The sequence below is a fragment of the Hyaena hyaena genome, unplaced genomic scaffold (assembly GCF_003009895.1).
Source record: "Hyaena hyaena isolate Hyena2069 unplaced genomic scaffold, ASM300989v1 scaffold_557, whole genome shotgun sequence".
Taxonomy (NCBI): domain Eukaryota; kingdom Metazoa; phylum Chordata; class Mammalia; order Carnivora; family Hyaenidae; genus Hyaena; species Hyaena hyaena.
The window spans coordinates 135,107-693,004 of NW_024081190.1; the positions used below are offsets into that span (position 1 = coordinate 135,107).

The window sequence follows — 557,898 nt, forward strand, 5'->3', positions numbered from 1 at the left end:
TTATCAAAACGGTTCCCCTCTACCTCTTACTCATTCTCCAACAGCTAACCTTTCTCTGTCAACTGCCATTTTTCACTTTTTAATCTGCCTGTTCCTTCCTCTCCATGTTTAAAATGCAAAGGCCTGTTGTATCTGGACTACAATACCCTCCTTTCTGTTCCCCCCACTCCTCCCTTCCCCAGCCGTGTGTACAACAGATCTATGCTTCTTTTGTCTGCCTGGTGCATTAATGACTGTCAGCTATTGGCAGTGGACTTGAGGTATCCCAAGAATAGAGGAAAGCCGGCCTCGGCCCCAGTCCGGAGTGCTGGGGACCCGGGTTGTAACCAGAGATAGTCATTGCCTCCAGGGAGACACTCGCTAAGCCAAAGAAGACGCTCCCCTTGGCAGGCACCTCAAGCTCCTGAGATTCAGTATCTATGTCCTTGGCTGCGTTTCTCCCTCCTGGTCCCCCCGTGCCAACTCTGCTGAGCCATCGTGGGGGACCTCACTGGGCCCTTCTGTGTGTTCTTGGAGCCCCCCCTGCCCCCCCACTATTCCCTGCTTGCATTACTTATCACACATGGGTCTGGGAATCATCTGTTGTTTTCCTGGACCCTCTGTCAGGGCTGGGACTCACTGATTCACTACTGCATTCTAGTATCTAGAACAAAACCTTGCACATTCAGGCACTCAGCCTATATTTGCTGAATTCCTTCCTTTATTTGGTCAGTCATTTGTAAATATTTATTTTCTGTTCAATGCCAGACACTGCTCTAGGTGTGGAATAAATAAATAAATGCACAAATGATCAAAAGTGGGTAGAATCCCCACTATCCCCTCAGGCTGCTGCCACTTTGTGTCCCTTTTGAAGTGGATTTTAAAGCTATTTCACTTGGGTAATTGACAAGCTAGTGAACTCTGGGGCAGGGTGTTGCACAGGTGAGCGGCGGGAATTGTCTATATCAGGATGGGATGTCTAGTGGCTTCCGTCCCCACAACTGTGGTCCGTCTCCACTTTGTATCTTGGTCTTCCCCAAACCTGTTCAATCCTTGTTCCTGTTGGAAAAAGAATTAGGGCCATATTCATGATTAGGGGACAGGCGTATACCGGCATGTCTGGTGAACTGGCAGGGTCGGAATGGGAAGGGACAGAAACCAAGGTACATAAAGACAGCATGGAGTCCTGGAGAGAATATATTCTAGAAGGAAACTTGAGGCCGGCCCCAGAAGGGGATCGAAGCATCTGAGAGGATTAGGGAGGTCTCTGTAAGCTCTGTGCCCATTGAGATCCGCAGCTCGGCCGAGGGATCTCTCTAACAGAGTGTTATGGACTGATGGGTTGTGTCTGCCTCCTCCCCAAATCCATATGTTGAATTCTAACCTCCAAAGTGATTGTATGAAGAGGTGTGGCCTTTGGGAGGTGATTAGGTCACGAGGGTGGCGTCCTCAGGAATGGGGTCGGTGCCCTCATGAAAGAGACTTCCTGGTGTTGATTAGCCACTCAGCCTGGGGGCAGTCTGTTACAGCAGCCCTGACCGACTCAGACCCAGAGGTAACTTTTTATTTCTTTTTATCTCAGAAGTAACTTACAGGGCTGTTGAACCACAAGAACGAGAGCATCAGTGTGTGGAACCATGGACCCAAGTGTGAAGCAAGAAGCAGTCTGACTCCTGAGGGGACGTCAGGAAGCTCCTGGAGCCTCTCAGAAACATCTAAGATGGAGAAAGTCATCAGAGAGATAGAGTCCCTGGAGCCACACTGGCAGAGTTAAGTGCGCAGTAAAAGTCATGGTTCGTGTAACCGTGAACTTTTACACACCTGCAGGCAGAGGGACACTCAGGATATTCTTGTTTCTGGCCTTTGAAAGTGTTTTATTTTTATTTTTTTTATTTCTAGAAAGAGACAGCAGGAGTGGGGGAGGGGGGGACCAGAGGATCTGAAGCGAGCTCTGCACAGACAGCATAGAGCCCGATGCGGGGCTTGAACTCACAAAAGCAAGATTATGACCTGAGTCAAAGGCAGACGCTTGACCAACTGAGCCATGTAGGTGCCCTGGCCTTTTAGACTGATTCTGCTACACAAGTACCCACGTCCATGGAGAAGCCCCAAGCGGAACCACAGCCTCTGTTTCCAGCCCTGGCCCCGTTTGTACTCCCACTTACCCATGTCAACCTGTCCTGTCTCACTGTTATTCTCACTGCCTCCTGGACTCTATTCTCTGGCTCTCAGGCTCTCCTGGAGATGGCTGCCTGTTTGTGAAGATTTTTTTTTTTTTAGTTTATTTCTGAGAGAGAGAGAGAGAGAGAAAGAGACAGCATGAGCAAGGGAGGGTCAGAGAGAAAGGGAGATGCAGAATCTGAAGCAGGCTCCAGGCTCTGAGCTAGCTGTCAGCACAGAGCCCGATGCGGGGCTCGAACCCACAAACTGTGAGATCATAACCTGAGCCGAAGTCGGACATTTAACTGACTGAGCCACCCAGGCGCCCCTGCGAAGATTGTTTTTTAATTGTTGAAAGTCTGCCACTGTAGGCAGTCTGTCTCCCGCCTCTGGATCCAGACAGCACAGGGCAGGCGAGAAGCCTTCTGGCCTGCCTTCCTCGGCATGGGGGGTTTCCCATTTACACACTATCCTGGAGTGTATGAAGCGTCAGCTCGTTCTTTTCCTCATTTTGCAAAAGAACAGATGAATTCATTTGAACATCCAAATACTTGTAGCTGATTTGCCTTAATAAATTGTTCCTCTTGGGTGAATCTGCCATTAAAAGGTGAAAAAAGCATGGATACAAATGAATCCCATGAATCTCTACGGTGAGCATGTCAGGCAGGAGCCACAGATTGGTGGGTGAAGGCTTTCTGGTGTGGAGAGAACTCTCCCAGGGCGCTTACAATCAATATTAATGTGTATGTGAATCTCTGGGGATCCTGTTAAAATGGAGATTTTGATTCAGTGCCCTGGATTGGGAACTGAGAGTCTCCTTTTCTGACCAGCTCCCAGATGATGCCCTGAGGCCACACTCTGAGGAACAAGGCCTTCAATCACAGACTGGACCCAGGCCAAGTTCCTGCTTCTATACCTGTGATGTCTTCTCATGGTCCAGGCAATGAAATCCCCATTCAAAAATGTTGACTGAGCGTCTTAGGTTGGCTATTAGAAAGAGGAAGGGAAGTTTCCTATAACCAAAAAGGAAATCATTCCAAACTGGAATTCAGTTACATAAACAAAGTTCTGTGAATGATGTTCTTGTTTTCCCACAACTGGTCTTAATACTGTTTCAAAAACGTTGCAAAGATGTCCAGGGAAGCCGCTGTGTGTGTTGAGGGGTGGGTGGATATCATTAAGGCCAACAATACACTGGGCAGAAATTATCCCTTTAATCAGAGAAGCTTCAAAACAGCCCGGGTCTCTCATGTGGAGCCAGGTTAGGAGAAACTGCAGATGTAAAGAAATAACTCCTTTGCAGAATCAGGGTGGGGATCACCTGCTACCTGCCTCGTCTTCCCACTCTCCGTCCTGCTGAGCACCCGCAGGGGAATTTACCACCTTGCCAGGGAGCCCCCCGGGGCTGCCCCACCTCCAACAGATGGCCTTCTCCAGGGCAGGGGTGGGAAGGGGCAGAAGGACTCGGAGTTTCTTTTCTTCCCTCTGAGTTTGTTGCCTAGGGTGTCCTCTGGGTGATGCTAGAAGATAATTTCTTGTCATTACCGGCGCACTGCAATTATCCCCTGCAGCCCCAGCAGGGAGCCCAGCCACAGGCCCCCCTGCACTGAGCTAGGCCCAAGGGGGGAGGCAGACAGAGAAAAGAGCTGCTTCTTTCCTCTGCAGATCTTATAAGGTAGCCGGGAATGGAAGAGCCACATTTTAAAGATCACTAACCACATCCAGCAGGAAATCGTAAGTTCCAAACGAGTGATATGCACAGTAAGGATGTGGGCTGATGAGGGCATGGGGAAACTTTTAAATGAGGTGATCAGAAAGGCTTCATCGAGAAGGTAGTAATTGACTTAGTCCTGGAAGGGAAGGAAGAATTGAATAGTGCCTGGGAGGTCTGAGACAGTGCAAATTTCCAAAAACATCTTCTTGCCCAAATCCATTTCTGGGAATGGCTTGGGGAGAAGGGGAAAACTGTGCATTGATATAGTTTGATGATAGAAGGTGCCAGTGGCCTTAACTGTGGCCGACCTGAGTGTTGACAGCCAAAGGCAGAGTGCACGGCGTACCTTGCTAGGTCTCTATTTCCTGCCGGATGCTATAGAAAATCAGGGACAGATTAGGATACAGTGAAATTCTACCTTCTTCGTTACTTTCTTAAAAACATGCTCTATGGGGGAGATGCTCTAATCAGCCCAAATTTCTCTCTGTATTTCAGGAAACCCCTTAGCACCTGATTTTCAGCTTAAAAACTTGTCATATATATTTTCCACCCCCAAAGCATTCCATTTTTTAAACATTGACAGACACAGATTAATAATGGCAGGACTAGAAAAACTCTCTAATAATCTTAAAAAAAAAAAGCCCAACAACACTAAAGCTATTTTTTTTACTTTAAACTTTAGGCTTCATATTTCAAAGTTTTATCAAACTACTCCCCCCCCCCAATAATTTAAACCATTGTTTTCCAAGGGAAATTTAATAATAAGAGCTGCCATGTGTTTCTGCTTAATTTTGGAAGCCTGTGTTATGCAGTCAAAGATTCTCATTTGAAAATAATTCCTGTCCGTATTCTAAAACCGCCAGGGGAATAAAATTTAAAAAACATGTTGCAGCTCTCAAGTTTATGTTTTGCCTAAAGCCAAGCAGTGCTGGAAGATCAAAGTTTGGAGTGCGGTTCTAAAGTTAGAACCACAGCCTTGCAAGGCGCTCACAAACTGAGAGCTGGGGCCCAGCAGCTGCCTGTCTAGGTCCTCTGGTAATTAGCTCTGGTGCAGAGAGGCCCCTGCTGCTCGCCTGGGCAGGGCCCCGGCCTCAGGGCCCCGGTCCTCTGCGAAGCGGATCCCCAGAGAGATGGGACAGGCAGGGTATTTTTAGACCACATGTGTGCACTGTGCAGGCCTCCTGCATTCCACAATTTATATTTGTGAGGAGTCGGAGCAAACACTGCCTGTGCTTGCTGTCGGCCGGGTCTGCCCTTAGTGAGGGCTATTTGTCAACGTGACAGAGTCATCTAATAATGTTCAAGGATGGGCAAACTGGGGCATGTTTGCTATTCTCAAGCCGTCTCTTGTTCTCTCTTAAAAAATGAACATAGGTGTGTGTGTGTGTGTGTGTGTGTGTGTGTTCCCCTTAACCCCAAAGATCTACTTCCTCACTCCCTTATCAAATCCCTAACATACACTTTTAAGCCTCTGTAGAATGGAGTGTCTATTATGATTTCTGAAAACACCAGGATGACACTCATGGGCGGAGGGAGAGTTTCCAGAGGCTGTCCACGTCTCCACTCACTTCCTTCGGAAAGTTCTACACCAGTGCTGAGCCAGCGTGAAGCGCTCAATTGCCTCTTTAAATATTATGGTTCAGAAATTGTAGGTGTCCAAGTAGATACGTGAATCACACATAAATGTGGCTTTTTATGGAAAAGGTTCCCAGCCTTGTAGCCCTGAAAATGAACTTGACCCACAAACGCACCTTGGGCTAGCTAGAAGCCAAAGTCAACTTCGGAAGATTGTCCAAAGACTGTGGGCAGCCCAAGCCTTTCCCTCTCGGATGTGAGTGGCCGGGATGCCGCTGATGGCATGCATTCTCCTGTGCATTCCCTGACATGCTCCCAGGGCCATCGAGCCTTCCTGTTGACTGCCATTCCCCTGGCAGCTGTTCGAGGAGAAGCATGTGAAGCAGCTATTTTCAATCCGAGTGAGCTCCCCACTACTTCTCAATTTCAGATAGATGGTTTTTACACAGAGCCTTGGTTTTACAATGGCTTCTAACTTCGCAGTCCTTGGTACGTTCCCGCGCGCAGTTGATAACAGAAAAAACAGGTGAAGTGCTAAGATTCACTCAAGCTGTCCACTTAGCTATTTTTACCCTCAGTGAGCTGAATCAGCTCTCTCTGTGTTCCTTTCCTAGAACAGAGGAAATCAGCGCCTTTTGAACAGGAGGCCATAGGAGATGCATTCTCCTTCACCACAGATGCTTACCCAGTTCATCCTTAAAGTTTTGGGCAGTGGTCTTGGGAGAGGCACTCTTTCCTCTCCAGTGGCGTTGCTCTGAGCTGTGGAGACCCGTGGGAGAGCCTCACACCTCTCCTGACAGAAGGAGCCCAGTTCGCCAAAGCCTCTCTCTGCGATGTATAAACCAGAACTAAACTCTAGTCTTGGGTGAGAATGGCAGATTATTTAAATCCCTCTTCACTTCTTCAAAGTCCAGTCCTAAAAGCTACTTGAGGTAGAGGCTTTAGAGTTGATGGAGAAAAGTTATGACTTTGGGGGGGTGTTGGAATGGAGGGAGTGCATGGTGTATGCAAGAAGACATGGATTAGGTCAAGAGGGTGTTATGGGCTTAATGGTGCCTCCTAAATTCATATGGCCAAATCCCCAGCACCTCAGAATCTGACTATATTTGGTGAAGGAGGGGGGGTCTTTAAAGAGATAATTAAGCTAAAAGAAGGTCTTTAGGATGGGTCCAAATCTGATATGACTGAAATCCTTATAAAAAGGGAAAATTTGGACACAAAGATGTGCAAAGGGAAGATGAGGAGGAGGAGAGGGCAGCCATCTCCAAGCCCAGGGGAGAGACCTAGAAGAAACCATTCCTGCTGACACCTTGATCTTGGACTTTAAGCCTCCAGAACTCTGAGACAATAAATGTCTGTTCTTTAAGCCACCTGGTCTGTGGTACTTTGTTACAACAGCCCGAGCCGACTGAAACGGTTTTCGGTGTGACGCAAGTGTGGGACAAGGTGACACCAGAAACGCTATTGGACAAACCACTCTCTAAAAATGTGGACATTGTACCCTACAATCAGAGGGAATAAACAGAGCCCATTTTGTTGGGTGTATTTTATAAACCTAACTCTTCGGGGGATTCATTTAAGAAGGGGGAAAGGGGCCTGATGTACCCTAAGGACATGACATTGTGCAGTTTTTATTGTGGGGGAAAAAAGCACGACACCACCAAACTGGCAATTTCTCACAATACCAGGTGCGTTACAGATTGGTGTGTGGGCTTTTGTGAATTGGTTGCATATAAATGAGGAACATTTAAATAAAAAGGAGATCTAGAAACTTTCACTAGTTTGGGGCTTTTATTTATAGCTACTTCTGCACAGTGTTATTTCCCTTACCCCGTGAGTTTTGTGCCATGGCAATCTAAGAGGCTTTTGCATGAAGTGCTATTGTTTCCCGTTCAGATAGGGTGCTGCTAGCCACTCCTTTATGTGGAAAACAGAGAGAGTGGCATGAGAAAATAGGGACGCTGAGAAACCCGATTTGCAGAGGGTGTGATTCAGTGGAAAGAGAATGGAGTGAGTATGAAAGCCTGTGCTGAATCCCAGGCCGAGTAGGACTGTCAGAGTGATGTTGGTGCATTCTTTAACTTTCCAGGACCACTGTGTCTCGGCTCCAAAATGAGGGGCTGGACCGGAAGAAGGCTAAGGTCACTTCTCACTCTCATTCGAGGGACTTAGAAGGCCAAGAGCTAGTGGTAGCCATGGCTTTTGGAGTGGGAGGGCAGGGCTCCGAATTGCTCTATCCGGACGTCCCCATTGAAGCAAGCGACATTGTCTTTTCCTTAAACAGTCTCAGCAGCCATTTATCTCAGGGCACTTCTAGCCTCATGCCATCTGCGTACAGTTCCCAAACCCACTGTCCCCTTTTGTGCCATACCATTCCTTTTTTGCCTTCTTCATTACTCTGCTCAAATATTTGCTCCTCGGTGCCATCATTTTAGCTCTGGGAGCTACTCACAGGGGACATTTTAACTCTGCAGTTTTGTGTTAGGATCTTTTTCTCCCCTGTTCTAGGAGGACCTGACCGAGAGTCTGTGCGGCCATCTTGCATTAAGTCACTTCTCTCATCTCTGAATGGACCAGTGATACAAAGATCAAGCTGCTGGTACTGGAAAGGAGATGAAGTCTGCGGGGCCGTGAGCACATAGTAAGCCCTCATATATTATATATTTTTTCTCTTTTGCAAAATTTCTGTACGGATAATCTGTTCTATGTGTTAGCAGGTGCACCCTTATGTTGCCAATGCATGTCTTACCACTAGATAGTGAACTCCAGGTTAGGCTCATGTCAGACTTGTTTATATTCCGACTCTACTCCGAGTTACTATGTTGCATAGCACATAATAGGACCCAATTGATTACTCCTTGGCTTGTGCTCTTCATCTAAGGGCTATTCTTCCACGAATCCCTAGTTACAGGGACTCTTAAGATTCAGACACCCATCCTTCATTCTCAGTGTTGATTCAGACTGGCCTCTGAGCCCTCGGAGCACCTCCCTTTGCCATGGAAAGTTTAGACTCACTTCTAAGATGTTCACACATATTAATGGGTATTTACTTACTTTTAAATAGATGTGACAGTGTTTAACATGCATTTGAAATCAAACGCTGAGTGCTGATTGTAGACAATATCAGCCCATATCAAAACAGCCCATTGTTAATGATGTTAGAACGGAAACCAGGCTCTTTGGATGACAAGATGAGCCCATGGTGATTGTCACAGGGATTCAGGGATTTTCTAGAAGGTCTAGCCCCAGACAAATAGAATCAGAGTAGCACAATTGAATTTTATATTTTTCCAAAGGTACATAAAAAAACAAGCCCATAAAAAGTAGTGCTCTTCAATGGAAATTTACAGAACACATGGATTTGGGGAGACGTTTGGGGATACTAGTATTCAGTGAAATTGCTCTTATTTCTGGCTAATTTGGACCCAGGCCCCTTGATTTAAAGCAGAGGGAACCGCGGATGTTTAGCATGGGGAAGAGAAAATTCTGGGTTACAAGGTAGCAGTCTTAAAATATCTGAGGGCCTGTCTTGTGAAAGAGGAAATGTATTACTCGTTCTGCATCCCTGTTAGAATCACCATGGCCTCACTTTGCCATCCCGGGGAGCTTGGTTTCCTTTCAACAATGGGTTGTTTTGATATGGACGGATTTCGTCTACAGTTAACACTTAGCGCCCACTGGCAGAACTACAACATGTGAGTGAAAGGGACAAGAAGAAAGATTTTTGTTCTAATGTTAGGCAGAACTTTCTAGTAATGAGCTCTGCATTTGCTGAAGCAAAGATGGAGGAGTTGGACAGGATTCATGCAGAGGAGGAGGCTGGAGTCAGAAGACCACCAAATTCCTTCTCTCGTCCTGGGATCATCATTCTTTACATCTGAGTCCATAGTTTTATTTTATTTTATTTTTTAATTTTTAATGTTTATTTTTCAGAGACAGAGAGATATAGAGCATGAGTGGGGGAGGGGCAGAGAGAGAGGGAGACACAGAATCTGAAATAGGCTCCAGGGTCTGAGCTGTCAGCACAGAGCCCGACACGGGGCTCTAACCCACGAACTGTGAGATCATGACCTGAGCCGAAGTCGAACGCTTAACCGAGCCACCCAGGCGCCCAAGTCCATAGTTTTAAAGAATGGACTCAATTATAAGACAGTTCAAAAATCATAAGGACAGGAGTCTGAGATGATTTGAAATAAAACAAAACCGGGACTGTAAGCTGGGTTGGTTGTAAAGTTGGTTTCCCTTTGGTTCTTGGACTAGAAAAATGTCCAAGGATCAATTACATCCCCAAAGGGAAGTTGGGTCTATTTGGGATCTCAGAGCTCTCTATGTGGAAGGCTGTGGACTGAGAGTAGTTGTAATGACTCACCCAGGTGACATAGGGACGTCCCTACGGACACACCTGCAGGGCCGCAGGAGGCAATTATATGAGGAATGAGGCCCCAAAGTGGTAGCTTTGGCTTGAGGGAGCCTGCAATTGTCTCTGTCCTTCATATGGCACTGAATGAAGTAAGCTGATGCTTGGATAGTCTGCAACAAGTCCCTTTGGTTCCATCTATGACGTGGGATCAGTAAAATCTTTCACAAAACCACCGGGAGGGGTGTAGTGAGGGTTTATCACCTGGTAATTGTGTACCTTGTGACATGAAAAGTGGCTACTGAGGTCATGTAAGGGAACAACACTATCTTACTCATTGAGTATACTCGACAGGGTGTACACTCTCTTACTCATTAGACTATGGAATTGTTTGTCCTTGTAATGAAAAGCCAACCAACAAACAAAAAACAAACAACTGGAAAACAGTATGGTAAGGCCGGCGATGTGGATTCCCTCTGTTTGTACACGTACAGCTTGGTATTTTTATAAGATTCCCTTTCTTGGGAAAATGTCAATGATTTGGTTCCTTGGAGATTTAATGCAAGGATAAGATAAATGCAAGGAAGGTGGGTGCAGCCTGTATTTGTTATGCAACAGCTCCCTCAAAGCACCAGCTAGAACTAATGCAGTGGAATCTACTTAGCTACTCAGAGTCCATTCATGAAAAACCACACTTTGTCTCACCGCTCACAGCCTCAGACTTCTCAGTTTATATAAGGCAGTGTCCTAGCCCCAGCTGTCATCACCAAGTGCCCATGGAGAGATGAAACCTTTCTGACTCTTCATTTTCAAGAAGGATCGATCAGGATGCATTTAGCTGTGAGTGACAAGAACCCTGACTGAAAACATCATGAACATTAAGGTAATTTGTCATCTCGCATAATGAGAAGCTAACAGAATGTTAACTCTGTAGCTCCATGATGTCATAGGGACCCTTTGCCTTCTTTGGTTTGGCATCCTCTTGAGGTGGCCCTGTTGCCTAGGCAGGCTGGCCGGGTGCCTGTAGGATGGCTGTAGCAGCTCCAGGCATTGTATCTGGTCATTTTCCTTCTTATGAGCAAGGACACCTTCCCCGCAAGCCACTAGAAGAACGTCTCTTTTATCTGACTGGTCAGACACCATCTTTAAACCAATCACAGGCAAGGTGAGTAGGATGAAGATGATTGGTTTGGAACAGACATTGTCCAACTTTGCTAAAGGGCCAGATAGTACATAGTGTGGGCTTTGCTGGTCATCTGGCAAAACCAAGGACATTATATAAGTAACTGTATAACCATTTAAAATATAGCCATTTTAAAATTTGAAAACCATTCTGTATTAGACAGGGTTTTCCAGAGGAACAGAATCAATAGGAAGGTGTGTGTGTGTGTGTGTATGTGTGTTTGTGTGTGTGTGTGTGTACATGTATTTATCAATGTATCCCTCTGTAGAGAGATTTATTTTAAGGAATTAGCTCATATATATATATATATATATATATATATATATATTCAGCAATCAAAAAGAGTGAAATCTTGCATTTGCAACAAAGTGGATAGAACTAGAGTGTATTATGCTAAGCAAAATAAGCCAGTCAGAGAAAGACAATATCATATGATTTCACTCACGTGGAATTTGAGTAACACAACAGAAGAACATAGGGGAGGGGAAGGAAAAATAAGATAAAAGCAGAGAGGGAGACAAGCCATAAGAGGCTCTTGAATACAGAGAACAAACTGAGGGTTTCTGGAGGGGAGGAAGATGGGGGGATTGGCTAGATGGGTGATGGGCACTGAGGAGGGCACTTGTTGGGATGAGCACTGGGTGTTATAAGTAAGTGATGAATCACTAAATTCTCTTCCTGAAATTACTATTACACTGTATGTAAACTAAAATTTAAATTAAATTAAAAAATAAAAATAAAAACACCCACATAGAAACATCCATAATAATACCTGGCCCCTGTGTCCCAACCAAGGTGGCACATAAAGTTAGCCATCACACATTCTTAGCTCCAGCCCATGCAAAAACAGGTGGCAGGATGGATTTGAGTTTGGCTATATTTTGCCAAACTCTGGCTTCAATTGCTACTTGAGTTGGGGATGGATCATTTTGCTTAAGAGTAGGTATCTGAACAAAACAACAGTCAGTTAACAAAGAACAAAGATGATAGGTAGACAGCCAACCTTGCTATACCAGTCCTACCTGTTCAACATTGGTTTTGTTTTTATAAGTATTTTTTAAATATCTGCTTAGAGAGACAGAGATAATTGGGAAGGGGCAGAGACAGAGGGAGACAGAGAGGGAGACAGAGAATCCCAAGCAGGCTCTGCATTGCCAGCACAGAGCCCGACGTGGGGCTTGAACTCAGGAACTGTGAGGTCATGACCTGAGCTGAAATCAAGAGTGGGACGCTTAACTTACTGAGCCACTCAGGTGCCCTTCAACATAGGTTTAAATACAGAAATGCATCAAGAAACTTGAAAACACTGCATTCAAGTGTAAAGCAAAAATCCTGATCCAGCACTTCCCTGCCCCAGAGTGCCTTTTTTCCCTTTTTTTTTTTTTTAAAAAATGAGTTGACTCAATATTTCGATTTGTCAGCACATGTGTTGCCCTGTTCTTTGCTTCCTGTGCAGGAGGAAGCATAAGAGAAAGGCAGCTTGTGACTGGTTGGTGAGAGAGTGGGATGGGCTGTGAACATTTCTGCTGTAGGTGGTAAGTACCCCAATTGTGTGCAAGCAGATGCCCTCTGCTCAGAGGAGCGTTTAAAGGACAAGGCACTGTGAGTTTGGGAGGAGATGAGTTGTCCAGGTTCTCTCCTAGCGGGCGAGGCTGGGGAGAACTGAAGTTGCCCTTTGTACAAGTGGGCATCCTGATGGGCTAACTCTCCTGCCCAGTCTTGTAGGACTCTTTTGGTTTAGATCAAGTGACAGGTATTCTAGTCCAGGCACTGTGCTGGGCGTTGGGAATGTAGATTGTGTAAGATAAGGCACCTGCCCTCCTGAAGAATGAAGTCTAGAGGTGGAAACAGATACAAACACATTATCATATGATCCTCAGCTGTGATGGGTAGGGGGACACCAGCATCTTAGTGCACATTTGGAAATGTTTTGGTTTCCCCAACAGCGGAGAGATATCTGCGACATTTGGTGCCTGGTTGCTGGGGTGTCAAATGTCCCACAACGCATGGGATGGTCACATACAACAAGGAAGGGTCCCACTTAAAATACCGGTGGTCCCCATGGAAATGAGCTAAGGGATTAGATGGTGAACTTTCAGTTGAGGGAAGCAGAAAGTAGAACGCCAGTCCCTTCCTCCATCCTACCTGAGGGGTGTGATGCCCACAAGCCAAGAAAGCTTGAATCGCTGGGCTTCTTACTTTGCATGAAGCTCATGTTTCAGGAAATGTTTAGGGATAGCTTTGGTGAAACGGGGACTCCACTTCCAGTTTGGAGATCGTGACTTGCACAACTCCAGGGGGAGCCACTCCTGTTTCAATCACTATTGGTTTATGTAGCCATTACCATCTTTTCCTGGCTGCTGGCAATAAAGGACCTTGAGAAAGGGATCCTTACTAATTCTCATGAGCCAGTGGCAGGGCTGGGCGGCAGAGTGTCGGGACAGTAATATGTAGGTGGCAGCCAGGGTAGAGTGGCACGGGTGGTAGGACTCAGGCAGCCTGCCGCAGTAGTGACTACGGCCAGGGGAAGATTCTGGTGTTGCAGGAACAGCGAGGTGGCAGCGCTTAGGCGGATTTCAGCCTGATGGGGGGACATGATCACGATTCCACCCACAGTGAGAGACGGCCAGGTGTCTTTGCCCTTCTTCACTGACTGGTGTGGGAGGGATCGTGGTCTCAGGTGGGAGGAAAACACATTGTTATGACCACGTGCAGAAGCAGATGGACCCCCACTCAAATGCCCCCCCCCCCCACCCAAAGGGGATAGAAAGGTTTCTTACTCCCTGCCATACGCTCCAGCTTATATACTCAATTCTCTCCCCAGGGTTGGATTCACATTTGCTCAGGATTTATCCGCCACAAAAATGGGTTTAACCTTTTGAGTTTCCATTTGGCACCTCGTGGTTTTCCAGGTCTCAGGGGAAGAGCAGGGCAGGCCACTCCAGCAGGTCCCTAATAATTTCCCATGACCTTGGGAAGGTGCAGGCTGTGGCAAGAGTTTACAGGCACGGGAGGCTTGCAGGATTTGAATCTCTCACAGTTCCAAATGAGAGAGTACGCAGAGAATACTCAGTACTCCTTATCAGCTTGCCCAGATGGGGGGCACCGCTGGAAGTGGGGGGTGAAACATATTAGCTATCAGTAGTCAGACAGAGCAAAGAACTCAGAGCCCACATTATGTACATCTGTCTCCTTAGGACACGACCCTGGTTATTCTCAGACATTTGGGATGATGGCCAGGGAGGAGGGGAACAGGGCTTTCAGGGCCCTTCCTTGTGCATGGCTGCACTTCTACCTGTTCAGGAAAAAATGCCTGCAATTTGGGAAACTGAGGCTGGTTTAGATCAGGGAGGCATGGGATCCGGTAGCTATCGCATAGGTGGGTACCATGGGACTCCCTATGGCGTGTTCAATCCAGGATCATTGAAACCAATGAGCACAGGATCTGCTTTACTCCTTGGACCCTAGAACTTTCCCTGTACTCAATCTCTTGGGCACATCCATTAATGAGCGCTGAACATTTTCTGGACACAGGATCAGGGCGGTGCGCCTAACCAGGGTACATATTACGAAGGGAGGTGCTGAGACGTGGTTTCCACACCTCCCAAAATGAAAAGTGGCACCGCTCTTAGCTTTCCTCCAGAGGCTGAAAAATAAAATGATGAATTGAACTCTAAATGTATTGCAAGCTAAATACACTTGGGGATATACGTGAACAAGAAAAGAAAGGAGGCAGAGTTATTGAGGCAACAATTCAGATTTAATTGCATTTGATATAGACCACCCTTTATAAATAGTTTGGTCGGTTAAAGGCTGCAGTAATTTATGGAACTATCTTATTGCTTCCAGGGAAGTTGACAAGTCTGGACTGAATCAGGAGAATCAGCATAAATCTCAGCCGATGCCTAATTTTAGAGATGTCTGGTCCTTGAAGGAGTCTTACCACAGCCAGATGGGGTGGGAGACAACATTTGAGGATGGAAAAGCATGAGGTGCCAAACTGAAGCTCAAAAGGTTAAACCCATTTTGGTGGCTGATAAATCCTGAGCAAAAATAAATCGGATTTGGGGGAGAGTTGTGTATGTAAGCTGGAGTGCCTGGGGGAGGGTGCAGGAGTCTCGAAGGATCACAGGGAATTTTTTAAATCCCTCCAGGCTTGGATGTTGTTCATCTCAAAAAACCGAGCTCATTTTCTCCGAGAGCTGCCCCAAACAAGGTAGTGGGGGTGTCAGGGGCTCTCCAGGACTTTGCTTCCTTATGTGGCCAGCTCAGAAATGCCCTTCTCCTCTGTTGGCAAGACACTGATGTCCTGCTGACGTCATTCATGATTGTTGAGATACTTCCCTTATTACCTCCCAGAGATATGAGACCCCTCCTCTGAAGCATTCTTCTACTTTCTGTTCTCTGGTACACTGTTTTATTTATTTACATGTCCATTTGTTTATGTCTCTACTTCTAAAACTTTTCAGAGGAAAGCCTGTGTCCCATTCCTCTGTTCAGTGCCTTCTGCATCATAGCACTTGGCACTTGGGAAGAGTTCAGTTATGATAGAAATTGAGCTGAACTGAAAGGATTGGGCTGTTGGTCTTAATGCTAAATTACAGGCTCTTGAGCTCTATAATTTTAAATTCAACTCACTGAGGCCCGACTGGAGAAGGGCATGTAAATGTTGGCATGCCCTTTGTACTTTCTCAGAACGTTGGTGCTAGTGCACTTGTTATGATTGTGTTTATTATTCTGAAGGAAGGAAGAGGAGGAGCAAAGAACTTTTTGAAGTGGTTGAGTAATTGCTTATTCATTTAAGGGGACATATTGCCAGGAGCCAAATCATTGAGGATCATATACATTTGAAGTTTAAGATTGTGATGGATTTGGGAAGTGCTTTTCAAGACGTTGTTCCCAGACCATCTGCAACAGAATCTTTTGTTTAATGCATATTCCTGGGCCCTCCTTCTAGACCTATGGAATCAGAATCTCCATGGATGTACCTAGGAATCTGTACTTTAAACAAATTCCCTGGGTGACTCCAAATGCACACTAAAGTTATAAAGTAATTTTGGTGGACTTGGGGATGGAGGAATTTAGCCCATGCCACACATTCAGGTGTGGATTTGTTTTGGTGCTAGGGATAGAGCAAAGTCTTCAGAGTCTAAGATTTCTGCATGGAAATCCTCATGGAATGCTTGTTAGCTACATGGCCACCAGTAGGTGATATAATCTGTCTCAGCTTCTCTTTCTCCATTTGTGAAATGGGGATACTCATGTCTTCCTTGTTGTAAAGATTAAAGCATATATATGTAGGGGTGCTTGGGTGGCTCAATCAGTTAAGCATCCGACTTCGGCTTAGGTCATGATCTCACGGTTTGTGGGTTCAAGCCCCGCGTCGGACTCTGTGCTGACAGCTAGCTCAGAGCCTGGAGCCTTTTTCAGATTCTGTATCTCCCTCTCTCTCTGACCCTCCCCTGCTCTCTCTCTCTCTCTTTCTCTCAGAAATAAATAAAACATTAAAAAAAAAAAAGCAAATATATGTAAAGGCCCTGGATGTGGAAGGTATGCAGTCAATGGTAGTTGATATCACCTTTTTTGTAGCATCTATCAGAATGATGTCATCCCAGTTTTAATGGGCATTTACCTGTTGGAGAAGGAAGAGAACTTTCTACTACGATTCTTTACAGGACTAATATGGGTGGAGATGTGTAGAATAATGAGGGATCTAACTTTTTCGAAGACATTCCTAAGACTCCTCTAGAATGTTTCTCAGGGGATGCTTCCAACACATCTTCATCAGAATGATTGTGAAAGTGTTTCTAACATGTCAAGAAATTAAGGAGCATCCAGTCCTTCTTTTATTTTTATTAATTTTTAAGTTTTTTGAAAACATTTCATCATATAAAACTTTAAATTTTATATTTTCATATAAAATAGATGAGTGTAACAAACTCATACACACCTATCCCTCATGTTCAATGATTATCAACTCCTGGCCAGTCTCAACTGTACCCACCACCTCCCCGGAATGCATCATTTTGGAGCACATCCCTAACATCATATCCTTTTATCCATAAACATTTTAGGGTGTGACTCTGAAATAGAGAGACTCTTTAAAAAAAGAAACAGTGATAATACCATTACTAACCTAGATATTAAAAATGTCTTTAGTATCGTCAAATATCTGTTGGTGTTCAAAGTTCTCTAATTGTCTATAATCTTTTCTTGTTAGTATCAGTGTCCACCTAAATCCATACATATTACAATTAGTTGATGCCTTTTAAATTTTTAAAAAGCTAGTAGAGTTCCTCTTCTGTATCATTTTGTTCCCTTGAAATTTGTTTGTTGATAAGTTTTCCACAGTCTGGATTTTGCTGATCCTATCCCAGTGGGGTAATCCTTTGTATTTGCATTTTCTAGAACTAGTAGTGAGATCTAGAGGCTTGATTGGATTCAGACCTGATTATTTTGCAAGAATACTTCATAAGTTGTAAAATTTCTTCCCACGGTAGGCATAGAATGTGATATGAACAAATGATCGATACATACGATTGTGAACAAATGAATGATTGATGATCATTGCCTAAATCCATCAATTCACTGGAGATACTAATACTATAATTTTATTTTGTTAATTAACTAAAGTATGCCTTCAAGGTGAAACTTCACTTTATCAACTATTTGGTTATTCAGATGTACAATTTCTATAGGAAAATCAGTATAAATGCCTTCTTTTAATGTTAGTTTTCAGAATAATTAATTGGTTCTTTAGCCTTCTCCAAAGTTATTAGCTTTTAAAAAACATGAACTCGTGGATTTAAACATTTTTAATGTGTTTCAATTCATTGGAATTATTATTTATGTTCTGATGCAGTTATGTTTGGCCAGTGGGAATCTCTTCAAACTGACCTTTGAGAGCTTCTAATGTGGCACTAAAAGATTTCACGGCTTCCTTGCTTTCTGTTATAACAGGGTGTCTTAGGCTCATTTTGTACATTTTCCCTTCAGACCTGAAGTCAGTTATTTCTCCCAGAAAATGGTATTTAGTGACCATAATTTGGGGGCTCAGAATGCTCATTGCTGCTATGTGGTTGTTGATTCCAGACCTTTTCAGTGGACAGAATTAGAAAATAAATATTTTTGGGTATGTCATGATTCTATGCTGATTTTTGGTTCATATTCAGGACTAAAGGATTTTTCCTTATCTTCTATATTGTATCTGTATATCTTTCTCTAATGCCTAAATCTTGATTCTCAATGACAACAAATAATTATTTATCTCTATAAAATCTGTACCAAAGAGTTTTGGAATAAAATACCAAGACAACCATCAAAAATATCTGGAAAGAGTTTAAGATGAGTTTTGCAGCTCTTTGTCCTTAGGGTGTTTTCCATTAGGCTGTAGAATCAATGTCTGTTTTTTAAAGTCACTGAGTGCTTTCTGTATGGTTATACTGCCTAGTCAAAACACAGTTTCATGTGTTAAATTTTGCTTATAAATGTCAGGATTTTCTTTTTTACAATTTAATTTTCTTAGTAATTATGTAAATATTTACATAGTTTCGAAGTTAACTCTTCAAAACCAGGTATAATCATAAAAGTCTCACTTCTATTTTTATTCCCTCTACCCTATTTCCTTTATCTACCAAAGGCAATCTATTTTCCGTATTTTCATGGTTTGTCTTTCTATTTTTTAAATTGAAGAAGATTCATGCAAACAAATACACCCATACCTGCACACAGACACACTTATACATCAGTGTTTCTTAACATAGATGTGATTGGTACTTTGGATTAGATAATTTTTTTGTTGTGGGGGTCATTCTATGAATTATGGGATGTTTAGCAGCATCCCTGACCTCTATCCATCCCCTCAGTTGTGACCATTAAAGATGTCTCTAGACATTGCCAAATGTCCCTGTGGGACACATTCCATCTGATTGAGAATTACTGCTTTACATATATTACACTTATAAGTATGCTTATTTATATATTCATTTTCCCTCCAACCTCTTTTTTTTGTTATTGTTGTTTTTTTTGTTTTTGTTTCTGTTTTTATAGTTTATTGTCAAGTTGTTTTCCATATAACACCCAGTGCTTGTCCCAATAAGTGCCCTCCTCCATGCCCATCACCCATTTTCCCCTCTTCCCCACCCCCATCAACCCTCAGTTTGTTCTCAGTATTTAAGACTCTCTAATGGTTTGCCTCATTCCCCCTCCTTAACTCTTTTTTCCCTTCCCCTCCCCCATGGTCCTCTGTTAAGTTTCTCCTGTTCCACATATGAGTAAAAACATATGGTATCGGTCCTTCTCTGCCTGACTTATTTCGCTCAGCATAACACCCTCAAGTTCCATCCACACTGCTACACATGGCCAGATTTCATTCTTCCTCATTGCCATGTAGTATTCCTTTGTATAGATAAACCACATCTTCTTGATCCATTTGTCAGTTGATGGACATTAGGCTCTTTCCATGATTTGGCTATGGTTGAAAGTGTTGCGATGAACATTGGGGTACATGTGCCCCCATGCATCAGCACTCCTGTATCCCTTGGGTAAATTCCTAGCAGTGCCATTGCTGGGTCCTAGGGGAGTTCTATTGTTAATTTTTTGTCCCTCCAACTTCTTAGATGCACAGCAGCAAATTATACCCATTTTATTCACCTTAGTTTTTTTAAATGTTATTTTTAAATTTTCAACAAATTTCATTATCCAGATGCAAAATCAACAAGAATATTTTTTTACTTGAAGCATACTTCAGGATACAAAGTTCTGAAACTGGTTCTGTGCAAGAAATAGAGAATACACATTTTCTTCAAGTACACACAGAAGAATCCCCTGGTTAAATCACATAAAAAGAAACATAACAAACCTGCAAACTTAAGAAGGCTGAAATCATACCAAGCATATTTTCCAACATACAACGAAGCAAAATTAAAAACCAAGAATAAAATAAAACTGGAAAATCTAGTACATAAATATTAAGTATTTAATACATAAATATTAAACAGCACACTACTGCACAAACAATGGGCTAAATAAAAAATCAAACGGCAAATCAAAACAAAAGAAAACACGATATTCCAAAACCTACAGGATGCAGCAGAAGCAGATGTTAGAGTGAAATTTATGCTATAAATGCCTGTGTTAAGAAAAAAGTTCAAATAAACAACGTTATACCATAAGGAACTACAGAAAGATGGGAGTTAGCTGCAATTTAGTAGAGGAAGGAAATAATAGAGAAAAATGAGAAATAAGTAAAATAGAGACCAGAATAAACAGTAACATAACAAGTAATGACCAGTATTTCAGGAAAAAAAATAAAATTGACAATGCTTTAACTACATTAACTAAAAAAAGAAAGCGAGAAAGAGAAGACTCAGAATGGGAAGTGGAAGAGAAAACAATACAACAGAGAACCACAGAAATATGGAGTGTGGTAACAGATCACCACACATCAGATAACTTAGCATAAAACCCCAGATAATTCCTGAAAGCACACAGGTTACCAAGATTAAATTACGAATCTTGAGTTCAAGGAAGAGGAAATCTTCTTAGACCAATAATAAGTGTGAAAACTGAATTAGGAATTCTCTTTATGTTTTTGCTCAACAAAATGTGTCCTGGGGATGACTCCTGAATATTACACAGAAATACAATTTCTTCCTTTTCCTAGTTATATAGTAGTCCACTGTCCTATTCCTTCCTATAGTTTAGCAATTTTTCCAGCTTTTATATGAAAGTACCCAGAATAGGTCCATAACCATTGGGATTAGTGCCCAGAAAGAGTTTCAAGGGTCCAAGTGTGAAGAAAAATTGGACAGCACACTTTAAAAAGCAGAGTATTTAAGGGCCCCTGGGTGGCTCAGTTCGTTAAGTGATGGACTTTGGCTCTGGTCATGATCTCATGGTTTGTGAATTTGAGCTCCTCTTCAGACACAGCTCTGACAGCATGGAGCCTGCTTGGGATTCTCTCTCTCCCTCTCTCTTTGCCCTTCCCTCCCTCTCTGCCCCTCCTCTACACACACTCTCTCTCAAAATAAATAAATAAACTTAAAAAAAATAAACAAAGTAATTATCTTCCTCTTGTGCCATCAGCATTTATTTAGCTTCCAACAGCAAGTTCCACTCTTCCCCATTGACTGTTTAAAAAAAAATTCTATTCGTAATGCTCAACGTTTTTCAAGTTTAAGAGAAGTACAGGGGCAACTGGGTGGCTCAGTCAGCTCAGCGTCTGACTCCTGACCTCGGCTCAGGTCATGATCTCACAATTTGAGAGTTTGAGCCCCATATCAGCCACTGCTCTGACAGCAGGGAGCCTGCTTGGCATTCTCTCTCTCTCCCTCTCTCTTTGCCCCTCCCTCCTTCCCTCTCTCTCAAAATAAATAAACATTGAAAAAATTACATTAAAAAAAAGAGGAGCACATTTCTGGTATTTTCTGAATCACTGTCATTGTTTTATCAATGACATTGTTTTATCCATAGCCTGGATCTAGATATCTTCTTGTTTCCTAAACTGCAATTTGGACATTTAAGCTGCCTGAAGCCTTATCATTTTATTTTCAGAACTTTCTCACTGTACTAAGGAGAGGGCTCTATTCGCTACAGTGGCCCTCAATCCTTGTTGCCAACTGTGAGGATCAAGGAATTATCCCAAGTTACTGAGGTTAAATTTAGGAATTTGGAATTCCCAGTCGCTGCTATCAAATAGCAACTAAAAATGTTGGTTTCCTCGGAAGATAGTGGGCAGAAGAATGCTACAGGATATGAGGTGGGACAAGGTGCTCCCTCGGCGCCTAAGCAATCCTCAGAAGGAGGATTCTGAGGCCAGCCCAACGGAGCCCCCAGCTGGGCCAGAGGAAATTAGACCGCAGCTTCCGCCAAGGGAGACTGAGGAGCCCTGAGCTTTTCAGTGATGCTTCCTTTACCATTTCACAGCGGCCTTGGAGCCCAGCGACCTGCTCTCCTTGACAAATGAGAAGGCCAGGCTCAAATTAATTATTGTGGCACTATTATCATACAGACCAATTCAGTACATTTATTTAAAGCTGAATATTAAAACCTATTTATTTTCTAGTTCATAAGCTGTCCCCCATGCCCCTGCCCGAAATGGGTTACATTATGAAAGCTGAAACTTCAGGAAATTCCTCATTTCCATATGAATATCTCATTCTGCACTTTGAAAAAGTACAAAAGTATAAAATGTACCTCATTTTGATGTGGCCCCCAGGAGAAAGAGTTAAAGGAGATTTGGCTAAGGGGGAGTGTGTGTGTGTGTGTGTGCTGAGTTGGCAGAAAGGAGAGCATGCAATAAAGAATGTGATCTTTCCTATTTTTAAAAGGAAATCTTTTGTAAGAATGAGGCATGCAATCTGCCAACTCTGTTTAGGATGTCATTTTCTCAGTGCCCCTCGAATTGTTTCATCAAAATCTTTTCCTATCTGACCACCTAAACCCACCATCTGACCACTCTGAACCCTTTCTTACAGACGTGCACATTTTTAACGTTTGCTTTTAGAATGATCCCTTGTCTACTAACCGTGGGCCAATGATAACACAAGCTCAAGAGCAAAATCCAACATACAACTTTGTATAATGAAAAGAAGAGAGAGATTTTTTTTTTGCCCGATAAAATATGAGCTCGAACAAATTATTTGCCCTTCAGTATATATATATTTTTATCTTTTACTTCTCTGTTCTTGGGCTCAAGATGAGCAGATCTGCTCACCGCTGTTTTTTGCTTGTCTTTAATCATACAAAGAGCATCTAGCCTCTTCTTCCATCTTCTTACTGCTCCCCCCACCTTCCTTCATTAGAAGGTTCCCTCTGTTCTCATTTCCTCCTCTACTTCATTGTGAGCAGCTGGGCTATGTGCTTACAGCAAATTAGCTGTAAAATAAAGCAGGCTTTTTTTTCCCTTTTATTTTTTTTCCAGGGTGTTGTGGGAGAAAAGGTGGTTAGAGAAATTATCCCACAATAAGCAAGTGTGGACAAGGATCAAATAAGCAGAAGAGATCAGCCCGTTTGAGGATTCAGTCACACTGATGAACCATAGTTTAGAATAGTCCCCTCCCGGGGAGGGCGCTCCCTTCTGTGTCATTGTGGATGCTTACCCTCAAGTTCTTTGCAGGAGCATTTTCCCCTCAGTTCTTGATCGCCACCGACATTCACCAAATGAAGTCCCGGTTGGAATGTGTGTTCTTTAAAATATTGAAATCCAACTGCAGTCTTAATGTTGGCCTCTCTTTCGGTGTATGTTTAAAAATGCAGCGGCAATTGTCACAGCCATTCATCAATTTAAAAAGGCAGACAGGCACTGAGATTGTGTATGGCCTCTAGAGGAAAATTAGTTCTAAAGGCAAGGAAATAGAAATAAGCAGGATGTGAGAGAGATAGACAGGGACATGGTTAAAGACTTAGCGACTACTCACAGGTCTGGGCTCAATGTCCCCAAGGTGGGTTTTGTGGTTCATCAGGCTCTGTAGGTAATCAACGAGTGCCCTGGATGCCGGATGACCGTACACAGACAGTAAGAATCTTTGTAAAGTCAAGGTCCTCTGTCTTGGTTTCAAGTACATTGACTCAGCACAATGCTAAGTATTGTGGCTTGGCCCCTCCCTGGTGACAAGTTCGAATCCAGTGTATTGTCACTTCTCTCTCTATCCTAGTGCAAGCAGCACGGACCCAACTCAAGGTAGGTGAGTGGCAAGAACACACAGGTGGAGGCGTAAGGTCACCTTACAGCTTGCTGGATCCTCATCATTATATGCAGCGACTGTCAAACTTGCTTATCAAGCAGGGAAATATTTTCTTTTCCAAAAGAAACATTACTTGGCATTTCAGTATGCAAAGCAGCAAAAGGAAATTGTGAGTACCTTAAATGTATTTTGTAATTTACAAATTTATGCAGCTATGATTTTAAGCTTTATCTTAAAGGCACTCAAAGAGAATTCTGTCGCCATTTGGTTGAACACACACACACAAAATTGAAATTGGGGATTAGGGATGACGGCCGCTGTTATAACAGCCTCACTTCCCCATTCTACCCTCTTTATGTATGAATTTTTGTTTTGGTTACAGAGTATGGAGACAATTTTGATTCAGACATTTAATTAGAGAGAGATGGTAAGACTTTTATTTTTTATTACATTTCCTTTGTGACCTTGGCACATTCTCCGTTTCCTGGGAGGGGACTGTGGAGGCAGGATTCCAAAGTCGGCAGAAAACAAGTCAACCTGATCGTGCCAGGTTACACTTAGTGATCTCACATTTGTTCATGTCACTTGAGTGTTTTAAATTACTGTTTAAGAGCGGTTAAGCGTATTTACAAATGCAAGCCTAATTGGATGTTTGCAGAATCTCTGAAGCACCGTGGCGAACTCTAGAGTAAAGAATGTGGTTTGGAAACCATTGCCTTGGAGTATTTCTGGAGAGATTGCCGACAGCACCGGTAGCATCTCGTCTCGGGAATGAAGTCACCGAAATTGGTGAGACAGGCGTGTGTATGTGCCTCCTTAAGGGGCATATACACTCTGGAGGGGGCTGTCATCTATTTTGCATTGTTGGGACAACTTCTCAGCCTTGCATTTTGTTAATGGTAGATTTTCTCTAGTTGGTGCCCTGCAAATCGAGGGTGCTGGAGACAAGTGCTGGAAGCTCTGCCTGGTTCTAGAGCTGCATGGTGCAGTGTGGAAGTCATCAGCTTGCATGTGGCTCCTTAAATTTAAATCCTCACCCTCAATTAAAATTACCTAAAATGAAAAACTCATTTCTGCAGCCTCACTGCCACATTTCAAGTATGCAGTAGCCACATGTGGCTATTAGATATCATCTTGGATAGGACACATTTAGACATTTTTATCATCACAGAAAGCTCTATGGGAAAGGGCCGCTCTAGAATGAGAGCCACTCATCAGTCTGATGGCCATTTTGAGGTTGTTCTTGAAAATAGCTTTATAACCCTGCATAGGATCATCTTTCCAGTCAATGCAAACATCCCCTCCGTTTTGCCGGAACCATTTGAACAAAAGATGAGGGGAAAAACATCTGGCAACATCTTCTGATCCTTACTGGAGTCCTCATTCCTAATGGTCCATGATAGAACGAGAGAGAGTAAATTGAGGCTTGTATTTGGGAATTCCCTTGAAAGACCGTAAAGGGCAAGCAGAGTGATTAAGAGAAAGAACTCTGGCATCAGGCTACAGTTTCTGAATCCATACAGCCACTTACAGACTATGTCGTCTTGAGGAAGTTAACTTCTCTGCGACTCCGTTAGTTTCCTCTTTTATTTTAAGATAACACTAGTACCGACCTCATTAGCTTATTGTGAAATTAAATGAGATATTGCCCAGTACATAACTCCTGGGAAGCATTTGATATGTGTTACTTTTATTATTATCCCCACCTTCCCAAACTAGGAATTCCATCATGGAAGAAGTCATTCTTTGAATAACAGTTTCAAAAATATGAAACACCAGAAAATTGATTCCAAAAAATCTCCCCAATAAGGGGCACCTGGGTGGCTCAGTCAGGTAAGTGTCTGATTCCTAGTTTCAGCTCAGGTCATAATCTCATGGTTTGGGAGTTCAAGCCCCGCATTGGGCTCTGCACTGAGCACGGAGCTTGCTTGGGATTCTTTCTCTCCCTCCCTCCCCTGAGCTCGCACTCTTTCTCTCTCAAAATAAATAAATAAATATTAAAAAAATCTCCCAGATAAGAGAGTAGTAGTAAAAATAAGAGCTATGAGGAGGGTGTCTGGGTAGGATTAGGATTGTGACACCTAATGTTGCAAACTCCCCATTCTTGAGTTTCTTTGATTCCTCACTTGAAGGTCTGGAGGTATTCTTCAAGTGATGCTTTAAAGAAGAAAGTTTTCTGAGCTCTTGCCTAGTTGGGAAAGTCTATAACTACCATATGGATGACAACTTGGCTGAGCATTAAATTCAGGGGCCTTAAGTCACTTGTTTTAAACCTGGATAAACTTTGAGCCACGGTGTTCTGATATTCAGTATTTGAAAGCAGTCCTGCCTGATTTTTAGATTTTCATTGAGGGTGTCTTGCTTTGAGTTCCCCCGGCATTAAACTCTGAGGCAAGGATTGAAGTGCAAGGAGTTTACCTGACAGGTGAAGGTAGAGGGTGGAGGTGTAAGACAGGGAAGGAAGGCAGCAGATAAAAGTGTGTCCTAGAGTGGGTTCTCAGGCCAGATACCACTGTATACACCTGGAACTTAATCATGCTCGATTAATTGTGGAAGCCAGTGACAAACACATTTCCCAAAGCTACCCTCTCAGAGAAGTGAGGAAGCTGGGGTATCTGATCACCGAATCCTGTCTCTTACTGCTTGAACACAGCTTCTGGGAGGTAGGGATCCCACAGCACCTGTAGAAAGCTGCAAGGGCGGAGAAAAAGCAGGATCAGAGAAAGACCTGAAGAGAATCCCAGGGGTGGGCAGTCACCGGTCAGGCTGCTTACACTGATGTGCCGAGGAAGAGTAGTTGTTCAGGGACAACAAGGTCCATGGCAAGGGTGGCCTCTCTTCTGCGGGGATGCTCGATGCTTGAACGACTAATTGACTGATTGTAATTCCACATTGTTTTCCTCTGTTCTCCTTCGCTTTCTCTGTAACCTTACTTTCTCTTGGTTTCTTATTCTCCATGTCTCTCATCTCTGTCTCTCTTTCTCTGATGTTCTATCACTTTTTAATTTCTCTTTCTTTCTTTTTGACTGGATTAGCCCCTCCAGCCTGCAAACTGAGTCCTGAAATGTTTTCTTTAATTTTATCTTTGCTTATTTCTTTGACACTCGTTCTTTTTTCCCCCTCATTTTCCTGCAACAACTCTATTCCTAAATTCCAGCTCTCTGTTCTGCCCTGTGTATTATATTATCTCTCATTATTTTATCTCTGTGCTTTTTCTTTGCATTAAAAACAAATTTTCTGCTTTGTCCCCCATATTACTGATTTTACTTTTGACATTGTAGGATCTGCTCTTTACCCTCTCTAAATTAGATTTTATTTTGCCGTTGCAAACTCAGCTTTCTTGCCATTCTTCCTTAGGCTGTCCAGCTCAATTGTCGTGTCATATTACTCCAGATTTCTGCTGCTCTTTCATAGATACTGTGACTTTTTCAATTCTATCAAGAATATAAAAGAGTTTTCTATATATTTTCTTGTCCTTACAATAAATCATTTTCATACTGTAGTCTTTAGGATAAAGTTCATTTCCTTTGATCTTCAGTATTTTCTATCATCTGTATGTATAATTTTTCTTTTTATGGAATTTCAAAGAAGGCCATATCCACCCAGACTGACCATTTGCCCAACAATAAAGCCTGTGGATTTTGCTTTGATTCTATCTGTTGTGCACTGCTGACTGAAGTATAAGTAGGAGGGCAGGCTGATGTTTATACCTCTCAGACCAGGCTCTGCTGTTAAGCTGGTCTTCATCTAGAGAGGCTTTGATGCACCAAAGAGAGAACTTCCCCTTCTCTCAACACCTAGTGCTCTTGTACTCTGAACCCAGAGAGAAGAGGACAATGTAGAGTCTCAAGCATGTGCTGAAACCAAGTCTATCTGTATTCCCTCCATTGTTCATATTTCTTTCCTTGTAGGGGCTACACTTTAACAATGCAATTTACATCAGCTTCATGCACTTTCTTATATCTCTATATGTATTTAAAAATTTTCAGTCTCTGTATGGGTATTGAAATATGAGGAATGATTGGAATAACCAAGTTGTATATAATGATTTCTAACCCAAGTTCTAGAGCTAGACTGCCTGGGTTCAAATTCTGGCTTGCCATTTATTAGCTACAAGACCCAGAGAGAGTCATTTAACTTCTCTATGGCTTTATTTCCTTGACTTTGTAACAAGGGTAAGAACAAAGCACCTACCACTTCATTGGGTTGTTGTAGGTATTAATTCCATTAACATATGTGAAGTGCTTGGCAGAGTGATCACCACAAAGTAACCAATCAATAAATGTTAGCTCAAATTAATTAATTTTATTTATTTTTACTTTTTTTATTAAAGATTTTTTTTTTACTGTTTATTTATTTTTGAGAGAGACAGACAGACAGACAGAGTGCAAGTTGGGGAGGGGAATCCAAAGCAGGCTCTGGGCTCTGAGCTTTCAACACAGAGCCCAACACAGGGCTCAAACTCATGAACCATGAGATCATGACCTGAGCTAAAGTTGGACACTTAACTGACTGACAGCAGGTGCCCCAGTGTTAGCTCAAATTATAATCTCACGAAAATCACCTGTGCGATGAGAGAAATAGCGGCCATGTTTTCTAGTATGGGTGGGTAGATATGAGGGAGAAGTTACTGGGGGAGAAATGAAGAATGTTTTGATCTACTTTTGGCTGGATGAGACTGCCCTATCTAGTTCATGAGACCAAGTATGGTTTTTCTATCTCCAGTTCCATCAGCCTTGTAATTAGTAGAAATCCATAATTAGTAGAATTAGAATTCTGACTACACGTCATCCGTTGAGCTTAGTTTTTGGTTTTGTCGTGAGTTTTCCTTTTATTGTTTGTTTTCATGTGTACTTTAGTGGCGTATTGAGAGAAATTGCATTGGGGGATTGGGGAGATGCCATTTTTAAGTTAGAATGAGGTAGAGAGTTTTTACCTGCTGATCTGGCAAATTACTCCTATCATGCCATGGTTCAAGTAACAAAGGAGAGTCAGTAGGAGGCTTGGAGTGCATGGGAGGAAAGAGAGCCCATCCTGAGACTTCTCAGTTTGGGAGTGTGTGACATTGACCATATGACCCCATGGGTAGATGAGATACAGATGTTAACACAGGCTTAAAATGGGCACTGGTGCTATGCCATGATTCCATTTAGGAAAAGGGGGACTATTTTTTGGCTGATTTATAAAGTGTTTAAGGGGGTGTCTGGCATATAATAAGTGCTAGAAGGGTTTTTTTAATCAATCAACTCAATGAGGTAGGTACCATTGTTATACTCATTGTACAGATGAGAAAATTTAGGTTATGTAATTTTTCCAAGGTCACACATCTAGTAGAAGGTAGAGTCTGTGTCCAACCCCAAGCAGTTTGGTTCTAGATTTCCCATTATTGACTGCTTGCAACTGCTATACTTGACAATCATTTGGGATTCTGCCATGGGCCTCTTGGAGAGCACCTCACTCACCTACAAGTGGAAAACAGATCAGGAAAGTTGCTGTTGTTCCCATTAAACAAAGGATGCCGGAGAATATTCTCAAGTCTTGATGCTACTATTAATAGTGTCATCTTCTGAACCCAAAACACCTACTCCCCATTCCTCCCCAGGAATAGCTGTTGTTTCCTGGAGCAGAATACAAAGTAAATATATTTGCCATGAGCCTCTCTGTCAAGGTCTATGGGTATACAATACAGATATACGTCAGTATATCTGTGGATGCATTCCTTCTTTAAGTACTAATAATATTCTGAGCACCTTGAATCGGTTTTTTGGGTGTTTTTTTTTTAGTTAGTAGAGTTTTTTTTGCGTGGAATTTAACTGAGCCCTTAGCTGCTCTCCCTCCCATTTATTAAGTGTAGCTGCACCACCATTTGGTGCTTATGTAGGTAAAATGTCAGCACCGGTCTGAGAGGTCTATCTATGGAGACATCTGCTACCTGAAGCCCCATGAGTAATAGCCTGGCCATGGAGTGAGTGGGAGAAACATCTGCTCAGCACACAAAAACTGACTGCTGTGCAGGCAGAACCAGGCCACTGGGAGAGAGGGAGCATACCAGTGACAATGGGGCTGCGGGCGGCCAGAGGCAGTATTCTAGCAGGCCGCCTCTCCCTTCCTCACTCCTTCCCTAATAGGAGTGGAATCCATGCTGTGATAGGTGAGATAGCACACAGGCAGATTGTCCACCAGATGGTACAATCTTCTATTTAAGAAATATTTGAAAGGGCAACAAAATACAGCAGAAACCATCCGACAGTCCACATGGCTAATGCAAAATTAGCCAAAATGATGGCGGCAGCCGTAGTGGGGGTGTTGTGGGGTGAGATGTAGGAAAGGCTGAGGGGAGACAAGCACTGTGATGTCTGGTGGGGCAGATGTCGGTTTAGTCTGAGATGCTTCTCCATCCTTGCACTGTGGTGCTTTGATGTGCTTCTGTGAACCCTGATCTGTAGACTGTGTTTGAGAATTGCCAAGGCCTGGCCAGCATCTCATGAGCCAGGGAGGTCTCTTGTGTTCTCACTCTGGGTGGAGTGGAACTTTGGTTGTCATTGCTATTCTGTGGCTCTTTTCTCGTTTCTGTATCTCTGTGGAGTGGCTTTTCCTTACTGATGTTTCATTACAGCACTATTTGAACATAACTCTACATATCGCCATCAGCATCATCATGGATATTGTTAATTGAGCGTTTGTTTTGTTCCAGGTACTGTGCTAAGCCTGCCACCTAGTAATAGTTAATACGTATTGAGCAGTTACTACGTATCAGCCCTGGTTTGAGTGATTTACATATATTGCCTTATTTAATCCCCATAACAAACTAATGAGGCAAGTACTATTATTATCATTTTAATTATACACATGGGGAAAGGGAGGTTTGGAGACCTTAAATACTTGCCCAAGGCTAGAAGATTATGAAGGAAATTACCTTAATGGGGAAAGGAATGCATCTAATCCAGAATCCATGCTTTTAAATTCATCCTGTGCTCTGCTACCTCTGATATGCACATTTTCTATTTTTGTTCTTATCACCACTGTATGAAGACGTCATTCCTAATACACAGTTGAGGAAAGTACAGTTCAGAGAGGTAAAGGAATTCCCTGGGGTCACGTGTCTAAGAGTCAGGTCTTTCTTACTCCACAGCTGGTGACTGGCCACCATGCTAGACCACATCTTCTCCACTAGCTTTTCTGGCTCCCTCTCTTTCCCTGCATCGACTTCTTCAACATTCATGTTTGAAACCCTAGAGATGTACTGACATTATGCAGTTGACCCTTGAACAATGCAGTGATTGAGGTGCCAATCCCTCATGCAGTTGAAAATCTGCCTATAACTTCTGACTGTCCCAAAACTTAACTACGACTAGCCCACTGTTGACCAGAAGCCTTATTGATAACACAAACTGTTGATTAACATGTATTGTGTATGTTTATGTATTACATACTGTATTCCTACAAGAAAGTAAGCTAGAGGAGAGGAAGTGCCATTGAAAAAATATATTTATACTATATATAAAAAACTGTGAAAGATCCACACATAAGTGGACCCATGCAGTTCAAGCCCATGTTGTTTAAGGGTCAGCTTCATTTACTTCCCAAATCTTATTTCTTCCTCTTTCAGAACATCTCCCTTCCTGTTCCTTTCTTCTCCATTCCCATTGCTACTAGCCAGCCCAGAAGAAGTTCACTGGCTCTCAGAGTGTTATTAAAATATCTGCCATTGGTTATCACACGTCTTCCCTCAAAAAGTGTGCCATGACTTCTAGGCATGAGCCTCAGAGACACACACTGCCATCTTACATTCTAAAGGTAGGCAATGATAGAATGGCTTTCTCTATTAAGTAGCACCTAAACTTACAAAAGAAGAGATATCTGTGTATCTATGCATGTACATACATTCACTACAGTGTAAAAATGTAAAATCTGACAATGTTTTCCATTAACGTATATAGATACCTTTATACACAAATATATTTACAAGGATAAAACAAAGAGTAGAGATGAATGCCATTGTTTTGTGGTGGCTCCAAGGAGCTTGCTGCTGCCCTACAGGGACAAGTCAGTTTTCTGAGCAACTTTTCTCTTTGACCATCATAGAAAAGGTGTCCTGAATCTGGATGTTTAATTTTTGGAATGCAGTAAGGCTTCATTATTCATAGAGGATTCTTCTTGGGAATTACAACAGACAATGGAACAGAAATGGGGTTGACTAACCCATTGACCTTGTATCACAAGTGTAGAAGGAAATAAAAACTGAACAGACCCCTGTGTTTTCCATCCCCCTGAGGGCTCTGTCTGTTCTCAGGCCTGGGTCTCTTTCTGTTTTCCCCTCTGGAGGGTTCCAGTATCAAGCGTCTCTGTGTTAATTAACTCAGCATGTGGCACATAAAGGCCTGACAGCAGATAGCTAATGTTTTGGATATGCACACAGTTTAAGGATTAGCTCAATTCCAAAGGACAACTTAACGTTGTCACAGTACAGTTGACACTTGGTGATCCGAGGCAAATTTTGGGTTCTGGGCAATCTTCCTTCTGCCACCATCATGCATATGGGCCTCCACTCCCTACTCTCAGCTCTTAGACACTCAGACAAAGCAAGCCAATTTTAATATTTTAATTCAACCTAAATAAAATCTTGTAATTGCCAATAAAAACCAACAGTTAAAAAAACCATGCACTGGGTTATCTGTGTCAAGGTCTGTCTCTCACACCATGTGAATTTCATAGAATATATTAAAAAATATGTATAATAGAAAAAATAAATTTATAATCTAGGTTCACATATAAGGTAGCCCCAAAGCCAAATAAGGGTGTGATGGGAAACCATTGTGGGAATAGAGCTCCTTTGGCCTGATTTCCAGCATCTTTGAGCATTGAGTAATGCAAAGTTTGCGGAGTGGTAGCCCACAGACCACATCTGGTCTCTTGACATGCTTAATTTGGCTTGTGTAGTGTTCTTTAAAAGTTATAATTGAAAACGGGGGGAGGATTTTTTAATTTGCATTTTTGGGTTTCCTTGCTCTAGGTCTGTGTTATTTGGTGGCCGAAATTGACAGGAGTGGAGCAACTGTCTCTGCGTCGGATGGGACATACGTGACATGGCGTCCACATCAGCCCAAGTGGACGATGTTTGATGTGCCACTTCCTTCCTGGGCCCCGACTTTTACTTTTTTGTTGTTCTGCCAACGCTGCTTGCTAAATCTCCCACTTAGTTCCCAGTCATTTCTTGTCTATTTTGCTCAGGGTAAGCTGTTGAAGTAGGCCAAACTGGCTGGGGTTGGGCAGGGCTCATCTTAGCCTCACTTTCTCTTTAGCTTTTACAAAGTGGAGTTTTCATTAATATTGACCAGTTGCCCAGAAGTCACCTAGTGAGCTCCTTGCTAAATATCAAAACAAGCAAATATAAAATATGTGGAAAGGCTGACAAATTTAGCCATTCAGCATGGCATTTAAAAATGGATATAGAAACATTTTTAATGTACTCTTTCAAATGTCATGACAGCTGTCCAAATTTGTAATTTTAAAATATATTTTATGTTATCACATACATTTGCTATACACTCTATCAAATAGATGACTAATATGTGAAAACAAATATGTTTGCCACCCAGCTGACTTATGCTCCTTGGGATGCGGGAGACTCCTTGAAGGATAAACAAAAAGCCCCTTATTGCTACGAAGAGGGACCCCAAATCAAACATTATTTTCCCAGGGGATTTGTTCAGGGTTTAGCTTTTGCTTCTCCTTGGGATGGAAGGCAAGTAGCATAGAAGTTCTATAGAATCATCAGGGCCCCCCAAAAGAAAGATGTGTCTTGTCTTAAAGACCTGGGAATCGTTCTTCAAATCATTCATTCATTCATGTATGCAACCATTCATTCATCTATTCATTCACTCAAGGAATGTTTACACAAACACAAATTCTGTGGTGTGTGTGTATGTGTGTGTGAGTGTTTAAGGTGCTGTATTTGTTTCCTTGGGTGGCCATAACAAAGTACCACAGGTGAGAATGGCTTAAATAAGAGAAGTTTGTTGTCTCACAGTTCTGGAGGCCGGAAGCCCGATGGGAAGATGTCAGCAGGGCTGGCTCCTTTTGAGGGCTAGGAAGGAAGGCTGTGTTCCAGGCCTTTCTCCATGGCTTGTAGATGGCCATCTCTTCTCTGTGTCTCATATCATCTCCCCTCCTTGTGTACCTGTGTCCAAGTCATAGTAGATTAGGGCCCATCTTAATGACTTCATTTTACCTGACTTACCTTTGTAAAGGTCCTGTCTCCAAGTGTGCTTGCATTCTGAGGTAATAGGGGTTAGGGCTTCAACTTGCATTTTTGGGTGGAGGGAACAGCATTCAGCCCATACCAGAAGCATATAAGGGTGACTGTTTCTGTAAGTTTGAATGTATCTGTTCTTCTCATTGGCTCTGCAGTTTTTACTAGCAAAGGGGTTCTTTCACTGTTGCTAATGGCCTCTGCACTGATTACTAAACTCTGCTGGCCTAGATAATTTTAGAAGCTAGTAAGGGGACAGTAAACGGAGCTTGATTGTGTAGATACAAAATTTCAGCAACTGGACATGGAATGGAGATACTGATGACAGGGGCTGGATTTTGGATGCATTTGTGTGTAATATGCAGGGCTGGCTTATGGCCAGGAGTGGGCATAAAAGGTCTCCATGGTGTTTTGCAGAAGGATCAGATGCCATGAAATATGGGTGAATAGAGAGGGGAGAACTGGTTCTGATAAGCCAGAGAGAAAAGTTCTGGAAAGTTGAAATCTGAATAACATAAAGGCTGTCACATGACCCTTTAAGGGTGAGGACACAGGGGGAAAGAACCAAATAGGAGAGAAAGATCCAGCACTAGCAGGGGAGTTTGTGGGACACATGTCATGAGACATGGCACTATTAAAAGGACCTGGTTGATATCCTTCGACCAGGATATGCTCCAGATCATGCTGGAGCCCAGAAAGAAAGCACTGTGGGGTCCAGCTTTGTGGCACAACTATAAGATAGAAAATCATCTTCATTATGTCCTTTCTTCAAACTTTTCCTTGCTTGGCCTTTTCTCTCCAGCATCTTCCCTGCCTCACTTTTCCAGCATCTAAGCTGACACAGGGTGAAACGAGAGCTGGGAAAAACCTTAATCTCCCAACAGCGTGTGCACTGTATTGTGAAACGCCCATAGGCTGAAATGCTTCCAAATGCAAGTGAATAAGTGACAGGCACTGGAGATCAGATGTTTGTCCACTGGTGCCCTCCCGGCACACTCTAAATCACACCACTGATTAACCCATTCCACCTTCATTTAGGTGCAAGACTGGCCCCGGCCCCTTCTTTCCTGTGGCACTTCTCAAATGTTCATGTGTGAGCTCATCACTTGGGGATCTTGTGAAAATGCAGATTCTGATGTAGAGGGTCTGAGGTGGGCCCAGGATTGGTTCACACCTCACGTATCAAGGGCCTATGGGATGATGGAGCCCATGGAGAGGCAGCAGAAATCTCGTTCTGTCATCCCGGAGCTCCAGCTCTGTGGGGTTCCCAGGTTAAGAAGAGAAGATACCTCTCTTGGCTACTGCCATCACCCTAACTTTCGCTAGCTCCTGTATTCATTAGTAAGGGTTGGAGAGAAAAGAAAAATAACAATAGCGTTCTTAATTGGATCCCTGAAAGAGATACTGCATTTCCACTGATTAAGGCAATTAAAGGTGCGGACGCTGCTGCTCAAAAGCTGACATCTTCAGGTGTCTCATAACAAAAATTAATACCACTGCTGGCTGTGCCACCTAGTCATGCTGTAAAGTAAATTAATTACTGCAACCAAACTAATAATAACAGTGCAGGCAGAGTCATAGCAATCTTGTGGCTTACCATCGGAGACTGAGCAGGGACTTTTGCTTCTCTGCTACCCATGAGCGCAACCCAGCAATTGCTGACTGTAACATTTCTATTGTATGGTTTATGCTAAATATGCATATCTTAATTGCATTAGTCAAAATAATTAGCTAATATATTTTTGCATAATGAAGAGGTAAGCAAATATCACCATAGCTCAGTGGTTCTTGCATGAGTAAATTTGGAAAATTAATAGACTCCCAATTTCCTAATTATCTGTCTTTTATTCCATGCTCAAACAAAGAAATGCTACTGCACACTCCTGGGCATCGTGTCATTTAGCTTGCACCTTGAAAATTTAAAGCACCTGTGTTTGTTTTTTCCCCCTTTTGCAGGAAAGTGATATAAAGAAAACTACAGCTCCTTCCTTTCATCACCCTTAAACTGAAATGTAAAGGAAGCGGTGGATCAATACATTTTAATTTTTAGATGGAAGCGGAGCCTGGAATCACAAGACATTTTTTTAATGCATTGGAAAGTGATTGCCATGTTGAAACAATGGTCAGAATTCTTCCCAGAGTGAAAGTGCAGAGCAGGGGCCTGAGCTCTCGGGTATGTGGTGGTATTGCTTCCTACTGTCCTTTCCTTCACATCTACCAACCCTCCACTTTGCATCTCTGATGACTTCCCCATTTAGCCTAGCTGTTTCCCATGTATTCACACCCACACGGTGACGGTACCTTTCATGCTACAGAACAAAACAGTCTCCACTGAGGACAGTGTAGTGGTTGAAGAGTAAACTCACTGTTTCGATTAAAATGCTCAGTGGGCCACAGCTGGATTCCTCTGGGTTCCATCTAATTTCTTTGGGCTTATGATTATGAACCAGAGTAATACACTGAGCAACCGTACGGAGCATACTGATTTAACAGAACCTGACCATTCCTGCCAAAGGGACCAGCCCTTCCTCACCATATATGAGAAAGCATGGCCTTTGTATGCTAATCTCATGCATAAGGAAAACATAAATCTGCCCAAGAGGACATTTGGGCAATATGCTAATATCCTCTAAAGGGCTTAAAAGTGCTCTTGCCTGTGTCTTCCGGTGGTAGGTTTCAGGCCACCACTTGAAAGGAAGAATGTTCTGGAGCCTGAAGCCCACCACATCTGGACGAAACCCTCACGCCAAGCTCTAAGTCACCAATCTAACGATAGCCAAGACCTGTAGGGGAGAAAGCAGTGGGGTGAGGATCTCCTTTAAGTTTCTGATGAATCTAGATTTCAGGTGGCTTGTGGGAAAGCAATCTGCAGCCTGATAAAGGAGATCTCCACTGATGTCCCTTTGCCTCTAAATAAGCTCTGATTGGATCAATTCCTCCAGCAGGTACAGTGCCTGTCAGGATTCCAGCCTTGAGAACCTGTCAACAAACCCTGTGTCGGAATCCAGAGGCGGTGGCAGCTGTAGGCTGTAACATCCTCAGGTATTGTATTCCCTTCCATGCTCACATGCAAATTGCCAGGAACCATAAAGGGAATGTATGTAAAATTTGTTTTAATTTGTACACGTGAGCGTAACAGGCTGTAATTAAGATGAGGGAAGAGATGAAGGCATGCTAAATGGTATTTGGGAGGCCATGAAAACATAACATTCCGTTTTATAGAATGATAGCTGGTATAAGAGGAATACACTTGAAAGCCACCCTCGCAGTGTACATCTGGACCAGTCAGAAAGGGCAGGGTGTTTGCCATCAATTCACTGTCCACCATGTGCCAAATTATCATAAGGGCAGTTGAACACAGAAGGCAAAAGGAAAGAGAGCTAAGATTGAAGGCTTAGAAGAACAACTGACAAAGAGAAACAAAGGCCACCGATGAATATTCTGAGAAAAAAGAAGAACCCAGATTCTCCTGCTAAAAATGTTGTGAGAGAAAAGTAATTAGAAGTTAGACCAGAGGATGGAAGGACATCACCAAAGCTGAATGTGGCCAGTGCATGGATGAAAACAGAATGGGGAAGAGCTGGAGGGATGATGGAGGTGACTGCCCGGGTCTCAGGCTACACAGTTTAGTTTCTTGTTGCCTCTGATCCCAGGAAAGGCCATGCTTGAATCTAAGTTATGGAGAGCCTTTGATCCAGGCTAGAAGTCAAGGGCAAAAGAAATGGGACATATTTCCCGGCCTTTCCTCCACTCCCCAGAGCCCTTAGGGGAGAAAACTTCTTTCATGCTAGCCCCCTGAACCCCTCTAGGAATAAGAAAACTTCCCATATGTGATGGCTGAGCACAGGGTAGGGGGTGGGGGTACGGTAGATCAGTCTACGGAGAAACAGGGGCCAGGACACTTTTTCAACGTGATCTGAGGAGTTTGAACCAATTCCTAGGGACAGCTGACAGCCAGGAAAAGGCTGAAAAGTAGCTGAAGCATAAGACCAGCAAGTCAATGGGAATAAGCCTTCAATTATTGAGTAGCTAACCTTCATGTGGAAGGTACAAGAATGTGGAAAACCTATTCTTTGCCTTCAAAGATCCAATATTCTTGAGTTATGTGAATAACGGAATGACTTTTTAAAAATCCCAAATAATAGATTAATAGTAAAGAAGACATGTCTCAGGAGAAGTATAATATAATTAACATGTAGATCCCTGCTACTCAAAGTGTGGTCCACGGACAAGCAGCATTGGCATTACCTGGGCACTTCTTACAAAAAAGAAGCTCAGGCCTCACCTCATATGAACTTGATGGAGAATTTGAAAAATAGCAAGATCTCCAGGTGATCTACCCGAAGTACTGGCCGAAAAGATTTGCAAAAATACTAGATGCAAAGCCTTCAGTGGAGAGCAAAGATTTTATGAAGGAACAGTAACATTTTATTCAGTAGGGATTGGTTTCATTGCCTGCAGTGAATCTGGTGCTTTTGGGCATACAGGCAAGCAGATAAAATGTAATAGCTGTCAGATTCTCTAGGCATTCACCCTGGAAGAACTTAGAACTTTGGGAAAAGGAAAGGAGGACCCTGCTGTCCCCAAGGACTTGTACTAAAATTTGGACCGCCTTGTTTCTTGTGTATCTGGGCTGGAGAAATAGTTCCCACCAGCTGCATGACTCAGTTGAACAAAATAAGCTTTGGGAAAGGCACAATGGTAGGAAATGAGGGAAATGGAATTCCTTCGGCACTTCCATGTTACATACTCGAGCGATTTTTACAGAACGACAAGTCATCTAGAATCTTTCTAGATTAAGTAGATCTAGACTCTTAATTAAAATCTTTCTGTGTCTATCAAACCATGAAACAACCCAAACTTCCTAGTAGGGTTTTCCTGGCCTTGTGTGGACGGACTGCTGCCATCCTTTCTACCCTCCTGCATCTCGGTCCTTAGCCTGCTCCATGCATCACGGCAAGACAATATGGGAATGTTATGTTGGGTTCTCCCACTCTGCCCACCTTTTTCTCCTCCACCCAGTGACTTTGCTCACCTCATTTTGCATTTCCTTTGGCAAATCCTACCCAGGCTTTGAACCTTAGCTCACACTTAACATCTCCTTTATGGCAGAATTAGGCACACCGTTCTCAATGGTACCACAGTGCCTCATACATTGTTCCGTCCTAGCCCTTATTACCTGGCTGTAATTAATAATGATTGTGTGCGTGTCCTGCTAGACTCTAAGTTCCTTGGTACAGACAACATAATCTTATTCTTGTATTTCCATTTCTATCATTATGTTGCAGACATAATAGATGCTTGATAAGTACAAATTTGATGAAAAAAAAAGAATAAGTGCACGTATGAATAAATGAATAATGAATGAATGAAATCAGATTCCAGAGGGCCTTGAGTGCCAGGCTGGGTAATTAGAATTCATTCTGCAGCTGTTGGGAAGAAAATGTGGTAGTAGGGGTGGGGGTAGGATGCACTGATTCAACTCACATGTGAAAAAGCAAAATTAGAAAGAAAAAAAAAAAAGAAAAACACGTGCATAGAGAGAAAAAGGGAATTCGGTGAGAAAAGCAGCAACAAAAATCTGCAAACTCATTTTGTAATAAAACTGTCTCACGTCTGCATCTGGAGAATTAGGCAGTCATAGGTGACAGGGGTGTGACATACTCTCTCTTTTGCATACCCCCTTGGCAGGATCTCCAAAAACCTGAGTCAATGGCAAAATAAATCACTAAGGAAGAGTGGCCTTTCATTCAAGATTACCTGCTCTAGTGTGTCCTGGTGATTTCTGGGTGTGACTTCAGATCCCTGTGCATTCCCTCTATTATTTCCAAGATTATTCTTGCTTAGGTTATCAGACGCTTGGAGGGCAGCCAAGGAGGTGCCAAGGTCTGGACTGCTCACAAAGGGTGTGTATGGTCCCCTGTGCCAGCACCTGTGAGAACTTGCTCATGGGACAGGGCTTTTCTTTTGTGGTCGCGTGGACAGACCCTTTAAATTACTTCTGCTTCCTTTGTTCGTTGCTGTTGTGGACATCTCGGGGCAGAAAATGTACGCATGGAGCAGATTTTAAGTTGCCTTGATTCTACTCTGAGCTGGCCTTCGAAGTATTTATTACAATACAATTATTAGAGGAAGGGAGAAAGTCAGGGTCTTTCATTTATCAATTCCAAAGTTTGGGAAGCATGCTGTGAATTTGGCAAAGGAGTTCCGTCTGGGGGAAGCTTGGAGTGTTCTCAAGGCAGCATTCCTTATATAGGGCCTCAGTTCCCGCTGCAGCTTAGAATGTGGGATTTTTAATTCAGGTCCCAATTTTTTCAGATTGTTATACTGGGCTGTTAAACAGCTGCTGTGTTTAACCACAGATGTGGGTGCATTTTATGGATGGGATTCCTGTGTGTATGTGCATGTGTGCCAATAAACAAATATGTATATATTTAAAACCAATATTGACACAGTGTTCAGACTGAAATCTTTGCAATCAAGTCAGGAAATTCCAAAGTTACACTTCCTCTGACAATATCCTTTTAGTCACTTGTACATCCTGCCTGTGGCATAACAGCCATTTAACTCCAAACATGCATGGGGACAGACTCCCCCAGGCCTACACTGGCCAAAGTGCAGTAATTTTAGGAATTATCTGATGTTTGACGTGTTTTAATTTTACATTTTAGCTTCATGTAAACACAATGAACTTCGATTTAGAAAGGTGGAAGTAAAGGAACCAGAAAGATGTTTTCCTTCCTAAGTCTAAAAAGAGACATGTCTAGTTTTATTCTCTGGTTAATAATCTTTGTCCAAATAGAAGCCACAGCAGCAGAGAGAATATTCCTCGTCTTAGGTTCAACACTCATTGTTTCAACCTTCTACACTCAAAAATAGGAAACCATTTTCCATTTTTCTTCAAAATTGGCTTTCATTCCCTTCCTTAATGAGGACTACAATCTTGCCAAATTTGAAGTTCACAGCTTCAGTCATTTCTGAATTGCAGAAGCACGGATAAAACATTTTGATATTTTTTTTGTGATGGAAAATATGCAATTTTCCCTGTCTAGGTGTACGGTAATATTCTCAGATATATCACATCTAAGTTTAGATTCAAATGAGTTCTCTGGTGTCTGAAGTGTCGGGTAACTAACATAAAGTGGCTTTTGTTTTATTACTGTGTGTTGGCTAACCTTCCATTTGGGTCCCTTTTATGGTCCTTATCTGGGTGGGGCGGTTTCTCCACAGGCATTGATGGGCTGGGTGGCATGAACTGGGAGTGAGTTATCTGACTCTTAACTTGGTGCCCTCTGTGTTCTCACTTTTTAATCTTACTGCTTGTTATGTTTCTGCCTTCTCTTTTCCTGCTTCCAAAATCTTCTGAGAGTTGCCAGATAATAAGAGACAAATTGTGCAAATTAAATGTCAGGAAGTGGTGCATTAGTAAGTGAGCTTTTTGCCATCAATGGTACAGCCGATTCCCTCTCTCTAAGCCAAATACTTCTCCAAATTGGATTAGGTTTGATGATTTTTTTAAAGTTAAAGTATGACAGCTGCTTATTTTCATTTTTGTTCATCTGGTGAAACCAGAAGGGGCCCAAAGAAGTCATTAATGTCCACTGTGTGAGGGCTCTAGGAAATGCGTTGAGGGTAGAATGCACGAACAGTATTGTTCACCATATGTAGACTAGAAACATCCTTATGTTCAGGGTCCATGGGTAAGAGAGGGAGTGTGTTATAATTAACTGTATAGTACATATGGTGGACTAGAAAGTTTACTCCTTGGAGACTAGTTTAGTTATAAAATCAAACAAACAATGAAAACAGAGTCAATTAACAATGGCTCTATCAAACATTGTCATGGAGTCCGTATCGATTGTGTAGAAGACTCTGGGGCCAGAAAGCAAGGCATGTTCTGACTTTGGGCCCCCACTTTTCTAGACGAGGTGAAACAGGCTGTATCAGATGAAGTTAACAGAGCCAGTTCCTAAAAGAGAGAGAGAGAGAGAGAGAGAGAGAGAGAGATGAGCTTTATCTGCCACAGGTCTCCTTTATTCTGGCTTCACAAACAAGGACTACTAGAAAGTCTTTAAGTGAGTCCTTCCCTCAGAGTCCATGTTCCATGGTCATCTGTCAATATTGCCCTCCATCCAACTATAGGATCAACACGAATTGGGCTAGAGCTCCATAATCTGCTGCCCTTTGGCTCCATTTCCAGGGACTAAGTAGCTAGAAGTCTTCCTGACTGAATCTTTGATGGAAAAAGATAGGTCTGATTGGTAGCCCATGTTATGCAAGACAATGAATATTTTAAGCTTGATTAACCTGACCTTTCTCAAATCTAAGCAAGCCTCTATGCTTCTAAATCATGCTCTTTGCCAAGGCAGAAGGCAGATGGTTCCTGCAACTGCAACAGAGAATCTGGTTTTGTAGAGTAGCTTAGCAAGATGGCCTTTGATCATGCTCTTTTTGCATTTGATGCCTTCCAGACATTTCTTGAGAAAATGTTAACAACTTTGAGGGCCCCGTCTATGTTAATAGGTGTTTTTGCAAAATGCCGACTTTCCTTTTGCTCTGATTGTGCTCAGAGTCACATATGATTATATCAATATGTGCTCAAAAGTTTTCAGTGACTCTTTTTTGTGGCCCTTAGGATAAAATTAAAACTGTTAACAAGCTAATATGACCCTTCTCTCTCTGACCACCTTGGTTTTCGTCCTTTCTTTATTCTACCCAACTTGAACTCTAGATGTTAACGGTTACTGATGTTTTTAGTTCCCAGGGATTCTTGAAGGACTTCCTTCCCCTCATCCTTCTCCTTCCCACTTCCAAGTTTTAAATTTGGTTAGGCGTCTCTGCTGTGTCATCATGTAGACTTGAGTAGATTTTTTGTACTTCTATTCTAGGATTTACCATATTTCTTGTATTTTGTTGATTGTCTTCCTCCCCAGTTGGACTATAGTCATCTGTGTGTAGAAACCACCCTGCCTATGTTGTTCCCCTTTGGAGCCCTCTACCCAGCACGATGCCTGGCACATCTTGGGCAATCAATGAACATTTGTTCATTATGTTTGTGATAAGTGTTTGCATTGTTTCTATTTTAGATACTAAGATTAAATGAGCCCTTTTGTATATTAGCCTAATGGTTTCTTCTTTTCTAGAAAAACACTTTGACTCTAATAAATTTATCTCCTTGCTGACCTATCTTAACTTTGTTAAGACTCCCTTTTTTTTCCAGAAGTTTCAAATAGCCTTGGTCCAAAGCATTAAAGCTGTCACCTAAAAAGTATGACTTAAAGTTTCTTTGTACCCTGTAGGGCATTGTCTAGGTTCTCTAGCCCTAGGACTGCTTTGCAAGTAAGTTCAGTTTCTAACAAAACATTGGAGCACTTGAATCTTTTCCACTGATACAGGTGTGCCCCGGTGGCTCAGTTGGTTAAGCGCCCGACTTCAGCTCAGGTCATGATCTCACGGTCTGTGAGTTCGAGCCCCGTGTTGGGCGCTGTGTTGACAGCTCAGAACCTGGAATCTGCTTTGGATTCTGTTCCTCCCTCTCTATCTGCCCCTCCCCTACTCACTCTCTGTCTCTCAAAAAATTAATAAACATTAAAAAAAATTTAAATTGGTACCGAGATGTGGCTGCTTCAGATAAATTTCTGTTGTATAGTGAACGTCCTCGTGGTTAAGTTCTGGTACATAAAAATTTGTGTCTCTGACAGACTGGCAGCTAGGAGAACACACTCTGAGATACTGTATCTTGATCAATGTATGGTAAAGTGGAGAAATTTAACAGGAAGGGAGGGCATAGAATCTTGAGGCTTATCCAAAGTTAGCCCTTTCAAAAGGACAGGCAGTTACTGTGGCCTCACAAAGTTTTGCTCTTAGCCACCATGATGCCTAAAATGCTCACCACTAGAGCCCTCTTAGATTTTCAGTATTGTTCTAATAAATGCCTTTTTAGAATAGAAACATCTTAGCCCATTAAATCCATTCTCATGGATCCATTTCAGCCTAGATCAAACGAGCTACCTCTTAGAGGAGAGCAAATAGAACCCTGAAGAAATAAAATTGCAACAATAAATATCAGTCATCAAAAAGAAAAATTGGTAGGAATCCAAGGAAATGTTAACCTTGTAGGGATACTATTTGGATGGAGGTCAGCAACTGGGAGGGTGCGGTGGCAGGAAGGACAGGATCTGGGCAACCACAGGGTGCTGTGTATTCGAGTGTGTGTGTGTGTGTGTGTGTGTGTGTAAGACCTGGGGTCACATGGCCAATGAAGAAGGTGCCTCCAGCAAGCTCCACCTCCAGGATTTTGTCCAAGTCCATCTGAAGTGTCAACTCCATGCTTCCCTAAGACAAGCTGTGGGAGGGGCAAGACGTAACTGTGCTGCAGTTTTTCTGGCTGCCCACCTTGCTAGTGAGTCAATATCAGATTGATAGAAACTATCAGTATAGATTGTGAACATCATCTGGTTAACCTCACATTTTTCGACATCTTTGCCAAAAGCTCTCACATAGATATCAGATATTTCTCTCTGTCTGTGAAGCACATGTTTTCTCGTTACCACTGAATTGGGACCAGTAATGTCCTTCTGATTTCTTTGCTTGTTTTTAAAACAGAAAACAACTGAATTTCTGGGTCACGTTTTTTCCAGCTTAACCTTCCTCCTCTCCTTGTCCGGTAGCTGCAGTCTATTTTCTCTGATGGATGTATGAAGTATGCAGGGTTTCCAGGTGAAGAAAATCCATGGTAAAAATTGGACAGAAGACTGGCTAATGACCAGAGTGGGTTTAACCCATATTTGAAGTCTCACTTTCAGTAACTGGCGAGGGTGAGACTTCTGGAGTGTATGAACCAGCTGGTATTAGCAAAAGTGTGAAGATCTGCTGATGGAGGAGGGGGCAGGGAAGGTTTGTGGGTGTGTTTCGGAGTCTGTTGGATGCAACTGGTTTAATTTCCTTTGTTCATCTGCTTCAGTGTTTGCAGTGATTTGAGAGGGTCGTTTTCTCTACCTCCAACACATTTGGTGAAGTCTGCTGATACTGTGTCACTCATTAGGCTGTCGGCAGTAGTAAATGTTGTACATTCCATTTACATCAGGAAAATTTCTCTTAAAGAACAATACAAGACACAGAGTCTGGTTCCAACCAGGGTTCATGTTAGAGAGACGGAGGAACAGAGACAAAGAGAGTGAAAGAGCAGGGGAAAAAACATGGAAAAAGAAAGACAGAGAGACATAAGAAAGAGTCAGTGAGAGAGAGAGAACGAGAGAGTGCTGGTGAAAAAGAAAGAGCCAAGGGAGAAGCAGAGTTACCCAGAGGAGACAAAGACACACTGAGAGAGACAGAGAGCCAGGGCCAGAGCCAGACATAGAGATGGATGGAAAATAATATTATCTATAGATGTAGTCTGTGTGTGTGTGTGTGTGTGTGTGTGTGTGTGTGAGTGTGTGTGTATGAGAGAGAAGGAGACTGAACAAAATGTACAGAGAATTGGGGAGGGTGGGAATGTAAGAAGGAAAGAATGAGAGAGACAAAGGGGAGCAGGGGGGAAACACAAGGAGGGCAAATTGAGTCAGGGGGACTGGAGGAGAAAGGAAAATGAAAAGGATGAACGAGGGGGAGGAGGAGGAGGGGGAGGAAAAGAATATTCCATACGGATGCAGTCTTATTCACTTAAAGCCTCCATGATGTTTTGATGTTAGGGATTACTTAGGTGGGCACGAGATTTCCCTACCAAACCAAATCCTGGAAGAAGAGAGGAGAAAGAGATGGCAGCTAGCTCACAGCTCCTCAGAGCAATTATATTCATCAAGGCAAGAAAGCGAGGGAGAAAAGTGATAAAAGAAACTCTTCACAAAACTCTGAACAAGTTTGTTCACAAGTCGATCTTATTTCTACAATAATTTCTGTGCTGATCGACTATCAGTGGAGAATTGAAATCCAAATTTTCCACAGTGGTATCAGTGGGGATAATTTCCTCTGGAAGAAGTTCAAGACCACTTTGTAAGAACTCAAGACCACTTTGTAAGAACTCATCTCTGTTGTCTGGCTCATACAGGCACGGTTTGGACACTATGATATCTCCACGTTGTGGGCATGTTCGAGTGGAGGCAGTTTTGGTCACAGGGAAGTTGAAACCCATTCAAGTTGAAGGTGAACCAAGTAGTAAGAATCATCCTAGTACTAATCTGCTGCTAGTATCGGATGGAGCCACCACTTGCTGAGCTCTTTCTATGAGCCAGGAATAATGGTAAGTCCCCCATTTTAAAAAAAATTAAGGTTTTTATTTATTTTTGAGGAAGAGAGAAAGACAGAGATAGCACAAGTGGGAGAGGGGCAGAGTGAGAGAGGGAGACACAGAATATGAAGCAGGCTCCAAGCTCTGAGCTGTCAGCACAGAGCCCAACACAGGGCTCTAACTCACAGATCGCGAGATCATAACCTGGGCCAAAGTCAGACACTTAACTGAGTCACCCAGGCGCCCCATGGCAAGTCTTTTAAATGTATTGTGTCTGACGGAGGAACAAGGGGGAGAAGAAGGGGGAAAATGGTGGGGGAAAGGGAGAGAGGCAAACCATGAGAGACTCTTGAATGCTGACAAAAACTGAGGACTGATGGATGGGGGGAATGGGCATGGAGGAGGGCACTTGTGGGGATGAGCACTGAGTGTTATGTGGAAACTAATTTGACAATAAACTATTTGTAAAAAAAAATAAATAAATAAATGTATTGTGTCTTCATAGCATCACAGTAGTCCCATGAAGTCAATATATTTGACAGATGAGAAACAGAGGTGCAGAACAGTGAAGTGAGTTGCCCAAAGTTCTCTGGGATTTGATCTCACTTAACCAGGTTGTGCTTCAGCTGATACAGATAATAATAGCTGAAAAGATATATATATTCTCATGGAGAACCAACGGATCATTTTCCCCCCAAGGCAGGTGGAGTTCTCAAGAAAAGAGTCAGTATCTGTCAACTTCTTCTTATTACTCCCAGGGCTCTGCGTGGTGTTGTAGATATTAGGAAGACATCACTTTACATCCACCCTGAAGTTACATAGAAAAACCCAAGTACCTTGGAAGACTGTTTGCTCTATCTGATTTATTCACACTGGCTGAAGGTGATGAGTTGCTTCATATCTGAGTTGGCCAATGGGACTGGCAGTGAAGAAGCCCTGGGCAAAAATGGGTGAGACATCGGATTCCAGTGCTCAATGCTGAAACTTGACAGCATTTCCCCAAGTGTGTCCTGGTGAACACTAGCTTTACAAGAGGTTACATAAAGATAAGCTTTCAGGATCAGAGATGTTTGGGAAATACTGGGTTATCATATTTTGGGAGGTTTCTTTACTCAAGAATTTCTGTTAGAGACCATATATTTCTGCGTATATTTGTCTCCTTCCAATAGTATTGTTCTTGCCTTTTCATCCTAACTACCCAAATCCAAACATTATCCTTTTTTTCTTAGATAGCTTCTTTTTAACTCATCACATCCTGCCTCCTGGTTTGTTATTGAATGTTTGATGAATCCATGTTTTACGTGGCTGCCTAGATTATGAGTTCCTTGTGACTGGAAATGTAGACTTGCTTGTCATTTAAATCTAGTACTGTGTTATGTAGATATCAGGTACTCAATAAACATTTATTCATTGACACATGTGTATGCGAAAAAGTGATGTGTCTCAGTTTGGCTTCCCCCAGGCAGCTTCTGAGACAACAATTTGGGTACAAGTTGTTTATTTGGGAGGTGATCCCAGGAAGCAGAGACAGAGAGTGGGGAATTGAGATAGAGTGAGGAAAGGCAATAAAAGGTACATTAATGGATGGGTTACAGCCGTGGCCAACTGAGGCTCAAGCCAGCTGGGGACTCTGACAGACTGTGGTGCACACATCGGTGTCTACCACTGTGGTGAGATGAATTTGGATTATTTTTTTACCAAGTTGCTTGAGGATTGGTCCCGGGTGTTAACCCTTCTGTACCTCCAGCCGTAAGACAGAATGGATGGAAAATCTTTTAGACAGAGAGACACAGGAAGCCATCTGAAGGCACCACTACAGTGACCCTTGGGATTGGTGGGCAAGGAGCTAGTGATGACCTGTCACATTATCCAAGAGCAGCATTATTTCCCTGGCCTCCCCTATTCGCATACACTCATTCAGCCTTGTAGCAATAAATGAGCAGGGAATTTTTTGCCCGGGCTAACAAATTAACTTAGGTTTTTCCTGCTTTTAGAAGCAGCTGCTGCCTTTCTCCCTATCGCCTCAGTGGAAATTTGTCCTGTCAGCAATATCACAGTGTGATTTCTTTATCAAAGGTCATTACCAATTATTTCATAGAGAAATGATATTTCAGTAATTACCTGATTTTTATCTTTTTTTTTTTTTAATGTAGCCCATTTCTATTTCACTATTGTTATGGTCTATCTACGAAAAGGCCTCTATTAAAACCAGCAACTTTGCTTTAGCTTCCTATTATTGCCCCATGTTTTCACTTGTCATTTGATTTACTGTTCTGAAGCTCATAGCTGGTTAAGTGCTCGATAAATGAACACACGGAGATACAAGCACACATATGCATGGGACCCTCCCCAGCTCTTCGGCTGGTCTGAATGCCTCATCTAACAGCAGGAGATGATGATTTCCATCAGCGATATCATAACCACCCTCAGCATGACTAGCTCCAGTGGGAAGCATGCTTGATTATTAATACCTCTCATGCTTCCTGCCAGTGGCCAAGCCCCAGAGCTCCCCCTATCGCTACCTGCCATAGCAGCGGGGGCAGATGCTCCTGTTCCGCTTTGCTTTGATTGGTGTTTCGAGTAGGAATTCACCTGTCCGATCCTAGCTCTGGAAACATTTTTCAGTGGTCCTTTTATCCCCCTTGGCCCTTATGAATTTGTCCTCCAAAGGCTTTTAAAAATTTCTGGAAGCCCCAGACTGTGTCTTTCTCTTCATCTTTTCTCTTCTCAGAGCACTCAGGACCATGCATGCCATGTTTAGATGTTCAGTGAATACCATGAGTTGAACTGAACTAGAATATGGACAAGAGAATCCTCTCTCATCCCTTTTCTTTATCAAACTAGATGGATATCTAGTGGGCTTTCTGGGAGAGTCACAGCACCTCTATACCAGACACAAGTCACTTTCACTGATCCAGGCATCAATGTCTAAAAAATCTTTTTGCAAAAAGAAGTTAAAAAAAAAAAAAAGTAACCAGAGTTGGGGTAGTGTCTTAATGGCTACCCATTAGTATTTGTTTGAGCTATAGGAAATTGACATTGTTAAGGTCACATTTGGTAGTTCCTACCTAATGTCTTAATATGAATCAGTGGATTTATGGGCATGATAAGAAGTACAATATGGTAGTTGTGATGTGGACAGAGGAAAGCCAAGAATACTGTTGAAAGGAGTTTGTAGGAGGAGGCACCAGGAAATGATGTTAAATGGAGGAGGGAGAGTAATAAAGATGAATTGGGTACACTGCAGAGTGAGCCCCCTGAACTCTATAACACTGCTTGAGGCCACTTCTGTCACAGCAGACCAGTGCTTCAAGAGGGTTGTCAGATTATGTGAGGTAATCCCCACTATCTCTCTGTTTCTTAGCATGCATATCTCAAGGGTGTGAAACCAGAAAAGATAGTGGCTCTTCTCAAATAGAGGCTGTAGCCACAAGCCCCAACTCAACACAGATAATTTTTGGCCCCAACTAAATGCTTTTTATCCATGAATATTTGCTAGTTGGCATCATAAGCCCAAACCAAAATCAGATTAACAATATTCACCTCCACATTCTCTATTCACACATGGGAATCATCTTAAGCCATCTTCAAGATAAAAGATTCCAAACTCTGTAGTCAATTTTTAAAAACATGAAGTCTAACCAGAACCACAGACTCCACTGCCCCCAGTGAGTCAAAACCCAACTGGGCAAGGCCTTAACTTTCTATAATATTAATGTGCAGTAATGTTTGGGACCTTGATGCAACCTATGGTCCATGTGACTCTTAGAAGTTCAAGGGCATGTTATAATGAGATCCTGCTGAGCAGAAGAGGAGGCATCAGCATTTATATTAGGCACCAACAAAGGGTGCATCCACTTAATGAGGTGGGGTGCGAAGAGGAAGATGTGGGAATTATACATTTTACACAGGGTAGGGAAGAAATAGCACTTTTTTCTATCTTAGGAACATGTAGCCTCCCAAGATGGAATCTATAAACCAGAATATTTTAATGTTTCCTCTGGAAACTTGCTCTTTTAGAAGACCATCAAGCAATTTTCATGAACTTGTCTATTCTCCCTCACACCTGCATTGACAAGTGGAACTTTTCTTTTCCATCATAACCAAGAGACAGAAAACGAAGGTGTTAGGGGCCATCTGGTAACTCAGTAACACATATATTAATGTATGTGTGTTGCATTTAAAGGCACAGTACAGTAAAGCAGCAAAAAAAGATGGCTTCTAGATTCAGCTCTAACACTAACTAGTAGTGAGAACCTGAATAAATTCCTTAACTGTTGAAGCTTGGATTTTCTCACCTGTAAAATAATTGCATTGGACTTGGTGATCTCTATTGGAAAGGAATATCCAATTGTACTATTCTGTGATTCTGAATTAAATTGCTGATGCTGGACATAGAATTCTTTTCATCTTCAGAAAGTTATCATTGTTTAATATATTTCTTGTCCCCTTGTGAATGAAGGTAAACATTTACAAGGAAAGTATTAACCAAGAAATAATCAAATAATTGTTCTTCTTGGCCTCCTGTATTCCTTACTTTTTCTTTCATTGCTATTCCAAATGTAGTGAATCAGTTAGAATGTAGGAGTCCATCTGCTTTAAGGCCATCTCAAATTTTATTTTATAAAAAGAAGGAAAGGGAAGAGAAGAGGAAAATACATAGGCATGGCATAAAAGAACAAAAAGACCAGGTCGTTCTGCTGGGAGAAGGGAGTCATAGTTCTTGAAGCTTTAATAAAAATTTTGGAAGAAAATGTCCCCAAAGGAAGCTTTTTCCCCTTAGAACACCTAGATTAGTGTTAATTTTTCCTGTCATTGTATTCCTTCCTCCCACTATACGGGAATTGATTCAGGGAAAGGACTGCACTCGGAGTACATAATAAACATCTCCAGGAGAGGTGGGGAGGATGGGCAGAAGCAGGAAGGAGATGAAGGAAAATCAATTGCTCGGTGCTGACAACTTCTTCTTGTAATAACAGTATTCTGTCACGTTGCATTAACAGCACTTTGCAATTGTATGTGTTTTTGCTAACAGGCTGTAAAAGTGTAATCATATGAGCACTGAATACATTGTATTAGTGGGAATGATTCAAGGGGAATGTGTGCTTTATTACACCAGTATGGTGCATAATGTGTTGCTTACTGAAGTGAGACTTATCATTTTAGTGAAAGAATATTTATTATTTATATGTTTGTTTGTTGTGGCATTGGTACCTTCCAGGAAAAGCTGCACATTTCTGTTGGGGGAAGATTTTCTCCCACTCATCTTTCTCTCCCCACTCTGTATATCTGAGCAATGTGACCCTGAAATTGGGATAAAAAAAAAAATGACTCAAAGTACCAAATTCCCAGCCACCTGAGAAAGCAATGGCTCTGCTTGGGTTTCCGAGCAGCATTTGTAAAGCTAATGGGATTGTTGCTGTGAAGCATCTTCTGCAAGGAAAGTTGAAGGAACAAAAGGGTAGAAATATCACATGTGTGAGAGAGTGACTGTGAGTTGGGCAGATACACCCCAAAAGAGGTGCTGAGAAAGGCACGTCTAGAATTAGAGACAGCATGAAAAGTTTCATGCAGGATCCTTAAAGATGGTTTTTTGACTTTAAGGAAGTTTGTAGAAATTTAACTATTTCTACCCAGTGCTGGGATGCATTTGTGACCTTCCTAGATAGAGCCTTTTCTGACTTACCTTGTTCTGAGCTCTAGGAATGCTGATCCTCTTGGACACTGATTACAGTGAAGCGTGTGTATGCACGCAGTCACGCTCATGCATGCCTCCTTGGTGATGGTGTCTGTCCTGGAACACAAGTGGGGATTGTGCCTTAGATAGCCCCTCTCCTGCCAATGCTCAGCACAGTGTCCTGAGGTGTTTGACAAGCAGCTCTTGGTTGGTTGACCTCAACCCAAATTGACATCTGGATCTGGGTCTGTTACTGGTTTGCTGGGGCCGCTGTAGCAAAGTACCACAAACTGGGTGACTTCAATGACAGAACTTTATTGTTTCAGGGTTCTAGAAGCGAGGAGTATGAGATGAAGGTATGTTGGCCATGCTTGTTCCTTCCGAGGACTGTCCCATGTCCCTTTCTTGGCTTCTGTGGTTTGCTGGCAATCTTTGGTGCTCTTAGGTCTTTAGGAGCATTGCCCTGATCTCCACATTCATTTTCATATGACATTCTCCCTTTGTAGGTGCCTGGGTCCAAATTTCCCCCTTTTATAACAACATCAGTCCTGTTGAATCAGGAGTCCACCCTATTCCAGTGATGACTTCATCTTACGTAACCGAATCTACATTTTCAAATAAGATACATTCTAAGGAACTGGAAATTAGGACTCAAACATATGAATTTTTGGGGAAACAATCCAATTCATAATAGTATTCTGCTTCTGAGAATTGTTTATAGTGCACGTTTGGAAATTTGTATGCATTTCCTCTAAATCTGATGCTGTCCATCAGCTGGAAACGGCCTCTGCAGTTAGGAGTAAGAGCCAACACTTCCACTTACCACGTGGTGAGCATGGCTCCAAGTGCTTTAAATGCATTAATTTGTTGAGTACTCACAAGGTCATCATGAGGTGATGCTACTATTATCCTCATTTTACAGATGAGGAAATTGAGGCAAGGAGGGATTAAGCAAATTGTCCTGAATGACACAACAGATTCAGGTTTCAAACCTGCATGGTTTGGGCTCATGAATATCTGCATTTAACCGCTGGTTATATAGCCTCTCTTAATCAGACAGATTTTGGATGGTTTCTTATATAACTGTTTCCTCTTTTTATATAATATTTATATTTAATTTTTCTGACTAGGACTTTTTAATGCAACAAAAGAATGTAATAAAGTACTTTTGGACTTTAGGTCAGATGATATGAGTGAGGTGTATGATTTCTTTGGCTAGGCTCAATATGCACCTCCCAGAGGCTCAGCAGAATGCAGTTTAGACAGTACCATCCTTTAAAATGGCTTTCCCACTGAAGACTCCCAGGAAGCTTTTCTGGGACTTTAAATTGGTCTGGTGGCAGAGGAAGTGAAGTTGGGTGTGGGCAGAGTAGGGTGGTGCTGGCTAAGACTCCACATTACAGTTCCTCAAAGTAATATGGTGACTTTGACCTTGCTCTTAGGCTTGCATCCAACATTGAAATGGGTCCAGTCTAGTGGATGGAAGATGCTAGTAGGTGACCGTAGGCAAGAGTAGCATTTGGAGACAGGGTGACTAGGGGAATCTTGGTTCCTGTGGTTAGTGAATCAGAGCAGAAGTCTTTTCAGTGGTAGAGGCTATGGACATTGGGGTCCGGTTCCCAGTGATAGCTGGCAAGGATGGTCAAGAGGAAATAACATGTACTGAGCCCCTGTTGGACCTTTATAACAAACAGTGAGAATTTATTATTCCATTTCAAAGCTGGGGCTTAGATGTCACAAAGCCTACCTTTATGCTCACAGCTAGAAAGGAAGGAGCTAGAATTTGGACCCAGCACCGTCCAGTCCAAAAGCTTGGACTCTTCCACTGTATTATGTTATCCAGCAGGTTTACACAGGGGGAAGTAAGTGTAGCTGAGGATATATATATAGGCTACAGGTGCTCAGTGTCTACCAATGAGTGGGGCTGGGGGAAGAAAGGAGCTCACATCATTCGATGCAGATGGAACCTTCATGAGCACATCACCCATGCATTGCCCACTTATGTGTGTTGTCCAGGTAACTGAAATGATTCATGTAAGTGGAGTATAAGTGAGAATCCAATCAGGATAGTCCAAAAAGGAGGCTTCTTTTCTGAACTTGAAGTCAATTTAAAAGGGGCCACATTGGTCTCTATTATTATTTAATAGTTTGCAGTATGGTTAATACTAATAAGCTCATCCTGGAAATAAATACCAGATAGAGTCTACAAAAAAATCACTCTGTTCTTCTCCTTATGTGTTTCTAGCACATACTTCATTTCTGCAAAAATCCAGATGTGGAACTCTTATGGTCTGATCATAGAGAAGGGGGATTAGGAGGATGGATCCTGTGTCCTTCAAAAAGACTGTGCCCACGTTCAAAAATGCTCACTAAGGAAATATTTTTGATGATATTGACCATGAGCACTTCATTGGGCTCCTCTGCTGACTTTTCAGCCAAATATGTAGGATAGCTCTTTTAATCCTGAGTTCTTCAGGCCCTGAGGGCATTATCATTTACTTAAAAAAATTAAAAGTGAGTTATACTATGCTTTGATTTATGCTTTTTGTGGGGCTTCATATTAAATTATACTTAACTCCATTCGTGTGGCAGCCCCATTTGATGCATAATGTTACTCTTGATTTTGTGATTTTCCAACACCATTCTTTGTAATCAAGCAGCAGGCAGTTATTGTACACCTAATTATCATGTGATAGGTTCTGTCGGCGAACCAGAGGCACAACGACCACAGTGATAACCTCACGTGTCTTATGTTCTTGCCAGAAGTAGAAGTCATTGATATGTGAAAGTTAAATACCCGTGGGAGAGCTGAGCAGCAGTTCCATGGAGTGGTTCTAGAGAGGTCTACAAAGTAGGAATGAATGGTGCAAACATCTGCCCTAGGAACTCAGAGAAGGGGGTCCCCTTGTGAGCTGGGCTGTTCTGGGAAGACCCCCCACCCAGCCCAACCTGGAGTAGAGGGAAAACCAGACTTGAGTGGAGGGAAGCCTGAATTCCCCACATTCTAGTGTTACCTGGAAGATTTTGACCTGACATTAGTATGGAGAAACACTTTAGGGCCATTATTTTAACATCCCTTCAGCTTTTTATGAATTATTTTCCCCAGCAATAAAATCCTCCAGAGAGTTTTCATGGGTTATTAGTCTATTTTTACATGAGTTCTTTTTAGGCCCAAAGGTATGTCCAGGGAAGAACCTACAGTAGCTGTTCGATCTCTGTTCCATGTTCTCTCCTCCACCAGCCAGTGTGAGAGTGTGGTGGTCTTCCGTTCACCTGGAATGGGGCTTTCAGCAGAGCAGAGATGTAAGAGGAGCTGTGAGAGCCAGTAGGCTTGACAAGGCCTCCACTGAACAACAATCTCACACAGTGTCTAGAAAGAAGCTAATTTTGTGACGAGCCTGTTTTAATGCTATTATTTATGTTTCTCAACAATAGGAACAAAGGTATTTTAATTCCAATTTAGTTATCTGCAGTAAGTAATGTGAGTGCCCTTTAAGAAAAAATCCCCAACATGAAATATCTAACTAAATTTTTTTCAATGTTTATTCATTTCTTGAGAGAGACAGAGTACAAGTGGAGGAGGGGCAGAGAGAGAGGGAGACACAGAATCTAAAGCAGGCTTCAGGCTCTGAGCTGTCAGCACAGAGCCCCAAGCAGCGTTTGAACTCACAAACTGCAAGATCATTACCTGAGCGAAGTCGGAGACTTAACTGACTGAGCCACCCAGATGCCCCTGAAATATCTAACTAAAAAGAGATGACAGGTGGCTGTTACTCTGTGAACCTCACCATCTTTTACTGGAACTTGCTGGGACAAGTTAAACAAACCATCCTACAATGTGAGAAACTCCTGAGGTAGTCCTCAAGGGCAATGCAAGCATTGAGTTACCTAGAGCCAGGCAAATGGTGGCATCTTTGGCATAAAGACAAAGCTGCCAGAGATGGTTGACTGCTGTGTATCATTTGAGGCTCTTGCCTGTTGTTACCTAATTATCAAGGACAGAAAACTCAGGTTGGTACAGAACAATAGTGAAGCCAAGATATGAGTGCTGTTTTGTGGAAGGTTAGTCCTACCTAATCCTCAACCGTCATTTTTCTAAGTGGATAGGATTACCCAGGAAGGTGAGAATGGATAGATCATTTAAATTCCCTGACTGCTACTGGAAAAAGTAGCTCAAAAGAAATACCCACCAACAGTTGACTAACAAAGGTCACAGATATTTAAAGAAACGATGCCATGTTATGTCTTTCAAAAAAATTATCTGGTTTTTCTGGACAAGAGGATGTAGAATAGCTCTTTTAGGAGTGAGACTGATGTCTGCTGTGGCTTTTCTGTGTGTGTAACCATCGATCCCACATTTCCTTGATCTGATTTGGGCAGAATCCCTAGGACTGGCTCTATTCATATCTTCCTTGGAAGTGTGAAACATTGTTTGGGACTGTTAGGAGAAAATAGACATGAGGAAACTCAGGAAAGCCTCCAATATTTGTGTCCCAGGTCTATGGGCTTGCTTGGCATTTTGTAACCCTGGTTGGAAATAGACTTGGTGGGGTATTTGGATGACCTCGGAGCTTAATTATAAAGGGAAAATATCACTCAACACTTAAAAGAAAAATGGAGTGGAAACAGGGTCTAATGGTAACAAATCTGGATGCTAGATCAATATTTTTGTGTGTTTCTGCCATGGGAGAAAGACCACTGGAGTCCTATTTCCTGGCTCAGATGGCCAAGCCATTGAGAGGCAATAATGAAAACCAGTGGGATTGGAGAGTTTGCCTTCTGAGATCCCACTAGGCTGTATACTGAATGAATCCGACACATAAGGTACATTTAGGGAGCAACTTTTCATCTTTCTATTTTTCATGTTTTCATTAACTAAATGCTTCAGTAATATTTTTCTGTTTATTACCCCACACATTTCAACATTGTTTCTGACCCAACCCATGTTCTTAACGCTCTCATTACCGCATCTACTTACCTCTACTTATCTACTCCTAAATGCTTGCCTATCTTTTAAGGCACAGAACAAATAAAATTTTCACTGTTTTCCTAGATCATTTGGTTTGTACTTGTCATAGGGATCCAAAGTTAGGACAAATCCTGTGTCCCTGTTGCTTTTGTACAAGTCCTTTCCTGATAAATCTTTACAACCCACACAACTTCTTGCATATTTTAAAAGTTAAATAAAATGTTTTGAATGAATATGTGATCAGGGGATAAAGACTCATTTGGATCTGTGAGAAGACTGAGGTTCAGAAATTTATTTCAAATTATAGAGATCCTGTGAGTCTACTTTAATGATGGCATTTACCTAAGCCCTTAAAAATATTTATTCTCTGAAGCAGGTTAAACATTCCCTTCAAATCCCTTCCCTCCAAATTTGTCTCACTGACTCAATAAACACTTTCTTTACAGATACTATAAAATATTTTAGACCAGTATTTGTTTGGATAATAACAAAATATCAAAGAGTGTGAAATAAAGAAGGTCTTGCACCTGTCCAATATCTCCCAAAGCCACTTAGATTTTCTTCCAAAGTACATCTTAAACACAATGACTTCCCTCTGTTTGCACTGCCACTATTCTAGTTTCACCCATCCTGAATATCTCCTCCCTGGTCCTCTGCACTGGCATTTTAATTGGTCTCCCAGTGATTTACACTCTTTTCCCTTTTACTCACAAGGCCTCAGCAACACTGTTTTCCAGTTCCTTAAACCCTTAAACAAGACAAAAACAATATGAAACAAAAATGAAATCAAAACAAGCAATTTCCTAAAACCTCAGGGAACCCTGACACACCTTTTTGTCTTTCTTTCTTTTTTTTAAAAATTTTTTAAATGTTTTATTTATTTCTCAGAGAAAGAGACAGTGTGAGCAGGGGAGGGTCAGAGAGAGGGAGATACAGAATCTGAAACAGGCTCCAGGCTCTGAGCTAGCTGTCAGCACAGAGCCCGATGTGGGGCTCGAACCCACGAACCATGAGATCATGACCTGAGCTGAAGTCGGAAGCTTAACCAACTGCGCCACCCAGGTGCCCCTTTCATAGCCCCTTTTATACATTAAATCATGACTCATTGTTTAATGCCAGTATCCCCATTAAATCATAAGTTCCATGAGGGCAGAGCCTGTCCATTTTGCTCAGCACAGTATAACCAATACCAAGATAATGAGTGGCTGAAAGTAGGTTGCTCAATTAATGCTTTATTGATAGAAGAATATAGATTCCACTCATAGGTCTTAGTCTTTCATCTCCTGGGAGAGACTTAATAGTTGAATTCTTCCTTCTCATGACAATCATTCAGAGGTTTGAAGGCTGCCTTCCTTCACCACCATATCTTCTACAGGTTTGTATTCTATAGGTTGTTCATCCCCAGGCCTTTCTGGAACTCAAATACTATTTGAGTCACTATCTCTAAATCTACTCTCATTTGTGTGTTGCTATTTAAAAGTGGTGCTCGCCCTCTTACACTGTTAGTGGGAATGTAAACTGGTGCAGCCACTCTGGAAAACAGTGTGGAGGTTCCTCAAAAAATTAACAACCCGCCTATGACCCAGCAATAGCACTGCTAGGAATTTACCCAAGGGATACAGGAGTGCTGATGCAGAGGGGCACATGTGCCCCAAAGTTCATAGCAGCACTCTCAACAATAGCCAAATCATGTAAACAGCCTAAATGTCCTTCAACTGACAAATGGATCAAGAAGAGGTGGTTTATATATACGGTGGAATACTACATGGCAATGAGAAAGAATGAAATCTGGCCATTTGTAGCAATGTGGATGGAACTCGAGAGTGTTATGCTGAGCAAAATAAGTCAGGCAGGGAAAGACAGATATTATATGTTTTCACTCATATGTGGAAAAGGAGAATCTTAACAGAGGACCACGGGGGAGGAAAAGGGAAAAAATAATTGAGAGGGAGGTAGGCAAACCATAAGAGAATCTTCAATACTGAGAACAAACTGAAGGTTGATGGGGGTGAGGGAGAGAGGGAAATGGGTGATGGGCATGGAGGAGGGCACTTGTTGGGAGGAGCACTGGGTGTTGTATGGAAACCGACTTGACAATAAACTATAATACAAAATAAATAAATAAAAGTAGTGACCAGAGCTGAGTGTGATATTTCACCTGTGGTTTGACTGGTGTACGCTTGAGAAAGACGAGCACCTTCTTCTGATGTTATGCTTTCACTGAAGTAGCCTAAGCCTCATCAGTTCCTGTGCAACATTCATCATCTTGTTGCTGATGAGCCCACAACTGAGGAACACTCATAAATTTCTTTATTCAACATGTTCCTAAGACTCATTGTTGGTGCTTCGGACCCATCTCCAGTACTTTGCATTTATTCTTTAAAATAGAATCATTTTACCATGCTTCCTCCTAATTCTCTTATTCTTCAAAGTCATTATCTTTCTCGAAGTCTTGTTATTTGCAAAACCTATGTCTTCATTCACTTAATTTTTTATTGCATGTGTGTATTGTCTGCTAAACTGTGTGTTACATGTGTAGCTTTATTTATTTTTATTTTAGAGAGGGAGAGTGGGGAGGGGCAGAGAGAGAGGGAGAGGAAATCTTAAGCAGGCTTTGAGCTTAATGCAGAGCCTGATGCTGGGCTTGATCTCATGATCCTAAGATCATGACCTGAGCTGACATCAAGAGTCAGACGCTTAACTGACTGAACCATCGAGGCACCCAAAATGTGTTACTTTATAGGGTGATCATGATACCAACTTTCATGGAACATACATTCTCATCATTGATGAGAATTTTGAATACCTCAGCCATGAAGACACAAGCTTATGGCAGTCATTTCGAATCCTTTCTAGGTATCTATCAAAAACCAGTATTTCCTCAATATGTTTTTTCAACCAATGAATAGCCCATCTGATATATTGTCATTTGGCTCATTATCAGCACATTAGCCAATACATAAGAATATGATTAGAGACTCATTTTAGGCATTATTAGATTACAAGTAATTGAAAACTTGTTGAAAGTGGCTTAAGTAAAAATAGACTCATAAGGACACAAGGAATCTTATAAAACTTAATTGTAGGAGATATTACTGGGCCATTTGGAATTAGAGAATCATTAGTCAGCTTCTTTCTCTATTTTTCTCTCAAGGGCCCACCCACAGTCCAAATCTCCTGCATTCTTCTTACTGTAGGTTGACTGCTTCTGTGAGACTCCTGGTTTCACTTTCCTTTGACTTTGACTTTCCATGGTTCCAACCCACACTACGTCTACATGGACATACTGTCCCAGGACCCAGTACCATCTGTTTGATTTTCCTTTCTTTTTTTAAAATATTGTTTATTCGTTAAAGTCCTAGAAGGAGAGAACCTGGTTGGCCATTGGTTTATAGCTGATTGATTCCCCTTGGTCATGCTTGTTCAATCAACTATGGGTGAGGATGAGGGAGAGTGGAATCATTTTGTCAGAAGGTCTGTGTCTTACAAGGTTGATTAAGCTGATGAAACTAGAAAGGGAAATTGATATGGCAGGCATGTAGTCTAGCATGATACTCTGATGAGAATATTACCATAATTTCTCTAAAATCTAGACATACTCTGTCTATCAAATGTCCTAATGGACTAGTTTAATAGTATTATCAAAGGAAGTGAGATTATTCTGGCAGAATTTGTTCTTGGGGAACTCGTGTCTTATAGTTTATCACATTTTCTATGAGACCAGAAGCCATTGCCTTAACAATTCATTCTAGAATCTTCCCCAAGATCAGCTTCAAGACCATAGATCTGTACTATGCAGAACCAAAATATTTGTTCCTCCCTAGACAGTATGATTCTCAGTGACAGACAGATAATGGCTTAATGATCTCATTTTCTTTTGTTTTCTTTTTTAAAATATTATTTACTTATTTGGAGAGAGTGAGCATGCATGTTTGCATGTAAGCAGGGGAGGGGCAAAGAGAGAGGAAGAGAAAGAGTCCCAAGCAGGCTCTGTGCTGACAGTACAGAGCCTGACACAGAGCTCCATCCCACAAAGTGTGAGATCATGACTTGAACCAAAATCAAGAGTCAGATGCTTAACTGAGTGAGCTAGGCACAGGCCCCATACAATCTCATTTTCAAATACTTTTAGTAAATAGGTATAGTGGACATGGGGATATGCCATCCTGATCCCTCTTTGAAGAAGGACTTGTTGCAACTACTCATAGTATTGTCAACAGACAGTTCTCAGCTCTCAGCTACTGCAGGGATATTTTAATTTTCAGAGAACTGACAAGCCCTCAGCCATGCCTTTCCAGGTGGCCTACATCCAGTGACTGACCAAGGTGAGGGTACAAAGGGCTTTGCCACTTCAAATCCACAAGACCACTGTGGTGGGCCATTTTCACTTTGGGGGACTCTGATTGGTTGGCTAAGGCAGTCAGGCCTATAGTGCAGTTTGACTTCTTATGCCCAATCCTGATTCCTTCCTCTTCAAGGCTACTTCTACCCACATATGAAACCCACAGAGTCATTTCAGTCTGTTTCACAAAGAACCCAACCTATGACAATGGCAGAACTTACTATCATATTCTTGGCTGGCATTTAATCATCTACTGCCATTTTTAAATCTTTTCCACTGTCATCTTGTGGCACGTGTAATTTCCTGTGTGTTCATCTTGTCTTATTAACCTGGGTGTAGATTTCCTTAGGTCAACATTCCATGTACGATACTTTTTTGTGTCCTCACTGCATCCTTATCCAAGTCTCTTCTCATTGAGGCCATTTTGGCCACTGTATATAAAATTGCATTGCATGCCTCTCAACTCTGCCACTCTATATCCTTTGCCTGATTTATATTTTTTCATAGCATTTATCACCTCCTAGCACATAGTTTGTTTCTTTATTTTAAAATTTATTTATGTTCCCCCATTAGAATGTAATCTCCATGAAGACAGGAATTTTTCTGCCTTGTTCACTGCTAAAACCTGCGTACAAAGAATGGGACCTGACACACACTAAGTACTCAGTCAATATTTCCTATATTAAATTAGCAAAACCCTTCCACTATAGTGTTGTAAGAGTCTCATATCAAGCAGGGTCCTTGAAGGAAATAGATGGCACATTCAAACTGGGTATTTGAGGAGAGAGCAATCAGGAAAACATTTATAAGGTTGTGGGAAGGTTTTCGGGAAGCCAATGAGGGATACTGCAGCACCCTGGGGCTAGTAATAGCATGGAGCCATTACTACCCCTAGACATGAAGGGGAAAGCAGCTATGGGGACCCAGAGAGAGGAGCTATAAGGAGAGAGTTTTCTAAGATTTGTAACTTATAGTAGATGGAGGCATCCAACTTGCAGTGCTTGGCAGGAAGGGAACCGGGACAATAAACACACCTCACTCTCTTCCCACCCTTTACTGACTCCTGGGACCTCTTAATTGCCAAACTCCCATTGCCACTAGGCAAGGGAGATCATTGACGCGGTCCTCAGGAGCCAGCCTCTCAAAGCACAGAGCAGCGTAGGAAAGGGTAGAGATCAAAGGCTAACAGGAAATACCTTGTTCAGAGGTTTGAGGGCTGCCTTCCCTCACCACCCTATCTGCTACAGGTTTGTAGTTCTACAGGTTATTCATTCCCAGGCCTTTCTGAAACACTAAAGTACTATTTGAGTTACTCTCTCTAAATATACTCCTGTTTGTGTGTGGCTACTTAAAAGCGGTGCCAGAGCTGAGTGTGATATTCCACTTGTGGTTTGACAGGTGTACACTTGAGAAGAATGAGCATCTTCTCTGATGTTATACTTTCATTAATGCAGCCTAAAGCAAAAGAGCTGTTGCCATTTGGTCACATAGTGTCCCCTAGTATGTGGGGAGATTTGGTTAAATGGATTATGGTTGAGAGAGAAAAAAACCCAGACAGGTTATGTGGACGTCATGCAGTAGTGGGAGTGAGGAGAGGAGAAATCTTCCTTTCCCGAGACAGGAGAGGGTGAGTTTCTGAGAATGGCAGCTAGAGCTGGAGAGAGGGCCTTCTGAATCTGTATGTTCCACAAGTATAAAAAGAAGACGAGATACTATTTCAGCTGTCTGATTCCTATACTGAAGGTGGCTTCTGAGAAGCTCCCTTTGCATTAGTATTCAAGCCACTCTGAGAAAATTCCAAGAGTGTAGAGAATGACAGGAGGGTTCAGCATCCAAGATTCTGGCTGTTGTTGACAGGTTTAAGCTGCAACTGTGGGTGCCGATCTGGTGCCCCCATTCTCTGCCTGCTGGGAGTGCCCTGCAGTGTCATCGCCCTCCCTTGGCCCCGGCCACCTGCCAGTTGGCATTCAGCAGCACACTGGGCCCAGGGTGGTCCACCTTCCTTATGGGTGAACGAAGAGGGCTGCAAAATGTCCTGGGAGCCACCCCTGGTGCCAGACATGCAAACAAAACTGGCCGAGTGGAAACAAGCTGAGAACGAATGCAAATGTGGGTGTGGGAGACAGAGCACACCGGGCCAGGGAAATGCCACTCTTCATTTTTGCTTGGGTGAAGAGGTGCTATTCTTTCTGAACCTGGGGCAGAACAGCAGGAGCAGCTGTTCAAAACTGTCTCTGTCAACTCTAGCATAAAAGTGTGAGCTTGGGTGGGGTAGAGGAGTACTTCTCTAGCGGAGAACTGCATAGCATCCGCTGACAACCTGTAAAGACAATGGAGCTCATATATCATGGAATAAAAAGGAGAAGACAAGAAGGAATAAAACTCAGATTAAGAATAGAGCTTGTTTAAGGCATGGTGGCAATCGCCCAAGCTGTAGCTGAGGAAGACAGAATGCCTGTGAAATTGCAAAGAGCAGTGAAGTTCTCCAGGTGAGAGAAACCTAGAACGCAGATGGGAAGGGTTCTCTAGCTCTAAGATAAAGTCCAAACACTGTAGGCTGGGTGGTCGCAGGTATTCCCACGGCTTTCACTTGACTTTCATTGCAGCTGATGAATTTCAAGTCAGACTGATGAAAACTGGTGATTTCCATCCCAGGTCTCAGACTGAGATTTCAGACTGGAATATTTTTTATTCAACTGTACATTAGTATCTAAATGCCTGGTTAGTCCTTCAAATTCAAGGCATCCAAAATAGATATCAACATTCTTATGCCCACAATGACCATCTTCTTTCATTTCTTTTAATTGCATTCCCTGAAGTTTTTCAAACCAGATCCCTGACCACCATCATTGCTCCTATCCTTTCCCTATCTCTATCCAGTCATTACAGGGTCCAGTTGGCTTGAGTCCTCTCTCTCCTCTTCAACCCCATTATCACATTGTTGTAGTTTAGATCTTTCTTATTTCTTATCTGGGTCATGACATCCTCTTCCAAGAGTTCTGTTCTCCATGAGTCCAATTTCTATAGTATATAATTTCTGTATATAGTCTACAATTTCTGTAGTCAAAGTGATCTTTTTGAAATTTAAAACAGATCATATTGCTTCCCTGATTAAAATTTTCTGGCACTGTTTCAGGATAAACTTAAAATTAGTCAGCAAGGTTTATCAGTGTCAGCTGAAACATTACTTCCTCAGAGGAGCCTCATCTGATCTGTAGAGTTAGCTAGGCTCCCATTACCTATACATTCTCCTACCTCCCTGTGACAGAGCCAGACATTTGACTTACCAATGGTGTTCCCCTCCTCCTAAATACAGTTTCAATTAATACGTGGCTCTCTACTCAAGAACTTCATTTCTTATCCCTTTGCATGTAGATGGAATGATATGGTTCATTTCTACCAATGAAATAAGAACTCAAGTGATGTTTATCACATCCAGGAGTGGCTAAGTATAAGGTGTATGATCTTCCAGGCTGTTTCTTTCCTCTCACTAACTAGCTGGATAAAGAGAGTTTAGAAAAATGCTTTGGGAAATTCCTGGAAGTAGAGGGAGCCAGAAGAAGGAAGGACTTGAATCCTGAGTCATTCTTGGGAAGAAGAGCTGCCCTGCCCAATCTGCAGGTGTGAGTAAGAAATATGCATTTGGGATGGTAAGCCATTGAAATTTGGGGATTGCTGCTTCCATCAGCTAACATAAATTATACTAATACCTTGATCTATGTCCTTATTGGTTATGGTGGCATCTTAGTGAGAGGACGGGGCAGTGCCTTTTGCTTATAACTATATTCACAGTATGACACATGATTATTTCATCTTTAGGTAATAATAACTCATATATATAGCTCTCACTATATACCAGACTGTATTATAAGCAATATGATAATACCAGCTCAATAAGTAGATGCTCTATCAATTTATTTTGCATAAATAAATTAATAAATGCATGCTTTGTCCACACCCCATTTCTCTATCATTATTACTAACCTCTCTTCTATACATTTTCTTTGACCCCACCATCCCTGGCCAATTTGCCTTAACCTGGGCAATATATACTCATCCTTTAAGATTCAGTTCGTGTGTGTTTACCAAGGTCCTCTCGGACACGTGCAGGTTTATTGGATGGCCTGCTCTTCCTGTGCTGCCACAGCCCCTGGAAAGCCTGTCATGGTACTTATTTTAATGCTAAGTGGTTGTTTTCTCATTATAGTCCTCTCTACATGCTGAGATTCCTGTGGACAGTGGTGAGGTCTTTTGTCTTTGCATCCCCAGTGTACAGCACAGTACCAAGCACGTCACAGTACCCCACTAATGGGATTAGATAGTTAAATGGTGAACTAAGTCCTCCACAGTGGGACCACAAACTGACTTTTCAAGATAGGTGTTTTTCTACTCTGTCTTCCCTAACTTCCCTAACTCTCAATATCAGCTTGTTTAATCACCTTTTCACAATAGACCTCTATGCTTTGGTTTATTGCATAGTTAGAGAATAGGCTAAACTCCTGTTAAAAAGAGATCACAAAATACAGCCCAAGACAGTTTGAAGGTTCTTTCCATAACATTATGGTGGGAAGAGTATCCACTCCATGAGGTCTAAGAACCCAGGTCCTTCTAACCTTGTGTTCTGTTACCTTTAGGTTGTTGTTCTCTGTAACATGATTATAAAAGGCCCATGTGGCCTTAGTGGCAAGGAGGTCTGGGAAATATAATCTTCAGCTGGTCAACCAAGACCCAGATAAACCTTTTCAAAGGAAGAAGAGGAGAATTTTCTGGTGGAACATTGGGAGTCTTTAGTCTGTTCACCTGCAGCCCATTAAAGTCCTAGTCCACCACAATTTCCCTCTGGAACCTCTCCTGACCACTGTCATTACTGTCTTCTACACAAGACAGAATCTTGAACTGCACCACTCACTTGGAACTTGGACTGGCCTGCACGTTTGGCTATCTTTTTGTGAGTCCTGTCTCCTCCTCTGAAGCATAATTTCCTCAGGAACAACGGTTTGAGAACACAAAAATGTACAGAATAGTGAAAAGAACACAGGTCTTTCTGTCACGCTGAGCTTGGTTCAGAGAGGCATTGCCACTCACTAGCTTTGACAAGTTGAACTTAGTGAGTTGTTACATCTCTCTTAGCACGATTTGTCAGAGAGGAGCAATAATTCCAATCTCCTGGTTATGGTGATGAGATACTATGTAAGAACCTAGATACTTGGTACTCACTCTAGAATCTTGGTACTCACTGAACTGTATCTGTTAGTAAGGTGATGATCCTGAGGATATTTTATTTCTTCTCTGGGGCTAGATTGTATCAGACATTGTAAAACTTAGTAAACCTTCACTGAAGTTTTCCAATGAAAAATCCCACCAGCGAAATTGCATCCTGAGTGGGTCAAGAATGTGTAGCCTAGGTTAATGATTAGGTCCTCTTTTGGCTCTAGAACATTGTTTTTACTATTGAAGAAATGTAGAATTCAGTTTCCTAGAGCTGGGGACAAGAAATACAAGCTTCTGATCAGGTGAAATGCTACCTCTTACTCAGCCTCCATCATTCCCTTTTTTTTTTTTTTCTTCTAGCATCCAGATACTTCCAGTAACAGTCAGTGAAGGTCATGGTTGTGATGAAAGAAAGTAGGATGACCAAGTGCTATTTAATTGACTCAAGTCAGGTCATTCATTTGATGTGCATTTGAATGTCTTTTAAAGTTATTATGAGAATAAAATAAAGTAATCCATATGATCTACTTAGAAAATTGTATGGAAAATTGTAAATGCTCAATACTACCAATCATTAGTAGCAAAGTAGCAATTAATTACCTATTCTACAAAATTCTACTGTAGGTACAGTGGAGGCCATAGAAGTGTGTATACACAATACTGACACAACATAAGGATCTGAAAATTCTGAAATCTTCTAGCTTTGACCTTTACCTTGCCCATGTTTGTGACTGATTTGGTTTACTTGAAGATATCCATAGACCAGTTGCCAGTCTGGTTCTATGCTTTAGGGAAGCTAGTTTCTGCTTGTCCCTCTCAAATGAAAAATATGAAGATCAGATGAGATGGTGTCTACTAAATGCTTTGGTAACTGTGAGGTGCTGTCCAGTACTTCTGAGTGAATGTGGCCACTGTCTGGCTACATGTTCTGAATGAAGGATGCAGTAGCTCACCAGCCTGCCAGAGGCTCGTCTGCAATCTTTGCACTTTCCAAAGACTGGCTTCCCTTTGAAAATGTTTCAGTCATTGCTATTTCCTGCAAAGTAGAGCCTAGTATATGATTTTACTTGTAGAACAAAGATTATTGTTGTCCACTGAGCCCAATGATCAGTTACATCTTCCAGCCTTAAGTCGTTTGTGTTCCCTCCAGCTCAGGTAGGCTCACATGACCCATATGTACTTTCAATAACTTTCCTAAAGTCTTTTAACTACATCCTGGAAATACATTTTAAAATTATGAAAACCATAGAGTATATACTTCTATCCCCATCCCAAAACTTTCCAAAGAAGAAAGATAAGGGCCAATCTACTACAAATGAAGATGTTTTACTTACATATCAAAGGCTTCTAAAATCTGATTCTAGAAAGTCAGGTTTATCTATGCTTGATAATAGAGTCTTACATGTGGTGTCTTCAGATGGAATGATCACCAATTTATACATAAGAGGAAGTCAGCTTTGGCCTGTATTAGTTGGAAAACTGAAGAAAAAGTTCTGGAGCTTGGGTTATTCAGATAATTACCTATTCCCTGACATCACTTGATGCTTTTTAGACCAGAGATTCAACTCCTTTGTGATTTTTTTCCAGCTCTAAAACTTGAACAAATTCATCCACTTGGATTTTTTCCCCCTATTTGATTCAGATATTTACTCCCAGCCTGAGAAATTGCATGCCAACTTCCTGCCAGGAGCACCTTTCCACAGCTGTGTTATAAATATCTAGGAAAAAATAGGAGAGGATTAAATAGAAGATTGCAATACAATTCCCCCCAGTGCCAAGGCAGTCCTGGGAGGTTCAGATAATAATATCTCACATTTACAATTTAGATCTTGAGCCTACCGAGCTAGGAGTAGATCCAACTTTTATACCTTCCACAAGGCTGATGGCATTTAAAGACTTGGATGTCTATGTGGTGATAACGTCTATTATTAATTAAATTATTCTGTATTCGAAAGTATTCTGATTTTAAGCAACTTTATTCTTGGATCACACAAAGGTGACTGGTAAATGTTCCTTGTGATCAGCATAGCTCTGTCAACATAGTTTTAGAAATCAGAAAGTGATGATGATTCTGCTCAATGGTTCCTGTTTTGCAAACAAGACTGTTCTGATTTTATGAGTAAGCCGGTAGAGTAGGGCAATCTGTATGAGCTTTCTGGATACTTCCCTGGAAATAGGTTTCCATGAAAGGCGAGTGAGGAAGGTCATGAGTGCAAGGATATGGGCCTGTGTCCCCAGGAGGTGGCCAGAGTGTACCCTATGGAGGCTTCAGCATCCCTACCACCCATCAGGGAGAATGGAGCAGCAAAGTAGAAGGGCACACAAGAGAGAGTCTGAATCCTCTGAAGAGGAAAGGCAGCACTGGGATGGGGAGTAAGAGTAGCAGCTTTAGTCTCTTGCCCTTTCCTAGCTTTTGATTATGGCCAGTCTTGCGTAGCAAGGACACCAAAACTGACTTGTTTAGGAAGCTTGTTTGTGGTGAGACCAGTAGGCCAGCTCTACTGACTTCTAGACTTTGAGTGATGTCTACATACACCAGTGCCTGGTACGTCAGCCTTACTGTTTAACAGAGAAAATTATCCAGTCTGATTCCAAAACTTTCTCATGATGCAATTAATCTTTTGCCTAATCATACAAAGTAAACCATCCCTTCTAAAACAGACTCATTCAGGGGTGCCTGAGTGGCTTAGTTGGTTAAGCATCCAACTTGGTATTTCAGCTCAAGTCATAATCTCACAGTTGTTAGACTGAGTCCCGCATTGGGCTCTGTGCTACTCATGGAGCCTGCCTAAGATTCTTTCTCTCCTTCTCAGTTTTTACCATTGAGGATGATATTAGCTGTGGGTCTTCCATGCATAGCCTTTATGATGTTGAGGTATGTTACTTCTACCCCTACCTTCTTGAAGGTTTTTATCAAGAAAGTATGCTATATTTTTTCAAATGCTTTTTCTGCATCTATTGAGAGGACCATGTGGTTCCTATCCTTTCTTTTATTAATGTGATGCATCACATTGATTGATTTGTGGATATTGAACCACTTCTGCAGCCCAGGAATAAATCCCACTTGATCCCAGTGAATAATTCTTTTAATGTATTGTTGGGTTCTATTTGCTACTATCTTATTGAGAATTTTTGCATCTATAGAGAACTTATCAAACTCAATACCCAAAAAAACCCAAATAATCCAGTGAAGAAATGGGCAGAAGACATGAATAGACACTTTCCAAAGGAGACATCCAGATGGCTAATAGACACTTGAAAAGATTCTCAACATCACTCACCATCAGGGAAATACAAATCAAAACCACGATGAGATAACACCTCACACCTGTCAGAATGACTAAAATTAACAACTCAGGAAACAACAGATGTCGGCAAAGATGCAGAGAAAGGGGAACGCTTTTGCATAGTTTGCACTTCTGGTGGGAATGCAAACTGGTATGGCCACTCTGGAAAAAAATTATGGAGGTTTCTCATAAAGTTAAATCTAGGACTACCCTATGACCCAGCAATTATACTAGATATCTATCAAAAGGATACAAAAAAGCCAAAGGGGCACTCGCACCTCAATGTTTCTAGCAGCACTATCAACAATGGCCAAACTACGGAAAGAGCCCAAATGTCCATTGATTGATGAATGGATAAAGAAGATGTGGTATGTGGGTGCCTGGGTGGTTGTCGGTTGAGTGTCCAACTCTTGGTTCTGGCTCAGGTCATGATCTCACAGTTGGTGACTTTGAGCCGCACATTGGGCTCCATGCTGACAGTGTGGAGATGCTTGGGATTCTCTCTCTTCTGCTCTCTCTGCCTCTCCTCCCTTTACATCCTCTCTTTCTCAAAAAACAAGCTTAAAAAAGAAAAGGTGTTACATATACACAGTGAAGTATTACTCAGCAATAAAAAAGAATGTAATCTTGCTATTTGCAGCACCATGAATGGAACTAGAGTGTATTATGCTAAGTGAAATAAGTCAGAGAAAGGCAAATATTCTATGATTCCACTAATGTGGAATTTAGGAAACAAAATGGATGAACATAGGAGAAGGGGAGAAAAAATAAACTAAGATTAAAAACAAAGAAGGGGGCAAACCATAAGAGACTCTTGAATATAAGAAGAAACAGGGTTGCTGGAGGGGAGGGGAGGAGGGGAATGGGCGAGGTGGGTGATAGGCATTAAGCAGGACACTTGTTGGGATGAGCACTGGGTGTTGCATGTTAGCGATGAATCACTGAATTCTACTTCTGAAACCAATACTACACTGTATGTTAACTGGGTTGGATTTAAATAAAAAAAAAATATGAGCTTAAAATTTTGTTGAAGAAAAAAAAGACAAGAAGATAAAGATTCTCTCTCTCTGCCCCTCGTGCTCTTTCTCTCAAAAATGAATAGACAAACAAATAAATAAAACAGACTTATTCATTCATTTATTCACTCACTGTATATTTATTAAGCATCTTCCGTATTCTAGTCGCTGCCCTGGGTACTGGAAATAGCTTTGAACGTAAACAATCCAAGTCCCTGTCCTTGTGAAGACTACATTCTGGTGAAGAAACAATAAAACCAAACATGTAGGCAAATATGTCAATGAAATGATTTCGCAGAAAAGGTTATAAAGAAAGTTTAAAGAATAAAACAGAGTGATGTGATGAAGTGGGTAGGAAGTAAAGGATGCACATGGTGATAGAGAGTGGAGAATAATTTAGGGATTCCATTTAATAATAACCAAATGTTAACCTCTGGAAACTGTCTGTAGATTATGAAGGCCTTGTGAAAAGAAGCCATTCAAAGCAAAACAGTAAACTCAGGAGATGGAAACATTAAAGGAAATGCTAATTACTACTGTTCTATTGGTTTTAAAAATTACCACTTTAATTCAGAAGGAGCACTTTTATTGAAAATAATTAGACCATATAGAAGGCCAAGAAGAAAAAGTAAAATTACTGTGATAAAAACCAGTCCTAAAATTTTGATATTTTTCTTCCAGATTTTGCTATGCATGTGAGGATGTGATTATTACATATGCTGCTTTGAAACTGACTTTTCTGAACTAGCAGCATATCCAGATCATCTTTTGATATGAATTAATACATTTCTGCCTAATTACATATCCTTGTTGGGTGATATTCCATTGAAAAAGTATACCAAACTTTATGAAACCAATCCCCTGTTTTTGAACATTTGTTTCTGATTGTTCACTCTTGTAAACAATGCTTGGTGAGTAATTTTGTATCTACATCATGGCTTGTCTGTGTAATAATTTCTGTCGAGAATATATCCTGAGTGGAATTACTAGGTCAGGAAGTCTGCAGTTTTATAGGCTTTGAATTATATTGCACACATTTTTATAAGAGAGGATTTATCAATCTCTATCAGCAGTTGATAAGTGCTCTTTTCCCCACATATTGGCCAATTCAGAGCAGTAGGAAACACAGTAAAAGGTGAAAAATGGCAAACTGTTATTTTAATTTGTATTTATCTTATTACTAGTGAGATTTATAATTTTCAAACATTTTTACTGACGACTTTTTATATTTCTTCTTTATGACTCATGTCTTTTATTAATTTTTAAAACTGAAGGGTTCATTTTTTCCCCTTAGTGACTTGCAAGGCATCTTTATATATATGAAAGTGCCTACTATTTTCCAGGCACTGTGGCAGGATCTAGGGATAGACTAATGAGCAAGAAAGTATTGGTTTAAACTGGTCTTTCCCAGTTTATTCTTTGGGTTTTTTTTGTTTTGTTTTGTTTTTTTCTTTTTAGTTTTTGTCAGTAGAACTTTTTGGAGGTCAAATATCCTTACTTTCTTTATGGTTCCATCTTGCAAAGTCATGTGTAGAAAGCTCTTCATAATTTCAAGATTATAAAAACTAGTCAACATGTTTTCTGCAGCTATTAATTGAATAATTTATCTTTTCTCTGCAGATTTAAAATGCCGTCTTTATCATACACTAAATTCTTAAATATCCATAGGGCTGCTTTGGGATTTTCTACTTGATCTCACCTGATATGCAAATGTTGGCACCAGTGTCAAATTATTCTGAGTATTGTGGTTTTATAACATATTTGGCTATCTGCTAAGGAAAACCTCAGCAGTCTCTTTTTCAGAACATTTTTGTATGTTTATTCTACCAGAATTTTATCAAACTCTGAAAGGCAATTCCATTGGATTTTCTGAAGGATTGAGTTACATTTATAGATTAATTCACAGAGAATCTGTACAATATTCCTGTAGTAAGAATACAACTTCTCTGTATTCAATAGTTCAAGTATTTTTTTCCTATTTCTTCTTTTACAGTATGGTGGATTTTATATTTGTGTGTGTGTGTGTGTGTGTGTGTGTATGTAATTTCTCTAGTTAACACCTCCAGCACAGTGTCAAATAGAGTGGTAAATGTGGACAATCCTGTCTCGTTCACAGACTTTGGGTATTAGCACCCACCTTTTCCATATTCATTAAGAAGTAAGCTTGTATGTGACCCTGAGTAAAGTTTAATTGTTTTTATTAAAAAGGTCTTTCATATTGTTTTGGTCCAGTTTATTTTAAGTTTATTTATTTATTTTTTTAGAGAGAGAGAGCATGTGAACAGGGGAAGGGTGGAGAGAAATGGAGAGACAGTGATTCTCAAGCAGGCTCAGCACTGCCAGTGCAGAGCTTGTCACAAGGCTTGAGCCCATGAACCTTGAGATCATGACCTGAGCAGAAATAGAGTGGGACATTTAACTGACTGAGCCACCTAGGCCTCCCTGTCCAGTTTATTTCTATATGTTTTATAACTTTGGTTACTGTTCTGAATAGGATCATATTACCATTATATATTTTAACTGATCATAACTGATTAGTAGGAAACCTGATTTACCCATTGATTTATTGGTAGCCTTTTAAATGATATATCTTATTAGAAGCTACAACTCAAAATACTATATTAGTGTTATAGTGCAGCCTGAGAACCAACCAATCAACACAGATACTAGGTGTGAATGGGTGGCATAGACTTTGCATGGCATAGCAACTGAATACCAGCCTGGATGTCAGTTCTAATACTTTTTCAGCCTAATCTTCTTTTTCCAATGTCTTTCATAGGTAAGCAACCATAACATCGACAATTCCTGGCTGTTTTTCTTCCACCTTTACAATATTTTATCTTTATATTTAATTGTATTAACCAGAATTTCTGAAGAATCTTACATAGAAGTGGTGATAGTGGAAATCCTTGTATTATTCCTGATTTTTAATGTTTATTTATTTATTTTTGAGAGAGAGAAAGACAGAGTACAAGTGGGGGAGAGGCAGAGAGAAAGGGAGACACAGACTCCGAAGCAGGTTCTGGGCTCTGAGCTGTCAGCACAGAGCCTGATGCACCCTCAAAGTCATGAACCGCGAGATCATGACCTGAGCCAAAGTTGGACACTTAACCAACTGTGCCACCCAGGTGCCCCTATATTATCCCTGATTTTATTAGAAGAGTTGGTAGATAGATTTTATTAGAAGAGGGATAGAGTGTCCATCAACAGATGAATGGATCAAGAAGATGTGGTTTATCTATACCATGGAATACTACATGGCAATGAGAAACAATGAAATCTGGCCATGTGTAGCAACATGGCTGGACCTTGAGGGTGTTATGCTGCGCGAAATAAGTCAGGCAGAGAAGGACAAATATCATATGTTTGCACGTAGAGGAGGATTAGGAGGAACTTGACGGAGGAACAAGGGGGAGAAGAAGGGCGGAAATGGTGGGGGAAAGGGAGAGAGGCAAACCATGAGAGACTCTTGAATGCTGACAAAAACTGAGGACTGATGGATGTGGGGGGGAGGGGGGATGGGCATGGAGGAGGGCACTTTGGGGATGAGCACTGAGTGTTATGTGGAAACTAATTTGACAATAAACTATTTGTAAAAAAAAAAAAAGAAGAGGAATAGATACTTCTGTGAATAACATTAAGGAAAAATCTATTCTCTTCTATTTTATTAATACTTTAAAATTAGAAATTGATAGTGAATTTTATCACTCTACCTCCAGCCTTTATCAAGATGTTATGGATTATCTCCTTCATCCTATTAAAATGGTAGCTTATAATTAATCCATTTCCAAGGTGAACAATCATTGCATTTCTGGAATTGAGCTTCCTTGATCATGATGCATAACCTTGTGCTATACACCTGAATTTTATTTTTTAATGTTTTATTTAGTACTTTTGTATTTAATAAGTGTGGTAGGTTGCAGGTTTTTTTTCTTTTGTCTTGTGCTTTGACAGGTTTTGGTACAAGAATGTCTTCATTTTGTACATGTACTGATATATTTTCATTTTTTTATGCTTGGAAAAAAGTATTAAAAAGTCTCTAAACAACATCACGGGCTTTTTGTGGAAATCATGTTTTAAAGTTGTTTTCAATTTCTTTGTAGTTTTGGTCTATTCAGGTTTTCTAACTGTTCTTGAGTAAGATTTTGGAATTTCTTAGAAAATAATCCATTTCATTGAGATTTTCAATGTGATAGAATAGAGTAACATATAGTTCTCTTATCATTTTAAAAATAATCATATCTGTTGCTACATATGCTTTCTTGTCATTAACATTTTTCCCTCTTTTATTCTTGAGCTAACCAGAGGTTGATTTATTTTATTGATCTTTTCAAAAAGCTCATACTTGGTCAATAATAGCAGACATATTTTGAGTATTTATCTGATGTTAGAGATATCATAAGAACTCTATGTATATTATCTCATTTAATCCCCCAACAACCTTTTGGTTTTCTTCACAGTGCAGATAAGAACAGGGAGGCTTTGAGAGTTTAAGTAGTACCTGACCTCAGGAACCCTACTATCTATTGGGTAGCTGTTGAACCCAGTCTGTCTGACTCAAAAGAACTTCCTTTTTAGCCTTTCATTTATCAGTTTTATTTAAGAAAACCAATTTCTCAACTTCTATTTTTATCTTTATTACTTTTCCTCCGTATTGTGCTTAAAATCTTGTTATCAGTAAGCTATAAGGAGACTGTAAGTTCAATTTATCTTGCACCTCATGATACATATAGAAAGTAAGTTTTGTATAGCACTTTGGAAAAGTAGGGGAGAGGCTGTTCAAGGTCAATGACTTTGAATTTTGAGGATTCTGCTTGTCCCACACCCAGCCTGACTGCCCTGGGAACTGAGAAGATCCAAGAGATGGGAATGTTGTTTGCTGCTTCATTCTGGCTCTGCAGGCAGTGTTTGATCTTATTTATGTGTTTGTTTCATTTCAAAGTGGTCATAATTGAAAAGGGAAAAGTGCTGATTTTTAAATGTATTTTTTGATACTTGTATTGCACTGCAGCCAGAGAATATGTTCTTTTTGATTTTGCTGCAGGAAATTTGTTTTCATCATTGACAAATATATGATCACTTTTTTGGTAAATAATTCTTGGGCACTGACATAAAGGTATGTTGTCTGTTCTAACCATGGAGTTCTAAGTTGAGTGTATACCTATTAAATCAATCTACTTCTAGATTTACGATTCAAATCCTCTACATCATCAGTACTATTTACTCTCATCTGTCAGGAAGTGAAGGAAACATTGTGTATGTCTGTCAATTCCTACTTTTAATTCAATTAGTTTTGCTTTATGTATTTTCATACTGTTGGATTTGGTACATATAATTCAGTACTATTATATCTTTATTTTATGTTGCAAACTGTGTAAAGATAAAATGATCCTCTTTGTCCCATTTAATATTTTACTCTGAATTCTTCTTCTGTGATACTGATTTTAAAACCTCCAGATTACATTTTCCTCTATTACTGATCTATCTTCATCTAATCTTTGACTTTTCACTTTTGTGAATCGTCTTTCTTTGAGTGGCATAGAGCAGGATTTTCTTTCTAGCACACTTTACTCTGTATTTTAAGAGATTTAGCTCTTATGAAAGACCATCTCTTTTCTGAAAAATATTTTATATTACTTTGCATTCTTAGATTGATGGACGTGAGGGCTGCTAAGACTTTCCCCAATGAATGCACTTTCAGGACAAGCATAAAGAAAGTGGCAAGTTATGTGAATGGTGCCGGTGAATCTGAGATGGGGAGGCTTGGGTAGACAGGTGTAAGGCAGAAGTGGTAGGCAGTGTCTAATAAACTGATACCAATGACCCTACCTCCTGGTCCACATCCTGGAGTGAACCCTTTCCCATAGTGCAGACTGGATCGAGTGATGGTTTGTAGTCCATAGACTATGGCAAAAATGATGGGATGTCACTTCTGAGATTTGATTATAAAGAAGCTGTGGCTTCCATCTTGCACTCCCCTTCTTGTTCTCTTGCTGGCTTGCTGTGAGGAAAGCCAGTACCATATTGTGAGCTGTGAGGGAGAGGGCCCCGTGGCACAGTGTTTGAGGAACTCCATCCTGCCAGCAACTGCTTGGAAGCAGATTCTCCCCAGACAAGCCTGGAGAGGGGACCGCACAGGCAGCCAACACCTTGACTTCAGCCTTGTGAGAGACTGAGCCCGAGACGGCCTGCACAGCCATGCCTGACTCGCTGACACACAGAGACTGAGATCATTAGTGCCTTCTGGTTTAGGCTGCGAAGTTTTGGAGTAATCTGTTACTCAGCGATAGATAACTAATATAAATAGGTGATTAGATTTCTTGAATACTTGCTAGCCCTTTCTGTTTGGTTTGTCTGGACATGCATTAGAGTCCCTGAGTTCTGTTGTTAAAGAGAAATCAATCAACTGACACTGGTTAATTAAATAAAATGTGCAAAACAGAGGTTAGAGCCTCTTGGTGATACACACACACCTCTTGTTTTGTACAATGTCAACCTCTTATAAGTTGTTCCATAAGGGATAGAATTTAATTTTACAGATGTGAAAATATTAGTATAATCCATGGAAATGTAAAGTATTCACGGCAGAGGTGACTATTAGGGACAGAGAGGAGGAGGCAGCCAGAACTTAGAAGAGGGAAGGCCCTTCTGTTTAGTCCCATGAGGTTTCTGTTACCATGCGGATTTTCATTGCATGATCTGCATCATTTCAGTGTATTTGATTCCTTTCCCCTTTTACTGTATTTTATTTGGTACTAAAAATTGACAAAGTCATGGCAAACATAGAGGATTACTTTGAAAGTGTACGAAGATGAGTGTATAATCAAAAATGAAAATATCAAGGAAATATGAAGGCACTTATAGTCTTTATTGTCCATGAATCTTATTTGGCCTATTAGAGAAAAGTTGTTTGAAGGATGATGTAGAAAAAGCCTGAAAAATGATTTTCATCTTTAAAACCCACAGGGCTAAAAAAGCAAGACTCAAGAAGAAAAGTGACTCTAGGAAGTAGAGGATTTACTCATAATAAGGGTGGTGACCCAGAGTTTAAAATACACGTCACTTAGCCTAATGGCCGTTTAAGCAACGTCTTAAAGTTGGACCAAGAAAAGAGAAAGAGCAATGATTTCTTGCATAATGGGGTGGATCATGCAGGAATTTAAATAACAGAAATAAGGGGAGGTGTCATGGCTAGAATAGAATGAAAGTAACAAAAGTATGTGCGGGAATATTAAGAAGAAATATAAATGGATATACACAGCACACAAAGTTTTTTTCTGAACAAAAGGAGATTGACTTAGGAGAAAACACATCACCAAGAGTACACATTTTCCAGAGTTAAAACCAACTCCTAGATTGAAGGTTGCAAAAGATACACTCGGGCTTGGGGCTAATGTAGTGGGAAATTGCAAATAGAAACTGTTGTCTGTTTATCCTTCATAAGGTCCCCTGGTAATTTAAAGGCCTTAGTTAGTTAGGTACATAAATTTTCAGTGTACGCCAAATTCACACTTTGCAAGGTTGTCTTGAAAAGGACATTGATGTAATTTGAGGAGTGTCTAGAAAATTATAAACCTTTTCCTTAAGGAGTTCATATTTGGCCACGAAGGACAGTGCTCAAGGAAGGACTTTAACAATAAGAACCTAGTTCTTGGTGGAGCCCCTGGGTGGCTCAGTTGGTTACTCTGACTTCTGCTCAGGTCATGATCTCACGGCTTGTGAGTTCGAGCCCCGCTTCAGTCTCTGTGCTGACAGCTCAGAGCCTGGAGCCAGCTTTGGATTCTGTGTCTCCCTCTCTCTCTGCCCCTTCCCTGCTCACACTCAGTCTCTCTCTCAAAAATAAATAAACATAGGAGCGCCTGGGTGGCTCAGTCAGTTGAGTGTCCAACTTGGGCTCAGGTCATGATCTCACAGTTCGTAGGTTTGAGCCCTGCGTTGGGCTCTATGCTGACAGCAGCTCAGAGCCTGGAGCCTGCTTCAGATTCTGTGTCCCCCTCTCTCTCTGACCCTCCCATGCTCGTGCTGTCTCTCTCTCTTTCAGAAATAAATAAAACATTAAAAAATTAAAAAAAAAAACATTAAAAAAACCACAACCTAGTTCTTGGCATGAAGGGGACCTCACATGCTTTAGGCTCTAAATACCATCTTCTAGCCAACAGTGTAAGAACTATGGGGAAAAATTCAAGGGTTATACATATTTTTAAAAGTACTTCACCTTTTAGAGATAGGAATTATTATTCCCCTTTTATACCCTAGGAAATCAAACCTTTGCGAAGGAGGTCATTTGCCTACTATCATGTGGCTGGTGACTGATGGCGTTGGAATCGAGAACCCTGATAGTGTGAAATCAAACCCGTGTACCTCCCCTCTCTGTCCTGGTGTCGTCTGTCCCTGTTCATATCCATCTCCCTGTTGTAGAGGTTTAGTGTGTGTTCGTTGCTTGTGACAAAAGAGCGAATATTCAGGATGTGGCTGGAATTTTCAGCTTATTTAATGTGCGTTAACTGTGTTTTACTAACTGGATCACAGGCCTTTTGAAAGTATTGTCTCTTAGTTTTTTTTCCTCCCTCTTCCATACTCCCGATATATTTTAATATGGAATATATGTACTCGCCTCATCAATTGTTTGGTTGCTTAACTACGCATGCATTCAGGTGTTCTTTTTTGTCATTGGCTGTTGAGGATGCCATGCATTTGTTACTTTGAAGACTGCTACTAACCCAGTCAGGTTATATTTACAAGGCTTTAAAAAATCTTTTTAATGTTTTATTTATTTCTGAGAGAGATAGAGACAGCGTGAGTAGGAGAGGGTCTGAGAGAGGGGGAGACACAGAATCTGAAACAGGCTCCAGGCTCTGAGCTGGCTGTCAGCACAGAGCCTGATGCAGGGCTCGAACCCACAAACTGCGAGATCATGACCTGAGCCGAAGCCGGACACTTAACCGACTGAGCCACCCAGGCGCCCCTATTTACAAGGCATTTTAAGAGAATCACAGAAGATTCAAGGGGGGGGGTCTGCCCAAACATAGGGCACTTTCTCGAGAACACCGATACCCTCTCTACTACTCGGAAGGCACATCTTTGGAGCCCTAACCTGCTGTCCTGTATAGAATCTGAAACTGTACACTGAAAATTCGTGGAATGAATAAACGAAAATATAAACTACTGAATGCACGAATGCTTAGAAATTCAAACCATGGAAGTGAACTTGGTTTTTCTTCCTGTCTTAATTCTTGCATGCTGGTGAGAACAGAGGCAGGAAAGAAAGAGAGAGGGAAGGGAAATAAAATATTTTACACACAGTGCTCATTTAGTGATTTTTTTACTGACACGATTGAGGACTAAAAAAGGAGAATTTATTTTATCTGTTCAGCTGACAGTGACAAAGGCCTTACTATGTGTTAAGTTTATATCCCTTACACAGCACATTAGTCCCTTGGTTTTCAAATCTGGCTGCACACTGGAATCTTCTGAGAAAATGTAAAATTATTGACACCTGGTATCCACCCCAGGGATTCTTATTTAACTGGTGTGGAGTGTGAGGTAGACAAAGGGTTTTTTAAGTTCCTCGGGTGATTCTAATGTGTAGCTAACTTTGAGAACCTGTGTGTTACTCCTTTTGTCCAGGGTTGTCAAACTTTTTCTGTAAAGGGCCAGATAGTAGGTATTTCAGTTTTCTCTGGCCTTGTGGTCTCTGTCACAGCTACTCAATTTTGCTGTTGTGACTTGATACAGCCGGAGATGATACGTAAGTGCGTAAGTGTAGCTCTGTTCCAATAAAACTTTATTAACGGACACCGAGATTTGAATGCCATATTTCACATGTCACAAAATAGCATGGTTATTTTGATTTTTTTCCCCTTAACCCTTTGAAAATGGAAGTTGTGGGCCATACAGAGAAACAGAGGGCTGGCTGGATTTGGCCATAGTTTGCAGACTCCTGCAGGCTTTAATCTGTGTAACTCTAAGAAGGCAGATGTAACTATTATTCTCATTTGTAGAGCTGAGGAAAATGAGAAGAGCTCTGATGTCTGCTAGTGGTTGAGTCAGGTTTTGACCCTGATCTAAACCTCTCTTTGAGAAAGTATTAACATTTATCCCAAAATTACACTTTTGGGATAAAAAATTACACTTTTGGCTGTATTTGAGATTAATTATGAGGATAAGTGATGTGGGGGAAATTTCTCTTTCCAAATCCTATCATTTATAAAATAAATTGCCAACACATTAAAATTAAAGCAATACCTCATTTCAATTAAAGGAAAACATTTTTTTTTTTTAAACCATTGCTCAACTCTCTCCTTCCCACGTTGCTGGGCAGACCTGGCCTTTTACATTTTCGTTGAGGGCTTTACTCAATTTAATTGAAGTTACAGTTTTTCCTTGTTCCTCATGTACTGCCAAATCAAGCAAATAGTGTTAAAATATTATGGTCAATTATACATATAAATCTTGCTGAGTTAATGAACATATTCTGTAGATTGCAGAACAGACTGGACACTTATCTTACTCTTTAAGATAAAATACCACATCTATATAATGCATTGCTAAGCTTTCTTCTTACTACCCACTTTGCCTAGAATCCCATTTTCCATTAAATAATAATCACTGTAATTAATAGACTGGTTATTTTATCTCCCTGATCTGGTTACAGTAATTTATCAAAGGCATGTAAATGAATGCTAGAAAAGTACTGCACCCTTCTTTTTAAAAGAAGGTAAAGAATATAAAATGTAATAATTCTCTCTAGAGGAACATATAATATGACTTCTTATAATTCACTGAAGGAAATACATAAAATATTTACCATTGTTTTAAGGGCATTTGATCAACTTAACTTCTACTTCTCACAGTAAGTGATTGAGGATAAGTTGATGGGTGACTTGAATGTGTTCTTCAAACCTTCAGAAGTGTCCTGGAACGGATCGGCAGGATTTGATCCTAGCTCTGTATCCTGCATTCCTCAATACTGGACCGTGCAATGCCCCAGGTGGTGCTGACAATTCAGAGTTTGGATGTTCTTAAGAAGGGCTTAAAAAACCCGTTACTTCACTTAAATCTTCAGGGGGGGGATTTGTTACCACGTCTCCTGCCCTTGACCTCCGGCACCGACAATTTATTCAGGCAAGAAAAAGAACAATGACGGAGACGTGCCAGGTAGGTGACTGGGCTCTTGCACGAGGTCTGTTGCAGTTCTTCCGCTGAACCAATCTGTCTGACCCTTAATGCTAAGGCAGCCTCCTCCTCTGCTCTCACACCTGTCCTACAGTAGGACTTTCCCAAGGTCGGACAAGACATAACAAGCACTATTAAACATCAATGGCCAAGGCTAGATGAGCGCATGGTTTTAGTGCGTTGAGTTTGAAGCATGAACTGGGGAGCCAGTCAGACCTGGATTCAAATCTCAGTGACTTTCTCCCTGAGCTGATGCCCTTGAGGATGTTTCTAATACCTTAGTCCATCCTGGATAAAATGAGGCTAATGAGCTTGTTGTGAGAATTAAATCACAACCAGAATTCAGAATCATAATCAGACTAGAGTGAGCCCCCAAAATATAATGTTTATCTTCATCCTGTTCTCCTCATCTTCCCCTTCTGCTTTTTCAACAGGTTATGATGACTGATGTGGGACGAAGAACTATCCACCTTTCTCTGCAGCCGCCCAGTCCTTTGGAATGAATTTTCATTTGGAAGGAGAGGAAAAGAGAAGACCCGAAGAGAAGCAAAATCTGAACACATCATTATTATCCTTGTCCTTTTCATGGCTTCTCATCATTCTCAGGATAATGAGCAACATTTCTTGTCACTGCCTTCATGGCCCTGTGTGGTCTGGTCCCTGCCACGATGTCAGCCTTTCCTGTCACCAAGCTCTGGAGTTGTTAGTTTCTATGGCTGCACAACAAATTGCCATCAACTCTGCAGCTTAAATCAACACTCATGTGTTATATCATAGTTTGGTAGGTCAGAACAGGCATGGTATGTGTGGCTTCTCTGCTCAGGATATCACAAAGTAGAGTCATCTTTTTGGCTGCAGGCTCCGACGGAAAATCCACTTCTAAGTTCTGTGGGTTGAATTGTGTCTCTCCCTCCTCCAAATTCCGAACCATAGACTATGACCCAATACCTCAAATGAGACCCAAACCCAATATGTTAGAATGTGACATTATTTGGAGATAGGGCCTTTATAGATGTGATAGAGTTAAACTAAGGTCATAAGGTGGACCCTAATACAATATGACTATTGTCCTTGTAAAAGGAAGACATGACATTGCAAAGACAGACATGTTAGACAGAGGATGATGTGAAGACACAGGGAGGAGACGCGGGCCATCTACAAGCCAAGAAAAGTGGAGCAAAGCCCTCCCTCACAGTCCTCAGAGAAAGGAGTCCTGCTCATGCCTCGATCCTGGGCTTTCAGCCTTCTGAAAAGTGAGATGTTAAATGTCTGCGACTTAAGTCCCCTAGTCTGTTATGGCAGCCCTAGGAAATTAACACACAATTCATTGCTGCTATTGGCAGAATTCAGTTTCGTGCATGTGTAGGACTGAGGCCCCACTTCCTGGCTGGTGCCAAGCAGGGTTGTTCTCAGCTACACGTGGTCACCCACATTCCTTGTCACATGGCCCCCTTCATCTTCAAGCCAGAAATGGTACACTGAATCCTGTTCGTGATGTGAATCTCTGACTGCCTCTGTCTCGGACCTCTAGGCTCAGATTTAAAAGGCTTGTGTGACTAGATCAGCTCTATTTGGATAATCTTTCTTTCTAAAAGTTAACTGCATTGTATAATATAACCTAATCATGGGAGCAAAATCCATCATATTCACAGTCTCAGAAATTATGCAGGGGGATGAGGACGTTTGGGGCCTCTTAGGGTTCTGCCTACTTGGGGCCCAATTTCTGGAATTTTCCCTGCTTTCTTCTCCCTTAGCACCTTGTGCCTGCCATTGCCTCTCGAGGAACACTCTTCATTGCTCCCCATCGTCCCTTATCTGACCTTTATTCACACTTGAGATCACAATTTGTTTCTTTGTTTGCGTGGACATGTAGCATTTTCTTCTGAAGAACTACGCACGGTTATGATTTTATCTTTTTATTTTGAAGTTTCTACTTCACTCATTTCTCTCCCATTCACCTTGTAAAGTCTTGAGAGCCAGGGCTGTGTCTGTTTCTGATTGTCAGTGTGCGATGCTAGCACCCCACAGGCAAAACAACAGCCACTGAATGAATGAATGAATAATAAAAATTCCCTCCCCCTTATTCTTCCAACCTCTTGCACAGGCTGAGGTGATAAGAGACCTCAGATATGTAGGGAATTTTATTTTCGGGGCCTTGTAGGGGTTCCCTGAGTGAGACCAAATGGCGCCCTGCTTGAATTATCAACCTAGTATCTGGACATTTTACCTTACTTTTTAGAGTTTAGATGATGAGAGTATAAAGACCAATATTTTAAAATGCCACTATCATTGACCCTGACAACTTAACCTAGAACAACTCCATTTCTAATGGCATAAGAATATGATAAGGGGCAGGTATTTTGCAATGAAAGTATAGACTAAGGAAGAATGCACCCTAGAAGCTTGGCTGGAATGGCCATCACACGGTGGATTTGGGGTAGCCAGAAAGGCATTTGGGTGACATGGGTGTCAGAGAGAAAGAGAAGGTGCTGCCCTCCAGCTCTGTTTAAGTGCCAGATGTACTACAGGTGGTTCATTGAAATCCATTAATGGGTTAAACCATGAGGAGAGAGCAGCTTGTGTTGCTGTGCCCTCTATCCACTGTGGCTCTTTGGTGGAGGCGTTGGGAAGAGGGGGAGATGAAGATGATGGGGGAAATGTTTCTCTTCTCTGAAGCATCAGAACAGTTATCTTAATGGCCACTTATGTCGGGGTTCCAAGGTTTTCATTCAAAATGATAATAAAAAGACACCTTAAACCGACAGGGAAAACCTATTCACATAGAGCAGCTTTGAGCCAAGCCTCTGGAGTCACCAAGCTGAAAAGAACCTGATTAATGACAGCACCTGAGATAAGTGGCACTTTAACCAACCTTAACTGTTGATGTATGATGACATAATGTCCCCTCCAATTAATGACAAGGATATAAAACACCTGTATTTAGCAGAGCAGATGCTGCTTTTATGGTTAGATGCGCAGATGAAATTGACTTCTAAAGGACCATCTATAACTTACTTCCCTATTATTTGTTTCTATATTTGTTTCATTATGTGTGTTATAGGTGGAGGAGGAAATTTAACCTCAGATTCTACACCTGTGCAGCAAAAGGGTCTATGCTATACTGTAATTTACCTCAAAACTTGCATCCCATGATTGAGTAGGTTGGCACTGGTGATCTGCCTCATTTACTGAGGCTTTCATGCTGTATGAACCCCAAGTTTATATATATATGTGTATATATATATGTATGCATATATATAAAGATGAGCAATTCCTTTAATGAATCATCCAATCAATCAATATACAGAAGCCACCTGTTTAAATCTTCTATAAGATAAATAAGGTATATGTGGTTTTTAAAATAAAAATGGTTATTGCATACTAAATTTATGGAAGATGCTGTTTAGGTGGTTTAGGCTTACTGAGGACTTCCGTATGGAGTTGTAATATATCAGAGGAAGCAAGGCATATACATATGTTTGTAAATGCTAAATCTCAGGGAGAGCTACTGTAATATTGTGATTTATAGTAAGAAGTATTTGTTTCGACTTTCTCCCCATTTAGGACACAGAGGTCCTAAAACCCCTGGAATTTACTAAGAGATGAGAGTTACAAAGGTATCTTGTGTTATGTTAAGGAGGCAAATTCTCAAAAGCACTGAGGTATCACAAATGGGTGGGGGCTGGTTGCCAGGGACTCAATCTTATAATTAGAGCCTTGGAACTTTGAGTCTACCCCCCACCGGGGCCCTGCCCCAACCTTGAAGGAGGGGAGAGAGGCTGCAAGTTGAATCAATCTCCAATGGCTCATGACTTAATTAACCATGCCTGTGTCATGAGGCCTCCGTACAATCCCACAAGGATGGGGATCAGAGAGCTTCTGGGTTGATGAACACATAGAGATTTTGGGCACCTTGGAGAGGGCTGGAAAGCTCTGCACCCTTCCCCCATACCTTGCTTTAAACATCTCTTCTATCTGGCTATTCCTGAGTTATGTTCTTTTATAATAAACCAGTGATCTAGTAGCTAAATATTTCTCTCAGATCTGTGAACCATTCTAGCAAATTAGTTGAACTCAAGAAGAGGTCATGGGAACCTTCGATCTGTAGCCAGTCCATCAGAAGCACAGGTGACAACCTGGATTTGGAACTGGCATCTGAAGTGGGGAGTGGGGCAGTCTGTGTGCCTGAGCCCTGCACCTGTGGGATCTGAAATTTCCAGGTAGGATTGTCAGATTTAAGTTAAATTGTAGGATACCCAGCTGGTGTTGGAGACTTGCTTGTTGGATACGTGAGGAAAAACCCACTCACCCACACATTGGCATTGGATCCAGAACCCTGTTTAGCAACAAATAGTGGCCATTCTATGAGTTCAGAGAAAGGAGAGTGCCATGGGCTGAGGTTGACTTGAGAAAGCTGCATAGAAGAGGTGGGATGGGAGAAGAAACTATATAAATAGGTCGGGAAGAGAAATCAGGTGGGAGACTGTGCTTTTGAAGCAAAGGTAAAGGAATACACAGGTTAAGCCAGTGTCTGGAGCCAACTAGAAAACAGCAAGTACAAAATGTACATTGGACAAACTGTAGCTCAAGATCAAAAAGATAGATTGAGTTAAAATCTGAATGGCATTGAAGACCAACTTAATTTCTTTCACACGATGATTTGGGAATCTAAGGGAAAACAATGGGGAATCTTCCATTTTCTATCTCAGCTTGAAGTATTTCATGTTACTGACTGTGTTATTTGGGTGAGTACTGACCTTGGAGTCTGGGTAACAGAATTGGGAGACTCTAAACAGATGTTTAAAAGGCATTGTGGGCTGAAACTGCCCACCTTGTTGGTTGCAGGAGAAAATGGAAGAATAGCGGTGAGAACTGGAGAAATGGCCTGATGAGTGGTATGGTGCCCCCCATGAGACCCTAGGCAAGACACTCTGGGCCTTTGGTGTGGCTCCCAAACACAGGGGTTAATGGGAGAAAATACATAATGAGGATCATTTTTGGTGTTGGGAAGCTAGGGAATTCATGATCTCTCTCTTCTTTTTCTCCAGCTTCTCTCCACTACCCAAAGAGGAGTTTTTATGAACTGGTCCAGTAGGACATTTAAGTGGTCACTGTCTAGAGGTTTCAGTGCCCTTATTGTGCTGAGGTAGGGTCCTAGCATGCATGGGTGTGGACCCTTACTGTTCTGAGGTTCCTGAGGCCAGAGAGGACACCGGATCTAGGGCTACAGCTAAGGCATAAGGCCCAGGAGAAGCTCCTTCTCAGAATCTTCAGGTCATTGCCAGGATGTGGGCAACTTCCTTCTCTTCTCCCTTGTTGGGACAGGTGGCCTTTGCCAGTTCTGCTTTCATTGTGAGGGCAGACGTTCTGCCTCTTTCACTTTCTCTTGTTTGCCATCGAGAATGGCAGGTGTAGCCATTCTCCCATCTCAGGGTGGTCTCTGGGATGGTAGCAGGCCGATTAGACAGCTTGGCTGGCAATCTGAGGTCACACTTTTCTTGATAAATTTGGAGATGGAATGTAAATCCCATGAGAACAGGACTTTATTTTGTTCCTTGCTGTATCCCTATAGCACCTGTGCCCTGCACAGAGGGTGTTTAATACACATTCAAGGAATGTGTCACTTAGCCTTGCTTTCTTATCTGCACACATATTTTCTTTAAGGACCCAGATGGCTGATTGAGGGCAACGTCAGCTGTTTGGGGTCCCATTCTCCAAATTTCCATGTTTCTATATCTGAATACCTGTTTGAACCTATAGAATGGGGCCTCAGTCACCACTAACATTTTCCAACTGGTTTTTCCTTTACTTCTCCTGGAAAAGCTATTTGTGGGGTCTGTGAAGCCTCCCAAAGATGGTTTTCAGTTTTGTATGCCTGTTACCTCAAGATTCCAGTTTGAGAAGTAAATCAGCTGAGACCACATGGAAACCTTTCTCACTTCTTCTTTGTAAAAGGAAAAGGCACCCTTCCTTCTCTTCAAGATTATTTTTCTTCAGCCCATACCCTCCTATCTAAGGAGGACCAGACTCACATTTTATATATTACCCTTCCACACCACCTGGTATTTTCCACTATCACTATCAGCAAGCTACCTCTTAGGAAGCTATAGACATATTTGTCAATCTTTAAACAAATCTTTCTTCACCTCTGTGCCCCAGGTGTTGCCACTGACCCTCTCTCCTTTCCTATATAGTCTAGCTTCTTGGGAAAAACAAATACACTTACAGCCTCCACTTCTTCCCTTCCCTCTGTGGCTCCCTAACACCTTCTTGGGTGGCTGGCTCAGGCCTGAGCCCGTGCTTTCTGGTCTCTCACATATTACTAAGGTCCCGTTGTGCTGTCATTCATCCCTGGCTATCTGTGCTGGTTCATTTTTGGTGCAGTTCCAGCCATTGAATCGAATTCTAGGAATCCTTATACCTATAAACTAATTTTTATATTAGAATGACATTGGAAGGATGGGGACCATGTGCAATTTTCTTGTTTGTTCTAATAGTTGTATGTCTTTTTATGGAAGACTCTTACTTCTGAAAGAAGGGCGATCCATGGTTTCCACACTCGCTCATATAATCTAATAAAAAACTTAAGACCTAGGAGTGTTAAGAGAGGAATGGGTAGGTAATGGAAGATTCTCTGTGTTGCATAAGTTCTCTATGACTAATAGGCTAGAATCACACTCTATAGAACAGAAGGGAACTCAGGGATCACCTGGTTAGGCAAATAGGCCTAGGGGTTGGGATGTGAGCAGAGAGAGGAAGTGTAGTGTGGTGGTCAAGGCCATATCTTCTGGAATCTGAATTCTTGTATTTAAATCCCAACTCTGCCACTTAGGAAGCAGTCACTTTATCCCTCTGTGTCCCAGTTTCCTCACCTGTAGACGGAAGCAATAATAACTGCTACCCTGTAGCAACTTTGTGCAAATTAAGTGAGTTAATATTTGGAAAGGCCTTGAACAGTGCTTGGCAGATAATACACATGTATAAAGTGTTGCTTTTTATTATTAATTAAACAGATATTGAGTACCCACTGCATCCCCAAAACTGTACTGAGTGCTGGCGTTATAACATGATGAGGTGATAGAGACAGATACAATGACCTATCATGACAGATAGGTCATGATACAATATGCATTGGTTACGGGGGAGGAGAGGGGTGCCCAGAGTCAAGTCTCCAATGGAGGCTGGGATCTCCATACTACCAGCATTCAATTCCACATAACCTTGACAAGGACAGCTGTGTGCCCCGTTGCCCCAAGTACTGGAATGAGTAGAACACATCCAGGCGTGTGGGCAAGCACTGTCTGCTCACATTCCTGTTCACACACTTAGGAAAAAAGATGGACTAAGGTAACATTCAGTGGCATACTTTTAGAAGAACTGGAATGTGCATGGGTTGGCCAATGGAAATAGTGACCTTTTTGCTTGAAACCATAAGTTTCTATGCCCTTCCTCTTTGTCATGGATTTGTTTAGTCTTCAAGATGGCATTTAGGAACGAGTTTATTATTTCTAAGAGAAGAGCAGTATTTATTAGACCAAAAAGAGGTGAAGCTTCCATGTGAGCCAAACTTTAGTTTAGTTGGAAGTGAGATACTCTGCTTTTTGCCTGTTGTGTTTATTTGGGTATTTATTTATTCACTTGTTTTTTTTAACGGGAGAAATATATGAAAGTTGTCTCCTAAGCAGAAAATAAACAAATGTCCACTCTCAGACATTTGTGCTCATAACAGAATTTTTGGTCTGTGAATTGGGTCCTGAGAGATTAAAGACAGCTGGTGCATACCACAGCAGCCGAGAAGGAGTACGTTTCTGGGTAAGTGTGTGGAATGAAACCTAAACAATGCTAACTGGTCACAGACACTAATTAAGGAGCATGCCAGTGGCTGTGGGCCGCTCCAAATGAAACACTATCTTTCCTTCACTCTGTTGACACAGAGATACAAATAAGGTTCTGGAAAGATTGAAAAGAAGAGTGTGGGCATTGTAATCTTGTCTTCCTGGTAAATTTGCCAAAATCAGATAACAGTGAGAAGGAACTGGTTCAAAGCCACCAAGAGACATTGTTAAATGAGGGCTACATTGTTTTTTCCTTAGGAAAAAGAGGCTTGAGCTCAGATCCCGTAGATCCTCAATTCTCTGTCATCATAATTTTATACTAATTGGAAAGAAAATAGTTCTGCTGAGAATTGATTGCCATGTTTTATGTACTTTCGAAAATGATTGTTTATTAAAAAGAACACTTTAAAAAAATCTATATTAAGATAAATTCCTGCAAGCGACTTTGTAAGGTAGAGAAAAGAATTTCAGGAAAAAAATGTTTTTAAATATTATTCACTTGCAAAACACTGTAGGCAAAGTCCTCATTTCAGAAAATCTAGGCGAGTTCTTGAAGCCTGAAGAGAGAGCAATTCTCCAGGTCAGTTGGGGAAGGGTGTTTTGGCCTCTTTATAGTTCATCTGACTTCCCAGGAGGCCCCGGGAGAGACTGGTGAGTTAGGGAATCAGAGCAAGCCAAGATGGAGCGGAGACCACGAAAATGAGTAAGCCATCTTTAATTCCGAGGATCTTTCCTTTTAGGAAGACATTGCTTCTAACCTCTGGGACTCTTAAGGAGACAAGACCTACTTGATACAAAGCTATTTTAAGTTAAAAGGATGAGAAATGGGGATGATATATATCTTTGCACCCAAAGATATCTTCCTATCATGAAATAGGACCTTGGTTTTGCAGTGATGATTAGGAAGATAGTACTCCATCACTGCTCCTGTCTACCTGTCTCCTCAAATGGCAGAGTTTTCTCTTTTCAAGGTCTCAATGACTTTCACATTTCCTCTTTTTGAGTGGAATAATAGTCACAATTTCAAATAATAGTGTTTGAGGAGTTACTTTACATCAGACAAGAAGAGTTTTCCATGTATTTGTTCAATCCTTATGACAACTCTATCAGATTATTCTAATTTGTAGGTGAGGAGATGGAGACACTAAAACGTTCAATACATTTCCCAAAACCAGAGGCCAGATATGTGGTGAAGTCAGGATTAAAACCGTATGACCTTGAAAAAGACCCAAGGTTGGAGTCCTCTAGAGAGTTCCAGGAAATCCATAAAGTTGCATGGCAGGAATACAGAGGCCAGTCCGGCCTGAGACCTTGCCCTGTAGATCAGGGACAGAATAGAGCCTTCGTGGGTGTGAGTGAGGTGAAGCTCAAGTCTGAGCCTATCTAGGAATATCCATTGACAATCTATTCATTGACATAGATGTATTGAGCATGTTTAATATTTAACATGTGTGCTGCACGGTATTTTTTTTGTCAGTTAAATGCAATTTATCCTGTATCATATTTAAAAATCACCCAAGGAGGCTAAGGGAAGTGTGCATAAATGGAAAGAGTAGGGGTGGGAGGTAAGTACTCCATTTTGAATATAACTAGCTAGATCACCTAGGGTTTAGAGTCCTATGGTATTTGCAACTGACAGAAAATCCAAGTAACATGGATTTAGCCAAGATAAGCACTTATTTTTCTTTTATCTATATAAAGAAGTGTAGATGCCTAGGGCTGGCAGAACAGCCTCAAGAAGTCATCATGGGCTCAGGCACCTTCTTTTTTTTTTTTTTTTTAATGTTTTATTTATTTCTAGGAGAGAGAGAGAGACAGCGTGAGCAGGGGAGGGTCAGAGAGAGAGGGAGTCACAGACTGAAACAGGCTCCAGGCTCTGAGCTGGCAGTCAGCACAGAGCCCGACGCGGGGCTCGAACCCACGAACCGCGAGATCATGACCTAAGCGAAAGTCGGACGCTTAACCGACTAAGCCACCCAGGCGCCCCTCAGGCACCTTCTCTCTTAATGCTCCACCAGCCTTAGTCTGTGATTTCCAAATTATGGCACAAGATGGCTACTCGAACTCCAGACATCATAGCTATGATCCATTCTGTAGGAAGGAAAAGAAAATGGGACTCATACACAGCAAATCTGCTTATATGCCATTGGCCACAATTTAAAATTTTTGGCTATGTTTCACCACTGTTACGACAAAGTAATCCAAATAATAGTATTAATACTAAAAGATATTAACATATAATAAATGACCCTCTCCAAGGTCATTTGTATTTTTAAGAGATCTCCTGAGTACATAGCACCTTTATTGAAGAATATTACTTTTATGCAGATACCATATAAATAAGTAGATGGATTTGGGGGGAGTTTTCTGTAAAATATAAAGCAAGTAAGAAAGGGAGCCTAGCTTGACATTTTGGACCATATCTCTATTCACTTACTTCTTTAAAAAGGGAAGGGGCTAGATAAAGGAAGCGTGTTGGTTATCAGATAAATTGCAGGATAAATTGCTTTCTTCCAAACTTGGGGTTTATAATAAAAAAAAGCCCCACACATGTAGAGAAAAATATATTCCATGTTAAGTAGCAAAATCTACATCTTAATTAATGGAGGGTAGCCATATTTAGTAACATGTAGAGCTAAGAGCCTTTGAAGCACGAAATATTAAAGCCTAAGTAAATTAAGCTAGTTAGTCAAGAGGCAAGATTTTATCAGTTAAGTTTATTTATTTGTCTTAATTGCAAGTAACCGACATTGACTTGTGTCGACATAGCAAGGAAAATTTAAAATAATTTGTTGGAAGATTATGGAGAGCTTACTCACTCTAAGAAAAAGTGCAAATTGGGTATTGTCATATTTACAGAAAACTCCCCAACAATTCATGGTCTCAGAAACGACATTTACCATGAAATATGTTGGTGAACCAGCTTCGACCATTTTCCATACTTGGCTCACTGCCCTCTAGATTCAAATTCCCAGGAAGTCTGATTGGCTAAGCTGGTGTCTAGTCCCACCTCTTGGCCAGAGAGGCTGTGACACTTTGATTGACAGAGCTATCAAGATTGGATGCATGGGGGTGGGGTGGTTCTCGCAGAAAAATGAGGACACTCTTAGCAAGAGAAGAGGAAAGGAATGCTGGCAGGCAGAAATAACAGATGGCCTGCTACCTACATACACACAGAGAGTAGCTCAACTTGAATCTCAAAGCACGAGAACATAGAAACTTGGGTTCAGTGTGGTTAAAAAGCAACAAGATCATGAGCAAGTCCAACTAAGTCATGTAGAGGTTCCTTGTTTAATTAAAAAGAATCTATGGCTGAGGAGTCAGGAAAATCCCTTTGGTCCTTCCATCCCTTTCAGTGATGGAAAAAGGCAGAGGAAGAGTGGAAAAGGAAGGGGTGAGGAAGAGAATGTTAATGAGTGAAGGTCCACGGATGAAGGTCTACGCTATGGCTTATGGCTTTGCTTAACATCCTGAAACAAGGGGCAGTGCTCTCATGGTTTTATGGAAGGTGCAGTGCCCTTGAGTAACACTATGTCATCAAGAAATGGGGTCACCTGGACACACCACTGCAGGGATTTGGTGACGCATCGATGTGGCAACGGCATCACTAAGAGCCAGGTTTCATCTGAGCAGTTTGGCTGAGCTAGTTTAAAAAAAAACAAGGATTTTAAAGGCAAAGAGGCTTGAAGTCAAATATCTCTTGTTTAAACTTGGGAAAGTTATTTAATCCCTGCGCCCTGTCATTTGGGGATTTATCCCCAACAGCGCACGGGCATGTCTTGTGAGACCCGGCAAGCCCTGGCCAACACCCCACTCTGATCCCATCTTCTTCCTCTTGGCCCCACTTAGCTCCAGCCACCCTGGCCCAGGTGCTCTGCAGAGAGACCAGCTTAATCTGATTGTAGAAGCCCTGACCCAGGTAAGGAAAATGGCCAAGGCTGGTTCATCCTGGGTCATCTGAAAAGATCAGCCTACTTCCTGGAGCCTGTGGTTGATGAGCCTTTGGGAGCTGTCCTGTAAGCTTGTGGTATTTTCCTGTAGCTGCTGTACAAATTGTCACAAATTTAGCGAAGCCTCCCTGGGCTAAAATCAAGGTGCAGGCAAGGCTGCGTTCCCTGCTGGAGGTTCTAGGGGAGAATCTGTTTCCTGACCTAGAATCAGTTTCTAGGGGCTGTCGTGCTCACTGGAGCATGGCCTCCTCCCCCCTCTTCAAATCCAGCAATGTTGGGACAAGCCCTTTGCACGTTTCCATCTTTTGGTTCTCATCTGCCTCCCTCTTGCAATTTTTAAGGACCCTTAATGATTACATTGGGCCCACCCAGAAAATCCAGGGTAATCTTCCCATTTTAAAGTCAGCTGATTAGCAACTTTAATCCTATTTGCAATTTTAATTGTCCTTTCCATGTAATCTATCAAATTCACAGCTTCCTGGGATAAGGACACAGACAAACCCTGGAAAACCCTTATTCTGCCTAGCACAACAGTAACACCCGATTTCCACTTTTTCCCCCTTAAATTCAGTAAACTCTCTATAACTCTTCCAATAAATTATCGTTGTTTTCCCTGCTTGTGTGAATCCAAATCAGTATAGGTTCTGCCTATATATTTCTTCCTCCAACATATGGCACGGCTCACTCTCTCGCTGTCCTCGGTTTGTTACACTGTACCTTCTCAGTGAGATCTTCACACCCCTCCCGGCCTCCTCCAGGGTTCTGCAACCCCCACCCTCTTCTGATCAATTATTTCTATAATTCTTATCACTTCTTTCCTCACTATGTGATTTACTTATTCATTCCGCTTGTTTTGTGTCTGCATTCCTCTGGAACAGCGTCTGGGATATAACAGGCACACAACAAATAAATGTTTGATGAATGAATGAAAAAAAGTCGTCGTTAGGATTAAATAAAATTAACTGAGCTGATTTATGTACGACACTAAGAACACTGCCTAGCACATAGGAAGTACTCATGGGATGATGACTCTGATTTTTAATTCCACAAAACCTCTGACTTCTAGAATTCTTCGCGGACAGTGCTTCAGCCCCAATGCGAGGACACCACAAATTGTTGCTAACTAGTCCTAAGAAACTTAACTTTTATTTTTTTATTTTTTAAATGTTTTTTAATTTAGCTCTGAGAGAGAGACAGCGTGAGCAGGGGAGGGTCAGAGAGAGAGGGAGACACAGAATTGGAAATAGGCTCCAGGCTCTGAGCTGGCTGTCAGCACAGAGCCCGGTGCGGGGCTCGAATCCACGAACCGTGAGATCATGACCTGAGCCGAAGTTGGACGCTTCACCGACTGAGCCACCCAGGCGCCCCAAGAAACTTAACTTTTAGTGTTTCTGTGACTAGAAAATAAAACTTTCATTCTCTGAAAGCCACGAAAATCTTTGAAGTAAGGGAGTGACCATACCATACCATATCATATTTACAGAAAACTCCCCAACAATTCACACAGGCTTTGTCTTTGTGGGACTGTTGGAATGGAGGCACAAATCGTGAATTTATGCACCGACACAGCTCAGTTTGCTTTCCCTTTAGGGTGATGGGTCTCTGCTCCTGAATGTGAGAGACACTGCCCGTCCCAGGCTACCGCACCAGCTGTCACGAGAACAGGGCTGTGGCGTTGAGGAATGTGGTCAGAAAGCCACTAAGTGAAAAAAAAGAGCAAGAAGGAGGGAACAGCCCCCCAGTGCTATGTGAGTAACGAGCTTTTTCAAATCAGCCTCTGAAGTGCCACTTCCCAGAATGGGCCAAGAATGTGAAGCTTTGACCCTGGCAGACAGAGAAGTTCAGGTTTACGCTTTAGGTAAAGACGATTTCCTTCAAGCAGTCCAGCAGCTGCTGAACTCAGAAGAAAAAGAGGAAGACAATACATTTTCTTGCTCGGTCTGTGGTGGCGGGGGCACAGCAAGGGTCACGGTCTCCAGAAGGAACTGGGGTTTGGCTGGAGAGCTGTCAATGAATCATCCAGGAGGATGCCCCTGACAGCGAGGAGAAAACTCCCATTCCTTTCTTCAGGATTGTGCTGCAGCCACTGAACCTGCGTTTCTACAAATGCGAATTCATTTGCTGTTTGGCTCCGGGAGTCATTTGTTAGCTCCTGCAGATTGGAGAGCATGTGCTCCTTTGCAGCTGGGCGGCTCTACACTAAGTCCTCTAAACACATTTTTGTGCCTTGCCATTTCCATTTCTTCTTTTACATGCCCCCTTTGGAATGCACCCCTCTTCTCTTCCTGTGTAAATTGCACTCTCCTTGATGGGCCTGCCAAGTTCCAATATCTCCCCCGGCCGCTTCTATTGACCTTCGTACTTGCTTTAACCTGTCTTGTGAATTGAGTAATCGTGTATTACATTCATAGTAATAGTGATGATGATGATGATGATGATGATGATGATGATGATAGCCTGGTTTAGAAAAGCCCCCACTTTCCCATTTACTATACAACACAGAGCAAGTCACTTTATATCTCTTAGCCTCTGGTTCCCAACCTGTAAAATGGGGGATGCCACCTAGCTGGGAGTTGCTGTGAGGATGGAGGGGGTAGCCTGTGAAACCTGATGAACCACCATCATCCCAGTCTAGAATCGTGTCTTTTTTTTGAGACGCTCATCTTGCGTAGATCTCACAAATCAAATTCCCAAGGCAGTGGCTTTGTGCCTTCTGTCTACTCAGACAGCAGGGCAGCAAAGATCCCCGGTCCTGGGCGGTGAGCAGCGTTGCTGCTTTAAAAAATACGTTCCTTGCAGGGGGAGCTCTTCCCTAGCCTGCAGTTTCATGCCTCTCACCTGGCTCAGCTCTTTCCTTTTGGAAAGCAGATTCGGTCCCCACAGGAGTTCATCTCCTGGACAACCTCGCCTATTTCTAGTCCCAGAGTCCGGTGGACTTTCTGCTTCCTCCCCGCTTATTACTGTGTTTGCTTTTTGTTGTTCCATTTTTTTTCCCTGAATCTTAGAGTGCACGAATGCACAAGCAGGGGAGAAGGGCAGAGGGAGGGAGAGGGAGAGAGAGAGAGAGACAGAGAGAGAGAGAGAGAGAGAGAGAGAGAGAGAGAGAGAGAATCTTAAGCAGGCTCCATGCTCAGCATGAAACCCAACACGGAGCTCAATCCCACAACATGGGATCATGACCTGAACAGAAATCAAGAGTCAGAAGCTCAACCAACTGAACAAGTCAGGCGCCCCTGTGATTTCATTTTTGATACATGGAGTATTCACCTTGGTTTTGAAGATGGCTCTGCCTTTTATTATTATATTCCACAACTTTTGTTTTGAAAAGCTTAAATCTACTGAAAACTAGTAATAAAATTAACACCTGAGATGCACCTCGTTCCACCAATTGTTAAGATGTCAGATTTACTTTTTCCCTCTATTTTTTTTGTAACCATTTAAGAGTTCATTGTGACATTAACTTTACCCATAAATACTTCAGTCATTTATCTTACACATGGGTAGGAAGTTTTGCATGAGCCCATACTACCATGTTCAGCGGAAACTTTGATAAGCTTTTACTGTTGTACTAGGATTGCATTAGTCAGGTTGTATTTTTTTTTAATACACCTATGAAAGTCATTTTGAAAATGTCACACCATTGTCCTCTTGAATCCAGGGACAGCGATGAGAAATCAAATGTTGACTCCTTTTTTGTTCTTGCTCTTTTATCCTGTGTGGGGAAGGTCTTTGTTTCATCCTGGATCAGTTAGCGTGTCTCTTTATGTCTGGTGAGCTGAAACGTGCCCTTCGTTTGTCTTGGTGTGGGTAATAACATTTTATTCTGACCTGCCTTTCTGTTTACAATTTCCATCTCTTTATCCCTTTATGATGTATTTTTGAAAAATCTTTGGCTCTGCCTTCCATGTTACCAATCAAGACATTGAATCTTCGACCTGGTCCATTATCCCTCCACACCCCACACCCCAATGCTGTTCTCACTTTCCTCCTTACTTACTTTGGTCCATTTTTGGTCCCTTGCAGACGCTTTTCCTTGCCCCTCTCTCACTTTGTTATATCTACTTGGCCAACTCACACCCTCATTAAACTCAATTACCAACACACTTTGTCCCTCAACACAAACAGCTGAACATTGTTAGAGAGAAAAAACACACCTGTGGTGACAATTTCGTATTCAAAATTCCTACCACAGACCTCCAGTGGGCACACAGTCAGCATTCCTACAACGCTTCCTTGGTATTTTTGCTACACCGCTCTCCGAAACAACTACTCCCCTTCCCTCCTGCTCTGCCGCTCCATCAACTTGTGACTTCACTGCTTACTTTACTCAGAAAACGGACTCAAGCAGCAGATGAGGTACCTACCAAACAACCAGAATCTGTACCTCTGCTTCCTCCCTAGGCCTTCTTTCCTGCCTCAACGGATAGATCATGTGAGTTCCTGCTCCCAAGCTGCTGTGTGTGTCTCTGGTCTCCTTCTTGGAAGTCTTCTCTATGGTCATTATGACAGTCAACTCCTCCTTCCTTCTCCATTGGCCTTCTTCCTTACTGCTCTCCACAAATTGCTAATAATTTTCACATTGTGGAATCCAGCTGCCATTTCTTTGTCTTCATCTCACTTGGTGTCTCAGCCACAGTGACTCCTTCCTTCTTGAAAGTTGTTTTTGTTTTCTCTTGGAGACAGTGTGTGTGCCGATTTTCCTAGCACCTCTCTGTTTCTCCTCTGCAGGGTTCTAAATGTTGGAGAATCTCAAGATTCAACCTTGGGTTCTCCTTTCTTCTCAACACACCCTCTTCTAAGTTTCTCACTCAGTCCTCAATGCTTTAAACACCAACTTTGTATCCATCAGGTGCACATGCACGCATGCACAGGTCACACACTCGTACGTACACACACATACATATCTACTTCTGACCTCATTCCTTATCTCCACAGTTGAATACCCAATGGAATATTGGACATCCTCACCTGGACACTTCAAATTTAATATACAGTAAAGGCTTGGATTGTGAGTAACTTGTTCTGTGAGTGTTCTGCAAGAGGAGCAAACATTTCTAATAGATTTTAACTTGATAAGCAAGCGGTGTCTTACAAGTAGTACATTATGCTGAAAGTCACATGATCACAACTGAGCCAATGGTTCTTGAAATTTGCTTTGACATACAAGTGCTTTGGATTACAAGCATGTTACTGGAACCAATATGCTCACAAATCAAGGTTTTACTGTATTTGAAACAGAACCTTGCTTTCCATTCTGTCCAAGCTTGTTGTTTTCTTATGGTTTCATGAAATGGAGCCATCAACTCAGTGTCTTAGGTTCAAAGCCTAGAAATACTTCTTGTCTCCTCTCTTTCTCTCCTTCTCTACATCTAATCCACCATCGAGTGCTCTCGAATCTACCCTGTAAACAGCCCAAATCTGTACATTTCTCTCCATTTCCACTGCTATTACACTGTACCAGTGATTCTCAACCCTGGATAGAACTCGCATTCCCTAGACATCTTTTAAGGTGTGTTTAGGTGTTACTCCAGAACAGTTAAATTGCAATCTCTGTAGCAAGTAGTGCACCACTATCATGTCTTACAGAGCACAGCAGTACACTCTTAGCTGGTCTCCAGGTTTCTGTTCCCCATCATTTCTCATCCTTTTCAGTCTAGCAATAGAGTGAGCTTTATAAGGTATACATTATTTCACATCATTCCTCTGTTTAGAACATGCTCAGGTCTTCCCATGATTCTTAGACTAAAATGTAAATTGCTTATAAGAACCATATGGTATACCCCCCGCTGAGCTTACAGACTTCATCTTCAACAACTCTCTACCTTATTCCTCCTGTGCCAAGTCTCCTGACTATTCTGTTCCTTGCCTACCCCGTGCTTATTTCCATCCTTGTGCTTGAAACCAGATTGTCTTTGATTCATGTCACTAGCTAACAATTTATTTTTCACTTTATTATTCTTTCTGCGGTCTCAGGACTGGGACTTGGTAGGGAAACTGGGTTTATTTATATTTGCTCCTAAGCTGCGTGACCTTGAAGTGTCCCTTAACGCTGATGATATTTTACCCCAGACTTATATATAAGCCTCTGACTTTTTATGATACACAGATGATTTCTCCTCACTTTTCTTTTTGTAACTTTCTGGTCTCAAAGAACCTAAAACAATATTATATCCTGCAATGTGCCAGTTGTTTAAAATTTTTCTATAGGTAACATTATTTGATATATAAAATGTGAGTTTTCAGAATGATAGATATCTTACAAATTAATTGCTATTATTGTTTAATAACACTTAGCACTTTGCACTGAAGAATAAGTTAGAAGGATCCATGTTAAAAATGTTTGTCTAGTATAACCTGGCTTCAATTGTGTGTATTTTTCTTATGCTACTAAAGCCGAAAGTTCTAACTTAAATGAAGTTGCAATGCGGATGGTAGGGTAAATGCCCCCAGGTTTACAGTTTTCATTAGATACCAGCTTAACTTTGGCTCCAAGAGCTCATGGGACAAGTGGCCTTCAGTTGCCATGTGTCATTTCAGGTTATATAAGGTCATACCACAGGATCCATTTTTAGCTACATTAATAAAAGGGATTGTTCATCATTATATCAGCTTAGCAGGCACAAATCACACACTGGGTCAAACCTTTAGGGGAAATAAGGTGATTCATTCTATTAATCCTTGGCCTCCCAAGTCCTAATAAATCTTGTCTCTTACACTGAGATGCAAACTTGAGCACCCAGAGATGTACCACCTCTTGCTTTGCTGACTTTGCTGTTGTAATGTCATATTTAGACTTTATTTGGACCACATTAAAAAGCTGCCATGTCCATATGCCTAGAAAAGCAAGGAAACACTCTCTTTGATGTATTGTTGAGCAAAATAGATTATTGCGAGGCACCGTGCTTCAAAATGCAAAAAATTATTAGACTATTTTAATGATACAGGATGATATTCACAATGTAATTTATTTTTTTAATTAAAATATTTTTTAATTTGAGTATAGTTGACACACAATATTACATTAGTTTCAGGTGTACAACATAGTGATTCAATTTCTCTATACCTTATGCTGTGCTCTCCACAAGTGTAGCTACCATCTGTCACCATACAACACTATTATAATATCATTGAATGATATTCCCTATGTGTGGCTTTTATGCCTGGACTTATTCATTTCAGAGCTGGAAGCCTTCACCCGTTTTACGCACCACACCCCTCCCCTCTATCAACCATCAGTTTATTCCCTGTAGTAATAGGTCTGATTCTGTTTTTTGGATTTTATTCCTTTGTTCTTCTTCTCTCGTTTTTTTTTTTTTTTAGTTTATTAAAAAAATTTTAAATGCTTACTTATTTTTGAGAGAGAGAGCACAAGTGGGTGAGGGGCAGAGAGAGACAGAGGCACAGAATCTGAAGCAGACTCCAGGTTCTGAGACATCAGCACACAGCCCAACATGGGGCTTGAACCCATGAACTTGAGCTGAAGTCTGATGCATAATCAACTGAGTCATCCATGTGCCTGTTTTTGTTTTCTAAATTCCACATATGAGTGAAACGATAGGGCATTTGTCTTTCTCAGTTTCCTTATCTTACTTAGCATAATACCCTCCAGGTCCATCCATGTTGTTGCAAATAGCAAAACAACTCACCCTTTTTTATAGCTGTGTAATATTCCATCACACACACACACACACACACACACACACACACCTGGTGTTTCTTTTTTAATTTTTAAAAAATCTCCATAGGGGTTTTCCACAGTGGCTGTACCAATTTTTATTTCCACCAACAGTGCACAAGCACACCTTTTTCTCTACATGCTTGCCAACACTTGTTATTTCTTGTCTTTTTGATTTTAGGCATTCTGACAGCTATAAGGTGGTATCTCATGATGGTTTTGCTTTGCATTTCCCTGATGATTAGTGATGTTGAACATCTTTTCATGTGTCTGTTGGCCATCTGTATGTCTTCTTTGGAAACATGTCTCTTTAAGCCCTCTGCCCACTTTTTAAACGAGCTTGGGTTTTTGTGGTGTTAAGTTGTATAAATGCTCTATATCTTTTCTAAATTAACCCCTCATTGGAAATATCATTTGCAAATCTCTTCTCTCATTCAGTAGGTTGCCATTTTGTTTTTGTCGATGATTTTATTCACCATGCAAAAGCTCAAAATTCAAGGATGTAAATGCCATGGCAACCAGGCTCACATCTGTTCCAACTGCCCCAGTGACCTTTTCAGGTACCTCTGGGTGGTGGAGATCAGAGCTTATAGAAGCTGAAGTGATAGCCTCTGCCCCCGATAAATCTTCTTTCCCTTGCTCCGGCAGGGGGCACTGAGTATCCTGGGTATGGGAGGGCTGCTGTTCCAATCATCCTTTTGTATGCATGGTCAGGGATTTCACCCAACAACCAAACAACCAGATTTGGGATGTATTTACAGACTATTTTAAGGTAGTTTGAGCAAGGGACGAGAGATCAAAACTTAGGTAGATAAGAGTGGGAACTTTGAATGCTTAGCTGAAACTTTTCCAGATTCATCTCTTTTTAGGCTACAAACTCAATTGGATTTCTTCTAGACAAACCAAGCCTCTTCATTCCTAGGGTTACCCAGGCTCAAATGTTGTGGGCTCTTTCCTGTTAGATGAGGCACAGAGAATGTGTGTGTGTGTGTGTGTGTGTGTGTGTGTGTGTATAGTGAATGTGTACCTTGATTGCATTTTTCTTTTCATGCAGTGTATAAAAGCAGTTTTGATGTAATAGGAGAGATAATTGCAGCCAGGAATATTAATAAACCCTATAGTCAACAATGGGATACCTTGATGTGGGTTATTCACTTTATATATTATCTATGGTAGTTCTTGGGCCTTTCTCTACTTCTCAGCTACAGCCCACAGGTTGGTTCTTTGAAGCTGGGCCTAATTAAGAAGAAGATTGAGATGATACATAGCTGAGATATGTGTGTGTCTAAGCTTGTGAGTGTTGAAGAAATGGAGAATCCATAATGTGCTTTTATTGCAAAAGGTAGTGAGTTATAATGGCTATAATACATCCTTGTTATATTAGCTCAGCAAGTTTTTTAACCTTTGTGAGCCTTAGTTTCCACTCTTGAGGAAAGAAAAATATATTATTCCTAAAATAGGAATAATAATATTGACTTTGAAGTGCTGTGATAAATAAATATATAAAATATAAACAATATATAAAAAAGTGTTTTCCACTTTCCTGGCATATAGTAGGTACTCAAGAAATGGTAGCAGTTATATTTACCCTAAATTTGGTCATTAGAGAAAAAGTCATTCTAGTTAATACTCATACCATTTTACACATATTCATTTTAATCTACTGCTAGATTATATTCCTTTGTGCCTTTTCTTTCCCATTTTACTAATATCTACTTTTATTTATTTTTAATATTTGGGTGGGGCAGCAGTGCTTTATTGATAATTTGCTTTTCTTATTTTCTCATAAAATTTCCCAGCAGGACTGGGTTTCAAGTCGTAGAAGAAAGAGAGCCTTGCCCACAACTAATTCTCAAGAAATGTTTACATTTTAATAGGGCCACTTCCCAATTAGTCCCATAATTTCAAGGGAAAGAAAAGAAGCTCTTTAAATAAGCAGTCTTGAAGAGGCAAACTAAGCCAAATGAACTGAGCAATGATTTGAAATATGGACCACTTTTATATAGGGTGTATATCTGCTTAAACTGTACACATGGTTTTTCCCCCATTTTTGTGTCTTGATTGGATATACATGTTAGATTCTTTGGGAGCATCTGCTTGCACTGATCAATTAATTATTTATCTATCCAGGAAATATTTCCAATAGGTATTTACCAAATGTGGGCTGCTAATAAGAAACAGTGATACATTTTGGATGCAGCAAGGGGTATTAAGTTGTTTAAGACATGCATGGTATATATTATAGGAGTCAATATATGTAAATATTTATATGTCAGGGAATGTGCTAAATGCTATGAGAGAATCAGTGAAAGTTCTAGGGAGAGATCATAGTTGCTCAAGATAGAGATTTGGAAGGGCTTCCTAGAAGTGACAGCTGATGGAGGCTTTGAATGATGAAGAGATTTGGGCATCTAGAGATGAGCCCTTGGGCAATGCATGCAGAGAGAGCAGTATGACCAAGGCATTGAGCCAGGTGCATGCAAGGAGATATCAGAACCTTGTCTTGCTTTATTTCTTGTCCCTGTTATGTGATCTCTTTGCTTTCAAGTATAAAGATGTTTTTAAAAGTAGAAGAGCAATATAGAAAATAAAAATTTTAAATGCAAAGTATATTCATATTTATCGAGCAAAGAACAGTACGTCTGAAGCTTTCCAAAATGAATGATTTGACAGCCCAGATTGGAACATCTCACTATTGCACTAAGCCCAAAATGCTCAGCTAAGATGAATAACAGTTCCTGTGTTGAGGGATTGACAAATCCCTCTTGGTATCTGACCTATCCAACAGGTATCTGAATTCCTTAGCAGACTGGGTGTGGGAGGTTTTCTCTACAGAGGTAGCCAACTGCACCAAACCTCAAAATCCCCAAATGAAACACATATACTATAGTAGATATTTGCAAAACAATACCTTGTCTATTCCAAGGCAGTCTATCCAGCTATGCTTTGTGTTGTTTCCTAGTACAGGTATTTCATGTGTGAGTATTTTATGTTCCTTGAGAACACATTCTTCCTCTTAACATCATGGAATGGTTTTGAGCACCATCAGTACTCATCAATGTCCATTTATTGATAACTTCTTAAAAGAACACTATGACAATGCTGCTGCTACTGATTCTTCTTCTTCTTCTTCTTCTTCTTCTTCTTCTTCTTCTTCTTCTTCCTTCTCCTTCTCCTCCTCCTCCTCCTCCTCCTCTTCTTCCTTCTTTTGCAATGTTCTCTGTTTGCTTTTGTTTCATCCTAAAAAGGTAGGTTCCCTGTAGGAATAAGTATCCATGAATGTTTGTGAGTTGACTCCAAGTTAAAATAAGATTTAGCCTAGTTTCAGGCTGCACTAGGTAAAAACAAAACTCTTTTTGGTGAACTCCAGAAATATAAAACTGCCACCAGAAAAGTTTATACAACTTAATCACACCCATGGCCTCTAGTTCAAGTTAGCAAACATAGCAAATAAGCCAATGAGCTAACTTGACATGAGTAGGGCGGGTAAGTCAGTCCTGAGCCCTCTGAAAATATCCATTTAGGTCAACTGAACTAGTATTAGCACTTGGCTCAAGGCTTGGTCTAGGAGAAGTAAGACATTGTGACGTCACACATGAACCAGGCTACCTTTGGGAAGAAGAATTCGTTCCTCGTTAATGGGTGGGACCATTGTCTTCTGTGGCATGTAACTCTCACATATACTAGGCTTTAAAACTCTAAATGAATATTGGACTTGGTTAGGGCCTAGAGGGCTGTGTGCCTGAAGTAACCATTCAGTGATTCTCCAGGGAAATCTTGGCTGACTCCTTGTGCTCTCCAGAGGCCATCTGCTGCTTTTCTCAGAGAACTTGCTGCCAGCAGCCTGTCCTCAGAGACTTGGCAGCCAACATACTCCCCTTCAGTCTAAATTATCTTCCATAAAGGAAAATCCCAGCCACGGATGAAGTCGACTCTTTTTTCCTTTTGAATTTTGGGAACATTTTATCAATCTACTATGAAGGAAGTTTTTTTGTTTTTGTTTTTGTTTTTGTATTTTCCCCCCAAAGGAAAAATTCCACTCAAATAATCTTCCTTAAAGAAGTGGGCATTGGTTGGGTACCATATACTCGGCAGAACTGGCAAGCATAGAGGGTCTTGAGGCTGCATGTGTACTCAGAGCCTGCCAGTTCTGTGACTCATGACCATGGCAGAGGCTGCGTTGGCTGCAAATCCCTGGCCTAACCAAATGTCTCCTGCCTGCATGAACTAATTCTCTACCCACTTCTGAAGGAGTGGTCTCTGGTGGCACATTCAGTCTCTTCCCCATGTAGTTACCTGCATTCATTTGCAGATGTCTATGCCTGCCAATGTATAGGATGCATTTCAAGTGGGACATGTGCAAAGTGTGAGTTAAGTCATCACTGTCCTATCTGATGAGAGAACCTTACTCCAGTGCATGGTCTCAGCACAGTGTCAGACTTCAAGAATTCTTCACTGAGCCTTGTATTCCTCTCTGCTTTGATACCGGGATATGAGCAAACCTAAACTTTGACCAGAGTTCTTCAATACTGCTCTGGAATCCAATTACTTTTTGACACAAATACTCGGATCACAATAGAGTGACCCCTAGGCATTCTTTGCCCATTCTTATTCTCATGCTTTTCCTCCTGGGGTTCCTTGTTTGGAGTCCCCTTTATCTTCTGTGCTAATCTATCCCCCTCCCACCCTTGGAGGCCTCCCTGGGGTACATGATCCCAGCTCTACATGATCCTTTACTCTGTCAAATCATTATCAAGTTTGGTGATCTGGGAAACAAAGTGAGAGATTGCAAATCCCGCCAGGCCACTCATGTTTTGGCTATCTTAATTATGAGAATGAACATGAAATCAGAGCTCAGTTTGTCCAGCCAATCAGAGAACAAGTGTGGGGTTCAGAGTTTATGTACATGACTAAGAATAATGGTTAGTGTCCTGGGCCACTCAGAGAACAAAAGCAGCAAAGTTTAACAGAGGCAAAGCATTCTGGAACAGGAAGGTATTTAGAAATCAGCTTCCATCCTTTACAGAAGAGTGTCAGGACTGAGAAGTTAGATGACATTCCCAAGATCAGCAGATATCAAAAGACAGAGCCAAGACCAGAACACAGATAGTACAAGGATCTAGAAATTTCTACCTATGGTTCATTTAGCTACCCAGGCATGAAAATATATATAGTTTCTGACACAATAGGCTTCAAAAATCAACACTTTGAACACATACTCCAAGTGTGTCTGATGCACCATGAAGTTTGAAAATGGCTGGTCTGGGTTTTCTAGTGAATTCTTGTTGTTGTGTCATAGGGGCTAGATTATTTAATTTGATTCTTATTTTACATTTTTAATGTTTTGTGGCACAGGCATGCACATATATGTAAAGTATCTTTTTGTGTGTCAATGTTTGTTCAAATGGACCTTATCCTTTTCAAAACGGCCACACGTTTTGCAATGATCTGAATGGCTCTTATGGAACATACCTGAAAATATATTTTCAGAGCCTTGGACACTTTTTCATCCATGAATCTTCTCCTTTTTGTCCTTCCCTTTCTTTCCCTTCCCTATTACTTTCCCTTACCCTGTCTTCTTCCTCTTCTTCTGATCCTTTGTGAGTTGATTTATTTCAGATAACTGATGCAAACTGGTCTGAGACTGTTTTGGGAAACAAGTTGGATGATCGTGCTGGACCACATTGGATAAAATTATGGTCTGATGGCAAATAATGAGATAGGTTTTCTACATTTAATTAGTAAACATACACCATCGTAATTCAGGGGTAAGCAAACTCAGATAGCTCAGTCATGAGATAGAGCAAAGTAAAAAAAAAAACAATGCAAGGCTTAGAGTGGGCCTTGCTGTTGAGATGCTTGTAGAGCTTGGGGAAGACTGGAAAGCACCCTTTGAATCCATGGCTGAAAGTAGAGAAGCTACATATTGGCTCTCAGAGGCAATTTTCAAGGAGGAACCTCAGCTGCGTCTTGAATAATGACAAGATTGCTGGCATAATGCATCATCCCTCAAGGTAAAAAGCTCATTCAGAATGTAAAATCTTGTTTTATTAGAAAAATAATTCTCTTTGTTCTATAACTACATTTCGAAGGTCTAGAATTAGATAATGAGCCATTGGACTTGGCCTGAAATTGTTGGCTTGAAGATACCCTCAACGCAACACATCTAAATCATTTGGAATCATTCTAAATGGACATGTTTCTCCTTCAGTGGTCTCTGCTCAACAGCTCAACACAGAATTCTGAGACCAACCCTTCCTTGGTGCCTTTTTCATTCTCTACCCTTATCTGATCAACCAGAGTCCATCAATTTTACTTACTAAGTATTTTTTTTAAATATTTTATTTATTTCTGAGAGAGAGAGAGACAGTGTGAGCAGGGGAGGGTCAGAGAGAGGAAGACACAGAATCCGAAGCAGGCTCCAGGCTTTGAGCTAGCTGTCAGCACAGAGCCTGACGTGGGGCTTGAACCCACGAACCGTGAGATCATGACCTGAGCCGAAGTCGGACGCTTAACCAACTGAGCCACCCAGGCGCCCCCTAAGTATTTTTTACACTTATCTGCTTCTCTCCATCTCCACCACCACTACTCTGATTCAAGCTACCATTGCCTCTTCCCTGGATTTTCATAATCACCTCCAAATTTCCCTCCCAGCTTCCACTCATGGTCCCCTTCAGTCCATTCACTATATTATAGCCTGAAGGGTCTTTTTAAATGCCAATCAGATCGTGTCACTTTCACACTTAAAACTACCCAATACTCTTTGGATAAAGAGCATCCTCCTCCATATGGCCTAATGGTATTGAGTGATTGGGCCGCTCTTTACCCCTCAGCCAAATCAGCACCCTCATATCCTCTGGGGTTTCTGCTGTAACCACACTGGCCTTTCTGTTCCTGAAACTAGCCATCCTTCCTTCAATCTTGGAGACTTTATTTCCCTCCCCATTTTCTTCCTCTAGTTAAACGCCTGTTCTCTCTTCACCTTTCAATATGAGTTTCCTACACTAAACCAGACTCTTCTATTTTTGTTTGATAGGTCCATGAGCTTTGCTTTTATGACACATATACAACACAGTTTGTTACTATTTAGCCGCATCATAATTTGATGAAAATCATTCTTCTCTATTAGACTGTAAGATTTACAACATCTGGCTCAACATTTGCATTTGCTAACCATTATTTGCTGGGGACTAGTAATTATGCCTTGCACCTAGTAGGTGCTCAATTAACACACACAGCTAGAATGAATGAATGGAATCTTATGGAGGTACAAAAAGAAACACATCTCTGGAAGCACCAAATAGTATAAATAAATTCTGATTCAATATGATCCAAATGAGCACAAGTAGTAAATAAGGGCTATGTGTCATACCCTGTTAAATACACACACTTCCACGGAAATATGCTTATGATACACATACATACATATTCTTATAAAAACTATGGACAATGCAGGAAATATAATATGTGAAAATGGAGGCAAGAATTCTTTTTCTCCCCAACTTTATATATATATTTATATAAAATCACTATATATACATATATATATATTTACAAACATAAAGAAAAATTGGAAATATTTTTTAATGAACACATGTATACTTACCACTTAGGTATAGTTGTTAACATTTTATTATATTTGCTTTATACCTTTCTGTGTCTGCATGCTGCAGGATTTGAATAAGTTGTATTCATCATGAAGAGATACTTCAGCAAAGTATAAGACATTTTGCCTACATAACTATAACATCATTAGAACTTAAGAAAACAAGCAATAATTACCTAAAGTAATCTAATAGCCAATCCAAATGTAAATTTCCCCAGCTGTCCCCAAAGCATCTTCTATAGTTGTATCAAAAGAGGATCCAAAGTTCACGCATCTCTTGTTGTTATTGCTTTTTGTTTTGTTTTGGTTTTAGTATCGTTTAATCTAGAATAGTCCCTCAGTTTCTTTTGTTTTTGTTTTTCAAATTTTTTTAACATTTATTTATTATTAAGAAACCAAGAGAGACAGAGCATGAGCGTGGGAGGGGCAGAGAGAGGGGGAGACACAGAATCGGAAGCAGGCTCCAGGCACTGAGCTGTCAGCACAGAGCCCCATGTGAGGCTTGAACCCACAAGTGGTGAGATCATGACCTGAGCCGAATTCAGATGCTCAACTGACTGAGCCACCCAGGTGCCCCAGTCCCTCAGTTTTTAAAAGTTCACTACATTGATTTTTTTGAAATGACTAGACATTGTCCTGGACTACCCTCTGTCCTGGATTAGTTTGATTGTTCCTCTTGGAATGATTTTTGTTCTTCGATTTCCTGAAAACTGCAGGTTAGGTGTAAAAGCTTGATTATAACCAAATTAAAAATTATTAACAAGAAGACCTCATAGATGTTGCTGGTTATAGCATATTGCATCTCAGAACATCATCGAGAGATCCACTAACAGTAATGCTAAAATAAGATGGTCTGATCCCTCTATTGTAAAGGTTTCTTTTTTCCTTTGCAATTAACAAGTAATCAATGGGATGGCATAAGACACCTTGGACCTAGCCTTTCCTCTCCACAACATTTTATCCAACAGTTTTGGCTTCTGTTGTTCCCCCGTGTCCAAATCGATGCTTTCATCGGTGGGGGTTAGATTGCAAAATGGTGAGTTTTAGAATTTCTATCATTCCTTTTGCTTTAATTAGTTGATATTCATTTGCAAAAATTAGCTTTCCCACACCAACTGGGGATAAATTAAAATTCCTTCTTTAGAGCTGTTAAAATGCTTAATTCTCTGTGAGAAGTATTCCAAGTGGGTGAATCAACACACCTTTAACATAGCATTTTTGAGAGGTTGTTTTAAGGAGTTGGCTCACTGGTGATCTGCAGTAGTGCATATGCCCAAACCAATTATGGTGCTTTGGTCAATGATCCATGAATTTCAAATTCTAATTAAGTCTTGACACCTTAGGTTAAAATGATGCAAAAGTTCATTAAAGATTATGGAGTCTATAATACCTGTTTTAAAAATACTCTAATTATATACTTAGTCAATTACCACTGAAGATGACCAAGTAAATTCTGTGCATTTTAAGAAGTCTCTCAACTCAGTATTTACAGAAACATCCCAGGATGCGCAAAATATGAAGTAATTAATATACATTTTTAAATGCCCAAAATATCCATGTTTAGAAAGTTAATTATGTATTTATGTGATACAGATGGGTGGGCAACTGATAGGCATTTTTAAAAGTTAGTTGTTTCATATCTTTGCAGAGGCTTACTATGGTTTGTACCAAGACATGATGGTAGACCCATGTCACATATGCTTTTGCAGATACAGCAATGGATCCCTCTTTTCATCCAGATCAGCACCCTATGAATTTCTCATTTGGGCTTGCTCTCCTTCAAAGAGCTGAGGGAAATAAATCTACAATGGCCAACTGCATGCTAAAGGAAGGGTTGTGCTTTTAACTCCCTGGATTCAACCAGGAAATAATAGAAACCCAAAGTCAAGGCTGGCAGTTTCCCTTCTAGCTGAGGATGTTGGAATTTGTGAGGTGCATTCATAGACATTATAATGAGGCTGTCAGTTCAGATGGGAATGCCCAAGACAGATTTTCTTATGTTTTGGAGTCTCATCATTTATTGAAAATGGACTTCTTAGGAATTTATTATTTTATTTAGTTTTAGATATCTCTATTGTCTTTCGTCTAGAAACATTAACAGTTTTTAGAAGATTTAAAATAAAAGATCTGTGTGTACCACAGGCTACTTTTTAAAAATGGGATCAAGTAGCACCAACTGATGAAATCCCTTCGTGAAATAAGAGAAAAATTATTTCTTAAGCTAATTATGTGCTCTGCGGTGTGCTGATACATGGATGATACAGTAATATGTTTATTGATAAATAATGTTATTCATCAGAAGAAATGTGATCTTTAGAACACAACTGAAAATAATCCTTTACAGAAGAGTCGGTTGAATTTAGGGACATAATAGAAGCAAAAAACCATAGGCCCCTTCAGCAATAGTTCCTGCCACTTACATTATGCATAATGATTCCACTAAAATCAATTTAAGTGGCATTTATTGAACTGTATTGGTCATGACAGGCTAGACAATGCTATAGAAACAGACAACTCCATAACCACAGCAGCCTGACCCAGTACACGTTTCTGTCTTGCCAATAGTGCCGAGTACTGTTTCTCAATGTTTTACCTGTATTAATTTCTTTATTCTTTTTGATGACTTCTGAGACAGACAGGATGATCATCACCTCGATTTTATAGATAAGGAAATGGAGGTGTGGAGAGATTAAATAACTCGCCCAAGATCACACAGCTAGAAAGTGGAGGGGCTGGGCATTTCACTCCCGCATTCTAGCCCTAGAGCCTTCTCTCTTAACCTCTGCACTGGCTTAGGCATGGGAACCAGTGAGCAGTTTGATGAAAAGGAAAGCAACCGGCTCAGCAAGGCCGTATGAGCAGTTTTGCAAGGAAGAATGACACCTATGTGCACATGGCTAGGTTGGAAACTTACCTTGGCCAGTCATTAGCTATGACCTTGACATTACCTGTCTGGTTTTAGTTTCATCATCAGGGAAATGAGAGTGAAAAAAAATCTCTTCTGTCGTGTATGTGTGTGTATGCACACATATGCACATGTAAGCACTCACATGGCTAGGAGAGAAAAACAGAGGGGAAAGAGAGAGACTGTGTGAGCAAGTGCACAAGTTCTGATACTTAGTGAAATTTTATCCCTTTGCAATCGTTTCCTTTCAAATTTCCTACAGAGCATTTTAATTGGCCTTTCAGACTTTCATATTATAGCTCCTGATTCTCACCCTGTCCTCACATTCCCCAAAGCAAGTTCCTTAAATCACTGGGAGAGCCAGGCCAAGTTTGCTCTCTGAGAACATGTTCTGTCACCTTGAATAACCAAAGTCCTCGGGAAAATGATGGCATGAGGACTAATGTATGTGTTGTTGGAGTGGGAACTTAAAAAAATGACTCTATTGGGGCGCCTGGGAAGCTCAGTTGGTTAAGCGTCTGACTGGCTCAGGTCATGATCTTGCCTTGCAGTTCAAGGGTTCGAGCCCCACTTCAGGCTCTGTGCTGTGTTTCTGTTTTCCCTCTCTCTCTGACCCTCCCCTGCTGGTGCTGTCCCGATCTCTCTCTCAGAAATGAATAAAAACATTTAAAAAAAAAGAAAATGACTCTATTTTCCTACTATGGGATAAATATATACTCAGTCTATAGGTGTCCAGATTCTTGGCCATTTCAGGGACAAATGTGATCTCCAAGAAGGAATTTACACCAGAAACTCTCTTTTTCCTTTCTGTGATTTTATGATTTAATAATATTTCTTACATTACAAAACATTCTCCATCACATATGTGTTATTGTTTTATACAGTTTTAAACCTTATATACATGGCATCATATGCTAAACCTTACATTTACTGTCTAAAATGTTTCATAAATTGACAATAAATTGATTATGCTTCTTTAGATTGTTAACTTTGTGCAATGAGAACCAAAAGTATAACTCAAACTATTGGTAAACATACTGTTCTGTGTTCGGACAAATGACTTCTGTGACCTAGAAGAATGCTAAAGAGTGTTCATATGATCATTTAATTTTCTTTGAGAAGAGAGTATTCTGATCCTTGTTTTGATAAAATGCATTCTGGAAACTATATCCTCTTTTTTTCTGTTTTGCTATTGTCTTTTGATTATACCTATTTATTAAAAAAATGTTGATGAGTATAATTGACATGCAATGTAACATTAGTTTCATGAGGAAAGAGCACTGGAAACAGAAGTCATAGAAGAGAGTTTCCGTTTCCCATGCTTGTTACTGAGGTGGCTTTGACTTTCACCAGCCTGGTTATTTGAACCTTAGAGGCAGGCAGAGGGCCTCTCACTTCCCATAGGAACCATATTTGTAAGCCCTATACCCACTTCCCTCTCAGAGATCCTCTTGCCAAAACTTCTGCCTCCAACAGGTGCTTAGTCTGTTTTTTTCCAGAATCAATAGAGATTCTGAGTGTCGGTGAGGTGGACGTGATTGCCTTAGGACCTGACTTTGCTCTCAACTATCCAGGACTAGTTCATCCCCAGCCTTACATCCTTGGGCAGAAACTTTGTTTAGATGCAGTTCACTTATGTTAGGGCAGGTACCTGGTAGAAGGTAGTGGGACAGATCTTTCTCCAGAGTAGTCTCCCCACAGAGAGCAGGCTGCCTGGGTCCTAACACTTGAAGATGGAAGGTTCACCAAAAATTGGTCAGTTGTGACTGTGGGGTACATGTCTCAGATAAGAGAGCAGACAAAACTACGATTATGTTCTCATTTTTTTTTTAAGTCAAGAATAAAGAAAAAACTTACATCTACGTATTTGGTGAGACCATCCAGAGAGCAGACACTTTCTGAGGCTTTCCCTGATTCCTCTGTCTCAACTCATCCACTGGCACTTCATCTCATCCAAGAACCAGTGACTGATACTTCCTTTGGGTTATACACAATTTGATGCTGCCTCGTGAGGAAGTTTTCAATTTGAAGGGTCTTACACATGCTTTCAGTGGGGATGACTTTGAGCGCAGGGTAGATAAGTCAACTGCTATAAGAGAGAAGCTTAAATTTGGGGACTAACCACATACTGGATGTCTTTGAACTGTATACAGTGTGCCCAGTGAATGTAATCCCACACCCAAACCTAGACAGTAATGGACAATAACTATGGGTCTCTCCCCATCATATTGATCCCTTCAAACAGTGATTCTGGTGAAAACTCTCTTCACAAGTAAACTAAGATGCTGAACTAGCCTGGTACTAGAATATGCATGTTTAGAAATAGGTTTACTTTCAGCTTGGCTTGAGCTGGACCTTGATGGAAATGTACTCTGTGGAAAGGGGAGTTGGGGGGGAGGGTGAAGGGATGTGTCCCAGGTGGATGTATGAGCAATGGGAGAAATAGGAACCGTCAGGCCATTGCCTCAGTGGCTAGTGTTTATAGGAAATGGGTGGAGGCAGATTTGGAAAAGTTGATAGGAGTCAGGTTTGATTTATTGGTCTAGAGATATAGGGTATCCCATGGAGTTGCCCATTAGAATCTTCTGGGGAGACTAACAGAGATATCATTAATTGGGCCCCACTTCCATAGATAAAAAGTCTGTGGGTGGGCAGCCTAGGCACCTGTATTTTTTAACACCCCATCATACTAATGGCAGTCTGGGTTAAGAACTTCCCTTAGCAATGGGAAGGCAATGAACATGAGGGATAAGCACTTATATGTGGAGTAGCTTAGGGTGAACCTGTAGATGTAGCATCTCCAAGTCTGTGACCTGTGAGGGACTGGATTGGGCTGGTAGATACTAGTGCAGAAAGATTTTCAAACGTGATACTCACGTTCTTTTACTACTTGTAAGAAGGTGATTAGAGATGGCTCCAGGTTTGAGCCTATGAATTGATTTTAAGGACCTTAAATACTATGTATGTCTGCATGCAAATGGTTTCTACTATGAGTGTGTTTGTTTACTGATGGGACAGAGTCTTGCAGGCATGGGAAGAAGAGAGCTAAATTTGGCTCTAACCTGTTAAGCTGGCTTCCTTCTTCTCCTCTGATGTGTTTTTAGTCTTACACCTACACATCCATTCTCATTTTCCTTTAGGAATTTGGCATTATGCCACGTGTCCAGGAAAGGTTCAGTAAATGTTAATTAACTTTGATTTCCAAAGAGGGAAATTCTATGGAGAATGGTGATCAGTTCTTTCTCTTTTCTGCTGGAGGTAGAACAAGAAAAATTGTGGCAGAAAATATCTATTGAGTCTGACGTGTGTGTGTGTGTGTGTGTGTGTGTGTGTGTGTGTGTGTTAGGGAGTGGGGGTAACCTGCTTCCTTTAATTAGAAAAGAGGGTTAGGCCATAATTGTGGAGCTTAATGAAGAATCTCCTGGATCTTTCATGTGCCTCTTCAACTGTCAGGTGCTGGAACCAGCGACTAGATTGAAGAACACGGGAGTAAGTTTCCCTGTATGTAATATGCAGTGTGTAGTAGTAGGTAGCATGTAGTATGTACTAGGTTACACCTCTCACCTTCATTTCATGTCCTCGCTTTTGTAGTTTAAACCTCTATTTCCTTAAATTACATTCTTCCTTCTTTCCAGTGCAATCTGGCTTTGTCTCCAGAATTCCAAATTATTTTCTTCCTTAAAAGGTCGTTTCTTATTTTAGAACATGACATTGCAATCTATTGACACCCAAGCTAAAGCTTAAAAGTCATCCTAATCTACTCCTTTCTCTCCTTTACCTCCTTTAATGTCTCCCACCCTCAACCTGCTACATCTAAAAGGTGTTCCTCCGTTCCCACTGCCATTGCCTGTCTGAGCTCCTCCCTCTTGCAATGCCCTGCATCTGCCTCTTCTACCTCTGATCCACACCCTGCTCCCTCTGTGTACAATTTCTTTTCTCAACCACATGTAGAAGGAACTTTCTTGAAATATCTATATGCTTTCTAATACCATCAACACCTGTCTACCCTTCCCTTGGTGGCGCTTCCCTTGCAGCGGTCATGACCCCATACCAGAGATGCAGCCCAACCATGTTCCCACGTGGAGAAATCCCTTGTTAACGGTCAGAGCATCTGCAAACCCCATGAAGCAAGACTTGAGGCCTGGGATATCTGGAGGAGATTCAGGTGCTGTCGACATAAAATCCCTGCTGACTGTACTGGAGTGGGGGGTAAACAGAGACAGTTTGAGATTTCCTCTTGACTGGGTATGTGACGAAACTCATTCACATTATGAGACTGTTTGAATTCCTCTCCTTATTACATCTTTGCTGCCCCCACAAAGAGCGTTTATTTTCCTCTAGGATCCTAGAAGAACCCTACCCCTTTCCCCCAGACCTCAGTGTAGAAAGAACGAGGGTCTAATTTGCACCTGAGCCACCAGGATAGCCCTTCCCACATGCAAAGCTTTGCATGACTGTGGATAACTTGTTCCCCAGGATCCCACATTGTCAGGTAGGTGAAGCTGGGTGTCAGGTGACTAGCTCTCCACCTTGATTTGGGGCTCACCAGTGGTCTCGCCAGTCCCAGAGGCCCTTTCTGCTCCCACAACAGTCTTAGGTCTCTTCCATTGTCCCTGATTTTATCTCAAATTCAGAAAAGGCTAGAATCTTGGGGTCCTCGGTGTACATCAGGAGTGAGGCCCACCTGTGATTGAGGCTTTACTGAGACCCTCTAAGTGTCCTGTGTGTTTCAAACCTTGCTTTGACAAGGCAGGCATACCCCCTCAAAAGAGAGTGGGGCCTGTAATATGAGAGAGTAAAAATGATAGTGTGGATGGGAAAGACCTTCATCATCTTTAGTTGGAGGGGAAATTTAACAAAACTGCTTTGAGATCTCTTTAACAAGAAAGTAGTGAAACTCAACCCCAGTTCATGACTGTTACATATGAACACAATGTCTGAGATACTGTTATCCTATGGGCATATTAAGACTTCTAGATTTACCTCAGATATTTCTTCTTTGTTTTATTTGTTTGTTCTTAGCATCATCTCAAATAGGCTATTGGTTTTATTGGTTATTTGAGAGTTATTGGTTTTAGGCCATGTAGAGGTGCAAATATATGGATTATGCAGTTATTAGTAGCTCTCTACTAAATGATCATACCATTTCTAGTTTAGAGATCTTATTCTTCCTAGCCATCCTCCAGAAAGTTCAGGAGTTATTCAGTTCTCTTCTAAGTTGCTCTCTTAAACATAATCCATGTCCCATTCATTGAAGCAAAAAGTTTTTCTGTTAGCTTTGAGTTCCCTTCTAAGGCTCTATGATGTATATGTCAGGGACTCATAAAATCAATACTTTTAGATTTTAATTTGGGGGATTCTATCAGCTTCTCCAGTCTTAGAGGGCAGAGAAGAGGTCATGGCTTGTGTCTTTGTTTTCCATTTATCTTTTTGTAGGCGCTTGTACATGGAAAACAGGAAAATCTAGGTATGCAGTGCCTAACTTCTGTCAACAGAACTCAGCATGCATTTCATATAGTTGGAACTTGCTACTACTAGCCTTCAATGCATTCCTTCACTTTGGTGGAACTAAAGAAATCTGGTAAAGGATGAATGTGCATGTTTGTACCCAGATTCATCCACTGAAAGAGATTAGGACTTTATACTGTGAGTGCCTTGAATCTTTGCTAGAGAGTTGGTAGACTTCAGTACTAGACATGAAGAATGGTTCAGAACTAGACTAGAATGGTTATTTTCTTTTTTTAAAGTGTATTTATTTTGAGAGAGAGAGAGGGAGGGAGGGGCAGAGAAAGAGGGAGAGAGAGAATCCCAAGCTGGCTCTGCACTGTCAGTGCAGAGCCCGATGGAGGGCTTGAATTCATGAACGGTGAGATCATGACCTGAGCCAAAATCAAGAGTCAGATGTTTAACTGACTGAGTCACACAGATGCCTCTGGAAGAATGGTTATTTTCAAATATCTGTGACTGATGGATACAGACAAAACTGTGTTCACACGTCCCTTGTGCTTTTATCAATTGCCTACACTTATGTGCTTACATGGATGTGATTACCTGGATGACATAATGCTTTCCCTAAGTCCCAGTTGCCTTTTCCCTGAGTGACTATAAAGTGTCCACAGGCATCCTCTGGGGAGAACTGGTTGAGGTCAGAAGCCCAGCTTTGCTGTGTGGCAGAGGCAAATAAAAATTCTTTGTGGTATTATGCAAATGTACTGAGGACAGGGATCTGGTGGATATATCTTGAAATACGTTTATGTGATATTCTACAGTAGCGGGTTTCTCCGCTGCTATGGCTGACGTGAAATCACAGGCTGGCCTGTCAATCTCCAAGTTCCTCCCCTCTCCTCTGAGTTGAAGTATGAAGGTACGTTCTTTTTCATAAGGTATGTCCTTGTTCACAGTACTTCCTGTGTGTATGAAGGCCTTACTTTCTTTTTGAGTCTTTTAGGTGCCCTAGAGGTTTGAAGAGGAGGCTGTTCCACTTAGGGGGATTTGGCTGAACTGAATGGTCTAGAGGCCTGGGCATGTTTCCCTGCTGTCTAAGTGCAGGCAGCTGTTGACAAGATGTCCTCAAGGGACAAGGAGCCTCTAGGGGCAAGCAACATCAGCAATGTTCACTGAAATGGGTACAGTCAGAGAAAGCAGGATTAGGTCCCTCAAGGCTCCCTGGCTCTGGCCACTGGAGGTGCTCACTCAGAGGCTGAGTCCTCTCTCAGAGTTGACTCCCACTTTTCCAAGTAGTCTTAGGTCCAGGGAACCCCACTGGTTGCCCCACTCCTGCAAATTTTGTAGAATGTCTATCTGGTAAACAAAGTGTTGTGTTTTTTTTTCCTACTACTTCATCTATTCTCTCCTTAATTTATTATTTCTGGATAAACTCTTCAGTTGCCCCATGGATATATTAATACTTTTAGATTTAACCCAATTGTCTCTTCATTGTTATTTTAGCATCATCCCAAAGAGATTGATAAAAGAATGATATATGGTACCATAGAGTTATTGATCTTAAGCCATGTGAGTGGTGGGGGATACCGATTCAGAGACTATGCAATAGCTAATAATTTTTAACTGTGTTCTTAAACATCTGTCAGCTCTACCAGGGCTTTGCCTTTTGACATACAAACCCTTTTATTCCTGGCAAAATATGGGTTCTTGAAAATTAAAAGTAGTGACTTTTAGTAATTTTCTTAAAAATTGAAAGCTGAAATGGACTCTCTCTTGTTGCTTTCTTACTATAGAATTCCTAGTCCTCTCTGAAGCAGTAGGGACCACTAATTGAATCATTATTTCCACCCAGAAATTTGCTCAAATTGCCTTCTGTCTTCCAACTTCTTCTAGCCCCTCCTTGTTTATAAGATAAAGTGCCACCTTCAGAAGAGATTCAAGGGCATTAGTGGTCTGTCATCATACTTCTTTCCAGTCTCATCTCCTGCCTCCCTCCAAGGTTCTATTTGCTGCAGTCATGCAGTCTCCCAAAGATACCTCACCCCTTCCTAACATCATGCTTTTCTTCTACATTTGTCCATTACTAACTCTTCTTCATTTGGTGAGCTTCTACCTAATCTTTAATACCCAAATCCAATATTATTTCTTCTATGAAATACTTATATGTTCTCTATGTAGACTTAATCTCACCTCCCTTGTCCTCTGAAGGCATACTGTTCATCACAAAAGCATAGCATTTATCACACTATCTAACAATCAGTTACATCCTTCTCTTGCTCACTATATTCTCAACTCCTTGAGGCAGAGACTATATCCAATTAATCTTTGCAACTGTAGTATCTACCACAGAGCCTAGTACAAAGTTGGTTCTCAATAAAAGTTTGTTGAGTTAACTGCCAGAGAATTCTTTACAGTAAAGCCATATTTGAATTATGCTAATCTGGAATTTATGAGTTAAAATATTGTTGCCATTTATAAGTAAACAACTAATATACTAATTAAAAATTAATCCCTCTATTCATTAAAGTAGGTCCCCAATGAATTTTGTTTGTCAATATTTTGTTAACTAGAGTTACTGTATGCATTTGAAATTTGTAAGCTTAATTTGTTTAAAAAAAAACATCATTTACAAATTGGTTACTCTCTCCATTAGTATACATTTAAGAGATTTTAACATAGTTCCATATGAAGAAACACCATTTCCAGATCTATGATCAGCCATGAAGTCTCATGAAAACCCAATAGCTCTTGCTCTGGTCACTGAACTAAATTTCATTGGCTACACTTTTCAAAGGAGTAGGGAGATTTGTGCCATCACATTCTGCAGAAATTTTAATGGTTCACCATTCAATTGAGTAACAATTCACTCATGCAAATGAATCACTGTGTGTCAAGTCAGCGTCCATCCCAACATAAAGGACTTCAAGCCAAAACCTTTGGAAAGTACTTTGAAGTTGTCAGTTTCTGAGATTTGAATCTGCAGTGGGAAATCTTCCATTCCAAACACAGGTCAGTGTTTGGTCCAATCAAAGTGACTTTTTGGTCATTATTCTTATTAAATATTGCCCCTCAAGTGGCTTTTATTTTCATCTAGTAGTTCCTTTTAGAAAGATATGTGAAAGGATGAGAGGCTTTTAATTTATGACTCGGAGTGACTGTCCTACTTCCTGAAGGCACTCTGTAGTGAAGATAGTCGAAGAGAAGAGTGTAGTCATGTAGACTGATGTCAGTCATGGTCATTCTGCAAACGGAGAAAACTCTCCCTATAATGTTTTGTGCTCTGTGCCAACTAAGACATGCTTTGTGATCAGTGAATGCCAAATGATGGAAATACATGTAATGGAATTATTCAAGCAGTATTCCTTTCATACTTCAAAAGTTCTAGAAACTCGAGGTGATAGGACTTCAAGATCATGTGATCCTCTATTTGAAAAACAGCCTGGTTATTTTAATTGCAAAAGAGAAGCATTCAATTCTCCAAATATTTATGGGCTATGGTCTATACTCTTCTGGTTACCATTTGCTATTCCCAGATAGAGTATGAAAGAATCTTGAGATCATTTCTGAGTTCTGTCTGCTGGCATAATTGGTTTGATCTTCATGATTCTAGGTCTTGGCAGACTTGGACCCTGACCTAATAGTTAAATCTTTCCTTATTTGATGACATAGCTTCCAAACCTTTGGATGGCCACGGACCCTAGGTAATCAGGGGAATTCTGACTGGTGTCTTGATTTCCTGCCTTCCAAAACTTGACTCACGTTGGCTCAACATAGCCCACTCACCTTAGCCCACCTCGATTCATTTTGTCCTATCTTGCCCCACTTGGACTCACTTTGGTGTTTTGGCAAAGGCTGTGACATTAATCCTTGAAGGGTTGATTTAGGATTTAGACCCCATTTCTGTTTTTTCCCCAAGTGACCCATTCTTTTGACCTTATTCTATCCTCTGGCACTTATGCTCATCATAATGCTTCGTTAGTTGTTGGCTTCTGGAACAAACACAGAGGTAATGGCAAATAAACCATAACAGTGATGAGCAGAGTCTTTCCGAAGGTTGAGAAGTTTAATGCAAGAAATCCTATGTCTAGTTATAGTAGAAAATTAAGGGACAGCAATGTCTTGCATGAGAAGACATGATAATAGTCTTACATGATATCAGTAAAAGTTGTTGATAATTTTGTGTGAAACTGTCTGGGAAACCTGGCATTTTCTTTTAAACTTTATTTCACCCTGTCCTACTTTTATTTTTATTTATTTATTTTGAGAGAGAGGGGAGGGGCAGCAAGAGGGAGAGACAGAATCTCAAGCAGGATTCATGCTGTTGACGTGGTACTTGACGTAGGGCTCCTTGCATGGCTCCCCAAGGGACTGACACAAGATTCCAACTCCCTAACCAAACTGTGAGATCAGGACCTGAGCCAAGATCAAGAGTCTGAAACTTAACCAACAGAGCCACCCAGGTGCCCCAACCCCATCCTACATTTAATTGAATTATAGCAATACAACAAGGAGAAATTCTTAAATAAATTGTTTGCCTTTCTATCATAAAACAATGTTGATTTTAAATATTTTTGAGGGCAGGGGCACCTGGGTGGCTTTGTCAATTAAGTGTCCATCTTTGGCTCAGGTCATGATCTCACAGTTCATGGGTTCAAGCCCTACCGTCAGGCTTTGTGCTGACAGCTCAGAGCCTGGAGCCTGCTTCAGATTCTGTGTCTCCCTCTCTCTCTGCCTCTCCCCCACTCACACTCTGACTCTCCGTTTCTCTCAACAATAAGTAAACATTAAAAGGAAAAAAAGTTTGGGATGACTGGGTTGCTCAGTCAGTTAGGCATCCAACTTCAGCTCAGGTCATGATCTCACAGTTAATGATTTGAGCCCCACAGCGGGTTCTGGGCTGACAGCTCAAAGCATGGAGCCTGCTTCAGATTCTGTGTCTCCCTCTTTCTCTCTGCCCCTCCTGCAGTCATACTCTGTCTCTCTCTCTCTCTCAAAAATAAATGAACATTTTAAAAAACATGAAAATTATTTTTCAAAAAGTTTAAATATTTTTAGGGGAAATTTTCTTTCACATAGTATGCAAAATTCTGTCTTCTTAAAGAGGATTTGTTGAATGAAATTTAAAATTTTCAAAGAAGATTCAATCCCATTTCCAGTGCTTGCTGATATAATCATTGCTTCATTTAATATTGCTTTCATGTCCCCTGAAACCATCACACTTGGTTTTCGGTTGCTGTATAACAACTGTCCCCAAATTGAGAGACTTACAACAATAATTATTCCATTATCTCTTATGATTCTGTGAGTTGACTGAGCTTACTTGTGTGGTCCTTCTGCTCCAGGTGATGTGAATAAGGGCTGGGTCCTGGGGGCTTGATTCAGCTGAACATCCAAGATGGCTTCCTTACATGGCTGGCAGCAGTTGCTGCCTTTGTTAGGAGCTCAGGTTGGTGCTGTTTGTTGGTCAGAGAGACTCCCTAGGAGATTTGGGCTGCATGGCAACATGGCATCTGAATTCCAAGAGGGAGCATCCCAAGAGGTAAAAATGAAAGCTATAAATCTCTTAAGGCCCTGTTCCCAATGCACAGTGTCACTTCTGGCAAATCCTATTGGTCAAAGCAAGTCACAGTGCTGACCCAAATTAACTGTGGTAAGGCTATGGTTCACTGAGTGCCATCTTTTAAGGACTAGTTATGAAACATATTAAGCAAGTTTCCTCCTACCAATAAAACCCTTATTTCTGGGAGAGTTACTCCCGGTGGCTCAGCATCTCGTTAGTCTGCTTCTTGGTTCCGGTTTTAATCCCTGGTCTTTTGATTGGCTCTTTGTGACCAGATCCTACTTAGATATCAGATCAAGTCGTTCATCTCTGCCCCTCTTCTCCAGTGCCTCCAGCTGACTATAAATCATGTTCTGTCAAGTTTCTTCCATGCTAACTGCCCAAACCATCCCTAGATATCTTCCTCTTTCCCTGTCTCTTTCACTGCCGATTCCCTATAGGCTGGGCCTCCTCTTATTCACTGAAAAGTCTGATTTATCCTCTGCGACCTGTTTGATTTGGACCCAAATATCAGTCTGACCTGGCTCACTGCCACTGGAGTTCCACTAATGCAGATTTTCTCCGAGGCTGAAGCTGCCTAGAGCTCATGCCTGCCTATATGAGATGGTCACTATATCTGATTTGTTCCTAATTCAGTTTAATTCTGGAGACAAGAAACCTAGTGCTCTTTGAATTGTTGGTCAGGCCATATTTACTGTTTATCTAGCTATGTGGATTGGTCTCCTCTCCAGGGCCCAGTTGGCCACACTGAGACAGCTACCTAAGTTTATGCTCTTACCTCTGTAGCAATATTCCCCTAGCACCTTATTTATGTTGACTCTGGCATGTCAGCTTGTAAAACCAAAGAACCTTTGCAATAAAATAATCTTGCAAAGGTCAGCCATGCCTTTAACACTGACCCTTTTTCACAGTTTTTAGAACATCCACTATCTTACAGAATGTTAGCGTTCTATAACACAGGCTCCTGGGTCATGCCTATTCATCTTATTTCATTCTCTTCCCAAAGAAACAGAACAAGGGTTGGCATAAGGTGGATGTAGAATGTTTATGTAATGACATAGTTATTTTAAGATTCTTGACTAGGAAGCAGCTTGTTGCTGCTAAAAAGCTTAAAAGAACACCCCTCTCTGCCAGGACAGTCTATTAACAAAATGTCATTTTACCATGCACGATGCCTATGTGTGTACCTTTAATTACTGAAGTCACAATTTATTAATAGATCTCTTTAACCTCATGTTCTGGACACGTCCCAGTTTGAATGATTGCATTCTTCCTGCCTATTTTTTTTTTTTAGTCCCAAGCCAGTGAAAGCAGAATAATAGGCTAACCCTGACTTTCCATGGGCCACTCAGATAGCCAATAAACATTTAATGGAGTAGGAACTGAGCATCTACTAATGAACATCTATTTTTTACAATAGTAATTTCATATAGTCGATAATATATATTTATTGATTTGATTTGAATTGTAACCCAACTCAATGATAATTTGTCTTGTGCAATTTATGGCATTGTATACTAATAATAGTACAACATTCTGAGTGTTCATTATGTGTCAGGCACTATTCCAAGTCTTTTACATGAATTACCTTATTTGGTCCTCATAAGAACCTGTGAGGGAGGGAGGTACTATGATTACTCTTACTTTATAGTCAAGAAAACTGAGGCACTGGGGACCATGTATCTGTATCATGTAGCATTGGCATGCCTTTGTTTTAACCAGTTGTCATTCAAAATCAACAACAAAAAAACTCAGTATGAATCTCATAGGTATCACAAGGAACTTCATTCTTCTTTTCTAGTAGACAGGTGGGTTTGAAGAAGCAGGAATCAAGTAGGCAGGGCAGGTAGCATAGGAATGAGGTTTATGAACTGTTCTTATGAACTTTCTCTGTATAGGATAAAACTCATAAACTTTTATGAGTGTGTGTGTGTGTGTGTGTGTGTACACACACCAATACGCTTGCAAGTGTGTGTAAGTATTATGAGTGGGACAAAAGTCTTGCCCAAGTAGGAAAATCTTTAAAGATTATAAAACACTCCCCACGTGCCTGGGTGGCTCAGCCGGTTAAGCGTCCAACTTCAGCTCAGGTCATGATCTCATGGTTCGTGGGTTTGAGCCCCGCATCAGGCTCTGTGCTGACAGCTCAGAGCCTGGAGCCTGTCTTCAGATTCTGTGTCTCCCTCTCTCTCTAGCCCTCCCCTGCTCATACTGTCTCTATCTCCCTCTCAAAAACATTAAAAAATAAAACATTAAAAAAGTTATAAAAGGCTATAAAACATTCCCTAAATAAAAGAAGCTTGTTCTCAATAAATCAAATGGAGAATTATAAGGTCTTGTGTTCAAATCGAATGAGACTCATTTAAAGGTCTTGAGAAACTGTCAGATCTTGGTTTTACACCTCTAGTAAGCTGATCAGGCTCTATATATGGACTCTTTAAGTCTGACATTTTCATGAATTTTTAACTATGAAGAAAATTGAGAAGATCAGAGTATTATTCTTACCTGTAGAGGACATGTTTACCCTGTTTCTCTGAAGCAGATTCTGTGACTGGTGGCTTCAGAGAGCTCTAAATGTTTTTTTCCATTATGGGAAAAGCTGAAAAAGCTATACCTATTGGTTAACATCTTTCTCTCTATATAGAGCACCTGTCAATGATATTTATATGTAGAGACATTATTTTTAATCTCGGTACTGACTGTGTGCTCCAGCCAGCATCCTTTGCCTACCTCTGCTCTTCACACTTTGCAGGCCCTGGAGCTGCTCTCTCCCCAGCTTTAGCTCCTTCTCTGTGGCCAGTGTATGCATGGTGGCCTTGTCACAGCCAAACAAGCCCTGAATCTGGATCACCTTCTTGTGTCACATGAGAGTGGATTATTCTGTCTTAAAAATCATTCACATAAGGGGCGTCTGGGTGGCTTAGTTGGTTAAGCATCTGACTTCAGCTCAGGTTATGATCTTGTAGTCTCTGAGTCCAAGACCTGTGTCAGGCTCTGTGCTGACAGCTCAGAGGCTGGAGTCTGCTTCGGATTCTGTGTCTCCCCCTCTCTGCCCCTCCCATGCTCATGTTCTGTGTCTTTCTGTCTCTCGATAATAAATAAATGTTAAGAATTTTTTTTAAATTATTTACATAAAGAGGATTCCCATAAATGCTGTTCTAGGTGGTGGGTAGCAGGCAATTATGAGAGTCAACTGTGTCTTCCAAGATCCCCTGTTCGAGATTCTGGGCAGAAGTTCAACTGATTTCACTCCATAGCTTTTGAGTAGAAGGAACAGAAGGCCAATGGATCTATGCTATTTGCTTTGGCAATATGAGGTGTTAGTAATGTTGTTTAGTTTAAAAGTCCCCCAAAACATTGATGTCAAATTGTTAGGGCATGAAAACCTTAGAGAATGATTACATTCAAACAGCAGTCTTCATAAATGCTCAACATAATAATGCTATAGAGTAGATAAGAATCTAACTATTACATTGGCTTCCAAAGCAAAACTTCTCCAAGTCCTTTTCAAACCCTGCTTTCAATTCTTTGACCCATCCTCTGGAGTCTCTTGGATTAAATAGAAAATAAACAACCCAGAGTAAAATCAGACACACTGGAATCCAAGGCTTTCTGTGAACAAGGCTTGATTTTGTTGGATTGCTAACAAGACTACTATAGTTCTTTTGTACTTTTAAAATAAACAAATATATTTTATGGACACAAGAGATCTGGAGACACTGTCAAAAGTATTGAAGCCTAGCCTAATGAATGTATCTAGAGGTCAGCTGAAGGTTGGCTTGTCTTCCACAGGACACATTCTTCTAGGCTGGGGGATAGACGAAAGAGGGAAACACAACTCCATGTTTGCTTTTGGGGACAGGTGGACAACATAAAAGCCAAACATCTTTATTAGCAGCCATGTGAAGCAGCTGGAAGTGGAGCAGGGAAAGACTGTCATTATGTTTCATTACCTGTCCTGGGTCAAGGTGGATGGTTCTGCCATAAGTGCGTGTCTCGGATAGGGATGGCAGAGATGGATGAGCATTACGTGAGGTTGTGGTCAGTCCTCCAGACAGGGAAGCCTTATTCCTTTCTCTAGAATCGCTGAGGGTATTAATCAAGACCTCAGTGGGGAAAACTGCCATTGTTTACCAAAACATCTTCAGTGCTATTCTTGTCTCCTGTTATTGGGTCTTGTTTTGCAATTCACATTTTATTGTTATAGTTGAGACAGAGCCAGGGCTGTCAAAATGTGGCTTTTTCATTAGTGGTCTGATTGTTATTCCCTTCCTGTGCTGATAAAGAACCTGAGCCAGAAACTAATATCTACCTGCTCTATAGATGCCCACCTTCCAATGGTCTATCCCTGGACATTCATGATACAAGGGTGCAGTTACCACTGGTTCTCTCACTACTGTCTCCCCCTGGGTTGGTTTTTTTCCTTTCCACTTCTGATAACACCGACTAAGGAGGGAGAGAGGGCACTGGGCATATTGCCAGAATATGTGTGGGCTTTCCCAATACACTGTGATAAAGTTTACAAGGTTTGCCCTTGGCTTTCCCCATCCTCCTTTCTGTAGAACCTTTAGCTTTTGGGCCCACAGGATTTTGCTGACAACAAATGAAATCCTAAAGAAAAACTCATTCCTTGTGTGAGTAGGAAGAGAATTTATTTAAAAAATTATAGTCTGTTTTCAGGAGTATTTACATTTTCAAGGAGGAAATCTGGAAAGGACAAGGATTATTGTAAATGATCATTCAGTAATAATCAAATTTTAGGCATTAGAAAGGAAGATATATTTATTCAGAAGTGGGATCCATCCTGATTAGATGGCTGCCTGCTATTTGGTTGTTGTTTTTTTTAAATCGGTTTGGAGCACAGGACTGTAATGTGTCATCCATCAATTGTGTGTTTTCAAGTCTGCCTTTTCATCTGCCCTTCACAGCTATTATTTCTGCTCTTTTTAAAAATAAAACAAAAAAAATGAAAAAACAAAAATAACAACAAAACAAAATCCACAAAAAACTAACACCCAATCCCCCACCCAACACACACACACACACACACACCACAACTGGAAGCCAATGATGGGACAGAGGAAATAGGAAGATAAGAAGTGAAACTATTAAAGAAAGATATTAAGTGGCTAAAGACATGAGGATGACCTGTGTTTATTTAGAAATGATCTAGATGTTTTACACTTGACCAAAAATAATTCAATTAGTGGTGAAGGACTTGTCCAAATTATGGGGGAACATTATAATGTGGACCTAAGTCTACATCCCTGATGAGGAAAAATTTAAAAGATCTTATCCCTAACGGCCTACCTGTCAGCTATTTGTTCTACTTATTCCATTTAAAGATTTCCAAAAGATGAGGGGGAAAAAAGATATGCTCTATTTCAAAAAGTGCAATTTACACTCTCAAGGTGTCCCATATTAGTTGGCACTTTGGTAAAAAATAAGCCAACCAGTAGGAGAGGAGATGACGGTGAGAAAAAAAAGAGTGTGGGCATAGATATTAAATGGGTCAAGTTGAAATTAAATTAATTCACTGGCATTATGCTCTATGTTAAACTAGAAATCCATGAAAGTTAGATGTAGAGAAATGATCTTCAACGTCTTTCATTCAGAGTTTTCACAGTATTTTAGCTGGTTAAGAATGCTAAACTTAATATGCAGAATTTTTTGAAAGGAAGGAGAAGATCTGAGCCTAAAATAAATGCTTCCTTTATTTTTTTCTGATTATAAAATAATGCACGCTTTTTATAGAAAAACAAAAGAATGAAAATGACAGTGATCTCACCACCAAGAAATAAGCACTGTTAGTGTTTTTGGAAAAATATTAGAGGAAATATATTAGAGGAAAAATTCCCTCCTAAGCTTTTTCTTTTATGTATGTGTGCATGAACACAGACCCATGTTTTACAAAATTAAATATTTTGTATTGGTTTTGAAGCCTTTTTTGCATTTGCAGGTTTAGAATATCCTTACATCATTATATGCACACTCTTCAAACAATAGTCCACTTAATATTCTGCTATTACACTTTGAGATCAGTTCCAAATTTTTTAATACTATAAATAGGGCTATGGTGGACGTTCTGGTGCAACTATTGTTGTATTGAAGAGGTTCAAAATGATCCTCCCCCAAATGTGCCACCTTTGGTATGTATATTTTGGGCTGAAGATAGTCAAGGCCCAAAAGACTAAGGAAAAACTTTCTACCTCCCCCTTGATTGCCTCTGAGAATTTAGACAGAGGGCCTAGCCCAGGAAAGAGCTATCACCAGAGATCACCGCAGAAAGTGCGGGCTGGGTGTGGGAAGCTGGGTCGTGGGGGTGGGCGGAGTGGAGCTTGGCAGGGCCTATTTGTTTAGATTCCTCTGTGGGCCCTATTGTCTGCAAGGCATGGGAAACATTTGTTTTCCAAACATTTGCTCTTCCCATCTCTTTGTGAATTGTCTTCCTACCCTTTGTAGCCCTGGACTCTTATCCCCTTCTTAGCTCAGGATGGACCGTATATGCCTCAATTGTCTTTCAGCCTCTCATGTCTTTGTGGGGCTTCCATACATATTTGTTTTTCTCCGGTTAATCTGTCTTTTGTCAATTTAATTAATAGATGAGCCAAAAGAACCTAGAAGGGTAGAATAAAAATTTTTCCTCTCCTCCATGTATTTATTTATTATTTTATCAGTGTTGTTTCTTTTAATTATATTCTATTATATAAATATATATTATATTATATAAAATTATATATTTTATACCCTTTTCTAACATAGGGTGCATGTTTTTCTTCTAAAGTTGTCATTGTTTTTTATACATTGAAGGTCTGAAAACTTTGTGATGTTTGTTCCAAACATTTCCCCAGTTTCTCATGCACCTCTTACATTTTGATGTTTTTATTGACATACAGAAATTGTACCAAATGTATTGATTTTCTTTTGGTGTTTCATCCATGGCTTCTAGGTTTTGAAAGTTTTTGATCACCCCAAGATCAATAGAATATTTATCCACATTTTCTCCCCATTTTGAAAATTAGGCATGTAATTGTTGCTTATTGTTTTTTAAAAGACAAGTATGAAGTGAATGTAGAAGTGCCTTTGTTTCTCACTCCCTTCTCTCTGCTGATCCTAATCTGCAGATGCTCCTCCAGTTTTTGATGCTTTTACTTTTTACATTTCACTTTTAAGCATCAGCTGGAATTTATTTCGTTGTGTGGTCTGAGGTGAAAACCTAACTTGAGAATATTTTTTTCTTCCATATAGTGAGCCAATTTTCCTAACACCATTGTTGAATAATTCATTCCTTCCTCCTTGGTTTGGGAAGGCCCATATTTTTTGAGTTACAAAGACAGGAAACTCACAATGACATTATACAACAAAAATAACCTGCTTTCAGTGCTTGAATACATGACTGGCTAAGCACATGCTTACTTACACACCTACACTCTATGTGGAGGCCGAGCATGTACTGTAGGGCAAGTGATTGGATTGTCCATTTTAAACAGAATGTTCTAATTTGCTGAACCACACGAGTCTTTAATTTTTCAGTTCAGTTCAGTTCAATTCAACTGACTTAATTTTAACCAGTGTTTGTTAAATGCTTATTATATGCATTCACTGTAGTGTGTGAATTACGGTTGATCCACTTTTGGATTTCAACCCAGCCTAGGAGCAACTTGTTTAATAACATGGGCAAACACCAAATAAACCGCCCCCCCCCAAACAATTCTGGAAGAAGAGAAGGAGGCTTTGCTGAAATAATTTTAAATGACAATCATCAGAGTTTGAACTGATATGCTTTTAGGGCTACAGGGTGCCTTCATGTTCTCATCTCAAAACCGACAATAACAAATTGTCCAAGTCATTTGGATTATGCCATGGGAGCAGACTGAACGTTCATAAGCACACAACTGAGCAAAATAAATAAATAAAACAACATATGTAAGTCAAGGAGACACATTCCTTTCCCAGTATAAAAACATAGGAAGACAAAGATGCATGTCATTTTCGGATAACGACACGTAGTTCATCAAGTACAGAGGAGCAGGCACGAACGACATTCTTATCACAGATGCCATATGAATATCTAAAATAATCATGTCCACAAATATTCCATTTTACTTGTATTTCCATTGCTTATCTTTTCTTTTCATCATGTTAGTATTCATTTTTTCAGAGAATGATATAAAAACAACCTGACGAGATTATATATTTCGGGGGTTCCTATTAGAGGAAACAAAATTATTCATATGATCCCATTAGAGTATGACAGAAAACTGCTGACAGAATGGAAATGTCCCAAAGATGTGTGTCTTGGGCTTGTAGCTATACTGCCATTTTTCTTTATTATTCCTGACATGTTGCCTATCACACCAGGTACAATACAGGAAATGAGGGACTGCTGGTTGAAAACTTCACTCCTCCAGGGAGTTCAGAAGCACCTGCTAATTGCCCAACACCCCTCTGCATTGCTCTCTGCCTGTTGGAATCTCCACGGGGCAAGATTTTCCACATCACAATTGTTTTGTTGTTGTTGGTTGTTTTTTGTTTGTTTTTTAGTTTATTCAATATCATCATTGACTTAAACCTTGGTTCTAAGAGTATTTTTATGACACAGTTTGTTTTTAGTTCCTAATATTCAGCATGGCTGACAATTTTACATTTATTTGTGTGACTATTTCATTGATTTTATACATTCAATATGGAGAAATTAGTGTATTTTCACACCAAGGCATTCTCAGTACTTAAAACAGTGCATATAAGGGAAACTCAATGAGTATTTATCGGCTGAATGTTGAGTGAACCAATTATAGGAAAGACATTTTGCTGGAGATGAAGTGAGACACAAAGATGTGTGACATATTGTTTCTATTCTCAACGTACTTACAGTAGAACTGGGAGCCATGACAGACACAAAATTAAATAGGAAGACAAGCCAATAATACAAGAGATGTCTTTCAAAAGCATACAAAGTATCCAATTAAAGGTACCACAGTCTGTCCTTGTGTCAGAGACAGTGTTTACCAAATGAAACACTCCTACTCATTTCTCAGTCTCCCTTGCAGTTATGGGCAAAGCCACTAGTGCTAACTCCATTCTCTAACATGTGAGTGGAGTTCTGCGTGTATCATCCAGGTGGGGGCTGTTAATTACGAGTGGGCCTCCTCCAACTTGCTTTTCCTCTTCTTGGGCGAATTTAGAGACAATGTGCTCCCGGGGCGCCTGGGTGGCTTAGTCGGTTAAGCGTCCGACTTTCGCTTAGGTCATGATCTCGTGGTTGGTGGGTTCGAGCCCCGCGTCGGGCTCTGTGCTGACTGCCAGCTCAGAGCCTGGAGCCTGTTTCAGTCTGTGACTCCCTCTCTCTCTGACCCTCCCCTGCTCACGCTGTCTCTCTCTATCTCTCCTAGAAATAAATAAAAAAAAAAAAACATTAAAAAAAATGTTAAAAAAAAAAATAGAGACAATGTGCTCCTAATCACCTAGCTGGGAGACGAAGACAGCTTGGATCTCTGAGTCAGCACTTGGAGGACGTGCCCTGAAAAGTCACTCTACCCACCTCCGACTAGGATGTGAGCCAGAGATCAACCTTTTTATGATGTCACTGATTTGTCCATGTGATGGCTGGGGTGAAATATCTTCATAAAATCTTACCACAGTTTTAGGAAACTGGAATCGCAGATCAATGGCGCTTTGGTGAGGTCTTTGAAACGCAGGAACACTGAGAGCTTCAGAAGCACAAATTGATTGAGGCGGGAGGAGGGACCAGTTGGGGCAGCCCCCGAAGAAAACGATCCTCAGGGTAAACACATATTATTTGGGATGCAAGATGCTAGATTCAGAGTCCTGGGAGAATGAAAACACGCTGGCGATCAGAGCCTTTCCTTCAACTCTTCTCTGACAAGACAAACTGCAAGGTGCATATTCCTACTCTACATGGACAAGTGTTTGGTTGACTATACAGAACCTCTTTTTTTTTTTTAATATTTTTATTTATTTCTAGGAGAGAGAGAGAGACAGCGTGAGCAGGGGAGGGTCAGAGAGAGAGAGGGAGACACAGACTCTGAAACAGGCTCCAGGCTCTGAGCTGGCTGTCAGCACAGAGCCCGACGCGGGGCCCGAACCCACGAACCGCGAGATCATGACCTAAGTGAAAGTCGGACGCTTAACCGACTAAGCCACCCAGGCGCCCCTATACAGAACCTCTTAAAAAATTCAGAGCAAGTTTTCTCAGCTTTCACAAAGTGGTTTCAATCACACGAACAGAGAAAAACACACCAGTTCCTAACAGTGACACAAAAGCTTTTGAAGTCGACTGAAAATACTGTGATTGCTTTTGTTTAGGAATGGAAAATTAAAGAACTAGATATTAGGCTCTTATCTCAGAGGAAACAAAAAAGAAGAAATAAAAAAACACAGAATATTAAGAGGGAGGAGTGGAATGAGGCAACCTCATAATACTGGTGGAAATTGTTAAATCTTTGTAAATCTTTCTATGGAAACCGCCCCATTTGAATTGTGCAGGAACTTTTAGTCTAATGGGCATCCTCTCTGGATGTTGTCCCTTCCCCCCCCTCGTGCACCCCCACCCCTCAGCCAGCAGAGACTTTAGTTTTCCTCTTTATAATTTTGCTTCTTGTTAATTTTAAGGTTTAGTGGAAAAGAGAAAACGTCTAAGTTTCCCTTGTGGTAGGATTCCTATGACACAATACTAACATTGCAAATCACATTGGAATCTGTGTGTGTGTGTGTGTGTGTGTGTGTAGATTAGTGACAGCTCCAAAATAGAGCTAGAACTTAGATTTTCTTCCAAAAGTGCTACACTGTCACTATTCAGTCCCACCCAGGCTGCCCCATGAACTTGAAGTGATAGTCTGATTGGGTCTTAGATCACAGATAACTGGTGTGATACTTGCCAATGCATTTCACCATCAGAATGATTTTAGGTCAAATGAGGCCTGGGGATCTCCGGCTTAATCTGCTCCATTGCAGCAGAGACATAACGAAAGACATTTTGGTATTTGGTGGCACCATTCCCACCAAAAAGTAACATTCAGCACTCCGGGTCAATTCAACATTTAATTCTATCAGTTAAGCAGGGAACGAATCTAATTCAGGCTTTTTGTAAATAGTCTTCCTATATTCAACCGTGCCTGCCATGAATTCGCTAGATAGGAAATTTTGAGCTTAGTGATATTTAGAAGTTCCTTAATAGAAAGACAACCCATCCCTTGACTTGCTTTTTAAGAAATGGAAGTGCTCTGTCTGGAAGTGTCAGTGGGAGCTGAGCTTCCCAGATCTGGATGGTTGCTCAGAAGATGTCAGAGCTAGAGAATGCTAGCTCTGCCCGAGAGTGCTCACGGAGGGGATGAGGCTCACAGGTACACGTGTAATTAGCCTGTGCGCCAACGGTTGTGTTGCGGTTCACTCTCTCTGAGCGTGCACACCACACGCCGTGGCTCCTTCCCTGCCTTTGAGTGCACTCACAATGCACAGTGTAATTCATTCCTTTTGCCAGGGAGAGGGACACAACTCCTGAGGGGTGCCCCGGGTTCCTGTCCCTCTCGGTAGATTCCTACTTAATCCTCGCCTCAAATCTGTGAGACACTTGACGGGGACTTAAAAGTTTTGTGATTCCAAGACAGGCAAAACTTTATCAGTCTGTTGCAAGTTTGCTGCAAAACCTTGTTTTGAACGGGTGTGTTCTGTCAGATTGATTGGAAGTTTCTGGCTGGAATGTTTAATTATCACCTAATTAAGACAGACTTGCGTTAGTCTCTTTTTTGTATGCCGTGAGGTTTGCCAGCAGCAGGGTAAGGCTTGCTTGACTGACAGCTGTCAGTGGCCCATATGGAAATGACAAATAATGTGACAGGATGAAGATGAAAGTTCTCACCCCGACACTGACCTGCACCAGTACTCCTTTTCTCTACTCCAGGATTTTTGGGCAGATGCCATGGCCATGTGGTACAGTGACTTGGTCATCAGAAGGTTGTGTTCTGGGCAACTACTGTAGAGACCTGTCAGGCTATTCATCCTAATTTACATGTTGAGCTGTCCGGTTTGTGTGGACTACTCCACTGAATGATCCACTGGCTGGAAACAACGGATTTTACTCAGAAGGCCTGAAGCAGTACCCACTGAAGCCACACCTAGTGTATTGACAATATCATTCCATCTTTATAAGACCAAGACAGAAGGAGTTAGCAGTTAACAGCTCTGTAGGATTTTATTTTAAAATCTGGTATGCGAAGTTAACTGGAGTTTTCACAGGCTCTAGGAGAGACAAGAAGTTGCTAATTCCAATCTCTTTCCTCTTCCATTCATCCTGGTTGGCATTCTACAGAAATTATTTTGGAAACAGCGTGGCTTCTGTCACATTAATCACCCACTCAGAGGACCCTGGAGGAATGCCCACTGCTGACCATAGAAGCCCAAACTCAACTTGGATTCAAGGCTATCAGTCTGTCTGTCCAACTGTATCACCTCCTGTTCCCTGACAGGTGCTCCACGTTGACAAACTTTCTCCTCCCTGTCCCCCGAAGCCATCTTTCCTAATCTTATTTCCAGTCCTGGCTTGGCTTCTCTTCCATTTCCTCCTCTGCTACGTGGATGTCTTCCAAGAATACTCACTGAGGCTTCTTGCCTTGACTGGAGTTCGGCTTTCTCTGGGGCTCCAGATTCTTCTGGGACTCAAAAGGGAAAGGGTTTTTCATTCCCTACACCCCAAGCAACTCAGGGCAAGAGTGGGGAAGGGATGTAGCATGCTCCTTGACTCCCATGGCCACTCTCATTCTTCTACTCTTGCAGAAAATCTTCATCTGTTTGGATAGTTTCAGCATCCATTCAGACTACCTTCTACACCATAGCCTACTGTCTCTTTCATCTGTTGAGTCCTCACTACTCTGTCCCCCAAACCCTAATTATTGTGTTCTTTGATCTGTGATTTTAATTTTTGCTAACCATCATTACAGACATCTTCAACGTGTGTTCAAGTAATCCATGTAATCTCCCTTCTAATCTCATTTTTTCTTGGAATTATTAGTTCTAATGACTCCGATAACATTTCTGTCGCAGTATCTTACTTTTCTGCTCACCCTAGGCAATACTCTATTTTTGTAACCTCTATCTCTCTCTGTTCTCCCAAATGCCCTTTTTACCACCATGAAACTTGTTCATTGGCCTCACTAAGTCCTGCAGACTTTGGACCCTTTAATTTCCACTTGTGTATCCAGCTCTGATCTCAATGATACACCACTTTATTTGTTCACTGGCTGATCACCCTCCTCCCTTATCTCTTTGATCTTTCTGTACATCTACCCTTTAAGACACAGCTTCCTGATAGTCCAACCATGTGTTTCCTCTGCTTTTAGAGATGAATTTCTGAGCTATTGAAGGAAAAGAAAATGTGGTCAAATGATGCTTCATAACTTGAAACAGGAACACTGTGGTCGTGTCCTAAGAGGGTTTCCTTTTAGAATCTTTAACAGGAAGTTCCAGTGTGGTGTAGAAGAATAAACACAACTAGGAACCTGGAGGTTCTTTGATACCAGAGTAACCTTACTCAATACCTCAGAGACCTTTCTTCCTTCCTCTTTTTCTTCCTTCCCTCCCTCCTTATTTCCCTCCTTTCTTCCTCTTTCCATTTATACCTCTCTTTTCCCTTTATCTTTTTTTTCAGAAATGTTGATAAATCATCTATTATTTGTGTTTCTGGGGATACAAACAAATGAGACATAGGTCCGTCCTCAAGGAGGAGTCAAGGAAATTGTCTTCTCTGGTGCTATTCACTAGGTACAGCGGTAGTGCTCTGAAAAGTGGTAGACGTGACAGAGAGGAGGGCCTTCTACCTGGGAGAGAGAAGATGGCTCTGATCCATGTCCAATTCATCTTCTGAGAATTAGGGAATTGATCTATGTAGGTAGACTAACCATGTCTCATATTCAAGCCTCCAAATAAATTTTGGTATTCTGGATTATTTGTAGTAAAAAAAAAAAAGCAAAGTGTAAACTTACCTCTTTTCTTTGTGCTGTGCAGGCCTCACTGGAGGATCCCAGCTATCACTCTTCATTCAGTGATCCTTCTCTAGATCCAGGCCTTCACAGGAGCTCATCAGCGTACAGTTCCTTCTAGAACGTGCTGTCAAGTATGGTAGTCACCAGGCACATGTGGCTATTTAATTTTGAATCTAAATTAATTAAACAGTATTAAGATGTAATTCCATAGTTTCGCAAGCCATATGCCAAGTACTCAAGAGTCACATGAGCCTAGTGGCTACCATATTGGACACAGTAATACAGACCACCCATCATTGTAGAAAGTTCTATTAGACTGCAATGGTCTAAAAGATGCTTCTTTCATGATTCTTTTTATTTTCCTTTCATTAGATCTAACAGTGCTGGGTAACAGTGCTACCCAGGCTAGACTCAGCTCATGAGTCAGATTCCTTCCCTGCCTTATCCTAAGAGACTTGCTCAGTTCCATATCAGAGGGCAGTATGGATGGAGAAGAATGTCCTGGAGACAGTTTTGCCCTTCAGTTTTCATAACTGTGGCATCAGGCAGACCCATCCCAAGGAAAATATTGTCAATAGTGATTATTTACTGCATTTTTATTCTATGCCAGGTACTGCACTAAATGTTTTTAATATATTATCTCATTTAATCCTCATAACAAATGTTGAAAGCAGATGTAATCAGTCCCATTGTATAGATGAGGAAATAGAAGTTTAGAAAAGTAACTTGCCAAAGACCACACAGCTAATAAGTGGCAGAACTCAACTCACTTATGTCTAACTTCAAAACCCTGCATCTGTGGTTCTGAAACACATAACCTGCAACCAGTTTGTATCAGAATTGCCTGGGTAGATTCTAAACTAGTAGATGCCTGGGTTGTATCACAGGCTTACACAGACAAACTTACATGTTTTCAAGTTTCTGGAGGAGTCCACTGAGGACTTTGTATAGATAGGATAGGCAGCCTAAAACATGGCCCCTCCTCGCCAAAAAGACCAACCATTTGGTTCATTCTTCTGGTCTTATGCTGTTCATGCCACTTGAAAATGCGCAGATCCAGGCAGAGTCATCTACTGTTGCCTCAGCCACTGGGATGAGACTGAAAAACTACACCTCAACTAGGGTAACTACTCCATCACTGGGGTACTTGCTTTGAGTCTCAGGTCACACTTACCACTGAGCCATCTCATCTCCCTTGTTCTTTATACCAGTATACTCTTTGGGTGACCTATCTGTCTGCTCCATCACCAGGTTCTGAGCTCCTAGTGAGGGCAGGCACCATGGCTCAGTCATCTTTGCACCAGCCCTCCCTGACCCTCTCCCATCCACATACTTATTAATGTCCAGCACAGTGTTCTGCCCAGGGTGAGAACTCAAAATACCTATGTTAAATGGAGTGAAAGAGGGAACAACTAAGCATATTTCAGGAGCTATTGATTTAAAGTAAGAGCAATAGCATCTCTGAAAATGGAAAGAGGAATATGGTTAATAAGCCAGGAAAGTTTCCAAGGAGGAAGAGAAAATATGGTACCCAAGCAGTACAGTTTTAGAACCCATTGCATGGAAAATAGCTTCAACAGGTGTGTTCTTCAGTGTTGTATGAACTAAAGGATTTTACTACATTATTATTTCATATTTAACATTTTTTCCTGTTGTAATTTGAATTAACAGTGGTGGATTTTGAGACTCTTCTATTTCATCTTATTTATACAATAGATTCATGTTGCAAGATATACTGCATCCCATTTCCTCTTTAATTTGTAAAAGGTCATTTAAGACCATATAGTCCAGTAGCTACAAATATAATTGCAGTTTCAAAATCTGCTGAGGTCATTAGCGGAGGACATATTCCATATTAAAATGAGGTTTTAAACTTATTTTGCTTTTCATTGCTAGCATCATAGCCTAGTTCATTTCTACAAACCTATGTAATAAAAAAATTGTCTGCAGTTTGAGCTAGTGCTTGAAGGTGAAAGTGAATCAACTTTTTAACTTGATGAATCTTAGCTGAGTTTGAATTCATAAAAGGAAAGGGAAAGTGTTACATTAAATATTGTAGTTGGAGGCTCTATTAAATGTCTCTCAAAACTAAAGTCAAGCAGGGGGGAAAAGGCATAAGGAAATAAATAATAAAATGAACAAACTTTTGATTATGTATACATATGTGTGTGTATGTGTATATCTATACATACATATATCTATATCTATATCTATCTCTCCAAGACATTAAGAAAACATTTTTTCCCCTGAGTATACATGGAACATTTACAAAAATAGGCTATGAGTTAAGCCTCCAAAGAAGTCTACATTTTGGCTCAGTGGCATCAGCAACATGATGGTGTAAGACATCCCTCCCTTTAATCCCCTTTTAATTCAATGAATTAGACACCCATACATGAACAAAGGCACCTTGGTAGGTATTTTGAACCTTAGGACTTCACTCTAACAGACTCAAGAGAAGTCTCATTCACCAGTACAGCTAGTAAGGGAGTCTTGGTTTAAAACAGCATGTAGAGGAAATTTATATTTATATAAATGTATATCTTTAAATCAATAACAGTTGCCCAGTGTAAAAAGTCAGTTCTGAATTCCACAGTCATGGTCTCCATTATCCTACTCCCCATTCTCTTCCATAGGCTTACTACCTCCAAACATACTGTAGAATTCACCTATTTATGACGTCTCTTGATTATAATATTTCTTCCCCAATTAGAAGTTACATTCCCCAATGTAAGTTGCAGAAGGGCAGTGCTTTCTGTTTGTTTATTCATTGATGGTGCATAGGAAGGACTCAATACAATTTATTGAATGAATGGATGAGGAAAGTTTTGTTTTTAAGCATAAACAAAAAATAAAAGTAAAGGTGATTACATTGATATAAAAGACATCTGTTCAACAAAATGGAAAAGTCAAAAGACTGATGATAGGTTGGTTGGGAAATATATATTTGTTTTTTGGGGAGGTTTAAAAATGTTTATTTATTTATTTTTAGAGAGAGAATGTGGGGAAGGGGCAGAGATAGAGAGGTGGAGAGAGAAAAATCCAGGTAGGCTCCACACTGTCATTGCAGAGCCTGATGTGGGACTTGAACCCACGAACCATAAGAGCATGACCTGAGCTGAAATCAAGAGTCAGACGCTTAACCAACTGAGCCATCCAGGTGGCCCAGCAAAACACATTTGTAATATCTAAACCAGATAAGGAACAAATATTTAGATTATACAGAATTGCTGAAAAGCAATGAGAATAAGCCAGGGTATTTGGGTAAATAGATTAATGTGTAATCTGAAAAGTGCAACTAACACAAAAACATAAAATGGGGAAAAATAGATGGATAATGCTAAATGTTGGTGGAATATGAGCACCTTTATGTGGTGCTGATGGAGTATCAATTAATAGGCTATTTTTTTAACATTCTTTTTTTTGTCTTGCTCATCTTTTTATTCTTTTTTATTTATTTTTATTTATTTTTATTTTTTTAATAGGCTATTTTGGACAGCAGGTTATTAGTAGTTGCTCAAAGTATGAATGTACATATTGATTCTACTCCTGGCTCTTAATCTCAAAGAAATTCTTATATAAGGGCCCATGTATGAGGATGTTTATGGAAGCATTCTTTGTCATGCCATGACAGGGATAATAACTGATAACCATTACAGAGGGAGTGACTGGGGAATATATGACACATGAGTATCAAGAGCTGGGTATACACACGGCAACATGGATAGACCTTAAAAACATAGTGCTGAGTGGGGGTGGGGGGAGTAAAAAAAAGAATAAGACCTAAAATGATATAACATTTTTTATTAAAAATACTAGGACAAGACAATGTGATACATAAAGATGTATGAACAAGGCAATGCCATTTGGCAGGGGTTTAGACGATGGGAATATACAAAGGGGATAAAAGGAAGTAAACACATAAATAAAACAAATACATACTTTGTACAATGATTATATTATATACTATGAACTAAAAAATAGAATGAATTTAACCTTCTGAAACTGACATTCAACTGAAAATAAAATAAAATAAAAATATACAATACAATACAATACAATACAATATAATGTAACAGCTGTTCAGGATAATTTCTAGGTCTCTTTACATGACCCAGATTTTTGTGAATGATTATTCTCCTATTTTCATATAGCATTAGTCTTAAGGGATGCCTGGGTGGCTCAGTCAGTTGACCATCTGACTCCTTATTTCTGCACAGGTCATGATTGTCATGGAATTGAGCCCTGCCTTGGGCTCCACACTGACTGTGGAACCTGTTTAAGATTCCCTCTTACTCTCCCTTCTGCTCCTTCTCTCTGCTTGTACACACACACACACACACACACACACACATTCACTCTCTCTCATTCTTAAAAAAGATTATTATTAAAATGGTTTTTAAGTAGTTTGCAAACATTTTATAAATTCATTTTGGTGTGAATAGTATACTTTTAACCAATATATACTTTGCATTCTAATCATTTTGCTTTAATGTCTGCCTTCAATTATCATCTTTCCTATAAAGCCTTCTCTAGTTGCCCTGAATGAAAGGTTCTTTCCCTTTTTATCCCTATATAAAACCTTCTTTGTAATAAAAGCTATTGTTGATAATGAAAATAATTATAGCCTTCATTGAAGCCCAGTCCACATGTTGCATTAGGGAAGTTGTAGGATATAGAATAGAAACATCTAGTCCTTCACAGTATTGGATTTGTCAGAGACAAAGATGTTTGGGGCTTGGATGCTAAAATGGCACCCATCAACTAATTTCCACTTTTCACAGAGGATATCTCTTAGGAAAACTGACAAGAAGCGTCTATGAATATTAATATTCCAATGAGAGAAGAATATTAGAACACTCTAAAGTGAAAGGCTAAATAAAAAGTGAAACTCATGAAAAAGGCTGTAAATTTATCTTCTCATATGAATTTTAAAAACTACAATGATTTCTCCTTAATATTGCATGATATAAATAGTCACATTTTGTTGAAAGCAAAGTACTTGCATTTCAAATCATTTCATTTAGTACTAGCAGTACAAATGTATGTTAGTATATGCAAGATATTTTTGAAGGCTAAATGAGATCCTAGAATATTTTTGTTCACTACCTGTTTTGTTTAATACCCAATGAAGAAAGATCTTTTTGTAATTCTGCTCAAAAAAAAAAAAAAAAAAAAGAATATGGATATTTGGTGATTTTTCCAGGTTACCTTCTCATGCTTCATTTCTGAAATAAAGATTTAGTAAGTAAACTGGATGCAAAGGTTGCATTCATAATTTCCTTTTTGAACAGATGTTCTCTGTCTGTTGAGGCTGGGAAAGATTTGAGCTTGTGGTTTTCTGCATGAGTTCTCTGAGCTCTGGAGAGGCAGAGGGTGGGGTTTTGAGAAGGTGAAAGAAAAAGCAAAAGCAGAAGTCAGGTTGTGTGCTTGCCTCTGCTCCTCTGCAGGAAACTCTCTTCTCCTCAGGCCAACTTCTGTGGTGGGGGCTGCTTTTCATGCTTTTATTTGTATTTATAGTTGTGTGGTCCTCTGCACTTTATAATGCTCTGAAAGCTCTCTAAATTTCAATATCTCATTTGATTCTGACAACCACTCCTTGAGAGAAGTAGAACTCTATTTTCACTTTACTGATGAAGTAACTAAGGCTCAGAGATGATAAAGCAGAACTAGAACTCAAATTCTTTTGCCAACTTTGAATACAGTGTTCTTTATTTGAACCAAGGTAAGTATTAGGTTCCCTTCACGCCATAAATTTCTCACCCTATGATTCTCTCACCCCATGCCAACATCACTATGTTCAAAATTGGGGATTTAACATTTACTTTAAAATTAAACAACACCATGCATCTCATACGAAGTTATTATTTAAAAAAAAGAGAGAGAATAACAAATAATGCTGTGAGATAGGAGAAACTCTAAGAATTATAACTCAAGAGAATATTCCTGCAATAAAAGAAGATTCAAACTGTATATTGAAAGGAAACATCATATTTCCAGAACATCCAGTACCAAGATGCATGCTATTCAAATTAGTGGACCTTAAATTTTAAACAAATGTGTATGGACATCTAGGCACCACTGTCTCCACAATCAGAACAAAACCAAATGTAGATTTAAAAAGTTACTTATGAAGGAAAGAAATCATATTTACATTAAACTTTTTGATTGTGATGGTTTATGGTGGAAGATTGTGGAGTAACATATTTTCCTTTAGAGACTAAAGTTTAAAAAGGAGCCAAGGATTTTATACCCAGCTAAAGCAACTTCCAAACACAAAGGCTAGAGACAAACTTATGAATATGCAAGGAAGAATTCAAGGATTATTCTTCTCATGAATACCTCTTAAAGACTTTATTTGCAAACATGCTTTACATCATCAAAATGACCAGAAAGACAATGACCAAAAAAAATTAACCTTATGCTGTGTTGCATACACATACCTAAAGCCAATATATTTTGAAAGGGTAAAAATAAAAAGGTACGCAAAGATATATCAGGCATTGAAAATTTTTTGCAAGAGCCAATGGGAAAACAGAAGTGTTATAAACATTTATAAAACAAAAAGAATAGGTGAAAAAGAATAGCTTTTATGAATATTCTCAAAACAAAATAAAGAAAGAAATAAAGGAAGCAGGGGTTATGTTCTTGTTTCCTGATAAAGTAGATATCAGGTCAATGTGCATTACAAGTGATAAATAAGTTTAAAAGATAAAGGCCAATACTGCAATGAAGATAAAACAGGTATTGATATAGAACCAACCAATGACTCATTAATAACTTTCACACATCAAAACTTTTGGAGATTCAAGGAAGAATATGTAAAGCCACACAAAGATTACATCAAAAATGTAAACTAACAATCTCTTTTATGAGTCTCAATGAAAAAAAGTGCAGTATATATACTATTACTAGTCGAAATCCAATAGCACATCAAAACAATGATACACCACAACTAAGCAAATTTTTTGCAAGAGAGTTCAATATTAAATTATTAGGGGAACATGGGTGGCTAAGTTGGTAGAGCATGTGAGTTTTGATCTCGAGGTTGTGAGTTTGAGCCCCACCTTGGGTGTAGAAATTACTTTTAAAAAATAAAAAAGTTAAAAAAGAAATTGTGGGGCACCTGAGTGGCTCAGTCAGTTAAGCACCTGACTCTTGATTTCCTCTCAGGGCATGATCTCACAGTGGTGAGATCAAGCCCTGGGCTGGACTTGGCACTGGGCATAGAGCCTGCTTAAGATTCTCTCTCTCCCTCTCCCTCTCTGCCCCTTCGCTATTCTCTTTCAGAAAAAAAAAAAAAAGAAAGAAATTGATTATTATAATTAATTCATCATGTTTATAGAGCTAGGAAGAAAATCATGTGATATTTCCACAAATATATAAAAGAATATTTGTGAAATTTAACACCTATTGATAATAAAAGTATTCAATAAGGTATAGGGGTGCCTGGGTGGCTCAGTCAGTTCAGTGTCCAACTTTGGCTCAGGTCATGATCTTCCAGTTTGTGTGTTCAAGCCCCGTGTTGGATTCTGTGCTGACAACTCAGAGTCTGGAGCCTGCTTCAGATTCTGTGTCTCCTCTCTCTCTGCCCCCTCCCCCAACTCGAGCTTTGTCTCTGTCTCTCTCTCTCTAAGGTAAATAAACATTAAAAAAGGTTTTTCTTTAAAAAAATATTCAATAAGGTGGAAATGGGGGGCTATTTCCTTAAAGAGAGATGACAGGTAGCTTCTTAATTAATAGATAGGTAGATAGATAGGAAGGTAGGTAGATAGTTAGATAGATAGGTGATAGATAGATAGATAGATAGATAGCTTCTTAATGAGTAGAGAAACACCGAAGGCTTTTCTGCTAATTCCAAGAACAAGCAAAGGATGCCTACTATAATCATAATTATCTAATAAGGTATTAGAGGTATATGCAGTTATATTAAAGGTATGCAATGATATAAAATAGCACTAAAGGCAGAAGAATTGGTAAACAAGAAGTAATGACTATCTTTTTTAACAAATGATACAATTGTAAATCTGGAGGAACCAAGAGTCAATGGGAAAACAGAAGTGTTATAAACATGTTATAAGACAAACCTGAAAAAAATAGCTTTTATAAATACTCTGCAAAGAAAATATAAAAAAGACCCATTTTAGACCCACCATTTTTCTTAGATAGAAAGATTCAATATTGCAAAGATAAATCTAATTCATTATCAATAAAAATACCATAATTCTTTTTTCTCCAGTAAGACAAGTTAGTTATAAATTTTACTTGAAAGGAAAAAGAAGCAAAAGTAGTCAGTAAAATTTGAAAAAAGATGACCAATGACATTACACATGATATTTGCTCTACTCAATAGAAGAATACATTAAAACCCTCTATAATTAAAATAATGTGATGTTGTCATATGAACAGACAGACCAATGGAACAGATAGAAAGTCCAGAAATGAATGTAACTGTATTCGAATATTCAAGTGTGTTGGTATAACTATATGGTTCTATGGTGAAGGATATAAAATTGAAACTTTCTCTTACACTCCACATCACAATAAATTCCAAATGGAGCCCCTATTTAGATATTAAAAAGTGAAAACATACAACTGCTAGAATAAAATATGGATTATGGTTTCTATATATTATAGAGGAGAGAGAAAATTTTCCTAATTATGACTAAAAATCCAAAATAATTGTCTTGTTTTAAAAAACCCCATATTTTCTAATAATTCTTTATTGAGGTATTAACATACACTGTTATATTAGTGTCAGATGTACAACGTAACAATTTGATATTTGTGTACACTGCAAAGCAGTCACCACAATAAGTCTTGTAAACATCTGTCACCATGCATAGTTCATAGTTATAGAATTCTTTTTTCTTGTGATGAGCATTTTAAGATGTACTCTCTTAGCAACTTTCAAATATATACTATAATATCATTAACTCTAGCTGTACATTATATCCTTATGACTTACTTATTCTTACTTATTTTGTAACTAGAAGATTTGTATCCTTTGACCTATTTTGGCCATCCCTGTGCGCACGCGCACACACACACACACACACACACACAGCATCCCCAGTTTCTCTGCCTCTGGCAACCACTAATCTGTTCTCTGTGTCTATGAGCTCAGAAAAACCTACATTTTCATAGCAAAATTATTATAAGCAAAGTAAGAAGACACAAACAAATGGAGAAACCCTTTTGTAACTGACATCACAAAAAAGATAACGTCCCTAATATTCATATAGTTTCTTAAATTAGGGAAGAAAAAGATCAAGAACCCCAGCCAACTGCGCTAAAGAAATGAAGACACTGTTCAAAGAAGAAAAAGATGCAGTGACTTCTGAACTTGTGAAAAGGTGTTCAATCTCCTTTCCTCATAATAAGGAAAATGTAAAATAAAATACATCAAGGTATTATCTCTCATGACTCAGGTTGACAAAATTCCAAAAGTTTGACAACACACTCTATTGTGAAGGCCATGGGGGAAACGCATTTAACTGATGGAAATTTTTTAAAAATGGTACTAACTTTGAAAGGGAACTGGCAATGTCCAGTCTAGCAAAATTACATACCATAATCTTTGACCTCTGAATCTCACTTTTAGAAATCGAAAGGTACACGGACAAAAATTGAAGAGGTGTGTGCTACAGACTACAGATTCCAGCATCAGTTATCATGGAAGACAGAAGATGAACTAAATGTCTATCAGTAGGGACCAGGTTGAGTGAAACATGCATCCTTAAAGTAGGGTACTACAGAAACCAAAACAGGAATGAAGAATATTTCTAAATGTTGACATATTGTGAACTGTTTGAAAAATCAAAGAATTAATATTTTTTAAAAGTTACCAAAAAAGAGTCTATAAAGAACTTATCAAACTGGACACCAGAAAGCAAACAACACAGTTAAGAAATGGACAGAAGACATAAATAGACACTTTTCCAAAGAAGATATCCATATGGCTAACAGACACATGAAAAGATGCTCAACACTCATCATCAGGCACATACAAATCAAAACCATGATGAGATACCACCTCACACCTGTCAGAACGGCTAAAATTAACAACACAAGAAACAGGTGTTGGTGAGGGTGTGGAGAAAGGGGAACACTCTGGCACTATTGGCAGGAATGCAGACTGGAGCAGCCACTCTGGGAAACAGTATGGAAGTTCCTAAAAAAGTTAAAAATAGAACTACTCTACCATCCAGTAATTGCATCACTAGGTATTTACTCTAAGGATACAAAAATACAGGGTCACGTGGGTGGTTCAGTCAGTTAAGTGTCCAACTCTTGATTTTGGCTCAGGTCATGATCTCATAGTACGTGAGTTTGAACCCCACATTAGGCTATGTGCTAACACTGTGGAGCCTGCTTGAAATTCTCTGTCTCCCTCTCTTTCTACCCCTCCCCTTCTTGTACTATCTCTCTTTCAAAATAAATAAATTTTTAAAAAGTTAAAAAATATTGTTTTTAAAAAAGTATACAAAAATACAGATTTAAAGATACATGCACCCTGATGTTTATAGCAACATTATCACTAATAGCCACACTATGGAAAAAGCCCAGATGTCCATCAACTGATGAATAGATAAAGAAGATGCGACACACACACACACACACACAATGGAATATAACTCAGCCATCCAAAAGAATGAAATCTTGCCATTTGCAACAACATGGATGGAGCTACAGAGTATTATGCTAAGCGAAATAAGTCAGATTTCACTCATATGTGGAATCTGAGAAACAAAACAAATGAACATATGGCAAAGGGGGAAAAAGAGAGGAGAGAGAAAAATGAACCATAAGAGACTTTTAATGATAGAGAACAAACCGAGGGTTGATGGAGAGATGTGGGCGGGAGATGGTCTAGATGGGTGATGGGTACTAAGGAGGGCACTTGTGTTGAGCACTAGATGTTGTATGTAAGGGATGAATCACTAGATTCTATTCCTGAAATCAATATAGCACTGTTTGTTAACTAACTGGAATTTGAATAAAAATTTGAAAAGAAAAAAACAGTTACCAAAAAAGAGAGAGTCATAGAAGTTTGACTTATCTGAATATACTGTTTTCTTCCTTCCTTCCTTCCTTCCTTCCTTCCTTCCTTCCTTCCTTCCTTCCTTCCTTCCTTCCTTCCTTCCTTTCTCTCTTTCTCTCTCTCTCTCTCTCTCTCTCTCTCTTTCTCTCTTTCTCTCTTTCTCTCTTTCTTTCTTAGTTTTGACTTTGGGAACTTGTAAACATTTTCCCTATGAATAAAGCAAAATTTGAATTTAAAAAGCAGTCACTAAAACATCAAAAGGAAGGTGAACCAAATGAACCCTATTTTTTTCCAGAAGCAATGTACCCTGATAGAAAAGACTATTTTTTTTTTTTAGCAATCTGGAAGGATGGCAAGCGTAGGAGTTTTTAGGTGATGCAAAGTAGTTTTTGTTAAAGTAGCTGAGCTGTGCTCTCTCAGAGATATTGTTCTTTATTAGGGTTTTATCTGTGTAGTTGGCAGGTGTGTATCCTTAACATTAGGATGCAGCTAGCTCTTGCAATTCCTTGCACAGCCCTGAGCCTTTACTTCCACCTCAGAGAGTCAACCCCATCACATCTTTTCCTATTTCTTCCCAAGAGCATTTCCACAAGTCAGAAGAATGAAAGATGCAAATACTTATTCAATTTGCTTCTCTTAAGAAAGTTGGAATATTAGAGGTTTTTGGACCTACCCGTACAGTCTCCAGAGCTAAGAATAGAGTTAGGAGCTGAACCATGCTTGGCCTCTGTTTCCCTCCAGAAGCTTCTGCTCTCTACCATGGCAACTGGTCTTTGAGGCTTCTTTCATTATTCCCTTTTACTTCTATGAATAATCATGTCCTTATATATTAAAGATGAGAGATTTTCTAATAGAGTTGTAATGCACTATCTTAACCCAAAAGCCCTTCATAGCTTTTAAAGCTCTATTAAACACTGTAATGCGATTTTTTTTAAAGATCAATATTGCCTTTATTTTGCTTTAGTTCAGAGACATGGGTTAATCTGTAGTACTGGAGAAATGAAATTCTTAGTGTCTTTTCAACTAGTGTGTCCCAAAATGAATTCAATTAGAAATTCCATGGAGTTCTTAAAGGGAATTATCAGATCTAATATGTAGCCAGGATGCAGTGATACAGCTAACATGGCTTTTTATAGCCATTGTCTCTCTTCAGTGCTCATTTCCCTTTTATCCTGGTCGTTAGATATTTAGAATATCACACCTGTTGTTTTATAAAAAGGATACCCAACGGGATCGTCAAAGTATGTGTGAGAAAGGATAATTATTTGGGGTAATCAAGGGATAAAGCCAAGCAAATTCGTGTCTTTGCATCAGGATTTATTAGAGACTTTAATATGCTAATATGCTTCTGGAAGCTCTAAGTGAATGGCTTAGTGAGTGACAAGAACTTCCCAAATTTATTCAAACTTTGAGCTTCTTTAACTGGAGAATCTCTTGGGACACGTATTCTAAAATAAACTCTGGGAAACACTCCCTTAAACATTTAAATTTTTCAATGAATTTTGAAGAATGAAGAAAATATGCCACTTATCATTCAGAGTACAATGCTAGATAACAATATTTAGCTGCTTTCTTCTTTCTTTTGTGTATCTTCATTTTTTTCTCTTAGATGGAACTTTTATTTATATGCAGATTTAGTTTTCAAAATATTCTCTAATATTCAAGAAGACATTGTTTTGTAGGAGATTCTATGTTTTGCTTCCTGACCCTCCAGTTCAAAGAGAGCTCTCATATTTGAGCTGGGGCTAAATGTATTTTACAAACAAACACAGACACAAATCAAAGACCTTGACATCATCTCTGTATGTGTCAATCATAGAGATAGTGTGAGCTTTGTGTAGAAAGTGAGCATAATATTGATGAAATAATGTTCCTCTTGGAAAATCTGTGAAAATATAATATCAAGAAGGCAGAAGAGAAGATCAAAGCTCTCTTTGAAATGTGGCTGGAGGGGTGCCTGGGTGGCTAAGTCCGTTAGCACCTGACTTTTGACGTCAGCTCAGGTCATGATCTCACGGTTCGTGAGTTTGAGCCCTGCATCAACCTCTGTGCTGACAGCTCAGAGCCTGCTTGAGATTCTCTCTTTTTCTTTGTCCCTCCCCCACTCAAGCTCTCTTTCTCTCAAAATAAATAAAATTTAAAAATATTTTTAAAATGTGGCTGGATTTGTCCAACATAAATATCTAATTAAATGCCCCCAATTTCAATTTATCATCAAATATCTCCATGACTAGAATTTTTACTTTCATCTCTCTATATTAAAATACTCATTGACTGTGGACATTTTTCAAAGCCTTCAAATTTCAGCTACATTTGAAATTTATATTCTAATTTTTATCCCATTAGATTTTAAATCCTTTCCCCCAACCTCAGATACATGCATGAACTAACATCCCAATTCCCATGTTTTTGCCTTTTATCCCATTTTTATCAGTTGGCCATTCCTGTCTTCTCAGGGGCAGGACTCTAATTGTTTTGGATTTGAATATTCTCTTACTCATTTCAGTTTTAGCAACAACTGATTTTTGCTGTTTTGTTTGTTTTCCAGGGCTTGCCTTCAGTACCAGGCTCCTGGGGACCCAACAATGTAAGCTACAAAGACACAAACGAGATAAACATCGCTGACTGGCCCCATCCTTGGCAGAGGCTGAGTTCACCAACTCTGCATGGGACTTTCCCATAAAGCAAATGAGCGTTTTGCAAGTTGGAGAACTAGATTTATAGTAATTAGAGAGATAAGTGCCAGAATATTAACAGTGGCAATTTCTTGGTGGTTGCCATGATAAGCCTTTTGTTGTAGCAGTTGTTAACATTTTATCCCCAGGACTTATTTATTTTGCAGCTGGAAGTTTGTATCTTTTGACCACCATCAACCGTTTTTACCACTCTCCTTTATTTTTGCTTTTATTGTGCTTTCCCGTGTTTTCTAAAGTTTCTGCAAATATTAGTTCATCAGAAAAAGTCTGCACATGACATTGGTCTTTATTGAAGATGACATGGCAAGCTTTCTTACCTTCAGAGGGCAGAGGACATGTTCTTTTCCACCCCCACCTGCTCCATGCCTTCCTTGCTGTGTCTCCTGCAACCTTGCTAAGTGTTGGCAGTGCTCTCACTTAAATTTCATCCAGTTCTTTTTTAAAAAAAATTTAACATTTATTCATTTTGGGGAGACAGAGTGTGAATGAGGGAGAGGCAGAGAGAGAGGGAAACACAGATCTGAAGCAGTCTCCAGGCTTCAAGCTGTCAGCACAGAACCCGATGTGGGGCTCAAACTTCTGAAGCACGAGATCATGACCTGAGCTGAAGTTGGACGCTTAACCGACTGAGCCACCCAGGCCCCCCTCATCTAGTTCTTTCTTATCAAGAGCCCACAAGGTATTCTTGGGATTTTAGGAAGATTAGATGGAGTAGAAGTGCCCAAATAAAGTATTCTCCACATTTGAGGTATTTATTACACCCCAGGGGAGACATACATGAAATAGCTATAGAATATTACTCAGCAGCAAAAGCAGTGGACATTAAGAGAATCAAGAGAACATAACAGTAAGACATTCAGAGAACATGATCTGTCCCCCCTCCCAATGTGTTTGTAGAAATTTCTTGATGATGTGAATTGCCTGGGTTGATTGTTAACCATGCAGGTTCCCAGGCTCCAAAGGTATTTGTTCAGAATCTCTAGAGAAGAGACCTGGGAATCTGTACGTCGCAGATGATTCCCATTATCAAAGAGGTTTGGGGAACCATGAACTAGAAGAGCCAGGGAAGTTTTCGGGAGTTGCTGGAACAAGTGAAAGATGTTAAGGGATGGGCAGAAATTAGGCAGGAAAGTCAGAGGGCAAGCATTCCAAGGAAGACTTTGGGGAAGAAATAGAATGTGAATTTAAGTCCATACCAACAGGAAAAGGGAAATTCATACTATTACGTGAGCCCTTCAGCTAGTTGCAAAAGGGGTATTTCACAGAGGTACCTGATCCTGTAAATCACAGATTTGGGGAGGTAAGAAAAGTAATGTGACCTTGAGTGAAACTCTCTCTCTCTCAAGCTCTCTCTTAGAGGAGAGCATGCCATAGTCTAACCTGCAGACCTTTTGAAGATTTATATTTAAACTTGCTACGCAGACTTTGAAATGAATACTGGAGCCAGGAAGGTATCATGTTAAATTCATTTGCAGAACCATGAGAAGCTATCACATACTTTTATCCATTTACATTAAATCCAGACCATCCATCCTCATACAATTTTTCTCTGCCTTCCCTATAGGATTAATATAAATCACGGGAGATAATTTGCAAAGGAGGCTATTTAAAATTGCGGCAGAGCAGTTCATTTGTTGCGATAATTCACTTTGGTGTAAAATTCAATTATTACTGACAAATAAAGGTTAGTAACTTAATCATTATAAAGAACAGACGTCTGGGTGACGAACGAGTAAATTAGGGGATTCCCAAGCCTTTTCATCTCCACCCTCCCGCCCCCCAGTGATTCGAGAGGATTTTCAAACCTCGTAAAAAGCTTTTGTAAAAAATTCTCATCTTTCTTATCCTTGGACAGAATCTCTCCCATCCGTTTATTTTCAAGGTAATAAATGTGTAAATACATGCCATTCGTTTATATACTTGCAGAGCTCTGAAGCGTTTTTTAATCCAGCCTAACTACTCCGAAAATTTGGCCTTGATTTTTCCCCTTCTGGCACAGACCGAGGAGAACCCAGCCCGTTTGTTCGAGGCCCTGACATCTGCCGATTTGTCAGCTTTGTTTAGTTAAAATGGATTCACGTGTGTGAGGAAGGGGGCCTTGTAGAGGAGCTGGTGACGGAACAAACGAGTTCTACTTTTTCCAGTACCAACTCCCTGATTTTGCATGAATTGCGAGAGGCTTCTTGACGCCAGGGGCCACTTAGCGCCAGGATTTGGTGAAAGGCGGGGGCGGGGGATGGATTTCATAAATCAAGATGAATACCAGGAGGGAGAGGGTGTGTGAAAGAGGCTCAGGCCACGATGGCGCCCACTCGGGGCCAACGAGACAGCCCTCTCCTGCCCCTGTTTGTCCTGCACGGGGCCCTGGTTCTGATGAGCAAGTGGAATTTCTGAAGAGCTGGAATTTGTCCTGCTCATTATAGTTTCCCACTTTGGATAGTTAGTGTGCATTTAATTCATTCATATTTGTATTGGAATCCACAGCTCTATCCAGACCCCAAAGGAGTGCTACTAAACAGTTTTCCCAGCTCAGCACTTTTTTGCACTAAGGAAGAAAGCCGGACAACCAGTTTATAAAATGCTGACAGAAATACACAGTAATTTAGAGGGCTTCTATGCGCAGTCGCCAAGATTAACTGCCCTACATCTCCTATTATTGTTTCAACTCGTCCTTCTGAAATGGTTCTCCACGTAGGGAAAAGCTATAAAGGTATGGTGAGCAATGAATTATTTGCAAGCAGAATAAGAATGGTGATAAACCTTTTAAAACTTGTATCTATAGAGTGCGCACTTCAGAAAGTAAATAGGTATAATAACACATCTATGGAGCTCTCCTTCGCTTCCCTTCTTTACGTGTATTTCTTTTCACCACGAAGAAAGCCTGACTAGGTAGCTGGCCTTTAAGCCGTCAATTAATTGAACAAAGATTTTTAAAATTGTTCGATTGGTTTCATAAAGAAGTGTACAATGAAATAATAAAGTAAAACAAATGATATAAAGCAGAGCCACTAATTAGCTCTACATGATTGATATAGCTTTGGACCAAGCATTTGATCTCAAACAAAATGCAGTTCCTTGTTAAGAGGATTTTTAATTGATGTGCAGAGAGGTATTAGATGATGTTGGAAAATAATTACTCCAAAGCTATTCATGCATTTGGCTGAACATAACAAATGAAGTTTGGGCACTGGATCTGGCGAAGTGGACACGTGCTAATTAATAATGAGAAGAACAAGCATCTTCCAGGCATTTTTAACCCAGTATTTGCTAGGAGATTGCTGAGCAATTATATGCCATAATGAGGTTGTCATATAAACAAGATTAACATTACTCAGATGTCAGATGAGATTTCAAATTCATGCAACCCATATGTATTTTCCGGTTGTTATAGATTGTAACGCAGAGCCAACCAATCAAGGTTGCTGCTCAAAGTTCAGGTATGATTAAGGAAACATCGTAATGAGATGGCAAATCTTTGCTTTCTTCTGATGGACAAATTAAGACTGTCCTCTCGGAATAAATAAGCAGATTCACTTGAGCTCACGTCAAAGCAGCACCAATACGTTAAAAAAAAAAAAAAAAAAGAACTTTTCCTCAAAGATATGAATATTGACTAGGGTAAATATGCTCTTCATCTCTAAAAACTTGATGAGCATATGCACCGAGTTACACATAATTTGTTAAATCTTACAAGAACATTAAATTAGCATTTGGTTGGGCTCAGCCAAATTCTTTGCTCAGAAAAATGTGTGCATGTTGACATGAAATTAGAGGGACTTATGGGTGAATATCGGAAGGCGGAATTTGCCTTTGTTTTATATAAGGCTGTTTTCCTTTCCCACCCTCAACTGGTAGAAGATAAAGCTAACTTGGGATATATCTTCATAGTCAAAATGGAGCATTGACGCAAGTATTTAGATAACAGATAAAAGCCACTTAAAACTACATGAAGGAAAGCTTGAGTTTGAAACGAGTTGAAAGTATTGGGTAATTGCTCAATAGCTCAACTTTTGTAGTGTAGAGACTTGGTCTGAGTAATCGGTTTAATAGCTGCCTTCTATTTTAATTAATTAATTGGTTGATTGTTGAGTAAAGTTGACACCCAATGTTGCGTTGTTTCCAAGTGCATAACTTAGTGATTTGACAAGTTTATTTATCCGTTGTGAGTAGCTGCCTTTTTAAAAAGTTCATTTTACCAAATTATTCTCCACAGATTCTTAAAGTACCAAAAACTTGAAATTTCCCTAATCTATGGTGGTACACATGAATTTATTTATTCTTATTTATTATTATTTTTTTAGTGTTTTATTTATTTCTGAGAGAGAGAGAGAGACAGTGTGAGCAGGGGAGGGTCAGAGAGAGAGGGAGGCACAGAATCTGAAATAGGCTCCAGGCTCTGAGCTGTCAACACAGAGCCTGACGCAGGGCTTGAACTCAGGAACCGTGAGATCATGACCTGAGCTGAAGTAGGGCACTTAACCGACTGAGCCACCCAGGCGCCCCTGTACACATTAATTTAATAGTTTCTAATTTCTTGTCAGAGCAAGAAACGTATGTGTTTGTCTGTGGTTGTGTGTGAGTTTATGTGTAGCCTATACATGTTTGTGTGTGTGTAAGGGAAGTGTGTATAGAGGGTGGGGGGATCAGAGTCAGAGCAGGGAAGAACTCCAGACTGCTAACTCCTGTCTTAGTTTCTTCATGAAGCTTTACTGCTCACCTTAATTCCTCTTCGTAAATGTGTGTGTGTGTGTGTGTGTGTGTGCGCGCGCGCGCACACATGTGTGTGTTTATTTATGAAGGCTCTTTGTCCAAAAAAATAAGTTAGAAAGCACTCTCCTCTGTGATTACCCTTTGTTAATGTTATCCTTAATTACCTTGTTAAAGATTTATTTCTTTGCTAATCAATATTTGATTATTTAATTTAAGCATTTTTAATTTATTTTGAGAGAAAGAGAGAGAGCAAGAATGAGGGAGGGATGGGGCGGGGGAGAGAGAGAGAAAGAGAGAGAGAATCCCAAGAAAGCTCTGTGTTGTCAGCGCAGAGCCCTAGGCGGGGCTCAGTCTCAGGAATTGTGAGATCATGACCTGAACTGAAACCAAGAGTCAGACACTTAACTGACTGAGACACCCAGGCACCCAAATATTTGATTTTTAAAAACTAATAAATTAATTTCTAACAGGAAACCTCATAAAATGGAGCAGAGGTTATTGAAGGACACTCAGTGTCCTGATCATGTCCCCATTTTGTGTTCACTGCACAGAGTCTGGAGCATAGATGCAGAGACAGAGGACAAAGGCCCTTTGCCCAGGGGTCTCCACGCTCCCTGGGGCAATGGCGCCTGTGGTATGAACAGGGTATGTTAGTGCCCCATGGGAAGTTGCACTCTTGTCTGAATGGGATCAGATGTAGACTAGGTCAGTGTGGCCTGCATGATTCGTAGGACTTGGATGGATGAATGGGAATACAAAGGAATTCTGGTGGCAAAAGGGTGCTTCTTCTCCAAAATAAATGAAGTATTTATAATGACGAAATTACTGAGCTGTCTCACAGTTCTGTGGAGACAGAAACAGGAGTGAAGGAGTGGAATGTGAAGCCCAAAGAGTGAGCTGGCCTCCAACCAAAGGCCAGGTTGCTGGTTTTGATCTATGAACTTGGAGATATCTAAGTAAAGCTTGAGAAGGCCCCCTCCTCTTGGGTTAAGCATTGAACCATCTGAATAAATACTGCAGAGCAAAAATGAACAAACAAAGAAGCCCCTGGAATCTAAGTGAAAGGTTGGGTCTGTCTTAAACATGACCATTGATAGTATCCTAATCCTAACTGGAAAAAATGCCGTGGACACTTAAAGACCCTTCTGTATTTGAAGTCTAAGTAATTACACAGATTATTATCCCATATAATGTTAAGTGAAAGAAGAATTATTGACAATGTAATTACAAATTACGACCAGGTTAAATAATACGAATAGAGAGGAGACTAGAAGGCAATAAACCACAATGCCAATATCAGTTTTGTTAGGGTAGTGAGATTATGGGCAATTTACCCCTTCTTTTCCAAATTGCCTGTAAATTTTGAAAATTATTTTTATAACCAACACATTTTTTTTAAAGAACCGACTACACCAGCTTATGCCAGAGCAAAAGCGAGCAGGCTTCTAGCAGAGCAAGTGGCAATTCTCATTGTTCTGTATAACTGGAAACCCCAAGCTGATTGGTATTGTTCAACAACTTCTGTGGGCTCCAAAGACGTCAAAGCGAATTACCCCCAATTTTGAAAGTAGTTCCTTTTGTTGCAGTTGTTGGATGAGAAGTGCACAGATCCATTTCTACACCGCCACACAGAGCACGGGAACTTAACTGGCAATGGATACCTCTGGAATCTGCTGTCTTGGCAGTACTGGCCAGCACTCTGAAATGTGCCTGAAGATTTAAAGAAAATTATTAGCAGGTGAGCATCTTTCCTCTGTGCAAGGAAGATCACAGGGGTAAGTATCCTTCCTTTGTGCAAGTAAACACTAGGAAAATGAAGTTTCTTCCTGCAATTTATTTTTCATCAGACTTTAAACCACTACGGAGGCAGTGGCCCTCAAAGTGTGGTCCTGGACCAGCAGCAGGAGCACTGGGAACTTGTTAGAAACACAGAATCTCAGACTTTAAGAAATCTGAAATTCTGGGAGTTGGACTCAACAATCTGTTTTTGTAAGATATCCCAGTGATTCTGGGTTCTGCTTACTAAAATTTGAGAACCATTGATGTAACTATAGTGGCAAAGGAGGTGACTTTTCCATCAGCTATAGATTTAGATCCTAGCTCTGTCATTAGTTGGGCGAACTTGCAGGTAAGAGGGAATCGGACAGAGGAAGAAATGGAATCAAGAATATCCATGGGCCTTGACATTGAAGAGGAAAAGCCCAAGTAAAGAATTTTAATTATTTTGAATTTTTTTAAATGATTTTTTGTTTTTGAGGGGAGGGGGAAGTGCAGAGAAAGAAGGAGACACAGAATGTGAAGCAAGCTTCAGGCTTTAAGCTGTCAGCACAGAGCCCAACGCAAGGCTGGAATTCACAGCCCAACTGTGAGATCATGACCGGAGTCAAAGTTGGATGCTTAACTGACTGAGCCAGCCAGGTGCCCCAAGAATTTTAATTATTTTGAACTTTATTTCTTGTTAATAGAGTACATTTCTTTTTTTTTTTTAAATACTTTATTGTCAAGTTGGTTTCCATATAACACCCAGTGCTCATCCCCACAAGTGCCCTCCTCCATGCCCCATCACCCCCCTTCCTCACCCCTCCATACTAGAGTATATTTCTTTGATCACTCTTAGACTAGACTATTTGGGAGATAGCTTTGTAAGGTTTACATTTATAAAAAGTTTTAAAAAGAAAGGTTATGGAGTATATATTTCATGAGGGAAAGCCATGCTATGGTTTTCTACAAGTAATTGTGTTCCAACCACACAGGAGCTTTAGAAAGAGAAACTCCGCATACAAAATATTTCATAAAAGGTGGGAAAATGGAAAGAAAAAAGATCTGGCCTTGGGATCTATAAGAAAGGTGGATAATCATCTGGGAATGGAAATGCAAAGATTCCTGTGTTCTCACAACAATTCAGCCATCAACTGAGAAGTGAAAATTTTAAACTGTGATACTTTTTGTTAATTCTTTATCCATGGCTTTTGCCTGGGTCATGGTAGAGCGAACCCAGTGTAAAATAAAAATGTAAGCACCCTTGTTCAAAAAATAGAAAAATGTCCATTAAAAAGACTAAAATATAGTTGTTTTTCATTCTTTCTATCCTTTGTCTCTCAACTTGTTAAGGTTTTTTAAAAATTTTTTAATGATTTTATTTTTTTATTTCTGAGAGAGAGAGACAGCATGAGTAAGGGAGGGTCAGAGAGAGAGGGAGACACAGAATCCGAAACAGGCTCCAGGCTCTGAGCTAGCTGTGAGCACAGAGCCCGACACGGGGCTCGAACCCATGAACCATGAGATCATGACCTGAGCCGAAGTTGGATGCTCAACTGACTGAGCCATCCAGACGGCCCTCAAGGTATTTTTATTTGCCATTTAATGTTATTCTAAATGAAGAAAAATTAAAATTTGTATTATTAACCTGAATTTTCTTGTTCATCTTTATAGCATCAGTTTTAAATGCAAATATCAGAACATTTAACTCACATGTGGAATCACTGAATTTACACAATTTTGTTTTCTTTTTTAAAGAATTTTTTAAATGTTTTTTTATTATTAATTTCTAGGAGAGAGAGAGACAGCGCGAGCCAGGGGAGGGCCAGAGAGAGGGAGTCACAGACTGAAACAGGCTCCAGGCTCTGAGCTGGCAGTCAGCACAGAGCCCGACGCGGGGCTCGAACCCACGAACCGCAAGATCATGACCTAAGCGAAAGTCGGACGCTTAACCGACTAAGCCACCCAGGCGCCCCTGTTTTCTTTTTTAAAAAATTTTGTTTAATGTTTATTTTTTGAGAGAGACAGAGAGCAGGAGTAGGGGAGGGGAAGAGAGAGAAGGGGACAGAGGATCCAAAGCAGGCTCTCCTCCTCCTCCTCCTCCTCTTCCTCCTCCTCATTCTTCTTATTCTTCCTCTTCCTCTTTCCTCTTCCTCTCCCTCTCCCTCTTCTTCTTCTTCTTCTCCTTATCCTTCTTCATTTATTTATTTATTGAGAGATAGAGGCAGAATAGGGAGGGAGAGAGAATTCCAAGCAGGCTCTGAGATGTCAGCACAGAGTCTGATGCAAAGCTTGATCTCTCGACCTTGAGATCATGATCTGAGTCAAAATCGGGAGTTGGACACTTTACTGACTGAATTAGACAGGTGCCCCCACAATTTTGTTTTCCATAGCTTGTCCCTGCGAGGTGCCTTAAGTTGACCCAAAAGACAAAAGCAAGCTAGCTGCAAGACTGTTGGAAGGAGGCAGAGGATCCCCCAAGGCACAGAGCGAGCCCGAGGAAGTGCTCCCTCCTGCACTGGCTACTCTTCACAGGCACCTGGGGAGTCTTCGCCATGCAAGTCAGAGAAACTGAGTTTGCTCAGGCCAGGCAACTGCTGGACTCCCCTCTCCTGCCAGGGACAGGATTTATAAGTTGGGTCCCATCACAGTGGGAAGATAAAGCCAAGCAACTCGCTCCCCCGTAGAGTCACTGCCCCAATTCATGGTAGATGGTGACCTCCAAGCCCAGGGGTGCACTCCATACCAGAATGGGGATGAGCAAAATGCTCACCCCTGCTGAGCAGCTCCCAGAATGTGCTATGACCCTGTCATGTCCAACCCTGACCCCCTAGGGACCCTGGGGGGTGGGATGTCCAGAATGGGTAGAAAGAAGGCAACAGTCTCATACTGGAGGTGGGGAGCATGAAACCAGTAGGGCTGGGGTCACCAGGAGGTGGGGCCAGAGCCAGAAGGCTGGAGAGCGTGGGACTGCGCAGGTGCTAGTGGCTAGGCTCCACTGTCCCCTCCATGCTGCCCGCCCACCCCCACCCCCCACCCCGTGATCTCACGGTTCCATCATGCGGCTCTGTGCTGACTGCTCAGAGCCTGGAGCCTGCTTTGGATTCTGCCTCTCTCTCTCTCACTCTCTGCCGCTTCTCTGATTCACTCTGTGTCTCTCTCGCTCTCTCTCAAAATAAGTAAATAAATAGTAAACATTTAAAAAAATTTAGAATCAAAGGTTATGAAATATGGTATTTTTCCTGTCCTTTGTGGTCCATAAGAATGCAATTTCTGGGGCGCCTAAGTGGTTCAGTCGGTTGAACGTCCAACTTCGGCTCAGGTCATGAACTTGGGGTTAGTGCATTCAAGCCCCAACTTGGGATCTGTGCTGATAGCTCAGATCAAGGAGGCTGCTTCAGATTCTGTGTCTCTTCTCTCTGCTCCTCCCCTACTTGCACTCTGTCTCTTTCTCTCAGGAATAAATAAAGATTTTTAAAAAATAATTTAAAAAAAGAATGCAATTTCTTACTGATACAGAAAAATATTTGAAAACACTAAAATTGAAAATTTAGGGGAAAAAAGGACAAACCCTTATGATTTAAGAAAATATAGACACTCAGTTCCATTAAGAGTGTGGCAGCTGAATTTTACACTGTGCTTTCATTTCTCATTGTCCATTTTCCTTGGAATGGATGGACTCACCCACCTATTGTTTGTGTGCCTGTGTGTGTGTAACTTTGAAGTAGATTTATGTTGAAGACCTTCACAAACGGTCACACATATGGAACTTGTTTTCAGCTTTTCTGTCTGCCTTTGGGGAACCACCTTCAGGGCTTGGAGTGGTCCCACAGCACGTAGTAAGTGCCCACCTAATGTTGTTGAGTGAAGTTTTGTGAGGTGGTCCTACGAGCAGAGCTCAGTCCATCAAGTCTCCCCAAGGAGACCTTGCAGGGCTCCTAGACCATCTTGACATTACTTGTTCTGTGGGCAAACTCAGGCCAACGTTTGGGTTATAATCTTTTTTAATGAAGTAGTGAAAAATCAAAGCCAGGTGCTTCCTTAGGTGATTCAAACCTGGAGTCAGAAGTAAGATGTACAAAGATCAAAGCCGGAACTGTCATTGTGGATGTTAAGTTAAGAGCAGGACCCGGGAGCCTTCCATTTTGATTTAAATTGTTGTTAACATTCCTTCCAACCCCCATCCTTTTTTAATTTTTTTCTTTTTTGCAGGTGCTTCATCTCTGCAAGTGAATTCAGTATTTCCAAACTGCTCAGATTCCTCACTGGCAGCAATATTGTTGTGGTTTAAAGTCTATTCAGTGCCTTTAAAAAGTCAAACTTTTTCCCCAGGACTTTTGATGATAGAGATTAATGCATGTTGCCAAATACTATACTTTTAATTGACTTGCTCCCTAAACTGACTCCTACCTGGCAATTATACTTGTAAGTATAATTATACTTTTGTAGAAGTTTGATTAAACTACTTTTGAAATACTTATGCACATTTTAATTAAGAGGCTATATTTCATCAGTGGTTATCGGTGAAAACTTCATGCACACATAACAATTTCTGATTCGGTGGCTCTTTTCTGGAAAACAAAATGCCATTTCAGTGCCTACTCTGTGCCAGGAACATAGCAAATGATCTCTCCTTTATCTCTCCTTTATCTCTCACCACAGCCCTCTGAGAGATGTTCTATGACTGCCCCCCAAATTCCCAGAAGCACAAGGAATTGAACTAGTTACCTGGGGTAACTAGCAGAGGGAAGATGTAAACAGTAGTTAATTCCCAAATTCCTGTTGGATTCCCAAATTCCTGTTATTGTCACTGTACTCTTTCCCTTAGTGTCTTCCCCTCACCACCCCTCACCCCCCAGAACCAGCTTTCTGCTTCCTTTTTCACTAACAAAAGGATTCCTTCCCTTCCCATCCTGTGCACCCCGGGGCAATATTCTCCATTTAGGAGATTTTTTCAGACTCTATCTGTCCCCGACCATCCCTCTCTTCCCATTCTTGGTGACTTCACCTTCCTATTAGACTATCTCTTAGGAAGAAAGGTTGGTAGAGAGCCCGGGAGGGTTATATTCACTGCCAACTAATCTTGTCTCTCCTCTTGGCTCCTTCTTTTCTTTTCAGTGAGTCATTTACTTTGAATAAATATCTTCTTTGCTGAGCAAGATTTCAGCAATTTTCACAGCCCCATTTTTTTTTTTTAACACAACTAGGCCCTTTTCTTCCTGCATGTGTTTAGGTTTATTGTGAACAGCATAAAACAATGCTAGAATCCTAGATTCTAGGATTTTGTCTGGCTGAAATAGCTAGTGCCGAAAGAATGAACTTCCAGAAGGTTCTAAAGGTAAATCTCCACAGGTATCTTTACATGGTTGTTTAAAGTGTGTTCTCCCTGTGTGAAATGACCAGAGTGGCTGATTATCACTTCCGTTTCCCAGATTAAAGGGACCAAAACCCAAGTTTTAAGAAGTTGGTGGGGGAGCAGGAGTAGAACTCAGTTCTTCCCAGGCGAGAACCGGTCTAGTCTTGGACTCGGCAACCTCTCTCCAGGAGGCACCTGGCCCGGACATGGGGCCACTGCTCTCTCCAGCCATCCTTTGATCTGTTATTCTCTGTACTTTCTCAGCCACATGCCTCTCTGATATAAAAGAAAAGTGAGAAAAATAAATGGCAGCAAAAACAAATTGCACAAGTCTGAGGAAATGTTTCTATCAATATTTGGGTCTCTTGTTTAATTTTTTTTTAATGTTTGTGCAGTTGTCTATGTGTTCTTTTGTTGTGAGCCTATGTCAATATTTTTTGTATTGGAGAGCAAATTCCGAGAGACAGAGAGAGAGAGAGAGAGAGAGAGAGAGAGAATTGTCTCTATTTTTCTTTTCTCAGCTTTCCACTAAACACCCAAACTATGTGGTTACTTTATAGGAATTTTTTTTTTATGTCAAATTTTCTTTGTCTGACCACCCCTCCCAATTTTGTACTAATTGTTTTAGGAAAAAAACTAAACTTAACTCTAGGAAGTATTTATTTCTTCTCTTCTCTTTTCTTTCTTTCTTTCTTTCTTTCTTTCTTTCTTTCTTTCTCTTCCTTCCTTTTTTTTTTTTTGAAAACTTTCAGGTGGTTCTGGTTCTAGGTTTGAACAACACTGACTCATCAGCCATCATTTCCTTCTGCTCTTCAAGAAAAATTGAGAATTATAAACTTAAAAATTAGACCTAAGGAGTTAGCACTGACTTAAAAATTGTGAGCTTACCTGTAACATACTTGAGGGTGGGTCTTTGTTCTCTGGATATATCTGACCTTTAATTATGAAGGATGACAGAGCAGAGACAATACACTCCTTAAGCAGCTCATTGAAAGGACAAATAACTAATGTATTTACCATATAAAACGTATTATGTTAAGTTTGACAGTTTTCCTTGTTTCCTCTGAACTTTTGGACAAGACAATACCCAGTGACCCTGTCTGTGTAGGACACCCAGAAGGGGCGTGCCCTCCACCTGTGAGAGACTCCAGGCTCCCTAGAGTGGGGCTGGCCTGGTAAATGACTGATCCCTGAGAACTCCATGCCCACCCAGTGCATCTCATAAAAGGCCCCGGGGGACAAATACATTGCCAAGCCTTCTCAAGCTGAGGGCTCATTCTGCCTGAAAAGTAGCTAGCATGCTAGATTAGCCCAAGGCTTCGGTTGGAGCCACTGATTTCTCAGGAGACTAGGGAAGGGGGGGTACTTTGTGCGGGGTGGTGTGGAGGAGCTAGAGAACTTGCTGTTCTGTGGAGACTCAGGTGCATCGGTCATGTCAGTGTCTGCAAAACTTCTGATAGGGTTGAGGGCAGCCCGTCCCTGATCAGCCCCATCCCGATGAAACTGGTTTCTGCAGAAGAAGCCAGCTGGATGGAGGGGATCCCCCCCTGCTTCCCACTAACGTCTTTGGTGTTGACACAAGCGGGAGTGACCAGGAAAAGCCAACTGTCTTTTACCTTGCCCCCTTCTTTCCTCCTTTCCCCTTCCCTCCGTTCCAATAGCCCTGCATGCTTGCTTCTTTCAAATATTTACTGAGTGAAGTCACGTGCCAGGCATGGTGCAAGAGCCCAGAAAGACAGACTAACACCTACAAGGCAATAAACAGAGGTGCATGTGCAGGGGGAGGATGACAGCGTGGGGGCCAATTCTGAGCAAGTTAACGGGCCTTCCTGGGGAAATGTTCCAGAAAGGGGTGCCGGTGTCTTGAGTGGTGACAGCGCATGCTCTGAGGCTCAGAAAACTGAACGGGCCTGGTCTGATCATAGTCCAGATTCTTTTGGTAGTAAATAGCAGAATTCCACTTAAACCATCTGGATAGAAGGAGAGATTTATTATTGGGACAGAGTAGGGAGGGCATGAGTATTTATCACTGCAAAAGTACCCCTTAGATCTGCCTTGACCTTCACCTTCGCTTCCAGCGCCTTAGTCCCAGCTGCTGGCTATCCCCTAAGGCCCAAGCAGAGGTTTCTTCCTTTCTTTGTTCTTGCTCCTTTCTAAAGCTTGCTCCAGCCAGCAGCCTCTAGGCCCCTTTTAAATCGGAAATTGGATCTCCCCCATTGTACTTGTTGCGCTTGGATTGGACTTCCCTGGGCTCAGAGAACACCAGCCAAACAGAGGACCACAAAACCTGTATTGCTGGCTATTGGGGGCCACTGTCCTGTCCTTTCTCCATCACATCAATCGCTCCCAGTCTCAAAATCTCCAACCGGTTTCTGAGCACAGGACCTCTGCCAAAGCTCTTCTCTTCTATCCCCACCCCCAACTCCTCTTCACCTCTGTACCCACTCAGCCTTCAAATCTGGGTGTAAATGTCACTTTTCAGACTTCTCTGCCTCTTCAGAACCCCCAGTGTAAATCAAGCCATGCCTCATTCTTTCTCTCGGAGTACACTGTACTTGTCTTTCCTGGAATATATCCCACCTTGCGATCATACGTATTTATTTGTTAGTCTGTGTAATGTCCAATGCTTGTCGGTAAGCTCCATGAGGACATTTCTTGGAAATCTATGGCAAGGAAGAAGGGAGGTGTTTCTTTTTTCAGTGTTTGTCAGACCATTTACAGCGTGATTTTAACCCCATCTTCACACAGCCTCCCATAGGCTTTGCGGTGCTCGACTTTTTGTGGAGAAAGGATCAGATCATGAGCAACTCCATTGTTTGATTATGTATATTTATTAAAACTATAAATGTGGGCTCTGCCAAATAGTCTGCATCTATAATAACAATGAGATCTGAAAATTAATTTGAAGTAAATCAGTCAATTACTTGGTTCATTCCATCTTTTCTAGATGTTTCTGGAAGCTGTATCTCTGGGAAGCAAAGGCAGTTTAGTTTTTGACTTCAGTATACATGTGGTTGGCAATTCACAAATACTTTAAAGGCGAATGAATAAATCTCACAAACCTGTGACCATCAAGATCTTGACTTTGACCACGATGCCATCCACACTGTTTAGTCCTCCAGGCTGGTTTGTCATATTCCTTCTTTGGAAGGAGGAAGTTTCTTCCCTGATGGTCATTTCATTGATTCGTGTCTGCAATTGAATTGACAGGAAGCATAAAATGAATAAAAACCTCTTGGAGAGTCTGCCCTCTAAGCCTCATGGTTAAATAGATAAAACGAAGAGCAGGGGTTCTGTAGTGGAGGACAGGTAGGTATTCGACCGCTCCAACTGTATCACTTGAGGAAGTCATAAGACCCTGGTAACTGGGGACAATCATAGGATCTACCACACAGAGTTAATTGAGAATTGAGTGAGTTTAAAAACTCAAGGTGCTTACAACAGTGCCTGGCACATAACGAATCAGTCAATAAAAAATCTCTCTCTCTTTCTCTCTCTCTTCCTCTTCTCTTTTCTTCATTTCTTAATTTTCAAAGTCCATTAGGTTCTACTGTCCTCTCCAAACACAGCTAAGTGAAAACAAGCAAGTAAATGTTCTAAGACTGTTGCAATACTTACTCAATCAAGATGTAATTCCTTCGAAATTTGTTATTATTATTGCCAAGAAGTATTTTGACACAGGGATTTTCATAAATGTACCCTAGGAGGCACAGTTTTAAGATTCATTTGCACTTTGATTGTTGCATATTGTAGCAGCATTTCGTGTATTATTACAAATAACTGCAGGATACACACAATGGAATATTATTCTGCCTTGAAAAAGAAGGAAATTTTGACATGTGCTAAACATGGAAGGCGTTATGCTCAGTGAAACAACCGGTTACAAAGGGACAAATGGGATTCTATTTATATGACATTGGAGAAAAGAAAAAACATGTTTTCCCTCTACTCTTCCAAATTCCCAAGCAGGGGCCAAATTGACAAGAGAAAAGCATGCAGATTTATTTAATACAAGTTTTGCATGACACATGGACCATCATAAGGAAATGAGGCCGCAAAGAAGCAGTCCAACCTGGTCTTGTATGTGAGCTTTGATGAGGGAGGAAAGCGATGGGAAAATGTGCCAGGATGATGGGATGGGTATGAGCTAGTTGTAGGAAACTGAGGAAGCAGTACTGTCTGTTCAGATGCCGGACTCCAGCTGCAGCAGCTCCGGGGTCCCTGAAGGATGCGAGGGCGTTGGTGAGAGAGGGATGAGAGAGTCCCAAGAATCTTTCTGGTCACCAGCCAGGCATCTCTGCACTGTCTGAGCCTCAACTTTATTTTATGATTAAGTGTTTGGGGGATGGCACAGAAGTGGATTTCTGACGATAAATTCTTTGATCAGTAAAAACTTTCCAGAACATTGATATGCATAGGTGTATGGGGAATAGCCCAGAAGTGGCATTCTGATGAGAAATTCTTTGATCAGTAAAAATTCTCCAGAACATTGATATGCATAACCTTATTATTATGATTTAGATAAGGGTACTCATGCTCATCATATGAGGAAGGAAGGTATCTTTAGCATTCAAATACAAACATGGTAATGTTTTTAGCATAGCAAATGCAAAAGTTAGTTCTTTGTGAGCAGGGGTCAATAGCCTGTTTATCGCTTAATGGGAAGTATTAAGAAAGACAGGTTTTTCAGGAAACGCAATGTTTGCTCCCGTAACTACAAAAGAAGAAGTTCCTACAGTAAGTTCCTTCACAAGGTGCAATCAGCATATCAAGGCCAGAATAAGTCACTCCCCATAAATCAAAAAGGTGCCTTGGGGGTTGGTGTTCAAGCAGAAACAATTGAGTGGGGGTGGGTATCGGTCGTCATCGGACAGCAAGAGCCTTGCAAACCTGCCTTAACCTCACAAGGCATTTTCTCAACTAGTGAGTTCAGAATGGCTCCCAACACTCTATCTTGGGGGGCAGGATGCTCCTGTCCTCTGGGTACAGAGAGGGCACCTCTCACATGTGGGTCTGTAGCTTACTTCAGGGGAAGTCAGAGAGTCCTTCCTGTACCTGCTGTTTCTCAAATTCCTTCACTTTAAAATATTCAATATGCCAACGGGCTGTATTTCGGGGTAGTGTGTCCTGAACTTTGTCAAGGTACTAAGTAGTCAAATTCATAGACACAGAGAGTAGAACGGTGGGTTTCAGGGGCAGCAGAGAGTGGGAACTGGGGAGTCAACATTAAATGGGTACAGAGTTTTAGGGTTTCTTTTTTAATGTTTATTCATCTTTGAGAGAGAGAGAGAGAGAGAGAGACGGTATGAGCGGGTAAAGGGTAAAGGGAGAGGGAGACACAGAATCCAAAGCAGGCTCCAGACTCCAAGCTGTCAGCAAAGAGCCCGATGCAGGGCTTGAACCCATGAACTGAGAGATCATGACCTGAAGTTGAACACTTAACCGACTGCGCCACCCAGGCGCCCCCAGAGTTTCAGTTTAGGAAGATGAAAATGTTCCGAAATGGATGGTGGTGCTGGCCCCACACAGTGCAGATGCACTGATGCTGCTAAACTATACACTTAAAATGGTTAACGTGGGCCATTTTATGTTATGTGTATGTAATCATGGTTTAAATTTTTAAAAAATTATGTAAACGAAGTAAAAGTCAAAGTCTCCTTTAATTTGCTCCCTCCATTCCTTAATTTCTTCAGTCTCAGTCTCCTCTTAAGAAACAATTCCTATAATAGTGTGTTTTGCTTTATTTGGTTAATATATCTTGGAGCTTTTAAAAGTGTTCCTAAATAGTCTGTATTCTATGTAAAGCATGGTGTTTTAGAGTAAGTTTTTATTTTAACTCCAGTATAGTTAATAGTGTTATATTAGTGTCAGGTATACAATATGGTGATTCAACACTTCGGTGCATCGCCTGGCACTCATCAATGTAAGTTAATCCCCATCACCTATTTCACCCATCCTCCACCCCCCTCCCCTCTGGTAACCATCAGTTTGTTGTCTGTAGTTAAGAGTCTGTTTCTTGATTTGTCTCTCTCTTTTTTTCCCCTTTGCTCATTTGTTTTGATTCTTCCATTCCACATATGAGTGAAATAGTATGGCATTTGCCTTTCTCTGACTGGCTCACTTTGCTCAGCATAATATCCTCTGGCTCCGTCCATGTTGCAAATTGCAAGACTTCATTCTTTTTCATAGCTGAATAACATTCCATTGTATATACCAATACCATACCTTCTATATCATCCCATTCATCAATCAACAGACACTTGGGCTGCTTCCATAATTTGGCTATTGTAAATAATGCTGCAATAAACATAGGGACGCATCATTTCTTTAACTGTTTCACTTTTGATGGGCATTTAGATTATTTCTAATTTTCCATCATGGCAAAATATCACAGTACATATCTTTGTGATGAATCTTTGAGGAAGTATGTCATTTTTCTGCAGTACAGATTCTTAGCAGTTTGAATAGCTGAATCAAATACCAATTTCAAACTATGAAAGATGATACCAAAATGTCCTTTAAAATGCTATCCATTGGGGCACCTGGATGGTTCAGTTTGTTAAGCATGAGACTTTGGCTCAGATCATGATCTCATGATTCATGGGTTCAAGCCCCACATCGGTCTCTGCCCTGATAGCTCAGAGCCTGGAGACTGCTTCAGATTCTGCGTCTTCCTCTCCCACTTGTGTACTCTCTCTCTCCCTCTCTCTCAGAAACAAATAAACATTAAAAAACGAATCTAAAAAAATGCTATCCATTTGTTTCAACACTATATGAGTGAGCCCATTTCTGACAACACTGGGTGTGTTTAACATTTTTGTCAACCTGATGGGTAGAAATAGTGTAACTGTTCTAATTATAAAGTTACTAAATACTAGTAACATTTGAATATTTATTAGATTTATCTTTGCCCTGTACATTCTTTTGTTTTGTTTCCCCTGTTGTTTGCCTCTTCTGTATTGATTTACAGGAATTCTTTATATGTTAAGGATGCAAACTATTTGTCTATTCTGGGATTTGTATGTATTTTCTTCTAATCTGCTGTTATCTTAGCTTTGCTTATCAAGTTTTCTATATACAAATTTGTATTGAGTTACAGAATCGTATCTGTCAGTGATATTAGTATTGTGGTTTTTCTTTTAAGAATTCTTCATTATCCCTCACAGTAGAAATTTTCCTTTATAATTTATACTGTTCATTTTAATGCTACTTAAATATTTTATTAACTTATATATTTGCATACATATAGCATGAGATAGTCTCCAATAGCTGTGTAATCCCTTCACTTTCTCTCCTTATTATGACGCTTTAACTGTGGTCTTAACCATGTGCTCAACAAAGGATCGTTCAGAATAATCTTCAATTTGGACTTTTCTCCATTTAGGATCTGTGTTTGCATTTCCCCCTTGAGTGCCTATTTAACTAAGTACCTATTGAAATAACCTTCTGTGGCATGTTCATTTCTTCTCTTGCTACTTGAGGGTGTATTTGTGCTTTTTGTGTTTGTTTTTATTTTTAGAAAGCATTGGGGGCTGGGGAAGGTGCGGCATTATCCTAGCAGATATCAGAAGAACAAAGTGTTTCTAAAAACAGCCTTTGCGCTGGTGACTGCTTTGTGAAGAAATTTCATAACCAAAGGCCCGTTAACGGGACTGATTATTTAAGACAACTGTGGTTCTTGTGTAGATTTCTCGTGCAATGTGTGAACCACACTACTAATTTACTCTTTGACCAAATGCTCCTCTTCCGTAATATGCTGTACTCCCCTAAAGCTTGGGAAAACAGCTTTAAGCTTCTCACTTCTTTAGTAAAGAACTTCTCAGTTGATTTCAAGTGAAATGCCAACAATCTCGCTTTTTTTCAAACACTCTTCACAGCCATGGCTGTATATCCACTTTAAAAGTGTATGTTTTGTGGGTGGGGGTGCGGTGTGCTTTGAGCAGTTGTCAGATGTTTTATTTCTGGAAAATTCCAAATAACATTTTGGAAGATAATTAAGGGTTGCTCAAGTTTCCTTCAGAATTTAAAAAAAAGGTATATTTTACCTCCTTTGTGCATTTTTGCACTCAATACTTCATTTGTCACCTCCTTCTCTAGTTTATAAATCTTTTAATTAATGGTGTTTATTCTCCTCTCAGTCTGGTCTGAGTCGTGTTTTTATGATCATATTATTAGGAAGTGATAACATGTGTGGATTTTTTTCTGTATCTGGGCTTGCCAATCACTATGGAAACAAGCAAATATTTACATAGCCCAGATACTGATTAATACCTACCGGTTATTTTGACATTATAAAGTTACTGTTTGAATGTAAAGAATTTCTCCTGAATAGTAACATGCTCTATTCTAATTTATTTACATTTGTAATTTTCCCATCAGAGATTAATCCAGTAACTGTTGCTCCATCAGATTAAAACCATTTCTGAAAGAGTTGTGATTTTTTTTTTTTGGCCTAGGAATGACTCAAAATCAAGTGCTAGTTGTTTGAAAATGGTTGTTTTAAATTTTAACAGGGACAAGTTCTGTAAAACAAAAACACTCACCTGATGTGAGTAATACAGAAATGTCACCTAAGATAATATCAGTACTACACTGTACTCAAGATGGTGAAGGTCAAGGGATGCTTTAGGAGGCATTTTATTAGGACCCCAAAGGAATATTTATCTAGAAATGTGAGCCCTGGAATTTGGCCTCTTGAGGGCACTTGGTAATTCCTTCTGAGGACAAAATTTCCTCATTCTTTCACTTTCTCCATTTAGGTTGCCTTCTTTTCCTAGGGGAGAGCTCTTTTATTTATTTTATTTATTTTTAATTTCTTTTCTAGCTGAGGACCACCTCCCCTCCCCCCAGACAATTTTTTTTTCTAGCTGAGGACGTCCATATTGCTGAAGAGTGGCTCTCAAGCCCGAATGGCCACCAGTGTCATCCAGAGGATTTGTTGAAACACAGATGTCTGGATTCTACTTCCTAACCTCTGAATCAGCAGGTCTGGGTGTGGCCACAGAACCTATGTTTTAATAAGCACCCCGGTAACACTGTGGGTCACTTTAAGATAACCTATCCTAGGGTCTAATGTTTTTCTTTTTGTTAACCAAGTTGGAAAGATTTTATAGACATTGCAGAATGTTTTGAAATAATCTTTAAAATGACTATGCAGCATATTTATGGATAGAGTTGAAGCCTCATGCAATTCAAACAAAATGAGTTTATTACTTCCATAAAGCTGGGAGGCGGTGTCATAGAGGCCCAAGCTGTAGAGTGGTCCAGAGATGATGCATCAGGAGCCTAATAATAGTAGAGTCATAATCTCCTAAAGGAAAGTGTTTCTCAAAAGCTATGGAAGTATCTCATCTGATTAATCAATCTGATTGAACTCTTAAATCGCATAAACCCATAATTAAAAGGGGCGTGGGCTGGACAAGTAGAGACTGAATCTCTGGAAATTGACTAGTCTCACATTGTTCATTAAAATTGCCTCATTTTCTTCAAAAAGACTGACTAGAGTTTACCATTTTCCTCATTTCTGTAGAATTAAATGTGAATCCTAGTGTTTGATCTTTGCCAGCAAAATTGTCAGGGTAGCAAATCTGGGAGCAGGATGTTCTAGTAACAAAACACTAAGATTTGGAATCAGGTCCGGATGATTCTTGATTCTGCTTTTCAATTATTATAACATCTTAGACACCTTTCTTATTTTGTCTAGATCTTAATGTCTTCACCTATAAAGTGAGGCTAGTAATATTCCTTTGAGTCCATGGATATAGATTGAGTGCTTACTAGGCATTGTGCTATGCTGTGGTGATGTTTAAGAGAGTAAGGCATGCTTCCTGTTTTTTAAGGCACTCATAGAATTATTTCAATGAATTAAGGAGAGCATGGCCATTAAGAGTTTAAGAAACTAAAAAGATGGGGCACCTGGGTAGTGCAATCGGTTAAGCGTCTGACTTCGGCTCAGGTCATGATCTCACGGTTTGTAGGACCGAGTTCTGCGTCAGGCTCTGTGCTGCCAGCTCAGAGCCTGGAGCCTGCTTCGGATTCTGTCTCCCTCTCTCTCTGTCCCTCCCCCACTCATGTTCTCTTTCTCTCTGTCTCAAAAATAAATAAACATAATGTTTTTAAAAAGCCCAAAAGATCTAACATAAAATATCATTGTTCTTTGCATCGCACTGTCCCCAAACATGGATTGAATGAGCCTCATCTATTCATGGAAAAAAGTAAGACAAAGAGCAACTCCATACTAAGTGGACTCCTCCCTAGAGAAATGTTGTTACCATAGATTTTGGCCTCCAACTAGTGGGTTGCAACTACAACAGGTACTTTTCCTCAAAATACTCCTGACCTCTGAAGAATTCAAATTATATTTTTGTTTCAAGAAACTATTGATTTAGCTGCAAACCAGAGAATCTAAAAAGGATGGCTAGAATATTTGCTTAATGAACAGTATTCAGGTGTGTGGTATAAAAATATAAATTTAATAAAGTTTAACAGAAAAAAAGCACTGAAGAAACACTCCTCCTAAAGCCTAACATCAAATAATGTGGAGTCTTTTAGCACATAGTTGTTTTTCTTTCTGTTTGCTTTGTTTTGCTTTTTAACGATTCTTTAAACTCTAGCTTAGAATGGGAGGTAGGTTTCTTCTCGTCAGGGAAGTCGGGCAGCGTGGGAAACACGGGGCTTCAAATCTTACTGAATTTTGTTCTGGTAAAGCAATTTCATCCTCAAATTGAACATGTCATTTCTTCTTTATTAAATTTCCCAGCTATTCTTTCACCTCAGGTTTTATGTTGCCTCCTATTTATTTCTGGACTGTTCACTCGACATGTGGGAAGTCACGGGGTTTCTATCAAGTCCCAGTAGTTGACAACCCTGTAGCTGTCAGTGAAAAGCTAACGTGAAAAGACAGAACTCACAACCAGAATGAATCCGATTGGCAAACTTGGCTGAAGTTTGGACAGAATTTACATTTGGCAAAGAGAAATGGCCCTAGAGTGTTCCCACATCTTTAGGCGGGTCTTCATTTTGGTGTGTTTTATGGAAGGGATGATGCAAACATGGCATCACTCCACTATTTCCAGCAAGATGCCCAATATCTTCCTGGGAAACACCAAACAAGAACTTAGAATCTGTAAGAGAAAACTGGTTGAACTACTTGTTTAATGTGCTCTAGGTTTTGAAACCGTTCAGTTATGTTACCATTTTTTCCCTCAGTATAGACTTTCCTTGAGATTTAGTTCAAGGAGTTAAATATCTATTCTTTTTCTACTCTTTGCTCCTTTGCCCCCGCTACTCACAACATGCCATCATATTCAAAATTTTCCTGAACTTATTGGTGATTTCCCTATGTACAGTCAAATCTTAATTCTTTTTAAATTCTTTATTTATTTTTGAGAGAGACAGAGAGAGTAGGGGGTGGGTGCAAAGAGAGAGGGAGACACGGAATCCAAAGCAGGCTCCAGGCTCTGAGCTGTCAGCACAGAGCCCGATGTGGGGCTCAAGCTCACAAACTGAGAGATCATGATCTGAGCTAAAGTTGGATGCTTAACCGACTGAGCCACCCAGGCACCCCAATTCTTAATACTTCTAAAGAAGTATTCATTGATGCCATTATTTTATTCCTTAAAACACGTTATCAAGCTCACAATCTTCACTGTGGGCTGTAAGTCCAGCTGTTTAGTCTCCCATATGACTTTGCCTCAGTTTCCCACAGTTTCCCCCTGGCCTCTGCTCAGTACCTCTGATATAAGTTTAGCTAGTTTGCTTCCTAGATAAGCTCTCAACTGGCTAATTTTAGTCTTATTCACACTACCCGTTTCCAATAAGTTAAATCACTTACATACAGTCTTCTAAATCCAGGATGTCAAACTGCTTCTTCTAGAAGGACTTCAGGAGAGAGGTAGACATTCAGACAGTCTTCTGCAAATAACATGCAATGCACAATATATCAATGCAGGGAAATCCTGATGAATAGCTTAATTATCCAAATTACACAGAATCACCTTGACCCCTTATTGTATTTTTGCTTCTCTTCCCTCCCTCCTTCCCTTCTCTCTTTCTTGTCCCCCCCACTTCCTTCCACCTTTCTTTCTTACACCCCTTCCTTTCTCCCTTTCTTCCATCCTTCTTCCTTCCCTCCCTTTCTCTGTTTCTGTCTCTCCCTCTTGTACCTATTTTCCTTAGAATTCCCAAAATATGGATGGGGGAAGGAAAAAGAGAATAAGATGCATGCATTTGTTGATTTGATGATTTTATTAGCACTATGGCCTAAAGATTGTCAGGAAAAAAATTTTTTAATGACTAAAATGAGCTGTATTATTCAGAATACTTGAATTTGTCATAGACTGAGGGGATTTGATCATCTATTTTAGTACCTCTCCATGTGGGATAAAGACTGTTATTTGGGCCTTATTATATAATTATTAAACACTAGTGAAATCATATCTTCAAATGCAAAAGCCACACAATAAAACTTTAACAACAAAATTCTGTGTCTGGTGGTGGCCCTGCCTTCCTCAAGAGAAGATGGGCCATGAATACCACTAGATCAGAACTATCCTACCTGCACTTGGATAAACAATTCCAAAGGTGTTTCCACTCAAGGTCATCATTGCACACAGGTGTGCATGCTGCGATTCTCTCCAGTCGAGTCAAAGCAATTTCTTCTTAGTTCCACAACTGCAAAGTATTTTGTTAAGTATAATTTTGTTGATGTCTACTAGAGTCAGGCACTATGCTAAACACTGAGGACACAGAAAGAAAAGGTACTTCGACTCCTTGGTTTAGCGGTAGACAAATTGCAGGGGTGAGTAGAAAGAGAAAGAAGAGAGCAAATGCAGAATTACAACACAAGATGGTGAGTGCCTTCCTCATCCAAATCAAAGAACTACAGTAAAATAGTGAAACTTTCCTAACTGTAAGCATAAAATGTGAGCAATAGTTAAAAATGCATAAAAGCACACTAGACAAATGACACAGAACTATATGAAGATGATGTTTTTTGTTTTTTGTTTTTTTTTGTAGGGCAAAATGGTAGGCTCTCAGCAATTTCATATAGTTCAAACTACTAAGAGTCATAATGTCTCCATGCAGGAAAAATATCTAACAACATATTGGGATATAGTTCTCTGCGATGCTTTCAATGGTGCTACATATCCCCAGAAAATATGCACATATATTCACATTTAAAGTGTGTTTTTAAGTAAAAAAAAAAAAAGTGTTATCCTATAAATTTGCTTTTTAACTTTCTTTCACTAAAAATATTATAAATATCTAACCAAATACAGGTCTATGTAATTTTGGATGACTGAATATTATTCCACAGTATGAATGCGCCCGGATTTATCTACTATAACCTCATCGCTGAAGTTTATGCTGTTTTCCAATTTTCACTATAGTCACTAGACACACAATGCCACGATGAACATGACGCTATGGCTCTAAATTATTCTTCCTTAGTGATTTTAAGATCACCACAAATTAAAATGACAATTGAATAAACGTTAAGATTTGGCTGCCGTATCCCATATTTTATCCCTGTGATTTGCAGAATATGCAGAATGCCCTGGAATGTTGAATAAAACCTCTCCACTACGCTGCACTAATTTTCAAGCTCCATAATTTTTTTTTAAAAAAACAGGGAAACAGGCATAGAAATGAAGGGTGAGGTTACCGAAGACAGATCCAGGATGGATAACAACTCAAGGAAAGGACCCAGATAAACACCGCTTCCCAGTAAACAAATAGCATCACGTATGGTAGCAAATGCTCTCGTCCTTTCCCTGAGAAGAACCAGGCACTTTCAATTGTTTGGCCTTCTTTCTGCTCCTGAGTTATTGGCTCAGAGTAGGACATGTTTGTATGATTGTAACTAAGTCACCAAATGGGAAATGTCTAAGTCAAGTTGCAATTAATGTGTCGTAAAGTGCTGGGTAATAAGCCACACATTACCTCCAGGAGCGACTAATTTTTAGACCTAAACCTCGGCGTTAAGTCTGAAGCAGCAGCAGAAGACTGGAAAGGAAAATAAAAAGGAAAAAAAAAAAACAATCCTTTCTAGGTTATTGTGGGGTGTGAAAGCCACACTGTTGTGGAAAGGCAGTGTGAATCCATATTATGCAGAAATCAATGGCAGCCCAATCTTTGCAGACTGCACGAGGCGCCGTGTGACAAGGGCACAGCGATTCTCCTAATCAAGCAGGTTGTGTGAAAGCAAAGAGTCCAGCTGAGCTTGATATATCCAGCTGGACTTTGTTTGCTACTTAATGGAGCAGGTCATAGTTATAACACCCCAAAGAAATCAACCAGTCTCGGCTTGAGGAGCCCACGGAAAGTGTGGGAACTCCAGCAGATCCATGTTAAATCACTTCTATAGGTCATCTACAGAGAAAGAACTCGGCAAAATAATAAAGGAGCGTCATTCTGCTGTCTGTGTTTACGATTCTTCCCCAGGGAAGGGAGTTGGGGTGGGGAGGAAAAGCAACGTGGCCGGAGAAACATTTTGTCTTTTTTTATTCCATGCATTATAAAGCTCTTGGCAGGGCATCAGGCACTGAACTTCGCTCCCCCCTTCTTGAAAGCCACACGTTACAGGGGTTTATAAGCTGGAGTGACAGTGATAAAAGGCCAATTCAGGGCTTGAGGACAATTTTTCCTAACAACATGCTTTTGCCTTTCTGCTTCCATAAGCACCTGCTGCTTCCCACAGCTCTCTCCAGCATGGCCTTCAGGGCGGCTCCCACTCTGCGCTGGGACGGGGAAGTTCAAAGTTAAGGTCCTCCTCGACTGTCACTGTCAGGGGGTGTGTGGAAGACTGGCACCGCTACCCTCATACTAGCATGAACAATGCCCCCCTCAGAATGCATATGGAACTCAGGAGGCCGAGATGGGGTTCTTTAATCGTCTTCAGCCCGCGAGCCGCTTTCGCTGGAGGCATTGAGATCCCTCTCCCGTTCTCAGCAGAGACCCAGCCACAAAAGCTCTTGGGATTAAAGCATCCAGTACAAAGATGCCTCAAAATAGAGAAATGAGTTAGATGGAGGAGTGACGAATTTTCTGAACACAGGTGTGTTGGGGTGCTCCAGGGCAGAGGAAATGAGTGCTCTATTGAGTTGAACACTGACCACCCCGTCCCTTCTTGTCACAGGACAATCCTTTCTCACTGGTGAAAGACCCAGACATTGCAGGGTTTTAGCCACTGAAATGTGGTGACGATTCACTAGGAAAACTGGGGAGCCCTGATAATTAATACTGTTGTTATGCAAAACTTCATGTCTGGAAAGATCCTGTCAAATGCACCAAAGCTGGTTTGCCTGGCTGAAACCCCCCCCAGTTCGACAGATGAGTGTACCCTTGTTCCCTCAAGGGGGTAGCAGCTAAAGGCGGGAGGAAAATGGGATTCTGAGGGGACCTACCCTCGTAAGTCTGAAGTCGGGGGATACCCACCCAACCTGATTCTTGCTCACATTCTGTGAGAAGGGCTGAGTGGAGGCTATTTACACCTAAATGAAATGGTGTATGTGTGTGGGGGAACTTGAAACATTCCTCTTTTCCTAATTGGTGGCAAAATAGAAGAACCTCGAGTTTCTAGATCTGGGCTGAGTGACGTGTTCGTCTTTTCTGTAGGAGGTACCATGGTGGAATATAAAAGACACAGTGCTGCAAAACAGAGCTGGGTTCAAATGTTGGCTTTGCCGCCATCTTGCTAAGAGCCTCTGAGTGAGTCTCCTCACCTCTCCAGGACTAGGCCTCCTCATCGGCAGAGGGAAAAACCTGGAGCCCATGATTTTTCAAGTCCTGCCTAACATCCTGTGATTATCCTTGGTGTAGTTGTCTCATGGAGTGCTTTTGTAGAATTAGGAAGATGTCTTCCAAGAGTGGGTCTGCCTATTGTTATAACGCTTCTCTCAGACAAGCCACATCCTGCTTTCTGGGCCCTGAGTCTTCCTTTCTGCCGTGGGGTGCCACTAGGCTATCTTCTGCCTTAGGCCACTCTTTTCTGACAGAGTCCTGGGCTTTGGAACCATATACTGGACCACACTCCTCCCCATTAGAGCACAGCCTTGCTACTGTTTGTGTCTTTAAAACTCCATAGGGAAAGTTCACTGTTCACAGTAATGGCCCCGGGCACTGAAAATCCTTGTATAGCAAAGATTCCATAGCATAGTACATTATGAGGCAGGAAAGTAAATTCATTTAATAAGAAAGATTTAGGAGCAGCAATGGCTGAAAAAGGAAGAGTTGAGTTGTATTCCAGGCTGCATAATGGCCCCAAAGATGCCCACCTATAAATCCCTAAAACCTGTAAGTGTTATCTCCTATGGCAAAGGGGTTTGGAAGATATGATTAAGAGTCTTGAAATGGGGAGATTATCCTGGATTATTTGGGTGGAGCTGGTGTAATCTCTGTGTAAAAGCACCAGAGAGGAGCCAGAGTCAGGTGGCAAGGTAATATAATGACAGAAGCAGAGGTGGGAATGATATGGCCACAAACCAAGGACTATCAAGAAAGAGCCTTTGGAAGGTGGAAGAGACAAGGAATGTACTAAGTTTCTTCTAGAGTAAACCAGTCCTGCCTAGGCAGGTGCCTCAGTCAGTTAAGCATCTGACTTCAGATCAGGTCATGATCTAACCATACGTGGGTTCCAGAGACAGGCTCTGGGTTCGAGAGGCGGGTTCTGCCTTGAACAGCTCAGAGCCTAGAGCCTGGAGCCTGTGTTGGATTCTATGTCTGGCTCTCTCCGTCCTCTCAAAAATAAAATAAATATTAAAAAAAACCCACAAACCACAACAGTCCTGCCTACACCTTGATTTTAGCCCTATAGGACTCACTTCTGATGTCTGGACTGTTAAGATAATAAATTTGTGTTGTTTTAAGCTACTAAATTTGTGGTAATTAATTACAGCAGCAATAGGAAACTAATAAATTTATAAAAATACCCTTAATGAAAAAGTTACATTTCTTAAATGCACCTTCACTGAGGAGTTTGGTTTATTTAGATTTTATATGAAAACAGTTCTTCTGATGAGTTCATACTTTTCTAAATAGGTCTTTCTCCAGCAAGACCTAAGAATTCACAATCCACACTCCATTTCTTTCAAATTCTCCTCAATCACGAGAGGTTTTATTTACCATAAATGTCCCACCATGTCATGGTGGAGAGCTTCCATCCAAGGAGCAGGGTGACCCCAAACTGGGCTGTTTTTGTTTGTTTGTTTCAAAGAATCAGTAGTTCCTGTCCTCAGTCTATCAGTAACTTGGGAGAAGCAGCCTCTCAAGAAGGCTCTAAGTCCTTAATCTTCAAGCTGCAGGTAGGAAAATTTGGCCTGTTCCAACTCCCAGAACCCCCTGAGAAATACAGGCACGAAGCATTCTTAGTTCTTGGTTAAAAGGAAACTGTAGAGGAAAATGGCAGCCTGGCAAAGACAACCACAACCCTCAGATGTCTGCTTTTTCCGCCTCCTCTATGACACCCCCAGGCCTTTCTTCGTAAGCTAGTTCTGACAGCCCCTCCTTGCTACTTAATTCATATCCTTGTGATTAAATTGAAAGAGTGCGCTGTGCGATTTAGGGTTGAATGTCCAAGGACGATGGAAAGATTGATCTTAAAGTAAGTGAAGAGAAACAAATTTAAAAACTATCCTTCCTTAAAACTTCAAAAGGTCAGTATTCTTAATTGGAGAGGCAGGTGTTGGAGAACAATTCTTTGCAGATGTCAGCTTTTAATTCCTCCAGAGCAATTTTCAGTTCATATGGGCCTTGAGATGAAATTGTTGCATCGGAAAGCCTTGCCGTAGATGCTAAATTTGGTGATGCCCCACAAACTTGCACGCAGATTTTCACACTGGATCATGTGCATGGCTGAATTTTCCACTGGGAGGCTGATGTTGGAATTTGCTTTCTGCAAAGCCATATACTGGACGGTGACAATATAATTAATCTTTAAAGTTATATATAAACCAAGGAAATGGTTAAGATCTGAAAAGCTCTCAACAAGTCTTGTTAATGTGTTTACTTGCTGTAAAATTTTATTTTATTTTATTTTTTTTTTTTTTTTTTTTAAATTTTTTTTTTAATGTTTTACTTATTTCTAGGAGAGAGAGAGACAGCATGAGCAGGGGAGGGTCAGAGAGAGAGGGAGTCACAGACTCTGAAACAGGCTCCAGGCTCTGAGCCGGCAGTCAGCACAGAGCCCGACGCGGGGCTCGAACCCACGAACCGTGAGATCATGACCTAAGCGAAAGTCGGACGCTTAACCGACTAAGCCACCCAGGCGCCCCAACTTGCTGTAAAATTTTAGATATGAGAACTAAACTTTTTTCTCTCTTCCCTTATTTCTCTTTTATTTCTATTTTTCCTTTCCTTTTTTTCCCGCCCCCCTCTCTACATTTATTTGAAGTCATTTTATGTGTCCGGTATCAGGTGTTGTTTAGCAGACTACCTCAGAACATGCTGGCTTAAAATAACAAATTTCCTCGTGCCTCTAGGATGACTGGGGCTCAGCTACCTGGCTCTTCTGCTGGTCTCAGGCAGTATCTCTCATATGGTTGCTGTCAAATGACATTTGGAGGTTGGAATAACCTACACAGGTCTACTCACAGGTCTAGGACAGTGGTGGGGATGGCTTGAAGGTTGGAAACGGTCTCTCTCTGTGTCTCTCTCTCTTTCTCTCACTCCACCTAGCTAGTTTGGTCATTTTTACATGGCAGCTGGCTTCCAAGAATGAGTCCAATCAGCAAGAACTCTTTAAAATCTCCTGTATATGCTGTGTTGGTTAATATCCCATTGGCCAAGCCCACAGTCAGTGTGGGAGGCGACCACACAGTCATTATTACTAAGGGGAGCGTGAGCTAATAAACTTAGATCCATGATGCTATATGAGAAAGAAACCCTGTTTTTGTCCTTATATCAAACATGTATTTACAGAATTTATTGCAAATAGATGTAAAATTCAGAGCCATTGTTCAGTCATGAGAACAGATGCATTCAGCTAATGGATTCATTTTTTTGTTGTTGCTTTATTTCATATTTGCTTGTAAAATTTCATAGATTGTAACATTTTGATGCTGAAGAGAGCACAAGGCAAGGACCAGGCATCCCACATTCATCCCTAAAGGTCCACAAGATTTTCACTCACTCAGCTCTCAGAATTCACTTGAAGGTTCAATTGGGAGATGGTAATCACACAGGAGGCCTGGTCAAGTGCATCAAAGTTCCATTGCTTCTACCACTTACATTGAGAAAGAATTTGCTTCTTGGTGTCTTGATTTTGCTCGCCCATCCTTCATGTTTGCAGACACAAATCTTGGACACCATCTATTCATCATTTCAGGGGATGCCTTTGACATGCATTTGCCTTTGGCTATCTCCTAGGGTTAGGCTAACTCGCTGACACCTCACTCAAACTGTAGCACCTAATATAGTACCTGGCACATAGCATGTGCTCAATAAAAATTCTTCCCTGAATAAGTAAAATGTCAGGCACAACAGCTCAGTATATATTGACTTTTCTCACTGGTCCAACTTAGGGAGTTTTTAAAAATTTTAACCCATAAAACCTACTTTGACAATATTGGGTTTCGGGTAAAAGCTAGCATAGGCCTTTCTCTATGACAGAATGAGGCAGAACTCTGGAAAACCTTCAACCACACAATATTTCTTCCCACACAAAAATTTTCCCTTTGTCATCAGTTAAAGTTATTAAAAATAATCAAGTAGAAGAAATTTGCTAAAATAAAAAAAAGTCACCCAAATTCAGAACCTGAAGACAACATGGTGACTTGGTCTCTGCTATTAACTGCCTCCTATTTAAGGTCATTGTAAGTGGTTACTGTACAAAGAAATTGCTAACAACCATGGTTTTTACCTGTGACTCTGAAACATGCTGATAAAATGCTCTCTCATTTCCCTCTCTTTCTTGGACCATTAGTGTTATTCTGCTCTATTTGGAGCTGAGCTCGAACCAAATCAATAAGGTCGTTTATTTTAAAGAAAACAGATTTAAGAAACAACAGACTTGACTATTCTGATAAAACAGCGAGCTCAAAGTATGAATGCCGTGTTGAGTGAAGAATTTGATTTATATGCCATGCAGAAAAATCCAGTAAGCAGAAATAGGGGTTTTTATTGTCTTGTCTATAAATGACTGTCCATAAATATAAAATTATTATTTATTAAAATAAATTTAGCATTTTATTGTAAATATGGCCATTGTAAATAACAGTCCTTTATTATCTTCTACTCACAATGCTGCCTTTTAAATTTTAATCACCTCTGTAAAGTAGCTGCCTCAGTTTGCCAAGATTTACATAAAAATAAATATCCAGTTATGAGTCCAATTTATGCTTTACAAATTACTCACCATGTAAAAAGCTTTTGTTTGCAAGAAGGAAGAGTACTAAAGGAGCAAGGGGGGAAATATCATGTCTCAAATACCATCTGGTGTCAGGAATGATCAACCTGGCTTGAGCTATCAATATCTACATCACACTGTGTCTTCTACATGCAGAGTATTAGCATTGCAAGTTGAGAAAGGTTGGGTTCTTTTATGGAAAGGCTGGGCTGTGTCCTATGAAAGGCAACTAGGGATGATGGGAACTTCTTGCTGCAAAATATCTTCCCTACCCAGACACCAAGGTATTTGGGATTTTTGACCTCCTTCCTTTTTTCTTTTTTTTTTTTTTTTTTTTCCTTTCCTCCTGGAAACAGAGAAAGCACGTAAATCATCTTGGGAAAGGAGGCATCAAATCAACTTAACAGTAAAGTACTGATGAGATTTTCCCCTCCCAAGTGGGAAATTGCAAGGCCATGGCAATACAAGAAAGACCACAGAAGGAGGAAAGAAAAGAAAGTTCTAGAAAAATCTGACTGAGGCCACAGTAAAGAGGCCAAGGCTACTGGTGACAAGTTGGGCCGTCCACATGGTTTTGCCAAAGCTGTCCCTGCAAACCTGTGATCACTGGGGATACCACTTTGCTGAGGCGTGACAGCAGACAAAGGAATGTGACATGAAAGAGCCAGCGCGTAGCAACATTCCTCAAACACTGGCATGTTTTGCTGATACACCAAGAGAAGGACATGAGACTTTTAAGCCCTGAGCTTTGATCTCAGAGTAACTCTAAGCAACTCCAGTCATGGCATTCATCCTCGTAGGCACAGGGAACAGGGGTCGCTGGTGCCAGATTCATCTGGAGAATTCCCGTCAGCCACCACATAAGACCTCCTTGTGATTACAGCAGCCACGAAGTGCTTTCTTCACAAATCATAATTGTTAACCTTTATGGAATCAATTATTAGGAACTATCTCTGAGTTCGTAAAATTCAATCAGCAATTATTTCTGCACTGGACCCATTCCTTCCTCCTCCCTTTTCTCTTCATCGAGAAATCGAATTCTCTACAGATATCGAATCTCTATAGATAGTATGGACATGGATATGGGTATAGACATAGATATTATATATCAGTATAAACTAATGAACTGACTTACATTGTTTATTACTGTAACTAATACACTAATGAATATGGATGAAGAATTTATTTCCTCTCTTAGCATTTGTAGTTTGTATCAGTTGGGCTTCAACCAGGAAAACAGAAACCAATTTCAGTATATAAAAAGAGGATTTTAGCGATGCCTGGGTGGTTCAGTCAGTTAAGTGTCAGACTTCGGCTCGGGTCATCATCTCATGGTTCGTGAGTTCTAGCCCCACATCAGGCTCTCTGCTGTCAGCATAGAGTCCACTTTGGATCCTCTGTACCCTCCCTCGCCCCCACCCCTCTCTTGCTCTCTCTCTCTCTCAAAAATAAACATTAAAAAATGGTGGATATTAATGTAGATAATTGGTTAACTGGTTCTAAGAGTTATAAAAGATCTGTAAAGAGCTAGCAGAAATGTAGAGATAAGCAGCCGTAAACTCTACAATCCCTATGCTGCAGGGCAGGTGTTACTAAAGCCTAGAGGCTGGGATCCCCCACCTGGGCTTGATCCCGTAGGCCTGGTTCTGGAGCTGGAGTCTAAAAGGAGAGGAAGCTGTGGTTGGAGATGCAGCCCGATGTTGGGAAGAAGGAGAGATCCCTTGACTTCTACCTTCCTTCCACCTTATAATTTCCCACCAGTGCCTCCACTGAGAGGGAGCTGGGACCCTCAGACACAGGAGTTTGGAAACAGCTTCAAAGGTCTGTGGGCCCACCCCACCCTAGCAGATGGAGAAGAACAGACCAGATGGCAGCAAGACCCAAGTGTGGCACAATGAATGATGTTTTGTGCAGTTTGTTCCGAAGCACAAAAGGTCTTGTGGATCCTACCTGTAGGTTCTGACGTTGACGTTTTGATCTACTTCAACAGACCTGGTAAGTGTGGAAAGAGCCCAATTTCAACGAGGACCCATAGCACCCAGGCCACACGACTGAACGGTGGCTGAGTGGGCCAGCCACCTGCACACTGTGAAGTCCCCTAGCTTCAGTGTCCAACGGCCCTGTCCACCACCCTGGGAAATTCAGCACTCTGCCCATGATTTGTAAGGTGGGCTTAATGTTCCCTGGTCTCTTCTGGGTCTCCACACTCAGTTCTCATTTCTAGAAATGCTCTCCTCTCTATGCACAGCTTTGGCTTCTCTGCTATGTGCCTCTGAGGGTACTACCCTCCCTTTACTCCTCAACTATAGTGAGTTGAAGAATGCCCCCCCCCCCCCAAGTGCATATCCACCTGGAACTTCAGACCGTGATCGTCCCTGGAAATAGGGTCTTTGCTGATGTGATCAAGGTGAGTGTGGAGAGAAGATTATATTGGATTTGGGTGAGCCCTAAACCCAATCAGAGTGTCCTTATAAGAGACAGAGAAGGACACAGAAACACAGAGAAGGAGATGTGAAGGCAGAGGGAGAGACTGAATGATGTATCTACGAGCCAAGGAACGCGATGACTCCTGGGAGCCACCACAGGCTGCAAGAGGCAAGAAACGGCTCCTCCCTAGAGCTTCAGAGAGAGCACAGTGCTGCTCACACTTTGGTTCCAGACTTTTAGTCTCCGGAACTGTGAGAGTATAAATTTCTGTCCTTTTAAGCTCCCCAGTTTATGGGAATTCGCTAGGGTAGCCCTCGGGGACTGACACAACAACAAAGTGCGAACCCAAGGCTTTGTGCTGAATGCCCCTTGGACTGAAGCTATGGGGAGAGCTAGAGGCGGATTTACCACGAAGCTAGAGCAGCTAAGGCTTCAGGGACCCTCACTTGCAGAGACCTCTTTGAAGGCCCTGGCAATGTGCTCACATCATCATATTTTTTTAATTAAATAAAATTAATAAGTTTGAATTATTTAAAATATTAAAATATAAGCTATCTTATTAACAACAAAGACTGCTGACCCTTATCCACTCCAGCACAGTTGCCCACAAATCAGGAGCGATCCCAGTGCCTGTGGGTGTTTTTAGATCCAACTAAGGTGGCATGACTGGGGGGCTTAGTTTGTGTTTAGAGGAATTCGGCGTATGTGGTCCACAGGGACTTAAGGGTTTAGTTCAGTGATTGCTGGAGGTCGCCGACTTGGACTGGCTCCCAGGTTCCTCCTACAGGGGTTGTCTAGTGAAATGCATTTACCATACAGCACAGACACTGCACGGATGTGGCTGACGAAGGAGAAACAGTAAAGAGAATGAAGCCAGAAGCTTAGACTGAGCAAAATCTAATCATCAGATGTTCTCACTGACCACGGATCAAAACAGAAGTGATCTGGGGCGCCTGGGTGGCTCCGTAGGTTAAGCATCCAGCTTCAGCTCAGGTCATGATCCTGCGGTTCCTGAGTTTGAAGCCCTGCGTCTGTGTCCGGGCATACCACCCTGAGTGCGCCCGAACTCGTCTGAAGCCCCGCGTCTGGCTCTGTGCTGACAGCTCAGCTCTCTCTGGCGTTACCACCCTTCTCCCTACCTCCCTTCCTTCTCAGTTGGTGGAAGAAGCCATTTCTCTTCGATTTTGTTTTGCAAACTAACTGATTCAAATCCCAACCCATATCAGGTTCAAGGCCTATCTTTTATAGCCCAGAATCCATTGAAAGAATTTTTTTTTTTTAATCAGAAAAACCACCCTCCTTTCATCTGCAACTTTTGAAACACACAGAACGAGCCGTCTTTGAGGCAGAGTTGAAGTAGAAACCCAGCTGTTCACTGAACAGTTACAGCCCAGCTTCCATGGTATGGACTTGACCCTGAGACATGGTGGCCACTCCAAGGTTGAAATTTTGTAGTATCCCACTTCCCAGTGTTAGGGTTTCACTCTCACTTTTGCTTCTCTAGCCTGGATCTAGTCTCTGAACTCTAGACCTTTATATCCAACTGCCTCCCTTGGGCTGAGATATGTATCCCAACTGAGTTATACCAAATGGAAAGAAAATGAAAACGCTAGTTTTCATTTCTAGACCTGGTCCAGGGCTTTTTGCCCTTTCTGGAATGGAGATGACCACCAGGGTGACCTTAAAATCCATGCGTCACAAGTGGTATCAGTCTGGGTCCTTGAACAACTATGCGGATGAGGTTTGCTCTGCTAACCAGTTCACCTGCCCAGTGCTATTACGTGTGAGTGTATTAAGCCATTGAAATTTGGGGTTTTACTTCTTAGAACAGCTAGAATGACCCTAGTTAATATGACGGTTTTCTGTTTGGTAACACCGAATTCCTAGATAGGGCCCTTCCTTTCTCAAACTCACCTCTGTATGTAGAAGCAGGTTGATAAAATATTTCTTCTCTCCCTCGATAGAATGAGCCGGAAAGAGTTTAGTTAATTAACTAATTAATGTTGATTCTCTTAAAGTAATAATTATAATTATATAAAACCATTAAAACTAATGTTACTAATGAATTCTTACTCTGTGCCAGGCTCTATTCAAAGTCCTTTACATGTACTCTGCCATTGAACTCTACAGTTGCTCCAGTATCGTCTCCATTTTGCAGCTGAAGAAATTGAGGCACAGAGGAAATAAATTGGGATCCTGAGGAGAGCCAGAGGCAAACCCTCAGACAGCCCAGTACTGAGCCCCATATATAAAGCTCAGCTCAGTACCACATCTACAAACTTGTACTTAGATTGCATGTGACATGCTCCTGTCCTGTCTCCCACATTCAAATAAATACTCCGATATAGCTTCTTGGCCCTGGTGAGCTCCTCAGCCACGTTATTATGCCGAATAACCCATGGCCCAGAGATTGCCATGGATCCTTGGTTTCTCATGTTATTTTATTCATGTGTAAAACAGAACCCAAGGAACCTGACTCCCTACCTCAGCAAGAAGAAATGAGCTAATGTTTTTAAGGCCAATGGAGCTCCATGGAATGTGGGGTTAGGTAAATAGGAGCTTTATTAATTATGCCACTTAATAAGCCCCCTCAGTCTTCACTTTCCACCAAGCAGCACGAATAGGCTACAGTCTCCCCGTGTTCATGTCTCCCACAGGCAGGCTGCCCATTTTAACTTGGATGGTGTCTCTGGAATGTCAGCAGAGGGGCTGAAGTGACTGAAGGATGGATCTGGGCACAGGATGTAATGAAGGCACTGATTTAACAAAGATGAGTTCCACTTGTTAAGCCTATTTGTAGGGTTCAGCAACACAGGCTGAGCTCATTTCTTGCTTCTGTAGGAGCTTGAGGGACTTGTATTTCCTGCACTAGACCACTCAGGACAGCCCCTTTACAGGGAGGAAAAGAAGGTGGTTTCTCCATTTTGTTCTGCCCTTCAAAGGGACCCATTTTTACTGGGCCATGGAGTAATGGCTTAAAGATGTCTATATCATAACTCACTTGTTCTTAAAGCTTTTCTCTTCCTCCCCTTTCTCTGTTGAATCATGTTAAGGCCCCAAAGACACTTACCTCACCAGGCACCAGTAGTTCCCAGGCCAATGGCCAATTCTGCCTCCCCCTCCGCTGACCAGCTGCATTCATACACTCTCTTCTCCTTGAACCACTTCTTTTGTGTCAAGATTCTATTCATTCTCCTCTTTTCCCAATGGCCACTTTGTCTCCCTTTTCCAGACTTTTCTCAGATCCATGACCTTTAAATATTAGAGGGCTCCAAGGGTTAATGTCCACCCAATTTTCTCTTATGTCTAGAATCCCACTCTAGATGGTCTCATCCAGAACAGTAGCTTTAAATGTCATATGTCATCTTTATGCCATGGACTCTCATATTTGCAGCTCCATTCTTGACTTACTCTCTGAACTCCAGACTCTTATGTAACCAACTTAACATCTCTCTTTGGTTGAAACATGCATCTCAAACCCGTCCAAAATGGAACTCTCATCATCATCTCCAGACTATGTCACCCACTATCTTCCTCATCTCAACATTGTGCAAGTTGTTCAGGTCCCAGACCTTGGAATCATTTTGAGCCTCTCTCTCTCTCTCTCTTTTTGTTTTTACACTCTGTATCCAAATCCCACTGGCACTATCCTCAAAATATCTTCAGAATGCAACAATTTCTCCCCACCTCTGCACTAGTTCCTTGGTCTGAACCAAGCTCACCTCGGTTATTACATTAGCCTCCTAGCTAGTCTCTCAGCCCTCACAACTGCCCTCAACAGGCCATTCCCAACAGAGCAGTCAGGGATTCTTTGAAAATTTAAATTAGATCATATCAGTCTTCCGCCAAAAATCCCCCAAAGCCTTCTCAAATCGTGCAGAATACAACTCAAATTTGTGATCTAGGCTTACAGCGTGCCCTGCCACCACCTCACTCACCTCATCTCCCTCTCATTCTTGCTCTCTCGCTACCATGGCCTCCTTTATAATCCTTACATGCCCAGCATGCTCTTGCCTCAGGGCCCTTGATTTATTCTTTCCTCTGCCTCAAATGATCTTTCACCAGATGTCCTCAGTGCTAATTCTTTCTCTTTATTCTGGTCCTTGCTTGAAAACCATCACTTAAGAGAAGGCTTCCTTGGTCATCATACCCAATAATGCATTCTTTCCATCAATCTATCAATCTCTATGCTCTCACCCTGCTTTATTTTTCCTTAGCATTTTATAAAAACCTGATATCATATTAAGCACTTATTTATTTTTTTAATTATTTTTTTCCTTGAAATAGAAAATATAATTTCACTTAAAAAGGAGTCTTTTCAGGGTTCCTGGTTGGTTCAGTAGGTTCAGCATCTGACTTGGTTTTGACTCATGATCTCACAATTTCAGGAGTGCAGGCACTATGCTGATGATGCAGAGCCTGCTTGGGATTCTCTCTCTGCCCCTTCCCTACTTGCACTGTCTCCGTCTCTCTCAAAATAAACAAATAAACTTATATTTTAAAAAAGGAGACTTTTCTGCTTTCTGCACCACTGTGCCTACATGTGAGTTGCGACAAATACATGTTGAATTAATAAATAAATTCCTTCTGATTAGAAGTTAAAATGTGTATGTGAACACTGTGTGCCTATGTGTGTGTGTGCCTATGTGTGTGTGTGCCTATGTGTGTGTGTGTGTGTGTGTGTGTGTTTGCATATTGTCAACTGACTCATTAAAGGCTGTTTGGATGGGAGTTTATATTTTATTTCCTTCTTCAAAAGTCAGTGTCTTTTTCACTGTACCCTTTCTGTCATCATGGCCCCAGGGAAAGAAGCAGAATAAATTTGCTTCTGGAAAGAGAGGACACGGTGGAGGGTACACTATTGTGGCACAAAAAGAGTAAAGAAAAGCCCATCCTCCTTGGTCCAAGACAATTTTAGGGAACAAAAGGGAGAAAAAAAGATATAGAGAAAATATCAAACACAAAGATGTCAGGCTCACCCCATATCTCCCTCCCACCTCAGTAGAAATCACAGAAATTCTGAGTACAGGAAGTTTTCCCTTGTTGCTTATCAGATATTCTGAGAGAAGACCATTTCATACAGTCACCTCCTACCTTCTCTGTACCATCTATGAATCAATAAAATTGTTGGTATGGCATGATTAGGAGGGAAACAGGTTGAAATTAGTGCCCAGAACCAGGTTTCCCTATTCCGCTTAGTTTCCTATGCCTTCAAAAATATCTACGAGTTCCAGTTTGCTCTCCGGAGGGACAGAGAAGGAAAGTGATGGTGTTTCTGGCTGGTGAGATTATTGCTGAAGTGGCTCTGTTGTCACAACCTGCTGAGGGGGTTACCCCGTCTAAGTATCACATGAAAATCACTTTCAGATGTCAGAGACAAAGAGGATGAGCAAAAGCTGAGCTGGGACTGGGTCACCTGAGATGACCATCAGGTCCTCGTTCAGCCCATCTCGGCAGGAGATGCCAGCGGGACAAGCAGTGACCAATAGAGCAATCAGGCCATCACAACAGAGACCAACTATGACCCACAAGCTAGCCCATGACCCCTTCTCCTGCTAGTACAATGATAAGGTGAGCTCACACATTCATTTACCCAGAGGTGATATTTGAGACATTTAACAATGATATGACCCCAGGTTGTGACACTATTCATAAGATAGGTTGATTACTTTTTCCCTGCCCGGAGGTCACATAGATATTTTCCTATATTGGTTTTATATTATATAAACTTTAGTTTATTCCTTTCATCCAGGTGTATTTCATCAATATACCTGTAATTGACTTTTGTATATGGTGTGAGGTAGGGATCCAACTTAATATTTTCCCCATTATTGACCCATAAAACTTCCAAAAGTTCCTACAGTTTTCACATGCAAAGAGTGAGGTTTCCTGTAATAGAAAAGGTTGGTGGGATGTTAGTAGCAATTTGTACATATGGATTATTTGTAAGTCAGGTTTGTCACCTGGATGCCTATCTCTTTTATTGTCCTTTAATGCTCTGTGCTTTCACCTTTTGATCTCCAGGGTCAAGTTTGTAATAAGTTGACAGACTAAGTAAAGTATATTGGCTGGTGCTGCAACACCCGGACATATCATTTGTCCAAATTCCTCGATGGAACTAAAATCGAAATAACTCTGCCTCAGTATATGACACATTTTGCTTCCCACATTACTTTGATAGAAAGCAAGCCCAAGGCAGAAAAACTATGTATCAGCAAGAGTGAAAATGAAATCTATAAAGTCTGACACTCTTAAGAATTTCTTTACACGGAGGGCATACATTTTGTGAGTAAACAATAAGCATTTATTTGGCATCTCTGAAATGAATTTTAAGTTTACAAAGCTTTTTAAAAATGGCAAAATCCCTAGTTCTCTGCAATAGGCAAACCAGAAATTCACTTAATTTGTTACTCATCGTTTTGGCCTATAAACTCAAATACTTATTAACGCTGTAAATATGCCTTTTTACTGGCTGTCTGACAGCTCCCATGCTTTCTGCGCTGTCTCCTTAAACATTTATGAGTGTTCATGAATATGCAAATACACAATCTAATGTCTGCAAATGGTTGCAAGTACAAATGCTATGTTAATATTTCATACAGTGATGGGAGCAAATCAACAATCATAAATTTTGAACAAATATGTTGCCTCATTAATAACTAATGAAGCAGTGCACAGAGCTGAGGATTTGGCATTTAATACTAGAAGTAGTGTTTAAATAGAGCCTATCGGGCAAGGCCACAGCTTCCAAAAATTTCACTAAGATCTGATCCCTCCAGGGTGGTTTCTGTCTGGAGATGGGGGAGTTATTTGAGAACAGAGGGCTTCATAATACTTGCTTTAAAAATGGAAATATCTTTACATGGTAGGAATAAAAATAATTCTTAGGACTAATGAACTGTCCTAAAAGGGGACCTTCCTTCATGCACAAGAAGAGTGTTTGATTGGTGTTTCCCCTTTCCTGAGGGCTGAAGATAGGTAATATCCGCTGAAAAGAGCTTCAATACTTAATAGAAACAAACAGAAATGGAGGCATAGAAGGAATTTGATGGGTTAACCCTTTGAGCTACTCACGGACCCGAAAAAAGTGAACTGATTTGCCTTTGGTTGCCAGGCCTGTCCCAGTACCCATAGCTCTTGGTTCACGTTCTCCATCCTTCCAAACTTCGCCATGCTGCCACCTCTCCGGGGCACCAATTTTTTAAGGCATCCAGTGTCCCAAATTAATCAAATACTAAAGCGAAAATTCACCCTCATTCTATGTCTAAGAGATGATGTTAAAACTTTATAATACAGTAAAATATTAACACATTCAAATGCCACTTTACCTTTCTGGGTGTCCACATATTCACTTATCAATTGGATTCAGATCTTTTTCGTCTCCCCCAATTTGAAACTCTCAGTGGGCCCTTTTTCAGCTTCTCTGAATTATCATACAGAGAATCATGACAGCTTCATGGGCCTATCAGAGTAGGGTGTGTAGTAGACTGGGTACTGGCTGCTTGGTATATCCTGGGAGATTCTCTTCAAAAATAAATCCTTGATGTCAGCCTAATTATCATTTGTGTTCTCTTCATGGAAATCATCACAAGACTTTGAGTAGCAGTAGTACTTTACCATTTCTTGAGTGCTTTTTTATATATTATTTTATTCCATCTTCACAAGTTGCTCCATAAATAGGTATAATTATCCACATTTTACAGATGAAAAACTCCATCTGAGAGAAGTTAAGTCATTTGCTAAAAGAGAAGAAAAAAATCTGGTTATCTGAATGTGTGAAAGTTGGGTTTTATTATTATATACAGCTTTATAAAATAGTCTCTTAAAAATATCCTTGACTTTTAAAAATGGGCTCCTTTGCCATTTATGTACCTGCACTAATTTACTTGCGTTTCTTTTATTCAGATTCCGTTTTCAGTTAGCTTAACTTTTTTCATTGCTCAAGTCCCTATCCAGGTAGAAAATAAAGCACTTACGGGTTGGCAATCAATTTTTTTGCTCAGTGGTAGGTAATCTATCAAAGCACCTCTTTGTAACAATCTTTGTGATGATTCAGCTCGTGTGTGTCTTGGTTATAGTGAGGATTACAGGAGTCTACACATGTGATATAAGGCCTGGAGCTAAACACACACACACACACACACACACATACACATTAACACATGGAAGATCAGGGACATCCAAATAAGACTGGTGGATTGTATCAGTGCTCATTTCCTGGTTGTTGTATTCAACCACCTTTATGCAAGGTGTTCCCATTGAGGGAAACTAAGTAAAAGGTATATAGGATCTCTCCATAACATTTCTTACAACTATATGTTAATATACAGGCATCCCCAAATTAAACTACAACTTGCAAAACCACAGTTAAAATACAATTAGGGGTGCCTGGGTGGCTCAGTCAGTTAAGTGTCCGACTTTGGCTCAGGTCAAGATCTTGCAGTTCCTGAGTTTGAGCTCTGCATCCGGCTCTGTGCTGACAGCTTGGAACCTGGAGCCTGCTTCGAATTCTGTGTCTCCCTTTCTCTCTGCTCCTCCCCCACTCATACTCTTGCTCCTCAAAAATAAATAAGCATTAAAAAAAAGTGATAGAAAAATAAAATACAATTAAATTATTTTTAAAAAAGCCCTTTCTGGCTAGTTGATATCGAGTTGTTCATACAATTGTTTTGGACACTTGGGGTCCAGAAGAATATAATGGGTATTTCAATATTTTTTTTGCTCTGACTTTGAGCTATTGTATCCACGGAGTGTAGCTGGGGGTGGTGGACAGGTTACTGGGTGCAGGTACTTGGACACTAACTGAACCTTTCTATTCTCTAGCAATGTTGTTTTGAGCAAGTCATTTTCTGCTTGGAGCCTGATTTCTCTTTTATAAAATACTATAATGTGATTAGCATAGAGCTAGTTCTTAGTACACAGTGGAGCACCTCCTTCCCCTCTCTATTAGTCTTCCAGCTTTACCTCACTCACCATGTCCATAGTACATATTTCTTTTACTTTCCTTCATAAACATTTTTGATTTGTCTTTTTAAAAAAATTTGTATTATGGAAAAACTGAAGCATACGCAAGAAAGAATATTTTAATGATTCCTCAACAATTATCAGCTCAGGGCCAATCTGGTTTTCTCTATACCTCCACCTGCTTCCCACCCCCACCCCCATCCCTTAATCACTTTGAAGCAAATCTCCAACATCATAGCATTTCATCTGTAAATATTTTAGAATGTGTTTCTGAAAGAAACAAGCACAGAAACAACATCACAACACTATTACCATATCCGAAACATTAACAATTCCTTAATATCATCAAATATTCAGTGTTCAAATTCCCCTGATGTCTCATGATTTTTTAAAATAGATTGTTCAAATCATTACCCGAATGAGATCAGGACAGATATTTCTGACATGTATTTTTTTTCCTTGCTGATTCAGAATCTCTCTTTACCCAGCATTCCAAACCACACTCACTCCATGGGTCAAAGTTGCCATGTAGGGAAAGTGAAAACCAATCTGCTTTCCCCAGACTAGAGTTCTGATAAGTCCACTTAAAGCAACGGTTTCTAATTGAGTTTTAAGTCATCACTGAGTATCGGTCAAAAAGCTAAGTATTTTTTCCTTCCTATAATTAAGCTTTCAATTTTTTCAAAAATATTAAGATTTCATAAAAATATACGAGACATTTTATATAATTGTATGTGTTTTATTTAAAATATATTTTGAAAATAAAGGTCATATTTGAAATTTAGGCTTCTATGCAAACTGGCTAACATGAGGGTAGTTGGGCACCCGCCGACCCGGGTTTAAATCAAAGCTACATGACTTAAAACATGTCTTGATCCTCTTGAGCTTTAACTACTTCACCTATTTATCATATAGAGATGAAAGAATATGTCTCTGAAAGGACCGTGTGAAGATCAAATGAACTAATTTAAGTAATTGATAATAATTATGAGCAATTAATAATAATGAAAAATAATTGGCTTCATAACCAACAAGGAGTTAGTATTTATAAATTATATTTACTATTTTATTTACTGTTGCCATAACCCTACATTGCCATCAAGCTTTTTTTTTTTTTTTTTCGGAATCCAGATTGCTAATTCTAGGAGTCTCCACTTGTCTGAAGGTCTGACTTCTGGAAACCTCAATTATTCTGAACGTAGACATTGTCCTGATAATTACAGGTGCGGCGAGGGGTGGGGGGGCGGCGAAGAAGTTGACTTGCAAGGAAACAAGTTTTCCAAGATTCAGAATGGAGTTCCCCTTACCTTGAGAATGGCTGGAGCTGCTGATCAGAGAGAAGCCACAGGAGCGTTAAGAAAGCATGGCGTCCTAAGGCCTCTCAGAGTGGGACGAATGGGATTTCTACCCCCTCTGAGGGCATCTCTATGTTACAGAAGAACCAGGAAATGATGTTCCTAGGATAACCCAAGGGGATATTAAAAACATTCAAAAACACTGAAAAAGAAGTGAATTGTCCATTACTCTTAAAACTAGAGGGCAAGCTGTAAGGTACTTCTTCACTTAGGATAAAACCACACACACAATGGAACAACACTTCTCATTTAGATAAATGTTTCAGAGAGCTTCAGAAGACTTTTTGTATGTCCGTCCCCCTCCCCCTCATACTTTCTGGCACTTTGCCAGCAGCAGGATCCACACTATGAGGAATTTGGTGCTTTCAGAGGGTCTGAAAAGGTAAGGTTTTTGGCCCACATTCTGAGCTTCTGTCTTTATGTCCTATTAAGAGCACCGTCTTCTTTAAATGTGGCCACTCAGCATCTTCTGTAGTTTTCCATTTCCGAAATCCTCTGGGGTAGAATCGAATGGAGTCATGCTTGGCCCATTGGTGGAGCAAAGTTATGAAAGAAAGAAAAGAACACTGAGCCAGGAGAGGGCAGGAAATTCTTTCTAGCACCAAGAACACGGCTTAGTCACATAAGCCGAAAACTGAGTCTGGGCAAATGGGCCTCACTACGCCTGAGTGGAATGGAACAGAGAAGAGATGGAGTTTGGTGAAGTTAAGACCAAACCCCCTCTTGGACCTGAAATTGCCCAGGAATCTTGAAAACAGATTGTGTTAGGAAAGCAGGGTATCTAAGCCAAGAGCTGCCTGAACCAGCCCAGGCCAGGGAGCCAGCCAATCTGTACAGGGTTTTTTTTTTTCCTCCCCTCTAATGATGTTGTTTGGGACTCTGGTCTGACATACGGCCTGGTGGGTGGCAATGGGAGATGAGGACGGGAGAGCTTTGGGATTTTTCACATCAGAGTGAGAAAGAACAAAACGTGGATGCCAAAGGTAGCGAGTGAACAGAGGACAGTAACATTTCTAGAAGGCACAGACTGACCATTTCCCTGAATGTAAGGCGAGGGGGGCGGTATGTTCAGAATTACCAGGGACTCTGATGAGACCACAGGGCCAAACACCACTGGTGAAGACCTTATCATCTCTGCCCTTCAACAGGATGAATCCTCATTTTGAAATTGTAGACCCCATGACCCCACCTCCTCTACTTTCCCCCCAAAGATTTCCCAGGCTTACTGATTATGCCTAAAGCTTAAGCCACCAGAGAATTAAAAAAAAAAAAACAAGAGTAGGAAATAACCAAAAAGAGCATCTCCTTTCCCTTTGATTCTTCCTTCTGTTTCCAACGTCTTCACTTCCACAATGGGTCTCCAATTAATCCATTCTCAATTGTTCTCTGAATTGCTCAAATCTTTCCTTCACTGTGAAGTACGAACTTGTTCCTTCCCTGGAAATCTGAGAAAGTTTTCTTATGCTAGACTAAACCTGTGTGTCTTTTACAAGAGGTGGTTTTTTCCCTTCATAAACTAAACAAAATAAACTGAATCACCACAGCACAAAATGATTAGAATAGAAAGTCTGAAAATGATCCTTAATTTAGTAGCCAGGCAGCAGATAAGGAGGAATTTCCTAAGGGAAAACAATCCAGAGGGCATACACTGTTGTTTTATAATCCAGATGGTGTCTTTTGGGGCCAAGAAGGTCCAATTTACTCTGCTGTAGTTGAACTTACTATGAAGTACAGTAGTGACCAGAAAAGAAAGAAACAAAGAAACAAAGAAAGAAAAAAAACAAAAAGAAAGAGAGAAAGAAAGGGGAAAAAAAGAAAGGGAAAGGAAAAAGAAGAAAAAGTGGATGTAATTTCCAGGGTACTTATGATGATTAGGTTAGTGGGAGCAGCTGAAAATGAAAAAATCTAGAACAACATCTGCCCACCTAACATGCCTTGACGCCCCCCCCCCCCTTCCAGCCAGGAATGCCCTTCCCCCTTACATTTTACTGCTGCTTCTCCCACCCACCATCCCATGCAGGATGACAAAGGCTTTTTCAGATGTGGAATCTGGCTGGCCAGGTTTGGAGAGTGGGCTCCTCCGCTGACTAGGCTCCTTTCCCTGGTGCCTGCTGCCTTCTTTGTAGAATGGGATTAAGAAGGACTCCCTGAATGGGTAGTTATAATTGTTAAACTGGAACGTAGTAAGGGATTAAATAACAGTAGCCATTATTATATACAGCAATGATCTTGTTAAGACAGATTATTTAGCACCTCATACCAACTCGAGAGTGATATTCAAAGTATTTAATACAAGCCCAGGCATGGGTTCCATCCCATCAGAGCCAACTGTGACCTTGTCCCTGAACAGAGGCCCCTGGTATGGCCAGTGATACTTCCTCAGTTCCTAGATTGTGGCACCAGAGTGGGGGTAGGGGTGGGGGTCTTGAGGGAAGATTTGAAGTGTAGATCTTAGGGGAGTTCTTATACTACTCAAAGGAGAAGCACTGAAATGTTTTTATTGCAAATATCTCTGTAGCAGTGAAAACAGATAAAATATCAATCCTGCCTATAATGCCTGTCCTAGTACTTTTTATGTTATCTGCACATGATTTATATTCTCAAAGAGCTCACAAGCTAACAATCAAATATGAAATTAATCTTGTGCTTCTCACTCTCCAAATAATAGAACCAACTATCAGAGGTGTTCAGGAAACATTTACCGATCGATGGTTAAATAGGAGATACTATTATACATTACTTCCATTCAACACTCATATTTTGACAATTTTTAAGAAGGGGTTTGTGGTGGTTTAATACACAGGACAATGGGTGTCTTGGAATCACATAGGTCAAGGGTAATAACACAAGATCCCAGTACTAAGATGTGGGGCACCAAGTCATGGTTGGTATACAACAGAGCCCAGAGCTTTGGGACAACCCAAGCAAAACGGGAAGCTGATTGAGTGCCCAGATTCAATTATTAGGAAACACACAAGTGCACAAATATTTTCCTCTAAGAGGAAATTGCTGTCCTGGTAATTATGTGGGCATTGTCTCCGAGAGCTGGCTTTTCTCTCCCTTTCCATCTTATCGCTCCATGACCTTCCACCCTTTGGAGTCTTTGCAGAGTTGGCCCTCTGCCTGGAGTCCTCTTTCCTCATGTTCTGCCTCCGTCACACAGCTCAAATTCACCCCCATCTCTCATCACATCCACACACGAGTCCACCTATACCCATTACACTCATTAGAGGTCAGCACTCAATTCAGGAAACTTATTCCTTCTGCTTTCTCTCCTTAATCTCTACCTGGATTTTTTTTTTCTCTTTTTGATGGAAATTCATGTAAAGAGCCTGTTGGGTTTTGATTTTGCTTCTCCCCAAGGAGAAAGTAGCCTTTTGGAGTTTTCCTCTTTGTAACACATACTGTTCTCCAGGAGGACATCGGCTTACCCGTCAGTGAATTAGAAAAAGTTGCGCAGAGGTAATAACTAACTTAGAGACCTTAGGGCCAAATGGCTCCATGTTCTCCTTCCTTCCAGGAAGACAGCACTCCCTGCCAGCACACATGGCTAAGGGACAGTTGTGCAGCGGGAATCTTTGTCCACTTCAAAAACTTCACATTCCTTGGTAAAGCTCCAAATCCCAGATCCCTGGGGCCAATCCTCAGCGTAGGCTCACAATGGGAAGTGATACACACAAGCCATCCTTAGTTCCTCCAGGAGAATGCTGTCTCATTCCTTTATGCTTAGATAACTTTCTTATTAGGCATGCAACTTCATAACGGGAATCTTCACCTGCATGTCTAACTCCCAGGATAATGAGATCTGAGTCATCTGTATATTGCTAGCTTATCATTTGCCTATCAGTGCTCCAAAAATTTCTTTTAGATGAATCAGTGGAAGAATATACAGCAGAAAGTTTTCTTGGATCCCCACCATTTTCCTGATGAGCCCCATGTTACTGACAATAGTCACAAGAACTGCAGTTTATGGCTAAAGTGTTTCTGCTCACCAGGCCAACTGTTAGATCAGGAGACTCTGGATAGACATTTCTGGGGGGTACAAGCTGGAGTCAAGCCTACACAGGATATCCAGCCAGTTGTTGGGTCAAATTTTGTTCAAAGGGAGAGAATGTCTCTTTATTAGCAAGTTAATTAGAAATAAATCATTGTGAGGGGCGCCTGGGTGGCTCAGTTGGTTAAGCGTCTGACTTTGGCTCAGGTCATGATCTCATGGCTGAAGGGTTCAAGCCCCACATTGGGCTCTGTCCTGATAGCTCAGAGCCTGGGGCCTGCTTCAGATTCTGTATCTCCCTCTCCCTGCCCCTCACTCCCTCTCTCTCTTAAAAGGAAATAAACATAAAAAAAACCCTTTTTTTTAAATAAATAAATCATTGTACAAGGTTGGGGTATTCCTCTTAGGGAAGGCTTTTAAAACTCTGGGTTAATTTTTATTCCTCTTCCTATGACTCATGCCATGTCTCCAATGCTCTCCAAAATGGTGGTGCTACAAGCCAGAGAAATTGCTCACACAGGGCCACATTTGGAACAAGAGTTGTGCCCAAGTTTGCAGATCCCGTGTGCCCTGGTAGTTAGATCAAGGCCCATTCCCTTATATATCTGAATGTATATCAGTTAAAAAGTATTGCTTCATTTGAGAGTAAGTTCTCTTGATAACTTTTCTAGCCTTTATCAACCAAAAGAAGAGGGAAAGCAATCTTGAAGATTGCCTAGATGAGGTACATTTCAATGTATTATCTTTTTAAAAGCTTCTCCCAGAAGATAGCCAGACTTGAGCGTATTGAACCACAGAAGCCATTCATTACACGTTCAGGGAGGTCTTCCCTCTGGTTTAATCCTCCTGGTCTACCAGTTTCTCCATCCCAATTTTTTTATATTTTATTTTTTTTTTAAATATTTTTTATTTATTTCTAGGAGAGAGAGAGAGAGAGAGACAGCGTGAGCAGGGGAGGGTCAGAGAGAGAGGGAGTCACAGACTGAAACAGGCTCCAGGCTCTAAGCTGGCAGTCAGCACAGAGCTCGACGCGGGGCTCAAACCCACGAACCGCGAGATCATGACCTAAGCAAAAGTCGGACGCTTAACCGACTAAGCCACCCAGGCGCCCCTTCATCCCAATTTTTTTAAACAAACAAAGAGAATGCATTTTTAGTGGGAAAATTATCATCTAAGCTTCACCTCTTCATTCTGCAGAGTAGTAAACAGAGAAGAGATAATAATTAAATAAGAATAAACAGTAACCACTATAGAAACATTTTCATTTGAAGTGAAAGTAAAGTTGGTCCTAAACATTTCTCAAGGACCAAAATGGTGTCTGGCACATAGCACGAAATATGTATGTGAATAGATAAACCTGATGGGCTACAACTGAACAGTATTGAACTGTGATTATCCAATGATATGACCCAATGGCTAGCTTTAGAAAAGTAGCTTATAAAAATTAAATTCTCTCTGAGGTCTTATGATGAATACGCATCCGTAAATCTCTACCTCACTTTGACATTTCCTAGCCTTGCGATTCCCAGGTTTAAGAGATTCCAAGTCCAGATTAACTTTCTGATGAATTTGTAGGCTTTTTATTGGTAGAATTATACAAAAAGAGAGGCCATTGTAATGATAATGAAGCCTACGCTTGGGTTCCTATTGTGCACTTGTCCCTGTATAACTTTGAAATATAGGTTTGACAATAGAACTCCCCTATGACCCAGCAATAGCACTGCTAGGAATTTACCCAAGGGATACAGAAATGCTGAGGCATAGGAGCACATGTACCCCAATGTTCACAGCAGCACTCTCAACAATAGTTAAAACATGGAAAGAGCCTAAGTGTCCATCAATGGACGAATGGATCAAGAAGATGTGGTTTATCTATACCATGGAATACTCCATGGCAATGAGAAACAATGAAATCTGGCCATGTGTAGCAACATGGATGGACCTTGAGGGTGTTATGCTTAGCAAAATAAGTCAGGCAGAGAAGGACAAATATCATATGTTTGCACGTATAGGAGGATTAGGAGGAACTTAACGGAGGACCATGGGGGAGAAGAAGGGGGGAAATGGTGGGGGAAAGGGAGAGAGGCAAACCATGAGAGACTCTTGAATGCTGAGAAACAAACAGGACTGATGGATGTGCGGGGGGAGGGGGGAGATGGGCATGGAAGAGGGCACTTGTGGGGATGAGCACTGGGTGTTATATGGAAACCAACTTGACAATAAACTATTTGTAAGAAAAATTTTAAAAAATAAATAAATGGCAATTAATAGCTACAGCAATCACCCATTTGCATCTTGAAATAAATGTAAAATTTTTATCTGGGGAAAAAAAAAGAAATATAGGTTTGAGTGTCCACTGTTTTATGGGAGGCTAATTCAGAGAATTGGGGGCTAAATCTTAATTTTAATTTCTATATATCTTCAACATGAAACCTGTGCTCTTTCTCCGTATTTGCACCAACCAGACAAATGTCTTCTTTGAATGAGTCAAATTAAGAATGAAGGTCATTGTTAGGTTAGAGTGTGCAATCCCCAGGTGTTTTAGACATCGTCCTACTGATACTGAAACTGAACTAAAATAAGCTCACCCTTACATCTACCAAAGCTACCCCACTGTCCAGTCATTGAACATCAAAAAAAAATCTGACACCTAAAATGCTAAATGAAAGGAAATGAGTCTCTTAAAACACAGATCTCTTACAAACAAATAGTGTTAAAGCTCATGTGGAAGGTTATCAATTTAGAATATTTTCCTTGAATTCTTTATCCTGACTCATCCAAGGAAAAGCTTTTTTTATGGAGTCTCTTCCATGTGGTCCTCAGAATCAAAACCAAATGCAATTATCTATCTTTTAAATTTAAAAACGAATGGCTCTATGGCTGCTGATTACCCAACACCACTTGAACAGAACAGGTCTAGACAGTCATGACTCACTAAGTGTCTGATGAAGGCAAAAGTTGATAAAGAACCTGCTGACTGTAAAGAGAATTGGCTTCTACAGCTGGTGAGCACAGAATCTGATGTGGCTAGATCAGCAGGACAGGGATTTTTACGGCATCACACTGTAGGCTCTGAAGACAGAACTATGAAATCAGGAGGGTGTCAACTGGCGTAATTTATAGATATATAGAACCCAGTGGATTACTCATATTCTGATGTTGCTTAATGAAGAATTTTGATGAAAAAAAATCATAGGATTTAGTAAATTGGTGTGACGCAAGAATGAGTCCAGGTTTCCTACCATAGACAACTGGATGGGTAGGGCCATCAACCCTCAATGATATGGCATTTGTTAATGGTGAAATAAATAAAATAAAATAAACTGGAAGCTTACTCTTTAGAACAAATAAAAACAAAATTAGACATATATAGTAAAAACATGGAAATATATTATTAGGGCCTTTATCTAAATCAGAAATAATTAAGATAATTGAACCGTGAGTAGATTAATGTGAGTTTTAATTCCAGGGGTATTTCTCTAGGATAATAGAAGAAAGACTTCTTATCCTTCAGCAGATGCCATGCTGACCCATGTGCAATTTTTACGATTCAAAGTAGACCAGTCAGCATGCCTCCAGCAATGGGCTACTACTACTCAGGAAAACACATTTGTCACTCTTAGAAGATCCCCTAACATCACCTCAGGTTGAAATTTAAAGATAAAACCTTTTGGAATCCATTTATGTCCTTTGTCATTCCCTTGTTAGGTTGTTTGTTTGCTTGATAGATATTTTAGAATTTTATCAAGGAAGATATCTATGACCATAATCAATCGAAATCGTTAAGTACCGTAAGTATTGGGATTGGAGGAACCATAAGTTTTCTTTGAACTTCTGTGTGTCTGGTACTGAAGGACAATAATCTTTGTAACTTTCAAAATATTTATTTTCAGTGTCCCATACTTTAACATCAACCATTTGCTTTTCTTAAAGTGTTATTTGTTAGGTTTCTCTTGATGAAGCCATAAGCTATATCAGCATTCCCTTTCTATCTCTTGTATTCCTTAGAGCAAAGAATGAGACAAGCAATTTATGAAATTGGTACCATCTACAGCTTAACACTGTTTAGAGAAATGGGAAAGATTTTCAGACTAGTGTGTTTCAGAAAAAGTTATCAAAGGAAGAAAGAGAGAAAAGAGAGAAGCATGAACGTATAGGAAATTGCCAACTAAAGTATGAATATTGAAGAGCAGAGGGGAAAAAGTATCCAAATGTTCATTTTCAGGGTCATAAATCAGAAGATTAAGAGGGGAAAGTGTAACTGTGAAAGGAATTTAGTAAAAGGGAGCTTTTAAAAAGGACACTAAACTGCTCCTGTAAAGGAGTCTGTAAGAAAGTCTTGGGTACCAATCATTTCTTCTAAAATAAGAGAAGGAAGCTTGTATATTTGTATTGCAAAAATATTTATGGTAAAAAGTGCCTCCAGGAAACTAAATCAGAAATGGGTAAAGTATGACTTGTGTGCTTTTTATGCTTTTTAAATGTGTAGATTTAAAGCAATATTGGTTTTAAACAAGACAGTTGCCCTAGGCAATTCTTGAGACTGTGCCTCTATCGCAAATATCAAGTGGTAGATAAAAGCAATTATCAGGGAAATCATGCGTCTTATATTAATAGAGCACAAACCTTTAGGGCAAGTCTTTGTAGAGTCAGAGTATGTAGTCATTGCCTTGTCCCAGTGTGGTTTGGAAGGAGTCAAAAGACTTCATCTACCCCCAAACATCTCCCTTACTGAATTGGAATCAACACCCTGGAGGACCACTCTTTTTAATCAAAATATGTTTTGAGAGCTCCTGCTAGAATGTACATCTGCTAACCAGGAGGGAAGTATGACAATACAAAATTACCTGTTATTGCATTCACTTGATCTGATAAAAACCTTAGGTAGCCTGGAACTCTGGGTGCAGAATCCAGAGGGTCTAGTACTAGAATAAAACCATTTTACAGAGAAAGGGTATTTACAGAGTTACAGACCTGAGGGAACTGCTCAGAGAGGAAAAAGCTTGGATCCTGTACCTCAGATGAGGCTCCATTAGGACACAGAACATCAGAGGAAGAGCCCAATAGAAATATGTGGGGTGATAAATACACACTTTGTTTTTTAAATAATCTTCTCCAGAGGTATCCCCACTAGACTTTCTGGAACTTTATTCTCAGCTTTTCACTATAAAACAAGCTTTGGAATAATTTGTCTGTCTTGGTCCTCATCCAAATATATTCTACTACTGTAGTATTATGAAGACTTTGAAGCAGTTCTACTAATTAGACACTTCCTTGTGCTAGGTAATTTGAACCATCTCTGAGATCTAACATTCCAGGGGACCTAAGTTCACCTGCTATCAACCTCCCTCTCCTCCCCATCCCCTACACATTCACACAAAAAGGATTAATGAAAGACCAATAAATAAAAAGATATGGTCATTCAGTGGCCAAGTAACTAACTGGCCTCATTGGACACACAGAGAAGAGCTTTATAAAGGAACGTCAAGATATGGTCTAATCAGGAACCTACATTCCAACTTAGAAATGATGACAGGAAACAAAATATGGACTTTTCCACGCTGGTGACTTCAGCAAGGGCTGCTAGTACACGAGTCCACTTCCTCAAGAAGTCAAAGAACTGTTTTGCTCCTTGACTCTGCCTTGAATAGCCTTATCACTTTCCTTTCATCAGTGAAAAAAAAAATTCAACGTCTTAGTATGTGCCTTGGAGCACTGTATTTGGGGAAGAGTGGTGTGATCTTCCAAAGGCAGATTTGGCAGGCAGTCAACCTTGGGGACGGGAACATGTGTTCACTGTTGGTAACCCAGATTGGCCAGGAGTTTTGTGGGCTCGCCAGTCCTCCCTGACTCTCACTTCCAGCAGATGGGAGCGACTAGAGCAATTTGAGGCTTGTGATGAACCCTTCATTGAAATATTTGAGCAAGAATGAAAATGATGAAGTCTGAACTTTGACCATTATTCATTACCTTTGTGTGATTTAGTAGAGATTCTTCTAGTATAATAACTGTAACACAGACATTCTTGATTTAACATTTTCTCTTTAGGGACTGGTAACTCTGACATTGTTCCTTAGTAACCAGCCAAGTTCACTGGTAGCATCATGGTTACCTGGAGTAGAATTTCTGGAGGAAGAGGACAAGATAGTCACAAATGTGTGTGAGAGCAACACTTTCTTAGCTATGTCTTGATTGGGGTGAATTGACTTGATATCATTTCATCAATGTTGAAGCAAACATCAGTGCAAATCCATCCCCTACTCTCTGCCAACATGTAACACTTTTTATTCATCCCAGTGGATTATTTTAGAAAAATAGAGACATATAGTTTCATTTCAGGTAGCTTACCAAAAATAAAAAATTGGGTGTCTTTTGAAGGCCTGCTATGGAATGAAACTTGTTAGAAGTGAATCTCTTTATTTGAACTTCGTTGGAAGCTCCACAATCCCATTGTGACAGCTCCTAACACTTAGGAGAGATACTGAGCAGGAAAGAAGGCTGTGGGTTTTTAATCTTATTTATTCCCCTCCCCTCCTTTCCGTTGTTGAATTCTATTTGTATTGCAGAGATTGAGTTCTCAGTTCAAGTACATTCTTGTTAATAAAACAGGCGTGGGTCTATCCCTGCACATATTCCTCGCAGATAAAAAACCAGTCTGCCTACTAAATACCCATTTTTCTTTCTTCTTGGCATTCCTTCAGCAAAGGACAGTTCACAGCAGGGTGAAATGCTGCAGTAAATGTCAGAGGAAATGGAAAGAGGTCAAGGGGACGGCTCCTTTGAACTTATTGGTTAGTTTAAATTGACCAAAGCTGCAGCAAACAATTCCATCATTAATCTTAAGGGGGGGGGGGGGGGAGAAAAAGATGGTGACAAATAGCAAGATTTGCTTAAAAAAATACCAACACCTGTCAAAATGTCTCCCTCTGCCTGGCTGAAGAGTACAGGTTTGGAGGAGGTATGTGAAATTTCTCCAGTGTGGCAGATTGGATCCATTTTTGTTTTTTTGTTTTTTTGTTTTTAAAGGAAACTTTCCCCAGCCTAACCTAATAGGGTGGTGGGACTGTTTATGTACATCAGTTTCACGCCTTGACACCATGTGTCACAGAACAAACTGGGCCTTTCCCTCAGTCATTTTTAAATTTCCTACTTTGCATTGTCACTGGCTTTTTGCGATTGCATTTAAGTGTAGCTAAAAAAAAAAAAAAAAAAAAAGAAGTAAAAGAAAAGATCATTCTTTCTCCTACCTTGGTATAAAGATGAGCCAGCCAATCATTCGCAGAGTACCCTGCTCACATCTGATGGTACAATTTCAGAGGTTGATAATTTACTTTTGATGCTAATTAATTACAAGTAATCATAAAAACAAATTAAAACCACTATACTTATTGCAGGTTTTCTTATGCTCCTGAAATAATGCATTTTTATGCATCTGTTTACTTGCTTTGTAAAAAAATGTAATAATCTATATTCATAGAAAAGCAACTTTAGTGCTCTGCGTCAAAGCTGTAAACTGTTATTGGTTATTTGGGTGTTTCTTTTTTTCTTTCCCCCTGAGATATTACAATGGAAGAATGATAGTGAGCTACATCAAGTGAAAGAGATTAATGCATTTCAGGACTAACCTAAAAGCAGAAATTTAGATGTTTTTATAAAAAAATTCTGATTATTGTTTGTAAATTTCTGTTTCTTAAGGGACAAAAGTATCATTTTGCTCCTGAAAACTGGTAGGGGGATGGAGGACCAGCGTTGGCTTGCAGGCCTAGAAGAGACGTAAATCTCCAGGAGACCCCTCTATATTTTCCCCTGTTGGAAAAGGGGGGAGGATTATTCTCTGGGTTCTGTTCTCTGTAACAAAGAGGCCTTTTCACCCCATTTGAGAAAGGCAGTGAATGGAGCCACAGTGTATCCTCTGCAGAATCACTGTTTGTACTCTGATCTCTCATTCCAGCCCTCCTCTTTCTTCCATCTCCTTAAAAGCTCCCCTGGGAGGCAGCAGAGAGTAAGGGAAAAAAATGATGGGTGGGAGTCAGGAGACCCGGCTTTCTGGCGCGGACTCATGCCATCTACCCACATGGTGCAACCCAAATGCAATGAACTAACCTACCTGGGAGCGCTTTGTAAGGCGCCATGCTCTTATCATGGCCATCATGACACCACCATATCATGACCATCATCACAACCATCATCACTTAAATGGATACAGCGGGTTAAACACAGATAGCTTTCCCTGCAGCATCTCACTTAATCACCCCCACACCTCTGCAAAGGCAGATTCTCTTTTCTGTGACTTTGCAAGAGTCTGTCCAATCTATCAGGGGTGAAAAAAAAAATCTCAGGAAAGAGACTCCCAGGGACTGGTTTGCAGGTTTCGGTACCACCCCTCCCCAGACTTCTGGGGCATCTCTTTACACAAAACACGCAGTCTGTAAGGCACTGTACACCCATCAGGGAGGAGCCAGTGGGCAGCATTTCTTGCTCCGCGGGGGGAAGTGGAGTAACCTTCAAAGATTTTTACTCCTTCCCAACTCAGCATCCATTCTTTGCTTCTCTGCCCAAAGACCCTTTGAATTTCATCTCCTCAATTTTTGACTATCTGCTCCCGTTGGCAGGGGCAGGTTACACTTGGAGATGATAATTAGGTGAAGCTGGGCAGATAGTTAAATTTATTCTGAATATATTAAAGTAGTTTAGCCCAATCACCACCTCCAGGGTAAACCCAGGCCGCAGTACAATTTCTGGGAACACACATTACCCAAGTCCCCACCCGACACCTGACCCAACTCAAGACATGTGTTATGTTTTAAGTGTGGGGGGTTACGTCCAGTTTGACCCTGAAAAGGTCTCTGAAACTTGGTCACTTGATTTGTAAATCTTGGGACTATCATGAACCTGTTAGAAGTCAGCCACACTTGTAGGGTTTAATTTATATGAACAATTTATTAGGTAACTGAAGCCTCGGTTATCAGTTTCAAACCATTTTCTAGAAAAATATTGCTGTTTGGAATTTTAATTGATTTTCCCAAAATGTATTTGGTTCATCTACATAAATAGTTCACATTTATGAACGTTTGCTTTGCCCTTTTTTAAAAGTCTCCGAGAATCCTAAAAAACAATGTGTCAAAACATATGTTGCTAACCCTATTTCTAAACCTGTAGAAATACCAAGGAAGTCACAGACCCTGAAAGGCAGTGTGGGAGAGTGCTTTGCAGGCAGGCGCACCTGGTCCAACCTGGCTGCTGCATGTGTGACCTTAGGTAATTTAACCATTGTGGACATTAGCTTTTCCATATGGAACGAGAGGGATTTAAAAAGCCTACTACAATCCCTGTGAAGTTTAAACGAGGTAAAGTTAAAAGTGCGAGCAGAATGTCTGGCATGGAATTGGCACACAATGAATGTTCCTTCCCTCTTCTTCCGCCCCCTGACTTTTAGAACATGTAGCAAAAAGAAGGAAGTATTCTCTGTTCCTGCAAATGATCTCTGTCCCCAATATTCTTTAATCCATCCATGAATTGATTTTCTCTTTTCTCTTTCTCATTCCCCCCTGATTTGTGCTTCCCAAAGGGAAAAAGGAAGGCAGGCCCATAAGGTTCCCCTCTGATGGGGGAGTCTCCTCCGGGGCTTACCCTCAAATGTCTCCCAGACCCTACTTTCTTCTCTTTGTGCCATTTTTGTTTTCTTATTCTCACCCTGCTTTGGCTTAAACACTAACTGCCTGGGTGTCCAGTTACCGCTTTCAGCGGAGCCCAAGGGAAATTGAAGAGCAGAAGTGGGTAGGTTGGAGGTGTGCCTCCACTTCAGATCTTCATAACAGTGTTGCTGGTTGGGTTACTGGAGGCTTCCACAATCAGCAGGGAAGTGTGGCTTTGGCGACAGGATGGGATAGCTCCTAGCTGGGTTCGGTGTCCTGGTTTGACATTCTGGAGGTCTCCCTTGTCTCCATCTTTGGGGCAGGAGGTGTGTTTAAAGACAGTTTGCAGCCACCCTAATGATCAAGCCATATCTCATTTCAAGCCAGAAATGGAGGAATGCTGAGCAGGGTGGATGCATTGGGTTCTTGTCTCAAACAATGTTTCACACATTTTAGATTTAATAATACCCTAAAGGCAATCTACCCAGTGCTTTATTCCCATAATCATCAAACGTATATTGAAAGGGAATTTCCTCAACATAGGACTCATTCATTGGCTGTTAACCCATTAAAGTGTTATTTTAAGAATCCACTGCCATTAATTTAAAAAAATCACATAGAGCGACTAAATATGTCAACTGTCTCGGTGTCTAAAAAATGGACCCATGCCTAATGACTGGCAAGGAAACTCCTTGGCCCCAGCGGAGAGCATATAGCAGAATAACCCATTCAGTCCCACGGTCTACACCCCACATCCCCATCCGTCCCGACATACACATTCAAACACATTACCTAGCTACAGTCATGCCCTGGTTTGGAATCATTTCCTCACTCTTGAAATCTTAGATGACCCCCTAGGGCATTTTCATGTACCCTGCACCCGATTGCCTGATATTCCTGCTTAGAGAATGAAGAGCACAAACCCTATTACATGTTGAATATCTATACAATCCAAGTGACTTCATAAAGACAAATAATATAAAACAAAGCCACAGATTCATAGAGGGCAAGGCCTTGGTTAATGATTATAATCAGATGCATTTTCTACCCAGGTGAATGCTAGCAGTTGTTTGAGGTTGCTTAGCTGCTCTAAAACACCACCAGACCCTCAGGCCAGACCCTCATAAGGAATGTAATCCTCCGGAGAATTTTCACTCCAAATGGAAAACAGATTGTAGAGATGACAACAGTAAACAAGTCAACTGTGTAGGCTTAGGCCGAGAGGATAAAATTCACAGTCTGACTATTTTGTTATCAGAGCGTTACCAACCCAAGGACTCTCCAGAAACTGGTCAGGCCCATTTGGGGTCCTTTTGATCCAGTCTGGAACAGAAAGAGTAAAACAGATGGAGAGTGGAGAAAGAAAGGGATGTGCCCAGAGCAAGCTGCTTTCTTTACTGTTGAGCTAAATGCCAGGCCTGCTCTAAGGAGAGCCACAAACCTAAAAACCAAAAACTAGAGCAAAAACTGTAACTAACCCTTCAAAAGAAGATGCTGTTGTTCAGGATTGGTGAAATGGTGACAGTCGCTCATCCTGAGCGTGGATCGTGGACGAATAAGAAAGGCTGGCAGGTGACATGGATACAAATGAGCTGAGAGTCAATTTGGGTTTGTTTTGTTTCTTGGACAGGGTGTTAGTAAAATCCCACAGTACAGGAATCTGGGGGAGAATTGGTCAAAAGGCCAGGACCTAGGTAGGCATGCAAAAAGGATTATAGTTTGAGTGTGCCTCCTTGGCATAAGCAGGAAAAGCCATGTAAACAGTTAAGGCTTGGAAAGCAGACACTCAGGTCAGGTGGAAGTGAGTGATCTCATTGGCATGTATATTGTATGTTCAGACTGTTAGTGGTGGTGACCATGGCTTAAAGGAGGTGACCCAGGTCTTCTTGGAGAGTCTCACTTATGGGATGCTTCCCTGGTCTTTCAGGATATCCTAACATGCCCCATCTCTTAGACTTGACTTACAAAACAGGGAAGTGGAAAGTCATCTAGCTCTTGCATTCATTTACTCATCTTTTTATCTTTGGACAAGCAAGTATTGCGTAAGCATCTCCTGCCAGGTACCACACTAGATGCTGGGAATGCACACATGAGGAAAAATTGGTCCCTGCCCACTGAGCGAGTGACAGCCTTACAGTCAGAAAATTGTCAAATATTGTGATCAGTGAGAGAAGAAATAGCTGGACACTGTTGTAATAGATGGTAGTAGCATGAGAGAGCCTGGAAGACCCAGAAAGGGACGTGAGTCTTCTTCCCAAAAAGGAGCATTAGGAGATATATTTCAGGGACATCTAGTAAATATTTGCCAGCAACGCAATAAACCTCTTTTTAAAAGTTAATTTTTAATCGAGGTACGATACAGTTGCAGTAAGTTTCACAGATCTTAAGTGTTCAGCTATACTTTTAAGTGCATAAACCTGTGTCATCACCACTCAGATCAAGACGTGGAATATTACCATAGCCCAGAAAGCCCCCTCGCACTGCCTCTCCATCAATAGTCTCTCCGCAGCCGTGACCACTGTCCTTGCTTCTGCCACCTTGGATGAGTTTTGACTGACTTGATTTTCACAGAAACGGAACCCTACAGCATGTAGTCTTCCTGTCTGTCTTCACTCACTAACTCGATGAGATGCATCCAGATTATGCAAATGTCTTTATACCAAAATGGGGTAGCGGTGGAAGTCATTCCTGGATTTTAGGATTTTCTTAAGGGGAGTGAATTGGCTGACAGAGGGGAAACAGATGGCGGAGTGGAAAAAACATAAAAGTTTAGATTCGATGGGGGTGGGTTTCAGTTTTGAAGAGGCCACTCGCTCACTGTGTATCTTGAGAATATCATTCCCTGAACTTCAGTTTTCTTCCCTGCAAAATGAAGAAAACACCACCACCTACTTTACGGAGCTGCTCATAGGATGTACGCAAAAAATCACTTTTCAACTGTGAAGCGTGACACACATAGATGTTTTAAAAACTGTTTTTATTAGTTTATTGTTTGTGCCCGAATTGATGTACACGAGTCTTTATGAATGGCTAAAGATATGTAAAAGACAATATTTCTATTATGCCTTTGATAAGTATGGTCTTAGTAATCAATGGAGTTTTATTACTCAAATGCAATTCAATTAGCATCCAGCAATTGCCTTGTTAAATTTAAAATCTTATTCTAGTTGCATGTAATCTGAAGCCGAAACACGGGTTGGTGTTCTGAGTCTTGGGATCTTGTTGCCAAATCAAACAATACTCCGAATTTACCAGACTTGTTAGCACCTGTAATCATGCACATTAAAAAGTACTCTACCTGGAGCATCTATTTCCCCCTGTTACAAGTCTTGCACTGTAAAACAGCAAAAGCACACATTCCACAGAAGGAAGGAAAGGTTTTAGATTTCTTCTTAGTCCTTTTTCCTGATTTTCCACTTGTGACCACAAAGGGAAATGCAGCGCCGAATGCGTTTTGAAATAAGTGACAGGAGCCGGCCAGAACTGAAAGGGTTCGATCCGAGTCAAGTTAGAGAGAGTAAAACTCTGAGAGAGGCTTTTTAATTTCTTGAATTAATTGGTAAATACGTTCATTGCTCTTCAGTGAGATTAGGAGTTCAAAATTAGAAAATAGATTCATTCAAATTCTCCACCAACTGCTATAAATTTTCTTGCTGATGGGAAAGAGGGGGAATTCATTTTCTCAATGGCTGCATTGCCAGCCATCATCTGGAGCACTCTGTCTATAAACATGAAACCAGAAACGCTGGCAGGAGGAGGCATTAACCAATCCCCTACCAGGCTGTAAGTAATACCACATCTTCCACCTGGCACCATTAATAATCCTATTCAATGAACCCTTTATTATTAATATTACTGGTATAAAAAATGACCCCACACTTACAGGTGTAACTTAATGAGGCACATGTTGTGGCCAGATGTCTCACAAGGCTGACTCCACCACCACAGTACACATCTTTGTGCACGTTTCATAAAAAGAAACCATCTGAAAGCATTCATTTCAAGAGCATATTCATCACGTAGCCTGGTCAGTTCAGGAGTGACGCTCTTCTACTTAAGTTTAAACAGATGGAAAAAACCTGGGAATTATACTCAACATACCTTTAGAAAAAAAGTAATTATCTGATTAAAACTGCCAAATACGTTTTCTTCTTTTCACTTCCTTCGTGAAAATGTTCAGGAGCTGGCAGCGTTCGGACAGCCTCCAGTTAGAAGGGATGCCTAACATTCAACTGGCCTCCACCTGTTGCCTGTTAGAGATTGGGTTTGGGGATTATATTTCTTTTTCCCTTTCTGCATTTGCTAAAATATACAACAGTTTCTTGTCAAAATTCAGGGGCCGTTCAAAACTGAATGTAAACAATTAGAACAGCAAGCACCTAATTATGACAGTGTAGAATTCTTGTTTAAGCTTTCTGGCTTGGATCTTCCAGAGGAAGTAAGGTGTCATGTGCGCACAGAAGTTCTTGGATGCCCCTATCTCAGAGATAGACCTGCTTTTCACTGGCAACTAACAGCAGGGATGCCCTTGTATCAACTAGCATTTGTGGGGATCACATCTAGGGTGCAGATTTGTTGAGTTTCTGGCTCTCATGAACCCTTCTGCAGAGGATCTAAGGTTGGTGTAGTTGGTAGCTTAAGTGGAACTACCGTGGGCCGAAATAGAATTCTACTGGTTCTTGAAAACAGTGTTATGTAGAGAAGTGAGGAAGAGCCTAATAAAAGGTACAGAGAAGAGAATGATCACACAGGATCAGACATGCATGTGCCCTTGATAGGCTGAGACAGAGGTGCTCTGGGTAGGCTTTTAATTTGCCACTCTTTCAAAGTGATGCTCTCCTAATTTGTTCAAAAAAGGAAAAGAATAAAAAATTACATGAAGGGAAGGACAGAGGATAAGAAAAAGAGTGGCAGCTCACAAAGGTCTTTATTCTTAGATTAATTCAGCTTTGGCTCTAAGCTCATGTACTTCACTCAACACAATAAAAGCCCTGATTTTAAGATGATCCAATCTCATTTGAAGGTTATTTTAAGACTGTCTGTTGAGCCTCTACATGTCTTATGGGAGAAGGGTGTGTCTTCTGCCTCTCTAAGCATCTTGTCAAAGAAGGTCTCCACATGTAGAAATCTCCGAGTATTAGAAATACAACTCACTCCATCATGTTACATTTCTAGTGTCATTGGAATACACCTGAAGATATTCTAGTGTTGGTAAGACATCCCTAGGAATATTTTAATACATTTACACAGTGATGGGTGGTCTACTCCTCAATCCAACTCAGAGGGCTCAATAGGGCTGGACAGCAGTGACATGAGCAGAGTAGTTGTGGAGATCAGCCACCTGCTAAGGCTTAGACCTCCACTCCCATGTCCCCTTCACTGGTCTGTGCTTATATTCCTCCAGGGAAGGGATGCTTTGATTCCTCTTTTCCTTTCTTCTCATCTCAGTTAGAATGCCTGTCAGTCTCTTTGTCTTCCAATCTCTTCTCCTCCCCCTCCTTTTCTTTACCTTATCTCACTCTTTTCCCTCTGCAGACAAACCTCCTTTTCCAGGGATCATGGGGCACCATAAGCTTCCAAGGTTTACAGATGACCACCTCAGTCATCTGGAGAAAGAATAGTTTCTCTTTCTTGGTTTTAGTTCCAAAATTTCCCAGGAAGGACTCTGGTGGACTCTCTTTCCTGGGTTACCTCTCCCCAAGGAAAAATGGTTTGAATGCTGGTGTGGACATTAAGCAGTAGTTGTAGCCAAAGTTCAAGGGGCAGACAGAGCCTTGGGAGATCATGAGGAAACATTAGATAAATACTAGATTGTGGAGACTACGAGGACAGTCAGAATCTATGACTATCATGTATTCAACCAAGTGTTGCTTCCCAAAGAATAATCTGCTTTAGTTGAGCGTTATATTAGATTGATTGAAGCAGAGAGAGAACAGAGCCAGGAAGACAAATTTAAAAGATACTACTTATCAGGGAGCTTGGGTGGCTCAGTCAGTTAAGCATCAGACTTCAGCTCAAGCCATGATCTCATGGTTCGTGGGTTTGAGCCCTGCATCGGGCTCTGTGCTGACAGCTCAGAGCCTGGAGCCTGTTTTGGATATTATTTACCTATAAGGATGTTCATTACAGAATTATTTATAATGGTGGAAAATTAGAAATGTAAATTGTCTAACAAGGGATTAACTAAATAAATGATAGCAATGAATTACAGCAGACCCATATGATGGAATGCTATACATTTGACAAAAATTCTGTTATGAAATGTTACTTGGGAAGCACATTTCAAAGCACAGGATCTCATGTTTTCTAACCTCATAGTAGACATAGCTATCACACAGCACATTTTGAATCACTGCATCTCGAAACAGTTGAATTCCAAACCCGATTTTGCCAAATCCAAGCCAATTTTTCTCATAAAGTTATTACCTAAACCTTATTAGATAAGACTACTAAATCTCTTATTTGTTCCTTTACCAGTAGAACTTACGGTAACTTACATGATTGGTTAAATGCATACATACGTGTTTGGATATACATGTATGTATGCATGTATTTGGTCAAAATAATTGTCATGAACATCTTGGACAACTACATTTTTAGTAATTCAAGCTAATCAAAAATTAAAAATCATTTGGCATGGACCACCTTCAACATGAAATGAAACGCGTGTTTCTTTTTGAACAGAGTTGGGGAAAACATGCTTACGAGGAGACAGACAAAAATCAGACTGCCCTTGCCCGGGTGGCACATTATCAGTGGAAAAATACAGCATTTGAGATTCCACTATCAATTTGAGCATTCTCTTACAAGCACTAAGCTGTTTTATGGACTATTAGATGTTTGAAGGAAGTCATGCTTTAAATCATTTTCTAAAGCCAGTCTTAAGAAAAGTGGGTGAACCACAGTAAATGAGTAAATAAAGTTCAAAGAAGTTTGTGGTGGCCAATGAAATAGCTATTTGCTGATAGAGCTCTTATAATACTCAATCAAGTCTGTAACCTCTGCACAAAGCTATATCCTTGGTGCAATTATGCACTTGGCAAAAAGCAGTGTCTTTTGTGAAGTATCTTCGATCAGGATTTGTGGAATCGGCTTGCAAAGAGGTATCACTTAATGGCGTTGCAAGAAAGAACAGTGCTATGATTTCAAAAGGACAGAATACTTGTAAAATTTATGTAGCTCTTTAATACAATGTACTTCGGTTTAAAGAGGTGGGGGATTTACATGTGTTAAGTGCTCCTACAAATCTACTTTACCCTTTCTTGGAAAAGGGCAACACAATAATAATAGTTAAATTTATGTGTAAGATGTCTGTGTGGTAGGGCTGCTCAAATCAGTAAATATTACACAGTAGACTAACTGCTTCTGCTTTTAATCTTTAAATATCTTCAACAAAATGCTGTCTGCTGAGCGAGGGACACTTAGCCCACATTCTTTAAACCTTTGTGGTCTGGTTCTATATTATGAACAGAAGATTATAAAATCCAAACTCCAAATGGGCTTCCTGCCCACTGTTGTCTCCAGATTCTGCCCACCCTGCATAGAGATGTCAGAATATTCTTTCTTAAAGAACATGTTCAAAAAGTGCTTTTCTATTGAATTTTTTATCCTATCTATTTTGATCTCTCTGTCCTTACAAGCCTCCAACAACTTTTTCTTGCTTTTATTTTTCCATTGGGAAGAAAACCTCCTTTCTCATTTTTCCTCAGCATGAAATCTGTAAGCAAAACTTCCAAGTATTAACTTGCTCACTTGTTCATTACACACACACACACACACACACACACACACTACATAATCGATATAGTTTTAAAAGAAAACAATATGTATATATATTCCTTTCTGTAACATAGCTCCCGTGCCGACTTTAGCTGAAGGGCTGGCCCCCTTCTGCCTGATTTTGTCATGGGATTTTACTCTTCTTTGGCCATAGTTGATGGGACCAGGGCAGGACACCTGACCCATGACCTGAGCCATTCAGATCCTCTCTCTTAAGAATTTAAACTAAGAGACAAGAGACTAGAGGTCACTGTGCTCCCTGGCCCATGAAAACTTGGTGCAGAGAGAGGCCGTCTGCTAAGAAAAGCAAGAGAATGGAGCAGATGGTAGATCATGTGGCCCCAGAGAGAAAAAGGAGGCTGAGAAAGTAGCTGCTTTTGCTCCTGATGGTTTTCCAGGTCCCAGTTCAGTCTTCTGGGGACTGGCTGTACTTCCTGAACTGAGGCTCTCTGTGAGATCCCTGCACCATTATCAAAATCCCTCTGGTCTCGAATGAGGTGCATTAGATTTCTGTTTCGTGCACCCAAACGAATACTAAGATACCGCACGTGTATCCATGTGGATCATGCATCCATATTTATCGTATCTACATATACATGTAGATATCATTTATATTCGGCTACGATATATATGCCATGTGCCAAGAGAATAAGTTTAAAACAGTGACAAATACTAAGGAAGATGTGGCCTCTATTTCTGTGTGACTCTTAGCATAGCAGTAAAAGGTAAGTGCTCAGTCAGAGGGAAGCACTGTAAAGGCCTAAAGAATCTGGAAGAGGGAGCTCATGTGTCCTATTGACTGAGTAGGTCAGTAGATGGAACGACTCATGAGAAGGAAGGTAAGAAGTGGGCTCAAACTGCAGCGATTGCCAGGGCAGGGTTTTGATGGGCGTCAAGAACAAGAGAGGAAAAAAAAGTAAGGGGGAGTAAGGAGAAAAACAAGGAAGAAGGCAACCTGCATGTGTTTTGGGAGTTGGCAAGTGATGAGACAGCTTTGCTTTGTAGAGGGCGGAGACTGTAAATTGCTGTACACATGCTTCCAGAGTCCTTTCCTTCTAGAGAGGCCCAACCTCCCTGAGTTGGCAGCTCTTCGTGTGCTAAAAGTTTAATTTTCTAATGCAGGAGGTCAAGCTGATTGAATGGGTAATAGTTATTAACTAAATGGATTTTTTCTTTTAATTTTTTTAAACTTTTATTCATTTTTGAGAGACAGAGGTGAGGGGGAGGGGCAGAGAGAGGGAGGGAGACACAGAATCTGAAGCAGGCTCCAGGTTCTGAGCTGTCAGCACAGAGCTTGTCGCGGGGCTCGAACCCACGAACCGTGAGATTATGACCTGAGCTGAAGTCAGACGCTTAACCGACTGAGCCACCCAGGCGCCCCTGGATTGACTTTCCTTTATAGACACCAATATTGTGATAATTTATCAAAATAAGATTATAAAATCTACAAAATGCAATTGTTATCTTTTTCATTTTAAAAGTCATATTGGTTATAAGTGATCAGCCTTGATCTCCAAATAAGACTGAACAGTATCTTTGATTTCCTTTCCTTGGAGGTGGCTACACATTCCTCATTGTCTTTGGTGGGATGTCAATTTCATGCACACTCACAGGCCCAGGCACACAAACCTCAGAGAATGTCAGAGCAGTAAAGAGGCCCCTGGGCAAGATAGGAGAAAACAAAAGAAGAGCGTGGCTGGAAGCTGTTAACTGTTGGGGTCTGGGTTTTGTAGTCACAGACCTCTTCCTTCTAATCACCTGACTGTGGGCAAGTGACCTCAGTGACCTCAACCATGACCAGAGATAATAATAAACTTCACCTCCCAGTGCTGCTGTTAGGATTAAGAAAGGGCATGCATGCAAGTCACACAGCACAGGTTGTGGTTCTCGGCAATTTTCAAAACTGGTTACTGTTGCTGTTAGGTGAGGAGCTGCCCCAGGCTCAAGCAGTTAGACACTGCCAGAGAGCTGAGACCCTGACTCGGGCCTTCTGACCTCCAAACTAAGGTTCTTTCGATAATTTGTCATATAAAGATATTTAAAAAGTGCATTAGAACTGGCTAAGGGAATAAGAGAATGTGAAGATTGGGCACTTAGGAGCTGTGCTGGACAAGTCAATTGAAGCTATTGTTCACTTGAATTTGAATAACATTTTTTCTTTTTGGCATTGCGTGATTTGACAATGGGAAAGCATATTGGTGTTTTTTAGGCCCCCCCCCCCCCCATCCAGCCATCTGTAAAACTCTCATGTAGTTTGGTTGAAATTCAAGACATAAGGTTTTTTGTTTGTTTGTTTGTTTTCTGGTATCTTGGTCAGAATGGAGAGAGGGCACATCTCCAAAGGCCAAGTCTGGTAACAAAATACAGACAAAAGCCCAGCTAGAGGAAGGTAGAGGAGAGAAGGGGTTGGATCAAGGCTTTTTACAGCGTAGAAGCCAGTTCATCTGCAGAATCCACTATTTCCTATTTGGGTCATGTCCTTACACTGTGGTCAAACTGACACGTTTCATTCTGGTCCATGTCAGAGTCAGAAATAGGCATCTCAGACATGTGATTTGTATGAATCTCAAATCTGAGGATTTGCATTTATCATGTACACAAGAGAATTCTCAGCCATTTTCTCCTCGAATATTTTATTGCTCCAATTACTCTATTCCTTCTGTCTAGGATTCATCATAGATACACACTTTCTTCCAAATTTCAAAGCCTTTGTATCACATTTTCCATTTCTTTATCTGTTATTATTATATTCTTAAAAATTATCCCTGCTTTACCTTCCAGTTCATTAATTCTCTCTTTAGCAGTATCTAATCTGCAGTTTGATTAATTTAGATTTTAATTTCAATGATTAAAATGTGTATTTCTAGAATTTCCATTTGGTTCCTTATCAACTATTTCCTTTTCTCCCCCATATGATTTTTTTTTTTTTGGTATGTGTCAGTTATTTTCTTTTCTTCAATCATTGAAACATATTTATTTTATATTGTCTATACAATTTTTGCTACCTGATGTTCTCAGGGTTCTAATTCTAATGTTTCTTATTGACTCCCTCTCATATTGAATTGTTTCTTTATTTTCGTAATTCTGAGTTGTGAGCTTCCCTTCAGCAGATATTTATCTGTGGCCTGGTTAGGTGGTGAGAATTTTAAATCTGGAGGGATTTTGAATACACTGCTGCGTGGTGTCCCAGAAGTAAGTACAAGTCTGTCTGCTTTTTATGTTAATTTCTTAGCTGTGTCAAACTTTAAGGATAGGAAGTTCAATACCTCTACCAGTCATTACTTTCAAAAACTCTAGTTTTCAATTCCTTCTACATTTCAGCACCTTTTCTCTCCCCTTATATGCCCCTTCCCTTCCCCTTCTCCCCTTCCTTCTTTACTTCTCTTCCCTTTATAGAGGGTGTTTTTTTCAGGTAATATACTCTTCTTTGTTGTTTGAAGCAATTGCCTTATATGTATGCCTGATACCATTTTAGGTGGGTATTTTTTAGTCTTCCTAGTACACAAGCATGCTTCTGGATTTTCTCTAACTGATCTTTTACTACTCTCATACAATACCTTGTGCTCCAACGATCCCACTGACTAGATTTTTCCTTGAATATGTCCTCTGTCATCCTGCCTTAGAGGCTTTATTCAGGGTGCTCCCCGTTTAACTTGCTCTTACCTACTTATCCTCACCTGTTAAAATTCTACCCTCCCTCAAATTCCCCTCCAAGTACTTCCTTCTTCATGAAACCAACACCTATTCTATGAAGCAGCTGTAAATTCTCCTCTGTAGGGATGCCTGCCTGCCTCAGTCACTAGAGCATGTGACTCTCGAACTCAGGGGGTCGTGAGTTCAAGCCTCAGCTTGGGTGTAGAGATTACTTTAAAAATAAAACAACAGGGGCACCTGAGTGGCTTAGTTGGTTAAGCGTCCGACTTTTGCTTAGGTCGTGATCTCGCGGTTCGTGGGTTCGAGACCCGCGTCGGGCTCTGTGCTGACTGCCAGCTCAGAGCCTGGAGCCTGTTTCAGTCTGTGACTCCCTCTCTCTCTGACCCTCCCCTGCTCACGCTGTCTCTCTCTCTCCTAGAAATAAGTTTAAAAAAATAAATAAATAAAAATAAAACAAAACAACAGGGGTGCCTGGGTGGCTCAGTTGATTAAGCATCCAACTTCAGCTCAGGTCATGATCTCATGGTTCATGGGTCCGAGCCCCGCATCAGGCTCTGTGCTGACAGCTCAGAGCCTGGAGCCTGCTTTGGATTCTGTGTCTCCCTCTGTCTCTGCCCCTCCCCCACTTGTGCTCTGCCTCTCTCTGTCTCTCAAAAATAAATACATGTAAAAAAAATTTTTTTTAATTCTCCTCTGTAAATCCCTTTGACTGGCCCATGTCCTCATCTTTATTGTGGCGCTTACAGGGCTCATAGTAGCTTATTTGTGCCATTTGCTTGATAGCAGAAAGTAGAGTGTGTACTTTTTAAAAATTTTTAAAATGTTTATTTATTCTTGAGGAAAAGAGAGACAGAGTGTGAGTGTGGGAGGGTCAGAGAGAGAGGGAGACACAGAATCCAAAGCAGGCTCCAGGCTCTGAGCTGTCAGCACAGAGTCAGACGCGGGCCTCGAACTCACGAGCTGCAAGATCATGACCAGAGCTCAACCAACTGGACACTCAACTGACTGAGCCACCCAGGTACCCCCACAGAAACTAGAGTATTATACCTCTAGATTCCCTGTAGTATCCTGAATACTGTTTGGTATTAGATGTTCAAGGAAAATAAATGTTCACTTTTTTAAAAGTTGGATCTATCTGAGTAAAAGGTATAATACAGCAGAGACTTTACTTACAGGAAGTGGGATGCTCTTTTGAGGTATCTATTTATGTATTTGCTATGCTTGAAATTTCCTCATGCTACAATGAAAGATAAAAGTTTAAAACTGAAAACGTTCCTGGAAGGGAGATCTCCATTAATTTAATACAACACCCTGTGATGACCACTGGGTGTTGTATTAAAGTATTGAATCACCAGTTTGAACACCTGAAACTAATATTACACTGTATATTAACTAACTGGAATTTTAAAAAAATTTAATGTTTAGTTTTTGAGAGAGAGAGAGAGAGAAAAGAAAGAGAGAGAGATAGAGGCAGGGGTGAGCAGGGAGGGACAGAGAGAGAAGGAGACACAGAATCAGAAGCAGGCTCCAGGCTCTGAGCTGTCAGCACAGAGCCCCATGCAGGGCTCCAACCCATGAACTGTGAGATCATGACCTGAGCTGAAGTTGAATGATTAACTGCTTAACCTACTGAGCCACCCAGCCGCCCCTTAGTTAAAAGTTTTGAAAAAAAGGAAACAAATAAAAACAATTCAACTGTAAAGCGGTACATAATTCATTTTAACAATCTGAAATTTACTCTACTGTGTTTCAACCTCTATGATTCTAACTTATTAGTCCAGTTCTTCCTAACAAGGAACTTACTCAAGAATAAAAGGGGGAAAATTGCACCCCCCCTCCCCCCACCACACACTCACCAGATTCCCTGGAGCCAGAAGAGAGCAGAGGCTATAAGTCCATGCTCAGGATGTGCCAGGTGCATTTGCTGCCTATGTGGGTATCTCTGCTGGTGGTTTTCCGAGCACACACTTCATTGTGAAGGAAATCTGAAGGAAATGGGATCATTACTACCCGGGAGAAGTCATTTGCCAGAAGTAGTAGAGTGACTGAAGTGAGACCACCTGGGATTAAGGTCCAGCTCCACCATCTACCAGCTGTAGCACGTAGGAAAAAATGATTTGGCCTCCTGCATCTCAGTTTTCTCATCTTTAAAATGGAGACAACAAAAGGAAATGTTTTGAAAAAACTGTTACAAGGACTGACTGACTTAAAATCTGCAAAATGCTTGCCAGATCCTGGCACATAATAAGTGCTTGATTAAAGGGTAGCAAAACCTTGACAGGTGCCTGACACCCCAGCAGAATGAGAAGGTTCAACTGACAGCTGAGTGCAGGGAGTTAGGGATCGACGGAGAATTCCTGTGGTGAAAAAAAGGGGCTTCTTGGCCCATCCAAGTACTCCGAGGGTTTCAGTCCTCCCAGGACTGAAGCACCATCTCGCTTCGCCCTCCCTGGGAACCTCACGGAGTTGCTCTTGTAGGAAACAACGCAGCAGTAGGCAGTAGCACCGGGTATGCGCATGCGCCCGAGGTAGTACCGGTATGCGCTCTCGGCCTCTGCTCTACTGTCGTTTGGGTCTGTACCGTTCTTCATCGAACGTGGCTGTCCATTGCATTGGAGGATGTTTCGCAGCAACCCTAGCCTCTACCCACTAGATGCCAGTAGCACACCCTCAGCTGAAACAACCAAAAATGTCTCCAGACGTTGCCAAATGTCCCCTGGGAGGCAAAATTGCCTCTGATTGAGAACCACTGATGTGACCTCACGCTAGATACGAAGGTTGCATTTTCTAGCTCTTTCTTGTGTGTAAGCCGGTTTTACTAGACTAGAAGAATCTGCAGGCAGGGACCACCCTTGTATCCCACCCACTCACCAGCACAGTGCTGGATACTCAGACTCCACTTACTTAACTGCTTAACTCAAAAAAGGCAATCGAGGTAGTTGGTTAACATTTTAATTTCTGATTTGTACTAAGATTGATTTAAATAGAGGTGACACCGAGACTAATTATTTCTGCTAACTCTTGAAATGTCAATTACTTCAAAACACGTCCTTCCCGTATAATACGTAACACAACTCAAGCTGGGGCTTTGTCTCCTCTCTGATCACAATTCCGTACATAATTCACACAATAGCTGGGATATATAAAGTTTGGTTTTAATTGCCGTCTATTCATTTCCTTCTTTACAATGAACTGGAAATATCTCAGATGCACTGAAGACGTCTTTCTTGAAATCCCTTTGTCACTGGTGTCACGATGTCTGAATTTTAAATCACTAGAGATGTTCAGCCAAAGGGGTGGGGGTGGGGTTCTGTTCTGCCTCACACATGGCCTGGCAGGCAGGAATGCTCAAGGAGACTGTTTGTTCCCTCGATATGCTTATTATCCTGACATCTATCCCATTCTGATAAATACAAATCCTGCACTTCTAGTTTTGCTGTTATTTCATATTGTATAATCCTTTTTGTCTTGCAAATGGAAGCACACATGTGAATATAAAAACCAGTATGTACCTGTGGGAATAAATATGTACTGCTCGGTTCATCCCTTACTGAGAACTGCAGCGTACTGTACCAGAGACAGAAAGCTGGGCTTGAGAAACACACCTGTTGTGACTTGCCACTGAAGTACAAGAAACCGTTAGATGAGGGAGCGTCAAGGAGTATGTATGCATGCCCACAGAGGCATGTCGTAGGGAGACACCTCTGAAGAGCCCCCAAGAGGGGGCCTTTATATCACGAACATGCCACGGGATTGGGTGTGGCCCTTGACTTTGGGTTTGCAATCATTCTGATGAGGGGAAGTTCCAAGGACAGACTCACATGAGCACAGTTCCTGAGATCATGTCGAATCAGAATGCCAATAACTGGTTTGCATTAAGAAGCGTAGGTCATGTTCACAGGGCTACGTCTTATCTCCTGGAGGCATTGCCATGACAGGGCAGTTAGTCAACAGAAGAAAGTTTAATGGGCTTGCAGTAAGCACAGAGGAATGTAGCTGTATGGTCTAAAGACAAAGTGCTCAAGCTGAGTTATCCGAGACATCCATTTTCCCATAGAACACACACAAGCCACCAAAGCGGTCAAGTAGAGTTTTCCTCAGAGGATCCTCCCTTCTGGCTTAAGCTCCAGAGGGCACTGGTGATATTTGACTCAAGGACACACTCTCAGTGCTGCCATGGCCACCAAAATGCCTTCTGACTGACCCATTTTTTTAAGAAAGATAAATTATTCTTTAGATAGTTTCTTTTCTGCTGGCATCCCTGCAGGAAGTCGAGATGACATGGGCAAGGGAGACCTTGAGTGAGGTCATGCCAAGAAGCAAGGAAATGATTTCAAAAAAAACAAGTCCACCCAGAGCCGAAGAAAGCGCATTAAGACGTCTTCTATTTTTTAAATGACTTTGGATATCTTTGGTTTGATTCTTCATGTGTATATTTATAGTTTAACTCCCAGAAGATAATCTTATTTTTTTCTCTTTTAAATCCTTATTTGAGGGTGAAGGAGGAAAGAGACCACATATTTCGTTCCTGTGGAAATTCATGAGTTTTGGGGGGAACTGAAGTTTATAAAATGCCTGTTCCAAGGAAGGCAGCGGTGCAGTGTGGGGAAGAGTGTGGATCTGAATTGAACTTTCTGGTTGTGAATCCTGGCTGTCTCGCTTCCTGTCTGGGCAAATGACCTTTTTGTGCATCTGCTTCTTCATCTTGAAAGTGGGTCCAGTAAGGGCAGTGGAGGAGCAAATGAATTAATACAAATAAAGGGCCTTGATCTGGACCTGGTGTACAGAAAGCCTTTCAAAATGGTAGCCAGAATTTTTAATCAGATTGAGTGAAATATCTGAGAAGCTTTGGTAATTTCTTTATCAAAACAGAAAATCTATCATTAAAACTTTTTTCAGGTATATCACATAATGATTTGATATTTCTATGTATTGTGAAATGACCACCCCAATAAGTCCAGTTGACATCCAGCATTGACATTTTTAAAAATGTTTTAGTGCAAGCTCATATTTCTTAGTCTCTAAACATGGAGGAAGGTATATAAAGTTAAAGGCTCTAGGCATCCTTGGAGAATCCCCCATCGGCACCTCTTTACTCATCGGTGCTGGAGAATGTGTGCTTCTCAGAGGTGAGAGCATTTGTCCAAGGCCATGGAACCAGAAGCTAGGTGTACAAGAAAGAAGAATGGAAGTCACATTTCCTGTTTCTGAGCTCCCACCAAAGGACTCATTGCATTGATGGATATATTTGCTGGAGCTCACAGAGGAGTTCTACCAGAAAAGGTAAGATTTTAACAATTTGAAAATGTTTTTTTTTTAATGTTTATTTCTGAGAGAGAGAGAGAGACAGCATGAGCAGGGGAGGGTCAGATAGAGACGGAGATATAGAATCTGAAGCAGGCTCCAGGCTCTGAGCTGTCAGCACACAGCCTGACGCAGGGCTCAAACCCATTAACGGTGAGATCATGACCTGATCCGAAGTCGGACACTTAACCGACTGAGCCACGCAGATGCCCCTAGATTTTAACAATTCGACTTATAACCAAATCCGTAGATGGACAGGCAGATAGACAAATAGATAAAACTAACTTAAGGTTAACTTGTTGCAACTGTGCCCAAAAATGTGGAAATTGACCATGAAATTCGCCAGTAGGAAGAGCCACAGGGAGAGGAGAGAGGGAAAGGGAAAAGGATTTCTATGATGCTGGCTAGAAATAGGACATTACTTCTTTGAGGTTAAGAACGTCTGCTCATGTCAATGCATGGCTGGAGAAAATAACAATATAAATAACTCGTTATCTGCAAACATTGCATTGGAAATTATTTGGTGCCAAGATCTTAGGATTATTTGGAATATATATATTTTTTAATTTAAAGTCTCACAAACTCTTGTAAGAAAAAAAACAAATCTGAAAAGCCTCTCTTACCAGGAAGAACAGCAGCATCTGCTTAAGAACACATAGCAACCCTACATTCAGATTAGGACAGGAAGTTTAAAAAAATATAACACATCCAATTGAAACTGCAGGAGGACACAGTAGACAGAATGTAATTAGTTGGGTTGACTGTCAGCCAAAACCTCAGGCAACCACCCCCTTGCTCTTATGAAAACTGCCTGGAGATTTTTAATGATGATGAGCAGTTAGGATCTTGGTTTTAAATCTTCTCTGAAATGCAGGGCGCCATCATTCCCTCCAGCGACGCTGGGATATTGGTTCTGGGTTGGCACCGAAGAGCTCTCAGAAAGGTGAACCCTAACTCCTGGAGCAGCTATGACTTCTGTCACAAAGTGTTTGGTCTCGTCAGTGCTTTAACCCCAACTAGTCTGGCTGAATTTGTGACAAGTCTTCATATGCAAGACACTGCTGGATGGAATTTGAACTTGGGATTTGGTAATGAGTGTCCCCATTTTAGTGTGTTTTTTTTTTTTCTCGGAATGGTGTGATGAGAGGGACTGTGGCTTGGCAGTCACTATGGTTACAGTTCCATGGCTAGATCTGAAGAAGCTCAATGGCACAAAGTGCATGGGTAGGTGCCACCAAATCCTCTGGCTGTTCTCTCCTCGGCTCCCTGAACAAGTCACTGGAGGGGAATGGAAAGAATATAGACACAGAAGCCAGAGTTGGTTTTCAATCTTAACCTGTGTCTCCCTAGACACTTGATCTTGGGCAAACTCCTTAACCAATCCAAAGCTCCCACCAGAAAAGGCAGAAAGAGGATTTTCGAATCTTTGATTTCTCAACTCCCTTCAAGTTATATAATATGCTACTTTCTGGCGTGTTTTTGTTTTTGTCTTTTTAATACACATACAAAATATGCCATCGATGGTGCTCTGCCCTGTGCCTAAGATTGGGTCTCCAGAAGACCAGGCCTCCTTCCATGCAGATGGTGTGTTTAGTCTGTCCTATGGCTCATGACTGCAGCTGCTTCCTGTGGAGCCTGTTATAAGATCTATAAAAGGCCGAGATATTATGGTTTCAGAAGCAGGTAATGAGCGTACACAGAAACCACATGGTTTTTTCTTTCCATTTGGATTTTTACTTTGTGGGCTTTCTGCACAGGAGTTTGTGGGTATGATGCCAACTCTCACAGACAACAAGGATTTATTGTATTAATAATCTGCAAATTATGGATTGCAAAAACAAAGACATTTGGGGATTTCATTGAACTTCTACCAAAAAAGATGCCTTCATGCTGAGGTTTTCAAGTTTTTCACTGTGCCCGGTTGAAATTAATTATAAACTATACATCTATTTGCATATTAATTATGAAAACATACTATGGAATATATTTAGGATAAAGTACAACAGAAAAAGATGGCAATTTTTGAATATTGGATTCCACACCAAATGGAATACCCAACTAAGACCATCTTCTAAAAATAGGCTTAAACTCTTTCTTCAATGCTATTGGAATTTTATTCATTCAAATCCATAGAAGCCTATTTACACATTTTCCTGATTTGGGATCACTTGTGATAGCTTGTATTTGAACTATGATGGGAAATCAACTTGAAAAAAAGTTTTTGAACACCATTACCATGGTCAAATCTTGTTCTATATCTGTTCTACTGGATGTGGCTCTAAAAATGGAACCCATGATTGAATCAGTGTGAAAGAACTTGATTTGTTTTTTTTAAAAATTTGTTTTCTTTACTGTTAATAAACATTGTAAGTATTATGCATAGTGTTTCCTAAATTTACTGGTCCAAGGAAGATTTCACAGAACATCTCACAGGACCAGGGAAATCCTGGTTTGGTGACTTGCTATTGCTCCACATGTTTCTGTTTTTTGGTTTCGTCTTAGCTTCCTGTACGCTGTCACTGTGGTCATCAGCTGGGTGGGGGCAAGGCAAATGGAACAGACCACCAGAATTACATTCTTTATCTATTTCCTCAGGGGCTGACCTTCTACTCACATTAGCCCTTTATGGATAGAGTTCTATGACCTAGGCACATTTTGTTCACTTCTGACCCAAAACAGCAGGTTTGTGGAAGAAAGAAGACTATCTGCACAGGGTAACTCTGTGAAGCCCATGGCTTGGATGTTTCAGTAGGAAGTCCGTTGTCCTAAGATGGGACATAGGAGCTGTAGCCAACTGTTCCTCAGAGACTTTCTTATAATCAACATGCCACAGCTGCTTGGCTGTGGCCAAGCAATTGGTAATTCAGTCTTAAAGTATTTCATGTCCTTTACAGGCAAAGGGAAAATGGAAAGGAAGAGTGGTCCAGCCCAACGAGAAAGAAAAGGAAAGAGGGATAGAATGTTATTGGAGCTTCTGTTTGGAACCAGCACAGTGCAGGCACTTTGCATACATGACCTTAGTCATGATTCCTATATTAGGACTAAACTTTGAAAGGCCAGAGAAGTTAAGAAAAAGAGAGGGGGAAAAGAATTGTGGGTGAGCTAAATAGGGTGTCTCTGTCTCAGGGGAAAAATCTGTACCATTTCTTCTAGACCAAAGTTCCACCTCGGCCCTTATCTGTCCCTTCCTGCTATTCACCCACTCCCCGTCTTCATCCTCATTCCAACCCCTCTTCTCCACATCTTTCTTTGCTTCTCATACGTGGAAAATACTATTCCTTGCCATGAGTCCACCACCTCCCACCTCTGTCCTTCATTTTCAGTACAATGCTCTCTGTGTCCCCAGTTCTTCAACAGCCATTTATATTCAACTCCCTGACTTTGACTATCATGCAAACAGATTTTAACCAGTGGGACAACCAGTAACCTCCTACTAGTCAAATACCATGGAAAATATTGAATTCTCTTCTTAGTTGAAGGATACACAGCAAATTGTATTCCAGACACATCCTCTTATCTTTATTTATTTCAATTTTTCTTTTCTATTTCTCTTAATCCTTGAATTTCTTCTGAGCCTCCCTGCCTGGATTATCTTCCTCCCCCAACCCTTAAATGTTAGTGGCTCCATCATTTCTGTTCTTATCCCTCTTCTCATTTTACAGGTTCTCCTTGGATGAGCTCATCCACTATTCCATCCATAACCTTTCCCATCATTTCAAATTCTTGTTCCCTATGTGTTGATACTCCCTGGGCTCTGCTCTACCTTTTCAAGCATTTGTTGGATATCGACATAAGGAGGTCTCCAAACCAAAGTCATTTTCTTTCCTTTCAAATCTGTTCTCCTCCTGGAATTCATTCCTCAGTTTAATGGTACCTCATTTGCCCAACTACCTACATCAGAAAACAAGGAGTCATCCTTAACTCCAGGCCTACCTTCTCAGTGTCCAGGCAAATCTGATCTTGTCAGTGACGTACAGGCTTTAAAAATATCCAGAGACTCTCCACTGTTTACAGTTCAAGAAGCAGATGTCTTAGTACAGCCTTCAAACCTTTTAAAAACTGGCTCTGATCTACGTCTTCAGTCTCATCTCTTTGGAATTCTCATCCCCAAATTCTCCTCATGACTATACACTTCAATAATACCTCACTGCTTGCAGTTTCCTAAATATACTGAATTCCCACTCATCTATATACATATCCTCAGGATTGCCTTCCTGACCACGACTGTTTCCGACGTATTCTTCAAGACCTACATCCTTTTAGAGAAACTCCTTCAGTGTCCAAGTGTCAATCGACCCCATTAAAAAAAATATTCTTCCCTCTACCTCTTTCTGGCCTCCAGCACAGGAGACAGTTACTAATTGAATGAATCACCAACTTAAAGCTGTCTTTCCTTAGCCTGGTCTTCTCAAATGTTACTGAAGTCCAAATGATATAGGTGTACCTCTCTTATTGCACCTCTTCTGATTCACCTCATTACATTTCCTCCTTTACAGTTAGTAGGTACAAGCTGTGGGTAGCTTGAAAAACTTCTCTGCTCCTTGTCCTTCCTCATCAAATGAGGATAATAATGATTCTCAACTCAGGAGGTTATCATAAGGGTTCAATGAGAATATGCAGCTATCATTTTAGCACAGTGCCTGGCTTATACCGCATGCTCAATACATATTAGCTGTTGGTGTTGCTAATTTTTTAGTTGGAGAACAGAGGTGAAGACTTTAATGTAGACTATAGTTCATTAAAAGCCATTGCTACCCTTGTTTTATTTTATACTTTTTCCTATTATCCCTACTTGCTTTGTATTGACAATGCCAAATAACACAGAAGTTTCTGTTTAGATGTTATTTATGTACATTGGTCACTTTGTCTACCCAGTCCCTCTACATTCTTTCTTTGGTATGAGCATCCTGTCTAAAAACTGCTCTCCCTACATTTTATGTGGCCTAGTGGACTGCTAATCAAAATGTCCTTGTTAGCTCCATTCTCATTCACAAAGTAGGGAAGGGCCTAAACCAGGATCATTCTTCCTTCAGGCTTTTCAAGACTCTATAGCAGAACGAAACCTCCTGGTACTGATTTATTCATCGCCAATACTATATGCATTTCTAAAGTTAATTTAGCCCTCTCCTCTCCAATGATTGCCATTCTTTTTCCATTGTGTGAGTTTTAAATTCACTATCCTTCTAATAAATTAATTTTTCCCTTTAAGTTGGCAAGATTGTGATTTTGTTGATTTCAGTGAAATAACCATAACAGATAAAACATGGCCCAGCTACATCAACACTGAATGAACTATCTTTTGAGCAAACATGAGTTGGAAGGGAATGATTCCAAGGAACTATGAGACATAGTTCTAGTTTCAAAGAGATGATAATCCAAATGAGAAGGGAAAAAAAAACCAAATACAAATAAAATAATTTTGGAAAAACTAAATGATAAATAGTACTGGGTTAATCATATGCAATTTCTTTTTTTGTGAGCACAAAATATTGGCAATTTTATATGGATCAACATAATATAAATCTAATGGAAAATCACGAAAGGAGGGCTAAAACAAAAATAAGATGAACACTCTGAAATGGGAAAAGCTTATGTGAGAGGCAAAACTTAAGCTGGGTTTGGAAGGATGGGAAGGATTTTTAAAAATATTTATTTATTTTCAGACAGAGAGAGACAGCATGAGCAGGGGAGAGGCAGAAAGAGAGGGAGAGAGAAAATCCCAAGCAGAATCTACACTGTCGGCACAGAGCCTGATGCGGCGCTTGATCTCATGAACCATGAGATCATGATCTAAGCCAAAATCAAGAGTTGGACTCTTAATCGACTGAGCCACCCAGGTACCCCAGCATGGGCAGGCTTTGAGAGGAAAGGAAAGGGCTAAGCTGGAATGAAGAAGCAAATAGTGAAAGGCACAGAGACGGGAAAAGACATTGACCTTGAGAGTCAATGAGGAGCTCAGCTTGATTTTGGCAAAGAACAGTTAATAGTATATAGGGATAATTGTATTAATGGGTGTGGTAGGCAGAATAATGGCCCCCAATGATGTCCATGCTCCAATCTCTAGACCCTGAGAATATGTTAAGATATATACAAAAGGGAATTAAGGTTGTAGATGGAATTACATTTGCTAGTCAGCTAACCTTAAAATAGGGGGATTATCCTGGGTTACATAAGCAGCCCTGTTATTCACAAAGGTACTTTTTAAGTAGAAGAGGGAAGCAAAAGAGAAGTTTGAAGTCTTCTAAAAGGTAGTGTAGCTCTGCCAAAACCTTGATTTTAGCCCAGGGAGATGTGTTGGATTTCTAACTCATAGAACTGTAAGAGAATAAATGAGTGTTGTTTCCAGCCATTAAGCTTATGACAACTTTTTAATGCAGCAATAGAAAACCAATACAATGGCAATTAAAATAATTAATACAAAAATAAGATACAGAGACTGATCAGTCAGAATGGATGTCCAATCAGTCAGAAGTCCATGCTGAGTATCAGCTCAAGGTAGATGAAATACAGCTACTTGACAGAAGACCATGAACCAGACCCCATGGATAATACAAAACTTATGGAGGTCTTGGGTAGGGATGTATCTTGGTGAAAACAGTAAGATCAGTGTGATAGCAGAATGGATGCTAAATCAGTGGCCTCTCTAACACATCTCTGGCCACATTTGGAGTAGAATTTTTATTGAAAAGCTGTGTGGTTTAGCCATAGCAGCATCTTTAAAACTCTGCATGATTCACCTGTGGGCCCTGCCAGATCATTTTGTCTGATTATTTATGTTTAAATTATTAATGCAGCAGATACTGTTGGTGTTTATTGCTCATACTAGGCATAGTTCTTTGGCAGTCTCTTTTCTCAGCAAGAGAATCAACTAAATGAAAAAAAATTAAAAATTCATAACATTCAAAAGGTTCTTTTTTGTATGATAAGTTACAAATTGGGAGGAATGATGGGGTGTTTCCCTCTCTTTCCCCAAACATAAGATGAATGATAGAGACAAGAGCATCAAGTCAGAGGCCATTTCTGAGTCTAGAAGTCAAAAATCACATGATTCCTTCAGGAAGATTTGTGGCCCATTTTTGAGGGCCATTAGAATAAAGGGCGATTTTGTCCATCTTCTTTTCATTTTCTTCCATATAGTCAGTAACACCATAATTTTCCCCCAAAACTGTTTAACTCCATTTGTAACATTAGCCATTGAAAAATGCCTTCCAAGTGAAAAAAAGAAAGAGAGAAAGCCTGTTACATGAATGAAACTCTTATACACTGGAAGTTATTTAATCTGTGGGTATTATGATGTGGTACATCGATTCCTATACGTTTGATTATTAAAAGGGAAGGCACATTGCACAACAGACAGGACATGGACTTTAGAATCTAATGGATGTGGTTTCAAATCGAAGCTCTTTCATTTATCAGGCATGCTACTAGAGCATGTTAATGGATACCTCTAAGTTTTAGTCTCTTACCTATAAAATCAGAAAAGATAAGGTCCTCAGAAGGCTGTTAATAATAAAACTTACACATATACAGCTTACTAAGTGCCAAACATTGGTCTACCCTTTACACATACTAGCTCATTTCATTCCTACAACACCACCGTGTGATAGGTGCTGTTTTATAAATGAAGAAACCTAGGCTCAGAGAGATTCTTTATATTTAGCTCAATCCCATTGCTAGGAAATGGCAGAGCTGAAATTGGAACCCAGGCAGTTTGGGCTCAGAATTGGTGATCTTAATAATTTAGTTTCATTACTGGCTTCCTTCCTCAATTATTACTTGAAGGATTAACCAAGCCATACTCAACTTAAAAATGGATTCTAATTCAAATTCTCTTTGAAGTTGGTTATTTGCCACTTTGAATGCAATTCCCCCCTAAAATTTTGCTGTAAAACTGTGAATCTGTTCCAGGTCATTAAGGAAAAGCAAACAAATATATAAATAAAAATCAAATCCCTGGTCGAAATAAAATATTGTAATTTGTAGTGATAAGTAGCAGAAGAAATATACCACAGAGGACAATAGAAACGGCTGAGGATGATTTAAGATTTCAAGTTCTCAGTTGCCCTAGTTGTGAAAGACCTTATACCTAAGATCCCAACTAGATGAAAATAAGAAAGTGAATGAAAATTGTAATGGAAAATCTGAAAGGGGCATTTAGGGAACATGAATATATTTAGAACTGAGTGACATGAGCTCTTATTTTTGTCTAATTTCTCTTCAAGATTTATGAATCTCCTTTCCCTTGATACAGGTGCAATACTAGCACTTTCTTTGCATTTGTTCTTTCTTGAGGAAAGAGTAAGAGAGAAAGGGAGGCGAGGAAGAGAAAGAGAAATGGATGGAGGGGATGGCAAGAGAAAGCAAGAGCAAGAGAAAGTTAATCACCTTTGGTGAGTTGAGGAATAAGACAAGATGGAGGTGGTAGTTGGAGAGATTTGAAGGTGGGCAAGAAGAGGAAAGTGGGCAATTCTGGAAAATCTATGGTCTGTTAAGTGCATTCATATCAATGAAGTCAGTTCAATCCAATGTTATATTCATCCCCTTTGTTCTAACATTCTTAGAAATCATTCTCCTACATATGCTAAGTTTCTGCCATTATAAATGGATAAAAATCTCACTTTTTTTTTTTTTAGTATAAGCTATCTCCTCCAGAATCACACTTTGCATTTGTCCCCCCTGGAACTTGACGAGATATGATCCTAGTTATAGGTGTAGGGACAGTGAATGGTAGTTGGGGTAAGTCTTGAGGACAACAGACATTCTCTCACAAGGCAGCCACCCCAGCAAAGTTATTCCAGGGCCTTCAAGCAAAGGGAAGCTGCTCTTCTCAAACCCAGGAGCGTGAGCTGCTTCCATAGTCATGTAGTGGATTCAAGCAGTTCTAGGGATTCAAATGCAAGACTCTCCGCTTTGGCTCCATTGACCCGGACATCCCATTTCATGTGTCAGGGTCTCATGTCTTCCCAGTCAATGTCCTGACTTTCACGTAAGTGGTTTGGTGAATGTATATAATTTTGCAGTCAACACATCTAAGTTCTGAGTCTGATTTTCAGTGAGTTCAGCTATGTGATCATAAGAAGATAATCTTTGGGGCCACCATAGAAAAAGTTCTTGAGTTTTCTGACTGTAATTCAGGCTAAGGGTTTAAATCCCCAAGCTCATCCATCACTCCTCTCCTATAAGCCCCCCAATGCATCCAAAATAGCCCTCTCACCCCAGTGTTCTTGGAATTGTCATCAGTACTCTCACTCTGCTACCATGAAGGCCAAGGCCAAGAGGTGTTTCATCTCCTAAGACACTGACTTTATAGGAACTTTATCACAATTAGCCCTGATAAACTGAGTTGTCACTAAGCCGTGAAATACTAACATTTCATTTCCATTAGCAGGTGCCCGCACTACATTCAAGCCCAGTGATAGAACCAGATCAAGCCCATGACCCCATCCTGGACGGCGTCCTTTCTGGGACTCCTGGTATAAGCACTGTACAATCAAAGGCCACGGGGAAGACAGAAACTACATCTAGTGTTTCCGCTTGGGGATTTAATAAGGGAATTTAGAGGATTAAAGTGCAAAACGGCAACACCGCCGGAGACCTGGCAGTTGAGTGGAGGGGCTACACGGAGATAGGATGCAGATCATCAAGTAGGAGAACAGCCTAGATGCTGCAGTTCCTTGGGGACATGGGGCAGCCTGTCCTGAGCATGCTGAGAAGAGGTGGGGTCAGGAGCCACGACTGGGACAATGACACCAAGAAGGAAGAAGACCCTTCTCCTCTACTCCTGGTTTCCTTCCTTTTCTACCTCCATTGGAAACAAAGGGAAAATGTATTTTGCAAAGTGTTAGTCTCAGTATCATAGCAAAGATTATAAAAGCCTAGGTTTGGAGTGAGAGACTATAACTTAATCGCTGTACCATGAGAGAGGAAGCAGGAAGGAGTTTCCAGTATTATATAAGGGACATGTGTTGGCCAGATCATTCACATGGTGTTTGCATTCAAGTGCCTATAGCTATGAATTAAGATCATCAACCAAGGAGCAATCTGGGGCAAATAACTTTTAAACCAGTTTGGTTATATGTGACAAAAAGCCTGAATGTCTAAAAAAAAAAAAAAAAAAAAGACTAAAAGTCTGAATATCTAACCATGGCTAAAATGGAACATTCTAGGTATTATAATAATAACTGGATTACTACTTTCTTCATTTGAAAACTGGTTTGGAGACATGTGGGAAGAGCCACATTGGGCTTACAGCTGCTGGTACAAAAACCTCCATGACAATATGAGATGAAGAGACTATCAGCTGCTATAGCTCCCTAGCGACAAGTGGTAAGACCTGTGAGCCACAAGACTAGCATTTCATCACTCTGTGGCAAAGATGCATAGATGTCCCCATGTGAACTGGAAATACCATATTCCAATCCACTTCATCAGTATAAACCTGGATCTTAGCCTAGTGCAAAGTAGAGGGAAGACCCAGACTTCATTGTTAAATGAAACTCAACCGATAAATAAGCATGCAGATGAATGATTGAGTCAATGAATGAATATGTGATTGCTTCAGATTTCAGGGGGATCCAAATTTGGGGCTTGAACATTCCAGATGGGTTGTGACTGATTCCATATTCTGGTTGTTTATTTATCTTTATTTCTGTAAGAACCAAACTGTCACAATTTAAAGGTCTGTTTGTATTTGCACAAAGCCTTCTCAACCTATTACTTCTTCATGGGACAATTAAATCAGAGAAAATTCCTTCAAGCTAACCAGCTTTATTAGGTAAAAACTGTTGTGATAAAGTGAGGTGGGATGGAAGTGAAACATTGTTGTTGTTTTTTTAATTTTTTTAATGTTTATTTATTTTTGAGAGACAAAGACAGCATGAGAGGGGGAGGGGCAGAGAGAGGGGAAGACACATTGTGTCTCCTGTGAAACATTGTTTTGAAATTGTCTCATGAGGGGCGCCTGGATGGCTCAGTTGGTTAAGCATCCGACTTCGGCTCAGGTCATGATCTCACAGTCCGTGGGTTCGAGCCCTGCATCAGTCTCTGTGCTGACAGCCAGCTCAGAGCCTGGAGGCTGTTTCAGATTCTGTGTCTCCCTCTCTTTCTGACCCTCCCCTGCTCATGCTCGCTCGCTCTCTCTCTCTCTCTCTCTCTCTCTCAGAAATAAATAAAATAAAACATTAAAAAATTAAAAAAAAAACAGAAATTGTCTCGTGAATTCCAACATTCCTAGAGCTGAATGATCCAATGTAAAAAGAGATGAATGATCTCTATAGAGAAAGACCAGCATAGGATTTGGGACAAAAAGAAAATCCCCTGAGCCTTCAGCACCCTTTCCATGATCAGTGGACTCATATGCATCATAGGAAGGAGAAATAAAGTCCCGAATGTGCCAGATAAAGAAGAAAAAGAGATAATACAATCTTTCCCTGCTTTACAGGTGGGCCCATGACAAACCCTGCTTGGTAGCCCTTTGTGGGCCAGGTGACAGGAGCTAGGCAGGTATGCCATTGTCAACTTCGGCTTCCTAACGTGGCTGCTCTTCCTTTGTTGGCACAAATTGAGCAAAGGCTCCAACCTAGCAGACCCCAGAATGAGTCTTCAGCCCTCTGTGGGAGCCTGTGACAGCAGCTTTGGCCGTGGGCTGTCACGGCGCCATATGCGTCACTGGGGCCAGAATCTGGCCCCCAAGCACTGTGGTCAGAGGCCCCGGGAGTGATGTGGTCTAAGGCTGTGGGTGCTCACTTGAGTTCTGCTTTGGTCTTGACCACAGCATCGGAGATGATTTGACGCACTGGGCTCGAGCATGTTTTGAGTTACGCTGTATTGCATACACATGTAAAACAAATCTGGGAACCCACAAATGTGTGACCAATTATTTTGGTCCTCTGCAAAGTGTTTATTAAATTTTGAAAAATGAGATGATACAAAGAGGCAAACAACAGAAGCAATCACAAACCCCAAACAGTTTTCAAATCTATAAACAATTTTTGAAAAACATTCAAGTAACTTTCCAACTGCGTTGCCAATGCAGTGCAGAAAACAGATCTTTCTTAAGATTCGGGAAATACTCAAGCATGTTCAGAATGACCTGCACACGTCTGTTTGGCTGCTCTGAGTGGCAATGAATCGTGAAGAATCCTTGGTCGAGATATTTAGGACATAAAAGCAACAAAGGCAAAACCCTGCAGCCTAACACCTGTCAGTGACTATAAGTATCTTGGGATTTCGGGAGCCTAGATACCTGGGTTCAGAGCCCAGTGCTGCCCTGGTCTCGTGAAGGATCTGGGACAAGCCACGTTAAGTCTGACTTCTTTATCTGTGAAGGGAAATGCTTTGTCTACATCCGCGTTCTCAAACAATGAGCAGTGACCCATTCAGTTTTGAAAATGATTTATTGCGTCACAACCAGCTTTTAAAAGGAAAACAAAACAGCATCAAACCAAAGAGAAAACATCAGAGTGTGTCCCAGATAGTAAATACATCTTATTTCATGAAAGTTCTGTTTTAATAGTATATACATGGAAATCATTTTGCTCCTGCACAATATGCTCACTAAATTTAAAAAATGAAACAAGGCAAAGAGGCGAACATCAGAAGCTATGACAAACAAGCTCCAGTTCTTAACAACGTTTGAAAAATGTTCAAATAATTCTATCTTACCGGCAAGTGGTAGTCATTGCTTTTGTTTTTGTTCTTGTACGAGGTTATACAATAGAATGCATTTCCTACTAGAGATTTTGGTCAAATGGTTTGAAAACCACTCCTACATTTCTGTCCAGCTCTATTATTCTGTGATTCCAGGAGATGGAAGGAACAAGCTCACTAAGACCATAATGATAATACTAAATGTAGCAACTTTTAGCACTTACTAGGCTTCCAGGCACCGTGTTAATTGCCTTCCATGCATCATCTCACTGAACACTCTCAACAACCCTATGTGTTAGATAATCTTGATGCTGTTTTACAAGGACTGAGGAAATTAAGCAATCTTAGAGAGGTTCAGAACATATAGTTGGCAAGAAAGCCAAGGCTTGAAACTTGTAGGCTGACTCTCGAGTCCTTCTTAATTTTTCTAATGAGTTGCTGCCAAACACGTGAGATTCTGAGCATCAACTAGGAGGCAGCCTGTGGTACAGAGTGGTGCGGGACTTCTGCCTAGATCCCCATGTGAAGGATGATGCCCCCTTCCTCTTGACTGGGGAACATAAACCATATACTTCCAAAGCCTAGTTGGCCTGGGAAGACAAGAAGTTAGTCACTTTAATCGAATTCCCCTCCTTGTCTCCTTGAGTCCCCCTGACATCAGAGAAGGCAAAATATGTGGAAATGGTTTCACGTGAGAATATCAAGCCTTGTCATTTTCGCAGGTGTCCCCACCCTGAGGCTGGGAAGAGGAGCGTAATTATGCACACTGCAGTGAGAAGAGAACTTTAGCTCGGCTGGGGGTTGTAAAGGCACAAAAAAGGCTTTAGTGGAAGTGCTTACATATCCCACATGAGGTCTTCCTCCCCTCCTACTCAATACTTCCACAAATGCATGGATGCTGGCCTGGCTTTACAAGGGTTCTGAATAAGCCTCTGTGTGTAACCCTGGTTAGAATAAACAAATGTTTCCCTTCTAATGTTGCTGAGTTCGATCAATGTGTATGAAATTTCACCATTAGATAGTCATTCCTTTTGCTTTCAGGCATTATAGCTACAGATATTCCTGATTAAAAATGAAACCTTTCGGGGCACCTGGGTGGCTCAGTTGGTTAAGCATCTGGTTCTTGATTTTGGCTCCAGTTGTGATCTCACGGTTTGTGAGTTTGAGCCCTGCATCGGGCTCTTCATTGACAGTGCAGAGCCTGCTTGGGATTCTCTGTCTCCCTCTCTCTCTACCCCTCCCCTGCTTGCTCTCTATTTCTCTCTCTCAAAATAAATAAACTAAAAAAAATTGAAACCTTTCTATGGCTCACATACAAAGTAATTGATAGCCTAAGTCATCCTATAATCACAAAATGCCAATAGTATACAAACACTGAATTCAACTGGAGATCCAGAGAGAGCTTGATTGTGTAAGGCACACTCTGCAGAGGCAGTCTTAGGTGTAGTGCTTTCACACACTGCTTTTCTAGTTACGAGGCATTTTACGTGTCAGCCCGCTTAACACTCACAGCATCCTTTTGAAGTACATGTCCTGAGGAAGAAACTAAGAGTGAGAGAAGGGAGGTGACTTGCCCAATCGCCACCTGTGAAAGGCAGCTCTCGCAACTCCTGGGCCCTCCTAACTCCCCATTACTCTTCCGAGGTGCAAGGACCCACCCTCCGTGCCCAGCAATTCTGCACTCAGCAATTCTCCCTCTGGGTAAAGGCACCTCACACCGGCTTTGACATGTGTCAGGAAACATGGAGACGAACCAAAGAAAATAGAATTCCAGCTTTGATCCCTGTCAGTGAAATAAATGACTGGGGATATGTACGTGTGTGACACAGACACACACACACACACACACACACACACCACAACACATACACAACACACACAGAGGGTCACCGAGAAGAGTGTCTGTTCTCCTTATACAGTTCAACATCAAGGTATCGGGGATTAAATCATTTGAGCTTTGCTCCGATCTCTGATTTCGCCTTGACTTCCAGTTCTCTGCTTCTTTCTCCTTTTCTCCCCGCCCACTTTTTAGTGGCCTTTGTTCTTCGTTCCTGAGCCATCTGGTTGCAAAGTATGGTAGGAGCACAGTGCAGCAGGCACATGAAAAAGCAGTACAAAAAAAAATAGTAGGAGTGAAAACAAAAGACATGAAGATCCTGAATTTTTTATTTCTCTATTCAGATTGAAATATCACTGCTCCCAGTTCTGATGCAAAACTGAAAACAGCGACCTGGGTCTTCGAAAAGGAAATTGACATATGTAGAAAGAGGAGAGGATGCCCCCAGACCACCCGATCGGTCAAAGCTGGGTTCAGGGCATGGATGGGCAGGCCACACGAGTCATTTCTGATCCTGGTCTGATCCTGGGACACGTAGCGGAGGTATTAGAGGAACCATGTCGGTACACCTGCTTCAAGCGACCCCCATGATGCAGTGCTGAGCCCCTTGCACCACAGAGGTTATTTTTTCTGGAAGCCAAGACTTTGAGTCTCTCCTACCATACAGAGTGCGTGTGTGTTTATGTCCATGTTCTCCACCATGTGAATGCACGCAGCCACTACCTCAACTATCATAAATCCTCTCTCTCTCCCCCTTTCTGTCTGCCTGTTTATCTACAATCTGTCTATTTGAATTCTTTTTAAACAAGAAGGGAATATCTTTATGCCTGTTTGTAGGAATATTCTACATCCATCTGTTATTTACATCATCCGTTTTCCTGAGGTGTCTCCAACAAATCCTGGCTGGATGCACTGTATGTGTTATTAATAAAACAGCTGTAAAAATATTAACTGTACGGCCTAATTGTCAGCCCTGATTAGGAGCCAAGTTTATCCCCGGACGGATGCGGAGACTCAGAATTTGGGCCTCAATCCAGATCTGACCCTTGCAGTTCACTTTACATTTGATTCTTTGACCATTTAAGCTGCTCTGGCTGCTGCTGCTTCTCCTTCTTCTTCTTCTTCTTTTTTTTTTCTTTTTCTCTCCCAGGGATCTGTGCACGTCCAGCCCGCAGCCTCCTGGCCCCTTCAGGTGGCACTGCCCAGCTTCCTGACCGCTCATGGCATGGCCTCTACTCCACTCTATCTGCCTCCCCCCAAATGTAATTTAACTTAACAGCCAGATGCTATATGATCACCTTTCCGTAACTTAAAAGATGAAAAATCGTGAGCATTGTTTCTCCATGCACACCGAGAGGAAATAGCACTTGGAAAGCCTGCATTAGGACACATATCCCTACTGGAAAAGCCATTGGGTTAAGATACCAGAAAAGCCCAAGCGACGTAATGTTCCCATAGTATCCAGAACTCGATCAATCTTTCAGACAAACATGGGTATGAAAGATAAATGGAAAGGTAATGATATATTTTATTTTTTTAAAAAGTATTCAAAATAAACCAAATAAGGGGAGAAGTTAGCAAATGAGAGACTCGTTACTGTCCCCTCCTTGGTAGGGGAGATTGTCCTTGACTGGTTAATACCTAAGTGTGGTCGAGCTGTTTACTGAATGGTAAGACTGGAAGGAAAGAACTGCATAGACTGCATAGAAAAAAAAAATGGTTCTCCCAGTGCCCAGAAAGCCTTAGGAAAGCAGGGGCCATCTAGTTCTTAGCTGATGGGAAAACAATGGGAGAAGAGTCTTTTACGTAGTCTGGTATGATGGTTTGCTTCATTACATATGAAATACATAAAGTATCTGCCAATGTTTCATAGAGCAAAGGATTAATGACACAATTAAAGCTTATAGCCTCAGTAATACTTGACGTAACTGATTAATTGTGAAAAAGTTGGATGAGATTCGATGTTTCTTATTACCCTTCTAATCAGGGATGTTGTTTTTAATGGTTACAATACTCCAGTGAAGTGCTTTGGAAATTTTATAGGAATGGCCTTTGATTTTGCTTATTTTTCCAGGAAGATTCCTGCTATATAAGATTACTTCTTAAATTATCTCTAACCTCACAGGTCCCAGGCCGCCCTTGCAAATGTTTCCAAAAAGACAGCATGTGCTGGGGTCACCGTCCCGCTTCTAATTTTCATGACCATTAGGACTGACAATCTGGAGGGATGCTAATGGTTTGCTTGACTTTTACATTTTAAAATAATCACTTGTAAGGGGAAACTGTATTTTTGTCTCTAACAGAGGTGTTGAAAATTTAAGAAAAGAAACCAAACACTTTTCATTGCCATTTCTTAAAAGAAGTGGAGGCAAGACAGTAATGAAATCATCACAGATGCTACTGGAGAGCTGACCTTGACAGAAAGTTCAACATTCTACTGTCTTTGTTTTAAAAATACACATTTGTTTTTTAGACATAGTCAATTGTCTACCAAAAATGTCTGCATTGTAAGAAGTTTTTGTCTAACCCTCAGACACTACTCAAGTGACTTTGTGGAAACAACTGTTTTTAGCCTTGAAAGAATTAGTAATTGCTACATGGTTTAATGGACACTGCTTCCTTTTTTCCATTTGTTTACCATAATGTTACCTGAGTTCAGATGTATTGGTTTCATGGCTCATAGCTTATAAATGTATGAGAAATTGGATGCCTTTCCAATGAAGCAAAAGAAAAATAGCAATCTTAACCTTCATGAGAGCAACACCATACCTTATCTTGCATATATATCTGCCAGAGCTCCTAACAGACAACCACATACTGACGGCACCCAATATTCATTGACTAATGACCAGGTTAATAAAATTCCCTGCTTGGCATAGCAGCGAGGAAAGTTCATCCTTCATTCAGTTTCTCTATTTTGCTTTCAAATTATAACAATTTCAGCAATTCTAGATGTTACTTACATGTTAAACAGTATTTTTTTTTTAGTTCTTTTTTAATGTTTATTTATTTTTGACAAAGAAACAGAGAATGAACGGGGAGGGGCAAAGAGAGAGGGAGACACAGAATCTGAAGCAGGCTCCAGGCTCTGAGCTAGCTGTCAGCACAAAGCCCGAAGCGAGGCTCAAACTCATGAACTGTGAGATCATGACCTGAGCCGAAGTCGGACGCTTAACCAACAGAGCCACCCAGGCGCCTCTAAACAGTATTTTTTTAGTAGCTTCCATGGTGCTTAACACTATGCAAGGCACCAAGATGAATTTATAATAAAAACACTTTATTGTTTATTACGTTTGTTTATACATGGTTTCTGCCAATAAAAAATATATAGTGTGTGGAGCCAGAATATCACATGTGGTAGGCATCTTATAAGCTGGAGTGGAATGGTCATAATAGAGTCAGGCAGATAGGATATTGGATGTTAGGGAAGACTATTGTAGGATTAGTTATAAGACAAAATTTCATACAAAAGAGAAAGCTGGGCCCTGAAGAAAGCAAAAAACAGAGAGAAATATGTAGTTTAAGATTGAAAATTTGGTAGGCCCACCATATGCATTGTTAAGCTTCTTGTCCTGAAGCCCTAAAACCAAATAACTTTTTTTTTTTTAACCAAGTGGAGAGTAGCTGGTGATAAGTTTTTCTTATAATCAGTTTTTATGATGTGGAAAAATACTGCACTCCAGTGTCTGGTATTCATTAATAACTTACTGAATCTATTCAAGACAAGACTGAACCTCATGTCATCATTAATGTCCAATGGAACTCAGCATTCTGAGATGAGAAGTTAATTTTCTGTGATGGCTTCTGGAGATGGATGGAATAGTAGTCCTTGGGGTGTTTGATTACCAGAGAGAAGGCTCCTGAGAGAACAAGTTTATCTTGCCCCATGCTGGAAAACTCAAGTGAAATAACTTTTAAACTGACAAATTCAGGAAATATTTACTGTTTAAAACAGAACACTGACTTTCTATTACTTATGCCTGGCAGAGAAGTGGAATCATTAATCTCAGAGGAGATAGCATTTTTTTTGCGGGAGCAGGGGGGGGATATCCTGATGAACCCTTTTTGTATAAATGATGCCCCTGCTGTCTTATAGGATGATAACAAGAGAGAGCTAAATGGCACTATCAAAAAAATTAACTGGAATTTGGGGATTGGTCACAGAGGCATCATTGTTGGTTGGAGAGGGATGAGCCACCTGGCAAGAGGGTGGAGAGGAGCCTGAGAAGAATAGACAACCAATGTGAAAGTCAAAGTGGAAAGGATAGCCAAAGGGCTTTCAAGAAGAGTGGTGATTAATAATCAATTACCAATCATTCCCCATTCTGTGCTGTGGTGAAACCACCTTTTCTCATCTTGAAAGTTTTGGTAAAGATCTATCTTCATAGAGATCTGTGGAGAAATGAGTTAGAGTGGTGGGAGCAGCAAGGCAGTGCTCAGCCTGGGTCAAAGCAGTGAAGAAAGAAGATGTTGGCCATCGATGCTGACAGAGTGGATGTGGAGGCAGCTTGCACAAATACTGACCCAGGAGAACATAAGCCCTCCTCAGAAATTCTCAGAGGGCTCAGGGAGTGTGGAAGACTTCCCTCTGGATCTAGGATGGATACTGAAGCCATTTCATCTGGATAGTAAAGAAATGGAAGCTATCAAGCTAATGACATCTAGGTTCCTCCTAACCACGCTTATCTGCCCAAACAGAACAATGATGACATATGTATCCATCCACCCATCCACCCGTCTATCCATCTAACCAGTCATCCATTCAGTAAGTACCAAGAACCTACTACATGTGGAGCACTACACTACAGGAGACAGAGTTTCTTTCTTCTAGACTTTATTATAAGAATTAATGTACATACAAAGCACATTAAAGAAATAAAAACCAAGTATTTGAATACTGGAGTGGGTAGTAGGTAACACATGTGGCTACAATGCAAAGTAGAAAGAGAGCCATTGGCTGGAGCAGTTATGGAAAACTTCAAGAAGATGGCTGGATTTCATGTGGGCCTTGGTCAGTGACTCGAATTTGGATAAGAACAAAAGTAGAGGGAATAATATAGTAATTCTTCATATTTAATAGCACTTTATAGTTGTCATGCAATTTCATGTGTCATATCTGAACTATCATCACAACTCCTCTATGAAGCAGATATTACCAATCCCATCTCTCAGGTGAAGACGCTGAGGCTCACAGTCTTAAGTGACATATTCAAAAACATAAAATAGACTCTACATGGGTGACTAAATAAACAGTAGCTGGTATTAGTGGATTTCCCCTCAGATTCAGAAACATTTTTTGATTTGCCTATCAATTTAACAGTTTGTGATGATTCCAATATTAAAAGAACAGGACACATCATAAAACTTAAGCTCACAGAAGATATTCATTAGGAAAGAGCATTTATGAAATTATTCATTATCCATCTGACTATCCAATACCCCATTTTCTGACGTGATTTTCAAAAATAGTACCGATGTGTCACTTTTCAGGAACACCTCATGGATATTTACAATGGTAAGGTGTTTGAAGGACTCCCTATCTGATGACTCACAGTTTTGTGCTTTTTTGGGGGTGATTTTGCTGCTTAAAATGACCCTGAGGATAGCGCTGAAGTGCTGTGTAGTGTTTCTAAGCTCCAGAAGGCTTTAATGTGCCCTATGGAGAAAGGGAATGTGCTAAATAAATTTTATTCAGGCATCAGTTAGAGTGCTATTGTCCATGAGTTCAATATAACAAATCAACAATATATATTAAACAAGGTATCTTCTTTAAACAGAAATACACAAAAGCAAGGTTATGCTTTGATCAGTTGACTAAAACATTGTGACCAGGAGCTCACAGGAACCTAACCCTGTATTTCCTCTAGGAGCAATGGTTCAGGATTCCCTCATTCAGTGCTCATGATCACTTTAGAGAATGCGGCTACCAAGAACAATGAGAATTGACTGTATTTACATATTCTTTGACTCAACTAGTTATGCGCAAAGCATTGTACTAGGCATCAAAATAAAAATAGTAAGATCTGAAACTTTCACCAGAGCCTAATATACTACAACCACACCACGTGCCACAGAGCAGAATTCAATGTGGATTTCTCACTCAGGAAGTGTCTTGGGCCTCATCCAGAGGGGGGTTACTTCTGGAGGTAAAGAAGACAGTTACAAGGCAATCTCATTTATAAAAGGCCCCTAATAAGGACCCAGAGGACAACTCTGAGGACATTTATAGCGTGGTTCCTGTGTATTTAGGGTCACTGTTTCCTGTTATAAATACGACTCTAATTTTCCAGGAGATTTTGCAAGCATCTGAACTTAGATGAGACTTGGCATGCTGCATCCCAGTATGGGAGTTCATGTAAACAGATTGTAAACTAATCAGCTTGACCCTTTCCAAATGTAGGAGATGTTAAACAACAAACAAGCAAACAAACAAAAATGCACACAACCCTATGCCTAGAAGAATGTTGGTTTTTGCACCTGTATAAATGAAAACTGACAAGTTTACAAAGTGAATGTGGCGAATGGTTAGTGATAATTGACTTACAAGGGATGAGCCAAAAAACAACAAAAATGTCCCCCATTTGCCCTTGGGCTATCTTTAAGTCCTGGAGCATCGTAATTCAAATTTGGTGTTTTGTCACAGTTATGGAATTATGCTGTCAAAGAAGTGCTTGGCATCCTCGGGTAAGCCTTATGGGCTATTGGGGCTGAGTCCTAGAATATTTCCAAGGACTGGGTGCAAAGAAGGTGATAAAGAAGTCTAGAAGGCAGGCACCAGAAGTATGAGGGCTTAGGGTTGTGTTGCCTACCGCTGAATCCCCAGAACCTAGAACGGTACTTGGCACAGGGAAGGCGCTCTAAAAATACTTTGTGAATTAGGTCCGTTTAACATTTTAATAGGCTGTGATGCAGCCAGTGTTTTGTTTCTGGATATAGGGCATCCTGTATCTATGTCCTGTTTCCTATACTTGGGTTCTTTCATTTCGCCAGCCCAGTTTTCCTGTCTCCACCATGCTCCCTGCACAGCCAGTGATTTCAGCCCCGGAGAAAACCAGCACAATAAGCAGAGGCCTCTTTGCTCTGTAGAAGGTCACCGAGTGCCCACTTAGCTCCATGACCTGGGCCTCCCTTCCCAGTGGCCCTCGTCCTGACCTCTTCTGGAAGAATTTCTGCAACTTTTGGACTTTTGCCAACCTGATATGTGAGAAACGGTATCTCAGGGTATTATAATTTGCATTTCTCTTATTAGGAGCAAGGCTGCACATATTTTCATATGGTTAAGAGCCATTTGCCTTTCTTTTTTTAGGGAACAATCTGTTCATTTCCCTAGTCCATTTATCTACCGAGTTATAGTCTTGTTCTTCTCTATTTTAAGAAGCTCTTTATATATTTAACCTGTTAACCTTTTGCGATAAAAGTTGTAAATTTTTTCCCCCACTTCTCATTATTTTTACATTGCTTATAGCATTTTTCTTCCTTGTAAAAGTTTTTTTTTAAGTGCTATCAAATTTGACTCTATTTTTCCCTAATGCTTCTGGACTTTGTTAAATAGTTGAGATGGTTTTCTTCATCCCAGTTATTGGAGGAAAATAGCCATCTTCTCTTCAAATATGTATAGTCTCATTCATTTCACATTTAGATCTCTGAGCCTTTTGGAATTTATCCTGGTGTACAATGTGAGAAATGGATCCAATTTTATCTTTTTCCATATGGTTATCCACTTATCCCAACACCACTTATTTAAAAGTCCATCTCTTGCCACCAATTTGAAATGCCATCTTTATTGTGTATTAAATTTCCATATGCAATTAGGTCTATTTCTGGATTTTCTATTCATCAATCCATCTATTCCTGCGCCTATACCATTCCTCATTAGTTATAGAGGCTTTATATCATGTTTTAATATCTGGTAGAGCCAGCCCCCATTCTCTCTGCTCTACTTTCGCAAGGACTTTCTGACTACTCTAGCCTATTTTTTTCTTCCAAGTGGTAGTTTTTGGGCGATATTACATTTATAAATTGACCAAGGGAGCACTAACTCCTGACTATCCAAGAAACTGACATGTCTTTGCATTTCTTCAAGACTCCTTCTGCATCCTGCAGGAGCGATTTTAGTTTTCTTTGTACAGCTCTTGTATAATTTTCGTGTCTTTTTCATGCCTAAGTTTGTCATCATTATTGCTATCTCAAACAAAACTGCCATACATCTTCTAATTACTTTTAGTTTGTATAGAGGAAGTCTGTTTATGTTGATTTCTTTTCCTATCTGCTACTTTACTAAATTATCTTAATGTTTGTGGTACTTTGCCTGTTGAGTCTTTGAATTTTCCAGTCACATACTCATGTCTCCTGCTCTTAGGGATATTCTTGGTCTCTGTTTCTATGTCTTATGCAATGGCAGATGTGGTCCTGTATGTTTGGTTTTTTTACTAAACATTATATTTTGAGCATTGTGCAATATCATTAAATGGTCTGTAGGGCATAATTTTAATGGCAGCATATATTTTATCTTATGCATCTGCCATAATTAAGTTAGCTATTTTCAACATGAAATTCAGGTTTTCTCGTTTTTATTTTGTACATAACAGGACAATGAACATTTTTTTGTTAGTATATATTTGTGCACCTTTCTAATTAGATCTTTAGTGTAAATTCCTAGGAGTGAAACCATTTATGCCAAATAGCAATGCCAGTTTTTAAGGCTTTTTAAATACATAGTTTTTTGTTTTTTTTTTAAGTTTACTTATGTATTTTGAGAGAAAGAGAGCAAGCGTGAAAGCAGCGGGAGGGGCAGAGAGAGGAAAGAGAGAATCCCAAGCAGGCTTCTGCTGTCAGCACAGAGCCCAACACGGGGCTTGATCTCATAAATCGTGAGATCATGACCAGAGCCAAAATCAAGAGTCAGACACTTAACGGAATGAGCCACCCAGGCATTCCTAAATACACAATTAACAAAATGACATCATTGGTTCAAAGTGACAAACCAATGTACACTCACACCAGCAAGTTTATCTTCCTTCTTTCATAGCACCCTCAGCAACCTGTCAGTTAACAGTTACGGCAACTCAATAGGCAAACAGAATTGCATCGTTATGCGGCTGGTTTCTTGAACAGTCTCAATTACCTGCTGGTACATCTATGAAATAATTTTATTATCTTCTTACGGCCATGGACACAATGGCAATATTCATTTTTGGGGTATGACTACTTTTCTGACTCAGACTAACTAGATATTGTTATTTCTGTGTGGTAGCTATCCAGGTGATGGCTCTTCCAAGGGGTAAAAGTAAAATCTTTGGGGTTCTGGATTTCCTGGAAGGCTTTTTAGGATCCCCTCCACACATTCTCTGCCATGAGATCTGACTCTCTCTTTCTGTCTCCTCTTGGTTCCTAACATGAGAATGGCCTTGACCATTGGGTAGACTTGTTGGGTGTCTCAGTGCTAGCTAGCACTAGCTAGCTAGACCATAGTCTCTGGTGTCCCTTTAATGCACAAGAAATTTGTGCATCCTTGGGGTACAGGTGGCTTAAGTGCAAGCTGCTCCTCTATCATCTTATCTCATGACTCCCTTACAGTTCTCTCCAGATTAGACAGGCAAAGAACAGATCAGAAAGTCTCTCTACTCCTGAAGAAGAGCTCTAGGCAGAGAAACGAATACCAGTCTGCCTATCTGTTAGCACTCTCATTCTCAATGGATGATTCTCTGTGAATTTCCTCTGCTATTTAGGTTGAGTAGAACTGGGGAAGAGAAAGAAGGCAACCCCCCTCCCTCATCCCCGAGAGAAAGTAACCTCCGATGAGTAACACAGCCCAACTTTGATTCCTGTTCCCTCCTGCCCCCTTCTACTTTCTGCTTATAAAATGGTGGTGTGGGGTTGGGGGCTGGCTGCTCCTGTGCGTGTCCAGTGCTTAGCACCTGCTGTTTTTGGCTAGGGGCCCACTGCTGACTCCAGAGCAAAAGTAGAAGCCCCGCCCCCTCCACATCCCGGTATGCTTGTTTTTATCTGTACTTCTTTGCTTAGCAGTGAGACTGGGCATTTTTCATATGTTTATTAATAATCTTGTTTCTCTTTTTATGAATTGCCTGTTTATGGCTTTGTGTTTATTCTTCCACTTCTTCCTCTTTATCTACTGATGCTTTCTGCTTGTGAAGTAAACTGACCCCAGTTCTCCAGGCTGCATGACTTTATAGCCCCACTGGCTCTGAATTTAACACAACTGCTTTCCAATTGTCGTTTCTGCCTTTAGGGTGTCGGTATTAATATTCGAGATACAATGAGCTACGGAACAGGATACACAGATCCACTATTTGATATTCTGCAGCTGGTTTATAAATTTATGCTAAATATGCACAAACAGTGACATACATATTTACATGTATGCATGAATACCTATTATATAAAGATACGACATGATGTTCAAAATCAGTGTTTGCCTCCCATTTAATTTTTCTATAGTCTCTCATTCATTCAACCTAATAACAGCAATGTTAATCAGAGAATCAATTTATAACCCTACCAGGTGGCAAAAGGCTTCTCCAAGTGACCTCTTGGGGATTCCTTCTGGCTATCTTCTGGAAAATAGGAGATTAAAAACATGTGTGTTCCCACAATGCTGCATTCCGAAGACGTTTCATCTCCCAGTCCTGCCCCCATGTAAGTTATGTAAGACGACTGAAATCAACAAAGAACAATTCAAGCCCTGACTGGGATTATTGTTGTTGTCATTTTTAAGGACAGACTCACAATTGGAAGCTCAAGTGCAGGCAGTCTGTACGTACTGTCAAGCTCATAGAAAATTCACTTGTGACTTTTCCGCAAAGGACATAAGTGGATAAGATTCCTTGGTATTTCATGAGTCTGTTAACTCTTTGGAATGGAAATAAAATGGATTTAATTTAATATCCTAAAATCTTCAGCCGTCAGAGCTGAAAGCTGGGATGCTGAACCTGGAACATGGGAAGGGCTGGGCGGAGGCTTCCCGAGTGTTTCCAGAACGAATGTGCGTGGCATTTTGATGTTACTATGGGGATTGCTATAGTAACAATGCTACTCACCCTTCATTTATTAAGTTATTTTGTTGCTGAACCAAAAGGTAAACCAAACGTTCGAGGAAACAATAGCTTTAAAGAGATTCTGTTGTTCCTGCACCCCCTGCCTAATGCTTCAATCAGAGTGCTTTGAGTGGAAAGGACAACATTGGCAGATAATTCCAGACACTTGGAGGAATGAGATTCCTCAAGGTTTCCCCCGAGACTGGAAAAATAACAGCTGATCTATGTCCTAATACAGTGTCCAACTTGAGAATTTACCAGTCCTAATATGCAACCCTCTGGGGCAACAATGGAATTATCCCCACACCCCCACATCCCCACAGCTACCCTCTCTCTTACTCTTCCTTCTCATCAGAATACAGCTCCCTGCCCACCGTCTCCCCCCCCTCCACCCCCCCCCCCCACCGGCTCCAAATTGAAACATTAAAGATTAATGACATTAGTTTTGAAGGCTTAAAGATTTTAACTGCAGTGTCCTGCCCACTGGGGCCTCCTCTGGTCTGCAATGGAAATAGGATACCAGTGAGGAATGGGAGGGGGAGGGGGGGAGGAGGAGGAGGGAGGGAGGGAGGGGTGGAGGGAGAGGAGGGATGGAGAGGGGAACGGGGGACAGGAAGAGGGACAGGCCTTGGGAATGATCTTGAGGTAGAATTTCCTGCCATCTCTCCTCTCCTCCGACCTTTTCTTCTTGGTCCCTTGGGGACCCCTGCTGGGGCAGGTGAATTACCCTAGAAAATGTTCACAGACTCCCTGAAAGCCAAAAGGGGGACCAGAAGAATGCATATGTTTTGGGGTCTGCTCTACTGTACTGGAACACTATAGGAGGAAACTCCTTAAGGGGTGAGGTTGGATGAAGGAGGAGAAATAAAGAGAGCCGCTAGGAAAAGTAACTCTGAAAACCAGCCACCTTTCATCAGAGACCATTGGTAATGTGAAATAATTCAAGCAAGTAACCACTTGGCTTGACCGACCATCCCTAATGCCAGGAGGAAGGTTCCACTGCTTTTATGCTTGTCATTATTATGGTTCAATCAATCCATAGACTGTTTTGGTGGCGTGAAGTCAAAGCTTGTGAACAGAAGCAATGACCAAGATAAAAATGGATGGCTAAGCGAAGATAAGATGCATCCAGACATGGAAAGTGAAAGTTAGTCTAAAAAAGGATTTCAGGAGACGTTAGGAAGGAGTCCTGTCCTGAGTCATTCACACATGGTATTTCAACTAATTCATGCAATAGCCCTCGAAGGTAGTTCCTCTCTGTAGCCTCAATTTTTAGATGGGAAACAAAGGCAGAGATGATCAGCACCTGCAGCAAAGCATTCTGTAAAGAGAAAAGCCAGGTTTTAAACCCAAGCATCTGATTCTCAGGACCACATTCCAGTCCTTGACCCTGTCCTCATGTAAACCAGAAACTCCAAAGCTGCTTTCTAACAACTTGGAAGAAAAGCAGCATAAAGGAGGATGGAGGCTTGGATAGTGAGCGGGTGGATGAGCAGAAGACGGCCTCCCGACGGGGCTGGAAAGCTGGCTGGACAGAAGACCTTGAACCTCAGATAAGGAAAAGGAGGCACAAGATAACACCGCTAGGAGGCTCTAGAATGCAGTGAAGTCCCACCATCCTTTCTCCTAACACCAAACTAAATCCCGAGTTCCTCTTGTATACCTGTTTTACAGGGACAGAATTAGATCATATTCCCGTTCTTTCCTCCTCCACAGGTTGGCAAAGTCAAGTCCTCTAGAAAGAAAGAACCACGCATTTGGCTTTTATATCACAACCATCAGAACTAGCACGAACAGCTTAGAAATCTCCTCCTCCAAGTCAGCAATAGAAGCACATTTAAAGCCTCACGTGCAAACTCCTGGCACCTTCAAAGAGAAACAGAAAAACGTTTAAAAATCTCAGCCTCTATTATACTTCAATAAAAAGTGGAAACAGCTCCTGGCCTCATGTTTAGCAATCTCTCGGTTATTTTATTCGGGTCATGTTGTTATATTTGGTCCTTAAAAGTTTAAGGCTTTTTCTACCAATGGCTTAAAAAATTAAAGCAAAGTCAGAATAGGCTTGTTTGGGGAGCTGAAGATGGAGAGGATAGAGCTCACGGTCACCATTGTTTGGGTCCTGTCAGGGGAGGGAGAGGAGCAAATGAGCTTCCAAAAAGGATCCACGTCTGGATGATGAGTGAGGGCGTGCATGTGCTCGCATGTGTGCACGTGTGTGCACATGTGTGTGCATGCACGTGGGCAGCGGCAGCTGCTGCTGAGGAAGGAATAGTCTCCCTTGACTATAATTAAGCTTCCTCTAGGCTGGGGCGTTCGCTCACAAGGCACGTCTCCCCGACTCTCAAGGCTCTACTAATCATGCAGTCTTTTGTGCCTCAGAGACCTCAGCTCTCCTTCCCACATGGCCAGAGCCTGGGAAGCCCCACATCATACTAAGTAGGAAGTTACTGATCTCCAAGGATGAGTTAATACGAAAAAAATTACAGCACTTGGGAAGTCTCTAGAAGCTACATATCAAAATGCCTGAGGGTGGAACATCAGGGAAAAAGGGAAAGGCCGGGGAGAGAAGGAAGACAGCAGAGAATTGAATATGCTAACCGTCCTTACGTTTTACAAGGTGCCAACACGAAGCCAGCGACAGTTTGCCACCACATAGTAAATAAAAGATTACTAGGCAATTATATTTAAACATGAACCTCCAAAATAATTGCCATGTTCAGGGCAGTTTTTCAATCCCTTGATAACAGTATAGTTTAATGGATAGAAACAACTATATCATTTATTCTCTTACATAAAACGCTGCCAACCATGTAAGTACATGATCAATAGCAGGGGTTTATACAGTGGGTGTGCGGTTGTCCCAAGAGCTGCAGCTTCATGTGAAGTAATAAGAGGTAAAATGAGACGCAAAAAATATAAAAAGGAAGTGCTTCAGCAGAGCAAGGACCCCAAAGGCTTCTCAATGCATTTATTTTTATGGTACATAAGGAAGAATGTCAGAGCTAAATTTGGCACTTTTAAGGGATTCGTAAATCAGCTATAAAATGTTACCCCTGGATTAGATTTTTCCGTTTGGCTATAATGGAAATGAGGTTTGGGGTTGTGGAAGAGGTTTGGGTGTGAGTGGACAGAGTGAGCATACTAGAGATGAGAACATTTGTCTTTTGACGTCTGGCCATTCTTCACATACCTGGGTATTAGAAAGAAAATTTAAGTATTGGCTGGCAGGCAGGCCTGGACCTTTTGCAAGTATTAATTTTACCGGAAAAGATATTCCCAGGTCAGCCATTGTGGACTCAGAGCAGCACAGCTACAATTCATTCAGTAATTGACTGCTGATCTGAAAAAAAAGACTGCAGAGCGATGAGTGGGAGGTCCGAGGCTGGGATGCCTTGAAAGGGGTTAAGAAAGCAGAGGGGGAAGAGGATGACCTGCTCCCCGCTGTGCGTCTTTCCTTCTCAGAGGGACACAAAAGCGCTCTAAAGATCATCGGTCTCCACTGGCACCGTATTCCATGAACAGACAGCCCTTGCCTCCTTCACAGTTGCTAACTTTCTTGTGTACTAGGCACTGTGCTAGCCATTTTACCAGCATTACCTCACTGAACCTTTGCAGTAATCCCATGAGATATGTAATATCATTATTCCAGATTATAAAGGAGAGGGAATTGATGTTCCAAGAGGCTCCACTCTGTGGCTAAGGGTACACAATGTTTTGGTGGTAGGCTCGGGTCCAATCCAGCCCTCTGAATTCACAGCCTTCACTCTTAACCACCACGGTAGCCCTCCTGAGCCAATGTGATAACTGATCCTCGTTAGGTCAAAGAAGGCCAAGAGGGACCATAACACCCAGGGATCTACCGGGGGCCATCTTACCACGCTGCTTGCCATCAAACAGTTGTGAGCTTACTTCAAAGTTGGAAACAGCATAGGGAAAATTCATTATCCCTATTGTCTAGAGGAGGAAACTAAAGCTGAGAGAGGTGAAGCCTCATATCTAGTACATGATTCTAACTCAGCTTGATTCCCAACCTCTCCTGTTATGGCTCTTAAAAAGGTAAAGTAGACAGCTTGGCGAACCTTGAAAACCAACTTGCCTGAACTCAGACTTCCTTTAAAGAAAATCAAAATTTGCCTTTTTGACTTGTATTTTGTGCTATCCGTTGAGATACCAGATATTTCAGAGTGCTCAGTTGGGAGGGGAGGTTGATGTGCCTCTCAGCTCTGCATCTGGTCAGGCTAATATCCTTACCAGTACTCATAAAGAGCTTCTTTGCTCTTAACATTCCTTCTTCCCTCCCACTGATCCAAATTCTGCTCTTGTACCAAAGCTCAGCTCAAGTCTGCCTTGGTCCATGAAACTTTCTAGGATTGTTCTTCCTATGTTTCCTATAGCATTCCCAATATTCCCTTGACCTCCTCAAGCAGGCAGTGCCTATGCAAGCAGCATATTGTCTGTTGTAATGCTCTGGCTTCTGACTCCTGACTCGTCCAAGAACAATGCCATATACTTTTTAAAGATCCCATAGGTTGTCTATGACAAGGTTGGGTTCACACATCAGCAATTGTTGAATTGGGGTTCAATTAAGCTGTCATCCTCAGAGCCCTAATCATACAAGGTATGGAAGAAAAAAGAAAAATAAGAAATTAGTTCATAGAGTATACTCAGAAGAGACTATTAGAGTAGTAAAGAACATGACAGGGGTTCACTAGAGGAAAAAGGGGTCAGAGAAGGTGCTAGAAGAGTTTCCCAATATCTTGACACAGAATCAATCTGTATTCCTCTAGCTCAGTAGTTCTCAAAGTTGAGTATGTATCATAATCACCTGTAAGACTTCTGAAAACTTATCATTGCCCACTCACCCCCTCTGCCAGAGGTTCTTATTCATTAGGTTGGGGTAGGGTCTGAAATTTGCATTTCTAACAAGTTACTAAGGGATACTGATGCTGCTGGTCCAAAGACCACAATTTGAGAACTGCAGTGATTCTCCTGACTACATATTAGGATTACCTGGTGTGGGGGTTAAACATTAGTTTCCTGTCCCACATCAGACCCATAAAATCGGAATCTCTGTGGAGTGGTCTGCTCTTGCAAGTCATTCAGAGAAATTTTCATAGTGTTTTGTAGCTTTCTCTTTGCTCCACTGACTCACCCCTTAAAACAGATCCTTGAGACTTCCATGTTTTTTTCTAGGAATGGACTTGGCAAATAGAAGGCATTCAATAACTGCTTACTGAGGAAAAGAGAGCAATAGGGTGGGCTGGGGTCAGGGACAGGATCACTCTTCAGAAATATGGCAGCCAACAGCCTACCTCAAGACTGAAGTAAGAGATAACCTGAGAGGCAAGGTGGCCTCCATACGTTTATTTTATTTTCTTTGAAAATGGCATTGTGGTCTCAATATCTAGAATTATAATCATGCATATAAATTTAATATGTATTCTATACAAGGTGCCCAAACCAATGATCATACAAAGTCATGATCAAACAGATAACACAAATGAGCAGAGTTGGATTGATATAAAGTTTATGAAGGACTGAACCAAATGGGCACACCCTGTCTAGAACTGAATTAAATCATTGTAAAGTGTTGAGTCAAAACCCCCTTAATGGGTTACTTATATATCCTCCTGGGAAAACAGGAAGGTAAAAGTCACTGATTGTCAAATATTTACTGAGCACCAGGTAAGTCCTTCTGTTCTAATCAAATCAGTATGTTGGCTCTCTCGCCACAATGCTCACACGACACCAAACCCAAACCAGTCTTCTCACTGGAAAGTCATCTCCTAACCTTCTCACCAGTCAGGCCAAAGTGTCATTTAGAATCTGAATCAAGATGAATATTCTTCAGAAATCTTCCCTTTATGACTATTCTGGCCCTTACCTGACTACTTTTCCTTGGCATCTCCCATAGCAATTGGTATTGAGCTCATGATCACTGCTTTCACTCATTGATGACTGTCGCCAAGGTTCCTTCCATTCAAATGTATCAGTTTAATAGATCATCCATGTTTCTCTAACAGCATCGAATGCAGTGCATTGTGGTTAATCAATAACGTTTATTAACGAAGTAAACTGCAAGCTTGTTGGGTATCCAGATACTTTTCCTATGAGACCTATCAGGAATAAGTTGGTCACAACGCTTTTAATATCTGAATAGTATGTGGATATGTATCCTCCTTTGGAAGCTCACAGAAGACAGATTCCTAAATTCTGAAATTCTCTCTGCTCTTTTGGGACATGTCTCTTCAACCATGATTATTCCTTTTTTTTAATGATTACTTCCCAAATGCATTCCATTCATGAATGTATTCATTTTCCTAAAGCCATTAGGATATTTTTCATAAAGATCTGCATCTTCAAAAGTGAACATTTTCTTTGATCCAGAACAGTAAATAATTTCTACCTAATTGACCGTCCTGCTTGGATATTTAACTTAAAACTACTTCTATAAAATCTGCAACATATTTCTTTTATTGGGTTCTATACTGACTGCTTTTGGCTAGATTCACACCCTAAAATTCCAATGGGTGTGAGCCAAAGCTGCATAGTTCTGTGGCTAATAATAACAGTAATAATGAGCACATTTCAAAAGTGCTAATTACAAATTCAATTGGATTGTGTTCTCATTATAAATGCTACAGGTTTTCTGCCAGGTTGGTGCTTCATGACAGTATGTTTTCAAACACCTGTTTACCTTTATTATCACCAGATAGATTCAAAAAGGGAAACTTTTTAAAAATTGAGATGCAGGTTACATTCCATGTATCTTTGTAAAATTTGTAATCTTTTACCCAGAGTTCTTGACTGCATAAACTGAAACAAAATGAACAATTATCTGTAACTTATATAGACAAAGAGCATGGAAATTTCAAGAATTCTTCATTTATCTCATAGAATCCCATAGGATTGCGGGGAGAGGGGATGTGAAAGAGAAAACAAAATTATCCTGGTAGTTTTCTTGCACCAGTCAAACCTTGACTAAATGTCAATTATGTTTCAATCTCTGCTCCTTACGGGATAGTAAGACTACAGAGGTGAACAGGACATATAGCCTCTGCCTACAGCCTATGGAAGGAGAATTCCCTGTAGAAAATGTCATAAGGTGGTAAGTCTAGAGAAGGAAGGTGAAGCCAAGAAAGAAAGGCTGAATATGGATATTAAATATCAAACAGAGGCATTAGCGCCAGGGCAGGATGGTAATTTTTGCTTTTTAAATTCAGTTCTGGTGTCGTTGTTAATGACAGAATCTTCCTTGGCTCAGAAGGCATGAAACCACAGCGATGGTGAGCAGCCTTTCAACCTGTGTGGCCAACATTACAGATTCTTAGTTGCAGAAGGCAGAAAACAAGGCCTTATTTGTTTTTTTAAAACTCATCTCGGAAGTATGATAGATACATTAGACAGCGGTTCTCCATCCTGATTATACATTAGCATCACATGGGGACCTATTAAAAAACATTAATACCCTTCCCTTCCCAGGAGAGGGAACTAGCACCTCTGGGGTTAGAGACCAAGCAGGAGTATTTTGCAGAATTTCCTTCCTCAGGTGATCCTACGGGGAAGTAAGGGTTGAGTGTTACTATATGAAGAGATGGAGATGCCAGATTTATCGTCTTCACAGTTCTTCATCTTTGCCAATGTTTTGAAAATAATTTTTTTGAGTGAGTGAGTGTGTGTGTGTGTGTGTATGTGACCCACACAAAGAAGACCAGGATGGAGGTTGGCATTGCCAGTTGTTACTCTTCCAGTTGGGGTATCCCCTCTTTACTTGGTTGCTAAGGTTATTTTATTTTGGCTTTTAATAAAACTTGGAAGTGCTCCCATGACTTAGAGATGGGATGGTTTGAGGATCATAAATAATAATGAGGGCAATGAATTGAAACTTACCAAATGCATGAAAACTTGAGTTCATAGTGCTCTCTCCTATTTTTCCTTCCTTGGACTAGAACTCAGGCTAATCAGATAGTTGATGAGGAAAACAGTTCTTCTTTATATAAAAGAATCATTTTTACAAAATGGAGAAGAAAATGACAAAGTTATAAAATTGTTATTTTCCACTCCTTAGTGAAACAATGGATCTAGGCAACATGGATCAGTGGCAGCTAAAATTTATTATTGGAAAAGTTGAGGGGCAATTTTAGAGCAAATGGATCAGGCAGATCACATTTCTTTTCTTTTTTAATTTTTTAAAAATGTTTTTGTTTATTTCTGAGAGAGAGAGAGAGAGAGAAACAGCGTGAGCAGGGCAGGGTCAGAGAGAGAGGGAGACAAAGAATCTGAAGCAGGCTCCAGGCTCTGAGCTAGCTGTCAGCACAGAGCCCCATGTGGAGCTTGAACCTGGGAACCGTGAGATCATGACCTGAGCTGAAGTCAGACACTCAACCAACTGAGCCACCCAGGTGCTCCAGGCAGATCACATTTCTTAGTATTCGTTTCATAGGGCTGCTGTGACGAATGACCACAAACTTGGTGGTTTAAAATGACACTGTTCTTGGGGCCAAAAGTGCAAAATCAGTTTCACTGAGTGGAAATTAAGGTGTTGGCAGTGTTATGCTCTCTCTAGAGGCTCTAGGAAACTCTAGGAAAGAATTTGTTCCTGCTTCTTTTCTTTGTGTGTGTGTGTGACTGCTGGAATCCCATGTTTGTCACTGTGTCATTTTAATCTCTGCCTCTTTGGTTACATTGCTTCCTCCTCTGTGTGTGTGTGTGTGTGTGTGTGTGTGTGTGTGTGTGTGTGTGAAATCTAACCTCTTTTTCCCTCTTATAAAAACACATGTGGGGTGCCTGGGTGGCTCAGTTGGTTAAGCATCCAACTTCAGCTCAGGTCATAATCCCATGGTTTGTGGGTTTGAGCCCCGCATCGGGCTCTGTGCTGACTGCCAGCTCAGAGCCTGGAGCCTGTCTTCAGATTCTGTGTCTCCTTCTCTCTCTGACCCTCCCCTCCTCATGCTGTATCTATTTCTCTCTCTCAAAAATAAATTTAAAAAAAACACTAAAAAAAATTTAAAATGCATGTGATTGCATTTGGATCCTAACTAGATAATTCAGGATAATATGCCTATGTCAAGATCTTTAATGGAGTCATAACTGAAAAGACCCCCCCGCTTCTTTTGTGCCATGTAAGAGAACATTTATAGGTTCCAGGGATTAAGATCTAGAAATCTTTTAAGAGACAATTTTTTCAGCCTACACAACATGGAACTATTGATCAGTCTTTTTTTTTTTTTTTAAACATTTATTTTCTTTTTTTAAAAATATTTTTATTTATTTCTAGGAGAGAGAGAGAGAGACAGCGTGAGCAGGGGAGGGTCAGAGAGAGAGGGAGTCACAGACTGAAACAGGCTCCAGGCTCTGAGCTGGCAGTCAGCACAGAGACCGACGCGGGGCTCGAACCCACGAACTGCGAGATCATGACCTAAGCGAAAGTTGGATGCTTAACTGACTAAGCCACCCAGGCGCCCCTGATCAGTCTTAATATTAGGGAAAATGGGGTACATTGTTCAATGTATGCAAATACATATGCAAATTGACTCAATGTAACCAAGCCTCTATCTCCAACTACTTATGGGGGATGGAGGAACACATTAAAGGACACCAAAAAGATACACCCAGTCAAATTCAACAGTGCTTCATGACAAAGCACCCAATTCCCAATTTCTATAATAAATGCACCAAACAAAGAAGGGAAATAATTACACATCAAAGGAGATATAAGAGCACATTAACCATATGCGAAGTTCACAGAAATTTGTTTGGATTCTGAATTGAATAAAACAAGCATAAAAAAGGAATATTTGAGACAATCAGGAAAAACTGAACACAAAATGACGATATTGAGGAATTATTGGGTTGGCGGTGCTGATAATACTATAGTTATGTTAAAAAAGAAAAGTTAGGGGCGCCTGGGTGGCTTAGTCGGTTGAGCGTCCGACTTTCGCTTAGGTCATGATCTCGCGGTTCGTGGGTTCGAGCCCCGCGTCGGGCTCTGTGCTGACTGCCAGCTCAGAGCCTGGAGCCTGTTTCAATCTGTGACTCCCTCTCTCTCTGACCCTCCCCAGCTCGCGCTGTCTCTCTCTCTCTCCTAGAAATAAATAAAACATTTAAAAAAAAATAAAAAAATAAAAAAATAAAAAAGAAAAGTTAGATATGCCCACTGAAATGTGTCCAAGTGAAATGTTTTATGTCTAGAATTAGCTTTAAAATACCTCAGCACCAAGTAAATAAATGAGAGCAAACAATAAACCAATAAGCAATTTTTAAAAAGTGATGGCAGGAGAATAAATACATCAAATAAGAGCAGCAGAAGTTAATTGTTGAAGCTAAGTGATGGGTAGAAATCTATTAAAGTAGTCTTTCTATTTTTATGCATGTTTGAAAATTTTCAGAATAAAACACTTATATAGTTTACAGTGCAACATGGTCCCTGAGGTCAGGGTTTAACTGACCATCCTCAGGCTTAGCCTCACTTTAGAGTGAAAAGTCTATGAAATAAATGGTAACATCCACTTCATCTCCTAGGACTAGTGTGCAGTAGTGTAGGAATGTATAAGAACCAAGTGTCAGTAGCATAGAAACAGACAAGAACCAAGCATACACTGAAGTTATTCCTGAACCCCCCAGTGTTTCATTTGGCTTTTGCAGAAAGGTAATCAGCCTGGAAACATTGATAAGCACTAAAATTTCAGGAAGAACTTGAGGTCTGTTTAGAGAGAGCATTCATCACCTTCCAGACTCCTCCAGAATTTTGCTCACAGAGGTAGCTCCAAGTTAGAATGGGAGAGAGATGAATGGATAAACACCGAAGGTACATAATAGCCAAAAGGTGGAATCAAGCTAAATGTCCATCAAGGGATGAAGGGCTAAACAAAATCCATATATAAGTTCGATATCCATAACATGGAATGTTATAGAGCCATAGCAAGAAATGAAGTGCTGATATGTACTATGATGTGGACAAACTTTGAAAAGATTCTGTTAAGGGAAAGAAGCCAGATACAAAAGGTTACATAGTGTGTGCTTCCATTTATGTGAAATATCCAGAATAGGTAAATCTATGGAGACAGAACACAGATTAGTAGTTGCCAGGGGCTGAGTAGAGTGACTATTCATTATTATGGGATTTCCTTTTAAGAAATGAAAGAGCTTTGGAATTGGAAGGAGGTGATGGTTGTACAACATCGTGAACGTACTGAATGTCGCTCAACTATTCACGTTAACATGGTTTATTTTATATTAGTCCAATAAGAACTTATTTGAAAATTTTAAGTAGGAAATTTACAATTTAGAAAAATTAGAATAATTACAAATTAGAATAATTTGTTTTTAAAAAGAGTAACTCTGAAAGCTCTCTAAAAATAGATTAAAAATGGACAAGATGAAAGCAAAGGAAATACAGGAAAAAAGATGGGTGTTGAGTGGTTTGGGTTCAACTCTCCTCCATGAAGTTTTATCTCCTAAAGCAAGCCCAAAGCAGTTGGCCTTAGTGTCTCAACTCTGAATACATCTTTTCCCCTTTCAGTGTCCAATAATCCCAAGAATCTCAAAAGCTCCAGGCCTCTGGGTCCTTGGATCTGATTTTGAATGCAACCATTCTGTGATTCCTTCTAAAAATCTGGTTGTGTGAGGATTACATGAAATGGCAAGTGTCCAGCATAGAGTAGGCACTTGTGAATGTTTTTTATTAGTGTTTTGAAGTCTTCACTTGAATCTGAGCTGGGATTCAGATATGATTGTACATATATGGTGAAATGTTGAGCAAGATTACTCTCCTTGGAGACTGAAGGTCTCCAGGGAAATCATTTATTCTAAGGTAAAAATGAGATCAGAACAACACGTTAGGCTCCACTAAAAATTAGGTTTTCATAACTGAAGAAAGAAATGACTTTACATAACCCACATCTACTTTAGAATCAATCCACAGGCTCACTCCTTGGTCTTGGGGTGAGGCAAGGCTATAAATAAAACTGAAATCGCTGCCTTGTTAAAAATTAAAAACAAGCAAACAATTGTATTGCATTGATACCCTGCAATCCAGGGAAGAATTTTCATAACATTTACAAATCCAGGCAAGGGTATCACCGGAGCAGAACACGACAAATGCCAGCCATGAACAGCCAAGAACTGTGAAGAGCTCAAGGTCATTGCTACCAACAGATACCACAGAAGATGAAGAAAAGCCATCCTCTCCACTTGGCTAACAGTCACAAGCACCCTCAGCACAGCAGGTGCTCACTTCAGTGTGACCCCCTTTGCAGCCATGATGGGGGGGGGTGGTGCCTTTGCAATTTCTGGCTGGTTGTCTCAATGCATGCCTCCATTGCTGGTTGGAATCCCTCTTTGAGCAACTTGGGAGATCCACCCTACGAACTAGTTCATACAAATGACTCCAACTGAAGACCAAGATTTGAGATTTAGAATTAAGGATTTTAAAGTTGTTGTTTTGAATCCGCAAGGAATGGGTTTTGGCTTTCCATGAAACAAAATGATTAAACTGGATGCACACAATAGCTGCAGTCTCAGGAGGTGTAATTAATTAGGATGCTTAACCCTGCCGTGGTTGAACTGCTTTTAAAGGTAAATCCAGAAGTGAACGCTGAATTTAAAAGATCAACTGTTTGTTTTCACTTCCAGTTTTAAATCAGGATTCTGGACAGAGTCACTCATCCATCAATCAAAGACAATTCTAAGGAAAGACAGACAGAAGACCTTATACTTCTGGTTATAATCTCTTTCCTAACCCTGCATCCTGAGATACTCATGTGGGTTGGCATTGAATTTAAGCTCCGAATCACTCAAATCAAAAAGAGCTACTCTCAGTCTGTCATCAGAAAGCAAGCTCTCCAAGGTGTATTTTTATCCTAGCCTCATCTAAAGTTATGACAACTCACCTGGTTGGTTTCTGCCATTTGAGTAGAGAGATGCATCAAAGTGACAGGACATCACTTGCTGTGTTCCTTGTGAGGTGTGATGGAGGAGAAAAACAAACCTGGGGGAACAGATTTCAAAGTATTTCCAAGACGTCTCCAGATTGGAGAGATATAGGGAGCCAGTTATGCTTTTTCTTACCCAAGGCTCTTCTGAAGTTCAAACTCCTGCCTCTTCTACAGGCACATTTATTCATTTATCTATTTGTTTGTTTATTTTATTGCTTTGATTTTGAGTCCTCTCCCTATGTTCTTGACAGTTGGAGGTCTAATATGCTGTGCTGCTGGTCATTGCCTTGAGCCCTAGATTTTTCATGGAGCACCCTCTCCTTTGCTGGACTACATCATTACTGGGTTGGTTTGCCTTTCTGTAGACCCAAACCCTTAGGCCACACTTATTTCTCACACTGGAAAACGGTGGAATCTAGTGCTTGCTCAAGTGAAATATATAGATAGATGAAGAGATAGGTAGATGGATATAGATATAGATATAAAAACATAAGAATATGTATTATATCTCTGTATCTATGGAAATATCTACATCTATGCATCTATTATATCTCTTTAGTATCTATATCGGTACATCTATTATATATAATCACAGATGTTACAACTGGCAGGGACCTTCTAATCTAAACATTGGATGACTGCTGAATCTAGCTGGCATCCTAATTTTACAGACAAGATACATTTTTTTCTACCACTGCTGGTATCATTTTAGTCAATTTAGATTTATATCTAAATTATAATTGCACAGATACTTCCACTTTTTCCATCTTATTTTTGCTTTCTTGCCATATTTGGTCTAAGATTCTCTTTTTATCTCCTTTTCTTTTGAAGTGGCTCAGTTTCCCTTATTCTCACATTTCCCCCTACAGGTTTAGAAGATATATATTCTATTTCTTTTTTTTTAAATATTTTCTTTATTTCTAGGAGAGAGAGAGAGAGAGAGACAGCGTGAGCAGGGGAGGGTCAGAGAGAGAGGGAGTCACAGACTGAAACAGGCTCCAGGCTCTGAGCTGGCAGTCAGCACAGAGCCCGACGCGGGGCTCGAACCCACGAACCGCGAGATCATGACCCAAGCGAAAGTCGGACGCTTAACCGACTAAGCCACCCAGGCGCCCCTATATATTCTATTTCTATTATTTTACTTATTAGTCTTAAATTTTTAATGTGGGTCCTGACCTAATAGAGTCTAAAGTTAACTGATCCTTCTATTCCTCTCTGATATGGCTAGAGCTTTACCAAAGTGTGGACCTCTGATCACCCTGTCCCACTTTACATGCTAATTTCTCCAATATTTAGTTTTACCTTATTTTTATCTCCTACCAAATAATTCCTAATAATAATTATTATTTTTGTTGTTTTATGTAAGTATTGAGTTTTATATAAACCCACATAGTTACATCATCCTTAAGATTTTTTGTTAGTCTTCCGCATTTCTAAAATATGTGTCCATGTATTTGTCTAATCATACTGGACGCCCCTGAGCCCAAAGTTTCAAACCTTCTATCGAATCTGGAAGATGCTGGGCCTTATATCTTCACCTGCTTCCTCTGCCCCTTTCGATTCTCTCCCTCTGGCACTCTCATTAGGAGAGTGTCTCCTCAGCCTCAGTGTGTCTTAACCTCCTTTAAACATTTTCTTTGTCTTCATCTTTCTGTGTTATACTTTAGCAATCTCTTGGTTAAACTACCTGGCGTGTTTTTCACTTCATGGTTTACATGTTTCAACCTTAGAAATTCAAGTTAGTTTTTTTTTTTTTTCCAAAGCTTGCCATTCCTTAACTCATGCTGTTTTATGTTTTCCTAACATGTTCATTTCTCTCCTTAATTATTTTTAGCATATTATTTTAGAGTCTTCCTCTAATAATCTATTACTTAAAGCTTTTTGGGTTTATGTGTCTGCTAGCTACCATTCATCATGGATCATCTCCTCCAAGTTCCATAATCGTTGGTGGGGCACTCACCTGCAGCTTCCCCCCACCCCCGCACCCTTCCCAGGATAATGGCAGTATCAAGCTCACTTTTAAAAAAATGTTTATTTAGGGGCGCCTGGGTGGCTTAGTCGGTTAAGCGTCCGACTTTCGCTTAGGTCATGATCTCACAGTTCGTGGGTTCGAGCCCCGCGTCGGGCTCTGTGCTGACTGCCAGCTCAGAGCCTGGGGCCTGTTTCAGTCTGTGACTCCCTCTCTCTCTGACCCTCCCCTGTTCACGCTGTCTCTCTCTCTCTCTCCTAGAAATAAAAAAAAAAAAAATGTTTATTTATTTTTGGGAGAGAGACAGAGCATAAGTTGGGAAAGAGCAGAGGGGGTGGGACTCAGAATGTGAAGCAGGCTCCAGGCTCTGAGCTGTCAGCACAGAGCCTGACGCACGGTTGAACTCACAAACCATGAGATCATAACCTGAGCTGATGTCGGACGCTTAACCGATTGAGCCACCCAGGTGCCTCTCAAGCTCACTTCTTTAGTTTTTGTTTGGACTGAGAATTCTCTCACTCTCTTAACTTCTTTAAGGACTCAGCTGTGTTTTAGAAACATGTTTATAAATATTTTGCCTATCTTTCTGAATAATGTAGTAGGATGTAAAAAGAAGGTGAAACTAAATATTGGATAAGAACTTCTTCAGATTATCTAATCTAAATTATTGCTGGAAGCTGATGTCACATCCTTAAGAATTAAAATGACAAGGACAAGGAGACACGGCTAGAAATAAATTAACTAACTAAATAAATAAAGACATTATTGCCCCTTCCTTGGACTCTTTGTCTGGCTTCTTTCTATTTATCCTTCAGGCCTCAACTAATGGCCCGCCCTTAAGAAAATCACTAAGTTCTTCTTGCTATTCCCCTGGCTCTTCACTTGTCCTTTCATAACCACCCACCATGCTTGACATGAATTATTTCCCAGGATTTGCCTTTCCAGGGAGGGGCAGAGACAGAAAATGAACCAATATCCAGCGTGAATGATACATACAAATGATGATAGGTGCAGTGCAGAAAAACATAGCCTGCTGAGGAGATGGTGAATGATGCAAGGATGAGCATCTGAAGGAGACGGGGGCGGGGGGGGGGGGAGGTGCTGCTAACCCCGCCAGAGAGCTGAGTGAGATGAGGGAACAAGCCACGCAAGTACCTTCAGCGATGCATGCTTTGTGTTTGGGAAGAAGGGGGTCATGGGGGAGGCTGGGCGATGGGGTCAGGGAAGAAGCCAGCAGGACAACATGGAGTTTCCGGTCATTGGAAAGACTTGAGGAATTATTATAAGTGAGGTCTGATGCCACTGGAAGGTTTTGAATGATCTTGCTTACGTTTCAGACGACCACAGGTGATGGCTTTGCTGTAACAGGTGGAAACAGGGAAGCTAATCGGGAAGCTAATGGAATTGTTTAAGTAGAAAAAAGAGAGTGGTTTCAGTAGAATAGCCACGTCAGCGAAGTGACGTGAGAAGTGAAAAGATTCTGGATTTACTCTGAGGGTAGAATGGGTAGGCTTGCTGACTACATCACTCTATTTTATGACTCTATAGCCAACTGTTTAATAGACTAGGTTTCTATTTATTGAATGAATAAATGGATGCATAACTTTCAGGCCACCTATGACATCATTTTCACTGATAAATAAAAACTATCAAAACACAATGAAAAACTGTGCCTGTTTTCCTATTGTAGTTAAAGCACATCTAACGTACATACTACTAACCATATTTTGAAAGCAACAAATCTAGCATGTATATTACATCTCCTGCTTTCTGGCCAGTGCTGGAGCCAGGGTCTTTATGTTTTTACAAATTTTAGATCCACTGTCCATCTTCTGACAGAATTTGTGATTGTTCTGTGTCAACTGCATGATAACCACTCAATTAGGCCATCAGTAAAACTGCCTCTGTCAGTTTATTTTTTCTGAAATCCTTATTTATGTTTTCAAAAAACTGTAATTAGCCCAATAAATAATATTTCGGTTTCAGAATGAACATGGATGGTTCACTGACTGATAAAGGTCACTATTCAACGAAAGATAGCAAGATACATCTTAGGAACTATTTGCCTCCTGAAACAATATGGTGACTACTTACATGGTGCTGTGGACACACCTACTATAACTTTTAACAGATTTCAATGAAATTTAGAAGTGACAGAGATAAATGCCTTAAATGAATCTGTAAATTCATTGATAATTTTCTAATCAATCTACTTTTATTAAATTATCTTTTGAAAATTTAATTAAAATCTTAATTAATTCCATTTATGAACTGCAATGATGTCTTCTAATTATGTGATTACACCAAGTGAAATCTGCTCTTCATAGGACTACTGGTAAAGATGTCTAAAAGCACCAAGAATACATTATCTTTACTCTGTAATATACTTAACATAGAAAATTGCCCTTGTGATTAGTATTCTTTATGCTTCATATGGTACATTAACAGAATCTAAGGTACTGATCCCATAACAAGTGTACGGGTATATAAGCCGTGCCAAGCAAATTGGTGCCAACTATGTACAGCTTTCATGGCGGCAGTTTCACAGAAGACACAACGTAGTTAAAGAATGTTTCTTGAGAGGAAAACTTCAAAAAACACAACATCTTGGGTTGGAATGAACTTGAAAGACTGTCTCTTTCCAGCCCTCCATCCATCTCAGACTCTACCTGATTTGCTACACTAATCTTGATGACACACTTCAATGCCGGCAGGCCACTGGGCTCCGCGCTAGGGTAATTCGAGGAAAGGAAAAGCAGACTTCTTGCCCTTGGCGATCTCAGAATCTACCAGTCTCAAAGTTTTCCACAAGGTTGCCTGCATTTAGCGGTGTGCTCCCCCACACAGATGTCAAACAAGAGCTGTAAGATTTCATCTCACTTAAGAAAATAGAACCTTAAGGAGAGGGTCCGGGTTTTGTGCCTCACTCACTCGAAGTTGAAGAGACAGAGCAGAGGATGGCAAGACCATCTCCAGCATACATTAACGGAGCCACCCTTCCGGGATAACACCATATGAAAGCAAATCAGCCTCCTCTTCTGTCGTTGAGAGAAATGGAGCGGCCTCTGTCAGAGGGCATTTTCTTCCCTGTGCAAAACATTCTCCCACCCCGGTACTATGAACAGTGTTCTGCCATTGTCTTCTCTCTCCCTCCCCCACCGTCACTACGGTGTTGTTACCCCTGATTTCACGGCTGTTAACTTTGTGCCAAGAGATTGTCTAAATCAGTCTTTGGTTAATGACAAAAATCACATCGGCCATTTGCTAATGACAGTAAGAGCTAACCTTTTCCCATGCTAGTCCTAACAGAATACCATGTCCTTGAATTTCATAGAACCTCACGTAGTAGGTGGCATAGATATCTCCTTTCTGCAGATGAAGGGATAGAGAGTCAGAGAAGTTGAGAGACTTGTTCAAGCTCCTACGGCCCATCAGCTCCGGAACCAGAATGCAGATCTCATTATCTCATCCCCAAACGAGGCATTTAGCCTCTACTGTAGCTGCGCTGAATCGTCCCAGGGGGGTGGGGAGGCTAGAACGGAAACACAAGCACCTGCCCGCACACCTGGCCCAAGTTCTTCGAATTCCAGACACCCTGAAAGCACAGGCTTATGTCAACAAGCCTTTTCTAGAGGAGCCGAGGTTATCTGGGAATCTGGCTGCCAGCGTTCATTCTCTGATCTGCCCTGCTCCATCCAACAACATAGACCCGATTTTCTTGCCAGCAGCCAGCAGCACAGGGCAGCCAAAACTAACAAGTGTAGGCACTGTGCAGGGTACGGGGTGCATGAATAGCACTATTCTTTGCTGGCCAACACTGGCCCCATTGTCTCACGCAATGAATAGAGCTGTGTGGAAAAAAAATTCACACACGAAGCAAAAGCAGCAAAATTTGTCTCTTTGTGATGCTTTCAAGACTGGGTGAAAAAGTCGTTCTTCACCTGGTGCTGTTTTACATATTCTTTCACAGACAGAAAGCACTTTCTCGCAAGGGGAGAACTTTTCTCTAAAATATTAAAAAGGTACAGGTCACGGTGCAGGTGGGAGAGCCGGGAACCGACCTCCAAGTTTAACCGCACTCTTTCAGGACGGCGTCGGGGCCACGGAGAGCGAGGCTGCATTGTTCCGACTTAGTGGGGCTGGGCTCCGGTCACTCACCATCCGGATCGGTCGGACACACGCAGCTCTCGCCCGCAATTTCTCAGATAACGGGGGGAAAGTTCAGCATACAGCCTCAACTACTGTCTATGGTTGGGCTCTCCTTTCAAGGCAAATGACTGGCAAATGTCCATCTCCTTCCCATAGGGTTAGGTGCAAGCAGCCCCAGAAGCATCTCCGGCCGGGGCGGGGGGTGCCTTGCCGGGCTGCGGTAATTGACAGCCAGGGGATCTATCCGTATCTTCATCCCCGCTGCACTTAGGACATTAGCCGAAGTCAGAGTCCACACACCGCTAGAGTAATTTAACTTCCGTGTGCGGAAAATGTACTCCTCTCTGAAGAGCAGGCATTAGCATAGTTCTGTACAGGCTGTGTCCAGGCTACACAGAATCTCCCTCGTATTCCCAAGCCACTTGTAAAATCACCATTGGAGGCAGAGGTCCTGAGATACAAGTAATCCTAGTGGAAGGCTGAATGAGTTATCGTTTTGAATACAGTGTGTGTTCCACAGTTTGTTTGGTGAACTCAATTTCTCCCAAACTGATATTCTCCTTTCTGCAAAACTTTCAGAGGCAGCCTCATACAGTGACGAGAACACGCGTGGGCTTTGGATACAAGTCGATTTAAATCCTGGGCTGCGAAGAAGTTCTGCAGGGTGACTTCATGTGCTAGGTTGTCCTGGAAAGACCCTGTTTATACTTGATGTCCTGGTGTAGCTGGACTTTAAAGAGTGTCCTGTATACATGATAGAGAGGTCACCATAGAGTTGTGCCACGCTGGGCAAGCAACTTCACTGTTCGGCTTTGCTTTCCTCGTTTATTCGGTCAGAACAATCCTGTCTACCTCTTAGGGCTCGTGATAGTGTTAGAATGTATGTGCATCACCCTGAATATTGTTTGAGGCATAGCAGGGCCTGGCTAAAGGATGGTCATTGTTAATATTTCCTCAAGAGACAGTGCCATAGAGCACTGTTTCCAAGTGTTTGAGAAATTGTGGACCGCTGAAGGGAAAAATAAAGAAGAAAAATTTGACAGAATGACACTGAGTCACGAACGTTTTAATTTGCCAAGTAAAAGCAAGAGAGGGAAAAAATGCCACTGGTTACAAACATCTTTTCGTGGCAGAAAGGTTACTTTAAAAGCTGAAAGTGAGGAAAGGAAATCTTAGAATAAAAGTCAGCCTATTTAAGGTATTTATCCATTATTTCTTGAAAATACACAATATTATCTTTTGAAGGAGATCAGAATATGCCACCCCAAAAGATGCCACTTTGGCATAATGGTTATTTTGAACTAAAGGCAACTGAAGAAAAATTCTCTGCCATCCCCTTATCTGCGGAAAAGCAGGGCATGCATTTCCCTTTGAGGAAGACCACCCCATAGCCCAAGCACCAAAGAGAGAAGACAGACTCATCACTGAAGATGAGGAGGCAACACCAAGATGAGTTTGCAGAAACAGACTTCACTAAACGAGTCCTTACCCTCCATTAGCTCCACTAGATCTTTTCCTAGTCATTTCCCCACAATTTGTTGTCTATTCAACCTAAACCCCCAGTCTTTCTAAGAAGGGTACATAAGCCCGAGTCTAATCACTATGTAGAGTTTCACTTCTTTATAGTGAACTCGCATGCATATACATTTTTTAAAAATATTTGGCTTTTTTTTAAGTTTACTTATTTATTTTGAGAGAGAGAGAGAGTGAGGGAGGGGCAGAGAGAGAGAGAGAGAGAGAGAATCCCAAGAAGGCTCTGTATTATCAGTGCAGAGCCTGATGCAGGGCACAAGCTCATGAACTATGAGATCATGACCTGAGCTGAAATCAAGAGTCAGAGGCTTAACTGACTGAGACACCCAGGTGTCCTCTATGCATACCAATATTAATAAAAGTTTGGTGCCTTTTTTCCTATTAATCTGTTTTTGTTAGTTTTATTTGCAGGCCCCCAGATATAACCTAAGAAGGTAGAGGAAAGGTTTTCCTCCCTGACACTTTCTTTGTCTCTTTCAGCAGGAGCCTGGTGAGTGCTCAAAGACCAACAGTGGTTCAAAGCTCCTGAGCGGGGGAAGTCCTGACATACAACCACGTGATTCAATCTGCCTTCTTGTGTGTCTGCTCTCTTGGGGACCACTGTCCTCTTTTTCTGTCATTTCACTCTCATATTTTTGGTTATTAGTTTTCCTTTTATCTTTTGATAATTTCATGACATTAAGCGTTCTTTACTCTTTAAGCTCTGTCTTCAGTAGTCTATGGGGACTTTAAAAATATGTGGTTGATGGGGTTCCTGAGTGGCTCAGTTGGTTAAGTGTCCGATTCCTGATTTTGGTTCAGGTCATTATTTTGTGGTTTGTGAGATCAAGCCCCGTGTCAGGCTCTTCATAGACAGAGGGGAACTTGCTTGGGATTGCTCCCTCCCTCTCTCTCTCTCTGTCCCTCTCCCGCTTGTATGTGCTCACTCTCTCTCTCTCTCTCTCAAAAGTAAATAAATAAACTTTAACAATAAAAATATGTGGTTGAGATCTGGCTGACACTCCATGTTTCCTTAGGTGAAACCTGCTAATTTTGCCAGCTTAGGTAAACACGATTGTTATTCTCATTCACCTGTGTATTTTTCTAGAGGGTTTACCCACTATTGGAGATTCCAATCAATATAGAAAAAATTTAGGTGATTCGATAAGGAACTGATAAGAAGTTTTGCATCATGCCAGGAGAAAAGTAGCCACGAGTTTCATGTCTTCATTTTTAGCAATTGCAGTATCATGTGGGCTTAGTTTGGCTTCCAGTCTGTAGTTAATGCAGAAGCAAAACCTCTTTATTTTTCTCTAGCTTTCTAGAGAAATGTTCACTTCCGATAAAACGTTGGGAAAAACTGATCCGAGGAGATGACTTTAAGAGAAGCATAAGAAACCTCTCCAAGGGGCCTTCCCACCTCAGTTCCATTTTTTCTCTGACTGCCATTTAATACCTACAATGACTTTCCTAGCATTTAACCTAATAATGCTTTCAAAGATTTAATATTACCCTCTTTTCCCTCAAATGATATTTGCATAAGCCATAATTAAGTTTTTGGAGTCTTACAAAAAAAACCCTATTGAAAGAAATAAAGCAGTGAGGCAAACATTGTAAATTGGAGTAGCTAATCACACAAAAAAATGATAATAGCTTCTAAACTGTAAAGTCAAAATTTACTTATATTTCCTGAATATTATGACTATTCATATTTTAAGATCTATTTATACTGAGATATATCTTTGCTTTCTAACTTGCTCTTTTATTCAAAATGATCTTCAACAACGAAAATCTTGCAATCCAATATCATAATCAAGCTATTGAACTTTTAAATTGAAGCTCCGTTCTTTTTAAGCCCCTCATTTTCAAACATCAGGAGGTGAAAAAGCATTTATTCTAAGATGCAAATTTTTAATTGTTTAGGAAAGCACAAGCTTCTTTGGACCTGAAATACCAATATGAAATGTCCTTTAGCAAATACGAATCTTTGAAAAGATGCAAATTCATCATTATTACTTTACCTCTCTCATTAATTTTCTATTTAACAGAAAATATTACATTTCATTGTATTACCATTTTGTCTTTTGCTTTATTACAGTCCTCAGCAACTTTACACATTCCTGATGAATCGGAAATGTGTAATTCGAGCTGTGCGTGCAACAGAACTCACACAGTTTATAATCACACAGTTCATATCACATGAGGTTGATAAGCAAATGGCAAGAAACACTGTACATTTCAGCAACATTTACTTCGATCAGTCCTCTGTGTCTGGAATGTTTTTTGCAGGGCTTACGAAAGGTCATTAGATGATTGAAATCAGAAGGGGCGGTGGGTGGACATTGATCAGGAAACAAGTAAAATGAGAAAATACTGAAGGAGGTCCTAGAGGTTGAGGCAAGATGGTTGCCCTTGGAGTTGGTCTTATTAAAGTCCTCCTAACACAATATTTTCTCAGAACTTGGGATAAAAATTGCATTAGTGGCTTCTTTTTGAAGGTGACAGTTATTTTCAATATTTTATACAACGGAGTGATAAAACGACAGGAACTTTAAATTAAACCTTAGCATGCTACCAAACTAAGCTTTGTGTGCAAAGCTAGGATGGGAATAGCCCTGCAGACTTTTTTTTTTTTTTTTTTTTTATCAATTTAACAAATGTTTGTTTTCAATTCGTTTTTGACAATGGACTTAATAAGCTCTTTTACCTAGTTAAGATTTGTGAAAAGTGTTTCTCCCCCCACTTATCTCATTTATAGAATGTGTAATTTGCATAATGGTAAGACAGGGGCATTTTCATTCTTGCCTTTCAAGCACTTGCATTGTAATTTTCATGGTAATAGTAAGTGCACTTAACAACAATGGTCCATTGATCCAGCGTGTCTCCTACCTGCCCTGGAGCAACTGGGCAATTGTTAACCATAGAAGCCATGGAACAGATAACGGAATCGACCATTAGTGTAGAAGCGCTGCCCATAATGGTTTCAATAATAATTAATATGCAGGATAGCTAGTCCTGTCACACACCATTTCAGACTAGAATTGCATCTGTCAGTCCAAATCCTGACTCCATTCGAGGCATCCAGCACAGAATCTAGTTAGACAGCTAACTGAATTAAAACAAAAATCTACAGATGCATGATAAATGCACAGGATGCTATGTCACACATGAATGACTCCTGTACAGGCCAAATGACAGATGTATTTCCGCGACTCCAGGCCAGGCTCCAGCACAAACCACTCTTCATTTATCAATAATTGGGCCTTAATTTCATTTGGCAGTGGTGGGGCAGCATGCTCAGCTTCCTCTCCAATAGACGAACACTAATTAGACTTTTTTTTTCAGGGGGAGGGGAGTGGGCACCAATCTTTTGATTTTATTTCAAATAGTCAACCATAAGCAAAGTTAGAGCTTGTCCTTTGGAAGAGAGGGGTCTGTTGTACCCACAGCTCATTATTAGTGATAATATCTTGCCATGGGAACTCTTCAATTATTAATGTTCCATTTTGATAAAGATGAGAAACATAGGAGAAGCACGAAAAACAAGAAATATGAGGATGGATTGAGGTTCTATAGCACGTCTCTGAGAGTTCTTGCTGCTAACTCTTCTTTCTCTTTTCTGCGTTTTACTTTGATTTTTAGGTCACCGTGTGTGGGGTGTGTGTGTGAGACAAAGAGAGAGAACAGAGAGACAGATTCACAAACATCATAGACAGATGGACTGGCAATGTAAACAGGGAAATTGTAGAACAATTCTTAAAATTGTAATTATGAAAGGAGAAGGCTATTGGGATTATTTTCATAGGCTGTCATGTGAATTTCCACACCAAGTTTAGTGTGGTGGTTCTCTCTGAGGTGAATTCATTGTAACGATTACAAAAATGCCTGAGAGATCTTAACAAGCGAGGGTCTCAACTACCATCCAAGTCGGAAATGCCTCCCACCAAGGACTTTCCAGTCACGTATTCAAGAGAACACATTAAGTCTCTACCTCGTATCATATAAACCAGCTCCAGAATTACAAAAGGTACATGGAAATATCCATATGTTGGCCATGACCCACCTGTATCTACAGCATGGGGATTACCATTCTCTCTCGTTGTGCACAGAGTCCAAGCGTTCATTCCTTTTGCTTCTAAGCAAGAGGCAATTGGCATGGCAGATCACAGACTGTTTCCCCCCCCCCCCCCGCCCCCCCCCCCCCCCCCAGGCACACCTTTCTTCATTTAAGGAGTTGTTGCTGGTTGCTCATTTGGACTTAGAACTGGCTGTGCTTTTCAGGTTCTTTTGAGCTTCTTGCCTCTCCTTCCAAATGCCACCCCACAATGAGTGACAAATGGGTGCACTGCTTCTCCTTCAACTTCCAAATAGGAGCTAATGTCAGCAGAGAGTCCTGATGATCCACTCTTGAGATTTTGCTCTTCCCTGCCATGCAGACCCTCTTCAATATCACATTTATTATTCTTCGTTGGCATAGGTGATGGCAGCGATGTGGTCCTGAGGACTGATTGCTATGCCCAGATGATCTGTTGAAGTTGGCTGCCTGATCCAACATACAGCATAATTGAAGAGGACAAGGAACAGAATCCATTCCCGTTTCACCCCAGTAACTATGCCAAATTCAACAGAGAGCTCTCCATATGGTCTAACACAAGTGAGGTAATGTGTATATTATGCCATAATAAATGAAGTCTCATAGGTTTCAATGGCTCATAGTAGCTATCAGGAATCTTTCCTAGCAACTCATGGGAAACTGAGCAGCATGTCATAAATGGTAAAGCCATAAATAATTTTGCAACTCAGCCACCAGGGTTGTTGTGAAATGCTGTGCTTGCATTATCTGCTCCAAACACTGACAGACATGTGAGCATGTCTGCCATTTTGTAAACAGGCTCCCCTGCAGAACACAGGAGAACTGAAGAATTGGCATTTTAATTGGGAAATACCCGAAATCTTAAGGAATTCTGAAGACTATGGTCTGTATATTGTGCTACTTTTAATCTCGGACAAAGAGGATTTTTAAAGACTTCTCAGGAGATATAGAATGAGAAAAAAAACACAGAGTACTCATGGGGTGTATCATATTATTACTTAAAACATTCGTGAACCTTTCCTCTGGGAGGATTCTGCTTCCCTACTCCATTGACATTGTTTGGCCATGTGACTCGGCCAGCGAAACGTGAGTGAAAGTGTCCCATGTCAGTTCTCAGCAAAAGCTTTAAGAGCGATCATATGATTCTGCCATGTTGTCTTACCCTCTGCCCTGAAGCCAGTAATATCACAGCTTGGGGCTGCTCCATAGCCTAAGTGCTAGAGTGAGGGCAGGTGGAGCAGAGCTGCAGTCAACCTGTAACATGAGCAGAAAACTGCTGCTGTTGTCAGTCACAAAGATTTGGGGATAATTTATTACTGCAGAACAATTTACTTTAAGATGGCTGATATAGATCATAGCACATGTTTCAGATAATATGGACTGTTTAATTCTAATTATTTTAACATTAACATTTAATATTGGCAACCCATGAACCTGAACAAATGATAACAAGAGGATTGGTTTTCAGTCATACATACACACACGCACACACACACACACACATTTCTGCTACCATTGGCCCTTTTCTTCTACTTGGACGTGATTCCTTGGGTTGACATACAGCAATCTACAACCAGCATGTGTCTGCCATTACCCTTGCATGCAAAGCTGCTGGTGTGTCCTTCTCTCTTACCTGTCTGACATAGCAGTCTCTCTCCCTTCTGAGCCTCTTAAGGAAAGAAGTCAGAGATGGTATGCAGGTATTTGAAGGTTTGCTGTTCTACACTACCGTACATTAGTGCATGGTAATACCATCATCATATTGAGCTCAAAATTTGTCATTCCCCAAAAGCATCAACCTAGTTGTATCAAATTCATCCTGGTAAATGCAGACCTGGGGACACTGTGCTTGGGCAGAGATTCAGGAACTTAGATTGAAGTCAAGGGTGGGACAGACTTGGCTAGAAGCCTATAAGGGGCAGGTAAGACCATGGTCCCTGGAGATAGATCCAAAGGGTCAACACCTGGCATAAAAAAGAAATGAGATCAGAGTCTGGGAAGGAGGCTGGGAAAAGGAGGGAAACCTGAGATAAGTCCCCAGGGGCTTTCCAGCTGGGACCGTGGGCATTGTAATGTGCTCATGGTTTTGCCCTTAGGTATGAAAGTTTCTATTAACAACACAAAATCAGTTAAGGCCTTAATCGGCTCAGTGTACTTCCATGTTTACATGAACAAAGTTGTACTCAGCCCTGTACCAATGAGTGTATTTGGGGTCAGCCATCAGAAAGGTGAGCCTGGAAAGCAGAACCCCAGACCTGTGTGTAGAACTCTCCACAAGGTGCCCAACCTCTGTCTCTGGGTGCTCTTCAGGAGCCTGTAACCATTTGCTATTTTGTGGACCAGGGCCCATTTTTCACATAGCAAACTGAGGAAAACCAGGACAATATAAATTAGATTTTTCCTAAAACTCACCTAATTGCTTTTGTGTGTGTGTAAATTTATGCACTGTTCTTTGGTCTTTAAACTTACCTTTCTTTTAAGTATCAGTGGTAATAATATTTGGTCTTTTTTTTTTTTTTCTACTTTAATATCTTTATTTGGTAAAAGAGAAAAGCAGTAACTCCAAGTTAATCTGTTTTCTTAAAACCTTACTGTCATGTGGAATCAGAAGTCCAAGAATCACTGCTCCACATTATCACAAGGTTTTAACTGGATAACTTTTCTGGCTACAGGGTAGCAAAGATACAAATTCAATGACAATGACATTGGGAGGACCCTGGAAACTGGGAAGATTAAGTCTTTTCTCCTTTTCCTGCCACTACACTTCCATAGTTGGGAAGATTCTAAATGAAGGCTAAACCTCATTTTATCTGGGGCTTTCAAGGACTCTTAGAAAGTGTATATTTTCCCCAGTAGACTCTACAAATGGTCTTCTTTTCCAATGAAAAGATAAACTTATGTAGAGCATTTAATTCTGTGAAACACAGAAGTCTAAGTTTTCAGGGCCACTTTACCTTTACCGAGTGTTGACTAGTCTGTGCAAGGCTAAAGGTTGTATTTGTCTGTTGTTAGCCTCCTTATTGTGGGCCTTAATGCCCCTTTCTGGGTAGAGCTTATTCCAACGCTCCCAATGACCCTCACTTTGTACATCTCCTTAAGACTATCTGTGCTGGTTTGGATTCTTTATTGCTAGTATAGGAGAGGAAGCATAATTTTCCCTCTACTCTTCTGAGTTCTTAGCTGAGGCCCCTATAATAAAAGACAGATTAACAAGAGAAAAAGTTTATGAACATGTATATCTCATAAGAGATACCCAGGGAAATATTAGTAACTCTCAAGGTGGCATAGATTTCAGGCTTAAACATCATCTTCACAAGGAAAGAAGAGGGGAAATGTAGACCTCCTGGGCAGGAAATGATTTTTGGGAAGGATAGATGGACCCTTAGAAGAATAAATAGGAGGTATGATAGTCTGTGACAAAGTATGTCTGGGTGTGGTGTCTGTTATGCCCAGATCGCGATCTCCCCAAAATCCCAAGACCACCAAGGAGTCCGAGTCACGTATACAAAAGCAAAGGGATTTATTACGGGCTTAAGCTCGGGCTCCCAGACCTCACCAACGCAATGGATCCATGCAGAGAGCCCCAAACAAGGGCAGAGTAGGGTTTTTATGGGGTTTGTGACGGGGGAGTTACAGAAGTTGTGACATGGGAACAGTGATCCAATCATAATTATACAACATCATTGACAGCGTGTTTGACCATACACATTGTCTAGAGTATTCGTTACTTTTGGCGGGATCCAATTACAACGTTTAGAGTACCTTTAAATTCAACCAATCACAGAGCGAGCCTAGGGTCTTGTTCGGCGACTAACAGGTTAACTTTAACATTAGGTAACAGGGTCCTATCTATAGTTTCTATCTCCAGGCCTCTCCCTTAACAATGTGGAGGGTGGTCACTGGCCTTTCCTGATTGGGTGTTGCAAGGGTGGTTACTCCTGCCTTGGGCAATGTGTAACTACCTGATAGTTTCGGGGAAGCTGAAACTCAGGCCTTCTAGTTTAGAGGGGAAACTTAAAGCCTGTTATGGAGTCAGTTTGGTTTAGACGTTTAGACTTGTGGCCTTACAGTGTCCACTTCTAGTCCCCTCTCCTGCAATCAGTCAGTCTTCCTTGGTTGGTGAAACTCCTTGGGAAGGGATTGTGACAAATGAGTTCATTTTGGAGGATCTGTCTATAAGAAGATAAAGGGAGTTCAGAGAAAGCCTCTCGCTGCATCTACTGGCTTTCATTTCAAGTGCCTAAGGCTCAAAATAATCAATATACCAAATCAGCATATTTTGGGCTGGCATGTCCTGCCACCCTTCTTTAGCAGCAGAAAAAAACTGTAACTACTTTCAATGAAAAAAAATTATTGAAAGGATATCCTATCCTGGGAAGAATAGGATACTCTTCCAACAACTACGCTTAGGGTAGCAACTAAAACTAAAAAGTACATAGAGAAAATAAGCCTTGGAAAGATATGAATAGCACCAGGAACCTAAGTGGCAGGAACTCAGGTCTTTTTAGCATGCCAGCACTGGGATGAATCCATTCCATTTATTATTATTATTATCATCACAATTATCATCATCATTGTCATCATTGTCCTCAATATATGAATTCCAACGACAGCTTAATATCCTGACTAATGTCTTATACCAAACCTTGGCCTAAGGAGGGTGAGACATCCTACTTGGTACTTTCATCAGGACCACAGGCAATGGAAGAGGGAAAATCCCCAAAAGGGAGGCTGGAGGTCTGTGACCAAGAGGTAAATGGTGGATCCTGGATGGGCAGAACAGAAGACGTCCACTTTAGTCTCCAAAGAGAACTTTCTTCTCTGTAATCCACATTTAGACCTCTTACATCTCCCGAAATCAAACTGATCAAACTATGTTAGCTAGAAACTCCTAAACTTTTAAACTCACAGGGCTGAGAGGTATTTCTATTTTAGCAAGAATAACAACTTAAAATAATTTCATAAGTGGCAAAAATTGACTTCCTAAGAATAAGGCCAATACTGCATGTCAGGTAGATTTGCCTTGGGCTTTACTCTCAGGGAATTTAATAAATCAGATCGATGACCTTAATGATAAACTTTGAATGTTAATAGGAAAAAAAAATGTTGGCTTCTAATCATATTACCACTCCCAAATCATTCACCAAGCTAAGCATTTTAACTAGCCAAAAAACTGTGGCTGAGGCTCATTAGGACTTTTACCACTTGAGTTAGAGACACCAAAGAAGAAAAATGTTTTTTTTTTTGAAGACTCTCTAGTGCTATTTAACTGTTTAAGACAATATTCTGAATGTCATAAATCTTTTGTGAAAGCCAACATCACTTTGTATTCCTTATGACCTAATATTCTACAAATTATCCTCTATATCCTAGATCACCTTATGCCAGCAAATCTGGTTATAAATATAACTTTAACAGAGGATTTCTGGAAGACACATAACTCTGGCACTGAAAGAGTCTATTCCATTTCATTTAGTTTTTGATTATTTAAGAATATTTGGATTTAATATTATTTTATAATATTTGGTGCACTGCCACTAAAAAAAATAATCTTAATGAGTTTTTAGTGCCATAGGCCTTTATTGTCTTTTTTTGTACACATGGTCAATTTAATTTTCAGCATAGTAGAAAAAAAAATTTTCACATTGCAAGGAGGAATACAGCTTGCTAGAATTGGATACATGGTTTTTACAAAAAGGAGTAGGTGCCTTGTTCAAATGTACCAGCCTAGAATATGGTAATAGATTAATTAGTTCTGTATTTTCTAGAAAATTTCTTCATACTTACCATCTTTTGTACAGGTCCCATGAAATTTAAATGGAAGCTAAAACACATAATGATAACCTTTGCTTTCTGCACCCCTGATAATCATCTGCTGTCCCTTCTATTGATTATCATGCCTACCTGTCAGCTCTTGGATGCCTTGTGCAAAAAGAGAACATTCTGACAGCCAGAAAGCAGGCAGGAAGGTAGAGGATATGGGATGTTAGCAGGATGTTAGTTTGTCTCCTAATAACCAACTAAATTCTTCTCGGTACTGATTTCAGAGTGTGTAGTTTGAGCTTGGAATGAGTTACTTACAGTCTGCTCAGAAATATGGAATCATATAGAAAAGCTGATACACACTGGATGAACCCCAAAACCTCCAAGGTACTCTATCTTGGAATTACCAAGGAATGGGAGGTAAAAGGTGATGAATCTTTGCAAAGTTGAAGGTCTATAGACTTTCACTACCTTCTCTTCTTCCTACCCCCGTCCTCCTAGCCAATTATGGTGTTTCAAAAAGTAGTACATTTACCTGAGGTTTGAGAGGCCAAACTCAAGGTCAGTCCCAGCTCTTTTATGACCTGGCCTTGTGGGAGGCGCTAAGCAAATGACCCAAATTCTCACTCTTAAGTTTCCTTGCAGTGCAATTGTAGGGATTGAGTGAAATAATATATCAGAAGTGCTACCATCTACTGAGAACCTATACATTTCAGGCACTTTACATGTACTCAGTCCAGATATAATCTAAAAAACTATATAATCATCACCGTTTAGTGTTTGGGATACTACAATTCAGAGAGTTGAGTAATGTGGAAATGAGTTCAAATCTTTGGATTCCAAAACCTATATATATATTTTTTCTATTGAATTAAAGGTCAGGTGTGCTTATAAAGATTTAGAATTGTTCTGTTAGTTGTAAAAAGATTTAGAACTCAATCTAAAATTTAGAACTAATCTGTTTATTCCTATAAACCCATACCAAAATTGGGAGTGTCTGCAAAAATGTGTTCAAGCTCAATGTTCTGTGATGGGAAGAAAATCATGAAGAAGGTGCACATACTACCATATTATATTATGAATTACATTTGAAGACTTTGCGTTCATAGGGGCTCTGCCATGAAGCTATTAGAGGCACCAAGTTACCTTTTCAGAGCCCAACATCATTACTGTATTCAATCCTGAGACTAAATACCACTTAAAAGTTAAATATACAATAAGTTAAAAATAAAATTTGAGACTCCAAAATGTAAATCATGAAAGAAAATAGGAATCTCAGAAAATTAGATCAAATATAAACATTTCAGAAATATTTTCTATTTACTACTTCTACCAGAATTACTAGTAATATTTTAGTATTGGGTATATTCTAAGATGCTTCTTAGCACCCTGGAATATTATTCAAGAAGAAAAACAGACTGGTATACTGAGAAGTCTGTTGAAATTGAACTCAGGAGACCCAGAGTCCAGTCCCTGCTCTCTCATGAGTAAGTTTTCTACCTTCAGGTAAGTCAAAATTTCTCTGAACCCTTTGTTAAGCAGATCCAGTCATGTCCAAGGTGTTTTCTAGCTCTGAGACGGTATGACCTGCAGTAGCTAAGGGGCATGGTAAGGTAGATCATGTGGTTGTTTCTCCAATGGCACAGGCAACAATGTGTCTAATTCTTAGCCGAAGACTAAAGGGATGGAAACATTCTCTTTGCTGGCCGTTTGCAAGCACGTGATTGTCCACTGCCTCACTAGCCTTTTGCAGGGCCCAGTACACGTCAGGAACCGCATACATGATCATTGAGAGCTGCTGCTGCTGCTACTGAACATGGTAATGATAAAGATGATCATGATCATGATGTTGATGATTATGATTATGATGGACTGGTGTAGTAAGGCAAGGAAGCCTAATGAGAATGTTTCAGGGGCAGCCTCTTTCAGGTCATACTTCTTCTCCCACCTATTTCCTCTAAGTTCATTTTCCCTGGCTAATAAGGATCCAAAGCAATGGAAGTCATCAAGTGATCCTTTCCAGACTCCAGAAAGGTAGACATAAATTTGAAAGCTTTTGTCCTTCTTCTATAGCTCTGAAATTTGGCTCCTTGGGTTGGAGGAGGTAAGTGGAATGCGTTTACAGTGTTATTCTGAATTATCTTAGTAAAAGATAGTTTTGGTTTGTTTTGTGGGCAGAATCACATCTCAAGATATCATAGTTCTTTGTGAAAAGTTTCTTTTCTAAAAATTAGTTTTTATTCTTGGAAGACTTGTAATTACTCTTTTCTAAACATTCAGTTTTCAGTAGATAGTGAAAGGCTGGAGGCTGGACATGAAAGAAGACCTTCACCATTTCGTGTTATGGTGGAGGCATCGTCCATGCCAGGATTCCTGGACACAACCGTTACTGTCCTGCTCAAGTGCATGTGTGGTGTTTCAGAATCCTGAATAGCCTAGATCTTGGGCTATATATATTGATGTAATATATTGTTTCATTCCAATGGGTTGTGTTAAAGGAAAATGCACCAGGCCACAATGAAGTAATTAGTTAATAAATGTATTAATTTAAAAAACCCAAATAGTTGGGGCGCCTGGGTGGCTTAGTCGGTTAAGCGTCCGACTTTTGCTTAGGTCATGATCTCGCGGTTCGTGGGTTCGAGCCCCGCGTCGGGCTCTGTGCTGACTGCCAGCTCAGAGCCTGGAGCCTGTTTCAGTCTGTGACTCCCTCTCTCTCTGACCCTCCCCTGCTCACGCTGTCTCTCTCTCTCCTAGAAATAAATAAAACATTAAAAAAAAATTATTAAAAAACAAAACAAAACAAAAAAAAACCCCAAATAGTAAAAACCAGAACACAAAAAGGATTTCCTGAGGATCCTTAGAAACACATGGATCAGTGATCTTAGACACCCTTCAGTGAAGTATGTTGAAAGTTTAGTGATTTGATTTGGGGCATGAAAGGAAGTATGACCTCAAAAGACATCTGCAGCAGGCAGATAATATTTAGGATCAGTTATTTTTCTCACAATTTCATGTCAGGAAATATGTTCATTAGCATTTTTTGGAAACTTGTGTTTAAACTCTTCCTGTATATTTTGGGCTCAAAAAAATTGTGTCTTTCGCATTAATGATGGTATCTACTCATTCTTGTGTGCTCCTCACACAGTAAGTATTTAATGGCTGCCTTTGAAACACATCATCAGGGAAATACAAATCAAAACTTTGATGAGATACCACCTCACATCGGTCAGAATGGCTAAAATTAACAACACAGGAAACAACAGATGTTGGTAAGGATCTGGAGAAAGGGGAGCCCTCTTACACTGTTGGTGAGAATGCAAACTGGTGCAGCCACTCAAAAACTTTAAAATAGAATTACCTTACAACCCAGCAATTATACTACTAAGCATTTACCCCAAGGATACAAAAATATTGACTTGAAGGGACACATGCACCCCATTGTTTATGGAAGCATTATCAACAATATGTGATCTCTCTCTCTCTCTCTCTCTCATCTCTCTCTCTCTCACACACACACACACACACATATATACATAGAATGGAGTATTACTTAGCCATCAAAAAGAATTGCCATTTGCAATAATGTGGATGGAGCTAGAGTGTATTATGCTAAGTGAAACAAGTCATTCAGAGAAAGACAAATACCATATAATTTCATTCATTTGTAGAACTTAAGAAATAAAACAGACGAACATAGGGAAAGGAAGAAAAAAAAGAGAGAAGGAGGCAAACCATAAGAGACTATTAACTATAGAGAATAACCTGAGGGCTGCTGGAGGGGAGGTGGGTGGGGTTAGGCTCAATGGGTGATTGGGATTAAGGGGGACATTTGTAGGGATGAGAACCCAGTGTTATATATAAGTGATGAATCACTAAATTCTACTCCTGAAACCATTATTACACTATACATTAACTAACTAGAATTTAAATAAAAACCTGAAACAAAAAAATAATAAACACATAATTGAAAAAAAAATCTCTCAGATTATGCAAAGGTTTGGGTCCCTTACCATTTTTCAAATAAATCAATTTAAGAATTAGAAAACATTTATTAACTCACTTAAATCCCACCCTATTTGTTCTTTGCTTCCATTTATCAGCTCAGAAAATATTTGTTATAGTTGTCATCTAACAAGCCAAATTGCTTTGCCTTGTTACCTACAGCAATGATTGTGAGCAGCAGATGATGTGTTTTTGAAGTAAACTATTTTTATAGTGAAAATAACATGGCTTTTTTTTTGCATAATTGTCTCATAAGTCATTGTTGGGCCAATTCCAATTTTCAATGTTCTCTTATATATTAAGATAGAAGACATGGCATGATTTATAACACAACTATATTTTATTAGCAAGTCTCCACTCTCCCAAACATTTTTAAAATAATAAGATAATAACCAAATGACCAAATAATTAGTGAAAAGGCTGAGTATGAAAACCAAGTCTCCTGAATTTCCAGTCCTGAGGCAGGCTACCACTTTATGTAATATATTCATAATAAATACATTAAAGACATAAATTAGGAAATGCTCATTAGAATTGGTGGTGACAAGAATATTGCCTGGAATACAAATTGTCTAATCTCTTGCCCTATAAACTCTAGCCCTCTATTCTGGTTGGGAAAAAAGTCCTTACCTGTGTTCTTATTGGTTCATTTGCTTATTAATGCTGAGAGGATGTTCGCCCCTTACATAACTATTAGGTAATGTGCTCAGTGAAAGAGCGTTTGCATATTCTTCTTTATTCATGGGTTTTCTTCCCAAGTGAAAATATTTTCCAAGTGAAAATATTTCAAAATATTCATTCTTTTCATGCCTTAAAAGTGTTTAAAGAAAAGAGGAATCAACATTTTTGGGAAACCTATGATGTACCAGGTATGTAATATACAAATACCATTTCAATTTATCATGCTTCTTGAATGGAAGAACAATGGCGGCAAGCAGTATGTGTCATGTGTGATGATTCCAACGCTCTTGTTCTTACTGGTTTCTTCTTTGCAGGACCTCAGGACAACTATAAGAACAACTTACAAGTTATTAGTGGTAAGTGCAAAAGAAAAACTTCAACTTGCAAAACAAAGGTGTTAGTCCTAAGCCCAAGTATGTTGTAACAAACGTACCTTCAAGAATGAGTCTCAGAAAAAGAATTTTCTCCTCAAAATGCGAAAATAGGTTTCTGTAAACAGATACATGCAAAGCTTTCACAGAAGTGAAGGGATTTCAACTTAGAACCTGGTGTTGCTAACATGATTTTGCTGTTGTTCAGAGGGTTTGTCACTGAGTTTCTTTGATAGCAACAATGTGCTTTAGACAGAGTTTCAAAGAATTCTGTGTGAATTAATCAAACCCATATGGAATAAATCTTCAGAAAATACAATGAAGATTAAATAATTGGCTTGAGCCAAGTTAGAAATATTTGAAGACACATCCAGGGTAATTTCTCCAAGTTCTCAGTCTAGCTTTGAACACTTAAAATCACATTTGAAATTTTATAAAAGTTCTTAACATTGGTTCATAGTCCTGCCAAAATTTCTCTATGCTTCCTTTAGCACAATTTTAGCCCTACATCATCATGAACAGAATTCTACTCAATAAATAATCAATAAAGTCAGGTTTGCCACAGAAGTTGTTTTCATGACGTGGGTTTCCAGGAAACTGACAGATTTCTTTGTTCATGTTTTAAACTGATATACAACAGAAGAGAGTGCTTAACAAGATCCTCTTGACCTTCCTCACACTATATGCAAAAACAAATTTAAAAATGAGTCTTTTACCTAAAGAGTGAAAACTATAAAACTCTCAGAAAGGAATATAGAAGCAATCCTTTCTGACCTTGGAGCGAGTAATGGTTTCTTAGGTAAGACAGCCAAAGCATAAACAACAAGAAAAAATAATAGATAAATTGAACTGTCAAATTACATTTTTTTTTTTTTTTTTGCTTCACAAGACACAAGTCAAGGAAGTGAAAAGATAGCACACAGAATAGGGGGAAATATTTGCAAATCATGTGACTTATAAGGGACTTGTGTCCAGAATATATAAACACTCACCAGGAAAAAGAAAACCTAATTTAAAAAAACAGGCCAAGGGTTTAGATAGATATTTCTCCAGAGGAGATACACAAATAGCCAATAAGCATATGAGAAGATGCTCGAGCTCATTAGGTAACCCGATTAGGAAAATGCACATCAAAATGACAATGAGATATCACGTCAACCCTCCTAGAATTTCTGTCATTTGAAAGACAGATAATAAGTGTTGGTGAGGATGTAGAGAAATCCATGCCCTCATACACTGCTGGTGGGAATGTGAAATGGAGCAGCCACTTTGGAAAATAACCTGGCAGTTTCTTCAAATGTTAAACATAGAATTACCATATGCCCCAGCAATTCCACTCCTAAGTATATACCCAAGAGAACTGAAAACATATGTCCACACAAAAACCTGTACATGAATACTCACGGTAACATTATTCATAATAGCCAAAAATTGGAAACAACCCAAATGTTGACCAACTGTGCGTGGATAAACAAAATGCTATACATCTCTATAATGTGATGTTACTTAACAATAAAAAGGAAGGAAAAACTGATACCTGCTGCAAGATGGATGGACCCTGGATGCATCACGCTAAGTGAAGGAAGCTGTCACATATTGAATGATTTGATTCCATGTATTTGGAATACTCAGAATAGACAAATCCATAGAAACAGAAAGTACATTAATGGTTTCCAGGAACTGATGAGAGAGGATTTGGGGGGAGAAACCGCTAATGCGCACGCGGTGCTGAACACATTTGGAAATCAGACCGTGATGATAGTTGCACAACATATTAAATATACTAAAAACCAGTGAATGACATACTTTAAAAGGGTGAATTTTATGGCATGTGAGTTACATTTCAAAAAATCTATTTCTTTAAAGATCCTCTTCAAATAAACAGTGCTTTCTATATCATACATCATTGAGGGTAGTGGGTCCACAGTTTTACACAGAGAGCAGCTTTTACAACATTGCCTCATAGGACAATAAATTGGTTAATTCAGGGCAGAGGGAAGGTGTTTAATCAGTCAAGCATGATGCATGGCATTAACATCATCAACTCATGGGCCAAATGTTCATCTTCTAATTGGATGTCATTGTACTGTATAGACATCATCTTTCCTTTAAAGTCTACAGAAAGCCTCTATTCTTAACATCTGTGGGACACTAGTGAATGCCTCTGGTACTGCTATTTCCAACTAGCCCCCAGAGAAGCCAAATCAGATAAAGATCAACTACAATTAGACTGTACTGGATATAATTTACCCCCATCTCAGATTTAGTTCTCTTTACATCATTTTACCATGCAGAGAATTATACAGGCAACCACTGAATTAAAAAGTGAAACATACATTAAGTCAGAGCAATACTTAAACAGTTTTAGGAAAAACTTTTGTAATTATAATCAGGCTTTGATGAAAATGGCTACCTTTATTTTAGACATTGATTTAGGCACTTCACAAAATATTTATGTTAAACTTTCAGGAAAACATAAAGAAAATGAAATCTCCTCCAGTCCTATCATTCTAATATTCTGTAAATTTTATATATCAAGAAGCCACTCTATATGAGCCATGTGGAGTATATAGATGTATCTGGATATGTGGGTGCTTTAATCAAGGAACTTAATATATATTTCCAAGAACAAGACTACCACATGTGAAACCATAGGACACTGTGTAACTAGATGAAATGACCAATTTTATCCAAACTTCTTTGCAAACACTAGCCAGTAATAGGTAATGGAATAAATCAAGTCCTTCATTATCCACGAAGACATCATTCTTTGAATAAGTCTCCAGAGTATGAAGTTAGTGGGTGACTTTTCACTCATCAAAGTAGGGATGTGAGTGTTAAAGAAAGCCATGGGCACTCTTAGGTCATCTATATGAGTCAGGAATGCAGATGGGTAGTAAAATTGGTTGGGTTATTAACACAATGCACCTGCCTTTCTGCTTAATAACCTGTTGTTTATCTCATGATGACCTAATGATGATCTATAGCCCCAAAAGAACTAAAGATGTTTTCTAAGGCTCAACTATGGGAAATGGGAAACATTGCTCAAAGAGAAGTGCCCAGTAATGAGGAAGCCTACATCTTTCCCAGAAGCAACATGTTAAATGCTCCCACTTCCTACTGATGATTACAGCTCAAATGTTTCCTTGAGGTAATTCCTTGAAAGTATGCATAGGCGGCCAGTCTCCATGGTTAACACGTACACATGAGTGGAACTGGGAAGCATATGGAACAGATCTGAGGTCATTAGAAGCTAAAAATATTGAACCCTCATACTTGCCCTGGAGCAACTGTTCTCTAGCAGAAGTGTCGAAGGGATTATAATAACACGAACCAAACAGCCAGTTCTACTTATTAGTATCATGGGCTTTATAGGTACCAAAAAAACAATGATTGCTTCATGTACCATGACACTTCTGCTAGAGAACAAGCATAAAGGAAGGGGTCTCATTTATTGAGTCTTTTGTTTATTCCACAAGCACTTATCCAGTGTCTTCTGTATGCCAGAATCTGTGATAGTCAGTGAGAATGTAAAGATGGAGGAGACAATTCTAGCCTCAGGAGGATCCCAGATGAACAAGGAAGATGGACGTGGTTCACTGTCATTAGGGTTCTAATAATATGTTTAAGTGGTTCAGAGGACCCAGGGTCTTATACTACTGGAGGTTAGGGCTGTTTCCCCAGAAGAAATAGTGCTCTGATGCAGTTTTGAAGGAGAATCTGGGGATTGCCAGGCTGAACAATGACAGGAGGACACTCCAGGAAGAGGACACTGCATGTACATGTACAAAAAGCACGTAGGCAAGAAAGGGCATGAACCAAGGCCAACGGTAGCACGGGGGAAATAATGCAAATTACAGTGGGGAAGGTAAATGAGAGTCAGATTGAAAGGTGCCTTGACTTTGCCCAAACAATGGAAACTTTGCTGTGAAATCAATGCAATACGACTCAATGAGTTTTAAGAGGGGAATCACATGATGAAGCATTTTCCCTTTCATGTGGCATGATGTTGTTTTTAAAGTCAACCCAGATGACATGTGGTATGAGTGAGGATAACATCAGAGGTGGGTGAAAATGACGATAAGAGATGCAATGAAAAGGGTTCTGGATATCAGCGGAAAGGTAGTAAGAACAATAATGTGGTCATGGGAAATGGAATGGAAATAATTGGATTTGTTTAAGAGATATCTAGAAGTAGGGCCAACAAGGCCATTGAAGTAAAGGAGAGGAAGGAAACAAGTATAATTCCCAGAGTTTCCCTAATGGAGAGGGTGAATAAAGGAGAATGTCTTGAGGAGAAAATAAGCTCTGTTGTTGATGCATGTGAGGTATATGACAAGCGATCAGAAACATGGTTCTCGATTTCAGAAAGCTATCATCCTAGAAATATGCATTTGAGATGTGTTGGCATATTTAGATAGTGGAGTAATGGAACAATCCCTAGGACTTTTAAAATAGACAAGCACTGGGGAATATCAATATGTAAGGAGAAGACAGGGAGAGAGGAGCCAGTGAAGGAGGTTGAAAAGATATGGTCAGGGAGTTTCAACAAAAGCAGGAAAGAGCAATGAATAGAAGCAAGAGAGAGTAGTGTGCCCAGAGCCAAGAGAATAGAGTGACAAGTAACACCAATAAGTGTCACCTGCTCTTTTAGAACATGGGAGACTCAGCCAGATAAGGAGATAAAAGGGTAAGGGAATGATTTTGGTTGGTTGGTTTGTTATATGGAGAGAATTTCACGTTTAGAAGCTAGGAGGAGGAGGTCAAAGGAAATGGGGGAGATTGACGACACTACAAGGTTGAGAAGAAAAGGTACACAAATCACATATCCTTGGAAAGCACTACAAAGTAAGTCAATATAATGGGTGCCCCCATGAATTGCATAGATGAAGTAGAAAATTAAGTGGCCTGAAATGGTCAGACAAGGTTTAAGAAAAGACATGAAGCAGAGATGAGCCTACTTAGAATGGACTCTGCCCCCCTCTTCTCTCGCCAAATTAAGAGGCTTTGGAAGTAATCATGCTTTGTCATCCATGGATTGGTCCTCCCTTCTTATTTATGATGATATTTACATGATAATAGTATTGCCCATGATGAAGGCTTATTGTTAAGATGAAACGATTGAAACCAAGTAGAAGTGCACCAGTTAGAGTTTAAAGCCTGCTGTTTTTATTGCTAAGCCTCTAATCAAAGTCTGTTTTGTAAACCAGTCAGTTCACAGCAAGACTACCATCTACCTTACATTCTCTGTGAGAATTTCTATGATGCATTGTATGTGCTGGGAAATGTAGAGATGCTCTCCTCAAGGCTATTTTAAGAATTGTTCTTATAACATGGTTCATCAGGTATTAAACTAGGTAGAATAAATATAAGGAATTTTTCTTGCATGGAGTTTCTCCTCCACTGGCTGTCAGCTTGGTGAAGAACATCATAAATCACCTTGACAGCTAGAGTGGCTGGGCCAGAGTTGTTCTGCCAAAATGGAGAGTTAGAAATTTGTTTATAATTCACAAAAAATTATCTCATTTCTACTCCTTATGGTAATTGTACCCAGATTTACTAATGACACATGCATCCAAGGAATGGGGAAGTAAGGAAGAAGGAGGTTACATTGGCAAGGATACATAATCCTTTTCTGAACGTTGATGGGGCTAGGTAAGTTAATAGATCAAAATAGCTATAGGTCAAACTGCACATAGCAGTTTTGATATTACATTACAGAACATTGTTATACATGACAACTCTTACAATTCTCATATCAACTCTGTATTATGTATTTTTTTCCCCTGTGACACAAAAAGAGATACTGAGAATAGCCAAAGTTCCATAGCCAAGCAGTGGACCTGGACTTGGACCCTGACCTTCTCTCCCCTTTGGACCATATCACAGCTATGGCTTCCTTGATCAGTGTGCAGAAAAAATACTTTTCTCTCTCATACTTGCTGCCAGAGCACGTCTGTTGTAGTCTTTACTGTGTTCAAATACTAATAATCGCTTATAATGACTGAGAACTTAAGATGTACCAGGCTCTGCTTAAGCTCTTTATGTTAAATCTGTGTGGTAAAAACTATTATAATCCCCATATTAGGGATGATAAATCTAGGCATTGAGAGGTTAAGGAACTTTCCAAAGGTCACATACCTAGTAAGTGGTGGGGGTAATGGATGCCAGGCTTTGTGCCAAATGCCTTTACATGGATTATTTCATTCAATTTTCAACATAATCTATATTAGTGCCCTATTAGGTATTAACATCCTCCATCTTTTTATACATGCAAAAGATGGAGTCTAAAGATAAATAACAGATCCAAAGTGAAGTCAGTTTAAAATAAGATTCCGTATCCATGGAACTAATAAAAATACCTGAATAGGTAGCTTATGCAGTACAATTAGGACATTGGAGGCATCTCTACATAATAAATGGCTTAGCTCATTGAATCTTACATAGTGAATGTCTCAAAGATTTCTTTGAAATTTAATTTACCTTGGAAGTGATCTTTGTGAAGTATATGTAATTCCTTGATTGTTAACATAGTATATGGATTATTCTTTATGTATGAGTTAGTTTTATAAACTTTGGTTCTATTGTTAAAACAGAGGCCCTTAAAGATGTCTGGTCCTGGCCTTCTGCTGCTATATCCAGCAGATTCTTTTGTTTACTCTGTACCTTTCAAATATGCAGACTCCTAGTTATTGTTCATAGTCTGCTATAGAGTTGAAAATCATTCAAATAGTTCAGAATTGTGATTGTGGCATAAACAAATGCCTAATAAAGCTTGGGAAAATACACATAAATAGATTTTTAAATAAAACTACACTTAACTACCAGTAAAATTATAAAAAGAAGTCTACAGAAGATATGAACAAATTTTTAAAATATTTATCTTGAAAGACAGAAAGCAGTGAAACCTGAATGTCAGAATCACAAATTGTTGATCCAGTTAACATATATTTGTTGAATGTCTCCCAAACACACAGATTTTCTTACGGAGGCAAACATACAAATGAGGTCAATATTTAAGAATGGTTTGAATTTCCTTATTAAAGACATAACATTCATATTGCAATATTTAAAAATCCTATGATATTCTCTCCATCAAAGACACATGCAAAGGAAAGTACCTTGGAAACTTTGAAAATTAAAGGAAGGTTGAGATATTCCAAGCAAAGGTTAAGAAAAAGGAAGTCAGGGAGAAATGTCAGTATTTGATGAAGTAGGACAGTCGCTAAATAGGAATAATAGAGTAACTTTATACTGGTCGCAATTATAATTTATATAGCAGGTATAAGAGTTATAAACCATTATGTATCAGATAATACCATGTTAAGAAGCATGAGTGAAATACACCTGTCGTCCACCTTCTTACCCCTTAGCGCCATTTGCACATAGCAGTGGAAGGGAAATCTGATCTTATGGCAAGATCAGTGAGTGTGGCAGCTTATGTTAAAGAATGAGGGCAGTGCCCCATGTGACTGGCAAAAACCCAGGAAGATCGGCTACCTCCATCCTCCCTTATCTCAGGTTTCCTCACTATTCTGATGTCACTTTACACAAGCAGTAGGAGACACAGTCCTAGCCATTCCCACATAGGCTGCATAAAAGAGCAGTTTTGGGGAACTCAGATTACAGACAGGAACACACATCTGAGACTCAGCAAACATTTGAGAAAAGTAACGCAAAGAAAGATGCATTAAACCCAATGCATAGAAGAACTTACAGGGAGAAAACAAAATAAATAAATAAATAAAATGATCAGTGCCAGACTTTTATATTCTTTTCAGAAAGACAAAAAAGTATTGCATCTATAAGAATGAATCACCTAGGTATCATGGGAATTAAAAACTTGATTGTTGACATTTAAATTCAACTCATAGAGAAAACAGAACAAGTTATACTGCTGAAGAACCAAAGAGTTAGAAAACTGACATGAATATTTCACTAAACATGGTACAAGAGGGAAAAAAATAAAGGACAGAAAGAATAATTGAGAGACATGCATAATATATCTTCTACATATATAGAAGTTTAACATTTATCTAGTAGGAAATCCAGAAAGAGAGAATAACAAGAATGAAAGGAACATTATTAAGCAAATAAAAATAGATAACTTCTCAGAACATAAGAAAGATATGGGCTCTTAGATTGAAAATCTTTACCAAATGTTTAGCAGAATGAATTAAAAGCAACAAAACTTCCAAACCTAGTCATAATGTAGTGAATTCAGAACCATCAAGAGAAAGTCTAAAAAGCTTCCCCAAAAGAAAAAAAAAAAAAACAGATATCCACACCACAACAAAAAAAATCTGATTTTCATTTGCAATACCAGATGCCAAAAGGAAGTGGGGGAAGGCTCTTCCAGAATGGCAGAGTAAAGACGTCTAAAAATCCACTTCTTTGTAAAGGCAAGGAAAACACTGGAAAAACCGGTCAAAATCAACTTTTACAGAAAACTGGATATTAACCAAATGCTTACAACATGAGGAGTGTTAATTTTTTTTTTAATGGCTGAATCTCAGTAATAACAGTGCATTAGCTTTTCTGTGCCGATGTAACAAATTACCATAAATTTAGAGGCTTAAAACAACAACAATTTCTTATTTTACACTTTCATAGGTTGGAAGTCTGACACAGGTTTCAGTGGGCTAAAATCTATGTGTCAATGGGGCTACATTCCTTTCTGGAGGCTGCAAAGGAGTATCCATTTCTTTGCTTTTTCCAGCCCACATTCCTTGGCGCATGGCCCCCATTCTCTCTTCAAAACCAGCCATACTGCATCTTTCTGACCATTCTTTCATAGCCATCTCTCCCTCTGATGACAGGTAGCAAAAAATCTTTGCTTTTAAGAACTTATGTAATTAGATTGGGTCCAACTAGATAACCCAGGATAATTTCCCCATCTCAAGGTCCATAATCTTTTTTTTTTTTATTTATTTCTAGGAGAGAGAGAGAGAGAGAGACAGCGTGAGCAGGGGAGGGTCAGAGAGAGACGGAGACACAGACTCTGAAACAAGCTCCAGGCTCTGAGCTGGCAGTCAGCACAGAGCCCGACGCGGGGCTCGAACCCACGAACCGCGAGATCATGACCTAAGCGAAAGTCGGACGCTCAACCGACTAAGCCACCCAGGCGCCCCTCACGGTCCATAATCTTAATCATGCCTGCAAAGTCCCTTTCACCATACGAAGTAAAATAGTCACAGGATTCAGGAATTAGAACAGGAACATTTTGTGAGGGAGTTTACTTAGCACCAACTGCATTTTGTGATATGTTAACTTGCCCTACTTTCATCCTGTTCCACTCAGATCCAAGGCAGACTTGAGAATGACCACCTGTGATATCTGTCACAGCCAGTAGCCGAGCAGTCACTGAAGGTGGGCAGAACAGCTCATTCCCCACATTTGTCATACTTGGCCTGTCTGGCAGCTCCCTAGAAGAACCCCGTTCTGAAGGCTTGTCTTCGTTTGACCTAATTCTGACCTCCCGTAGTGAGAACAACACTATCCCTAGGGTATTTGTCAAAAACAAGCAGCTGCCTCAGGCAGCATAACAGCTGGGGAAAATAAGAGGCTGACCAAAAAAATGCAAGAGGGAAATATGAGGAATGAGATGTTGTTTCAGAACCCTGAAAAGTTCCAATATATCCCTGAGAATTTAGAAAGCCCCACACAGGCGCAGGGCTCTGTGAGTGCCCAAGGATGACTTGAGACGACTCTAATCTCTCATGTTGGGTTAACTGTGAGGCTCTGCACACACAGGAAGTGAAGGCTAAGGCAGAGTCGTGAACTTCCAGACACGAAAGGTGTGCCCCAACACACAAAGAATCCATTGGCAAAGGCTGGGAGAATTCTTTGTTGAAGACACGTAAACAAATTTCTGTCTTGGGGCACCAGGGTGGCTCAGTTGGTTCAGCATCTGACTTCCACTCAGGTAATGATCTCACAGTTTGTAGGTTTAAGCCCCACGTTGGGCTCTCTGCAGTTAGCACAGAGCATGCTTTGGATCCTCTGTCTCTCCCCACCTCTCACTGGTTCTCTCTCAATAAACAAATAAAGTTTAAAAGAATTCTGTCTAATCTTTAGCTGACCACTAAGCTAACCAAGCAGAGAATTCAGTGGCCCTACATAGAAAAAGAACACACACTTTACAGAATTATCCCAGGGAAGTTACTAAAAACTAAAGAGCAGTTGCAGCAACAACACACCTCAGTGGGGGTCAGGGAGAGATAGAGATGGGGGAGATTTTAAGAATACCTGCTTTAGGGGCACCTGGGTGGCTCAGTTGGTTAAGCGTCCGACTTCAGTTCGGGTCATGATCTCACAGTTCGTGGGTTCGAGCCCCACGTCGGGCTCTGTGCTGACAGCTAGCTCAGAGCCTGGAGCCTGTTTCAGATTCTGTGCCTCCCTCTCTCTCTGACCTTCCCCTGCTCACGCTGTCTTTCTCTCTCAGAAATTTAAAAAAAAAAAAAAAAAAAAAGAATATCTGCTTTAAATTAATCAAAGTGTCCATTTTCCAAAAACAACAACAACCACCACCACCCCATAAGCCACACACAAAAATAAGAAAGTATGGTCCTTACACAGGAAAAAATATGGTCAATAGAAGCTTGTGGGTAAGTCCCCTGGGGAACTTATTAGACAAGAGTTTAAATTAGGTATTATAAATATGTTCAAAGAACTAAAGGAAATCATGTCTAAAGAAAAGGAGTATGAAAATGACGTCTCACCAAGTGGAGATTATGAACAATGAGAAACTATAAAAAAAAGAACCAAAATGAAATCACAGAGTCAACAAGCACAATGACTGAAACAAAAGCTTCACTGAGGCGGCTCACCTGCAAAAGGGAGCTGGCAGATGACAATAGGCAGCAAACCTGAAGATAAGTCAATGGAGATTCTTCAGTCTAAGGAACAGAAAGAAGAAAGAAGGAAGAACAATAACCAGAATTTCAGAGGCCACTAGGCCATCATCTAGCATACCAACATACACATCGAGGGAATCTTTTTTTTTTTAATGTTTTATTTATTTCTAGGAGAGAGAGAGAGAGACAGCGTGAGCAGGGGAGGGTCAGAGAGAGAGGGAGTCACAGACTGAAACAGGCTCCAGGCTCTGAGCTGGCAGTCAGCACAGAGCCCGATGCGGGGCTCAAACCCACGAACCGTGAGATCATGACCTAAGCGAAAGTCGGACGCTTAACCGACTAAGCCACCCAGGCGCCCCTCAAGGGAATCTGAAAAGGACATGAAGAGGAAAAACATGGGACAAAAATTATATTTGAAGAAATAATAGTCCCAAATTCCTGGTTGGAGGAAACACATTAATCTACACATTCCAGAAGCACAACAAATGTAGAGGAAGATAAATCCAAAGGGTCACACCTGGACAACTCACAAACTGTTAAAAGACAAAGACAATGCCTTAAAAGAAGCATGAGGAGAGCAATTCATCAGAAACTAGGGGTCCTTAAAGGGAATCAGAGGGGAGTCCTGAACTGAAACCTGAACTGATTCAGTTTCAATACATACTATTGAAAAAAAGTATTAATCCAACCTATATTAAGTTACAATGCTAATTGTAATCTCTGGGACAACCGTTAAGAAAATAAGAAAAAATATATAGCAAAAGAAACAGTAAGGTAATTAGCTTATTGAAAATATCCTTTTAACCAAAAGAAGGCAGTAATACAGGAATAGGTGAGCAGAAAAGACATAAAACACAGAAAATAAATAGAAAGATAGTAAGTGTAGGACCTACCTTATGGATAATTATAGTAAATGTAATTTATTTAAATGTCCATTATAATATATATGAAGATAATCACATGACTAAACATTAAGGTTAAGTAGTCAATTCTTTTGAGAAGAATTCTCACTAGCCTGATAAGGCCTACGGACCTGAGAAACAATGAATGGTCAAAACATACTTTTCCTCCTGAAGCAGAGCGACCCATTCAGGAAGGAAGAGATTATGGCCTTTCCATGAGGTGCTTTCCCAAGTACAGACCCACGGGGTTTGTTCAAAACAGAATTCAGGTTGCCATTCCCTTGCCAATGGACAGTGCCACCAAAAGTTTCCCCAAAATATCTTTTATGCTATATCTGTGTGAGCGTTGCAGCTTTGAGTGGACAGTATAGCAGGAAGTAAAGGAGGATTGGCGCATTGGGACAAGACCTCATGAAAGGGGGGCCCTAACATGTGAATGTCTGTGGTTTTAGCTGAAGATAAGGTCAAGGTAAGAACAGTGGGTCCTGGGACGTTAAGTAACATGGTAGACAACTATTGTTTTTGGCAACACTACCCCTGTTTCCTTTTGGAGAATCACCTTTCCCCCATTATGTGGAATCTTTGACAGTCGATAGGAGTTCCCTCCCCTCCCCTTGGTCAAGGATGTCAGTCTCTTTCTCCAAATTTACCCACCCCACTGGTGGTCAATGTAAGGCTGTCATGGAAACCATCACTGCAGGCTCTACACTGGCCTGGCTCCTGACTTTTCCAGAGCCTGCTTCTACATACTAAGGCTATCCTTATTTAAATTTTTTGTATTTTGCTCATCATGGATTTAAATTTTTTAAATTGCATTAAAATATTACTTATCTTGATTACTGAAATTTTTAGCATCCCCTTCAATTTGGCATCTGAGGAAACTGCTTCGTCACCTCTGCCCAGTCCTGACTTCATCTCCAACCTTCCCTTGGAGGCTGTGAGTTTCTGCTTAAAATAACAGAATCTGGAAACCAAAGGACCCTGGCTTTTCCAAGGAAATAGAAAAACAAAACAAAACAAAAAGGCTAATACGATGCATCGAAAATAATGCTGTTGCATACCTGGACATCTCAGAAGAAAAACTATAAAAACTAATCATCGTCATTATATTCAAATGTCTATCAAAAGTTTAGAATTAACTGTAAAACTATTTGAAGTTCCTCCCTAAATGTAATGAAAGGTCCATATGTAAGCATCTATACATAGCAATAAACTATTTTTACATGCAAGGGAGAAACAAGATATAATTTATTATCACAATAGAACTTTAAAGTACCTAGAAATAAATCTAATGGGAAGTATGTGGGGCTATATGAAGAGACATATAAACCCTTACTGCAAGAACACAAAAATGGCCTGAGTGAAGGAACAGCTTCACTCTGTGCCTTAACTGGAAGCCACAGTATTATAAAGAGATCAAGTTTCCCTATATGAACATGAAAGTACAAAACAATCCCAATCAAAGTCACCCCCAAAAAATAGTTGGAAAGGACTTCTACAATCTAATTTGGGAGGGAAAATACAAGATTGGGTGTGAAATTTTTCAAAAATAAGTTAAAAGAGACATTTCCAATAAATTATCAAAATATTATATATGGTAGTTAATGTTACCTTACAGTATTAAGTTACACTTATTTTTATTTAGATCATTATTTTGATTATTATAAATAATTATTTTAAGGATTAATTTGATAATTAACACAAGGTCACATTAATATAAGAATAAACAAAAAGATCTCGGAGAAAATAAAGTCTAAGAATATGTATGTGTTATACATACACACGCACACATGACTTTCTGGCACACAATAATGGAGACACTTCCTGTGGGGGACACACTACTCACTTATTGTTCAAGTGGATACTCGGAAAGAATAAACAAACCTAGACTTTTTCCTCACAACACATATAAAAGTCGCGTTATACATGGCTTAAGTGTGAAAACATTTTTAACCCCTAAAATCATGAAATAGAAAACTGGAGGGAGCACCTGGGTGGCTCAGTTGGTTAAGCCTCTGACTCTTGATTTTGGCTCAGGTCATGATCTCATAGTTCATGGATTTGAGCCCCACGCTGGGTTCCAGGCTTACAGTGTAGAGCCTGCTTGGGATTCTCTCTCTCCCTTTCTTTTTGCCCCTCCCCTACTTCGTGGTCTCTCTCTCTTAAAAAAAAAAAAAGAAAAAGAAAAAGGAAAACCTGGAGGAAAATCAGAAAGCAAAAATTAAAATTATAACAGATTTTACCATATGAAAATGAATAACTCCTCTACTAAGAAAGATGGTAAAACAATATTAAAAGACAAGGAAGGGATTAAGAGAAAATATCTGCAAAATACATAACAGATGAAGGCTTAATATATGCAATATATAAAGAGATAAATAAAATAAGCACAATTTAAAATTAAGAAATGAAGTTGAAGAGGCAATTCAAAGAAAAAGAAGTGCAAATGGTCACATACATGAGAAAATATGTTCCGCTTCGCTAGTAATTAGGGACATATGAATCAAAACAACATTGAGATTGTATTTTTCACCAGACTGGCAAATATTTTAAATTTCCATAACATCAAGTGTGAGAAAAAAGAATTTCTTATTCACTGTTAATAGGAGCATAAATTGGCACAGTCTTATTCAAGGACAATTTGGCAGAAACTATCAAAATTAAAATTACGAATTCCCTTTCACCAACATTCTAAGAGCTTATCCCAGAGAAATACTTGCAAATAAGCACAAAGATATCTGCACAAATTTATTTTGGTATCATTGTTTCCTCATAATAAATTTTTTAAACTGACCCAAATAACCTTCCAGGGAGATATTGACTGACATGAAGTTTTCCCATTTCATTCCACTTTAAAAAATAAGAATAGCCAAGCACCTATTAATTTAATAACAATAAGTAATACAAGGTGGTAATGTTTATGAAAAAATGAATATGTACTGTGATCCACCGTGTTTTTTGATGAGGAAATTAGTCCACATGAAACTCTTCAGTTGAATACAGTCATAATTTAAAAAATAATTAAAATAATGATTAAAATCAGGAATTTTGGAAACAGAATAATTCCAAATTCTATCTGGAATATAAAAAGGTATAACAGTTAAGAACATTTTTTTAATGTGTATTTATTTATTTTGAGAGAGAGGGAGGAGGAACAGAGAGAGACAGAGAGAGAGAAAATCAAGCAGGCTCCATGCTCAGCACAGAGCCTCATGCGGGACTTGATCCCATGACCCATGAGATCATGATCTGAGCCAAAATCAAGAGTTAGACACTTAACTGATTGAGCCACCCAGGCACCAGTTAAGAGATTTTTGACAAAGATAAGAACTTACCCCACCAGAGTTTGAAGTACATTACAAAATTATGTATGTATAAAATATAGCATTTAAAAACAATAAGCACACTAACAAAACAAAGTAGAAATTGGTTTTTTAAAAAAAAAAACCTTGATAGGGCACTAGCTCCATAATGACAATGGTGCATCCAGAGAAAAAGAGATGTATTAACTTGATAAGTAATGTGGAATTTGGTTAGATATTTGCAGGACAGATAGTGTGAGATCTAGTTAGATATTTATATTGTCCACCATCCATTAAAATAACTTTCAGATAGATTAAAGAGATGAAATTTTTCAAAACATAGAAAATCTAAAAGAAAATAAAGATGAATATTTATAAAATTTCTAGAGGGTGAGAAGTTTCTAAGTATTTGATCCGTAGGGAAAAAAAATCGCCAAGGAAAAGATCAATAATAGGACTATTAAAAAATCATATTTCTGTATCTTAAAACATAACTAAAATGGACACAAAAGCAATAAAGTGGAAAAATTATTTCCAGCAAACATGTTAAGCAAGAGGTTGGTCTTTCACGTAAATAAGAAGAGCTCATATAAATTGATAAGAAAACAGGTCCTGAAATAAAAATAGGCAAAGAACTAAAAGAGATCATTTATAAGGGCATCTGGGTGGCTCAGTTGGTTGAGCATCCTACTCTTGATTTTGGCTCAGGTCATGATCCCAGGGTTCAAGCTCTGGGATCAAGCTCTGCATCTGAGCTCTGCATCTGGGCTGAGCATAGAGCCTGCTCAATATTCTCTCTCTCTCTCTCTCTCTCTCTCTCTCTCTCCCTCTCTCTCTCCCTCTGCCCAATTAGGTATGCATCAATGGGTTATTTGTTAATTAAAGCACTACTTCATTCCAGATAGCGGAGTGCAAAACTTAGGAATCAATTTGGCATTTCATATCAGAAGCCAATATACGAGTTCCCACCTTAGAATTTCCTTCTGAGAAGTCTTCCTAACAAATAATTCTTAATACAGATAATCGAAGCTGTCTACACAATGAATTCATGGCAGCATTTTATGATAGCAAAATTTTGAGATAATTTTGGAAAATTTGGAAGCATTCAACAATAATGGAATAATGAAATAAATTATAACACCTGAATGCAATGCACCATGCAGATATTTACAGTAATTTTTATGAAGTTTGTACTAAAGGATAAAAATCTTAATATAAAATGTTAAATTAAAAGGCATAACTTCTATAGATGATACTGTCTCCACCATATATAAAATACAAAATGTAAAACATAAAGACTGAAAATAAATACACCAAAGATTAAATGTTTTGATATGAATGATGAGCTTTGGGTATTTCAGGTTTTTAAATTTTTTCTGTGTTTTCCAAACTTTTCTTAAATAAATGTTTACCAAAACAAAACTTTATTTCATAAAACTGTTTGGAAAAATTTGATGGCACATTCTGCAACATAAGCTGCCCATTGCACAGGGCTCTGGGGATGCTAATTAGAAAATGATGAGTTAATTAAAGTTGTATGCTTAGTCTCCATGGCAAGGATTTCCTTTAATCCAACAGTGGTTTTCTCTCCATTTGCAGAATGTGGTTTCTGGATGAAAAACTGAGAACAGACTGACCCTCTGGCCACAGCTATTCACGTCAGAGACGTACAGTTGCAGGTGCGTACTGTTTGGTTTGGTTTGCCAAGTCAAAATAGCTGTGCTTCCCACTGTGGTGAGAGTTTCCAACTTCAGACAGGGCAGGAGAAACTCTAAACTGTTTGCCCTTTGCAGATGTATTGAAATATTACTGAAATTTACTGATTTTCCCTGATGCTTTTTCCATTCTTTTATCACTACCCTGAAAATAAACAAGGAGAAGAAGGCTAGCATACCAAATGTGCTCTCGGTTATGAGGCAAAAAGGATGTTTTCCTGAGGAGTGCTGGTGCTTCAGCGCTCCTGGCTTGACATGAGAGCAAATAGAGAGAAATATTAAAGCCATGTTTTTCCCCTCCAGAACTTGATTATAGACTTGAATGAGATAGTAGGACTTGTCCCAAAGCCACCATACAGGAAGTAGGGAACACTGGTTCACAGGGAGCAGCAGGAAGCCAGGGAAAACTTGGGACATAATCCCATTCCAACTCTTCCGGGGCCAGCGGCATGGGGAGGGGGGGTTGACAGCCATTTTGTTGTCTAGTTCAGTTTCTTCTCTCCCAATACCCACCAAGGTGGTTGAGCATTGATTAGTTATTGCTAATCAGGGCCAGAAAGCTGAAGAAGCACCACTGTCTATGGTAGTAGAGAGAGAAATCCCTTCATGACCCCTTACAGAGTTTTCCATGAGGATCACAGAACACATCCAGGAGCCCTCTCCTCATTGGCACGGTTTTCTTCAAGTCATCACCTCCCGCACCTCCACAATTATGCACACCCCAGTCATTCTTGCAACTGGCAGTTTTCACCCATAGAGAATTCAGAGTCTAGGACAAAAAGGTAAGGAAGAATATCTCCAAAGCATTCCAAAAATCATTTGAAGAGAGGAACTCTAAATGTGTACATCTAAATGGTTTCACATCTAAATGTGTACATGTTTTTGGGTTTATCCCTTAAGAAAACTTACTCAATGGCTGTATGCTCTTCCAGTGGGGACGTTTCAGGCCATTTTTGGAGTAGAAAGGGGCCAGGGAAGACCCCACCAGCAGTCAGTCTTGATGACTCACCAAGACATTGAAGAGTTACCACAAGATACCTGATCATGGTATTTCCCAAGAATACCTCAGAACCCATGTTCTACAGTAAACAGGAAACGGCATCTGACTTGACTTTGATAATAAAATGAGCAAGGAGGGGCACCTGGGTGGCTCAGTAGGTTGAGCAACCAACTTCAGCTCAGGTCATGATCTCACGGTTGGGGAGTTCGAGCCCCACACTGAGCTCAGCACTGTTGACACAGAGCCTGCTTCACATTTTCTGTCTCCCCCTCTCTCTGCCCTTTCCCTGCTCATGCTCTCTCTCTCTCTCTCTCTCAAAAATAAATAAAACATTTTTAAAAATTAAAGAAAATAAAATGACCAAGGAGAGAAAGATTAATAAGCACAATACCCTAAAGAAGAAAACAGAGTAGAGGAAACCACTGGGGTCTCTTGGAATGCAATTAAAGCCCAGAAGTTTGTCTTTTAGGAAGTATTCACCATTCCTTTAAAGTCTGTCTTGATGTTTAAATCCCATCTTGGTCAAGAGACTGAAGGAAGGACAGCTGTTCTACACTCGAGTCTCCAGGATTGTCAATTAGGGACTGCTCTGTGCACACATGCATGTGTGTTTCTTCATCTTGCTTGGATGTTTCTCCTGCAAGACTTTTGCCCAACACAGGGTTTGTTATTCCCCAGTTAACATTGTTGTTCCCAGCTTTGGGCTTGGTGACACGGAAAAAACTTCAGCCCCCAAATAATAACTAATGTAGCCAGTTCCATGATCCACAGTTTCTAGGCACCATCAGGTAACTCTTTGAACCCAGAACAATGTAGAAACTTCAGCTATAGCACCTTAGCGTCAGAACTTAAAGTGTACTCCTGAGATGCGGCTACAAGGGTAGTATAAATTCCTGTAGCTCATTCCACAGTCAGATTGGCCATCTTCGGGTGGTCTGTGGTGGGAATACACCTCATATCATAATATCAGCCCTAGGCAAAGTAGCCAGTGACCCAGACCCCGGGGAAATAGTAAGCCAGTACCTATGAAGTGCTGACCATGAGTTGGTGCTGGGCTAGATGCCGGGGAATGTAAAATGAGTAGAAAAGATGAAGGATGGATGTAGGCTCTTAGTTTCAAATAATTTGTAACCAGGTTATATGGTTCATAAATAAAATAAAATAAATATTCTCTCTGATATTTAGCTATTCAATGCATTTATTATGTGGTTCCTAAAGAAAATTAAATATATACGATCCATGTATGTAATCAAGAAGCAAATGCTGATTGTATCATCAAGGTTGCAAGCACCCTAGAAAATAGGCCACCACATAGTTTCCCCGGTGACATTTGAGATGATGTCAATGGACAGAACTACACTATTCATGTATTAGCTAACTTATGGTATCTCCTCCAGTCTGCTATGATTAGAATCTCCATTTTGCAGTCAAGGAAGCTGAACTACAAGGAAGTTGAGTACTTTGTTCACACAGCTAGCAGGTACCAATTCCAGGGTTTGAACCCAGGCAATCTGGCTTCAGGGAGTATGTTCTTAACCTCAGTGCCACACTGTCGCATTGAAGGATGAGTTTGGAGGGTGTAAGTCCCATGGTCAGCAAAGGCTGTGCTTTGCTGTGACTTACAGTCTTCTATGGTCAATGTCAATCTCTATGATGTGCGTGATATTTTTACCTTTTATCCCCCAAAACTATTTAAAAATTGAGATATGATTCTCCTACCATAAAATTTACCCTTTGGAAGTGCACAATTCATAATTTTTAATGTATTCACAAATTGTGCAACCCTCACCACACCACTGTTTAACTCCATAACAAATGTATCAGGATAAAAATAAATCCTGGACCCACTGGTAGTCAATCCCCAACCTTTCCAGCCCTACCCAACCACTAATCTACTGTCTACCTCTATAGTTTTGCTACTTCTGGATATTTCGTATAAATGAAATGATACAGCATATGGGCTTTTGTGTTCCGTTGTTGCATGTGGCATAACGTTTTCAAGGTTCATTCACGCTGAGCATTTATCACTATTTTATTCTTTTCTATTACTGACTATAGTCTGTTGCATGGACAAATCACATTTTGTTTATCCACACATCTGTTATGGATGCTTGGGTTGCTTCCACTCTGGGGCTATTGTAAATAATGCTGCCATAACTATTTGTGCACGAGTTTTTGTGTGAATATCTGTTGTCACTCCTCTGGAGTACGCGCCTTTGAGTGGAATTGCTAGGTTATATGGTAACTTAGCTTAACTTTTTGAAAGAGAGAGAGTGATACTTTAAAACTCAACTTAGAATGTGTTCAAATTCACTTTTTGCAAGTAAATTATACACAACCTTTGATGCTTTCAAATTATTTTTTAGATGCTAAACACTCACATAAGCACTCACAGGGCAATGGTTCATGGAAGAAACTGCCTACAGGAGAACAGAATAGTCAGGGAGAGGTGTTCCTATGAGGCCTGCTAATTTCTCAGCAGAAGAGTTAGTGTGTAGATCCAACAGAATCAGGCAAAAACAGCTGCCCGTTCTGGTCTTTCTTTGGCGAGGAATACCAAAGAGGCTGAAATGTCTGAATTCCCTGCTGGTTAGACAGCTTGTAAAGAGGTATCGCAGATCCTATACCACTCGAAGGAGTTGTGCTTTACATCTTTTTACCTTGATCTAAACTAAAGAAAACAGAGGGGCAAAAGGATTGCAGGGGCCTGGAGTTTTTCTATCATCAGGATTGGTTTTCCCATTGTTTATGTGCAAAGGTAATTCCCTTTGCCTCGGCTAGCTTGGATATTTTCTTGTCAGAAGTTTTATAAAGATGTAATAGTGGCCTGTCTCCCCTCATACAGATGGTAGGGATGATCATCTTTCCAAAACCATCTCAAATGATTCCATCAAATGAACAATTTGAGCATGGAGGGAGAATCGCGGCATCTGATGAACTCACACGTTTCAGAAGAAGACAATTTACTGTCTTCATGCCCCCCCCTCTGTGATTTTTCCTTAAATAGGCTCGGTGCTCAAAAGGATAAACTCCTAAATCCTTTGGTATATTTATCCCACTGAGATGAGAGGGGCAGAATTTACCTATTGTCAGATTATTATTTATTTTCAGCAAGCTCTGCTGCTACCAGAAATCTGTACCATGTGATTCGAGAGAAGAGAAGATTCCTTCTGCAATATGTTTCCCTTATTAGCTGTCTGCCAGGGCTATTATAGGGAGAGAAAACGGAAAACTTCAATCTGTGACCATATGTCCAATGTATGTCCCTCTCTTTGGCTCCCAGGGAATATTCTCTGTTTAATTTCCAAACTGGTGGCTTTGGTAAATTTTATTTTCTTGACCATTACAGCCATAGTCTATTAATTCACAAATTCTTACAAAGTACCTGCTTTGAAACTGAGAGACTGTGTGGTAAAATGGGTAAGGTTTTGGGTTTGAAGTCAGGGAGAACTGGATCTGAAGCCTGATCGCCATTCGATAGCAATGTGTACGCGTGTGTGGCACAATCATGCACACACACACACACACACACACACGCACTTACTTTTATCTTTGGGAAAGTCACATAACCTGAGTCTGGATTGAATGAAATGATGTATGTTAAACCCCCATAACAGTGCCCGCACATGGTAAAATCTCAATAAATGAGATTCTTTTAATGACCTTATCACTGCATGATAGGGGTTAGAACCACAATAGGGAGGGCCACTCGGCTCAGTCAGTTAAGCCTATGACTTGATTTCCACTCAGGTCATGATCTCACGGTTCGAGAGTTCGAGCCCCATGTCGGGCTCTGTGCTCACAGCTCGGGGCCTGGAGCCTGCTTCCTATTCTGTGTCTCCCTTTCTCTCTGCCCCTCCCCCCCTCAAAAATAAATCAACATTAAAAAAAAAAACCAATATGGACAAGTTGCCGAGGTAACACAGATGAGGGATCAGCCAACTAGCTACTACCTTCCTCCTCTCGTGCCTTTTTGGCTTTCTTTTCACTTCTCCCGACATAAAGTTTTGTGCAGCCCGACCACACGTGCTGGTCTAAGTATTGTCACTCATCTCCTTTAACATGTCTGGTCTGATTTTAACAGCTCTCCAGCTCCACAATTAGCACCCCCAACTTGCCCAGCAGTGAGGAGAATGAAACCACAGCTGTTGAAGGCCCTATTCACTCTGGGGCTATTTTCAGAGTTAAAGAAGAGCCCCTTTTTGTCTCTCCCTCCTGGCATCAGACATTAGGCACTCGCTGAGGCGGCTCTCACCATCTCCCACTGCCGGCTCCGGTGCCCGTGGCGCTGGCTTGCTGGGGTAGAGCCCGCATTAGCTCATGGTCTGTAGCAGAGCGGCAGCCACACTTCATCTGATTGATTTGCTCCTGAGCACTAGAAAGCTCGACGAGCTCAGCAGCTCTTTATGACATCTGGCACATACAGCAAATTCCTTCCAGCTCAGCTCGTGGAGCTGGGCTCTGTCCTGCCTTAAAACCAGCCCCAGCTCCTCAATTACCTTCTGCCCTTCTTCATGCCCTGCCAATTCCTCTTTGCTGGAATCTGGATGAGGCTTCTGCATCTGCCAAGGCTGGGGATCATTTGTGAGGACTTATGGGCCTTTGTCTTGGAAAGATGGCCTTTGGATCTCGGCTGACGGAAGCATCATTCAGATATTGCTCATTATAAGTAAGGGGAAGAAGATGGTCATCTTCGGAGGAAATCTGCTTGTAAGGCTGATATGTCTGGAAAAGCGGGGAGCGCTGTCCACTCTGACTTCGGATGAACCAGTGTCCCGATGAAAAGAACACAGGGCACAGGTTTGAAGGAAGGCCGTGCTCACTGGAGGGACCGGGGGAAATGAGCTCACCCTCCAGTGACTGAGGCCATTTCTTGCTTGCCTTCCGGCATCATCTCATTCAGGAAGGGGCATTTGCTGTCTTTCTTTCCTGAACTTGGAGAGCTGTGCTCCTTGGGAAAACCACTCCTACAGGACAATTTGCTTCCCTTTCTCTGGAGCCACAAGTCGAATGCAGTGAAAAATAAACTGTGAAACTGCAGAAGGAGAAGGGTGGGTGGAGATGTTTACCTCAAGCTCAAGAGAAGTTCTGCAAACGACGTTTTTGAGTTTGCTCAGCTTTATTTCTTTAATCCCTTGTTTCTCTGTGGTTTTGCTGCATGCCTGCCCAGACATGTCACACACAACAGCTTTATAACTAGAAAAGTCTCTGGCCTCATAGGAAGAGGGAGATCTCCCTGAAAATAATCTCCAAAGGCTTGGCCGGGAGCAGGAAATGGGAGTCAAAGGGCACATCTGTAGGAGTAATTCCTCTTGCTCACACTTAGACTGTCTTCTCCCTTACCTCTTCCCTTTGATGATAGGAAGTGCACACACTCCAGGCTCCATTTCCTCACACTCTGAGGTGAAATTATCCCAATGAGTAGGAGCCTTATAGAAGGGGATAAACAATTATTTTTTTTAAAAGTACATGGTTGTTTTGACATTCCAAACAGTATTCACCTCAAACAAGTCTCTGGACACCTGAGCTATAATAGACCGTGGGATTGGGAAGAAGATGGGAAAGAATAATATCCAAAGAATCAGCCATCACCACAAATCCTACAGGCTTGGACATGCCTCAGTAGTGGCATTGACTACTGAGTCTACTGAGTGCTGGGTCCATTGACTCCACCACTCCACTGGAAAAGTCACTCTGCTTGAAAACAACCCACCATTCACTCCCCTGTCCAAGTTCTGCTTTAGAAATTAAAACATCTTGAATTATTTCATACATATTTTGGCCAAGACATCAGCAGAAGTCCTTGAATCTTCATTAGCATTAGACACAGGATGGCCTGTTTAGTATTTTTGATGGGACCCAAGTTGAATACCATGACCAGAAACAGTTTGCTGGTCTCCCCGTCTAGGATAGGTAGGATGCCCAGTGTGTTATTCCATCAGTTTTATTCAGGTGGTTCTAGATCCACACAGATGACATGAGTGGATTTGAAGATAAAAGGAATCCCCTCCCCCCAATGGGAAATTCAAGGGAAAGGCAGGGAACATTTGTAGAAATTCAGGTCAACCAAGGTTCTAGGGGCAGGAAACCCAAAGACAACTCTGACCCCAATCCCTGATCTTGAGACTTGAACACGGTCATAGATGGTGCAGACAGTTTAACAGATAATTGCAATAAAGTGTGACATACGTGGGTCTGAACAAGGTAGATAAGTACTAAAATGAAGGTGAGGATAATTCTTTCCTTAGGTGACCGGGTTAGGAAAGACACCCTGGAGGAGATGACTCGTGAGGCAGATATAATTGTCACTCTCACTTAAAGATGTGGGAACTGGGGCACCTGGGTGGCTCAGTCAGTTAAATGTCTGACTCTTGGTTTTGGTTTAGGTCATGATCTTGCAGTTCAGGAGTTTGAGCCCCGAGTCCGTGATGACAGTGCAGAGCCTTCCTGGGATTCTCTCTCTGTCCCTCTCTCTCTGTCCCTCCCTTGCCCGTGTTTCCTACCCCCCAACAAAATAAATAAATAAACTTAAAAAATAAAAATAAAAATGTGGAAACCGTGGCCTAGCAAGATAAAATGATTTCCTAAGGTAACCCAGCTATTAAAGAAAGACTAAGGTCTTCTAACTCCTTGCCCGGTTTCCCTTCCATTGCATCAGAGTTGTGCTGGGTATGGGACCAGGTGGCGGTGGGAGGAAGAGTTAAGTGGGGGTTCTCAGGGTAGCAGGCTGTGGCTAGCCAGAGAAGGAACAAACCAGCCTTTCTTTCCTGATCACAGCAGGAGAAAGCTTAAAAATCTTAAACAGGGCAGCCCACAGGCAAGCAGTGAGGGTAGTAACCTATGTGGCCTGAATACATGCACCACTTTTCCTTAGGATTGCTTTACAAGGGGATGTGGTCTTTATTCTACTACCAGCGGTAAAAATTTTAAGAGGATGTAGTAAACATTCAATAACTGTTAGCTTTCATCAGCAGCAGCATTATCATGATGATGACTGTAAAGATAACAGATTATTTCCTGAGAAAGGAGACACTGAGCATTCAAATGATCAGAGATGGGGGGAAGATATGTGCCACGCTGTGGAATCAAAGAGCTCCTAAGAAGAAAGCTGTAACTGGGAAAGGGACCCGACACCTGTCTAACCAGTTTGCCTCCTTCAAGAGCTACAAATGGGCTGGAAGGGTCAGAAGTATCTACCCAAACTCCCCACCTTCATCCTAACTTTCATGAACCAGACATTTATCAAACCACCAGAGAAGCCATCCAACAACAGAGACTAACACATGGGCTCCAGAGTTCAAATCTTTGCTCTGTTATTTAGTGACTTTGTAACTTGGGAAAGCTTTTAAGCATTCTGTACCTCTATAACATATATACAATGAGAATATAATAATAATAGTAACTCACCTTACCAGGTGGGTATGAGAGTTACCTTTAAAATCCAAGAGGCAGTTATGCAGCCATTACTTTCATGTTGTAAGTAATCTGTCATCATTACAATCAGCATTATTATCAGTGTGTACCAGGCAATAAAGCATAACCCCTGCTCAAAATCTAGGAGGAGGAAAACACAGTCAAGCTGATAAGTATAGTGATGGTACAGAGGAGATAGAGGTGTGAAATGCATCCTAGAAAAGGTAATGTGCAAGTTAAGGGTTTTTTTTTTATTATTTTCAAAAAGTTTTCAACTGTTTTTATTGTATTTTTGGGAGAGAGAGAGACAGAGTGTGAGAGAGGGGCAGAGAGAGACAGAGACACAGAATCCGAAGCAGGCTCCAGGCTCTGTCTGGGCTATGAGCTCAGAGCCCTACACAGGGCTTGAACCCACAAACTTCAAGATCATGACCTGGGCTGAAGTCAGATGCTTAACCAAATGAGCCACCCAGGTGCCCCTCCAAGTTGGGAACAGTTTTAAACAGTTGGGAAAAGGAGTTGTGTGAGGGCATCCTAGAAAGAGAAACTGTGCAAAGCAAGGAGGAGATGACACGACATGGTGCCTTTGGTAGCTGTTGGAAAGTAAAGATGGCAGGAGGATGGATGGGAGGGAGGAAGCACTGGATGCTGGAAGGCTACAGAGTTCCTTAAAAGCCAGCTGAGGATCGGACCGCATGCTGAGCACAAAGAAGGCTCATTATGGATTTCAGGGAGGGAGAGACCAGATAGAGCATGTGTTCTTATAAGAGTGCTGCAAGAAGTGAGGGAGGTGGGTTAGAGGGGGCTGAGATGGTCAGTGGGGAGACCTGTTAGGACACTGTTCTAGAACTTCAGAAGAAAAGACTGAGTGAATAAGATGAGGTATTGTGCATGTAGAAAAGGAAGGAAGGAAGGAAGGAAGGAAGGAAGGAAGGAAGGAAGGAAGGAAGGAAGGAAAGAGAAAGAAAGAAAGAAAGAAAGAAAGAAAGAAAGAAAGAAAGAAAGAAAGAAAGAAAGAAAGAAAGAAATGAAAAGAAAACATGGAAACTGATTAAATTGAGGGTATAAAGATATAAAGGGTGTGGGCACCTAAAGGGGTGGGGTGTATTCACAGAAGTGGAATAAAAGGATCCAGGGTGGCAGTAGCAAGAGAATACGTTCAAAATTGAAGTCGTTTTTTTCAGCCTGATTTACTTTAGGGTCAGTAAAAAATAATCAAGAGGTAATATTTTAAATTTAGCCAAGTTAATTTAGCAAAAATAAACACATATACGCCATCAATATATGTGTACACACACCCGCACACGTACTGCTGGGGATATTGCTGAGGCTGCCCCCAACTTCAACTGAGCTTGCAGTGAAACTGATCAATCAACACACTGACGATAGAAGAGGAACAGGTACAACCCTTTGGAAATTAATTGCACAGTATGATTGAATTCTTTTGGAAGTTTTTAGTCCCTTTTAGTAAAAAGCCTAACTCAACTGACTTAAACAAAAACAAATTAACCTTGTTATTTCATATGACAAGACAGAGAGGTTAGTGGTGGTTTTTTTAGTGGTTCAAATAGACTGAGTTTCTTTCTGTCTTTCTCCTCTGCCATCTTTGTGTCAACCAGTTTTCTTCATCATCACAATATGACTGCTGTCGCTCTGTACATCACATCTTCACCCACTAATAATCAGAGACTAAAAAAAAGAGAAAAAGACTGTCTCGTCCTTGAGACTGTTTTTAAAATCTAAGAAACTGTTCCCTGAAATCACACCTCAGACTTCCCCTCACCTACACTGAAAGAGCTATCTGGTATTTCCACATTTGTTGGGTTAAAAAAATACCCTTTCACTGGTGATTTTTTAAACTGAATTTCTACATGACCCTATCAGAGAAAAGGCTTCCCCACCCCCCACCCCCGACTTCCACTAAGCCTTGTGATATCTTTGGCACATTTGTTTTCCTTGATTTCTTCGGGGAAAGGAGTCAACTAATCTAGCTTTTTATGCCTGAGGTCCAGAAAATATACACCTGGGAGAGACCACTGAACTTTAATTAGTCTTTCCTGTTTCTGAGTCTGTCTGCACAACGGTCTCCCTCCTGTGCATGACCTTGTTGCCAACTGTCATCCTGAAATGTTTATAAATAAAATCTGGAAAAAAGTATGAGGTCACAGCCCAGGATAAGCCTTAAGCCATCTCTTTAGGATGGTTGCCATAGCAGAAATGTATCCAGGATTAAAAAACACTCTTGAATCACAGGACTCCTATATGGGCCATAAGCTGCAGAGCAGCTGGTGTGTGGAAATGCATACATCACAGTGCGTGGAGTCTCTGCTCAGTCAGAGGTCCCTGAGAAGCAGGACAGCTTCTTTTTTGAGTGGTGGCCCTATTTACTACATCACTCACTTTGTCCTCAGGAAAGAACAAGGAGCATAGAGGGGAGATGGATTTGCTAAAGAGCCAAAGATACAGCAGAAATGTAAAGATGTAATTATACTCATAATATTTGTTTTTAAAAATGGTAGGAAGCTAATGGCTCAGTGTAGGATAGAATGGGGCTGTTGCTGTTCTTTCTTCTTTTCACCCCTGGTTTGCAGACAATGTCTAAAGACATCTAGAAGAGTTGGACTGGCTTTGTGGGGGGATGAGGGGCCTTTCGGGGAAGAGGGAGTAGGCCTTGGGCTTTTGTGCCTTTTTGTGAACCTCCTGTCCTCTCTTATCTGGATCGCAGTGTATGCTGTCTGAAGTTTCACTGGCTCCAGAGAGGTCCTTACTTTTGGAGGACAGAATTCTAATAATCTGGTGAGAGAGCGGGACTTCTCTCCAGATAAATGCCCATATTCATATGAACACACAATTCTGTGTATGTTTTTAATATAATTGATAGGGCCACCTGCACTTATAAATTGGGATGCTCATGGAGCCACAGGTTGAAAGTTCTATCCCCCAGAAAAGGAACAGAGGGGGAGACCTTCAGTTGAGGAAGCAACTGAACATGCTGGTTAGAATTTGCTCTTGGCTCAAAGAATAAGGTAAACTTGAGGTTCCTTTCTATCCTGCCCCCAAGCCCACAAAAAACCCAATTCAACCCTAGACATTCCAGTATTTTCCATTCTGGCCATATCCCAGAATGTATACAAATTCTTTAAAAAATCTACACACTATTCATACGTCCAGATGTGTGATATTACACCACATTTGATTGATTCTAAGTCACATATTTTTTCACATCCCTGAAATTGGAATGAATCTTAAAATAGAAATAAACTAATCCATACATATAGTGGAAAATTTTAATATATATCTTTATCAGTCACATAAAACAAGCAGACAAGATAACGAGTAAGTATACAGAAGATGAAAACCGTAAAGATTGTGACCAAGAAGGCTGGAGGGCTTAGAGACAGTTTGCAGTAATTCCTCACTTTTAATTGTTTATTTTTGCTTCGGGTATCAATTTCATTTTTCTATGTAGATTTTTAGCTCCTAAAGGAAGACCAGATTTGCCATATATGTACACATTTATCTGTATATATATATATATATATATATATATATATATACACATATATCTTTATACAAATATATGAATATATGTGTATGCATATTATCTATATATACACATGTATATGTATATATACACACATACATGTAAACACACACATATCTATCTATCTATATCCTTCCGAGTTTCCATTCCTAATTAATGCATGTTGCACATGGAATGTCCTCTCCGATATCTTGCTAAATAGCTCAGAAAGGAAAGACTCAGCAATCAGTACTTTTGTGCCTGTTTCGTTTCACCGTACTTCTTTGTTGTTGGGAGGCGGATCTTTTCAGTTTTTGTAGCCAGTCTTTGCTATATTATGGTTGTTAAATGGAGAGCTCCAATCACTATGATTATAACCCACAGCTTATATTTTATGTGTAATTTCTTCTTAAGTACATATATAGATTTCCTTTAAAATGTGGTGTCGATGTAGGTTTTAAATAGGTGTGATATACCTTGTGGTTTAAAATAATGCTGGTTGGGTTTTTTTGGCGAGCAGATTGAGAGCTATTCTGTCAGCATTTCCACAGCAACGTGGCTTTCATGTTCACAATGAGATAATGTGTATGTCAAATAAGAGTTTGATGCTTCATCAAAACTGGCATTCGTGTAAATACCTAGGTTACCCTGATAATTAATGTCACCTCTAACCTCTATTTAATGTCACCATAATTGTCAATTTCCAAAGCAAACTGAAAAAAAGTTATTATATCAAAATATAGTAAGAAGTACTGTTTGCCAAATATAATCAACTGTTATTTACTTCCAACAAAACTATGTAAAGACAAAAGAATAATAAGTACAAAGATTCTTGGGCTTTGGTGACAGGAGAGAAAGAAAAGACACTAAGTCCCAAAGACCAGGAACTAAAAATGTCAGGGGCTCCTCTACTTCCCTGATGAATGGGCGTGAACATGCCACCTCGTTTTTCTGCACCGCAGTTTTAAGTTTTTGTCATAATAACAAGGCAGCTCTTCTGATATCTTCCAGGAAGTCCCCCTGATTGCTAATGAACTCCTGGCAATTACTTTCTTAGTGTTCATTACACTTGAGTAATGTTTAGAGACCTTTTAAAGAAAAAAATCGGGAACCTCAGTGCTATCCTAAATGAGATGTTCTAATAATTTTCCATAAACATGTACTAAAATAAATTGCCACAAAATAATAATTGCTAACTTTTATTGAATGCTTTTCATGTGCCAGGGGCTGTACTAAGCCCTTCGGGTGCATTATCATATTTATACTTGTGTTTTTAGTATTAATAAAATTATATCAGCAGGGTGCCTGGGTGTCTCAGTTGGTTAAGCGTCTGACTTCAGCTCAGGTCATGATCTCACGGTTCGCGAGTTCGGGCCATGCATCAGGTTCTGTGCTGACAGCTCAGAGCCTGGAGCCTGCTTCCTGTTCTGTGTCTCCTTCTCTCTCTCTGCACCTCTGCCACTCATGCTCTATCTCTCTCTGTCTCTCAAAAATGAATAAAGGTTAAAAAGAATTATAAAAAAATTATATCACAGACTACATAATCAAGAAGATACAATTTGATAGCATGAATTCAATGTGATGGATTATGTTGTTTTGTTGAACTAGACCTCTGATTTTGAGTTTAATCATGGGGAAGAATGAAGTCCCAGTTTTAACTTAAATCTGCTTTTGTGTTTTAACTTTAGTAATATCAATGCAGAGAATGGCCATTTAACTCTGTACAACTAAACTGGCATCAGTAACATCAGGGCTTAATTTGATAATTGAGGATAATCAAGCCTCATACTTAACCAAAACTCTGATGATGAATAATCTTCAAACATCAATTTTCATGGAATGTCACTTGATCTGCCTATAAAGCTGACTTGTTCACTTGGAAAAAAGGTTAAGATGATGGTGTTATGGAAATCTTCATTAAACGGGTGCCTAATCCAATGATTACTGAAGTCACAAATGGAAAAATTCCTCTTTAGATGCTTACGGCTCCATGAAGATGAAATCATGCTATGGTTCAAAGTCTTTTAGAGTCTTCATGATGATATGATACATTTCAAGACTCAATTCTACCATTAGTTTTCTCTATATGGACCTCTATGAAACGGGCATTTATGCAGTGGGCTGTGCCATCAATGGACCCTCAGCTGGAAGAAATACATTTGTAGACATGGACGTAAATTCAAGTACTGTAATGACTAAATTAAATTCTAAGTTTCTTGAAGAAACTGTGGATACTCAAGGTTTCTTGGACGTCAATTTGAGAAACTTGGTCTACAACATTCACATGGCATTCTGTGATGTTTTGTCTGGTGCTGTATTTAACCTTTTATGTATATTTCTATTTCTTATTTTATGTGGAGTTAATTTACACATTAGAAAATAATGCAAAAAGGCATTGGAAAGCTTTTAAAACACATTTAAACTTATTTTGGAATAACTTGGCTTACAAAAGCCTGCCAACTTTTGAAGGTCTTGTGTTAACATATTTCTCAGAATGTTATGGTGGAGAGAGGGGCAGCTAATTGCTTACAGCAAGATCACTAGGTGGTTTCCTAGACAGCATCCCTGTGCCAATACTTATGATGAGAGGAACTTTTGATGGCATATAGGTCCCATAAAATCATGTTCTTGGTCTCAAGATATATGCCTGTAATCGTTTTTAAAATATATCTTTAGTGAAGCCACATGATAAAAAGTTAATGTGATGGTCATCAGTTAGGGAAATAGGGAAGATCTATCCAATTGAATCATAAATTTACATTATTTTGCATTCTTCTCATACCTTTTGAACTTTCCTTTTATCCTTTTATCATCTGCTCCCTACTCAAAAAATCATGCCATTTTGTTCTCATTATCTTGAGGTAGAATGAGATATATGAGAAGGCAAAGAAAAAAGGATGCACATTCTGGCTTCGTGTTTGAAAACAGTGGGAAACGGTGAGGCACAGAGGAAACATTTGAGAACAATTATCCTATGTCCCAACACATGTACAGTGTGCACATGGGTGCATGCATGTGTGTGTGGACACACACATCCACATCCACAAATTTCCCTTGGTGTCTCTCTCTCAAAAGAAAAAAACAAAATCCCCAGGTAAGAAACACCTTCTAGAAGGTAGAGAGAAGAGTATGATAATTATGGGTGAGCACTGTTTGGGGGGCTTCCCAGGAAGGACCTTGGAGAGATGTGTGATTTCTGAGAGCTGGGAGACTTGCTCTCTGCTTCCGTGACAGGCACCAAGTCATAGGAAGAAATGGTTACATGGTGGGTTTAAATCAACAGGGCACAGGGCCATAGACAAACCCATTTTTGTCCAACTTCTTGCTTCTGAGTGCTGTAAATCCTGTGCCTCTAAGTATGGCATAGAAGGGATGCCAAGAAATCCTTTGTTAAGGCAAATAAGGAAGTGGGATCCTCCCCTCAAAAGCAACCTGCATGGACAGAGCCCTGGGCATCATAGAAGGTACAGGCTTATAGCTGGATAGATAATATGGAAGGTAGGCAGGCCTAAACCCATACTTACTGGTACTCTATAAATACTGACAACTTAGATACAATACCAGGAAACAAGACACCTCAGATTGACAGAGATGACTCTGTCACATAATATAAAGATTGTGATGCCTTCTTGAGGGGATTTCGTTGTTTTATTACAATGAAATAGTCATATTTATTCCTTGTTTTGAAATCTACTTTGTATTTTGATAAGTAAATTCCAGACTTTTTTTGATAAATCATAGAGGAGTATATAATTCTCTATCCTTTTACTATTATCTGAGTTGTGACTTCGCACTTAAAGTGCCATCTTCAACGCAATCCCTATGAAAATACCAATAGCATTTTTCAAAGCAAAAGAGCAGATAATACTAAAATGTGTATGGGACCACAAAATACCTCAAATAGCTGAATCAATCTTGAAAAAGAAGAACACAAGAATTGCAATTCCAGATTTCAAAATATACTACAAAACTGTAATAATCGAAACAGGGTCCACTGGCACAAAAATGGGCACATAGACAGAATAGAGAGACCAGAAACAAACCCACACTTATATGGTTAATTAATCTATGATGAAGGGGGCCCTAATATACAATAGGAGAAAGACAGTCTCTTTAGTAAACGGTGCTGGGAAATCCAGACAGCTACATTTAAAGAATGAAACTGGACCACTTTCTCAGCTCATACACAAAAATACACAACATGGATTAAAGACCTAAATATGAGACTTGAAACTGTAAAAATCCTAGAACAGAATACCGGCAGTAATCCCTTTGACATTGGCTGTAGCAATCCTTTTTTTAGATATGTCTCCTGAGGCAAGGGAAACAAAAGCAAAAATAAAATATTGGGACTACATCAAATTTAAAAGCTTATGCACAGCAAAGGAAACTATCAAAAAAACCCAAAAAAGTAATGTACTGAATTGGAGAAGATATTTACAAATGATATATTTGATTAGTGGTTAATATCCAAAAAACTAAAGAACTTATACAACTCAACACCAAATAAAAACAAATAATGATTTTTAATTGGATTAAATGGGCAGATGGCTTGAATAGACATTTCCTCAAAGAAGACATATAGATAATCTACAGACACATGAAAAGATGCTCAACATCACTGATCATCAGGGAAATGCAAATATAAACCACAATGAGATATCATCTTACACCTTTAAAAATGACTTAAAATAAAAAAGACAAGAAATAGCAAGTGTTGGCAAGAATGTACAGAAAAAGAAACTGACATACACTGTTAGTGGAGATGTAAATTGGTACAACCACTAGGAAAACAGTATGGAGGTTCCTCAAAAAGTTAAAAATAGAAATACATATGATTCAATAACTCCACTACTGGCTATTTACCCAAAGAAAATGAAAACACTAATTTGAAAAGATATATACACCCTGTGTTTACTGCAGAATTATTTACAATAACCAAGATATGGAAGCAACCTAAGTGTCTATCTATAGCTGTATGGATAAGAAATATGTGGTGTATATATAATAGAGCACTATGCAACCATAAAAAAGGATGAAACCTTGCCATTTGAGATAACATGAATGGACCCAGAGGGTATTATGCTAAGTGAAATAAGTCATATTGAGGAAGACAAATACCATATGATTTCACTCACATGTGGAATCTAAAAATAAGTAAATAAATAAACAAAAAGCAGAATCAGATCTATAAATACAGAGACTGAACTAATGGCTGCCAGAGGGAAAGGGGGTGAGGGAATGAGCAAAAGGTAAAAAGGAGTGGGAGATAGAGACGTCCAGTCATGGAATGAATAGGCCACAGGAACAAAGGGCACAGCATAGGAAATATAGTCCATGATGTTATAATAGCATTATATGGTGACACATGGTAGCTACACTTGCTGTGAGCACAGCATAACCTATAGACTTGTTGAGTCCCTTTGTTGTACATCTGAAACTAGTGAAACATTGTGTGTCAACGATACTAAAAAATATTAAGATAAATATCAATCAAACAATCAATAAACAAAATAAAGTGTTGTCTTTATAGACAGCATAAAGTTGGGTCATGACTTTTTAATCTCAGTATGCAATATCTGTGTTTTGACTGAGGCATTTAGACCAGTTAAATTTAATATGAATGAGTATTTACCTGGTTGGGTTTAAATCTATCAACTAGTCATTTGTTTTCAATTTATCCCATTGGGTTTTTGTTCCCTTTTCTCTCTCTCTCTCTTTTTTTTTTTTTTTTGACTTCTTGTGAATTAACAATATTTTAAATATTTTATTGTTATATCTTTTGCTGACTTATTAGCTAAAATTCATTGTTCCGTTATTTTAGTGGTTGTTTTAGGGTTATAGTACACATTTCAAAATATTTTTAAACACTTATTTATTTTTGAGAGATAGAGAGAGACAAAGGGGGAAGGGCAGAGAGAGAGGGAGACACAGAATCTGAAGCAGGCTCCAGGCTCTGAGCTGTCAGCAGAGTTCAATGCAGGGCTTGAACCCATGAACTGTGAGATCATGACCTGAGCTGAAGTCGGACACTTAACCAACTAAGCCACTCAGGTGCCCCTACAGTACACATTTTTAACTTATTAAGTAATGTTATACAATTTTGTGTATTCAAATGATAGTATACCACCCACATATAGTACTATAACTTTGTAGCGATAGCTTACCATTTCTCCTCTGTCAAACTTTGTGCCACTGACCTCATACATTTTACTATTAGATATAACACCCACACCATAAATTCTTCTTACTTTTCTTTAAACAGCTAGTTACATTTTAATGTAATTCAAATATTAATTAAAACATTGATATATTTACCATTGTAGACACCATTTTCAGTCCTCTTCTTTCTATTCCTTTCTTTAAATTTGTATTTCCATCTGATATCATTTTTCATCTAACATTTCTTTTAGTGAAAGTCTGATGGTGATAACTTCTTTTACTTTTTATATGTTGAAAATGTGTTTAGTTTGCCTCTGATTTTTGAAAGACATTTTTACTGGGTATAAAAATCTAGGTTGACCATTTTTTCCTTCAGTACTTTAAAATTATGCCTCATGATCTCTTCACTTACACTGATTTATATGAGAAATGTACTGTCATTCTTAGTTTCTCAGCATGTAGCATGTTTTTCTCCCCCTCTGGCTATATTGAAGATTTTCTCATTATCACTATTTATGAGTAATCTGATTATGAGATGCCTTGGTGTGTGGTTTTCTCTGTATTTCTTATGCTTGAGATTCATTAGGCTCTTAGATCTTTATAGTTCTCATCAAATTTGGAAAAATATCCACCACTATGTCTTCAGATATCCTACCCCACTTTTGGGAACTACATTTAAAACTATATTAGACCACTTAAAATTGTTCCACAGTTCAATCACGCTCTCTTCATTTTTAAAAATTCTCCTTTCTCTCTGTTTCACGTAGTCTTTATCATTGTGTCTCCAAATTCACTAATATTTTTTTTCTGCAATTTCTAATCCAGCATATTTTTCACCTCACACATTGTAGTGTATATGTCTGAATCCATGTCACTAGTATATTTTTTTCTACTTAACGTAGTAAACTTAAAATAACTATTTTACTGTCCTTGCCAACTAATTCTTTTTCAATTAACTGATTTTTTTCTCCTCATTAGTGGATATGTTTTCCTTCTTTTTGTCATGCCCTGTCATTTTTAATGGGATGCCAGGTTAATTTTACATTTTTTGGTGCTGAATATTTTGTATTCCTATAAATATTCTTGGTTTTTGTTCTGCAACAGGAGTTACTTGTAAATAATGTCATCCTTTCCAGTCTTAATTTTAAGATTTATTAGACAAAATTATAGCTGTACTTATGGGAGGGTTAATTATTCTCCACTATCGAGGCAAGATCCTTCTACATATACTTCCCAATACCCTGTGAATCATGGGATTCTCCAATCTTGCTAATGGAAACAGGTGGTACTTTCAACTCTGTGTGAATGTGAAGCATTGGTACCTCTAATAATTTCAAGTGATCCTTTTCCTGGCCTGGAATAATTTCCTCCATACATGATCTGATCAGCGCTCAGCCCTCTATAAATGTTCAGAGTTCCTTCTCTGTCAAATTCTTTCTTCACCAATACTCTGCCCTATATAATCTAGTTCCTTCTCTGTGGAGTTCTCAACTGTCCCTAGATAACTTCTGGGTTCTACTCCTTGTCCTGCAACCTAGAAATTCTCTCAGAGTGGTAATCTAGGGGGAACTGTATAGCTGGCTTACTTAATTTGTTTTAAAACTTTTATTTAATAGCTTGGTGGCCACTGTCTTGAAATAGACTATTTCACATATTTTGTTTTTGTTTTGTGGTTGTTGTTTTTTTAAATTGTTGTTCTTGTTCTCGTTTTACTGTTTCAGACAGGAAGGTAAATCTGATCCCTGTTATTTCACCTTTGGCCATAAGCAGCAGTGTTGTTATTTTTCAATTTGCTTCTTCCCCCGGCAGCACTTATAATTGATTTCCTGTGTGATAACAGAGAGTTCTGGTCCTTAGCACATCTCCAAAATAATGGCTTGGACATTCCAGTTCCAAGTTCCAGAGGAAAATATAAAGTTTCAGGGGAGTTTCCATGTGATATCACATTTCTAGGTGTCCTGGAATAGAAAACTTTCTACTTGATAAGAGAAATCAATTTATATCAAATTATAATAGACTATTATCTTTACTCAGTTGATTCTGTCTTCATTTAAAAAAACAACCAAAACAAAACAATAAACTATACAGGGTAAAGGGTGGTAACAAGAAAAGATTTAAAGTATTTAAAAGAAAACTTTTAAAAATTTGTTTAACGTTTATTCATTTTTGAGAAAGAGAGAGAGAGAGACAGAGCATGAGCAGGGAGGGGCAGAGAGAGAGGGAGACACAGAAACTGAAGCAGACTCTGGGCCATTAGCTCAGAGCCCGATGTGGGGTTTGAACCCATGGACTGTGAGATCATGACTTGAGCAAAATCAGATGCTCGACCAAATGAGCCACCCAGGTGTTTCTTTTAACATAAGCAGATAATTATGTACAAAAGTTAAAAAAAAAAAAAAACAAGCACTATTTATTTAAATAAGTTACTTAAGATCTCTATAAAACAGTTAAATGAATGAGATTTTTAAAAACCTATTTGAGCTATTCTGTCTCATCACTCGTTTTCCACAAATTCTTTTAGTTACCACCTCAAACTCAGATAAGAACCACTCTCTGTGGCAGATGGCCCTGTTCTCTTTCATACCTTGAAGTGACAATTTTTTTTCTGTTAGATATATTCTCCAGTTCATCCTGATTTTCTCTTCCTTAAGTCTAAATTATATATTGATAAGCGTGCAGCATTTTAAAAAATGAAGTCTTTTTGTGTGCAGACACCAGTATGCTTTCATTTCGGCAATATAAGTTTACAGAAAAGTAGATCTTCACCAGGCCCAGAGTAGCAGGGCTCATTTGCCAAAACAGCATCGTCTGACATGCATTTCAGTCTTTCAGCAGAAAGAATGAGAAGATTATAAACTGAGAAAAATTACCGTCAAATAAGGTTCTGCCTATCTTAAAAAAGAGAGACAGCTTTCACAAACATATGTATTTGCTTTAATGTATTAAGCTCTGATGAGAAAATTTCATAAACTTTTATTACCTCTATACTGTGACAGAGAAATCCTGCATTTTTCTGCGTTTCAGGGATACTTGAGGATTTATCCTATCTTATGTTAGGAGTCTGGAGGAAAGAAGAGTAGGGGCTGGGATCAGGAAGGGCTTCACTGGGTATGAAGTACTGAGGACAGGACTTAAACCATGGATATCATGTCAGGTATAGTTCCAAAGGAGACAGGGCACAAGTTGAGAGACGGAAAAGAGGCCATGCCTTTAGAAAGGAGTGGTCGGGTGATTTTACTAAAGCAGCAGGTTTATGTGGAAGGATGGTGGTAGCTAATACTGGAAAGAGAAGTTAGCTTTGTCATGAAGGGGTTTAAAACCTAAGCTAGGATCCTAGATCTGTAGTTAGCCATTGGTGGTTGTTAAATATTTCTGAGTCAAGGATATGAAAATAGGTGTGCTTGAGGAGGATGAGCATGGAAACAGTGGTCGGACTAGGTGGTAGATGACATGAGGAGCATGTGACCCTGGGGAATCAGGAAAGAGGTAATGGTTCCCTAAGTCAACATGGCCTCTGTCAATTACAATGTTCTTTCACAGACAGGATCTTATCCTTCTAATACTCAGGTGACATAAGTAGGAATACAAGAAAATCAAGGTTCAGTTCACATCCTTTGATTCATGCCATGGTTCTTTTCACCATACCATTCTACATTTTGGCAACTTGGAAAACAACTCTGCAATTAGAGATCAACTCTAAAACTTGGAGATCAACTCTTCAATTTGGAGATCAAGTCTCCCAACTGGAGATCAATTCTACAACTGTGAGCCTTCAAATAGTGCTCAGCCTCAGAGGTTCTGGGAGTTCTTTCAAGGGGTACAAACGTAGGCTCAAGGCTCTGGGTCCAGCCTCTTCTTACCATCACCACCTTTCTTACATATTGGGCTTTCTTATACAATTTCCTTTGACAAAGATGTTATGGGGGCAAATGAATAAATCCAATTAAAAAATTAAGAACTACCAATCTACAGAACTTTGTGACTCATTAGCTATGGGGTGTGATAGAGATAGGGAAATCAAGACTTCTTTCATAAGATTAGGGCCTGGGTACTTGGAACAATGGTAGCAGCAGCAACAGTAACAAGGAAAGTGGCAAGGCTGGTGTAGAAAGGCAAATATACTTAGTTTGGTTTTCAATGAAGATGAAGATAGTGTGTCAACATTCTTCAGGATCTAAAGGAAAATTAAGACCTAATTTCTACTCAAAAAGATTTGAAATTTTTACCAAAAAAAAATTCTAGTTAATTCTTAACAGTTAAAGTTAAATGAATAACTCAATAAGTATTTCAAAGAAAGGAACTATTGTAAACTAAAGTCATCAGAGAACTCTTCACCAAAAGCTTAGAATTGATCTGGACTCTAAATACTGTCTAGGTGGCTGACAGAGGATTTGGGCCAGAACAGAGTTGGGTGCTTATATAACTTGCCAACTCTGAATCACATTAATTTGGTAAAAGCTAGTGGTTTATAATTTTGCAAGTGTGTTAGGATGAATTCATTTTCTGGCATTAGCATAGGAAAAGGTAGAGAGATTGTACCAAACCCCAGAGAGCCTCCCATGGACCCAGAGAAAGCAGACAATGACAGCTCAATGTGAGATGCTATTGTTGTCAGGATTAAGGGGCTGGTCACCTGCTTTACCATCATGTCTAGTGATGAGGTTGACCCTAGGTCAAACCAGACAGCAGGATATGAGCATTCAGCTTCATGAATGTTTCCACAATATCAGTAAAGGGGTCAGATAGAAGAGAAGGGGAAGCCAGGAAAGTAATAGCAGGTGCCACAAAGGAGAGAGGACGTAACAAAACCAGAAGCCTGTCTCTTCTCACTTCCATGTGGCAAATGAAACATGGCTTCATCCATAGGTTCTGTATCTACTGGACCTGGATGGGACTTCTTCTCAAGCCAGTTCTCTATGTGGTATTTCAAATATCCTCTTGCTCAAACAATACCATTTAGAAGGGCCTGGAGAAAACAGCAAAAATACAGATATGCCCACCAAGCCTCCTGAAAACTCTTCAGCCTAGAATTCAGCCTCTGAACAAAGAACTTTAAAGCATTCTTTTTTCCATCATTCTGAAAGATTGTAAAAGTTTCTAAATGTAATTTTTATCACCTTTCTTTCCTTTCCTTTTTTTCTACCATTTATGAACATATGTGTTTTTTATGATATTCACAACATGCTTGTGTCACAAGATTCAAATTTAATTTCCTGCAATTACTGCACAATATGCATGGCAAAAAATGATATAAAAATGACAGAAAATAATAAACAGTTACTACATTTCTGCTAAGTTACCTTTTGGAAATAAAACTGAAGCATAACCCAGCCAAGGCTTTTGATTGGCTGTCTCCAATCCATGTTGTTTAGAGGCATCGGTAATAATCGTTAGAAAATTTCAAATTTTCCAATAGTAACAGGATTTAGTTTATTGGGAAATTATCATCCTGTACATCTAGAGATTTAAGAGAGGTTGTAACTTCCTTCTTACTACCCAGGAAATGTGGAATTAGGGTGGTTAGCTAGTAGTTTATCAACAATGCTTTGCACCTTCTAATTTGGAGTCGAATGTACTTGAGTTAATTTATTCATATCATTATGTCTCTCATTTCTTACAGGTAGCAATGATAAACTTATGGACAAAAACGTATTTATCACAGAGTTGGAAGAGACATCCTTCCTCCTACTAGATCCCTGGAGGCACTAAAGCACTTTAAGAGCTCTGGATCTGGGGAAAGCAGACTTGTTTAAAATCCTGCTCCACCACTTGGCAACAGTGACATTGGGACAAGATTTTTAACCATTCAAAGCTTCAATGTCCCGTTCACTACAATAGGCATTTGAAAAGTTTCTACTTCATAGGCTTGTTAGGGATTAAGTGAGGCAATACATATAACATGCCCAGTATAATGTAAGCATTTAATACATGTTAGCTATTGTTATAATGATAATGCCACCCACAACAATGGTGAGTGTACAAGGCCTTTTTCAATATAGAGAAGAGCTATGGTACATTGAGGTAGATGTAAGTGTACAGTAATTTCTGTTGCATGAGTGACACCCCCCACCTGTGTTTATTTGCTTAGTTCTAATTCAAGCAACCAAAAAAGGGACAAAATATGTTTTGTCTTGCTAGGTGTAATTTTCATGAAATGTCATCCTTGAATTGGCTTAACTTCTCCCAAATGTTCATGAGTGGGAGAAAATTCTCAAATAAATAGGAAAAGAAAGGAAGAAAGGAGGGAGGAAGGGAAGGGTGAGAGAGAAAGGAGGGAGGAAAGGATTGTAAGCCAGTAAGGACTCCAAAAGATAACTGACTTTAAAGATAAAATTGTTTGAAAAAAAATTAAAAAGAATAGAAAAGAAACAATAATTGACATCATCTCCTACTAATTAAGGTGGTGCATTGATTCCATCACGTTGGCATTTGCTAGGCTACAGTTCTTCAAGGATGAGCCATGCTTTGGTTGTTTTTACTCCACTAAAACATAGAAAAGATCTTCCCTGAATGATAGTAGGTCTACTTGTTCTATTTGCTTTCTTTAGCTCACTCACTGACAAACTAATGACCCAAGTACTGTGAAATAAAATGACATAATGGAGAATACTGGGGGATTATTTAAGACTCCTTCAAGTTGCCTTCATTCCCTGGCTGTCCATTGTTTCTTGATATTTCACCTATTACTCTAATTTTTAGTCTTCCAGCCCTTGGATTGGAGTCAACAGGAATGCACTAGTCCAGGATGAATAAAGATTCCTGAGACATCTTTACTCAAAGAGAACAAAGGTGGAGGAAGGAGACCACTAAAGGCAATGGACTCCCTGAATGAGACTGAATGAGAATGGCAAATTCTTAGACCAATTGTGTATACTGGCTGCCAAGAATCCCATGTTAAGAGTATGATCGTGTATCCAGGATCAATGGGAATAAGTACCAGTCAGGTATGATTACTGAGCCCTGCATGGGCCCAGTATAAGAGTCACATGTTTATGTGATCCTAGGTCGAGAAGTTAAGGGTTCTCATTGGATTATAAAGAAATCCAGCATACAGGGCAGTGATAATAAAGTAAATAAGGAAACTGAAGCCATAGAATCCTATTTTTCACAGAGAGATCATGCCAATAGGTCATCTATGAGCATTAATGAGTATCATGTCTCTTCTCTGCCGCAGACATGGTCAAACCACAAAACCAGGACTGTTTAAACAACTGTCAATTGTCTACTGTTTCCTACTACCACCACACTCACCCACTTTCTACACACACCCTTTCCTTTATTGAATTGAACTAAACATCACTTGTGACATGAATTTTTTGTAAAGTCTTTTGTCATGGAAGCCCAGGTCACCTTGCTTAATCAAAATATTGTGTACATGTTTATCACTCAGGTATTTTTCATGTTTTTAATTTCATTTGTTTCACATGGGTCATTGAAGCATTTTAATGAAAAGACAGCCCTAATAATTTTTAAGCGATTGAACATGCATAGGTCTTGACTAGCATGGAGTACATTTTAAAATGTGAGTAATAAGCCAGTGGCATGGAACAGCAGGTTTCCACCAAAAGCCATCTTGAAATCACATTTTGCACAGACCAAGTTCACGTGAACAGAAGTCTCTCATCACCAGAATTTCCACTTTGGTTAACAACATTGAAACAATCCACTGGTATCTGCTTTAGTCCAAGGTCTTTCCGTGGGCATGTGCCCCCAAGCTAGCTCCCCTCAGTGAATTAAGGGTCCATGTACAGCTCCATTGTAATGTACATATAAACATTCATGGAGTTGATTTATTGTGACCCCCATTTTCTTTTGAATTAATACCAAATGGAAAAGAAAATGCTTTAAAATTAAATGTTTCATAACAGTCACTCATGGAAAACACTGCTAGCAGATGTGGACCGAGTATTATAATGTTGGCTCAAAACTGTCAAAAGTAAATCAGTGACCTTTTTTTTTTTTTGCATGAGCAAAACTCTTTTTGCATGAGCAAAAGCAAAGAACTCTTAGGCTGCATTAATGCAAGTAGAGTGTCTATATCCTGCTCGGTGCTCTTTGGGACACATTTATTAAATTTGTTTTCAATGCTGGTTCCCAAAATGTAAGAGGGACAGTGACAAATGAGGAGAGAATTGTCCAGAAGAGGACAAATGTAAGGGACAAGGGAGCTTGGGAATCATGCTTTATAAGAAGCAAAGGAAGTGCATATGAGTGTTTAAAAGTGTAAGTTGTCTTCACGTAATTACCAGGATAATCTGAGGAATAGGAGCAATCTCTTTTTTGTTGCTTCCCAGAGTAGAATGAAGATGGGGTGGAAATGTCAGAAAAGCAAATTTTACCAAAATATGAATACTTCCAAAGATCAGAGATTTGGTTTCCCCATTATGACTTGTTCCAGTCTTTACTGGTTGGTGAGGTTTAACGTCTATTAAGGGCTGCCGTGCTCTGGGAGGAAGGGGTACTACCTTCAAAGAACTCTTTATTTTTCTAACTTCCTATCACTCTTTGGTCTCTGAATTTGATTTCCGTCAGTCTTTATCTATCTATCTGCCTGTCTGTCTATCTCTCATTTATCTCATAACAACCAATAAATGGACCCATTTATTAATTTTGTCAATCAAATCTTTTCATAGATAAAATCATGTTACAAAAGCACTTAAGTAACTCACTATTTAGAGGAAACAGAATACAAATCTTTTGGTAAGAATCCTTTTGCGGTGTCCAATAATTCCTTCCAAAATGAAACTTTCCCCCCTTGAATTGGTATTTCTTACACAGAGACATCTGTATGTCCCAGCAGTACAGGATGCCCTACAAATCACAAAATAGAAGAAATTCTGAATCTTCCATTGTGGTGCTTACAACACCGAGGATCAACCCTACTCCTCCTCTCACTGAATAAATGCTTCATTAGAATGCTTCACACTGGAAATATTAACACCAAATTAATGAAGTTCAGTGCCATCAGGGAGCTACGACATTAACTTCTTGTGCTCTGTGAGGGAATTAAAGTCTTCTTTATAGAGTTCCTTCCCAAGTGTAGCACTAACTAGCTGTGGGTTTTGCTTCAGCTGCTTGAACCTCAATTTCCTCATCTGTAGAATGGCGGGAAAGGCACTATATGTCCTTGGCCATGAGGACTGCATCCAAATATATGACCACATGTAAAACATGCAGCTTCAGGGTGCCTTGAAGGAGCAGCCTCTGTTCTGCCTGGGTTGGCCACATCAGGAATATCTGAAGGCAGAAGGAATCTTTGAAGGAATCTTTAATCCAGTGTCAGGCAGCACCGCAGCCATGGAAGTACTTTTAATATAGTCTTTTACTTCCAGTTTCTCTAACAAGATTAATAATTAGAGAACCATCCCATCTAAAGCAGCAAATGACAATAATGTTGTCTAAAGTTGTGACCAAGAGCAGACAGTTAAGAACACACTTAGAAGTTCATATTTAGAGGGCTTTATATGAGATTAGAACAAATATTACAGAAAACCACTTGAGAACATATGAAATCTTATTTTAGAGGGGGGCAAATAATCGGAGTTTGCTTAGGGGCAGAATCACATTTCGTATGTTCTTGGCACCATTTAAAAAATATATATCTTTCTTTCTGCTAAGAGGTTCACATGGTCTCCAAGCTACTATGTTGGTGAGGTTTCTAGTGAGTAGCAGATAACAGTACTTTTACAAACGTGAATATTTACCCCATCAGATCAATGCCCAACTGGTCTCTGGAATGTCCACAGTCACAAAGATATGCTACAGTGTACCATTATGTTCTCCAATCCAACATTTTATGATGTCAATAATCCAACATCTAACATTATCCTCTACCAGTGAAATTTTCCTTTCTTTCTTTCTCAAAATGAAATGAAAAAAGCATGTCTGGTTGGGTGGAGAAAACTGGCCATGACACTTGCTGTGTGACTTCAGGCAAGTCATTTCCCTTCTGGGTCTCTGTTCTGTATTTGTATATAAGCAGGTGGAATGAACCTAGGAGTTGGCAAACCACCATCTATGGGCAAATCTGGCCTGCTGCTTGCTTCTGTATGATTTGAAAATAGCTTTTACATTTCTAAGTCATTGATAAAAGATCAAAAGAAGAAGAGTATGTTGTGACATGTGGAAATTATAAGAAATTCAAATTTCAGTGCCATAAATAAAGTTTCATTGGAATACAGCCACACCCATTCATTTATGTACTGTCTATGGCCGCTGTTGCACTAGCATGACAGAGCTGAGCAATTATAACTGAGATCATAGGGCCTAAAAAGCCAGAAATATTTACCATCTGGCTCTTTGAAGAAAAAGTTTGCTGACCCCTATACAATTACTAAGGTTCTTGCCAACTCAAATCGTTCATAATTTCTTCCCACTAACTTAATTTTAACTGCCTTTTCCCCCATGATCTTTAGACTTCAAGAATTACGGAAACAGAATCTAAAATAAGTGAAGCAATATCAACAAAGTGATTCGGCAAAGCTGGAGATGGAATGCAGGCCTTACTTCCGTGTCCTCAACAGTTTTCTGCCTTTCTTATCTCTATGGGGTCGTCTTTTCCTGGGAACCTAGGCACCTCCCCTTTGACCTTTCTTGCTTGGGCTCACTAAGGTCACTTCTCGTACACACCACTCCTGCCCTACCGTATGGCAATAATAATAGGCCCTTAGATTTCCTTAAACATGCCAAACAAAAGAAGGGGGTATGACTTTATTTTACAAAATAATAAACAAAAATTCCAATGGAATGGAGGTAAAATTAAAACCCTAATCTTCTGATTCCCTATCTGAAGCTATTTCTCTTATGTCCTTTGTCAGTGGTTCCTTCCAGAAATTCAAATGATTATTGTTAACATTTATGTAGCATTCATGATTCAATGTAGATAGTGGGGTTTTTTTGTAAATTTTTTAATGTCTATTTATTTTTGAGAGAGAGGGAGAGAGAGAGCACGAGCAAGGGAGGGGCAGAGAAAGAGGGAGACACAGAATCGGAAACAGGCTCCCAGCACTGAGCTGTCAGCACAGAGTCCAGTACAGGGCATGAACTCACAAACCGTGAGATCATGACCTGAGCTGAAGTTGGAAGCTTAACCAACTGAGCCACCCATGCGCCCGGAAAGTCTTGACTTGGGAAGCAGTATTTTGTATGTCTTCAGAGCTGCAGTCGGACAATCTTCATCTCTTCCATTACCTTCAATCCCTTTGCTGTTTGCATTGTCTGGGTATAGTCGCCTTGAAAAAATAGGTGCTCTCTTGTTAAATGTATAATCAAATAAAGACTATTGCCTGAAATCTTTTCTTTTTTATTACACACAGAATACATATAACATTCTCACATACACAGGCTTTATCCCCTGAACATAAGATTTCATAAAATATCAAGAGGTTGTAGGTAAATTTCTCTAAATGTCAACCCCTGCTAAGGCTATGTAAAACATCTACTCTCGATCATGGCTTTAGAAAGCACCTTCGTCATTCTAGGGTGTGGATTCTCTCCTCCACTAACCTTTTGAAGTGGCCAATCCGATATTTTTGCTGATGGACTAGGGTTATAAGTATTATAACAAATCTCAGTGAAACTCAAATTTAGGTATGTTTTTTAGTAGTGGAAAAAAAAGAGAGAGAATATATGTAAACTTCTAAAGGCCCTACGACTAAACTTGTTTAGTAATTTGAATTTAATAAGCCATTGACAATTTCAGCAAATACTTATTCTTGCCTTCTGGGTTCAGGATACTCTGCCAAATATTATGGAGTGTAGACAGTAGTACAAATAAGAAGGGCAGGAAAACTATGACACAGAAGAGTGTCACAACATAACTGTAAGGGACCCCACAAATAAATGCCTATGGAAGTTTAGAGGTCCACATTCCAGGTTGAACATGGATAGTTTCCTGGAGAAGGTAGCTTGTGACCTGTTCCTTGAAAGCTGGGGAGGATTTCACTGGGAAATAGAAGAGACATTTTTGACCTGGATGAAGGCATATGGCCTGAACAGAGGCCAACTGAAATGTGTTCTTGAAAATTCTTCTAGCAGATTTTTTTTTCTGGGTTTCTTTCTAAAAATAGAAAAGGAAAAAGGATAAAGTGTAGTTTTGAAGTCAGGATTTTTCTTCATTGCTTTTTCTCACTTCATATCTTTAGAGTTCAAGCGCCCTTTGAAGACATTGCTCTAAAGCTTTTACAAACTAATCTGAGGACATTTGTACCTAATTTATCCAGAGATGATAGGCCCTTGTACAGCACACATGGTCTGCATATTCTCAACTGCTACAGCCATTCTGAGGATTCTTTTCATTGGTTTTATGATGGTGATAAAAAGGAAGTGTGTTGCATTTACAAAGATTTTTAAAACATTATTTATACTTAGGATATCTGGTTGCATGACCCTAAATGCTAAAAATGAGTGGATTTGACTAAATGTGTGGAATAATACAGGAGTAATAGAAAAGCATTTGTCTGTCATCATGAGAAGCGCTAGGGCAGGGGGATTAGGGAAAAAGACTTGGAAAATCAGAGTTCTTGTTAGTGCCTCTTAATGGACTAACAATTTAGATCTAATTGATCACAGCTTTAATTGTCCATAATCTCTATATACTAGGGTAGCCTTGTGGGATATTACTAATCAAATTAAAACTAATTCAAAGCAATCTCCAATTACAGAGTGTTTTTTTTTTTTAATTTATTTCTAGGAGAGAGAGAGACAGCGTGAGCAGGGGAGGGTCAGAGAGAGAGGGAGATACAGCCTCTGAAACAGGCTCCAGGCTCTGAGCTGGCAGTCAGCACAGAGCCCGACGCGGGGCTCGAACCCACGAACCGCGAGATCATGACCTAAGCGAAAGTCGTACGCTTAACCGACTAAGCCACCCAGGCGCCCCCAATTACAGTGTTTTGTCTTTCCTTTCAGGCTTGGGGAGTCAGGGGCAATGTTGTGTTGCTGATAGGCTGAGCCACATGGCACAGAGGAGTAAACGGTTTTGAGGGCTGATTTCCACGGTGTTGTGTGGCACAGTGGCCTTATGCAACTGTATCTAACAAAAAAGAGACTTAAATTTTTTTTTCACTAAGAAAAAATGAGGACACAATTATGCTTCCAGTTCAAACATAGGAATCTTCCAAACCCTTCCCATCAGGCTTCGTGGTGGCCTCATTCATTAGCAACCCACAGAGTCAAAGAAAGCGTTATAGACTGAGTGTTAGTGTCTCCTCCAAATTCATATGTTGAAGCCCTATTTCTCCCTCAACTCCATGTAGTGACATGTGGAGGTGGAGATCTTGGAAAGTAATTAAAATTGGATGTGGTCTTGACGGTGGAGCCTTCATGAATGGGATTAGTGACCTTGAATGAGACCCATAGAGCTTGCTTCTCTCTGTTCTCCCTATGGAAGGATGCAATGAGAAGACAGCCATCTGCAAGCTAAGAAGTGGGCCCCCTACAGACACCTGATCTGTGCTGCCCAGACCCCAGAACTGTGGGAAATACACATCTGTTGTTTAAGGCACCCAGCCCATGGAAATCTGTTATAGCACCTCAAACTGATCAAGATGGGAAGTGATAAAAATCCTTATGAACCTGAAGAGTAGATATTTTTGTTACAGGTAGGTGTTGAATCATGTGATTCTGTTGTGTGAGGTTGTAGACCAAAGAGGAGATGAGTGAGCCTTCACGACTCTTCTTTAATAGGGCAAAACTTAGCCTAAAATCCCTGCAGTCACCACCACGAGAAAACATGGGAAAACAAACCAGCCTTTCCCATCCCTAACTCATGGTGGAATCCATCCAGGTACCCTTTTTCTTGGTACATGGAAAATGTTTCTCCATTAAAAATACTTTTGACTAATAAGGAGAGGGACATCACTTTGAAAAGCTAGTCAGTGGTTGCCAAAGGCTGCTAAAAATGTCGGAAAAGACCACAGGTTTCTGCCATATGTTAGCTAGGCTTTGTTTGGGGGCCAGTGGCAATTTTCATATCTATCCCTAGCTGTTCTCCGAGATGAAACTTTTCAAACCTCAGTCCCCATAGCCACCAAATCCATCATCAACTTCTTAGCCTTTGGAGTCTTCCTATGTAGCCATGTAGTCTCTCCCAGCTTCCTGCTGTCAAGTTCACATCTCCTGAATTTATCTGTTCCTAGGGGAGTCACTCTCCGTAGATGTTATCAAGTACCCCATATTTACGCACCTCTTCCCTCTTCCCATGCTGTGTTAAAGTTATCTGTTCATATGCGCATGTTGCTCATATGACTGTACATTTCTTGGGGACAGAAACAATGTCTTATTCACATAGTATCCCCAGTATCTAGCCCAGACCTTGGTACAGAGTAAGCTCTTTATTAACATGTTGAATGAATCTGTAATTTCTGTGTGGATGACCAAGTCTGAGCAACTTCTGTTCTTATCTTGTACTTGGTTTGAAGCAGAATTCAGCTCATGAGAATGTTCTAGAGCTCCAGTTCCATAGTGTGTTGGACAAAACAATTTTAACATCTCGTGCAGAGAGGGGAAGAAAATTCTCATCAAACCCTATCCAAAACACAATTCTTATTCCTCATTAGACAACCTCTGGTCTTCCCACCAAATTTAGTTATCTCAATCAATTTCTCATCTTCTACCTCCTTGCTTACACCCCATTCCTCTATAAGGTCCCCTCTCTTGCCTCAGCAATTCAGCACCTCCCCTCTGCTTGCAAACCCCATTCAAAACAAGTTGACAAATTAGCTAAACAAGGACGATGTCATTTTCCTCAGTACACTAGAATGTTCTAGGCTAAGGGAGAAGGAATGAAGAAGGGTCTGAGTTGACTGAAGGTAATGGACTAATTAATGACCAATAGCATGCTAAAAGCTAATTAGAGAAATCTATTCAAGCTACTTCATCTTTTCTTCTTTTTAATTTCTGGCCCATTCTCTGCCTTCCTATTGTAAATTTTTCTGAAGTTCAGCAAATATTTTGAGAAATCTGTCAACAATTTCTCTAGTTAAGGCCTCTAACAATTTTAAATTCTTTTAATGTTTATTTTTGAGAGAGAGAAAAAGAGACGCAGTGTGAGCAGGGGAGGGGCAGAGAGAGAGAGAGGGACACAGAATCCAAAACAGGCTGCAGGCTCTGAGCTGTCAGCACAGAGCTCTACACAGGGCTTGAACCCAGAAACCACAAGATCGTGACCTGAGCCAAAGTCAAAGTCAAACGCTTAACGGACTGAGCCACTCAGGCGCCCCAAGTCTTTTAACGATTTTACAGAAGTACCTTCTTTCAAATTACTGAAAGTTGTTGCCTTTGAGAAATAACTTCTAAGCCTGGGACCATCTCTTATCAAAAATTTTTTGTTCCTTAATGAAGATGATATTTCTGCAACTGACACTAGGTATTCTAGTAGAATTCCTGGCCACAGTAATGCAGAGGTGTAATAATACCATCTACCTCACAGGGCAACTAGGAGTACAGAGAGAGGTTCTACAGTTCTAGCACGTTGCAAAAATTGGTTTTTACTGATGATAATATTAATTAATGCCAATATTAATTAACTATTATTCTAATCTTGAGGAAGTGCCTCAAGAATTTGGGGAAAAGGCCTTCAAAATAGTATACAAAGGATCCTTATTAATTATTAGTATACTACACTTGCAACTGAACTTAAACTAATAGTCACTTTTAGTACAAGTATTAGTTACTACTGCTATATCCTGAGGCATTTGGCCCTAGACCTTCTGAACAAACTTGCTTATGAAGGACATCGGGCTCCCAATTCTCTGACAAGAAAGTCAGTTGTCATTTTTCTATTCAGTAGCAAAATCACATGGTTTTCTATGTCTTTCCTCCTTGCAGGGTATTTTCTGGTAGACTCAAAAGCAAGCATGGAAGTGTTAAGAGAAACCAACACATTAGTGGGCAATCATGTTGGCTGTGGACATGAGTAGCTTTTTTCAGGAAACTTTCGAAATAAAATTAGAAAGAATAGCGAAGAAATAAAAATTTGATTTCCAGGACAAGATATTTTGTGGTTCATTCTACAAAGGCAAGGAGGCCTAGATTTCCCAGACTGTCTGCACCACAGCAAAAATGACAACAGTCTAAAGGGAGGGATTGAGTTCCACTTTTGTGATGTTCTACTAGATATTCTAGTGCAATAGAAAGGAAGCCAAGGGAAGACTGGCCTTTACAGGACCATCTGGGAGATGTTCCCTGGGAAATCCAAGATTAGGGATCCTGAATTTGAGTCATTTGTGGCTTAATTCAGTGGAGAACCTTATGAGATGAGACTTATTAGTTCAAGGAAAGAAGGGCTTTAAAATCCTATAAACAAAGGCTTCTAGGAAATCAAATAGCTCTTACCAAACATCCGATGAATTAAGTGCAAATGATTTAGAAACATGTGGATTAAATTTCCTTTAAAGTGCACATGGGTTTAAAAGTTAAAAGGGAAAAATTTGCTTTATGAAAGTCATTTTGGGTTTTGTTAAACCCAATAAAAGAAGGCAGGTCTGTGTTTCCTCCCATGAATGTATCAATGTATTAAATGTTCCAGTAATAATCACTTCTTGTTCAAATTCTACAAGATTCCTTGGGGAAAGGCTGAGAATGAAATTCTGTGTTATGTATAAGGCAAAACTTAAGGAATATCTAAACTGACCACAGGGAGGTTTGAGTTTCTTTTATCTATGTCAAGAAATTGCAATATATAAAATTTTAGGACAAGTTCTGAACTAGATAAAGCCATAAATTCTCTAATCTTATGAAGAGTGATTGTAATGAAAAGAACACAACGTGTGCAATCCAATGTCCTATAATTAGGTTTGGGCCTCTCCACGTATAAGTTGTGTAATCTTGGGAAAATAACTGGCCATCTCTCACTCATACTCTAATAACATCTGCTTGAAAAGATTGTTGTGAGGATCTGAAGTGGTAGAGTGTACATACAGACACTAGGTGAGTTGTTAACATTTTATAATCTTTCCCTTGGGTTTCAGCAATATAGAAAAGAATATAAATATATACCTACTTTCTAATCCATTGAGAACATTTAGAAGCTAACTGAAAAATCAAAGAAAGGTAGTTTCTTTTAGGTTATCAGACTCACAAGTTAATGATCTATTAAGATCCCACAAATTCCCCTTTGAACCGTTAAGTATTTATCATCTCTAAGAATATTTGCCAAAATCTATTCCTTGAATCAACATTTATACAACATGATATGGTTTCAAAATAACAGTGAACAGAGAAGTTTGCAAAATACTGCATATTCTAATAGGGAGTCAAGATGATCTGTAGCATATTAAAATCACTGAAAAAGAAGCCATGAGTGAATTAAGTAACTCCACCCCTCTTCTTTTAGACTTGTCAATACCATGGAACACATTTTGACAATTCCTTTAAGAAAATGAGTTTTTTTCCTGTATAGACTGGCTTGTGTAAATAAGGATTTCTTTTTATTTTCTCTAAACCCTAAAACAATTTCTTCAAGCTTCAAGCTTCTAGAAACAAGAGGAGAAAGTTAGTTTCCCATTCCAGGATGTAACGTGAAAGCTGATCGTCCATTATCCATATCTTAAAGATTTTATTTTAGCACAAGGCCTGCATGTAACAAGTGTTTTATAAATACTGACATACAAACTTTGGTCTTTTAACTTTTTTTCACCCTCTAAATAGTTTCTTTATTCATGTCTTATATAAAGTTGCTCTGTACTCTTGATGATTCTAATTACCTTATTCTCAGTCTTCTCCAGCTTTTTATTTCTCTCTTGAAGTATGCAAATCAGAACAGCCCTGAAGTATTTCAACTGTGGACACATGTAAGACAAGATTTGCTGTTTTGTTTCTGATAATGATCAGCACCTGTAGACCTTCTGGTGTAAACCCAGGAGGGAAGTAGATTTCCACCTTGGACTCTAGTCTGTAACATATAGCTTCATCTCACCCTTGTTTTATTGAAATCTTATATTAAAAATGAGATATACTAACATCCCAATATGCTATGATTTAAGAATACCCTATAAGATTTCTTTTAGTGGAGTTTTTGCTACCTATTGCATGTGATGGTAATTTGAAGCCAACATTTAAAAAAATTTTTGGCTTCACTGATCTGCCTTCTCAGAGTCCAGCTCATTGCCATGGCCTTCCGCCTTATACTCTTTCCCCATGCCTATTTAAAATCCTACTGCCTTTATCAAACTTCTCAAATTATTTTCTCCTTTTTCTTTCATTCAGAGCCCCTATTAGTATCCCTGCATTCCCTTATATGTTTATTTAGACATATTCATACAAGAGAATCCTCAAAAAAGTTCCAAAAATCCTCAAAAAAATATAAATTTTATAAAAAAATTTATATATGAAATATAAATTTCATATGAATATGAAATTCCTATGTATGGTCTCTTTCTTTTTAAAATTCACAGGGCACATCAGTACACAAAGGCTCTGAGAAGTCCTGCAGAAAAAGAAACCTGGTAAACAAAGATTTGTCCAGTGTTTTCAAAGTATTGATCATTGTACACTATTTCTTAATTAACATCCAATTTAGAAATAGAACAGTTGAAAAGACTCATGTTAAGAAGTTTATTATCACAGTGCCTGGCACTTGATAAACACATGAAGAGTGTATATAAGTCCTTCTGGAGTTCAGTGAACACATAAAACAATTAAAGCAGGAAGTAGAGGAGCTGAACTATGCTTTCAGGATGCCGAGTGGCAAACAATAGAAACCAACCTTGCTAATATGAAGAAAAGACATTTTTTTAAGGGTAGTAAGTAGCTTCCAGTATCTCTGGGGTAAAAGTTTAGAGACAACTCCCCCAGGAACATCCAGAATGACAATAATGTTCCCTAAAGCTGTGATTAAAAATGATTGTTTTTTAGGAAGAGAGAGAGAGAGAGACAGCAAGGGAGAGAGAACCTGAAGCAGGCTCCACGCTCAGCGCAGAGTCTGACGTGGGGCTTGATCCTACAACTGCGAGACCATGACCCGAGCCAAAATCAAGATTCAGATGCTCAACTCATTGAGCCACCCAGGCACTTCTAATTAAAACCATTTTAAGTTTATTATTGTCTTCTTTTAACTTTGATTTTTAACAGTGGGAGGATGGTATTGTGGCAGAGAGACATGAGTTTGAATCCCAGCTCATCCTAAGCCTCTTGACATAGGAAAGTCAGCCATCGAGTCTGAGTTGTACAGAAGAATGATCATAGAACGTACTTGGGAGGGCTCTTAGGAGGCTGAAATAAGAAAGTATATGTTAAGCTCTTGATAAACAATAGATGATCCATAAAGGGTAGCCTATATTATAGTCTAAAGAGAAATATGTTTCTAATTCTGGGAATAACCCTTTAATCACCTGGAAACGTTGAAGGTCCAAGGAAGAGGAGGTTGGTTATAAGGACACTGGCTTTTACTGGGAATCTACACTTGTCCAATCTGCTCATGGCCCATCATACCTTGATGGCAGGGGCCTCACCTTATACCCAAACTTCAGGGAATCTTCCACCATATGCCTCCTTTTAGGGAGAAGGCTAAATGTTTGGACTAGATGACTTTGACTTCAATTTTTTAATGACTTATTGATTCTAATTTAAAAAATTTTAATGTATAGCTGAAACTAGTTAACTTTAATTTAGGACTGACATTTACATCCTGCCTAAGAAGTGAGAATCCAAGGTGGACAATTCATTTTCATCTTTGTGAAAAGCATCATTTAAATGTCAGAAAACTGCATATTTAACATTTGCAGTAATTAAGGGACTTTAATTTAATAATAAATCTCTCTGTCTTTATCTATTTACACACTTTCCTCTGTCCTGGCCTGGCACTTTCCTTACTGAATCAACTATCACTAATTGCTTCTTTTTGAAGTGTAAATATGTTTTAATTCTTCTTACAGGCCAAGTAGCACGTTTACTATTTAATTGGTAATTACCTTTTCCATGAATTACTTCCTTTTGGGGGCTTCTCTCAGGGGAGCGAAGAATTTTGTTTACACTTTACCACCATGGAAATCAATCTCTCTCTAATTCTGAGGGAGCCAGCTCCATGACATTCACCTCCAACAGGCCTTCCTCTGAGAGCCACACTCATCACAACTGTCAATGGGGACAGTACAGTTTCCCACAGGGACATACTGTGGATGAGGTTGGAAAGAGCATGAAAATACTTGGTGATTTGAATTCGCCTTACATTGCAGAGTACATGTTTAATATGAAAAATGTGTAGCAGAATGATGGTTGACTTACATTTAAGGATTCAGGTCATCTATCCTAAGGAAGATCAGCCAAAGGGCAGGTTTCCATAGCCCACTCTTAGGCAGCTTCAGTAAGGTTGAAGTCATGGGATGGAACAAGAGCTCAGATGCCCTTTGGAGCAACGAAGGTCAATTTAGACATCCCAGATACAGCATAAAATAATGCTTTATACTGAAAACCAATCAATGAAATATCAACACATAGTTTTCTGATATTCTGGGACACACGATAAATGAGGAGCAATATAATTTAGCGTAATGTGAACATTACTCTTTAGCCTATGAATTTAAGTGATGATTTTTCTCTTTATTTATGTAGAGAATGCATACATATGGACACAAAGTTGAGAAGCACACAAATGTTCAGTGATAAATTAATCTCTGGCTAAAGTCCATCAGCCATTGTAACAACTATTCTCTCTTTTTTCTATACTCTTCTGGGGAGAATCTGCACACAAGTAAGTATGTAAGCATACATATCCTGTTGTTTTTCACAAATGACAGCATACTATACATGCTGCCTGTGCCTTATTTAATTTTCATTTGACAATGTTTCTTAACTATAGCATACAAATGGAATAAACTCATTAAAAACCATTTTTTAATGTTTCTTCATTTTTGAGAGATGGAGAGAGAGAGCATGTGAGTAGGGGAGGAACAGAGAGACAGGGAGACAAAGAATTGGAAGCAGGCTCCAGGCTCTGACACAGGGCTCAAACTCATGATGAGAGATCATAACTTGAGCCTAAGTTGGACATCCAACCGACTGAGCCACCCAGGCACCCCTAAACTCATTTTTAATGGCTGTTTAGAGTTCCACTGCATGGATTTACCATAATTTATTTATCCGATTAAATTAATTAAACAAAGAGTTCATTACACTGAAGTTGCTCTAATGTCATGGTAGCCTACCTAAGCAAAGCACTGTCTAAGCCTGTAAATGCCTCAAAGTTATGAAATTGAAACTAATGAAAGCTGATCACAAACAGCCAACTAGGCTTTAAGCTATGGCCAATCAAGAATTTACTTACTTTGTAGTGCCTGGGTTGCTCGGTTGGTTAAGTATCTGACTCTTGATTTTGGCTCAGGTCATGATCTCATGGTTTCATGAGTTTGAGCCCCACATGGGCTCTGCGCTGACAGCCAGAACCTGCTTGAGATTCTACCTCATTCTCTGCCCCTCCTCTGCTCTCTCTCTCTCTCTCAAAATAAATACATAAATTTTAAAAAATTTCCTTACTTTGCTTCTGCCTTTTCTTTATAAAATCTTCACCCAGCCCCTGCTGGCAGAGGGCTTACAACCACTTTTGGTTGGGCACTGCCCTGTTCGAATCAAGTTTTGTTCAGATAGACTCCTAAATTTTTAAATATATCTTAGCGTATCTTTTTACACCTGTTCCCCATCATTGTAAATCACATTGCTTCTAAATAATACCTATAAAAAATACTGTAGTGAATGTTTTTGATTGTAAATTATTTCATAGCTGTGGAAGTGTACCTGTAAAATAAACCTCTAGAAGCAGAATCGCTTGATCACTGGGTACATGCTTTTAAAATGTTGATTTTAAACTATATTTTTCTATATTGCTGTCCATGAAAGCTGTAGGCATTTATACTCCCACTAATGGTTTAGATGTTTCTTTCCCCACAAGAGAGCTTCACTGTTATTCATGTGCCAGTTTTAATTGTAATTCATTATTGTACACTGTACCTAGTTTTCCTTAATTACTCTTTTTCCCTCCCAAATTTCCCTGGCTATCCTTGCCAATTAATTGTTTTGTATAAATTTTAGTTTGCCACATCTAGTTCTAAAATAAATCTTGTTTATATACTTGTTGAGACTGAGGTAAATATACAGAGTAACCTATGAAAATTAGCAAATTTTTGAGTGAGTTTTTCTACACGATAAAATGTTTTTGTAAAAAATTCCTCTTTTTGTATTTCTTGGTAGTGTTCAACAAAATCCAGTATCCATTCCTCATTAAAACTCTCAGCAAATTAGTAGTAGTCATAAATTTTGTCAACCTAATGAAAGTTTCTGCAAAAAAACTATAGCTAACAATATAGTTAATGCTGAATGGCTGAATGCTTTCTGCAAAGATCAGGAATATATTAAATAAAAAAATATACCACTTCTAGTCAACATTATACTCTGCTGAGGCCTACACAGCACAATGATGTGAAAAAGAAATGAGAAATTCAACTTGCAAAGAGAGAAAAAAAACTATCTTTACTCACAGATAATGTGATCACTGTACAGAAACTCCTATAGAATCTATAAGAAAACTACTAGATTTGGGGCACCTGGGTGGCTCAGTTGGTGAAGTTTCTGACTTAAGCTCAGGTCATGATCTCACAGTTTGTGAGTCTGAGCCCCACATCAGGCTCTGTGCTGACAGCTCAGAGCCTGGAGTCTGCTTCAGATTCTGTGTCTCCCTCTCTCTCTGCCCCTTGCCTGTTCACACTCTGGCTCTCTCTCTCAAAAACAAATAAACATTAAAAAAATAAAAAAGAAAACCATTAGATTTAATACATGAGTCTAGCAAGGTTGCAGACAACAAGATACATATACAAAATTAACTGCATCTCTATATACTAGCAATGAAAAATCAGAAATTGAAATTTTTTAAATTTACATTGGAATCAAAAAACGTGAAATACTTAGGGGTAAATCTGACAAGTGATGTGTAAGATCTGTACACTAAAACTACTAAACAATTTGAGAGAAATAAAAGAAAACTTAAGTAAATGGAGAAAGTTACCATTGCCGTGGATCTGAAGACTTAATATTATTTTGATTCAATTCTTCAAGTCAATATATAGATTCAATACAATCCAAAAAAGTCAGATCCAGACTTTTTTGGTAGGAATTGAAAAAGCTGATTGTATAATCTACGTGGAAATGTAAAAGGCCTGAAATAGGCAAAATGACTTTTAAAAAGAACAAATTTGGAGGACCTACACTATCTCATCTCAAGACATATTTATAAACTTACTGTTTTCAAGACAGGGTGGAATTGGCATAATTATACATAAGTTGATCAGTGAAACAGAATAGAGAGTCCAGAAATAGACCCACATATTTGCAGGCAATTAATTTTTGGCAGAGGTGCAAAGATACTTTAATTTTTTATACACGCACACCAAAAATACAATACATAAAAGTAAAAAATGATAAATTGGACTTTATCAAAACTTGAAACACCTGTTCTTTGAATGGTACTGTTAAGAAAATGAAAAGACAAGCCACATACTGGGGGAAATATTTGCAAATTTCATATCTTATAATAGAGATTTATCTAGAATCAATGAAGACATCTCAGAACTCCATAATAATAAAACAATTTTAAAAAATTAATTATGACAAATCCTTAGTTTTTTTATTTTTATATTTTAATTTTGTCTATAAACATTCTAGTATATGTCATTAAATAATAAGGACTCTTTTAATAAAATATAACCATGATACCATTATTACATTAAGGAGCAATTTCAATCAATAATTCAAGCATAATAGTTGTAATATATTATATACCCACTATATGGCACAAATTTTAAAGACGTTGTTGGATGTCTCATATAGGAGCCCTATAAATAACATGTTCAAGACCTTGTAGCTCAGCAAGTTGTAGGATTTGGATTCAAATCCATATGTGTCTACCTTTAATATGTCATGATCTTTCCACTGTCGTATCCAGTCTTTCAGTAATTGAAGAAGTAGTGGAAAGTAAGCAAAGAATGTTTTTCAAATTCCATGCCATATTAATTAGGCTATAGACTAAACTCCTATAACTACCTCAAACATGACAGAAAACTTTAAACATATAAATAAGATAGACATTCATTTCTCTCTCACTGAGCAGTAAAGGAAAAGGTGGTCAAAGACTGATATGGCAGCTCTGTTCCATGAAGTCATCAGACACCTAGACCAGTTCTATATTTTTTTACTGTCCACACTGATTTATACATCTGTATGAGTCAAGCTAGCTCATTAGTACCCTTTCTTGCTCATGGCAAGAGGAAAGAGAGAGCAAGCTGATTCCTTTTATAAGTTCAACCCAGAAGTTGGACAACTCTCTTGCACTCATATATTACATACAAGATCATTGTATAGAATGTAGAATAATGTCATTATCACTCATATCCAATGAGTTTAGACTCATGAGCAAACATAGCTGCAAAGAGACTGAGATAGGTCTTCTCCAGCTAGGCTCCCAAAGAATTCAACTTCTAAAAGGAAGTAAAGGTGGCTATTGGGGAGAAATTAATTGAGCTTGCTGTTCTTTCTCTAGTCATATGTTCTTGACATGAAAAATCTGACTTCTATTATGGTGTGGTATTGGGAAACTTGTAACTATCAATCCTATGACCTTGTGAAATCATTGGGTAAACTAAGTGGTTACTCCATAATTCATATACCCTTATTTCTTGTGCTCTGTTTCTTTTCTAGCCCATAAGCAGAAAAATGGTAACATTTTGAGCTTGGAAATCTTAAGTAATAACTTGAGTAATAGCTATTATATAGCCATATATATATATATATATATATAGTAATAACTATAATTATTTGTATATTGCCTATGTTGTACATGGCCAGCAATTCTATTGGGGAAGGGATGTTCTTGTCCTATTATCAAGAGGAAGATACCAAGATTAAGAGACAGACTCCAAAACTTTTAACTAATAATTTATTAATGGGTGAAAATAAAATCAGACCAAAGGGAGGTATGCCCTGAAAGGTGAAGGAATGTTGCAATCTAAGCTAATCCCAATTGCCATTACCACAATAATTCACAATTATTTATAGATCATCATTTCTCTCCATTTGAATTTTGAATAGAACAAAAGACCAGGAGCTAGAGAAAGGTCACGATGTATTCAGAACTACCCTCAAAAGCAATCCACCATTAAAGTTAGTCAGAGTTTCTAATAGGTTTCTTGTCTTAAGGTCAAGAAACTTCACCATAATGATTACATCAGGTTCTCCTTTCAAAACCCATTTACTTCCTAAACATGAGAGTATTGTCTAAAACACAGAGGAAGCCTTCAATTCTGAAAGACAGAAAATTCTCAGTTTCCTCCTGGGTAGACATGGAACTAATTCAACCACAAGATGGGAGACCCAACTTACCATACCAGAATAATTAAATTATAGTCTCAAAAATCTTTCAGTAATATAATGTAAACAAGTACAAGATGGCTACGCACTTATTTCCTGGTATTAATTTTATAGTGTGGAAATTATAAATATGGAGACAACTTACATTTACTGGGCAATAACTTCAAAAAGGGATCTCTTAAAAAGGACTTGGTTTCTAGAAGGGTGTTCAAGATTCCTATGGAGCAAGGGTGGGGCTCAAAACTCAACTGTTGAAAGTTGAGGAGAGATGGAAGAAAGGATATGCCATTAAATATGAGTGGGGTGTTTTGAATCTAAGAGTTTATTAATTCCATCTTTGCTTTCTGCTCAAGTAAAACTTTTCCAAGATATAACCAACATCTTTTAGAAACTTTGGTTAATATTCCATTCATCTTCTAAAACAGTTTTCTTATATGACTATATAACACGTATATGACAAGTTATGACATTGTGTATGATGCTGCTGGCAGATCTGAGTAGACTGAAAATGACTCTAGCCACTGGCGGGTCATAGCGTGAGCATAGGGTGAACATAGAGTTATGGGAGCCTTTTTCTGTCATTGTTCTAAAGGGCAGACTGGCTATCTCAATTATTTTTCCTCATTTTAATAGTATCACTCTACTTTTATATATGTAGTGAAAAATCCTACTAGACCAGAGGCCACAAACTAGTGACTAACAGGAAAATTCACACCAAGTCATGTTTTGGTGGCCAGCATAGTGCTTCTCTTTTAAAAGTTGAATTGATTGCTTTAGTGGAAATCCATCATGCATTTTGGTCACCTATTTCCTTTGTTTTTTTTTTTTAATTTTTTAAATGTTTTTTATTTATTCTTAAGAGAGACAGAGACCGAGCATGAGTAGGGGAGGGCCACAGAGAGAGGGAGACACAGAATCAGAAGCAGGCTCCAAGCTCTGAGCTCTCAGCACAGAGCCCGACGTGAGGCTTGAACCCGCAGACTGTGAGATCATGACCTGAGCACCGAAGTTGGACGCTTAACCAACTGAGCCACCCAGGTGCCCCTCACCTCTTTCTTGTGAATACTCTCCTCTTGTTGTTGCTTCTTCCTTCCTTCCTTCCTTCCTTCCTTCCTTCCTTCCTTCCTTCCTTCCTTCCTCCTTCCTTTCTTCTTTTCATACTTCCTTCCCTTTCTTTCTTTCTTCTCTTTCCTTCCTTTCTTTTCCTTCCTTCCTTCCATCCCTCCACTTCTCCCTCCCATTTTTCTTCCTTCCTTCTTTCCTTCTTTCTTTGTTCCTTGTAAGGAAACAAAGGCCTTGTAAGTCCTTTTTCTCTCCAAGGGAAAAATCTGATACTCTTTTCCCCAGGCTTCCTTGAAGCAACAGTATGGGTTCTCCCAGTCAGACACACGAAAATGGAACTTCACTTCGGAAGTAGGCACTGAAAGGAATCCTGTCTGACTGAGGTGACAACAGCAGTGGCAGAAGTTTCCGTAGTTAGCATGGGTGGTGTGAGTTTGAGTGTCTCTGCCCAATGGCAGCTACTGGAGACTCTTCACTAGGCTAGCTCTGCAGTATATTTTGCGTATTGTTGGCTGCATCATCTCTAAAACTGACTGTTTTAATCTGTTCAGGCTGCTGTAACAAAATCTTAGATTAGGCAGCTTCTAAACAACAGATATTTATTTTTCACTGTTCTGAACACTGGAAGTTCAAGATCAGGGGTCCAGCCTGGTCAGGTTCTGGTGAAGACCCTTTTCTGGGTTGCAGACCACTCACTGACTTATTGCTGTGTCTGCACAAGAGTGAAAGGAGCAAGCGAGCTGTCCCTGGTCCCTTTGATGAAGGCAGTAATCCCATCATGAAGTCTCTGTCCCGAAGACCTACCCAAAGACCTCACCTTCTAATACATCACCTTAGGAGTTAGGATTTCAGCATATAAATTGGGGGGGGGGGGGGGGGGGGAGAGTAATAAACATTCAGATGATAGCACTGATTCTCTGGTCTTCTGGAGCCTATATAAGTCATAAAATTTTCAGACTTAAAAACTTGAGAGAATTGACCCAAATCTCCAAGTTGCTGGCTTATTTTGGAACAGAATATTTGGCAACCCTGAGCTTACATTCCTGTAGCTCAACATTCAGCAGGACCACTCATACTAGGCTGTGATATTTTGATTTATAATAAGAAATAATATATATATTTGGTCTTCATCCTCATTTTTGGCATAGACTTCCTAAAGCTCATGAAATTTTCTGAGTGATAAGAGCAATGGGAGCATCATTTGTTGTCATATTTGGTCTCTTGTCCTGAGTTCCTGAGATCTCTTCAAAGCCTTCATGGTAAAATGGGTGTCTTGCTATTCATAACAAGCCTCTTTCCATCACAACTAGGTTTATGTTAATGAGGTGACTGTTGGAAACACCTAAGAATGGAGACTGGTTGTCATAGAAACTGACCATGAATAGATGGTTGAAACTTTCCATCCCAGTCCCTGATTTCCTGGTAGGAGAGAGGGCCAAAGGCTGGTTCAACCACCAATGGCCAAAGTCAATTAATCATGCCTGTGAAATGAAGCTTCCATTAAAACAAAAACAAAAACAAAAACAAAAACAAAAAAACAAAGAGGGGATACAGAGAGCTTCCTGGCTGGAGAAGCAGAATACTTCCATATACCACCATGCCAGGCACCAAAGTCCACAGGATAATAGCTCCTTGGTTCAAGGACCTATGTATCTCTTCATCTGGTTATTGATTTGTATCCATTGGTATCCTTTGCAATAAGCTATTTATCCAGTGAGTAAATCAGTTTCCTGATTTTTGCAATCCTCCCTCTGGCAAATTAATCAAACACAAGGAGGGGGGCATGGGAATCTCTAATTTATAACCATTGAATCAGAAACACAGGTAACAACCTGGACTTGAGATTTGCACCTGAAGTAGAGGGCAGTCTTGTGGGACTGAGCCTTAACCCATGGAATCTGACACTATCTCTGAGTAGATAGGGTCAGATTGAGTTCAACTGTAACACATCCAGCTGGGATTGGAAAAATTGCTTGGTGGTGTGAGGAAATCACCCCCACTACGTACACATACTCACATACATTGGAATTGGTTTGCTGAAGCCTTCCTTACAGGCTCATGTATGTACTTTATACATATTTACTCTTTGTAAGTATTTCAATGTTTGACTCCTGTGATAGTTTCCCACAGGCCCCACCATTCTCTATTTTCATATCTTCTCCGATGATGCATTTATAGCACCTGATGCCTTGACCAAAATATAGTATTTTCATTCACTTGTTTCTAATTAATGTATATGCTTATCACCTGGGTCAATAAGTAGTCTTAAGAATTGAAGACATTTGAGAAAAGATAGGGACATAATAAAGTAAACCACAGCATAGATTATTCACATTCCACAGAAGCTATAGGCCATGTTATGTGTATCATGAAGTGCACAATGAATATAAAATTACTCATTCACATATTCATTCACTCAGAAAACATGCATTTGCAATCTAAGCACAGAGTTTATGGTTAAGTTCTTACGATGATCCAAATACTTCTGAACATTATTTCCTCCTACTTGTCTATACTGACCACAAATTTTGAGGAATTATCAAGTAAAAAGAGGGGGGTGTGGAGTGTAGGGAAAAGGTAATGAGAGAGAAGAGGGGGAGAACAGGGGTTGAGAGAAAAGGGTAAGTATAAAGGCTACATGCAAAATGTGAGTATCCAAAGATTACTAGTTGTCTTCGTGAAGAAGTATGGGCTAGAAGTGGTTCCCTGAACTAGTTTGAACCATGCTTCTCTATCACACTGCCACATGACTCCATCAGATATATCTAGTTGTTAATTATGTAGACTGATTACAGAGCCTTGCCACAGTAATTAGGTCATATTTAAGTGTCCCTACTTTTAATGTAGGGTTGTTTTAGTATTCAAAAAGGCAAAATTTATTGTCATTAAAATCTGAGTACTCATAGTGGGAATCTAATAGATGATAGAGAGGTGAGTCTAAGTAAACTATAAACAATGACAGTGACACTTCACAAATCAGTGACACTTCACAAATTAGATACAATCAATTTATTATTAATAGACACACTTGTCTTCTTAGATCGTTAATCACTAACCATAAATACAGTTTATATTATGCATTTGCTTTGGATATTGGCCTTGCAACTTGACAATGATTTTGTGGTCTTGAGTTAATGCCATATTAACTCTGAGTTTCAGCTTCCCTATCTGTGAAACAGAGATATAATATCTACCAGGAAGGTTTTAATAAGGAATAAATATAAAGAATAAATATGCCAAACTAGATCAATGTGGAAAAATACACCCTAACTTCCTCCCAGCACACATACATACTCCCACAAACACCATCTTCCCCAACTCATAGAAATTCTGACTCAGTCTTTAGTCCCAATAAAAGTAAATTGTTGGGGTGCCAGGGTGGCTCAGTTGGCTAGATGTCTGATTTGATTTCAAGCCCTGGGTCAGATTCCATGCTGACAGCATGGAGCCTCCTTGGGACCCTCTCTCTCTCTCTCTGTCTCTCTCTCAAAATAAATACATAAACTTTTTAAAAAAGTAAATTTTAAAACATAGGCAAATGACTTCTGACTATACAATAATAAATATGGACATTTAGTGTCAGTCCTTCCCAAAATTTCATCAAAATAAAGGGATAAAATTATATAAACCCTTAAAGGCAAGTTGAGCAGGAGAAGATTCAAAAGAGAATGAGAAGTATCACCAAATGTTAGAAGATAGGAAGCAGGTAGTATGGTGATAATGGACAGCACAGAGGAGAAAGTCACAATATAAATGCAAGAGTGTGTGATAATATGCAAAATAAGTGCATTTGTCAGATAGAAACCTAGAAGGCATCAAGAAACATAAATACCTGATTTGGTGGAATGTGGTAGAAAATGAATGTGGAAAGGCCTAAAAATAGGTGGATTGGATAAGAATTTGTATATCCAATACTCCCCTCTCCAAGCCAGACAATAACTCCATTGCCACATCATGGAGTTATTCATTTTGGGGGAAGGGGAAACTAACCTCGAGGAATGCAGGCCTGGAGACCCAAGGCTCAGTAGAGGGCAGTGATCATTGACTGAACTGAACGGCAAGGTGCCCACTGCCCCCCTTCTCCCCCTTTCTCCTAGAAGGTTAGCTGCCAGGTAGGAGACTGGAAGATTCCTCTGAGAAACTGAAAAGCTTCAGAGGGGAAAAATACCCCTGTTGGTTATCCCCCAACAAAAAAGCAAGTCTACCCTCAAATCACACTACCATGAAATCTATCACTTAAATACGAAATGTAGCCAAAGACAACTGGAACTTTGAAGATGGCTGACAACATGAAAGGACCCAAAACAAAGAGGAAAGAGGAACTTGGAGGAAAACAATAGAGGAAGCAGAAGAAAACACCAATAAGCTATTGCTCACATACTTGACATGATAACAAGGAAGTCAATTAGGACATGAAACAATAATAGGATATATTTCAAAAAGGAAGAAAGAACATGCAAGAACTTTGAAAATTTAAAATGGGACAGTAAAGACATAAACTGTCAATAAAATAAATAAAGTCCAAGGGGTAGAATAAAAGGACAATGACATGCACCAAGATACTTCACAATACGAATATCTTCTAAAAAGGTGTTGAATACAAAGAATTAGGAATCAGATGGCAACTGATTTTCAGGAATAATACTGGAAGCTAGAGACAGCGGAGCAATTCAAACTTCCAAGAGAAATGATTTCTATAGCAATTCAAACTTCCAAGAGAAATGATTTCTATACCCAACGAATCAATTCAACATGAAGTCAAAATAGAAGTATTTCCAAATCTATAAAGTATTGAATAGCTTACCTCTTACACAACTGTTCTAAGAAGCTACTAGAAGAGATAGGTCCACAAAACAAGGGAATAAATTTAGAAGTAAATATGGCATCCAACAATAAACAGCAAAAAATATAAAAATAAAAATAGATCTCAAGACAGTATCTGTGTAAAGAAAACTAACCACAGATTAGAAAAGGAAACTGGGTATGTAAAGTATGGAGGTTACCAGGGGAAAAAAATGAGACTGATGAATTGCTGTGGTTGTGAGTTTGAATTAAAATATAAAGCAAACAAAAATAGCCGTGTGTTGTTTAAAAAAAATACTTTACAAATAAAACAACACAAAATTTAAATATAAAAGATGATTAAGAGATATTTCACACAACTCAAAAGAACACTGCTCTAAAAATATTGATATCAGGCAAAATATAATTATGGCACAAAAAGCACCAACATAGAGTCATTCCTAAAAATAAAAGGTACATTTCACTGATTAGCTGTAATGATCGTGAATGTCTTCACTTAAAACCTAAGGCTAAAAAATTAATACAAAAAATTCTGACAGAATTCTAAGCAGAATATCTCTACAATCATAGTAAGATATTTCAATGCCTAACCTTCAGAAACTGAGTTCTCAAACAGACCCAAAATGATTAACAACATAGAAAGTTTTAATAACAATTAACAAGCTAATAGCAGTCATAGTATTTTTTTTTCTCACTCACCTTTGTATCCCCCCACCATTGCCTAGAAGATTTCTTGATATGTAATAGACACTAAATACTTTCAGAATGAATGAAACTGATGAATATGTGGAAATCTGCAATCAACAAATAGAAAATCTACATTTTTTAAAGTATGGGTAACACGTTTATAAAACTGACCAGGTACTAAGCCATAAAGAAATTTCCAGAAAAAATTGCCAGTGATGGAATCTGTGTCCTAGGTCAATGACTGACATGCAGTTGCTGTTTATAACCACCATCTCATTTCTTTACAGAGAATATAAATCAACTCCTTCGTATTTTTTTCCAGAAATCTGTATTTCTAGAGAGTGAATTACGGAGAGGAAATATACTGAAGTTCTCAGTTAGTAACTCCTCCTCTACCCATAACTAGAATTCCAACTGGGCCCAACTGAAGTGAGTCACTAAACTCAGAGCTTCAGTGTCCCTTTTGTAGACTTTGCAAGTTGAGTCATTTGTATCTAGGGTCCCTTCCAATTCTAAGACTTATTCACTGCTTATCAATATAAAAGTCCTATCTATCTTTCCTTCCTTATCTCCCTAAATTTGCTAACCAAAGAATGTAAATGTGGCTTATTTTTAATAATAAAAAGCATCCTTGACCCATCGCAAAGTAGGGTGAAAAGATCTTGTCAGAAAGTTTTCACACTGAGCACACAGGAATTTTGCCAAGCATAGAGTGAAGCCTAAATAAAATATACCAAGGATGAGGAGCTGTCAACCCAAACAGACTCAACAGCACATACATTGTGTAAATGGAACACAGACTGAAAGAAGGTAATTTCTGAAATGCCACTCAGTCATTAAAGATGGCCTCTGGGGGTCAGCACTTTCTCCAGAAGGGAAAGAAGCATCCTACCTTGATCTGGAATGGTCTTGGCATTCTCCTGTGCTTCCTTCCCCAGTTTAAAGCCTTAATATCCATTCAAACTGCCACAATACTCCAATTATCTCTGGTACAAAATATACCACAGTTCAGTACTGTAAGACATTGTGTGGCTTATAAATGACTAAGTTTTGCCCTGACTGATAACATTTTCCCAAAGTCAAACAGACTCTGCGTTTGTCTCTCTGCTTTTCTCAATAGAGCTGTACTTTATTTCAATACTTCTCTTGTAATTGAGCAATTCCATAAAATCAAATAAAATGATTTATAATGGAATGATTACTCCAGGGTAACATTTCAAGTGAAATTAAGATTGAAATCTAATTTAAAAGCTTTAATGTAAATGGGTCATTAGAGGAGGCTCTCCGGGGAATTTGCAATTAAACTAAAGTGACAAGGGTTTTGTAGGGGTGACAGACTTAAAGGTGTTATGATACTGATACATGCTCATTTTGGATGCAGCTAGCCTTACCACAACTGCTCAACAAAGATGAGAGTTGCTGAGTGAAAGCTGCAATCAAAGTCCAACAAAATCGTCCCAACCCATTACAAGAATTTCTCATGAAAAGGAAAGTTCCGATTTATGTAAAGGCTTTAATGAATTCAGTATGTTTAATTGACATTAATTAATCTACTTAGCTGCTGTTAACCATCTCCATATTATTTTCACATCCATATCTTACTTTGATTAACTATAACTATTCATTTAACAATAACCAAATTTTCCCTTGATGCAATCTTTAATATATAATTTGCTACTGCATAATCTCGAAACATAATAAATGCTTTTTCTTCTTTCTTCCTGGCCTTTGTGAATCCAGCACATCTTCACTGTCAGAGACTTCCTTTTGATGGTGTGCTTCTTTGCCAATTAATCATTCACCGCATTTTCAAATTCCATTTATTTTTGTTCCTAGATCTTCTATTGATTTAACCTTCCGTGTAAATAGGTCCCTGTTCTCCAGAAAGAAATCATATTCGGTTCTTTCTTGAGTCCCTCCAGTGCTTGGAATAGTGCATCATACATAATAAGGGTAATAAATATTTGATCTTATTAACAATAATAATCATATTAATAGTTAACTTGTATTGATCATTAAAAATGGGCAAGGTGTTGTTCAACCCTTAATGCAAATTATCTCCCGTAAGTTTCACAGTCGTTTGATAGCAGAAATACTGTTATGTCCATTTGGAAGATCTATAAACCGAAGATTAGAAACGTTTCAGTAAATTGTCCAAGGTCACAGGGCTAATAGGTGGCAGATCCAGAACTTAAAACGACAGCTACGTACCTCCAAAGCCCTTGGTCATACCTATTATGCTACACAGTTGAAAGCTGATCTTGAATATGACCAACAGAAGGCCAAGGTTATGACGGTCTCTTCCTATTGTGTGTATCTATACATCTGATTGATTTTGTACAGTCCCAGATTTAATTGGTTGCAACTCTTCAAAGCTGGACTCATTCAAAAATGATAAAAATAAAATTCCTGAGCCATCCAACAGATGTTTCCAAATGTTTAGATTTATTTTTATAAAGGTTTTATAAAAATCAATTTCAATTTATATGCTTTATTTTTGTGGATGACAGAGATTTGAAGAGCTCTATTGAAAGAAGTGGTTGAAGTTTTACTTATTGCTTTTGAAACTCTCCAATTTTATAGATATGACAGCTTTTTGCAGAAGAACCAACCTGGATGACTCACAAACCACGCTTTTTTCTTGGATATCACATATAAGGCAAGGGTCTAGCGACTGGAGAGGTGTTCAGATCATGAACTCTATAGCTCAACAGCAGAAAATCAAGAGATTGCACAAACTACTTCAAGGAAGGGAATTTGGAGAGAAAATAAACAGTCTGAGGATGTATACTTTCTTGCTCTCCTCTTGCAAGAGATCTTGCTCTCCTCTTGCAAGATCTTTCCTTCAGACCATCAAAATAATTATCTCCTTCATTCTAATGTTGTCACATTTGGCATCTTGCATAGATTTAATTGATTCAGCAGTGGGGGTTGGGTAGATTAAGCGAGGGTGATAGTTCCAATAGGGAAGCAAACATCCAACAACAAGCCCCTAGACACTCAGAAATACTGGCAACATCTCTTAGCTTATTCTGCCAGGACCCCACATGGAAAAGGTGAAAGAGCAGATATTGTTAGGCTATGTTAGAGGATAGTCAGATATCTGCCTGCCTTCTCAAGAATGAGCATGGATTTGATGGTCAGACAAATGATGTCCAAATATGAATAGTCACAGCTTTATTCCACCCAGAGCTGATTTCTTGGAAAGTTGTGTTTTATGTTGCAAAAGACACCAAGGAAAGCTTCCAGGAAAGATATTGCGTTTAACAACCATGGCCTCCAAGCCATACACGATCTGGCTCTCTACTCCAACCACTCTAGCTTTCCATGCCTCGTTGAATACATCAAACTTCTTCCTGCCTTCCTGCCCCAGGGCCTTTTTCTGTGCTACTCCCTCAGCCTAGAATTCTCTTTCCTAAGACTTTTTCATTCCTTGACTCCTCTCATTTTTAAATTTAAATGGCACCTTCAGAGACATTTCCTGACCATTCTGTGTACATGTACACACACACACACACACACACACACACACACACACACACACAGTGGTTTCATACATAGATAGAACTCTCTCTCCTTTTAAAAGTTGACTGTAATGAAAAATGAGGAAAAATGGAGAAACTATCACAGATTAGAGAAGTATAGAAGACAAGATGACTATATGCAGTGTGATCTCCAATATTAGACCCTGGAAAATAAAAGGATTTTAATGGAAAACCTGGTAAAATCCAAATAAAGTCTGTAGTTTAGTTCAGAGTATTGTACCAGTGTTCATATCTCAGTTGTGACAAATGTACCGTGGTGAAGATTGTAGCATTGGAGACACTTGGTGGAAAGCATCTAGTAACTCTACTATCCTGGCAATTTTCTTACAACTATTCCAAAATTAAAAGCATATTAAAATCTAAATTTCCTAAAATTATTCCAAATTAAAACATGCATTGAAAAGATAACTTCTATATAACTTCTCTAAGCTACATTAACTTTTTGTGTTATTGCATATCTTATTTGCATGCCAGTTACCTAATACCCCTATTGCCTTAGTTTTCTTTCTCATTCTTGCTTTTACCACATCTGAAGCTTGGTTTATCATTGTAAGACTTTCAGGAGAGGGCTTGTATCCTTGGTTGGTTTGTGGAGGTATAAAAGAAAGCATCATGAGAAGTTCTAGTGCCAAATAACTCAGCACTGTGCTGATTCCGCGTGTGCTCTGGGCTGCCCAGGGCACAGACATCAGAAGATTTCCTTGCTCCCTCCCACAGATGCCACAGATGACCTACATTGGCCAGGAGTTTGGTGTGCTCAGAGACTTAATAAAAACGATGGATATCACACTCCAATGGTGAGCTAGATTTTCTGAATGTAGACACAAGTTTTCATTTGATATCAAAGTAAGATTTGGTTCCAGCAAGTAACAACTACAAGTAAGGCCTGTGCTTAGCCCTTTGGGGACACAAAGATGAATCAGACACAGATATGTCAGAGAACCATCTGGAGAACAGAATATGTCTTCAGAGGGCCAGCTCTTGTGAAAGCGAAAAACTATGTTTATGACACAGAAAGCATAGAATGAGTGACCCATTCAGATAATGTACATTTTGAGTAAGTTGTCTGGTACATGGCAAGGGCTCAATAAATGTTATTATAATTGTCATTTAAATAAATATGTAAATAGCACATAATGTTAACAGGGTAAGAATTAAGTTGAAAAACTACCATCTATGACTGCTAATCATTAATTTATGATGTTATTCTTCAACATTATAGTTCATGGAAGCTACAATTTAAATGTCATTTTATCTGCTGATTTGTACAAGTATAAGCAAAAAAGTAACTTATATACATTCTTTCCTTCCTACAAATATAAAATAGGTCCTTCACTTGGCCCAAAAGATGTTTCCCAAAGTAGAATACAAAATAATAATCTTCCAGTTTGAAAAAAAGGTCTTTTAACTGACATTGCTAATTATCTGATTGATCTCAAACTCACCATTATTCTTGAGATACAAAATTTTGGTACTTCCTGCTCTGTTTAGTTTACCTATCAGGTAGCCAATGATATATACAATGTGATAAGGTATTTGTCCATTGCCACTACCATTCCAGTCTCTTGGATCATCGTAATGGAGGCACTGATGCTATATGACGATCTCCAGGTATTGTAAGATAACTTTTGCCATTTCATTTGGGAGGCTAATTCTGCTGATGTTGATAGAATGGAGTGAAGCTAATGATGTCATAGGAGACTAAATCCCTCAGTAGCATAGTACTCTAGGGAGAGAACAAGATCTCCAATAGTAAGGTCTGCCAGTCCATCCTGTCTCCAGCATCATCATCTGCCATCTGCCCTGAAGTGCAGGCTTTAATAAGGAGGAGAGAACAGAGAGAAAAGTTCTATGGGCTTTCCAGACTGGTTTGGCTGGGCTCAGAACTAGGAAAGTAGATATCATGTCATCAGAACAGTGTCTTTCATTAATATAACCCTTTGATTTGCTTTAACAGGCTTTAACTTCCTGATTCTGGAAAGATTTCTACATTATAGATGGAAAATTCTCAAAGAAAGAAGAAATACCAGTTCTTTGATGAAGGTATTGGCTCTTGACAATCTTGACAAAAACCATCTATGTTTCCTTCCTGTTCTTTGTTTTTATTTTTACATTCACTCTCTTCTTAAAAAAGCAGTAGAAAGAACATGAACTATTTAGTCAGAGGAACTGAGTTCAAATTCTTGCTCTATTACTCACAGCTTTGTGACTTTGGGCAAGTTGCTTGCTCATCTGTAAAACAGATGATATTTCACGTATTAAATGTATAGAGGATGGGTGCTATGCTTCCATGACATGCTGTTTACAACATCTCTGAGATAAGGACACTGAGGTGGAAAACGGGAGGGACTTGCTCAAGGCATTGCAGCAATCACTGGAGCTGGAATGCAAGCCCAGATATAAACAATAAAATGAGCTACACCTGCTGAGCTCCTACAATGAGCCAGTACAGTAGTTTGTATGTATTAACTAATTTAAACTTTGCAGCCGTTCTAAAAGGTAAGTACTACCATTATCTTCAGTTCACAGATTATAAAACCCACTCTTCTGCCTTCTTCTGTCAACACACTTCTCATCATGTAACCCCTTCCTTTACAGGTAGATGTTTGAAAGTTTCCTGATTTCTTTGGGACACGTTTAAACAAAATGCTAGTAAAAGCCAGGCACATGTTTCCCAACATGCCTTGAGTGGGTTTTCCCCTATTCTCCAGGCTCCTTTGTGGCACGTGGAGAAGAACATAATTTATCTTCCATTTACAGAGCTTTTATATATATAATAAAATGCCAACTTCATTTACAAGACGTCACCATTAATTTAAAAACCTTTTGTGATATTTTACCACTTCTGTATTTTCTCCTGAAGAAAAATATAACATGTTACTCATTCAAAAACCACCAAGAAGCAACACATTTAATGGGAAATTAATGACTGGGAGAATTATTTCAGTTCAATTCTGAGCCAAGTTGAACCCTAAGGTTTTAAAATGTTCAATCAAATATCACCATCCTAGTGTTGAAGGTTTTTTTCTTTCTTTCCTTTTTTTTTTTTTTTGGCATCATGTAACTTCCTGTTTCTAAGAAAAAAGGATTAAAGTGTCCCATTTAAAAAAAAAAAAAAACCTCCAAAAGCTTCTTGGACATCAAAGAGACCTTACACAACAACATTTTGATGAGTTAAGTGTAAAGGAATCAAAAACACATGGATTAAATTTCCCATAAAACCCACATGTGTTTAAAAATCAAGGGAAAACGTGCTTGGCCAAATGCATTTGGGGTTTTGTCAAACCCCAAACATTTGAGGAATAGTGTGAGATGTTTAAGGAACCCAAAACACAGCTGGGTCAGCCTATATCCTTCCAAAAGCATATGCCAGTGGAGACAATACAGAGATAAACCCACACAACTACACTTTTGGCCTAAAAATCACATCCCTGATTATTGATAAGAAGCTTCCAGATATATATTTTTAATTGCCTCTAAACTTAGAAAATTACAATTTATATGACCTTCTTAAAGTCACTTATTAAAAAGCACTTCTTTAAAAAAAAAAAAAAGAACAAAGAAAAAAGGAATCATCATTTCCAACCTTCAGATTTTCCAACTTAACCAGATGGGATCTTTTCCACAGCTTCCAAACCTGGATCAAGTTGCCCTGTGTTTTGTATTATCCTTGATTTAGCTTTGCTAGATTAAGCACATTATTAATTAGTTCTCTTTTTATTTACAATACTATTGCTTGAAATATATACTAGAGTGTATAATTGAATTTTGGGTTTACTGTAATTAAAAAAGTCAAAAGAGCAATAAACATAAGCGTTAGTAAATAATTGCCTCTGAGAACCAGCATAAATCATTAAGATTAAATGATTTTATTTCATATTTAAACTCCTTAATTTTAATTTATGATTGCCAACCCATTTCCAGTCATTGTTGGCCAGAATTTCTTGTCAGTGCTTTACATCATTAGGGGTGATGGCAAGAGACTTCTGAAGATTTCCTTTTTAATGGGGGCCTATGTAATCAGGCCGAATCAATTCACCCATATCTTTTCCGTCTTGATATCTTCCTGGTTCACTCTATTTATCTAAAAAATTAGCCCAACTAGTAAGAGGGGCAATTTGATCATAAATAAGTACTTTTCCATATCTACTTTCTAATTTAATAAGTATGATTTTGACCTTTTGGGAAGATCTTGTTTGTAGATATCTAAGTAAGTAGATGTTGCCTGTAGCTAAGCAGTACTGTATATCACTTTGTAAGTAATAAAAATAATTATTGATAGTACTGTCATGATTTCCAAAGAGGTTCAAAAGTTAATAAACACATCCCACTCTGCCTTCTTGATCCCCCCCAAATAGCTTATCAGCTCTTTGGAATCAGCAATCAGGAATATTGCAAATTCCTCTTCCTCTTTCTAATACAGACAATGTAGAATATCCTGCAAAAATATAATGCAATGAAAATATATATCAAAAGAAAGTATTTTTCCCTAATGAAAGCATTGATATGGGAACGATGTATATATTTTTCCACTGTGTCTCAAATCAAACACTGCAATATGAATTATCAGTTTATACACCCTTGAATCCAGGCTCTGTTCTCCACATGGTAATTTATGAGGCATAGCAAGGTCACATCTCAAGAGCTAACCCTGTACATTAATAAAAACAGCAATAGCAACCAGAATACCATTTGTTGGAGCCCACCATTTGCTAAGATCTGAGTGCTGTATTTTAAGACATTCCCTGTAAAGCTCACAACGACTTGGACAGGTAGATTTCTATTGTTTCCATTTACCATTGAGAATATTGAGTATTGACAAGATTAAATAATTTGCCCATGAATACGCAGGCAGACCTGTTTGGACACAAATCCCATACCTTTCCTTAACTCTGTTGCCTCTTATACATTTAAGGCAAATAAAAGAAAACAGTGATCGCCTCTTAGGAGGCTGAAGAGAGGGACCACAGGAGAGAGAAGAGTAATATAATCCTGTCTTAAGAGGTTGTCAGGCTCTCACATCGATATGGTTTGTAGTTCTTGAAATCACAGATCCTGTTCTGTTGCCCACCCTAATGGCTATTCTATGCCCCAACGTGATACATCTTTCACTCCGGACATGACTTGGATTGGTTTGCTGCATTTATAGTCTTTTAAATTTCCCTTGCACATGCTCAGGGCATCATTTTGGAGAGCAGTCAATTGCTCAGGGAACTGATTCCATGATGCTTTCAGGACCGTCACCTGTTTCTCATTATTTCTTTCCTGAGCTTAGCTAACAGACATGAGTGTTATACCTTGGGAATGAAAAGTCTGTGGCCAAAAAAACCAAATCACATCCGCCATCACTGTGCTCTTCCTATTATATTCTTGTCTCCCCAGTCAGGGTGAGGTGTCATGGAACGAAGAGAAAACTTGCTAAATGACAAGATATTTTTATACACCACAGTCTTACAGACCTTCCCACTAATGCTGGGGGTCAGTAACTGGGCTGATGGGTCACGTTAGATTGGCAGCACACGGTAAAATAATTAGGAGGCGATCCTATACTTGAGCAGGTGCTGTCCTATGAATGAGAACTGCAGATAGTCTTCAGCAGGCCAACATTGTGCAGAAGAATGCCAAAAACCAAAGTCAACACATGAGAACAAATCAGTAAAATGAAATCATGCAAGAGGGACAGCTCCTCCACCCCCCCCAAAAAAAGACAGGAAAAATGTGCTTCTTGACAATCAGAGTGAGTATTTTCAATTAAGTTGAACTAAAACTTGGGGAAATGGCAGAAGAGAAGATGGAGAAAACAGATACCTTCAAGTTATATTTAAAAAAATGAGTATATACATTTTTAGTGGTTTGAAAAAACAAAGCAAATATTTCTAAATGCCTAATATGAGGAGTCAACAGATAAATGGACAAATAAAGGGAAGAGGTAATTTACAAAGAAGAAGAAATATTAAGAAAAATATCCCTTTTCACTATAAATAAACCTATGCTTTAATGATGCGGGTTTTTTGGTCTGTTAAATTCATATTTTTAGGAGTGTATAATGCCCATTGAGGGTGATCAGAAGAAATGGACACTTGTAAACATTTCTGGTTGTACTCTGAATTAACACTACCATTTTGCAAAGAAATTTGGCAATGTGTATCAAAATTCTCAAGTGTTTCTATATTTTAGCCTCTTCAGAAAATTGATTCTAAGAAAATAATCTCAAGTATACAAAAATATTTATTGCATTATAGGTCATTTTGACCCATAGGCAAAATATGGAACAAGCCCCAAAGTGCCCTGAAATAGAGAATGACAGATCCATTTAATGAAATATGATTGCAAAAATGACAATTATAAAGACTATACAAACATCTAGGAAATGCTCTTCCTATAATATTGACTGAAAAAGAGCAAGAGAAAAAACTTCTATAGTAATAACTACAGACAATCACAATTTAGTATCAGTAAAAAGACTGGAAAGAAATAGAGTGAAGTAATAGCAGAGATTGTACTGCCATGGTGGGATTCTTGCTAATAATATATTTTTTCTCCATTTGCAATGCCTTCCTCAATGTGATTACATTACTTTGGTAATATAATGTTTTTCTAATGAATAAAGCTAATATATTTTCAAGTTTATTTTTTTCAAGAGACAGAGCAAGTGTCCATGCACAAGCAGCAAAGAGAGAAGGAGAGAGCAAAGAGAGAGGGAGAATCCCAAGCAAACAGTGAGATCATGACTTGAGCTAAAATCAAGAGTCAGATGCTTAACTGACTGAGCCACCCAGCCACCCCAGGAATAAAGGAGATATTTTTAAAATTAGTATCTTTTTAAAAACCTCATTGGGGTGCCTGGGTGGCTCAGGCGGTTAAGCGTCCGACTTCAGCTCAGGTCATGATCTTATGGTTCCTGAGTTCGAGCCCCGCATCAGGCTTTGTGCTGACAGCTCAGAGCCTGGAGCCTGTTTCGGATTCTGTGTCTCCCTCTCTCTCTGTGTCTCCCCTGCTCACACTCTCTCTGTCTCTCAAAAATAAATAAAACATTAAAAAAAAAAAACCTCATTGAAGGACCTGTCCAAAAGAAAACAAAAAACAACAAAAAAATAAAACATAAAACAGAGCGAAACAAAACAAAACAACAAAAACTATGAACTAGATAAGTACAGATACAGATAGCATCCATATTTAAGAGAAAGCTAGTAGGAAGCCATCTAAATAGGTCCTATGATCTATAAAATGATGAATCTCTTCTATCTGGAAGACCAGAATGTATTGAATCATCCAAAAAAGCTTTGTAAAGAGGAATTCATGTCAAATGAATTGAATTTCCTTCTAAAATAGGTTAGAATGTACACAGATAAGGGAGAAAATAACAGATATTTATGAGATGGCCTGGGCTGAGAGTATTGTGTTCTTGCCATTTTAGTCCCCATGGAGTCTATCCACAGTCTTGTTGGACAGTGTTTCAGAGTGTTTTCCCTGAGGCCAGTAGGCTCTGCTAGACTTCTTGAGTTCTCTTCCAGCTCTACAATTCTATGAAATGTGTTTAGTAATTAAACAAGAGAATAAGCAAAAAAGCTTCCATGATACTTGATTTCAGTTGGTGAATTCAGTGAGACCCAATCATTAAGTGAAGAAACTGTTTTTTTTTTTTTCTCAATTCTTGCTACAAGTATGGTCACCTCTCATTGAAATAATCTTTCCACAAGCTATTCACCGCCTGCTCAAACAGGAAATGGAAAGGAGACACTCTTTTTACTAGTAAGTTTTTAAAAACTTCTTGTAATTGACTATAATAATATCTACTCAAACAGAGACAGAGCATGGTTAAAGTGTCTGGGAGCAAGCAAGGAAACACTACTAATGTAGTAGTGGTGGACTCGCCACAAGATGGTCTAAAGGGTTTTTCTCTATTTGTAGTTCCCATCTTGAAGAAAAATTTGCAATTCTTGCACTTTCATGGAACAACAGACTGTGATTTAAATTTCTCAGTTTGTGTGGCTCATTTTGTACATCACCATGTTTTGTATTCTATCACATATCTGGTCTTTATACTTTTTGACTTTCCCTCAAGGATACTGGGATGTCACATGTGTTCTATTGGGTAGGGGGTAATGGAGGCCGGGGGAAAGGAGGGGACAGGAAGGAGCAGCACCCTCCACCACCCTCAGAAATACCTTCCTCCTACACTTGTAAAGAGAGACTCATGTCAGGATGACATTCCATTCGGCTCCAGAAATGAGAAGTGAAAACAAAGGTTCTTTCCAATGTAGGTGGAGAAGACAGGAAACAGAATCAATTTTGTGGAGTGCTTGCTTTTTGCAGAGTATGTCATTGTCCCAGCTGAAGGTCAATAAGAGTTTAGACACTGTTGTCTTCTGAAGAGTTAATACTCTAATGGGAAGACAAGTATACATGGAAAAAAGAAAGGAAGGTTAATTTCTATAAAAAATTAAATGGAGCAAATGAGGAGGCAAGAAACATAATATAACAAATCCCTTGCTTGGTATAAAATTTGTTGCTGAAGCTTACAGTCTACGATGTTTGTTGAGGGAAGAATTGCAGAAACTTTACTAAGAACAGCAAGACTTGAGAGTAGAGAAGTCATTTGCCTCTGGGTTGTAGGCATTTGTTCATGTTCATACCAAATGATAAAGTACTCTTTACTTTTTTAAGTATATTCTTAGAAACACCATGGCTCATTAGTTTTACATCTCTGATGATGTTTGTCAGTTACACTGTTAACATTCAATATGTTTTTGAGAAGTCGCATTTTATAGAAACTACAGTGCTAGTGTCCGTAATTTCTCTTTGGCTGATTACGATCCAAATCAGGGGATAACAGAAGCCCTGAGATTCAATACGGTAAAGTGCTATGTACTTCTCAAATTCACAGGAGGACTCATTAAACTTTGTTGTCCATCCTTGACTGAATCCCAAATAATTTCAATGATTGGATGAGAGAGATGCTATATGGAGAAGAAGAAAGGCTGACTTGTAGACTATTTCTTTATATGCTTGTCTGCTTGTTTGTTTTCTTGCTCTTAAATTTTAAAATCCTACAGTAACTGGAATGTGCTTAACCATGTGCTGCCCAGAAGGGATTAAGGCAATAACGAAAGGAAATTGCGAGTCAGTCTGAAGAACGCCTTGCCTGTGCTAGCATTGCAAGTATGTTGTCTTATGGAAATATATACAGCTCTCCTTGCTTCAAGTCCACATGTTCTGTTAAGATGATAAATACGTCACCTTTTCATGTAGGCCTGCTGTTGATTTGCTTAGTATGTTAGCAGAGAGGACAGGAGTCTACTTTCATGCCAAGGAAAAAGTCCCAAATTGACGAGACTTTGTGAGAACTTATGGCAGGCTTTTAGAAATATTCTTATTGTCCCTGAAAAGAGCAGGAGATGTCTCCTCTTCATCTAGACTTTCCAAGTATGTATGGTCCTCAAATGACTCTACCTGTCTGGAATTTACAGGGTTAGAAACTAGTGATTTAATGTTTTGCCACCCAGACCTGCGGTTTTGAGTGAAGGTGAAAGTAACATTTTCAACCAAACAATAATGTGCCTGCTTCATTCCATCACTCTGTCTTTTTCTACAAAAGAATCCCCCTCAGACAAAAACAAAACAAAACAAAACAACAACAACAAAAACCCTTTACTATAAAATATATTAGCTGATTAAATATATACTAGAATAATATATCTATATGTAAGCTGTCTCCTCTCTTTCCACATTCTTACCTTAATCCAGAAAATGTCATCAGCAAATATGCAATTTTGGCTGGATTAGGCCCTGATTTTAATCCACAATTATTTCCTGAAATCCAAATGGCAGGGACTTGCCTTTACTGGGAACTCACTTTGTGACAGAGACTATAGAGTAATTTATATCTATTATTTCAGTTGATTCTTATGACCTACTTTCGAGATAATTGTCATTATTTCCATTTTACAAATGAGGAAATTGGAGGATAAAAAAATGTAGGTAAACTTTCTAAGGTCATTCAGTTACCAAGTGGCCAATCCAGCATTGAACCTCAGATTGTATGCTATTTACTCCGTGACTTCTAGATAACCACTGTGCAGTTGCAGGCGGCTTATAGAATTTACTGATTCATCTTTAAAAAAAAATACGCATCTATGAGCACAACATTGGGAGTTTTATTTAAGAGATCAAGAACAAGGATAGTGAATAAGGAAAGAGCAAATCAAGGTTCCCAAAAAGACAAAGAGTAGGTTTAATAGGTGTTAAGGCCAGATGAAATCAACACACGTATGATAGGCACCAAATATTGCATTTTTGAAACATTTATGGAAATGATTTATCTAGATTCAAATGTTGATTCAAAAAAATTATTCACATGAGACTAGTCATATTGGAATTTCATATTGAGGTCTTTTTTAAAAAAATGGATTAAAAGCTGTGTTGCAATGGGTTTCATTGGAATGAAATTTTGTTGCCACTGAGTGTCTGATGTGAACATCCTTCTGCTCAGAAATGGTCACTTCTTGAGGGTAGAGAGCACATGTGATTGGTTTTGGATAGAGTGACTGAGTGATTGATAAAGCAATCGTATTGATTTAGGATCTGCCAAGCCTGAAGAGAAATTTCTTTGACATGGAGATTGGTGTATCTTGCCCAACTTGTTAGGACTGGATAAGAGTCCAAGCAGGAAGACTCAGGGAAAGGTAGAAGGCCAGAGGATAGGAATAAATGGTGGTATTAGGTGATACACCAAATAGCACACAATCCCAAGGCATGTTATGATAGTTCTCTGTCTAGATTATGCAACTAATAGCAAGGTGGGTTTGGGGGATGGGTAGAAGCAGGGAAGCACTCTTTCATTCTTTTTCTTAAAGAACCTTCAGGAGCTTTTGGTGGGGGGGTTGTTTTGCTTCTACACTGGAATGTTATGATTGCTTATAAATAAGAAAGCATTCAAAATATCTTAACATATATATGTATATACATACATATATGTGTATATATATATATATATGTATATACATATATACATATGCGTGTATTTTACACAGTCATCAATGTGTTTGATGATAGATTTTTTTTTTAATGATAACTCTGCTCCTTTCTCTAAATTACAGATAATCACAAGCAGAGTTGGGGGTGTTTTCAAATGGTTGCAAATCCTCGGCTCATGTGATAAAAGATGCTGACATTAATATTCTGGTGTGCAAGCTCATTCCCTCAGCCAGCTGCGAGGCAGAGGCTCCGCGACCGAGGTGAGACTACGGCAATGTGCAGCGTGTACAGGGTCCTCCGAAAGGCTGATCTGTTACTTGCACCTTGAGCAAATTGTGGCAGCTTGACTGTTTCCATGGGTGAGCAGAAGTGGCTCTGTTTTCTCGCTGCTGCGTTCAATTTACTGGCTGCCTCGGAAGGTTCAGAGCGGGCCCAGGGTTTGACTGTTAACTATTTATTTTCTATCAGTTTCTAGACTTCATCCATCCTTGAACCCCCTGGCTTACAGAGGAGAGATGAAATCGATAGTATGTAGCTCCAGTGACTGTATTGTGTCCATTAAGCAAATCTCCATCTTGCTGCAAGCCCCAGAGAACAGCCCAGTGTTTTAAAGAGTAACACTAGGTTAAGTTGTGAAGACTTCTTGGAGAGGAAAAGTACCCTTTACCCACCTTGCTACTTTCTGGATGCTCCAGCAATTAACCCTATACTTTCTAATATCATTATCTAGTTATTTCTTATGTTTTCTTACCTTCCTATATAGATTTCTAGGTCCTTGAGTTTAGAAAATAATGTCTCCTTTGAATCATTCCCAGCTTCTAACCATACAGTTGGGTTAAACACAACCCTTACTGGTTGTGAAGAGCTAAGAACAGAGTCAGACAGACACCCAGCAAGTGCTCTGTGAATGTTTGTTGTTATTGAAATTTAAAACTGAAATTACTGTAAAAAAGCCCCAAAGTTTGACAATACTAAGGAGTGTCTGCGTCATTTCTGGCAGAGCCTCCATTTCTTTCCGTCCTTCCTGCCCTCTGGATTGAGGCTTGGCTCCAAGCTCCACCTTAGCTCTGGCTACAACCAATCAAGGTCCTAGCTCTGCCCATCCACATGCACCCCAATGTTTCTAGCAGTGTTATCAGCAATAACCAAGGTATGGAAAGAGCCCAAATGTCCATCGATTGGTGAATGGATAAAGAAGATGTGATATATCTGTACAATGGAGCATTACTCAGCAATCAAAAAGAATGAAATCTTGTCATGTGCAGCTATGTGGATGGAACTAGAAGGTATCACGTTAAGTGAAAGTTGTCAGTCAGAGAAAGACAAATATATGACTTCACTCAAATGAGGACTTTAAGACACAGAAGAGATGAACATAAGGGAAGGGAAGCAAAACTAGTACAAAAATAGTGTTAAGGCAGAATTAAAAGATCCTGTGCTGCCAAGCATAACCATTCTTTTGGTCACAGACAAGGTCATTGGGTTTATTTATTAACAAACCTGAGTCTTAACATTGCTCCTTATGGGTGGAGAGCAGGAGATAACAGAGAATTTATTTTGTTTTTTGGGTTTTGTCTGTAAATCTCATGTTTTTAAATCTATGTGCATACTACTTTCAGCAAAGACGTTTCTTACATTTACACTGCGCACATAGTTGAACATAACACTTTCATCAAGGAACAATGAAGGATGACTGTTTCTCTGATAGCCATAGATGAAACAGGATAATGGGGAAAGTGGCAAAATCAAAAGGGATGCCTATGGAAATAAGGACAAAGAGTTAAGAAGGGTCAAGCAGAGAACTAATCTGTCTCTTGCCACTGTCCTGTTCATCCAGCATTAGTCTATTGAGCTGAGAGACAGTCTCTAAAGGGCTATTCTTGGACTCCTGTCTTTTTAGGAAAAGATAATCTCCACTCTTCAGCCAAGACCCTTTGAGAGAGATACTTCTGAGTCACCGTTTAATTTCTCATAGCCCTAGAGCAGTACCCTGAACAGAACAGATATGTAATTCCTATGTGTTTTATGAACTGAGGGTGGAGGAAGGAATGAAGAGAGCAAAAATAAGTGCACGTAAGGAAAAGCACCAAGGCCAGAATGATAGAAGGGAGAATCTTCTGCAAAGGTTTCAGAGAACAAAAATTTAGCTATGTGAGAAAGAATTCTCTGCAGATCGTCTACATAAATATAATATCTGCAATCATGGGTACTCATGGTGATTTGCAAAACAAAGCAAAACAGAACTACATAGCCTCCAGCACTTTAAAATCAGGGCAAGGGGTCAAAGACAGGAAAAATTCTTTCAAGACAGATATTTCCTATTTTTCCTTTCCTTTTAACCACCTAAAACTAACCAGAGTGAGGCAGAATTTAGCATCTTGGCTAAATTTGGTTTAGCATATTTAATTGATCTTCACACTAAGTTCTCATCTTTTGGTCCTATTTGAGAAGAAAAAAGTCAGTACCTAACAAAAATAATAGAGTTGTGGTGTATTTTTTGTACTTTAGTAACATCTTGGGTCAAAAGAACCTTTTGTTCAGTGGCCCAAGTTGGAAGAGCTTACAAAGAAGGGTAGAATCAGCCCTCTAGATGCATCTAATAGGTGATCAACCTGTCCAAGCTACAAAACTCAGACAAGCCAAAACCAGGATCTGGATCTGCAAATTCCCAAGTGAAGACTCTTAAAGTTTTTCGGATCCCTTATTATACTATTATTTTTATTTTATTTTAGCAGTTTATATATTTGAGAGAGAGAAAGAGGAGAGAGAGAGAGAGAGAGAGAGAGAGAGAGAGAGAGAGAGAATCCCAAGCAGGCTCTACACCAGCAGTGTGGAGCCTGATGTGGAGCTCAAACTTACAAACCGTGAGATCATGACCTGAATGGAAACCAAGAGTCGTATGCTTAACCAACTGAACCACCCAGGCGCCCCTACTATTTATTATTTTTAAATAGTAAATAGATACATTGAAATCACTCTACTTTTTAGACTACTAGAATTCAATAGAGTTTTAATTAAGACAATCTCATTTTTTTCTACCTATATTTATGTCATCATTTTACAAAAGGAGTATTAATCAAATATAATTTTCTGTAGTTTTAACTATACATATTCAATATGATTATTTTACAATGTACTTTGGTGTATACTGTAACATATTGTTTGCGATTTAATGTCAAGCCAGATAGAGAATATTTTACCTCATGTTAAAAACAATGACTAAAACACAAAGCAAAGAGGGTTTTAGAAGATGGGTATTTTGGGAGGCATAGTTAGGAAGACTGTAAATAATATACCATTATCCATAATATTTTAGAAGTCTATAACATTTTCAACTACATTATGACTTTTGTTGTGTTTTATGTCAGTTCTTTTAGACCAAGGTGCAATGAATTGCCATAATCAAGGCCAAATTATTTCATTGGTAGAAAATGGGTTTGATTCTACTCCTGCCCTAACCCCAGGAAGGTAGGTTATAATTATAAATGAAGAAGTAGTAAATAGTTGAAACTAAGTGATTTCTGGAGAAACAAATAACTAATAAGATTGACAGAGGCTCTTTCAGGGTCAAGCCCAGCATGAGCTTTATCTTTCCAAATAAGTTTTTGATCATTTCTCTCTTCAAAACTTTAATGGCTCCCCATTGTCTAGAGAATGAGGGTAGACCATCCTGACCTGACATTAGACGTGGCCTCACATTGCCCAATTACATGTACCTGTGCCAGGGCAGCACTCTATTGTACTTCTACCGTTTTACCAAAACGCTAGGCTCCACTGAGGCAATTTGCTGGGATTGACATCTCTTGACAAATAGGTAACATAAGGCTCCAAAAAAAACGTGACAATAACTAAGATCCAAAAGAACTGTGATGTAGGAAATGCTCTATATGTGCTGTCAAAAGCAGTGGCTGTGAGCATCTCAGATGTGGTTAGTGAAACTGAGACACTGCATTTTAACCTTTGTTTAATTTTAATTAATTTAAATTTAAGCAACCACATTTAGCCAATTCCAATATTGTATCACACAGCTCTACAATATCACAGTGGATTGTGGATACAAGCTTTAAGCAAATGTTTTAATTATTTATGGCTGCACAACACCCCAAACTTAGTGGATTAAAACAGCACTGATAAATTTTTTCTCACAATTTTATAATCTTGGCTAGGCTAAGCTGGGTGAGTGTTCTGCTCTAAATGGTATTTGCTGGGACAGGGAGATCCAAGATGGCTCCTTCACTCACTCATCTTGTGCCTCAGCTATGATTGCTGAACAGCTGGGGGCTGGCTGAGTGTCTTCCTCTCTTCCTACAAAGTATCTTCCTGTGGCTAAATTCAGCTTTCTTACAACATGGTAGTCTCTAATTACCTGGGCTGACTTCTTAGAGAGAAAGTGGAAGCTTCCAGACCTTTAAAGGCTGGACTTAAAACTAGCCCAGTATCATTTCTTCCACATTCCGTTGGCCAAAGCAAGTCATAAGGCCAGTCCAGATTTAAGAGGAAGGGAACTTGGCATTTCCCTTGAAATGAGAGGAATGGCATGTGCACAGAGGGAGAGGAGGAGTTGTGGCAGCCGTCTTTAGAGACTAACACAGCAAGTCTAGTAGAGTTGACTGGCCCTCAACAGAGCTGACAAATGAAAAATGAAAAGCAACTTAGAACCTGCTTTGTAGCAATCATAGAAAGGAGAAAAGAGAGGGAAATGGAAAAGAGAGACAACTGTCTAGAGATCTATGAAGGCAAAACATCAAAACAACCAGAAACCGTGAGGGTGACCACCAGCCAATTCAAAGGAACAGCTATCCGTAAGAAGTCTGATGGGTAACCACTGGTAGGTCCAACAGAAAATATCCACAGAATTGTACTGATGGCCCAGTTTTGTCTACTGAAGTTCTATATGCAAGCTCTTTATTGGTGATCACTCTGACCCTGTCTAGGATGCTTGACTTGAGGCTACATGCCTTTAGGGTTTCTCAAAAAAAAACCAGGAAACCTCTCAGATTCCTCAGAACAGAGAAGAAGCAAGCTCTGATCAAGAAGCAAAACAGGTGCACCTAGGTGGCTCAGTCAGTTAAGCATCTGACTTCAGCTCAGGTCATGATCTAACGGCTGGTGAGTTCAAGCCCCATGTCAGGCTCTGTGCTGACAGCTCAGAGCCTGGAGCCTGCTTTGGATTCTATGTCTCCCTCTCTCTGTACTCTTCCCCCACTCGTGCTCAGTCTCTCTGTCTCTCAAAAATAAATAAAAATTAAAAAAGGAAGTAAAACATAACTGGAGAAGATATTAAGGCCTCTTTCCTTAGGAGTTCCTCCTACTAGATGAATCAAACGAGATTTGCTGGAAGCAGAATCACCCCCAACCTCCCAAATCTGTAGAAATAGCACATCCACATGAACAAAGAGCTGGCAATGTCCTGACCAAAACCAAAGGACTAAGATATTGGCCCAGTAACATAAGAGCTGATCCTATATTATGGAGACAGTGGTGAAACAGGGCAAGAGACATTTAAAACAGAGAGACACAAGTTGTCTCTGTGATCGTGGACAATTAACATAACATCTCTGAATTTCTGGTCTCTCGATGCAAACAGTGAATATAATTATATCCACCTTGTAAGGCTGTCTCAGAGAGTTAAGTGCCAAAAATGTTGGATTCAATGATCACTAATTTCTTTTCCTTAGCCTCATCCTGAGATGCGTTGCTACCTATTTTAGGACATTGGGAAGAAAATCCAACTGTCAAAGGGATTATTAAAAGGATGACTTTCTAGATGGCCTGAAAAACATATGCTGTAGTCACACTCTAATGTTCCCCATGAAAGGGAGGACTTGAGAAATGTAATGGTTTTTCTGTAATAAATAACCTTTATCAGAATTTGAGTTGCCTTCCATTGCATTCTATACTTCAGAGAGGTTTAAATTTAGTTGTAGTTTCATCTGAAAAATTAATGCCACATTTTTCAGAAGCTAAAAGGGTCTTATCTTATCTAAGCCTGATGATTTTGAGCCAACACAAGTCTGCACAGATTAACTGCCATGGGATTACACGATGTTAACTATCCTAATTTCACAGATTTCCATACATGCTCTATCACTCCAAATCAGCCATTTGCCATTGAAAGCTACTTAGGTACTAAGGTCAGAAAGCATCAAGAGGCATCATAATTTCTCAGAGAATGCATAATCTCACTGGGGAGAGAAATATACAGATTACAAGATAGCCTGCAATGCTGGGCTTTGCATAATGTGTCCCAAATGAATGATAAAGACCTTGTGTGCTGTAGGAGGTCAAGGAGAGCACAGCGGGCCCAGATTACACCAACATCAGGAACTTTACATTAGGCCAAGAATGAGAAATCACATGTAGAGAATACCAAAGGAGTAGACAAGGCAAGTGGTATGAGAGAGAGCTTGTGTGGCGATGGGTAAAGTTACACGCAGACACACTGAACAGGCACATCCGACTGGAGCATGGATAACCCTCAGGCATAATGACAGTGACCTGGACCAGGCCATGAATCTTTGGACCCTTGAACAACAGAGCCCAGATTGACAGTACTGGGGGGTAAAGAATTTGAGATCTGGTGAATGACATGCACCAAATGTTATCAGAGGGTAAGGATTTATTGCCACCCCTCCCCCAATTATGTTTACCTTAAATTTCAGTTTAAATATGACAGCTCCTGCCAAGAGCAGATCACAGAGCACCTATCACAAAACCTTGTGTATCGGTGGTCCATAATTTCCCGCCGAGCTGAACTGAAAAGTAATTTGACTAAAACAGCATTCTATAACTTGTCTTGCTGAGCCCTATCAAATTTCCAGCAGACATTATCATTTTATTCCTCTTCCTAGACATGTGATTTCTTATCACCTTGGCCAAAGAGAAAGAGAAAGATGGCCTAAGTCATCAGTGAAAGGGACTAGAAAAATACAAAAGTTAGTAAGTGAAATTTTAATGTAAATCTCTTTCTCATTCACAAATGTAGCAAAATGTGTACAAAATACACAGAAATAGTGAGGACCCTATGAGTAGATTCATATCCTGCACGTGACCTGAGGCATTTGGGAAGACGTGCAGAGCCTTCGCCATCAATCTAGAAGCTACGTTCAGAATGCTGGATTCCTGTGCGCTGAATCTCGCTCGGTCTGACAGACGAATTGACTAAATGTTTACTCTTGAACTTCTTTGAACACTAACTTCTGCTTTTCAGTTTGTCGTGTCAATTTGTCTGAGCACTGAAATGGAAAACTGAATAGTTATTTCAAAAGTACAGATGGAGCCCCTTGTTTATAGTATAATTCTTTACACCAAATGGAACTACAGGAGGTTCAAAATTTGTAAAGGTCTTCCAAAAATCCAAACACATTATTCATTTCAACAAATCTGACAATTTTTGAACTACATAAATTTTTGAACAATTTTTTTAGTCCATTCGTGTTAACTGAGGTTAATTTGAAGATACTGCTACTTCCCAAAAGAAGTAGTTGAGTTCCAGAAGGCAATTTATGCCAGAACATAATTCAGTGATACTCCTCTATCTTAGGTGAACAAAGACATTACCTGTAGTAAGGACATTAAAACTTTTAAAAATCTAGTCTAACTCATTTTACAGTTACCAGATAAATGCTTTTCACACAGTGGTAATGGCTTTTAATCTACTTGCATGAAAGATAAAATACAGACATTACCTTTTCCAATCTCTCATTAATTCTTACACTATTATAATTACATTTGTTATAAGGATTTAGTGTTGTGCTTTAAAGAAAACAGATTTTTTGAGGTGGGGAGAGTAAAATTTAATGGGAAAATAATTGTAATTTATTTCAGCAAAGTGTGTTGTCTAGAGAGGTTATGGTCTAACTACCCAGTATGTTGACAATGCTCCATTGACAAGGTGTTCCCATTATAGGTGATTTTCAAAGCATGCTTTCAGAGACAATACGGTAAATATACATTCTTCTGGCTCATTTTTAAATTTTCAATGCTAAACTTGCTACCTATAAAGAGAGATGAACAGAGAACAGTGAAAGCTGGAAGTCTGGCCAATTGCAGGGTTTTTAAACTTATCTTTTTTTTTTCCGACAGAGAAATACAAATTGCTGTTTGAAATAAAATCAGTTTTTATCTTTGCACACCTTCAATGAGATGTTCACATTCATTTTGCATGGAGGAGAAATCCAAACCTGAATTTTCCAAATCACCTTTGCATTTTACTGCTTATTGATGCTATAAAATAAGAGAGCTGTGCCTGGAAAACGGGTTCCCAAAGCAAAAACAGATGATTTGCAAAGTGACTTGCATAATTAGGTGAACTGGCCACCCAACTGTGCCTTTCTGATACCATCAAAGATACTGTGGAGGGGACAAAATCTAACCCCGTTTCCTTTTAAAAATGAATCTCCTTCAAAACAACAAAAGGGAAATTTGGAATTTCATGAGGATTACTCAGAATCCTCCAAAATAGTCTTAGCTTTGTCAAATCTGGATTTAAATGTCAGTAATTTAAGGCTAGCTTTATGAATACAATGTCTATCTCCTGCAGCTGGGCCATATTATTTCAGTGACTTTTTTTATGCTGAAGTTGGCTATAAGTTCTATGCTTGATTTATGAAGCAAAACACTCTATTTACTGTACAATGCTATAGTGCTGACATGCGGGGTCACTCCGTAATGCATTTGGAGTGGAGCATGGGAACAGGGTTAAATGAGCAACATGCTATGGTTTATGAATGTAAAATGTGGCTTTTACCAAAAGAAAGCAAGATTCTAAGGGCCCAAATGAAAATTGTGACAAACAGTAGTAGGCTGTTAGAATTTATTTGAAGGCACAAAGATTACATTTGACTAGGCAACTTTGGACTGAAAGGAAAAGTAGAAAATGTAAAAAAATAAATAAATAAAAATAGAAGTACGGACTTCCCATCAATCCTCAGGGTGGTAGGTTTCCGTATCATTAGGAATTTCTCCTGCTTCTATGGGTCCTCCACTATAATGACTGCCTCTTTTTCAGGAAGTCAGGAATATAAGAAATAAACAGAGAAATGTTCCACATGGATATTGTTAGGATTGATGGCAATTGTCAAATCTGGGGGACCCATAACCTGAAAAGCCCCAGGTGCATGCACGTTAACACAGCACAGAAATTATTTCATCATAGGTTGAGTTTTAATTCTAAAATGAAAAGTGCCCACTCACAGGTTTCTTTCTTATAGGAACAACAAAAGAGGAAATAAATGGACAAATGGTAGAAAGGGTTTTTGATATTCTCTCCTGGTAGGTTTTGCAGGGGGGGACATGGGGGGGCGGGGCGCGCGCAATTTTCTAAATTTTACTAAATGGCCATGAAAAACATGTGGAGTTCACGTGTGAGATGAAGACTATAAACCTGGAAAAAGCTGAGCAAGTGATGTGCTAGTTCTTCAATCAGTCTGTGATTTCTTCTAAAATCATTTATCTAAGTAGAGGTAGCAGAAGTTTAGAATGAAATATCCAAGTGTGTGTCACATGGAAATTGTAGAATGCTCTTCTCCATACGTTGAGTGTCCAAGGACATACCAAGAATGTCTAACTTGTTTTAGGAATGTGAGACTGGAAGACGTGAGCCCCAGATATTCAACAGCAGGAAAGGAAAGACAGGAAAGAACTCAGGTAGATGGGAGCAACAGCCGGAAAGTAATTGGTGAAAAGGAAAGAAAAAGTGAGTGGGGAAAAAACGTTTGTAGAAAGCAATCATTTTGGAGGCAGATTAATCTTGTTTTCATTTGAGATTAGGCTGCCATTACTACTTAACTCCTGTCAGAGCTGGATTCTATTTTACAGTTAAAACAATACCCACTTGAAAACACACAACTGATTGCCTTTTAGGAAACATTCATACAATTTTCTCCAGATTCTCCTCTGACATTAGGGGAGACTTTGCCGGAGTTACCACGTGACCACATTGATCCTGATCCTAAAAATGGAACAACTGTGTAAAATATTAAAGCCGCCTTAAATATGTTCATTCTCAAAAAAACCAAACCAAAACAAAAAGTCATCAAAAGGCAATACCCCAGAGCAACTGAATACTGTAAACTTATCTTATAGGGAGATCATTCTTAGATACTAAAGGTGTGACCCAAATGCTTCAGTGAAACTTAATTTCCTGCTAGGGAGGGAAGGAATGATAAACACCTAATTTGATTAACTTAGAATGAGAGCTGGTGGGTCCCCTGCGACTCTTGCCGACAAGATTTCAGCCTAATATCTGCAGTCAGGGAACTGCCTTTATTTGAGACAACACTTTTGCTATCAAGCTGATAGAATATTTTATCAGTCTAAAAGATGAGGGAAATAAAATGATTTCTGTTCCCAAGAGTCTTGGAAAGTCCCTGCAATTTGATTTGAACTATAGGGCTTAGTTTGCCAGGGTTCATTTAACCAATAGCTTGACGGATAACCCAGTATCAATAAAGCTGATACTGACCCAATGCAAAGCACCACTGGGTAACTGGTCTTGCACTGAACAAAGTACTGAGTATAATGATGATTTTGTGATATTAAAATGTCTGATTCGTATCTCTCCCCTGACAAGTCCATTGACGTTCTGAGAAGCAATTTGACATTTTGCATGGAGCAAAAGAAAGATTGAGTGAGCACAAGCCCATGAATTAGTACAATCTAGTGCGATGCAAATGTTGACTCCTTGCTTAGCTTTTTGCATTGCTACCTGTCCATACACCAAAGAGAAGGAGGAGTCATAATAAAATCCTACTTTCAGTGGGCTCTTAGAAATTTAAAAACAACAACAAAAAACCTTTTAAAACTTAACGATGAAATAACATTAGGTAGAAAAAAAGGTAAAGAAAAAATATCAAAATTAAGCAATACAAATGGAAATCATTTTCAAGGGTTTGAATTCAACTCTTGTCTTTCCCTCTCAACTACCTCTGGTTTCTGGCACCAACTGACTCCTCCTTATCAAGGCTCAAACTCCATCATCTTTGACTTCTTGTAACTCATAACTTTCAAGTCATGAAGATTTTTAACCACATTCCTCTTTCTGTTGTTGTGTTTTTTTTTAATTTTTTTTTTAATTTGAGAGAAAGAAAGGAGAGGAAGAAGAAAAGAGCATGATTGGGGCAGGGCAGAGGGAGAGGGAAAGAGAGATTCTTGAGGAGCCTCCAAGATCAGTCCAGAGACTGACCTGGGTTCAATATGATGACCCTGGGATCATGACCTGAGCCAAAATCAAGATGGGACGCTCAACCAACTAAGCCACCCTGGTGCCCTGTAACCATATTCCTCTTAAGTATATTCCTCCTTTTTTGTTCTTACTACCTTTCTTGAGGCTCTTGTTTCTCCTCATCTTGTCTCCTGTCTCTTCTATTTTCATTTCAATTCATGCTATAAACTGGTGGCAGAGTGATCTGTTACAAGGCACATCTGATTGTCTCATGCCCCTGTTCTGAAATCTGTACTTACTCCCCATTGCCTAAAGAATTAGATTGCTAGCTCTCCATTATTGTTTTCATGGATCTGTATACTACAACTCAAATTTATCTTGGATCCTCCCTAGACATTCCAGCCTAACAACAGTTGTCATCATTCCCTAAACCTTAAATTTAATACTTTACTATTTCACATATAATTCATTACTAATTATTAAGACTCATCCCAAATATTATTTCTATCTTATGGAAAGGTTCTTATATATCAGTTAGATGTAATATCTCTTCTTTCTTTATTAAACATTCTTTATGGCAATTATTTTATGCTGCCTGCTCTTTTTTTTTTTTTAATGTTTATTTATTTTTGAGAGAAAGAGAGAGTGTGCTCAAGCATGTAAATGGTAAAGGGGCGGAGGTGGGGGGAGCAGGGAGAGATCTCCAAGCAGGCTCTGTGCTGTCAGTGCAGAGCCTGATATGGGGCTTGATCTCATTAACCATGAGATCATGACCTGAGCCAAAGTTAAGAGTTGGACGCTCAACTGACTGAGCCACCCAGGCATTCCTTGATGGCTGCTCTTATAGCTATTTGGGTTGTTATCCCACTGCACCCAAGTTTAAGTTCCTTGAGGGCAGAGCTTCTCCCACTTGTTTTTGGCATTCCCTCCAGGACTCTGAAGACATAATAGCTACTCCATAAATATACAGTGATTTGAATAAGATGGAAATAGAAAATTCAAGAAGAAAAAACAAAATTTTATGTAGTTTCAATAAAAAAAAAGAGGTAGAGTTTGAAAGACATCATGTTCCACAACAGCTTATACATTCATAAAATATGCATTCAGAAAAAAAGTAGATGGAAAGACTCGTTTTAGGGGAAAATCTTAATGAATGTACATAATTCACATTCTGGAATGAACAGCTCACCCTTCAGAAATGGAAAGCATTACCATTACTCCCAAACATAAATCCGTACAAATTAGAAGTGTAAAGGAACTATTAGGTCATCTTGGTTTTTGCTCTGTCAACTCCAGATCTTGACTTCGTTCTGCTCCCTGCCACGACTGAAAGCAGAAGTCGGTGTTAGTCTATTCTCAAGTCTTTCCACAAATGAATATTAAATGACTCCAATGATTTATTTTTAGGAGGCTGGTTTTATCAACAAGTAACAATTTATTCTGCTTGTGAATAAAATCTTCCCAGTGTTTTAGGGGTCAGTAGTTGCACAATGGAGGTTTACACTTTCTATCTATTTTCCTTGAATAAGCTGGTCTGGTTTTTACCCCCACCCTTTTTTCTCTAAAACTTAGATGGTAAGAAATATTCTAAGATCTTCAGATGTTTGTCTTTTGAATACTGAGTTTTTTTATTTCAAGATGTCTTCTGGAGAAAAATGCTAAAAACACATAGCTTCATGCCTACTGCAATTCCTTATCAATGGCAACTGTGAAGGTTGGTGCCAGGGCATCAGTCATTGGGTGTATCAAGAAACCAACTAGGGTGATGAACTTGTTTTGGTTTCTCAGGGCCTTTCCAGTTCTGGCACTGGAAGTCCCATGACCCAGAAACCCCTCAGTCCTGGACAAATGCTATGATTGCTGATCTTATTAATAATAGCAGGGCCTGGGGACAGGATCCTTCCATTGCAAACCCTACTGTAACTTTAAATAGTATACTGAAGATATAGTACTTACTCAAAAAAATTTAATAAAAAATGTAAAATGTTGACAGCCCTAACAACCCACTTGATTAAAAAGACAAAAATGTACCAGATAATATAAAAACATAAAATGTTGATTGATACCATCTTAGTCTCCAATAAAAAGACCTCCCTTAACCAGCAATACTAACCTGGGGATTTCCAGGCCCTTCCAGAAACTATGGAGTAACCACAAGGATCCTGCAGATCGCTATGTATACCTAATTGTATCTACAGACAGAATAACAGGACTCACAAATTCATACATCATTGCACTTAAACATTTGTAGGAACTACCATCGTAAGTAAAATAGGAACTCGTTTACAATTTTAAAATTTCAGTGCATGAGTCCTAGAATTACAGACTTTCAGAGCAGGATGGGACCTTGGAGACTGACTCATCCAACCCTACTTTTTACAAATGTGGAAGCTGAGTTGCACAGCTAGTTAATGGAATATGTGCTCCATGAACAAATCTACCTCATGGTGCTAAGCTAATTACAGTAGGGTTTATATAGCTTTTATAGAATTGTGATTAAGTCCTGTGGGGATAAACGATCACCAATTTGCTATCTATCTTCAGTGGCATTAAACAGTGACTCCCCCTCCTTGAGTCATCATACAGTGGCAGCATGGAGTACAGTGGGAACAAAGACCTGTAACCTTAGTTTGGTCAAGCCATCTTGGGCAAGTCATTTACCAGCTCTAGGCTTAGAGCCTAAAACAATCTCTTATGTCCCTTTTCTCACTAACATTTTATGAGCCTATAAACCATTAAGAGAGCTTCCTTGGTCAAAGCTTATAGAAAATTAGCTCCTGGAGTTTTAGCGGAAGCCAGGATTATACAGTCAGTCAATGACAGAAATACAATTAGAATCTAATTCTCCGGATTCCTTGGTTTTTATCTACTTTGGTCCCCCATAGTATATATAATTAAGCTTGCAACGATTACCATCTGCCCCTAGGAAGTGTGGAATCATAGGTCAGCACAACCATGGAAAGGAGAAGAGTAGAGGGCAGTGATAAAGTCCAAGCTCAGTAACTTCAGATTATCTACTAGGTGAGTTATATCCAACAGTAGCCATTACTGGCACTATTATTGTTGTTGATGTTATCGTCATGGTTATTATTAGTGACATATTTGAGGGATGTCTTAGAGTTTATGAATCACAAGACATATATAGCATCTTATTTAAGTCCACAGCTATACTCTGAAATATTAGAAATATTTGTTTTTACCATCATTTTATGAGCATGGTGATGGATGCTTTAAGACTGTACTTTCTCGGGGCGCCTGGGTGGCTCAGTCGGTTAAGCATCTGACTTCAACTCAGGTCATGATCTCACAGTTCATGGGTTCGAGCCCCACATCAGGCTCTGTGCTGACAGCTAGCTTAGAGCCTGGAGCCTATCTTTGGATTCTGTGTCTCCCTCTCTGACCCTCCCCTGCTCATGCTCTCTCTCTCTCTCTCTCTCTCTCTCTCTCTCTCTCTCAGAAATAAATAAAACATTAAAAAATTTTTAAAAAGACTCCACTCTCTCATAAGTTAGGTATTAGCCACATTTGGCTATTTAAATTTAAGTGCATTAACATCAAACAATTTAAATTTATGTTTCTTGGTCTCACTAACCACATGTCAAGCACTCAATAGTTGCGTGTGGGGAGTGGGAACCCATATTGGGTAGCACAGGTAAGGAGCATTTCCACCACTGCAGAACATTCTATTGCACAGTGCAGCCCTAGAAGATTGTAACTTGCCCAATTCCACAGAGCTGGTAAGTAGCAGGGCCTCATCCCAGGACAGTTTCCTCTCACCCTGTAGCCTATTAGCTGTGTAGACTAAAGAAATGTAAACCAATTTTAATACTGCCTTAAAGAATACACAAGGAGGTAGCATTTTAATATACAGAATGTACTAGAATACCAGGTCATAGAAGAGTCAATCAAAGTCTGAGCAAAGAGCTAAATCACAAGTATGTCCATTAGTAACCTGAAAAATAAGTCTTTATTGTTCTGTGCCTTTTATTTACTAAAAAAATTTTTTAATGTTTATTTATTTTTCAGAGAGACAGAGAGAGACAGAGCATGAGAGGGGAAGGGGCAGATATAGAGGGAGACACAGAATCTGAAGCAGGTTCCAGGCTCTAGCTGTCAGCACAGAGCAGGATGCAGGGCTCGAACCCACAGACAGCAAGACCATGACCTGAGCCAAAGTTAGATGCTCAACTGACTGAGCCACCCAGGCATTCCTTGTTCTGTGCCTCTTAAACACCAAAGAATTTTCCAATATCGTTAGTGGCAGAGCTCTACTTTCCAAAGACCAATTTTGAATCTTGAGTCAGCCAAAAAGAGGCAAAAAGCAGGACGAGGATGTATAGCACTTGGAATTCTAGCCAGAGCAATTTTGCCCACGTTCATCATCCCACATTTTCTTTAAAAAGAAAAAAGTATTAATAAATGAATGTAATAAAGGAAAAATCTACACATGATCACACTTTTGCCTATATTGATTTCTGCACGGTTCTCACAGAAAGACTTGTTATTATTTGCCTTCACATCTATACTTAATTCATAAGTAGGAAAATAAACTGAAGCTCACAAAAAGGGCAACAAAGCCTAGGGAACTTCTTTCCCAACTCACTTTTGAATAGATCAAAGGTGCATATCCTAAAAAGGAAACAGCATGACATCTGTTAAAGTCTGAGCTTTGAAGCTGCACTATGGCTTGCTCTTCATTAAGCCTTTCCTAATTGTGTGGCATCTAGTAAAACCGTTAAACTCTCTGAGACTCTGTTTCCTCATCTGGGAAATGGATAAAATATTACCTATCTTACTGGGTTAATTTGAGGACTGATGATAATTTACATATAGCATCGGACCCAGTGTCTGGTGAAATACAGGTATTTAATAAATAGGAAGTGTTATTATTAATTTCCCTTAAAGGAAAAATACTAACCTCCTCATTAACCAATCATTGCTTCAGATGAAAAAAAATCAAGACATTAATAAGTAAAAATGTTCACCTAAAGGAATCGCCATCAAAGTTGTTACCCAATTGTCATGCACTATCCCATCTCGCCTTAACTGTATTTATGTATAATAAACCTCTCACTGAGTGGTGACTAAAATACTGGATCCAGAAAAGTTTGTTTTTAGGTATCAGTTACATATGTGTATGTTTATAGATTTCACCCCAGGGAGAAAATACAAATACTCATCTTGTACCTATGTTTTATAAGAACAAGTTCTACGGTAACTTCTAAATTCATTATTAGCGAAGGTTGTATTTAAGATTCCTATGTCTACTGCTTAATAACACCCAAATTAGTCTCGATGGAATTAGCTGTAATTAAGGACATTGTGAAATATGGTGGGGCAAACAGAATTACACTGTATTACTTTATTAATAATATTCTTTAACTACACTGTAAATTGCTATTAGGCCTGCATATTACTGCCTGGATATGGAAATAGTCTTTTGCTATGCTAATCTAACACAATTTTCTTTTAAATGTAAACAAATTATACTCTATTAATATGCTGTTCTACTTGCATAGTTAATTATTGTAACAGTAAGGAATAAAATTGTTCTGCTTTCTCTGTTTCTGATGGAAAAAGGGCTACATAAATAGTTTAATAGGGAACTAATTATGCAAAAAATTTAGATGCCTAAAATGTGTTTGTAATTACATTAAAATGGTCTTCTGTTCAAATATTGGAAAGCCTGCTAATTGGAGGCTAGCTGAAAATTTAAATATTGTGAATCAATGATTTTAATACAGTACATGTTTGGTTGTGTTTCTGTTCATATTTGTCTTGAAAATGAAGAGAATATTTAACAGTGTTTAATAAGAGAGGGTCTGAGTTTCATACCAATGAAGCTAGTCTGTAGCAGACTGGAATTTTAAATGTGTATTTTACAGCATTATCACTAATTTACTCGAGGGGTATGGGCAACTTCTGGCTCGAGAACAACAACAAAAGTATATTGCTTGGAGAATAGGTTGATGGGAACAGAAAATCTGATGTAGACCCAATCAAAGAGTCCTGGAAAATGTCCCGTGACAGGCAAACCAGAGTTGATACGGTTGTAAAATTGCTAAATTGTTTTAGATAAATAAACACATGTAGCAGATCACCTGCGGACTCTCCCAGGATTTCCAAGTGAGTCACCTTATCCAGTTGTAATTAAGGAGTGTTAAAGATGTAGTGCCTTGTTCTAAATGATTCTTCGTGGCATCCAAGCTTTTATTTTGATGCGGAACGGAGGTTCTTAATCTGAGAAAAAATGCAATGCTAAAATAAGCCCACTCTTTTGGAGAGAATTTCAACAACCTGTCCTGAATTTTAAACTATTTTGGAAAAAAAAAGAAGGGCAAACTGTTCATTATAATTTTTACGACAATACAAATGAGAGTACTGCATATGTAACCAGGATTAATTGCACAGATAATTGGGAGCCCAGAAATAACTTTATAATTTAAAATTCTTGCCTACTTACCAGAGCTGTTGTGAGCATCAAGAGATAGAATGTACTTGAAAACGTGTTGAAGACTATAAAGCCCACAAGGAAGGTAACAAGACAATCACTATGGTTATTATTAATAACGAAGGAGATGAAATGTCATTTGCCCTATAATGTAATCCCTGCTGGAGAGTGCCTTCCACTCAACTTCAGTACGACGAAGTGGTGAGGCTTGAGCTCTGGAAGTAACACACCAGAGTCTGACTCCTGGCTCTACGTCCTCGGGCCTGACAGACTAAGAGATGATGCTTCTCAGATCTGATTTAAGTTCTAGTACAGGGAACAGTCACAACCAGTCAACTGACTCATTTCTCATGAACCACTACCACATCCTTTGACCTAAAGGATATCTTTTTCTGATTTTGAAAAAAAAAAAAAAAAAAGACTCCAAAATCGGAATCAGTTGTAATTGTTTTTTAATATACTGTCTCTTGAGCAAAGCCCAACACCTTAGCCTGGTGTTCGAGACCTTCTGCCCTCTTACCTATCACTTCTAGGTAACCTATCACTCTACTCCATCTAGGGGATCACTTTTTCCTCAAAATGCCGCATCCCTTCCCACATCTAGACCACTGGGACTGCTGTTCTCCTTGTCTGGAATGTTCCGTCCTTTTCCCATTCCTTTCAGACCCAACTGCAAATTCTCTCTCTTCCTCTAAAGCCCTTCACTGAACGCTCCAGGTCTCAACGACTTTCCACTTCTTTTTGAATTCCACTAACATGTAATGTCTGGGCTTTTTCCTTGGTGTGCAGCTTGCTTAGTATTTACCTTTATTCTCTTCCAGGGACTTTCTACATCGTTATGTTTCTAGCACATAGAATGACACATAGTAGGCTTTGTACAGATTTTTGCCCTTTTGCAAGGGCAGAAGCACATGGCCCTCAAAGAATACGTGCAAATGTTCTTAAATCAGGTTAGCCAGTTTATCCCAAATCATCCATTTAAATGAACAAGGGGAGGCTGGGGTTCTGAGCCAACTGAGTTCTATTGGTCCACATGATCGGCTTCTGTGTTTGTCTGAGAAGGCTTCTTGGATTGTGTAGAACAGTTCATGACAAATACTGTGGTGAGGTGATGTCTCTTCTAAATCTACCTGCCGCTACACTTCAGTTAGTCACCTCTGTTACCTGATACTGCAGCTAGACAGAGAACACAGATGGAGAACTCTCAATTCTGTCTTTCCTCTACTAAAATTATTTATGTCTCTTTTTAAAACAAAAATTTCAAAGATATATGATTTCTATTTTCTGTCAGTGTTCATTTGGGGGGTATTTATGATGCCTCATGAAAGCCAGATGAACATCATATTCTCTGCTATTGGGGAAAAATAATCACAAACTCAGTCCCCAGCTCACACTGACAGTTTAGCCATCAGTATCTACCTTTTACAATTTTTAAAAATATTTAGTTGTTTTTGAGAGAGAGAAAGAGCAGGGGAGGGACACACACACACACACACACACACACACAGAACATGAAGTAGACTCCAGGCTCTGAGGTGTCAGCACAGAGCCCAACGTGGGGCTTCAACTCATGGACCGCGAGATCATGACCTGAGCCAAAGTTAGACACTTAACTGACGGAGCCACCCAGGTGCCCCAGTATCTACCCTTTTAAAAAAATGCCACCAGGACTTCTATACCAGTGGAAAGTCATGTATTGATTGATGCAATCACCAATTAATGTATTCCCCCTTTTCTTCCCACAATTATTAATGAGCAGTGAAATGCCAACATGGTGGAAACAGAAGGCAGAATAAAGAACAGCAAAGACACTGATCATTCAAAACTAAAGAGGCAGCTCATGAATAATGGATAGCTATGTGCATACAAATTGCCAGGAGAAATAATTTCTGTTTTTCCAGGATATTACCCTTAGTCCTGTACTTCATTCAGAAGGGTTCTATTCCTCACGCCAACAGGGTGTACAGGGTATTTATTCCACACAAATACTTAACGAGAATGCAAAATGGCTTAACAAGTGGAACACTCAACCTAGTTGGCTACTGTCCCTAAATTAAAAGTTTTCATTATGGAGATGGGACCCATTCTTGTCCACTTACAGCCTTTATTCCTTACCATCTGCTATATTTCTATCTGCAGAAACCTGAAAGCACCTTGTTCAGTGGATTGTCATGGAGGGAGAACCCAAGGCATGTCCAATGGAAAGTAGGTCACAGGGAGAAGCTAAGCCCATTCGTTTATTTTTCCCTTTTCAAATTGCATATATATATAGGGCACTTTCTTGACCTTTTGCTATTTTTTTCCACTGGTTGTATTACATATACATATAAAATGACCATTAAAAATATCATATTATCTGTGCCAGACTAATCCATTTTCATTATATTCTGATCTCCCGGCATGTGACTTACAGACAGAATATTAAAATCCAAGAAGGATTTAGCTCACTGCACATGTTGCCACTGGTAACCCACGGTAATAAGGTAACCCTATATATTCACAAGTGCCATATGTCACATGCATAGATACATATGCAGACACAGAAACTGTTTTTAGAAAACTCATGCCTTCCAATAAAAAAAAAAAGTATTCCTTGGAGTACATCACCAGAGACTTAGGCTATTGATTCAATTTTTTCTCCAACTTTCAGAGCTTTATTTCTGGTTTTATAGAAATTACAGGGATAAAAGTTCTCAAGAAACAAAGAATATTTACTGAAAAGTCCCAGTGAAATGAAGTCTATCCGTAGAAGCCCAAATGTAAGCTACTTAGAGATTTAGATTTGAGTTAAGCTAGAGTTAAAAAAAAAAAAAAAAGGCAGGGGTGCCTAGGTGGCTCAGTCAGTTAAGCATCTGATTCTTGGTTTCAGCTCAGGTCATTTCATTTTGAGACCCACATCGGGCTCTGCACTGACAGCGCAGAACCTGCCTGGGATTCTCTCTGTCCCTCCTTTACTCTCTCTGTCTCTCAAAATAAATAGAGTTTTAAAAAACTTTTTAAAAAGAGACAAAAGGAAGTTCATTTTCAGGTAACTAGGTAATTAGAAATAATATTTCTAATTGTTAATACATATATAACCAATAATATATATATATCACTGGATATACATATATGTAATCAGTTATATACATGTACATATATAATCATATATATGTACATGTATAATTGGTAGTGTTTATATATTACTTATTATTTACATAATAATGGTCTGGTAATAAAAGGTTCTTAAATGGGATATTATTTTTCCACGTCCCCCTCAAAAGTCAAAACTTCAGGATATCAAAGATATGTTAGAAGGTGAACTGGGTTCATATTTTCCAACCTGGCTATTCAAAACCAAACCCTAATGCAGCACCATTTATTCTATCAAGGGAAGATGTAATATTTTTCAAAAGGGAAAACTAGTTTCTTACAAGACCTTATAGGCTACTTAATACCTTCTTGGTTTGCTTGGGGATGGAAAAAGAACATATTCAAAATCAGTGGGAAGATTTCATCTAGAAGACAACAGCTATATGTGTTGTGTTTTGTTTTAAACTCTGGTCAATGCCAAAGAGTACAAAGTTGTACACCCAACTGACTGGGTGGCTCAGTCGGTTGAGCATCTGACTTTGGCTCAGGTCATGATCTCATGGTTCATGGGTTCGAGCTCCGTGTCAGGCTTTGTGCTGACAGCTAGCTCAGAGCCTGGAGCCTGCTTCAGATTCTGTGTCTCCCTCTCTCACTCTGATCCTCCCCTGCTCACGCTGTCTCTCTCTCTCTCTCTCAGAAATAAATAAAACATTAAAAAAAAGAGAGAGAGAGTACAATGAGACAAATGAATGAAGAGGGAAAGGCCCAAAATCAGAGATCCTGAAGCTTCTCAGGAAGGCTTTTTACCTGGAATAGCCATTTGCTGTAATGTAGAAGGCTGCCCCATTTTCTTCCATAGGATTGAGACTAGACAGAGTTTGAGTAAAAGATATCACCATGACGTACATCCATCTGATTCCCATTCAAAGGGCAGGGCAAAAAGGAAGAGTGGATATATACCGTGCTATTAATTATATAACTGGTCTCTTTGGAACAAAGTGTTCTTTCTCCTATACATACTTGAATATTACTAAGAATATTTTTATATTAGTCTATACCTCTCTGTTTTCTTTTCTTCCAGCTTTATTGAGGAATGACTGACAAATTAAAATTGTATATATTTAAGGTGTACAATATGATGAGTTGCTGTATGTACACATTGTGAAAAAAATAGCACAAGATAATTCACAGATCCAGTTAGTGTGTGGTGAGAACACCTGAGATCGAATCGTAGCAAATTTACCTCCCTGTGTTTCTATGACTGTGTCACTTTGAGAGCAGGAATAAAAAAAAAAAACTTTCAGGGGGCGCCTGGGTGGCTCAGTCGGTTAAGTGACCGACTTCGGCTCAGGTCATGATCTCGTGGTTCGTGAGTTCGAGCCCCTCGTCAGGCTCTAGGGTGACAGCTCGGAACCTGGAGCCTGTTTTGGATTCTGTGTCTCCCTTTCTCTCTGCTCGCCCCTGCTCACACTCTGTCTCTCTCTCAAAAATAAATAAATATTTTTTTTAATGCTTTCAGGATGACAGCAGCCATGTCTGACCAAAGTCCCCTCTTCTGTACTTCTGCCCTTCTCTGTGCCACAGAGAAGATTCCTTCCTCTTTTTCAAAGATTCCTATCATGCCTGCAGGTCCTTCTTCCTGTTTTCCTGGACCATGATGGCTCCCTCCAGGCCCACAAAACCTTCCCTGACCTCTTCCACGGTCTTCCATGCAATCTCCCTCTCTTCTCCGGAGGCCCTGCCTTTTCTCTCTTCTTCGTCACTCTTACATGCTTTTTAATTACAGCAACCTCAAGGAATTGTAGTTACCAGAAGGCCTAAAGTGCCATGAAAATACGTTCCCCTCACCTGCCCACATTACACAGCAGCTGGAATGGAGAAGGCTAGTCCCAGGCCAAGAATAACGAAGAAGTCAGCTTTTATTAGATGTGGTAATTCATAAAGTAATGTGCCTTCTACTACTTGGGGGCCTATCTAATACCTCTGTTCTCTTCTTACAAATAGATTTTTTTTTTTAACGGACCTAAACATCAGCATATTATTTTTTCTTCAAGTCACAGCAAAGCAATGTCTGATAAATGATCAAAAAGTAAAAACATTCATAATAACAGAGAAATCGCAGGAGAAAAGTAAAACAGATGAAGTATTTTTTAAAATTGTATTTTCTCTATGTCCATGAACAGTTATACATTCCTGGCTTCTTATACCCAACCTCATTTTTAATGCATCTATTATGGTTTTGGTAAGTTAATGTAGAGACTTACAAACTTTTTGAGCATCTAAAGAATCTGTGAAATACTCCTTCAAGAAAGAAATCAGCACTTAAACATTGTCCCTTTATTCCCTTCTCCTTCACAGAGTCTTCTCATTCTGTTTAGCCTTATAAGTTCTCCTGTTTCAAGTCTGTTGTTTGAAAAAAAAAAAAAAAAGTATAAGGTGCTTAGGAGGAGGAAAGTCATTTGTCACTGCAGAGAAATGAAGGTGAACTTAGGACATTGTAGGAGGGACCAGTTGTTGCGAATTGCATGGATTCATTATAAACACAAGGAGAGGCATGGAGATATATCTCGGGAGCAAATAATGTAGGTAGATTGAAGATCTACCTGGTTATGATACAACCATACTTGGTTGTATGGGCTAGAGAAATATAAAGAAATTAATTATGCTAATGCCAGTTAAGATAAAATACAGTGTTTGTTAAAAGGGCAAAAACACAGTACATCATCTATACCAATCATCACTTTATACGATTTCTGTGACTTCATATGTCTCCTGTAACTATAAAGTGAGGAAGAAGCTCTAGGACATTGGGAAAAAATTAGAATTAATGCATACATCTTCTTCAATTTTTCTCTCTTTTATAATTTTTTTAATGTTTATTTTTGAAAGAGACAGAGCACAAGAGGCGGGAGGGGCAGTGAGAGAGGGAGACACAGAATCAGAAGCAGGCTCCAGGCTCTGAGATGTTGGCATAGAGTCCGACACAGGGCTCAAACCCACAAACTGCAGGATCATGATCTGAGCTGAAGTCGGATGTTTAACCGACTGAGCCACCCAGGTGCCCCTTCAATTTTTCTTTTTTACAAACTTCCAAGGTAATGTAAGGGATTTGTCTTCAGGTTTCTTCATCCTGACAATTAGAAACACAGACACACAAAAGTAATAAGTTAACAACAGGGCCTGCATGGGAGGTCAGGTGAGAGCGGTGTGCTGCGGGAGGCCTGCGTGTGGTTGACACAGATACCTGACAGAAAGTTTCTGTGAGGAGGCACCAACTTTACAGCATATATTAAGGGACTGTGCTCTTTGAGTGAAAGTTCTTTGTCATATTCATGTAGGGTGTTTATGAAACAGTTTCTCATGAATGTTAAAATGCACCGTCAAATCAAATTTTCATGAGAATAACTAAAAGTTGAATAATTGAGGCCTTCTTTCAATGTCACCCTTTGACTCTTTACTAATTCTTCACCCTGTTCTCTTATCCTCCATGCCTCCATCCCACTTCTGCGAGGCTAAGTGCTATTTATAATCATGATCTACTCAGTGACTCTGCCTTAGGTAGGTATTCCCTGTACCCCCGCTCTAAGATTGGTACCCATGTACCCAAGCTCCCTCAGGGCTCTTGAATGCTCTTTCCAACACTCATTCTGGTTCACATTACTTGCCTTATGCAACAGACCAAGTTCCAAGGGCAAGAAACATGTCTCTCTCATGAACCACACTATCTCCACAACACTCAGTAATAGTCACCAGGCACTCAAGTATTTGTAAAGTTAAAGTAAAATTCATCAAGCTACTTAGGCCCTACTCATCTCCCATCATTTGGTGATTGAAAGTATAACGGAGAATGGATTTTTAAATTACCAAAATAGCCAAGCAGATAACCTTAACAGTTTTGAAGTCTTAATTCCTTTGACATCCTGTGCTTGCTATCATCATCATTCATCATTTGTGATATCTCCCAGTCTCCTCCTCTTCCTCTTCCTCCTTTTGGGACTCTTGTTTCATTGTCCTCTGACTCCAAAGCAATATAACCAGAGAGGAAAATCCAGATGTTCACACTAACATCATCAATAGTTCAAAATAACTGCATTTCTTCCTGATGGAGTCACATTCTCAGCTCTAACTGCTCTCCATTCAGCCACAGGTACGAACACCCTCAGGGTTATTTATGTGAAATGAGATCATGTTATTTCTGTTAACTACAAAACAAACATCCAGGCAAATTATTGCTCTGTTGCAGAAGTCACTAGTGTATCATTTAACCACTTGATATTCATGGAATTAAGGGCTTCCCATGGACCCAATGTTACTGCTACCAGTGTAGCCGCTTCCCTTCACATGATGATGTATATCAGACTCTCAAATGTTATAAGAGAGAGCTGCGCCATTTAAGAGCAGCCATTTTCAAGAAGTTTTTAAAGGAAAGGGACCAAATTCTGAAAATGTGATTTCTGAAATGCCCTAGAATCAGCTGAGACAACCTCATCTTCATTGGGCTTCAGTGATGCACAAATGACTCAAACAACCAATCAACAAAATACAAAAGCAAAAGACTTTCATGGTGATCATTTGCTAGAATTAAGATAATCTAAAAAATATGGCTGTTAGAAAAGGTAGAATACAGTTTTATAATCAGCCTTTAGGGAGAATAAAACCAATAGGAGCAACCTCTACCAGAATAATCACTGTTGATCTTACTTCTTAAGTATCTTATTAGGCGAATGTATATTTATGCTTTTTAGTAGGTTAGATACTATGACAGTTCTTTTTAGTTGTGCTGTTTAAAAAAATTGGAAAACACTAGTAACGGCAAGCCACAGACTAGAAGAAAAAAAATACATATAGGTACATTTCACAAGGAACTCATATCCAGAATATAATACATAAGAACTCCCATAAATAATTAGTAAAAAGATGCTTAACAGTAAAAATATAAGTAACCGATTTTTTTAAATGAACAAAATACTTTAATAATACCAAAAAAGACATCTGGATGGCCCATAAATAAAAACAGGAAGAGACAGACCAAATCTCTAGTAATCAAGAAATTGAAAAGTTAAGCCACAAAGAGATATTACTACACACCTACTCAAATGCTGAGCTGTAAAGATGGATCAAGTGCTGATATGCAGGTAGATCAATGGGAATGATCATATACTCTCAGCAAGATTGTATAATGGTACAACCACTTTGGAAAACTGCTTTGCAGTTTCTAAAGCTAAACATATACATACATCCCATCTTGGGAATATACTCAAGATGGATAAATTCCTATATTTAAAAGAAGCTTGAAAAAGAATGGCCTTGATTCATAACAGCCGCAAACTAGAAACATCAGAGAGGTCCATCAATAGGAGATTGGATATCCATGTATGTCTATGTTATTGACTGTATCTGTAGCTGGTTCCATGTTATTGGATGTATCAGTAGCTCTTTCTCCTTTGTTACTGAGTAGTAAATTATTAATAAAGTTAATAAAAAGCTACTGTTACCCTCATCAACAAAGATGAATCTAAAAAATGATATTAAGCAAAGGAAGACAGATACAAAAAAATACATATTGTATGCTTTTCTTCACACGAAATTTCAGAACAGACCAACGATATAGGATAGAAATCAAAATAATGGTTGCCAGTGAGGGCACAAGGAAACTTTGGGGCTGACTAGAATCTTCTTTATCTTGATCTGGGAGATGGTTTTAAGTGAAAAATTATTGAGATGCATTTAACATTTTACTGTATGTAAATTATACCTCAATCAAGTACTATTTTTAAAAAATAAGTAAGATATACTCAGCTTCCGGAAGTTAATCTCCTTAGAGTGACAAGAGCAGTTAAAATTTCAAAAAGCTATTACTCTCAAGAAGGGAATTATTGGATGTGGACTTAGGAGAAAGACAGGTTGGGAAGTTTATTCCCAGTGTGGTAAATGGCACCAGAACAGGTCTGGAAGTTGGGACAAGCAGTATTCATGGAAAAATTTCAAATACTCTTTTCTGAACCAGAAGCTGCTTATGTAAGTGGGGCTAGATTGTCAAGGACCCTGGGTGCCAGGCTGAGGCATTATTCTTCAGGTTGAGGGTATCCATTTTCAATTTTAAGCTGAGGGATGTCATCTCCCAAATGACCAACATGAATCTGACTGAGGTAGAGAGACCAGATGGAAGCCCTGAGTTTTCAGGAGAGGTAACATGTATTTGTAACTGAAGAGTTTGATCAACCCATTTCCTATCTATATCATGTTAGGAATTCAATAGCCTTTTTTTTACTTTGTATTCTCTCTGTCCCTCTCAGTACAAACTATGGTGTTTCTGGTGATGTAAAACTATTAAGAACTTTGTGGTCTCCTGTGTTTGTCACTCAGTACACAGAAGCTTCTCCACAAGTCTATCCTGGATAATCCCATTTCTATTTTGGCTTCTGTTGGGCTGGCTGAGGGGATCTAGGAGTCACATACTTAATCTTTTCGAAGAGCCTTTTGTGTAAATGAATACTCCGGCCTCTTAATCTTTTTGAGATCCTAACGAAAGGTTTTCCAGTCACACCCCAGTTTCTTCTCTCCTGCAGTTTCCTGGCTGTGAATCTATTAATGCTAGCATCTCTTGCAATCTGGATCGGCGAGCATGTCTCAGGTCAAGTCATGATTCCTTTTTGTCTGTCAGTCTTCCCTCTGTTTATCTCTTTCCTCCTAGATTTTATTCTCAGCAACAAGAGAAACCTGATCACATCTTCAACACTTTGCTCGGGAATCTTCTCAGCTAACTATCTAAGTTGATAATTTATAAGCTCTGCTTTCCACATAACTACAGGACATATTTTCCTAAGCTTTCTACTACTGTATAACAAAAATTTCCTGCCCTCCAGTTTGCAATAACATGTTCCTGATTTCCTTCTGAGCCTTCACCAACAATGCCTGTAATGTCCACAATTCTCCCAGCAGTCTGTTCATGACATTCAGGTATTTTCTAAGGTGATATATGTTTTCTCTACCATACTTCTCCCTTTCTTCTGGGTCCTCAGTAGTAGAGAGATTAACATCCATATTTCTATCAACAGTCTGTTCAAAGCAATTCAGGCTTTCTCTATAATCCTTCTCAAAATTCATCCAGCCTCTGCCCACTACCAATTCAAACTCACTTCCACATTTTTAGGTACCTAATATGTTAGCAACCCACTTCCAGGTAGTTACCAAAATCTGTATTAGTTTCTATGGTTGCCACCACAATCTCTAACTGCCTTTCTCAGTGAAATATAGTATTGATGATACTGATATCCTACTTGATATAAAATGTTATCACATATATAAAAGCCATGAATGCTCCCCTGATCACTTGCATTACCATAATGAGTCGACAGAATTACATTTTAATATCCCAAACTCCACTTATTTCTCACCCAGCTAGACACAGCAGAACTCACATAACTAAAACCTATGAATTAGTAAATAATTTTTAGTAATGGATTTCCTATAAAAGGTCTACAAATATTGCAAACAGGTTAAGTGCCCTAAAGGATTGTTTGATAATTAAGAAAGTAATTGTTTAAAGACATTGATGAAAGAAATTGAAGAAAGACACAAATAGATGGAAAGATATTTGCTTATGGATTAGAAGAATTAATATTGTTAAAAGGTCTACACTACTCAAAGCCATCTAGAGATTCAACTTAATCCCTATCAAAATTCCAATGGCATTTATCACAGAAATTTAAAAAAAAAATGCTAATCATTTGAAACCACAAAAGACCCCAAATAGCCAAAGCAATCTTGAGAAAGAAGAACAGAGCTGGAGATAATCACACTTCCTGATTTCAAACTATATTACAAAGCAATGATAATCAAAATGGTATGCTACTGGCATAAAAACAGACACATAGACCAATGGTACAGTATCAAGAGCCCAGGAATAAATGCATGCAGCTATAGTCTACTAATATTTGACAAGAATATTCAATGGGAAAAGGACAGTCTCTTTAATAAATGGTGTTGAAGAAATGATATTACTATACAAAATAATGAAATTAGATCCCTAAATTTTATTACTTATAAAAATTAAATGGACTAAAGACATATATGTAAGACATGAAACCATAAAACTCTTAGAAGAAAACATAGAGAAAAAGCTTCTTGACATGGGTCTTGGCAATGATTACTGGATATGACACCAAAAGCACAAGCAACAGCAGCAAAAATCAACAAGTCGGAATAGATCAAACTAAAGAGCTTCTAGATAGCAAAAGAAACAATCAACAAAATAAAAGACAACCTGTGAAATGGGAGAAAATATTTGCAAACCAGCATCAATAGAGGGTTAATATCCCAAAAATGTAAGTAACACATACAAGTCAATAGCAAAAAACAAAAACAACAAAGAAAATGCAAAAGACACATAATCAGTTAAGAAAATGGGCAAAGGACCTGAAGAGACATTTTCCAAAGAAGACATTCAAGTGGTCAACAGGTACATGATAAGGTGCTCAACATCACTAACCAATCATCAGGGAAATGCAAATGAAAACCAGTGAGATACCACTTCACACCTGTTAGAATGGCTATTATCAAAAAGACAAGTGATAACAATGTTGCTAAAGCTGTAGAGAAGAGGGATCCCTGGTGCAATGTTGGTGAGAATGTAAACTGGTATAAGAACTATGAAAAATAGTATGGAGGGTCCTCAAAAACTTAAAAATAGAACCGTTATATGGTCTAGCAATCCCACTTCTGGGTATACATATGAAGGTCATGAACTCACTATGCCGAAAAGAAATCTGTACCTTGATGTTCACTGCAGCGTCATTCACAAGAACAAAAACACAGAACCGAAGAAACAACCTAGGTATCCTTCAATGGATGAATGGATAAAGAAAATGGAATATGGGTGTACATGTGTGTGTGTCTATGTGTCCACATGTGTGTTGTGTATACATGAATATAAAGTGGAGCATTATTCAGATATTAAAAAGTAAATCCTGCCATTTGGAACAACATGAATGAAACTTAAGGGCGTTTTGCTAATAAGTCAGACAGAGAAAGACACCTATTGTATCATCTCACTTATATGTGGAATCTTAAAGAGCTGAACTCATAGAAACAAAATTAGATTGGTGGTTGCCACAGAATGTAGGGTAAGGGAAGTGGGCAATGGTGATCAAAGCGTATACACCTCCAGTTATAAGATGAGTAAGTTCTGAAGATCTAATTTACAGGTTACTATAGTTAACAATACTGTATTATATACTGAAACTTGCTAAGAAAGTAGACCTTAAATGGTCTCACATATACACACTCAAAGTAATTATATAAGGTAACAGAGGTGTTAACTAATCTTGCTGCAGTAATTGTTTGTGGTATACACATGTATCAAGTCATAACACCATACACCTTAAAATTAAATAATGTTATATGTCAACTACATCTCAATAAAGTTGGGGTGGGGGAGAACAAAGCTGTTTAAATGTTTCTGCCAAATTATGTCAGTTTTTCTGACAAATGCCCACGTTCTATTAAGGGTCATATTTATGTTCAGAATATAAATAAGACTACAATCCCCTCTATATTCTTATTTAATTGTACTTACCTAGAGACTGATGAAAACAAATGCAAATAAATCTTTAGTTCATTTTTACTTTCCAAGTATTAAGTATGATATAACCAGTAAATTACATTAGAGGGCATTTTCACACCAAGAAAGAGTCAATATGCAGTTCAGTCAGTGAAATATGCCAGTTGAGATGTTTTATGTATATTAATTTTGAATATACTTATTTCCTATACCATTTTCTGCATTTATTATCTGTATTGTTTCATTTGAATTATAAAATTCATGAGTGCTAGATTGCATTTTCTTTGTTTTGTCAGAAAAGAAATAACTATCACATATGCAATGGGAGATCAATATCAATTAACAATATCATCTTGATAACCTCCACATCATGAAAATTGTTTGAAGTGATTAATGCATTATTTGTTGATTAGGCCTGTTCTGGCCAATAAAACACAATAATTAGCCACTCAGAAAGGAACTGTTAGATTTTTTTTTATTGGTAGTTTGGAAGACACTCAATGGCATGACTATAAATTGCAAAATACTTATAAGTAAGGCCTTGTTGTATAGCTTCAACTTGGTATTTGAAACTGAGAGAAGTCTTTCACTGATCCTTTAGGTAAAGCCTGTTGGGAGAGCTAACCCATAATGCCAGTTGAATAACATTCATGTAGTATGAATTACTTAAGTTAAAAGAAGCCCCAGCTAAATATTAGATGAGATAAACCATCCCCATGAGCAATACAGCTTTGATGGAGAAAAAAGATAGGAATAAAAGGCAAAGAGTAATTTTGTATAGAGTCTGGAGTAGAGGCTGGGTGCACAGGTTAGGTGGATATCTGTCACCAGCAAAGGAACAGCACTGGGCTCAGTTCCTGAAGGGGGAGCATGGAGAGGGAAGTAAGGACAGCTTGAGATACGTTGTAAGGTGTAAAGGCCAAAACAAGTAACACTGCACAGGGTGCTAATTGCCTTTTCACATTTTCATATACAGGGGATTTTAAATAAAAAGGTAAATACTTACCTTATTGGAAAATAGAAAGGTAAAGTCTTTCTGGAATAATTGGGTACTTGAATTAAAAAAACAACAACAACCTTAAAAACATGCATGTATTTTGATGCAGTAATGCAAATGTTAGGATTTTTTTCCAGAGGGATTAGTCAAACAAATATGCCAAAGATCTGTATCTGCACAAAAAAATAATGTTGCAGTGTCACTTACAATACTGAAAATTGTTAAGTGACCTAAATGTTTATCAATAGTTGGTTGAATAAATAGTCAAATATCCAAACAGTAAAATCCTTATAATGGCTAAAAATGATTGTGTAGTTCTGTATTTATTGACTTGCAAAAAAAGTCCATGGTATTTTGAGTGAAAAAGGCATATTTGCAAAGCTGTATGTGGACTATGGTCCCCACTATTGTATTAAAAATTTACATATGTATAGAAAACAAATGGCTAAAAATATTCACCTCCATGTGTGATTATCACTGAAGTGGGATTATGGCTAATTTTATTTTATTTTGTATGCCCTTCATCCTTTTCTCCATAAATGGGGAAACAGGCATCAAGGCCAAGATTAATCACTGGAACTAAATGCATAAAAATCAGCAACAGCTTAACTGCATACCCTGAGCATGGCAGGCACCAAATAACTATGCATCACTTGATTGATTGATTGATTGATTGAAAAGTGTCACTAATGGAAAGCAAGGATGAAGCTTAAGGGATTACAGAGAATGACATGATTAAATGCTAAAGTTGATTCTATTTTGTTGGCAGCTGCAGAATGATTCCTATTCTACTCCCTATAATCACTAGGATATTGAAATTGTGGAGTTCTAAGCGGCTAGCCTCAATTTGCTTCAGAGATAGTAAGAATGCCATCTTGTAGTTTATAAAGCATCTTTTTCTAACATCACATTGGAAGCCTACAATAATCCTTTATGAAGCTAGGGACTAATATTCTCTTTTCAGGAAACTGATGCACAGAAAAGTGAAGGACACATTAAAAGTCATAGAACTTGCACTGGTTAGGGTAATGCTAGCAGCTGCAACAAATACTGAAATCTTTGCAACCTAATACAATGGATCTTACATGTTTTCTTACGGTCTACTATGCCTCTACTACAGGCATTCCTGATTGGTGGCGTGTCATCCATGAAGTGATTCAGTGATCCAGGCTTTTTCACCTGTCACTTCACCTTTCTGGGGTCTTCAAATCTTCTGCATCCAGTAAGCAGATGGGGACAGAGGGAGTGGAAGAAGCATTTATGCACTTAAGCTCCTTGGCTCGGAAATGATATATATAACTTCTCGTCTTGTCCTATGGCTAGAGCAAGTGACATGAACGGACCTAGACATGAAAGTATGATGTCAAGAAATGATGTTTTTCACGCAACCCTATTCTATGGAAGAAGACAATGCTATAAGCCAGCAAGGAGTCTCTCCCAGACTCAAAACAGAGTGTTTTGAGGAACAAGTGTTCCTGCTACCACAATGCATTGCCTAGGCATCCAGAGTTGGCTCAGCCTGCCTCCTCAAAGTGTTTGAATTAGAGCCTGACCTTCCACGGGGCAGTACTGAACAGAGGGTCGTCACCAATAGGAACACTTGAACTGATCCATGAGGAGAACCAGGCTTAAGCCCTGGTCCTGCCATATCTGACTGAGCGGGCACAGGGAAATCATGAATTCTCTCTGCATCTTTTTTTCAGAGACATGGATACAAACCTCTATTTCCCAATCTTTCCCGCAAAGCTCGTGGACTCCTCTATTATTTTTCCCTAAGATGCTCAAACATTCCTATAATGTTGTAAGTGCCCATGAAAGCCCTTTAATAGTAAGACAATTACTATCTGAAAATACCTTTTGTTTCTGTAATCTTGACAAATGAATTCCAGTCACACACACTAAAGAGAGTGTGTCTGGAAATACCGATTTTCTCCTTCCCCACTTGTCTAAACCCAGAAGTGTATACTCAGCTGGACATGGGTGAAGGTGACAAGACAGGATGAAGACATGGAAAGGCACACCTCATGAAGTCAGGCAACAGCTTTACCAGAAATCTCATTATCTGTAATACTGTTTGAACTCCAATGTTTTCTCCATTCACAGATCCATATTCACCATTCCATCCTGAAAGTCTTACCCCCTCTCCTTCATCTTCTCTATGAAATTTATCAGAATATGGAGCTCCCATGTATCTCTTTTCTCCACTAGCTCAGTCAAATCTTAACACCTCCACACTTTGTTTCTGATTTTTTCAATAAGCAATGCAAATAATCTTTAAAATATCAAAGCCTGCCTAATTATTGTTTCTCTATCCCACTTTCCTACTTCCTTCCCCAGAGGTGGCCATTAATTAGAATTTGAATAACCTGAATATTCCTCATCTAGTATTAATTATTTCTGTGCAAAAATGTTCAATAACAATATACAGCATTTCTTTTCAGGATGTCACGCTTTATATATATAAATGGTATCATACTGTATACATTATTCTACACTCGTTTCTTTTGTTATCTAAAATGTTCTTAAAATTTAATTATTAATTGCATGATACTCAAGCACATTAATTTTAAGAGCTATAAGGACTGCTTATGTATAAAAACATCAAATTTTAAAACCCATCCTCCCTTGGCAAACCACAGTGATATATAAGATTGGATTAACATTCTTATATATGTCTCCTTGTACAAAATTATGAGAGTTTCTGTGATCTACTTATGTAAAAATAAATCAGATATGGTATTCTCTTCAACTTGACTAGATACTGACAAATTTCTCTCAAAAGTGGTTTTAACAAATCTTGAAAATTCCTGTTACTTCATTTAATTGTCAAATTGTTTCTTACTTATCTGATTGGTTTTTAATTGGTATACTAATAATTCCTGGTGAGATTAGCATGTTTTCATGTATATATTGACTTTTTGGGTTACTTATTCTGTGATTGTTCATAGCCTTTGCCTATTTTTTACAGATTATTTCTTTTTAATGATTTGTAGGACCTCATTATGTATCATGGATAATAACTGTTATTATAATTTGTTACTGAGTTACAAATATCTTCCTCCAGTGTTTGGTTATGATTTTTTAATTTCTTTAATGTTTTATGTATTTCTGAGACAGAGAGAGACAGCGTGAACAGGGGAGGGTCAGAGAGAGAAGGAGACACAGAATCTGAAACAGGCTCCAGGCTCTGAGCTAGCTGTCAGCACAGAGCCTGACATGGGGCTCAAACCCACAAACAGTGAGATCATGACCTGACCCGAAGTCAGATGCTTAACTGACTGAGCCACCCAGGCACTCCCGGTTATTTATTTTTTGTTGTTGTTGTTTTCTTTTGGGTTTCTTTTATTCAAGATAATTTGACACTTTAGTGTTGTCATAAATCTTTTCCTTTATGATTTATGTTTTTTTCAATTTGTTTAAGGAAGATATCTGCCCTCACAAAGATATATTTCTTTTTTTTCCTGAAGGAATTAGTTTTCCTTAATATTTGGATATTTAATCCCCCCGGAATTTTTAAGCACTGATATCTTTAAGCATCTAATTTCATGAAAAGCCAATCAGTATAGCCATATTTATTGAACTAGTATACCTAGTTCTACTATTTTTTATTCTTAGGAATTACACTAATTTTTCTTTGTTTTTTTGTTTGTTTGTTTTTTGTGCATCCTAGTAGTTTTGAATCATGTGTTGAGGTCTTTTATTGAAATAGCATTTAATTCATAGATCAATTGTGGAGATAGGGATTAATATCCTGATAATCTTAACTTTTTTTACCACAGGATCTTGGTTTATCTTTTTATTCCGGCATCCTTTTGCATCTTTAAGTAATGTTTGTAAGATTCTCCACAAAGATTTTACTCATTTTTAGTTAAATATATTTCTAGTTACTTTCTAGTATTTTTACTATTTGGAACGTCTCATGTTTAATTATATTTTAATAGGTTATGTCATGTGGAGAAAAACATTACTCAATCTCTGTATATTGATGTTTTATCCAACAACCTTTCTAAGATCTCTTGTTAGTTCTAATGATCTGTCTATAAAGTTTCTTGATTTTTCTACACAGAACAATTATATTACCTAAAATAAGAACAGGTCTGTCTCTTTCTTTCCAATGCGTATGTTTATATTTATTCATATTTCTTTTTCTTATCTTATTGCGCTGCTTCGGATGGCCAGTAAAGAGTACTGAAGAGTATTGATAGTGGGCACTCATTGTTGTCTTTTTCCAAACCAAAATGGAAGGCTTCTAATTAATGGTTCACAGATATATGATGTTTGCTCAAAGTTCTTCATAGTTCACTTTTCTGGTTTGGAAAATTTCCTTTTATTTCTAACTTGCTCCAAGTTCTGTATTTTGTTCTTATTTTTTAAATATAGAGTTTAACAACTTTTGTCTGCATCTATTAAGATAATCACATTCTTTTTCTCTCTTCATCAGCTAATGCAAGTTACCTTCCTATATTTTCTGATGTTAAATGAGTCTCATATTCCTAAAGGAAACTCTACTTGTTCATGTTTTTAAAAAATACACTAGTAGAAATAATTTGATATTATTTTATTTAAGATGCATGCAACTATGTTTATGAGTATGATTAATTTCTATTTCTTCCTTTTACTCTCCTTTTAATATTTCTACCAAAGTTACAGTTTTTCTTCTTTCTCTATTCGCTGAAATAAAGAAAGAAAGACATGGAACGTCTATTTCTTAAAGCCCTGGTGCTGAGACGTGAGCTATTACTTGATATCATCTGAAACAATAAATGTTACTACATTTATTGAGCTTTACTTTTATTTCAGTAGCTATAGTTTTATTCTTAACATCCCTATTTTTCATATCTTCCTATCCCTGTTTCAATTCTGTATGCCTTTGTTTCATAATCTTTTCTTCTTAATGAATTTAATTTTTCATTTATCTCCTTAAATATTCTAAATATTTTCATTTTAGTCTTTTTCTGACTATACTATTAAATTAATTCCTATTCTGTTTAGTGATTTAATTATTTTGTTTAGCATTTGGTTTATTTTCTTGTTTGGGGTATTTTTTAATGCAGAACTTTTTTTTTCCCTCTTCTCCCTCTGCTCTCTCCTTTTCTCTTTTTGTGCATCTTCCTGAGTTCTCCCTTTCTAGTCAACTGTTGAGACTGACACATAGTCAACTTCCAGGTGATATGAGTGTATCCTTTCTCATGCTCCATCATGATTTCAGATACCTCAAATCTGATCATAAGATGGGTTGGCTCAGTTCCTTGCATTGAGGCAGTGGTTTTGTCTGCTTGTCTGCCTGGGCCCATAGAGTCCCATCAAGCTATGACTTCAGGCAGTGAGTCAGCAGTAACTTTTCTTTCTGTCTCATTTCAGAAGGTGGTGGGCCTACCTCAGTTCCTGGCTTCAAGCTGTAACTTGGCTAGATCTGCCCTCTGTCTTAATGCAGTAGGTTCCAAGCTGCCTCTGTCTGCTTCCAGAGACAGAGTCTGGCGGCTCTGCATTTCTATTCCTGATCACGCTTTATATTCCTGTTTTATTTGTGATCCTCAGATATGTTTACTCATCTTTGTACCTAGCTATATGGTTTTGGTTTTCTTTTTTTTTTTTTAGTTCCTTCTTTAGCTTCCAAGTATTCAAAATAGAGGATTTTGTTAAAGCATCAATTCACTTAGCAATTTTATGCAACATTGCTAAAATTTTGTTTCTTAAATTTATTGTGCATCTTTCCTAACACTTAGAATGACCTATGCTCTCCACTGACGTTCGTGTGGTCATGTTAGATGAACAAGTAAATAAATGAATGAATGAATGAATGAATGGGGAAGAAGTAATGAAGGAGCATGTATAATTAAAAGAGAATGAAGACATACAATGCTGACTCAAAGAGGCTTAAATGATTAGCACCATTAATAAATCACGTAATTCAAAGTTCACAGGTAGAGTACCCATTGGGCAAGGTCCTATCAGGGCTATAGTTTTATTTCTCTGTGATTCTCTTAGCTCAGCCTTTCTCTGACCCAGAATTGCAGGATACCTACTATTGAAACAGAGACAACAAAGACAAATTGCTTCTTCACTCACATTTAGGGGGAGAAAGAATGGTTTCCCACAACTCTTTCAAGAGAAGAAAATATCCTTAGAAGCCTCCAATAGGGGCACCTGAGTGGCTCAGTTGGTTAAGCATCTGACTTCAGCTCAGGTAATAATCTCACAGTGGTCTGTGAGTTCAAGCCCCACATCAGGCTCTGTGCTGACAGCTCAGAGCCTGGAGCCCACCTTGGATTCTGTGTCTCCCTCTAGCTCCCTGCCTCTCCCCCACTCACATTCTGTCTCTGTCTCTGAAAAATATATAAACATTCAAAAAATTAAAAAAAAATAAGCCTCCAATAGCCTCTAGCTGGATCTCATTGGATAAAACCACATTACACATTCATGTCTAAACAAAGGACTAACAAAAAGGATGGGACTATCCTTAGACTGACCTGGTCCAGCAGGGATCAGTTTTTCTAACCACATAGCTGCCCCTTACTTATAACATATAGAATGAATACCAGAGAGTCAGTAACAATATCTACTCTAGCAGGTAACTGACTTGTTTCATTTAATGTCAATGGATGGGTTCTTTGATTTGGTATGGACAATTATAGGTTTAAGTTAAGCTTCATCATCCAGAGTAGGATAAAGAAATGTATTTTTTTTAAAGTTTGTTCTGTTTATAAAATTGCAACTATAATGGGGGATAATATTCCTTAAAATAATTATGGCTATTTTTTCACTTGCTATAGTTTAGTTTTTAAACAGCTTTTTGTCTAAGATTTTAAGCAAGCCTAAAATAATGCTGTGAAGTGGCATTACTACTATTCTTCTTTTACAAATGAACACTGAGTTTATCAAGTGGTAGATACCAATTAATTGGGGAAGACAGGGCTTTAGAGAGTGTGGCCAAGCAATTAGATGATTGTTTGGCAAATATTCGCTGTCTCCTTGTACCTTTATGAGAGTAGTATAATATTCTCTTCCATGGATGCTGGGTTTGACCATATGACTTGATTATGAGATCATCTCATGAAGTCATGAGATGTTAGCAGAAATAAAATTATCAGAGATTGTGCAATTTGACTTGTCTTCTGAACTTCTACCATCACCATGGAAATAACACATTCAAGCCAGCCCCCAGAGACCAGGATTATGCTAGACACATGGAGCGGACCTGGGCTCACTTGCAGCTTGGAGCCAACACCAGGTGAGCCTTGCCTAGATCTTCTAAATATCTGCAGCTTGGCCAAACACAGGTGCATGAACTAGAAGTAACTATTGTTCTACATAGCCACTGCATTTTGGAGTGGCCTTTATTCATGAGATAATAGCTATAGAAAGGAAGAGAAAATGAAAAGCAGGCTGGCAATACAAAAAAGAAAATCACTTAAACTCAAAGAAATATTTTTAATTGCCCAAGATTAGAGCCAAACTCAAATCTAAACAGTGGAGCCAAATTCAAATCTAAATCCTCTGCCTCCAGATCCTTTTGTTCTCTAAATATGCCCTAAAATAAGAGAAATGTAAACACTCTAAAATAAGAGAAATGTAAACAGGTGCATTATTTGTGCCACACTGTAGTTTTAATGAGTAATTCAGCCATACTATCACGTGGATCATTATTACTCATCCCATTACACTGCTATATCAATGAAGATATATGTTGGTTATTAAATATAAGAAATATTAATTATTTTTAATAACTATCAACCATTTATAAAACCTTTGTCCCCATAAGGTTTCAACCACATATTTATTTTAGAGCTGCTCTGTCCAGTATGGTAGCCACTAATCACATGTGCCTATTTAAATAAAATTTAAAATTCAGTTCCTCAGTCCCACTAGCCATATTTCAAGTGCTCGGTAGTCACATGTTGCTAATGGCTACCATATTGAAGAGCACCAATACAGGATGTCTCCATCATTACAGAAAGTTCTATTGGGCAGCATTGTTATAAAGAATATGCAAAGCAATACCTTCTTTGCAATTAGGACTAGTTGACTCACTTCTAGAGCTTCGTGATACTTCCAACATGCTGTAGTTCACCAATAATCCCTAGATAAATAAATCTCTCTTGAATTAGGACATGTGGAGCCATACAATCCTGTCAGCAAAGTGGCTGGAGATGTTAAAGAAAATGTATACAGGTAGTCTCGACCTCTGGCCTCCTGATTCAGCTGGAGTTTACAGGATGAAAGAGCTTCTGTCTCAATCTGAAAGCATCTGGAAGCATGCTCAGCGGGCACGCAGCTGTGCTTACCTCCAACTTGCTGCCAAGCTCAGAAGGGAATAAAATCAATTAAAGGGATAGATCACAGTGTTTACCGAGGAGGAAAACCCCCGAATTTATAATGGTGAGAAGAATGAGCTATGATAAAAATTGGGCATTGAGAAAATTACAGGTCTTGGTCCAGATTGGCCTCTGTCTAGAGAAGTTATTTTCATCCTCTGGATATTGTATTCCTATCTGGAAGATAAATTGAGCACAGTTTCATACTGCCAAATGCCATAATGCAGAGTTTCCAGGATTATCAGGCTACGATAATCCCCCCCACCATACTCACCTCCAATGTCATTGATGAGCTCTGTCCCATCTACAGGAATGTTCACTTGCCCTCTGTAGAAATCTAACATTAGGCTGTGCTAGAATATCTCTTTAGGGAATTATAAAACTTTACTGATACAAGGCTTTGTATGTAAAAGTGCTTGATTTTGCATCTTGAGAATGAGCTATCCATCCTACATTCAGAAAATCTTCGCCTTAGTCACACACACACACACACACACACACAATTATTTAAAATATTATAGTTGCAATAGCAACTCTTAAAATGTACTAAATATAAAAATGAATAAATGCCTGGTGTGAGCAGTGTTTTACAATTTCTCTTCCAAATGAAAGAGACCCCCTGTTTCTTTTCATTTGGTGCCTTGGCTTATACTTTCATTTTTACAGTCCAGACAACCAGCAAAGTTAAATTCAAGCCTACTTTTGTTCTCTACAAAAGGAGCTTGTTTCAAAATAAAAAGGTTAGTAAAAAATAAAGGAGCTTGTCTGACCTTTTCTGAAAGGTAGATTATTGTCATGGAGAATGAGATCATCACTCACTCCATAGGTATTATGCTACACCTGAGTTTCCAAATCTAAATAAAAGTACCAACACTAAAGGTACTATTATACTTACCCATACAGAGACCATTCGATTCCAAATTGCCCTACATTCCAAAAAAGAATTTAGAGGCTAAATATCAAACTTCCTTTTTCCCTTAATTAATCAATAGATTTTATGCAGGAAAGAACTAACACAGAGGTAATTCACTCAAATCTGCCAACCATTCAATCTTCATCAATTAAAGATATTATCAACTTATGATTGTTAATCGGAATTTTCTGAAGCTATTTCTTTATCCTAAGAATACAATTCTCATTAAGTATTATATAACTAAAAGGTGTGAGTGAATTCATCACAAGGCAATGAACTACAGTGTAAAAAGCCACATAAGAAAACATTATTGATGCAAAGAGATACAAATATGGTGGTGGCATGGCTCCTATTTTCTTTTTTTTTTTTTTAAATGTTTTATTTATTTCTAGGAGAGAGAGAGAGAGACAGCGTGAACAGGGGAGGGTCAGAGAGAGAGGGAGTCACAGACTGAAACAGGCTCCAGGCTCTGAGCTGGCAGTCAGCACAGAGCCTGACGCGGGGCTCGAACCCACGAACCGCGAGATCATGACCTAAGCGAAAGTCGGACGCTTAACCGACTAAACCACCCAGGCGCCCCAAATGGCTCCTATTTTCAAGGAGCATACATGTAGTCTGGTAGAGTTGAAAATGCAGGTTCTCACCATAGGGCTTGGTACAGTGATAGGTGTACAAAACAGTTATAATTGAAATGCAATATGTTCTGACTGAAAGCATCAGAGAAGAAAGGGAGGAAAGGTGCTCCTGTCTATAGAAGGGAGATACGACGGAATTTTCCAGGTGAGGCAAAGTTCATCATGAGCCCAAGCACTGGGCACATGGTGGGAAGTGAGGGAATGGAGCAAGGGAAAGCACCCTAAGATCAGGCAATGGAACGCACTGAATGACAGAGAGAGGGATCTAAAGTTTATGTGTAAACAATCAGAAGTTTACTTTGAGTCCCCTGTCTAAGCAGAGGACTCTTAAGAGTCTCTCTAAGAGTCTCTTAGAGAGAGGACGTATACTCTCATCTGAATATTAGGAAGTTCATTCTGACAGCCCATGAAGGATGGATAAAGTTGGAATCAAAGAGACTATTAGGACAATATTTGTTGTCAAGAGATAATGCAGGAAGGGCGGGGACCAGATAAGGATGACATTTCAGATACATCATATGGCAAGGGCAAGGTTAGCATTTCTAGCCTTGATGAATAAGAAGAGTCTGACCTACGAAAGAGAATCCAACTTGCTTCCATGATACTTTTTTCAAAATGTTATTAACTTTGGGATGGGTGAAGATTTGGGATACAAATGTTGACATATATGTTATGTCAAACATATGTTATAGATTTTGACATATATGTTACCTAGCTACACTGACATACTTCTATGTCATACTTTATTATCTGTTGCCTGACCCTAAAAGAAAGCATGAGTCCAAAAAGAGATGTCTTCAAAAGTAGATCTGTATTCATTCATTTATTTACGTGATCAACACACTTCCACTCAACACCTCTTTGGTATGTAGGACACAGTACATGCATAAATAGCTACTGTAAAAAACAAATATTTTTGAGGTTCATGGGTAAGAAGCTACTTATGTGAGGAATATTGGGAAAACATCTTTAGAAGTGGTGGTGGTTCAATGGGGGCTGGGATCATGGGGAGGGTGTGAACCGATGCAGTTTGTAGGTAGGTCAGGTGTGTCTAAGAAGCCGTTGGGAGTCAGCTTGTCTGTAGAGTAGGGGTCAGAAAGAGAAGCAGTGGAAGCTGAGGAGGAAGGGGATGCCAGGAACAGAGCTTGGAGCACCTTAAAAATTATGACTACTGATGGAGTGCCTGGATGGCTCAGTTGGTTAAGCGTCCAACTTTGGCTCAGGTCATGATCTCACGGTTCGTGGGTTTGAGCCCCGCGTTGGGCTCTGTGCTGACAACTAGCTCAGAGCCTGGAGCCTGCTTCGGATTCTGTGTCACCCTCTCTCTCTGACCCTCCCTTGCTCTCTCTCTCTCAGAAATAAATAAAAACATTAAAAAATATATTAAAAAAATTATGACTACTGAGGATTTTAATCAGGGATTTAAAATAGTACCCAAATAATGGCAGAGTCAAATGCCCACATATCCTAGGAAGTATGTCTTCATTTATTTTGTGTTTTAAAGCTATCATAAGACAGAAGGAAATTTTTCTCTAATTTGAGTAACTCATTAGCATACGGAGGATTAAAATGTTTGGGGTGTCATCAATCGTCGGTTCCATCTCTGCCATAGAAACACCATCATGCTGTTATGGATAAAGGGCAAATGAAAATATATTACCGAGAAATTAACTCCAGTCTCTAATGCTTCTGTGAAATGGCTAAACTTTATTTAATAAAGGAAACTTTCACAATTATCACTATTAATTTGTTTTCATTCATCCAGAACATTTAAGCTCTGTTTATTAATTTAAAAGAAGTAAATAAAAATATCTGGTTTGGGACCCAAGTCCTAGAATTTCATAAATGATCCTGTCTAAAAATTGTTATGACTAAGCAATAAATCCCTGGAAAATGATGCTTATATTTGTAATAGAAATGTCACCAGAGCTTTAAATACAGCAGTGCGACGTGTCTCTATTACCGTGCAGCAAAGTCAAATTCATAATTGATTTTGACTTGTACCTCCTGTAATGTGTGCTGAGTCTGGTGGCACTGTCCAGGATTCTGAGAATTTTAACTCCTAATTTTATTTAATTAGACTAATCTGTAAATCAATTTTCTCCCCTTGTAATTTGTACACACCTATCTTTCTCTCCTAAAAAGCAGATGAATGGGTTCTTTGAGTATTTGATTTGATTTGTAAATAATGGATTTCAGTAGTTGTTACAATAGTTCTTGGAACTCTTACATCTTCCAGCTGCACTTAGATGATGAGAGGTAAAATGAAGAAATCTCCAAATCAAATTTTTCATTTATACAGAACTGAACTTCGGATTGTAAGGGCACCGATGGACAGTCTACAGCTGTTATGAAACTACGTGTCAACATTATTTATCAAAGTGATGTGATTGTAATTGTAGTCTTTATTATATTATAGGAGTAAGGAAGCCAAATAGATACACGTATTTCGTACTTTAACACCCGCATTCAAAATCCAGTTAATTATTTGTTGCTGGAGACACATAGACACAGCGGTAGAGGCTGTCGTGCAGAATACAATGATAGCTGTATTCAGCAGTATGGATTCAAAGTTTAAAAAATTAATTTACAAATGGTTTCAGAGATTCTACCAGATGAGAGAACAACAGAGTTACGTTTAACTCCTGAGCTGGCAGGCGATGGTAGGAACATTGCCAGCTATAAAAAATAATAATCAGAGGCCCATGAACTGCTCTTTTAAAATGGTTACATTAAAACCCAGACACCTGTAGTTTTACTAGTTGCTAAAACGTCTTGTAATCGCACATGCATGAAACAGATGTGTAACCAGAGCTGTAGTAACTGGTTTCCATTAGACAAACACAGGTGAATGGCGGGCAAAAGGAGGAATGGAAAACTGAGATCTGCATGCATTAAATTCTAACACTGAAGATTGCATGTAAACCTTCAAAAGCATTTTTTATTAATTATGAATTGGCCTGTCTCTTAAATGCTTTTAAATCATGGATATTTACATTTCCCAAAACGATCTGCTTAAATTTGGAAGAGATAATAGTGACTAATATCCATCCCCTAAGATGTGTTCTTCAAAATACTAGTCTTACTGAAACGATTGCCAACACTATGTAGGAAACTTTTTTTAACAGACTTGAACTTTTTCGTTTTTTTTCCTAGGTGCTTTTTTAAACAACATTGCTTAAAGGTCTTATAAAAATCAACATTAAAGGATGTTTCCAGAACTTCCTTCTCTCAAAACATATGAACCAGAGCCTTGTTTCTAGCATCCTGGTGTTTGGTTGTTATAAAATTTACAGTACAGTGTGTCAGTTCATTTGGGACTGAGTCACATAGCCCGGAACTCAGTGCACTGAGGAAGTCATGTGAACCGTTGCACAAATACATTCTTGTCAGCATTTGGTTTGAGAGCTGGGACTCAGTTGAACTTTAGGGGATTGCATTTTAGTTCAAATGTTCCAAAATTTTGGTTTACAACAACATCTGGGATGTGGAGAGTGGATCACTTGTTCTGGAATTCCTTAGAAAGGAAAAATGAAATGCAGACAATAATAACATTCAACAAGAACTGTCCTTCCAAAAATCCTCATCACACCTGGGATGGAACCTTTGAGCCAATGTTTCCTTTCAGATGTCTTAGAAAAGGGAGCGCAAACAGAATGAATGAGTTGGAGCAAATAGGCATCTATGTGAAACCTCTCAGAATTGAGAAGGAAAACAGGATATGTCTTCATGCTCTCATAACTCATCAGGAAAACTCATTCCAAGTCATTCCCAGGGATGATCTACTCCCCCAGAAGACTGTATCTTTTCACATTTTTTCCATTCTGAAAACATAGTCTAAAAAAATCAAAAGTCGTTCTTGGAATGAAAATGTAGCCTCTTGCAGTACGTGAATGAAAGACATTTTGACCTGGAGGTGCATACAGTATTTTTAAAGGGCTGCATGGCTGTTCATTCCACAGCCCCAGCAGTTCTCTGGAGTCAAGTGATTCCTCAGGGACTGAAGCACCATTGATGATGAGAAAGGTGAGGTGTAGAAAGCACCTGCTAAGTCTTCAGACCAGGTCAAAAACAGCAAATGGAGCCTAGAGGGCAAAGCCGTTTGGACATATTGCAAAGTCATTGTGGATATTCCCACTATATCTGTAAAATACTCATCTATATTCTGACAACTACACCCTTGTCCCAGGAGCTTGAAATTATTGGGTCTTCAAGTTATTCTTATAAACTGAGCACTCCTAGAGGTGTATTAATTCTTTCAGACCAATGGAGGAGTCAGTGCAGACTCCTGAATGAGTGTCCACAGTTGATTGATGAAAGCACCAATCCTTATTTTAAGGTTGTATATACATTCTGGCTCATGAGACCTTCTAGGGTACTACTTTTCAAACTGTGCTGTGCATCAGAATGACCAGTAGAGTTTTATTAAAATGCAGGAGAATGGGCCTGACGGCCATATTTTCATTCAGGTGGACTGATGCCCCTACATGTGAATATTTTCTAAAATGTAAATCCACAGATTCCAATATGTAACCAGGACTAAAGAACACTGATGAAGATTAAGTGTTTGGCAAAACTGTACGCATACACACTTGCAAAGTTAAATTTACTGACCCTTGGCAATGCAGAATTATCAAGCTCACTATAGCCACAGAGATCCTTAATGGCTTGTGTTTTAAAAATCGTGCAGGGATTGGGGGACAATCCTGAGCAGAGAATATAGTTAGCCATGTAGGGATGGCTTCTAAGGTTCGTTGTGTTGCTATCTCTGTCCCTGTCCCACAGATAATATAGGGATAACCAACAGTCACAAAGACTCTGATGTCAACTGGTTCCCAGGATGTTCCTGGGAAGGTTTTTCCTTTAATAATCCAGAAAGTTTATTTCTAGACCTCTAGCAATGACTTGGAGCTTTACTCAACAAAGTTATAAAACACAGGTACACCCAAAATGGATATAACTGCTGCCCAAAGGCTTCCTCTAGAATAATCACCAAATCAAGGTCATCCAAATTAAAACATCTTACTTTCTGTCAACAGATGTCCATTTCAAGTACATATCAAGAATTCAAAAGAGGTACCCCACTGAATTCAAAACTAAAGTTTAACTTATCCGTATAATGCTCCCCTTGCCTAAGGTATAAGTTATAGTTCATGGGGGATTTTGTTCTTGTTAGTACTTTGTGCGAGTAACCAATCATGGAGCACCTGTCTCTCCTAAAAAGTTCTGAGAAAGAAATTTTTCAGTGTTTCATAATGGTAATTAGAGAAATCCAGGTTCGCTCTATAGCAGGGACGGAAACTTTCATACAACATGGAAAACATTCAGCCAGCATTTGGTTGCCTGGTTTGCAGAGACAAATATCTACATCATTATCTGACTTTTTTTAATACACTTTTTCATCAGATAGTCTGATAATTTAGAAAAACATCAGTTTTATAACTTCAGTAAAATCACTTAATCATGATTTTTAAAGCCCACATAAAAAGGATTATTGGATTAACAAATATTGCTAGAAAAATATATAGAAAACATCTTGAAAATCAGACTTTAATACTACGCAACTCAAATTAGTTTTTATCTTTTCCATTTTTCCACTAAAGGACAGACTAGCTCTCATTTGTGCTTTATTTTTTATTAATGCAAAATGTTTACATTAAAGTCAGACTGTCTCAAAATCTTTTGCTTCCATTTCAAAACTGGAGGTTAATAATATTTAGTTATTATTAAAGCTGGAAATATAGACTGGTGAAGTCTTTCACCCAGGTCTTCTTATAAGGATATTTACCTACTTTTTTATGGTATCGAATATTTCCCATATCTTCCAAAGAACACATCTTATTAAAGCATCTTACTTCATCCGGATGTTTCGGTGAAGCCCATCTCTCTATACATGCCATAAATGTAAGGAAGAATGAAAGAAAGAGGAATCACAACTACTCTCCCTCGGAGAATTATTCACTGGCCTTACAATGTGACCCATGCTATACGTAGATGCTTTGTTACTGTCTCACCCTGAATTCATTTCAAAATGCCAATTTCCATAGTAATTTAATGCAGCTGTTAAGACATCCTCTTTCCTTTGATCATTGTTATTAACGGTGTGTCATAACGTAGACAAGGCTAGCAATCCTAGCTACCCTTCCTTATACAGCCCTTGTGCATTCTCTTTCCAGAACCTGCTCCTCTCCCTCATTCTCTTAGCCACCGCCAGCTTCAGCCCCTCACGACCTTAAGGGGGCTCATCTTCCACAGGAAGTTCATTTCAGAGTTATTAGTTCACGACTCAGGAACTATGTGGGCAGTTTTCTATGGTGCACACAGTCGGAAAAGAAATTGTTCTTCAATATTCCCCGGAGAAGCAGGTTGGCCTTAATTGTAGTCTTCCGTTTGCTGTTGAATGGTTTATGGCAGCATTTTAATGCTTTTTTTTTTTTTTTGTAACTGTTACTCTCCTCAGTGTTTTGAAATAGCTACTCCATAAGTGTGTTTTTCTTCCCAAAGTCTAAATGTGTCAAAATCAACTGGTAAAACCCTTCAGGTTTTAAACGGAAAAGGAAAGGCATTAGTGACAGATAAGATAATAAAGAATCAGAGTTAAAATGCTTGTTACAAGCTACGTTGCAAGAAAAAAAATGTACAGTGTATGTAATACCAGAAAATTGTATTTTTACCCTTATAGCATGGACTCTAACACCTCATTCCTCCCCATATTTTTCAGATAGGTAAAAAGCTTCAAAATTCATAATCATTTTTGTGATTTTAATACTTCCTCTAGCAGGTGGTCATTTGAGAGAGCTTTATTACCTATACAGTAGGGTTTTGTTTTTTGGGTTTGTTTTTTTTTTTGTTCTTTTTGATACAAAAAAAAATCTGTTCTTTAAGCAGATCAATTCCTTAATAGGTCAATATAAAAAAGGATTTAATTTGTGGGAACAGAACTGTTGACATTACAGTTAACTCAAAAGTTTACAAACATATTTATATGGTTTTCATTTGAAAGTTTCTTCTTGACTTTCAGTAAATTATTTAATTTAATGCTCATGAAGAGTCACTGGAAAGGACTTACTGTTTGGGAAGCCTTTGTCAATGAGCTGAAAGGCTGTACACTCCACAGTGAATTCTGGTGAGAAACATTCTAAAGAATTCCAGGCTCTGAAATAAGAAAGTTCTTGGAATTGTTTTTTCCGGTTAAAGACGGTCCAAAAATTGTGTCATGTTTTAATCGAAAAGCATTTAGATAAACGACATAAGGTAAATGTCTCTGCAGCAGCCAAAACATTATCTTAGTTCTTGATTTACGAAATATTAATGTCATTTTCGTGGCAGGAAACCTTTTTTGCTTTAAGCATCTCTCTAGAAAAAGAATGTCAGAAAACAGAAAACGTTCACTGTGCTGTAAAAGTGTTTTAAAGTAGCGTGTCAGCCATCTCTTTGAATTTCTGTTTCTGTAATGAGTCAGCCCAGGACACGGAGGTAGGTCGGCAAGGTTTTGGGATCTGTGCAGAAGGCCACTGCTGACCTCGCTCTCTTTGGCCTTGGTTATTGACAGTGACATTAACTCCTGACAAACTGCATGAAGATAACTAAGTCCTTGAAGAAGACTAGGGGGAAAGGAAAGGGAAAGCAGACAGCACAGATCTGCAGGGGAATGATCATCAGAGGGAGGTGGTAATGACATCAGAACAGAGACCTAGAATCAGACCCTTCTCCTCATTCTTCTTCTTAATTTAATGTGACCATTTCAATGGGTCTCTTTTCACTAACATGGAAGATAGGTGCACGGATCAGAGAAAACATCAGATGATGTGGCAGGTGTTTTCGAACCTTGGACTCTTCCGCAATTCCTCTCATGGGAAATAAGGACAGGAAAACAGTGGGCCATCTATGAGCGCTTTTTGCCAAAACACAACTTTCCCTATGAAGTACGGATATTTACTAGTGAATCAGATTATTTGAGGAAAAAAAACACATTTTCCACTAAAAGAGTGAAAGCATGAATGAGATACTAAGTACCTTCTAATTCCTTAAAAAGAAATGGCCCCACTATATATTCATGGAAGCCCTGCATCAACAATGCTTACTTAGCTCCAGGAGTGACAACCCAGATGAAGTCAATCCACACCCAGTGGTAAATACACGGACCAGGATCAGGAACATTCACAGTCAAGTTTAAGAGTAGCTTCCCAAAGTAAAAATGAGGTATCGGCTCCAAGTACATGGAAGACCACAGCAAAACGCTTGGACTGTGGTGTGTAGATTGATTGTGGGTCTGGCTGTAGGGATTTTTATTCTGGTATCTTCTTACCCTGCCATCCTAATCCTGAAGTTCACACAACGAGTGTGTGTGTGTGTGTGTGTGTGTGTGTGTATAGGTGTATGTGCATGGATATGTTTATGAACACACACACATTGCGTGTTTGAAACACATGAGGGTGCTTTAATGTTATATGCATTTCATTTAAACAATAATGCCTCTGGCATAGGGCATTTCCTAGGGTTTGATGATTGGCTAGCAGCAGATGATGAGCTCTGCACCATTAATTCCAGGATTTTGTTAATCTCTAGGACATGCCCTTCCCTGAGATTTTTCACTACTATTATTTTAAAAACATGTAAAATAAAAGCTTTTCAAGCCCAAAGGGAACAGATTAGTTTTATGGGAGGTAAACTTTCAAATGGGACCTTTCCACACTCTTGATAGCTTTTTCCAATGAATTTCCCTCTCAGGAGATGAATCAATTTGTGATTATTGTTACTACATATTTTGCTTAAACTGCTATGAATCAACCCAGTCAGTAAGGCCTCACATACAAAAGTTTCCTCTTCTCCATTTTTCTCCCCAAGTTTCAAAAGCAAAGGAATGGGATATGAATGAACAACGAAAAAAAATACACCATGCCATGATTTCTTTTAATTGGTATACAGGCAAAAAAACAGGTGCTGACATGTGAAACCTTTGGAGGAATTTTCTCCGTATAACAAATCAGTGCTCACACTAACCTAAAGCGAGGCTGGCTTTAATGTGGAATGTTGTACAAAGCAGTGCCCATTGACACAAGATCCATAGATGACTGTCCCCGAAAAGACCGAAAAAAAAAGTATGCTGTCACTTTAAGAAAAAATAAACTAAAATATGAACTACCAAAAACCCTGCCATTTCCAGCCTGGGCTTGATTAATGATTTTTCTATCTAATAAAAGGTTCACAAACCATCTGTTTTTCTCCCTAATGCCTTGCCCAAAGGTTTTTCGTTCCTATTTCAGGCTCGGGGCCAACTGACATTCCACTCTTTTTTTTTCCCCAGCCTTGTAAACAAACCCTTCTCTCTTTTTAATCTTCCAGTGCTGTTTCCTACCCATCGTTATGCATATTCATTGCGAGTAAACATTTTTAGTGTCTACACTTAATCTCTTCCACTGGCAATTACTGTTCTATGCTGTTTTGTAATGCAGAAGGGCCAACGCTTTCCGTTCTAATAACAGCTGGGCCGCAGATGGGGCCTGCAGTCATTGTAGAAAATAAAAATTTACAAGATGCCAGTGGAATTTATTTCAGTTTTATGGAGTCACAGGAGGAACCTTTCTGTTATCCGCCTTCAGTGAAATCTGTAGGCACAAGGCAAGCTTTTGACATTTAATCAAAGGGGGGTTCAGGTAGGGTCTGGAACAACGCAAGGAAGAAAGCAGGTGGATCGTATTAGGCTGTGCCATGGTTAATTTATTTAGAAGTGATTGGCTTAGATGTGTGCAGCCAATATTTGACATCATGTATATATCTTGTTTAGCATCGTGCCTCTAAATTGTTACCACTGGAGAGACAGTGAGCTGTCACTGTGGACCGAACCAGGTGTTTCGTCGGGTTGCCACTTAGAGGTGCTGATGGAGATGGCCCAGGGCTCACCAAAGACGAAGCCTTTTGTGCGGTTTCTGAAAGTTGATTCCTATTTACTTGCCGGCACCGTTCTCTGAACTACTGTTAAGTGCTTCTTCAGCAGAACCCCGGACTGTGTGAATGGGCTTCTGAATACGGGCTGCAACCTTTCATTTAACAACGTGGCTGCCCGGGAAATGTTCTGGGTCAGGACCCGAGTACGTGAACACGGGCTTATTGGAAAGGTTTCCAGGTCCGCGGTATGTGTTACGCTGATGCGGGGCGGGATTCGAATTGTGCCGGGGACAACCAGAGCTGCACGCGTGCGGGGGGTTAAGAGCCAACTGCGACTCTCGCGATGAAAAATAAACCGTCACACGCACACGCTGTAAAACTGCGACCCAGTTCAAACAGTGCTTTCCTGCGAAGGATTCACGATGGTGCTTGAACCCGGGCTGCTGGATCCCCTCACTCCTGCCTCCCAACCGTCTCCCCCAAAAATGTGGAAAGGGAAGCCATGAAAGTCATCCAAGGACATCCCACAATTAATTAAATAAATGAACCTGGGATTCTAGACGAGGTGAAACCTATGCCAAAGGTGCTCATGTTTTTACATTTGGGGCCCTCTTTCGCCACACACCTTCGGCTGGTTGCCTAGCAACCAGGAGAGACCCACTGAGCATGCTCACTGAGAAACCTAATTGCTATCACAATTTACTTTTGGTTTTTTTTTTAAGCCCATTAACCAAAACAGGATGTTTTCCTTTTTGAAGGACAAGTAAGGTCTGCATGAATTTGAAAGGCAAGGGAGTATATTTCGATACCAAAACAATTCATTAAATGTCAGTTCCAGGCATGTATGTGGATACACATAACAAACATAAAAATCGGAGCAGATTGGCATTAAATAACGTATAAATTCCCATTTATTCGGATTTTTATAGACTCATTTCTTTTATTCTCTTTATCTTTTTTGGTGGTGGCTTTTTTTCTAAGTAGGCCATTGAGTAAGAGAGGAGGGGAAAGTGAAATCTTCTGTTATATTAAGACACTTTATTAAAAATTTTAAGGTAATTTATACATTAGATAACATGCTTCTTGTCCATGCTCTCCGGCCGGCCTTCCTTCTTTCCTTCCTTCATTCCTACCTTCTTCCTTCCTTTTTTTTTTTTAAATCTCCTTAATGGTTGCAAATCTAAAGCCAAGATTTAGCTCCCTTAATCTTCCCACAAAGGCCAAGAAATCATTTTGTGTGCCTCAGAGAGAAAGACAGTCTTTCCTAACTTCAAGACAAAAACACACTTTATGATAGGTTAACCTAATCTATCCATGTATTAAAATATCTCCACAGTTGATTTTTTTCCCCTAACATCTAGACTGGCAGATAAAATACACTTAGAACCTTAAGTATCTACGGAACTAATTTCATTATGAAACAGAACACCTTTTTAAAGGAAAATTTATATTCTGTATGTTTCTAGGATTCTCCGTATTTTTTTCAAATTGTCTAATTCATTTTGAAAAATTAACTCATTCTTTTTAACTTTATATATTTCGTATACGTAAACTTACATCTGCGTAAACCGAGGGGTTCTAATAAGGGGACATGCTTTTTCACTAATTCTAGGACCCTGTCTCATGCCCCCTCACTCCTGTGGAACCCAAGAAACATATTCGTATCCTGCAGGATAGAGCTTTCCCACTACCTTTCAGGAACTAACATTTATCAGCAAGCCAAGAGGAGGAAATAAGGGCATTAGGTGGGAACTTATGCTTATCTGAGCCTCGGATGTACCCCAACTCCCATCTCCACCAGACCCTCCCACCGCCACTAGGGGCTTTTTTTCCCTTCAGCTACCAGGGCATTCTGGGTAGAAAGTGGCCTGGTGGTGCTTTTCCTTGCCAATGCCGAAGGCAAGGCTAACACTCAATGCAATGGTAGTTTCCCTAAGGATAAATGTGTGTGTGTGTGTGTGTGTGTGTGTGTGTGTGTGTGTTCCCAAATAATAACAGTCCTTGTCTACATTTGAGCCAGTAGTTTTACCATTCCCTCAGAGACAGCCAGCAGAGGGAGCAAAATTTAGCACAGGAGCAGGATTCCCTGATGTCCAAACATTGGTAAGAATTCTGGAAGACATATAAGAAATTAATAAAATCAAAAGATTTCATTTCATTATGATTAACCCTATTATGCCTAGCAGCAGGTCGAGCAATGTGGGTAATGAACAGCTAAACAAGGCTAATTGCTTTAATCAGGAGACTCGGGCTGGTAGTTGTGAGTACTGTGAATACGATGATAAAACTGGTAAAACAGCACTCGTTCCCTTTTTCTTTCCAAAAAACTACTAACAACTACAAAAATACATGCACATATACATGCAGACGCAATATGTGTTGTGTTTTTAATTCTGTGGCTGGAAATACTTATATTCCATTTATATAGTTTCACATACATCTTTTAATATGTGAATATATATATCTGCTCCTTAGGGAAATCCTCAATTTCATTTATGTTGACAACTTTCTTCTTTCTCTTCTCTCTCCCTGCTCTGTTTTATTGGTGTCTCTCTCTTCTCTCTTCTCTCTCCCTCTCCCTCTCTCATACAAAAGGGCGTGCACGCATATACACACACACACACACACACACACACACACACACACAACCTGCAACAGTTTTAGTCCTCGATACTTTGGAGACACTAACACAGTTTGAGAGGCAAGTCCTCTCTCAACTTCTGTTGTATCCCAACCTTAACAGGTGACAGACACCTAAAGGGAATTTGTTCCCCTTCCCTGCTTGATGGGAGTGACTCACCACAGCCCTAGCTTCTCAGAATTTAAATCAAATGTGAACATTTAGGATTAAAGTAGGGAGTGATGAGAGCTTTTATTAGCAGAAAGAATTGAAGCAACTGTTTGGTCTTTTTGTTCTCTCTCTCTAAGTAGGACCAGAATTGATTGTTTCCTCTCACCTGTGGGCATTTCCTGTTTTAGTGCATTGATGATCTCCGGACCCATGTCATTCTCAAATTCTCTCAATCTTAATCTCTAGAAATCCTGTAGAGTGTGTAACATTAAAACTCCATTCCAGCAAATACGTCTTCACATTTCTGTGCCGCTAATTCAATACACTCATTAGAATTTAAGGCTCCTAAACATTTTTTTGTTGAAGTATATAGATTTTCTTCTTGCCCCGCCCCACCCACTTTCATGCTTTTCCCGGTTTCTTCCTTCCTACCCCACTCTCCTGCTATATATTTCAAGTACTTATAGTCACCATCTGCCAAAAAAAATTTCTATTCATTTCTATCTATAAACATCTCTATAATAGAGCCACCTCCCCCTTTTTTTCACAAAACCTGACATTTTGGCTTCAAATGCAGCGAAACTTGCACACCAAATTCATATGTGAAAATCCAAAGTCTAAGAAAAAAGTATTAGATTCTGACATATAGTATGTTCCTCTCTCAATTACAAAAGGGGACTCCTTCTCTTTTCAGGGTCTATACAAAATAGTGCAATGACTGCAAATCCCATTAAGTCATCAAATTTCCACTTGTGGATATATGTTTCTGAAGGCAAATTAAAACCTGGAATTTCCTACTAGATGCATTTGAAGTCTCCAAGAATCATAAAGCAGCTTTCCTCACCAAAGTGCATTTGAGCCACCTCTAAGACTGTCTAGAACCCTTATTTGCAGAAACCAAAACTCCAGATCCCTGGCAAACATTTCCATTTACTAACGAGGGGACAACGTACACATGCCTACTGGCTTACCAGAATTAACATGGAGTGCACGTAACACATGTGACTGTTCAATTGTCAAAAGCCACAGAATCTCCTACTGACTTGATAGATAACAGAGATTTTCAAAGATTTGGGCAAATATATATATATATTTGTATATGTATGTATATGTATATATTGTGTATATATATGTATATTTATAGCCTCCTACAAGAAGAAACATCTTTATGTAACTTTTTCAAAATAGAAGAGTGTTGAAAACAGAGAGAGAGTCAAATGTTTGTATTAAAGGTTTTGATCTTTAGAATTGGTTACTGGCTAGGCTCGGGTTTGTTTTGTGTGTATGTTGCAGGGGGTGTTAGTAGGAAAAAAACCCCGAAAATATTTTAATAATGCATACCTAACGTTTATTTTCTTATTAGTAATTGTTATGAAACCAGAATTCTTTGCCAGCCTATCTAACTGCACCTGTTACTAGATACTTCCAAGAGACTCACACAACAATTTTGCCTGAGTGTACTGGGTGTATTTCCCGTTGTTTTGATTGTACAGTCAGGACACAGGCCGTCTGCATTCAAAAAAAGAAGGCACATTTTATTCAAGGCGGAAAAAGTGATGTCCTTGGAACTTCAACCTTAATGAAACACTTTTAAAAGGACACACTGATTGAAATGGGAAGAGATCCAAAGAGAGGAATCCAGAGAGAAAATGGGGAGTGCATGATCGAGAAGAAAGGGAAATGGATTAGATCAGCAAACCAAAACGACAGTATCCCAAGAGACGTCTGAAAAATCTGTATGAAGTCATTAAAGGCACACAGCATAATCTTGCGGGGCGGATGCGTGCTCCAGAGTGCAAAGAAAGTTTGCCCTCAAAGCTGAGTTTCTGAGGAATTAATTCTAAATATTCCCTACAGTCTTAAGCGTTTTCGGTCCCCAATTGCTTAAATGATGATTAGTTGAAGTTCCTTTGACTAATTTTGGCAGAAGTAACATTTCTAGCTGGTTGATTTGGGCATCAGAATGAACCAAAGTCTTCGGACATCTGTACCACAGAGGCACCGTTCTGCTAAAATCCGACTCCAGCACTACCCTTACAGAAATAGCACATTTCCGCTCATGCAGAACGGTGATTAGACTTTCCCAACACAAGTCATACTTTCTAAAAGGCGCGTCAGAATTTTAAAGTGCATTAAATAAAGGGCATTGGCACATTAATGCAGCTCTCTTTGAGGAAAGATGCCGCATAATTTCCGCTGAACGGTTGCACAAACCTTCAATAAAGAAAGTTCTCAAGGAAAAAAAACACACACACGTGCACATATTCTGGATGTGGAGAACGCTGTCCTTGGGAATTAAATAACTTATATCTACATAAAACCAAGCCTTTTAAGGTGCTTTGTTTTACCATCTTAAGGCGGAGCAAAAGTCCCCAAGGCACTGCTGTTTTGCTAACTTGTTTTAAATATTCCCTTTCCCCGCAGCTGCTGCCTGCGTGGTTGGCCTACACAGGATATTCTGCTCGGTAATTTTTTTAAAAAAATAGATGTTACTTTCTCCTACTTCTAGATATGCATTTATAAGAAACAAACGGCTGTCTGTATTAAGGGCTTCAAAATGACCGTGGTGCCATAAACATGCTGGAAGAGTTACAGGAGCCGTGTGACAGGTGGATTCGCTGCCTCTTCGCTTTGGCTCCCGTGTGCTCATCTCTGGCGGAGGTGCAGCTGGAGTTTACGCCACAGAAGATAAGGGTTCTATGCATATGGAATACTGGCATTATGTAGAGCACCCAGTTTGCAGTTCTCTGTCATGATCTTCATGCCTGTGAAAAGTGACATTGAAAATACAAAATGGGGTGGCACATAAAACCCAACCCCAAATTAGGCAGCTTTTCAAGGCTGGAAGAGACTTAATTGAACGGCTGCAAAATCATCCACAGCAGCTGGAGAGACTTGTTCAGTGGTTTTTGCTCTGTGGCCGAGCATATTTCAAAGTTTAAGTTCTTAACGAAGGGAAACTAAGTAGGAACAAACTCTTCTCGGGAGGACAAATGGTGACAGCCGAACACCTTATGAGGTTTTATAGCCTGTTTGGGTTAGGGAAAAAAAAAAAAAAAAATATATATATATATATATACACACACACACACACACACACACATATCTATTTCGGTTCTACATCTTTCTTCTATTTCCTGAGCCGATGTCAGTTACACTTAGTGTCAATTTGGAGCCCACGAAAAACAAAACAAAAGAACTGTGCTGTGAGCAACATTAAGAACAGCACTGGCCTTCTGGATGGTGGATCCGCTCCCAGCAAAAAGGTCTGGCAGCTAAACCTGCCCAGATGATGGAGCTGGTAGAGTTACCGAAGTTCGTAGTTTAAGTAATGGCTTTCACCTGGAGGCTTCCAGCCACGATCAATAACGTTGCCAAGAGAAACCTGCAAAGTGCTCAGTGCGATGCAAGTCAGTCCCCTTTCTAAATCACAGGTGGTACCATCATGCCTGGCCATTGATGTGCTTTTATGCCAGATAATCTCACTGGTTTCTTGCTCTTGGGAGCTGTCATCTCTCGACTCTTCTCTTCTTTATTCCATGTCATTTGTCCACCATAACTGATCCAGCTTTCCTTCTAAAATTATAAACTGCCCCAAACTGGACCAACCAAGACAGGGTGAGAACAGATGAGGTCACCAGAAATATTTACTGGGCACTAATGGTTCCCAGCCACGGTTTAAAATAAAATTTTTAAAAAGTCAAAAAAATTTTCTAGTCAACATTCAGGCATCAAAGACCAAAACCGTTACACGCCGTGGAGGAGAACAGGTATCTCCCCCAACCCCGCCCCGCCCCCAATGGCCACATGACTAAAGAAAATGGAAGAGAGCTTTCCTTGTCATGAAATAAACATAAGGTATTCATTCTTCATGTGCTGGAGTGATGTGCTGAACCTGGTCAACGGTGAATTCACAATACAACAAAAGGAAGCGCTGTGTGTATTTTTCAGCACATTCTAGTGAAATGGGTATTTTTGAAAATTAAACTTAAATCTCAAATACTTAAAACCAGTAAGGGATTCTTTTGAGTGGGCCCTTTGAGATGTCAGAGACCAAGGCTCAGTTTTCCTGCCATGAGAAAATGAATTGCGCATTTATCTCCAGGGACAGATTACAGATTTTATAATTCTGATAGAACAACTGTAGCTGAGCTTCAGCCTCCCACGTGTGTCTCTGTTACTGTGTAGGGGGGGAAATGAGATGCACAAATCCCATTAATAATAGCAGTTGCATGCTTAATTTCATGTGCACTGCACTGAAAAATTACTTCTTACTATCTAAAATAAGATTCAGGAAGAGCCTGGGAAATCAGGAGCTCTTCCAACATACCTTTGCGGTCCCTGTGTGAACAAGGAGCTGGTGACTCATGTCATTTAGCAGACAAATACTGAGGGCATTATTAGTGGATACCCTCAGGGCAGAATTGATGTGAACAACCCAGAGATCAAGGACTGCTCCCAACAAAAGGAGAAAAGTGTTGTCAAACCTTGCGGTTCTTTTTATGCCCAAGCAAAGGGAACACTGATTTTACAGAGAAACTTCTAATTGTGAAATACACAAGGCAGGGGACTTCCAATTCGCTGATCTCTGAAATGAATTCTCTCATTGTTGATTTCACCATTCTCTGACACTGTAAATATGACTAGTGAAAGTCATCTTGGCTGTATTTGTAGATTTATAGAATTTTAGAGCTGAAAGACATCTTTGAATACTTGTCCCACTTTTAGGTTTTATGTTTAAATTTAGCATTAATTAGCCTTAATACTACATTCAATAGTCATTTAAATTTAGTAATAAATTTGGTAGTATATTTAAATAAAATATAAGTTATTTTCTATAAAAATAAAAGCAAAACCTGTTTCTCCTTTAGAGTCACCAATTCATCCCAAGACTTTTGACTGGGACATTCTTGATTTTAGCAGTGAAACCAAGGGAACCCCATCCATCCCAGGCAACCAAGATGGTAGATCACCCTATACTGCCCTCTGAATTTCCCATTTCCATTAATGGCACCATACTATCTACAGGGCCCTAAACCTCAGCGTCATCCTGGCTTCTGTTCCACCATGTCCAAACATTCAAGAATTTCTGTTTTATGTCTGAAGAGTCTCTTTTCTCCACTTCTCACCTCATTCCCACTGCCCCATACCAGTTCAAGGCCCCCTTGATCTCTACCCTGAATTGCTATGAGCCGCTTCCTCTTCTTGCTGGTCCCATTTCTCATGGAACACAGTCGACCCAAAAACCTTCAAAGATGACTTCACGGTATTGAAACTTTGTTATTCTGTACTCAGCTTAAAGACTCAGCCTGGCATTCAACACTTTGTGATACCTCCCCTATATATTACTCTAGTTATATAATATAGAAAAGATAGCTGCAATGGAAGACAGAAAAAGTGTGTGCCAATTCACCATCCTTCATCACTAACCAGTTATGTAAACAAGGGCAAGCCACTTAACCTCTCCTAGCTTCAGTAATCACAGTTGTGCAATATCATCACCTTTCTTAAAGAAAAGAACTAGTCTAGTTGATTTCATGAAGTTCTGCTCTTGAAAAGCTTTGACTTTATGACCCCCTCTGTCATTGCTTGTAGACTTTATGTCCTATTGGGAAGCACCCTCTCCTAGGGAACAATCTCTGGGTTTTCCCAAGTCCATGAATTTTTGGTATACAGTTTTGCCTGTCCTCAGACCTCTCCGCACCTGTCCCATAGCTCCCCTAGTAAAGGCCTACCTATTGCTTCCCTCTTCCACAGCCTCAGTTAAATCTCTGCACCTCTCTGAACCTCTGAGGTTTTGCGACACTGACTGAGCGATTCTAGCACTTGTGTGGTTGCTATTATTTGTGCACATGCCTTCTGTCCTGCACTCCTATGAGCTCCCAGTAACAACGATTACACCTTACTTACAGGGAGGCACGATGATATGCTATTGGGTATAAGGGTTAAATTCTCTCTCTCCCCCCAAAAAAAGTATGTTTGAAGCCCTAACCTCTAGTACCTTAGAACATGACTTGATTTGGAAAGAGCATCATTGCAGATGTAATTAGTTAAGATGAGGCCATACTGTAATAGGATAGTCTGCTAATCCAGTATAACTAGTGTTCTTACAATAAGACAGGTGACACGGGGAGAGGGAGAGACACACAGGAGATGCCACATGATGATGACAGCAGAGACTAGAGTTAAGTAGCTGCAAGACAAGGAATGCTGAGGTTTGCCAGAAGCTAACAGGAACTGGAAAGAGGCAAGAGAAGAGTCTCCTACAAGTTTCAGCGGGAGCATGTCTCTTAAGGATACCTTGATTTCTGACTTCTGGGCTCCAGAACCGTGAGACAGTAAATTTCTTAAGCCACCCACTTTGTGGTCCTTTGCTATGCCCTTGGAAATTAAGAGAAGAGTCAAACTGCCTAAATTTGGAATCTTGTCCTGCTGCTTGCTGGCTTGTGTGACCTTTAGCAATTTACTTAAAACACCCGGTGCCTCCATTTCCTCATCTATAATATGATCATAATAACATAAACACATCTTAGTGTTATTGTAATGAATCAAAGAATTAAAATGTGTAAAAATTTACACCAGGGTCTGGCAAGAAACATAAACCTTTTTCAGTCTTTTCAGTTTTTTACCCTTCAATGCTATGCAAATAATCGGCATTCTGTAACTTCTTACTGAATGCAGGAAATAGCATAAGTTGATTAAAGAAAATGAGAATTTATCCAAACATGTATATTCTGCTTATTTTTATTGACTTGACAATTTGATTCAACTTCTTGTTTACCTTATATATTAAAGTCGTGAGGAAGCCTATTTGAGACCAGGTCCAAATGTTAATTCTATTGCTTCTTAGCTGTGTGACCTTGTCTAAGTTTACCTGGACCCTATCACAGTTAGTTTCCCTAACTTTCAATGGAGGAATCCTAGAGTTACGTAAAGTTTAAGGAGGCTAATGCCTAAGACCTTCATAAATATCAGCCATTGCTGTCATTTCATTTTTATTTATTTATTTTTTAAGTATTTATTTATTTTGAGAGAGATAGAGAGAATGCATATGTGAGTTGGGGAAGGGCAGAGAGAGAGAAGGAGAGAGAGAACCCTGCACTCTCAGCACACAGCCTGACACGGAGTCCAGTCCCACAAACCATGAGATCATGACCTGAGCTGAAATCAAGACTTAGACACTCAGTCGACTGAGCCACCCAGGCATCCCTCATTTTCATTTATTTTAAAGTATTATCCTTTTAATATTTTTCTGAGTTCTATGTCAGTATTAGAAATGACTTGCATCTTTCAAACTTGCTAATAGAGCAGCATCTACACGCTATCTGACTCTCTGGCTGGCTGAATCTCAGTTTCTTGATCTCTGAAACAGTGCTACCAATTGGGAGCAAATTTGCCTCCTCCCCCCATCCCCCTCCCCAACTCCCGCCCTGCTAGGGACATTTGGCAATGCCTTGAGCCATTTTGATCATCATGATGAGTGCGGGTGGGAAGGCGTTACGACTGGCATCCATTGTACAGAGGCCAGGGTTGCTGTTAATCATTTTACAATCCACAGGACAGCCCCTACAACAAAGAATTATCTGCCCAAAAGATCGACAGTGCCAAGAGTGACAAAATCAGCTCTAAAATGAGGTGAGTGGGGCAGGTGATGGGACCAGGTGAACTTTTCCATTCTTCCAGCTCGAAAACTCCTTAAGACCCCGATTTCCATAATGCATTGTAAATGCCATGCTCTCAGGCTGTTCAATTAATTATTTTTATCACTTTCTATTTTTTTTTTTTTTGAGCTATGTGTTACCCCCCCCCCCCGAATGTCAAGACAGTAATTATTTAAGATAATCTAAGTTCTCTAAGACTTTTGCCCATTTTTCACTGTTGCACCTGCTGGATTGATCCAAATGTTCCTATAAAAGCTTTTTGTTCACTGTTTGAGTTAGGATAGAGGCTTAGCGCATGTGATAGAAACCCGAAATAACAGTGGCATGAGCAAGATAAAAGATTATTTTTCTTTCACATTTATTTCTCTCTATCCCTGGAAAGAGGTGGCTCTCCTTGGAGAGAACCAGCACCTGCTTAGAGGGCTACATGGAGCCTTCTTTTTTGGTATTTCACCATCTTTAAGGCTTTGCCCTCATCTGTATCACTGAAGATGGGGCATCATTGTGTCTACACCCCAGCCTGTGGAACAGGGAGAGGGAAAAGGGAGAGCATGCATCCTCCCTCTGGATGTGACTCAGAGGTGCCCTCCTAAGTTCCACTCATATCCCAGACACTAGAACTTCCATGGTCACAGCTGCCAAGAAGACTTGAAAATATAATCTTCATTTTGGATGGTCATGCACCCAACAAAACAAATTAAAATGCAAGCCCTTACTAGGTAAAAAGGAGAGGATGGAGTTTCTGCCACAGTCTCCAAAGTTAAAACGTTTGTCAAAACATTGAAATCAAGTTCTAGGATACCCACCTATTATCATACTCCTGGTTCATGTCAAAATGTATATAGGAGGAATGAGGGGTGCCTAGATGGCTCAGTTGGTTGAGCATCTGACTCTTGATTTTGGTTCAGGTCATGATCCCAGGGTTGTGGGATCAAGCCCTGCATGGACCTGCTTAAGATTCTCTCTCTCTCTCTCTCTCTCTCTCTCTCTCCCCCCCCCCTCCGTTCTCCCTCTCCCCCACTTGCATGCATTCTCTCTCTTTAAAAAATGTATTTAGGAATAGGGTAAGGCATTGGGATGGTGACTCTCTAGAAAATATCACCTGATTTTCCCACTTTACATGAGCTGAACCTAAGCTTGCTGGAGCACCAAAGCATTTGATGAAGATAGGATTATCCAGGACTCATATTCAGTATGCTAAAATCGGTCAGCTTCTACCTGCTTTTGTTCCAGAATGCGCTAGCCCACCCCTCCTTGTGGAAACAGAACCCTTTGTTTCCTCTTGGGGTATACCACTTTCTATATGGTTTCCTGTATTTTAGGCACAAATCTTTGCCCCTCACCACATAGGCATGGACAATGACCCTAAATATGGGGATAAGAAAGAGAGGAGACAAGAGTGTTAAGAATAGTGACAAGGAAATGGTTTTAATGATGGATCATGGAATCTAGGCTTGGTCTCAGCCCCTGGAAAGGCCTCAGATCAGAACTTCTTGATTCGTATCTCCTTCTCCCATCCCCTGCCTTTGCCCCTGGACACCCAAACTGCATCCTAGCCTGAGCATTCCGCTCTATTTCCCAGCCACTAAACTAGCCAGAGTCTAAAAACTAAGCAGTAAGAGCGATGGACATCTGCAGGCTGGAAGCTATCGTTGTCATAGACGGAAAACACCTGAGAAAAATCCAACACATAAGAGAAAAGATTTCAGAGAGGGAGTAAGAGAGAGCCTGAGGCTTGAAAACCCATTTATACTCATGACCCAGACCAGCTCAGGGATGCCCATTCCTTAGACTTCTCAGTTGAACCAATAAATTCCCATCCCTTTTTAGCTCAAGACAGTTAGAACTGGGTTTCTGTCACTTGCACCCAGAGTCCACCTCACTAATATAACCTTGAAACAATTATCATTCTAATGGAGGCAGAAGATATCCAAATCATTAAACTTCAAACAATTCTACATAGGGCAAGACCTCTCTTTTCCATTACTGAGCTAGAAAATACACATTTCCGAGGAAAAAAATGAGAATTTCTATGGTTTTAGGATAGTCAAACATTCAACTTCCCTTCTCCCATTTTAGATAGACAGTAATGTTGGTATAATAGACATTATTATTGGTATCCATCACTTCATAGGTTAATCTTAATATTTTTAAACATCTTTGAAATATCCATTTTTTTAATGAAATGTTCAAAGTGGCTTTCTTTTTGTTTAAAAAAAACCATTAAATTTTGAAAAGAAGTCTTTTTCTTGCAGTTAATATTCATGAAAGAATCTTGTCTATTTTATTCTTGATTGGACTTGAATCATAGGTGGCTACCACAAGGTAGAATTAAAGCATCTAAGGGTGTTCTGAGTGCCTCGTGCAAAGCTTCTGCTTTAGTGCCATGGGCAGGATTCCATAGCCTTGGGCCTTTGCTCAAGACTGTCTTCTTTTCAGGGTGAGCCAAGACTAGGTTAGGTACCTGAAGAAGAATCACCTAAAAACAGACAGTATACTTCTGGCTTCGGGTCTAGAACTACTACTCAAGGCCTAGTTCACACTCGAAAGTAGATTTGTTGCTAAGTTTTCAACACGTTTGAAAGGGCTTATCAGAGCCACTGAGAGGAGTTTTGGAACGAATACAAATGCTAAATTCTAGGTCCATGAGCATGGAAGATTGACTTGGCCCGTGGAAAAATCACCAGACCACTCTTGCCAATCTGAAAACACTCAAGGGCGGTACCAAAACCTCTGGGCTGGCGGAAATGTCCCTGGCCCTTCCTTCCTCTTGGCTACTCCAGAGAAGAGAGTGCCATGATGGTAATGTTCAGCTGTAAACCTGCAGGCAGCCTGCTGGGCTGGGCACAAGCTGGAGCCTACGTAAACATTTTCCCTTTCCAAACCTGCAAATTGTGCTTCTCAGTTGTTGAAGGCCAGCCCCTCCAAGCTGGGCCCCCTGGGGTCTTCTCCAGAGTTTTCCTCCCCTTTTCTTTCTCTGTCCAATTTATTATTACACATAAGCCCACCTCCCGCCCCCACTCCCAAGCGACGCTTCTCAGATTTGACCCTTCTCCCCCTTTCTTGTTGGTTCTCCAGCCACCTGCTGGGGTGGAGGTAACCATTTCTTTGCTGTATTCATTACCAGGACCAGCTTTATGCATAGAGTTGAAGGCTACCCATGAGGCCTGATTGCAGGGATGCCCAAATGTTTGCAAGAACCCAGTATACTACCATTCCCACTCAATCATACCTGGTATTTTTTCTACTACTACTACTACTATTAATAATAATAATGACTTACATAAACATTTACTCTGCACCTGGTGCTATTCTAGGAGCTCGTCCATTTATCCACTTATTGAATCTTTTCATTGCAAAAGTAGAGATGAGACTTAAAGTGTCGATAGGTTTGGCAGAGATTATTCCAGTTTATTTCATACTAAGGTGTTTACGACTAGCTACAATTGGTTCCTGTGATAATCTTTTCTACACATGTAGAAGAGATGAGTTGAGAAAGATGGAGATGGAAGAGTCTTAGGGAGAAGCTGTGTGCAGTGGGGAGAAAGCTGAGAAAGGGGAGACTTACCTCAGAAACTGTAATAAATTGACAATATCGCCTACCTCACTCATTCCAGACCTTCTTTCCCTCATTTACCTCCACTCATCCAAATAAGCCAAGTAAGTTGTTTTTCAGGGGTGTTAGAATCCTCTTTCCATGTTCCTCCTTCTCATACTCCTCTTATGGCTTCCCATGAACCCTAGAAATAAATTAAACTTTCACAAATACCCAGCAGCCCTAGTGTGAATTCCCTTTTACTCACTTGCGCTTACCTCCCTGCAAACTACCCCTTATGATGCCCATGTCTCCTGCTTGTCAGACCGTGCAATACAATAATGAGAAAGTGGTTTGGGGCAGCAAACACTATGCCTGATAAAGAGTTCACCGCACACAGTATAAACATAATATGTAAGTACAAAATGTATAACCTTTATATGCAAGACAAATATTAACTTTATATTATACAACTGTCTTCCGAATGCTTTATAGGGATTAATTACATGATGTCTTACAAAGCAGTTTGAGAACCTTCGGGAAAGGTGCTATATAAATACAAGGTATGATTATTTTTAGGAGCTTCTACTGCTGACATTCAGCATAGCATGAAAGAATGAAAAATTATCTCCATGTTCCCCGTCGTGGTAACAACTTCAGCTTAGGGTTTAGAAACCCATTTATAGAAAGTGCTAAAATTAAAAAATGCATTCCTTACATGAGCTCATCTATGTAGCTTGAACTATGGAAGAAGAGACCTTTCTAAACACAAAAAGTTAAAAAAAAAAAAAAAAAAAACCATTTTAAATATGGTGACTCCTAGGCCAAAGCAAAAAATTTAGAAATTAAAATGCTTTTCACTACGGTATGTAGGCCCCTGGCTCCAATCCAGCACCCCGTCCCCAAGAGATACTCTGTATTTGGATGAATGTTGACTACCCCATTCCTAAAGGTCTTCAGGGAAGAGAGTTCTCAGTCAACTTCAGCCACCTGTTTTCTGTTCAACAACCATACTGTTGGGAAGACCTTCCTGGTACCTCACTTAAACCTCTGTCCTAAAAATGTTCCAGGAGTCCTTCTATCTATTCTCAGTGAACCCAAAGCACAGCCAGTGAGTGTCCTTTGTATGTAGTTAATAGGTACGCCTTCTGTTATAATCTTCCATGCTTGTTGATAACTGTCACCATGTTCAACTTCACGATAAATGATTCTGCCCCTAGAATCATTTCCTCCAAGTGCCATTCTTGGATTCTATGTCTTCCACATATATTAGTATGGAACTATTCATCTCATTGAATAAAAAGCACCAGGAGGGCAGAAATTTTTTTTCGGTCCTATTTACTACTAGATGCCTTTTGTGGAACAGTGCCTGGGACAGAGCACAGAGTTCTTAGTACATAGTAAGTACGTGAATGGAGTGGTTATGAAGATTAATTGAGGAAACTGCTTAATATTTTAGGAGAGAAGAAAGGGGGCCTGGCTCTTGATATTAGCCCATTTCCATGTTCCTGAACTTAACATCATTCAACTTAACATCTGAGCCCCAGGATTAGTGCACCAAAGGCCACACAATGGTGCTCTTGATTCAGTTCTTAATACGTGGATTGTTTTCAGCTCCTACAATTTGTTTACATCTTGAATAGTTTGCAAACACTTAAAAATTGGGCAGTTTTATTTAAAATGTGGATTTCTAGGCTCTGAAAACTCAAAAGACCTGGCTACAAGAAGACCCCATTTGCCCCTGACAGTAGTGGCCTAGGGCTGAGCAGCTGCCTACTTCTCTAACAGGATGTCTACTCTCTGTTAGCTCTCCTCTCCACCAGGTCTGCTGCCTTACACGCTCCACCCACCTGCCCCTTAAAGGAGATGGGAGTGAGAACCCTGTTGCCCATGAAACATCCACATAATCAACTGAGGTGACCACTTCGCAGGCAGATAACCAGTTCATCTGCTCCTCACAACAACCCTGTAAGAGAGCCATCATCATCGTCCTTGTCATCATTGTGCTTCTCATCATTGCCACATCCCAGAAAAGTACATGTATGTGGAGATAAACTGAAGTTTACACAGCCCCCTGTAGAAATCTGTCCCAGGTTCTAGTTCCCTCTGCACTGATCTGTTTCCCCAGCCAGGGGTCAGTGAACTAGACTTAAGAGTCAAATCTGCTCTCCTCCACCTTTTGTTATCCAGCACAGCAATACGCACTCATTAACATGTTGTCTACTGCTGCTACAGTCACTATTGAACTACAACGTAGAGCCCAACGGTAGTTGGCCTGTAGATCCTATACACTCACAAAGCCTCAAATATTTACTATCTGGCTCTTTGTAGGAAAAGATGTCAACCCCTGGCCTATGCGCTTGTACACTTAAATATTAGAAAGGGGACTTATGATGCCATGTAGCCAGCATCTCCTCCCTCTTGGGCAAGATAAAATATAAACCACACCACACTGATCATTATCCAACAATTTCAGAAGCTTACCGTAATCAAAAACTTTACCTTGGCATACAGCGTGACCATGTTGCAATTGTAGTAATTCCATTAAAAACAGACTTAGGATAAATGCATGATTTACGCTAAGGAACCTCATCTAAATTGGGACACAGAAAAATAGACAGTAATGTATGTGTGTGTATATATATATATGTATATGTATATACATTACATGAATACATAAATTATACTGAATAAATCTAAATGAGCAGAAAAAGGTTGGCAGAGAAACACTGGGATTGAGCAAATCCTACTAAAGAATGTAATGCCTTTTGGCTGTTTTTTTTTTGGGGGGGGGTAGTATCAGTAAATCTGTCTCATTATAGATGTAGGATAGCAAATAAAAGGTACACAGGTCGCCACTGACAACTCCATGTTCACTCTCAATGTCTATGACTGGCATTGCTAAACCAATTACTGCTCTTTTGCCTGCTGAGTCCTAATATGGCTTCCGAATCCTACTTACCACAGTGTTCCAGAAAGACTAACTGTGTTACACCAACCAACCAGAGCTGGTACATGAGATGAAACCTTTGACATCTCTTGAGAAAAGAGACTAGTTAGCAACTGAAGGCAAGAGATTTTATTCTCCTCTCAATCTTATTTTTAGAACCTAAGTCATTTACACTATCTTTATCCCTTGTCAGGGTGTGGGTAAAATGAAAACAAAGGAGTCGATGAGCCCCTGATAAGTGAAATATGCAGAAGGATTGTAAAGTATTATTTTTATGGTATAGGCACTTAATGAAATATGCAAGAAATAAAATAGCAAAAGCTCCAAAGGAAGGCTATCCTGAAATAAATAAAGAGCTTAGCAGGACATTTCCCACAATGAATGCCTTTTGTAGAGTTGGACCATTAAAATTTTCTACCTGGAAAAAATAATGCGATGACTTGAGGTCAAGAAAATGATACGGGTAAAGCACTGGAGGAAGATGATGGCACTGATGATGTTGAATTTAACCTCTTTAGAGTTCATTCAATACGGATTTATAGAATATCTCCCACTGAGAAGATATACAGGGCTTGTTGCTTTTGATAATACAATGATCTATAAAGAGGAGTTGGTGGTCTTCTCAAATCCCTTTTTTTAAAATCTTTATTAATTTTTTGATAGAGAGAGAAAGAGACAGATAGTGTAAATGGGGGACAGGCAGAGAGAAGGGGAGACACAGAATCAGAAGCAGGCTCCAGGCTCTGAGCTGTCAGCACAGAGCCCAATACAGGGCTCAAACCCACAAACAGCGAGTTCAGGACTTGAGCCAAAGTCACATGCTCAACCGACTGAGCCACCTAGGGGCCCCTCAAATCCTTTTTTGAAATAAAGTGATATGATGATGTGCGTTTGGAATTGAGTTCAGTTACTGGCCACAGATTACAATATAGTGGATTAAACACAGAAGGGCATATTTTTGTCATGTAACTAAAAGTCTGGATCAACAACTTTGTTGTTCGTTCAGCAAATGGTTCAGAGTGTCAGGGCCAAAGACCTTCTAATTTTCTTGGCCTTTCTCTCCAAAAGAGCTGCCAGAGCTCCAGCCAATACATTCAAATCTCAGGCACGATGAGGAAAAAAAAAAAGATGCCTGCCACCTGAGTCACAGTTCTTTTTAAAGAACTTTCCCAGAAGCTCCTCAATGACTTCTACTTACTTTTTAATGGCCTCCCCATCTGCAAGGAAGACTGGGAAACATGGTGTTTTCTTCCTTCCTGCCTGCCTGCCTGCCTGCCTGCCTGCCTTCCTTCCTTCCTTCTTTCCGTCCTTCCTTCCTTCCTTCCTTCCTTCCTTCCTTCCTTCCTTCCTTCCTTCCTTCCTTCCTTCTTTCTGTCCTTCCTTCCTTCCTTCCTTCCTTCCTTCCTTCCTTCTTTTCCTTTTTAACTGGGCTTCTTTGCTGTCCAGCAGAGTTCTTTATTGTGGGGTACATGGATATTCACTAGTAATTAGCAAACTCAACCACTTTATAAGTTAACTTAAGTACAATGTGAGTCGTCGTAGGAAACTGATCTTTCTTTCAAAGAGCTTGATTCTAACAGGGGAAATAAGATATATGTACAACTTAAGATAAATTAGAATAGAAAAGAATTTATCATCTAGCTGAACTACAAACTACCCAAAGGATATAAAACTATATTATATACTCATCAAAATGTCACCAGTGCTTCTTATTAGGTAAAGGGACAATGGCTAATATTTATTTTCTTCTTTATGATGTTTTGTCTTTCCAACTGTCCTGCAATGAATATTTGCTGAGGTAGAAAGTGAAGATATCATAAAGGAGGGCTGGCATGAATTTGTTTCCATGTCTATTATTTCATTTTATCATTATAACTGCAGCGTTTAGAAGAATATGAGGGCATAATTAGACATAATGAACATTTTAATAATGAACCCATAGGAGCTCAGGGCTTTGGAAAAAAAGGTGAATGAACTGAATGCCTAAACTGGGTGCTGGGCTCAATCGTGATGATAATTCTATGCACTCAAAATATATAGAATCATAGAATGTTATGTGGGCTGCGAAAAGCAATGACAATCTGGGCTGTCATTTATGCTTCTGAGTCCAATTCATTTCCCATTTTCTAAAGAAAGTCATTAGTGGAAGAATGCCAGGAAATGATTAACAGCAAAATAAGGTGGGGACGTGGCACAGTGTGCCACCTGAGCTTCATGATTCCAAGGATCTGGGCTCTAGCACCTTCCCAGTGCCCCCTGACATCTGTACTAAATGATCCTCTTTATGTTACAACTTTTAATATACCACGGTCTAATCTGTCAAAATTGCTAATTTCCATCAACTCACACAATAGTAAATTAACTTTCTCCTGGGCGTCCTGGCTTTAAAAACTAAAAACAATACCCGAGGAGAAGTAAGAATAGGGTTGGAGGCAAAGGATGTCTGGGAATCGTGTTCTAACATGCCTTTACTTCCTCACATTACTTGGTAATTGCCCCAGGGGTTAAGAAGAGCTACTTTTGGGTAGAGATGAGACCCCAAGAGCTGTCTTCTAAAGAAATGTTCAAACTGATGAGCCATTTCTGTTTCTCTTCATGGTGAGGAGATCCACACCCTTTAATTTTTTGGTTCTCTGCTGGCCTGATAGCGTTCCTGCCCTAGCCAGCTAGCAAACCATCATCCTCTTGATTGTTATATAAACAGAGCGTCTGATGCGTGCTGGCCCTGCTGATCTTTTCGGGTCAGTTCTGTCATGCAGTTGACTGCTAGGCTCACTCACTGGGAGATCTGACATCTGAAGACCCAGAAGCTCATTTCCTTTGACAATGGCCTCCTCATGTCAGCATACTCCCTCACCTGACCCATCAAGACTGGCACTACACAGGCTGAAGTGTGACAAAAATAAATAAAGACATAAATAAAGGGTCATCAATGAATGCCGTTCTGTTGTTCGTGAAACAGAGCAAAAGTTGGGACATTACTATGAAATTCCCTCAACGTGAGAGAGGAATTTTAAAAGTGGATGTAAGTGGCCAAAGAACTAACGCATTTACTAACCAAATCTCAGTACCATTCTATGACATGACAGCAAGCCATTAAGAAAACCATGGAAGGTTCAGCCACCATCCACGTACATGATACAACCCAAGGTTTTCCAAGGATTCAGTCCACATAATATCTCCTCACTTCATTCTCTGTGGATTTCCTCCTCCAATTTTTGACCCCTCTTCTGAATTCCCACTGCATTTCAAGTCAGAAGAAACATGTTCAGAGTGCTCATCTATCCTCTTACTTATTAGCTTTAGCCCCCTCATGAGAATGGCAAGGTCATGAGGGCAGTACCTAGCCTGTGACTCTGCCATAGTGAAGACTGTATTTTCACGTAAGATCCCAAGAAAACAGAATTGCAATTGCTTCTAGTGGCAAAGAAACAAAAGGAGAACTGAAATCAGAAGTTACATGACTTAAACCATTTCTTCCATAGATCCATGGATGTGCTTAAACTCATCAACTTTTAGAAACATTTCGGCATCAAATAATCCAGAGTGGTTTCAGTTAATGGTCGGTAACTTAGTGTAAGTAAGAGAGGCACACATTTGAGATTAATTTTAGAAGGATGATTCCAGAGCACAGGGGCTGACAATGCAACAAGGGCTAACACTGAAGTATATTAAACTTGTCTTTGCTCCCGAGCCCTTCCAAGTTCTGTCAGATCCCACGGTTTGCTACCAACCTCTTGCTACAACCCATTCGTACTTACTTCATTCATTCACCGAATAGCTACAGGGACCTGCTATGTGCCAAATGCCATTCCAAGGCACTGAGGACGTAGCAGTGAACAGATATGATATCTGACTTCCTAGAGCCTACTTGTCTATGAGGGGGCCAAAAATAGTCAAACAAATGAACAAGGAAAATATCAGATTGTGTAGTTGTACACATAGATTTTTTTTAAGTTTATTTTATTTTTGAGAGAGAGACAGAGAGGGAAGAGGGGCAGAGAGAACGAGAGAGAGAATCTCAATCAGGCTCTTCAGTGCCAACTCAGAGCCCGATGTGGGGTTCCAACTTACTAACCATGAGATCATGACCTGAGTTGAAATGTAGAGTCAGTTGCTTAACCAACTGAGCTACCCAAGCGTCCCTAGATTTTCTTTAAAGAACATTACGATCATCATTAGGGCTGAATGTAGCCTATTTTAGATTCAGTAGAAGTGGCATTTAACTTGTGGGCTCAAATCAGTCATTCAGCTCAATAGCTTCCTATCTCTCAATTGCCTCCCATCTCACTGGGATAAAAGTAGAAATCCTTACTTGTCATCCCTACATGGCTTCGGACACATCCCTGCCCTCACTTCCTATGACTGGTATGCACATTTGCCCTCGTCCAGTCAACTGGATGGCCTGTTCTTCTTGCCTGTACCCTCTGCCCTCAGATACCGCCTGGAAATCCAACTTTCTTCAGGCCTGAACTGAAAAGTCACCTGTTCTGCAAGGCGTGCCCTGGCCATCCTCTCCTGGAACCTCAGTGTCCACCCTCCACTCCAACACCCCCTGTCCTCTTTCCCTGTTGGACTTTTTCCTCCTTGCCACGTCTCACTATCTATACTGCATCCAGTGTATATTATTTATCTTTCTCATTGTCTGTCTTCCCCATAAGACCATAAGGTCCGGGAAGTCAGAAATGTTGTTCTCTTTTGTTGGATGCTCTATCCCCCATGCTACATCCGTGGGGGACATAGTAGGTTGTCAACAAGTACTTGTTGTGTTAATGAATGTCAGTCTATATTTACTGAGCATTATGAGCAGACATGGTCTCTGGAGCTGAGAGCTGTTCAATCTAGAAGAGGAGGCAAGTTGGGCACCAAATAACTATCAAACAAGGCCAGACCTGGCTGGTATAAGAAGTTCACACAAAAGAGGGAGAGCACACTTCTAACTGACAGGCATCAGGAAAGACTCAAGGAAAACTAAGCGATTGACCTACTCTGTGGAGAACAGGTACACGTGAACTTGCAGAGGTGGTAGGAAAGGGCCAGGAACAATGTGCTAGGGCAATGGAACAGCACGTGCAGAGGCATAAACGCTGCGGTACACAAGGTGTGCGGGGAGCAGCACGCCTCCTTTTTCACTTAACAGCCTTGTCCCCTCGAGTCAATTATCTGCCCAAGCTTCAGTTTGCCCACTTACAAGAGGTTAATAAAAGCAGCTGCCTTGTAAGATTGTTCTGAGGACTGAAGGAGATCATATAAGTAGAGGAGCAAGTCCAGTGGTAGGCAAAGAATCCTTTTTGAGCACTCTCTCTGTGCTAGAAACTTGTAAGTGCTGGGGGATGCGACAAGCAAAAAACATAGACAAGGTCTCTGCCCCAGGAGCACTTCTTTGTATCAAGAGAAGACAGATGATAAACACACAAGCAAATAAGTGAATAATCGCGGGAACTGATAAGTTATCTTGGGGGTGGGGGGGTGGGGAGGAACGGATAAGTTTTAAAAAGAAGATAAACAGGGTAATGAGATAGAGAAAGACAGGGGTTAGGTACAGAGCTTTGGCTAGGAAGGCAGGGGAAGACCCCTTGGAAGGGGAAACATTTGTCCAGAGACCTGCATGTTGAGAAAGAGGCAGACACCCAAATATCTGGGGTAAAGATCAGCAAGTGCGAAGGCCCTGGTACAGATCCAGGGTTAGACTATCTGAAGTTCAAATGTAGATCACGTCCTCCTTTCTTTGGCTTGAGCCAAAATGAATAGTGGTCTATATGCATCACTACTAAAGGGACACAGGTAGATGGATTTTACTCTATGATTTGAAAGTAGTAAAGTAATCCAGGCCAGAGGCTACAGGGCTTGGATGGGTAGAGTGGCAACAGAGATGGGGAGAAGAGGCAGCTTTGGAGTATGTTCTGACCATACAGACTACAGGACCTAGTAATGGTTTTGATGTGGGGGGTGAGGAGAAGAGAGTAACCAAGGATAATTCCGACAGTTGGAGCTTGAACATCTGAATATAGGGCGATGCTAGTTATTCAAACAAATCTGGAGTGAAAGATGGGTTTTCTGAGTAGTAGGATTAATACTACTATTGGGGAGATATCTATTAGACACCCAACTGGAGGCATCCACTATCAGGTGGGTACATGAGCTCAAGGGAGTAGTCTTCACTGGAAATATAAGAGCCTAACTCACTGTTAGAGCTCACCAAATGGAGTCTATCTTAAAGGTGTTTTACAAAAGATTTCTCTGTCTTGTTACTATTAGTCTAGGTTATCTGATAGACTATGGTGTTTGGACTTTGATAAACTTTCGTTTGAATTTTCAGGAAAGGTTTAGGCCACACCCAATGATCTGGAAGGAATGTGGCTTTAAAGATTATGCCAGAGAGATAACCACGAATGGGATGGAAGGATCAAAGAGATAACTTTAATAATAATCTATTATTTTTATTATCATCATCTGTATAGAGGAAGGATATTATCATTAGCTAGCTGAGCACTGGGAAAATTGACAAGGTAAAACATAAAACATGTAAAAGATCCTAAATAATTATATTTAAAATTACCCAAGGAGGAAATTTTGCATTAAATTTCACTGGGCTTTTTCAAGTAAGTACCCGCTTTGATGTGTACGGTTAAGCTCTGACAGTATTGAGTTTTATTTTGTAAAAATAAAATTCTGTCCAAATGCTGCATCCTTTCTAAGTTTTAATGTTTATACTAATATAATATGTACCTTCAATAAGCATCATCCAGAACACACCAACTATAAAAATGCCAATAGCAAAGAAAAGAATATGCTACAAAGGAAAACTTATGATTCTTATTTGCTCTCACAGTCTGTTATCTAAAGCAGGCAATGGCAAACTATGACCCCTGGCTAGAATCCAGCCCACCACCTGTTTTTGCAAATAAAGTTTTATTAGGAAACAACATGCTCATTCATTTATGTATTGTCTATGGCTGTCTTCATGTTTTTACTGTTATTACATGAAAAGCCCAACAGCAAAAATGAGCAGTTTGTGACAGAGACCGTATGGCCTGCAGAGCCTAAAATATTTACTCTCTGATCTTTGCAGAAAATGTTGATCAATCCCTGATCTAAGGTACGGAGTCCAAGGGATGTAACGGACTCTTTAAGCAAAGAGATCAAAGTGGGGAAAACTGAAAATTGGATTAGCCCTAGTTTATATGTGGCAGATTACTATGTGGCTTTCTAAATACAGGAAAAAGAAGCATTTCTATGCCGCTTCCTTGTTTTACTGCCTCCGGCAACCACTCTCCTACTGAGCAGTAGTCAGGAAGCCTCTGTAATAACTCCACATCCTCCAGAGACAGAAACTTGACAATGAGGAAAGAATAGAGGTAATTGCCCTGCTTTATATGACAAGTTGCAGAGCTGTTGCAATGGGATGCACCCTCATCAAAGGACACAAAAGGGCTCTTAGCGAGAACTCAACCTGTGCTAAAATATCACTCCCACTCTACTGTCACATGGCTTTAGCCCCAAAAGCCAGGCAGTAACACAACCCTTCAAGCTTCCTGGTTAAATATTGTTCCATGCTTTGCAAATATTCGACAGGTTTTGACTGTTATTACAATGAGAACTCATTATCGAGAACCTTCCAGGGGAAACTTCGTAAAAAGGACTTTTTGTGAACGATTGGGTCTTTTTTCAAATCCCAAGTCCCCTTATTTATTAAACAAAGGTGGTGATCTCAAACGCAGTTTCCCAGCATGCCTCATCCCCAGCCCCCAGGACAAGAAGGACCAGGACAAAGGGGAAGGATGCCCTAGCATGCGCTGGCTGGCAGGCAGTGAACTGACGCGATTCACCATCCATCCAGTTTGAAGACTTTTCACAAAGATTTCCTTGCATTGAGGACACACTGAAGTGCTGCAGAGGGAGGGACAGCAGTGCATTCTGTTTTAAGGAATATACAAGGCTGTCCAGAGAAAAATTATTGAGTCTGCCTTGCCATTTTATTGTTGAAAGCACGCTGGGCACATGCTGAGTTTGCTTTCAGTCTTCCGGTGGTATTTCAGCTGCTTGCCAGTCTTTACAGATTTGGGCGTTTTCCACAATCCCTATGAAATAGTTCAGCATTGTAGACCATTTCCTTATCATAAATATCTGTCTTGGATTTCACATTCATTGTTTGGTAAACCCATTGTCTTTTCTAACAGATCTTTGTCCTTGGTGGGCAGGACCTATGCCACGCTGGGCTAACTCTGGCTGTTGCGTGTAGCTTGCTTGGTGAGTGAGTCAGGCAGAGAGATTTCACTTCCTGCCAAAGCAGGACCTCATCCTTTCCCACAATGTCCTCCCATAATTTAATGTATCTTATTTACTTAAGATCTGATACTGTGCAAATTCTGCATTTTTGTTCCTCCTAACAATTCAACCCACAGAGAAAGGCAGTTATAAATAATCCATTTACCTGAAAAACATTTATTAGTTACCGAAACAGTAGTGTTAAGAGCCAAGCTAGCTAATGTGCTAATGTCTTCTGCTTTTTGAGCATCAATGTCTTCATCTGCTAAACCAGCGATAAGAATAGCAATTACTGCTGGATTATTATGAGGGTTAAATAAGAGGATGCACAAAAAGACATTAATAATGGCTGACACATATAGGCATCATAAATGTTTGCTATGGTTTCTTGTGTTTATTTTTAGGGGCTAGACTCTCGGGTTGAAAAAAATATCACAAAATAAGGAAAAACTGAGAAATTGTTACAGATCTGAGGAGACCCAGGACACATGATGACAAAACGTAACGTGGTATGCTGTATTCGATCCTGGAACAGAGGGGCATGAATGGAGAGGCTAGTGGAATTGAACAAAGTCTGGTATTTAGTTCATAGTAAGGGACCAGTGTTGCTGACTTAGTTTTGACAAAGTAATGTGAAACATTAATCTTCATTAAGGAAGACTGAGTGAAGGAGATATGGGAATTCTCTGTACAATGTCCTCAATTTTTCTATGAAACTAAAATTATTCCAAAATAAGGGTTTATATTTAAGAAAAGATATTAAGACAAAAATCTTTAATCTCAAAACCCCCCCCCATAACCTAATAGGAGACAAATAATAAATAAATAGCCAAAGCCAATATGTAATGTTCTATAAGAAAGCTATAGGAGCAAGAAGGATGGACAATTAACTCAGCCTATCGCAAAGCAATATCTGAGTTGTAATCCCTAAGTAGAGAAGGAAGAAGGGCATTCAGACAGCACTTGCAAAGGCTTGGTTGTATAAGAAAGTTCGCAATATTCAAATACCTGTAAGAACTTGGTGTAACTACGGTGCATGATGCCTAAAAAGAAGAGGCTGGACTTAGAACTGGTGAAGAATGCAAATGTAAGACCATAAAATGTCATTTTTTAAAGAACAGCTTTACTGAGGTGTCACTGACTTACAGCAGACGGTGCATATTTAAGGTGTGCAATGCCAGAAGTTTTGACATGTGTCTATACCCGTGGAACCATCACATAGCAGGATGATGAATACACCCATCACCCTCAAGAGTTTTCTTCTGCCTCCTCATAGTCTGTCCCTTCTGCCTCCCCCTCCTTCCTCCTGCTATTCTGTTGCTATAGATTGGTTTGAATTTTCTAGAATTTTATATAAATGGAATCACAGTTTTATCAGATGGATTGCATTTTCCCAAAATTGATACATTAAAAGTCCTAACCCCGAGGACCTCAGAATGTGACTACATTCAAAGATTGGGTCTTTAAAGAGATAATTACATGAAAATGAGGTCTTTGCAGTAGGTTCTAATCCAATATGACTGGCATCCTTATAAAAAAGAGGAAGTTTGGACGGAGACAGAAGAGAAACATATGCGTACATAGAAAATTAGGGGAAGACATAGGGAGGAGACAGTTATCTGCAAGCCAAAAAGAGGGGGTTCACCAGTAACCAACCGTTTCAGACTTCTAGCCTCTAGAATTGTGAGAAAATAAGTTTCTGTAGTTTAAGCCACCCAGCTTGTGGTGCTGTGATCTCGCAGCCCTAGCAAACTAATCCATGAAGCATACTGTTGACCCTTGAACTGTGGGGGGGTCAGGAGCCACCAACACCCCTCGCAGTTGAAAATCCATCTATAACTTTTAACTCTCCAAAAACTGAACTACTAATAGCTTGCTGTTGATCAGAAGTCTAACTGATAACATGGACAGTTAATTAACACATATTTTGCAAGTTATATGCATTATATATCATATACTGTATTCTTGCAATAAAATAAGCTAGAGAAAAAAATGTTCTCAAGAAAATCACGAGGAAGAGAAAATATATTTACAGTAGTGTACTGCATTTATTGAAAAGAATCTGTGTCTAAGTGGACCCATGCAGTTCAAATTCGTGTTGTTCAAAAGTCCACAGTATACTCTTTTTTGATGGTTTCTTACACTCCGTATAACCATGTTGTGGTATGTATCCACAGTTTATTCTTTTTTATGGCTGTACTCCATCACATGAATACACAATTTATTTACCCATCCACTACTGATAAACATTTGGGTTGTTTCCAGTTTCTGATTATTATGAATAAAGTTGCTAGGCACATTTGGGTATATCCTTCTCTTTTCATTTCTTTTAGGTGATACCTAGGAATGGAATGGCCGCATCATACAGTAAATGCATGCCCAGTTTTATAAGAAACTATCAAAACTTTTCCCAAAGTGGTTGTACCATTTTACATTCCCGCCAGCAATGAATGAGAGCTCCATTTCCACCACATCCTTGCCAAGGTATGACACAGTGAATCTTTTTAATTTTTGCCATTCTAATAGCTATATAGTGGTATATAAGTGGTTTTAATTCGCACTTCACAATGACTAAAGTATGTTGAGGATTTTTTCATGTGCTTATTTGGTATCTATACATCTTCTTTGATGGTATCTGTATAGCATTTTGTAAAGGACTTTTTTTTTCTTTTTTAAATCACGCTGAAGAGTTGGGACTTAATTCTGTTTGCAGGAGGAAACCATTGATAGATTTTGAGCAGTAGAATGACATAATACCTCTAATCTAGAAAGAGCGTCATCACAGTGGTTAACAGGATTGAGAATGGGCCAGCAGTCAGAGGCTGAAGCAATAGTGCAAGTGAGGGAAGACGAGAGCATGGGGAAGACTGAAGATAACAAAGACTGGACAGAGTGAGAGGTCAATTCCAAAGCTGCTTGCAGGCGAAGGAGAGGGTAGGAAGTCTCTACTGTTTCTAGCTTTAGTGATAATAAGAAATCTGATGAGAGTGGGTCATCTCCAGTGAATTTGGGACAGGCATTAATCACACTGTTGGTGTCAGCTCCAAGATTGAGTCAAACCAGGGGCATGGGAAGAAAGAGGCTAAATAAAACGCTGGCCTTGGTGAAATGAAGAGTTACTACGTGATTTTGTTTTAGCAACAGCTGGACCTACCTCCCTCTTCTCACCACTTGCCAATGTCATGAGTCACTGCCTCCCCACCTCCCTACTGGCCTGGCTGAGCTCAGGCCCTCTCCTCCTCTCCTCAGGAAGGTCTCTATCCTTCTAGCTAGTATTTGTATCAAAATTATTCATTTCCCACCCTAGGCAGTGACCTTCCTCAGGCCAAGGACTAAGTGTTATCTGTCTACTATCAATGTCTGCCAGAGCAGCCAGCAGTGGGCAGGTGCTCAATAGGGTATGTCCATGGAAATTGATGGAAGGCAGTTGATGTTAAGGGGGCCATGAAATGGCATGGTGACAGCCCTGTTGCAACTTATACCGTGTGGTCAGCAGAAACCAAACCAGCTTCCCAGTTGCCCATTGTCAGGGCGTGGTTTTGAGGACATGGGGTCCAATTGAAGAGAGAATGAGCTGCTTTAGCTTTCCTCCAAGTGGGCCTCCTGTGTTTGTTCCACCCCAGGAGAAAAGCAGACAGTCACCGTCCACCTGGAGATGTGAGTCATAACACTGCTCTCCCCCGTATCGCACCAAGAATGGTGTTTCCCATCACCTGCTGCCAGCACCTGGTGGCCAGAGAGGTGTCTGGTGCCTCTTTACAGGGCAGATCCCAGGTCTTGCCATTTCCTAGCACACTTCCTGGTCTTTGAGAAGATCATTCAGAGGCAGCGAGGAGCCACCGTGGGCCCTGGTGCTGCTCTCCAATATTTCTGCTTCCTCCGGCTGGCATTCAGTCATCAGCACCTCCTGTTCTTTGGAAGGGGGTCTTTTGCTGGAGAGCTCCCCAGTGTCGGGTGTTACGTTTGAGACTGACTTTTGTTTCAGACTAGCGGGCCGGGGAGACTAGACTACACCAAGTGACAAACGTGAACAGAATGCTTCTAACATTTTCTAGTCTTTTCTCCCCTGGCTTTGCAGAGCCTCCAGAAAAATCTCTCTTCGTATGTCTTCCTCCTATATTCTCATCCACCTATGAAATCTCAGGAGTTCTGCCTTGCTTTTGGAACTGTGTAGGAAAGTGTCAACAAAGTGGCCAGGGGTCTCACGAGTTCTCATCCTTCTTCAGCTACCTTTTCCCCACCTTCCTGAGGCTCTCCACTCCTCTCCAGTTTTTCCGTTGGGACTCTCACATATATTCTATTTTCATTCTCACCCATGTTACTTTCCGCACATAGACAAATCATAGATGTACGGGATGCTGACTGACATCAGTAGGAATTTTTCAGTTCGGATGACACATCTCTGTTTTTCTCAGAAAAGAAGGTAAATTTACCAGCTAAAAACATGGATGATGTCGGTGCATCATTTCCAGTAATTATGGCACCACAGTCCCTGCTCCCTAATTAAGCCAACAGCTACTACTCTATTTGGGGCTGTAATTTCTTTCCTTTCTCATGTTGTCAAAAAAAAATGTCCACCAACAGCTCCTTTTGAACCGAAAATTATTATGCTTTAGTCTCAAGCCAAAGAAAAATTTATTTTGGAAAGTTTGATTCAAATTTTCTGAGTTACTCATAAAGGAAAAAGGTCATGAAGATGCAATATTTCTGACTCTGGCTTTTCTTTCCTCTCAGCTTTTGGAATTCCCTCCATTCAAAAATCACTTTTTAAAAAAAATAAACCTGAACTTCTTATGCCCTTAGATTCCTATAACAAACTGTACTTAAATGAGTCATACTTAAAATTTTAAAGTACATGGATAAACTCTCTGATTATGTACCAGTTAATTCATAATACTAATTGGCCATCTCTCAGTTATGTATATTATTGGCTAGGGATACAGATAATATAAATGGTAGGCAATTCTACAATAATGTTGATCTACTATTGGAATGTCTTATATTCTGGAAATCTATGATTCTTTAAATAAATAATAGAGTCACATTAATAAATTGAACTCTACGATGCATTTCATCATTTTCCAAATTTTCTATCTTAAGAATAAATTAATAAATCTTATTTGAAAGTTCACTCAAGTGATGTGGTTAAAAGTCCCCTTGCTCTCTGTTTCCCTAGTCTAAATTATTCCATCACATGATGGAAATGAGCAGAAGAACAAATTATGAACCAAACATGTGCTTTAGTAATCTAGCGGTATTTGTAATTTCACATTCCCTTAGGTTGTAGGAAGCAATTAAGTGCTTTTGCTTAAAAGGCCACCTGGGGGTTGCATGGGGTCCAGAAGTAAATTGTGAATAGAGCCATCAAATGATATTATTGGATTGTTGAATTCTATCAAAAAGAACTTAAAATATGAATCGCTAAAGATAACTCATACTATGAAAACTCTACTTACAGAAAATCAAGAATAGGTTTGCACAGCTTTGTATCTATATAAATTTTGATGTCTTCATCACTTGAGTTTGGCTTTACAAGCTGTCTCAGAAACCAGAGGGGAGACGTAGCCCTGGTGAAAGCCTCAGAATCAGGACTGCTTACTCTTAGCCCCAAAGGTGCAATAATGCAGCTCAGAGGCTATGAAGGTAGCAGAATGTCCCTCAGGGAGATATATTCTCTCCCCACTGTGCACCTGCTTCCAGGGCTCCCCGGCCTAAACTCGGTGACCTCAGGCAACACACCTTGGGAAGACCCCAGTCCCCTCATCTGTAGAAGGAGGCTGCTGGAAGATGATGGTGGCCCCTACCATCCCTAGCTGAAAACTTCCAATCCTCCCAGCAGAGAACTGGATCAGATGGATTAAATGTTGTCTGGATGATTGACTGGATTCGTCCTTCTTTTCTTCTCTTCCCTTCTTCTTCTTCTTCTTTTTTTTTTTTTAACATGAATTTCATTCAATTAGAAAGCCAGTAAGTTGAAATAGTTTTGAACTTTATTGCAAAACCTTGATTGTTTCTTCATTTTTGGAGGAATCATTTGCTCCAGAACCAATCCCTCGAATGATTATTCTAAATGATTATTGTGGCCAAAGCCTATCATTAGAATTGTTTAATACACCTCAAGGTCAACCTAGTTTTTTAATAAGTTCTCCCCAAGTTATGTAGCCCACAACTCTAATTCTATCCTCTGAATTCCTACACCGCTTACTGCCCATAACATTGATTCGGCACATGCATGCTGCCTTGTATTATTACTGCTCATTAATACATATGTCTCAGCTCCTCGACTAAACAATAACTACCCTGAAGGCCAGAATCATTATTAGGTAGATTCTTGTTTGGAAGACACTTTAAAAGTCATATGGGTGGGGCACCTGGGTGGCTCAGTCAGTTGAGCATCCAATTCTTGATTTAGGCTCAGATCATGATCCCAGCGTCATGGGATCAAGCCCTGTATCAGGCTTCACGCTGAATGTGGAGACTGCTTGAGATTCTCCCTCTTTCTCTCTCTTCACCCCCCCCCACTTGTACTTTCTCTTACTAAAATAAAATAAATAAAAAGTCGCATGGGAAAATTAATTTTCTACAACTTAAAATGTCTTTATTGATGCTTAAACATCAATAAAGTGTCACAGTTTACTAACTCCTTCTATCACAGTTTATACAGACTACAACTTCCTGTATTTACAACCTTGTAACTGCAGCCTATAATTATGAAATTTACAATCAAAGCTATGATGCTTTAGAATCGAACCAATGGTGACAGGCTCTACCCTCCATGGAGTCCTCATGTTCAACAAGGAACAATCTAAAGTCCTTACCTTCTAAAAACGGAGCGGAAGGTAGACCAGTATTTTTAGACCTAATCCTCCAGATCAGGCCAACGAACAGGCACCAACTGACAAAAATATGTCTAGATTTATTGCCTCTGTCCTGAAAGTCCTGGCCAGTCACAGAAGGCCACGGTCTATCCCACTGATATTTAAGTCAGAGCAGACAACACCCACCAAGTGTACCAAGGCACAGGAGGGCATGAAGGATCACACCCCGCCAAACCACCCAAAACTCAATTCAGTGAACTGTAGGACAGCGCCAGTGCTCGTATTAACCTCACGGCCATGGCCCAACATTTTAAAGGAATGTTCGATCACATTCTGATGGGAGAACTGATATACACCTACCAGCGTTGCAAGCTCAGAAGACCAGCAGGACTGGCCAGGAAAGAAATATGAGAGAAACAGACCAGGTAATAGGGAGGCAGTAGGAAACGGTGGCAACCAGATAAATGAGAGAAAACACACCCCACCAAAAGGAGGCAGTTCCCTCCAGCCGACAACTTACAGAAATACAAGTCTGCTGCTGCCAGCTTCTTTTTTTCAAAAGAACTAAAAATCTAGATTTCTATGTGGATTTTCCCATTTTTAAAATGTTTTTAGTCAGTAAGAATTTTTTCTGAATAGCAGACACACCAAATAGAACACAACTGGGTACAAGATGTGGCTCGGGCCAACAGTTTGCAATGTCCAATATATACAACCCATCATAACTAAATATAGCCTGTGTTCCCAAATAGATCAAATATTATCTTAATGTGTTTTTATAAGAGAGTTCAATTTTTTTTTCCTGCCTCAACTAACTGTTCTTTCTGTTTTTCTTTGGTTGTGCTCTCAAGTACAATTCAAAGTTTTTACTTTGTGGGCTTTATTCCTCCATCGTTCGTCACGTTCTCTTAGCAGTTTGGAAGAGCGCTTCTTACTGTTTTATAACACAGTCTTCCACTTATAACCACCACAACAAAATATTCTTTCCTAGATTTAAGGTGGAAAAAAAAAGCCCACCCGCATTTGCTTTCCTAACAGTGACTAGCATCATCACTGATGCCAATAAAACCATTAGGGAGGAAAGGGGGTTGAATTAAATTTCTTGTGATGCTTCGTTTTTTTTTTCATGCAAAGAGAAGGGGATATTCTGGAAAATGGTTAAACTTGTTTTAAAAATACAGAAAGAATGTTGTTGTTTGTTCAACACCAGGCGCTTTGGGGAAGCGATAAGATTTTTAAAAAGCAAAGCTTTTCACCAGGTGTGTGACACCATTTCACATAGCCATTTGGGTTTAAATGGAATGAAACTGGGAAAAGAATGCATTTTGCATTTGTAATTCAGTTAAATAGCTGCAACACATGAATTGGTCTGCTGGTAGTTCCCATATGTTCCTGTAGTCATTTCAACATTTTCTCCACAACCACTAAAAATGATCACTTTTATATGAGGTTTAACCTTTTATTCTTAAATCTAATAGTCAGGATTTTTTGCTTTTGGATCTATAATTACTATTACCAGAGTAATTATAAACAACACTGTGAAAGTTATTCATCAAGTGCTCATCATCATCAAATAATATTCATGTGCACCTGGGGACATATTACTCTTTCATGGCAGTGCCCCAAATCATAAACACCATGCAAATTCTCATTTAAGAATGAGAAAAGCAACTTCCCCTTTCTGTGATATTCACTGGACTCTAAGCCATGGGTGCCATACCTTACCCACATCATCAAGCCATTCCTGAAGAGAATCATTATTTTTTGTAATTTCAGTTACTTGTGGCTTTATTTGAAAACCTCAACTCCTGACATTAGAGCTAAGATGTCCAATATTACATTTTCAAACCAGTTATATTTACCTATCATATACAGTCTCATAAATGTCCGCCTCACTTTTAGAATATGATTGCCCTTGGACCTGCCTTCTCAGAACCTATTCAAATAAATCCATCACAGTTATACCATCAGCAAGGGTATATTACATAGCTAACATTTGGGTTCCATGCTTTAGGGGCAGATACAACTGTGAGGACCGCATATGAACTCCTTCTGGTTTTCTCAGTCACCAAGTTCAACACCTAGAAGTCAGATTTGAGTTGTCTCTTCCTTGTCTCCCACATCTAGCCAGTGGCCAGACCTACTAACTCTACTTCCATGGTGTTTGATGCATTTATCTCTTGCCCTCTTTTGTTGACATGCTAATTTCTACCACACTAATTCAGAATTCCAGTTACCAGTTAAGGTTGGAATCCATAGGCATAAGGTCATTTGTTATGTCTGGACACATGTGCCCAAATCTGGGTTCCAACTTCAAGTCGTGACTAAATGATGGGTAGTAGAATCATTATCAAGGAATGTCCAGGCTCAGGATGGAGATGATGATCCCAAGGCTCCTCAAGGCACTTTGGAATGGCTGTTAGTCTTAAAGAATGTCTGATGAGAAATCTCATTTCTTCTGAGACCTGCCTTAGGTGACCTCATCCTCTAAGAGGAGCCCCATGAGCTGAAATGGATTGCCAGGTGGAATGGGGGTAATTTCCATCTCAAATCACTGGGGTAAGGAAATGATATGCTAGGTAAATTGAAGGAGGTATGAGGTAGATCTGTTTCAGAGCCACCTATACTGTAGTCACTTTGAAATCAATCTGTGGGTCCAGCGTGGATGGGAGCCCAGAAGCTCTTGAAGCTCTCCCAAATGGGGCTGAAAAGCTTAGTGGAGAAGAGTGGAATGCCCAGGGACCAGCCATGATGAGATGGAGAGAGAACTTGCAATGGAGGCTGAGAGACCACCCCAACCAGAAACCAAAAGGAAGGCATGGCAGAGCTGCAGTGGGTCTATAGCACCAGTGAGAGCCAAGCAATGGTCATATCAGCCAGGAGGGGCTATAGACCCACTGAATTACAGATCAAATCAACCAACAATCTCACTCCCAAATGCCAGAAAAGGGGCAAAGGGGCAAAGGGACATCACCTCAAAGACCAGAAGAACTAGAGGACTCTGGCACCTTTCCTCACCAGGAAGCTGAGTGAGCCAAACACTTCCCCAGTAGATTCCAGGGCCATTTTGAAGGGGAGATGCGAACAGGGAAGAAATAATAATATCAGTAATGTTACTGAGAGGTAATATTTTTTGAGACCTTACAGTGCCAGGTCCCATTCTAAGTATCTATGTTAACTAATTCTCCCAGAATCCTTGAGGGATTCTGTTATATTTCATCCTCATTTTACTTATGTAGAAACTGAGACACAGAAAGAGTGAATAATTTACTTAAGGTGGCACAGCTACTAAATGGCAGAATTGGGACTCAAAACAGGCCTGTGGACTCTACAGCCCTTACTCATAGTTATTCTATGATGCTGTCTCTCTTTAAAACTAAGAATCCTGTCACCTGAAAATGTACAAGACTGTACAGGAAATAAAACGTCTACAAAATCTAGTAACCAGAAAGTGTAGTAACTATACCCTTTCCCAGTAGACCCAGCTGCCATTTTGAAGAAGATCTGAGAAGGAAGAGAGGTATAGAGGTAATGATGGTGATGGCTATGATGATGATGATGATGATAATGTAATGATAAATATACTGAACGTCTTCTACGTGCCAGGCATTGTTCTAAGCACTTGAGATGTATGAACTCATCTACTCCTCATTATCACCCTGTGATGTAGACCAGCGCTGTCCGATAGACTTTATGATAGAAATGTTCTCTTCTGTGCTCTCCAATACAGTAGCCCCTAGCCACATGTGATTAGTGAGTCTTTGGACTGCGGCTAGTACAACTGAGGAAATGAATAGTTACTCTCATTTCATTTTAATTACTTTAAATTTACATTTAAATGAGCATAAGGGGCTAGTGACTACCCAATCAAACCACACAGAGGTATTTTTCTTTTTCTAGTTTACGCATGAGAAACCAGGGCACAGAGTACTTATGTAATTTGTCCAGGGTCACAAAGCTACTCGGTGGCAAAACTGTGGTTTAAACACAGACATTCTAACTCATGAGCATACACTTTCAACTCTAACATTTCCTGAGAGGCCCTGAGCAATTATCCCAGAACGCTGAGCATTACCTAAAGGTACTGTTTCAATGATTAAATGGAACGTTTAGTCCCTTTCTTCCCCAAACAGTTGGGACCAGCTCTGTAACTGACAAAATAAAGACACTAATTTTCTCTTCAGAGTTTCTCAATGGCACTGTCTGCTCTCCAGTAAATACTATGTGTTTCAAATGGTGTGGCTGAGCCTGTCCCATTTGGCCTGGCTGCACTTGCGTGCTTTGGATCGAGAGGGCTGCCGGACTATTGTTACCCTGTATGTCTAAAACAAGAAGGACACAGCTAGCTCATGGGGCAGCCACGCCATCTCATCAAGGCTGCCGGGACGGAAGTTCATGGGCACGAGGACCCTGGGGTCAAGCTGAAGTAAGGAAGATAGGGGCCTGTTGTCAGAAGGAACATCTCAGTATCCGGGGTGCCAGTAAACTATAGAGTTTGAAGCCCAGAGAGAGATGCAAATCCGGGGAGTCAAACTGGAAGAATTTTCTTGAACCAGAGGCATATGGTAAAATTGGCCAAATGCTTAGAACAGGTACACCAACCACAAAATTAAGACTGCCGGGCCCCCAACTGACTTTCTGAATGACCTTCAGCAAAAGCTTACCTCACCTGTGACCCAGTGACAATAGTACCTATACCCTCCTCTATGTGACAGACTTGTTTTTAAAGTGCTCTTAGCTACCCAGAAAGGAAAAGTACTGCAGTATATCAGGAAGTATTTTCATTGGGATGAAGCATCCTTGTTACAGTTTCTTAGATGCTTTAACTGACGCACAAAAAGAATGTAATCTGCCCAGTTTTTCTCTGAATTCAACTGCCTGTGTCTCATTTTGAGTTTAGGATGGTGACGCTGTGAGGTCAGTTTCTATGGGCCCCCTCTCGAAAATGATTTTCAGTGGGAATTAAATCAGGTATCTTTGTCTGAGAGAATAGTTGGGCTTGAAATAAAGCTGCTTTACTTTTGGAATAAAAGATAATATTGAATTTTTGAGAAAGGCGAAACAATACAAACACCCTGGAAACCGAGGACTTTTAAGTGCAAGTTTTATCAAAGCAAAAGCAAGTCAACCCACGAAAGTGCTCCTGTAGGGCTGAAGATAGTTAAAGATTTATTATGAGCCACAAAAACCTGGGTAAAATTGTGCGCCAAGGGGGAGAATTTTGCAATTTAAAATGTGTGTGTGTGCGGGTGCATGTGACATTTGTGAAATTTCACAAAATGTTTCCGTTTTGCCAGGCAGCGTTCACAAAGCCAAACCTTGGAGCTCAGCACAGCACCTAGGCCAAAAGCAATCAACAGCCCGAGCCCACACAACAGCACATTAGCAAATATGCCAGCTTCCCTCACATCACGCAAAGAAATGAAAATCGCAATGCTGAATTGCACAACTCCTAGAACATGAGAAAAAAACAACAATGAAGAAAGGAAATCATTTAAAGGGCAAGTTATTATTAACAACAGCGCATATTGAGAGATAAGCTTCGGCGTCATTCAACGTAAAATACAGGCCGACTGAATTGCTGGATTTGTATCAATACAGTCATCAGTCACCCTGAGGAAGTCCAGCTTTGCTGTTGCAACCTACCTTTGCTGGCCTTCAGGAACGCTGGTGTGAGCTCTGGTCATCTGTGTTGACGAATGTCCTAGAGCAGCAGTCAGCAAACGTTTTCTGTAAAGAGCCAGAAAGTAAATACTTGAGCCTTTGTGAGCCAGGCAGTCTGTGTTGTAGCCACTCAATTCTGCTGTTCTAACATGAAGGAAGCCACCGACAACACGTACATGAAAGAGCATAGTTGTTCCAATAAAACTTTATTTACAAAAGAAGGTGGTATAACTTAGTTCGCCAACCTCTGGCCTGGGAAATCTGTAAAAGGGAGGAGTGTTATACATGTTAGATGTTAGAACAAGATTAATTGATTTCAGGGGAAAAATATGTTTATTTCTGTATCTATGCAATTCTCATCTGGTCTAGATTTATCTAATTTAAGTCTATCTGACATTGCAATACTAAGAACCAGAAAGTGGAGTAGGTAAGAGTGTAGATTCCGTAGTAAATTTCTGTAGTAAATTTCACTGTCTAGTTTCAATGTTTCCTCTGCAAAGGAGAACCCTCCTCCCACCCCCAGCACACTCAGTTACTCATTCCTCTCCCTCCCACAGACCACAGACATTTATTTATAGATCAATGTTACCTTCTGTGAATTCCTGTAGCCTAATATTATGCCTGAGGTAGAGTAACCAGATAGTTAAAGAAGCGACGGCACTTACAAAATAATCAAAATTGGAATCCTAAAATATCATAGAAAAATATCTTCAAAGTTTAGAAGAAAAGATCTGGGGTATCACTTCCTAAGCCCAATAACTCATTAAAGCCAATTACAGATACTCATGGACTCAGAAAATGTACCACCCTTTAAAAAAACTTATTTGAGAGTTTATGCCAAAAGAAATTAAAAGCAGATGCAAAGAAGAGAAAGACAGATCAAAGAAACAATGATAAGTTAAGGATAGCACATAACTAACATTAGATCAAAATAATTATTCATAATGGCACTTTTAAGCTTAATTCAATTATTAAGAAATATTTCTCTCTAAAAGAGACAAGATAATAAAAAAACCTTGAACACAAGGTTCAAATGAAATTTCTATCAGAGGAGGAAGTAGAGGAGAAAAGAGAGGCTAAGTTCAGTCTTGTCTTGTTTAAGGAAGAAGCAAGAGACACTAATGTTAGCAATTGATAAAAGGGTACATATTCAAATGTGTTATTAAAAAATAAGCTTAAGCCCTAGATAAATAGTAGTAGTATGTATATCTTTCAAACGGGTAAACAAAAAATGACAGTAAAGAAAACTCAATCACTCCAGGAAAGGGTAAAAAACTAATTTACATAAAAATAGAAAACCAAACAGGGTTGTCAGAGTTAGACCAAATGTTTCCATTTTCCAAGGAAACGGCAACAGATAAATTTCCCAATTCAAAAACAGAGAATTTCAAATTAGGTTTTTCTTTAAGCAAAATCTAGGTATATCTGTTTCCAAGAGATATGCCTAGAACAAAATATTCCAGAAAGATCAAATAGAAAGGGATGGACAAAGATATAGTAGGCAAATGTTAATAATATAAAGCAGGAGTGGTAACCTTATACTTAGTCAAGGCAAAAAGCGTTAAATAAGACAAAAGCAGTATAATACATAAAGAAGATATACACTTGGTGTATCTAACATTCAATAATCAAACCACATTTAAAAAAAATGTTCGAAATCTAGAAAGCAATTGGCAAAATTTAATGTCATACTTCTCTCTCAGAAATTGGTATAAGGAAAAAGAACCACAGGAAGAAGATTTGAATAGCACAATTAACATGCTTGATTTAATAAATATATGGAAAACTTTGCAAGCAAAAAGAAGCAAAATAAACATCCTTTTCAAATACCCATGGAACACTTAAAACACTGATGATATATGAGACCACAAAAAGAATTCTCAAAAGATTTTTTTAATAGTGGAAAGCATGTAACCCATATTCTACAGCTATGATGCAATAAAACTAAAACATTAACTATCAAAAATGGTCAAATTAAAATGTATCCACTGGAAATTTAAAAGCATTTTCTAATTAGTTTTAAATTACAAAGAATTTCATAATGTATATTGTAGACTATTTATAAAATAACAATACTCAGAACACGACACTTCAAAATTTAGGGATGCTTGGAATTTCATGGTAAGCAAGAAAAGATTGAAAATAAGTGACTAAGCACACATTTTAAATGCTAAAGAACAAATGAACTTTCCACTAAAAGGAAGAAAAAAAGAACCAGGGTAGTGGTGGGGAAAGGGGGGAGAGAGGGAGAGAGAAAGGATTAAAAGCCATATATGTATGTATATAAAGATAGAGCCAGAAAATAGAAAATAAATCCTTTCAATAAATGCAAAGGATTGTTAATTAAAGAATAAATATGGCATATAATATAATCAGGAAAATATAGAAACATAAATAACTAGAAACGAGAAGAGAGGCTCAGCAAAAGGTATAACAAATGTTAAAACTGATAGTCTATACAAAACTTTAAGAGAGGTTTATGCAAATACACTAGAACATGTATATGAAATGGATCATTTTCTAAGACAGTGCAAACCTTGAGAACATTATGCTAAGTGAAAGAAGCCAGTCAAGAAAAGACACATGCTGTGTGTTTCCACTTAAATGAAGTACCTAAGGTAGTCAAATTAATAGAGACAGAAAGTAGAATGGTTATCAAGGGCTACAGGAGGAAGGGATGGGGAATTCGTATTTAATGGGTGCAGAATTTCAGCTGGGGGAGACAAACAGTTCTGGAGACAGTGATGATGGCTGCACAATAATGTGAATGAACTTATTCTACTGAACTATATAATGAAAAATGTCTAAAATTTTGGTATTGTCAGGTTTGCATTATGTGTATTTTACAAAATAAAAACAGAGCAACATGTCTTACTAGATATCAAAGCTTATTATACAACTATAAGAGTCAAAACAGTGTGGTATTAGTAGAGGCGAAAATAATCAGCATAACAGAAGTAAATGTTCAGAAACAGGGGCGCCTGGGTGGCTCAGTCGGTTGAGAATCTGACTTTGGCTCAGGTCATGATCTCCTGGCCTGGGAGTTTGAGCCCCGTGTTGGGCTCTGTGCTGACAGCTCAGAGCCTGGTGCCTGTTTCCAATTCTGTGTCTCCCTCTCTCTGTCCCTCTCCTGCTCATGCTCCATCTCTCCTCAAAAATAAATAAACATCTTTTTTAAATGTTCAGAAATAAACACTGGTACTATGGAAATGTATGTGATAAAGATTATATATAAGGTCTATGGAAACCTGATAGTCTATACAATAAATAGTTTGTGATAATTGGCTTTCCATTTGAAGAAAATAGAATTAGGCATTTATTTCACATCATACATAAAAATAAGGTCCAGATTAAAGGGAAAAATGTAATATACATACATGTACACATATATATATACATATAGACATATATGCATATATAATGTAAGAAACTATAATGGACTATTTTATGATATTAGGGTATGTTAACATATAATAACATATAACATAACATGATAACATATATAACATGTAATAACATCTGATATGATGTTACCATATTAGATGGTGTTAACTAAAAATTACTAACAACTTTTACTGGCAAAATTGTGGGGAGATGGGTACTCATATCCTATTGAGGCTGTATCGTTACAACTTCTAAAGAAATACAACAATAATTTTTCTTTGTCCTAACCATCCCATATGGAATCCAACAGAAATATGAAAGACTGTTAATAAACACATAAGAGTACTAATATTTGAAACAATATGTACACAGATGTTTTTGCTGCCCTGATTGTAATAAGAAAACACTAGAAACAACAGGAATGTTGATAAATAGAGGAGAGAAATGGCTGAATAAATAATAGTACATTCATTCTACAGGATATTATGCAGCTAACTTAAAAGTTACCAAAGTCTGGTGATGAAAGTGTACACTTATCATGATGAGCACTGAGTAACATATGGAATTGTTGAATCACTACATTGTACACTTGAAACTAATATAAAACTGTATGTTAACAATCTTGGAATTAAAATTAAAAAATTAACTGAAAAACATAAAAGATTTAAAATTACAAGGTCATGAGGACACCTTCAGATGGAAAGTAAGGAGATGGAGAAATATATATCATGCTACTGGAAGTCAGAAGAAAGCTGGAGTAGCTATACTTAAATCAGACAAACTGGACTTTAAAGGAAAGGCAGTAACAAGGGATGAAGAGGGGCACTATATAATAATTACGGGGTCCATCCATCAGGAAGAGCTAACAATTATAAATGTCTACACACCGAATACAGGAGCACCCAAATACATAAAGCGATTGATCACAAACTGAAACAATCTCATGGACAAGAATGTGCTAGTAGCAGGGGACTTTAAAACTCCACTTACAGCAATGGATAGATCAGCTCGACAGAAAATCACTAAAGAAGCAATGGACTTGAATGACACATTGACCCAGATGGATTTGACAGATATATTTAGAACTCTACATCCTGAGGCCATGGAATTCACTTTCTTCTCAAGTGCGCATGGCACATTCTCCAAGATAGATCACATACTGGGACATAAAGCAGCCCTCAATAAATATAAAAGAATCAAGATCATACTATGCACACTTTCAGATCACAATGCTATGAAACTTGAAATCAACCACAGGAAACAGTTTGGAAAACCTCGAAAAACATGGAGGTTAAAGAACAAATGGGCCAATCAGGCAATTAGAGAAGAAGTTTAAAAATATATGGAAACAAATGAAAATGAAAATACAATTCAAACTCTAGGAGATGTGGCAAAGGCAGTCCTAAGAGGAAAGTACATTGCACTCCAGGCCTATTTCAAGAAATTAGAAAAAGCGCAAACACAAAATCTAACAGCGCACCTAAAGGAGCTAGAAGGAGAGCGACAAGAGCACCCCAAACCCAGTAGGAGAAGAGAAATAATAAAAATCAGGGCAGAAATAAACAATATAGAATCAAAAAAACAAAAAACAAAAAACAAAAAAAAACAGTTGAACAGATCAATGAAACCAAGAGTTGGTTTTTTGAAAAAATAAACAAAATTGACAAACCTCTAGCCAGGCTTCTCAAAAAGAAAAGAGAGAGTACCCAAATAGACAAAATCATGAAGGAAAATGGACTTATTACAACCAATTCCTTAGAAATACAAGCAATGATCTGATCAGGATATACGATGAAAAATTATATGCCAACAAACTGGACAACTTAGAAGAAATGGACAAATTCCTAAACACACACTCACTACCAAAATTTACATGGGAAGAGATAGAAAATCTGAACAGACCCATAACTAGTGAAGAAATTGAATCAGTCATCAAAAATCTCCCAACAAATAAGAGCTCTGGGCCAGATGGCTTCTCTGGGGAATTCTACCAGACATTTAAATCAGACTTAATACACATTCTTCTCAAGCTAGCCCAAATAATAGAAATTGAAGGAAAACTTCCAGACTCATTCTATGAAGCCAGCATCACTTTGATTCCCAAGCCACACAGAGACCCAGCAAAAAAAGAGAACTACAGGCCAATATCCTTGATGAATACAGATGCAAAAATCCTCAACAAGATACTTGCAAATCGAATGCAACAGCACATAAAAAGAATTAATCACCATGATCAAGTGGGATTCATTCCTGGGTTACAGGGCTGGTTCGATATTTGCAAACCAATCAATGTGATACATCACATCAAATCAGAGGACTCTAGGTGCTGGCAAGGATGTGGAGAAACGGGCACCCTCCTACACAATTGGTGGGAATGTAAACTGGTGCAACCCATCTGGAAAACAGTATGGAGGTTCCTCAAAAAATCAACAATAGAACTCCCCTATGACCCAGCAGTAGCACTGCTGGGAATTTACCCAAGGGATTCAGGAGAGCTGATGCATAGGGGCACATGTACCCCAATGTTCATAGCATCACTCTCAACAATAGCCAAAACATGGAAAGAGCCTAAGTGTCCATCAACAGAAAAATGGATCAAGAAGATGTGGTATATCTATACAATGGAATACTACATGGCAATGAGAAAGAATGAAATCTGGCCATGTGTAGCAACATGGATGGAACTTGTGGGTGTTATGCTGAGTGAAATAAGTCAGGCAGAGAAGGACAGATACCATATGTTTGCACGTATAGGTGAATTAGGAGGAACTTAACGGAGGACCATGGAGGAGGAGAAGGGGAAAAATAGCTGGGGAGAGAGCGGGAGGCAAACCATGAGAGACTTGAATGCCGAGAACAAACTGAGGGCTGATGGGGGTGGTGGAGAGGGGACGGGGGATGATGGGCATGGAGGAGGGCACTTGGGATGAGCACTGGGTGTTATATGGAAACCAACTTGAAAATAAACTATTTAGGAAAAAAATAAAATAAAATAAAATAAAATAATAAAATAAAATAAAATTACAAGGTCAATCTTTATGAATTAAGCTTGAAAAATATCCCCACATATTTCTTAAATGGAAAAAAAGTTTCTGGGGTTATGCATTATTTTGCGGAGAGAGGGCCCACTTGTAAATCTTTAGCTTCTACAGAGTCTATAGCTGATGCAGTGTTACATCAGCAAAGTGGGGGCATGACTGAAAAGGAGACTTTAGACACTTCCATATTATATAAATAGCTGCTATTAGCTTGTGTCTTCTTGCATTATAAACAAGTGTTCTTACAAGGAATAGAAGGAGAAAGAGGAAGAAGAGGAGGAGGAGGCAGAGGGGGAAGGGGAAGAGAAGGAAACGAAGGAGGGGGAGGGAAGAAAACGGATAAAGAACAAGGTGAGTGGGTAATGGGAATGCCCAGCGAATTACAGAAATATCTCACAGATGTTAGGTTCTTCTTCTCAGAGATTGATGACAGGGTGGGAGGTCTGTGCTGCTTTCTGGGGTTGGGTGGGTGCCAAGTCGCCCACTGCCCAAAACTCCATTCTGGTGCCTTGAAGAAGGATTCCCTTTCTTGCGTCATGGCGGGACAGGAACTGGCATTTGAAGATTGCAAGCTTCAACTTAATCTCTTAGGTCTTCTTTAAGTCTTGGCCCTCAATCCTGTGTTCACTCCACTGTCACATTTTCCCCCCGGAATTTCTCAGCCTCAGCCTCAGCACTACTGACATTTTAACAAGATAATTCTTTGTTGTGAAGGGCTATTCTGTGCAATGTAGGGATATAGCAGCAACCATTGCCTCTACCCACTAGACGCCAGTAACGCCCTCTCCCTAAGTTCTAATAATCAAACCACATTGCCAAGTGTCCCTTAGGAGGTAAAACAGCCCCATTTGAGAATGACTGGGCCCAGTTGCCTGGCCCAGAGATCCTGACTGGGTAAACTAATGATCGAAGTATGCCAGCTTTCATACAACTCCTGAGCCTAGTAGCTATTAAAAGTTCCAATACACGAAAAAAATCTCACAACATGCAGAAGCATTCTGGATTATGTTTGCTCCATCATTTCACATCTTATCTTTAGAAATAAAATCTTTAAGGACATAAACCACATTCTTTGTATTGAAAATGAAAGTAGAACTCCACCGTCTCTTGGAGCTACCAATCTACTCCCAGGATGTAAGAAGAGCCTGCTGCATGAAATGAAAACCTTCCTCAGGCTTTGAATCTACTGGACTTGAAACAAGAAAATCTTGTGTGGCTAAGAAAGAAAACATATGAAGCCTGAAAACATGCATAGGCTTTAGAGATCGCTTCCTTGCCCTAGGTCAAATCTCCAGGAATCACAGAAGAGTGTAGAAGATACAGTGCTAGCTGTTGTGGCTTGCAATATATAATGAACAATACAGATAAGAGAGACAGTCACACCCATTTGTAAAAGGCCCTCAGAGTACCAGAGTTTTAAAAAGATTTTTTAAAAATCACAAAGCGGAGGGTGTTTTTAGCAAGGTAGTGCTATATGTTTCGACTTCAGCACCTCCTCCAAGAATCTGGGACAAGGGATTATTTATTTCTTAAAGCCACTGCCATGTATTTGTGAAAAACAGACTCAAGGGCTATGAACTTTACAAGGCTATGGACCAAAGGGGAGGGCGGGGGAGGGGAAACATGTTTAAACGGAGAATAGTGATAAGGTCACTCAGACTTACGGGAAGTCACAAGTTGTTTTTAAGCCCCAAATGGCAGCTGTTTTGGTTTCAAAAGTTTTTTGAAAGTGGACATTATTTACACCATGTTCATACAAAAATACAAGCAGTGTTTCCCTAGCACCTGTGGCAGATGTTTAAGGGGAAAAACTGAGCTCACATAGCCTCAAGAATCATAAACATGCCAACCTTTCCCAAAATAATACCCCCTTTATGGCAAGTCCAATGTCCCATTTCAGGCCAGATTCCTTATCATGATTTGAACATAGATGAACTGCCTCTTAACCCACCGTTGGCTATGAAACTGTCAGATCTTATAAGCTAAATAGGTTCTACCCTCGTCAGTACCTGAATGGACATTCTCCAAGGAAAATTCAAGTGTTGTCTTAGAAAGCAATGACTCGGAAAGGGGCGTGCAAGCCTCTGAACTGGTTCAGAACCCAAGTTCCTGGCTACTGGGAAGAAATAACAACAACACACACACAAAGGCAGAGCTGCAGATGATCCTATGCGGACTCATAATTTGCTTTAAGGAAAGAGTTCGCAAAGTGTATTCCCAAGGATCCTCAAGGTAACATGTGGAGATACCAATCTTAGTGTCTGTAATATGCCTGTGCCTGTATTTTGGCTCCTGGCATAAAATGATTTATCTGTTGCATTTTTTCTTTGTTCTCTCATTTAAAATATCCTTTTTCCCCCCACTTAAATGAATTTGGTCTTGGTCTGATGGTTGGTTTAGCTGATTTTGCTCTGGTAGGTGGGAGCCAAGACGGGAAGAGGGAGTTAATCGGATTTGTCATTTATGGTTTGGAAGAGAAGACAGGTTATAAGGGTGGCTTGACCAAGTTAAAGTGATCTGTACATTAACATGTTTGAAGGCCACTTTCCCAGGGCCATGGAGCTCATAGGGTAAAAGCACCAGGGGACCACTCAGCAATCTAGGAGACTCTTCTGGTATGATCTAATTCAACATGACATACGCGATATAGCATCCCACGATAGTATCATGATGCATACCTTGACTTTTTTACAAAGTCTTTGGTAGTAACTGAAATAGCACAGGTCCTTTAGGGTGCATCAGAGCACCCCAAAGAGTCTCTGAACTTCCTGAAATCCTCAGCTCATCAGAGACTCATACAGGCATCAAAGATGGCATATTAGTTGATAAGGGAGGATCTATAGTTAATAACTATTCCTCTTCCAGGCTCTGTTTTTAGATAAATCCCCCTGCCCTCCCTGCCCTCCCCCCTCCTCCACCAGACTTCCATCCTCAGAATCCTTCCTTCTCAACAGGTTCATATCTGGCTGAAGAGAACATTTCCTAAGTTCACATTCCAAGGAGCAAATTTTCTTCCACTGGAACCTAGCAGTTCAACTCTAGCCCATTTCTGACAGGTCTCAGGTCACAACTCAGGAAACACTCGGCTTGAACAAGCAGAGATTAAAGCTGGAAAGGATTTTAGAATCACTTCTCACCAGCTCCATCAGCTTATGCATAAGGAAATCGAAGGGGAAAGGGGCCAATTTCACTAGCTAATTGGTGTTGGAGCCAAGACCAGAATTCACATCTCCTGGCTCCCGGAGCTTTTGATAAATGCATCCTATCTATAGGGTGTTCATTGAGGAAACATGTTTTCAGTACTCTTTTCTCCACCTCAGACACATGAAAGCAGATTACAAAAAAAGGATTTATGCACCACTCCCTCCTTACTTTAAAGCTTTAGTGCTCTTGATATAGATGTCCTTCTTCTTATAGACTTCTACAGATGTCTTCTCTGATTTAAGGAGATTTATCTTTCAGTTGAGGCTATTTCTTTCTTGAAGTCTTGGGGGCTATTTTTCCTTCTGAGTGGTTTGTGGTGGGAGAAAAGGGGTGAAGGGAAGAAGAATAAGGCCTGGTAATCACCTCTCAGAAGCCTACTTCAGCACAACTCCTACTTGAAAGAAAAAACATCTGCAGACTCAGATTGTACTTAGTGAATCAGTTATCTCTAGCCACTTCTAAAATAATATTTGCTTTGCTGCATTCTAAAGAAATATCAATAGCAAATCAAAGAAAGGAAATAACCAAGGACCTCATTATGGTTGGATAATCCCTAAAAATGGAAATACATATTTAGGCCCCTACAACTTAAGTAAAAATGGGCAAGAAAATTAGCCAAGAATTGTTTTCAAAGGAAGCCCTCAATATGACTATGAAAGATGGCTGGATTTTCTCCATTATCCATTTTTTCCCACTTTCCCTTCAAGCTGCCCCTGATAATCTTTGGAATTGGATGTCACCTGAACATAATTGCCAGGAAAAGAGACACAGAGCCTTACACAAACACCTACGGAAGGCCCAGAGCATGACAGTTCCAGTTAGGAATGCACGACTCATCCGACACCCTGGTATAATGGCTCTCAGTCCCCAGATTTTTCTATTTTCTTTTGGTCTCACTTTAAACTTTTCACCTCATTACATTTGGTTTCCTGGAGGGAGAAGTTAGAGGCAGAGACCTTTGCCACAGAAGAGTAGGAATGAATGGGTGCCATTTGAGTTCAGCCCTCCTACATTCCTTCTTTTTCACTGTCTTTCTCAAAGGAGATGGCAGGTGGTTTATGTGAAGGCCTCTGAGATTATGTAGAGAAGAAGCCACAAGATTCTCTCTGACCCATCGCATACATTTCCATCAGTTTATTTTCCAAATTTAGTTTCCGGGGACCCCAAAGCTGAATTGCAAACAAGCCAAAAGGAGCTGCTACCTGAAGAAAAGAGCAAGGCTCCATGGAAAAAGAGTAGGTCCATATACCTCATAGGCCAGGGGAAGTATCGAGTCAAATTACACCCCGTGAATTATTTACAGTATTTCTCTTTGCTAAATCTAAGCAAACATTCCACTTGCATCAAATCTGCTCCAGGAGTTTTAACTGTTTATTGTAAAATCAAGTGCACAATAGCTCTTTCATGAAACATTTAGCTCTATCTTTAGCACTAACAAATATCACACATATATTATGAATGCTTCCTTATTATAAAGCGAAACATTCGGCGCATGAAACTTTAAGCTCTGTATTCCAAATCATTATGAACAAGATGTTTCCTCTCAGGCAATTTATTCTGGTGATGTGGAATCTGAATAGTGACGCTAGTATTTTTAATAGCTGTTTCCCACCACATATTGCAAAGGAAACATTAACAAGGACTGAATTCATAACTCAGCATTGTACAAGTCCCAGATTTCACAACATTTATGGTGAACTATAAATTATTTTATATGCGAATGTTCTGCCACTTGGATAATTTCACTTGGCTACATGTTCTCTACCTTATCATGTTGAACAGAAAAGATATCCTGTCTACGAAACATCCTCGATAACAATAGGATATTCTAATAGAACCACTTCGGAAGACAGGATGGCACATGTCTGTAATAATTTAACTGGCCTTTTTTTTTTCTTTGAAAAAATGTGTTTCTGAGATAACAGTGACAATAAGGCTCCACTAAATATTCATTTCCCTCCCTTCTTCCCTTTCTAGTTCCTTTGATATGCTTGGCTCCCAATCCAGTAATAACCTATTCGTGTTTCATGCCCTTCACCAAGTGTTTTTTCATATCATGAAGGCATATTTTGTTTCCTGGTTAAAAGACTGGTCCCTCCCTTTCCCGATCTCAACAAAGGTCTCCAAGAAGGGACGTATGTTTGCCATTTTTCTCTAAATAGTGAGAATAAATTGTAGTTTATAAATGTCTCTATGTTATGAAGTCCTGATGTGGAAACATAACTTTTTAAAAATATGAATGCCTCTAAGTACCTCTTCCTCCTCATAAAACATTTGCTACTTTCCTATTTGTGAAGTATCACTTTACAGTCAGAGCAGGTCACATTCAGGAGGCACGGTAGAGGCTATCAAGGTCCAGTGAGCCCTAGCCATGGAAAGCTTTTAAAGTATACATGCTAGCCCCTTGCTCATGGACTCAAGCTTACGTGTGTGTGTGTGTGTGTGTGTACTGGAGTTGGGGGCGGGGGGAGACCAAGACTCTATTTTTTCAGCTCTGGGAAATACATTTTTAATCTAGCACTGATGAAGACATCTCTGAGCAAGTCACAAAAGTCAGAAGTAGAAGGACAACATATATCATTTGGCTCCGTGAAATTAATACAAACAAAAACATCATAAAGCCAGAGGAAAACCTGATCAACTGGAGAAAATGCTTGCAAAAAGTCATTTCCCATAACAAATAAAGAACTCTTAAAAATCAATGAGAAAATGTTTCCACCTAAACATGTTCACAAGAGCTGTACACTAAAACAATAAAATAACATTGTTACGTATCTATTCGGCAAAGATTAACAAGTGTAGTAGTTTGGGTTTCCATGGTCCTTTTGAGCAGAGTGTACATTGGTGCTACCATTTTGTAGAATATTTATAATGGAGAATATTTCTATGTAAAAGGCAATTAAAATACTCCTCCCAAAGATCTAGCATAATGAGCAGTAAAAACTCTCAAAGCAAGGCTTAAAAACACAAACTGTATCAGCAGTGAATAACCAAAGAAAGGAGTAACAACTTCATACTGTAATCTTGAAAATGCTGTGGCCAATGAAATAAATAAAAGATGTTAATGCTGCTCTTCATTACTTGCTACCGTACTTTTACTGCCCAGAAATAGAAGTGGAGAAAAATGTAAAAAGAAAAAAACTATGTTTTACTCTCACGAATATTCCCCCATTTAGAGAGAAGCATATTGAGTGGGTGAATAAACAGCCCGGGGAAATCGCACGAACAAAAACTAATGATAGTGGAGGCTCCTCCCAGGCCCTGCAGAATTTCAGTAATGGAAAAAGACAGGCACCATTTCTAGTAAGTAGAGTGAAGGGGTCATTTAAATTTAATAAAAGACATTTAAAACTCCATGTGGAATAAAACACAATGAAAGGAAGAAGAGAACTTAATAACAACATGAATTAATTTTAGTAAGAGCTGGGGGGGGTTGGATAATGAAACATACAAAATAAAATGAAAAGGGAACTTACAGAGTGGAGAAAATAGAGAACCAAAAAAACAGCATTACAGATTTAACAGAAATGTTAGAAACAGCAAGAGAAAAATCCACATGTCTGGCAGCAAGTTGCTGGTAGGAAAAAATGCAGATGAAACGAAGATCAGAGAGAAGAAAATCGATATGAAGAACCAAGAAAAATGATCAACATAAAATGATTAATGTTGAATTAGAAAATGTTTACAAATGGAAAAGTATTAGAGAACACAATACTTTAAAACGTCCTTGGAATTAAGGAAGAAGTAAATGTGCAGATCAGAAATGTACCCCGTATTCCAAGAAATTCTGACAGAAGGAATATCAAGACATATTTAAATTAAATTTTTATTTTAATGTGAAAAAATAAGTCTCCAGACATCTGTACAGCAAAAGCAAGTCATATTCAAAGTGGGAAGTAAAGAGGGGACTAGACAATTTCCACAGCAACTCTCTTTTTTAAAAGACAGTAGAAGGGCGCCTGGGTGGCTCAGTCAGTTAAGTGTCTGACTTCGACTCAGGTCATGATCTCGCAGTTCACGGGCTCGAGCCCCGCATCAGGCTCTGTGCTGACAGCCAGCTCAGAGCCTGGGGCCTGTTTCAGATTCTGTGTCTCCCTCTCTCTCAGGTGCTCCCCTGCTCATGCTGTCTCTCTCTCAGAAATAAATACAATATTTAAAAAAATTAAAAAATAAAAATAATAAATAAAAAAATAAAAGACAGTAGAGGGGTGCTTGGGTGGCTCAATAAGTTAAGCATCCGACTCAGTCATGATCTCACTGTTTGAGGGTTCGAGCCACCATCTGGGCTGGCAGAGTGGAGCGTGCTTGGATTCTCTTTCTCTCCCTCTCTCTGCCCCTCCTCAGCTCTCCCTCCCTCTCTCTCTAAGTAAACTTTAAAAGGCAATAAATAAAGAAGTAAATTAGTAAAAATAAATTTAAAAAATGAAAGACAGTAGAGTATAGGAAATTCTGAAGGAAAATGGGACCCAGTCATATTATACTTGGGCGATTTGTCCCTTTTCTATAAAAACAGCTGATAATGTTCTCAAATGCCTAGAAAAAAATAGTAATTTGACACCTACTTGAGAAACTAATAATGTCAGTTAAATCCAGGTAATCAAAATTCAAAGTCAAAACTCAAAAATAAAAAAGCCATGGATTTTAAAAATATAATAGGTCCTAGATCCATTAAATAGAAAAATATGACCAAAAAAAACTGATGTAATTATGATTACAGACTAAACTGTAAAGTTTCTAGACCTTTACAACAACAACAAAACAATTAAGTTAAATTCTGGAGGTGAGTATCTGTAATATCAGGGTGGGTTCCATTCTCAATATTTTTGAAATCTTCTTTTCTAATTTTAGAAACAGCTTTTAGAAACTATCTCTTGCAGTGATAAAACATTTACCTAAAAATTAGAGATTACTTCAGTTTTACCTCATTTTTTTAATTCTGAGAGATCCAAATAGAAGTTGAATATAATATACTTTTTAAATTAGCATATACATCATGGTTCTTTTTTAAAATTTTTAAAAATGTTTTATTTATTTATGAGAGAGAGATAGTATGAGCAGGGGAGGGTCAGAGAGAGAGAGAGATACAGAATCTGAAACAGGCTCCAGGCTCTGAGCTAGCTGTCAGCACAGAGCCCGATGCGGGGCTTGAACCCACGAACCGTGAGATCATGACCTGAGCCGAAGTTGGATGCTTAACCCACTGAGCCACCATAAAAAGCCCCTTTCATGGTCCTTTTTAATGAAATTTTATCTATCTAGCTTTCTTTCCACATAAGCACTAATAGATGTCTGTTATGGTATTTACCTAATGTAATAAATGTTGATTTCTAGATGGTTGTAAATTAGAATGATTTTTGCTTTCTTCCTTCCATTTTGGTTTATTACTTTTATATAATTTTCCCCCAAAGAGGTTATTAGATGGTAAAAATAAATTGGTCATGTGTTATCCTACAATTATGTTTTTAATTAATTTGGTCCAATAATTTCATTTCTAGGAATCCATCCTATGCATCTTACATATACTTGCAATACCATATATATGAACTATTGTCATTGTGACAACTGAAATGTCCATCAACAGAAAACTGATTGAATAAACCACGGCATATCCATACAAAGATATATTATGCAGCAATGAAAAATAATTTAGTAGATCTGGGGCGCCTGCATGGCTCAGTCAGTTAAGTGACTGACTCTTGATTTTGCCTCAGGTCGTGATCTCACAGTTTGTGGGTTCAAGCCCCATGTCGGGCTCTGCACTGACAGTGTGGAGCCTGCTTCAGATTCTCTCTGCCCTTTCCCTGCTCATTCTCATTCTCCTTCTCTCTCTCCCTCTCTCTCTCAAAAATAAACATTAAAAAGAAAATCTTGAAAAAAAATAATGCGGTAGATCTAAATACAGTAATATGAAAAATAACTCCAAGATGTATGCCATTTTATATTAATCAACTGAACAGTGAGCATAGTATATTCCCCTTTAGGCTAAAAGTTGCATGTCACACACATATACCTGCATACCTGGTTGTACAGGCATAGAAAATGTATTTCAACATGCACAAAATCTGTTCATAACAGTTGCATCTATGGAGTAAGGCTAGGAGATTAGAATGGGACAAATGTTTTTACTGTATTTCCTTTTCTATCACAGATATATAAAGAGATATAGATATGTAGATATATATCTATATTTATTCATCAATTACTACTTTTTCCCTTGTGGGGAAAATAGTTTCAAAAAGGACATTTCACTGGTGATTTTGTTGTTCAACACTTTTAATTTATGGAGGAGAAAGCCAAGACTAGGTGCCGTTTAAGTGATTTGACCTAGCTCACATAGGTCGTCTGAGATTATAATTTACATTACCCGGAGCAGACTCCAGGGCTTTTTCTACACTGCCTCACACTTGTAACAGTGTTGTCACCAAGATAACAACAACCATAAGTATCATCATAATACACAATTTACAGTCTCTCATTGGGATGCTTAGAATTTTAATAATTCCAAAAGGGGTAAGTTACAACTCAATTAAGCAAGACTCCTGGGGAAAAACCTGTTGCGTGTTGGATGAAACCAAATTATTAGGACTGGAAATGAAAGTGGTCACGTTCTCCATTATTGTCACCCGGAACCTAACACACTCGTGGGTGATGGTAAAAACACAGATGGCTTCCACCTAGTTTAATCTCGATAGGCTTTTAAGATCAATTTATCACTGTCTTTACAAAAAATTGAGAGCCCACATGAAAAGAAACAATTTCGCAATGTGGTTTTGAAATGTTTCTGTCTGAAGCCTGCTCTCATCCTTGAGCAAATTGGGACACATCACAAAATTCTAATGTGCAGCAAGTTCAGGTGCGATGTGCTGATAAACATTTTTAACACATGGACTTCACACACGCATCACAGATAAACCGATATGATTTTTTAAAAAATTATTAACTTTCTAGCCGCCTATGAGGTTTTTTCTGCAAAATCTTTGCCTCAAAATAAACAATGTAATATCATTTAAAAAAAAAGAAAAGAAAAGAGGATGCTTTTGTTTTAATTCTGGTTCTGTCATTTCCTAATTAAACAATCTTAGGCATGTTGGTTTCTAGCCATCAGTTTTTCATCTTTAAAATGAGAATAATAATTCTGGCTTCTCAAGATTGTGGAGAGAATTGAATGAGATAATATGTGTCAAGTGCCAAAAACAGGCTGTGTCAAAAGGAGATACAAAAGGAATGTTAATTTCCTACCCCCCTTTCCTAGATTAAAAACAAGTTCAAAGGAATGTAAACATGTATGCTTAAAGAAAAATTAGGTATATTGAATCAAATTTAAAAGAAATCAGCTTGAAATGGGAATGAACTCAAATTATGAATGTGGTCATTCAGTGAAATGAAATTAAATACACTTCATCTCAATGAAGTCAGTGCTATCAACAGAAAGAAGAAGAAATGCATGACTGCATTGCTCACGTATTTCTTCTTCTTATATTTGCTCCTTTGCTTATAATTATCAAATGCCAATGAGGAAAAGTGATTTGGAGTTGTATATAATTAAAAGGAAGAAAAGGTAATTTTAAGCAAAGTATGCAGAAAGTGTTTTGATAATGAGGTTGAGAGAAACAAGCATTTTCTAGAGAAAATAATTGAATCCTCATAATTTGAGACACTAAAACTAAAGTATCTCTGACTATCAGATATGGACTATACATATTAGAGCTAATATCCTAATATTATTTTCTAACATTAAGCAAGTAATAGTCAATAAAATACAAAAATCAGTATTTTCACATTCAATTTTTGTATGTAACACGTACATATTGAGCACTATCTAAAGACATGCATTTTATTTATTTATTTATTTATTTATGTCATTAATATGTGATCGCCCATGCTTAGTAAACCAAAATATGTGTGTGTGTGTGTCTCCGAAAATAACTTTGAGTTATAATATATTACCTCTAATTGTGTATACAAAGGAGTATATTAAAGAGCTGATAAAGGCCTCATTTGTATAGGACTCATAATCTAGTAAAAAAGGAACATATATATCTGAAAATAAATAAAAATAGGAAAAAGAGAGACACTAAATACAATAGACAATAGTATTTGTCTTTTATATGTCAAATTAATGATACTATATGTGATATCAATCCATAATAATGATATGATGCAGACTGTGATATAGAAGAGTTGCTTTTAAATCTTATCCCAGGTGAGTGGTCAACATGAGACTACTGCTCTGGAGTCAAGGCAGTGGATCTGAAGGAAAAATAATTCTTAAATGTCGAGATGTTCATATAGGCAATAATTTCTTCAGAGACACTTTAATAGGCACCAAATCAATGAAATCCACTGCCATTATTTGCTATAGGAGATTAAATGGAAGAAAAAAATCACAATATATATCATCAATACTTGATATCTATAATACTTGTTCATAAAGAATTTTGATAAAGGTGCACAAGGTTAAAAGCACCATGAGAAGAGAAACCCCTAAAGGCTCCGCCAAAAATCTGTTAGAATAAGTGAATTCAGCAAAGTTGCAGCATGCAAAAACAAAAACAAAAAACAAAACAAAACAGTAATCTTTAATGTTACTATACACTAAGAACTAAGTAGCAGAAAGAGGAATTAATAATTTACAATTTCACCAAAGGAATAATATCTAGGAACATATTTAACCAAGAAGTGAAAGATCAATACTCTGAAAACTATAAGATACTGATCAAAGAAACTGAAGGGAACACAAACAAATTGAAAAATATACCATGCTCATGGATTGGAAGAATTCATGTCATTAAACTGTCCATACTACCCAAAGTAATCTACAGATTCAGTCAACCCCTATCAAAATACCAATAGCATTTTTTATAGAACTAGAACAAATAATTCTAAAATGTGTATGGAATCACAAAAGATATCAAATAGTCAAAGCAGTTTTGAGAAAGAACAAAGATGGATGTACCACAATCCCAGATTTCAAGAGACATTACAAAGCTATAATAATCAAAGCAGTATTGTACTGTCACAAAAATAGACACATAGATCAATAGAACAGGGTAGAGAGCCTAGAAATGAATATATGCTTATATGGTCAATTAATCTATGATGAAGAAGTCAAGAATATACAATTTTTTCAATAAATGGTGTCAGGAAAACAGGATAGTTACATACGAAAGAATGAAACTGGACCATTTTCTTACACCATACACAAAAATAAACTTAACTGGATTAAAGACCTAAATTTGAGACCTGAAACCATAAAACTCTTTAAAGAAACATAGGCAATAATCTCTTGAACATCAGCCTTAGCAACATACTTATGGATATATCTCCTCAGAGAAGGGAAATAAAAGCAAAAATAAATTATTGGGATTATACCAATATAAAAAGCTTTTGCACAGCAAATGAACCCACTGACAAAGCAAAAAGGCAACCTAGTGACTAGGAGAAGATATTTTCAAATGATGTACTTGATAAAGGTTTAGTATCCTAATATATAAAGAACTCACACAACTCAACACCAAAACCCCAAACAATTTGATTTAAAATAGGCAAATAGTGCTTGCTTTGGCAGCACGTATACTAAAATTGGAACGATACAGAGATTAGCATGGCCCCTGCACAAGGATGACACGCAAATTCGTGAAGCGTTCCATATTTTTAGAACTCCCCTATGACCCAGCGATAGCACTGCTGGGAATTTACCCAAGGGATACAGGAGTGCTGATGCATAGGGGCACATGTACCCCAATGTTCATAGCAACACTCTCAACAATAGCCAAAACATGGAAAGAGCCTAAGAGTCCATCAACGGACGAATGGATCCAGAAGATGTGGTTTATCTATACCATGGAATACTACATGGCAATGAGAAAGAATGAAATCTGGCCATGTGTAGCAACATGGATGGACCTTGAGGGTGTTATGCTGAGCAAAATAACTCAGGCAGAGAAGGACAAATACCATATGTTTGCACGTATGGGAGGATTAGGAGGAACTTAACAGAGGAACATCGGGGAGAGGAAGGGAGGAAATGGTGGGGGAGAGGGAAGGAGGCAAACCATGAGAGACTCTTGAATGCTAAGAACAAACTGAGGACTGATGGGTGTGGGGGGGGGATGAGGGAAATGCATGGAGGAGGGCGAGGAGGGCACTTGTGGGGATGAGCACTGCGTGTTATATGGAAACCAACTTGACAATAAACTATTTACTAAAAAAATAAATAAATAAAATAAAATAAAATGGGCAAATAACCTGACCAGATCATTTCCAAAGAACACATACAGATGGACAACAGACACATGAAATAACGTTCAGCATCACTAATCATCAGGGAAATGTAAATCAAAACCACCAAAAGATATCACTTCACATAATCAGAATGACTACTATCAAAAAGACAAGAAATAAGTGTTGGTGAAGATGTGGTGAAAAGGAACTATTGTACACTGTTGGTGGGAATGCAAATTGATGTAACTACTGTGGAAAACAGTATGGAGTTTCCTCAAGCAATTAAAAATAGAAATAAACATATGATACTCAGTATTTACCCAAAGAAAACAAAAACACTAATTTGGAAGGATATATACACTTCTATGTTGATTGCAGCATTGTTTACAAGAGCCAAGATCCAAATGGAAGCAACCCAAATGTCCATCAATAGATGAATAAAAAAGATGTGGTATATCTTTTTTGTTATTGTTTATATAATGTAATGTCACTCAGCCATGAAAAGAATGAGATCTTGCAATTTACGACAGTGTGAATAGACTTAGAGGGTATTATGCTAAGTGAAATAAGTCAGACAGAGAAAGACAAATACCATATGATTTCACTTATATGTGGGAAAAAAATGAACAAACTTCCCCCCAAAAAACCCCAGCCTCTTAAATATGAGAATGAACTGGTGGTTGCCAGAGGGATGAAATACATAGAAGGTATTAAAAACTACAAACTTGGGGCACTTGGGTGGCTCAGTCAGTTAAGCATCCAACTTCAGCTCAGGTCATTATTTCACGGTTCGTGGATTCAAGCCCCGCATCAGGCTCTGTGCTGACAGCTAGCTCAGAGCCTGGAGCCTGTTTCAGATTCTGGATCTCCCTCTCTCTCTGACCCTCCCCTGCTCACACTGTCTCTCTCTCTCTCTCTCTCTCTCTCATTCTGTCAGAAATAAATAAAGCATTAAAAAAATAAAAAATAAATAAAAAGTACAAACTTCCAGTTACAAAAAAATAAGATACAGGGATAAAAAGTACAGCATAGGGATTATTGTCAATAATAGTGAAATAATGTATGGTGACTATACTTATCACGAACATTGAGTAATGTACAGAATTATCAAATCAATATGTTGTACACCTGAAACTAACATAACACGGTATATAATTATACCTCAATAATAAAAATAAAATTTAGTGCCATGAGAAGTATGAACAATTTATGCTCAGAATTCAGAGAAGAAAGAGATACTTTAAGAAATGAGATTAAGGAGAGCATTGCAAAAGACATGAATTTTGGTCATAAACATAGGAGGAATTTTAATATGGAAGGAAGAGAAAAAGGTAATAGAAAAGGTTAGACAAGAAGGGGAATGAAAGGAAGTAATGGCAGATAAAATGACAAAGGAAAGTAAAGGAAAAGAGCATTGTTGTTTTAATGTCAATATTAACAAGTGTTTAATTACTCTGCTACCAAAATACAGCCACTGAAGGTTTTAAAGAGATTTTTGAATCATATTTGGAAAAATTTTAAGCAGATCATTCTGGCAAATAGAGTGAACCAGCTAGATTGGGGGAAAGGAGTCTAGAAGTAGGAAGACCAGATAAAAGATTTTTGTGATTATTCAGGAGGTAGGTAACTATGGACTGAAGGAAAGCCATGGCAATGGGAAGGAGGTAACTTGTGAGAGATATCACAGTGATAGGAGTTGTGAGGGAATAGAAACAACATGGATGCATAAACAAGAGAGAGAGAAAGAGAGAGAGAGATCAAAGTTGACACAAGGACTTTGGCTTCCAAAGTGAATAAGAGGGCCCAGATTTATCTTTCTGCCTTCTGTAAACAAATAGAAAACTAAACAAAATATATGAAACAACTGTCTTCAGGTAATAAATGGCAGCAGATGACTGTAATCTCTGAAAGAGAGAGAGAGAAAGAGAGAGAGAGAGAGAGAAAATTAGGTGAGTCTTTCACTTGCATTGGCATTCTGCCTTGAAGTAATTTGAAAACCTTAAGCCCAGAGAGGGGAAACTCAAGCATTGTTGAGTAGAAGAGATAGAGATTACAGTTCAGAGTGACAGATATAGCTACAATATGGAAGATAGGCTACCAGAGAAAAGAAATCTACACAGAGAAAAAGCTCCAGAAATTTGAATAAGTCTTTTTGAGTCTCTGGCTGAATACCAGTGTCTGTATATACAGGGTAAAACTACACAAATTTGAACAAGAAAATTGCTGGGGGAAAGTACAATTACCAGGGAGTCGTCAGATTAAAAAATATATATATATTCAGGGCACCTGAGTGGCTTAGTTGATTAAACATCTGACTTCAGCTCAGGTCATGATCTCACAGTTTACGCGTTTGAACTCTGTTGGGCTCTGTGCTGACAGCTCAGAGCCTGAAGCCTACTTTGGATTCTGTGTCTCCCTCTCTCTCTGCCCCTCACCTACTCAGACTCTGTCTTTCTCTCAAATATAAATGAACATTTTTTAAAAAGACTAAAAAAAATATGGACAGGAATAATTTTATTTCCCATTGGTTAGAGTGGAGATATGTCAGGAAATGTACACTTCAACAGAGACTCAAAAAGGAACATACCTTAAAAATGAGCCTAAATTTGTCCTAGGGTATAGACTAATCTAGACCTATCTAAAAATTTTTGAAACCTTAACATGATCCAACTAAATTACAAAAAGCTTAGCTATCTGCCAGAAAAAATTCTAACATTCTTTAAAGGAATACAACAAAATCCAGCACTCAGAAGTATAAATTCACCATGTCCTTCATCAAATCAAATATTATGATATGTGAAAACACAGGAAAATGTGATATTGTACATATCAGAGGAAAATCGAGCCATTAGAAAGATACCCAGAAATGACAGAGGATATGGAATTAACAAATATGGACATTAAAACAACTAGTATAAATGTACAAAATATGCTCAAGAATTTGAAGAAAAACATGTACATAAAAGAAATGAAAGATACAAAAAAAGAAGAAATATAACTTCCAGAGATTAAAAAAATACAATACAATCAGCAATGGAAAATTCACTGAATGAGGTTAACAGATTAGACACTTTATAATAAAAAAAAAAATCAAGACCTCTATAACAAAATATTCTAGAGGCACCTGGGTGGCTCTGTTTGTTGAGTCCACCTCTTGATTTTGACTCAGATCATGATCCCAGAGTAATGGGATCAAGCCGTGCATCAGGCTCCATGCTTAGCATGGAGTTTCTCTCTCTCTCCCCCCCCCCCACTTTACCCCTCTCCCTTATTCACACACACACTCTCTCTCTCTAAAAAAAAATATAATAATAATAAAATAAACTATTCCAAATAAAGCACAGAGGAAGAAAAGGAAAACAAAAACAAAAACATTTCATTGACCTGAGTGAAAATATCAATCTAACTGGCATCTCAGAAGGCAAATTAAATGAGGTGTCCAAAAAAAATATACTTAAAGAAAAAAAATGGCGAAAAATTTCCAAATTTATTTATTTTGTAAAATAATTTTTGTATCTTGAGAGAGATAGTTTATTTATCTTGAGAGAGAGAGAGAGAGCAGGGGAGATGAAGAGAGAGAGAAGTAGACTCTGCACTGTTAGCACGGGACCCAACACAGGGTCTGAACTCATGAACTGTGAGATCATGACTTGAACCAAAATCAAGAATTGGCTGTTTAACCAAGTGAGCCACCCAGGCACCCCAAAAATGTTTCCAAATTTGGTTAAAACTATAAACCTATAGCTCCAAGAAGTTCAAATAAATCCAATCAGGGTGGGCAAGGAGAGGCAGGGAGCCAAGACACAATCAAATTCACTGAAAAACAGTGAAAAGAAAAATATCTTAAAAGCAGTAACAGAAAAAAAAATCTACATTATAAAAAAGGAACAAACGATAAACTGTCAAAAGATTTCCCATCAGAAACAATGTGAAGCAGAAACCAGTTTATGTACTGGAAAAAAAACAAACAAACTATCAACTTAGAATGCAATATACAGCACAGTATATTTTAGAAATAATGGTGAAATAACTACTTTAAGACAAACAAAAATTGATAAAATATTTTACCAGCAGAACTTCACTACAAAAACAAAGAAAGTTCTTCATATGGAAACTTACTGTACAATAAGAAATAAAGAACAGTAAAACTACGAACTTTGTAGAGAAATATACAGAAATATTTTCCTGTTTCTTTTTTTGTTTTTTGTTTTTAACATTAATTAACTATGGGTTTATAACACACAAAGAAATAATATGTATGACAACAATAGCACAAAAGATAAAGGGTAGAAAGCAGAGGTACACTATTGTAAGATTGCTGCATTATAGATGAAGTAGTATAAATAAGATTTACAGGTAGACTATAATAAGTGAAAGGTGTGTTTCAGACCCTAGAGTTACCCCTAATTACAGCTAATAAGCCAGTAGTAAAAATAAAGGGGAATGTTTTTTTAAAAATTAGCAAAATAAGGCAGGTAAGGAGGGAAAAATTATTTTTAAAAAACAGATGGAATACATAGAAATAAACAGCAAGTTGTAAAGTTTAACTTGGCTATGTCAAATATTCACATTAAAAGTAAATGGTCTAAATTCTCCAATTAAAAGGCACAGGTTGTTGAAATGAATGAAAAATCAAGACTTTGTATTGTCTACAAGAAACTCACTTTAAGTATAAAGCTAACTAAAAGTAACAAGATGGAAAGATATACCCTGCAAATACTAATCTTAAGAAAACTGGAATGGCTATATTAATATCAGACTAATTAGACTTCAGAACAGTAACATTACCATGTATAAAAGGGGATATTAAATAATGACATAGAGAATAATTAATCAAAAAGATGGAATCCATATGTATGTCCCTGTGATGGTTAATTTTGCATGTCAACCTGACTGGCCTGAGGATGACCATATCAAACTATTCCTGGGTGTGTCTGTAAGGGTGTTTTTTGAATGAGATTATCATTTCAAATAGTGATTTCAGTAAAGCAGATTGTCCTTCCCAACGTGAGTTGGCATCATCCAATGTGTTGAGGACCCAAATAGAACAAAAGGCAGAGGAAGGAGGAATACACCCCTTTTCACTGCTTGAGCTGGGACATCTCAGTTCATCTTCTTCTGTCCTCAGACTGAAATTTACACCATAAGCTCCCCTGGTTCTTAAGCCTTTGGGCTCAGACCAACTTACATCATTGACTTTCCTGGATCTCCAGTTTGCAAACAACAGATTTGGGACTTAACCCCCATAACTGCTCGGGCCAAGTCCTGGTAATAAATCTATCTATCTGGGCACCTGGGTGGCTCAGTCAGTTAAAGATCTGACTCTTTATTTCAGCTCACATCATGATCTCACGGTTCATGAGTTCAAGCCCCACATTAGACTCTGCACTAACAGCTGGGAGCCTGCTTGAGATTCTCTCTGTCTCTGTCTCTGCCCTTCCCCCACTCCTGCTTACTCTCTGTCAAAATAAATAAATAAACTTTTTAAAAAATATTAATCTATTTATCTATCATATTTATTTAATATTATATTAACTTTATAATTATATACAAATTTATATAATATAATGTTAAATTTATTATATATGTATATAGATACATACAATTGATTCTGTTCCTCTGAAGAACCTTAATACCACTCTAAATTATAAAATTTCAAAATACATGAAGCAAAAACTAAAAGAACTGAAATGAGAAACAAACAAATCCACAATAATAGTTGAGCCCTGAACACATCTGTCTCTGCCATTGACAGTATGACTCAATAGGAAATCAATGAAGAAATAAGGTGATTGAGCAAGACCATTGTCCAGTTGGATTTCATGGACATTTATAAAACATTCATCCAATAGCAACAGAATACACATTCTTTTCAAGTGTACATGGAGTATTAACAAAGATAGATCATATTTTAGGCCACAAAGAAGTCTCAATAGAATAAAAAGATTGAAATTATATAGATTATGTCCTCCAACATAATGTGATTAAATTAGAAGCCAGTAACAGAAAGATACCTGAACGTATTTTTGAAAACTAGACACACAACATACTTATTCTAAACAAACCATAGTTCAAAGAAAATTTCATAAAGGACATTAAAATTATTTTTAACTTAAAGAAAATGAAGATACATGTCCACGTTTATGGGAAGTGGCTAAAGCAGTATTTGGGGGAAATTTACAGATTTAAATACTTCTATTAAAATAAAAGTGTCAAATCAATGAGCTAAGCTTCCATCTGAAGAAGATAAAAAAAGTGCAAATTCAACATAAAATAATATAAGAAAGACAATAATACAGCTAAAAATAGAAATCAATAAAATAGAAAACTGGCACATAATAGAAAAAAATCAATGAACCCAAAAGTCTGTAATTTGAAAAGATTAGTAAAATGGTAAACTACTAACTAGATTCATCAGGACAAAAAAATAGAGAAGTCACAAATTATTAATATCAGGAATGAAAAAGGGAGCCTTACTACAGACAATATAAACAATAGAAAAATAATATGTCAACAACTTTATGCCAACAAATTTGACAACTTAGATGAAAAAGACAAATTCTTGAAAGACACTAATTATTAAAGCTCCCTCAAGAAGAAAGAGTATACCTGCAAATTTCTATATCAATTAAGAAATTGAATTCACAATTCCTTAAAGCATTTAATGATGAAATAATACCAATACCAATCCCACATATACTCTTTCAAGAAACAGAGGAGGAGGAAAGACTTCCCAACTCATTTTATGATACCAGCATTGCCTTGATAAAAAACCAAGGCATCGACATTACAAGAAAGACAAATAAAGAAAAAAAAATCCATCATGAATTCTTAAAATGCTAGCAAATAGAATTAGCATGACATAAAAAGAATAGTACTTCACAACCAAGTGCAGTTTATTTCAAGAATGGAAGTTTACTTTAACATTTAAAAAACCGGGGCGCCTGGGTGGCTTAGTCGGTTAAGCGTCCGACTTTCGCTTAGGTCATGATCTCGCGGTTCGTGGGTTCGAGCCCCGCGTCGGGCTCTGTGCTGACTGCCAGCTCAGAGCCTGGAGCCTGTTTCAGTCTGTCACTCCCTCTCTCTCTCTTACCCTCTCCTGCTCACGCTGTCTCTCTCTCTCCTAGAAATAAATAAAACATTAAAAAAAAAAATTAAAAAACCAATTGATATAATGTGCCTTATTCATGGGATGTAAGTGAAAACAGGATTATCCATAAATTATTCAACAAAATTCAGCAGAAATTCATGATAAAAACTCTCAAAAACTGTAAATAGAAAATAATTTCCTTGATCTAGAAAGGACATCTACAAAAAACATAAAACCTACAGCTGTCAACATTAATGGTGAAATATTAAGGACGGTCACCACTTGTAACAAATTAGGATTAACCAATGAGATACACTGTCAGGAGACTGGACAGCCAAGCAACAGTATGTCAAGACTTTTAGGCTGGTTTCCTTCCTTCTAGAATGCAGGTTGGCTCCATCTTCCACCAAAGGACACAGCTACCAGCTCTCCCTTGAGATAAAGGTCACTTTCTTCAGGACCAGGTAATTGTTCCTCCAGGATTTTGCTGCTCCTCCCCTACCCTAATTAGGTTTCACAAAACCCTGTCCACACCTTTGCAAACTGTTTTTTATTTGTTTGTTTTTATTATTTATTTTTGAGAAACACAGGGAGAATGCAAGCAGGGGAGGGGCAGAGAGAGAGAATACCAAGCAGGCTCTATGCTGTCAGTGCAGAGCCCGATGTGGGGCTTAAACTCATGAAACTGAAATCATGACCTGAGCCATAATCAAGAGTCGAAGGCCCAACGAACCGAGCCACCCAGGTGACCCTATAAACTGTTTCATTTTGTTTTGTTTTGTTTTGTTTTGTTTTGTTTTGAGTAAACCCAGCTCAATTCCCTCGGTGAAGTGTGTCATTCTATCCCCCACCAGGCCCCTCAGTCACACACAACCTAATTTCATATCCACCATCATATGCTTTCAAAATACAGGAACAAACTCTTCTATAACAGAAAGTTCTCTACTCCCCAGGGGCAGCATTCTCCAGTGAAATCCGGATGAGTAAGAGATAAGGTTTTCTTCTACAAATAGAAGCAGGAAGGATTGCAAAGGGGAAGATAAGAAAGAGAATAGACAAGTCCTTAGAACAGTGACCTTTATAGGAAAGTTTGAATGAAAAGCTGAGGCTCTGGAAAGCTCCTGAACACTCTGTGTACCTCCATTCCAGAGCCTGGGCCCCATGGGAAACCTTTACTGGTCGCCAGGGGTTGATCTCAAAGCGTGACAAAATCAAGCAGAGTATCACCCAGAGAAAAAAAAAAGAAAGGTCACTGCTTGGACAAATCGTTCAGATTTACAGGGGTCTACTTTGCTTAGACATATTTTCTTTTCCAAAGCCGCTAATACCAAGCAGCCAAAGAAGTATGAGACACAGTTGAGATCGTGAAACTGGATCTTTTGTATATTCTAAGGTTGAGTCTACACAATAGCGAAGTGTCGGATGTTTTGTCTCCACTTTGCCAAACATCTGGATTGAATGAGGATTCAACGAAATGGATTTGATGTTCATCTTGTTTCGCCTTTTAAGGCTGGCTTCTACTCCTTCTGGCTGTGAAACACCCTTTGATATCAGTAGCAGATAAGAGCATGAAATCAACTGTCTGCACACAAGAAAAGAAAGGAAGCCTTGCTCATTCTTTCCATGAATATCCTTTCTTTCTTTTCCTTCCTTCTTCCCAAACCCTCTAAGGGACTTGAAGCTATATGCTGTGTCTCCCCACCTTCATCCATCGAAGAGGGCAGATGAGGTACCCTCCCCCATTCTCTGCCACGACCACATGGTCTCCAGCCTCCATTTCAGGCCTCCTCCTCTGTCCTGCTCATTTTTCCTCCTCAAAGCTGGCAGTCTTGCTCCTGGTAATCTCTCCACCTCTCTGGTCTCGCCCGGGGATAGAGGGGACATAGCCGCAGCCTATCTCTGAGCCACACGTTCAACGACAAAGCGACATAATGAGTTGCATTTTGTTGAGGGCTCTCTAGGTCCCCCAAATCTTTCTCAAATGTGATTGTTTATAAAATGTTTGATAAAAATAAATGATGCTTTCAATTTAAACAAAATTTCACACTGTTACTGGTTTTAATAACAGTTTTGACAGATGAGATTTTCATCATCTGTTTTTTCTTTGTGAAGGCTTCTTCAATAAACTAAAAATGCTTTAAACTAACAGATGTGACTATAAAGTAAGGCTTGGGTGTGAGACATCAGGAACTAAGGCTTGTCAAATGCTTCGACATAGAAATTTATTCCCCGTGCAAGCATCTCCTGGGTATCGGGAAAGTCACCAACCTAATGATTGCCGGCTAACGTGTGAAGCTCATTTTAGCAGCAAGATGCCATTTATCCCAAACAGGGAATATATCTAAGTCTGCTCCCCCAGACCTAGTGAGTTCCGCTACCCAGCTCTCAGAAACCTATTGAAAAGTCAACCCAAATTCCCTCGATGTGATGTTGACATTTGACAAACTGAATGTTCACGATTCTTTTCTCCATCCCCTCAAAATTTTCAGTTTTCACTGATACCCTGTTTACAATAAAGAAGTTATTTCTGCCCACTTTAAAGTACATAAATACTTATTTTTTTTAACAGACTTGAAAGCTGGGAATTAAGACTGCAGTGCTCTGATTTTGAAATAGCTCCCTTGCCTCCAAAATATAACAGTTTGAGGGCTGGGGTTTTTTTTCCCTTTTTTGTGGTGTCTTTATATATTTTAAACAGTTATTCTTGCACAGAGAGATACAACATTGTGAGGCAAATTGACAAATCAGTTCAGCAACAAAAGTAATTCTAAAGGTTAGTTAAATTAAGGAGGGATATTATGTAAAGAAAGTTTTTCTTAAACCTTGTTATATTCCACATGAAATATCCTCTCGCACCAAGAAGTACATGCCAAAATGTATTAACATGATCTAGAGATTAAAGCTAGAAATTGAAAAATATTTCCTTCCATTTATATCTCTTCCGCTAACATAACATATATTCTAACAAGTTATTTAATCCACAGCTTTGCGCTTCCCTGAAATGGGCACAGGAGGAAGTTAAGGAAAGGGTAACATGTCACTTCTTACCTCACCAGTGTTCCTTGGCTGCCCGGTGTAATGACCCCCTTGGTAGGTCTGGGCCAGCCCTGATAGGAACAAGAGCTCATTCTCTTCTTCTAAAGGTTAACCCAAGGAAGTTTCTATGACAAGAGATATTCACAAGGATCATCCCAGTTCAGGGCTCTGACAGAGCTAGTGGGAGGGGCTGTCTTGAGTCCACTTTCACCTGAGACAGGCTGGCAGACCTTAAAAGAAAGCACTGCATGAAGGAGGGAAGAGCTGCAATGAGGAGAGAGAAGACTGACCTCAATGCCAAGAACAGCCCTAGAAGGAGGAGGTTGGGTAGCCCAGAGCTAGCGTGCAAAGGCCACGTCCAGTCAGATGTGGGTTGAGCAACAGTTGGAACAATGTGGTACTGGAGCAGAGCCAATGGGGAACACAAGGTCTAGGTACCTTTGCTGGGAGGAGGCAAGATCTAGCTCCTGGGAGAGAGACTAGAAAGAACCAAGCAGAGCTTCAGAGCTCCCATCCTGGCTGGAGTCTAGAGTTCTAGACAGAAGATCTAGAGAGCAGCCTGGGGGGGTGGGGGTGGGGGGCGAAGCAAGCAGTTGATCCAATAGTTTGGGTTGAGAGATGTCAGGACAGGGTGGACGGGGGTCAGACTCGGGCTTCGTGCGCTCAGGCTTCAGTGCTGGTGTAGCACATTGACTCATAAACACACAGCTAGGTGTCTGTCTCCCCTGCTAGACTGTGAACTCCCTGGAAAGGAGCCACGGTGTGTTCTTCTTTGGATCTTTGGCACCTTCAGAGCATCTCCAAGTAACAGGAACTTCGTTCATGCCTCTGAATGAGTGAATAAAGGAACCAGAGTGAAAAATCAGTGAATGAATAAACCCATAACCGCTTGAAGCTCTAAGAACACACAATTATATCTGGCACTTTGAACGTACTTGTACGGCAGAATTCTGTTTTCAGATCATAAAGAGAATAAGCTGATGACGACCGTGGCATACTTTTCTAAGTAGGAAGAAAGACTTAAAATAATACCCCGTGACTTTATCTTTTATAGATTCTCAGATCACCTTGAGGATTCATTACCTGTTAACTCTACTTGGACTCATATTATGATCAGAAATGCAGCAAATGAAGAAAATAAATGCAGTGTTTAACTATGGCTATTAAAAAAATCCTTTTAATTCTTCAGCCCAACATGTCAGAGACTTAAGACTATCATGTCTTCCCTTTTCTCAAGCTGTGAAAGAAGTGTATCTCCCCTTCAAGCTCTCCTTCCCCAGTGTAGTTCAAATAATCACCCTCCTCAAACATTTCTAGTCTCTCCTCTGTTTCTCTCTCTTTGACTTCTTCTGACTTCCACTTTTTTTTTTCTAGGAGAGAGAGAGAGAGAGAGACAGCGTGAGCAGGGAAGGGTCAGAGAGAGAGGGAGTCACAGCCTCTGAAACAGGCTCCAGGCTCTGAGCTGGCAGTCAGCACAGAGCCCAACGCGGGGCTCGAACCCACGAACCGTGAGATCATGACCTAAGCGAAAGTCGGACCCTTAACCGACTAAGCCACCCAGGTGCCCCTTCTGACTTCCACTTCTAAACATGCTCCCTGTATTCACTCATCAATCAGCCATTCACTCATTTATTCATTCAACAAACCTTAATTCAGCTCTGTGCCAAGTACTATCCCAAGTTCGGAGTATTCAAAGGTAAGAAAAGAGATGGTCCTTGCCCTCAAGAATATTCCAGTAAAACGGGGAAGACAAACTCATAAGCACCGAAATAATAGGACTCTCCTTGTCCTGTGGAAGATTTCGATCCAGTTCCATCTAATGACCCTTTGGAAAGAAGAGGGGATTCCTTTCCTTGTTATCACCACCTTGGGCTCCACCACCTGGGGTTGTTATAAATCAGATGAGGCTTGGGCAAGATCTTGGGGAATCCACAAATCTGGCTCTACCATGATATGCTGAATGCTGCTGGGGCTGGTTCTCACCAGTTGGCACTGATAAAGGGTGTTAAGTGGATTCCCCTGTACCTCAATGGAGTGGGGGACAAAGAGAGTCTTTCCTGCTAGAGACCTGCAGGCCTGCTCTCCAATTATCTGATAACTTTACCTCCTCCCTTTCCCTGCCCTTGGGGATCTATAATCTAATCTCTGAACTAGATTAGTTTCCAAAGGCAAGAAAAACTTGCTCAACAAGTATACACCCAAATCTTTCTCATTTACACTAAGGCCAGAAGATTTTCACATGTGTTTTGCCTTTGTTTTGGGTGATTCACTGTCTAGCTGTCTAGTCCTGTGGCTGGGGGTGGGGGGGTGGGGGGGGGAAGGAAAGGTTTCAGAGAACAGCAGGATGAGGGATTTCTCTCTTTAGAATACAAGTAAAGACACTGGGTGTTATGTGGAAACTAATTTGACAATAAAGTATTTGTAAAATAAAATAAAATTACAAAAAAAAAGAATACAACTAAAGAAATGCCTTTACCGCAAGGACAGACAAACATCTACTAGTATATTAAATGTATTAATATATTAGAATACAATCCCTTCACCTTGCTAATATAAACTGCTAAGTAACACATTGCATTACAAGAGAGGGATGGAGCCATTGAGGCTGGGGGATACAGAGACCTGGACCCTGCCCCCGTCTGCCAGGAGAGAGAGCTGTGTTCCTGCCAAAGGCTCTACCTCAGTCTCTTTCCACACTTCTTCTCTGTTTCATGCATAACCAACACTTTATCCATTCTTTTCTGAATCCTTGCAACCCGGATCCTGTGTTCACTGCAGAGCCGCAAGGAGGCTTTTAAAAGGTCACCCTTCCTTTGTACCTGGCATATCCAGGGGCCATTTCTCAGTTCTCACTTTCCTTCATGTCTCTGAAGCTCACGTCACTACATCCCATGGTCACGAGTACTAACTACAACGTTCGCTTATTCACTCACCAAGATTCTGAACAGCATTACCTTTGGTGGTCTGGCTCTTAGAACAATTTGAATATGTTTTCCCAAGTGACACTCTCTTCTCCTAGTTATGATGTCATCCTGGCAGGGACAGGCGGGATAGAGACGCTGTCTCCCCTGTCAGGGGTCTGTAGAAAAAAATCTTTAAGAACATGAAGACCTGCGTTCTAATCCCAGCTGTATTATCTGCTATTCCATGGAGCTTGGCAAATCGCTCAATGACTTCAGAGGTGACCATAGTGATGAACAGATCCTACGTGGGCAGCGGGCAGCTGAGCTGATGCCCCAGGGCACTGCACAGCGGCACCCAGGCTAGGAGAAGCCTACACAGCAATTTTCAGGATGAGCATACACCTGCCAAGGATGAACTAACCCCCACGACCCCACCGGAGGGTCATGGGGGCCACTGTGACAACACTTCACTCAGCCCAGCTATGCAAAGGGAGAGAGAGCAAAGGGAGAAGCCCGAGTGAGAAGTTGGGCTCTGTGGCCAGCAGCACCTACCCAGACTTCGGTCTGTTGTTCCATCCACTGTTGCCCATGAGAACAGCCTGCTAGCTGCTGAATGAAAGCTCCTATGGAAGACACCCAGGCTCTAGAAACTTCCCCTAACAGTATGTCAGCACTGGCTTTCAACTGTTTGGAAAATTTGTTTCTACCACTGCAGAAATGAAATCATGCCCTTATTTTCCCCAACATTTTTCTTCTTAATTAAATAGGCCCACTCCTCTTGCTCACATGAAGAGAAAAAGAGCTCCTTTTTAGCTGAACACAGCTGGCTCACTTTCTTTCATTAGGACTCATTTTTACTAGTTAACCCACCAATGTACGTACAATGAGATAACTGCAAAAAAATCTAAAGCACTTACATAGTAGTCTTATTGACCAACGATATTATCTCTTTTACTCATTTGCCTTTCATCGCATGTAAATTTCTCTATATATATGGAAATATATACGTGTGTGTGTGTGTGTATATATATATATTTTTTAAACCATCGCATTTTTTCCTTTTACCTCTTGGTTCATATCAATGGATTTCCCACAAGACTAACTCCATTCTCAGAGCTTTTCTGTCTGCACTAACCAGCAGAATTCCCTCATGTTCAGGACTAACGTCCTGACCTGCACATGGATGGCATCCATGGGGTTGGTGCTCATCACCCAGTGCCATCCCAGTCTTGTAGCCCAGGACCTTCACCCAAGCCCAGGCTCTCATTCAATTCTGTAGGCAGAGAAAGGAAAGTGACAAGAGCCTCTCTATGAATGGTTTATCCTGAACCAGAGTCTGTGTTTTATAAATGCTTATCCTTACCAGCATCTGTCTGGATATACATCATTATCTGTATTTTTCAAGTTACAGAACTGAGGCACAGGAAAATGACATTAGCAAAGGTTCCCCAGCGAATAACACACAAAGAACTTGTGTAGCCAGGTTATTTACTATGATCAGACTCCTGTGCCTATGAGATTTTCTACCACGCTACTTCCCATGAAAATACAATCAGTCACAATCATTCTGTGGTTTCATTCAAGAAAGGGATCTATTTCTCCACACTAAATTTGAAGTTTATATTATTTGGAATATTAAAAACACTTGAAAAACATACTGATTAATGTCCAAGGTCAATGTGTGGCATCTACACATGTGTCTTGAGAGTTGACCCAGTACAGGTAGCTATTACAGGCCTTGGCTGGCAAAAACAATCAAATATACTGCCGTTCATCAAGAAGATCACCATCTCTTTTTCCTGATTCCAATCTCTCTGATAAATAATACCACTGAATTCTATTTTTATACAAAATAAATTTTTCTTAGGCACCTACTGTGACCATGATGTGCAGCCTATACTTGAGCTTACCAAAGAGATTAAGGCACCTCTAACCTCAAAAAACCCACATTCAAGTTGCTTTCTCATATAAAACTATAAGTGGCTTTCAGATATCAACTACCTCAAGCCCAACCTTCTCTACAAAGCACTGACTCCACTGTTCCATCGTCCTGTCCTACTCTGAACTCATAGACTGAGTGCCATCCTGTTTGGTTGTTCTAATTGTCTTATGTCTTAATTTTATCTCTGCAATGACACTATAATCTACTTAACGGCAGAGATCACTACTTACAATCATTCTTTTCAGTCACACACAAGACAAGGGATTACTTCTTTGGCTTTGAACCCCAAGAGCCCTTTCATGTCGTGATGATTTAAAGGACCTTAAAAGACTTGTTGATTGATTTCAAGGATTAAATCCAACACCAGAGAATTTTCCTCCTGGTTAAAAATTCCACTTAGTTCTTTAATAGAAAAATCATCTTGGAGATTTAGGATAAAAATTGAGTTTTATAAAAGGTGTTTGAGTGAGAAAGAACATCATTAATCGTAAGATATTTCAAGTTTAGTCTTGGTTCTACTTAATTATCAACTATCATTTTGGTTTCTCTTTCACTCAGTTGCATCTGTAATTTTATCAATCAGGCCAAGATTGTATTCTCTTTATCATGCAGTTTCAGAAAAATAGAATGTCAAACCTTGTGCAATTTTCTTATAATAAATACACTCTATAACCATATTACTAGCTTTTGAGAATGAAAGAAAGGTAACAATTTACTTTAGGCAAAGTTGTAGACTAGGGGAGTTTGTTTTCTGTGCCTTGCTCCATGTTGCTCTCCTTGCCCCCTGCACAAACATGAGCTGATAACTCATTGGCCATTAGAGCCAACTGAGAGGATCCAAGACTAGATCTTCATCTGTCCACTGGGGTACGCAGGCAGCCAGCCACTGATAAATTTTAGTAACTAAGAATTTCAATTGGTCCTGCAGAATACAGCATCTGATGGGGAGGACAGTGGACCTGGCACTGGCAGTGGGAGAGACTATTTACTTTCTAACATGTCATCATGGATGAACTGTAGTAACAGAGAGACTAGGAGCAGGTGAAAATAGAATTCTAGAGAGATAGCTGGCACCAGAGAAGTTGGCCAAAAGGCGAGTGGGACCTGGTTCCTGGGCTATTTGATTTAAAGACGTAGACATGCTAGACACATCTTGAGGCCTAAGTGGACTAGAAAACCAGTGAGTCATCAACCCAGCCACACAGATCCAGTGAAACAGACTAAAACTCCAAGGAAACAAAACAGAGCCTGCAGTAAGAGTAGCCTAGGGCTCCAACAATCCCTGGAAAATTTAGGTCAGGTGAAGTGGCCTTCAGGACACCAGAGATCTAGGCAGGCATGGACTTCAGCTTCACTATGGTAATTCTAATTCACAAAGCAGTAATAATGGGGACTCATGAGCTAATTCAAGATCCCACCCCTATAAGTACACTATATTCTAAGTGGAGCCTTCCAACAATAATGTTTCCATAAAGCGCCCGTGTGTTAGGTAGTTTCTGAGGCCCTCAGTTCACACAGCTTTTTGCCTACTCAGAAGATTGACCTGGCGTGGAGACCTGCCTGTTCCAAAATCACGTGCATTTGGTGGGTTTTCTTTACACTGAAGAAGTAGGCCAAATAGGATAGTGCAGGGGTCAGCAAATCATAGCTCACAAAGCAAACCCAACCCATCACCTGTTTTTTGTTAAATAAAGCTTTATTGGAACACAGCCACACAATTCATTTACATATGATCTATAACGGCTCTCACACTAACAAAGCAGAATTGAGCAGTCGTGATGGAAACTGTGTGGCCTGCAAAATCGAAAATATTTCCTGTCTGGCCCTTTACAGATAGTAGATAGGGAATCTGGAATGCCATATGCCAGTCCTCACCTTCACCGTTTTTACTAAGCAGGTGCTACGGTCTGAATGCTTGCATCCCCTCAAAAGTCATATGTTGAAATCGCACCCTATGATGGTGTTAGGAGGTGAGGGCCTTTGGAAAGTGATTAATTCATGAGGGTGGGGTCTTCATAAATGGGATCAGTGTCTTATAAAAGCAGTCAAGTTCTTTCCTTTGCCCACTCCATCTTGATCCTAGACTTCCAACCTCCAGAACTGAGAGAAATAATATTTATGTTGTTTATAATCTACCCAGTCTGTTCCAGCAGCCTAAACTGACTAAGACAGTGGGTAAGTCACTTTCACTCTCTCTGCTTCAAATTTCTCATCCTTGAAAGAGTGGGAACTAGGTTATGTTCCTCCATTAGAGTAACTGTAAAAACCCAGTGCAGTAATGCATGGAATGTGTCTAGTGCAGTGTCCGATGTGTAGTAAATACCCAGTAAATATGAACTACTTTGTTATCCATCAGGTAAGGGTAGTTTCAGAATAGTATTCAAGTAGAATTTGTTTCTCCTATATAGCCTATAAAGTAAATGTGCCCTCTTGATAAAAGTACCAATACACACACTAGCCAGAACCAGTTCAAGCCGGCTAAGGCACTTGGTTTAATATTGTCAATATAAAAATTTTTAAGAAGATCACTAATCATTCTTTATTGCTGGGAATCTCTACAATATCTTGTAAATTGCTTTAAATGGGTACTTAAAGTTTCTGTAGGACTCTGTCAAATGCAGATAAGGGTCCGTGAAGAAAAAAATTTACATTTCATCAGTATTAACAATTTATTAAAACTCATGAAAATGTACATTATCGTGCTTATTTTTTTCTTGATGTTTTATATTACAATCCCTGGGACATACTTTGAAAAAAAATCCTTTCAGTGTTACAGCTTAAATCTTAAAACATCTCAAATTCTGCCTTCAACTCAGAATGCCATTCATTAAATTCCTTCTTCTAAGGAACCATAAATGCAGTAATCTAGACCCTGATAAAGGCTTTAAAGTTGTCCCATAGGATACTTGGGGTGTAGAAAGATGGAACATTAGTGTCAAGGAAGCATATTATTTGATTCTCAGTATAATTAATAAACTCTTTCTCTCCCCCACAGGAATCTGCTAAATCTCCAATTCTTATTTGTGTTGAAGCAAAAGATTTAGTTACCTACCTAACAGAAAAGTGGAAAAAAAAAGATCTGAAAAGGGCTTTAAGTATTTAGTAGTTTAAACCCTGCATAAATTGGAGATTTGAATAAAAAATCAGCCCTGGTATTTTTCTATGAAAATGGTGAACAGAAGGAATATATGTGCTCAGAGGAATAGCGTTTTATGCCAAACATCAATCAAGCAGGCTTTAGAAGCCTATTTATAATACTGTGGGGGTTCTGGACAGTTGCACTTCATACTGTGAGGACCAATCCATGACATTAGATAGTGAACAATTGAAGTCCTTACAAATAATTAAAACTCTGTTTGAAAATGGAGATGTTTTCCACAGCTTTCCTGTGTGTGCACGATATCATCGATATTCAAGAGTGTAAATATTGACTAGTTATTGCTGGTAGCCAGAAGGAGCAAAATCCCCTTTGAAATAATAATGTGGAGTGTGTGTATATAACATATACATATGTATGCACACACATATGCATAGAGATGTTAAATATATAGTCATATAAGGAGAGAAAATATAGATTTCACTTTATATGACAGTTGAATAGCTATACTTTAAACAACCCATGTTCACTGCCAGTACAGTTCTAGTGTGAGTGTGTATGTATGTGTGTGTGTGATATGCAAAGAAGACGCAAAAATATTTCTGAAATTTTTTATCTGTGATTTTTTTCCTTAACATGATAATGAGAGATATTATAAAGCATTCCTGTTATTTAAAAAAAAAAAAAAAAAACCTCTCCATTGTTTGAATTGGTATCTAAAACTATATGATTTTAGAGCTTGCAGGAACAGAATTAATAATCTTGTCTAGTTTTCATAATATTTTAAGCCCATCTTAAATCCTTTTGGGGTGAAGGCAAAGCACAACTGATACATAAATTAAAATCCTGGAAGCAGCTCCTTAATTTGACAATTGTTCCTTCAAGAGACATGGGACTTAAAATTTTTTTGAGATTAAAAAAATCCCTCAGGATTATTAATTCAATTTACTCATTTAACAGAGAACTATTTAAAAATCTCAGCACACTTTGGTAGTGTAAAGATACAGAAGAAATGAAAGCCATTACCCTTTCTCCATAGACCTTCCAATTCGGAACGAGAGGTAACATATAGACATGGGTTTTATAAGTCAGAGTGTGGGGCTCTCTGCAAGAAGAGCTCACTGTGCAGTATGAACAAAAAGCCTAAAAAGAATTAGAAAAGGGAACAATATGAAATGGTGAGAATTGCCAGGGAAGAGGCAAGCCTCACCCTAGACAGAATGAATTGACGCTGGATGGTTGGGTCAAAGGGAGCAGAATGGCATTAGCAGACAGGTAACGGGAGAATAGCATGATGTGTTGGGAGAAATAAAAACCAGAGAGCCGAATGAACCTGAGATTATGAGCTAGGTTAATTAAAACTTGCTGCAGTTTTCTGAGTGGGCTTCACTGTCTTGTGATCAAGTTCAGGGTGAAGGAGCACACCGGGAGCCATCAGAAGAACTGGGACCATCCCATCCCATATTGGATTTACGAGAGATGCCCACTGAACCAAAATCCCACAAACTAAACAAGGGGAAATAAAAGCTCTGCATTTACTTAGGAGGCGAAAGAATCATGATAAATTGACCCGTCTATGTTAATGAACACTGAAGGTTGGCCCTTGGCTGATTTGACCAGGTCTCAGCGGGGATTATGTTTCATACATCTTTTATACTTCCCACAGTGTGGACCCAGTAGGGCTCACTAAACAAAGGTTAATACATTGTTGAAGTCCACTGTAATGAATTTATCCAGTAACTGCATGGAATTTCCCCCAGAGTCTTTACAGATGACCACAGAAGTCTCTGACCCTGAGTGTTGAAGAGGCTGTTAAGAACATAGGTTATTACTAGGCTAGAAGATATGGTCTAGAATTAAAGGCTCCACTGGCTGACTTGGCTCATTCGAAAGCCCCATGATACCTCTGTCATGTCTGCATACACATGGACAGAAGTGTGTGAAAATTATTCAGTCAAATGAATAACTATAAACTAACAAAGAGAACAATTCTGGACAAAAAGTAATCCAATTTGATTCCACGAATAATCCCATCCACAGGGCAGCTGCCAAATCCCCACTTCAAATTTCGCTTTATAAACATGTACTCTGACAAGGCAAAGGGCTCTTCTTCCAACTCCTGACAGAAACAGCATTAGCTAATAAAGCCATGTCTATGCTGACAAGGTGGCATACAGAACCCGAGCCCAAAGCCGGGAGTCCCTGCTCTGAAACACTCTGCCCTGCAGCATAGAAATGGGCCTTTCAGAAGGAAATAATCCAGATAATTTGGTTTTCCTTAGGCTTGTGTAGACATGTTTCCCTGAAATTCCTTTCAGTCGGTCTGAATGCAGGAGAGCGCCAGGGGGAGCTCACACATCTTCCTTCTTTTTCTCCCCCTTTCACTGAAGGTTGGCTCCTGCGTCCCACGGAAAGGATGGGTCGAAACAACCACATAATGAAAATGATTCACTAATGTAAACACGGGTAACTCCTTCTGTAAAAAGACTCTGGATTCTTTTTGAAGACTGCCCTACACTGCCCACATGGGGCACACCTAGATCCAGCATCCAGCTAACTCAGCTACGTTTAATTTGCGGCCTCTTAAAATGCTTGGATGAAAAAGACATAAAAGACATGACCCTAGAGGCCCCTGTGCCTTCTTTAAAAAAGGAAAGAAAGAAAGACAGAGAGAGAGACAGGCACAGAGATGAGAAAGAGATTCTGCTTCCTTTCAATTTGAAATGGCATTTTTCAGAACACTTCAATTTTAATCACAGTGGAGGGTAATGGAAGGGATTTGGGTCTTTGGTATCCCACGCTGATCAATGGGATTGATTTTTTTTTCTTTTTTCTATTTTAAGGAAGAGAACTGGTTGTGTTTGTTTTTGTTTTCATCTCCAGGATGGAAACCGTGAAGCAAAAAGAGAAAACTCAAACTATATAATTCACTTTGCATTATCAATATTAGTGGAGAGAATCAATGGCACAAAGAATTCTAAAGGACCAGATAACCCACATAACTGATTTCCTGGTTATGTGTTTGTGACACTGACATCAGAGTGCGGAGACCCCACGCCTGCCCCCACTGGTGGGAGACACAGAAAAAGACTTCCTGCTTCTGACACTTGGGTCACAGATAAATGCTGTTCACTGCTTGCTAATTTAAAGACATGGGGAAGTGTGAAATGTTTAGTCTTACGTTTCACATGTACACATCACAACATCACACGAATCCTAGCCCTGGAAGATACTTCACGAGGTCATCTGACCAACTCTGTACTTTAAGGCAGGTGAGAGAGAACTGCCTGAACATTTTATTTTACAGAGGAAGTAGCTGAGGTTCGGGGGGGGGGGGGGGAGGAGATTAAGAGCCTGGGTCACGCGGTGAAACGATTTTTGTCTATAAATGAAAACCCCACTCGGGATCCCGTTCCCCACCCCCACCTAGCCCTCCGTAAGAAAGCTGCGAATAACGATGTTTAATAATATTACCAGCCAAAAGTTTGAACCATATGCAACCCTAAAGAGGAAAGAGAGGAGTCAGAAGGGAATGGAGAATAATTAACAACTGAGGTCAAAAAAAAAAAAAAAAAAAAAAAAAACCCACTGGGGAGACGCTGGGATTGAGAAGACACCCCGGCAGAGGTGGATTTCTCCCGGGTGGGAGGAGGCGGGACCGCACGGAGCCTGGCGGGTCCCCGGGGTCGCGCCGCAGCGCGGTGCGCGGCAAGGCCGGCGAGGCCGCAGCCGCCCGGCGCCCGGGCGGAGGCACCGCGTGGCGAGGCCGGCGGCGACCGCGCCCCGCGTTCGGACCCGGGCGGCGCGGCCCGGGCGCCGGGGCCCCGCGGACGCGAGGCGGGGGCCGGAGGGCGCGCGCGCGGGGCCCCAGCGGCGGGAAGCTTGCGCGGCGCTCGGCCCGCGCCCGAGGTGGCGGCGCGCGGGGGGCGCCCCCAGTGCGAAGTCACCGCCGCGCTCGCGGCTTCCCCGCCGGGGACCGACTCCGACCCGCCGCCGCCGAGCGCGTCCAGACAGCGCGGGGACGCTAGTGAGGCTGGAGCACGCGGAGGCTTCCGCAGCGAGGTGCAAATTCAAGCCACCTTGTGGGTGTGAATGGAGGGCCGGCCGCACGAGGATCGAGCGGGGGCGGGGGGCTCATCGTGACAATCGCCCTGTACGCAGTTCAGACTTTTTTGCCCACGGGGTTCGCACATCCGAGGTTAAAATGAATGCCTGGCACACGCCAGGGCAGCAGTCTCCCCGGGACTTCGGTGGCGAGGGGCCCGGCACCTCTCCCCCAGGCCTCTTCTGGGGACAGCTGTGCCCATCACTGGCCCCGCACAGCCGCCCCATCTGACCTGCGGGGATGGAGTCTGAGCTACGCGAATTTGAACCGCCCTGCGCACGATCCTTCTCGGATAGACCCCCTAGGAGAGAGTCGTAGTTATCCACTCAGAGATTATTTAGGGAAATGTCCTGGACGGGATAGGTAGACATTCGGCAGCCCAAGGAAGTGATGTAAACCTTAAATTGTAGACACTTAAGCACCAACTGTCTGCAGCCCTGGGCAAATTTAAAAGAGAGAGAAAGAGAGAGAGAGAGAGAGATCCATCAGAAACATCACACTTTCAGGGCCCCTGGCACTTTCTAAATCAGTAGATGTACTAACAGGAGAGTGCGGGGAAGTTTTACAAACAATTCCTATTCCTTGAGCTCTAAGTGGTGAAGTGAGTGCTTCAACCCTCCACCAGCTGCAGGATTTTAGCTCCCTAATTCTTTGGTTTTAACCACCAAGAATTCCTTATAATCAAGTAAGCAAAAACGTTTCCATTAAATATTACTGGATGGGAAATACTCCATACCCTCAGCTCATTGTATCATATATGCCATAAACATTTCTGTGATCCAAGTTGTTAGGTGTTGGCCAGGTTTTCCCACAGGCTGAGCCAGGCGGTTCACCGGCCCCACAGCACCTTGCAGTGTGCAAAGCAGGGGTCCAGTGGCCCTGCTGGCGGATGGCGAACAGAAAGCTGGTTAGGAAAAGCCTGGTTTGGTGTTTTTGCGGGTTTTTCTTACTCTTAAGCCACCTTCCTGACAAACCTACTTTCTCCACCACTGTAGGAAGATTGTGTAATTGATAACTTTGAGGGGCTTGTTTCCCTGTTTCTCTGGGTTCATTGTTACAGTTTGGGGGGAGGATTTGGAGGAGGGGCAAACGGAAAGGGAGATAGAGATTTGTTACTCCCTTTATTGTGATCAGTACACGATTGAAAAACAAGGTCTCTTGGAAAAGAATTCAATAGGAATTACTTAGTGTCCTGGAGAAAAAGGTCAAGAAAACCATTAGGAGGACACAGTGAACTTTAAATAGAGAAAATACCAATATGCAAAAGAGAGGGAAGAGTGGAATAAGGGTACACCTTTCTGAGCCCCACAGGTATCAAAATCATTACTTGCATTGTCTCATTTAATTCTCTCCACAACCTTGGGAAAGGGGTCTGATTTTTGATCCAACCCACCTTTGACAGATGAGAAACCTGTAGCTGAGAGGCCCCAAGTAAATTGCCTGAGGGCATATAGCTACTTAGGAGCAGAATTAGAATTGATTAAGAGGTAAAGAAGAATTCCTTGAGAATTAGTGTTTTAAAATCTCAATTCGTTATAGGGAGAAGCTGGGAAATTAATTACCTTCTGGGAGGATCTTTAGATTAATGCAGAAATGATGTTCGGCTCACAGAAAGACAAACCTGTGAATTTCCTTGTTATCTATCAGGAAAGGTGTGACAATCTGAGAAAACTGAATGGTGCCCATATTCATTTCGGAATGCTCTTTTCGGCTGATAGACCTCCTGGATATAATTAGGTGCATGTCCTTATTCCTCAGGAAATTTATATAATTTCAGGAGAAAACCTAAAACCTTTAGACTCTTTCAAATTTAAACATAAATTGAATTTCAGTTGGGAAACAAAGTATCTGTATGATTTGAATGTAAAAGGCACGGAAAGGGTCCTGATGCGCCAAAGTATCAGCCCCACCCACTGAGAATAAGCACAGCTTCTGAACCAGACAGCTCTGGCTGTGAATTTGAACTGGGCCAGCCACGGCTAGCTGTGTGACAACAGCCAACTTTCTTAACCTTCCTGGGCTTCAGCACCCTCATCTGTACCATGAGGCAGAGAAACCTTTGCAAGGTTATTGTGAGGATAAAATAAAATGGTGTGGGTGAAAGCCCCGAACAGAATGCCTGGTGTATAGTAGATACTCAAAAGTGTTAGTGTCGCTTAGTGTGATTAAAGCATGTGAGAGCAGATTTTGAGAGGGTGGGAATGCACCAGACGTGGGGCTGGAGAAAGGAAGTGCCACTAACTTCAGCTCTTCGACAATTTTGCCTGGGGCTGGCTCTGGGGGAAAGACGCGGGTTCTCACTGCTGTGTGAAAGTACAGTGGCTCCCGGGAGAGGACAGACAGCTATAAAAGCAAGCCATGAAGGTCTGACAAGGTGGAGGAGACTGATTATGAAAAGCATGAAGAAACTTCTCTCCACATCGTAAATCATCCTGATCTTGAGATCAAACAATACTTGCACAAACTGGGAGAAATAAAGTCTGAAGCAAAATGCCCCTGTGTAATTTTTGAAATAGCTAATAAAGATGACATGAGACAAAAATGTTTGTGTTTCTTACCTAAACCTTGAGATAAGGGAATTTTATTCTTCAATGTTTTTTAATAGAGACATTTTAACCATTGTTTAAAAGACCCCACAACACTAAATATACGTAATTTTTGCCTACTTATTTAGTTCCCCTCTGCCAAAAAAAAAAAAAAAAAAAAAAAGTCATTACCTTGGGGCTTCTGTTTGAATGTAACTGCAAAATCCCGCTTTAAAAAGAACTACAAAACAAAATGTCATCAAAATGTTTTCCTTGGGTGTCTTTTATCAGGGGAAAGCTAGGTTAACTTTAGAGATTCTCCTTTAAAATAATGATACTATTTTTCTGATGATAAAGGTAAAACACCTCATTATAGACAACTTAGCATAAGTATAAAATGAGAATATATTATAAAGAAGAAACTAAGAACACCTTTATTCCCACCAAGGGTTAACCAATGTTAATATTTCGGTGATTTTTTTTCCAGTTTATTTACCTTTTCATTCTTTTTTAAATCTCAGCTGGAACCTATTGTGTGTAAAATTTTTCATTCTGCTTTTTACACTTAATTCTCTCTCATGTCACTAAAAATTATTTGTTGCCTCATTTTTAATGACTGCCTAATTTTGCATCATACCAATATAACATAATTCTGTCTCATGGAATGTTGTGGATTCCGGTTTTGCTACTGTAAATTATGTAAAATGATAATCTATGTGCATAAATCTTTGAGTTTAAGATTCTTTTGTAGGATAGACTTCTATAATTAGAACTACTAGATCCATATATATAAATCTTTTTTAAGACTCTTGAAATATATGGTCAAATTGAGTTTAAGGAGGAGCTGTAGCAATGTTCAGTCCTCGGGTGATATATAAAGAATACTCTCTCTCCTATTGTCCCCAGTGATAACTAATATCATTGCCAAAATTGTTTTTCTAAATTCAATGGGTTAAAAAGGGTTTGTTGTTTTATTTGTATTTATTTGAGACTACTGCCACTGAGCAGCTTTTTCAGATTTTCATTAGCTATTTCCTCTTTTATGAATTACCTATTAATGTCCTTTGCCCGCTTTTCTATGGAATGCTTAACGTGTTTTTTTATGTTTATTTATTTGAGAGAGAGAGAGAGAGAGAGAGAGCACAAGAAGGGGGAGGGGCAGAGAGAGGCAGAGAGAGAATCCCAAGCAGGCTCCATGCTGAGCACAGAGCCAGGACACGGGGCTCCATCTAACAACTTTGAGACCATGACCTGAGCCAAAATCAAGAGTCAGACTTAATCAATTGAGCCACCCTAGCACCCCAAGGCTTAATGCTTTTTTAATCTATTTATATCAGTCCTTTTTTGGTGATAGTGGCAAGAGATTTTTTTCCCCATCTTATTCTTCACTTTTTTATTTTGCTCATGACTTTTGATATTCAAAATTTAAAATTTTTACTTAGATCAATGTATCAAACATGCCTTGATGGTTGATTTCTTTGTTTTCTGTTGCTCCACAGAAAATCAGATCTTCACCTATTTTTTTACTTGCATTTTTATAATGAATTTCCTTTTACATATAAGTTTTTATTGCTTCTGTAATTTATCATCTTGTGAAGTGAGGATCTGATTTTTCCCCAGAATAGCTAGGCAGTTTTTCCAATACCATCACTTCCACATCCATCTCTTTCCCGTTGATTCACTGGGTATCTACATCAGAGATCTCTTTTGGTTGATACAGATGCAGAGATGCTAGTCACAATACTGTAGTGCGTTTCCTACAATACTACACGGGCATAGATCAATGTGAACAGCACCAATCATCATAAGCATCAGTTTTGGCCAGTGAGTATATCTCTGCTGATGACCAACCCTGGAAATATGACCCAAAAAGTTTCAACACACATAAAAAGAGGTTCCTTTCCAAGATATACCTGTTTAATTGAACTTAACCTGGTTAAGGGGTGGGGGTGGGGGAGCTTTTCAATAAATTCCATTTGGAGCGATTGGAGTTTCAACTAACCCTATGGTGTTCATTCAGCAAATATTAGTTAAGCCTCTGCTTACTATTGGCAGGCAGTATTTTAGGATCTCTCTCCCTCTTTCTTTCTCTCCTCTCTCTCTCTCTCTTTCTCGGGTGTGTGTATGCCTCTCCAGTATAGTCAACAAATGCTACTGAATAAGTAGTAGTATCAATTTCCAGTTTTTTTAATGCCAGATCTTTCTCCCTCCATTAAAATAACGGTCACTGTTCTGAAATATGCTCTTGGTCAGTTCACTCTCTCCTAATATGAAACAAATCATATCTGTCAATAATTCAGTTAGCTTATTTTAGAAGTTGACAAACTTGGTAAGTTTTGGGTTTGTCCATCTGTTCCCATGGTTTGTCTGCTCCTTAAAGTATTCCATATTTGCCATTTCAGAGATGGCTTCATTTTGCATGTGTCTCTGGATTTTCTTTTGCATGATAAAATACCAGAAAGATGTCCTAATTTTACATACTACCTTTCTTTTGCTTCAAAATAATTTAAATCAGTTCAAGAGAGATTGATGATGAAATTTTATTTCCATCAAGCTCTGTGCAGTTATTTTACTAAAATTTCTGAAATCAAGGGAGGAAATCAGAATGTGTGGTTTTACCCAGTATCATATACAGCAGTGTTCTTGTATAAGAATAAAACAGCAATGGAATAATTGTTGCTGTAAATGAAGAAGCGTGGACTTACCTGAGCCCAGGAAGAATAGATGGGGAGGTGAGGGGATCAGGATCCAGCTGGGATCTGACATCCGGGACAAGTTGCTTCTGGGGTGATTCACCCCAGGGTCTGGCTCTGGGTGGGCAGCCATTGCAGAGTAAATCTACAATCAGGAAGAAGGGTGAGGACTTCAGGGACCAGTTATGATCCCCAAACCTGGCATGTGAATCCCAACCATGAGGCTGCTACCAGGAAAAAACTCTATCCCAGAGGGAAGAACTAGTCAGAGCCAGGTAGGACCTCACCACAGGGCATGGGAGAGAAACAGTCTCCATGTGCCTGTGAATAGATCCAAAGTGAGTAGAAATGCTGAAGCGATCAGGAATTTACTAAACGAAGGTGAACCTGGTTAAGTGTTCTGCCACTAGATAGGATGGTAATTGAAGATAAAATTTTAGTTCAGTAGAAAAATTCATGTTACATTTCCTGCTGTCTTACTTGTGACACTAGTTTGGGTCCTGAACATGGGCATTTTTGTGGGGGATAAGCCTTGCTGTGTTCCACAGCGTAGCTATAGGATTAGACTATGCCATCGCTGGAAAACTTAACCAGCTCTTGCCGGGGAGGGAGTGCTCTCCCAATGCCTGTTCCAAAGCTACAATCATGGGGCAGTGACTTGTCTCTTTCTAATCATTGCCTTGAAAATCTGAGTGCCCCAGTCCCCGGACTGTATCCCTTTAAATTTTTTTTAAATGTTTTATTTATTTCTGAGAGAGAGAGGGAGAGAGGCAGCATGAGCAGGGGAGGGTCAGAGAGAGAAGGAGTCACAGAATCGGAAGCAGGCTCCAGGCTCTGAGCTGGCAGTCAGCACAGAGCCCGACGCGGGGCTCGAGCCCACGAACCCTAAGATCATGACCTGAGCCGAAGTCGGACGCTCAACCTACTGAGCCACCCAGGCGCCCCTGTATCCCTTTAGAGTTGGATGCTGGCTTTGACTCATCTTGAGTCTACCATTCCTCCTTCAACACCGTGGTTCAGCCTTCTAGTTTCTTCTACTCTCAAAAGAGAAGGATGCCAAGAAAGGGGTTAGAACCCTAATGAAAAATAATTGGTTTTCAGGCATCCCCAGCAACAGTGGATTTGTACTGATATACAATATATTTAGCCCCTGGTGCCTTTCTGGATGACTGGGGCCAGTAATTTGTACCAGCTTCTGATCCCTTTTAACAACCCACTGCCACTTATCTGAACACACCTTATCATCTCTATCGAATACAGTGTGGGGTCTGTCGTCCCACAGACTTACACTGTGGAAGGACTATTATTTTGCTCTGTTTTAGACAATGTAATATGCATTTTATTCTTAAACGGCTTTAATATCTTACTGACTTTGAGCTGGTGGCTCACTATAACCTCCAGATCTTCCTCACAAGGACAGCTGTGAAACCTGACCAAACCTTGTACTCAGGCAATTTTTCTTCTTTTTTTTTTGTAATTGTGTATTTTTTAAATATTTATTCAATTATTTGAAAAACTAGTGTTTTGTTTCTGATCTAAAACGCAATATATGCGGGGTGCCTGGGTGGCTCAGTAGGTTAAGCATTCAACTTCGGCTCAGGTCATGATTTCACCGTTCGTGGGTTTGAGCCCTGCATCGGGCTCTGTGCTGACAGCCAGGTCAGAGCCTGGAGCCTGCCTCAGATTCTGTATCTACCTCTCTTTCTGACCCTCCCCTGCTCACTCACTCTCTCTCTCTCTCTCAGAAATAAATAAAAATTTTTTAAAAATTAAAAAAAAAACAATATATGCTTACTGCAGAAAAACTGAAGAACAGAAAAGTATAAAGAAGCAAATAAAAATAACTCATTGTACACCTGCCCAGAGATACCTTGTTAACATTTTGATATACTGTATTTCCTTCCATGTTTTTGTTTAAAATTTTAAACCAAAAACTTTCACTTGTAGGAATTGACCTAGTAAGTAACTATTGTCATATAGCAAAGACTCAGCCACAAAGAACTTTACCACAGTTTCATTTATACCAAGGAAAAATTGAAACAATACAAAAATATCAAAATGGAGTAAACATCCACCCATTTCCATGCAAGGAAATACCACACAGCTATTAAATTCTAAGAGAATATTTTGCAAAATGAAATGGTTTTATTGAGGATCGCTAAGAAAGCATATTGCAAAGGTATATGTACAGTTTGATTTAATTTCTAAATAATATGTAACTATATTTTAAAAGTATAAATGACTCAGGCACCTGGGTGACTCAGTCAGTTAAGAGACCAACTCTTGATTTACACTCAGGTCATGATCTTGGGGTTCGTGAGATTGAACCCCCAACATGGGGCTGCCCTGGCAGCGTGGAGCCTGCTTGGGATTCTCTCTCTCCCTCTCTTTCTACCTCTCCCCAGCTCATGTGCACTTGCTCTGTCTCAAAATAAATTAACTTTAAACAACTAAGTTGAAATGACCAACAGATACTAAAACAAAAGTTATAATGGTTATCTCCAGTTGGTGGAATTGTAGGTGATTTTATAATTTGTTTCATTTTGATACTGTTTTTCTAAATGTCCAATAATGTATCTCTTTGTATGTATCATAATAACAATACATTTTAATCCCTTATTTTAATAAATAATATTTCACTTCAAGGTATCATAATTTATTTAACCAATTCCCTCAAACTTGGACATATGGGAGACTTGTAATTAAACAGTAATTTTAAACACCAGATTCACTTCTGGGGGGAGGTGGGTGAAAGCGTTGGGAGAGAGATGCATAAAGGGTTTCAACTCTACTGATAATGACTTTTTTCTTTATCAACATATAAAGAACAGATGCTGGGTGTTCACTGCTTTACTCTTCATGTTTTTTATAACTTTTAAATACCTCATAATGAATTTTTAAAATAAACTATAGTAAGCAATTTATATAGCAATATGTATATATATCTTGAATATATATTTAATCATTTCTTTGAAATGATTTGCTAACAATAGAATTACTAGGTAGAAAAGGGAAAAAATTTTAAAACTTCTGATATATACATTGCTATATTGCCTGAAACAATTTACATTCTGGCTAGAGGCTCACTTCATCCTTGCCAACAATGCCATTATCATTCTTGAAATCTTTGCAAAATTAGGTAAAAAGTGTTATCTCTCTATTGCGTTAATTTGAATTCTTTTAATTAGTAGTGAGGAAAATATTTTCATCTTTATTGGTCACTGACCTTTCTGTTTTCTATATTGCTTTGACACATTTTTGTCCATTTTCCTATTGGTTAGGCATCTATTATTACTCTTTATGTATCAAAAATATTTTAATAGCTTGTAATCTGCTTGTATTTGTGTTTATGGTGTTTTGAGTTTGGGAGGTTTGGCTTTTTATATAATGCAACATATGGAAAAAAAAAACCTTTTTTTAAATGTTTATTTTTGAGACACGGGGCAGAGCGTGAGCAGGGAGAGGGGCAGAGAGAGAGGGAGACACAGAATCTGAAGCAGGCTCCAGGCTCCAAGCTGTCAGCACAAAGCCCAATGTGGGGTTCAAACTCATAAGCCATGAGATCATGACCTGAGCTGAAGTCCGATGCTCAACTGACTGAGCCACCCAGGTGCCCCTGAAAATTTTCTTTTTAAATTTTTTCTTTACTGTTTAAAACTGTTCTGTTTATAAAGACTTTCCCTTTTTTCAGAAAATGTTTATTTATTTATTTTGAGAGAGTGAGAGAGCAGGCAGGGGAGGAGGGGCAGAGGGAGAGAGAGAATCCTATCCTAAGCAGGTCCCATGCTCAACCTGGAGCCCAAAGCAGGGCTCCATCCCACAGCCATGAGATCATGACCTGAGCTAAAATCTAGAGTCAACTGCTAAAACCGACTGGGCCAACCAGGCACCTCTAAAAAAGCCGTATCTTGGGGCACCTGGGTGGCTCAGTCGGTTCAGTGTCCAACTTCAGCTCAAGTCACGATCTCACGGTTCGTGGGTTGGAGCCCCGCGTCAGGCTCTGTGCTGACAGCTCGCTCAGAGCCTGGAGCCTGCTTCGGATTCTGTGTCTCCCTCTCTCTCAAAAATAAATAAAAGCTTAAAATTTTTTTAAATAAATAAATAAGTTGTATCTTCTACAAAACAAAATACACACACATAATCTTTTCTACTTTGTTACTGTTTTGCATTTTACATTTAACTCTCTAAGCTATCCCTGAGTATGGTGTAGGGATCTGACTACATTTTTAGCAAAATAACTGGATCATAATATTCCAGTGCCCCCCTCTCTCTCTCTTTTTTAAGTAATGTGCATTTTCCTCACCAGTTTGAAGTTGTTGGTTTTTATTAATTACTAACTACTAGAGTCAATTTCTGGGCTTCTAACTCTGCCCATTTATCTGCCTGTTTTTGCATAGTTCATTTTGCTATTTTATTTATTTGACCTTTGTAATATATTTCAATACCTGTAAGTCAACTTCCCTTCATCATATTTCCTTTTCCAATTCTTCTTGGTTAGTTACTTCTTTCAGGTTAAATTTCAACTCATTTTGTAAAGTTCCAAAAATATCTCAGTGCACTTTTTTTTAGGAGTGGCATAAATCTTATATGAATACAGGAATAGTGGGCACCTATACAGTACTGATTCTTCCAGTTTGGAAATATGGTCTAACTCTCCATTTATCAAGTTTACTAATTGCTCTTCAGTTCAGTTTTATAATTTTCTTCATATACGTCCTACAGGTTTATGCTAAAATTTATTCCTGGATATAAATGAGATTTTAGTATATTATAAAGATGACATTTCTTTAAGTATCAGAAAAATACCTAAGTGTTAAAGGGGAAAACACCACATATCCATCTCACACCATTCACAAAGGCAAAACTAAAATGGATGAAACATTTACAAATGGAAGGAAATATAAGAGGTAGTCTAATCTTACTGTAGGAAAGACTTTTATTAACATGGTAGTATGTCAAAAAGCATAAAGAAAATGAAAAATAAAGAATAAATTAAAAAACTAAAAAATTTAAAACTCCTTTATTGAAAAAGACACCAAAAGCAATGCTAAAGGTAAATAACAAATTGGGGAAAGTATCTTTAACGTAGAAAGTATTTCTCCACACCAACAGGAAAAAGATGAAAAAAGAAAATTAGCTATATGGAAGAGGAAAGAAAATATGCAACAGGCATTTGTACTATGATAATTTTCTTTATAAAGATATATTAATGAAAACTAAAATAAAGTTCAACTTTTTTTCTATTTTCTCATTATCAAACTTTTCTCTTTTTTAAACTTTTCTTATGTTTGTTTACTTTTGAGACAGAGAAGGAGAGGGAGAACATGAGTAGGGGAGAGGCAGAGGGAGAGGGAGACACAGAATCTGAAGCAGGCTCCAGGCTCCCAGCTGTCAGCACAGAGCCCGATGTGGGGCTCGAACTCACGAACTGTGAGATCTTGACCTGGGCTGAAGTTGGACGTTTAACTGACTGAGCCACCCAGGCACCCCAAATGTTTTTTTTTTCTTAAACATGATAATAATCAATCTGAGGAAAAGTTATGAAAAAACAGGTACTGCTGCACAATGCCTTCAATTGTGAATGGATGTTGTCTTCTTGAAAGCAGATGGTTGATTTAACAAAATATAAAATGCGCCTGTACTCTGACCTACTAATTCCATTTCCAAGAATTTTAACTATGAATTATCCTAAACTATGTTTAAAAAAAATCACAGCACTGCCTGTATACTCACTCTAGCATTGCTTTTAATTTTGAAGGGAAAAAAAATGGCCTGAGTCAAAAGAGGAGCCCAGACACCTGAATTTTGAGCAAAGGAGTGACAAACTGGATTTAGATATTAAATCATTTTTGCGTCTTGATATAATCCCTACTCTGATGAGTATTATTCCTTTACTGCATTGCTGGATTACATTTGCTAATATTTTATTTAGCAAACTTTTTCATCTATACTTAGAAGTGGTATTTGTCATAATTCTTAACTAATTTATATAAAATCAAGATGATTCATCTTATTAGTTTCACTTTGTTAGCTTTTGTCCTATTTCAGGTTTTTAGGATGTTGAAGTTTACTGTTTATTAGTTTGGTTGGTTGATTGGTTGGTTGGTTGATTGGCTGGTTTTGGAGGTAAGACAGCTTTAAGCTCAGCTTAAAAAAAAAAAAAAAAGTATGTTTCCCAGCTTCTCTTGCAGCTAAGTGACGAAACACCTGAGTTGTAAGTAAAATTTGGTGGGAACTTCTGGGAAGATTTTTTTTAAAGAAAACTAAGTCAGCTGGGACATGTACTCATTTTCCCCTTTTCTTCCTCTGGCCGGAAATATGAATGTTACGGTTGAAGCCCCAGCAGTCACCTTGGACCATTAAATAACCTTGAGAATAAAAAGAAAAATGGAGTGGAAAGATGGAAGGAACCAGAATCCTTGATGACTACAGAGCTGCATGTGACTGTACTGCTTTTATGTGTGAAGTCCTTTTGAACTTTTGTTTTTTCTAAAACATTAGGTCTCCCTCACAGTTGTAAGTCATGGTGAAATTTGGTAGGCATGCCTTCTTTGGCCCAATTTAATTTTTATTCTCCCAGGTAATATTATATATTACCCTTTGGATATAATTATTTAACTAACTATGAAGTCCACTGAATATACTATTAAGTAGCTAATATTTCTATATATTTTCCACTAAGATGGGAAGACACTCTTATCAACTACCTTGCTAAAGTAAAGATAACTTGGATTTGTCCCATTCTTCTTATCTACCTGTGGTATAATAAAAAATTCATCTGGTCTTTGTCCCAGGTTCCTGGCAGGAAGCGTCAAAGCCTTTGGAATTTTCTCAATGAAAGGACTGTCTTTGTTATGCTAATGAAGCAACTCGCTCCAGGAAGAGAACTGGTTCCCAGAAAGACTAACCACAAGATTAGACTTGAGACTTTCAGCCTCCTCAATCTTCAGGGAAGGGAGGGGTACTGGAGATTGAGTTCGATCACATGGCCAACAATTTAATCAATCATGCCTGAACCCCAATATAAACCAGAGGTCAGGGGAGCTTCCTGGCTGGTGAACACACTCATCTTTTGAGAGAGTGATGGGTCCTGACACCAGAGGAAGAGGGCATAGAAGTTTTATGCTCTCTCCCAGAATTTGCCTTAGGTACATTCTTTATAATAAAACTGTAATTGTAAAGATAGCACTTTCCAGATTCTATGAGGGGTTCTAGTGAATCATCACACCTGGGAGTAAGGGGGAGGTCATGGTAACCTCATGGACTGGAAGCCAGTCTGCCAGAAGTGGGGGAGTCCTGAAGGCTCCCCTTGCATCTGAAGTGAGGGCAAGCAATCCTATGGAAGACCCAGCCCTTAACGTACAAAGGGGATGCTCACACCAGGTGGTCAGCATCAGAACCGTATTGCTGTGTATCCAGTTGGTGTTTGAGCACTTCCCAAACTAGCAGTGTAGCCAAAAGATAAAGAAAAAGAAATTAGGTTGTTTGTTTGCTCAGTTCTCATAAACCCATCATTGTGCCTATGATTACACTTTCTCATCTAAATCAAACCACCTGTTTCATGATATGCTGTATAACTTTGCTGGGAATGTTTATCGATCCTACCATTCCATTGCTTACGAACTTCTTTTTCCACATTCTTTGGCATTTCACAAAGATTACCAGTTGATATGGAGATTTTATGTGAAATTCCCTTAATTTGTAGAAAACCTGCAAAGAATTATAGTGATTGAATGGCCTCTCTCAAATTCTTAGTTTTATTTCCAGGACAGCAATGGTTGCTCAGTTTGGGGACATGGTTGTTGTAGAACAGTTCTATATTCTTAAAAATATATATTTTAGTAACTTTTCTAAAGCAGTAATTCTCAGCTAGGCAATTTTGCTCAACCCTCCCCACTGCCCCCCACTCCAAGACATTGGCAATGTTTAGAAATATTTTTAGTTGTCACAGTAGGAGAGGTGTTACTGACCTATAGTAGGTAGAAATCAAGGATGCTGCTAACTGTCCAATAGTACCAAGGACAGGTACCCACAATGTCAATGCTGCCAACAGTGAGAAACTTTACACTGAGGTTACCTCAGGACTATATACACAGGAGGCATCACTGTCCTGTATTGTACTTTTGTATTTTCCTCTCTAGCAAGCAATTTGCTTTCCAAACAGGGAGAATCTCCTAATAAATGTTATCCCCGCTTAATTTAAGGAGAAAGCATTATGTGAAAGATGGTATCTGTGATTTGCAGAGTATGTGGTTCTGTCATGCATCTATTTTTAAGAAGGACGAAGATACCACTTAGAAAAGTATATGCTATACAAGAAAAGATAGAGTCATACCAGCTTGGTACGACTAATGGCTGTTGTATAAGGGAAAGAACTATTTCAAAAATAGCTGTTGATGGTATTATCCTTTGATACCATTCCCACGAAAAATGTATGTCAGACTACTTAGAAATAAATAGAGTAACCAAAAATGTGAATCAGCTTTGTAGATGAAGAGAGGTTAACTGTTGGTCCTCATGAAACCACTGAGTCTGACAGAGGAAGGAGCAGAAAACATCCCAGGGGTTAACACCTTGTGGCAAGAGGGGTGTCAGGGAGCCTCAGTCGGTCAAATGTCCAGTTCAGCTCAGGTCATTATCTCAGGGTTCGTGAATATGAGACCCATGTTGGGCTCCATGCTGATAGTGCAGAGACTGCTCAGGATTCTCTCTCCCTCTCTCTCCCCCCTCTCCTGTTCTCGCTCTCTCTCAAAAATAAATAAATAGATAAACTTAAAAAAAAAACAAAAAAAAACTCTGCAAGAGATGCTGACTCATGTCACCTGGTCACGACCATCATATCAGTCCATTCCTGGGTAGGATGTTGGTAACAGAGAACCACCAAGCAATGCCCCAGAACTAGAGAAAAGGAAAAAGCAGATGCCACGGAGAAGCCAATGGTTCTGCAGGTATAAACTCTCCTGAGAGTATGGAGTGTGAAATTACTGAAGGGTGCCTGGAATTCCTCCAGTCATGCTCAGGGAGGATGAGCTAGGTAAACAGGTTACAGTCATTAAGAGTATCTAAAACAGGTTGGCTGCCTTCTATCTGAGCTGCTATACAAATGGATCTAGTGAATTCAATCTCATTTCAGTCAATTTGTATCTACACAGCTCAAAGGAAATAGTCCTTTTCTGGACATATGAGGGACCATGATTATTCTACCGTTATTTCAAGCGCTTACACACAATAATAGATTGACTGGTTGACCTTTTTTTTCCTCTCTCTCTTTTGCAAGGTCTGAAATTTTCTCATTAGGCTGCAAGTTATTAAGTCAAAGCTCTGTTGACATCCAGGAACTTACTTGTCAGGATTCTAAGTGAAACGTACTGCCCAAGGAGAAGAACTTGAAGTCAAACTAGAGTAAAACCCGAATACAAGAAATAACATGCATTGATTGCTAAAGTTGTAGGCCATCCCGCCTACCTCTGAATTTCCTTGCACACTTTCCTCTTAGCTCTGTCTACATGGTATTATTATTTGTATATATTTTTTTATGTTATTATGCATGTATATGTAATCATATATAATCCTCATCTGCTCTCTCAGATCTTCCTAAGTCAGCACATGGAGGGCAGATTCCAGAACTGAGTATCCTTATATCTCCTTTTAGGTGAGAAGTCCAAATTGTTGATATCCAACATAACACAGTTATGATTTACTTATCATATGTCAGCATCGGCTATATTTGCATGAGATCAACACATCTCTCTGACACAGTTAGAAAAAAGTTGCTCAAATCACTTCATAGGGACCAAACACCCAAGTCAAATGACGGCTTTCCTCTCATTTTTCAACCATTTCTATTGCAGCCATGCATTTCATTACATTAAATATGAAAATGCACGTCAGAGACTTTGTCAGTGAAACTAAATCAGTTGCATTGGAACTCAAGTAAACCAACAGTTTCTATTGATAGCTATTATGATATATTTATTTTTTATAGAGGGTGAAAGATCACTCCTGGGGGATGCCTTGATTGGGATACTCATACAATAAATCTCTACTGAATTTGCTTCCTACACCATCCATTCCAGTTAGACAGAGCTCTTCCAGGTCTCCCAAGCTCATTTGGACCAGAACAGATTTGGTCACCAGGATTTCACAGCAAGGTATGCCTTCAGTCTTCTGCTCCCCTTACCTAAACCCTGCGTGACCCCCAACGCCCATTTCACGCTCCATCCTCCCACAAGACCTTTCCCACTACACCAGGGTGTGCCAACCCGTCCCTTCTCTCACAGTGTATCTCTTAATAGTTCTCTAACTGTTTCGTGTTACAGTGGGGTCGTTTCCCCAAGTGGATCAGAACCTTTCTGGGATCTCTTCCCTACAAATCCTAGCACAATGTTGGACTTCCTTTTGTGCCCAATAAATATTTTGTCAATTGACTGGATGGTTCAGAAACCACAAACATACAGCCGGGACGGGGGGAAGAATGAAAAGCACGAGACAGATCTCGGATTTGGTCCAACTGAGATTAAACTTCTATATGTTTCTTTAAAAAATGAGCCTTCCAGTCACTGGCTCTGGAGCTGGCCGATGGGTCCACCGGGCCTCAGATTCCAGGGTGTTATTGTTTATTTGGCTTTCCTGGGATGTAACTTTGAGAAGATGGATTACAGTGTGCTCTTAATACACTCCACAGCCTATTGATTTTATATGTCATCAATGTATATTGTATGTCTACACTATTACCAGGAGAAGCAGGAGGCGCATGTAGTTATGCCACTGCCTCAGCCCGTCATCCCATGCTGTGCCCTATGGGAAGCCACTGATTCTTACACTTGGAGCCGGGACAATGCAACTTAATCAGACTGACAGGAAACAGGCAGCAATTACAGTGTGCTGCTACATCTGCTGGGTTCCACTTCACTGAAGGAAGAGTTATCTCAATTTTAATGTACATCCCTTTTTCATGTTTCATTTAACCTCTGCTGTATTATTAAACACATCAAAATATAATGACACTCGTTAAAGAAGAAAAAGAGGACAGTAGGGATATTTTGGACTGTATCTCCTATATTTGTAACTTAATTGTATCATTTTTGCTTGTCTCCAACATCTCCCCCTGGTGAACAACTAATTCGGTATATAGATATTTAAATAGCGAGCTGGGAACTGGCTGTTTAAACACCTACATCAACACTGAGTTCAGCTACAGCGAAATATCCCTCAATCATTTGTCTGTTTTCACTAGGAGTGTTTCTCTTTTCAAAAACATTCTTTTGCAATGTGTCAAAATAGCCAGTTTACCCATTACTGAGGTGCACGTAAACTGCTTTAAAAGCAGCTCAATGAAATTCCCCAGGAATGTATTTGTAATATGATTCAGGAGACCTTTGGAACTTCATACTAGCAGGTGTCTCGCTTGCCAGCCCACCTTAGAACCACCAGAGCCCCACAGGCTGGCCGAGCCTGATGACCTGAGATGCAGGACCCATTAAACCATTCATTTCTGCAAGGCAAATAGGATGACACACTAGGCTGAGCCTCTCATGTGGAGGTTGCTTTTTTTTTTTCCCCCACTGTGATTCTCTGATCCCCTCCCTATCTTTCTTTGAGCTCCAGTTTTATAATTGCACCTGAAGTATTTAGTAAACCTCCCTAAGAATTAAGTGTCCAACAGAGATTAATTGAAACCTTCAATTGCAGACTTTCCCCTGTTCAAGTTTCGGGAGAAATAATAGAGATATGATGCCGGGCTTTCGCTTAAACTCTTTTTTTAAATTTTTCAATGTTTATTTATTTTTGAGAGCAAGAAACAGAGTGTGAGTCGGGGAGGGGCAGAGAGAGAGAGGGGGAGACACAGAATCCAAAGCCGGCTCCAGGCTCTGAGCTGTCAGCACAGAGCCCAACGTGGGGCTTAAACCCATGAACCACGAGATCATGACCTGAGCTAAAGTCAGACGCTTAACCGACTGAGCCACCCAGGCTCCCCTTGCTTAAACTCTTAAATATATTTTGACCAAGTAGAAATTCCAAGATGTTTGGAGGAGTTTGTATGTATGGGGGAAATTGAGGAGGACAATGGTAATAGTTAAAAACATGGTTCTAGGGGCGCCTGGGTGGCTTAGTCGGTTAAGCATCCGACTTTCGCTTAGGTCATGATCTCGCGGTTCGTGGGTTCGGGCCCCGCGTCGGGCTCTGTGCTGACAGCCCGCTCAGAGCCTGGAGCCTGTTTCAGTCTGTGACTCCCTCTCTCTCTGACCCTCCCCTGCTCATGCTGTCTCTCTCTCTCTCTCTCCTAGAAATAAATAAAATAAAATAAAACCATTTAAAAACATGGTTCTATATACATGGATAATTAGGCAAAAAAGCTCCAGTGCCCGTTAAAAAAAAACGCAAAAACCTCTTAGATTTTTATTTAAAGAATAATCAAAATACTGCTGACTTATCCACATCAGTAACAAGCAGGTTGCTTTGAGCTAGGATGACACAAAGTAGTACAGGAAAGAGTCTGTGTTTTCAAGGAGTTAACAGTGTAGCTGTATAATCAAAAACAAATACAGAAAAAGATAATCCGGAGCCCAAACAGGTTCCTATCAGCATTACGGAACTAATTACAGAGCAACCCTCTAATGGCTTATGTTCATAGTTAGGTGAACAAGAAAGAGCCGAGGACCCTGAGAACTTCTTTGGAGTAAAAGTAACCTGACGTCCAGCCAGTGAGCACCTAAACAGGCCTCCATTCTGATTGTGCGTTCCCCTGCCGTATGGTTGCTGACAGTTTAATATTATTTCTGGATAAAAGAGGAAAATAAAAGCAACCCTGCTTAACTCCTGCTTTACTTATGTGCTTACTCTAGGATCAGGCTCATTAACCTTAAAAAGACAGAATAAATATCACTAAGAGAGAAAGGGAACACAGCTTGGAGCAATGATTGCAACTAGCCATGTTGATGTGTTCAAATCTCCAGGCCCAAATAAATTCTATCCCCAGATGCCCAAGTACTTGCAAATGTGATCTCAAAATCGATGTGAAAAGTCTCGGAAAAATAACAGAGAGGAGGAGAGATACCAGAATATAAGGAAATACAGTCCTGTCTTTCTGAAAAAAGAAGGGGAGAAGATAAAAGCCACATTTCAGGAACTACCAGAATAGTGAGTTTAGTGTTCATTTTCATTAATGAATTATTCATTATTGACTAGAAGGGAAGAATGACTTTGAAAAGAAGAAGCAATTATTGGACCTGAGAACCAGTACAACAAATTCGAGGCCCCTACTCACCTACTAGAATGGCCAAAACAGAGAATATTAACAATAGCAAATGCTGGCAAAGATGTGGACTGAGGGGAACTCTCACACATTGTTGGAGGGGACACAAAATGGTACATCCAACTGGGAGGAGAGTCAGGCAGCTTCTTACAGAACTAACTAGACTCCTACCAGAGAGTCCAGCAACCACACTCTTTAGTACGTACCCAAAGGAGTTGAAACCACATGCCCATACACAAATCTGCATGCTGATGTTTATGGCAGCTATATTCATAATTGCCAAAATTGGAAGCAACTAAGATGTCCCTCAGTGGCTGAATGGTAAGAAAGCTGTGTTATATCCAGATAATAAACCTATATTCATTGCCAAAAAGAAATGAGCTATCCAACCTAAGTGTCCAGCAGTAGACGAATGGATAAAGAAGATACAGTATGTAGAGTCAATGGAATATTACTCAGCCATCAAAAAGAATGAAATCTTGCTGTTTGCAAAAACACGGATTGACCAAGAGGGTATTATGTAAGAGAAGTAAGTCAGAGAAAGACGAATACCATATAATTTCACTTAAATGTGGAATCTAAAAAAACAACACAAACAAAAAGCAGAAACAGACCCGTAAATACAGAGAACAAACTGATGGTTCCCAGAGGGCTGGGGCGTGGGGAGATGAGCAAAATGGATAAAGAGGGGCAGGAGATAGAGTTCTCCAGTTATGGAACGAATCAGCGATGGGGAAGAAAGGCATAACATAGTTTGTGCTAGCGTCATGGTGACAGATGGTAGCTGCACTTGTGGTGAGCCTCACATAACCTACGGACTTGTCCAGCCACCGCATCATCCGCCTGAAACTAATGTAACATTGTGTGTCGACCATACTTAGATAGAACTTTAAAAAGGAAAAGGGAGAAAAGAAATGAGCTAGCAAGCCGTGAAAAGATATGGAAGAAACTTAAATGTAGATTACTAAGTGAGAGAAGCCAATCTGAAAAGGCTACGTACTGTATGATTCCAAGTATATGGCGTTCTGGAAAAGGCAAAACTATGGAGGCAATAAAAAGATGAGTGGCTATCAGGGGAGGGTGAGAAGGGGAGGGATGAGGAGGTGGAACACAAATGATTTCCAGGACAGAAGCCCCGAGTGTGGGGGCTGTGGAGCCGTCAGGTGCAGTGGCCAGAGCCAGAGAGTTCTCGCCTCTGAGCCCCCAGGACTCACTCAGTTGGAGAAAAGCCTCGTTAGGACCCCTAAGCGTGGTAGCTGCACCTGTGAAGGAAGTGAGGGTCTCCCTACGTAGGGGAAGCTGCCTGCAGTGAGGCCATGGATGGTCCCCACCACATCCTGGACCATGTGGTACTGCAGGCTCAGAATGTGAACTGGAAGGAGTTTGAGCTGGAAGGAAACTTGGAGACTATTCAGGCCACCTCCCTGTTTACACATGAGAAGACGGGAGCCAGGACAGTTAAGGAGCTTGTTTAGGAGGCAGTCGCATGTTGGAAGACGCACATGGACTAGAACCTGTATGTCGTCTGGCTAACCCACTGTTCTTGCCCCTACAGGACTGGTTCTCAAAGTGGCCCCAGGCCAGGAGCAGCAGTATCCGCCGGAAAACTGTTGGAAATGCGACAATCCCATCTTCCATCCCAGGCCCCATGTCTCAAAAACTTTAGGGATGCAGTCCAGGACTCATTCTGAGGCTCGGCTCACATTTGAGAACCACCATACTGGGGCACCTGGGTGGCTCAGTCAGTTAAGTGTCCGACTTCAGCTCAGGTCATGATCTCGTGGTTCATGAGTTCAAGCCCCGCGTCAGGCTCTGTGCTGACAGCTCAGTCTGGAGCCTGCTTTAGATTCTTTGTCTCCTTCTCTTTCTGCCCCTTCTCCTTCATGTTCTGTCTCTTTCTCTCTCTCAAAAATAAACATTAAAAAAAAAAAGCTTAAAAAAAACCGCTACCATACTACATACTATTCCCACTCATTAAAGGAACCACTTGCCTATAACCTATAACAGATTCCTGATACTGTAGCAGACCAAATAGAGGTGATCTTTTAAGCTTGTTTTTGTTTGTCTGTTTTTAGGTCTTCCAAATCATCCTTATATAAAAGTTTCCTACAAAATTAACCTCTTCAGTGCTGGGATTTCTACTGTTAGAGATTCATTTCTTCAGTCAATAATTTAAAGACCACTGTTACAAGGCAAATAGCATGGCTAAAGTAATACACCGTATAACATTAATAAGAGTAAGATTAACAAGTCCTACTGAAATCTTATTAAGATCCAGTCTCCGTACGATATATACAATGTGAGCAGCAGCAATTCTCAACTTTCCAGAAACTGATTTTTCAGGTTAGTCTAATCTTCTACAAGGCCAACATCCAAAGGACAGATAAGTACTAATGGAAAGAGACGGGGTTGGGGAGCATGTAAGGTCCTGATGTTCACTCCTGATGTAAGGAGTGAAGAGTCCATGGGAAGTCCCCTAAGAGACAGTCTGGGTCACCAGGAAACATGATGAGGGTCAAGGTACTCAGTGGAAGATGGTTAGACAGGGGCTAAGGCATAGAGGTCAGAATTGGAAGGGAGCTACTATGTATGGTTGTACAGGGTTCACACTGCACAATTCCAGAGGACAATATCCACATAGACAAGATGCAAAGTAGTGATTCTGTAGCAAAATGCCACGTACTTCAAACCTTGCTGGCTGCTGGTTTTCCCCAGGGACTGGGTCCTGTGCTAGATGTCAGGCAGACTGCAGTATTCTGGTCACAGCAGTCTCACTCAGGCTGGGTGATTGGGAAGGGGGAGGATGGTGTGAGGTTTGTTGACATCCTAAACTCCTCACAAAGCATGCTCACTGGAGGTCTCCATTCATTGCCACTTCCTGGGACATGTTAAAGAAAAGGGCCTAAAGCTGATACTCTCAACTTTTCTACCCCTGATTCCTGCTACATGCAATCTTCAAAGAACAGTTCTCTGAATTGTTGCTGGTTTTTTCCTTCTTTGTTTTGTTTTATAATTTAAATTGAATGCATGGATAGAATGACCGATAGCTACCCTGCAGTCTCTGGGAAGACATAAACCCTCCCGAGTAAATCAGAAATAACCTGGATATCAAAGATCAAGTCCAGGAGTTGCCATGAGCTAAAGCAGGACATCAGCTACCCCTGGATATAGACACCATCAATCTGAAACTCAAAATTGTAAATGTATCATATTCTCAGTCTGAGGTAACCTGTGAGGCATCATATTTTTTTTATATTGGTGTCATCTTTCTCTGAGTTAGAAGCGCAGAGGATTTCGTTTGCTCAAACAGTCTCCAGATGGAGAACGTTCTAGAAACAACTGGGCATTCTGCAGGCCTCAAGTCAGATTCTGGTGTTGGATGTTAGGACTGAAAAATACAGGCCGTTCAAGATTCAGAAGAAAGAAAACAGTGCATCAAAAGGGCCAAAAAAGTATGTAAAAACAAAAGGCAACATCAGTAAAAGATTAAAAGAAATGGAGAGAATGGATACCAAAAGCAGATATGCCAAATTAATTGGAGAAGAGGTTGCAGTAAATGGTGATGGGCTCCCCACCACACCAAGGCTGCTGCATCCCTGTTAGAACTTACCTTTTACTCAGTGCTGCTTATCTAGTTTTTTTATTACAATTCATGAAAATAATAACTTAGGAGGAAAAGAAATAATAATAATTTAGGAGGTCCTTTTTATTTCCAAAATACTTTCACTTCACAATGATAAAAACAACAGTGACCACTTAGACTGCACTCACTGCATGCCGGGCACTGTTTAACACATTAATGATGTTAACCTTCATGACCACCTTCTGAGGACGGTGCTCTTAAACTCCGAAGGCTGGGCTGGTATCCACTGCCTACACCCCGCTGCCCTGCATGAGAGAAACAGTAGTGTTTGTCCCCGAACCTTTCACAGAGGCACAGGAAATGGCTTCCACCTCATCCATGTAGAACAAACCTGCCCCGTTAACAGCTACTGGTCAAGAAAAGACCCAACAATGCTGCTTTGTGTCTTAAAATGAAGGAATATCTACTTATAATTATTGATTGAAATCCGTTCCATATCATATGTCACAAAGCTGAGAGTCTGAGGTTAAAGTGGTAGCAGGTTGCTACAGCCACCATAACAAAGTACCAGAGACTGGACGGCGTATACAACAGATATGTACTTTCTCGTGATTCTGAGGCTAGTCTCTCAGATCAAGGTTGTCAGCTAGAATTTGTTTCTTCTGAGGTTTCTCTCCTCGGCTTGTAAATAGCTGTCTTCTCCCTGTGTTGTCGCATGGTCTTCTCTCTGTACGTGTCTGCGTCCTACCCTCCTCTTCTCATGAGGACACCAGTCATATTGGATGAGGGGTCATCTTAACGATCTCATTTTATTTTATTAAAGAAATTTTTTTTAGCATTTACTCATTTTTGAGAGACAGAAAGAGCTGAGTGTGAGCAGGGGAGGGGCAGAGAGAGTGGGAGGCTCAGAATCCGAAGCAGGCTCCAAGCTCTGAGCTGTCAGCACAGAGCCCCATGCAGGGCTCAAACCCACAAACTGTGAGATCATGACCTGAGCCAAAGTTGGACACTTAACCAACTGAGCCACCCAGGTGCCCCTTAATGCTCTCATTTTAAGCTAATTACCTCTTTAAAGACCAATGTCCAAATACAGTCACTTTCTGGAGTACCATTTGGACTTCAATATATGAATTTGGTGGTGGGGTGGGGGTCAAAATTCAGCCCATATAAAGGTCTGTGGGGCAAATGAATTCATTTCTTCTTCCTTGCATCAGAACGTGGAAGCCTTATCTGCCCCTAGGAATGTTTTCTAGAATCGGAGCCCATGATACCATTGCCATGTTTATCACCTCCAGTCAACAGTCATGCCAGTGTCATGCCGGGCTTGGGGAGGGAGCCTGCTGTAGTTCCCAAAGTGGCCCATAGGCCCATCACATCGCCGTATGGTGAGCACCTACTTGTACAGAGCCCGACTTTAGAACCTTCCAATTTAATATCAAATATAAGCTCTAACCAGTTCCTAAATTCTATCATTATGAGGAAGTCATACATTGGGAGCCATCTCTAAAAGAAATCCTTTCATTTGAAATGAAAAGAATTGATTTTGATTTCCTGTTTCATTGATTTAACTATGTTGTCTTGGGTCAGTCAGTCACTGAAACTTATTTCCATAGAGAACACTGTCTAAGAATAACATGCTGCTTATTCAGATTGTGATGACACTGACAGGTCATGCTTAAGTAAGTATATTTAGACAAATCTAATTTAAAGAATGGCAGTCCGGTACACAGAGTTGTAATTTTCTCCAAAAATGTTTACTGAAAAATAGATTTGGGGAAATTTCATATGATGGACACCTAATCATTAATGTTTAACTATTCGGGAAATCCAGAAATTAAATGATTACCTTTCGCACATTTTTAAACTTACATAAATCTGCTTAATGAAACAAACATTATCCATCAGTTTCAATCATTTGAGAAATGGCCAGTGTCTGATATTTGAATCTCACATGAAATAGACATAAGTTAAGGTCGTCCGATAAATAGCTGCAAAACCACTTGGTGAAATGACTGCACTGAGCCTCAACTCAATCCAAAATATACCAAATTAAACCTCAAACTCCAAAGAAAACCACCAAATCCTATGATTTGCAACAAATATTATATAATTCTTATATTTTATGAAATGCAAAAATTTGGTTTCTAATAAAGAGCAGTTGGAATATACTGATTTACTAAGAGCTTGTAAAGACAGGACTCAAAAGGATAAACCTGTTCAAAGGGACTGAAGCCACCTAGAGAGGATTACTAAAACGATTCATGTGATTAATACTTCAAATTTTGATATACATTATCTGTAACTGTGAAATTATTTTAAAGGGATTAAAAAAGAAATTGGTTTAAAAGTTAAAAAGTGCTAAAGAATGGGTAAAAGTAAGAAATAATAATAAACTACGAAGGCATGGAGCATAGTTTAAAAAAAAATTGGCCAAAGAAACCGAAAAAAATACAGAAATGTTGACAACGTAGAAAATTATTTTTAAAAGACCTGAACAGAATCAATACAAACGGCTTGAATATATATTTGAAATACAGAAATTTGGCTCCTCATAATTATGAATATTAAATATTTCATAAATTAAATCACCCTGTGTCTGTTAGCATCTACATGTAGAATAAGCCTTAAAATACTACTCCGAAGATGAATGAAAACCAATCAACCGAAACTTTACAGAATCTTTAACATCTGTTAAAATCATTCCATTTTAGGGGCGCCCGGGTGGCTTAGTCGGTTAAGCGCCGACTTTCGCTTAGGTCATCATCTCGCGGTCCGTGGGTTCGAGTCCCGGGTCGGGCTCTGTGCTGACTGTCACCTCAGAGCCTGGAGCCTACTTCAGAGTCTGTGTCTCCCTCTCTCTCTCTGACCCTCCCCTGCTCACGCTGTCTCTCTCTCTCTCTTAGAAATAAATAAAAATATTTAAAAAAAAATAAAATCATCCCGTTTTACATGAGTTGCTATAACCATTAAAAGAAGTATTTTGGGTAAACATCTAAGTTCAGCAATTTGATTGTCAAGGAAATTGATTTGGGGCATTTTGATCTAGAATGAAAGAGACGTTTCCTGTCTAGCTCACTCTAACATTTCAGCACTGTCTCCTGGTCATCTCTACCCTAAACCAAACTATCTGATTCCTTCCATCTTTCCATTCTTTCTGTTCTTTCCACAAATCTGTGGCCTCGAGAATTGCAGTTTGAATTTCATCCCAAAGCAGAGGAACAAAGGCTTGGACTTGGATTTGTGCTGATTAAAAAATATTTATGTAAAACCACTTCACACCCATTAGGGTGGCTATAGTCAAAATTACACACAATAACAAGTATAGAGGATGTGATGAGATGAGAGCTCTCATTCCTTGTTGGTGGGGAATGTAAAATGGTACAGCCACTTTGGAAAACAGTTTGGAAGTTCCTCAAAATCTTATAGAGTTACCATTTGACCCAAGAACTACACTCATGTGTGTATATATATACATACATACACACACCCAAGAGAACTGAAAACCTATGTCCACACAAAAACCTGTACACAAGTTTTCATAGCAGCATTATTATGAGCCCCAAATGGAAACAACCCCATGTCCACCTGACGAATGGATTAAAAAGTGTGATATATCCGCATAATTGAATGTTATTTGGTCATAAAAAGGAATTAAGTATTGATCCATGCTACAACATACAGGAAACTTGAAAACATGCTGAAAGAAGGTAGTTGCATTGTATGACTCCATTTAAGGAATGTCCAGAAAAGGCAAATTCATACAGATAGGAAGTAGAGAGTGAAACTGAGGATGTGAGGAAATGGGGAGTAACTATTAATGGGCACAGGGCTTCTTTTGGAGTCATTCAGACAGGGTTCTAAAATTAGATAGTGATGATGGTTGTATAATTCTGTGAATATATTGGAAACCATTAAATTGGACACTTTAAAATGATTACTTTTATGATACATCAATTATGGCTCAAGAATCCTGATGTATATAAAGATACATGTACATATGCATACATATACATACAAATGATTACTTTATTCATAGTGGAATTTAGGGACTAAGATATACGTACATAAATTTTATGGAAATGAGACTATGCTATTCATGCTGTCTTGTAACATGGCATTTCACTCTAAAATATGTCTTAGATATATTTCTCTATTGAAATGTATTTCCCTCTATATAGTTATATATATATAAACATTATATATAGTATATATCTATATACATCTATAGATATATACAATCCTTTTATTTTTTTTAATGTTTGTTTTTGAAGGAGAAAGAGACAGAGTGTGAGCAAGGGAGGGGCAGAGAGAGAGGGAGACACAGACTCCAAAGCAGCCTCCAGGCTCTGAGCTGTCAGCACAGAGCCTGATGGAGGGCCCAAACTCAGGAGCCATGAGATCATGACCTGAGCCAAAATCAGGCACTTAACCAACTGAGCCACCCAGGTGCCCCTATATAATCCTTTTAAATAGCTCTGCAGTACACCATTTAAATCACTACTGATGTTTTGGTGTAGCAACAATGCAGTTATGGGTACATACATGTGTGCATAAATATGTACATATATACATGCGTCCACATATATATTTCTGTGCTTCTTTGATTATCTGCTAAAAAAATCTAGATAAAATCCCACAAGTGGGATTTCTGCGTCACTGTGCACATTTCTAATGTTGATCCATATTGCAAAATTGCCTTCTAGAAAAGTTATTTTTACAAGTTTATACCTCTCCACCGGCTATGATGGAGACTGCCCTTTCCCCTATTTACACCTTCTTCCTCAATCCTGAGTATCCTCAGAGTTAATTTTAGCTTTACCAATCTGAAGGCTAACAAAGAATTTGTATTGTTGCTTTTAGAGCATCTATGTTGAATATCTTGGGCATAGTTTTTAGCCATTGGCATTTCTTCTTTTGTAAATTACTAATGTGTACTCTTTGCCTATTTTTCCTGTTGAAGTGTATTGCATTTTCTCATAATTTATAAATTCTTTTTTGTAAAGTAGAGACAGTGTTGTCAGACATGTTGAAAATACCTCTTCCTACCACAAATGGCTTTAAAGCTTAATTCAAATGGATGTTTCCTATTGACCTGGAAAAGCTGGCATTAGTGTCATCTTTGATTATGGATTCTAACAAGATGGAAAGATAGTATTGGTTATCGTAGGAGCCAGTGAACTTCTTGTCATTGGGATAATTAAGATAGGCTACTGGGCCACCTAGCCAGCATGTCATAAGAAGCAATTCAAACATCAGAGGAGTGGTTGGACTAGGTGACTTTTATGATCTCTCCCAGCCCTGAGAGTGTAGGAGTTTGTGAGTGAGACAAATATTTAACCTCATGAAAGGCAAGCTACCGCACCTGTGATAACAAATGAGGAATTGATTCCCATTACACACACACACATACACAAACTCTCGTAGGAGTGGAACAGCCTGCATTCACATGCCAACATAAGGTAAGTGTGTGTGTATGTACGTAGGCCTTTATGTGTTTCTGTAATATGTGCACGTGAGGGAGACACAAAGGAGAAAGGCATATGAACAACTAAATAATTACATTTCTGTGTGTTTCATATGTTTTCAACGTAAGGAGCATTCTCTAGGGTGGAGAGTCAAAAGAAGGACAGATATCAGGGTGCCTCGGTGGCTCAGTCGGCTGAATGTCTGACTTCAGCTCAGGTCATGATCTCACAGTTCATGGGTTTGAGCCCCGCGTCGGGCACTGTGCTAACAGCTAGCTCAGAGCCCAGAGCCTGTTTCGGATTCTGTGTCTCCCTCTCTCTCTGACCCTCCCCTGATCATGCTGTCTCTCTCTCAGAAATAAATAAAACATTAAAAATAAAATGGACACATATCTATTATCACAGTAAAAAGGGGAATAGATATACTTCTAGGAAAAGGAAGAAGAACAAGACAACCACACAAACACTGTTCTCTTGTCTTAGATCTTTCTCCTTTCTTCCATATGTTTAATTTTTTGATCATCTGGATAATTGCTTCAATCCTCCTTTACCTAGTTTCAGTGAGGCAGCAGTTATGATGGAAATAAAATTAATACTAGCCATTACCAGAGACTAAAAGTTGATTCAAATCCACACACGTACACACATTTTCTTTTCCCAACTCTATTAAATAGATATTATTATTAATCTCTTTTTATGAATGAGGAACTGAGGCACGGAGAAGTTAGGAAACTTGCATAAAGTCACACAGCTAATTAGTGAAGTCAAGACTCAAAGTTAGGCAGGCAGGTTCCAGAATCCAAGATTCAACACCAGCAGAGTGGATACATTACATTTTGGAGTCCATAGTATTCCCGCCTTCAGATTCATGCTCCAATACTTCAAAATGTGTGACTTTGGAGGAATCATTTCCCTGACCTGAGCTTCAGTTTCCTCCTTTACGAAATGGCGCCGGTGTCTTTCACACAGGGCAGGGTGAAGGTGCAACGGGACCGTGCTAGAGTCTGAACTACAGGGAACGCTTCCTAAATCACAGACGTTTTTATTTATTTGCTTCAGACACAAATGCCGGCCAAACGTGAGGCAAGAAGTCTCCTAAAAACAATTAACCCATGTAATGAGGACAGACCTTTTAGAAAAGTTGAAAAAACTGTATCAGGAAAAATACCAGGGTGGAAACGAAAGCCTCTCCAGCTCCTCAAGGGCTGTGAGGGCGATAAAACCACTAGCTACCAGAAGGGTCCTGTTATCCTGCGCACAGATCCCTGAAGCTCTGGTAGGATTGGGTAATCTCAAGTGATAAGAGAGATGTAAGGAATTACAACTCCTGATAAGGCTCTGTGGTTTTGTTTGCTCATACTTTGAGGAGATATGGGTGACACAGATAAAGTACTGGCCAAAGCCCCAGGTGGGCTTAAAATGAGTCCTCAGGCCCAGGGGTGTTGGAGGGCAGTGACGTTGGGGCCAGCCTGCTACTGTATTTGCTCTGCTTATCTCAGAGCAGGCAGAGCCCTGGGGGCCAGGTCAGGTGGGGCACTTCAGGAAGAGGAGAGAGAGAGCGGGGGGCTTGGCAGCTGGACTCTCTGAAGAAAGTGCTCTGTGGTGTTCAAAATGCCCTATGAGGTCATCATTTCGACATTCGAATGGGGAGGGCTTCCCGATACGAGATTTTTCCATCACATGAGGATCAGATAGTCCTGTGGAAGGGCCAGGCTTGCCCCCCACCGGCTAGGCGGTAAGGCGGACTGAGGCAGACCAGATAGGGTCACCGACCTGCCACAGAGTGGTGATTTCTTACTGGCTGAGATGGAAGAAGGGGGATTAGAGAAAATGTTCTTAGGAGAAAAATGACCTCTGAGCAGGTCCTTGGAAACAGAATGCGTAGGATGCTGTCAGGTAGAGGAGGGCTAACGAACTCACCAGGCAGACAGGTCGGCCATCGTGCAAGTGTGACAGCATTAAATATGCAGACTGGTGCACTAGTTCATGAAGCATTCTATAGAAAGAAAGCCTATAATTTTACCAGACTTTTCTGTCTCTTTCTATCCCCCTCCACCCAAACTTCATATTACAGAATACTAACTCTGCCCATAAATACAGGCCATATTTAATGAACTGTGGGGGAAAAAAAAACTTGAAGACAGAGAAGTATTTCTAAAAGTGATGTTGAATACAGTGAGAATAAACAGGAACGTTAGCAGAAGTAGACACTGGTTGCAACCTCTGGTGAAGCAATTTCCCACTTTCTAGGAAAAGAATGACATGCGCGGGACCTTTGGCTTTGCATTACCAGCACGTTTAACTCCATCCGAAGGGGAAAATGTGTATGTAAAGCTTTTACTCATTTATTAAGCAAATATTTCCTAAATCCCCACGTGTGACAGAGCATGGGCATCCCTAGTAGGGATACAATAGTCAATAAAGCAGACAAAACATTGCCTTCATGCAACTTATCTGAGCAAATAAGCAACTATTTCATTTCAGATCATGAAAAGTGGTATGAAATAAAGAGGAAAAGAATGAAAGAGAGAGGGTTCGTTCTGAATGACATTTGAACAAGAATCCAAATTATTGGGAAAAGAGGACTGCGCAAACATCTCGGCCGACAACATCTGAGGCAGAGAACACATGTATTTTAACAGTGGTTCTGTATAACAACAAAACAAAGGAACAAACGAAAGTAAGGAAAACAATGTGACATTCATCTTTTCAAACTTGATTAAGCATATTTAGGTATCCATGAAATGGAATAGTATGCAAAGATTAAGATAAGTTTCATGCAGTGATAACAGAATGTTCCCTAAGTTACTTGAAAAATGTTTTTTAAGTTCAGATGTTAAATATATTGTGTTCTTGGGGCGCCTGGGTGGCTCAGTTGGCTAAGCATACAACTTTGGCTCAAGTCATGATCTCGTGATTCAGGAGTTTGAGCCCCGCGTCAGGCTCTGTACTGACCGCTCAGAGGCTGGAGCCTGCTTCAGGTTCTGTGTACCCCTCTCTCCGCCACTTCCCTGCTCACACTCTCTCAAAATTGAATAAGCATTCAAAAAAAATTTAGAAACATAAAAAAAAGAATTTCAGGTTAAACTAAATCTCTTAGTCTCAAGAAACGGGCTCTTCTATAAAATTTCTGTAAGTTATGGATGGCAGTTTCACACATTATTTCATGTAATCCAAGGCTAATGCCAAATGCTTGTTTGAGGGAACATAGCTGTGGGAAGAATGGTTAAGTGTTTAAATGTTCCATAGCTAAAATAATTTTGATTGCCCATGAAGTAAAAAATAATCTGAGGTCAAGGAGGTAGGGGGTGACATAGGTTAATGGTTAATGAATATTATCTTTTCTTTAATTTAAATGTCACAAGTTTTCAACACAGTGTAAAATAGGTATCCAAATAATAAAAAATGCTACATACCTCAAAATAATAGAACCATTCTTACTAGGTTAGTTGTTATTAACAGGGCACTACTGAATAAATCAGACTGTAAATTTCTAGAAACTCTACAAAAGATATTTGCTTAATTCATAGAATTGATATTGGAAGAAAGTATTGTTTTAACTTTTTATATAACCCACACAATATGCATATTATATTGAGAGTATTATGATTTACTATGTTCCTTTTTCCAAGTGTTTATTAAGAAATAAAACCAGGAGTGCCTGGGTGGCTCATTCGGTTAAGTGTCCTACTTTGGTTCAGGTCATGATCTCACTGTTTGTGAGTTCGAGCCCCATATCAGGGTCTGTGCTGACAGCTCGGAGCCTGGAGACTGGAGCCTGATTCGGATTCTGTCTCCCCCCCTCTCTCTCTGCCCCTCTTCTGCTTGTCCTCTGTCTCTGTCTCTCTCTCTCATAAATAAAGTATTTTAAAAAAATATTTAAAAAGTAGGGCACCTGGGTGGCTCAGTTGGTTAAGCTCAGGTCATGGTCTCACTGGTTTATGGGTTCAAGCCCCACATCGGGCTCTGTGCTGACTGCCAGCTCAGAGCCTGGAGCCTGTTTTAGATTCTGTATCTCCCTCTCTCTCTGACCCTCCCCTGCTCACGCTGTGCCTGTCTGTCTCTCTCTCTCTCTCAGAAATAAAACATTTAAAATTTTTTGAAAAAATATTTAAAAAATAAAAAAATACATAGTGTGTTCTCATCTGTGTCAAATGAATGCATGTAGGATTCTTCTAGAAGGATATGTAAAAAAAAAAAACTGATCTGTGATAGGATATATAAGATGCAACTTGGATTTGAGTTTAAAGCTCTGAGAAGGAACAAAAGATTTGTTTTTCATTTTCTATGTTTTATACTACTGAGCTTTTTACTGTGCATAGGTACTATTCTTATCACTTAAAATATTTATTTTTAATAAAACTTAACTTTTAAAACATTCTACAAACAAATAAACAAAGGCTTTAAGATATCTCTGCCCTTTTACTTGAATGTGCTGAGAATTGATTTGCCTGCTGCAATTCCTTCTAGGATAATAAGCTCTTTCAGAAATCTTTCAGAACTTTTTATCTTTCAGGAAAACCACTCAACACAGTTCTTTAGCCTCTGGATCCAAAGCAATCTGATGCCCTGGGCTGGCTTCATACACAGAGGGCCCCACAATTAGAAGGGCCCCACATGTGGTTTAATTCTCTGTTGTCATCATCTTGAAATTCTTTTTTTTTTAATGTTTATTTATTTTTGAGAGAGAGCGAGCGAGCGAGCAGGGGAAGGGCAGAGAGAGGGGGAGACACAGAATCTGAAGCAGGCTCCAGGCTCCAAGCTGTCCGCACAGAGCCTGACATGGGGCTCGAACTCATGGACTGCAAGATCATAACCTGAGACGAAATCAGGCATTTAACCGACTGAGCTACCCAGGCACCCCTTGAAATTCTTAATAAGTTTTGAATAGGTTCCATCTCTGCATTTTGCACTGGGCCCTGCAACTGTGTAGCTGGTCTTGCTTAGGGCACTGGGCCATCTTTGGAGACAAGAGGCTTAGAATAAATCAGATTGATGATCTCTGTCCCAGTAGCACGTGTGAATAGCTGAAATCAGCAGTCACGGAGAGTCACCTGGAAAGATTAACAGAGAGCCTCTGCCCCACCTGAGAAACACTGCCCCTCCCAACCCCCCAATAGTTACAATAACAGATCATTATTAGATCGTCTAATGGACCAGGTATTATACCTTCTAATTTTTCAAGAAAAGTTGCCAATCCAACTTTGAAGGCCTAAGTGTCAAGTACAATGTTGCCTGCCATTTTATAGGCAATATGCAAATAGAATATGTCCATACATCAAATGTTTCTATGTTCTGACCTCTGTTTTCTTTTCTCAAACACTTGTCAACAGCTGTAAGCAGAAATTTGTTGTCTGGGACTTGCATTGTCACACATGAGCTAGAAATGGAGTTTGCCCCACGTGAAAGACGTAGGGCTGAACAAGGGCAGGTGCTACAATTCATATCCACACCTTGTCTAGTTATTCTGAACGACTCAGGTCGATGTGGTAACTACAGCTTTACGGGAAATCCTACATCTTTCACTTATTATGTAACTTGTCTTTGTTTTGAATGTGTTAGCCTATTGGTACAGGGGAAACCTGGAGAATTTTATCATTGCTTTGTATTTTCAGAATGCTTCTCAATCATGATGGGAAAACCAAACCAACAACAAAACAAAAATGGTGGCATTTGTTTGGAAAGTTGTGTTTCTAAGTCGCGCCATTAGAGAATTTGACAAAATGAGAAACATTTGGGTGTTCTCCCATCAAGTAATATTCTTTGCAACTCCAAGTACTCAAAAAGTCTTTTAGAAGCAGAGGATTTGAAAGAGGAATGAAATAATGCTAAAATTAAGAACCGCGCAGCACAAATAATTTAATGCATGAGCCGTCCTTTAGAAGCATCCATTTAAATTGTCTCTCAATGGATTGGCTCTCCCAAATCCCAGATTTTTCTGTTTCAAATCAGATCTTTCCTGGATATGAGATCACTTTTCTTTTTTTCAGGTTAAAAATGGAAAAAGAGCTTTAGTATCTTAAGCATGAAGATAGTAGTTGAAGGGACCAGTGAGATGCTCCTGGTCTCTAAACTCCTTCCCTCCCAGTGGCCAAGGATTCATACATACCCGCTACGTTCCCTGTGTCCCTCGCCAACACAAGTGTAGCATGACCACCTTTACTGGGTAAAAATCCAGGCCCCAGTGGTTGGCAACGCTGTTATGGCGTCCTTTCCCGCTACTACCCACTCAGCGAGTCCACAGTGGTCACTATAAACTAACTCTTGACAACTAGCCCTTTAGGTCAGCCAGTTTCCTTCCAGTGATTCTAACAGTACCGGGGATGCCGACTATGGGTGGTGGACGGAGTAAGAAAACCACCTAAGGATATTAGCTGGAGGACTGTTGCGTTTCCTTTGCGTTTAAAGAGGAAATGGTAGAGGTGTGGGGGCATTCTCTCCATTTGCTCCTACACTATCTGCTAATGTGGCCTGTCTCGTGGCTGGGAACAAGTTCAATGGACAGGCCTGCTGCATCTGTGCCAGACACTGAGATTTTCCCAGATGCTTCAAGTATATAAAAGAATCCTGCTTTCTTCTCATTTTCTAGAGTTACATTTTACTGTTTGCAATAAAAGTGAGCAGTGAGCAGATCTATTTCTCTGCTTCCAGATCTGTTGATACCTTTCATTTTATGCAAGCCAGATTGCTTATGACTTATCATACGTAAAATATTTGTAGTCACCACTGACACTCGATTGCAATAAACAACTTCTTTAGTTTCTTATCAGCATTACATTAAGGCTCAGAGTTGTTAGACAAGAATGCGTACTTTCATATTTTCCTTCTACGCATATATACACGCAAGTAATCATTTTAGAGGCAACACCATTATCTTGATTTTCCAGAACAAAATAACCTTGCATGCAAAAAGCCAAACAACCAAATACGACACAAACCTAACTTTCCTCAAGCAATCATGGCTCTTTACACATTTGTTATTCTGTTTGACATACACAATAAATCGTAATAGTTACCAAATTACTGTTCGGTTTCAAATGATGTGCACACATCTATAATCTTAGTTAGCTGCTTGCTGGCCTGCTTCAAGAATGTCATTGCATCCTCCAGGGTAATTCTATATCAATGACTTTTCCAAATAAATCTATTGCTGGTTTATATTAATGAACTGTCACAGTTCTATTGTTTTCTCATGGCCTTGCAGCTGTATTCCTTCACAGGTGCTTGGCAAATTAAAATGATGCTGGTTTGGGGTTTCAGCTTGATACAAAATCACTCCTTCAGCAGATTGTTCGGAAGTTATTCATGCAAGAAACACATCTTTTCTCTAGACACTCAGCTTTTCCACTTATCCAATACCCGTGCCTTTATTGACACTTTGCATTTCTGTTTTCCTCACCAAAGAAGTACAAAGAGAGATTGTCTTTCTTACTTAGAACATTTCTATTAAAGATCACAAGCCCTGAAAGCATTTTACTTGTAAAGAAATGTGTTCTTTTCAGTCAATCCTAACATTGTGTTCACAGATCACAAACGTTAATCACTAATGTTTGCAGATTATATATCTTTTGGGGTTGTTTTTGTTAACATTCATTACCCAAGGGATCAACAGACAGGAAGAAATTTATTACATGCTAAGTATCCAAAACCACATTAAATATTCCCTTTTGGATCCATTACAGGCTTTATTTAAAATGCTTTGGTCATGAGTAACTTCTACCAGCTCAACAGGGAAGTACCTACTCAATTAAATTATCCAGGCTTCTTTTTAGACTGGGTTTCCTCCCTAATCCTCAGTTTCCTCTTATCATCCTGCATTCCTTTCCTGACCCTGTGGCTGTGGCTGACAGACATCGCAGCTCTCACCCCTGGGGTGTCCTGGGCTGCCCTTTCAGGAGCACAGCACTGCCGGTTCTCTCAGGTGCTTCAGCTCTCCATTCCCACTCACCCAGCACCCACTGGGGGGATTCTGCATTATTTACCTTTACCTTCGCCTTGCTGTTAATGTGAGGCCCATTGTGTATGGGCCAAATTGTGTATGCTAAAAATTAGCTCCACATTTGCATGGATGAACTCTCAGTTTTCATGTTTGCAAATTCATATCACTTATTATGATAAGGAGGCAATTGTTAATACTTTGGGGGAAAAGCAAAGACACATTTCCTTCCAACATCCCTCACAGACACACATGGCATAGGCTGCTGGCTGTCTACCCCAAATCCAGTATCCATTTAGCTCATCCTCCAGCTTAGAGAGAGAACCAGGTCTCCCAATCTCCCTTGCAAAGACGGTGGTCAAGGAATGGCAAATGGAAAGTGTACATCCAAGCCTGTCCCTAATATTTGGCCTGGGAACAAAGTACAAATGGTCCACATAGTAGATGTCTAAATCTTTAATGATAAATCGAGTTGCCAAACTGCTAACTAAAACAGTTTTCATACTGCTGCCTTGACCAATGTACCTTTTTAACATCTGGAAGGCCTGAAATACATGGCCTCTTTCAAGTTCCAAGCCATGTGGAGACTCAGTCCAGGTGGCCTGCTAACTTTCCTTTTCCACCCTCAGCTCCAGCCCACAGAGCAAGGGTACTGACACCCATGCATGTGGACGTTCCAGCCTTCACCTCCACACTCCATCTATAGCTTTGCTCACCCATCTCCCATATACAGTCTCCCCTCCACCAACTCCCAGGCCTGTGGTTATGCACACCCAGTGGCACATTCTGTGTGCAGGAAGATAGACCCATAGAAGACGACTGTATAGACCTAGAAGTGGGCTCAGGCCCCTTTTGGCTAGAATTCCAGAGCACTCACAGCATGGTCTAAAAGGAGTAGGTGCACTTCAGGTGGGTATTTCCTTTGGCTTAGTGGATAAAGAACTCTTAATGCAGAGGGCAAATCCACAGAAGGGCCAGAGTGAGCCTTATAAAGCCTGGGCCTAAGACAACTGGTACTTGGGGCTTCTCACAAAGTTCTTTAAAGGGGGTTGACTCAGATGGTGGACTCCTTTTACCCTTTTTCTTTCTTTCCTTCTTTATATGTGGAAACTCAAACATGATGGCTGGAGCTATGGCAGCCATTTTCTCAGCTTAAGGATATAGGCTTTCCTTTAAGACTAGAACTATAGACAGAGAATATCTTCAAATGGATATTTTTATTAGATTAATCTGCTACTACTGAGCTGGCTGTCTTGGAGAAAAGAACACATATAAGAGGCCATTCCAACAGGCCCAGTTTAAAGAAAGTCCTGATCGTACAAGGAGAGCATCAGGAATCGAAAGTAAAGGATGTGATGACTATTATGAACAACATTAAGAAGCCATCAATCAGATGAAATGTGAACCATAAGTAATGAGAATTTACAGGTGACATGTAGGTTTGAAGACCATAGTAACCATAAGGCTGATAATCCTAGACGAAAAAAAAAAAAACAATATGAAAACCAAACAGTGGGATTTGTTTCAATGAGAAACAAATATGTACTGTTTAATCTTGCTGAGATTGAACAGTGAGATACTGAAGCAGTAATGTCTAACAGGAAATTGGAAAAGTGGTGATATTGTAGAGTGCTTTCCAATATTTAACATTGGTGAATGTTCACTGTTCTCACTGAGAGCTAGTCAGTTGCCTAAAGACACAGAACTACTAAGTAGCAGAGCTGGAAGACAAACTGGAGGCCCAGCTGAATCATCATCCAAACCAATCAACTTCAAGCTGTAGGGCTTCCTGTTTTGCCCATTCTAGGAGGTTGGAGAAAAGCAGGGAAGTACTCGATTATGTAAAATTTTATGTGTCAGAAGTGCTCAAAGTCTTTAATATGCCAATAAGCATTGTGAGTCATCAAAGTTAGAGCCTTCCCAGACTTCTTGACCAAAGAACTCTTTTTCTTCTTCTGCAATATGTCAAAAGGCTAGTGTTCCGTGGAACCCACTTTGCAAAGGGCTGCTCAACACAGTACTTTATGAAAACAACAAAAGTTTTATTAAACAGATCTGAACACACACTATGAAATAAAATCAAAATACTCCTTACTCTGGGGGTGCCAGGGTGGCTCAGTCGGTTAAGCATCCAACTTCGGCTCAAGTCATGATCTCACCTCTTGTTGGGTTTGAGCCCTGTGTCGGGCTCTGTGCTGACAGCTTGGAGCCTGGAGCCTGCTTCAGTTTCTCTGTCTCCATCTCTGTCTGCCCCTCCCCACTCGTGCTCTCTGTCACCCTCAAAATAAATAAACATTGAAAAAATTTTTTTAAAAATCGTCTCTACTCTGGAGTGGTGGTTCCCAATCTTGACTGACCTACCTGGAAACATTTTTTTTTCCCCACACTGAAGGGGAGGCAACACTCCCAGATATTCTGATTTCACTATTCTGACATGGGCCCCATGTCCAAATGTAGCCAAGTTTGAGACAATCTGCTCTAGAATTAATCTTAAGCATAATTACAGACATTAAACTACAACTGACCCAGATTAGGGTTTGAATATGAATTTCTAATTTCATATCATTAAGGAGTTATCAGTACCAAGAATCACCACTGTTCTTATCAGGACCTGGATTTCTCTTCTTTTGCCTCATCCAGTTTCTTCTATGTGCTCCTTTCTTTTTTTGTCATGCATCGGTCTATGCTGGGATGCCATTTTCACCTATCAGGTTCCTTATTACATCATATTCCATTGCATTCTCTGCTCATCCAATTGTCAATGTTGACACAAGTACAGATTTTTATCGATAGCATTAAGAGTTGGCTTCTTCTGAAACACATTCTAAAAGCCTGACCTCAGTTATTAAGACTTCTATGTACATAATACCTCCATTCTGTTACATCTTTTTCTCTAACTGGAGCTCCCTCTCATTGGCATCGTTGGTTGTGACTTGTTCTGCTCCCGTGCAATGTGTTCTGACAGCTACAGAAGACATAAGATCGGTGGCTTATATTGTTTTTATTTTGGGCAAGGAGAGTGGCTTTCAGACTGAGTTTGAAGTGAAAATGGATTCCTCATTTCATTACAAGATAAAAGGCATCAACCCTAGGACATATTCCCCATGTGTCTATTAAACATTCTTAATTGTGGCACCTCAGCAGTTCGCTCTTCCAATATTTTGCTACCATTTCCATGTGGGTGGCTATAGTCTAAGGTGGCTGCTCTCAGCCTTCCTTAGCTGCATCTCAGGTGATCAACACTGCAGAAAGTATACCTGATACCAGATACACAAAGTGAGGTCCACAGGAGCCCAACAGGTAGTCAGATGTTAGGAAGGGTCAGCAGTGAAGACGACAGAGTAGAAGACTGAACAAAGTTGAGGAAAGTGAGGAGAGATAGGAAATAGAAAAGAAGGAGAGAGGGAAGAAGAGAGAGAAAGGGAGGGGAGGAGAGAAAAACAGGAGGGGAGGGCAAGGTGAGGAGAGGAAGGGAGGGGAAAGACAGAGTTACAAGATATTATCCACCATGGCCTCAGGTGCCATTTAACTTCATACTTTGACTAACCCTTCCCTAGACATCAAACAGATTATACCAACAAACTAATCCCCATTCTCTGAAGGATTATAATCAATAACAGCTTTATGAATGGTAGTAATATAGTTAAGTGAAAGCAATCAGCAATTGACAAGGATTGTTAAAAAAGTCAGCCAGTCACCCAATTATCTGGAAAAAAGCAAAGCTCAAGTTTTCATTCTAATAATATGGTATGTCATGGACTTATTAGGAATACTCTCAGGTTACCACTCCAAGTATGGTCTGCCTTTTTTAATTGGTCAAATGGAAAGATATCTACAGTCTACAATGTCTTTTATGACTTGAATTAAGCCTCTCCCATGGACTTAATTGCCGGGGCTCTTTCATCAGGCTCCTCGTTAATATTCCTTGTAATATTCCCACCTGTTCTGATGTCAGTCTGGTTCATCCATCACCCCTGCAGGGATATTGTCACAAACAGGGCCAGTGGCTCATTCTGCATCACGGCAAACATTCTAACACAGCTGGAGATTTATGACCTACCTCTGATTCTATCATCTCAGGCCAAGCTGATCCAGGCCTTTGACTCACTCACTGTACCTCTTGATAGTGGAATTGTGTTTAGAAGTTTCCCTCCACCACTGGCAGAGTCTGAATTCCAAACAATGAAGGAGGGAACTATTTTCCATGAGACCTGGAGCAGGCTCATCTCCCTCTAAGCAATTGGGACTGCAAGCAAATGTGGAACAAATTTGAGACAAAGATGGTGCATGCGCACACCACACCCACAACCCCCCCCCACACACACACATGGATTCTTTCCCTCCCTCTCTCTCTCTGTTTACTCTTATCTCACTTTGTCCAATGAGATATTAATATGAATCCTATTTTTTCTTACTTCTTCCACATAACTTGAATTCTCAGATGCTATGGATTCATATTTTTCATTACCATTCCATAATACACCAAGTCACTTATGTTACTAGGAATGTTGGTGTTTCATTTAGGATCCGTTCATTAACAATATGTTCACATAATTAATGCGATCTCTGTGAGTGAGGCCCGGCCTCTCTCAAAAAAGCTGCAAAGTCTTAAATTCTCAATAAAAAGAGACAGGTTGGTCTTCCAGCAAGGCTGTGATATCGCTTTCTAGTGGTTCCTAGTTGATCTGTGTGTGGGAGAGGAGTAGAATTCAACTCTACCTTAGGAAAATAGATCCTGGCCCCACTTACATTCTGAAGTTGAACTCAGTTCAGTAGTCATTTCTTCACCCATGTGGCCATGCAATACTTTACCTACTGTGTACAGAGCCCACAGCCTTAGTGTCTGAGCAGACAGGGGGAGAGAATTGCCTGTGTACGTAGGCCCTCCATACGTGTTGTTTTGACGTAGCACCTCAAGGAACAGGTTCCATTGGGGTGGATGTTCTTCTGGTTGTTGACTCGGTCTCAGTTTCCTCCAGTGACAGCCTGTCTCAACACTGTCAATACCTCTTCAGCATTGACAATAAGCAGACATGACGGCAGGCTGTTCTTGTCTGCTCAGTTAATGACTGCACTGATGACATGCAGGTGTGCACTGGTGTTGCACCTCGTCTTGAAGCTTTCGTGTTCTCCTGGGTAGTTGGAGGGCTGGCTCCATTAGCTCTTAGCCTTGGGAGAATATATAAAACTGTTCTGGGCGCTTGCCAGCTCAAGATAAGCAATGTATGGTCATAATGAATCCCTGACTCATAATTTGCAAGAGAGCATTAAAGAAATATCGGGTCACTTCATCTAACAGACTGAAGTGCATCAAGGCCGTGCGTTCAGTTAGAAGCATTCGAGAAAGTTATTCTACGTCTGACATATAACAACTGTAATATGCTCAGCCTTTCCAAGTAAGAAATGCAAACAGGATTCCCAAGCATTTAATAACAAATTTGCTTCACTAATTTTGCAAACAGTTTTGCTCATCCTTCTAGAACGTGAGAAACAGGAAAGCTTAGTGCTGATGCAATGGACTCTACATCTATGCTGTCCGGATTTGAACCCCAGCTTTGGGCAAGGTGCTTAACCTCCTTGTGACTCAGTTTCCTCATATGAAACATTAGAATAGTTACTATTACCTACCTTCTAGGGGTATCACTAAAATCAAACCATGCCTGGTACATAGTAAGTGCTCAATAACAATAGGCCGTTATTAATGGAACTGAAAGCCACAAAGAGGTGAACTGATTTTTCTTAAGACTAGAGAAAGATTGGAGACAGGCCTGGGAACCCAATGCAGGTCCTGAGATCACCTTTCCACAGCTGCATCCGACAGATAATATCCCCCTGGACAGGGCAGGCTATCAGTGGTGATTGAATGATTGATTCCTTTATAGCCGTTTGCTTGTTTACCCTGCTGCTCACCACTTTTAAGGACACCTTTCCCCTGGAGTTGTTTGTTCTTTTTCCTAATTGTCATCTTGGGTGTCTAGTGCTGACACTGCAGCGGAAGCTCGTGCAGACAGTGCCTCTGTCAACACAGAGCTTGATGTTGCTTCTGATGCACCAGTTAGCCGTTGCTCCAGAACGGAAGGTGATGAAGGGTCACTTGTGAATATGTTAATTTGCTCCGTTTCCTGAGTTGAGCCTCCAGGACTCTGCACATTTGTGTAAGACTAGACATCACTTAGGCAGTCATCAAATATGCATCAGATATCTATGATATGCAGGTAGGTATGATGGGGACAGGGCAGAGGGATGTCTCAAGAGAGCAAACGGACATCAATCCAGACTTTGGGTGTGCTGGGCTCAGTGCCAAGACCTACAAATGAATTCTTTTATTCAATTCTCATCCCATTTTACAGGTGAAAAAACTGAATCTCAGCAAGGTTGTAGCAGAATGAAACCTAAAATGGCTGACTCCAGAATTGACCAAGAACAATGTGATGAATGGAAATGATTGGTATATTAGTGACAGAAATGAAAGACATGAACATCACTTGGGCCCATTAGAGTCAACAAGATGCATTTCTGTTGCCACTCAGTAAGTGTCCTGTCCTTTCTCTTTGCCTCAGTTAAGGCCTTCACCTGTACCTTGGATCTCATCCTTTCTAGGACCATGAGATCCTATTTCTTCCAGTATCAGGTTGCGTCAGCCTGCCTAATTCCATTCTAGAAATTCTATTTCTGTACGTCATTGTTTGCAGGTGCCACTAGCCCACTCCAGCCCTGACTGAATCCACTCACTGTAGCCCTGAAGTGTGCACATGAAAGCCATAGGCAAGGTGTGTCATGAGAGGCAATAGAATAGTGGTCAAGTGCTCAAGCCATGGACCCAGAGTTCCAGAGTTAGTATCCTGGTTTTACCATTTACTAGCCCTGCCTCAGGGTCCCCATCTGTAAAACGATGGGAACAGTTGTTCCTATGTCCTAAATTGTAGCAACAATTAAGTGAGTTACTAGAACAACTCCCTGGTGCCTGGAACCTTCCCACCCCTGTAGGCATATCAGTAAGTGCTGACCATTCCAAATACAGATGGAGGTTCTATTTTATGTTCCTGCTCTCATATTCAGCTTCCTTATTCTGGCCCTACAACAAATATTAGAAACTCCAATGTACACTCTGCTCGAGCTTCTCAGACTCAACTTCCAACTAAATTTCCTGTTTCCACACAGCCCCACTTCTAGCATCAGCCACAGATCTAGTGAGAGATTTTTTTTTAATTAATTATTTTTTTGATAGGCTCTGGTCCATAGTGCTGCTGCTGGCCAGGCCTCAACCAAAACAGGGAATCATTTGAGGGCTTAGGTCTGAAAGTCCTTTACCCAGTGGCCATACATCCAAAGCTGTGGGAGTATAAACACAATGTCAGGAGTAAGGCTCACAGTCCGCAGAGCTCAGCCAACAGAGAGAGCCACTCGGATCTTCCCAATGTTCTTACCTTCCCATTTCTTCATACTCCATTGCCCTCAGAGATGAGGGGAAACCCATCAGACTGCCCAGCTTCCTGTTAATATTGCAGCTCTACACAGGAAAAAATTGCTGGTAGTTCACAGTAAAATCCTAACCAGGAAAGAGAATTTTTTTTGTGGGGCTAGTCTATTGTCCTAATCATTATAAAGAACATATGTTACACCTCATGTAACAAATCCCAATCCATCCTAAAACCCTACATACCAAACCTTCCCCCTTCCTCTTAAATTTTCTATGAAGCAAGGTTTGGTACTTATTCTCAGCTCCTTACTGGAGATTAAGTGTGAGAAAGAAACATATGTAACCAACTTCTCTGGTTCACCTACTGCTGGGGCTCCCAGAGCACACTCTTCATCCTTTACAGCACCTAATCACGAAGAAGCAGTCATTTAGTACACGGGTATTAGGCCTAGAGCATCATACCCAGTCTAGAAACAGCCATGGCCCAGTAGTATAAGAGAACTCACTAACCTCACCTTGCATTGTCCCCCAGTGTACCCCATGCTCAGCTACTGAGAATCATTATGCATCCATGTGGAATTGGTAATAGTTAGCATTTGTTTCTGTATCAAATCATAATAAACTAAGGCAACTTTGTAAACCAGGCCTTGAAAGTCCAATAGCAGATGGCCATCCAAACCAAGCATAGTGCTAAGTGAGTAATGATGGTCGTAGGTACCCTCTATAGTGGGAAGAAAGAAAAAAAAACCATCCAAATCAAACTACACCAAGGAGCTATCATTATCATTGTTCACAGGTCCTCTACTGGCTGTCTACCCATTATGCCTTTGTTTTCTGGGAAACGCCACCCTACGCCCAACAGCATTTGCCATAATATTGTCTGCACACTCCATAGGTCTCCATTCTACCCACCCAGGAAACCCAAATAAGTGGTTTATTAATAAGGAGGTGATTTAGATCAAGATTTAGAAATCCTTGAGGCACCTGGGTAGCTCAGTCGGTTAAGCGTCCAACTTTTGAGTTTGGTTTGGGTCATGATCTCACGGTTCATGGGTTCAAAACACACATCAGCTCTCTACTGAGAGTGCAGAGCCTGCTTCAGAATCTCTCTCTCCCTCTCTCTCTGCCCCTCCCCTACTTGTGCTTACTTTCTCTCAAAAGAAGTAAAAACTGAAAAAATAAAAGATTTAGAAATCCTTTCTGATGTCCCAAGTATGAGAAAGTCCAGACAAATGCTCAAACCATGCACACCTACTAGCAAGGATGTTTATTTTCTGAGCCAAAACTGAAGACTTGTGTTATTGTAGACATCAACTTTTACCCAGTACTCACGTGTCCCTCTATCTCGTGCTAAGAGAATTCTTTGAAAAAAAGAATGAAGCACTGTATAATGTTGAGATTAATGTAACTTCAGCTTGAATATCATTCAAGGCTTACCACACCTTTCTCTTTGAGTCTTCACTACTCACATCAACTCTGTGGAGGGCGAGTCTTCTTCAAGGCTCTAAATCTGACCTGAACAGCACAACACCTAGTACTCTGTTGGAGTCACACTGACAAAGCCAGACTAGGACTTCTGAAAATCTAATCCTCCATAAAAGCAACAAGAATACTAGAAAAAATGGTCAACATTACCGTCTTTAGAACTCTGGAAATTACCCAAAGGTTTGCAATAATCTGAAGAACATTGATAAAAAAGAAAATACTTGCTCTTGGTAAGAATGACTAGATTTTGTAGCATTTTAACTGACCCAATTCCAATCCTTCTCTCTCAGCTCCGCAGGAACCTTAAAACAATAACAACAACAACAACAACAACAAAACAGGCTTACCACTAAACTAGTTTTGAAAACAGCAGCCTAACATCCACTAGAAGGAGAACAGATTTGAAGCTCCCCCAAAATACCTGCAAGCTCCATTTGTAAGTCCTGCCTTTATTTGACCTCACAGTTTGATCAGTGAAAACAGGAGTCATCCGTTGAAAACAATCAGTGGCAATTGTTTAATATCACACCTAGCTAAGGCAACACTAACAATTGGGGCAAAAAATATTTAAGGAAAGGCTGGAAAGTGATGCTTTGTAAAGCTCTAATATATTTCTGAGAATCTAGGCTGTATACATGAGTAAGGCTGTGCACATGCCCAGAAAAGACTTGAGAAAGCCCTAAATTCTCACCTTTTGCTGACCCTAAAGCTCTGTGCAAGCAGGAAATACAGGCTAAAGCAGAGTTATAAACTGTCTGCCCAAATGGTAGAAGGCATGCTCCAACACTCACACAGAGCCTCTCAATAAAGCCTGGGAGACTTATTGGTTCCAGGCATTTAAGGAATCTCTGTACAAACATTAGCTGACTACTAATGTAATCAAGCAGACACTTTAGTGGTCACAGTGACAAATAATGCAGACTTACAGAATTCATTCAGGAAAACCACTAAACAAACAAAAGGCAACAACAACAGACCCTGCAGTGGGTTTAAATCTGATTTCCAGAGTTACCACATTATTTAAAACGTTCACTTTTCAACAAAAAACTATAAGACATGTAAAGAAACAGGAAATATGGCTTATATGCAGGAACTCACATCCATGTGAAAAAACAAAAGACTGGCAAAGGTAAGTATGTAGGCAAATATAAATGACAGTTTAAGATGTTTTTTTGCACGAACTCTATTTTTTCTCCTAATTTAGAAGGCAATTTCATAGAGCAATAACTATAAATCTATTTTGATAGGCACCCAATATAAAAATGTAATTCATAAGGCAACTACAGCACAGTGGAGCAGGGAGGGAACCGAGCTATATAGGAACAAAGGTTTCATATACTATTGGAAATTAAGTACATATTAATCCAACCTAAGTTGTTATAAATTAAGATATTAAGTCTAATCTCCAAGGCAATCATAAAACATTTTAAAGTATAAAAAGAAAAAGCCAAGGGAATCAAAATGGTACACTAGAAAATATGCATTTAACACAAAATAAGCCAGTGATAAAGGAATGAGCAAACAATTTATAATGCACATAGAAAAAATAGCAAAACAGCAGACATAAATTATACTTATACTTGATCAGTAATTACATTAAATGTAAATGGATTAAACACTCAAATCAAAAGGCAGAGACTGGCAAAAATGATTTTTTTTTCTTAATGATCCAACTATATGATGTTTATAGGAGACACAATTTAGATTCAAGGACACAAATAGGTTGAGATTTATCACAGAATTGAAGTAAGAACAGACAAATCAGCAATAATGGTTTGAGACTTCAGTAACCTATATAGGAGATCATCAAGGAAATAGAAAACTTGAAAAACAATATAAATTAACTAAGAGACATCTATAAACACTTCACCCAGTGACAGCAGAATAAACATTCTTCTCAAATGTATATGGAACATTCTCCAGCATAGACATGTTCAGCCATAAAACAAGTCTCAATAAGTTTAAAAAGATTGAAATCATGCAAAGTACATTGTCAGGCTATGACAAAATGAAATTAGGAATCAACAACAGAAGAAATTTTGGGAAATACACAAGTATGTGGAAAATAAACTTTTTTTTGTTGTTTTGAGGGTTTTTTTTTTTTTTTTTAGTTTAGTTTTGAGAGAGAGAACAAGTGCACAAGTGGGGGAGAGGCACAGGAGAGAGGGAGACACAGAATCCAAAACAGGTTACAGGTTCTGAGCTGTCAGCACAGAGCCCAAGAGCACAGCTGTCATCATCGAACCATGAGATGATGACCTGAGCCAAAGTCAGATGCTTAATGGACGGAGCCACCCAGGTACACTGACAATGAATTTTTAAATAAGGGATGAATCAAAGAAGGAATTACAAAAGAAGTAATATGTTTTGAGATAATGTAAACAAAAACATCAAATTTATGGCATATATTTAAAGCAATGCATAGAGGTAAATTTATCACTGTAAATGCCTATATTAAAAAGAAGAGAGATCTCAAATCAGCAACCTACCCTTCTCCCTTAAGAGAAAAGAAGAACAAACTAAAGTTAAACAAGGGGGGGAAAAGAAAATAATAAAGACTACAGAGGAAACAAATAAAATAGAGACAAGGAAAACAATAGAGAAAATATATAAAACCATTTCTTGATTATAGATCAACAAAACTGACAAGTTTTTTGCTAGACTGGCCAAGGGAAAAAATAGCATAGATCCAATTACTAAAATCAGGAATGAAAGAGGAGATGTTAGTATCAACCTTACAAAAATAAAAATAATTTTAAGGGGATAATAAGAACAACACAATGCCACCAAATGAGGTAACAGACAAATTCCTAGAAAAAATACACACTAGTGAAACTGACTCAGAAAGTAAACATAAATAGACCTATAAACAAGTAGAGATTGGATCAGTAATTGAAAACTTTCCCACAATGAAAAGCTCGGGAGCAGATGTCTTCACTGGTGACTTCTATCAAACATTTAAAGAAAAATTAAAACCAGTCCTTCATAGATGCTTCAAAAAATAAAAGACGAGAGAAAGCTTGCTAATTTGTTCTATAAGGTCACTCAAATGCATAGAGACAGAAAATAAGTTAATGTTTACAAGGAGCTGGGGAGAGGCAGGAATGGCGACTGAGTGCTAATGAGTATGGGTTTCTTTTTGGGGTGCTGAAAATGTTCTAGAATTTAAGGGTCATTATGGTTGCACAACTTTGTGAATATAATTAAAAGCCACTTAATTATACACTTAGAAAGGTGAATTTTATGATATGTGAATTATATATCAATTTAAAAATTAAATTACTTAAAATAAAATTAAATTAAAAGTTTAGTTTCTCACGGCACCTGGGTGGCTCAGTCAGTCAGTTGAGTGTAGGACTTCAGCTCAGGTCATGATCTCACAGTTCATGAGTTCAACTTACATGGGGCTCGCTGCTGTCAGCCTGTCAGCACAGAGCCCACGTCAGATACTCAGTCACCCTCTCTGCCCCTCCCCTGCTTGCACTCTCTTAAAAATAAATAATTTTTTTAAGTTTAGTTTCTTGATATCACTATCAACACGTTTGAAATGCCTAATAATCATTTGTGGCCTTAGCCAGATATAGAGTGCAGATATAGAGTATGTCTATCATCTCAGAGATTTCTTCTGAATATGAAGGACCATGTATGGAAATAGCCTTCAAGACACATCTTTGTGTGGTAGACACTGTAATATTCCACTTAGACTCCCCATTAAAAATGAAGGATTTACTCCCCAGATACTGGGAGTGCTTCTGGTAGACAGTTCTCAAGTCTCAATCCCTGTGTACATTGTGTCTGCTGAAGAGTCACCTAGCCCAAGCTTACAACTCATCAAAGGACAGGCCACACCAACTGATGATGGGTGGGGTATATAAATGCCTGATCCCTCATCCAAGTGTGAGAAACTCTGAAAGGTCCTCCCATCCTTCCAATTCCCCATAGGATTGGCTGGAACCTACACTGACCTTACCTTTTTTTCTCTGGGTGTTGATCACAAAAGTATTTTCTATAAACTTCTACATGTTAACCTCCATCTCAATGTCTGCTTACTGGAAAAATGAATCCACAAGACCTAGACCAATTCACACAGTCATGTTCTGTGAAATGGGGCTCTTTGGCTAATGAAGGTAACTGTGCTTAATCTCCCAGATAAAATGGGGATCACTGACCATATAAATTATCTTTTTCTGTTTCCTGGATAAGGCTTCACAGTAACCCTGCATTTGAGCAGATGGAGACCAACTATAAAACCCTGACTGGGTCACTTCAGGAATGTAGATATTCTCACTTTACCCATTGTACTGGAGGCCCTGGAGTGGAAAGGCCTAGACTACCCAAGAAGTCCTGACATTGCTAGGGTTCCCTGGGCTCAACAGGAACGATCATCTGCCACTTCTCAGCCACAATTGACCCAATAACTGATCTCCACAGAAAAGGGAAGAAATGGATCTGTTCTTGGCAATGGCTGTATCTTTTCAGCAGCTGAAAACTGTCCTTGCTCATACTCCAATCAACTTAACCAACCAACCCAATCAACCAACTCAACAGAAACCTACTGCTGAAATCAGCAACCAGGCTCCGAGTAGGTAACTACAGAAGTGAGAAGTAACATGTCATGAGCTAAAATCACGAGAGAACTAGCTTGCTTTATAAGTGGATAATGTTGCTGCTTCTTACAGAACTGAAACTGCCCTTTCAAAAATCCAATAGATTTTTTCTCAGTGCTCACATTTCATTGCTTATTGTGGTTGGAATATATTCCTTTGAAATCTGTGGTGAAAGCTTTGTGATTGTTGGAAATGATACACTCAACTCAATTGTTCCCCTCCCAGTGTTGATCCATTCATGAAGAGAGAGGGTAAAAGACATGGACCTTTCTGGAGAATCTGCACAGCTGCCCAGGAAATCTGCTCTCTGGACCCTCCCAGAAAGCCCTGAAAGAAAATCACAATGAGAGTGAGGTCATACGCTCGTGGCCTTACCTTTGCCATTATTATGTATTATTGTTTGCTACTGTGTTGTTCCAATTAAAAGAAACAGCTTGTTCTCTAGGATGCAGTGTTTTCTTTGAGATGACCTGAGTCATCAAACTCCCACAGTCCTCTGGGAGTGGAGATAAGAGTTTGTGGTTGTTGGCTGCTGTTTATTTGAGGTACAAGGGAAGGCATGGAGGGCAGGTGATACTCTTTAAAATTTTGGTACTGGATGAAAAATACCAACTGTTCTAGTTCCGGGTAGGACACATCTCCCTTTTATTCCTGCATATTTTCAGCAACAAACAAATCCTTAGCAATTCTGACTAAATTTCCAGTCATTAAAATATCATGTGAATGAAACAAAAGGAGCAGACACATTCTCATTACACGCACTATTTGTCCAAGAGCAACAGAAAAGCATCTGTGTGTGTTCCATAGAAAAGAAAATACCTGGAGGGGCGCCTGGGTGGCTCAGTGGGTTAAGCATCTGACTTCGGCTCAGGTCATGATCTTGCGATCCGCACATTTGAGCCCCACATCAGGCTCTGTGCTGACAGCCCAGAGACTAGATAGAGCCTGCTTCAGATTCTGGGTCTTCCTCTCTCTCTGGCCCACCCCCGCCTCCCCTGCTCACACTGTCTCCCTCTCTCTCTCAAAAATAAAGAAACATAAAAAAAATACCTGGAAGCTGTAGGGAAATTCTGGGGATTTCTTAAAATTCATCAGACTGGGTTTTTCATATACGCATATGACAGAGTGTGTTTCATCTTTTTGTCACCTGGCTGCAAGTGTAAATATTCAGATTTTGCACTGCAAACCAGCCAGAATTGCCTTGGATTCAAAAGCAAGCTCTCAGTTTGTATGTTACAACATGCACTATCTGTACCTAGGATACTACCTGTCCTTATCAGGTCATAAATGGAAAGTCATCTAGTTATTGGTGGCTTACTTACCATTCGTGGGTGTGTGTGGCATGGCTCACTCTTACCATACGGCCATCTAACACGATTGCTCCCTTACTTCACTGGAAAACAATCTGGGAGGGGCAAGGAAAAAATAATTGTGGATAAGGTTGCCTTTCTTGAAGAAACGGCCAGACCAACAGCCAGAACTTTTTATCACATATTGCTTGATTCAAATGAAGCATAGAAATGGAAAAGAAATTTTAGAATTTTCTAACACAAACGTCAGATAGAAGACTATGAATTTTTATGGTAGAAAGGAGTCTGTTTTACACGATTACCAAAATCCTTTTTTCCTCAGAGGGAAAGATTCCATATGTTTATATTTTATACTTATTACAAAGACATTTGAAATTATATATAGATCTTATTTTAAGGAAAACAGTTTATGAAAAAGAAGTTTTCATACAAGATAAATTTGATGGATAAAAATTCACTTAACAAAATGGATTTTTGCATTTCAAATCTGCCATGGGATTTCTTCTACTGAAAAAAGCACAAATAAAAAGTTTAATGAACAAAAATGGGAGACATAGTACAGTGGAGCACAGATCATGAAACCTGATGGCCTGGGTTCAAGTGCCATCCTTGGCTATGTGACCTGGGGCAAGTTACTTAATCTTTCCATTCCTCAGTTTCTTCATCTTAAAGTAGGGTTAATTAATGGTAATAATGCCATTAGTGGTAATAATAATAATAATGATTAGGCATTCTTATGCATAATAATGCCTAATTCATAAAAATGTTAGATTAAATAAGTATTTGTAAAGCCCTCAAAATAAGGCCTGATACACAGGAAGTGACCTAGAAGTTTTCTTAAATGAATATAAAGTTTTCAATAGCATACCTATTTCAGAAATTAAGGCAAACTTGTATATGACGTGTTTATCTGTATGTTACAATGTCAGTATCGGGATATATAATTTTTTTTTTTAATTCTTAGCTCTACCTTCATATTTGAGTTGTTAAGAAAACTTCAGGGGATGTCAAGGACAATAATCAGCCTTGAGCAAAATTTATTACCGTACCGCAAGGATGATTTGTCCTATAATCATAAGCAATAAGAGGCAATGCCCTTATACATATTTATATTTTAAGGACGGAAATATTTTTCCACAACCCGAAACATAAGGCCACTTGCTCTCATTAGAACAGAGTACTGGATTTGCTGATTTTGTTTGCAGGCCCTGCCTCCTCTTCCTCTGCAAATGCCCTCCCCCACCTCTTCCATGTTACTTGAAAAACAAAAGCCATTGGGAAGGGCATTGAGAGTAAAGAAATACGAAGTAAAGGAGGAAACCAAACCAATAGTTTTCAGTAAATCACGACTCAATTGGATTAAATATCAACAGGACCAGAATAATAAAGCTTAAACACACATTTTATTTATCTTGACAACACATCTCTAGAGCTCGTCATTTCAATATTAAATCCTCCAGTGGTCCAAGGAGACACCAAAGGAATCCAACTCTGGAAGAAAGGACATTATAGGACTTGGAGGAAGCAAAACATTTAAGCCAACTCATTTGCTCAAGGGGCCCACCTGGTCCCCTTCTCCCCTATGAGAAGACTATACCTTGTTCAGATTTACTTTTCCTGGGGAAACGGACAAAAAAGTACCTTTCTATTCTCCTGTGTTCACTCGTGAAAGGGTTAAGATTTGTTTTGCAAAAACTCACCTCAATGTTTCCAAAGAGAATGAGGGAGCAAAATTTAGGAACTTATTTTGAAAAACAAATGAGAAGCAATTTAGCTTCTATACTCTACTCAGCATGTAGAAATTATGATATAAAAATTCTCTTCTGAAACACAGGGTTGCTGGAATTGGATAAGGAAAGGTCCCATTTGTGTACTCGTCTAAATAATGGTTTTCATGTCCAGCTTCTATTTATCTTCATGTTATTCACTCATCTAGGCTTTTCTCATACCTTTGGGCTTAGCAAACATCACTTTTACACCTCTCACGTGGCCATTTCTTTTTTTTGTCCTGTTCATTGTTTGTGTGGTCTTTGAATGATTGCTTTAAAAAAAAAAAACAAACAAACAAACCATATTTCCAAGCCAATATGTGGGGTTTATTATTTTTTTAACATACTATCCTAAACTGAGAAACGATATGGGAGAAAGATAAAATTAGTTCAAAGAGGTACACTGAGGACCAAGGAGGTTTTCAAAAAGTTTGGACTTAGAGAAAAGAGGGGAAGAATCTCTATGTGTATGATTTCTGTTTTATAAGCTCTATAGTTTTTGCATTACTGTGTTAGTTTCCTGGGACGGTCAGAATGAAGTCCTACAAATTGGATGGCTAAAAATAACAGAAACTTATTCTCTCACAGTCCTGGAACCTAAAAGTCCAAAATCAAAGCATCAGTAGGGCCATCCTCTCTCAGAGACTCTGGGTCTCTTTCTTACCTCTTCCAGCTTCTGGTAGCTAGCAATCCCTGCCTAACCTAACAGAATTTGCCCCAATCGCTGCCTCTGTTGTCACATGGCATTCTCTGCGTGTGCCTGTTTCCACACCTTCCTTTTTTTTTTTTTTTTTTTGTTTTAATGTTTTATTTATTTCTAGGGGAGAGAGAGAGAGAGAGAGACAGCGTGAGCAGGGGAGGGTCAGAGAGAGAGGGAGTCACAGACTGAAACAGGCTCCAGGCTCTGAGCTGGCAGTCAGCACAGAGCCCGACGCGGGGCTCGAACCCACGAACCGCGAGATCATGACCTAAGCGAAAGTCGGACGCTTAACCGACTAAGCCACCCAGGCGCCCCACACACCTTCCTTTTTATAAGATCACCAGTCATATTAATTAAGGGTCCATCCTAACCTAGAATGACTTCATCTATCTACAACCACACTATTTCCAAATAAATCATAAACAAATCATATTCTGATGTATTGGGGGTTAGGACATCAATGTATCTTTTTGGTGGGACATGGTTCAACCCTTAACAATTGTTAATAGTAATAAAAACCAAGATTGTATATGCTTTCTATACATATCTCACTTAATCTCATAATAACTATTCCTTGTCCCTCATTGATAGAGAAACTTACACTATAAGAGATTAAGCCCTATGGCCCAGGTTACAGAGCCAATAAATGGTGGAGGTAAAATTTCAGTGAAGACTAGAACCTGACTCTTCATTATACCATTTTACCAAAGAATGTGGTTTATCATCAACTCTTCAGTACTGGCTGAGTTATAAGTGCTTTATGATCTAAAATGGACTCTAACACTGTTAACATAATAAGTTGAACTATAAGAATAGTAAAGCAGGTGGGACATGGGGTAATCTCTATATATCAATGTCTCCTTTGTTGGGGGAAAGAGTAGATAGATACCCAGTATTCCTCAGGCTCTGGGGTTTCAGGACACTGTGCCTATGATATAATAGGAAACAAAAGATCTTGAAGATTCCCAGATCACTTGAATGGTGTATATGTACTCTTGCATTAGAAAATGCCCATCTATAAAGGAGGACACTTGTTGGGATGAGCAGTGGGTGTTATATGGAAACCAACTTGACAATAAACTATAAAAGAAAAAAAATAAAAAATGTTGTGGAGTAAGAGAAGAAAAAAAATGCCCATCTATACTTTTTGAAAGCCAAGAGAAGCCAAGAGAAGCATTTTATTAAAATATTTTATAACACTATATTTCTAGCCCTATTATATAGTACTTTATAGTATTCCAAGATTTCTAAAATATTAATCTTTTATATACAAACTTCAAAATCTTGTTTTATCAGTCTACCACCTATACTTGGCATTTTTCTTATTCATTTTCTTAAGTACCTTTATTTTAAAAGGAAACCTTCAACACTTCTGTAAATTCAAAACCAGTACTATATGCTAGAAGTAGAACTATATATTGTATTTATTTTTGGACATAAAAACACAATCCAAATAAGCAAGATCATCAAATTTTAAACTAAAAATGAATATGAAATAAAAGGTTTAAGGAAATAGTAGTCAGCTTTGGGCTACATCTATAAATTAAGTTCTGCAATAGGAAGAACTGGAAGAAGGTAGGATCAGTCACTAGGATAGGGGGTTTTGACTCTGTTTTATGGCTTACGACCAAGGTGAGTTCTATATACACAATGCAGTTCTCTTCCTACTTTTGATGCTAGTTAGCACTAAGAACCCCAAATCATCTGAGTATATAGCTGGAAAAGGGAAAAAATACCTAAGTACTTTCACTAATTGACTGGATACTTAATATTAATTCCTAATCAAATTTAGGTGACTTTCCTTCAACAAACTTTTTTTTTTAATGTTTATTTTTGAGAGAGAGAAAGAGCATGAGTGGGGGAGGGACAGAGAAAGAGGGAGACACAGAATCCGAAGCAGGCTCCAGGCTCTGAGCCATCAGCACAGACCCCAGCGCATACCCTGAACTCACAAACTGTGAGATCATGACCTACCTGAAGTCAGACGCTCAACCGACTGAGCCACCACACAGTTGAGGCACCCCAACAAACTTTTATTTCAAGAAACCACATGAGGATATTTCCAGAATGTGTTTTTCTGGTGGGACAGAAAAACTTACTGATATCCACAAAATGATAAAAAATGGGTTCACGAAGTACCCAGGCAGTGGGTGCTGCTTTAGCCACAGGACCACCCTGGAACACAACCCTGCTGGTTACCAAAACCCTGTGGGTAAACCAGTGCCTTCAGGAGTGTGAGCGCTCAGGGCCACCTCCAGAGACCCAAGATGCTTATCCTACTTCCTCTATCCCCGTCTTTCATTCCTCTCCAGCCATAGACCCTGCTCTGGCAGCCCAAGCCGTTTCCAACATATTCTCCAATATCAACCACTAACAGCAGTGCCACAAAACTGCTTTCTCATTAATGGCTTATTTTATTAGAGGAAATCAGCTTTTTGTTGTTACTTTTCTTGTCTATAATCTTATCATGCATTGCTTCATTCAACTCAATCTTTACTGAGCACCTCCTATGTACTAGGCATGGATTAAAAGAGCGAGTATACAGCAGAGAATAAGTTGTATTTGATCCCATGCTCCCTCTTCCTCCACTTTAGCTTACAGTCAAGAAGGGAAGACAAACATTGAACAAATAACCAATGATAAAGGTAATGTGTACTGTCAAGTACAGGGTGTCATAGTTACATACAGAAGCAATCTAACTTTATCTTGAGAATGGGAAGGATCTCCTTGGAAATGTGGCCTCCAGGTAATACCTGAAGAATGAATGAATAGGAATTTGCCTAGCAGAACAGAAAGAGTGGCTCCCAAAGTAAAGGAGGGTGAAGGAGACCAGGACTGGGTTAAGGATCTTTCATGATCTATTGTAAAGGCAACAGGAAACCATTAAGGACTAACTCTGTCAGGTACTGCCCTACATATATACTATTTGGGTTTAATCCTAGTGACCACAATGTAATTATCACCCCATTGATTAAATGAAGAATAAGGAATTTATTATGTGGAATTAGTGAATGTGTAAAGCCCCATAAGCTAAAATTCTATCTAAACAAATACAAAAGTCTGTTTCTAAAAAGCGTCCTACTAAAAAGTGATAAATGCTTTTAGTTTCAAAGAAAGCTTATAATTTTTATTTTTAAAAATTTTTAAATGTTTTATTTATTTCTGAGAGAGGTAGAGAGAGACAGAGTATGAACAAGGGAGGGTCAGAGAGAGGGGGAGACACAATTTGAAGACAGGCTCCAGGCACAGAGCCCAACGTGGAGCTTGAACCCACGAACCGCGAGATCATGAACTGAGCTGAAGCCTGACACTCAATCGACCGAGCCACTCAGATGCCCCAAACTTATAATTTTTAAAATGAAAAGGGCAAGAAAACTGAGATCCGTGTATCCAAGTGGAAAAGAGATTCTCTTTCTATAATTTCAAAATACTCCAAATTGACATTGGAAAGAATGCAGCAATTTGGCTTGAAATGTTTTGTAGGTTTTTATTGACCCTTGTAATGGACTGCAGGAAATTCTTCTTTCATGTGTTTAAAGCATTCAACAGGGAGATACAGTTGAATCAGTCAAATTCACACGCTCTTCTAAACCTCTTTGCAACTCTTAAATCCTTGCACGTTTGCTTCAAAGCAGAGAGAAATAGACAATGCCAGTAATTACTCCTTCCTCTCAAATAGGAATTACTTCCTACATCTTTTATCACCACTCGGTCTCACAAGCTCCTTTTCAGTCATCTAAACCCTTTCAAGAACTTGTTGACTCCATTTTACGGATGAGAGAACTGAGACACAAGACTTAAGTGATCTTGCCAAAGTCAGGAAACTATCAGTGAATTTAAGAAAGATGAGGATCTTGGAGTCCCAACGTCATGATCATCTTTCCTCTCCATTCAGGTGTCTCAATCTTGACATCATTGCACTCTTGGGTTTGGAGAAGTCTTGGTACTAGATATTGCAGGATGTTCAGTAGCTTCCCTGGCCTATACCTGCTAGATGCCAATAGCTACCCACTCTTCCCCAACCAAAAGTGTCTCGGCATTGACAAAGGTCCCTCAGAAAACAAAATCATTCCCCAATTGAGAATCACTATATTAAATGATTCTGTCCACACTGAAATCCTCTAAGAATGTCTCTCTCTACTGTTAGGCATATTTTTTCATGATCTCATTATTTATATTATAGACACATAGTTTATTCATCTACTCCTCTTTCCACATAAAAATTAATGATTGAAAAATTAGTATGTCTTTGAAGAAAACTTACAAAAGGAAATCTCTAAACACACCCCTTAGAGATAGCTACAGTTAACATTTTGATGCACGTCTTCGAAGTATATGCATATTAGCTTTTATATTTTTAAATAAAATGAATACCAAATAAACCTTATAAGTAGCATTTTATAATCCCATTGAATATTTCCAAAAGAACTTTAAAGACTGTCTAGCATCCCATTATATATCACATACATAAATATAGGACTTAAAAATTCTCAAAGTTTTATTATCATAAGCAAGTCTGTTGTGAACCCACTGGTATTGAAATCTTTCAGAATATCTTTATTTCCTTAACATAAATTCCCAAAGTTAAGTTACCTCGTTAAAGGGAATAAGCTGGTTTGTTGTCATTCTGTCAAACTGAATTACACTCCCAGCACGGAGGATAAAAGCACTCCTTTCCCCAAACCTTTGCCAACATGAAGTTTTTTGTTTTCACCTTTACCAAATTAGTATTTGAAATTTTTGCATTATTTAATTTGCATGCCATGCATTAGGAGACAGAAGGTTTTTAAATACATTTATTAGCCAATTTGTAAGTTGTCTGTACATGTTCTTTGTCAATTATCTCTAGTGAATTATTCATCTTTGTCTTTAAGATTTGCAAAGATTCTTCAGAATTTAAAATTTTTCATTGATTATCCAATATAATATAAATTGTTCTAAAAAATTTGTCATTTAAAAAATTGACAATGTCATTTGATTTTAATTCTGAACATTAAATTTCATAAAACTCCATTTTGGGGGAGCTTGGGTGGCTGTCCGTTAAATGTCCAACTCCTGATTTTGGCTCAGGTCATGATCCCACAGTTTGTGAGATCAAGTCCGCCATTGGGCTCTGCACTGACAGCTCAGAACCTGCTCAGGATTCTTTCTCTACCTCTCTTTCAGCCTCTCCCCTGTTCTCTCCCTCCCTCTCAAAATAAATAAACTTAAAAAATCCATTTTGAATATATGCTGATTGTATTTAACCTAAAAATCTATGTGGGGGAATTGCCATTGTTAGAATACTGAATGTTCCCATCTATGAATATTTGTTCTTTTTCTTCTTTTTTAATGTTTGTTCTTTTCTTCTTCTCTAAAGTTGTCTTCTTCAAAAAGGGTCTAATATATTCTAATTCCTAGCTTTATAGTGTTCTCTTGCTATTGAACAGTATTTATTTTTCACTAAGCTTGTTAAATGGTGATTTTTGCCATGTTTTCTCTCCTTTATTATATTCCTTATTTCTAAATAAGTCTTTATTTCTTTTTTTTTTTTAAGATTTTTTTAAAAAATGTTTTATTTATTTCTAGGAGACAGAGAGAGAGAGAGAGACAGCGTGAGCAGGGGAGGGTCAGAGAGAGAGGGAGACACAGACTCTGAAACAGGCTCCAGGCTCTGAGCTGGCAGTCAGCACAGAGCCCGACGCGGGGCTCGAACCCACAAACCGCGAGATCATGACCTAAGCGAAAGTCGGACGCTTAACCGACTAAGCCACCCAGGCGCCCCAATAAAGTCTTTATTTCTAAATAAAATATTTTATTTCCAAAAGAACATCTAGTTCTCTTCACGCAGTACGTATGTTTTTAACATTGTGACAATACATACATTATCTAGTAATACACAAAGTAATGGTATAAATCCACTTTATAAGCAGTTTCTTCCAACAATATAGCTTCTACTTAGGCAATAAGAAAGAACTTTCTTTTCTGGATATGCAACTTTGCAAAAACAGTTTTGACTTAAATGAAGAATTTGACAAATGGTACATTATCGTTCTTTAACCAAATTAACAGAAGCTAAAGCTTCAAAGTTGGGACAACCAAGGAGTTTGATCTTCCTTTGAACCTTATAAAACCTATTCTCTGAGACAAAAAGACATAAAGTCTACAAAAAGTCTAGGGAGTATAAGAAGAAAGAACTGGGAAAGTGGATATATTGATGGCAACTTCTATAGCTTCCACAGAAAGTGTAGAGAGCACCTCTGGTTTGCTCTATCGAGGTAGCGTCAAGGATTGGACAGTCATTGTTATTTATCATAAATGCTACAGATGACAGAAGCTGGGTAAATAGGTTGT

General features: G+C 39.8%; 1 long non-coding RNA gene and 1 other non-coding gene across 2 annotated transcripts; one reads left to right on the forward strand and one right to left on the reverse strand.

Annotated features, from left to right (window-relative positions):
- Positions 1 to 222,360: 222,360 nt before the first annotated feature.
- Positions 222,361 to 486,859, reverse strand: LOC120247974. The gene is made up of 3 exons (XR_005532458.1): positions 486,783 to 486,859; positions 456,777 to 456,860; positions 222,361 to 222,483 (listed from the first exon to the last, which is right to left on the reverse strand). It is a non-coding gene; the product is annotated as an uncharacterized LOC120247974 (long non-coding RNA).
- LOC120247976 lies at positions 475,973 to 476,076 on the forward strand. Its single transcript, XR_005532459.1, has one exon. It is a non-coding gene; the product is annotated as a U6 spliceosomal RNA (small nuclear RNA).
- Positions 486,860 to 557,898: the final 71,039 nt, after the last annotated feature.